The sequence below is a fragment of the Pseudophryne corroboree genome, chromosome 4, assembly GCF_028390025.1.
Source record: "Pseudophryne corroboree isolate aPseCor3 chromosome 4, aPseCor3.hap2, whole genome shotgun sequence".
NCBI classification, from domain to species: domain Eukaryota; kingdom Metazoa; phylum Chordata; class Amphibia; order Anura; family Myobatrachidae; genus Pseudophryne; species Pseudophryne corroboree.
Window position 1 is genome coordinate 725,278,038 of NC_086447.1, and position 555,235 is coordinate 725,833,272.

Sequence of the window (555,235 nt, forward strand, 5' to 3'; positions counted from 1 at the left end):
ATGAAAAAAAAAACACAAAACACACTCCTCCACTACCACTACACACCAACCACACACACACACTCACAAAAAAGCAATGACAACAGACTGTAAATAAAAAGCACAAACACTAAAAATGACACAAACTTTAAAGAAACTACACAACAATTATCACAAGACTACTTACACACACAATACAGCACTCAACAATCGCAAGAAAACTCCAAAACCGACCAACAAATCACCAACTCCAAAACACCAACTTCCTCTCACCTCTCCACTAGCTAAACCCATGAGGTGCGGCTGGTTGGGGACGTTTTTATACTAATAAGCACAGACACTCCTCCATGACAAACACAACCAATCACGGACGAGTAACGAAAACGAAAGTTAGAAAATAATGCGGCCGGGAAGGGACAAAAACACTGCCGTGAAAAATGTAATTACGAATCCGTAAAATACCACCAAAATATGACTGCAAATACAAGATTCGGACGTGTTCCCATTGGAAAAAATACGAATAACATTGACATCGAAAAATACGAAAACACAAAATACGAAAGCTTAGTAAATGAGTCGTAAAGAAATAAAAAGTTGCAAATTAACACTACTGATGTCAGTCGTGTTTAATCTTCAACCAAATTCTGAACATTACGAATTTTAGTAAATATACCCCATTGTAAGGGTGTGTAGACCACTTGGTATATGGTGGAGTTATTCATCTCTTTGGAATTTGGGGATTTTTTGTAAAACCTCTACTCTTTGTAGGTATTGTATTATTGTGAGCTGCGCTGCTTGTGTTTGTTTCTGATTTTAGGGTGGTCTTCAGGTTGCCGACTGTCGGGATCCCGACGCACAGTATACCGGCGCCGGAATCCCGACTGCCGGCATACCGACAGTTTTCCTCCCTCGTGGGGGTCCACGACCCCCCTGGAGGGAGAATAAATAACGTAGCGCGCCACTGTGCCCGCAGCGAGCCCGCAAGGGGCTCATTTGCGCTCGCCACACTGTCGGTATGCCAGTGGTCGGGCTTCCGGCGCCTGTATGCCGGTCGCCGGGAGCCCGGCCGCCGGCATACCATACCACACCCCTAATTTTATGCTACTTTTGGTATCTGAAATTTCCACATAACTCTGTAGCTGTGACGTTAAGTTTGGTGTACTTTGCCGCAATAAAGATCCTTGTAGACAGTGGCAGTTGCTTCCCTGGGGCTGCAGCACAAACCACAAACAGTAGAGGGGGGGTCGGCAAGTACATTTCTCTAAGTGCACCTTTAATTAGGTGTTTAATACCTGCAGGTGATCAAAGTGTCTGCCTGTCCCCGGAGATCAGCGTAGTGCAGAGGCGGCCAAAACATTGATCGCGATCTACCGGTAGATTGCGGAGCTCTCGCCGGTAGATCGCGATCCAATTGCCAACTGTGGGCACATGGCACTGTGGGGGCATATGTGGCACTGTGGGCAAATGTGGCACTGTGAGGGCATATCTGGCACTGTGAGCACATGGCACTGTGGGGGCATATCTGGCACTGTGGGGGCATATGTGGCACTGTGGGGGCATATATGCAACTGTGGGCATATGTGGCACTGTGGGGGCATATGTGACACTGTGGCACATGGCACTGTGGGTTCATATCTGGCACTGTGGGCACATGGCACTGTGGGGGCATATCTGGCACTGTGGGGCATATCTGGCACTGTGGGGCATATCTGGCACTGTGGCGGGCATATCTGGTACTGTGGGGGGCATATCTGGCACTGTGGGGGGCATATCTGGCACTGAGGGGGCATATGTGTTTGAGGTTTTTAACTGTGGGGGCCAATTTGTGATTTCGTGCGAGCCAGTCATTACACCCTGTACAGCAAGACCACGCCCCTTTTGGTTAGGTCACACCCCTTTTGGTATGCCACACCCCTTTTGGGTGCGCGTCACAGTCGCGCGCAATTGTCCCACGCAGGTAGATCACAAAAGCTTTTCAGCTTTCAAAGTAGATCACCGACTACAAAAGTCTGGCCACCCCTGGCGTAGTGTATCTCAGCTGCTTAAAGATGCTGTAGGGAAATATACGTCCCAGACCCCCCTCTGCTGTTTGTAGTCTGCGCTACAGCCATCGGGAAGCATCTGCAGTGTTTGTATATGAAATGTATCAATGTTGTGTGTCCTAATGGGGCACAGAAATATGCTTGAATAAACAATGTTTAGTTCAGTTAAATGGGCAAGTTTAAGGACTTCAAATACTGTAGTAATACACTTGCTAATAAACACAATCAATTCCTAATAGTCACGGATCAATATAAAATGGCTATCAGAATAAACAGTTATAATTAAGTAGAAATCCACTGTTATACACGTCTAATGAATATGCTTCTTTTGGGTTCATTATACAAGTAATCATTTTAGTCATACTTTTCTACTCTCCCGGAAGCTGCAGGAGACTCACAATTTTTAAGGTAGTCCCCTGCAGCCCCGGAAAGGGTATGTAGCTCTCCTGCATCCTGCCAACTTCCTAATGAAGTGGGCAGGATGAGGATAAAAGCATTGAATATCCAGCGCTGGTGTATAGTGGGTGCGGCTAAAACGTGTATGACACAATTCAGCCTTGCACCTACCCGCGGACCCTCATATCACGGGCATTTTACATGACAATCCACCCCCCCCGAACTGACATGCTGCGTCTCCTCTGGTTTCTCCCGGAGAGGATAAATAAAAAGTAGGTAAGTATGATTTTTGTCCATGTCCCATGATAATAACAATACAGTTTTTGCCTGGTTATTGCAGTCAGGGAGTTCCCTTTGAACTCTTAAGCCATATACTGCTACCCTCTGAAGAAACCATCAAGGGAAAATGGTGGAGAAACGTGTAAGGTATCTGATTATTAGTGCTCAGGTGACCTCCAATTGAAGCAATCACCAGCATTTGCAATGTGGAATCAGATCCCATTCCTACCTTATCATACCCTCCAACATTTAAAAAATCGGTACAAATTAGAAAAGGGGGCGTGGCCATGGGTAAAAAGATGCCCATTTTCCTTTACTTTCAATGGAGGTTTGGAGAGCCAAAAATCGGTATAGACCATAAAAAAAAGGTACTGTACCTGCTAAAAAGGTACAGTTGGAGGGTATGCTTTATCAGTGCGCTCCCATACCCTCCAACATTTTACACATAAAAATCGGTACAAATTAGGAAAGGGGTGTGGCCACGGGTAATTGGGGCGTGGCCACATCCCTTTTCCTATACTTTCAAGTAGTGATGAGCGGATTCGGTTTTACTCGGTTTTACTCGGTTCTCAAAACGGCATCTTATTGGCTCACGGATGTCACGTGTTTTGGATAGCCAATAAGATGCCGTTTTGAGAACCGAGTAAAACCAAGTAAAACCGAATCCGCTCATCACTACTTTCAAGTTTGGAGAGCAAAAAATCAGTACAGACCATAAAAAAGGTTCTATACCTGCTAAAAAGGTACAGTTGGAGGGTATGCGCTCCCTCCCCGGTAAGCAGGCCCACATTAGTAGGCTAACTGTGGCAGCAGTAAGAGGACCAAGCAGCACTGATATACAGTATACTGTGACTCTTACTTATCAAGAGGAGAGATGTGAGCAAGCGCTGCTGTCTTCATTGTTTGTGTGCCATTCTGGGACTGAGGCTGTGTATTAATATTATTTCATGAAAACTGGCATTTAATATACTTACCCTCTGGAGTCCCACGTCAGCTGCAGCAGCTAAAAGAAACCACTAATAAAATGGCGAGGCAGTCATTTCCCCTGCGTTTCTAGTGACAGCTTTGGGGTCCCCTAGTGACACTAGTGCCCAGAGCTACAGAGGAGGGGGCCCAGATGGAGACTGCACACAGGCCTCCTCCTTTCTAGATGCACCCCTGATAGAGTGTGATATGAGCATAATAAGAACATTTTAAAGCTGTATTTTATAGTTCAATGAACCCAAAAACACATATTCCTACAACAAATCCAAGAGCTACATTTCTCTAACGTCCTAAGTGGATGCTGGGAACTCCGTAAGGACCATGGGGAATAGCGGCTCCGCAGGAGACTGGGCACAACTAAAGAAAGCTTTAGGACTACCTGGTGTGCACTGGCTCCTCCCTCTATGACCCTCCTCCAGACCTCAGTTAGAATTTTGTGCCCGGCCGAGCTGGATGCACACTAGGGGCTCTCCTGAGCTCCTAGAAAAGAAAGTATATTTTAGGTTTTTTATTTTCAGTGAGATCTGCTGGCAACAGACTCACTGCTACGAGGGACTTAGGGGAGAGAAGCGGACCTACCTGCTTGCAGCTAGCTTGGGCTTCTTAGGCTACTGGACACCATTAGCTCCAGAGGGATCGAACACAGGCCCAGCCTCGGTCGTCCGGTCCCGGAGCCGCGCCGCCGTCCCCCTTGCAGAGCCAGAAGCAAGAAGAACGTCCAGGAAATCGGCGGCAGAAGACTCCGGTCTTCATTAAGGTAGCGCACAGCACTGCAGCTGTGCGCCATTGCTCCCTGTGCACACCACATACTCCGGTCACTGATGGGTGCAGGGCGCTGGGGGGGAGCGCCCTGGGCAGCAATTAGAGTACCTTAAGAGTGGCAAATCACACATAATATAGCCTAATAAGCTATATATGTGTGTAAAATACCCCTGCCACATTATGATTATAAGAGCGGGAGAAGTCCGCCGAAAAAGGGGCGGGGCTCTCATCCCTCAGCACACTGGCGCCATTTTCTCTTCACAGTGCAGCTGGAAGACAGCTCCCCAGGCTCTCCCCTGTAGTTTTCAGGCTCAAAGGGTTAAAAAGAGAGGGGGGGCACTAAATTTAGGTGCAAATCTGTGTATTATAGCAGCTTTAAGGGAAAAATCACTGTGGGTAGTGTGAATCCTTGCATTATATAGCGCTCTGGTGTGTGCTGGCATACTCTCTCTCTGTCTCCCCAAAGGACTTTGTGGGGTCCTGTCCTCAGTCAGAGCATTCCCTGTGTGTGTGCGGTGTGTCAGTACGGCTGTGTCGACATGTTTGATGAGGAGGCTTATGTGGAGGCGGAGCAGATGCCGATAAATGTGATGTCACCCCCTGCGGGGTCGACACCTGAGTGGATGGACATGTGGAAGGAATTACGTGACAGTGTCAACTCCTTACATAAAAGGTTTGACGACATAGCAGATGTGGGACAGCCGGCTTCTCAGCCCGTGCCTGCCCAGGCGTCTCAAAAGCCATCAGGGGCCCTAAAACGCCCACTACCTCAGATGGCAGACACAGATGTCGACACGGATACTGACTCCAGTGTCAACGACGATGAGACTACTGTACATTCCAATAGAGCCACCCGTTACATGATTACAGCAATGAAAAATGTGTTGCACATTTCTGATATTACCCCAGGTACCACAAAAAAGGGTATTATGTTTGGGGAGAAAAAAGCTTCCAGTGGTTTTTCCCCCATCTGATGAACTAAATGTGTGAAGAAGCGTGAGTTTCCCCCGATAAGAAACTGGTCATTTCTAAAAGGTTACTAATGGCGTACCCTTTCCCGCCAGAGGATAGGTCACGTTGGGAGACATCCCCTAGGGTGGATAAAGCGCTCACACGTCTGTCAAAGAAGGCGGCACTACCGTCTCAGGACACGGCCGCCCTAAAGGAGCCTGCAGATAGAATGCAGGAGGCTATCCTGAAGTCTGTATATACACACTCAGGCATTATACTGAGACCAGCTATTGCTTCAGCATGAATGTGCAGTGCTGCAGCTGCGTGGTCAGATTCTCTGTACCTTAGACAGGTACACTATATTGCTAACCATAGAGCATATTAAAGACACAGGGGTATATTTACTAAGATTCGTAATTTCCGAAAATAGGTCAAAGTTCAATCACGAATGACATCGACAGTGTAAAACTGCAACTTTTTGAATTGATTACGATGGATTTACTAAGCTGTCGTATTCGTATTTTTCTTGGCTTCCGATGTCGATGTCATTCGTTTTTTTTTACCTATTTTTACGGCAGTGATTAGCAAAACACTGCCGTTTTTTTTTTACAATCAATCTCGGCCGGATCTGTGTGATCCGTGCTGGGGTTCTTATTTTATTTTTTTTTAATTAAACAATGTAAAATCCCAAAAAAAAATGCGTGGGGTCCCCCCTCCTAAGCATAACCAGCCTCGGGCTCTTTGAGCCGATCCTGGTTGCAGAAATATGGCGAAAAAATTGACAGGGGTTCCCCCATATTTAAGCAACCAGCATCAGGCTCTGTGCCTGGTCCTGGTTCCAAAAATACGGGGGACAAAAAGAGTAGGGGTCCCCCGTATTTTTAAAACCAGCACCGGGCTCCACTAGCTGGACAGATAATGCCACAGCCGGGGGTCACTTTTATACAGTGCCCTGCGGCCGTGGCATCAAAAATCCAACTAGTCACCCCTGGCCGGGGTACCCTGGGGGAGTGGGGACCCCTTCAATCAAGGGGTCCCCCCCCCCCAGCCACCCAAGGGCCAGGGGTGAAGCCCGAGGCTGTCCCCCCCCATCCAATGGGCTGCGGATGGGGAGGCTGATAGCCATTTGTGATAATGAAAAGATATTGTTTTTAGTAGCAGTACTACAAGTCCCAGCAAGCCTCCCCCGCATGCTGGTACTTGGAGAACCACAAGTACCAGCATGCGGCGGAAAAACGGGCCCGCTGGTACCTGTAGTACTACCACTAAAAAAATACCCAAAAAAACACAAGACACACACACCGTGAAAGTATAATTTTATTACATACATACACACATACATACATACTTACCTTATGTTCTCACGCAGGTCGGTCCTCTTCTCCAGTAGAATCCAAGGGCTACCTGTTGAAGAAATTCTACTCACCAGATCCATGGGTCCAGGCTCCTCGGCAAATCCAGGGTTAATCCACGTACTTGAATAAATAAAAAAAAACGGTGTCCCGACCACGAACTGAAAGGGGACCCATGTTTGCACATGGGTCACCTTCCCACGAATGCCAGAAACCCACTTTGACTTCTGTCTAAGTGGGTTTCTTCAGCCAATCAGGGAGTGCCACGTTGTAGCACTCTCCTGATCAGCTGTGTGCTGCTGTCCTCACTGACAGGCGGCACACGGCAGTGTTACAATGTAGCGCCTATGCGCTACATTGTAACCAATGATGGGAACTTTCTGCCCTGCGGTTGACCTAAAGTGACGTCACCGCTGAGCAGAAAGTTCCCAGCATTGGTTACAATGGAGCGCATAGGCGCTACATTGTAACACTGCCGTGTGCCGCCTGTCAGTGAGGACAGCAGCACACAGCTGATCAGGAGAGTGCTACAACGTGGCACTCCCTGATTGGCTGAAGAAACCCACTTAGACAGAAGTCAAAGTGGGTTTCTGGCATTCGTGGGAAGGTGACCCATGTGCAAACATGGGTCCCCTTTCAGTTCGTGGTCGGGACACCGTTTTTTTTTATTTATTCAAGTACGTGGATTAACCCTGGATTTGCCGAGGAGCCTGGACCCATGGATCTGGTGAGTAGAATTTCTTCAACAGGTAGCCCTTGGATTCTACTGGAGAAGAGGACCGACCTGCGTGAGAACATAAGGTAAGTAAGTATGTATGTATGTGTGTATGTATGTAATAAAATTATACTTTCACGGTGTGTGTGTCTTGTGTTTTTTTGGGTATTTTTTTAGTGGTAGTACTACAGGTACCAGCGGGCCCGTTTTTCCGCCGCATGCTGGTACTTGTGGTTCTCCAAGTACCAGCATGCGGGGGAGGCTTGCTGGGACTTGTAGTACTGCTACTAAAAACAATATCTTTTATTTTACAACAAAGGCTATCAGCCCTCCCATCCGCAGCCCATTGGATGGGGGGGGACAGCCTCGGGCTTCACCCCTGGCCCTTGGGTGGCTGGGGGGGGGGGACCCCTTGATTGAAGGGGTTCCCACTCCCCCAGGGTACCCCGGCCAGGGGTGACTAGTTGGATTTTTGATGCCACGGCCGCAGGGCGCTGTATAAAAGTGACCCCCGGCTGTGGCATTATCTGTCCAGCTAGTGGAGCCCGGTGCTGGTTTTAAAAATACGGGGGACCCCTACTCTTTTTGTCCCCCGTATTTTTGGGACAGGACCAGGCGCAGAGCCCGATGCTGGTTGCTTAAATATGGGGGAACCCCTGTCATTTTTTTCCCCATATTTCTGCAACCAGGATCGGCTCAAAGAGCCCGAGGCTGGTTATGCTTAGGAGGGGGGACCCCACGCAATTTTTTTGGCAAAAATAAGCACTTTCCCACCCCTTCCCACTGATATACATGCACGGATCTCATGGATCCCTGCATGCATCTCAAATCACGGAAAAAAAAAGCAGGTCGGTTTTTTTTTAGACTTTTTTACGAGTTGTAATTTTTCACGGCAGTGTTTTGTGTTTTTTTGCTTTGCACTTCTTAGTAAATGACCGAGATTCATATCTAAACAGGCGTAATTTGACCGATGGTGTATTCATTCGTAATTTTTTACCTGAACTAGCAAAAAATTACGAATGCCCTCATCACTGCCGTGATTAGTGTTTAGTAAATGACCGAGATTAACCGAGATGACACTTTGAAGAAAAAACGGCATCTCGGTCAAAATCGGGAGCTTAGTAAATATACCCCACAGTCTTATACATGAGAGATGCACAGAGGGATAATTGCCGACTGGCATCTAAAATAAACGCAATGTCCATTTCTGCCAGGAACTTGGCAGTGGACAGGTGATGCTGATTCTAAAAGGCACATGGAAGTTTTGCCTTACAAGGGTGAGGAGTTGTTTGGGGATGGTCTCTCGGACATCGTTTCCACAGCTACAGCTGGGAAATCAACACTTTGCCCCATGTTCCCTCACAGCCAAAGAAAGCACCGTATTATCAGGTACAGTCCTTTCGGCCCCAGAAAGACAAGCGGGTTAAAGGCGCGTTGTCACGATCCGGGTATCTGGACGCCATTTCTTACCTATCAGATGCCTCCTAAGGCTGGCTCAGCGCTCCAGGACCGGATCCCATCTGTCATCCTGATGTGCACATTCCCGCATCCTCGCCTGTCTCACTGGACGCAGTCACAGTAACGCCTTATACATCTGGCATGGCGTCTCCCGCGGCCTCCGCCGCCGTCCCTGAGCTTCTGCATTCAGAGTGGCGATTACGTCAGCCGCGGCCTCCGCTGTGTCCGCGTGGTTGGATGTGCATCTGTCAGCCTGGCGTCTCCTGTCTCCGGTGGCCGGCGCCGCCATTACTGTTTTCCAGACCACATGGATTACAATCCAAACTTCCCTCCAAGTGTCTGCATGGGCGCAGCCATCTTGGATTCTGTCAGCTGATCTTTCCTACCAATCCGTTGTCAGTATTATTAATTTGCATAATTGCCTAGCCAATGCCTTCCTTGCTGCAGGTATAAATAGGTTGTGCCTGAGCAAGGAAGGCGTCAGTGCTTTGGTTGTCAAACCTAGTTCCAGTTTGTCTCTCTTCTGTGAATGTCTTCCAGGTTCCAGCTCCTGTCTCCAGACTTCTGCTATAGAGACCCGCACCAGCATTCCATCTGCGGTGTAGCCTGACTCTCCGATCCGTTCTGGACTCACCTGTTTCTAGCTACAACATCACCTGCTTCCAGCTCAGCTTCCAGCAGTGTACAGCTTCTCTTAAAGGGCCGGTGTCCTTTCTGCAGTTTACCACTCTCCACCGGTATTATTATTTCTCCGCTCTCAAATTCTACATTTCATCTACATTGCATCGCTCTCAAGCTTTATTTATTATTTAACTGGTTCCAGCCAGTATCCACTCCGTGCCAACACCTGTCTGGTTCTAACCAGTACCCACAGCAGCATTTTATCTACAGCAGTCCAGCTTTCCCTGGAACACCAGCTGGTACGACCCTGGGCTTTCCTCATTGCTACAGTTAAGCCTGGTAAGGACTTTCCAACTTGCAGATAATAAGAACTGTCTCATACCACCAGAGCTCTGTGGCCCCTGCCACCCTGTAGTACCCAGGAACTGTATTATTATTTCTCTGCTGATTTTTATGTTACTTTTTACTGCTACTGTGATGCATGGAGTTTGTCATAAATAAATATCATTGACTTTTACTCAAGTTGTCGTGGTCACGCCTTTGGGCGGTTTCTCTTCATGTTACTTACATGTCCAGGGGTCTGATACAACCTCCCAGGTTCCGGTACATCTCAGCCCCTACAACTGAGGCTGCCTTCCGTCAGCTCAGGCCCTCAGTTGTGACAGTAAGCACTGACCTAATGAATCCAGCCGGAGACCAGGATCAAGCGGCCAGGCCGATGCAAGAACTGGCAGCCCGACTTGAACATCAGGAGGCTGCACAGGGCCACATCATCCGCTGTCTCCAGGATCTCTCTACTCGGCTGGATGGGATTCAGACAACTCTCCGTGGATCAGACGCATCTGGGGCGTCAACCACAGTGACTCCAACTATAACCCCACCCACCTTACCCGTTTCTGCTCCACGTCTTCATCTTCCAACGCCAGCAAAATTTGACGGATCTCCAAGATTCTGCAGGGGATTTCTCAACCAGTGTGAGATTCAGTTTGAGCTACAACCTGGCAATTTTCCCAGTGACCGTACAAAAATTGCCTACATCATCTCTCTTCTCAGTGGCTCCGCCCTTGACTGGGCATCACCGTTATGGGAGAGGTCCGACACCCTGCTATCTTCTTACACTGCATTCGTGTCAACATTCAGGCGCATCTTCGACGAGCCAGGCCGGGTAACTTCAGCTTCGTCTGAGATTCTCCGTTTACGCCAGGGATCACGTACTGTAGGACAATATCTTATACAGTTCCAGATCCTGGCATCTGAACTGGCATGGAACGACGAGGCCCTGTATGCTGCATTCTGGCATGGTTTATCCGAGCGTATTAAAGATGAGTTAGCTACCAGAGACTTACCCTCCAAGTTAGATGAGCTAATCTCACTTTGTACGAAAGTTGACTTACGTTTCAGAGAGAGAGCAATTGAGCGTGGAAGATCATCTGCTCCAAAATCTTCTGCTCCTCCTCCTCGCCAACTGTCACCAACTAAAGATGAACCCATGCAAATTGTCCGTTCCCGTTTAACTCCTGCTGAGCGCCGAAGACGTCTCTCTGAGTCTCTTTGTCTTTACTGTGCAGCTCCGTCTCACACCATCAATGCCTGTCCCGAACGTCCGGGAAAACTCCAAATCCTAGCTCGCCCAGGAGAGGGCCGGCTAGGAGTAATGATCTCCTCTCCATCTCCTCATGATTGTAATCTCCCAGTCTCGCTTCAAGTTGCTCAACGTTATCGGAACGTCATTGCCCTCCTTGATTCCGGAGCAGCTGGGAACTTTATTACTGAAGCCTATGTTAAACGGTGGTCCCTACCCACCGAGAGACTTCCTTCCTCCTTTTCCTTAACTGCCGTGGATGGCAGTAAAATTTTTGATACTGTTATTGCTCTAAGGACTCTACCAGTTCGTCTGAGAGTGGGAGTTCTTCATTCCGAACTTATTTCACTTTTAGTGATTCCAAGAGCCACACATCCTGTGGTCCTGGGCCTTCCATGGCTCCGTCTTCACAATCCTACAATTGATTGGACGACTACGCAAATTCTGGCATGGGGTCCCTCCTGTGCTGAGACATGTTTGTTTAAAGTGTTGCCTGTCTGTTCTTCCTCCCCCAGGTCGTCTGATGTTCCACCTCCTCCATATCAAGATTTCACGGATGTGTTCAGTAAAGCTTCTGCTGATATCCTTCCTCCTCATAGAGAATGGGACTGCCCGATTGATCTCGTTCCAGGGAAGGTTCCACCTCGAGGCCGAACTTATCCGTTGTCTCTGCCTGAGACGCATTCTATGGAGGAATACATTAAAGAGAACCTAGCAAAGGGGTTCATTCGACCTTCTTCTTCTCCAGCCGGCGCAGGCTTCTTTTTTGTAAAAAAGAAAGATGGTGGTCTGCGGCCGTGCATCGACTACAGAGGTTTGAACGACATTACCATCAAGAACCGTTATCCTTTACCCCTGATTACTGAGCTCTTTGACAGAGTTAGCAGAGCTACCATCTTTACAAAGCTGGATTTGAGAGGTGCATACAATCTCATCCGGATCCGTGAGGGTGACGAGTGGAAGACCGCATTTAACACCCGTGACGGACATTATGAGTACCTCGTCATGCCCTTCGGATTGAGCAATGCTCCAGCTGTCTTCCAGCATTTCGTCAATGAGATCTTCAGAGACATTCTATACCGTCATGTCGTGGTCTATCTAGATGATATCCTCATTTTTGCCAACAATTTAGAGGAACATCGTTTTTGGGTAAAGGAGGTTCTGTCCCGTCTCCGTGTCAATCATCTCTATTGCAAATTAGAGAAATGCGTCTTTGAAGTCAACTCCATTCCATTTCTAGGGTACATTGTGTCCGGTTCCGGACTAGAGATGGATCCTGAGAAACTACAAGCAATCCAGAATTGGCCGGTACCCTTAACCCTTCAAAGGGGTCCAGAGGTTCTTAGGGTTCGCCAATTATTACCGAAAGTTTATACGAGACTTTTCCACCATTGTGGCGCCTATTACTGCTTTCACCAAGAAGGGTATTAACCCGTCCAAGTGGTCTGAAGAAGCCATGCAAGCTTTTCATCTTTTAAAACAGAGGTTCATCTCTGCGCCTGTCCTGAAACAGCCTGACATCGACTCTCCTTTCATCTTAGAGGTGGATGCCTCCTCCGTTGGAGTAGGAGCGGTGTTATCTCAGAGGGCTAAAGATGGCCATTTACATCCTTGCAGTTTCTTCTCACGGAAGTTCTCCCCAGCGGAGCGCAACTATGCCATTGGCGACCAGGAGTTGCTAGCCATCAAGCTCGCTCTAGAGGAGTGGAGATATCTGTTGGAGGGAGCTTCTCATTCTATCACCATCCTTACAGACCACAAGAACCTTCTATATCTGAAAGGCGCACAATGTCTCAACCCTCGTCAGGCCAGATGGGCACTTTTCTTTTCCAGGTTCGACTTTAAACTCCAGTTCTGTCCGGGCTCTCAGAATCGCAAGGCCGATGCCCTTTCCCGCTCATGGGAGCAAGAAAATGAGTCAGAGTCTTCAGACAAGCATCCTATAATAAATCCGTTGGCATTCTCCACGGTAGGGATGGACTCTACGCCCCCATCAGGGAAAAGTTTTGTGAAGCCGACACTAAGGAAGAAGCTCTTGCATTGGGCCCATGCTTCCCGCTTTGCCGGACATACAGGTATCCAAAAAACCCTGGAGTTTATCTCTAGGTCCTATTGGTGGCCAACTCTGAAAAAGGACGTTTTGGAGTTTATTGCATCTTGCCCAAAGTGTGCTCAACATAAAGTATCCCGCCAGTCGCCTGCGGGGCAACTGGTTCCACTATCTGTTCCCCGTCGACCATGGACCCATTTGTCGATGGATTTTATTACAGATTTGCCCATGTGCAACAAGTTTAATACCATCTGGGTGGTAGTTGACCGGTTCACCAAGATAGCACACTTCATTCCTCTCACCGGTCTTCCGTCAGCTTCCAAGTTGGCTCAAGTATTCATACAAGAGATCTTTCGACTCCACGGTCTTCCAGAAGAAATTATCTCAGATCGAGGAGTTCAATTCACAGCCAAATTCTGGCGAAGTTTATGTCAAGTCCTCCAAGTCAAGCTAAAGTTTTCCACGGCTTACCATCCTCAGACCAATGGTCAAACTGAGAGGGTGAATCAGGACTTGGAGTCCTTCCTCCGCATCTATGTGTCCTCCTCTCAAGATGACTGGGTTCAATTACTTCCCTGGGCCGAGTTCTGTCATAACAACCAGTATCATTCTTCATCTTCTACAACACCATTCTTCACCAACTTTGGATTCCACCCTAAAGTCCCTGAGTTCCAACCGCTTCCAGCAACTTCTGTTCCCGCAGTGGATATCACCTTGCATCAGTTTGCCAATATCTGGAAGAGCGTACGATCTGCTCTGCTCAAGGCATCGTTCAGGTACAAGAAGTTTGCGGATAAGAAGCGTCGGGCAGTTCCTGCTCTCAAGGTAGGTGATCGGGTATGGTTATCCACGAAGAATTTGAGGTTAAGAGTTCCCAGTATGAAGTTTGCACCTCGCTACATCGGTCCTTTTAAAATTGATCAAGTCATCAATCCTGTTGCTTACAGACTCCAGTTGCCTCCCTTCTTAAAAATACCCAGGACATTCCATGTTTCCCTGTTGAAACCGCTAATCTTGAATCGGTTTCATTCCTCACTTCCTCCAACTCCGAAAGTCCAAACTCAACGAGGCGTTGAGTATGAAGTGGCCAAGATCCTGGACTCACGTCACCGTTACGGTCAACTTCAGTATCTTATTGACTGGAAGGGTTATGGCCCTGAGGAACGTTCATGGACCAATGCTTCTGATGTCCATGCTCCAGCCTTGGTCCGGAGATTCCATTCCAAGTTTCCTCAAAAGCCAAAGAAGTGTCCTGGGGCCACTCCTAAAGGGGGGGTGCTGTCACGATCCGGGTATCTGGACGCCATTTCTTACCTATCAGATGCCTCCTAAGGCTGGCTCAGCGCTCCAGGACCGGATCCCATCTGTCATCCTGATGTGCACATTCCCGCATCCTCACCTGTCTCTCTGGACGCAGTCACAGTAACGCCTTATACATCTGGCATGGCGTCTCCCGCGGCCTCCGCCGCCATCCCTGAGCTTCTGCATTCAGAGTGGCGATTACGTCAGCCGCGGTCTCCGCTGTGTCCGCGTGGTTGGATGTGCATCTGTCAGCCTGGCGTCTCCTGTCTCCGGTGGCCGGCGCCGCCATTACTGTTTTCCAGACCACATGGATTACAATCCAAACTTCCCTCCAAGTGTCTGCATGGGCGCAGCCATCTTGGATTCTGTCAGCTGATCTTTCCTACCAATCCGTTGTCAGTATTATTAATTTGCATAATTGCCTAGCCAATGCCTTCCTTGCTGCAGGTATAAATAGGTTGTGCCTGAGCAAGGAAGGCGTCAGTGCTTTGGTTGTCAAACCTAGTTCCAGTTTGTCTCTCTTCTGTGAATGTCTTCCAGGTTCCAGCTCCTGTCTCCAGACTTCTGCTATAGAGACCCGCACCAGCATTCCATCTGCGGTGTAGCCTGACTCTCCGATCCATTCTGGACTCACCTGTTTCTAGCTACAACATCACCTGCTTCCAGCTCAGCTTCCAGCAGTGTACAGCTTCTCTTAAAGGGCCGGTGTCCTTTCTGCAGTTTACCACTCTCCACCGGTATTATTATTTCTCCGCTCTCAAATTCTACATTTCATCTACATTGCATCGCTCTCAAGCTTTATTTATTATTTAACTGGTTCCAGCCAGTATCCACTCCGTGCCAACACCTGTCTGGTTCTAACCAGTACCCACAGCAGCATTTTATCTACAGCAGTCCAGCTTTCCCTGGAACACCAGCTGGTACGACCCTGGGCTTTCCTCATTGCTACAGTTGAGCCTGGTAAGGACTTTCCAACTTGCAGATAATAAGAACTGTCTCATACCACCAGAGCTCTGTGGCCCCTGCCACCCTGTAGTACCCAGGAACTGTATTATTATTTCTCTGCTGATTTTTATGTTACTTTTTACTGCTACTGTGATGCATGGAGTTTGTCATAAATAAATATCATTGACTTTTACTCAAGTTGTCGTGGTCACGCCTTCGGGCGGTTTCTCTTCATGTTACTTACATGTCCAGGGGTCTGATACAACCTCCCAGGTTCCGGTACATCTCAGCCCCTACAACTGAGGCTGCCTTCCGTCAGCTCAGGCCCTCAGTTGTGACACGCGTCCTTTCTGCCCAGAGGCAGAGGTAGAGTGAAAAAGCTGCAGATACAGCCAGTTCCCAGGATCAAAAGTCCTCCCTCGCTTCCTCTAAGTCCACCGCATGACGCTGGGGCTCCACAGGCGGAGCCAGGTACGGTGGGGGCCCGTCTCAAGAATTTCAGCGACCAGTGGGCTCGCTCACGGGTGGATCCCTGGATTCTACAGGTAGTATCTCAGGGGTACAAGCTGGAATTCGAGACGTCTCCCCCTCGCCGTTTCCTCAAATCTGCCTTGCCGACAGCTCCCTCAGACAGGGAGGCAGTGCTGGAGGCAATTCACAAGCTGTATTCGCAGCAGGTGATAGTCAAGGTACCCCTTCTTCAACAGGGACGAGGTTACTATTCCACAATGTTTGTGGTACCGAAACCGGACGGTTCGGTGAGACCCATTTTAAATTTGAAATCCTTGAACACTTATATACGAAGGTTCAAGTTCAAAATGGAATCGCTCAGGGCGGTTATTGCAAGCCTGGACGAAAGGGATTACATGGTATCACTGGACATCAAGGATGCTTACCTGCATGTCCCCATTTACCCCCCTCACCAGGAGTACCTCAGATTTGTGGTACAGGACTGTCATTACCAATTCCAGACGTTGCCGTTTGGTCTGTCCACGGCACCGAGGGTATTTACCAAGGTAATGTCAGAGATGATGATACTCCTTTGAAGGAAGGGAGTTATAATTATCCCGTACTTGGACGATCTCCTTATAAAGGCGAGGTCCAGGGAACAGTTGTTGATCGGAGTAGCACTAGCTGGGGCAGTGCTACAACAGCACGGCTGGATCCTGAACATTCCGAAGTCGCGTCTACTGTTCCTGGGGATGGTTCTCGACACAGAACAGAAAAAAGTGTTTCTCCCGGAGGAGAAGGCCAAGGAGTTGTCATCTCTAGTCAGAGACCTCCTAAAACCAAAACAGGTGTCGGTGCACCATTGCACGCGAGTCCTGGGAAAGATGGTGGCTTCTTACGAAGCAATTCCATTCGGAGGGTTCCATGCAAGGATCTTTCAGTGGGATCTGTTGGACAAGTGGTCCGGATCACATCTTCAGATGCATCGGCTGATAACCCTGTCTCCAAGGGCCAGGGTGTCGCTGTTTTGATGGCTGCAGAGTGCTCATCTTCCAGAGGGCCGCAGATTCGGCATACAGGACTGGGTCCTGGTGACCACGGATGCCAGCCTTCGAGGTTGGGGGGCAGTCACACAGGGAAGAAACTTCCAAGGACAATGGTCAAGTCAGGAGACTTCCCTACACATAAATATTCTGGAACTAAGGGCCATTTGCAATGCCCTAAGTCAGGCAAGACCCCTGCTTCAAAACCAGCCGGTGCTGATCTAGTCAGACAACATCACGGCGGTCGCCCATGTAAACCGACAGGGCGGCACAAGAAGCAGGATGGCAATGGCAGAAGCCACAAGGATTCTCCGATGGGCGGAAAATCATGTGTTAGCACTGTCAGCAGTGTTCATTCCCGGAGTAAACAACTGGGAAGCAGACTTTCTCAGCAGACACGACCTCCACCCGGGAGAGTGGGGACTTCATCCAGAAGTCTTCCAAATGATTGTACACCATTGGGAAGGGCCACAGGTGGACATGATGGCGTCCCGCCTCAACAAAAAGCTAGGATGTTATTGCGCCAGGTCAAGGGACCCTCAGGCGATAGCTGTGGATGCTCTGGTAACACCGTGGGTGTACCAGTCGGTGTATGTGTTCCTTCCTCTGCCTCTCATACCCAAGGTACTGAGAATAATAAGAAGGAGAGGAGTAAGAACTATACTCGTGGTTCCGGTTTGGCCAAGAAGATCTTGGTACCCAGAACTTCAAGAAATGATCTCAGAGGACCCATGGCCTCTGCCGCTTAGACAGGACCTGCTGCAGCAGGGGTCCTGTCTGTTCCAAGACTTACCGCCGCTGCGTTTAACGGCATGGCGGTTGAACACCGGATCCTAAAGGAAAAGGGCATTCCGGATAAAGTCATTCCTACGCTGATTAAGGCTAGGAAAGATGTGACTGCAAAATATTATCACCGAATATGGCGAAAATATGTTGCTTAGTGTGAGGCCAGGAAGGCCCCAACGGAGGAATTTCAACTGGGTCGATTTCTGCACTTCCTACAGTCAGGAGTGACTATGGGCCTAAAATGGGTTCCAGTAAGGTCCAGTTTTCGGCTCTGTCCATTTTCTTCCAAAAAGTACTGGCTTCATTGCCTGAAGTTCAGACTTTTGTTAAGGGAGGGCTGCATATTCAGCCCCCGTTTGTGCCTCCAGTGGCACCGTGGGATCTCAACGTGGTGTTGGATTTCCTGAAGTCGCATTGGTTTGAACCACTTAAATCCGTGGAGCTAAAATACCTCACGTGGACAGTGGTCATGCTGTTGGCCTTGGCGTCGGCCAGGCGTGTATCAGAATTGGCGGCTTTGTCATGCAAATGCCCTTATCTGATTTTTCATAAGGATAGGGCGGAATTGAGGACTCGTTCCCAATTTCTCCCAAAGGTGGTTTCAGCTTTTCATTTGAACCAGCCTATTGTGGTGCCTGCGGCTACTCGTGACTTGGAGGATTCCAAGTTGCTGGACATAGTCCGGGCCCTAAATATCTATGTTTCCAGGACAGCTGGAGTCAGAAAGACTGACTCGCTATTTATCCTGCATGCACCCAACAAGTTGGGTGCGCCTGCTTCAAAGCAGACTATTGCTCGCTGGATCTGTAGCACGATTCAACTTGCACGTTCTGCGGCTGGACTGCCGCATCCTAAATCTGTAAAAGCCCATTCCACGAGGAAGGTGGGCTCTTCTTGGGCGGCTGCCCGAGGGGTCTCGGCTTTACAACTTTGCCGAGCAGCTACTTGGTCGGGGTCAAGCACATTTGCTAAATTCTACAAGTTTGATACCCTGGCTGAGGAGGACCTAGAGTTCGCTCATTCGGTGCTGCAGAGTCATCCGCACTCTCCTGCCCGTTTGGGAGCTTTGGTATAATCCCCATGGTCCTTACGGAGTTCCCAGCATCCACTTAGGACGTTAGAGAAAATAAGATATTACTCACCGGTAAATCTATTTCTCGTAGTCCGTAGTGGATGCTGGGCGCCCGTCCCAAGTGCGGATTGTCTGCAATACTTGTATATAGTTATTATTTAACTAAAGGATTATTGTTGAGCCATCTGTTGAGAGGCTCAGTTATATTTCATACTGTTAACTGGGTATAGTATCACGAGTTATACGGTGTGATTGGTGTGGCTGGTATGAGTCTTACCCGGGATTCCACATCCTTTCCTTATTGTGTCAGCTCTTCCGGGCACAGTATCCTAACTGAGGTCTGGAGGAGGGTCATAGAGGGAGGAGCCAGTGCACACCAGGTAGTCCTAAAGCTTTCTTTAGTTGTGCCCAGTATCCTGCGGAGCCGCTATTCCCCATGGTCCTTACGGAGTTCCCAGCATCCACTACGGACTACGAGAAATAGATTTACCGGTGAGTAAAATCTTATTATTTGTTGTTGGTAAACAGGAGTCCTCCAGGCTCAGTCAGATTTTTATTGTGACCTTTGTGGAAATAAGTAATAAACCTTTTGGGATATAAGCATTAACCGTCTCTTATCTATCTACTTGCAAAATATATCTTTATTCCTATGTGCTTTGTAATCCACTTACATATACTTTATATGATTGAATTTTTATATGTATTTTGACCTTTTAGTATTAACTGTTGTTTATATTAAGAGTTATGTGAAAGAATAATGGCTAGATATAATTTACTTAATTTAATTGACGTTCAGTTGCCCTCTTTGGGTGTTTAACCCAATTATTTTTCAATATAGTATAAGCCTGGTTGTTGCAGTTGGTGGGTTCTGGGTAGGGTACACCTCCCAACTGTCCCAATTTCAGTGGGACAGTCCTGCTAATTGTATACTGTCCCACTGTCCCACCCGTGGGCCGCAGTGTCCCGTGTGCAAGGGTGGAGTTGGGGAGCCTTTGATCACCCGCTCACCTTCGGCGTGCAAGAGGGAAGAAATTTGTGAGGTATGGGGTAGGGGGGAGTAGTTTGAAACTTGATCTTATTCATTTAATTGAAATAAACATTGTTCAAACATATACTACAAACATATTGTAGTGCCCCAACATTCATACACAATGGGCCTGATACAGAGGTATGCGCTAATGCTGCGGAAGCTATACGAAAATATGCAAATGCTGCAACCACCAGGCTTTGTATTGAGATGCCCACTGATGGCTTTGTGAGCCCCATCGGCTGCGTACAAATCGCAACATTGGTTGCAGGTCAGCCGATTATCGAACTTTTGAGTGGCTCTATTTTCCAAACATCATAGCTGCAGGAAGTAGAATGCCAGAGCCACTGCATCTGCGTATGGGATCACAGACATGCCCCCAAAAAACGGTCACGACATGCCTGAATTTTTGCTACCACTCTGTGTAACCGCCTTCAAGCGGTCCCTGACTATCAGTCACTTTGCAAATAAATTCTCACTGCAAGTACTGTCGCAAGACCATCTGCAGTGCGGCTTAGATGCATGCGCAGTCGGTCAATAATCGCTCAACAGCTTAAAAATGGGATCAATTCTAAATTAAATCTTTTAGCTAAAAGGATTTTTCATGTGCCAATGTATACACCTTGGCGTGATTTGAACCAATGACCCCAGTGTGGAGTGAGGCAGCAAGCAAATCATTGCACCGCAGTGCTGCCCAATGTTATCATTATACTTATTTAGTATTTTCTTTTCTTCACCATTTCCTGTTGATTTTTTCTAGGACAAATTGTAAATGAAATCCATCAACCCCTAACCTTATACAATGATTTCTGTAAGCAATGCAAAATGCAGCAAGTGGGGAGCTATAAAAAAAAGGGCAGAACCGCAGGATGGGCATGTTATGATTTATTTATAATTGATTCCTGTGAATGGGTGTGTAGGGACCCAATTGCATTGCTTTTGCCCAGGGCCTACTATGCTGTTAACATGGTCCTGGCCCTTTAATGGTACATAAGCCATTCTGTGATTACCTGGAAATGTGTAAATTATAATTAGTTTACTGTAGTAATCATGTGTGATCATCTATACAATAATATACATGCTTTCTGGAAATTCTACAAACAAGAAATATAAATTTTTTTCAACATTCAGTTTGGCCAAGTGCACAAATGCACGCAAGAAACTCAGAAAATATTTCAGCTGAAACTATTATGCTTAGTATGACCAACTGTCACGTAAAGTCACTTGTCTGTGACAAGCTAAATAGATTTAAAAAAAACAGTTGAAAGAATGTATAAAATAAACACCCTTACAACACTAGTGCCAGGCAGACACTGAAGCTTTTGTACCGTCCAAAATATAACTTCCTCTTTTAAAGAAAAACTCTGAAGCATGACATTCCCAGGAGCAAACACAACATCAATTTCCTGGTATAAAAGTTTGTAATTTTTGTTTAGCCTTTGTAAATACAAGAAAGAATAAGATTATGAGTTGCTTTCAAGCAGTAGTATAATTTAGATTAGTATAGCTACATGGTCATGAAGACAATCATGTAATAGGTGAAGCTCTTGTGTTGTTACAGACTCAGGGCCAAGGGTGTAGCTACCTTAGGTGCAGAGAATGCAGCTGCTTTGGGACTCAGAGCTAAGAGGGTCCGGGACCCACCTTCCCTGTCAAAGTTACATGTGTTATATACATTTTCACTATGTTGTACATAGAGGACCTTACATACATTTGCCTTTTGCCTACAATATATTTAGATACGCCCCTGTACCTGATCATTGTAATGTGGTATAAAATGAACTGAATGGCATTATAATGTTACATAATATGAATTTGGGCACTGTAATGTGGCACAATATGAAGTGGAGGCACTAAAGTGTGGTATAATATGAACTGAGGGTACTGTAATGTGGCATACTATAAACTGTATGTCATAATGTGATTTGGGGGTACTGTGCTACATTATGACCGCCTTAGTGATGTCATGACCAAGTCCCTGATGACTGGCTAGCACTGAAAAACTGAAGGTCCATGCCAGGACCACCCATGCAACTTTTAACCTAAGCACAAATATAGAGTATGTACATAATTTCTCCTGTGTAGTAGCCACATGAAATATTGTATATTCACATCTTTATTATGTAAGATATAAAATGATTGTAAACAAGACTGCTCTGTAATGTGTAATTGGTTAGATATCTAATTTCTCCCAAACTATACAAACCAGGTGCCCCAAACTCACATCTAATCAGCATACAAACATCTGAAGCTACCAGTTATTGTACAAATATCAACTTTATGTCAGACAACATATGGTTTTGATCATTGTTCCTGCTTGAAGTTTTAGCACACCTTTTGGTCAGACTGCTGTATGAAAACCCTTGCTGTTTCTGATGCCCAAAATCTGCTTTCATGTAGCATCTGACCAGCTCCAGGTCATCTACTGTATATGCAGACATGGATGAAATGGATTTTATTTACCCATCTCCTGTCCAGGCAATTGTTTTTCCTGCTCACATGATACCATCATGAATGTATATATATTAATGAAACTACACAAGCTTCCCCCTCAGGCTTCCTGAGTGTAATGAAAACTCCTATAGCGTATAACAGAACATCAAAATGACGTAACTTGCAATATGTCATGGTATACCCATAATCTCTACAGTATATTACACATTGCCACATTTTATAGGCGAGTTTAATCATTTGTGTTGCAGTAATAATTGAAAGACACATGATCTATTGCAGTTTTGCTTTAGTTCTCTTAGGGGTCTATTCATAAAGCAGAGAAAAGCCCTGTTTTGCGTTAAACAGGGCTTTCCTTTGCTCACTGCAATTCACAGAGCGGGTTACCAAGGAGAAGTCCCTGACTTCTCCAGCGGCATCTCCGCTCTGTGCCTGAATCGCATCACCATACTTTTATATGGTGAGTGTGATTCATGAAGAAACGGAAAGCTCCACTTTCCGTTTCACCATGGAGTTCAGGTTCGCAATTTCAGGATGTTTAACCAGGACTGCGGTGCGGTAACTGCAGGGAAGCTCAGGGCTTCCCTGCTCTCTGCCCGGCACTTGTGTTGGCTCCACCCCCCTGACCTCCCAGCAGCCAATGCAACCTGCCAGGAGGTCTGCCAGCTGCCCATGCGCAGTGGGACTCGCCGGCTGACTCTACGCATCGGAGAGGGGACTGCCTGCTGAATCCACGCATCAGAGAGGGGACTGCCTGAAGAAGACTTCACAGCTTGACCGCTGGATTCCACAGCACCAGATAGGTGAGAATACATGAATTGCTACTATTACAGCTATACAACGCATCGAAGCAACGCGGTGTATAGTGAAAAATAAAATTTCAGTTTTAGTTTTTTCATTAATAGACCCCTTAATATTCTTCTACAGTTCAATGAAAATATAAGCTAAACAAGTGCTATAAAGCATATTGTAACTCAGAAATATATACATGTAAAAATGGCAAACCCAGGAGTCTGTATACTTTGCCTAAGAGCTTCGCCCATGACACCAATGTACATTATTGGGGTTGGGTATGGGTGACCGCCGGTCACATAACCGTATCCCCATTATTGACAGATAAATAGGTCCACCATAGCAGATGGAAATATTTTACCCAACATAGTCAACATATTGGCCACTGTGACCCATAGAAACAGTTACCCATGCTACTCTGTTAGTTGTGTCAATGGCTCAACTCATGAAGAGCCATATTTATTAGTGATGAGCGGGTTCGGTTCCTCGGAAACCGAACCGCCCCGAACTTCACCCATTTTACACGGGTCCGAGGCATACTCGGATTCTCCCGTATGGCTCGGTTAATCCGAGCGCGCCCAAAAGTCATCATCCCGCTGTCGGATTCTCGTGAGATTCGGATTCTATATAAGCAGCCGCGCATCGCCGCCATTTTCACTCGTGCATTGGAAATGTTAGGGAGAGGACGTGGCTGGCGTCCTCTCCGTTTATTAATAATATTTGTGCTACTGCAGTTCTTATTGCTTAATTGTGGGGACTGGGGAGCAGCTGTATTATATAGGAGAAGTACAGTGCAGAGTTTTGCTGACCAGTGACAACCAGTATACGTTGTCTGCCTGAAAAACGCTCCATATCTGTGCTCAGTGTGCTGCATATATCTGTGCTCACACTGCTTAATTGTGGGGACTGGGGAGCAGCTGTATTATATTGGAGGAGTACAGTGCAGAGTTTTGCTGACCAGTGACCACCAGTATACGTTGTCTGCCTGAAAAACACTCCATATCTGTGCTCAGTGTGCTGCATATATCTGTGCTCACACTGCTTAATTGTGGGGACTGGGGAGCAGCTGTATTATATTGGAGGAGTACAGTGCAGAGTTTTGCTGACCAGTGACCACCAGTATACGTTGTCTGCCTGAAAAACACTCCATATCTGTGCTCAGTGTGCTGCATATATCTGTGCTCACACTGCTTAATTGTGGGGACTGGGGAGCAGCTGTATTATATAGGATGAGTACAGTGCAGAGTTTTGCTGACCAGTGACCACCAGTATACGTTGTCTGCCTGAAAAACACTCCATATCTGTGCTCAGTGAGCTGCATATATCTGTGCTCACACTGCTTAATTGTGGGGACTGGGGAGCAGCTGTATTATATAGGAGGAGTACAGTGCAGAGTTTTGCTGACCAGTGACCACCAGTATACGTTGTCTGCCTGAAAAACACTCCATATCTGTGCTCAGTGTGCTGCATATATCTGTGCTCACACTGCTTAATTGTGGGGACTGGGGAGCAGCTGTATTATATAGGAGGAGTACAGTGCAGAGTTTTGCTGACCAGTGACCACCAGTATACGTTGTCTGCCTGAAAAACACTCCATATCTGTGCTCAGTGTGCTGCATATATCTGTGCTCACACTGCTTAATTGTGGGGACTGGGGAGCAGCTGTATTATATAGGAGGAGTACAGTGCAGAGTTTTGCTGGCCAGTAAACACCAGTATACGTTGTCTGCCTGAAAAACACTCCATATCTGTGCTCAGTGTGCTGCATATATCTGTGCTCACACTGCTTAATTGTGGGGACTGGGGAGCAGCTGTATTATATAGGAGGAGTACAGTGCAGAGTTTTGCTGACCAGTGACCACCAGTATACGTTGTCTGCCTGAAAAACACTCCATATCTGTGCTCAGTGTGCTGCATATATCTGTGCTCACACTGCTTTATTGTGGGCACAGGGGACCACCAGTATATTATATAGGAGGAGTACAGTGCAGAGTTTTGCTGACAGTGACCACCAGTATATATAGCAGTACGGTACGGAAGGCCACTGCTCTACCTACCTCTGTGTCGTCAAGTATACTATCCATCCATACCTGTGGTGCATTTCAGTTGTGCGCAGTATATATAGTAGTAGGCCATTGCTATTGATACTGGCATATAATTCCACACATTAAAAAATGGAGAACAAAAATGTGGAGGTTAAAATAGGGAAAGATCAAGATCCACTTCCACCTCGTGCTGAAGCTGCTGCCACTAGTCATGGCCGAGACGATGAAATGCCATCAACGTCGTCTGCCAAGGCCGATGCCCAATGTCATAGTAGAGAGCATGTAAAATCCAAAAAACAAAAGTTCAGTAAAATGACCCAAAAATCAAAATTGAAAGCGTCTGATGAGAAGCGTAAACTCGCCAATATGCCATTTACGATACGGAGTGGCAAGGAACGGCTGAGGCCCTGGCCTATGTTCATGGCTAGTGGTTCAGCTTCACATGAGGATGGAAGCACTCATCCTCTCGCTAAAAAAATGAAAAGACTTAAGCTGGCAAAAGCACAGCAAAGAACTGTGCGTTCTTCTAAATCACAAATCCCCAAGGAGAGTCCAATTGTGTCGGTTGCGATGCCTGACCTTCCCAACACTGGACGGGAAGAGCTTGCGCCTTCCACCATTTGCACGCCCCTTGCAAGTGCTGGAAGGAGCACCCGCAGTCCTGTTCCTGATAGTTAAATTGAAGATGTCACTGTTGAAGTACACCAGGATGAGGATATGGGTGTTGCTGGCGCTGGGGAGGAAATTGACAAGGAGGATTCTGATGGTGAGGTGGTTTGTTTAAGTCAGGCACCCGGGGAGACACCTGTTGTCCGTGGGATGAATATGGCCATTGACATGCCTGGTCAAAATACAAAAAAAATCACCTCTTCGGTGTGGAATTATTTAAACACAAATGCGGACAACAGGTGCCAAGCCGTGTGTTGCCTTTGTGAAGCTGTAATAAGTAGGGGTAAGGATGTTAACCACCTCGGAACATCCTCCCTTATACGTCACCTGCAGCGCATTCATCATAAGTCAGTGACAAGTTCAAAAACTTTGGATGACAGCGGAAACAGTCCACTGACCACTAAATTCCTTCCTCTTGTAACCAAGCTCCTGCAAACCACACCACCAACTCCCTCAGTGTCAATTTCCACCTTACACAGGAAAGACAATAGTCCTGCAGGCCATGTCACTGGCAAGTCTGACGAGTTCTCTCCTGCCTGGGATTCCTCCGATGCATCCTTGAGTGTAACGCCTACTGCTGCTGGCGCTGCTGTTGTTGCTGCTGTTGTTGCTGCTGGGAGTCGATCGGCATCCCAGAGGGGAAGTCGGAAGACCACTTGTACTACTTCCAGTAAGCAATTGACTGTCCAACAGTCCTTTGCGAGGAAGATGAAATATCACAGCAGTCATCCTGCTGCAAAGCGGATAACTCAGGTCTTGTCAGCCTGGGTGGTGAGAAACGTGGTTCCGGTATCCCCCGTTAATTCAGAGGCAACTAGAGACTTGATTGAGGTACTGTGTCCGCGGTACCAAATACCATCTAGGTTCCATTTCTCTAGGCAGGCGATACCGAAAATGTACACAGACCTCAGAAAAAGAGTCACCAGTGTCCTAAAAAATGCAGTTGTACCCAATGTCCACTTAACCACGGACATGTGGACAAGTGGAGCAGGGCAGACTCAGGACTATATGACTGTGACAGGCCACTGGGTAGATGTATTGCCTCCCGCAACAAGAACAGCAGCGGCGGCACCAGTAGCAGCATCTCGCAAACACCAACTCGTTCCTAAGCAGGCTACACTTTGTATCACCGCTTTCCATAAGAGGCACACAGCTGACAACCTCTTACGGAAACTGAGGAACATCATTGCAGAATGGCTTACCCCAATTGGACTCTCCTGGGGATTTGTGACATCGGACAACACCAGCAATATTGTGCGTGCATTACATCTGGGCAAATTCCAGCACGTCCCATGTTTTGCACATACATTGAATTTGGTGGTGCAGAATTATTTGACAAACGACAGGGGCGTGAAAGAGATGCTGTCGGTGGCCCGAAGAATTGCGGGCCACTTTCGGCATTCAGCCACCACGTGCCGAAGACTGGAGCACCACCAAACACTCCTGAACCTGCCCTGCTATCATCTGAAGCAAGAGGTGGTAACGAGGTGGAATTCAACCCTCTATATGCTTCAGAGGATGGAGGAGCAGCAAAAGGCCATTCAAGCCTATACATCTGCCCACGATATAGGCAAAGGAGGAGGAATGCACCTGACTCAAGCACAGTGGAGAATGATTTCAACGTTGTGCAAAGTTCTGCAACCCTTTGAACTTGCCACACGTGAAGTCAGTTCAGAAACTGCCAGCCTGAGTCAGGTCATTCCCCTCATCAGGCTTTTGCAGAAGAAGCTGGAGACATTGAAGGAGGAGCTAAAACAGAGCGATTCCGCTAGGCATGTGGGACTTGTGGATGGAGCCCTTAATTCGCTTAACCAGGATTCACGGGTGGTCAATCTGTTGAAATCAGAGCACTACATTTTGGCCACCGTGCTCGATCCTAGATTTAAAACCTACGTTGTATCTCTCTTTCCAGCAGACACAAGTCTGCAGAGGTTCAAAGACCTGCTGGTGAGAAAATTGTCAAGTCAAGCGGAACGTGACCCGTCAACAGCTCCTCCTTCACATTCTCCTGCAACTGGGGGTGCTAGGAAAAGGCTAAGAATTCCGAGCCCACCCGCTGGCGGTGATGCAGGGCAGTCTGGAGCGAGTGCTGACATCTGGTCCGGACTGAAGGACCTGCCAACGATTACTGACATGTCGTCTACTGTCACTGCATATGATTCTCTCACCATTGAAAGAATGGTGGAGGATTATATGAGTGACCGCATCCAAGTAGGCATTTCAGACAGTCCGTACGTATACTGGCAGGAAAAAGAGGCAATTTGGAGGCCCTTGCAGAAACTGGCTTTATTTTACCTAAGTTGCCCCCCCTCCAGTGTGTACTCCGAAAGAGTGTTTAGTGCAGCCGCTCACCTTGTCAGCAATCGGCGTAAGAGGTTACTTCCAGAAAATGTGGAGAAGATGATGTTCATCAAAATGAATTATAATCAATTCCTCCGTGGAGACATTCACCAGCAATTGCCTCCAGAAAGTACACAGGGACCTGAGATGGTGGATTCCAGTGGGGACGAATTAATAATCTGTGAGGAGGGGGATGTACACAGTGAAAGGGGTGAGGAATCGGAGGATGATGATGATGAGGTGGACATCTTGCCTCTGTAGAGCCAGTTTGTGCAAGGAGAGATTGATTGCTTCTTTTTTGGTGGGGGCCCAAACCAACCAGTCATTTCAGTCACAGTCGTGTGGCAGACCCTGTCGCTGAAATGATGGGTTCGTTAAAGTGTGCATGTCCTGTTTATACAACATAAGGGTGGGTGGGAGGGCCCAAGGCCAAGGACAATTCCATCTTGCACCTCTTTTTTCTTTCATTTTTCTTTGCATCATGTGCTGTTTGGGGACAATTTTTTTGAAGTGCCATCCTGCCTGACACTGCAGTGCCACTCCTAGATGGGCCAGGTGTTTGTGTCGGCTACTTGTGTCGCTTAGCTTAGTCACACAGCGACCTTGGTGCGCCTCTTTTTTTCTTTGCATCATGTGCTGTTTGGGGACAATTTTTTTGAAGTGCCATCCTGCCTGACACTGCAGTGCCACTCCTAGATGGGCCAGGTGTTTGTGTCGGCCACTTGTGTCGCTTAGCTTAGTCACACAGCGACCTTGGTGCGTCTCTTTTTTTCTTTGCATCATGTGCTGTTTGGGGACTATTTTTTTGAAGTGCCATCCTGTCTGACACTGCAGTGCCACTCCTAGATGGGCCAGGTGTTTGTGTCGGCCACTTGTGTCGCTTAGCTTAGTCACACAGCGACCTTGGTGCGCCTCTTTTTTTCTTTGCATCATGTGCTGTTTGGGGACTATTTTTTTGAAGTGCCATCCTGCCTGACACTGCAGTGCCACTCCTAGATGGGCCAGGTGTTTGTGTCGGCCACTTGTGTCGCTTAGCTTAGCCATCCAGCGACCTTGGTGCAAATTTTAGGACTAAAAATAATATTGTGAGGTGTGAGGTGTTCAGAATAGACTGAAAATGAGTGGAAATTATGGTTATTGAGGTTAATAATACTATGGGATCAAAATGACCCCCGAATTCTATGACACACATTATTAATGTCCTTATAAACATAATGCACCTTACACATTATGCCAACTTTAATTAATGCCCTTATACACTTTGGGGTATATTTACTAAGGTCCCGATTTTGACCGAGATGACGTTTTTTCTTCAAAGTGTCATTTCGGTAATTTACTAAGCAAAAATCTCGGCAGTAATGAGGGCATTCGTAATATTTTGGAAGTCCTAGGAAAAAATCACGAATCAATACACCATCGGTCAAATACGCCTGCAATTTGGTAGAAATCGGGAATTTACTAAAAAGTGCAAATCACAAACACTGCCGACAATAGCCAAACACTGCCGTGCTGAAATACAATTCGTGAAAAAGTGCTAAAAAAAAACAGACCTGCTTTTTTTTTACCGTGTTTGGATAGGCATGCACGGATCCATGAGATCCGTGCATGTTTATCAGTGGGAAGGGGATGGGAAAGTGTTATTTTTAGGGGGGAAAATGCGTGGGGTCCCCCCTCCTAAGCAAAACCAGCCTCGGGCTCTTTGAGCCGGCCCTGGTTGCAAAAATATGGGGGGGGAAATGATAGAGGTTCCCCCATATTTAAACAACCAACACCGGGCTCTGCGCCTGGTCCTGGTTCCAAAAATACGGGGGACAAAAAGCGTAGGGGTCCCCCGTATTTCTGAAACCAGCACCGGGCTCCACTAGCCAGATACATAATGCCACAGCCGGGGGACACTTTTATATAGCTCCCGGCGGCCCTGGCATTACATAACCAACTAGTCACCCCTGGCCGGGGTACCCTGGAGGAGTGGTGACCCCTTCAATCAAGGGGTCCCCCCTCTCCAGCCACCCAAGGACCAGGGGTGAAGCCCGAGGCTGTCCCCCCCATCCATGGGCTGCGGATTGGAGGCTGATAGCCGTTGTGTAAAAAAATGAATATTGTTTTTAGTAGCAGTACTACAAGTCCCAGCAAGCCTCCCCCGCAAGCTGATACTTGGAGAACCACAAGTACCAGCATGCGGAGGAAAACCGGGCCCGCTGGTACCTGTAGTACTACTACTAAAAAAATACCCCATATAAAACATAAGACACACACCTTGAAAGTATAACTTTAATACATACATACACACCTCCATATACACATACTTACCTTATGTTCACACGAGGGTCGGTCCTCTTCTTCATGTAGAATCCATGGTGTACCTGTGGAAAAAATTATACTCACATACTCCAGTGTAGAAGCATCTTCTTCTTGTAATCCATTTGTAATCCAGGTACTTGTCAAAATAAAAAAACGGACACCCGACCTCACACTGAAAGGGGCCCCATGTTTTCACATGGGACCCCTTTCCCCGAATGCCAGAAACCCCCTCTGACTTATGTCTAAGAGGGTTTCTTCAGCCAATCAGGGAGCGCCACGTTGTGGCACCCTCCTGATTGGCTGTGTGCTCCTGTACTGTATGACAGGTGGCACACTGCAGTGTTACAATGTAGCGCCTATGCGCTCCATTGTAACCAATGGTGGGAACTTTGTGGTCAGCGGTGAGGTTACTTTCGGTCACCCGCTGACCACAAAGTTCCCACCATTGGTTATAATGGAGCGCATAGGCGCTACATTGTAACACTGCCGTGTGCCGCTTGTCATACAGTACAGGAGCACACAGCCGATCAGGAGGATGCCACAACGTGGCGTTCCCTGATTGGCTGATGGAACCCACTTAGACATAAGTCAGAGGGGGTTCCTGGCATTCGGGGAAAGGGGTCCCATGTGAAAACATGGGGCCCCTTTCAGTGCGAGGTCGGGTGTCCGTTTTTTTATTTTGACAAGTACCTGGATTACAAATGGATTACAAGAAGAAGAGGCTTCTACACTGGAGTATGTGAGTATAATTTTTTCCACAGGTACACCATGGATTCTACATGGAGAAGAGGACCGACCCTCGTGTGAACATAAGGTAAGTATGTGTATATGGAGGTGTGTATGTATGTATTAAAGTTATACTTTCAAGGTGTGTGTCTTATGTTTTTATTGGGGTATTTTTTTAGTAGTAGTACTACAGGTACCAGCGGGCCCGGTTTTCCTCCGCATGCTGGTACTTGTGGTTCTCCAAGTACCAGCTTGCGGGGGAGGCTTGCTGGGACTTGTAGTACTGCTACTAAAAACAATATTCATTTTTTTACACAATGGCTATCAGCCTCCCATCCGCAGCCCATGGACGGGGGGACAGCCTCGGGCTTCACCCCTGGTCCTTGGATGGCTGGAGGGGGGGGGACCCCTTGATTGAAGGGGTCCCCACTCCTCCAGGGTACCCCGGCCAGGGGTGACTAGTTGGTTATGTAATGCCAGGGCCGCCGGGAGCTATATAAAAGTGTCCCCCGGCTGTGGCATTATGTATCTGGCTAGTGGAGCCCAGTGCTGGTTTCAGAAATACGGGGGACCCCTACGCTTTTTGTCCCCCGTATTTTTGGAACCAGGACCAGGCGCAGAGCCCGGTGCTGGTTGTTGAAATATGGGGGAACCTCTATCATTTTTCCCCCCATATTTTTGCAACCAGGGCCGGCTCAAAGAGCCCGAGGCTGGTTTTGCTTAGGAGGGGGGACCGCACGCATTTTTTTTTTTTTCAATTTAACACTGATTTTTTTTTTTTTTAAAGTGCTCAATGAAGCCCAGCACGGATCTCTCAGATCCGGCCGACATTCATTGTATTAAAGTCGGCAGTGTTTTACAAGTCACTTACGTAAAACACTGCCAAAAAAAACGAATGACATCGACATCGGAAAAACGGAAAATGCAGAATACGACAGCTTAGTAAATTAGCCGTAATAAATTCAAAAAGTTGCAAATTTACACTTGCGATGTCATTCGTGATTGAACTTTGACCTCAAACCGGAAAATACGAATCTTAGTAAATTTACCCCATAGTGTCCCTTACACATATGCTGCACATTATTAATGCCCTTGGGGGTCATTTCGAGTTGTTCGCTCGGTAAAAATCTTCGCATCGCAGTGATTTTCCGCTGAATGCGCATGCGCAATGTCCGCACTGCGACTGCGCCAAGTAAATTTGCTATGCAGTTAGGAATTTTACTCACGGCTTTTTCATCGTTCTGGCGATCGTAATGTGATTGACAGGAAATGGGTGTTACTGGGCGGAAACAGGCCGTTTTATGGGCGTGTGGGGAAAAACGCTACAGTTTCCGGAAAAAACGCAGAAGTGGCCGGAGAAACGGGGGAGTGTCTGGGCGAACGCTGGGTGTGTTTGTGACGTCAAACCAGGAACGACAAGCACTGAAATGATCGCAGATGCCGAGTAAGTCTGGAGCTACTCAGAAACTGCTACGAGGTGTGTAATCGCAATATTGCGAATACATCGTTCGCAATTTTAAGATGCTAAGATTCACTCCCAGTAGGCGGCGGCTTAGCATGAGCAAATCTGCTAAAATCCGCTTGCGAGCGAACAACTCGGAATGACCCCCCTTATACATATAATGACACGCATAATGTTCCTTACACATATGCTGAACATTATTAATAACCTTATATACATAATAACACACATAGTGCCCCTTACACATTTGCTGCACATTATTAATGCATTTATACACATGACACGCATAATGTCCCTTACACATATGCCGAACATTATTGCACAAACAACCCACTCACACACAGCACTCACACGGCCGTTAACACTGTGACACCTGCCTGCTTGGATATAGATGTGTCATGCAGCAGGAGATGCCTGGCATGAATCATCTGGCAGCTCCTGGCCAGCTCTGATAACATCGGGCACATTTTTTTAATGAAAAATCATCTTACTTGCATTGCTATGTGGCTAGAATGCTAAATCAGCTTCTGCTGATTAAAATGACATGCAGCATTTGCCTAGTTTGCCTATGCCTAGGGCCGACTCTGACTGTAGTCCAGGGGTGGTATCGTCCCGCAGTAAAAAGTGTGAATGAACGATGAGATGTCCAGCACAGGCTCGCAGCTGTCTGGAAGGCATGTACACTCAGTTGATATGAATCAGCAAATGTAGAGTCTCTGACAGGTGAATTAGCTCAAGCAGATATACGGCTGGCATAAAGTTTTTGTAGAAACAGTCAATAATGCAGACAGGTGAATTAACTTTAAGCAGGTATATGGCTGGGTGGAGCTTGCATAAACAGTCAATAATGCCCCAGCAGTAGCAGAATAGCAGACAGGTGAATTAACTTTAAGCAGGTACACGGCTGGGTGGAGCTTGCATAAACAGTCAACAATGCCCCAGCAGTAGCAGACAGGTGAATTAAGTTTAAGCAGGTACACGGCTGGCTATGCCTTAACAACTCAGTCACAGAAGACTAGCAGTAACAGCAGGGAAGCAAATATACTCCGTCTCAGGTAACCAGCTTTCTTATTAGAAAAGCAAACAGGTAAAATGAAGAAATCTATAACAAATCACTCAATTCCTTAACTCCTGCATTACCCTATTAGCACTTTCCACTTCTCTGACGATTTACATTAGCATAACAACAATGCATTTCATTAACTTTGGAGTATATCTCAAACAACAACTTTTCAGCATGACAGCTACAGTTTTGAATAACCAAACTTGCATTGAACACAATAGATTAGCATCAATAAAGTTTAAATGGGGTAAGGGGAGCCTACCCCCTTTATTTTAACTGGTTCTGCTGGGTACAGCAATAATGGGAGCCCACCCCCTTTATAAACAATATGCAGGGGCACAGATAATGAGGGGAACCTACCCCCTTTTTCATTGGCTGGGGACGCTGACTAGTGCAGAGCCCACCCCTATTGTGCTGGAGCCAAGGACACACACGGGAATTGAGGGGAGCCTACCCCCTTTTAAGAGAATAAGCAGCCAGGAGCACAGGGCAATTGAGGGGATTCTACCCTCTTTTAACAGTATGTTTTCCCCGATTGCAGAGTGTTGCAGCGGAAGGGGTTAAGCAGTGCAGAGTTATGTAGCGGAAGGTGTTACAGTGTTCTCACCACTTGCCACGGCACATCTGCCACCTCCGAACCGGCTCCAGGATCTTTGGTGCCACCTGGGATGCTGAGCACCGCACTGGGGATGCACCCTTGAACAAAGTCCCTGGTCTGCTCTCTTCGGCTCCACCCTTGCTGCAGGCTCCGGTCTGCGCCGGGGTCCTCAGCGCAGGTCCTCTGTGCGGGGTCTTCTCCTTTCGAGTAGAGTAGGGCCGTCCTCTGCGATGCCTGTTCTCCTGCCTCCGGCCAGGCTCCAACCAAGCTGCGGAGTCCCCCACAGCGGGGGTCGTGTTGTCCTCTCCCAGTCCTGCAGCTGCCGGTCTTCTTCCACTTGGCCTGATCTGGTCCACCAGCAAGGGTCCTACAGCCATTCTGCTGACAGACGAAGTCACGGGCAGCTTTCCTTCAGTGCTGGACGCCGGTCATAATTCCGAAGCTGGCTGAACCCTGTGCACAGTCCTCTGTGGTCACTCCCGGTCCTGACGCTCTTCACTCCGGTGACCAGCTCCCATTCTCAGTCTTCGCAGCATGGCTCCCGATGGGGCATCACCGGGTATTTGGGCTCCATGGGCGATCCTTCCTCCCAGCATTGGGTGAGTGCAGACAGTCTTTTTGGCAATCCTCCCTCCAGACTCCTCTACCCGCGCTGGGGACCTGCATATATGGGTCTCTCTACCACTGGACCTCCCCTGTCCTGAGCGGTCACTGGTTCTCCTGGCCCCAGCAACAGCCCTCCCCCAGGCTTATCTGCCCTGCGACCCAGGAACCCAATCAAAAAGGGGCCATTTTCCCGGGCTTAGCTGTTGCTGGCCAGGGGGCGAAACTTCACCTAGTAGTGACGCCAGAACACCTTGCCCAGAGCTGTTAAGGTTAACTAAAGTTCAGCCCATATTCTACCAAGGGCTCTGTGGATTTCTACCTATGTGAGGGGGCAATTGACACCAAGGGGACCCCTGTATTTTGAATAATACAAAAAAATGTGTGTGTGTGTGTGTGTGTGTGTGGGGGGTATTACAGATGTTTAAGTGTGAAGCCACTATCCAGGGAAACACCAAGATTCCGCACATGTTCAATGTTTTGTAATTCTAAATCCCCAAATGCATGTCCTGTTGTAATAATATGAGTACTGCAGTAATAGTATAACCTAATTTAACAATACATTTACAGATAGCACATCTGGCATATGATAATATACAATAATATTAGATGATATGGTTGGGAAGATTAGCATACTTTGCTCCAGCAAACATGTCTTCTCATGCCTTTCATAGCACTAATTACCATTTACCAGTGTGCTATGTAAAGATAGGCTAACAAAACTGAGGAAATGAGGCTGCCAGGAGCACATCCTGTACGCTTCCTGGGAACTCAGTCTTGGATGAGAATCAGGTTTTCTAATGGTAGGATTAAGGCTTATACATGTCATTGGAAGTGTAATCATCTCACCTAGTGCTATTTTATTTCAGCAAAGTTATTTTCCTACAAATCTCTTTGATTTGTCATTAGTACAAGTGATCCAATATGAGAAGATATTTTGCTATATTCATGTATATAGTATTCTATAAATATAAATATTTCCATTCCCATTACACATAAGTGTGACATGGGGGGTAATTCAGACTTGATCGCAGCAGCAAATTTGTTAGCAGTTGGGCAAAACCATGGGGGTCATTCCGACCCGATCGCTCGCTGCAGTTTCGCGCAGCGATTGGGTCGGAACTGCGTAGAGGCGGTTGCTGGGCGGCAGGGCGCTGGAGGACTAGACGGCATCATTAAGCCGCCATTTAGCGGGTGCGGTCTCGCCAACACAGGTGTGGCTGGACCGTTGGGAGGGCAGGCCGCGGTGGCTGCGTGATATCACACGCAGCCGCTGCGGGCCGGGGAGCTAAAGCTGCGCTGGTCGGGAGCTACTCTTGAAGTGCAAAGGCATCGCGATGCCTTTGCACTTCTGCGTGGGGGGGCTGGCACTGACATTCGGGGCGGACTAGCCCTGTGCTGGGCGTCCCCCCGCATGTCAGTGTGAATGATCGTAACTGTGCTAAATTTAGCACAGCTTTGATCAACTCGGAATGACCCCCCATGTGCACTGCAGGGGGGGGGGGGGCATATATAACATGCAGAGAGAGCTAGATTTGGGTGGGGTGTGTTCAAACTGAAATCTAAATTGCAGTGGAAAAATAAAGCAGCCAGTATTTACCCTGCACAGAAACAATATAACCCACCCAAATCTAACTCTCTCTGCACATGTTATATCTGCACCACCTGCAGTGCACATGGTTTTGCCCAACTGCTAACAAATTTGCTGCTGCGATCAACTCTGAATTACCCCAATTGTTTTATCTAAGGTGTCTATTGATTTATTGTGATTAACCTTTGCATAACCAAGTAAGCTAGCTTATCTCTAAATAAAGACACAGACAAAAATAAGACACGGACAACAACTGCGTAAGTTTAAAAGGTCATTAGGTATTTATTTAGTGGAATGACCCTTCTGGTAAGGGATGGCAAGAAAAACGCTTGATGACCAGCTCTAGCCAATTGTTGTCATAATAATAATAGGGCGACTTAAACACCCCAACTTCTATAATCTGAGGTGACTAAAATGCCTCATCCGGCCCAGGGCATAACCTGCAATTGAGAAGGCAGCACCACCCCTACTATGGCATAGCGTGACCATTTCTTATAGAAAATGCCCATCGTCCCCTGTACAGGCAGAACTCCCTAGCCATCCTTGGAAAGGGTAGGTGCCCCTCAAAGACCACTTATGCCCCATGTGGCCGCTGGTCAAAAGCGCCTTCCCGCCACTGCCAGGTTCTAGCCCCATTGATAAATGGCAGAACCGCAGCCCGCCATCCAGCACCAAGAAAACTACACACCGGAACTATTCCAAACAGAAAAAAAAAAACAGTCTGAAGAAAAACCTCCAAACCTGCCTCAGACAAATGGACCCCGTCCCGCCTAAAATACAAAGGAATCCTAGTCAACAGCAATGGGTGCCGCACAGCAAAACCACCGCTAGCCCTAACAAATGTCGAAACTGCAAAATTAACCTTCTTACGGGCCATGTCAATGGCTATTTGGCTGACAGAACCCCTCCAATGCATTCTAGGAACAATGTCAGACCACACTACACAAACAGCAGGCCATCGGGCCCGCAAGTGACACAAATCTTCCCTAACCTGAAGTGTCAAATCAATACTTTTCCGCTGGCCTATGTCGTTACCTCCTAGGTGAATAATAACAACGTCTGGACGACCCCAGCACCGCTCCTTGTCAAAAAGCAACGACAACAACCCAGACCACTGCAAACCCCTAACTCCCAGCCACCGCACCATGCGAACTCCTAACAACTCAGCGGCCCTAGCAGCCAAGGGGTGAAGCTGTAGGAATTGCCCACTACCCAAACCTGGGAAGATGAAAAATTATGAGCTGGAAAAGAAAATAACCTAATTGTTAGCATGCATGACAATAAAATAACACAATGAAATAACACAACAAGGGAAACAAACAGACCCAAGTGAAGGCGAAAACTTTTAAAAAGTGGACCTGTAGGACAGCCAATTGTAATTAGTCCCCGAACGGAGGAAAAATTAAAAAAAAAAAATCCTTCATGCCCCTCAGTTCTGGTACGCTAACCGTTCCAAAACTGGCGAGCAAACTATGTTTTGGGTGAAACACCAACGGGCGCATATCACAACTTATCAACACGAACATAAGACTTATAAGCAGCGGACTTCCACCGACCCATTTCTTGAATGGCCGACGAGGAAAGCCAGCTGACGGCAGCCCAAGTAGCCGCCCCAATCAGAAATGAATGCATCCCATAGTCCACCACATTGAGCCCCAAATGCCTCAAACAACTTCTAAAAACAGCAGTGAACTGGAAACGAGTAAGTGGCAAAGAGTTCGAGTGCAGCAATAATTGAGAACCGGCCACTGGCCTGGTGGGCAAATAAGCCTCTGTTAGACGAACGGGGCACAAGGTGGCCTCAGGGTACGCCTTCAGCAACACCCATTTGCCCCGGCCCAACAGGTCCGTCTTGGACCGGGCAATCTTACACATGATCAGCCCGTCCTGGCAGACCACGTCCTTAAAGAGAAGCCCAGTGTCAGAGGAAAACTTGTTAACGGCCACCAGTTCGCCAATCCTAAAAGCGTTAAAAAAGGCAAAAGAAAATGCCACTCGAAACAGAAATGCCTCTAAATCGTTACCCGTCACTGCAGAAAGCGCAGCCAACAACTCGCGCAAGAGATGCAGGTCAACGGGCCTGCAGGCATCAGTAACCAAAGGGGTCTCCTTGTCCCACCCTCTCAGTGCCTTTTCTAGGATGAACGACCTCATGGGGTCAACTGTTCTTGCCAACCTAGTCTGAAAGGATATGCCCGCGATAGATTTGGACATAGCCTCCCTGGATTTGCCCTGCGAATAATGGCCCCACACGTACTCAAGGAAGCAATCCTCAACAGACTTACCAGCAACTAAGTGAGAAGTCTGGTAGGATTCCCAATCCCTCCAAGCTGCCGAGCAGGCCCGCGAGGTAGAAGACACCAACAATTGCACAGCCAACACCCTCAGGCCTGTTCTACAATCTGCCAGACAGAATGTGGACAAGTTAGACCGAGAGCCGAGGCTCCCGGGGCTAACTCCCGAAACCTCCAGAAATTGAAACGCTATAAAGCATCCGCAATATCGTTGTCAACACTGGGCACATGCCTGGCCGTGAAGCTGATGTTAAACGCAAGCACGTCAGAACCAGATGGCGCAGCAAACATACAGCCTGAGGGGAGGAGGACCGCTGATTATTGACCGCAGGAACCACCCACAAATTGTCGCACCAAAAATGATCTTCTGATTAGCCAATCGAGGCGACCATTATTCGACCACCACAATGATTGGGAACAATTCGAGCAACAGCAAATTTGCAGTGCCACCCAAGACTGGGGCCAAGGAGTGACACACCACTTGCCCTGGAAAAAGGTACCAAAACCCGAGGAACCTGCAGCATCAGTAAAGAGCTGCAGGTGGGGGCTGGATTCCAGGGGAAGGGGCCATAACAACTCCCAATTAAAGTGTTCCAAAAAGGACGCCCAAGTTCTAAGGTCGTCCTTAATTTCCCGGGACAGGCGAATGGTGTTGTCAAAGTCAGAAAAATATCATGCTACACGTTGCCATATATTCACCCCATGCGCATGCCTGCTGCACGTGCACATTCTCTCCCGTGCGTGCGGATACTCGCAGCTGCGTAATGAAGCTTCTACGGCCGTGCGCATTGGCGCGTGGTATGTGCATTTACGGTAGAGTTTGTGTGCGTCTAGCGGGCGACTCAATCGCTAGATAATAAATCCATATAGCAGGTTTTATAGGTAATGTTCCCCTTAGTGATAACTGTAAGTTTGTTTAATGTGACTTGTTCACGGACTTGGGAATCCCTCTTTACGTGGTACAAAGGGTCTGTTTAAGGTAGAACAGTTGTGTCTGGTACCTAACCGAAGAGTATTTTAATAGCAACAATCCGGTGTTGGTTAGGTAAAGATTAATCGCTCCTGCGTATAGTTATGGCCATTAGTAGATTCTGGACATTTCATATATTTGCAGTTCATTATCCATGCGGCGGGAATCCGGCGATTCCCTCACACCTGAGCAGTTTGTAATAGTCACAGCCCACCTGTTCAAACTAACCTATGACCTTTTGTTATGATGCGAGGAGACATTCCTGTGTCCAATGAACAATGAGATTATAGGCCCCTTTGAGGTGTACTGTATGCAGTGTATATAAGATCAGCCAGCCTGGGCAGCTCACTCACTCCACAAACGGTTTTCATATTGACTAACTCGGAGCTGGTACCAGAACTGGCGCAGCGATCGTTCCCAGTGTGTGTAAGTAATTCTCTGTAATCAACTCGCTCTTTGTTTGTATTGGCCACATTCTCTCTCTCTCTCTGTTTAGTATAAGATTGTAACGTTATTGTATATTTCTGTCTAGATATTCTGTTAGAATTATATTTCTCTGACGTCCTAGTGGATGCTGGGAACTCCGTAAGGACCATGGAGAATAGACGGGCTCCGCAGGAGACTGGGCACTCTATAAGAAAGATTTGGTACTATCTGGTGTGCACTGGCTCCTCCCTCTATGCCCCTCCTCCAGACCTCAGTTAGATTTCTGTGCCCGGCCCGAGCTGGTTGCACACTAGGAGCTCTCCTGAGCTTCTAGAAAGAAAGTTTAAATTAGGTTTTTTATTTTACAGTGAGACCTGCTGGCAACAGGCTCACTGCATCGAGGGACTAAGGGGAGAAGAAGCGAACCTACCTGCTTGCAGCTAGCTTGGGCTTCATAGGCTACTGGACACCATTAGCTCCAGAGGGATCGACCGCAGGACCCGTCCTTGGTGTTCGTTCCCGGAGCCGCGCCGCCGTCCCCCTTACAGAGCCAGAAGCATGAAGATGGTCCGGAAAATCGGCGGCAGAAGACTTCAGTCTTCACCAAGGTAGCGCACAGCACTGCAGCTGTGCGCCATTGCTCCTCATACACACTTCACACTCCGGTCACTGAGGGTGCAGGGCGCTGGGGGGGGGCGCCCTGAGAAGCAATAATATCACCTTGGCTGGCAAAATAACCACAATATATAGCCCCAGAGGCTATATATGTGGTAATTACCCCTGCCAGAATACAGAAAAATGCGGGAGAAAAGTCCGCCGAAAAAGGGGCGGAGCCATCTCCCTCAGCACACCGGCGCCATTTTCTCTTCACAGTGTAGCTGAAAGACAGCTCCCCAGGCTCTCCCCTGTAGTTTTCAGGCTCAAAGGGTTAAAAAGAGAGGGGGGGCACAAAATTTAGGCGCAATATTGTTTATACAAGCAGCTATTGGGGATAATTCACTCAGTGATAGTGTTTATCCCTACATTATATAGCGCTCCGGTGTGTGCTGGCATACTCTCTCTCTGTCTCCCCAAAGGGCTGTGTGGGGTCCTGTCCTCAGTCAGAGCATTCCCTGTGTGTGTGCGGTGTGTCGGTACGGCTGTGTCGACATGTTTGATGAGGAGGCTTATGTGGAGGCGGAGCAGATGACGATAAATGAGATGTCGCCCCCTGTGGGCCGACACCAGAGTGGATGGATAGGTGGAAGGTATTAACCGACAGTGTCAACTCCTTACATAAAAGGCTGGATGACGTAACAGCTATGGGACAGCCGGCTTCTCAGCCCGCGCCTGCCCTGGCGTCTCAAAGGCCATCAACGCTCCCTCAGATGGCAGACACAGATGTCGACACGGAGTCTAACTCCAGTGTCGACGAGGTTGAGACATATACACAATCCACTAAGAACATCCGTTACATGATCCCGGCAATAAAAAATGTGTTACACATTTCTGAAATTAACCCAAGTACCACTAAAAACAAAAAAGGGTTTTATGTGTGGGGAGAAAAAGCAGGCAGTGTTTTGTTCCCCCATCAAATGAGTGAATGAAGTGTGAAAAAGCGTGGGTTCCCCCGATAAGGAACTGGTAATTTCTAACAAGTTACTGATGGCGTACCCTTTCCCGCCAGAGGATAAGTTACGCTGGGAGATATCCCCTAGGGTGGATAAGGCGCTCACACGTTTGTCAAAAAAGGTGGCACTGCCGTCTTAGGATACGGCCACTTTGAAGGTACCTGCTGATAAATAGCAGGAGGCTATCCTGAAGTCTGTATTTACACACTCAGGTACTAGACTGAGACCTGCAGACTGCTGCAGCGTGGTCTGTACCCCTTTCAAACAGGGATACTATTTTGCGAACATAAGACGTCGTCTTATATATGAGGGATGCACAGAGGGATATTTTGCCGGATGGCATCTAGAATTATTGCAATCTCCATTCTGTCAGGAGGGTATTAGAGACCCGACACTGGACAGGTGATGCTGACTTTAAAAGGCACATAGAGCCTTATAAGGGTGAGGAATTGTTTGGGGATGGTCTCTGGGACCTCGTATCCACAGCAACAGCTGGGATGAAAAATTTTTACCTCAGGTTTCCTCACAGCCTAAGAAAAGCACTGTATTATCAGGTACAGTCCTTTCGGCTTCAGAAAAGCAGGCGGGTCAAAGGCGCTTCCTTTCTGCACAGAGACGAGGGAAGAGGGAAAAAGCTGCACCAGCAGCCAGTTCACAGAATCAAAATTCTTCCCCTGCTTCCTCTGAGTCCACCGCATGACGCGGGGGCTCCACAGGCGTAGCCAGGTATGGTGGGGGGCCGCCTCAAAAATTTCAGCGATCAGTGGGCTCGCTCACAGGTGGATCCCTGGATCCTTCAAGTAGTATCTCAGGGGTACAAGCTGGAAGTCGAGGCGTCTCCCCCCCGCCGTTTCCTCAAATCTGCCTTGCCGACAACTCCCTCAGGCAGGGAGGCTGTGCTAGAGGCAATTCACAAGCTGTATTCCCAGCAGGTGATAGTCAAGGTGCCCCTACTTCAACAAGGACGGGGTTACTATTCCACACTGTTTGTGGTACCGAAACCAGACGGTTCGGTGAGACCCATTTTAAATTTGAAATCCTTGAACACTTACATAACAAAATTCAAGTTCAAGATGGAATCGCTCAGGGCGGTTATTGCAAGCCTGGACGAGGGGGATTACATGGTATCCCTGGACATCAAGGATGCTTACCTGCATGTCCCCATTTACCTTCCTCACCAGGAGTACCTCAGATTTGTGGTACAGGATTGCCATTACCAATTCCAGACACTACCGTTTGGACTGTCCACGGCACCGAGGGTGTTTACCAAAGTAATGGCAGAAATGATGATACTCCTTCGAAAAAAGGGAGTTTTAATTATCCCGTACTTGGACGATCTCCTTATAAAGGCGAGGTCCAGGGAGCAGTTTCTGGTCGGAGTAGCACTATCTCAGGAAGTGCTACAACAGCATGGCTGGATTCTAAACATTCCAAAGTCATCATCTCTAGTCAGAGACCTCCTAAAACCAAAACGGGTATCGGTGCATCACTGCACACGAGTCCTGGGAAAAATGGTGGCTTCATACGAAGCAATTCCATTCGGCAGGTTCCATGCAAGGACCTTCCAGTGGGACCTCTTGGACAAGTGGTCAGGATCGCATCTTCAGATGCATCAACTGATAACCCTGTCTCCAAGGACCAGGGTGTCTCTACTGTGGTGGCTGCAGAGTGCTCATCTTCTAGAGGGCCGCAGTTTCGGCATACAGGACTGGGTCCTGGTGACCACGGATGCCAGCCTTCGAGGCTGGGGAGCAGTCACACAGGGAAGAAACTTCCAAGGACTATGGTCAAGTCAGGAGACTTCCCTGCACATAAATATTCTGGAACTGAGGGCCATTTACAATGCCCTAAGTCAGGCAAAACCCCTGCTTCGAAACCAGCCGGTACTGATCCAGTCAGACAACATCACGGCAGTCGCCCATGTGAACCGACAGGGCGGCACAAGAAGCAGGATGGCGATGGCAGAAGCCACAAGGATTCTCCGATGGGCGGAAAATCACGTCTTAGCACTGTCAGCAGTGTTCATTCCGGGAGTGGTCAACTGGGAAGCAGACTTCCTCAGCAGACACGACCTACACCCGGGAGAGTGGGGACTTCATCCAGAAGTCTTCCTACTGTTAGTAAACCGTTGGGAAAGGCCACAGGTGGACATGATGGCGTCCCGCCTCAACAAAAGAGATATTGCGCCAGGTCAAGGGACCCTCAGGCGATAGCTGTGGACGCTCTAGTGACACCGTGGGTGTACCAGTCGGTTTATGTGTTCCCTCCTCTGCCTCTCATACCAAAGGTACTGAGAATAATAAGAAAACGAGGAGGAAGAACGATACTCGTGGTTCCGGATGGGCCAAGAAGAGCTTGGTACCCAGAACTTACAGAAATAATATCAGAGGACCCATGGCCTCTACCGCTCAGACAGGATCTACTACAGCGGGGGCCCTGTCTGTTCCAAGACTTACCGCGGCTGCGTTGGACGGCATGGTGGTTGAATTCCGGATCCTAAAGCATAAGGGCATTCCGGAGGAAGTCATTCCTACGCTGATAAAAGCCAGGAAAGTAGTAACCGCAAACCATTATCACCGTATTTGGCGAAAATTGGTTGCGTGGTGTGAGGCCAGGAAGGCCCCAACAGAGGAATTTCAGCTGGGTCGTTTTCTGCACTTCCTACAGTCGGGAGTGACTATGGGCCTAAAATTGGGTTCCATTAAAGTCCAGATTTCGGCTCTGTCGATTTTCTTCCAGAAAGAACTGGCTTCACTGCCTGAAGTTCAGACTTTTGTAAAGGGAGTGCTACATATTCAGCCCCCCTTTGTGCCTCCTGTGGCACCGTGGGATCTCAACGTGTTGTTGAGTTTCCTGAAATCACATTGGTTTGAGCCACTTAAAACTGTGGATCTGAAATATCTCACGTGGAAAGTGGTCATGTTATTGGCCTTGGCTTCGGCCAGGCGTGTGTCAGAATTGGCGGCTTTGTCATGTAAAAGCCCTTATCTGATTTTCCATATGGATAGGGCAGAATTGAGGACTCGTCCCCAGTTTCTCCCTAAGGTGGTATCAGCTTTTCACTTGAACCAACCTATTGTATTGCCTGCGGCTACTAGGGACTTGGAAGATTCCAAGTTACTGGACGTAGTCAGGGCCTTAAAATTATATTTCCAGGACAGCTGGAGTCAGGAAAACTGACTCGCTTCTTATCCTGTAGGCACCCAACAAAATAGGTGCTCCTGCTTCTAAGCAGACTATTGCTCGCTGAATTTGTAGCACAATTCAGCTGGAGCATTCTGCGGCTGGATTGCCGCATCCTAAATCAGTAAAAGCCCATTCCACGAGGAAGGTGGGCTCATCTTGGGCAGCTGCCCGAGGGGTCTCGGCTTTACAACTTTGCCGAGCTACAACTTGGTCAGGGGCAAACACGTTTGCTAAATTCTACAAATTTGATACCCTGGCTGAGGAGGACCTTGAGTTCTCTCATTCGGTGCTGCAGAGTCATCCGCACTCTCCCGCCCGTTTGGGAGCTTTGGTATAATCCCCATGGTCCTTACGGAGTTCCCAGCATCCACTAGGACGTCAGAGAAAATAAGATTTTACTCACCGGTAAATCTATTTCTCGTAGTCCGTAGTGGATGCTGGGCGCCCATCCCAAGTGCGGATTGTCTGCAATACTTGTTTATAGTTATTGCCTAACTAAAGGGTTATTGTTGAGCCATCTGTTGAGAGGCTCAGTTATATTTCATACTGTTAACTGGGTATAGTATCACGAGTTATACGGTGTGATTGGTGTGGCTGGTATGAGTCTTACCCGGGATTCAAAATCCTTCCTTATTGTGTCAGCTCTTCCGGGCACAGTATCCTAACTGAGGTCTGGAGGAGGGGCATAGAGGGAGGAGCCAGTGCACACCAGATAGTACCAAATCTTTCTTATAGAGTGCCCAGTCTCCTGCGGAGCCCGTCTATTCTCCATGGTCCTTACGGAGTTCCCAGCATCCACTACGGACTACGAGAAATAGATTTACCGGTGAGTAAAATCTTATTGTTAGCTTGTAGTGTATGACTTGTAAACTGTTTTACCCCTTTTCGATATAACTAAAAGCTTGTTAGTAAAGGTGTTGGATCCTTAGCACGGTATCGTGTGTTCATTACATTGCAGAGGGTAATAGGAGCATCTCGATCGCTCAAACAGCTTTAGGATTAACAAGGTTAAGCAGCTTTATATCGCTGCAGTATTTCAGTACAAGGTTTACAGCATAAGAGTATCCTTTCTGTGTGTTACATTCAAGGTTTACTGATTGTCATCCTGTGAGCGTCTGCGCCGCTCGTGATCTCCTCGTGGTCTCGAGCGTCCGCTACGCTGGTAGCGTAGCATTACGGTAGTCGCTCGCCTATAGCGTGCTCGACACCACGCATTAAGCTGTGAGCGAGCGTGCCACATGTGCGTCTCGATCACGGCCGAGCGTATGCTACGCTAAGCGCGTACCCTTACGGTACCCCATACGCCAATTGCGTACTGAGTCTCTTACCCATATAGTGAAGGTTATAAGGCAATCATAATCAGCATTATCAATTGGCGGCTCGTCCGTCCTCCACATATTCACACTGACGAAAGCAGACGTGATCTGCCAGCAAGGGCGGGAAGGCAGTAGTGCTGGCTAGATAAGCGTCTGTTTCGCTATGTTGTAGGAGTGCTGGTGGAATCCGGAACCGGAGGTAAGAACAATACGCTATTGCCTTTTTAAAACTGTTTATTCCTGTTTTGCGTACACACGCACGCACACACACCACTGTATCTCTTTTCATTTGTGTATTTTCACATCACTTTCCTGTTTGCCATTTCACAATTGATAACGTGCTGAGAAAGATTTGTTGCTATTGGTAGTTAAAAGTAATATAAATACGTAAGGAAGTAATTTGTAAAACACGCACACGGCTTGCCTAAAATACAAGGAAGTTCTGTGTGGTGTTCAGTAGATGATTACAGTTAAAGGTCATTTACATTGATAAACGTGTTAGTTGTGTTACTGTGGACATACCTGGCTTACGTACACGTGTCTCTAACAAGGGGCAGGACTAGCGTACGCGACGCAAGGGCCAACGCACGGAGCGTATATTACGCAACGGAGCGTCTGGGTACGCCCACATAATACAAATCACGATATTATTTTAAATAGGCGAAAAGGAGGCAACGCGATAATCGATCTCAGTGTCCAAAATTTTAAGCTAATAGATCCTTCTCTAATTTGCAACTCATCTGGACTAGACTGTGTTACTGAATGAAAGGGATTTCTGCGCAGAAACGAAAGTAAAGTGCATATGAGGTGAAAGAGTGTGTATACATATATATAAGTTTCTAAAATTTTTGGGGTTGAACCACAGGAAATCATCGAGTTCTCGTGAGGTACATACGTGTAAGTGACTGCATGGTGGCTTGGGAGGCATCCCTTGTTAAACATTTAAAAAAAAAAGAGCATTAGAGTATAGCAGACCAGGAGGTCTGCTGTAGCACAGACCAGGAGGTCACAGACCAGGAGGTCTAGGTACAGCAGACTAAGAAGTCCGCTATAGATAAAAGGAGCACAACACCAGAAAGGGTTGGTGCGATACCCATATAGGCCATTAAGCTCTGGCTGAAGGAATTCGCAGCCACAATTTTCGATTCCACTGGTCGCTCCGCACATAAGATTAGTTGCTTATGTGCAGAACGATTGTACCGCACGTAATTGTGTGCATTAGTTAGTAACTTGACCCAGTACCATTTGCGTACGCTAGAGGGGTCACAAACGCTATTTGTACATTCTAACGTGATTTGTGTAATTTTTTTTATTTTAAAGGAGGTTCGCTGGTCACTCGGGAACTATCCAACAACCAATAGTTACTGGAAAGGGTTAAGTGCTCTTCGGATCACACCCACATGTTCCAGTAAATAGAGGTTCAGGTCGCAGGGGCCCTAGGTTGAGTACGCCAGCGCTAAGGCAGTGTGTGGGCGTATTGGTCGACGTGGGCGAGTGAGTGGAGTACTCGGTAAACTCCGCCGCCGGCCTACCCAGGACATCTTGGTTTTTGTAAGGGTTCGCTGAAGACCCTGATTTGAAGGTCAGAGGTAGTGAAAGCAGCACCTGCAAAGATGGGGGCCAGTTGTTCAGGTAGGGGGCGATCAACCTCGGTTCGGGTTGACTTAGTAAACCGACCAATCGGGTCGGCAAGGTATGTAATGTGTGATAAATACGGTTCACACACAGAGGTATTGTGCGATGAATGGGAAAGAATGACTGTGCATGATGGGGAAAAGTTCCCACGGGTAGGCAGTTTTAGCCCAGATGTGTTACAAAATCTAAGGAGAAGGATATGTCTCATTAAATCTGCAAAGAGACGGATCAAACATTATGACTATTTACAGTTATGGCAGCAGGAGGGTGAAATACAGAGAGGATTGGCTCAGGCGGCTGGATCTAACCCTATCAAGAAACTGATAGCCACGGCGCCACCGCCACCATACATAATGGGAGAGCAGGTGGTTACAGAGAATGGCACACTGGTGAATGATAAACATGCACTTAGTAACTGTATAAATGTTAAGAATAATGTGACTAAGATTATTGATGCAAATACTAATCCGTGCAAGCTGTACCCTGTTTTAAACTTTCCCCTGGAGTGTGATCAAGAGGATGAGCCAACAACAATATCGGCACTCTCTCTAGCAGCCACCATAGCAGAAACAACAGTGGGCACGGCCCAACCCGTAAGATTAGCATCAAAGCCCCCTAGCGGAGGGACAGGTGAGGTCGTATCAACTGGTAAGTACGGCACCATACACTATGCTGAAACCATTTCACCACATATTGTAGATGTCACGGCGCCGTGGTCTTCATACTTACCTCTCCGGGCGCGCTGGGTCTCCGTGCGGCCGTCCTCGCTGGCGGGTTCCCGGCGTCCGGCGCTCCGTCTAGCAGGCCTACACGTCCGACGTCCTCGGGAGCTGCGGGTGACGTCATCGGCCCGTCCTCCAATCAGGCCCTGGCGGGAAGTTTAAATTCAGACGCCGGGCAGTGCTCCGGTGCCTGAGTATCATCGTTCAAACTGTACATGTGATCTCCAGTGCTCCGTGCCTCCAGCACATCCGTGCCTTCAAGCACTTCCGTGCCTCCAAGCACTTCCGTGCCTCCAGCACCTCCGTGCCTCCAAGCACCTCTGTGCCTCCAAGCACTTCCGTGCCTCCAGCACCTCTGTGCCTCCAAGCACCTCTGTGCCTCCAAGCACCTCCGTGCCTCCAAGCACTTCTGTGCCTCCAGCACATCCGTGCCTCCAAGCACCTCCGTGCCTCCAAGCACCTCCGTGCCTCCAAGCACTTCCGTGCCTCCAAGCACCTCTGTGCCTCCAAGCACTTCCGTGCCTCCAGCACATCCGTGCCTCCAAGCACCTCCGTGCCTCCAGCACCTCCGTGCCTCCAAGCACCTCCGTGCCTCCAAGCACTTCCGTGCCTCCAAGCACCTCCGTGCCTTCAGCACCTTCGTACCTCCGTGCCTCCAAGCACCTCCGTGCCTCCCAGCACCTTCGTGATTTACCAGCACCTGTCAAGTTCTCTCTTTCAGGAGACCTTCAGCGTCCGCACGTGCCTCCTGTCCGCCGATCAGATCCTGCATGAGGAAGACTTACATCCGGCCATCTCTGCTGCGGCCCAGTTGCGGTTCCACTTCCCGGTCATCGGAAGAAACCCAGAGTCCACAACCTCCTCAAACCAGGTCAGTGATATTATACTTAGGCCCCATGGACCCGGGGAATCGGAACACGGACTCAAGTGCCATCCAGGACCTGGCTTCCCGTGTACAAAGTCAGGAAGCGGCAAAAGGTCAGGTGATGCAGGACCTCCAGGAGTTGGATCAGATTCAGGCGTCTCTAGCCTCAGTAATTCCGGCACCAGTTTCGGTAGCTGCACCACTTGCCACCTCCAGCAATGTCCAACCATCGGCCGGTGCCACTCCGCGCCTTCAGCTGCCTACGCCATCCCGTTACAATGGGAATCCTAAGAATTGTCGTGGTTTCTTAAACCAATGCGAGGTACATTTCGAGCTACTAGCTCACAACTTTCCTACAGACCGGTCCAAGGTAGCATATATTATTTCTCTGCTGGAAGGATCTGCCTTGGACTGGGTGTCTCCATTATGGGAACGTTCTGATTCACTGGTTTCCAATTACTCCGAATTCATCACGTCTTTTCGACGAATTTTTGACGAGCCCGGCAGGATGACCTCGGCCTCTTCTGACTTACTCCACATCCGTCAAGGCTCCCGATCCGTGGGTCAGTATGTGGTTCATTTCCAAACCATTGCCTCTGAACTTCGTTGGAATAATGAGGCTCTGAGAGCTGCTTTCTGGAACGGTCTTTCTGATCGCCTGAAGGACGAGTTGGTCACTCGAGAGCTTCCGGGTTCTTTAGAGGAATTGATCTCCCTCTGTGTCAAGGTAGATCTCCGGATGCAGGAACGTGGAGAACGTAGTCGATCGGATCGTTCTAGGTTCCGGCTTCCTCCTGCAAGGCAAGCGGTGGGTCCAAGTCCAGACGAACCCATGCAGATTAACCGATACCGATTGTCCCCGGAGGAGCGGCAACGTCGTCATGAGGGTAAGCTCTGCCTGTACTGAGGAGCTGCGGGTCACTTCATCAAGTCCTGCAAATCCCGTCTGGGAAACGAGAAGGCCTAGCTTGTTCCGGAGGAGTCAAGTTGGGGGTTACGGCCAAATCTTCTCCCACTTCGGACTGTTTGCTTCCTGTAACGTTAATCACCAAGGCCACTTCCAAGTCTTTTGAAGCCCTGATGGACTCTAGAGCTGCGGGGAATTTCGTTTCTTCCCTCTGTGTTCAAAGCCTGAATTTGGAAGTACGGTCCATTGAACGGCCTATTTCCTTGACAGCCATCAATGGTACTAGGATATCCAAGGGTATCATAACAGAACGCACGGTTCCAGTTAAACTACAGGTCGGGGCTCTACATCAAGAATACTTGGAGTTCCTGGTGATCCCGGAAATGCATCACGATCTGGTTCTCGGAATACCTTGGCTCAAAAGTCACAACCCCCATATCGATTGGAAGACCGCACAGATTCGGTCTTGGGGTTCTTTTTGTCACGTTAACTGTCTCACCCCTGTTTTTCCGCTTCGTGTTTCTTCTAAGGCGGAGGAGGAACCTATTCCAGAGGCATACCAAGAATTTAGAGATGTGTTTTCGGAACAAGCAGCCGACCAGTTACCACCCCATAGAGCTTGGGACTGCCCCATTGACCTTATCCCTGGAAAAATGCCGCCTCGGGGTCGCATTTATCCTCTGTCTCTCCCAGAGACACAGGCTATGTCTGACTATATCAAAACCAATCTTCACAAGGGTTTCATCCGCCCCTCTACTTCCCCGGCTGGAGCGGGCTTTTTCTTCGTGAAAAAAAAGGACGGAGGGTTAAGACCATGTATCGACTACCGCGGCTTAAATGATATTACCATCAAAAATAAATACCCCTTGCCTCTAATCACAGAGTTATTTGATAGAGTTCGTGGTGCCCATGTTTTTTCCAAGCTTGATTTGAGGGGGACCTATAACCTTATACGCATCAGAGAGGGAGATGAATGGAAGACCGCCTTCAATACCCGGGATGGGCATTATGAGTACCTGGTGATGCCGTTCGGTCTTAGCAATGCTCCTGCTGTCTTCCAGGGATTCGTCAACGAAATATTCCGAGACATGTTATACCTAAGTGTCGTGGTGTATTTGGATGACATCCTGATTTTTTCAAAAGACCTTGCTGAACACAGATTACAAGTCAAAGAGGTACTCCGCCGTCTACGTGAGAATCATCTCTATGCCAAGATGTCCAAGTGTACTTTTGAAGTAACATCAATACCGTTCCTCGGTTATATTATCTCGGGGAAGGAGCTTCGCATGGATCCGGAAAAACTCTCTGCCATTCGGGACTGGGCACAGCCACTCTCCTTGAAAGCAATACAAAGGTTCCTGGGTTTTGCGAACTATTATAGAAAGTTCATTAGAGGTTTCTCCACCATTGTTGCACCCATTACCGCCCTAACGAGAAAGGGTTCCAACCCGGGGTTGTGGTCTCCCGAAGCCATAGAGGCCTTTTCCCACTTGAAATCAGCTTTTATGTCCGCTCCAGTACTCCAACAACCAAATTTCGAGGAACCTTTCTTCCTAGAAGTCGACGCATCCTCGGTCGGAGTTGGGGCCGTTCTCTCTCAGTATGCTTCAGATAAGAAATTACATCCGTGCGGCTTTCACTCTCGTAAATTCTCTCCAGCTGAATGGAATTACACTATTGGAGACCAGGAACTCTTGGCGATTAAATCTGCCTTGGAAGAGTGGAGATATCTCTTAGAGGGGGCCAAACATGTGACTACCATTTACACTGATCACAAAAATTTGTTGTATATCAAAACCGCACAGTGTTTGAATCCTCGCCAAGCTAGATGGGCACTCTTCTTCACTCGATTTTCTTTCATTATCAAATACCGAGCCAGGACTTTCAATACCAAAGCGGATGCACTGTCCCGTTCACAAACTCCCACAGATGATGAGGATTCCTTTGAACGGAGTTTAATTTTAAATCCAATTTCTGTCTCTGCTGCCTCGACTACTCCAGGTCCTCTTCCTGGAAGAATGTCCGTACCGGTCAAATTCCGGTCGAGGATACTTCAGTGGGCCCATATCTCCAAATTCTCCGGTCATCCCGGCGCCCAGAAGTTGTACAAGTTTCTGCAAAGATCTTACTGGTGGGACTCCATGAGGAAGGATGTACAGGATTACATTAATTCCTGTCCCCAGTGTACACAGCATAAATCTCCCCGTTTACCTCCTGCTGGGTTGCTTCGTCCTCTGTCCATTCCTATGAAACCCTGGACTCATATTTCCATGGACTTCATCACTGACTTGCCCCATTCCAAGGGTTACAACACCGTTTGGGTAATCGTCGACCGTTTTTCGAAGATGGCACACTTCGTTCCTTTGACTGGTCTACCAACAGCCCCGAAACTAGCTCTACTGTTCATCCAAGAACATTTTCGGTTGCATGGGTTGCCACAGGAAATAGTCTCTGATCGTGGGGTACAGTTCACCGCAAGGTTTTGGAAAGCCCTCTGTTCGACTCTACAGATTAAACTTAAGTTTTCCTCCGCTTATCATCCCCAAACGAATGGACAAACGGAACGAGTCAATCAAGATCTAGAGACTTTCCTCCGTCTTTATCTCTCCCCTTCACAGGACAACTGGGTGGAGTTGTTACCTTAGGCAGAGTTTGCCCATAATCATTCGTTTCATTCTTCCACTGGTGAATCTCCATTTTTCATCAACTATGGGTTCCATCCAAGTGTTCCAGAATTACTAAGCCTTCCGATGGAAGAGGTTCCAGCCGTAACGTCCACTCTACTACACTTCAGACAAATTTGGAGTAAGTTTCATGCTAATCTTAAGAAGGTTTCAGTCCGGTACAAGTTCTTTGCGGATAAGAAACGGCGAGCCGCTCCACAATACAAGGTTGGCGACAGGGTATGGCTGTCCACACGTAATCTCCGGTTGAAGGTGCCCACCATGAAGTTTGCTCCAAGATTCATCGGTCCTTACCCTGTGCTACAAGTCCTGAATCCTGTGGTCTGCAAGCTGGGTTTACCTTCACACCTACGTATACCGAACGCCTTCCATGTTTCTCTTCTTCATCCTCTCGTCCTTAATCGTTTCCATTCAAAGACCTCTAGCCCCACCTCAGTGGAGACTGAAACAGGAACAGACTTCGAGATCGAAAATATTCTAGACTCGCGTTACCTTCACAAGAATCTGCAATATCTGGTGGAATGGAAAGGATATGGTCCTGAGGAGAGAAGTTGGATAAAGGCTTCTGAGGTCTCGGCTCCTTGACTAGTCCGGATCTTCCATGCTAGACATCCTACGAAGCCGGGAAAGTGTCCAGGGGCCACTCCTAGAGGAGGGGGTACTGTCACGGCGCCGCGGTCTTCATACTTACCTCTCCGGGCGCGCTGGGTCTCCGTGCGGCCGTCCTCGCTGGCGGGTTCCCGGCGTCCGGCGCTCCGTCTAGCAGGCCTCCACGTCCGACGTCCTCGGGAGCTGCGGGTGACGTCATCGGCCCGTCCTCCAATCAGGCCCTGGCGGGAAGTTTAAATTCAGACGCCGGGCAGTGCTCCGGCGCCTGAGTATCATCGTTCAAACTGTACCTGTGATCTCCAGTGCTCCGTGCCTCCAGCACATCCGTGCCTTCAAGCACTTCCGTGCCTCCAAGCACTTCCGTGCCTCCAGCACCTCTGTGCCTCCAAGCACCTCCGTGCCTCCAAGCACTTCCGTGCCTCCAGCACCTCCGTGCCTCCAAGCACCTCCGTGCCTCCAAGCACCTCCGTGCCTCCAGCACATCCGTGCCTCCAAGCACCTCCGTGCCTCCAGCACCTCCGTGCCTCCAAGCACCTCCGTGCCTCCAAGCACTTCCGTGCCTCCAGCACATCCGTGCCTCCAAGCACCTCCGTGCCTCCAGCACCTCCGTGCCTCCAAGCACCTCCGTGCCTCCAGCACCTCCAAGCACCTCCGTGCCTCCCAGCACCTTCGTGATTTACCAGCACCTGTCAAGTTCTCTCTTTCAGGAGACCTTCAGCGTCCGCACGTGCCTCCTGTCCGCCGATCAGATCCTGCATGAGGAAGACTTACATACGGCCATCTCTGCTGCGGCCCAGTTGCGGTTCCACTTCCCGGTCATCGGAAGAAACCCCGAGTCCACAACCTCCTCAAACCAGGTCAGTGATAGTAGAATCTACTCAGAATGATGTTATTGGACTTAATCCCGTTAGGGTAATAGCAGTGCCAAATGGGAAAACTGACACTTCAGGAGTCACTCCTGTCAGAAACATCGCCATGCACTGCCCCTTTTCCCGAATGGAATTAAGAACAATGGTATCTGAATTCCCTGATCCTAGGAAAGATCTAGCTGCTAGCCAGAAATACATTAGAGATCTAGGAAATACTGTGGAGCCCAATAACTAAGACTGGCAGATATTGCTGAGGGCATGTTTACCCTCCAATGTCGACTCAGCAAGATTTTTAGCTGACTGTAATTAGATGAAGATGTACCCCTTACGGATGTGTACAACCAAGATAATGTAAAGAGAATAAATTTACAGTTAAAAGAGTATTTTCCAGCTGTTGCCAAATGGAACAATTTTTTTTCCATCAAACAAAAAGAGGGAGAAACAGCTGCTGATTATTTTCATCGGGCACTACAGGAAATGGCTAAGTATACAGGCATAGAAGACATTAAGACAAATGTAAATCATAGAGCAGTAGCAGTATCTGTGTTAATGGAAGGTTTAAAGGAAGTATTAAGGACAAGGGTACAGACCACCCAACCATGTTGGCGAGGTCTGTCGGTGGCTACTTTGAGAGAGGCCGCTGTTGATCATGATCGGAATATCACCAAACACAGGGAGTCACAAAGTGATAAGTTAATGGCCGTAAGTATACAGGCCCTGACCACAAGGCCACCTCTGTATAAATCTCCGACCCCTGTGGGTAAGTCAAATGTGGTAACTTGTTATTACTGTCATAGAGAGGGACATTTTGCACGAGACTGTAGATCGAAAAATGCACAAAAATCATATCAACCTCCTAGACAACGACATGACACACCAAAATGGGATCAAGGACCGCAGAGACGGAGTTATGAGCCACACGCAGGGGAAACAAGAAGGTATCCCCCAAAAAGAGACTGTCAAGTTTCTAATAACACCCATTCACCCCCTTCACAGGTGATAGCTGCAACTGCAATACAGGGAGGTCACCATACACCATAGGGGTGTGGCCACACCTGTAATCTGCAGCCACTGAAATTGATTGCGAGCCCTGGAAGTGAACCCGAGGTCACAATTGATGTAGCTGGTAGATCTCTAAATTTCCTTGTAGATACGGGGGCGGCCAAGTCAGTGATAAATTCGACCGTGGGTATGAGAACCACTGGTAAAACAATTCCAGCCATGGGAGTAACAGGAGTAGTACGACAATATCCTTTAAGCAACCCAGCAGAGATTACGATAGGGCCTTTGCATACCAAGCATTCTTTTCTGCTGGCTGCATCGGCTCCGACTAATCTCTTAGGGAGAGATTTACTGTGCAAAATGGGATGCGTCATATACTGTACTCCTGAAGGTGTGTTTTTGGACATACCCGAAAACCACGCTCAGGAAGCGCAAGATATGCTAGACTCCCCCACAAGATTAATGTCACACACTGTTGTTGTAAATAGGTGTCCGTCCAAGGTAGCAGAAATGATTTCCCAGATACCGGAGTCACTTTGGACCAAGGATGGACAAGACACTGGATTAATGGCAAATGTAGCCCCAGTAGTTGTGCAAGTAAAAGATGGTAGGATAGCTCCAAAAATCCCACAATATCCTCTGAAGCCAGAGGTGGAGTTAGGAGTTTACCCTGTAATAGAGCACTTGCTACAACAGGGCATTCTGGTAAGGACGTCCAGCACTGCAAATAGTCCCATCTTCCCTGTTAAAAAGAGTGGGGGGAGGGGTTACAGATTAGTGCAGGATCTAAGAGGGATCAACAAAATAGTTGAGAGTCAATTCCCCGTAGTGCCAAATCCAGCTGTCATCCTAATGCAAATCCCTCCCACTGCCAAATCTTTCACTGTGATTGACCTCTGCTCCGCTTTCTTCTTGGTACCTCTGCACCCTGACAGTCAATACTTATTTGCATTCACATACAGAGGAGTCCAATATACCTGGACTCGCTTACCACAAGGGTTCATAGACAGTCCAAGTATTTTCTCACAGGCCCTGCATGATTGTTTACAGTCTTTCCAACCAGTGAGTGGATCAGTATTGATCCAGTACGTGGATGATTTACTACTGTGTTCAGATTCACTGGAAGCGTCCCTGAGAGATACGAAACAGCTCCTGTTTCATCTTTCAGACACAGGACACAAGGTTTCCAAGGACAAGTTACAATTATGCCAAGCCCGGGTGAAGTATTTGGGACACTGTCTGACACAAGGACTGAGACACCTTACCGCTGATAGAATTCAAGCAATTCGTGACATGACCCTGCCACAAACCCAGCAACAGATTAGAACGTTTTTAGGAATGTGTGGGTATTGCCGTAACTGGATCCCATGTTTTTCCATACTAGCCCTACCTTTGCAGGAGATGGTCTCATCAAGTAAACCTGATCGGATTTCGCACACAGACGAATCTGAGATGGCATTTGAAAGACTAAAACAGTGCCTAACACAGGCACCGGCATTAGGTATGCCTGACTATGGGAAACCCTTTGAGCTGTACGGAACAGAGAGTGCTGGTTGCGCAGCAGGTGTCTTAACCCAGAAGCATGGTGATGCCAGCAGGCCGGTAGCCTACTACAGCGCTCAGCTAGATACGGTAGCGCGATCCCTCCCCACATGCTTGCGAAGCGTTGCAGCAATAGCATTGCTAGTTACGAAAAGCGAAGATGTAGTGCTAGGACACAACCTCACAATTCATACACCACATGCAGTGTCAGCCTTACAGAATTCTGCCCAAACCAGACACGTCTCATCAGCGCGGTTTACAAGATGGGAATTGGCATTGATGGCCCCCGTAAACATCACCATAAGGAGATGCAGCGCATTAAATCCTGCAACGTATCTCCCAGGTGTGCCTGGACAGGCACAAAGGGTGGAGGATGAGAGTGATGGTGAAGGAGGATTTAATACAGGGGATGACACGCATGATTGTATGGAATATTTGACCCAAAATTTCACGGCAAGCCTGACATCAGTGACAACCCACTGGAAGATGTAGATTTTACTTTCTACACTGACGGTAGTTGTCACAGACAGACGGACTCGGGAGACTTGTGTACTGGGTACGCAGTCGTAGATGACCAAGGTACCATAGAAGCAGAACCACTAGGCCCACCTCACTCAGCACAAGTTGCTGAACTGGTTGCCCTAACCAGAGCATGTGAATTGGCTAAGGGCAAGTCAGCCAATATCTACACAGATTCTAGGTACGCATTCGGAGTAGTCCATGATTTCGGAGCCCTATGGCGCCTCATAAATTTCATGACAGCAGCTGGCACACCCGTAGCGCATACAGCCCACATCAAAAGACTTCTAACAGCGATACAGGAACCCGACAGAGTGGCTGTTATCAAGTGTAAAGCTCACACGTATAGCCAAGACCCGGTATCACTTGGTAACAGCCGAGCAGACGAAGCTGCTAAATCAGCAGCCGGTACCCCCAGACAAACAGACATCACACAACTGATGGTATTTAACACTGTAAACACGCAGAAATTGCGTGAAATGCAAAATTTGTGTTCCCCACAGGAAAAGGCAGTTTGGAGGTCAAAAGGATATGGCCAGGAGTCCTCAGGACTCTGGACAGATGGACATGGTAAACCAGTGGCACCCAGAGCATACCTTCAAGTCTAGCGGAAGCAGCACATGGGCTGACTCATCTAGGCAAAGAAGGGATGTGCAAGCTAGTAAGAGCTTATTGGTGCGCCCCAGGATTTTCTTCCCATGCGGGTAAAAGAGCAATGACATGTCTCACCTGCTTGAGGAAGAATATCGGAAAGGCAATACCAACAGAACCATCCCATATCCCTCCGACAGATGGCCCTTTCCAGGTAATACAAATTGATTTCATACAATTGCCACCTTGTGGAAATTTAAAATATGTTTTGGTCTGTATTGATGTGTTCTCAAATTGGGTTGAAGCATTTACCGCGGCCACAAATACCGCTGTATTTACTGCAAAGAAAATTGTGCAGGAATTTGTGTGTAGGTACGGTATCCCTAGAATAATTGAAAGTGATAGGGGTACCCATTTCACCGGTGAAGTCTTTCAAACAATGTGTAAGTTGATGGGAATTAATAGTAAGCTGCACACTCCGTACCGCCCCCAGGCGAGTGCGAAGGTGGAAAGAGTTAACAGCACTATTAAAAATAAATTGAGCAAGGTAATGACTGAAACAGGACTGTTGTGGCCTGAAGCTTTGCCAATTGTATTATACAGCATCAGAACCACTCCCAGGTCCCCTCTTAATCTGTCTCCTTTTGAAATTCTGTTTGGTCGACAACCCCATGTTATGATTAACCCCCAGGATGATTTGAAATGTAACAATGAAGTAACCGTAAAGTATTTGGTTAAGATGAGTAAGCAATTGAGGAATCAGAATGATAATCTAAAGTTGGTGATTCCTGATTTGCCAGACAGTAATTGTCATGACATTGAACCTGGGGATTATGTAATGATACGGAATTTTCTACGCTCAGGTTGCCCTATTGACAGATGGGAAGGACCATACCAAGTCTTATTGACCAGCACAACTGCTTTGAAGGTTGCCGAGAGAGAGACTTGGGTCCATACGTCTCATTGTAAGAAGGTTGCGGATCCAGAAAGGTCCGTGACAAAGAACAGACGGTAGAGGTTGTATCACTAGAGTGTCTTTTCAGGGAAGAGTGAGACGACACCTGAGCGTTGAGAATAATAAGACCAGAAGCTTGTCGAGCCAGATTTCTTTTTCCCATTTGTTATTTTCTCCAGTTCCCACCTCCCTCCTATTTCCCTTCCTCCTTCTTATTTTCTCCTTTTACTCCTCCAAGATGGACTTGCCCCAAGAGACTGTGATACGGATTTTCCTGTTAACCATGATGTTGACCAGAGCAGTCTGTTTCGGTGAGAGTACCATGGAAGTCGAGAAAGGATCTGGAATGGGTTCTGATGGCCAGGATGAAGGCGTAGATTTCCAAGAACAACATAATCACAGAGTAAAGGCGAGTATCAGAAAACGATCTGGTAGCATTGACAATAGAAGGAATTGTGAAGGATTGTTAGCTGAATAGAACTGCATCTGTAGACACTGTGACAGTATAGTCGAGGATGGGTGTATCAAGAAATGCCAATCCAGTTTTAATATCCATATGGACCGGCATCCATTAAGTGACTATCACTCCTTAGTGGGTAAAGTGTTAAATCAGACAGATTGTTGGGTATGCTCTCAAGTACCTCAAGGCCATAGCAAATCAGGACTAGTACCATTCCCTTTAACTGTAGGAGAGGTACTTGAGCTAAGCGGTGGGAGGCCGGTGGACAGGAGGTTTAATATCTCTAGTCCTCCTAGTTTGAAGCTCCACCAATATCATGTGGATAGGTCCTTAGTGTGCTTTAACATTTCCAATCCCCGAAAGCCGGGAAATTGGGAAGTGTCATGGAGTAATCAAACCATGACATTCTCACATAGAGCCGACAGATTACCCGTAGATACAGAACTTATACGCCAGATAGCCGACCATAGGAAATTCTTTCGGTATAGGTACACCTTAGGAAGTAGGATCATGCGAGTTGGAGAAGTATCACCAGGATACTGTGCACAGATCGTACAAACTGATACGTGCACTAAACAGATGGGAGAATTAGGGTTAGGAGAGTTCACATGGAAAATTTGTAACATGGTAATGTCATACTCCGTCCCATATGTTCTCCCCGATGATGCATATTTCATATGCGGGAGGAAGGCGTATAAGTGGCTTGCCCCAAACTCAGAAGGGTTATGTTATATTGGAAAAGTACTGCCTGAAGTAATGACTGTATCCCATAACAAAATGAAAGATATTCACCGTGGTGCCCAAGCTCCTTATACTCACACTCATTACGAGCACGTCGTTAAAAGGCAACTGACAGAAAGAACAGAGCATCCGGCCTCTGAACTGATCCATGAATCCACCGGGATTCAATTCCTAATCGCGTTAGATATCACTCGTACCGCCAGAGGAGTGTTAAACTATAGATATATATCTGCGCTTGCTAAATTATTAGACAATATAACTGAAATGTATGACGACACATTCAGGTATACTGGAAGAGAGTTACAAGCCTACAAAACAGAACTGGTTCAGCATAGGATGATTCTCAATTATCTCACAGCAGTGACAGGCGGGTATTGTGTCACCTTGGCTACTCAATATGGAATAAAGTGTTGCACGTATATTACAAACAGCACTGAGGACCCGGTCGAGGTCATAGACCAAAAGATGGATGACATTTTACAATTAAAATGGGAGTTCCGAAGGAAACACAATCTCACCCTTGCTGCTGTGGGTAATGAGCTGACCAGTTGGGTGTCATGGTTGAACCCACGAAATTGGTTCTCTGGTTTAGGAGAATGGGCCCAAGGTATTATTATTGATGTAGGGAAATTTCTTTTGTGTATTCTGGGTGTCATCATATTGGTCGGTCTGATATTTAGATGCGTTCGGGTTTTAGCGAAGCGTAGAAACAGTACCAGGGTGATGAGTCTAAGGAGCGAGGACACTGTATTAACAACGACTAATTTGATTTATGACCCAACGATAGAGACAATGTTGTGATGAAAATGTGATTCCACGGTCCGTTTCTTTCACCCATTTCTCCTTTGTTTTCCTCCAAGGTACAAAGACATCCGCTTGGAAGAAGAATTTGACAACCTTTTACACAGACCATTGATGGACAATGCCATAGACCCCCATTTTCCCTAGTGACTTTAACTTTTACGATAGCCCAATATTTTAAAGATTGTAAGTCTATGGACATTGAGAAAGCTTTTTGCTCAGCACTTATAGCAAAAGCATCGGGAGACTACAGTCAACATGTACATCGAGACAAGACATCAGACAAGACCTCAATCAGCAAATGTATATTAAACTCACATAGTTTATGACTGCATTTACCATAATTGCTTCTTATCTTCACCACTACAACCTTCGGGTAATGACACACATAGTCGATAGGGAATATAGGCACAGATATCAGCAATCACATATCCCCCCATTCATGTATCATCAACTAAAATATGCTAACCCATTTTGTTGTAACCAAAAGCCGAAAAGAGCTTGGTAAAGTTTGACAGCCCATCCACAGACCCGTAATACGGGATAAGAAGGAATTCAAATGTATACTTCGCAATACCTCGAAGCTTGATTTAAAACACGTACGGCACGATGATACATGACCCCTCAAACATGGATTCATACACACATGCTTCTACTATCTCACTAGGTCATACCTTTTACCCACATGATCCTCTTCTCCCTTACCCAACCATAGAAATGTATTTACACATGACATATATTTTTCTCTTTTTGAACTGTTTTAGGAAAGTGGCAGTTATCGATGACTGCCAAAGGGTGGACTGTCAAAGTCAGAAAAATATCATGCTACACGTTGCCATATATTCACCCCATGCGCGTGCCTGCTGCACGTGTACATTCTCTCCCGTGCGTGCGGATACTCGCAGCTGCGTAATGAAGCTTCTACGGCCGTGCGCATTGGCGCGTGGTATGTGCATTTACGGTAGAGTTTGTGTGCGTCTAGCGGGCGACTCAATCGCTAGATAATAAATCCATATAGCAGGTTTTATAGGTAATGTTCCCCTTAGTGATAACTGTAAGTTTGTTTAATGTGACTTGTTCACGGACTTGGGAATCCCTCTTTACGTGGTACAAAGGGTCTGTTTAAGGTAGAACAGTTGTGTCTGGTACCTAACCGAAGAGTATTTTAATAGCAACAATCCGGTGTTGGTTAGGTAAAGATTAATCGCTCCTGCGTATAGTTATGGCCATTAGTAGATTCTGGACATTTCATATATTTGCAGTTCATTATCCATGCGGCGGGAATCCGGCGATTCCCTCCCACCTGAGCAGTTTGTAATAGTCACAGCCCACCTGTTCAAACTAACCTATGACCTTATGTTATGATGCGAGTGTCACGATCCAGGTAATTCCTTATTAGTATTTACCTTCCAAATGCCTCCTGAGACTGTCCCAGTGTCCCAAGCCTGGATTCCATCTGCGCTGTCTGTGTGCAGCATGCTGCATCTCATTGTCTCAAATCTCTTTACTGTGATTCTGGCAGCTTCATGGTTAAAACTCACATGCAAGTTACAAACAGTCTTTCCCTCCAAGTTCAAACATGGGCGCAGCCATGTTTGTTTTCATCACATGTTACTTTTCAGCCAATCAGCTGCACTCTGCTCCCAGCCTGATTACACAGCAGCTGCACTCTGGTCTCTGGTTAATTGCCCACCAATCCCTGCTAACCTGTGGGTTTAAATAGCCTGTCCCAGCATTGAAGGATGTCAGTGCTTCAATGGTCTTCAGTGTTTCCAGTGAGTAGTTCTTCCATGGACTTTCTCTGCAGTGCTTCATTTGTCTCCAGTGGTTCCTGTGTGCAGTCTTCTACAGATTCTCCAGTGAACTCTCCTGCATTCAAGCCTGACTACTCTGTGTTACACTCTGTGGTGTAACACGACACCTCTGTGATTAACCCTCTACAACATCACCTTACTCACCTGTGTCTGTATTCCGGCTTTCCAGCAGCCACTCTTCAACAACTACAGTTTTCCAGCGAACCCTAGCTTCATTTACAGTTTACAGAACTTTTCTCTACATTCCTGGTTACTGGTATTAACCAGTTGCACACCTAAATTTCCACTTGTGACTTTCTATTGGTTTTGCACGTTTTATGACTTTTCATTTAATAAAATCACTGAAAGATATTTCCAGTTGTCGTGGTCACGCCTTCGGGCATCCTTGCTACTGTCTTTACGCATGTCCAGGAGTCCCATCGCTCCTCCAACATTCAGGTACCCGTCAACCCCTACAACTGAGGCTCCCAGTCACGGTCATCAGCCCTCAGTTGTGACAGTAAGCACTGACCTAATGGATCTGGCCGGAGACCAGGCCCAAGCGTTTAACCCGATGCAATGACTTGCAGCACGCTTAGAACTTCTGGAGGCTGCACAGGGTCAAGTTTTTCACTGTCTCCAGGGCCTTTCCACCCGGCTGGATGGAATCCAAGTAACCCTTAATGGTTCAGGGGCATCCAGTGTCCTGACTCTCAGTCAACTGTTGGTTCAGTTACAAGACCTTCTTTCTAGCATCGTTCCAGTTATTTCAAAGTGTCTCTGTGATACTCCTATTATCTCTGCTCCCGTCTCCATGAAAGCCTTCCCACAGTCTGCTGAGAACACAGATGCAACAGCTGCCAATCTCTCTATGTCCAAGTCGTTTCCCCTTGCTCCAAGTAAAGATAAGTTCCGGAGTAAGCCACGGTCTAGACTTTCTGAAGAGGAACGCAAGCGTCGCATGCAGTTTCAACTCTGCTTCTACTGTGGGGGTTCTGATCACTTTATTAAAGACTGTTCTCTCCGTAAGCCGAGGAAGTGGGATAGATCTCCACATCACAGCATTCATAGTTACAAACCTTCCTATGTGGAATCTTCAGCTCCTTCTGAGCCGGTCAAGAAAAATATAAAAGTTGATCAAAGAAAAACCCAATTCTACAATTGGGGTACTGTGTCCAGGAGCCCCATTTCCAATTCCGGGAAACAAAAGAGATTTAATGAGACTTTCTTCACCAAAGGGAAATCCAATTCCGCAGCCCAAGACGGGGCGTCTGTTTCTGCAGCTCCAGGAAAGGTATCCAATGTTCAAGCTCTACTAGGGGCATATGAGTCTTCTCAAAAAGGAGTTTCTGATCTGTTAACCCCAGGAGGGGTGCTGGAGAAAACAACCCTGAGAGAGGTGTCTGATTCGTCAACCCCAGGAGGGGTCACCGAAATTTCAGCCCCAAGGGAAGTATCCAGAGCCAAGTTCCCAGTTGGAAATTTTTGTGCTACAGATGCAGTTATGAACTCCTGTTTGCCGTTTTCAGAGAGCACCACCCTGTTGGCATCCAGCATGGACCTGGTCCAGGATGGTCTAACTGAACACTTGGATACCACTCATTCCGGTTCCAACCGGATTCTGACTCCTTCGGTTCCAGCCGATTCCAGTAAGCCTCCTTCAGTTCCAGCCGATTCCAGCACCTTCGAATCTAATCAAGTCCTATCCGTCAGTCCAAAGACTCCTCTGGTTCCAGCCAGTTCAAGTTCATCAGGATTCAATTCAGGTTCCGAAGGTGAATTTGTTGATGACTCAAGCTACATTATGGGAGGTCCTGCTCTTTCCTGTTATGCTTTCACGCATGAAGAGGTTCCAGAATTACCAAAAAGCTCTACAGGTCTCTGTATGAAAAGTCCTCGTTCTAGAACAAGATTTAATTTAAGACTTATTGGAGTGCTAGCTTCAAAAGCACGATTTACTCGTACTTCTAATCCAGGAAAGGGACCTTCTACATGTTATTCCTCAGTCCTTTCAGATGAAGAAGATTGGGAGGACTTCTAGCAATCCAGTTGCTTCAGGCTTTCCACGCCAGATTTTCCTCAAGCCTAAGAAGTGTCCTGGGGCCACTCCTAAAGGGGAGGGTACTGTCACGATCCAGGTAATTCCTTATTAGTATTTACCTTCCAAATGCCTCCTGAGACTGTCCCAGTGTCCCAAGCCTGGATTCCATCTGCGCTGTCTGTGTGCAGCATGCTGCATCTCAATGTCTCAAATCTCTTTACTGTGATTCTGGCAGCTTCATGGTTAAAACTCACATGCAAGTTACAAACAGTCTTTCCCTCCAAGTTCAAACATGGGCGCAGCCATGTTTGTTTTCATCACATGTTACTTTTCAGCCAATCAGCTGCACTCTGCTCCCAGCCTGATTACACAGCAGCTGCACTCTGGTCTCTGGTTAATTGCCCACCAATCCCTGCTAACCTGTGGGTTTAAATAGCCTGTCCCAGCATTGAAGGATGTCAGTGCTTCAATGGTCTTCAGTGTTTCCAGTGAGCAGTTCTTCCATGGACTTTCTCTGCAGTGCTTCATTTGTCTCCAGTGGTTCCTGTGTGCAGTCTTCTACAGATTCTCCAGTGAACTCTCCTGCATTCAAGCCTGACTCCTCTGTGTTACACTCTGTGGTGTAACACGACACCTCTGTGATTAACCCTCTACAACATCACCTTACTCACCTGTGTCTGTATTCCGGCTTTCCAGCAGCCACTCTTCAACAACTACAGTTTTCCAGCGAACCCTAGCTTCATTTACAGTTTACAGAACTTTTCTCTACATTCCTGGTTACTGGTATTAACCATTTGCACACCTAAATTTCCACTTGTGACTTTCTATTGGTTTTGCACGTTTTATGACTTTTCATTTAATAAAATCACTGAAAGATATTTCCAGTTGTCGTGGTCACGCCTTCGGGCATCCTTGCTACTGTCTTTATGCATGTCCAGGAGTCCCATCGCTCCTCCAACATTCAGGTACCCGTCAACCCCTACAACTGAGGCTCCCAGTCACGGTCATCAGCCCTCAGTTGTGACAGCGAGGAGACATTCCTGTGTCCAATGAACAATGAGATTATAGGCCCCTTTGTAGTGTACTGTATGCAGTGTATATAAGATCAGCCAGCCTGGGCAGCTCACTCACTCCACAAACGGTTTTCATATTGACTAACTCGGAGCTGGTACCAGAACTGGCGCAGCGATTGTTCCCAGTGTGTGTAAGTAATTCTCTGTAATCAACTCGCTCTTTATTTGTATTGGCCACATTCTCTCTCTCTCTGTTTAGTATAAGATTGTAACGTTATTGTATATTTCTGTCTAGATATTCTGTTAGAATTATATGTTAGCTTGTAGTGTATGACTTGTAAACTGTTTTACCCCTTTTCGATATAACTAAAAGCTTGTTAGTAAAGGTGTTGGATCCTTAGCACGGTATCGTGTGTTCATTACATTGCAGAGGGTAATAGGAGCGTCTTGATCGCTCAAACAGCTTTAGGATTAACAAGGTTAAGCAGCGTTATATCGCTGCAGTATTTCAGTACAAGGTTTACAGCATAAGAGTATCCTTTCTGTGTGTTACATTCAAGGTTTACTGATTGTCATCCTGTGAGCGTCTGCGCCGCTCGTGATCTCCTCATGGTCTCGAGCGTCCGCTATGCTGGTAGCGTAGCATTACGGTAGTCGCTCGCCTATAGCGTGCTCGACACCACGCATTAAGCTGTGAGCGAGCGTGCCGCATGTGCGTCTCGATCACGGCCGAGCGTATGCTACGCTAAGCGCGTACCCTTACGGTACCCCATACGCCAATTGCGTACTGAGTCTCTTACCCATATAGTGAAGGTTATAAGGTAATCATAATCAGCATTATCAGTGTGATGCAGCCTGGACACCCCAGCGGTGGCCCTCTCCAATTTGCAGCAAAAGACCCTGCCCATCGGCATGATCCTACAGGCGAAATTGAAGGAACCTAAGAGGGACCGAACCTGACGGAGCCTGACCCTGGTCCTGCCCAAACAATCTCCAATCAAAATCAACAGCTTATGGATCTTGTCTTCTGGAAATACGACAACAACCCACAGCTGTGTCGATTTCCATACCGAGACAAGAAAGTCAACACGTAGGGCCCTCAGACTTGTCCTCCGCGATGGGAACTCCCAAATTCCTAAACAACACGGACGCAGACCGCAGTACGTGCAGGCAAACCTCACTATCTCTGGGGCCCATAAAGAGAAAGTCGTCTAAATAGTGAGCAATACCAGCGTGACCCGTGCTCTCCTGGATGCACCAGTGTAAACAACTACTGAATTTCTCAAAATAGGCACAAGAAATAGAACACCCCATGGGCAGGCACTTGTCAATGTAATAGGACCCATCCAACCGGAAACCCATGAACCAAAATGAACCGTGGTGTAAGGTGAAGAGCCGGAAAGCCAACTCGATGTCAAGCTTAGCCAGCATGCACGCTCACCAAATCCCCGAACCAGCTCAAGAGCTTAGTAGAAAAGTTGATAACGCACCCTGCAGCACTCATCCGGAATGGGGTCATTAATGGAACTGCCGCGTGGGTAGGACAAATGATGAATCAGATGGAACTTGCCCGGAACCTTCTTAGGCACATCCAGGCCAATTTCACCTCTGCGTCCACCTTCTGCCAAACCACCTGCGGCAAAACCAGAGCACACTGCAAATTCCTGCGGGACACTCCCAAAATAGAGTCAGGTATGGGCAACTTGAAACGGTAAGGGAAACCGTCATATAAAAACCCGTCATCGGCAACATGTGGTTAATGCGCCAGCCACTTCGACAGTTCCAGCACGATAATGGGCGAAGGGGCTTTACTGAGTACCATTGGTAAGGTCCCCCTGATCGGCGTGGCGGCCGCCAGCATTGGACTTACAGTCCTTGGCAGGTTGGCCAGCTCTGCAAAGTCTACAAGAGGGGCGAAAACGGCATTTCGCTCCCCTGGTACACTTGGAGTCATTAAAGGCGAAACATTTACCCTTAGCTGCGGGGCCCGTACCCTTCCTGCCACCAGAAAAAAACTTTTTGAAAGGGGCCTCGACCTGCTGTCTGCCCTGATTGGTGACCTCCAACCAAACCACCACATCCTTACAACCGAAAGGCAGGACCTTGGTCCCGTCGTGCTTTTCCCTGAACTTGGTATCGTACTGGCTCCACACGTAACCTCTATACTGTATGAGGGTTTTGTTGACTAAAAACAAATACTTGACAACGTTCTTGTATTCCCCCGGCCTGCTGTCCAAGTAGCAGGCCGAAAAAATCAAGAAACCACGTAACCATTGTTGATAGTTACAAAAGGAATTTTCACTGGCGGCCCCTGCCTTCTTAGCCTCAGCATGAGCTTTCTTCATCTCCGCTGTGATTGTAAAGACGTCTACGAATTTACCCTTGTTAATCCTATCCTTGAAACTCTTCCTCAAACCCCTAGTGACTGCTGTGTAAGCGCAGTGTATCATGTCAGAAAAACCCGGCGTCTCGGGCGGGGTCTTTACTCTCCGCGGATGCTTGGACCCACCCAGCTCCTTCCTAACCACCTGAGCTACCAGCCTAGCCATCTTGCGCGGGCGGCCAGGGGAGCCAGACTGGTCGCTGCTAGCAGAGGACCCAGAAGAAGAAACAACAGAGGAGGAGTCAGAAACGTCATGCTCACCATCAGCGGAAAGGGCCAGCCGGCGGATACGGAACAGGCCCTGTCACCGAACCACTTGCCACGCCTCCTTGTCCAGAAACGATACCCAAAGCCGACACCGCATCCGGAACCGAGACAACTGCAGATGTGGGAGCCGATGCCGGGCCATTTAAATGAACTTCACCGTGGACCTGCCGCAACTCAGGAGACCCAAGACCGTCAGCACCCGTAACCTCAGAAGAGAGAGCAGAGTGAAGCACCCGGTGTTCAGCAACATTGTCAAGTGCAGCCACCGCCAAAGCTGCAGATCTCGCAGGCACGACGAGCCGGGGAGGCAGTGCCGAAGAAGGGGCAGGGAGATGGGGGCGGAGGCATCGACTACGGGAGCATGCGAAACGCCAGTAGCCTAATTATAGGCCGGCACCCACGGGCTGAGCCCAAAACCGGCAGGCGGCCAGGCCGCCGGATAGGGACCCCCTTGCATTGGTAGGGTGGCACAGGGCTGCTGATAGAATGTGGGGGGCAAATGGGGAACCGCCCCCTTGCGGTGAAACTGCACAATACCCTGGCTGCCCTAAAGCCTGCGACGCATTAAAGGACCACATGGGTTGCTCTACCGGCCCAGGAGGGAACATAGCGGGGAAAAAGGGGTGAACGGGCTGAGGCGTGGACCACCTGCTGCCGGGACGTGGTAATGACAGGGAAGGCCGGGGTAGAAGGCATCCCCGAGGGCAAAACGTTCTGATAGAACAAATCAGGGCCGGGAACTATGGTGGGTTGCACAGGCATCCGAACGGTGGAGATATGACAGACTGGGTAGATACAATACACACCACACAGGTGGGGCAGCTGAGGTGACAACCATGTGGCCAGGGAGGAAACTGGCAGTCTGGCCACCAGCATGGGAAAAAGCAAATCCCCATGCCCACTGGGGCAGCGCTCCCGCTGCCCCTGCATGTGGGGATCCCAGGGGACACAAAAGATACAGGGGAAACAGCACTACCCTCCACCCGCTGTGGCAGCTGCCGCGGTAACATCCGGCATGGGGGGGGGCACCACCACCATGGAGGCCACCACAGCGCAACCACGTGAACGCCATGGGCGCCGCCAGCGGAGGGTTAATGGAGCCGGCCTGCCGGGTCCCCCGGCATGACGCGGCCCCCTGGAAGGCGCTAGGCTGCCGGGACACCAGACAGCACCGCCCCACCGAAAGTAGGAAGCTGCGGAGAGGTGCTGGGGAGCCTGTCGGGAGGGCAGAGCGCACAGGCTGAGGACACGGGCAGAGGGGCAGACAGCGGACCGCCCACCGAGTGTGGAAAAGCGGGAGGGGTCCGTGACACCCGGCCAGACCCGCAGATGCCAGCGGAGGTAAGGAGGTGGGCAGCCTCAGCTAACCAGCAGGGGAAGGGGGAGCAGAGCGCTTGGGCTGCGGCATTGACAAGCAGTGCACAGTATTGGAGACACAAAAATGTAGCAGAAATACAAATGAGAGCACTGGAAAAAGCAGATGAGGGCAGAAACCCAGGGAAAGAAAAGGGGTATTAATAAAAGGTGTAAGGGACAGAAAGCAATGACAAGGGGAGACCACTTATCTGCGCTTTCCAGGTACTCAAAAGGTAGTGGTGCTGCTGTAACTGTCTATATGAACCATTCCAACTGATACCTCCCCTAACTCCCTGATAGGCTAAGCTAACACAACAAACCAAAACCCCTCAGGGGGAGCTAATCTACCTAGCCAACAGCTCTTTCTTTAACCCATCACAAACCAAAGACCCCTATATAGTTTCGTGCCTATGCAGCCCTCATTTACTCTTCCTTACAGTACTTGCCAACAGTTCTGATATTTTGCAGGTCCTGTGATTAGCTGGAGCGTGGTAGTCTCTGGTGTATCACTCATGCACCAACTGGCAGGTGATGTGATTAGCTGTATGTGTGGAGTTCTACTAGTGATAGCTATATTGTCTCTGGTACTTATTTTGACCTATTGTTAGGGGACTCTTTCTATTTGGGATTTTTGGAATATATTCTCCTCTTGGTAATCTAATTATTGTTTATATGTTTGAATAGCTGCATTGGGTATTTCAAGTCAACCTGTACTGTATTTAAGATTCATGTAGTTTTAGTATTATTGGATCATTTATTATTTTTCTGTCCCACCCCCGGGTTAATTTTTTTGTAATATGCAATTTCAATAAATGTTTTATATTATATATCGTAACATGATGTTATAATACTGTGTTTATAGCTCCACCTATTCCTCCATTTTTGTGTCTCTAACGAGAGGACTGCCATCCATCTTTGAAGGTGAACTGCTATTATACATTTATAGAGGTTCCCTGTGTACTATGGCCCTCATTCCGAGTTGTTCGCTCGCTAGCTGCTTTTTTTTTTAAATGCAATAGTTTTTATTGATTTTAAAGTTTTGCATAAACATCCCAAAAACATAGAAGAACAAAAAAAATAGAAATAAATGAAAACAAACCATACAGCAGGTATATGAAAGTATGCAGTACACAATCAGAAGTATGGTCAAGCAATTGAACAGTATACACCTACAGTAATCGGTCAGGATATACGATATACCTCATATTGGAACAGTATGCAGTAGGAGCCCACAGGCGCCATGTGAGCCCATGCATCATGGATGGAATAAAAAAGGCACATGAGGCATAAAAAAATACAGAAGTAGTGGCACTGCAGACCATAAATAAAACACTTGCATAGTTATACAGTATAAAATTAAAAATAATTAGAATCGTAAGACATCTGCCATATATAGAGACAAAACATAACAAAACCCCCCAAATCAAACCACCGCAGAACCCCCCACCCTGTACAGCCTAACCCCAACCTAGGTATACCTGGATCCCCAAAAGCCCCCACCCCCCCTCATTGACTACTTGCCCAGTAACCCCCCACCCTGTATAGCCTATCCCCAACTTAGGTATACTTAGATCCCTTAAACCCCATCCCTCCCTAAACTATACTAACTAGCCATCCCCCCCCCCCCCCCCCCCCCCGATGGATATTAATGGTACAGGGATATCTGACGGAGGGCAATATATAGTAATGACCTGAGCTAGGTGAAGCCCAGCTCTCCCGCTATTTAGGCAAATAGTAGTTCTCACATAGGTAACATCAGATATTGTAGTGATAGGCACAGACAGGATTGAACAATAAGTAAGGGTAAAAATAATGAAAATAATAAACAAAACTATAACCACAGCATATAAGGTGACCGAACGTTAGTATAAGGTGACAAGTTGCAATATATTAATCAGGCCAAGTCTCAACCACCAAAATAGTTACAAAACCAGTCTTTTTCCCATATATCCAAGAACCTGCATATGAGGGCATGAACGACTGAAATAGAAAGTCCCGGACCCTTCCATCCATCCGAGAGCACACGAAAGTATAGATAGAGTGCTTGTAAGGCAAATCAACGAACAGTGATTCAACCAACAGAGGCGTTAATCGGATCTTCCGAGACTCCACTAAAAAGTCAGAACCTCCAGAAATTGTGGCGAAGTCTAGTTCAATAGCGTCCGCTGGCTCTGAACAGGATACAGTGGAGAGGGATTCTGTCATAGGGAGTACAGGAACAGCAGCCAAAGAACTGGGAGATGCATCCAACATGCCGTCCAGCTTAGTGAGAAGCCTCTGAGTGGAAGCAGCTATGGCTTGAACTATATATTGCATAGAACTGACCATGTTGAAAACCTGCAGGTATCAAAACAGGAGATAGGAACACCAGCCAACATAAGGACCAAATGGCAAGATGGCGGCGGCTAGAACACAGCCAGTGCCCACCAGCAGAGCAGGAGATATCAGGCAAACTATGCTCACGTATACATAGGAGGGAAACACCAGAGGACTGCTGGAATGGGAGACAGCACTGGGATTCAGCCGCTGTAGCTCAGAGATATAAGCAGCAAGATATTTCTATTCACTTCTCACACAAAGCAGGAAGCTGCAGGAGGATCCGTACAGCAGCCAGAGGAGACCACAGCAACAAGATGGCAGCGGTTCACGAGCAGCACGCCGCAGACGCTACAGCAAATGAACGGGAGCCGGAACACAGCCAAACAGCAAGAGTCCTCCACATCGTTCCACAAAAGCCAGCCAGGCAGAGGGTGAGGAGCTTGCAGGTAAGTAAATAGCCGCATTGCAGCAGAGGGAGCCGGAAGCCAGGACACCAGGCCGCACGGAGGAGAGACCCGGTCACTGTAGATGCCGGGGAATACACCACACCGCGATTCCACCTCAGGACTCCAGTCAACCAGGAACCAATTCCCCTACAATTAAGCCCACTCAGTACCACAACGACAGTGATAATCAGGATATATGAAGGATATTAGCGGGAGAGCCAGAAAGATGAGTCCTTCTCCCAGCTACTCCAGGCCACGCCACGCCGCTCGCTAGCTGCTTTTAGCAGCATTGCACACGCTAAGCCGCCGCCCTATGGGAGTGTATCTTATCTTAGCAGAATTGCGAACGAAAGATTAGCTGAATTGCAATAAGAAATTTCTTTGCAGTTTCTGAGTAGCTCCAGACTTACTCCTACACTGCGATCAGTTCAGTCAGTTTCGTTCCTGGTTTGACGTCACAAACACACCCAGCGTTCGCCCAGACACTCCCCCGTTTCTTCAGACACTCCCGCGTTTTTCCCAGAAACGCCAGCGTTTTTCCGCACACTCCCATAAAACGGCAAGTATCCGCCCAGAAACACCCACTTCCTGTCAATCACACTCCGATCACCAGAACGATGAAAAATCCTCGTTAGGCCGAGAGTAAAATACCAAACTTTTGTGCTAATTTACTTGGTGCAGGCGCACTGGGAACATTGCGCATGCGCAGTTTGCGACTAATCACTCCGTAGCAAAAAAAAATAACGAGCGAACAACTCGGAATGACCCCCTATGTCATTGGTGTCAGGATTAATTTTGTGTTTGCTCATTTTATTTAAGGATGGTCTGTATGTGGTTAAGTCACATGGGCATTTTGTGCACACATATTAATAATTAATCATATTCTGTCTATAATTTTATAGGATGTAATAGAGAAATGATAGACAGAATCTGATTGGTTGCTATGCGCAACATCACCTCTTTTCATGTTTAGATGCTTTAGTAAATTTACCCCCTATTCTGTTATCGCCATCTCAAAATGTTGATAACATATTAATAACATCTAAAGAAATTCTTCATTACAATTTTGAATCTCTTTTAATAAATGAATCTGTTTTGAAACTCTTTGGGTGGAATTCAATTGTTTGAAAAGATGGGTGTCTGTTTTTTCCTGTCTATTACCTTGGGAAAAAACAGACTCCCAACTGACTTTTCAAACAATTGAATCCCCCTCTATGTTTTTTATCTGCGCGTCACTCAGCTGCTGGAGCAATATTTATTTTATTTGCAGTTTTATCGCTGTGGGCCTAATTCAGACCTGATTGCTGCTGCAAATTTGTTAGCAGTTGGGCAAAACTATGGGGGTAATTCAGAGTTGATCGCATCAGGATCAACTCTGAATTAGCCCAGTGTTATGAACCACAGGTAGTGGTTCATTCCTATTTTATGTTTATAGTTCTCTTGCAGGCCAGGATTTCCTTTTGCTCTGGTTTAGAAGATATTTGTTTACTGTCAGTGGTGAGTCTGTGTAATTGCAGCCTGTTTCCATGTGGTTGGTCTCACCTGTCTGCTAATTGCATCTTGTCAGTTTGGAGTCATGCAACGGGGCAGCTGCACGACATAATTAATTAGGCCTCTCTGTTATATGCTGGCTGAGTGCAATTCACAGACGCTGGTGATATTTCTAGGTTTCCAGTCTTCCAGAGTGCTTGAGTTCTGAGCTTGTACCTGCCAGTTCCTGAGCTCCTGTCTAGCAGTGTCTGTCTAGTTGCTTCCTGTGTCGATTCCTGTGTCAGTCCCTGTGTCGATTCCTGTGTCTTATCCCGTGTCCTGCTGTGAAGCGTTCCTGTCCAGAAGTCCTGTGGATTTGCCTATGCCTGGTCGAGTTTCTGGCTTCTTGGTGTCCACCGGTCTGTCGTTTGGGATTCTGCCTGTCCTCCAGTTCTGAGAGTCTGTGTCGGCAGCATTGGGGGTTCCTGTCCGTTTGCCAGTATTTGTACCGGTTCCGTGAGTAGCGGCTTTGCCGCGTTCGTCGGCCTAGGCCGCTGTATTCCTTGGTTGTATCTGTCACTGGTGTTTTGCAGAGGGTTCTGCTTATGCTGTCACCGCCGGTACACAAAAGTATTGTGTCGGCGTGTGGTCAGCATTTCCTTTGTTGTTCTTTTCCTTTGGCGGCAAGCCGCACATACATTTAGTTTTAGCCTAGTTAGTAGCCCCTGGCTTTGGTTGTTTCAGTTAGAGGGCCCCTTGTTATTACCCTGTCTCAGTTCACGCTTTGTCTCTCTTTAAGACCTGAGGGGGCATCGGAGTTGGGCAGACCTAATCCGCCCTTCAAACGCGGCTGCCATGGGCCCAAGAAACCATAGTCCTGCAAGCGTGAATTGACAACACGGGTAAAACAACGGAGGTAGGGTGCCAGGGGCTATTCCCGTTCCATTTCACCAAATCCAGTATTACGTCCTGGTGCTCTGGACTCACTTCATAACATCTCCCTTGTTCTGAGCACCAGGAACCTAACACCCAGGACTTACTCTTCCAGTGCAATGATCAGGGCCAGAGCTGACGTTAGACACCCTCCCTCCAAACGCCTGGACCCTCCTGCATTTTTCCGGACACTCCTCTAAAACGGTCAGTTGCCACACACAAACTGCCTCTTCCTGTCATCACCTTGCGATCACCCGTGCAATCGCTTTGTTCGCACCATCCCGTCACTGCCCGGCGCTCCCCGGCGCTGCGGACAGACACGCCTGCGCATTGTGGTACATACGCATGTGCAGTTCAGACCCAAACGCCCGCTGTGCAAAAACGCACAACTGCGATCAGGTCTCACTTAGGCCCCATGTGCACTGCAGCTGTGGCAGATATAAAATTTGCAGAGAGAGTTAGATTTAGGTGGGGTGTGTTTAATCTGCAGTGTAAAAATAAATTGCAGTGTAAAAATAAAGCAGACAGTATTTACTCTGCACAGAAACAAAATAACCCACCCAAATCTAACTCGCTCTGCACATGTTATATCTGCCCCACCTGCAGTGCACATGGTTTTGCCCATCTGCTAACAAATTTGCTGCTACAATCAGGTCTGAATTAGACCCAGTGTTTCTATGGTGCATAATCTATGATGTCAGGGATTCATCATTATTTTATTACAAAATAGATATCCCAGGCACACATTAAGCAATGGTTTAATTATGTCACTGATGAAGTCAAACTAAAAGCAAAAAAGACATGAGGGGTTAATACTTTGTTCTTCTACTCTGTTACATATGCTTGTATATATTTAAGTACCACCATATAGATGCATTTTACCAAAATGAACCGTGTGCAAACTTTCTACATAATACACACCCTTTTTATGTAGAGTGCAAACTTGCCCATATATGTACATCCTTCCACTGCGGCAGTTCCTAGCCAATCATGTTATGCTAACCCCTCTTTTCTTTACCCAATCACTTACTGACTTATGGCATACACGCCCTAAACTCTTGTCTTTTATACCTTTGTTGTACAAACAATAAACAGTGTGAATCTTTACTGCTTGTGTTTTGCATGTTACTTGTAGCAAAAGGTTTACACTCACGGACGTCTAAGAGACTATCACATCGAGGGTTAAGGAATAGAGGAGTAATCCTTACAAGTGGGAGCTCGTGCCGGAATTCAGTTGATCGTCCCCGGACGGTAAGATAGAGAATTTATTGTCTGTCTTTGCCGGACGGGATTGCGGTCATACACTGAAGCTGAATCCGTGTCAGTGTTCTGGGAACACGTGACCTAACATCTTTAATGTCTGGGACTTAAAGATACGTCTGAGAAGTGACCAGGGGTCCAAGCGCAATTCTCCAAAGACGTTAGTATCTGGGATACTTAAAATAGACCTGGGAGTCTATACATAACGTAGATTTTACCTCGATTTGATTGTCTACTTATTATGTTATGGCCATAACAGATATTAGAGTATAAGTTTCATGTATTCAGCTTGACGGGTGGTAAGTGCACGTCTGTTGAATACCCTTATAACTTTCTTGCTTCCTATCACAATACGCTGCATTTCCAAGTCCCTGTACGAGTGGTGAGTAAACGTACAGATTATTACTATCGATTGTTTTGTTAAAGTACTATGCAGATGATATTGTGATATTGTCAATAACTAATTAACTGGTTAGCTGATGCATGCATAGAAAGTTGTTGGAAATTGTGTTTTTACTATGGGCTCTGGTCAGAGTAAGAAAACTGTATACCCCCCTCCCCTACCCGAGGAGACATGTAAAGAATACGTGGCCCGTAGTTCTACCTCTGATTATTATTTGATTGATCCCTGGGTAGATAATTTAGCAGGGTGGACAGAGAAAGCAGGATAGGACCCATTCCCACGGGAAGGCAGTAATTACCCTTTCTATATGGATATGGTTAAAGGTCTTTGTTTAGGGGACAGGGAAGCCTGGCCGTGGTATGATCACGATCCACAATGGGATATGACATATATGCGGGCCGGGGGTGAGCAGTGGCTGACCATAGCGCCCTATTGGTATGATAAATCCATCAATAAGAAACAAAGGAGGATTAAAAATATCAGTTCCCAACAGCACAGAAGGGAGGAAGTGAGAACCTGTAAATCTTTGAAAACCCTCTCGCCTCCCCCTTACATTCCAGTATATCCTGCTCTTAAAGACACAGATCTCTTAGCAGCAGTAACCCTTTCACAGCAGATGGGATCGCCTCCAACTCCACTGCTAGAAAATGCGTCCACTAGCTCTATCCCTAACGCACCAGTAACCCAGAGTTTAGATAATAGTGTAATAACCTCCCAGCCCACATCCCTTAAACAATCAGCCACCCGCCGCACAGCCGATTCCACTATCGCTGCTGAGGGCTCCTTCTCCCCCCATGTCACTCGAAGAGGAACTGAATTCTCTGACGGCGGTGAAGCTTCTTCCACCACCGTTGCCCTCCACTTACCCTTTATGACAGTGGGAGACCAAATGTTAATAAAACCCATTGAAATAGAAGATTTAGACAGGATAGTAAAACACTGTCCCAAGCCTACCGTTACCCCCGCTGGCTGTATATCTTATTTGCGCAAAGCTTGCAAAGGACGCAGCTATACACAAGAAGACATGAGGCTGATTATAGATGGTGTAACCGACCACTATAATGGATGGGATTGGACAAAGGTCCCTACCATCCACACACCCGCTGCACAAAATAGTGCCGCTGCTTACCCCCTCAACACACTGACAGGTATCGAGGATATGTGGAAGGAAATTGATACACATATGAAGGAAGTCTTTAAAACCCGTGCTTCTTTGCCTGTCGCTGTAGCTTGTAAACAGAAGCCCTCAGAGTCTGTTACTGAGTTTTGGAAAAGGTTTAAGGACTGCTGGACAGATGACGCTGGCTTACCTTTGCTTAACTCAGAAAGCTTACTCATTTCCACCTTCATTAACAACCTTCTACCTTCTGTCATAGTTTCTGTTAAGCAAAGCGTCTCTTCCTGGACTTCTGATAGTACAAAAGATTTTGAGAAACATTTATATGAGAAAGAGGCTGCAGGGTGTTTTGATGTAAAGAAACCTGCACCCACTCATAACTATCAGAACTCCAGACGCTTTGACAGACAGAACCAACCCCGCAGTCAGGGAAGATTCCAAAGACCCCAACATAAATCACCTACAGGAGACATGGCCGGCAAACGGCACACCTCCTGTTACAACTGTGGCCAGGATGGTCACTGGGCAAGAGATTGCCCCCAGCCCCCTCAGACACCTCGACAGCCTGCTCTGAATCCTGCCCCCCAACAACACCCCCGCCCACGCCATGACAACCCTCTCTCTGATCATGTACGTTTCAGAGTTGACTGGCAAGACCCCGCGCACTGACGGGGCCCGGAGGAGGGTATCCCAGCCTTTATTCAACTCACCCGTCATTGGAAAGATTCACCTCTGCTGCCACTTATTATAAATGGAAGTAAAATTCCCTTTTTAGTGGACAGCGGTGCAACAACCAGTGTTTTGTGTTCTGACCTATATGATGGTGATTTGGAAAAGACTGCTCCTTCAATGGGAATCAATGGGATACCCACCAATGCCTGACTTAGCCCAAGTAAACCCCGCTCTTTGGTCAGAAGGTCCATATGACACTGGCCTAATCTCATGCACACCATATAAGGCCAATCTCAAACCCGACTCACACCCTGTTTATCAAAAACAGTATCCCCTCTCACCAGAAAAGATAGAAGGTCTCCGCCCCATGATACAGCAATTCTTACAACAGGGTATTCTCAGACATATTGTATCACCATACTGTACTCCTGTGAACCCTGTTGCCAAAGCTGATGGCAGTATAAGATTTGTACAGGATCTCAGAGCGATCAATCAGCTAATTGTCCCAATTGCACCAATTGTCCCAGACGTAAACTCACTCATTTCTGCAATCCCTGCAGATGCTGCGTTCTTCTCTGTAATTGATTTGAAGAATGCCTTTTTCAGCATACCTGTAGATTCACAGACACAATTACTTTTTGCCTTTTCTTTTGAGGGTAAACAACTTACCTGGTGCAGATTACCCATGGGCTATATTGACTCACCCGTTGTCTATAGCATTGTACTCCAGGCCACATTGAGGCCCTGGCAACCTCACCATGGTTCAGTCCTGCTACAGTATGCAGATGATCTGCTGCTCTGTAGTCAAACTGAGGAGGCCTGCCGAGAGGATGGTGTTTCATTACTAAACTGGCTTTGTGAATGTGGACACAAGGTGTCCAAAACAAAAATGCAATGGTGTAAAAAGCATGTTGATTACTTAGGTTTTGTGCTCACTCAGGGAGAGAGGAAAATCAGTCCACAACGCATACAGTCTGTATTGGGCCTGGTCACCCCAACTACCCAGAAGGAACTACTGTCCTTCCTGGGTATGGTAAATTACTGCAGACAGTGGATATCTGATTGCTCCTATTATGATAACATTTTGAGACAAGCCACACTGAAGGACAAACCTAAAACTGTACAATGGTCACAAGAAATGTTAACTGCATATGAAAGTTTAAAATGTATGTTGATGAAAAGTCCGGCACTTGGCCTCCCCAATTATGTACTACCTTTCCATCTATATGCAAGGGACAATTGTAAAACCATGGCGGGGGTGCTCACACAGTTTCATGGAGGGAAGTTGCGCCCCGTGGCATTTTTTTTCCAAAGTCATGCCAGTGTCTGTGCAAGGTATGCCTGCCTGCCTCAGGGCTTTGGCAGCCTGTGCAATGGTTGCAGAAATGGCCACTACCCTCACTTTAGGCCACACCACAGTACTCCACACCACCCATGATGTCCTGGCAATACTTAAAGGCTTACACACACAGCACATGTCTGCTCAACGCCTTAGTGGATATGAAGTACTCCTTTTGAGTAACCCTACCCTTACCATCAAGTACACTGCTAGTTCTTCTGGCCCAGCACCCATTCTCAATGCCCTTTTAGGCTTGAAAGGTCCCGAGGATGAACCACCCGACCTACATGACTGTGCTGCTTCCATTGAAGCTGAAACTTCTCCCAGACTTGACATGTCTCCCGTTCCCATACCAGGCGCAGACATAATTTTTGTTGACGGCTCCTGCAGTAGGCCCAATGACAATACATACCAAGCTGGTTATGCCATTGTCACCCTCCCTGACACTGTATTGGAAGCCCTGCCAATACCTTATCAGTCCGCGCAAGCTGCAGAACTCATTGCACTCACTAGAGCATGTCAGCTCTACCAGAACAAGCCTGTTACCATCTACACTGACTCCAGATACGCCCACGGCGTTGTTCATGACCATGGGGTCATTTGGCAACGCCGTGGCTTTCTCGGGGCAGATGGTAAGGGTATCTCGCATGCGCAGCTCATCTCTGATCTGTTACATGCCATTACCCTCCCTTCTGACATTGCCATTATCCACTGCAAGGCACATACCGGCGGCAAGGATAATATCTCCCTTGGCAACGCCCTTGCAGACACTACTGCTAAACAAGCGGCCCTACCGCCTACTGCCCATTCTCACATGGCAGTCATGGCCCCTCCCTCCCTTGACAACGTCCATCTGCTCACTCAACTTCAAGCTGCTGCGACTAATACTGATCTCTCCGATTGGACTTACCCAATTCTGCAGAAAAATCCTAAATCAGGATTAATCTGCAAAGAGGGGAAACCCTGTATACCCCAGTCCAGTGCCCCTTTGCTCATTGCCCATTACCATGGTGTTGGTCACCATAGTAAAGCCACAACACTCCTCCTACTAACCAAGGATTTTTATGTTACTGAGGCCAAAACACTTGTGGACCAATATGTTAGCAGATGCATCACCTGCCTCAGGAACAACCCTAACAACCCTAATAAAGCGAAACACCAGCATCTTGAATACCCCACTACCCCTTTTACACACTTACAAATTGATTTTACCCATATCCCTGGCATAGGCAAACAAGAATATGCCCTGGTCATTGTAGATATGTTCTCTCGCTGGCCAGAAGTATTCCCAACTAAGTCAGAGGATGCCAAGACAGTAGCAAGAATCCTAACACAGAAAATCATCCCTAGATGGGGGTAGGCCTTTTCCCACCCCATGAGCAAAAAAACCGTTGATAATACAGGAAGGAGATCTAGAACTTATAAGGGAAGAGTATGTCAGGGCCCTCATAACCAAACTTGATGAGATTGAACATGATGTCGCTTGTAAAAACCCTCTGAATCCACAGGAACCAACACACCCTTTTAAGGTCGGAGACAGAGTAGTGGTGAAGATCCTCCCCCGCAGCAAGAGCCCAGGAGACTTCACCTATGGCCCAGAGACGGAAGTCGTTGCTGTAACCCGAACCGCAGTCCTGACAGAAGAGAGTCCCACCTGGATCCATGCTTCCCGAGTAAAGAAAATTCCTAGACCAGACCTAGAGGAGGAAACAGGTGATTCCAGTGAGGTACGAACAGGGGCGGACAGCCCTGACCTCCCACCTAGCGAAGACAGAAGACCAGAGGAGGATGAAGAAAATGCCCCCTATCTTTACCCTGGGGACTATCTTGATAGCCCTACTGGCCCATTTTTCCCCCCTCAATGACTGAGGTTGATATAACTCAGAATGAAGGGAAACTGACACTATGGTATAACTCTTCCACCACATACACCGCAACCTACATACTAGATTATTTCCAATTCCCCCAACTAGCTGCTGTCCAAAAGTCTGTTGACTACCAGATCCGCGCTGACACCACAGACAACCTAAGCCCCGAGGTACCTTATATTTGCGTTACAGGCCATAACTGGGGAAATGATTGCAACTCATGGTCCGCGGCTGCCTGGAACACAGGTACCCCATGGGGCTATAAGCCCGCTGAAGCCTTAGATAAAAAGGATAAACACGGAACATCATTAACCCAACGATTAACCCTTCTTAAAATGCCCAACAATTACTGCAACTCCCGCACAGGCCAAAAATTGCGCCACTGGCGTGCAGAAAGACGTAAGCTTTGCAAGAATCATATAGTATAACAATTATGATTCTAAGAGGGGATTGAAGGGTTAATACTTTGTTCTTCTTCTCTGTTACATATGCTTGTATATATTTAAGTACCACCATATAGATGCATTTTACCAAAATGAACCGTGTGCAAACTTTCTACATAATACACACCCTTTTTATGTAGAGTGCAAACTTGCCCATATATGTACATCCTTCCACTGCGGCAGTTCCTAGCCAATCATGTTATGCTAACCCCTCTTTTCTTTACCCAATCACTTACTGACTTATGGCATACACGCCCTAAACTCTTGTCTTTTATACCTTTGTTGTACAAACAATAAACAGTGTGAATCTTTACTGCTTGTGTTTTGCATGTTACTTGTAGCAAAAGGTTTACACTCACGGACGTCTAAGAGACTATCACATCGAGGGTTAAGGAATAGAGGAGTAATCCTTACAAGACACATTACATCCTGATGTAGACATCATTTCCTACCTCTATGACTGCTTCTTTTTACCCAGTTTTGTTTTCTAACTGTGTCCAGTTGTAAAGCGCAACGGAATTTGCTGCGCTATATAAGAAACTGTTAATAAATAAATAAATACATTTCCCTTTAAGAAACTACAGTTGACCAAATTGGAGCTTGTTGATTTATCTGAAGACCAAAGTAAATATACAGAGTGTTCCAAAGAAACTAGCAATAACAGCAGCACCAACTGAATTCAGAATGAATGATTATAAAGACAAAGTTTATCTTTTACATCTTCCCTTAATCTCTCTGAGTCTGTACATATTAACTACATACCAATATGATTTAGCACAAATTACTGGAGTATAAATAAAAGAAAGCTTGAATAACGCATCGTTTCACAGAATAACACAATAAAGCATATTGTAAATGCATAGTAACACCAAATGCATGTACTGGATGTCCAGTACTGAGCCATTGCTTAAACAGCCTAATCTTCATTACTTCCAGGTGACCTCTCATAAACCACATTCGCTATGAAACTCATTGTTGGGCTTAGATGAGTGCACGTATTCTAATAGCATTCATTCTGATAAATCCAGGGCAGTAAAAACTGTTAACATTTACATTAGGGTAGGGTTGCTTCACCAACTATGTGACCTAGGCCGTCGCCTCGGGCCTTGCATGTCCTGGTGGGTCTGCATATTGCAAAGAGTCGACTAATAGTTGATCTGTATTATGGGAAAAAATATTGGAGCTAGTCCTGTTCTAAAGGGTGGAGCCCTGCTGGTACTCTGCAACTTGGTGGCTCCCAAGCCCTTCACACATCACCCTATCTTCTCCACTTCATTCACTCTCAACCCGCCTCTTCCATTCTGCACACTGGCTGGTGTAGACAACACTACACTTTATTCACGTCTAAATTACTATCAGGAGGTATAATAATCTTACCTGTTGTTATCCTGTGGAGGTGTACAGTATGAATGTTATCTGCAAGGTATTGTGTATCAGTGTATTTAGTGGTGATGTATCAATGGCATCTGCAGGGGACTTATCAATGCTATCTATTCTGGACAGGACAAAAAGAAAATAAACAAGGTTGGTGCTCGGGCGCAGATTGGGCTATTGTTCTAATGCTGCTGCTAAACAACAGGATTAGTCAATCCTGATAACTAAACCATACAAAACAATAAAGAAAAAATAGCAGCGCTGAATTCAATTAATACTAAAAATGAGATGGATTGGATGAAAACAGGTTAAAACATTTATTGATAACTCTAATAAAATACCAAATAAAAGTCAATATGATCACCGGCAGAATAAATGAAACCAGAAATGTCCATTCCTTTTAAGTAACTGGACACCAGTTTGGGCAGATTTATATAGGCTTAGGAGCTGATTGCACAGTCCCAATGGAATTGTTACCGCTTGTTATGCCGCTGGAGGGAGAAAGTCCCATAAGAAGATTCTTCAATTAGGAGTTGGTAACATAATCTCAATCCTCACCAGTATGCAGAGTTTTGCTTGCGGAAAGGGTCCTTAGTGAGCCTATTGTATCCACCGAAATGTTGAATCTGGACATCCAGTATGGTCCGGGCACTGGTTCTGTAGCAAATAGACGGTGATCAGGATGGCACCTGACGCGTTTCGTTGCAGATCCTGCAGCTTTTTGAATTTATGCGATAATGCATAAATTCTAAGCAATCTAGTCAGATTGCTTAGAATATCGCTCCGTGAGTACCCCCCTTAACAGGTTGAACTCGATGGACAAATTGTCTTTTTTTAACCTCAGAAACTATGATACCCAGTGGCGTAACTACTGCCCCCGCAGCCCTCGCAGTGGCTTGGGGGCGAGGGGCTGCGGGGGCGCCGCCACTGATTTAGAGCAGATTGACATGCGGACGAGCGTCCGCATGTCAATCTGTTGTCACTAGCCCCCCGCTGTGAAGTAGGGACACGGAGGGCACAGCGCGCGCCTCTCCCGTGTCCCTCTGAGTCTCCGGCGTGGCCTATGAAAAGGGGGCGTGGCTTCACGGGAGGACCCGCGATCGCGGGCCATGCCCCCGTTTTCATCACTGAGGGGGCATGCTCAGCGCTCTGTGAGCAGCTGGCATGCCCTCTCTCCCACTGTCTGCGCTGAATAGACGCTGTGCGCATGCGCACAGCGTCTATTCACTACTGCTCAGCTATGCAGAGCAGTGAGTGTAGGAGCCTTCCAACTGCCCCCCCCCATCGCGGGACACTGCAAAAAATGGGACTGTCCCGCGAAAATCGGGACAGTTGGGAGGTATGCATATATGGCACTGGGGGGGCACTGAGGGGGCATATATGGCACTGAGGGGGCATATATGGCACTGGGGAGGCACTGAGGGGCATATATGGCACTGGGGAGGCACTGAGGGGGCATATATGGCACTGGGGGGCACTGAGGGGGCATATATGGCACTGGGGGGGCACAGAGGGGGCATATATGGCACTGAGGGGGCATATATGGCACTGCGGGGGGCACTGAGGGGGCATATATGGCACTGGGGGGGCACTGAGGGGGCATATATGGCACTGGGGGGGCACTGAGGGGGCATATATGGCACTGGGGGGCACTGAGGGGGGCATATATGGCACTGGGGGGGCACTGAGGGCATATATGGCACTGAGGGGGCATATATGGCACTGGGGGGGCACTGAGGGGGCATATATGGCTCTGGGGGGGCACTGAGGGGGCATATATGGCACTGTATGTGTACCTGGCACATGGGGGGGCTATATTTGGCACTGGGGGCACGTGAGCACCTGGCATTGTGGGGGAATATCTGGCACTGGGGGCATATGTGGCACTGGGGGGAGAGGCTATATTTGGTACTGGGGGCATGTGAGTACCTGGCACCGTGGGGGAATATCTGGCATTGAGGACATATGTAGCACTGGGAGCACAGTCCTAGCAACAAGCACTACCCCCTAGCAACGAGCATGACACCCAGTGCATGAAACCCCTGGCAACGAGCATGACACCGAGTGCATGAAACACCTGGCAACGAGCATGACACCCTGAGCATGAAAACCCCTGGCACCGTGCATGGAACCAAGAGCATGAAACCCCTGGCAACGAGCAGGTAATTTAAAAGTAATTAGAAGCCTTACTGTAGGACTTAATGTGTAATGGGCATTACGGTGTGTGGCATAATGTATCACGGACATTGCGGTGTGTGTCAGAATGTGTCACAGGCATTACGGTGTGTGACAAACTATATCACGGGCATTGTGGTATGTGGTATAATGTCTCAGGGGCATTGCAGTGTGGCATAGGGTATAACGGGCATTGCGGTATGTGTCACAGGCATTACGGTGTATGGTATACTATATCACGGGCATTGTGGTATGTGGTATAATGTCTCAGGGTCATTGCAGTGTGTGGCATAATGTATAACGGGCATTGCGGCGTGTGGCATAATGTGTCAGGCATTACGCTGTCTGTATACTATATCACGGGCATTGTGGTATGTGGTATAATGTCTCAGGGTCATTGCAGTGTGGCCTAATGTATAACGGGCATTGCGGTATGTGTCAGGCATTACTGTGTGTTGTATACTATATCACGGGCATTGTGGTATGTGGTATAATGTCTCAGGGTCATTGCAGTGTGTGGCATAATGTATCACGGACATTGCGGTGTGTATCATAATGTGTCAGGCATTACGGTGTGTTGTATACTATATCACGGGCATTGTGGTATAATGTCTCAGGGTCATTGCAGTGTGTGGCATAATGTATCATGGACATTGCGGTGTGTGTCATAATGTGTCAGGCATTACGCTGTGTTGTATACTATATCACGGGCATTGTGGTATGTGGTATAATGTCTCAGGGTCATTGCAGTGTGTGTCATAATGTGTCGCAGGCATTACGGTGTGTGGCATAATGTGTCACAGGCATTGTATGTGCTATAATCTATCAGGGGCATTTCAGTGTGTAGCATAATGTATAACGGGCATTGCGGTGTGTGGCATAGGGTATAACTGGCATTGCGGTATGTGTCACAGGCATTACGGTGTATGGTATACTATATCACGGGCATTGTGGTATGTGGTATAATGTCTCAGGTTCATTGCAGTGTGTGTCATAATGTATCACGGACATTGCGGTGTGTGGTATACTATATCATGGGCATTGTGGTATGTGGTATAATGTCTCAGGTTCATTGCAGTGTGTGTCATAATGTATCACGGACATTGCGGTGTGTGTCATAATGTATCACGGACATTGCGGTGTGTGTCATAATGTATCACGGACATTGCGGTGTGTGGTATACTATATCATGGGCATTGTGGTATGTGGTATAATGTCTCAGGTTCATTGCAGTATGTGTCATAATGTATCACGGACATTGCGGTGTGTGTCATAATGTATCACGGACATTGCGGTGTGTGGTATACTATATCATGGGCATTGTGGTATGTGGTATAATGTCTCAGGTACATTGCAGTGTGTGTCATAATGTATCACGGACATTGCGGTGTGTGGCATAATGTATCACGGACATTGCGGTGTGTGGCATACTATATCACGGGCATTGTGGTATGTGCTATAATGTATCAGGGGCATTGCAGTGTGTAGCATAATGTATAACGGGCATTGCGATTCCTGTCATAATGTGAAACAGGCATTACGGTGTGTGGCATAATGTGTCACAGGCATTACGGTGTGTGGCATAATGTGTCGGGGGCATTACAGTGTGTGCATATTGTGTCATGTGCATTATTGTGTGTGGCATAATGTCTGAGGGCCTTTGCAGTATGTGGCATAATGTATACTGGGCATTACTATAAGGAGGAAAACTGACAAATAATGGAAGGGGCATGAATCAGGATTATTTTTCTTTCCTGTGGTGGCTAACGTCTGGGCGTGCAGGTTGCAAAACTGGGGTATAAGGTAGTTTTTTCCTGCAATGCCACGCCTCTTTATGCGAAGCCACGCCCATTTAAACGAAACCACGCCCCCTTTTCGGCAACGCGCGCCTTCGGCGCGCACATGTTTGTCCCTTTACTAGTGCCAATTATGGGGGGGGGGGCCGTAGAATTTTTTGGCTTGGGGGAGAAAAATTTCTAGTTACGCCACTGATGTTACCATGTATAACCATGTCATGCTCCACCTGTGGGTGTGTCTATTGTCACTCAAGGGGTAGGGGCGGATTTACTGCTAGGCATTTTAGGCATGCGCTTAGGGCCCCACGAGTTTCGCTGGCCCGGCCGCAGCCACGGATGTTAACCAGGAGCCAGGTAAATCCACTCCTGCTTGCACCGGGGCCCAATGCTGTCAAGGGGCCCAAAGCCAGAGTCCCACTGACTAGTGGTAAGAGCTGGGACCCACCACTGGCCTCCAGAGCGCATCGCGAGTCCCCAAGCGGCAGCTGGCGCGAAACGGCTGGGGGCAACCCCCGCAAGCGCACCCGCCGCAGCTGCCCCTCGTGACCGCCCATGGGGAGAGGAGACTACTGCTGGGCAGGAGAACGAACGGCGGCGCCGAGCAGGAGGCTCCGCTGAAGCCATCACGTTCCCAAGGTAGCGAGCAGGATGGGGCCTCTTGTCTGAGTGGGCAAGCGGCCACTGTATCAGTTTACTTTAAGCAAACCTCTGGGCAATATAGCTCAAGTAGAGAAATGAAAAGGGGGAATGGAAAGATAGCAAAGAATAAGTAGAGACAGAGGATAGATAGAAAGGAAGAAATAAAGAAATATAGAAAATCAGAGCAAAGAACTGCTAATATAAGAAACAAGTTTTTACGCACAGGAGCAGCACGACCTTCTCAGGGAAAAATCCGGAGAGAAAGAGGCAGATGAAACTCCTGCCTCACACAAAATGTCCGCTAGCTCCTCCCTAACACTCCCATTACTCTAATTAAAATCCTGCCCCCACAAACGTAGTAACTGTTTAATAACCTAACCAAACTGTGAAAGGCTCATACAATCCTACAGCCTTGAAGTTAACGATCGCTTGAGCTTATTTGCACTCGCTCTTCATTCCTGTGCTGCTGATGTATCTGTCCAGTGTTCATCCAATCCAGTGCGGCTGACGTATCTATCCACTCCAGTCACCTCAGGGTCCTTAGTGTTGTTAATATTGGCCAAGATAGATTACAGTACAGGTAATTAGCAAGACATTGTTTATTATATTTTAAAATGTGGGCAAGCAGAACTAGGCAAACTAAAGATTACATGACTGTGATAGCCCACTGGAACAGCAGGAACGCAGCAGCATCTAACAAACAGTGCCAGCTCATTTAGAGTAAGGATGGAGAGGGTGACCTTCTGGTGCCCCGCCGGCTTGCTCTAATCCACAGGTTCTCAAACTCGGTCCTCAGGACCCCACACAGTGCATGTTTTGCAGGTCTCCTCACAAAATCACAAGTGAAATAATTAGCTCCATCTGTGGACCTTTTAAAATGTGTCAGTGAGTAATTAATACACCTGTGCACTTGCTGGGTTACCTGCAAAACATGCACTGTGTGGGGTCCTGAGGACCGAGTTTGAGAACCACTGCTCTAATCAAATAACTGGAGACGAGACTTGTAATTTTGTGCAAAGAATAAATGGTCACAGCTTTATTTCCACCTAATACCAAAAACACACCATTGCAGGGTAAAAAGGAGAGGAAGCGGTGCACGGCTCTCCCGCTGTTTAGAGAAACGCCTGGGGCGTGCCTTACCGGCAACGGCCACGCCCCCTTCCCGCCTGAGGCGTACCCGGCCCGCCCTTGCGGGCCGACGGACCACGCCCCCTGCGCTGGGGGACCAGCTACCATGCGCATAACACCCTACCACGGCGCGCAACCCGTATGGCCCCTGCCGCATTTAGCTGGAACCAGGCGTACGGCCTACTAATTGGTGACTTATGCGAGGCATTCTGACAATCCCCCCTTACCATGCCTTGTGCACCGCTCCTTCCCCGCAACCCGCTGTGACAAGAAAATACAAACGATTTACACCAAACCATGTTTATTGCGATAAAACAAAATACCGTAATAACTTTTCACAACGTGTCATTTGTAAGCAAGTGATGAAAAAAAAAAAAAAAACTGCCTAAGTCTTGCGCTCCCTTGGCCCATACCCCTGTCCTAGCTACTACCAACCCTGTTCCTTGCCAACTCAGGGCGGGTGGGTGGGCTTCCTTTCCTGTGTGGGGAAAATGGAGCTATTAACTCCCTCCCCCCCGGCTGCTGCTTTATCTGCCTCTCCCTCCTCCCCCCCCCCCCCCCCCGCCTCTGGGCCGCACCTTTTACTGGCCCAGGGCTCCCTGCAGGTGATGCAAAGGGGAGGGGGTCCTGCCTCCCTGCAGCCAACCCCCCCTCCCCCGGCGTTCACGCCTTCGGGCCGCCCGGCACCCCTCCTCCTTATCCTGCTGCGGCGCCATTGCTGCCCCCTTCGCCCCTGTAAGGATGGAGAGGGTGACCTTCTGGTGCCCCGCCGGCTTGCTCTAATCAAATAACTGGAGACGAGACTTGTAATTTTGTGCAAAGAATAAATGGTCACAGCTTTATTTCCACCTAATACCAAAAACACACCATTGCAGGGTAAAAAGGAGAGGAAGCGGTGCACGGCTCTCCCGCTGTTTAGAGAAACGCCTGGGGCGTGCCTTACCGGCAACGGCCACGCCCCCTCCCCGCCTGAGGCGTACCCGGCCCGCCCTTGCGGGCCGACGGACCACGCCCCCTGCGCTGGGGGACCAGCTACCATGCGCATAACACCCTACCACGGCGCGCAACCCGTATGGCCCCTGCCGCATTTAGCTGGAACCAGGCGTACGGCCTACTAATTGGTGACTTATGCGAGGCATTCTGACAATCCCCCCTTACCATGCCTTGTGCACCGCTCCTTCCCCGCCACACGAGGTCCCAGCGACCTGCGGACCGAAGCCCCACCCTGCGCTACCACCGCAAACCCTCCAACGCATCCTGCAACGCATTGTTGAAGATATCAAGGCCTATGTCCGACAGGTGCACCCCATCGTGCCTGTAAAAACCCTCACATCTCCCTGCAAGGTCATTGTGGTGTATAACGCTTCCCCCGTTGGCTGTGACCACTTTACCGATGGCCGCATTGACTTTCTTCCTAGCTCTGTCTATTCCGTGCCCTGACCTAGCCCCCCTCCAGGCTAGTCGCGGGATAATTTTTGACCAGACTATGCGCACGTTGCTCCACCGCCCTTTTATCCAGGCAATGTCCTCCCTGGCCTGCCTGATCAGGTCTAGCGACTTTGTTTTCCCGATATCGTTTCCCCCAAGGTGCAACACCAACACGTCGGGCTTTCCCAATGCCCGCTCGGCTTTGAGCCAGGCCTCCCTGGCCTGCTTCCATACCATGCCCCTGTTGCCCAGCCAAAAAACTGCTGCCTCTTCTCGCCTCATCCCCAGCTGGCGCCCGTATGGTCTTTTTGCGGCCCGTGCCGCTGCCCAGAATATGTATGAATGGCCGAAGATCCAACACCGCTGACCTCCAAAAACTTTTGTACCGCCTCGATTGGACAGACTGTTGTGTCTTGGTGCCTGCCCAACTGGACCCATCTTCCCTTCCCTATCTGGTCCGTTTTTGACTTGTGAATTTTGCACAAGACCGCGCCCTGCGAGGCCGCTACGTTTTTTACCAACAGGCCTGTTCCTGTGGCCGTTTTTGACTGCGCTACCAGCTCCCCGACCCCCTAAATGCTCCGCTAAACGCCATGATAAACGCTGCTTTAAACAGTGTTTCCTCGTACTCTCCGCTACATACTTTCGCCACTATGTGAATAATGCTCTTAAGCCTCTCTATGGTTACTGGCTCCCGGGAGTCCGGTCTCCGTATCTCCGCTCTGGCCCATCCCTTCATCACTGTGCGCACTACGAATGCCTTAGTTAGGTCCTCTTTCCCTAGCAACTTTGAAAAGAAAGATACCCCTGCCAGCCTGGTGTTTGCCACTGCCCTTGATGCTCCCTCCTCCCTACTCTTGCCTAAGAATTCCAACAATTGCTGCAGGGGCGCCTGGCCCTCTGAGCTTACGTTCCCCTGGAACTGCTGCCATTTCTCCCATGCTGCCACGTACGCTTTCCAGGTCTTGGGCGCCAGGGACCTTTCCACCAGCTCGTTCAAACAGGCTCGGCTATCTGCCAAAGATGAGAAGGGCATGTTAAACCTTGGCCCAGCGCGAACGGCGCTGCCGCCCTAAACACCTCCCATTTCTGACGTGACAGCGCGTCCGCGATAACGTTCTCGACTCCTGGCACATGCTTTGCCCTGAATGTGATGTTGTGCCTCAAGCATGCCGCTACCAACCACCTCAGCAACCTAATCACCGGTGCGGACGAGGCAGATTGGCTGTTTATGGCCTGTACCACACCCATATTGTCGCACCAAAACTGTATGAACTTATTCTCTAGCCTGCGGCCCCAAACCTCTACGGCTACCACTATAGGAAACAACTCCAAAGCTGCCAAGTTCTTAGTCAAACCGCTGTCCTTCCACCTTTGCGGCCATTCTTCTGCGCACCACTCTCCCTGCAAGTACGCTCCGAAGCCTATGGCTCCTGCTGCGTCTGTGAACAGCTGCAGTGCATGGTTTGGCGATATCTTGCTCGGCCACATGCGTACCCCGTTAAACTGTTTCAAGAAATCCTGCCATACTAACAAATCTTCCTTCAATTCCCCGCTGATGCGGATGAAGTGATGTTTCTTCCTCACTCCCGCTGTTGCCCTTTCCATACGTCGCTTGAAAATCCGCCCCATAGGGATTACGCGACAAGCAAAATTCAGCGACCCTAGCAATGACTGCAACTGGCCCAAGGTAACTGACTTCGCTTGGGCGCATGCACTGATTTCTCGCTCCAACTTTTCGATTTTTTCTGTTGGCAACCTGCACTCCATCTTCTCTGTGTCGATCTCTATACCTAGGTAAGAGATAACCTGTTTTGGGCCCTCAGTTTTCTCCCCCGCTATGGGGACTCCGAACTCGTTCAGCATCTTTGTGAGCTCTTGCAGCAACTGCGCGCACTGCCCAGACTGAGCTGGGCCTGCCAGCAAGAAATCGTCCAGGTAGTGCGCTACTGCCCTACAGCCTGTCCGTGCTTCCAAGCACCAGTGCAAGAAGGAGCTGAAAATTTCGAATAACGCGCAAGATATTGCGCATCCCATAGGCAAACATTTGTCCACGAAATATTGGCCCTCAAACTGGAAACCCATAAGGTAAAAACTGTCCGGATGCAGGGGGAGTAGCCTGAACGCTGACTCGATGTCCAGCTTCGCCAACAAGGCCCCTTTCCCTTGCCTCCTAACCATTTTTATCGCATGGTCAAACGACTGATATTGCACCGAGCACTGTTCCACGTCCAGGGCATCATTAACCGATGCCCCCTCCGGGAAAGATAGGTGTTGAATAAGTCTGAACTTTCCCGGTGCTTTCTTGGGAACTAACCTCAGCGGTGACACTACCAAATTTTCAATTGGGGGGGCCGCGAATGGCCCGGCCATCCTGCCCAACTCCAATTCTTTTCCAATTTTCTGTCGCGCCACCTGCGGCTGCTCCCTGATGGAATGAAGGTTCCTATTGCGGTCGCCCGGAAGGACTTCCCGTCTTACTGGGATCTTGAACCCTACTCTAAAACCCTCCTGCAACCGCTGGGCTTCTAAACGCTTGGGGTACCTGGCTAGCCATGCCTGCATACCCTCCCGCCTCACTGGGCTACTTGCCTTTGACAGGCACAAGCGCTCCGGATACCTTCTCCCCTCTCTCTCCCTGGCGGCCTTTTTTTCCTAAAGCAGTCTTTTGCCGGGTGACTTCCGCTGCAGTGCGTGCATGCGTGCTTGAATTTGCAGAACGCCCGTGTGCACCGGGTGTCATTGAAGGCGTAGCATTTGAGCATATCTTGTCTATGCGTGCCAGGCCTCCCTGTCCCCTGCCTTTGCACTGCCGCTTCTTTATCGCTAGCCCCTCTTGCCTGCGCCTTGAGCCACAGCTCGATATCCTTTGTCCCAAACTTGATGGGTTGCTGCCCTTGCGCTCTTAACCTAAAGGACTCGTCGTATCTGCGCCACGCAGTTCCCCCATAATCCTTGTACACTGAATAAACAAGATTGATGTATTTCATCATGTTCATTGCCATATTTGGGTAAGCTTCTATGTAGCAACCAGAGTATGCGAACATCCCGGTCATCCAATTGTCAATTGTCTTGTAGGATTCCCCTCGCCCTACTCCCTTCTCGCTGCCCCTCTCCTTGTCCCTGAGACCCTCCTCTGTAAGGGAGCATATGTCGATGAAATCCCCCACAATTTCCTTCCTAATTTCTTTAGGCAAATGCCCTGCCAATGCGCCTAGCTCGTGATCCAATGCGCCTCCCTGCTGTAAGAAAACTGGCTTAGCTGCTCCGGTCTGACCTAGCTTACTCCACGCTGTATCTGCCCCTGGGGCTGACAACTTCTTCTTCTTGTGATTGGCCCTGGCCAACCGCAGTTGCTCTTTCAATACCTTGCATGACTCGTCGTCGTCTGACTCGGATGCGCTGCTATTGCCCCGCTTGCCCGCCTGATTATCTGCGGCGCTGTTACCCTCCCATTGTGTGTTCGCTACATCGTTTAAGGTGGCCCCCCTGCCATTTGCGCTGTTTTGGTGCAACCCCTGCCTCTGCCCCTTTTCAGTACCACCCCTCACACTTTGTGTTTTGCTATTAAACAACGGCATAACATTCACATTCTGCATATTAAACACATGGTTCATCTCACCGTTCCTGAGTGATGCTGTGGAGACGTCTTCTCTGGCCGGGCTGGTCACGGCACCGGCCTCCGCTGTATTCTTCTCCGCCGCTCTTGCAGCGGCAAGATGCTGCCCTGACGGGCCGCTGGGCATGGCGAGGACCGCACTGTCTCTGTAACTGCTGTAATTGTCTTGGATTCTCGCTTGTGGTTGTGATGTGAAATCTTGCGATTGTGATGCGAAATCTTGTGCTTGTGATGTAAAATTTTGCGCTTGTGATGTGAAATTTTGCGATTGTGATGTGAAATCTTGCGATGTGGCTCCTTGCTCCCGATTGCTTGCTTGCGGAGTTTTGTGGCCCCTGCTCTGTCCTGTGACTGGCGTTGGTGTCTGCTGGTACATTCTCCTGGGCGGGGATATAAACGCAGGGGAGCGGGCAAGCTGGTTTCGCAACCCTAGCGTAATGTCCCTGTACTGTGCGCTCCCTGCGCCTTGTCCCCAGTTACCCCCTTGCCTAGGAGTGCCCTCTGGCTGCCTAGCCGGGCTATTATATTGCTGTGTCTCTGCCAGGAATACCCATCTCCCCCTCACTTCGGGTGACCCTGCCCCGCTAGCTGTGTCGGTGAGAATAACTCCCCCTTCCTGGCATGCTGCTCCTATGTTCCTAGCCTGTGTTGGGGTATTCTGCAACCGTTGTGCTGCAACGTTAATAGGGGTTCCCCTGGACTGTAGTAGGCCATAGCCGCTTTGCCCTCCCCCCTTGGGCCTAAAATGGCTGCCCCATTCCCCCTTTCTCCTATGCCTTCTTGCCCCGGCTGGTACTCACCCCCTCTTGCCCTTGCTCCTTTCGCAGGGCTGCTGGTCGCTGCTGCCTTCCGGATCTAGCAGTTGCTTTTCCTGCTTTCTTTCTTTTTTCCCCTGGTTGTTTCTTCTTATGTGTCCTCCGGCCACCAGATGGCGCCACAGCACCATTTTCACTGCTCCTGTGCTGCCTTTCTGAAGAGGAACGAACGGATGGGCCCTGCAGCTGCTGGCCAGAAATGCTGACCTCCCGGCCTCTGTATCGTGCTGGAAGCTCCCTTCTCCTCTCTGGCCGCTCTGCCAAGCGCTGCCCGACCCTTGCTCCCTGCTGTGATGGTGACCTGCCTCCGGTCACTGTGGAAGCCATGCCTGGATCCCTGGAATTGCAGCAGCCACCGGACAGACACAGGTACTTCCTTTCCTGTGTGGGGAAAATGGAGCTATTAACTCCCTCCCCCCCGGCTGCTGCTTTATCTGCCTCTCCCTCCTCCCCCCCCCCCCGCCTCTGGGCCGCACCTTTTACTGGCCCAGGGCTCCCTGCAGGTGATGCAAAGGGGAGGGGGTCCTGCCTCCCTGCAGCCAACCCCCCCTCCACCGGCGTTCACGCCTTCGGGCCGCCCGGCACCCCTCCTCCTTATCCTGCTGCGGCGCCATTGCTGCCCCCTTCGCCCCTGTAAGGCTATTTCCTATCACCGGCTTCACTAAGAAGCATACCGCTGGCAACTTCTTAGACAAACTAAGGGATGTTATAGCAAAATAGCTTACTCTGCTTGGACTCTTCTCAGGATTTTTTATTTCTTATAGCATCACAAATATTGTGAAAGCATTACAGCTGGGTGAATTCCAGCAAGTCCAATGTTTTGTTTATACAATCAACTTGGTGGTACAGGATTTTTTAAGAAATGACACGTGAGTGCAGGAGATGCTGTCTGTTGGCAGAAAATAATTCAGGGGAAATTTTCAACATTCAGCAACTCCATGCAGAAAATTACGGTGCCTAACAGAACAGTTCAATTTGCCTTGCAGTTGCCACCAACTGAAGCAAGAGACAGTAACAAGGTGGAATTCCAGCCTTTATATGCTTCCGTGGATGGAGGAGCAGCAAAAAGCCATCAAAAGCTACAAAACAAGCAATGACATTGGGAGTGGAGGGGAAATGTACCTTATCCAGCCCAATGGAGGATACTTGTGCAAGGTACTGAAACCATTCGAAGCAGTCACCTGTGAAGTGAATTCAGACACTACCATTTGAGGCAGGTGATTCCCCTGATTAGACTTTTGGAGAAGCAACTCCAGAAATTTTAAAGAGGAGTTGAAATGAAGTGATTTTGCTAAGTAAGTTGGCGATCGGGTCCTTTATTCGCTTCGCCAGGATCCAAAGGTTGGCAATATCTTGAAATCTGATCACTACATTTTGGCAACCATGCTTGATCCCAGGTTTAAGTCATACATTGTGTCTTTCTTTCCAACTGACTCAAATCTTAACAGATGCAAAGAGCTCCTGGTGACCAAGATGTCAGCTCAAGTGGTACATGACATGACAACACTTCCTTCACTTTCTCTAGCAACTGCTGCTGCCAGGAAAAAACTCAGCTTTCCCAAGGGATCTAGAGCTGATGTAGAGGAGTCAACTGAACATTTTGGCACCTGGTTGGGTCTAAAAGAATTGCCCAAAATTAGTGACACCTATACCGTAACTCCATCTGATATCAACATCCAAAGAATGGTGAAGGATTATTAAAATGACAGTGTACAAATAGGCATGTCACAGAGTCCCTTTGAATACTGTAAGGAAAAAAATACAGTTTGGAGGCATTTGTACAAACTCACTTTGAATTACTTGAGTTGCCCATCCTCCAGTGTTTGTAAGAGTTTTTAGCACAGCCGGGAACCATAGGTGCTGGAGGCTACTTCCTCAAAATGTGGAAAAGATGATGTTCATCAAAATTAACTGGAAATTCCACAAGGAAGACCAGAAATTACATCAAAGCACAGAGACATCTGTAACAGTGGATTCCAGTGGGGATGAATTAATATTATATAAAGATGATGTAAACACTGATGAGAGTGAGAGTGAGGATGACAATCACATCTTGCCACTGTAGATATCATTGACAGCACTGTTAGCTTAGCTGCCTTAAGCCCATTGGTACCTTGTTTTGTGAGATCCAAAAAAAACAAGCACTTCAGTCACAATAGTGCCATATTCTGTCACTGAAGTTCTTGGTTTGTTAAACTGTGTATGTTTGTTTTAATATCCAACATAAGGGTGGGTGGGAAGGCCCAATGATAATTACATCTTACACCAACATAAGGGTGGGTGGAAAGGCCCAATGATAATTCCATCTTGCACCAACATAAGGGTGGGTGGGAAGGCCCAATGATAATTTCATCTTGCACCACTTTTCTTTTCTGCCTTTGCTGTGTGGCAGTGTTTTATAGATGTGCTGCTGTGTGTTTGTGCCGCTGCTGTGTTGCTTAGTAACTAGTGATGTGCACCGGACATTTTTCGGGTTTTGTGTTTTGGTTTTGGATTCGGTTCCGCGGCCGTGTTTTGGATTTGGACGCGTTTTGGCAAAACCTCACCGAAAATTTTTTGTCGGATTCGGGTGTGTTTTGGATTCGGGTGTTTTTTTCAAAAAACCCTAAAAAACAGCTTAAATCATAGAATTTGGGGGTCATTTTGATCCCATAGTATTATTAACCTCAATTACCATAAATTCCACTCATTTCCAGTCTATTCTGAACACCTCACAATATTATTTTTAGTCCTACAATTTGCACCGAGGTCGCTGGATGGCTAAGCTAAGCGACACAAGTGGCCGACACAAACACCTGGCCCATCTAGGAGTGGCACTGCAGTGTCAGGCAGGATGGCACTTCAAAAAAATTGTCCCCAAACAGCACATGATGCAAAGAAAAAAAGAGGCGCACCAAGGTCGCTGTGTGACTAAGCTAAGCGACACAAGTGGCCGACACAAACACCTGGCCCATCTAGGAGTGGCACTGCAGTGTCAAGACAGGATGGCACTTCAGAAAAATTGTCCCCAAACAGCACATGATGCAAAGAAAAAAGAGGCGCACCAAGGTCGCTGTGTGACTAAGCTAAGCGACACAAGTGGCCGACACAAACACCTGGCCCATCTAGGAGTGGCACTGCAGTGTCAAGACAGGATGGCACTTCAAAAAAATTGTCCCCAAACAGCACATGATGCAAAGAAAAAAAGAGGCGCACCAAGGTCGCTGTGTGACTAAGCTAAGCGACACAAGTGGCCGACACAAACACCTGGCCCATCTAGGAGTGGCACTGCAGTGTCAAGACAGGATGGCCCTTCCAAAAAATTGTCCCCAAACTGCACATGATGCAAAGAAAAAAAGAGGCGCACCAAGGTCGCTGTGTGACTAAGCTAAGCGACACAAGTGGCCGACACAAACACCTGGCCCATCTAGGAGTGGCACTGCAGTGTCAAGACAGGATGGCACTTCAAAAAAATTGTCCCCAAACAGCACATGATGCAAAGAAAAAAAGAGGCGCACAACAGGTATAGAATGTAGATGGATAGTATACTTAATGACGACACAGAGGTAGGCACAGCAGTGGCCTTCCGTATCATACTGCTATATATAGTATACTGGTGGTCACTGTGTCAGCAAACTGCAAAACTAAAATGCACCACAGGTATAGAATGTAGATGGATAGTATACTTAATGACGACACAGAGGTAGGCACAGCAGTGGCCTTCCGTATCGTACTGCTATATATAGTATACTGGTGGTCACTGTGTCAGCAAACTGCAAAACTAAATGCACCACAGGTATAGAATGTAGATGGATAGTATACTTAATGAATGATGACACAGAGGTAGGTACAGCAGTGGCCTTCCGTACCGTACTGCTATATATAGTATACTGGTGGTCACTGTGTCAGCAAACTGCAAAACTAAAATGCACCACAGGTATAGAATGTAGATGGATAGTATACTTAATGAATGACGACACAGAGGTAGGTACAGCAGTGGCCTTCCGTACTGCTATATATAGTATACTGGTGGTCACTGTGTCAGCAAACTGCAAAACTAAAATGCACCACAGGTATAGAATGTACATGAATAGTATACTTAATGAATGACGACACAGAGGTAGGTACAGCAGTGGCCTTCCGTACTGCTATATATAGTATACTGGTGGTCACTGTGTCAGCAAACTGCAAAACTAAAATGCACCACAGGTATAGAATGTAGATGGATAGTATACTTAATGAATGACGACACAGAGGTAGGTACAGCAGTGGCCTTCCGTACCGTACTGCTATATATAGTATACTGGTGGTCACTGTGTCAGCAAACTGCAAAACTAAAATGCACCACAGGTATAGAATGTAGATGGATAGTATACTTAATGAATGACGACACAGAGGTAGGTACAGCAGTGGCCTTCCGTACTGCTATATATAGTATACTGGTGGTCACTGTGTCAGCAAACTGCAAAACTAAAATGCACCACAGGTATAGAATGTAGATGGATAGTATACTTAATGAATGACGACACAGAGGTAGGTACAGCAGTGGCCTTCCGTACCGTACTGCTATATATAGTATACTGGTGGTCACTGTGTCAGCAAACTGCAAAACTAAAATGCACCACAGGTATAGAATGTAGATGGATAGTATACTTAATGTATGATGACACAGAGGTAGGTACAGCAGTGGCCTTCCGTACTGCTATATATAGTATACTGGTGGTCACTGTGTCAGCAAACTGCAAAACTAAAATGCACCACATGTATAGAATGTAGATGGATAGTATACTTAATGAATGACGACACAGAGGTAGGTACAGCAGTGGCCTTCCGTACCGTACTGCTATATATAGTATACTGGTGGTCACTGTGTCAGCAAACTGCAAAACTAAAATGCACCACAGGTATAGACTGTAGATGGATAGTATACTTAATGAATGACGACACAGAGGTAGGTACAGCAGTGGCCTACCGTACTGCTATATATAGTATACTGGTGGTCACTGTGTCAGCAAACTGCAAAACTAAAATGCACCACAGGTATAGAATGTAGATGGATAGCATACTTAATAAATGACGACACAGAGGTAGGTACAGCAGTGGTCTACCGTACTGCTATATATAGTATACTGGTGGTCACTGTGTCAGCAAACTGCAAAACTAAAATGCACCACAGGTATAGAATGTAGATGGATAGTATACTTAATGAATGACGACACAGAGGTAGGTACAGCAGTGGCCTACCGTACTGCTATATATAGTATACTGGTGGTCACTGTGTCAGCAAACTGCAAAACTAAAATGCACCACAGGTATAGAATGTAGATGGATAGTATACTTAATGAATGACGACACAGAGGTAGGTACAGCAGTGGCCTACCGTACTGCTATATATAGTATACTGGTGGTCACTGTGTCAGCAAACTGCAAAACTAAAATGCACCACAGGTATAGAATGTAGATGGATAGTATACATAATGAATGACGACACAGAGGTAGGTACAGCAGTGGCCTACCGTACTGCTATATATAGTATACTGGTGGTCACTGTGTCAGCAAACTGCAAAACTAAAATACACCACAGGTATAGAATGTAGATGGATAGTATACTTAATGACGACACAGAGGTAGGCACAGCAGTGGCCTTCCGTATCGTACTGCTATATATAGTATACTGGTGGTCACTGGTCAGCAAAACTCTGCACTGTACTCCTCCTATATAATATTAATTATACTGGTGGTCCCCAGTCCCCACAATAAAGCAGCACACTGAGCACAGATATGGAGTGTTTTTCAGGCAGACAACGTATACTGGTGGTCACATTCAGCAAAACTCTGCACTGTACTCCTGCTATATAATAAATACAGCTGCTCCCCAGTCCCCACAATTAAGCAGTGTGAGCACAGATATATTATGCAGCACACTGAGCACAGATATGGTATGGAGCATTTTTTTCAGGCAGAGAACGGATAAAACTGGTGGTCACTTATCAGCAAAACTCTGCACTGTACTCCTCCTAACAGCTGCTCCCCAGTCCTCCCCACAATTAAGCAATAAAGCAATCAAGTTCAACAATAAACGGAGAGGACGCCAGCCACGTCCTCTCCCTATCATCTCCAATGCACGAGTGAAAATGGCGGCGACGCGCGGCTGCTTATATAGAATCCGAATCTCGCGAGAATCCGACAGCGGGATGATGACGTTCGGGCGCGCTCGGGTTAGCCGAGCAAGGCGGGAAGGTTCGAACCTGCCTCGGACCGGTGTAAAATGGGTGAAGTTCGGGGGGGTTCGGTTTCCGAGAAACCGAACCCGCTCATCACTATTAGTAACCAGCCAGCTCACTGCAGCCTTTGGCCTAAATTGGATGATAATAATATTGTGAGCTGTGAGATGGTCAAAATTGACTGGAAATGACACGAAATGAATGTTATTGAGGTTATTAATACTCTAGGAACAAAAAAGATCCAAATTATATGATTTTAGCTTTTTTTGTCAGTTTAAAAAAAAAAAATCCAAATCCAAAGCCAGTCACAGCATTTTTGGCAAGTCCAAACCCGGAAGACAAATCAGAGCTAAATCCAAATCCAGCAAAAATAGTACAGCGCACATCTCTAGTATTAATTAAGTCATCTGTGCTCAAGTATAGATATTCTTACAACCATTTGGACAGATAGTGGTGAAACACATTGCATGCAATGAATGTAAGCATAAGGTCTAATCCTAACAAACAGGAACCTATCCACAAAAACAATGTAATCTGCAGTTCTACTGACAGGGATATTGTCAGAACCTGTGTTAATAAGATTCAACAGTGTGGGAGAGAGTAGCTTAAACAGGGATTGGTTTATTAATTAAGTAGATCAGCACAATTTAGGAATAGGCAATTGGAGACAAATTCAGACAGAGCCAGGTTAATACAGGTGGTGTGCAGTGTTTGTAGTGTGCACCTGCAGGATAAAGTACATCAGTGGTGGCAGTAAGACTTGTATTTCGGCCAGTGGTGGTGGCATGGTGGAGGTATGGTAGTATATAGTGATAACTCCACTGCTATATAACTCTCTGAGGTAAGGTCTCACAAAGGTGTATATTAACTAATGTGTGGGTTTTCATAAGTGGAGCAGATTCTACTTAAGATTTATCAAGCATCTTCTAGAAGCTAGTAGCTTGAATTTGATTGGTTGCCATTGATAACCTATCCACTTATATACACATAAGAGAGAGGCATGACCTGTCTGTCCAGAGAACAAACGAAGAAGAATGCGCGGTAAGGCACGCATGTGCAGAAGGTGCATTGAGTCATAGATTGTGCATGATGTGATGAGGTGATATCACTACATATTCTCCGACTATCCTGGCCCAGCCAGCTGCTACTGCTGATGTCACGCGGCAGGGGGCTTGTTGATAATGTGGCTGGTGCTGAGCGGGTGTGTGCAGCTGCTGGCTGGTGGTAGTTGGTATATCCACACACTGGGGGTCATTCCGACCTGATCGCATGCTAGCTATATTTTGAAGATCAGATCAAAACTTGGCAAAATTGCGCATGTGTATGCACCGCAATGTGCAGGCGCATCGTACGGGTACAAAGCAGATCGTGCTGGGCAATGGATTTAATGAAGAATACATTCGTACAGCCAATCACAAGAAGATTGACAGGAAGAAGGCGTTTATGGGTGTCAACTGACCGTTTTCAGAGAGTGGTTGGAAAAACGCAGGCGTGCCCAAGAGTTTGCAGGGCGGGTGTCTGACGTCAATTCCGGGACCGGACAAGCTGAAGTGATCGCAGCGATTGAGTAAGTTCAGACCTACTCAGAAACTGCACAAAACTTTTTTGTACCGCTCGGCTGCACAAGCGTTCGTACACTTGCAAAGCAAAAATACACTCCCCCATAGGCTGCGATTATCTGATCGCAGCGCTGCAAAAAATAGGTAGCGAGCGATCAACTCGGTATGACCCCCATGGTCTCCATTGCATTCGCGCAGAGACTTTCCAACCACTGCACACTTGAAAAAGTGCACTTTAGTCCACACAAAATGCACAAGACAGTGTGTGGAGATAATAATAATAATAATAATAATAATAATTTTATTTATATAGCGCTCTTTCTCCAATAGGACTCAAGGCGCTTAACAGATACATAGCATAATATAGTACAGAAAATAATGAAGTACATTTTCATAAAATACAGAAGCATGAAGATACTAAAGGGACATTATGGAAATGCTTGAGTAAACAGGAAAGTCTTGAGTCTACTTTAGAAGGATTCTATAGCTGGGGCCTCTCGCACTGTGCGGGGAAGTGAGTTCCATAGAGTCGGAGCCGCATGACTAAAAGCTCGACCCCCAGATGAATTACGGGGGATTCTAGGTACTGCTAAAAGTTCTTCATCTACAGATCGCAGTAATCGAGTGGGGTAGTATGGGGTCAGAAGCTGTTTCAGGTACCTTGGGCCCTGGTCATGTAATGCTTTGAAACTCAGTAAGCCAATCTTGAAGGTGTTAGGCGCCGGGGTCCGCTCGTCGGTGCGGCCCGGCGCCTAGCAACCAGGGACGCCGTGCGCCTACAGCCGCCGGCTCCCTGGCAACGCTAGACGCCGGGCGCACGGAGCCGCACGGACCCTAGCAACGGGGACGCCACTGGCGGACCGCGTTCCCCGTTGCTGGGTCCATTTAAATTAATAAGGGCACCTGTTTCCTGGCCGTGCAGCAAGGCAGCTGCACGGCATTTAGTCCAATCAGCCTCTAAACAGCTGATTGGAGGACTCCCTGTTAAGTACACTCCCAGGGCTTCTCACAGACGCCGGTAATAGCTTCCTGCATGCTGTATCTGTTTGCTGAGAGTGTTTCCAGTCCTGCTGTACCCGGTCGTTCCTGTCCTCAGTTGTCCTGTACTCGGAAGTTGTCATCTGTTCCTGGAGTCCTGACTGAGCACCTTTAAACATCCAGTGGTGTTCGTGAGTCACGGCGTAGCCGTGTGTTGCGGCTTGGCCGCTTTATTACTTATTATTTATTATTTGTGTTTCGGAGCTTTTGCGGAGGATTCCGCTCCCACAGATCCACTCTGGTATCCAGCGGTGCTGGGTAGGAGTAACGGACTAGTGGATTTTGGTTGTCCTTTTATCTGGCGGTTTTTCCGCGCATACTTCTGGTTTGGTTAGTTAGCTTGTTGCCCATGGCCTGTTGTCAGTCAGAGGTCCTCTTGTCATCATCCTGCCTCGGATTTCCCTTTGTCTCTCACTAAGACCGGGGGGCACCGGAGTTGGGCAGACATAATCCGCCTTTCAAACGTGGCTGCCAGGGGCTCAAGAAACCATAGTCTCGCAAGGGATTTCCGATAGCACGGGTGAGACAATAGAGTTAGGGCGCCAGGGGCAACTAGTCTTTCCAGCTTCCGTAACCAGCATTCCCTTCCAGTACTCTGGCCATTGCCATGAGATCTCCTCCGGTCAGGAGTACTGGAATCATAACATTATTACCGGCCAAACCAAAACTTAAAATTAAACAGGGTTTAATTTTTTACTTATTCAGTTTTGTAAGAGTTATCGGCCTCATGAATCCCACAGGTTTAGGGCCAAATCCTGGTCAGCTCCTAGTCAGCCAGATTCAAGAACTTACTCAGATGGTTCAGGATCTTTCCCTTCGGGTGAAGTCGCAGGAAGATCTTTTACGAACTTCCCCGAGGGTAGTCCCTGAACCAAAAATGCACTTGCCTGACCGTTTTTCTGGTGATAGGAAGGAGTTTTTTAATTTTAAAGAATCCTGTAAACTTTATTTTCGTTTAAGACCGATCTCCTCAGGTACTGAATCTCAGCGGGTCGGAATTATTATTTCTTTGCTCCAGCGGGATCCTCAGACCTGGGCATTCGGTTTAAAAGCAGAGGATCCGGCGTTGTTGTCAGTAGACGCCTTTTTTGGGTCTTTAGGGCTTTTGTATGATGACCCTGATAGAGAGGCATCCGCTGAGAGTCAGTTACGCGCTCTCAGACAGGGTAGAAATCCTGCAGAGGTTTTTTGTACAGAGTTTCGCCGTTGGTCGAACGACTGTGGCTGGAATGACCCAGCCCTGCGCAGTCAGTTTCGCCTCGGCTTATCAGAGTCTATAAAAGACAGTCTCCTTCAGTATCCCGCTCCTGAGACTCTCGATAAACTCATGGAGCTTTCTATTAAGATTGATCGTCGTCTCAGAGAGCGGAGGGCTGAAAAAGGAGCACCTGTCAGGTCTACTCCATGTGTATTTTCCATTCCTGAGGACGTAGAGGAGCCCATGCAGATGGGTCTCTCCCGGCTGTCTCCAGAAGAAAGAGCCAGAAGGCAAAACTCTGGTCTTTGTTTGTACTGTGGGGGTAAGGGACATTTTGCCCGTAATTGTCCGAACAAGTCGGGAAAACGCCTCGACCAAGTGAATTGTGAGGGGGTTCACTTTGGTCTGCAGCTTATCTCCTCGAATAACTCCCTTTTAGTCCCAGCTAAAGTTTCCTTTGGCAGCCTCAGTTCTTCGGTGTCGGCTTTTGTTGACAGTGGAGCTGCAGGGAACTTTATGGACTTAACGTGGGCCAAGGCCTTAGGTATTCCTCAGTTAGCCTTGGGTAGGTGTATTACCATGCATGGTTTAGATGGGAGTCCCTTGTCCAATGGGGTTATTTCCCTCTGTACACCCCCTGTACTACTTACGGTAGGAGCTCTTCATTCCGAAAAGATCGAGTTTTTGCTTACCCATTGCCCAGCAGTTCCAGTGGTTCTGGGTCACCCTTGGCTGGCCTTTCATAATCCCATCATTGATTGGCAGTCGGGGGAGATTTCACAATGGGGTACCATCTGTAATAAGGAATGTATTACGTTTCCCGTCAGAATAGCTGCTGCCATTCCCGAACTCATTCCCGTGGAATACTAGGACTTTGTTGATGTGTTTTCCAAGGGCAATGCGGACATTCTGCCTCCCCATCGGCCTTATGATTGTGCTATTGAGCTAATTCCTGGTGCCACATTGCCAAAGGGAAGGTTATATGCATTATCCGGGCCAGAAACTGCGGCCATGAATGAGTATGTTAAGGAGAGCCTAGGGAAAGGATTTATCAGGCCATCTAAATCCACTTTAAGTGCAGGCTTCTTCTTTGTGGAGAAAAAAGATGGATCACTCAGACCTTGCATTGACTTTAGAGCCCTGAATAAGATCTCAGTTAAAAATACTTACCCTCTGCCGCTGATTTCTGTCCTCTTTGATCAGCTGCGTTCGGCTGTGATTTTTTCTAAAATTGACCTGAGGGGAGCGTATAACCTCATTCGAATCAAGTCGGGAGATGAGTGGAAGACGGCTTTCAGTACTCAGTCGGGTCACTACGAGTATCTGGTGATGCCGTTCGGCTTGTCTAACGCTCCGGCAGTTTTCCAGGATCTCATTAACGATGTGCTCCGTGATTTTCTAGGAAGATTCGTGGTCGTTTACTTAGACGACATCCTGATCTATTCTGATTCAATTGAACAACATGTTACCCAGGTGCGTCAGGTTCTTCAAAAATTACGTGAAAATCATCTATATGCCAAGCTGGAGAAGTGTGAGTTTCATGTCACGGAGGTATCCTTTTTAGGGTACATTATTTCCCCTCGGGGATTCTGTATGGAACCTAAGAAGCTCCAAGCCATCCTTAGTTGGGCGCAACCCACCAACTTAAAAGCAATTCAGCGCTTTTTAGGGTTTGCGAATTATTATAGAAGATTGATTCATTCTTTTTCCAACCTGGTTGCTCCCATTGTGGCACTGACTAAGAAGGGAGCGGATCCTACCAACTGGTCACGTGAAGCTGAGTTATCCTTTCAGGCCTTGAAACAAGCTTTTGTCTCAGCTCCAGTCCTCAGACATCCCAACCCAGAATTGCCCTTCATTGTTGAGGTTGATGCCTCGGAGGTTGGAGTGGGGGCTATCCTATCTCAGAAGGATCCGGACTCTCTGGAACTACATCCTTGTGCCTTTATGTCCAGGAAATTCTCATCCGCTGAATCCAACTACGATGTTGGTAACCGGGAGTTACTGGCTATTAAATGGGCTTTCGAGGAGTGGAGGCATTGGCTTGAGGGAGCAACACATACCATTTCAGTATTGACTGACCACAAAAATCTTCAGTACATCGAATCAGCTAAGCGGCTGAATGCCCGGCAGGCTCGTTGGGCTTTATTTTTTACTCGTTTCAAGTTTATTATCACTTTTAGGCCAGGTTCCAAGAATACCAAGGCGGATGCCCTGTCACGCAGTTTTCTTCCAGTTCATAATAACAGTCCTGTTACTCCCATACTTCCGTCTTCAGTCATTTGGGCAGGCCTCACACAAGATTTATTTACCCAGTTAAAGCAGCTTCAACATCAAGCTCCTGGAAATACTCCTGCTGGTCGTCCTTACGTCCCTGAGTTTTTGAGAGCTACTGTTTTGACTGAGTTTCATGATAGCAAAGTTGCCGGGCATCCGGGGATCTCTAAGACTTTGGAATTAGTCTCCCGCTCAGTATGGTGGCCTGGTCTTTCTAAAGACATTAAGGAGTTTGTTTTTTCTTGTCAGGTCTGTGCACAGCATAAGGTTCCCCGTTCCTTGCCTATCGGGCAACTTATGCCCTTAAATGTTCCTCTCAGGCCATGGTCTCATATTTCCATGGATTTTGTGGTAGACCTCCCTCTGTCAGCCGGATTCCGAGTCACATGGGTGGTAGTGGACCGTTTTAGCAAGATGGCCCATTTCATTGCTCTTCCCCGACTGCCGTCTGCCCAGGGATTGGTTGTTTTGTTTTTCCGCCATGTTTTCAGACTTCATGGGTTGCCCACTGATATTGTTTCTGATCGGGGTCCACAATTCATTGCACAATTCTGGAAGTCTTTTTGTGCCTCATTAAAGATGAAGTTGTCTTTAACATCCGGCTACCATCCCCAATCCAACGGGCAGACCGAGCGAGTTAATCAATCATTAAAACAGTATTTGCGTTTGTACTCAGCCAAACTCCAGAATGATTGCTCCGAGTTTCTTCCTTTGGCGGAGTTTGCTTACAACAATTCTTGTCATTCCTCCACTAATGTGTCTCCATTCTTTTCAGTTTTTGGTTTTCACCCCAGAGCTAATTCTTTTTTTCATCATTCTTCTGTTTCCTCGCTAACCTTAACCTCTCATCTCAGAGTCATTTGGAAAAAAGTGCACCTTGCTCTCAGAAGAGCGGCATTTCGAGAGAAAAAATTTTCTGACAGGCTCCGGCGTCCTTGCACTTTTAAGGTGGGAGACAGGGTATGGTTGTCGACTCGTAACATTAGACTTCGACAAACCTCAGCTAGATTGGGCCCCAAATTTATTGGACCATTTCATATTATTAAAAAAATCAATCCAGTTGCTTTCCGGTTACGTTTACCAAGAGCTCTCCGGATCGGAAATACGTTCCATTGCTCCCTGTTGAAACCATACGTTTCTTCCAGTAGATTTCCTCGGAAGATCTCTCAGGGGAAATCACCAGTAGATGTACAGGGACATCAGGAGTTCTTGGTGGAGAAGGTTCTCGATTCCAAATTGTCCCGGGGTCGGCTTTATTTTCTGGTGCACTGGAAAGGCTATGGTCCAGAGGAAAGGTCTTGGGTCCTGGATAAGGATCTCCATGCCCCGAGGCTCAAGAGGGCATTTTTTCGGGAATTTCCTCGGAAACCTGGCTTTAGGGGTTCCTTGACCCCTCCTCAAGGGGGGGTACTGTTAGGCGCCGGGGTCCGCTCGTCGGTGCGGCCCGGCGCCTAGCAACCAGGGACGCCGTACGCTTACAGCCGCCGGCTCCCTGTCAACGCTAGACGCCGGGCGCACGGAGCCGCACGGACCCTAGCAACGGGGACGCCACTGGCGGACCGCGTTCCCCGTTGCTGGGTCCATTTAAATTAATAAGGGCACCTGTTTCCTGGCCGTGCAGCAAGGCAGCTGCACGGCATTTAGTCCAATCAGCCTCTAAACAGCTGATTGGAGGACTCCCTGTTAAGTACACTCCCAGGGCTTCTCACAGACGCTGGTAATAGCTTCCTGCATGCTGTATCTGTTTGCTGAGAGTGTTTCCAGTCCTGCTGTACCCGGTCGTTCCTGTCCTCAGTTGTCCTGTACTCGGAAGTTGTCATCTGTTCCTGGAGTCCTGACTGAGCACCTTTAAACATCCAGTGGTGTTCGTGAGTCACGGCGTAGCCGTGTGTTGCGGCTTGGCCGCTTTATTACTTATTATTTATTATTTGTGTTTCGGAGCTTTTGCGGAGGATTCCGCTCCCACAGATCCACTCTGGTATCCAGCGGTGCTGGGTAGGAGTAACGGACTAGTGGATTTTGGTTGTCCTTTTATCTGGTGGTTTTTCCGCGCATACTTCTGGTTTGGTTAGTTAGCTTGTTGCCCCTGGCCTGTTGTCAGTCAGAGGTCCTCTTGTCATCATCCTGCCTCGGATTTCCCTTTGTCTCTCACTAAGACCGGGGGGCACCGGAGTTGGGCAGACATAATCCGCCTTTCAAACGTGGCTGCCAGGGGCTCAAGAAACCATAGTCTCGCAAGGGATTTCCGATAGCACGGGTGAGACAATAGGGTTAGGGCGCCAGGGGCAACTAGTCTTTCCAGCTTCCGTAACCAGCATTCCCTTCCAGTACTCTGGCCATTGCCATGAGATCTCCTCTGGTCAGGAGTACTGGAATCATAACAGAAGGTGATTCGCCTTCTTACAGGCAGCCAGTGAAGGGAGTAGAGGATGGGTGTTATCTGTTATGTGGCTAGAACAGGGCTGGTTGGTTAACAGCCTAGCAGCTGTGTTTTGCACCAGCTGTAAGCGTTGCAATTCTTTTGCTGGGAGACCAAGGTAGAGGGCATTACAGTAGTCTAATCGAGATGATACAAATGCATGTATGACTTTTGGCATATCATCTGAAGGAATTAAGTGCTTGATTCTGGCTATGTTCCTCAGGTGAAAGAATGAGGATTTGATTGTGGATGATATCTAATGTTTAAGTGTCAAGCCACCATCCAAGACAATGCCAAGATTCCGCACACGATCACTGGTCTGTAATTCCGAATCCCCGAGTGTAAGTCCAGTTGGTTGGCTATGCTGCAGTCTTGTCCTTTGATGTTGCGGTCGTATCATAAGGACCTCTGCTTTATCCGGGTTCAGTCGCAGCCAACTGGCACTCATCCACTCCTGTAGCTCAGCTATGCAGCTAGACAGCCATTTAGGGTTGCTATTGGGTTATCAGTGCCCGGAACAAAGGACAAGTACAGTTGTGTATCATCTGCATAGCAGTGGTAGACCAGGCCATGGCACCTGATTATTTCGCCCAAAGGGAGCATGTATACTGCAAAAAGCATGGGGGATAGTATAGAACCTTGTGGGACACCACATGGCAATGGCACTGGTGGTGATGAGTATAATCCAGACAATACTCTCTGTGACCTGCCTGTGAGAAATGATTTGAACCAGCTTAGGACTGTGCCATCCAGACCACAGAAATGTATCAGTCGCTCAATCAGAAGCCCATGGTCCACGGTATCAAATGCTGCCGAGAGATCCAGAAGGATTAATATTGAACAGTCACCTCTGTCTCTTGCCATCAGAAGATAATTTAACACACACACCAGGGCTGTTTCAGTGCTATGTCTTCTCCTGAATCCTGATTGGAATGGATCATAAATATCATGGGTTGTCAGGCGGGTATCCAGTTGATTTGCAACCACTTTCTCAATAACCTTTCCTAGGAAAGGAAGGTTTGATACCGGTCTGTAGTTGATCATGCAGTCGGGATCTAAATTAGTTTTTTTAAGAAGCGGTCTAACAATTGCTTCCTTTAGGGGTCTAGGAAAAATGCCTGTCTGCAAAGAGCATTGAACAATTTTTGCAAAGACAGGACCAATTATATCCATACAACCTATTAGAAGCTTGGTTGAAGCCGGGTCCAGATCACAGGTGGTGGGACACAAAATCTGAGCAATTTCAGCAGTGTCCTTTACATCCACTGGGTCAAAGCTGGTCCATGAAGGCAGGTAGCTTATATTGGCAGGCTTTGTAGTTTGGTACTCCTTTGATGGCACTGTGGAGATTCCAGCCCGGATGGTGGATATTTTATCTGCAAAGAAGTTTGCAAACTCGTTGCATCTTGCCTGGGAGAGGGTTTCATCAGTCTGCAGGCATGCTGGCTTGCAAAGCATCTCCACTGTGCGGAAAAGTTGAGCTGGCCTATTGTTTGCTGCTGTGATCTCATTTGACAGGAACTGTGATTTCTTACGAGTGATTGTCGATTGATATACTTCGTTATGCTTTATTAGTTTTATTTTGTCATCCACTAGGTTAGTCGTCCTCCAACGTCTTTACAGTCTACGCCCCCTTTTCTTGAGCTCACTAACACTGTTGTCGAACCATGGAGCCTGACGTTGTGGTTTACGAGGTCTTATACGCACAGGGGCGATAATATCAATTGCAGCCATAACATCCCTATTATAATAACGGACTAGGGAACAGGGATCTTCACAGGCACCCAGTATAGCAGAGAGATCCAGATTTGCTGCAAGAGCCTGGGGAGTCATACCCCTCCTTGGACGATACCTGGTCAACTCCACGGGCAGAGATCTTATTTGAGGGGTTGCAACTGAGAACCAAAGGGAGTAGTGGTCTGACCAGATGACTGGGTTTCTTTTTAGGAGATGTCAACTACTTCCAGCTAGAGCCGCACACACCCATTCAGCACCAGCCGCATCACCGCCAAGCCGGCCGCCAAGTGACATCATCAGTAGCAGCTATCGGGAACGGAGTTAGCGGGACTCGATCAGTCAGAGTTAACAAAACTTGTGCGGTTGAAGCTGCATTCAGAGTGCCCGGGACCTTGCTTAGTCCAGTCAAAGGAGAGGAGGAATTAACATCATCAGGAGCCTCTACCTGTGACATTACCACCTATGGGCTACCACAGTGGACAATCTATCTCTATTTAGAAATCACCCTGACCAAAGAGAGCTATAAACACATGACATTTTTAAATGTATAATAAAATTGTTCAACCAAACAATTCTTTTACAGGAGCCACAGATCTCTCACATAGGTAAAGTGTAAGCGCTTAAAATTTATCATTCATCTATTTATACTGAATTATATTTTGAGCATCTCTCTATCTATCTATCTATCTATCTATCTATCTATCTATCTATCTATCTTTTTCGTTTGCAGCCACAGCACACAGCCTTGAAAAAAGCGCCCTGCGCGGCGCTGAAACGTTGGCGTAATGTGCCATCTTTCTAATTGATTTTGTCAATACACCTGAATTTATTTTCACCAAGACCCAGGAGTGCCGCCTGTTCTTATGATTGGGGGATTGGACTGATATTTCACCACCTCTAATAGGAACATTTTGCCTGTTATCTATCTATCTATCTATCTATCTATCTATCTATCTATCTATCTATGCGAAAGCCCTCACTCACTCACTCATCATTAATTCTCTTACTTCCCGATATGTTAGGATGCTGAAATTTAACATAAATATTCTTCAGGTGGTAAATAGGAAGACTACGTAATTTGAATTTTAATAGACCTGGCCCCCACTCATGACCTTTTCATTTCCAACTCCCTGCACCTCCTGGCCATTACAGAAACCTGGATTACTCCCTACGACACCACTTCTCCTGCTGCACTCTGCTGGGGTCCTCACATTCTCACCCACACCCCAACCCAGGGGTCGCCATGGTGGTGGTGTTGGGATCCTCTTACCCTCTAGCTACACATACCAACTTATACCTCCAGAACCATCCCTTACATTCTCTACATTTGAGGTCCATGCGATACACCTCTACCAACCTACTAATCTTCGAGTTGCTGTAATTTACCGTCCACATGGCATTTCCTCCAAATTCCTCGACAACTTTGCTTCCTGGCTACCTCACTTCCTCTCTTCTGACATTCCCTCCATTATCCTAGGTGATTTCAACATCCTTATCGATAACCTCACAAAATCACCTGCCTCTAGACTCCTTAACCTCACCTCTTCACTTGGTCTCTCCCAGTGGACCACCTCACCCTCTCATGTGAACGGGAGCTCACTGGATCTGGTTTTCACTCACCGCTGCAATATTTCTGATTTCTCCAATTCCCCTTTTCCCCTCTCTGACCACCCCCTGCTTTCTTTGAACTTATCAATCTCTGCTTCCCCATCTCTCCCTCCTAAGGCTACCATCACTAAGCGTAACATTGAGGCTATTGACACCTCTTCCCTATCCTCCCTGTTTGACTCACTTCTCTCTCTCGCATGCCCTCAACAATCCACATCCCTATACAATGCATCTCTTACTTCTGCTCTTGACTCTGTTGCTCCACCAACCACTATTCACCCTCGCAGATCAACACCTCAACCCTGGCCCACTAAATGCACCAGATATCTTCAAAAATGCTCATGTACTGCCGAGCGACAGTGGAGGAAATTGTGCTCTAAGGCAGACTTCCTCCATTTCAAATTTATGCTCTCATCCTTCAGTGCTGCCCTTTCCCTTGCTAAACAATCATACTTCAAAAATCTTATCTCTATCCAGTCTTCCAACCAGAGCTGGCCCTAACCAATATGATGCCCTAGGCAAGATTTTGGCTGGTGCCCCCTAGCACCGCCGCTAATTCTGCAAGAGATGCCTGGCATGAGTCAGCCGGCAACTCTGCTAACGTCGGGCGCCTTTTGTTTATGAAAATGCAGCATATTTGCTTTACTATGTGGCTAGGATGCACAAGCAGCTTCTGCTGATTAAAATGATATGCAGCATGCCTATATTCTGTGTGAAAATGCGGCTGTATCTGTGTACGAAATGCTACATTACAGTGATTTCCAGGAATACACACACAATATAGGCATGCCGCATATCATTTTACTCAGCAGAAGCTGCTGGTGCCCCTAAGCATATCAAATGCCATAGGCATTTGCCTAGTTTGCCTATGCCTAAGGCCGGCTCTGCTTCCAACCCCCGGCGCCTCTTTGCCACTGTTAACTCCCTCCTCTGCCCACCACCATCTCCTCTCCCTTTCTCATTGCCTGCTCTTGACTTTGCCACTTATTTCACATCCAAGATTGACTCCATATGTCAGGACATAACATCCCACTAAACCACTTATTTCACATCCAAGATTGACTCCATACGTCAGGACATAATATCCTACTAGACCAGCAACCAGCCACGACCGCTCTTCTTCCCTCTCACCAACTCTGACATCTTTCTCCCATGTATCTGGTGATGAAGTCATGGCCCTCATCTGTTCCCCCCCCCACCACCTCCCCACTTGACCCTATCCCATCCCACCTCCTCCCACCCTATACCATCCCACTCATCTCTCTCCTCCCTTTTTCCTCCAAACTACTTGAGCGTATTGTCTATAATCACTGCACTGCCTTTCTTTCCTCTCACTCACTGCTTAACCCATTCCAGTCTGGTTTCTGTTCTCTCTACTCCACTGAAACTGCCCTCACAAAAGTCTGCAATGACCTCCATGCAGCCAAATCTAAGGGCCACTACTCTCTGCTTATTCTTCTTGACCTCTCTACTGCTTTTGACACTGTGGACCACCCTCTCCTTCTGCAAATCCTTCACTCTCTTGGTCTGCGGGATACTGCCCTCTCCTGGCTGTCCTCCTACCTCTCTGATCATTCCTTCTCTGTCTCCTTTCATGACCCCCCCCCCACTCCACTAACTGTTGGTGTCCCCCAAGGCTCTGTTCTTGGTCCTCTCTCTATACGTCCTCTTTAGGTGAACTCATTAGTTCTTTTAACTTCTAATATCACCTCTATGCTGATGACACTCAAATCTACTGTACCTTTCCTCCCCTGATCTCTCCCCGGCTCTCCTCACTCGTACCTCCAACTGTCTCTCTGCTATCTCTTTCTGGATGTCCCAGCGCTTTCTTAAACGCAACATGTCTAAGACTGAGCTGATCACCTTCCCACCCTCCCGCACAACCTCACCTCCCACAATCTCATTATCCATTGATGGCACGACTATCTCCTCTAGCCCCCAAGTACGCTGTCTTGGTGTAATCTTTGACTCCACCCTCTCCTTCAAACCACACATTCAGCACCTCTCACAAACCTGTCATTTTCATCTCAAAAACATTTCCATGATCAGACCCTTTCTCACCCAGGATGCCACCAAGACCATTATTCACTCACTGATTATTTCCAGACTGGATTATTGTAATCTCCTCCTAAATGGCCTCCCTGACAATTACCTCTCTCCACTCCAATCCATCCTCAATGCTGCAGCCTGGCTCATCTTCCTCACCAAACGCACTACATCCACCTCCCCTCTCCTACAAGCCCTTCACTGGCTTTCCTTCCCTTTCAGAATCCAATTCAAACTTCTCACACTCACTTACAAAGCACTCACCCACTCCTCTCCCATTTTCATCTCTGACCTTATCTCCCTTTACTTTCCCACCCGTCCTCTTCGCTCTGTTACTGCACGCCGATTCTCCTGTCTTCTAATTACTTCCTCCCACTTCTATTTCCAAGAATTTTCACGTGCTGCTCCCTTTCTCGGGAATGCTTTGCCTCTTCCACTCAGACTCTCCAGCTCTCAGACTCTCCAGCTCCCTACAGAACTTCAGATGGGCTCTTAAGACCCACTTCTTTACCAAACCCAGCCAAATCTCATCCTATCCCTCTGTCCCATGCTTGGTCTACCCCATTGGTGTCACACCTGTCTGTCTGCCCCTCCCCTTTAGAATGTAAGCTCTCACGAGTAGGGCCCTCTTCCCTCATGTGCTTATCCTTTTCTTACTTTAATAATCCTCAACTTCCCAAATCCTGCAGTTTCTTGGCCACCTTGAAACTTATCTCTATGTCGTCTACTGGTGTAGTTATGCTTAGTTACCCTGTACTTGTCCTATATTGTCTTCAACTGTAAGTCACTGTTTTCCTTTTGTGATTATGTGCATATGTACTCTATAATTGGGCGCTGCGGAACCCCTGTGGCGCCATATAAATAAAGGATAATAATAATATCCAAAATACTTCTGGTCGTAAGCATTCTGGATATGGGAGACTCAACCTGTGCCTGCAGAAAACATAGAAACATAGAATTTGCCGGCCGATATGAACCACTTGAACCATCTAGTCTGCTCTTTTAGTTTTATACTTTATTTATATTTACCATTGTAAAAGAAAAAATTATGACATACTACCATCTCGAACAGACTCAGAACCAATGAGATTTCATGTCCGTTGAAGAGAAGCTTATTCTCAATAAGGCATTGACTCCTCCTATGCCCTTTACCATCCAGGATAACCGTATAAAGGTTAGCTGTATCAATGCTACAGACAGTGGCGTAACTACTGCCCCCGCAGTCCTCGCGGTGGCTTGGGGGCGAGGGGCTGCGGGGGCGCCACTGATTTACAGCAGACTGACATGCGGACGAGCGTCCGCATGTCAGTCTGCAGTCTCCTTCCCTCCGCCGCTTGTTGAAGGGACACGGAGGGACAGCGCGCCTCCCTGTGTCCCTCCTGCTGCATCATCTCCGGCGGCCGCAGGTCTAATAGGGGGAAGTGCCGTCCGTGAGCTCTAATTGGCTCACGAACCGGCACTTTCCCCTATTAGACCCGCGGCCGCCGGAGATGATGCAGCAGGAGGGACACAGGAGAGACGAGCTGTGCCCTCCGTGTCCCTCCAAAAAGCGACGGCGGGGGGAAATATCTGGCACCGGGGGCATATATGGCACGGGGGGGGGGAGAGGAATATCTGGCACTGGGGGGAATATCTGCACTGGGGGCATATCTGGCACTGGGGGGGGTATCTGGCACTGGGGCATATATGGCACTGGGGGGGAATATCTGGCACTGGGGGCATATATGGCACTGGGGGGGGATATCTGGCACTGGGGGCATATATGGCACGGGGGGCATATATGGCCCTGGGGGGCATATCTGGCACTGGGGGGAATATCTGGCACTGGGGGGGGGGATATCTGGCACTGGGGCATATATGGCACTGGGGGGAATATCTGGCACTGGGGGGGATATCTGGCACTGGGGCATATATGGCACTGGGGGGAATATCTGGCACTGGGGGGGGATATCTGGCACTGGGGGGGGGATATCTGGCACTGGGGGGGAATATCTGGCACTGGGGGGGAATATCTGGCACTGGGGGGGATATCTGGCACGGGGGGAATATCTGGCACTGGGGGGGAATATCTGGCACTGGGGGGGAATATCTGGCACTGGGCTCATATATGGCACGGGGGGAATATCTGGCACTGGGGGGGAATATCTGGCACTGGGGGCATATTTGGCACTGGGGGGGAATATATGGCACTGGGGGCATATGTGGCACTGGGGGGGGAATATCTGGCACTGGGGGCATATGTGACACTGGGGGGGTATATGTGTACCTGGCACATGGGGGGGACGACTATATTTGGCACTGGGGCATGTAAGTACACTGGGGACATATGTGGCACTGGGAGCACAGCCCTAGCAACAAGGACTACCTCCTAGCAACGAGCATGACACCCAGTGCATGAAACACCTGGCAACGAGCATGACACCCAGTGCATGAAACACCTGGCAACGAGCATGACACCCAGTGCATGAAACCCCTGGCAACGAGCATGACACCCTGAGCATGAAAACCCCTGGCACCGTGCATGGAACCAAGAGCATGAAACCCCTGGCAACGAGCATGACACCCAGTGCATGAAACCCCTGACAACGAGCAGGTAATTGAAAAGTAATTAGAAGCCTTACTGTAGGACTTAATGTGTAATGGGCATTACGGTGTGTGGCATAATGTATCACGGACATTGCGGTGTGTGTCATAATGTGTCACAGGCATTACGGTGTATGGTATACTATATCGCGGGCATTGTGATATGTGGTATAATGTCTCAGGGTCATTGCAGTGTGTGGCATAATGTATCACGGACATTGCGGTGTGTGTCATAATGTGTCAGGCATTACGGTGTGTGGTATACTATATCACGGGCATTGTGGTATGTGGTATAATGTCTCAGGGTCATTGCAGTGTGGCATAATACATAACGGGCATTGCGATGTGTGGCATAGGGTATAACGGGCAGGGCATTGCGGTATGTGTCACAGGCATTACGGTGTATGGTATACTATATCGCGGGCATTGTGATATGTGGTATAATGTCTCAGGGTCATTGCAGTGTGTGGCATAATGTATCACGGACATTGCGGTGTGTGTCATAATGTGTCAGGCATTACGGTGTGTGGTATACTATATCACGGGCATTGTGGTATGTGGTATAATGTCTCAGGGTCATTGCAGTGTGGCATAATACATAACGGGCATTGCGATGTGTGGCATAGGGTATAACGGGCAGGGCATTACGGTATGTGTCACAGGCATTACGGTGTATGGTATACTATATCACGGGCATTGTGGTATAATGTCTCAAGGTCATTGCAGTGTGTGGCATAATGTGTCACAGGCATTGTATGTGCTATAATGTATCGGGCATTGCAGTGTGTGGCATAATGTATCACGGACATTGCGGTGTGTGTCATAATGTGTCACAGACATTGTATGTGCTATAATGTATCAGGGGCATTGCAGTGTGTAGCATAATGTATAACGGGCATTGCGATTCCTGTCATAATGTGTCACAGGCATTACGGTGTGTGGCATAATGTGTCGGGGGCATTACAGTGTGTGCATATTGTGTTGTGCATTATTGTGTGCGGCATAATGTCTAAGGGCCATTGCAGTATGTGGCATAATGTATACTGGGCATTACTATAAGGAGGAAAAATGACAAATAATGTAAGGGGCATGAATCAGGATTATTTTTCTTTCCTGTGGTGGCCAACGTATGGGCGTGCAGGTTGCAAAACTGGGGTATAAGGTAGTCTTTTCCTGCAATGCCACGCCCCTTTATGCGAAACCACGCCCCTTTTTTGGCGCGCATATTTATCCCTTTCTTGCTCCCAATTATGGAGCATGAAGGGGGGGGGGGGGGGGGGGCGCCGAAGAATTTTTTGGCTTGGGGGAGAAAAATTTCTAGTTACGCCACTGGCTACAGAGGAAACTATTGATGGGAACTGTAGGCAAGTTATTCATCTAGGTCACAGGTTCTCAAACTCGGTCCTCAGGACCCCACACAGTATATGTTTTGCAGGTCTCCTCACAGAATCACAAGTGAAATAATTAGCTCCACCTGTGGACCTTTTAAAATGTGTCAGTGAGTAATTAATACACCTGTGCAGCTGCTAGGTTACCTGCAAAACATGCACTGCGTGGGATCCTGAGGACCAAGTTTGAGAAGCTGTGAATTAGGTAATCAGGAATGTTCTTAACGCATGACTGTAACAGGCTGTTCAAGTATACTGACACAGGCTGAAATAATGATTTGGACAGTAAAAGGAAAGGGTCCTGAACAAGTATCTTGATTAGGTCCCCATGTGTTCTTATGGGTCCATTTATTAAAGTCACCCAGCTTTTGCTATCAACTGTAATGTTTTATTGCTTTATAAAGTAATGTAGCTTTTCATGAAATTTATCTTGACAGGACAGCAGAGGCTGTCCCAATGAGAGGTTTCCTTAGCAATAACTTTTATTTTTTAGTTTACAGATGAGGCAGAAGTTTTGTCTTCCGTGTTCTCTCATGATCGTATTTATTGAGTACGCATGGCAAGCAATTAGCATATGCTCAGTGCTCCTACAATACTCCACCGGATCAATTCTAGTGCAAAATATAGTATGTAAGCATCACTTAACCTTACACGGCTCTCTGCTAGTACAGTGGTACCTGCTGGCTATTGTTGCCCAGTAAGGTCAGGAAGGCATAATCAGCAGGTCTTGAAGACATCAGGTGAGCTGCCTTTCTATGTACTCTCCTCACAAGCGGTGCTTTTGCTAACTTTTCAACAGACAGAAATAAAAGTGTTGACAAAATAACATTTTTGCAGTTTTATAAATTGACCATTCTTTGTTGCACTCATAGAACTCTGTGGGCATGATGACACTACAAAAAACAGTGCAGGAGAAGTTAGTATTTTGTATGGCATTAACCTTTTAATAAAGTTGGTGTAGCAAAAAAATAATCTTTTCTCAAGTGTAAGTGGCCATTTTTGCGGGAATTAAATAAATTGATTGCTTTATCTGGTGATGTGTGCAAACTACAACTTTACTCACGCCTTAAATAGAAGCATGGAACTTGAACTAGTGGTTTTAGCAATAGTTAAGATATGTTGAAGTTTAACACACACCTGTGAAGAGGCTAGTGCAGAGTTTCCCAAACTCCATTATTACAGTCCAAGTTTAAGAGATATCCATGCTTGAGTTCAGATGGTTAAATCAGATTGACTGAGGTACTAATTAAGTCATCTGTGCTCAAGCATGGATATTCCTAGAACCTGAACTGTAATGGCAGAGTTTGGTAAACTCTGGGCTAGAGGCATTGGTCATAGTGATCTTCATTTTACAAGAAGTATCAAGGGTCTTTGGCTAAAGGTAAAATCATACCTCCAAACTGTCCCAATTTTAGTAGGACAGTTCTGATTTTCAGACACTGAACCACCATCTCACCTGTGGACCCCAGTGTCTCGCAGGTTGATTAGGTAGGGAGAGCACTCAGTGAGGACAGAAACTACAGTGGATAAGGGCAAATGGTGAAGAGTAATGGTGTCCCTCCTCTCCGTACCCAAATGTTGGAAGGAATGGGTAAAAGTAAAGCAGATGGGACTATGGGTAATATTTAAAATTCGTAAAGTGGCTGAGTTGCAGTTCATAATACCCTCTAGTGATGTAAAATCCTCAGTTTACATTAGTTCACCTAGATATCTGCCAAAGTGCATTTGATTGGGAAGCAAGATGGTGGTATTTGCAGTGGAGTAGTTTCTACTGACTGATAGGAGAGTATTCCTGGCTAATATGAAGTGCAGCAATATGGATCACTTTATGGAGCAATGCAAAAACAAGATTTCATTGCTTTGAGCAAGACTGTAAAATTGGGTAAGCCCTCATAATCACGTATTCTGCATCAGCTCCTAGCTGATGGACACTGGACTGTATAAATATATTGGGGCGTAATGGGCACCTCTGTGATGCATTTCTGTGGAGAAGTGCATTGCTACTGTAGGTGCTAGTTGCAGTATGCAATAATAAAGGTAGTTCTGATGTCCCTTTACTCTCATGACTAATATAAGACTTAAGTAAGACTTACCAAAGCAATATTTTAGGAAGTCAAAAGTTCAATTTGATAAAAGTGAACGTAGCGACTTTGATGTGAGGTTTATACTTGTGCACAGTGTGTTCCTGAAAAGCTTTCTGCCTCATTTCAAACCCAGCAAAGTGGTTCTTATATGCCGTCAAGTGGTTCTTATCTGCCGTCAAATTCTTTGTTTCTATAGAGCAATTTAAACATGCTTGGGAAAGACATAAGGATAGCCTTACAAAGAAATAAGGATCAAATAAGGTTTGAGATAAAAATATGGTAAAAAAGGGGCAGACTAGAAGGGCCAAGTGGTTCTTATCTGCCATCAAATTCTGTTTCTGGCCGCATTTCTAGTTTAAGACGCATTCCCAAAGGCCATAAAGTAGTCATGAACCATGAAGAGCGCAGGACAAAACATATAGGTACTGCACAGCAAAACCAAAACGATTTGTAGTATATCAATGAAGCAGATGGAGCCCAGACTAAGAATTGTTCAATGTGTAAAGAATGCCTGATCAGTGTAGAAAAATGACTTATTTCACTGTTAAATTAGTGTATTGGGGGCAGGTGCGTCTCTAGAGAGGAGGAGGTCTGTGTGCAGGCTCCGTCTAGCCCCCCTTCTCTCTAGACAGCAGTGCTATATTTCTGGGCACTAGGGTCCCAGAGTCTACAGATTGCTGGGAAAATGGGACCGCGGCCATTTTCCCAGTGATTTTCCTACTGTGCATCCGGAAAACACCATTTCCCAGTGACTACAGAAGGTAAGTATTAAAAATAAGCCCTGAGATTGCACACATTGCAGCCATTATAAATATTCCAGTGATTGGGAGAAATTTCTATAAGGAACATTGGCCCTCATTCCGAGTTGTTCTCTCGCTAGCTTCTTTTAGCAGCATTGCAAACTCTAGGCCGCCGCCCTCTGGGAGTGTATCTTAGCTTAGCAAAATAGCGAACGAAAGATTAGCAGAACTGCTACTAAATAATTTGCTGCAGTTTCTGAGTAGCTCCAGACCTACTCCTAGATTGCGATCTGCTCGGTCCGTTTAGTTCCTGGTTTGACGTCACAACACGCCCTGCGTTCGGCCAGCCACTCCCCCATTTCTCCAGCCACTCCTGCGTTTTTCCAGGCACGCCTGCGTTTTTTAGCACATTCCCTGAAAATGCCCAGTTTCCGCCCAGAAACACCCACTTCCTGTCAATCACACTACGATCACTCGAGCGATGAAAAAACTTTGCTCGACCTTGTGTAAATCTACAATGTTTTGTGTGAAAGTACTTAGCGCATGCACGCTGCGTACCATGCGCATGCGCATTTTTGCCATTTTTTTACTTAATCGCTGCACTGCGAAAATCGTCAGCGAGCGAACAAATCGGAATGACCACCATTGTTACAGCATATGTGTAAAACAGACTGTTATTAAAACCTGTGTGAATAAAGTTTAGTTACAGTATACAAATGGAACATGGATTTAGTAAACTCCCCACCTTGCAGAGTAACTCATCAGTGTTTTATCTAAAGTTGCATAGTCATAAAAGGTGGATGAGCTCATGTAAAATCTCTTGTGCTTTTAAGCAATAAATTGTCTATGTGCATGGACCCAGAAGGAGTGCAGACATACTGATTTCATATGTAAAAATACTTTTGTCGGCGCACTGAATGCCGGTGGTCAGGTGACCGACCCCAGAATCCCGACACCTCGCGGAATCCCGGCGCCTGAACCCAGACCTATGGCATCCCGATGGTAAGTATGGGAGTGAGGTCTAGGGTTAGGACCCCAGGGGGCTTAGCCATAGCCGCCAACCCATGTCCTTTGCCCTAGCCCCCCCCCCCCCTTTGAATTAGCAGTAGCCAATACCCCCTGAGTCCTTAGCCCTAGTTGCCACCCCAGGCGGCTTAGGGTAGGTGGCAGGTGAGAGGTAAATTAATTACCCCGTCCCCTGTCGGCATTCTAAAAGTCGGGATGCCGTAGTTGGTCATGTGACTGCCGGCATCCTGACCATGAGCATATCATATCACACCCATCAGTGTTAATTGTTTGTATTACTGCAAAAATGCATTCCTTTACACAATGGGGGTAATTCTGAGTTGATCGCAGCAGCAAGTTTGTTAGCAATTGGGCAAAACCATGTGCACTGCAGGGGGGGCAGATATAATATTTGCAGAGAGAGTTAGATTTGGGTGGGTTATATTCAGTGCCAGATTAAGGTCCATATGGGCCTGGAGCTGAAATTTAGGAAGGGCCTATTGTGTGCCTCGGCAGGAGGTGTGACAAGCGCTGCGGTGGTGTGACTAGTGATGTGGGGGTGTGATCAGTGTGGTGTGGGTGTGGTCTAAATAGGGGGTGTGGCCTATGCCATGTGAGTGACACAGTCACCACTTACTGACAGACACTACTTACTGACACACACACACACACACAACACAAAGCTTACTGACACAATCACCACTTACTGACAGACACTATTTACTAACACACACACTCACAACACAAAACTTACCGACACAGATACCACTTACTGATATATATTACTGACTGACACACACGCACAACACAGATAAACTTACTGACACAGACATTACTTACTGACACACACACAACACAATACTTATACCGCTCTCACATCACAATGCCGGGTTCCACCTGGGAATTGGAAATGGGTCCACTCCTGGGTGGGACCCGGCATTTGACCCTACACACCGCCAACCCGACCCGGCAATTTGCCGGTTCGGGTTGCCATCTGTGGACGGAGATGGAGTCGGCATCAGGTGCAGAGGCGGCGCTTGAAGATGAGATCATCCCTATGCAGTGAACGGGTCCCGGGTTGCATCGACCTGGGTGACCCGTTCACACTGCACCGGACCTGGTATTTAACCCGGGAATAACCTTTCTTTATTCCCGGGTTGAATTACCGGGTCAGGCAATCCAGAATTCGCCCATGACCCCTTTCACAACACACATCGGAACGTGTAGACCCAGCAATATACTAGTGATGAGCGGGTTCGGTTCCTCTGAATCCGAACCCGCCCGAACTTCAGTTTTTTCTTCACGGGTCCGAGCGACTCGGATCTTCCCGTCTTGCTCGGTTAACCCGAGCGCGCCCGAACGTCATCATCCCGCTGTCGGATTCTCGCGAGACTCGGATTCTATATAAGGAGCCGCGCGTCGCCGCCATTTTCACACGTGCATTGAGAGTCATAGGGAGAGGACGTGGCTGGCGTCCTCTCCGTTTAGAGAAGAGAGAGACACAGTAGAGATGAGAGAGACACAGTATTTTGGGGAGCATTATTACTATTAGGAGGAGTACTACTATACTACTATACTACTTGCTGAAGTGATATAGATTAGATAGTGTGACTGTGTATTGTATTAATTATCTGACTTGTGGGGGAGACACTGACAGTGGGGAGCAGTTAGAGTCTGAGAGCAGGACTCAGGAGTACATATAACGTACAGTGCACACTTTTGCTGCCAGAGTCAGTGCCACACTGCCATTGTTGTGACCACACTGACCACCAGTATAATAATATATTTTGTGACTGTCTGCTTAGGACTCGGAGTACTAGTTGCAAGTTGCAACGTGACCTGACCACCAGTTTAATAATCAATCACCACCAGTTTAATATATATATATATATATATATAATTGTATATAATATATATATATATATATATATAATATTGTATACCACCTACCCGTGGTTTTTTTTTTCTTTCTTCTTTATACATACTACTATAGTAGCTTACTGTAGCAGTCTGCGGTGCTGCTGACCTGACAGTGTCCAGCAGGTCCGTCATCAGTCATTACATAATAAATATATATAGTACCTGTCCGGCTGCAGTACTAGTGATATTATATTGATTTCATCTCATTATCAATAATTTATCATCCAGTCTAGACTCTATATTAGCAGCAGACACAGTACGTTAGTCCACGGCTGTAGCTACCTCTGTGTCGGCACTCGGCAGTCCATCCATAATTGTATACCACCTACCCGTGGTTTTTTTTTTTTCTTTCTTCTTTGTACATACTACTATAGTATAGTAGCTTACTGTAGCAGTCTGCGGTGCTGCTGAGCTGACAGTGTCCAGCAGGTCCGTCATCAGTCATCATTACCTAATAAATATATTATCTACCTGTACGGCTGCAGTACTAGTGATATTATATATACATACATATATATATTGATTTCATCTCATTATCAATCATCCAGTCTATATTAGCAGCAGACACAGTACGTTAGTCCACGGCTATAGCTACCTCTGTGTCGGCACTCGGCAGTCCATCCATAATTGTATACCACCTACCCGTGGTTTTTTTTTTTCTTTCTTCTTTGTACATACTACTATAGTATAGTAGCTTACTGTAGCAGTCTGCGGTGCTGCTGAGCTGACAGTGTCCAGCAGGTCCGTCATCAGTCATCATTACCTAATAAATATATTATCTACCTGTCCGGCTGCAGTACTAGTGATATTATATATACATACATATATATATTGATTTCATCTCATTATCAATCATCCAGTCTATATTAGCAGCAGACACAGTACGTTAGTCCACGGCTGTAGCTACCTCTGTGTCGGCACTCGGCAGTCCATCCATAATTGTATACCACCTACCCGTGGTTTTTTTTTTTTTCTTTCTTCTTTGTACATACTACTATAGTATAGTAGCTTACTGTAGCAGTCTGCGGTGCTGCTGAGCTGACAGTGTCCAGCAGGTCCGTCATCAGTCATCATTACCTAATAAATATATTATCTACCTGTCCGGCTGCAGTACTAGTGATATTATATATACATACATATATATATTGATTTCATCTCATTATCATCCAGTCTATATTAGCATCAGACACAGTACGGTAGTCCACGGCTGTAGCTACCTCTGTGTCGGCACTCGGCAGTCCATCCATAAGTATACTAGTATCCATCCATCTCCATTGTTTACCTGAGGTGCCTTTTAGTTGTGCCTATTAAAATATGGAGAACAAAAATGTTGAGGTTCCAAAATTAGGGAAAGATCAAGATCCACTTCCACCTCGTGCTGAAGCTGCTGCCACTAGTCATGGCCGAGACGATGAAATGCCAGCAACGTCGTCTGCCAAGGCCGATGCCCAATGTCATAGTACAGAGCATGTCAAATCCAAAACACCAAATATCAGTAAAAAAAGGACTCCAAAACCTAAAATAAAATTGTCGGAGGAGAAGCGTAAACTTGCCAATATGCCATTTACCACACGGAGTGGCAAGGAACGGCTGAGGCCCTGGCCTATGTTCATGGCTAGTGGTTCAGCTTCACATGAGGATGGAAGCACTCAGTCTCCCGCTAGAAAACTGAAAAGACTCAAGCTGGCAAAAGCACCGCAAAGAACTGTGCGTTCTTCGAAATCCCAAATCCACAAGGAGAGTCCAATTGTGTCGGTTGCGATGCCTGACCTTCCCAACACTGGACGTGAAGAGCATGCGCCTTCCACCATTTGCACGCCCCCTGCAAGTGCTGGAAGGAGCACCCGCAGTCCAGTTCCTGATAGTCAGATTGAAGATGTCAGTGTTGAAGTACACCAGGATGAGGAGGATATGGGTGTTGCTGGCGCTGGGGAGGAAATTGACCAGGAGGATTCTGATGGTGAGGTGGTTTGTTTAAGTCAGGCACCCGGGGAGACACCTGTTGTCCGTGGGAGGGATATGGCCGTTGACATGCCTGGTGAAAATACCAAAAAAATCAGCTCTTCAGTGTGGAGGTATTTCAACAGAAATGCGGACAACAGGTGTCAAGCCGTGTGTTGCCTTTGTCAAGCTGTAATAAGTAGGGGTAAGGACGTTAACCACCTCGGAACATCCTCCCTTATACGTCACCTGCAGCGCATTCATAATAAGTCAGTGACAAGTTCAAAAACTTTGGGTGACAGCGGAAGCAGTCCACTGATCAGTAAATCCCTTCCTCTTGTAACCAAGCTCACGCAAACCACCCCACCAACTCCCTCGGTGTCAATTTCCTCCTTCCCCAGGAATGCCAATAGTCCTGCAGGCCATGTCACTGGCAATTCTGACGAGTCCTCTCCTGCCTGGGATTCCTCCGATGCATCCTTGCGTGTAACGCCTACTGCTGCTGGCGCTGCTGTTGTTGCTGCTGGGAGTCGATGGTCATCCCAGAGGGGAAGTCGGAAGACCACTTGTACTACTTCCAGTAAGCAATTGACTGTCCAACAGTCCTTTGCGAGGAAGATGAAATATCACAGCAGTCATCCTGCTGCAAAGCGGATAACTGAGGCCTTGACAACTATGTTGGTGTTAGACGTGCGTCCGGTATCCGCCGTTAGTTCACAGGGAACTAGACAATTTCTTGAGGTAGTGTGCCCCCGTTACCAAATACCATCTAGGTTCCACTTCTCTAGGCAGGCGATACCGAAAATGTACACAGACCTCAGAAAAAGACTCACCAGTGTCCTAAAAAATGCAGCTGTACCCAATGTCCACTTAACCACGGACATGTGGACAAGTGGAGCAGGGCAGGGTCAGGACTATATGACTGTGACAGCCCACTGGGTAGATGTATGGACTCCCGCCGCAAGAACAGCAGCGGCGGCACCAGTAGCAGCATCTCGCAAACGCCAACTCTTTCCTAGGCAGGCTACGCTTTGTATCACCGCTTTCCAGAATACGCACACAGCTGAAAACCTCTTACGGCAACTGAGGAAGATCATCGCGGAATGGCTTACCCCAATTGGACTCTCCTGTGGATTTGTGGCATCGGACAACGCCAGCAATATTGTGTGTGCATTAAATATGGGCAAATTCCAGCACGTCCCATGTTTTGCACATACCTTGAATTTGGTGGTGCAGAATTTTTTTAAAAACGACAGGGGCGTGCAAGAGATGCTGTCGGTGGCCAGAAGAATTGCGGGACACTTTCGGCGTACAGGCACCACGTACAGAAGACTGGAGCACCACCAAAAACTACTGAACCTGCCCTGCCATCATCTGAAGCAAGAAGTGGTAACGAGGTGGAATTCAACCCTCTATATGCTTCAGAGGTTGGAGGAGCAGCAAAAGGCCATTCAAGCCTATACAATTGAGCACGATATAGGAGGTGGAATGCACCTGTCTCAAGTGCAGTGGAGAATGATTTCAACGTTGTGCAAGGTTCTGATGCCCTTTGAACTTGCCACACGTGAAGTCAGTGCAGACACTGCCAGCCTGAGTCAGGTCATTCCCCTCATCAGGCTTTTGCAGAAGAAGCTGGAGACATTGAAGGAGGAGCTAACACGGAGCGATTCCGCTAGGCATGTGGGACTTGTGTGTCACAACTGAGGGCCTGAGCTGACGGAAGGCAGCCTCAGTTGTAGGGGCTGAGGTGTACCGGAACCTGGGAGGTTGTATCAGACCCTTGGACATGTAAGTAACATGAAGAGAAACCGCCCGAAGGCGTGACCACGACAACTTGAGTAAAAGTCAATGATATTTATTTATGACAAACTCCATGCATCACAGTAGCAGTAAAAGAAACATAAAAATCAGCAGAGAAATAATAATACAGTTCCTGGGTACTACAGGGTGGCAGGGGCCACAGAGCTCTGGTGGTATGAGACAGTTCTTATTATCTGCAAGTTGGAAAGTCCTTACCAGGCTCAACTGTAGCAATGAGGAAAGCCCAGGGTCGTACCAGCTGGTGTTCCAGGGAAAGCTGGACTGCTGTAGATAAAATGCTGCTGTGGGTACTGGTTAGAACCAAACAGGTGTTGGCACGGAGTGGATACTGGCTGGAACCAGTTAAATAATAAATAAAGCTTGAGAGCGATGCAATATAGATGAAATGTAGAATTTGAGAGCGGAGAAATAATAATACCGGTGGAGAGTGGTAAACTGCAGAAAGGACACCGGCCCTTTAAGAGAAGCTGTACACTGCTGGAAGCTGAGCTGGAAGCAGGTGATGTTGTAGCTGGAAACAGGTGAGTCCAGAATGGATCGGAGAGTCAGGCTACACCGCAGATGGAATGCTGGTGCGGGTCTCTATAGCAGAAGTCTGGAGACAGGAGCTGGAACCTGGAAGACATTCACAGAAGAGAGACAAACTGGAACTAGGTTTGACAACCAAAGCACTGACGCCTTCCTTGCTCAGGCACAGCATACTTATACCTGCAGCAAGGAAGGGGTTGGCTAGGCAATTATGCAAATCAACAATACAGACAGCAGATTGGTGGAAATAATCAGATGACAAAATCCAAGATGGCTGCGCCCATGCAGACACTTGGAGGGAAGTTTGGTTTGTAATCCATGTGAGAATTGAAACAGTAATGGCGACGCCGGCCACAGGAGACAGGAGACGCCAGACTGACAAGCGCACATTTAACCACGCGGGCACAGCGGAGGCCGCGGCTGATGAAATCACCACTCTGACATTCTGCATGTGGAAACTCAGGAACAGCGGGATCCGGTCCTGGAACGCTGAGCCAGCCTTAGGAAGCATCTGAAGGGTAAGTAATGGCGTCCAGATACCCGGATCGTGACATTGTGGATGGAGCCCTTAATTCGCTTAACAATGATTCACGGGTGGTCAATCTGTTGAAATCAGAGCACTACATTTTGGCCACCGTGCTCGATCCTAGATTTAAAGCCTACCTTGGATCTCTCTTTCCGGCAGACACAAGTCTGCTGGGGTTGAAAGACCTGCTGGTGAGAAAATTGTCAAGTCAAGCGGAACGCGACCTGTCAACATCTCCTCCTTCACATTCTCCCGCAACTGGGGGTGCGAGGAAAAGGCTCAGAATTCCGAGCCCACCCGCTGGCGGTGATGCAGGGCAGTCTGGAGCGACTGCTGATGCTGACATCTGGTCCGGACTGAAGGACCTGACAACGATTACGGACATGTCGTCTACTGTCACTGCATATGATTCTCTCACCATTGAAAGAATGGTGGAGGATTATATGAGTGACCGCATACAAGTAGGCACGTCACACAGTCCGTACTTATACTGGCAGGAAAAAGAGGCAATTTGGAGGCCCTTGCACAAACTGGCTTTATTCTACCTAAGTTGCCCTCCCACAAGTGTGTACTCCGAAAGAGTGTTTAGTGCCGCCGCTCACCTTGTCAGCAATCGGCGTACGAGGTTACATCCAGAAAATGTGGAGAAGATGATGTTCATTAAAATGAATTATAATCAATTTCTCCGTGGAGACATTGACCAGCAGCAATTGCCTCCACAAAGTACACAGAGAGCTGAGATGGTGGATTCCAGTGGGGACGAATTGATAATCTGTGAGGAGGGGGATGTACACGGTGATATATCGGAGGATGATGATGAGGTGGACATCTTGCCTCTGTAGAGCCAGTTTGTGCAAGGAGAGATTAATTGCTTCTTTTTTGGTGGGGGTCCAAACCAACCCGTCATTTCAGTCACAGTCGTGTGGCTGACCCTGTCACTGAAATGATGGGTTGGTTAAAGTGTGCATGTCCTGTTTATACAACATAAGGGTGGGTGGGAGGGCCCAAGGACAATTCCATCTTGCACCTCTTTTTTCTTTAATTTTTCTTTGCGTCATGTGCTGTTTGGGGAGGGTTTTTTGGAAGGGCCATCCTGCGTGACACTGCAGTGCCACTCCTAGATGGGCCCGGTGTTTGTGTCGGCCACTAGGGTCGCTTATCTTACTCACACAGTCAGCTACCTCATTGCGCCTCTTTTTTTCTTTGCGTCATGTGCTGTTTGGGGAGTGTTTTTTGGAAGGGCCATCCTGCGTGACACTGCAGTGCCACTCCTAGATGGGCCCGGTGTTTGTGTCGGCCACTAGGGTCGCTTATCTTACTCACACAGCTACCTCATTGCGCCTCTTTTTTTCTTTGCGTCATGTGCTGTTTGGGGAGGGTTTTTTGGAAGGGACATCCTGCGTGACACTGCAGTGCCACTCCTAGATGGGCCCGGTGTTTGTGTCGGCCACTAGGGTCGCTTAGCTTAGTCATCCAGCGACCTAGGTGCAAATTTTAGGACTAAAAATAATATTGTGAGGTGTGAGGTATTCAGAATAGACTGAAAATGAGTGTAAATTATGGTTTTTGTGGTTAATAATACTTTGGGATCAAAATGACCCCCAAATTCTATGATTTAAGCTGTTTTTTAGGGTTTTTGAAAAAAACACCAGAATCCAAAACACACCCGAATCCGACAAAAAAAATTCGGTGAGGTTTTGCCAAAATGCGGTCGAACCCAAAACACGGCCGCGGAACCGAACCCAAAACCAAAACACAAAACCCGAAAAATTTCCGGTGCACATCACTACAATATACCCAGTCTATACCAGGTTATTTTTGCGGTGTGAAAGGGGTATTACTGACACAGACACCCACCACTTACTGACAGACACTACTTACTGACACACACACAGTACAAAACCTACTGACAGACACTACTTACTGACACACACACACAACACAAAACTTACTGACACAGACACTCACCACTTACTGACAGACACTACTTACTGACACACACACACACACACACACACACACAGTACAAAACCTACTGACAGACACTACTTACTGACACACACACACACACACAACACAAAACTTATTGACACAGACACCCACCACTTACTGACAGACACTACTTACTGACACACACAACACAAAACTTACTGACACAGACACCATGCAAAATGTACTGACACAAACATTACTTACTGACAGACACTTCTTACTGACACCAGTGGTGCACACAGAATTTTTTTCTCAGTGGTACTGTGCCTGCGTGCCGTGGGCGTGGTCACATGTCATTAAGGGATGTGACCATGTGACACTAGGTGGAGTGGTTATATATTATGTGAATCCATGGCACAGACACCCCCTATCCCTGTGGACTACAGAGACAAGGACAGCAGGATGTGACCCTAGTTATAGAATACAAAATATTATATATAAGCTATGTACCCAGCACTCATCCTGTTATAATGTGAATATTTGCTCCAGTGCCCTCCTTCGGTTTTTCAAGCTGTGGACAGAGTACAATGAGGCAGCACTCCCGAGTCTTGCTAGTGCAGTAAGATTTATTTAGTAAGATTCTGGATTAATAAGTCTAAATGCACCAGCAAAACTCGGGAGTGCCGCCTCATTGCACTTGTGCGGAGGGGTCTCAACCATTAGAGTTACTCACCGGGGTGTAGTATGAGTTGCCGGTGGCCGGGTCCCCGGCGGCCAGCATACCGGCGCCGGGATCCCGACTGCCGGCTTGCCAACAGCAGGGCGAGCGCAAATGAGCCCCTTGCGGGCGGGCTGGCTGCGGTCCCGGGGCCGCGCGTAAGCGCCACGCTATCCTCCCTCCAGGGGGTTCGTGGACCCCCAAGAGGGAGAAAAGGTGTCGGTATGCCGGTTGTAGGGATTCCGGTGCCGGTATACTGTGCGCCGGCATCCCAACAATTGGTATACTGAATACCACCCACACACCGCAGGCCCGGCACCCCATCGTCACTTTTTCTCTGCCAGTCTGCCAGGTGCGGGAGGGTGATGACATCACCTTCATGCTCCCAGCAGTCCTTTTCCTGGAAAAGGAAGAAGGTACTGGCGGCGATCTAGGAGCTTGGTGGTGGTGTTTTACAGTGTGGCGGGGGTATGGCGTACTGGCAGACACATTCTTAATGGTACGCCGTACCGGAGCGTACCGCCACACTTGCAGGACTGACTAACACACGCACACAACGCAAAACATATTGACACACACACACACACACACACACAATGCAAAACTTACTGACACAGACACAATGCAAAACTTACTGACACTACTTACTGACACACACAAACACAAAACCTACTGACACTGACAAGTACTTACTGACAGACACTACTTACTTAGCGACACACACACACACATTCCCCCCCCACCTCCCCTTCAAAACTTACTGACATAGACACCACTTACACAGGGCCTGGTGTGGGCTGCTACTCACATGGTTTTGCATGCTCCCTCAGCTCTGACATCCAAGGACCCAGCTCTCCTAAAAGACAGAAGCCTCCTGTCAAGACCCTTCCCCTCTCCGAGGCTCCGCCCTCGAACCCATCTGAAGCCCCGCCCCCTTTTCCATCAAAAGATAATTGCTTTTGCTGCAGCATACCATTCCTGCTGCAGCTTATACAATAACAATACCTCATTAAAGAGGGGAAGGGTCTTGACAGGAGGCTGCTGTCTAGGAACTATTTCCGAGGCTCCGCCCCCTTGTCTGCCGAAGCCACGACCCTTGCCCGTCCGAAGCCCCGCCCCCTTGCAGCACGTAGCGGTCAGGACACAGGCTGACCAGTTTGGGGTGGAGGTGAGTGAGCTGATGTATGCGCTGACAGGAAATGTTTTTTTTTCCTGTCAGCACTGGCTACTGCCTGCACTGCAGGGAGCTCTGTGGGCCTATTTTCAATGGGGGGCTTGGAGCTGCAGCTCCATCCGCCCCATTGTTAATCCGGCCATGGTTATATTGTTTCTGTGCAGGGTAAATACTGGATGCTTTATTTTTACAGTGCAATTTAGATTTCAGTTTGAATACACCCCACCCAAATCTAACTCTCTCTGCACATGTTATATCTGTCCCCCTGCAGTGCACATGGTTTTGCCCAACTGCTAACAAATGTGCTGCTGCGATCAACTCAGAATAAGGCCCAATGTGTAATGATTATATTTAGACAGTGTTCATGTTATTAGTGTGTGTTATACTAGAGATTTCTAGAGAGTTAGCTGCATTTCTGCATGTCTCTCTTTTATACAGTTATCGGACCCCTCAGATTCTTGCCTGAGCCCTGTAACACTTGCACTTGTCATATACAGAGTGATTTTTTAATGAACAATTGCAAAGTCACATACCATAAAGAATAAGATGTTGTGGCGGAGGCATGTTTGGTACAAAGGTTGACATGTAGGGAAACATGTGCTGTGGAGGGGGCATGTCAGGGAGAAGCTGTGGACACTGGCACAGAGGGTTCATGTAAAGAATAAGGTGCTGTGTAGGGGGCATGTAGGGCACACAGGGAGGCAAATGTGATTGCTGTGGAGGGGGGAAGACAGAGAGAAGCTGGGGGCATGTGGATGCAAATGGGTGGGCATGTGAAGAATAAGTTGCTGTGGTGGGGCATTTGGGGCACACAAGTTGGCAAGTGAGGAATAAGGTGCTATGGATAGACATGTCAGGTAGATGCTGGGGAATGGGACAGGCAGACATATAAGGCGGAAGCTGTGGGTATCTGGGGCATGCAGGTGGGCATGTGTTAAACAACCTGCTGTGGATGGGGCATGTCAGGGAGTTGCTGGGAGTGGGAGCAGAACAACCCAATCCACAAACGCTTATATTTGCTGTCTCTGCCTTGTTGGGTTGTTGACCATCCCAAGTATAGCCTTTAATCCAGGTGGTCTCTTCAGTCTGTTTGCTGGGTATTACAATGTACCTGAGCTGTACAGATTATTTTACTTGGACCATATTGACTACTACAGAATGTATGATAATGTACCACTGCTCTGTTAATTGCTATATATTATGTTGATTAAAGACTGAGACATGATTTGAAAGGGCTCTGTTCTGGAATAACGGCAAATGATTAGGGGGGATGCAATCAATTTGCCGACTGTCGAGATCCTGGCGGTCAGGATACCGACGCTGGAATCCCGACAGCCGGAATACAGGCTATTCCCACTCGTGGGTGTCCGCAATTTGGACTCTTAGCCCTCTCTCTGCTGCCGGTATTCTGGCGGGTGGGATGCCGCTGTCAGGATCTTGACAGCCGGTATCCCGCCCGCTGGTAAATAGTATGTATTCTGATGAAAGAGCTATCTGTGATCTGATGGCACATGAAGGGACATAGCACGAGTCTGAAAAATATATGGGCATGAAGGGGTTCTGATGCCATACAAAGAACATGAGGGGGCTCTGGCACAAACAGAAGCATGTATTTATCGGATTGGTAAATGGCTTGAAATATGATAACTACAATGTTTGTAATCCTACTGCGGTTTTGGCCACATGCCTAACCACACCTCCTGTCCAGGAATCTGAAATCTGAAAATAAAAAGGTGATAACCATAGTACAACCCAATCTAATTGTATGACTAGAAAGTAACACTTGTGGGCCTATTCCGCATCTGCATATTCTGTATGACTGGACGGTTCCATACGAAAGTCCTCACTGCTTTGCGTCCCGTCCCCAGGTACAAAATGGAGATTTAGGTCACATGGGACCTGGCCAATTAGGGAATTCCCGATTACTGTCAGTAACCGCCTGGTACTGACTCCACCCACTGTGCAGTGGGAGGGTACTACACTGCCACCACCAGACTCCTTGTAGCCATGGCATCTGGAACCACGGTTCTGCTCTGTATGCGTCGACACGCTCTCTTACCATCCCTGTGTGGTGTCAATGAATCACCAATCGTCACTTGCCTAAGCACAGCACGGTAGCAGGCGGAAGGCGGAGCTTGGAGACGCTGGGTGTACCCTGGACCGCCGGAAAATGGAGCTAGGGTTTGCCTAGCCCTGCAGGTCATCAAATGAAGCAGTTGTCTTTAAGTAGAAGATGTTTATTTTGGCTAAAAATAGTTCTGAAAAGAACTTCATCAATACAGGAAGATGTTTACAGCAGAATGAAAATGGTATAATACACATCTGAAGCTCACAGGCCTCCTCTTTTTATACAGTAAAACCACCATGCATCTCAAAGGGTAGTTCCCCCCTGAGTCCTTTCCATCAGGATATCTTACAAAATATAAATAAATTAAATTTTAAAAGGTTATAAGTGCATGAAGCAATTTCCTCCTTCCTGTCACACACAAGGTTTGGTATCATTTAAACTCCATTCCTAACCACCTGGTAGTTTACACTTCGCCATTGATACATTTATTACATAGCTTCAAAATACTGTTTGTATTTGATTTCCCAAACAAATGTTCCTCATCCTTCCTGCATATACCATGCAGGATTCGTATCTCAATCAAACTAGCTACATAAATAAATATAGGTTCCAAACCCATACCAATCCATACCACTTTACATATTCACACTCCCAGCATTTACCTGCTGGGCACTGTCCAACATCAAAAAGGTTTTGTCATTCACCCGATCTGCTAGGAGCGGGCAATTAGCATCCCATTTCCTAGTCACAGAAGGTAGGGGAGTCTTGTCCAGTCATATATAGTAAGTGCATTTTTCCCTTTAGAATATATGTGACCACATTTTAAATATAAATTAATTTAAACATGCATGTTAAAACACATCATTAAACATATTTTTAAACAGCGCCGTAAGTACATTTAACAGTAGCACCAAGTGGCTATTGTCCTAAAAACGGCGCCGGGCACTTAAGGGTTAACTCCTTATGTGCCGTGGCCACCATTAACCATGTGGCCTATGGGTCCTCCGGCCACACTTAGTAATTATAGTATGCAAGAGAAAAAGGTCGCACAAGTCGTTAGATAATAACAGAGAGGCCCCCTTAACTTCCAATTGATATCTTAGTCTGGATATTCTATAATGGGGGGTGCTACCTAGGCAAAAAATAGAATCATATACATGAGAGAAGAGAAAAGAGAATTGCCTTAAAATGGTGCACATTGGTACATGTAAAACATAACTTTTATTCTTTATTATACTTAAAAAAAAACTTGCGAAATATAAAAAACACATACAGGTAAAGAGATTAGAAAAAGAGTTTAAAAAATAACTTCCTGCGCACAGGACGTCCGCCAGACAGTTAGTTATTGTGACTATCTGTTATAGCGTATCTATCTACTTATATCCGCATTGATTCGTCATACATGCTATGCAGTATCAATGTTACCTAGTGGAAAGTAATATTGTATAGTACTGTTGTAGTTGAAAATATTCTCAATGAGATACTGTATATGTGTGTTTGAACACACTGTAAAAATATTGTGTCTTTATGGCCAAAAGTAGGTCTGTGTGTAGTCGGGCCTCTCAGTGGGGGTAATTCTGAGTTGATCGCAGCAGCAAGTTTGTAAGCAATTGGGCAAAACCATGTGCACTGCAGGGGGGGCAGATATAACATTAGCAGAGAGAGTTAGATTTGGGTGGGTTATTTGTTTCTGTGCAGGGTAAATACTGGATGCTTTATTTTTACACTGCAATTTAGATTACAGTTTGAATACACCCCACCCAAATATAACTCTCTCTGCACATGTTATATCTGCCCCTCCTGCAGTGCACATAGTTTTGCCAAACTGCTAACAAAATTGGTGCTGCGATTAACTCGGAATTAGGCCCAGTGTTATAATAAATATGTATTATGCACTTACTTGGGCATATCTGATTCTCTGTAACTTAAAGAATCCAGCATACAGTATATGGCAGTGAATATTTGTCAGATATTATTTATTTGAGCAAATGATACAGCGTCCCAATTCAGGGGTGTGTTGTTACAAGGTATCAGCAATCCTCGCTAACATCACTGATGGATAACTTCGCTGTGACTCATATGAAGCTGCTGGTAAATATAGGTTGTTACTACCTCAGCAAATCTTGTTTATTATTCACTGCCCAGTGTGTTAGATGCTGTAGGTTGTAGCTATTTAAATACACAATGTTTTGTACCTCAATTTATTTGTGCATAGGATCACACACTCTTTAACTCATAGGCGTGTGTCATACTGGTGTGTAGCTCATATATAACACTGATCAAATACTGGTTACTGTCTCAGCCTATGCTTTATAGAGTTGTTAATGCAACATATCAGTGCTACAGTGCATGCTAACTGGGCAATAATTCAATTGAGTCCTGCCCTCCCGGGATTAAACATTAAAAATATCACTGCATGCATTACACTAATATGTAAAGACAGAATTCAGCATATACAGTTATAGATGTTAATGGTGTGTTGTTACAAAGTATCAGTATTCTTTACTAACAACACTGTTGAATAGCTTTGCTGTAACTCATATGACGTTGCTGGTAAATAAGGGTTGTTACTACCTCAGCAGATCTTATCCATTATTCACTGCCCAGGGTGTAAGATGCTGTAATTTGTGGCTATTTAAACACACAATGTTTTATGCCTCAATTTGTTTGTGCATAGGATCACACACTCTTTGACCCATAACTGTGTGTCACACTCATATGTAGCTTGTATGTGCCACTGATCAAATACTACTGTCTACTGATTACTGTCTCAGCCTGTGCTTTATGGAGTTGTTAGTGCAGTATATCAGTGCTGCAGTATGTGCTTTCTAGATAATAATTCAATTGAGTCCTACCCTTCCGGGATTAAATATTGAGAATATCAGTGCATATATTTTATACTAATATATAGAGACCGCATTCAGCATGTATAGCTGTGGATATTCATCAGATACGGTTTAATTTCTATAGCTGTGTCTAACTGATACAGTGTCCCAAATCAATGGTGTGTTGTTACAAAGTATCAGTATTCCTTGCTAACAACACTGCTGAATAGTTTTGCTGTGACTCATATGAAGCTGCTGGTAAATGAAGGTTGTTACTACCTCAGCAGATCTTATCTATTATTCACTGCCCAGTGTGTTGAATGCTGTAATTTATAGTTATTCACATACACAATGTTTTATGCCTCAATTTGTTTGTGCATAGGATCACATACTCTTTAACCCATCGGTGTGTGTCCCACTCATATGTAATTCATATGTCCCATTGATCAGATACTGACTACTATCTCAACTTGTGCTTTATAAAATGGTACAGCGTGTCAATACTACAGTGCGCACTATCTAGGTAATAGTTCAGTTAAATCCTGCCCTCCTGGGGTTAAACATTGAAAATATCACTGCATGGACATGATTTAAAGTTAACTGGCAGACATCCCGTGCGCAGGCACGCCTGACGCACGTTTCGCAAAAGCTTTATCTAAGGCTAATTATAGTACATTAATAATAATGAACCAGTAAAAGGAGCTATTAAACAACAGATGTAGCCACCTTTATCTTGACCGATTCTCCGCCTAGACGGACGTTTAGTCACGCTAAGGCTATAGCTGAGTTTAATCACAGGCAGGCGCGTTGAGGCGATTCTAGATACTCAGCATGCATTACACATCTCCACCACTGGGTGGCTAATGCTCCACTAATCCAGTACTTCCGATCGTACAGTATAGCGGCGGATTGATCTACAGCTCTGGCAATTGGTCAGTGACGACTGTAATGTTAATACTGTAGGCGTAACGGGAGGCGGTGGAAAAGATGGTGACCTATGGAGACGCAACTAATTGTGTAAAAGGAAGAATGTACAGTACAATGTATAAACACCGTGCTTTTAAAATACATGTACAGTACATGAGCGTCTGAGTTCCCTAAGGCATAATGGGAATGGTGGGCTAGCGGGAGGCGGTGGAAAATACCGTGCTTTACAAATGCGAGCGTCCGAGTCCCCTAAGGCATAAACCAACACCAATGGGGAAGGGGCAGTGCGCTGTTTGCTGTACTTTTACACATAAAACTGGGAATCTCTCATCAGGTGTCGTGGGCTAGCGATGAAGGCTCCCACCTCCCACGCTGGGGGTCCAGGGATCGAGACCTGATGTGCCTTCTTTTTTTTTTTTATTGTAATAATATACTGTATTATTTTATTTTCATTGTAAGACAGTCAATGGAAGGGTGCACACAAGTTACATATAAATCAGAGTACATCTGCAGGAGCGATTCTTTACGCTAAATGCAACTACTCAGCGGCAATGAGTAGAAATGAGTGTATTCTGACGCAACTAATTGAGCAAAACAGTACTGTAGATCTTCGGCGTTTGTGTATTGCACAGGACCTGAATTCCCTCCCTGTCTACTGCATGATCTGTGCAGGCTCCCAGGGGGGAAGGGCGATGGGGGTAGGGGGAGACGATGGAAAATACCGTGCCTTTAAAATGCAATTATATGTGCGTCCGAGTCCCCTACGGCATAAACCAACACCAATGGGAAGGAAGTGCCAACCTTTTTTTATGTGTTCCCGTGACATTCACTTTAATATTATTTTTTTCTCTCTAATACATCCAATGGAAGGATGCACACACGTTTCACATAAATCAGAGTAGATCTGCAGGAGCGATTCTTTACGCTAAATGCAACTACACAGCGGCAATGAGTAGAAATTAGTGTATTCTGACGCAACTAATTGAGCAAAACAGTACTGTAGATCTTCAGCGTTTGTGTATTGCACAGGACCTGAATTCCCTCCCTGTCTACTGCATGATCTGTGCAGGCTCCCAGGGGGGAAGGGTGATGGGGGTAGGGAGAGACTATGGAAAATACCGTGCCTTTGAAATGCAATTATATGTGCGTCCGAGTCCCCTACGGCATAAACCAACACCAATGGGAAGGAAGTGCCAACCTTTTTTTTTATGTGTTCCCGTGACATTCACTTTAATATTTTTTTTTTCTCTCTAATACATCCAATGGAAGGATGCACACACGTTTCACATAAATCATAGTAGATCTGCAGGAGCGATTCTTTACGCTAAATGCCACTACACAGCGGTAATGAGTAGAAATGAGTGTATTCTGAGTGAGCAAAACAGTACTGCAGATCTTCGGCGTTTGTGTATTGCACAGGACCTGAATTCCCTCCCTGTCCACTGCATGATCTGTGCAGGCTCCCAGGGGGGAAGGGCGATGGGGGTAGGGGGAGACGATGGAAAATACCGTACTTTACAAATGCGAGCGTCCGAGTCCCCTAAGGCATAAACCAACACCAATGGGGAGGGGGCCGGGCGCTGTTTGCTGTACTTTTACACATGAAATTGGGAATCTCTCATGAGGTGTCGTGGGCTAGGGATGAAGGCTCCCACCTCCCACGCTGGGGGTCCAGGGTTCGAGACCTGATGTGCCTTCTTTTTTTTCTTGTAATAATATACTGTATTACTTTATTTTCATTGTAAGACAGTCAATGGAAGGGTGCACACTGTTACATATAAATCAGAGTACATCTGCAGGAGCGATTCTTTACGCTAAATGCAACTACACAGCGGCATTGTAGATCTTCAGCGTTTGTGTATTGCGCAGGACATGTGCAGGCTCCCAGGAGTGAAGGGCGTAGACGAGACAGTGTAAAATACCGTGGTCAAACAAAGGGCATATTCAAAACTAAGGGAAACTGTCACACAGTAACAACGCTGAATGCCTGGAACGCACGACGTCTGAGACGCTCATTGCGCATAACGACGGTGTCATGGCTGCTGTAAGGGACCGTCCTTATGCTCTTGGTGAGCTGCGTCTCCTCGTTCGCTGGCGGGACAGAAGTCTCGCCAGCAACGAGGAGAAGGTCAGAGCCTATAGGAGGGCCAGCAGGGAGATCCTCCGAACAGACCATCGGAGGAGATCCGTGAGGTCCTTGCAAAGGAGGTGGAGTGACCTCGTCCGCAAGACTCCAAGGCGCCTGCAGGCCATAAGAGATTGTAAGTACAGTACATTACTGTAGATTACTGTACTTTAAGTTACTGTACTTACAGGTATAGTACATTATAGCAGGTGGTTGCTGTAGCAGCAGGTATCCGGTCTATACAGCACTGTATCTGTGGTAAACAAATGGTTAAACAAGGTCCAAACATTAACCAGGGTCAAAAGGTCAATTTGGTTTTTTTTACACTTTTCCAATTTTTCTTACATTTAATATCCATGTCAAAAGTGACACCATCTAGGTCGACACATCATGTCGATGGTGTCAACCAATTGGTGTCGACCTAGATGGTGTGGCTTTTGAAATTGGTTGACAACAGTTATACTGTAGGTTGACATGGCCGTTAAGTTGACATGGAAAAAGATCGACATGAGTTTTACAAAAACTATTATTATTTTTTTAACTTGTGTGTGTATATATAGTTCTTTACAATCCACGTGGTCTACGATTGTGCAGTGCATCATGCAGTGTACAGTATATGCAGTGTATCACAGTGTATCGTGCTGCGTAATTGCAGCGTGTCATGCAGTGTACATTCAGTATATGGTATTGTGCAGTGAGTGTAATGCATAGTGAATCACATCGTGCTGTGTGCTGTATACACATGTGGTAATTGCAGTGTTTTGTGCAGTGTACATTGTATCATATTTTGCAGTGTAATGTGCAGTTTGTCGTATTATGCAGTGCAGTGCATACAGTATGCAGTGTCGTGCAGTGTACCTGCAGCGTATTGTGCAGTGTAATGTGCAGTTTGTCGTATTGTGCAGTGTACTGTATCACATAGTGCAGTGCATATGCAGTGTCGTGCAGTGCATCGTGTGGTGCAATTTCAGTGTGTCGTGCAGTGTGCCTGCAGCGTATTGTGCAGTGTATCGTACATTATCATTCAGTGTAACGTGCAGCTGGAATTGCAGTCTCCTGCCTCCCACGCTGAGATTCCCGGGTTTTATTCCCAAAGTTACAGTCAATATTTTTTTGTTATAAGTGAGATTTCTGTTTCAGATAGTACAGTGTTCTAAGGGACGTTACTGTGGCAGAAATTATTCTAAGGGATGTTACAGTGGCCTAATGTGTTCTGACGTGCATTACTCTTGCATAATGTGTTATAAGGTTCATGACTGGCAGATCTCTACTTTGTGACGTAATGTGGATATACTACTGCACTACTGTGACGTACAGTACAGTAACGTGAATAAGGTGCTCTACTGTGTGACACAACGTGAATCAAGGACAGTACTGTGACGTGAATAAACTGCACTACTGTGACATGACGTGAATAAGTCCGTGGTCCGGGTAAATGCGGTTTGTTTTTTTGCCAAGTACGTGGATTACAAAAAAGAAGAGGACAGATGCTACACTGGATTTTGGTGAGTATAATTTTATTTTCAGGTACACCGTGGATTCTACTTGGAGAAGTGGACCGAACATCGTGTCAACATAGGTAAGTATGTGTGTGTCGGCATGTATGTAATAAAGTTTTACTTTCACGGTGTGCGTGTCCTGTTTTTATTTGGGTATTTTTTTTGCAGAAGAACTACAGGTACTAGTGGGCCTGTTTTTCCCCCACATGCTGGTACTTGTGGTTATCCAAGTACCAGCTTGCGGGGAAGGCTTGCTGGGACATGTAGTTGTGCTGCAAAAAACAATATTTTTTTTTACACAAGGCTATCAGCCCCCCATCCGCAGCCCATGGATGGGGGGGACAGCCTCGGGCTTCACCCCTGGCCCTTGGGTAACTGGAGGGGGGGACTTCTTGATTTAAGGGGTCCCCACTCCTCCAGGGTACCCCAGCCAGGGCTGACTAGTTGGGGATTTAATGCCAGGGCCGCAGGGACCAGTATAAAAGTGTCCCCCGGCTGTGGTATTATCTCTCCAGCTAGTGGAGCCCGGTGCTGGTGTTAAAAATACGGGGGACCCTTACGTCTTTTGTCCCCCGTATTTTTTGCACCAGGACCGGACACAGAGCCCGGTGCTGGTTCTAAAAATACGGGGGATCCCCTGTCAATTTTTCCCCCTTATTTTTACAACCAGGACCAACTCAAAGAGCCCGAGACTGGTTATGCTTAGGAAGGGGGACCCCACGCAATTTTTTTTCATGATTTTAACCCATTCCCACCCCTTCCCACTGAAAACCATGCTCTTTCTATTTTAGTCAGTTCAAAAAAATATATTCTTTTAAAAAATATATAAATAATACTTGTGTCTCCTAATAGACAAAGCAAGTACATATCCCTTCTAATATAAATAGATATGCTATAAGCAATAAAAAAAAAACACAAAAACATTTTTTTTACATTTTTTATTAGATTCCGCCAGCAAAGTGAGGCGAAATTAAATTGACGAAATTACTGTCGAAAAGCACTGTTGTCGAATCGACATTCTTCAATTGAATTGTCAAAAAGACGCATTTTTACCACTGCAGACATGTCGAATTTTAAAAATGTCGAATTGCAAAAAGTCGAATCTGAAACGTCTGTTTTTTTGGTCGAAAAGTACTGTATTGCATTGTCGAATCCAATTCGACATGTTTTTTTTTGTCGAAAATGTCCAGTTTTTTTACTTTTGCTGTAATTCGACCGCAATTGCATATACTCCCTACCTAGGGGACTTGGCCGCTGACTTACTGTACTGTACCACATCCCTGACTTTAATGAACCACACTGTTGCTTAAGCTCCTTGTTTTGGGTCTGTATACTGTACATTATACAGCATTTATTATTTGATCATTCTTCGGGACCTCATTGCCTCTGTGTACTGTTATTTTAGCAAGGGGATTGTGACGCTCCTTCAGTATTGCCCCGTAGCCTTCAAGACTACTGCTATCTCTCACTCCATCTCCGAGCGCCGCCTGCCACGTGGTGGGGGTTCAGAGGCGACGGCCATTTTGACAGTGTGCTATGCGATCGAGTCCGGTGTACCGTAATGATAGACCTCGCTTATCCCTATCGCCTCTGTGTATTTTAGCGAGGGTATTGTGACGCTCCTTCAGCATTGCCCCGTAGCCTTCAAGACTACTGCTATCTCTCACTCCATCTCCGAGCGCTGCCTGCCACGTGGTGGGGGTTCAGGGGCGACGGCCATTTTGACAGTGTGCTATGCTATCAAGTCCGGTGTACCGGAATGTGCATAGACCTCGCTTATTCCTATCGCCCCTATGTATTTTAGCGAGGGGATTGTGACGCACCTTCAGCACTGCCCCGTTGTCTGCAAAATCTATGTCATCACTCGCTCCATAGCTGAGGGCCTCCATGGGGCAAGGAGTCACAGGCAGTAGCCATTTCGATTGAGTCTGCCCTGCTACAGAATTGTATGTGTACCGTATGGTGCATAGAACCTTAACAGTACATCTGCTCCTGCAGCTTTGCCCTGGTTTATGTGAATTTAAAAAATTATAAAGTGTCTGGAAAAAACTAACATGCGTTCGTACTGTACAGTACTTTAGGAATCGAACATGGGACTCAGAGTATAGGAAGCGGAACACTTCACCACTTCGCCGCAGACAGATGAATAAATCCATTAGTTTTGATTAAGCCATAGTGGCTACGGGATTAGGATGCTAACATACTGTACAATATTCCTAATATCATTAGGCAATAATGAACTACTAACACGTCCATTTGCGTCAGTGTACACTACTGGTTTTATGTTGCTTTGTCTGCGGGATTCAGCGTAACGAGACGCACTAGTAAAGTAGTCCTTACTATACAGTATACAGTATTTCAGTATTATATTTTACGGGAGCCCAAACGCATGCGCAGTGGTGATTGTAAAAAGCGACATCTGGTGGATGATCACAGGTATTACACGTAAAGGTAACGCCAAACGCCAAACGTCTGTCTCCGTGCGATTAGATAGCCTCTCTGTGACTAGGCGCGCCTCCCTACGCCCCAGTACGCTGCGTATGCTCGATCGGGACAAACGCCTCAGCCACTCAAGATAAAGGTGGCTACATCTGTAAGGGTTGTTACTACCTCAGCAGATCTTATCCATTATTCACTGCCCAGGGTGTAAAATGCTGTAATTTGTGGCTATTTAAACACACAATGTTTTATGCCTCAATTTGTTTGTGCATAGGATCACACACTCTTTGACCCATAACTGTGTGTCACACTCATATGTAGCTTGTATGTGCCACTGATCAAATACTACTGTCTACTGATTACTGTCTCAGCCTGTGCTTTATGGAGTTGTTAGTGCAGTATATCAGTGCTGCAGTATGTGCTTTCTAGATAATAATTCAATTGAGTCCTACCCTTCCGGGATTAAATATTGAGAATATCAGTGCATATATTTTACACTAATATATATAGACAGCATTCAGCATGTATAGCTGTGGATATTCATCAGATACTGTTTAATTTCTATAGCTGTGTGTAACTGATACAGTGTCCCAAATCAATGGTGTGTTGTTACAAAGTATCAGTATTCCTTGCTAACAACACTGCTGAATAGTTTTGCTGTGACTCATATGAAGCTGCTGGTAAATGAAGGTTGTTACTACCTCAGCAGATCTTATCTATTATTCACTGCCCAGTGTGTTGAATGCTGTAATTTATAGTTATTCACATACACAATGTTTTATGCCTCAATTTGTTTGTGCATAGGATCACATACTCTTTAACCCATAAGTGTGTGTCCCACTCATATGTAATTCATATGTCCCATTGATCAGATACTGACTACTATCTCAACTTGTGCTTTATAAAATGGTACAGCGTGTCAATACTACAGTGCGTACTATCTAGGTAATAGTTCAGTTAAATCCTGCCCTCCTGGGGTTAAACATTGAAAATATCACTGCATGGACATGATTTAAAGTTAACTGGCAGACATCCCGTGCGCAGGCACGCCTGACGCACGTTTCGCAAAAGCTTTATCTAAGGCTAATTATAGTACATTGATAATAATGAACCAGTAAAAGGAGCTATTAAACAACACCGGCTAAATGTAACAGCCTGCAAGCTCCCGGAGGTGGCGGAACTTTGTGCGAGTATGGTCATATTTTTAAAGCAGCAATCATTTACAAGGCAAAACCAACCTGGGCAGTCTCGCACAAAGTTCTGCAACTCCAGCAGCTCGCAGGCTGTTACATTTAACCCCACATCTAAAGTTCACACATTTTTTTCAATGGTTTTCATTTATATCATGAAAGAGGAAGAGGATGATCGTTGGTTAGATTTATGTGAATATTTTAATATGTTTACATTTTATATTTTCTGCGAATAATTTTATAGACTTAAAAGAATTTGAGCCAAGAAAAACAATAATATGTGTCAGAGTTCCAAACCTCTAAAGCTATACCAAGTCATAGTGCCAACTTTGAGAACATAGATTATACAATGCTTTGTTTTCTGTGAACTTCTTAAGGTGTTCAGTCACATGGTTGAAATTTACCATGTAGACATTCAGACACCACAATATGGGTTAGGGACAGGGCAGGTATACTGTACATACCGAAATGCAGGCACATCTGGTCACTCTGCCCGAACTGACAGTCACATGAAGAAGATGCTAGGACCAGGTAAGTAACTACTGGACCACCAGCACGGGCGTAGCTACCACAGGTGCAGGCAGTGCAGCTGCTATGGGGCCCAGAGCTGAGAAGGCCCCACCTTCCCTGTCAAAGTTACATGTGTCATATACATTTTTCATCATTGGGTGTTATATAGGCATCCTTAGAAACTTTTGCCTTCGGGCCTACAATATACCTCATTTCATTGCAATGTGGTATAAAATGAACTGGAGTTCACTATAATGTATAATATAAGACACTATAGTGTGCAATAATATGAACTGGAGGTAGCACTATAAATGTGGCACAATATGAACCGGGGACACTGTATGTTATAATGTGAATTTGGGGTTGCATAATGTACACTGGCATAATGTTGCATAATGTGCACTGGCATAATGTTGCATAATGTACACTGGCAGCCCTAAAATGTAGCATAATGTGCACTAGAGCACTACTGTGATGACACAGTATGCCCCTCATGTCGCACAGTGTTAAAAGACATGTAGTTACTTTCCTAGCCCTGGTCCTACCCATGGACTCCACTAATTGACACTATGTTATCAGTTATATGCTGGGCAATAATGTATTGCAGCCCTAAAATATGACATAATGTGAACTAGAGCACTACTATGGTTTATAAAATAAAGTCACTATGGGGCATAAAATGAATGACTGCCATAGGCGTGCGCACGGGGGGTGCCTGGTGCGCACAGGCACCCCCTAATGTGCGGCACCCGCACACGCCACGCCAGCTGCAGCACAGTGGAGTGGCTGTGTGACTTCCCCCCTCTGCTGCGGCGGCAGCAGGCAGGGCAAGAGGATATACAGCATGCTGAGCCATTGGCCAGCATAGGGCCAGCTCAGCTTATCTCAGCTGTGAGTTTCTGCGCTGAGGTTCCATGCTCCTCCTCAACCGGCCGGGCAGTTCCTGCTGATTTGGATGGAGTTTTCTAAAAGTGGGCGTGGCCACGGGGTCCGCGATTAGGCCACACCTCCAACTTTCACTGGGCCCGGCGATCTACAGTATGTGCACTTGCAGCCCTGCCTTCTCTTGCTGGTGCAGGTGGATCTCTGTCAGCAGCCATCCCATGGAGCCCGGTAAGAGGTGTTTGTTTAGGTGTGTGTGTCAGCAGACTCGGCAACATGGGGCAAAGAGTACACCCAAGGTTCTGAGGGGCCCCGAGGTTCTGACCCCACCCCCTGTTTTATCTCTGCTATAGCGTACATGGGGGGTCATTCCAACCTGAATGCAACAGGCTACTGTTTGCACTGCTGCGATCAGGTAATCGCCGCCTATAGGGGGGGGGGGGTTGGATTCGCTGTGCAGGGCTGCAAACGCATGTGCAGTGAGCTGCACAAACAAAAGTTTTTGCCATCTCTTCACAGCTCTGGACTTACTCACCCGCTGCGATCATCCAGGACGGAGCTGACGTCAGGATCCCTCCCTGGAAACGGCTGGGCACGCCTGCGTTCGGACGGACACTCCCTGAAAACGGTCAGTGGACGCCTCCAGCCGGCCTCTTCCTGTCAATCTTCTTGCGTTCGCCGCTGTGAACGCTTTCTTCGTTTGTCTCATCGCTGCCCGGCGACGCCCGGCGCCAGGCAGCGACGCGTGCAGTTCTGACCCGTTAGCGCGGCTGCGAAAAAGTGCAGCGTGCGAACGGGTCGGAATGACCCCCATGATCCATGAGGAGCAGTAGGAACACTATTCCTGGCTGGAACAGGTGTGACTAGAACCGCAGCATGACAGAAGAAGCACACAGCAGCCGCAGGCACCCTCCCTACCCATGCGGAAACTGACACAGTGTGGTAAGTATCAGTGTATTTTTACTATATTTCCATTCTCATGAAACCCCTCTCTCTCTCTCCCTATCTTTCCCTCCCCCTCTCTCGTCCCCCTCTCGCCCTATCTTTTCCTCCTTCTCCCTCTCTACCTTTCCCTCTCTCTCCCTCCACCCCCCCCCCTCTATATGTCTCTCTCCTCTCTCTCCCCCTTACTCTCTCTCTCTATGGGGCCCATTTGTCTTGGATTACATATTGAATGTGCCAATTTACCGCGGGTAAATCTACTTTTCTGCCTTATGTTCCCCCACAGCAAAAGAAAACGCTGCAGTATCCGATGCAGTCCTTTCGGTCGCATAAGTCCAGAAGAGGTCGGGGATCTTCCTTCCTCACCAGAGGTAAGGGTAAAGGGAAAAGAATGCTTGCTACGGCCAGTTCCCAGAAACAGAAGTCCTCCCCGGCTTCTACTAAATCCATATGACGCTGGGGCTCCACTGGGGGAGTCCGCTCCGGTGGGGGCACGTCTTCGACTCTTCAGCCACGTCTGGATTCAGTCGGACGTGGATCCTTGGGTGATGGAAATTGTATTCCAAGGCTACAAGCTGGAATTCGAAGACGTGCCTCCCCGCCGATTCTTCAAATCGGCTTTACCAACGTCTCCCCCAGAGAGGGAGATAGTTTTAGCGGCAATTCAAAAGCTGTGTCTACAGCAAGTGATTATCAAGGTTCCCTTAATACAACAGGGAAAAGGGTACTATTCAACCCTATTTGTGGTCCCGAAACCGGATGGCTCGGTCAGACCCATTCTAAACTTAAAATCATTGAACCTGTACTTAAAAAGGTTCAGGTTCAAGATGGAATCGCTAAGGGCAGTGATCTCCAGCCTGGAAGGGGGGGGGATTTTATGGTGTCACTAGACATAAAGGATGCATACCTTCATGTTCCCATTTATCCTCATCAGGCGTACCTGAGATTCGCTGTACAGGACTGTCATTACCAATTTCAGACGTTGCCGTTTGGGATTTCTACGGCACCGAGGGTTTTCACCAAGGTAATGGCGGAAATGATGGTACTCCTGCGCAGGCAAGGAGTCACAATTATCCTGTACTTGGACGATCTCCTGATAAAAGCGAAATCAAAGGAACAGTTACAGAAAAGCGTGTCGCTCTCCCTGAGAGTGCTGCAGCGACATGGTTGGATCCTAAATCTACCAAAGTCACTGCTGGTTCCAACAACTCAGCTGTCTTTCTTAGGCATGATTCTGGACACAGAACAAAAGAGGGTTTTTCTCCCGATGGAAAAAGCCCAGGAACTCCAGAACATGGTCAGAGACCTGTTAAAACCAAAAAGAGTGTCAGTACATCAATGCACTCGGGTATTGGGGAAAATGGTGGCGACCTACGAGGCCATCCCCTTCGGCAGGTTTCATGCGAGGACTTTTCAGTGGGACCTTCTGGACAAGTGGTCCGGGTCCCACCTTCAAATACATCAGAAAATAACCCTATCCCCCAGGGCCAGGGTGTCTCTCCTGTGGTGGCTGCAGAGTGCTCACCTTCTCGAAGGTCGCAGGTTCGGCATTCAGAACTGGGTTCTGGTGACCACGGAGGCGAGCCTCCGAGGATGGGGAGCTGTCACACAAGGCAGGAATTTTCAGGAACTGTGGTCAAGCCAGGAGGTTTGTCTACACATCAACATACTGGAATTGAGGGCCATATACAACGGCCTACAACAAGCGGAGAATCTTCTTCGCGACCTACCGGTTCTGATTCCATCAGACAACGTCACAGCCGTGGCTCATGTAAACCGCCAAGGCGGGTCAAGGAGCAGAGTGGCAATGGCGGAAGCCACCAGGATTCTGCGCTGGGCAGAAAATCACGTAAGCGCTCTGTCAGCGGTATTCATTCCGGGAGTGGACAACTGGGAAGCAGACTTCCTCAGCAGACACGATCTCCATCCAGGAGAGTGGGGTCTTCATCAAGAAGTCTTTGCAGAAATAACAAGTCTTTGGGGACTTCCTCAAATAGACATGATGGCATCACGCCTCAACAAGAAACTTCGGAGGTATTGTGCCAGGTCAAGGGACCCTCAGGCAGTAGCGGTGGACGCCCTGGTGACACCATGGGTGTTTCAGTCGGTCTATGTGTTCCCTCCTCTTCCTCTCATCTCCAAAATATTGAGAATCATAAGAAGGAAGAGAGTACGGACAATACTCATTGTTCCAGATTGGCCTCGAAGGGCCTGGTATTCAGATCTTCAGGAGATGCTCACAGGAGATCCGTGGCCTCTTCCTCTCAGAGAGGACCTGTTGCAGCAGGGGCTCTGCGTGTTCTAAGACTTACCGCGGTTACGTTTGATGGCATGGCGGTTGAACACCGAATCCTAGCGGGGAAGGGTATTCCGGAAGAAGTCATCCCTACTCTGATAAAGGCTAGGAAGGAAGTAACGGCGAAACATTAACACCGCATCTGGAGGAAATATGTGTCTTGGTGTGAAGCCAAGAATGCTCCTACGGAAGATTTCCACTTGGGCCGTTTTCGCCACTTTCTACAGACAGGAGTGGATATGGGCCTAAAGCTAGGCTCAATTAAGGTACAGATTTCGGCCCTATCAATATTCTTCGAGAAGGAATTGGCTTCTCCTCCCAGAAGTCCAAACTTTTGTAAAGGGAGTGCTACACATCCAGCCTCCTTTTGTGCCCCCAGTGGCACCATGGGACCTTAACGTGGTGTTACAGTTCCTAAAATCTCACTGGTTTGAACCTCTTCAAACGGTTGAATTAAAGTTTCTCACTTGGAAGGTGGTCATGTTGTTGGCCTTGGCATCTGCAAGGCGGGTGTCCGAATTGGCGGCCTTATCTCATAAGAGCCACTATCTCATTTTCCATGAGGACAGAGCGGAGTTGAGGACTTGTCCTCAATTTTTGCCTAAGGTGGTGTCATCATTTCATATGAACCAACCTATTGTGGTGCCTGTAGCTACGGGAGACTTGGAGGATTCCAAATCCCTTGATGTAGTCAGGGCCTTAAAAATTTACGTAGCCAGGACGGCTCGGGTTAGGAAAACAGAGGCACTGTTTGTCCTGTATGCAGCCAACAAGGTTGGCGCTCCTGCTTCTAAGCAGACTATTGCTCGCTGGATCTGTAACACGATTCAGCAGGCTCATTCTACGGCTGGATTGCCGTTACCAACTTCAGTGAAGGCCCATTCCACTAGGAAGGTGGGCTCTTCTTGGGCGGCTGCCCGAGGCGTCTCGGCCTTACAGCTTTGCCGACCAGCTACTTGGTCGGGTTCAAACACTTTTGCAAAATTCTACAAGTTTGATACCCTGGCTGAGGAGGACCTCATGTTTGCTCAATCGGTGCTGCAGAGTCATCCGCACTCTCCTGCCCGGTTTGGAGCTTTGGTATAATCCCCATGGTCCTTACGGAGTCTCCAGCATCCTCTAGGACGTAAGAGAAAATAAGATTTTAAACCTACCGGTAAATCTTTTTCTCCTAGTCCGTAGAGGATGCTGGGCGCCCGTCCCAGTGCCGACATATTTCTGCATGACTTGTGTATAGTTATTGCTTGCATAAGGGTTATGTTACAGTTAAGATCAGTCGTTGGCTGATACTGTTTTGTTTCATACTGTTAACTGGTTGCATATATTCCAGGTTATACGGTGTGGATGGTGTGGGCTGGTATGAATCTTGCCCTTAGATTAACAAAAATCCTTCCCTCGTACTGTCCGTCTCCTCTGGGCACAGTTTCTCTAACTGAGGTCTGGAGGAGGGGCATAGAGGGAGGAGCCAGTGCACACCCATTCTAAAGTTCTTTATAGTGCCCATGTCTCCTGCGGAGCCCGTCTATACCCCATGGTCCTTACGGAGTCCCCAGCATCCTCTACGGACTAGGAGAAAAAGATTTACCGGTAGGTTTAAAATCTTATTTTTACACATTGATTTTAGGCTACTTGAACATTTATATTCATAATTTTTACAAATTTTTATTAATGCAATCGATTGCTTGTATTGTACTATTAAATCTGTGCATTGTGTCATGTTTATTCAGCTATGGTATATTGATTAAATATTAGTGCAGCTGCAGCACTATTTATATATTACTGTCAGCAGATTAGTGATGTAAAGATTTCCAGCAGAGAATCGGGATGCTTGCTACCCAGGCCCACCAGTTGTTGTTGTTAGGTGGCAGTATTGTTCCCTAGAACAAAGAAAGTTTTCAGGTCATAGATTCCTGCACACTACTGTGTACCACAGCAATTCAGCATTACTGTGAAAATCAGCTGTCCCATTGATCCCTAACACTTTAAATTTGGTAGTAGTAAAAATGACCACTGTCAGTTCAGCCAAGTGTGCCTGCCCGACCTGAATTCACTCATACAGTATGCACTCCTGCAGGGGTGCTGGACTGAAGTCATACTTGCCTACTCTCTCGGAATGTCCGGGAGGCTCCCAAAAACCGGGTGACCCTCCCGGCCCCACGGAAGAGCAGGCAAGTCTCTCGATACTTAGTTAGTGAGTAAAGTGGGCGGTCCGGACAGTCGACGTGATTCTTGTTGAATCACGTCATCATAGCCACGCCCCCTGCAGTATAATGCCGGTAATATTGGCATTACAGAGCAGGGGCGTGGCTTAAATGATACATCACAGTAACCACACCCCCATTCTGCCTCCATCCCATCCCCATTCCGCCTCTGCCCACCCCCTTTGCTCGTCATTGCCCTGCCCCACCCCCCTGCTGAGTCAACCTAGCTGCTCTCTCCGGGAAGTAGGTAAGTATGACTGGAGTGAGCCAGTCAGATTCCTCTTCCTTACCTGGAGATCCATTCCAAAGTAAGAAATGGCGCTCTGGAAACCAATGGTTCCAGCAAGCAAACTCTGAATACTTTCTGTTTTTGGAGATTGTTGAAAAATAAGTGCCCCATCTTGGCCCTAAAAAGGAATGGGCTCAATACTAAAAAGACCCAGAGACTGGATTGTCCACATTATTAATTATCAATCGATCCAAATAAAAGAAATTATTTTCCCAGACATAGGTGAAATGTGACTTTTCAGTGCAGGAAATCATGCCTGCCAACATCAAAATATTTCCATTGTAACTCATAGAGGTGTCAGGAAAACCTTACAAACTTGTTACTTCCATTTCTGACCAGTATATGTACTGCCACACTGTTTAATGAAGTCTGGTGGTACTTCATTCATAAATAATGATTCCAAATCACTGATATAAGTACCACTATGTAAAATTTGGTGTCTCAGTGTAATATACATGTTTAATGGTGAAATGTATTACTGCAAAACTTTTAAGGTAGCTATATCTCCTCTGGGCATCATCAGTTAGGTGTGTATTCAACATGCACTGCAGTGCAGCAGAGATATAATATAATACCATTGCAAATCCACATTGCTCAGGTGGAGGCTGCTGATTATATACTCTGCTGTACACAAAATCTCTAACACTGCAATTAAAACTTTGCACTGCCGAGTCTGACCAGTGTGCATGCATGCACTGAGTGTATGCATGAGACAGAGATACCCAAAGGGCTACAGAGGAGTCTGTTTTGGATCCACGGGAAGGATTCAAAATGATCCCTTGTCGCTACCACTCACCATCTAATGATGTTGTCAGTTCTGTCATCAGTCAAGTTCTGAAAATTTAGATTTTTCAGCTCTTGATGAGTATAGGCTCAAATAATACTGTATGGAGATAGAGTGCCAGGTCAGGACTAAAAAGTAAGCAGGCAAAATGCTGTATATGCTATCTCTTGCATTACCTTTATAATGTTATTGAACATTACTTTTCAACAAACTTGGAGGAATTATTATTTTTCACCTATTCTTGGAAAAGCAAAATTGAATAATAAATAAACCCTTGATACTTATTTATGTTTGGTTTTTAGATATGATAATTCTATTTTATCAGTATTGTCAATAAGAAAATATTTTGTGTCTGTTTGTATTAATATTCACACGCCCAGACAGGAGCTCTGATAGGAGCCCATCCCTGCAACGTGTAAAAGTAAAGTGATCACTAATGTGATCTATTTATATTCTGCTTCGGTGGCTGGACAGGCTACAGCACAAGCCTGGTCATCAGAAATCATGAAAGCACTTTTAATTCCAATTTTTGTAAAAAATTTAATTGGAACCAGATAAAGAGAAGGCCAATAAAGAACTTATATATGACATAAAAACCTAATAAAATGTAAGTATGAGAGCTCAGTATGATTGTGTATAAATTACAGACCACTTAATAAAAGGTATTTCAAGATTTTGGTTAGATGCAATAATCTGTGTTTCTTATTGTCACAACCAATTTGCCCAGACGTTACATTTCAAGACAAATCTACCAAGTGAACAAAGCCCCAGTAATGCTTTTTCAATAATATTTAGCCAGTAACATCTGATTTGTTGCGTGAGAACTATGGCTACACCAAAGGTAGAATAAGAACAAGTTGAAGTATTTCAAGGATTTACTTTCTAGAATCAGAATGTTCTTTGTTTCAGATTAATTCTATTTTCTGATAAGCCTTCTTTCATAGCCTGCCATGGTCCAACGTTTACTTCCATACCACCTTCAGATTACTTTTTTTACATACTAATTTATTGGTCAGCTTAGTTTAAGAACTGTATGCTTTATTTCAGTGTGTGGTTCATTTAAAAACACAAACAATACAAATTAGTTTTATTTAAATAGTAATGCACATGTATAATCTTAAGCAATGTTTTATAGTTTTAGCTTGCAGACGTTTTACAGTATATGCTTAAATTTCGAAAACATTAGGTTACACCTTATCTTTAGCTGCTGTCACAACGTTTGCGGTTATGGGGAACAAGTGAACTAGGGTTCTATGTCCAATAGAGAACATGGTGGCAAACAAATAAGCCGGATTCACAACTACACTGAGCTGGTAGAAAACCACAAGTAAGACCATACAGGACACAAATGAAAGTCTTGTCCAGAACCAGAACAGGAAGGAGGTTTGGTACTATAAATGGTGAAGGACAGGTATGGTTGCCCAGCAACTATCAAGATCGGTACAAATACTTGTTGTATGTTATGTTATGTATGTTATGCTCCACAATGCAAACAGATCACACAGCCGATAGCAACACAGAAATGCCATTCAGCAATGACTGATATAATATTGTTGGCTGATAATGTTTCATGTCATTGTACATCACTTATTAGCATTATACAGTGCTCCCATAATATGTTGCAACATTATAAATAAAAGATTATAATGTTAATGATATTATTATTATTATTATTATTATTATTATTATTATTATTATATAATTTAATGGAATAGATGCAGTATATCACCATGCATAGGTCATGTACAAAAGAACTTTGTAGGATATGGTTTAAATTCTAAGGCCATGGGAAATTACTATTACTCAATAGGGAGGGCCGGTGCAAGGTTTCTAGGCCTCCTAGGCAAAGCTATACAACACCGCCTCCTGCTACCCCAATACCCTAGTCATTGTCAATGAGGGCCATTTGGTTTAAAAGCTTCAAGTCTGTAGATGGTGGTCATATTGTAGAACCACTCAAAGCTCATTAGCTTATAGTATTAGCAGAAGCCACACTAACAATCCTTACAATCAAATCAGCAGGTGAATTACTCACACATGCCCAGTAGACACAACTGCATATTTGTAGTCAAACCTGACACAGAACTTCAGCAAGTGATGCCATATGCCTGTACTGTAAAACTAGGTACACAGTCACTATGCAATATTTTAAACAATATCGCTAATTTTCACCCTTTTAAGCAATATTGTTTGTACTATCGCCCATTGTGTACGCACAATCTTGTTAACGATGCACGCTCCCGCAGATTGTTAATGAGGTTCTCTGTTGTCTGTACATACAGGAAATTCTGACTATGTGGTTAAAGATGCATGTACAGATATCATTCAGTGTGTACGCACTACCTCGTTCGACCGGGAGTTCAAGGGGAGACACTGACGATATCGCTCATGGAGCGTATCGTCTAGTGCAGGGGTGGGGAACCTCCGGCCCGCGAAGCCGTTTGGTCCGGCCCACCAGCTTGTGTCAGTGAGACACGCTGCCGCTCAGTCCGGCGGCAGCGTGTCTCAGCTGTCAGAACAGGGAGGAGAGCGCGGCTGTCGGGTGGGAGAGGCGGCGTGTAGTACTTCAAACCAGCCGCCGGTCCGTGAGCCAATCAGAGCTCGCGGACCGGCAGCCAATCAGGAGCCGCGGCTGCCGGTCCGCGAGCTCTGATTGGCTCTCGAACCGGCGGCTGGTGTGAAGTACTACACGCCGCGCTCCCACCCGACAGCCGCGCTCTCCTCTCAGCACAGCACAGTGAGGCACAGCAGCTGGAGGGCCGCATATTGAAGACCCATAATTTAGTGTGTACCAAGCTTAAGAGTTACTGTTTGTACACTTTGTAGTACCAGTCGCACAAAACACATTCTGACATACAGTATGTCACCAGGTGCGTCCCCATGCAGTCAGTGTAGGAGCAGTGAAGGGCTTTATCCAACCTGTCACTCCTCATTAACTTAGCCTTTCATGTGTACCCCACATTGATACTGTACTTTATTGTGCCCATTAACTTGGCAGGCCCTTGTTGTGTCTCTCTTGTACCCCATTCACAACTATACTCCTGGGTAGTGCAGTCTCCTATACCACCCCAGTGGGAGCAGGAACAGGGTGAATCCTGATTGTATGGTGGGACAATGGTGCGCAGGGCAATAAGGTCAGGTCATGTAATGTTATGTATGCTGTATGTCTTTATTGAAAATGCTGGTGTGGTGGTTAAAGCGAGCACTGTTTTGAGCCAAAAATGTATTAGCCAGAACACTGTTCCAGCTCACTTTCACTTCCGGGTCGGGGATAGCAGCGGCTGTGGCTGATAGGACCGGCAGCCACCACCAGCAGACTCAGCCACACTATTAGTTTTTGGCCTGTGTTTTAAGGTGGAAGTATAAATAGGGAGAATAGGGAGCACAGTACATATTTTACATTACTAGAATTTTTTCCCATGCATATATAGTTATTTAGTGCTTATTTTTTTCAGAATGATACTCAATAGGATCATGTATATAACGTATATTATGACCATTTTCTGTGTAATCAATATTTGCAGTCACAAATACATACAGTACCTACCAACATTTACCATTTACAAAGTGGGACCCGAAAAGGGGTGTGGTATTGTGAAAAGGGGGGTTGGCTTTGTGGCAATGCCGCGACCACCTGACATGCCTCCCATTTTTGTCACAGTGGGGGCATGGCCATGCAATTATTTTCATGAAATTTTTCTAATCATGTGAAATTATTTATCACCTGCATCTCCGCACTGAATTTTTGGTGGTAAAAAGAATCAGAAACAGTGGGAATAAAGCACAAATGTAATCTAAAAATAATGTATGTCATCATTTCAAAACCCACTTAGGGGTCTATTTATCTCAGGCCCTGATTCAGTAAAGATCATCAGCGATTCTTACTGCAGTGTCTTCTGTATGCCGGCGGTCGGGCTCCCGGCGCTCAGTATACCGGCGCCGGGAGCCCGACAGCCGGCATACCGACACTTATTTTCCCTCGTGGGGGTCCACGACCCCCATAGAGGGAGAATAAAATAGTGTGGCGCGCGTAGCGTGGCGAGCGCAGCGAGCCCGCAAGGGGCTCATTTGCACTCGCCACACTGTCGGTAAGCCGGCGGTTGGGCTCCCGGCGCCGGTATGCTGGTCGCCGGGAGCCCGACCGCCGGCCAGCCGTAGTGAACTCCAGTTTCCCGATAGATGGGAAACTGCACATGCTCAGGACTGCGAGCAGCTTTGCAAATGTAATCCTTGCTGAAAAAGGCCCTCAGTGCGCTGACAATAACTTCTTCATAGGGAATCCTACATAACAAGGATCTCGGCATGCAACTATATAATAAAAATGATAGCAATATCCACTATTATTTAAATTTAGCATTTTATGTCTAAAAATGATAAAAAAATAAAATAAAAAATTAAGATATTTTAAGTATTTTTAAAAAAGTAATAATTTTTTTTTTTGTCCACTAGTCTGGGTTTTCAGTACCACTGAGCAAGCGTTAAGCAGCTAGCCAAGACATGTATATATCCCTAATGTTAAATTAGACCTTACTGCTCCAGGCACGTTTTGCAGAGGCAGTTGAGTATCACTCACTATAATCAACCAGAATCCATTAAACAAAATAGTACAAAAAAATAGAAAAAAATAATCTATCATCATTATAGTTTTCATGGTGAAAAGTGCAATTGTCTGTTGCAGCGATAGTAAAATTTCTTATCATTGTTGTTTACCATTTCAATGGTTTCATACACTGTGGTAGCAGAGTATCAGTGATAAAATATCTAGTATGCTGTGGTGGATAAATATTGCAGCAATCATTGTTTTCATATCTGTTAAGTTAACAACACATCTTCAAAACCCTCTGTGTGTAGAACTTGCTGTCAGTCATGTATGTATAGTAGTTTTCACTTTGACTATTGTTATTTAAGTTAAAATGTACTACATTTTGGACTACTCACTCTGTTGGTTTATACTCCTTGGGGCTGGGAGTACAGGCTCAGGCTCAAGTCAACCATCACTCCACTCAATCGGAGCTGGGAAATTACTCTTTAAATGTTGCTCTCCAATCCCCACAAGAGGAACCAGGTGGTTGCAGACCAAATAGTACCAGCCCCTTCTCTCTGAACATCTATTAGTTAAACATGCTCTGTGTCACTCCAGTTGATTTAGTTCTCGATTTAGAAATGCAAAAATGTATGACCCAAAGTAGGAATTAGCATACGTTAGCAAATGTATGTAACTGAAATACAAAAATTTCTGTATTGCTATTATCATATAGAATGTAAATCTCAATTGCTGGCCCTTTGCAGTGTGCTGAGGGAACCTGTTTTTTTTCTAGACTAACCCCTGCCTTATATGCACCTGAGATGGACCAATAAAGTGACTGTACAGCAGCCATTCTGTCTAAAGCCGTGTACACATTGGAGCAATATTGGCCCGATATGTCATTTCCGGACAAATTGGAACAACATATCAGTCATATTGCTCAGTATGTATGCCCAATATGTGGGTGCCCGAGGTCAATAGTGACGTCGCCGATCGGCCCTGCTGCACGGCCAGCAGGGCAATAATGCTCGTGACCTAGTTCTGTGTAAATGAAGGATGGAGCAATATTTCACTCCATCCTTCATACATCGTTCTAATGTGCACCCAGAATCTGATATGTCGCCCTTTTGGGACGCCATATCTGCAAATTATGTATAGTAGAATGGATTCCCATACTGTATCTAGAGTCGTTTTAAAGCAAGCCACATAGATGAAATGGGTTTGGTATGTATTACCATATTGACGCCTGGATCCCAGGGTTTAGATTGCCAGCATGGGGGGGGGAGCGCAATGAAGCCCCTTGCTGGCTCGCTGTACTCGCCACACTGCGTGCTCGGTGGTGACAGGTTCTATTCCCACTCTATGGGTGTCGTGGGAACAGTCCCTGTTAGTCAACATGGTGACTGACGGGCTTTTGAGGGGGCGGGATGCAGGCATCGGTATTGTGACACATAACTATATCCCAATGAAATATTCATATATTATTTGGTATGATTACACACACTTTCCAATCATATTGGCACAACCATAGTCTTAAACCTTTCTATCCAAAATACCTCAGCATTTTCCTAGTCTCATGTTACCTCATCATTCCTACTATATGATCCTTGGTGTGGTCTTCAGTATGCCGGTTGTTAGGATCCCGGCGCACAGTATACCGGCGCTGGGATCCCGACAGCCGGCATACCGACACTTATTCTCCCTCGTGGGGGTCCACGACCCCCCTGGAGGGAGAATAAAATAGCGTGCACCGTGCCCGCAGCGTGGCGAGCGCATTGAGCCCGCAAGGGGCTCATTTGCGCTCGCCACACTGTCGGTATGCCGGCGGTCGGGCTCCCGGCGCCGGTATGCTGGTCGCCGGGAGCCCGACCGCCGGCATACCATACTACACCCGATCCTTGTAATTTCTATCTCACAATGGTGGATTATCTTAATGGTGTTTGTGGTGGTATACCATGACTGGATTGGGCCCACCGTAGGTTAAAGCGCAAACTGAGACACTATTTAAATTAAATATACAGATAGGGGACACAAAAATTGAGCCCCTTGGATAATGAGGGACACCAAACATACTGTATTTAAAGCAAGGGCTTCCACATAGATTTGGCTGTTACGTTACTTAAGGAAGTACATCATAGCATGATCATTTGTGATGTATAAAATTGCTGGACTGCCCTTTTTCCCTATAATATAGCTGCTCAAGAAAACCTCTGTAACCTGGAAAGCGTGATGGTTGGAGGCTTAATAATGTTTAGCTGATTTTATATTGGTGTTACCATTTTTTATCCACAACTTATATATCAAATGTGTGCATTGCTTGGCTAAGTAACATACATGAAACAGCCAAAGTGATTATGCTTAAGTAAATATGTTCACCGTGTGCTATATCAACTCCCTGTAGCAAGTGACCATGTTATGAGACAAGTGATTCTCTGCAGTGGCGTAAGTTCACCCCAGTCGCCCAGAGGCATGATAAAATGTTGGTGCCCCCCCCACCACCCCTATACATATAGGGATATATATACATATAGGGATATATATACATATATATACACATACGCCATATGTAGATATCTGGTACACAGGGTGAACAGTAGCAGTGTACTCAGGCGCCTTTCAAAATAGTATAGATACACACACACACGCCTCTTTTCTTTGCACACACACGCCTTTTTCACTTAAAACACACACCTCTTTCACTTACACACATACATCTTTTTCACTAACTCGCACACCTCTTTCACTTACACACGTCTCTTTCATTTACACACACGCCTCTTTCATTTACACACACCTCTTTCACTAACTCACACGCCTCTTTCACTTACACACACGCCTTTTTTACTTACACACAATTACACACACACGTCACTTTCACTTACATACACACACCACTTTCACACAATTACACACACACACACACACACACACACACATACATGTATCACTTTCACTTACACATACACAAATTACACAAATGCCTCTTTCATTTACACACCCACACACACACACAATTGCACACACACCACTTTCACACACGCCACTTTCACTTACACACAATTACACACACACACGTCACTTTCACTTACACACACAATTACACAAACACACACGCCTCTTTCACTTACACACACACACAATTACACACACATGCCACTTTTACATGCAGAATTCTTGGCGCAACATTTAAAGACAAAGACTGATGTCAGACTGAAAATAACATTTAATATCAAGTTAAAAAATAGTTTAATAAGCATAAAATTAAATTAAAAAATGATAAGTTCATTCAATGGATATAGTCCACTCTGTAATGAACCAATTCAAAATTAAAAATTAAAAGTCAATGCCTCAACGGCAAAAATTGTCCTGAGACCTGGTATCCTTAGCCAAATAGGCTTTATGATGTATTTTATTAAACCAGTCTATAGCAGTATTCCAATGGTACAGCCTCTTGTCTTTCTACACTTTGCTCTGTAAATAGCTTAATCCACATTGGGAACTTTTCCGCAGCATACAGTCATATAGATAACTTTATGGGGGTAAATCCACTATTTTTCTGGTGACACTTTAGCCGATTACAGCGCTCATGTACCTGTTACTGGTAGTATGGTGGATCCCCCGTCTCTGCCGTCCTCGTTCCCCTCTGATAATGTCAGCCGCCTCCCAGAGCCGCGGTGATCCGTCGTTCTACACAGCTGGCAGTCTGTGGAACGCACCGCTCTGGCTTCCGGTTTCGCGGTTTCCGGCTTCCGGTGACGTTAGCCGGCGTGTGTGTGTGGTCCGTAGAAGATTCGGGCTCGTACTTGCTGTAGAACAGTGGTGCAGCTTCCAACGCGTTTCCCCCCTTAGGGGCTTCGTCAGGGATAGCTGCTTCCAAAATGTAGTCCTCTTTTAAAGGTTACATTAATTGATCCTAATTCCACCGACACGCAGGGGCTGGAGGTCGTGCTGGGGGTGGGGGATCGCTGCACGGTAACCAGACTACTCCAAGTCACATGCCACTTTTACTTACACACAATTACACACACACACACACACACACATGCGTCTTTCACTTACACACACGCCACTTTCACTTACACACAATTACACAAACACACACATGCCACTTTTACTTACACACAATTACACACACGCCTCTTTCACTTAAACACACAACTTTCCTTTAAAAACACAGACACACACCTCACTTAAAAACATTCACACACATAAACACAGTGCTGCCAACATTTATTAAAGATACCCCCACACACACACACACACACACAAACATACACATACACCACACACATACACACACAATGCAGCAGCTGGAGGCAGGTGGTGCCAGTGACTACCTGTTGCTATCCCCAGGACGGAGGAAGAGAGAGCTTCAGCTGGCCAGCTCTGTTGGAAGTCCTGTGAGCAGCTGTGCGCTAGAGCTCCCCCTAGCTGCAGCCAGCTGTCAGCTGAGCTCTCATCTCTGTGCATAGATACGAGGAGGCAGCTGCTGCTGCTGCCGTGTCCACAGCTCCTCCGTCAACTCGCGGCGATGGATTGTCGGGTGGGAGGCAATGGAGAAGTGCCCCCTGCAGGTCAGGAGCCCGGAGGCAGCTGACTCCATTGCCTCCCACAGTTCCGCCACTGATTCTCTGAGAGAGCTGACAATGGGGGTAATTCTGAGTTGATTGCAGCAGCAAATTTGTTAGCAGTTGGGCAAAACCATGGCCCTCATTCCGAGTTGTTCACTCGTTATTTTTCTTCGCATCGGTGCGATTAGTCGCAAACTGCGCATGCGCAACGTTCGCAGTGCGCCAAGTAAATTTGCTAAAAAGTTTGGTATTTTACTCACGGCTTAACAAATAAATTTCTTCGTTCTGGTGATCGGAGTGTGATTGACAGGAAGTGGGTGTTTCTGGGCGGAAACTGGACGTTTTATGGGTGTGTGCGAAAAAACGCAGCCGTTTCTGGGAAAAACACAGGAGTGTCTGAAGAAACGGGGGAATGTCTGGGCGGACGCTGGGTGTGTTTGTGACGTCAAACCAGGAACGAAACTGACTGAACTGATCGCAGTGGCAGAGTAAGTCTCGAGCTACTCAGAAACTGCTAAGAAATTTCTATTCGCAATTCAGCTAATCTTTCGTTTGCAATTCTGCAAAGCTAAGATTCACTCCCAGTAGGCGGCGGCTTAGCGTGTGCAAAGCTGCTAAAAGCAGCTAGCGAGCGAACAACTCGGAATGAGGGCCCATGTGCACTGCAGTTGGGACAGATATAACATGTGCAGAGAGAGTTAAATTTGGGTGGGGTGAGTTCAAACTGAAATCTAAATTGCAGTGTAAAAATAAAGCAGCCAGTATTTACACTGCACAGAAACAATATAACCAACCGAAATCTATCTCTCTGCAAATGTTATATCTGCGCCCCCTCCCCCCCTGCAGTGCACATGGTTTTGCCCAATTGCTAACAAACTTGCTACTGCGATCAGCTCAGAATTACCCCCAATGACTGCAAACTTGCTGTGCAGAAGTACACTCTGCATAAACAGGGGCACTGATGTCACAGCAGCTCATATAACTGCATTAGGGGCCTAATTCAGCAAGGATCGCAAAGCAGAAAAAAATTGCAGAAAATGCGAAAATACGTAAAATCTGAGACAAAAAATGCAAAATCTGAGACAAAAAAATACAACTTCTGAGACATAGCAAAAACTGCGTATGCACTAGGAAAAGTAGGCGTGTAGGGGGCGTACTAGAGGGCTGGTCTCGCAAAAACTACGAGCAGGGGTGTGTTGTGGGGCGTGTTGTGGGCGTATGCTGATGATCGGTAGGCAGTGCATACGCAATTTTTGCAACTGAACGCACATTTATGGTGTGCAGTTTCTGAGTGACTACAGGTCTACCTTAAAATCTGCACAAGCTGACCTCAGTTGTAGAATGTTCGATGTATACTGCAATCATTGCTTCATTACCCCCAGCTGAAGAAGCTCACACTGCTGACCATAATTCAGTTTATTCAGCTGCATTGAAACTTAACAACATGTAAGGGAGGTTTAAACTATTTAACACATGTAGTACTCTAATACCCCTTTCACATCGCACAAATAACCCAGTATCGACCCGGCATATTGCCGGGTCGACACAGGTCGGCGTGTGGTGTGAAAGGGGCATTGCCGAAATCGCGGGTCGTGTTATACCCGAGTTGAATACCAGGTCAGTGGCTGCGTAAACGGGCTACCGGGTCAATGCAACCCGGGACCGGTTTACTAGATAGGGAAAGGCGGCGTGGAGATGAGCTCATCTCCCAGCGGCTCCGCCCCCTCGCTGCTATGGCAACCCGCACGGCTTATTGCCGTGTCGGGGATGCCAGCAGCAGCTGACAATGCCGGATCCCACCCGGGAAGAACCCGCTTCCAATTCCCGGGTGGGATCCGGCATTGGCAGTGTGAAAGGGGTATAAAATATATGTTAGTAGTAACCTAATAATTCTTTAAGTTAATAACAATGCAGGTTTGTCAAGAACACACTTGTTTTCCTACAAACATGTACATTAACATTTACAAGTAAGTTTTCTTTTGTTTGGTTAATGGCTTTTTGTTTAAAAGCTGAGTTTTTTTTCTGATTTAAAGCAACAAACAATTATTATCTTCAAAAATCATACCCACATACATGTGTAAGGATTTTTTTATTTTATTTTCCCCTTGACAAAAAAACATGTTCAATAACATCACCACAATAATTGTGATTTTGTGGACATTTTAATTATGCACCACTATTTTTTTAATAAATATTTTCACATTAAACAATAACATAAGGAATGTTAATAATAACAAAGAAACATTAATACGTCATGTTTGTAAACTTTCAACATAAAAAAAATCTTTTTTTTCCTTTTTCTGCCTGCGTTTGTGGATTCACCAGCGGAAGTAGCTCGTCTTGTTGTTCGCCGCATCCTGTCAGTAGGCATGGTTGGCTCAATGTTATGTGTGGCTGATGTTAAATTGTGATGTCAGAAACCTTTACGTAAAAAATGCGACTAAGTGTACGTTTTTTTAGCAAAAAATGCGGTATTTTAAATCTCATCGCAAAATTTGCAAATTTGACAAGTCCACCTTTTTTTGTAACATTAAATTAGTGTTGCAGATTTTCCATTTGGACGTGCTTTCTCAATTTTGCGATTGGTCACAGTTTTTGCTGATTTGTACTTTTTACGATCCTTACTGAATTAGCCCCTAAATCTTTTTTTGGTATTTATCAGACCTCATTAGGAAACTATTCTAAAAGTGTGGAAGGGGGTTTAATTGTACTGAATGGTGTGGGAAATAATATTTTACTCTTAAACAGAGATGGAGTGGAATGATTTTATTGTTTAAATCTGAAAACTGGGGGATTTAGTTGTCCTCCAAATCGAAGATGATCATTCTACTGTTTTCAATCACATTGCCCATCGACTTTGGGTTGATATTTTTAGATTCGTATTATACTCTTTAAACTTTTTTTTTTATTTTCCCACATCAGTTAAAGGCAATTTATGGTATTAAAAGTGTCATTCATACTTCATTTTTATTTACTGGACCATGCGTGCATGCAATCAGACTAGCATAAACAGGATAATGAGCTCCTTGCGTGCTAGCATGGTTTTAAAGACTAGAAGTGATCAAAGAATATTTGTCACATGTCCAAAAGAAACAAGAATTAAGAAAATTGTCACCTTCTGTTGGTCAGGTTATTCTAAAGCTGAGCCAAGATCCCTTTTTTAAGAATTTTAATTAGCATTAAGTAGAACAAAATCCACAAGCCTCTCAGAGTTTACATGAGCTACTGTTTGGGATTTACTCCTTTTTATCCCAGTTAGTTCAGGCTCCCCTCCAAGCTGAGGATTAGCCGTCCAGTGCAATGTTATCTACAAACCCTGCAGTCATACTTATAATCCTATCAGCAAACTCCTTGGGAATATTAAGATCACATTTATATTGGATATGGATACTATTCCAAACTATGTTAAACTACAGAAAAAGAACTATGCCAGTGGTGCACAACCTTTTTAAGTTTAAAGCAGGTACACACTAGCCGATGGTGGAATGCCGACGATGGACGACTATAGCATATAAACACTGAACATTATTGTTCAACGATAATGATCAGTGATGTCACCACCGGCATTCCTGGACATGCAACTCAGCCCAACATTGATGGCTTGAGCTGCATTTCAGCTCAATATTGGTGATCTCGAAACGATGTGCGGGAGCGTGTATCTGTCACCAATATCACCCCCATATACAATAGACGATAAGCCTAAAAATAAACGATAATGACATTTTATTTCTTTTACGTCCTAGAAGATGCTGAGGTCCACATTAGTACCATGGAGTATAGACAGATCCACTAGGAGCCATTGGCACTTTAAGAGATTGAGAGTGTGGGCTGGCTCCTCCCTCTACTATGCCCCTCCTACCAGACTCAGTTTAGAAAATGTGCCTGGAGGAGCCAGTCACAGCTAGGGGTGCTCTACAGAGCTTCTCTGGTAAAAGTTTATTTTTTGAGTTTATTATTTTACAGGGAGGCTGCTGGCAACAGCCTCCCTGCTTCGTGGGACTAAGGGGTTGAGAAGTGTCTGCCCTGCGGGGTCTGAGCCACTATCTCCGCTGACAGGACACTGAGCTCCTGAGGGGATCGAACGTACCCCGCCACAGGGGATCGCTCACCCCGGCAGCATGCCGCCACCCTCTTACAGAGCCAGAAGATCAGTGGCGAGTCAGTCACCAGCCCCCCTAGCAAGCGAGGAGCCGGTGTGAACATGGCGGCAATAGGGTATGGAGCGCAGTACTAACTGCACTCCAGGGCTCAGTGGTACATAGTGCGACACTGTGAGGGGTGCCCTGAGCCAGCTCCTACACCCTACACTGACCTCTAAGCCTGTCAGGGTCCCAGGATCGCTGCCAGCATGATTCCTCAGGCCAGTATAATCTCCAGAGGAGCGGGAAGACAGCGCCATTAAGGGGGCGGAGCTTCTCCTCAGAGCAGACCCAGCAGCGTTCAGCGCCATTTTCCTGCCTGCAGAAACGCTGTCAGTGAAGAGCAGTCCCTCCATATCAACTCCAGCTATCTCTTACGGTACCAGGAGGTTGTAGAAGGGGGGGGGGGGGGAAGGCTTTGTACAGACTGTGTAGCCTATTAAGGTGCACAGTCAGCGCTGGTTGGGGTCTCCCTATACCTTGAAAGTGCTGTGTGTGGGTTGGCTCCAATCTCTGTCTCTCTCTTGCCATTCTTGGGGGTGAAACTCTGTCCATCCTTGTGTGTGTGTGTGTGTGTGTGTGTGTGTGTGTGTGTGTGTGTGTGTGTGTGTGTGCGCGGGTGTGTGTGTGTGTGCGCGCGTGTGTAGTGTCTGGGGTCTCCTTTTATCTATGTCCAGGGACTCTGTGTCATATGCTGCAGAGGATATGTCCTCTCTAGAGATGAGCGGGTTCGGTTCTCAGAGAACCAAACCCCCACCGAACTCCACATGGTTTACACGGGTCCGAGGCAGGCTCGGTTGTTCCCGCCTGACTCGGAAAACCAGAATGAGGGAAAACGTCATCATCCCGCTGTCGGATTCTCGCGAGATTCGGATTCCATATAAAGAGCCGTGCGTTGCCGCCATTTTCACTCGTGCATTGTAGAGAGAGCAGAGAGGACGTGGCTACGTTCTCTCAGTGGCAAATCTCAATAGCAGTGCTCAGTATCAGTGCTTACTTATTGCTGCTCAGTAATACTAGTAGTGTGTCTCTCTTGTGCTGCATCTTGCTGCTCAGTGTCAGTTCTCAGTAGTATCCTCATCAGTGCTCAGTATCACTGCTCATTGTCTTGTGCTGCATTGTGGTGCTCAGTATACTACAGTACATTACTAATATACTAGTCCAGTGTCTTGTGCTGCATCTTGCTGTTCAGTGTCAGTTCTCAGTATTATCATCATCAGTGCTCAGTATCACTGCTCATTGTCTTGTGCTGCATTGTGGTGCTCAGTAATACTACAGAACATTACTAATATACTAGTCCAGTGTCTTGTGCTGCCTCTTGCTGCTGTAGGGTGCTGTGGTAGTGTCCTGTCACTGTGCATAGGTCATCATCATTCCAGTCACAGTGGTATCTGGTATCTATCTAGTGATATCTAATTCCAGACATTACTGCCATCTAATTCCAGATATATTACTGGCATATAATTCCACACATTAAAAAATGGAGAACAAAAATTTGGAGGGTAAAAAAGGGAAAGATCAAGATCCACTTCCACCTAGTGCTGAAGCTGCTGCCACTAGTCATGGCAGAGATGATGAAATGCTATCAACGTCGTTTGCCAAGGCCGATGCCCAATGTCATAGTAGAGAGCATGTAAAATCCAAAAAGCAAAAGTTCAGTAAAATGACCCAAAAATCTAAATTAAAATCGTCTGAGAAGCGTAAATTTGCCAATATGCCATTTATGACACGGAGTGGCAAGGAACGGCTAAGGGCCTCTACTATGTTGCTCATGACTAGTGGTTCAGCTTCACATGACGATGGAAGCACTCATCCTCCCGTTAGAAAAATGAAAAGAGTTAAGATGGCAAAAGCACAGCAAAGAACTGTGTGTTCATCGAAATCACACATCCCCAAGGAGAGTCCAATTGTGTTGGTTGCGATGCCTGACCTTCCCAACACTGGACGGGAAGAGGTGGCTCCTTCCACCATTTGCACGCCCCCTGCAAGTGCTGGAAGGAGCACCCGCAGTCCAGTTCCTGATATTCAAATTAAAGATGTCACTGTTGAAGTACACCAGGATGAGGATATGGGTGTTGCTGGCGCTGAGGAGGAAATTGACAAGGAGGATTCTGATGGTGAGGTGGTTTGTTTAAGTCAGGCACCTGGGGAGACACCTGTTGTCCGTGGGATGAATAAGGTCATTGACATGCCTGGTCAAAATACAAAAAAAAATCACCTCTTCGGTGTGGAATTATTTCAACAGAAATGCGGACAACAAGTGTCAAGCCGTGTGTTGCCTTTGTCAAGCTGTAATAAGTAGGGGTAAGGACGTTAACCACCTAGGAACATCCTCCCTTATACGTCACCTGGAGCGCATTCATCAGAAGTCATTGGCAAGTTCAAAAACTTTGGTTGACAGTGACAACTAAATCCCTTCTTCCTCTTGTACCCAAGCTTCTGCAAACCACACCACCAACTCACTCAATGTCAATTTCCTCCTTAGACAGGAACGCCAATAGTCCTGCAGGCCATGTCACTGGCAAGTCTGATGAGTCCTCTCCTAATTGTGATTTCCTCCGATGGATCCTTGAGTGGAACACCTACTGCTGCTGGCGCTGCTGTTGTTGCTGCTGGGAGTCAATCGTCATCCCAGAGGGGAAGTCCGAAGAACACTTGTACTACTTCCAGTAAGCAATTGACTGTCCAACAGTCCTTTGCGAGGAAGATGAAATATCACAGCAGTCATCCTGTTGCAAAGTGGATAACTCAGGCCTTGACAACTATGTTGGTGTTAGACGTGCATCCGGTATCCACCATTAGTTCACAGGTACTTAGAGAATTGCTTGAGGTTGTGTGTCCCTGGTACCAAATCCCATCTAGGTTCCACTTCTCTAGGCAGGCGATACCGAGAATGTACACATATGTCAGAAAAAGAGTCACTAGTGTCCTAAAAAATGCAGTTGTACCCACTGTCCACTTAACCACGGACATGTGAACAAGCAGAGCAGGGCAGACTAAGGACTATATGACTGTGACAGCCCACTGGGTAGATGTAGAATATCGAAACGCCAACTCGTTCCTAGGCAGGCTACGCTTTGTATCACCGCTTTCCATAAGAGACACACAGTTGACAACCTCTAACGGAAACTGAGGAACATCATCGCAGATTGGCTTACCCCAATTGGACTCTCCTGGGGATTTGTGATATCGGACAACGCCAGCAATATTGTGCGTGCATTACATGTGGGCAAATTCCAGCATGTCCCATGTTTTGCACATACAATTAATTTGGTGGTGCAGAATTTTCTGAAAAACGACAAGGGCGTGCAGGAGATGCTGTCGGTGGCCAGAAAAATTGCGGGCCACTTTCAGCATTCAGCCACCGCGTGCCGAAGACTGGAGCGCCAGCATACACTCCTGAACATGCCCTGCCATCACCTGAAGCAAGAGGTGGTAACGAGGTGGAATTCAACCCTCTATATGCTTCAGAGGATGGAGCAGCAGCAAAAGGCCATTCCAGCCTATACATCTGCTTTCGATATAGGCAAAGGAGGGGGAATGCACCCGACTCAAGCGCAGTGGAGAATGATTTCCATGTTGTGCAAGGTTCTCCAACCCTTTGAACTTGCCACACATGAAGTCAGTTCAGACACCGCCAGCCTAAGTCAGGTCATTCCCCTCATCAGGCTTTTGCAGAAGCAGCTGGAGAGATTGAAGGAGGAGCTAAAACGGAGCAATTACGCTAGGCATATGGGACTTGTGGATGGAGCCCTTCATTCGCTTAACCAGGATTCACGGGTGGTCAATCTGTTGAAATCAGAGCACTACATTTTGGCCACCGTGCTCGATCCTAGGTTTATAGCCTACGTTATATCTCTTTCCAGCAGACACAAGTCTGCAGATGTTCAAAGGCCTGCTGGTGAGACAATTGTCAAGTCAAGCGGAATGTGACCTGCCAACAGCTCCTCCTTCATTTTCTACCACCACTGGAGCTGCCAGGAAAAGAATAACATTTCCAAAACCACCCACTGGCGGTGATGCAGGGCAGTCAGGAGCAAGTGCTGACATCTGGTCCGGACTGAAGGACCTGCCAACGATTACTGACATGTCGTCTACTGTCACTGCATATGATTCTGTCACCATTGAAAGAATGGTGGAGGATTATATGAGTGACAGCATCACTGTAGGCATGTCAGACTGTCCGTACGTATACTGGCAGGAAAAAGAGGCAATTTGGAGGCCCTTGCACAAACTGGCTTTATTTTACCTATGTTGCCCCCCCCCCCCTCCAGTGTGTACTCCGAAAGAGTGTTTAGTGCAGCCGGTCACCTTGTCAGCGATCTGCATAGGAGGTTACTTCCTGAAAAAGTGGAGAAGATGATGTTCATCAAAATTAATTATAATAAATTCTTCCGTGGAGACATTTACCAGCAATTGCCTCCAGAAAGTACACAGGGACCTGTGATGGTGGATTCCAGTGGGGACGAATTAATACTCTGTGGGGAGGAGGATGCACACAGTGAAAGGGGTGAGGAATCGGGGGATGAGGATGAGGTGGACATCTTGCCTCTGTAGAGCCAGTTTGTGCAATGAGAGATTGATTGCTTCTTTTTTGGTGGGGGCCCAAACCAACCTGTCATTTCAGCCACAGTCGTATGGCAGACCCTGTCGCTGAAATGGTTGGTTTGTTAAAGTGTGCATGTCCTGTTTATAGAACATAAGGGTGGGTGGGAGGGCCCAAGGACAATTCCATCTTGCACCTCTTTTTTTTTAATTTATCTTTGCATCATGTGCTGTTTGGGGACTATTTTTCTAAGTGCCATCCTGTCTGACACTGCAGTGCCACTCATAGATGGGCCAGGTGTTTGTGCTGCCCACTTGGGTCGCTTAGCTTAGTCATCCAGCGACCTTGGTGCAAATTTTAGGACTAAAAATAATATTGTGAGGTGTTCATAATAGACTGGAAATGAGTGGAAATTATGGTTATTGAGGTTAATAATACTATAGAATCAAAATTACCCCCAAATTCTATGATTTAAGCTGTTTTTGAGGGTTTTTTTAAGAAAAAAACACCCGAATCCAAAACGCATCCGAATCCGACAAAAATTCAAAAGGGAGGTTTTGCCAAAACGCGTCCAAATCCAAAACACGACCGCGGAACCGAATCCAAAACCAAAACACAAAACCCGAAAAGTGTCCGGTGCACATCTCTAGGGATGATCTCATTCCATGTAATCAGGATTGCACTGTTTTAGTGCAGATCCAAGCAAGGGAGCCTGAATGGTTATCCTCTATCAAATCTATGATTTCTCAGATTTCTACTAGGGTTGCACAGAATGAATCTGCAACTCAGGTTTTACAGAACTCTGTGGCAGTTTGGTCCGGTTCTGTTGCCTCTGTAGGTTCCCACAAACGTGCTCTTGCCCAGATTATACAAGATGACACGGATACCGATTCTGACAAGGCAGACAGTGATGGGGATGTGCTCAGGGGGGCTGCATCTCTTGCTAAAGGGGTGCAGTTGATGATAGAGGCTATTAGGGAAGTGTTGAGTTTTGCTGATACAACACCTGAGCAGGTTGAGGAGGCCTACTTCACTGACAATAAGAAAGCCTCGCTAACCTTCCCTGCGTTCAAAGAATTAAATGCTATTTTTGAGAAAGCATGGGAAAACCCGGAGAAATAATTCCAGATCCCTAGAAGGGTTCTGGTTGCTTTCCCCTTCCCAGAGGAGGATAAGAAAAAATGGGAAAACCAACCCATAGTGGACGCGTCTGTATCCAGCCTCTCAAAGAAGGCGGTTTTACCTGTTCCAGGATCTACCGCCTTAAGGGAGCCGGCTGATCATAAGATTGATACTACGCTCAAATCCATATACACGGCTTCAGGGGCGATTCTACGTCCCACTATTGCCTGTGCATGGATTTCCAAAGCTATAGTAAAGTGGTCAGGCACGTTACTTGAGGATTTGGATACAATGGATAAAAGTGATGTTGAATTGTTTTTATGTAACATTCAGGATTCTGCAGGATTTATGGTGGATTCCATGAAAGACCTGGGTTCCATGGCTGCGGGAATATCTTCCATGTCTGTCTCAGCTTGTAGGGGACTTTGGCTGCGTCAGTGGTCTGCCGACGCGGAATCCAGGAGTGGCGTGGAGACCCTACACTACACAGGTCAGGCTCTCTTTGGGGAAGCGTTGGATGTGTGGATCTCCACGGCTACAGCGGGTAAGTCACCATTTCTTCCCTCAGCTGCACCTGCTCCGAAGAAACCTTTTTCTTCAGCTGCATCACAGCCCTTTCGGATTGCTAAAACAAGAAAGGCCAAACCGTCAAACACCTTCTTTAGAGGAGGTCGACCAAAATCCAAGAAACCTGCTGCTGCGGGTTCCCAGGAATAGAAGCCTGCTTCAGGTACGCCAAAGTCCTCAGCATGACGGTGGACCGCGCGACCAGGAGGTAGGGTTGGTGGGGGCGAGACTCAGCATCTGGCCTGGAACCCTGGGTTCAAGATATTGTGTCCCAGGGGTACCGGCTGGAATTTCAAGATCTCCCTCCTCACCGGTTCTTCAAATCAGTCTTGCCAGCTTTGCCGGCCGACAGGGCTATCCTACAGGGAGCCATCCAGAAGTTGGTGGTGATATGGATAAGTGAATACAAAATGGAAGCTGGATGTCAGTTTGTCTATTGTCTATTGCTTAAAAGAAACTGTTGCTTTAAATGTGATTTTTATATGTGTGCAGAAACTTTGATTTTCAGTATAAACAAGAAGTTAAGGCCAGCTGTGCAGTATCACAAGACTGCGGTTAGCTAGTGTTTTGCAAAATAAGGAATTGTGTTTTGCAGAATAAAGAGAATTTAAATTAGGTGAAAGGTAAAATGTATTTTGATATTAAACAGTCATAATCACAAGATGTTGAGCTAATTAATTGGAAATCCCCCATAAGGGGAGTATACGAATTAATAATATATTCTGATAAATGAATTGTGATTGGTTTATGTATATGATTGGTCTGCAAATTTGATTGGATCATGTAACGCTGTAATGACAAGTATATAAGATGAAATCAATGTGTCAATGTTCAGTTCATGATATTCTTTTATCGTGGGCTCTGTGAATTTCACATGCAATAAATCTACCAAAGAGACTTCATTGTAATTCAATTATTTTGAACGGCTATGTCATTCTGGAGGTCCCACCGAGATCATTCCAACATTGACACACGAAGAAGGAAGGTGGACTGGTACCGGGATACCGGGATCAACCGTGGCCACAGGTAAGAGCTGTTATCTTACTTCTGCTCCATGTGTCCCTGCCTCGGTCCACTGCCTGTGTGTGTTATTGTTGGTTTGTAACTCTTTGAAGTCTTTTTGGAGATTGTGAGTATGGAACCAAATTTAATTTAACTGCATTTTATTACCAGTTACAGTGATTTGTATAAAGTTGTAGTATTGCAATTTCTGATATCATAGTTACAGATCACAAGGGGATCTTTTGTCTGCCATATCTTGCTAAGTTCAGAGTGAAGTCTGAGAGTGATTGTAAGTGTGATTGGCCGAGGCTTCACGCCGGCAGAGTCTGGACAGGGCCCAGGTAGGGGAGAGGCTCCGGTTAAACTCTCCTATACTGGATAGTATCAGGGATACTCACCCACTGTGAAAAGCACCTTGTACACAAGCCAAGCTTAGCAGAGTGTGGAACACGTGTGCCTGTTCAGAGCCGTGGCACCTGACGAGGTGGTGAGGTTTCCTAAGTGGAGTAATATCTCTATAAACAAGGGGAGCGTCCCTGTTTACCATTGTATTGGACATTGAGGCTGGACTTTAAAATAAAGATTAGCCATTACAATAGGTCAAGAGATGTCCACACCGAAGGGCTCTTCTATGTTAGAGATCCCGCACGGCAGTCCAGCAAGTGTGATGTATCAGAGACATGGAAGTGTGGCTGTGAAATTTCTCAGGAAATGGCATACAAAACTACCTGAAATACCTGTGATAGGAACCTTCGATATTCAGAAATGGACAGACTTAAGGGGTAAAATAAGGAAAAGGGAGGAGTGGAAAGCTTACACATTATGGCTGGAGGCATCTAATGTAACCCCGCCACCAGCCTATGTTGCACAAATGTCCTGTCATGTAGATAATGGAGGGACGCTACAATTACAACCCAGGCATGCTTCCCCATGGGTAGTGCAGGCAATGCCAGTAAAGACACTAGAACAAGAGAGCCCAGACCCACTAGAACACATACTCCCAGCAATGATGGCACTGGCTAATGCCCCAAGTGCCCCTCCAGTACAGGAGAAGAAAAAGGTAATGAAGGCACTAGTAAACCCCAAGACTGGGGAGCATGACACTTACTTGGTGGGGGAGGATGGGATTTGGGTAGCGCAGATGGATTTGTTTGATGGGGATGGCGACTCTGCTGGAATTTACGTTTATGACCCCCTCAGTCAGACATACAAAGCTCAGTATAATAACATGAGTGGTGAAACTGTCACACACACTTTATGTAAGAACAGACAGGGAAATTTAGTTCCTTATGAAGACAAAGTACCAGCAATGGGAGCGCATTTTGCAGACGTACACCCATCGAACATTATGGCTTCTGGCACTCGTAGCACATCCACCCAGGGCAAACCACTTGCAACTATGCCTCTGAGAGTGGTAACTACAGATCGGGGTGCACAGTGGTCCATACATGTTTTTTTTTTGTTTTTTTTTCTCTTGGTCAAAGGCTGAATTACACCAGATTTGCATAGAATTAGCAGATTATAGATCAAAGCCAGCAGAAGTCAAAACCAAACTCCAGCGCTTGTACAAAGTACATCAACTAACACATAGTGACATGGCACAATTATTTACTGCTTTGCTCACAACTGAAGAATACAAGAAGATCGCAATGGAACTAGGGTGGGATAAAGAGGACTTTAAACCTCCCTTAGACGTTGCTAGAGAGGACCTGGACAAAGAGTGGAAATATTTAATGACAGCTTTTACAGAGCAGTCTCCTTGCCAGCCCAATTGGGGAAAAATAATGATGATTAAACAAGGTCCTACAGAAACAGTTAGAGATTATTGGGGCAGATTTAAAACTGAGGTTCAAAATTATGGAGGCATTGAAGATATATTTAAACAGGATGTGCTTCAGCCCATTTTATCTGGAGCTTTCGCGGAAGGTCTTAAGCCTCAGGTAAAAACCCGCTTGACCATCAATGACCCCCTGTGGCGCAAAAAGGGTCCAGAGGATCTGGTCACTCTTGCAATATACCATGAGGACAATTTGGTGGTCAAGAAATTGAACACAGAAACCAAGCTTATGAACCTACAGGTCAAAGCTGCACAAGCCACCTGTGACCTAGCTAATAGACCAATTGATTATAGTATGGGTGCCAGGCGATCATCAGACAGATCGCAACTTACTTGTTACAATTGTCAGAGGAAAGGACACTTTGCAAGGGACTGCAGACGCCCTAAGAAACCAAGGCAGTCCCAGGCAAAGAAGGGCACCACAGAAAGTGATGAGGATTTACAATGACAGGATACCGCAGCCCCCGTGAAGACCATGACTGTAATATCTTGTAACTCTCAAGAACCTACTATTGATTTAAAAATTGGAGACTCTAAACATTCTTTTCTGATTGACACGGGTGCTGCACGATCCCTGATAGCGGACAAGGTCACTTTGCCTACCACAAACAAAGTTGTACATGCAGTAGGTGTGGCAAACAAAGTAATCCCCTTAAGGGAAACACAAGATGTAAAAGTAACCGTTGGACCCTTAACAAGTGACCACTCCTTCTTGTTAGCAGCTGATGCCCCCACAAATTTATTGGGGAGGGATTTACTGTGTAAATTGGGATGCACAGTATTTTGCACTCCAGATGGGGTATACCTACAGGTACCAGATTCCAACAAGGACTTGGTCACTGATGCACTGCTCAGTGACCCTCCTTTAACAGAAAGGGTGGAACTGAATGCCTTGGCTGTACTCCCCCCTGAAGTGTCTGAAATGTTATCAAATATTCCAGACCAGCTGTGGACCACGGGCTCCAACAATGTGGGGAAAATCCTAAATGCCCCACCAATAAGAGTTAAGCTTAAAGCAGGAGCAGTAATTCCCAGTAGACCACAATACCCCTTAAAGCCAGAAGCTGAACAGGGGGTGTTCCCAGTAATCCAAGAATTACTACAACAGGGGGTGTTGGTTAAAACCCAGAGCCAGGCCAATACGCCCATCTTCCCTGTGACAAAGAGTAATGGGCGTGGTTATCGCTTAGTTCAGGACTTGAGGGCAATTAATGCAATCGTTGAACCCTTGCACCCAGTGGTACCAAACCAAGCTACAATATTAATGCAGATCCCCGCAGACAGTACTCATTTTTCAGTGGTTGATCTATGTTCAGCATTTTTCTCCATACCAATACATCCAGACAGTCAGTACCTTTTTGCATTTACCTATAGAGGTAACCAGTACACCTGGACAAGGATGGTGCAAGGTTACCTTAATAGCCCTACAATTTTTAGCCAGTCCCTTGCTGAAAACCTTCAAAAACTCATCCTACCAGGTGGATCCACATTAATTCAGTATGTAGACGATCTGTTACTTTGTTCCCCAGATTTTGAAACATCAATTAAAGACACAACTGAGCTCTTAAGGTTTCTTGCAACAAATGGACACAAGGTGTCCAAAGACAAATTGCAACTATGTCAAACAAAGGTGTCATATATAGGCCACTGTCTATCTGAAGGCCTCAGACACCTGTCCCCAGATAGGATTGCAGCCATCCAAAGCATAAGGCTGCCCATCAACAAAAGGAAGCTAAGGGGTTTCCTAGGAATGGTGGGTTACTGTAGAAACTGGGTACCCAATTACTCACAGCTAACTGCACCCCTGTATGAGCTGACCAAGGCTTCTGTACCAGAGCCCCTCATACATACAGAACAAACGACTATGTCATTTCAACAACTTAAAGATGACCTGACAGCGGCCCCTGCACTGGGCCTGCCTAACTATAAACAAGTATTCTCTCTTTTTTGCCATGAACACCTAGGCCATGCCACAGGTGTCCTTACACAGCTTCATGGGGAAAAGCAAAGACCTGTTGCTTATTACAGTGCCCAATTAGACCCAGTAGCACGTGGCCTTCCTGTTTGCCTGCGAGCCATAGCAGCAGCTGCATTGCTGGTAGACAAGTCAGCAGACATTGTATTGGGCTGTGATCTAAAAGTTTATGTTCCCCATGCCGTAGCAGCCCTGCTTACCTGCCAAAAGACAAGACATGTTACTGCAGCACGCCTGACAAAGTGGGAATTGGCCCTCATTATGCCCACAAACATCACCCTCATTAAGTGCAATATTTTAAACCCTGCAACACTTTTACCGGTAAATGAAACTGATGAGTTTCAGAGAGAGGAATGGGGAGTAGTAGAACAACATGTCCCACATGATTGCTTAAAATATGTTGATGAGCAATCCACCCCTAGGGTGGACCTGGAGGAAACACCACTCCAGAATCCTGATCTGGTTTACTATGTTGATGGTAGCTGCCACAGACAAACAGAAACGGGTGCTACTCAATCAGGATATGCTGTGGTGGATGACACACAAACTGTTTTTTCCTCCCCACTTCCACCACCACACTCAGCACAGTTGGCAGAGCTCAAAGCTTTGACTAAAGCATGTCAGCTAGCTGAAGGAAAGACTGTAAATATATATACAGACAGCAGATACGCGTTTGGTGTTACACACGATTTTGGTGAACTGTGGAAACACAGAGACTTCCTAACAGCTACAGGCAATCCAATTGCACATGCAGAGGCAGTAAAAGACTTACTAGATGCTATACAACTGCCCTCACAGATAGCAGTTATTAAATGTCAAGCCCACATGACTGGCCATGATGAAGTTACAAAAGGGAACAGAAGGGCAGATGCTGCAGCAAAAGTGGCAGCCCAACAAAAGGTTATAGTGGAAAAAGTTTGTATGGTAACTGATGTATGTATACCAAGTGAGCAAACATTAATTGATATGCAAAAAGTTTGTGATTTACAGGAAAAGACCAAGTGGGAAAGTGCAAAGTGTACCCAAGACAACAAAGGCCTGTGGCACAGCTCTGAAGGTAAGCCTGTTGCCCCTAAATCACTCTTGCCAGCATTGGCACAGATGTCCCATGGACTGACCCATGCAGGTAAGACAGCCATGATAAGTCTAATCAAGACTTATTGGTATGCACCTGGCTTTGCGCCAGTGGCAACCAAGTACTGTGCTTCTTGCATCACCTGCTTGCAGAAGAATGCTGGAAGAGCAGTTAAAACAATACCTTCACACATTCCCCAAACAACTGGTCCTTTCCAAATCCTACAAATTGATTACATTCAGCTTCCAAAGGTTAGGATGCTTCAGTATGTTTTGGTTTGTGTCGACACATTTAGCGGTTGGGTAGAGGGATATGCTGTGGCCAGTGCAACAGCAGCGATAACAGCAAAGAAATTGGTACAAGAATTTGTATGTAGATATGGCATACCATATGTGATATCATCAGACCAAGGTACACATTTTACTGGACTAGTGTTCAAAAAGATGTGCCAGCTTCTTGGCATTAAACAACAGCTACACACCGCGTACCATCCGGAATCGAGCGGTAAGGTGGAACGTTATAACGGGACCATTAAAAATAAGCTGGCCAAAATATGTAAAGAAACCAGCTTGCAGTGGCCAGAAGCTTTGCCATTAGTGTTGCACTCGATCAGAACAACACCAAGGGGGGAGTTAAACATTTCTCCGTATGAAATACTGTTTGGAAAATTGCCCAATGTTGCTATTGCACCCGCATATGAACTCAGCAAAACAAATGATTTAACTGTGAACTATCTTATTTCATTAAGCAACCAGCTAAAGAAGATCCAAGCTACTGTGACCAGCACACAACCAGCTCCTGCGGAAGGTGCTTGTCATAATCTACAACCTGGTGATGAGGTGATGGTCAGAAATTTCCTGAGATCGGACTCGCTAACAGACCGGTGGGAAGGACCTTATCAAGTCTTGTTGACAACCCCAACTGCTGTTAAGATAAAGGAGAAGACTTCGTGGATCCACTCCACCCACTGCAGAAAAGTCACGCCTCCTGAGACAGCACATGTGGAAGATATTCTCCAAGACTCCTCTGCACTTCACCAGTAAAGCCAGCAAGTGAGTGGTTCGGGCATAATAATCCCTTGAGCCACTTGCCAACGCAGTATCTCTGTGGAGGGTACATAACTCCTAGAAGAGTACTGTGAAGATCAAAGACAACAAAGACAATGCTAAACAGGATGATGCTGATAGGCCAAAGGCCAGACCGTGGGCTATGGGGGTGCATTCTCTCATGGGCATGTCTGATTACAATCATACTCATTGTGCTTGAGTGTTGTATATACATTCCAGGGTCTGTTAACAATGTGACCAGTCAAACAGGTAATGTAACACTTTACAATGAAATGTTATCCAAGAGACGTGTGTGTAGGGCCTTACAAAAGAATGATTATGGAGGAGAATTTACAGGTAATTCCATGATAGCAATGCACAGTAAAATGGCAAAGGCTCTCAACACAAGCAAATGTTGGATTTGTACGCACCTACCCATCAGTGTAGAGGCAGGCATACCCCTCCTGGCTCATTACATAAGCACAGCTGACATGATAGACAGAGATTGGTCCTGCCATAGACGAAAGAATGGTAGTCACATTTGTGCCAATAACATGTCTAAAGTACAGAATATAGTAGACTTCCCATATTTGGATGTTTCAAGCAGAGGTCTGCTGCATTCACCTGCTCTACAAGTGACCGCAGCCACAGGGAGGCCTGAATTTTGTTTAAGTGTCAATTCAAAGCCAGGCAACTACAAGTTAAAAAGAAAGAAAACTATATTCAGGGCAAAAAGACAGAACCTGGGATATACTAACTGTACTGGAGCCACATTTGTAGTTCAAAGTTCAAAAAAGTGTACACTAAAAACCCTCAAACAATGTTGGAACTCAATAGATACAAATGGAGTGCTAACACCTAATGACACCCTAGACCAGTTACTGCACGATGGGTGTACTCTTGATAACAGCACGTGTAGAGATGTCAATGGCAATAACACTGGGTATTTTATGATATACATAGGACTCATTTACACTAAAGTACTTGGAATGCCTCTGCCTAAGGGTATGTATTGGGTTTGTGGTAAATGGGCATATTCATGGATTCCCTTAGGTGCCAAAGGACAATGTGTGCTCTCCTATGTAGTCCCTTTAGTGAGAGCCACTACTAAGCTGGATCAATACCCAAGAAATATCCCTGTAGAACATGATTTAGTGTCAAGTGATTTTACATATTTGAGACATCACAGCAAAAGAGAAGTGAAGAAAGGGGATGTATCTTTCAGGTTTTCTGATGGTGAACGTACGGCTGGAACTTTGTTTCCTCTGTCAACTATCTATTTTGTGGAAAAAGCTGTGTCCCAGACCTTAACGGTACTAGATCAAATGGTAGGGGAATTGGTAGTTTCAATCAATCAGACAGTGGAAGAGCTGGCTCAAGTAAGGAGAGTGGCTTTACAGAATAGGATGGCACTGGATCAGTTGTTGGCAGCAGAAGGGGGCACGTGTGCAGTGGTAGGACAAGAATGTTGTACTTATATTGAAGATCACAGAGCTGAAATAAGTGCTCATCTGAGCAAAGTGGGAGAATTGCAGCAGGAAATGAGAAAGTTAGGTGCTAGTGAAGGTTGGGATCCACTTGGATGGCTAGGAGGAGGTATTGCAAAGCTTTTCTCTGGAATATTGCAGTACATTGTGTTTGCTGCCCTGATTGTAGGAATCATATACTTTACCATCAAGTGTGGACCAGTAGTCTGTGTACAATGTGGTAAAGGATTTAAAAGGTTGAAAGTGCACCATGAAATGACCATTGTGGTGGTAGATGATGAGGTTCCACTAGAACAGGTGACTCAGGGAACTAGTCAGGGGCAGCAGGAAAGACAGGTGGTGTATGCTGATATGAGCAAGTCTTACGAAAGTTTACGACTCCAGGAACCTGAGCCCATATACCAGGCTTTAGAGGAGGACCAGGCAGGTAGGGAAAATACACAACTTGTTAACTTTACTTATGAACTGGATAACAGGGTAGAGATTAATCAGGATGAGTATGTTAGACATGAAATACAAGCGAGTTTCACCTAACCGTGTCAGAACCCTCTTAGCCAACACTAGAAGGTTCCTATGAAAAGAACAGGGATTCCCGTCCGGTGCGGTGAGCATTGGCGCCAGGCCCATCCCCGTGAACCCACCTTTTTCCCTATGTTGTGCGTCTACCTAACCCTCATTAGAAATTCTGAAACTGAACCTTCTGATTTGTGTATTAGAATGCCAAGTATATTGGCAGAGAGAGGAATGATATGGATAAGTGAATACAAAATGGAAGCTGGATGTCAGTTTGTCTATTGTCTATTGCTTAAAAGAAACTGTTGCTTTAAATGTGATTTTTATATGTGTGCAGAAACTTTGATTTTCAGTATAAACAAGAAGTTAAGGCCAGCTGCGCAGTATCACAAGACTGCGGTTAGCTAGTGTTTTGCAAAATAAGGAATTGTGTTTTGCAGAATAAAGAGAATTTAAATTAGGTGAAAGGTAAAATGTATTTTGATATTAAACAGTCATAATCACAAGATGTTGAGCTAATTAATTGGAAATCCCCCATAAGGGGAGTATACGAATTAATAATATATTCTGATAAATGAATTGTGATTGGTTTATGTATATGATTGGTCTGCAAATTTGATTGGATCATGTAACGCTGTAATGACAAGTATATAAGATGAAATCAATGTGTCAATGTTCAGTTCATGATATTCTTTTATCGTGGGCTCTGTGAATTTCACATGCAATAAATCTACCAAAGAGACTTCATTGTAATTCAATTATTTTGAACGGCTATGTCAGGTGGAGGCACAGGTTATTGTACCAGTTCCTTTACAGATGCAAAACAAGGGTTACTATTCGAACCTTTTCGTGGTACCGAAACCGGATGTTCGGTCAGGCCCATTCTGAACTTAAAATCACTAAACCCCTTTCTGAGGAAGTTCAAGTTCAAAATGGAGTCTCTAAGGGCGGTGATATCAGGTCTGGAGGAGGGGGAATTCCTGGTATCCCTGGATATCAAGGATGCGTACATCCACATTCCAATGTGGCTGCCGCATCAAGCTTATCTCCGATTCGCACTATTGCACTGTCATTTTCAATTCCAGGCCCTGCCATTCGGCCTCTCCACAGCACCGAGGGTTTTCACCTAGGTGATGGTGGAAATGATGGTTCTCCTCCGCAGACAGGGGTGAACATAATTCCATATCTGGACGATCTGCTGATAAAGGCATCATCCAAGGAGAAGCTGTTACAGTCCATAGCTCTCAAGACCAGCTTCTCAGGGAACATGGTTGGATCCTGAATCTTCCAAAATCACATTTGGAACCAACCAGGAGGTTGTCATTTCTGGGAATGATCCTCAACACGGAACTGCAGAGGGTGTTTCTTCCAGAGGAATAAGCGTTGGTGATACAAACAATGGTCCGGGATGTCCTGAAGCCAGCCCGGGTGTCGGTTCATCAGTGGGGAAGATGGTGGTCTCTTACGAGGTTCTGCAGTACGGGAGAGTTCATGCTCGGTCCTTCCAACTGGATCTCCTGGACAAATGGTCGGGATCTCATCTACACATGCACCAGAAAATATGTCTGTCGCCAAAGGCCAGGATCTCACTCCTCTGGTGGCTGCAATTACCTCACTTTCTGGAGGGCCGCAGGTTCGGGATTCAGGATTGGACCCTTCTAAGCACAGATGCAAGTCTACGGGGCTGGGGCGCAGTCAAGGAAGGTGGTCAAGTCTGGAAGCTGGCCTGCCGATAAACATTCTGGAACTAAGAGCCGTCTACAACGGTCTTCTCCAAGCAGCCCATCTTCTGTGAGATCGTGCCATTCACGTGCAGTTGGACAATGTAACGACAGTGGCTTACGTAAACCGACAAGGTGGAACGAAAAGCAGAGCTGCAATGTCAGAGGTAAAAAGAATCATCCTCTGGGCAGAAAAACACGCATTGGCACTGTCGTCAATCTTCATTCCAGGAGTAGACAACTGGGAAGCGGACTTACTCAGCAGACACAATCTCCATCCAGGAGAGTGGGGTCTCCATCCGGAGGTGTTCAAGGAGGTAACAGATCTTTGGGGTGCACCCCAAATAGACATGATGCCTCTTGTCTTAACAAGAAGCTTCGGCGATATTGTTCCAGGTCGAGGGACCCGCAAGCAGTGGCGGTGGACGCCCTTGTGACTCCGTGGGTGTTCCAGTTGGTGTACGTGTTTCCTCCACTTCCACTAATTCCAAGGATTCTAAAAGTCATAAGAAGAACAAGAGTTCAGGCAATCCTCATTGCTCCAGGCTGGCCAAGATGGGCTTGGTACGCGGATCTTCTGGATCTACTGCCAGAAGAGCTGAGGCCTCTTCCTCTTAGGGAGGACCTGCTGCAGCAGGGGCCGTTCTCTTATCAAGACTTACCGCGGCTACGTTTGATGGCATGGAGGTTGAATGCCAGATATTAGCTCGGAAGGGCATTCCGAACAAGGTTATTCCTACCCTGATACAGGCTAGGAAAGGAGTAACGTCAAAGCATTACCATTGCATTTGGAAAAAGTATGTATCTTGGTGTGAATCCAAGAAGTTTCCTACGGTGGAGTTTAAACTTGGACGGTTTCTCCTCTTCCTACAAACAGGTGTGGATATGGGCCTGAGATTAGGTTCTGTAAAGGTCCAGATTTCGTCCCTAACCATTTTCTTTCAGAAACAGTTGGCTGCCCTCCCTGAGGTTCAGACCTTTTTGAAGGGAATTCTGCACATCCAACCTCCCTTTGTGCCGCCTACAGTGCCCTGGGATCTTAACGTGGTGTTGCAGTTCCTCCAGTCAGACTGGTTTGAGCCTCTACAGGAGGTTGAGGTCAAGTTTCTCACGTGGAAGGCTGTCACTTTGTTGGCCTTGGATTCTGCTAGACGTACGTCGGAGTTGGAGGCTTTGTCACGTAAAAGCCCATACTTGACCTTCCATGAAGATAGAGCTGAGCTCCGGACACGTCCGCAGTTCCTTCCGAAGGTTGTGTCGGCATTTCATATCAACCAACCTATTGTGGTGCCAGTTGCTACTGACTCCTTAGTTTCATCAAAGTCCTTGGATGTTGTAAGGGCTCTGAAAATCTATGTGAAGAGGACTGCTCGTCACAGAAAATCGGACTCTCTGTTTGTCCTGTATGATCCCAAGAAGCTTGGGTGTCCTGCTTCTAAGCAGACAATCTCTCGTTGGATCAGGTTCACTAACCAGCATGCGTATTCTACGGCAGGATTGCCGTGTCCTACGTCTGTTAAGGCCCACTCTACTCGTAAGGTGGGTTCTTCCTGGACTGCTGCCCGGGGGGTCTCGGCTTTACTAAGTTCTACAAGTTCGATACTTTGGCCTCTGAGGACCTAAGGTTTGGTCAATCAGTTCTGCAGGAGCCTCCGCACTCTCCCTCCCGTTCTGGGAGCTTTGGTACATCCCCATGGTACTAATGTGGACCCTAGCATCTTCTAGGACATAAGAGAAAATAGGATTTTAATTACCTGCCGGTAAATCCTTTTCTCATAGTCTGTAGAGGAAACTGGGCACCCGCCCAGCGCTTTGTGATCCTGCAGTGGTTACTTAGTCCAGTACTGCTTAGTTCTTGGTTTAGTACTGTTTTGTTACTTGGTAAGTAATATTGTTCAGCCGTTGCTGATGTTTCAAGCTAGTTAGCTTGGTTTGCCTTGTGTGTGAGCTGGTGTGAATCTCGCCACTATCTGTGTAAAATCCTTCTCTCGAAGATGTCCGTCTCCTCGGGCACTGTTTCTAGACTGAGTCTGGTAGGAGGGTCATAGTAGAGGGAGGAGCCAGCCCACACTCTTAAACTCTTAAAGTGCCAATGGCTCCTAGTGTACCCGTCTATACCCCATGGTACTAATGTGGACCCAAGCATCCTCTACGGACTACGAGAAAAGGATTTACCGGTAGGTAATTAAAATCCTATTTTTTTAGGCGGAAATCGCCTAGTGTGTATCCCCCTTCAGGGCCATATTGGGAGATTGCACATATTTAAATAGACCATAATAAAATGTCAACTTCCTTAATAATGTAAAATTCATTATACAAGCAAAGCTGATCCTCTGTAGAATTGTGCCATATGTCCCAACATTGCAAATGTGGGGACCGAACAATGTGTGACTATGTCACCTCAGTGAGACATTTCTTCTTCTCAGCCACCACCTTCGGCACATATCTGTTATCAGCCAACACCTACAGTACATTGGACAGCTGTCTGCATTATTATCCTATCTCTAATATTCTGCCCTGTGGTGAGGATAAAGTGGTAACAGTGGCAGTAGCATTGAGTCTCACAGGATGAAACATGGATAATATCTCACTTGTGAGACTAAATTCTGGTTGCACATCTACCAGGGCCGTAACTACGTGTGTGCCAGGTGTGCCTGGCACACAGCGCAGTTGCCCTAAGGGCGCAACGGCCGGTGGCATGTAATGAGTCAAATTGACTCATTACATGCCGCCTCTGTTGTGTGCCGTGCGCCGCGCTGGAGAGGAGAGAGCAGCAGCCGCGCCGGGCAGCGGAGAAGGAGGAGGAGGGAGGGGGACTGGAGCCGCAGCAGTGCTATGTCATTAGTAGTAAGCGCCGCTGCAGCAGTCCCCTCTCCTTCCGTATAGGCTGCCTGGCGCATTCACAGCAGCGCCAGGCAGCCTATACGGAAGGAGAGGGGACTGCTGCAGCGGCGCTTACTACTAATGACATAGCGCTGCTGCGGCTCCAGTCCCCCTCCCTCCTCCTCCTTGTCCGATGCCTGCACCGAGGGAGCTGCCAGCACGAGGAGCCTGTCAGCGGGGAGATGGTAAGTATATATCTCTCTCTTTTTTTCTCTCTCTCTCTCTCTCGCTATCTCAGGGGGACACCGTCTGACATAATGTGTAAAATGGGGGACTGGCTGCCGCAATGTGTAAAAAGGGGGACTGGCTGCCGCAATGTGTAAAAAGGGGGACACCGTCTGCCGTAATGTGTAAAAAGGGGGACTGGCTGCCGCAATGTGTAAAAATGGGGACGCTGGCTGCTGCAATGTGTATAAATGGGGACACCATCTGCCGTAATGTGTAAAAAGGGGGACTGGCTGCCGCAATGTGTATAAAGAGGGACGCTGGCTGCTGCAATGTGTATAAAGGGGGACACCGTCTGCCGTAATGTGTAAAAACGGGGACGCTGTCTGCCGCAATGTGTATAAATGGGGACACCATCTGCCGTAATGTGTAAAAAGGGTGACTGGCTGCCGCAATGTGTATAAAGAGGGACGCTGGCTGCTGCAATGTGTATAAAGGGGGACACCGTCTGCCGTAATGTGTAAAAAAGGGGACGCTGTCTGCCGTAATGTGTAAAAAAGGGGGAAGCTGTCTGCCGTAATGTGTAAAAAAGGGGGACGCTGTCTGCCGTAATGTGTAAAAAAGGGGGACGCTGTCTGTCGTAATGTGCAAAAAAGAGGACGCTGTCTGCCGTAATGTGTAAAAAAAGGGGACGCTGTCTGCCGTAATGTGTAAAAAAAGGGGACGCTGTCTGCCGTAATGTGTAAAAAAGGGGACGCTGTCTGCCGTAATGTGTAAAAAGGGGACGCTGTCTGACGTAATGTGTAAAAAGGGGACGCTGTCTGCTGTAATGTGTAAAAATGGGACGCTGTCTGCTGTAATGTGTAAAAAGGGGGAGTGTCTACTGTAATGTATAAAAGGGGCTCTACCTGGTGTAGTGGAGCTAATGTGCAGCGTAATTTGAATAATGGAGACTACTGTGCACCGTAGTATGAATTGCTATTATTTTGTGGCCACGCCCCTTCCCCATGAAGCCACGCCCCTATATATTTTTTGCGTGCCTATGGCGCGCACTGCCCCTATCTTGCATGGGGGGGGGGTGCCAATGCCGTTTCTTGCACACAGCACTAAAATGCCTAGTTACGGCACTGACATCTACAGTACGTTATAGACATTGTACACTGTAATCATATGTTGAAAGAAGTATAAAAATCTGTCTTTACAGAACCTAAGTTTTTGCAAAAATGTTTTTTTCATTAGCATAATTACTAAGAGCACAGAGTAGTGACTGGAATCAAACTGCTAATCTTTCTCACCCTTATATCATGGTGTACTACTTTATGATTCCATAGCCTTTTATATGAAGTCCTATGTCATCCATTCTTGTATTCCAAAGAGTTTAAAATGTTTGTGAACTGTGTGGTACAATAGTGCCACCTTCTGTCCAATTTTTCTTTTAAACACAATTTATTGAAGAAATAACAGCACTGAATAGCAGATTTGGTACAGGAAGGAAAGTTGTAGATAAGAAAATAAGATTTTACTCACTGGTAAATCTATTTCTCGTAGTCCGTAGTGGATGCTGGGTACTCCGTAAGGACCATGGGGAATAGACGGGCTCCGCAGGAGACTGGGCACTTCTTTAAAGAAAAGATTAGGTACTACATCTGGTGTGCACTGGCTCGTCCCTCTATGCCCCTCCTCCAGACCTCAGTTAGGGAAACTGTGCCCGGAAGAGCTGACATTACAAGGAAAGGATTTGGAATCCAGGGTAAGACTCATACCAGCCACACCGTACAACTCGTGATAACTATACCCAGTTAACAGTATGAACAACAACTGAGCCTCATTAAACAGATGGCTCAGAACAAAAAACCCTATAGTTAAGCAATAACTATATACAAGTATTGCAGAATTCCGCACTTGGGACGGGCTCCCAGCATCCACTACGGACTACGAGAAATAGATTTACCGGTGAGTAAAATCTTATTTTCTCTGACGTCCTAGTGGATGCTGGGTACTCCGTAAGGACCATGGGGATTATACCAAAGCTCCCAAACGGGCGGGAGAGTGCGGATGACTCTGCAGCACTGAATAAGCAAACTCAAGGTCCTCTTCAGCCAGGGTATCAAACTTGTAGAATTTTGCAAACATGTTTGATCCCGACCAGGTAGCAGCTCGGCAAAGTTGTAAAGCCGAGACCCCTCGGGGAGCCGCCCAAGAAGAGCCCACCTTCCTCGTGGAATGGGCTTTGACTGATTTAGGATGCGGCAGTCCAGCCACAGAATGTGCAAGTTGAATCGTGCTACAGATCCAGCGAGCAATAGTCTGCTTAGAAGCAGGAGCACCCAGCTTGTTGGGTGCATGCAGGATAAACAGCGAGTCAGTTTTTCTGACTCTAGCCATCCTGGAAACATAGATTTTCAGGGCCCGGACTACATCCAGCAACTTGGAAGCCTCCAAGTCCAGAGTAGCCGCAGGCACCACAATAGGTTGGTTCAAATGAAACGCTGATACCACCTTAGGGAGAAATTGGGGACGAGTCCTCAATTCTGCCCTGTCCATATGGAAGATCAGATAGGGGCTTTTACATGACAAAGCCGCCAATTCTGACACACGCCTAGCCGAAGCCAAGGCCAAAAGCATGACCACTTTCCACGTGAGATATTTCAAATCCACGGTCTGAAGTGGCTCAAACCAATGAGATTTTAGGAAATCCAACACAACGTTGAGATCCCAAGGTGCCACTGGAGGCACAAAAGGGGGCTGAATATGCAGCACTCCCTTAACAAACGTCTGAACTTCAGGCAGTGAAGCCAGTTCTTTTTGAAAGAAAATAGACAGGGCCAAAATCTGGACTTTAATGGATCCCAATTTTAGGCCCATAGTCACTCCTGACTGTAGGAAGTGCAGAAATCGACCCAGCTGAAATTCTTCTGTTGGGGCCTTCATAACCTCACACCAAGCAACATATTTTCGCCATATGCGGTGATAATGTTTTGCTGTCACATCCTTCCTAGCTTTTATCAGCGTAGGAATGACTTCAACCGGAATGCCCTTTTCCATCAGGATCCGGCGTTCAACCGCCATGCCGTTAAACGCAGCTGCGGTAAGTCTTTGAACAGACAGGGCCCCTGCTGTAGCAGGTCCTATCGGAGCGGCAGAGGCCAAGGGTCCTCTGAGATCATTTCTTGTAGTTCCGGGTACCAAGTCCTTCTTGGCCAATCCGGAACGATGAGTATAGTTCTTACTCCTCTCCTTCTTATTATCCTCAGTACCTTTGGTATGAGAGGAAGAGGAGAGAACACATAAACCGACTGGTACACCCACGGTGTCACTAGAGCATCCACAGCTATCGCCTGAGGGTCCCTTGACCTGGTGCAATATCATTTTAGCTTTTTGTTGAGGCGGGACGCCATCATGTCCACCTGTGGCCTTTCCCAACGATTTACAATCAGCTGGAAGACTTCTGGATGAAGTCCCCACTCTCCCGGGTGGAGGTCGTGCCTGCTGAGGAAGTCTGCTTCCCAGTTGTCCACTCCCGGAATGAACACTGTTGACAGTGCTATCACGTGATTTTCCGCCCATCGGAGAATCCTTGTGGCTTCTGCCATCGCCATCCTGCTTCTTGTGCCGCCCTGTCGGTTTACATGGGCGACCGCCGTGATGTTGTCTGACTGAATCAGCACCGGCTGGTTTTGAAGCAGGGGTTTTGCCTGACTCAGGGCATTGTAAATGGCCCTTAGTTCCAGAATATTTATGTGTAGGGAAGCCTCCTGACTCGACCATTGTCCTTGGAAGTTTCTTCCCTGAGTGACTGCCCCCCAACCTCGGAGGCTTGCATCCGTGGTCACCAGGACCCAGTCCTGTATGCCGAATCTGCGGCCCTCGAGAAGATGAGCACTCTGCAGCCACCACAGCAGAGACACCCTGGCCCTCGGGGACAGGGTGATCAGCCGATGCATCTGAAGATGCGATCCGGACCACTTGTCTAACAGATCCCACTGAAAGATCCTTGCATGGAACCTGCCGAAGGGAATTGCTTCGTAAGAAGCTACCATCTTTCCCAGAACTCGCGTGCAGTGATGCACCGACACCTGTTTTGGTTTCAGGAGGTCTCTGACCAGAGATGACAACTCCTTGGCCTTCTCCTCTGGGAGAAACACCTTCTTCTGTTCTGTGTCCAGAATCATACCCAGGAACAGCAGACGCGTCGTAGGAACCAGCTGCGACTTTGGGATATTCAGAATCCAGCCGTGCTGTTGTAGCACTTCCTGAGATAGTGCTACTCCGACCAACAACTGCTCCATGGACCTCGCCTTTATAAGGAGATCGTCCAAGTACGGGATAATTATAACTCCCTTCTTTCGAAGGAGTATCATCATTTCGGCCATTACTTTGGTAAATACCCTCGGTGCCGTGGACAGACCAAACGGCAAAGTCTGGAATTGGTAATGGCAGTCTTGTACCACAAAACGGAGGTACACCTGGTGAGGTGGGTAAATGGGGACATGTAGGTAAGCATCCTTGATGTCCAGTGATACCATGTAATCCCCCTCTTCCAGGCTTGCAATAACCGCCCTGAGCGATTCCATTTTGAACTTGAACTTCCTTATATAAGTGTTCAAGGATTTCAAATTTAGAATGGGTCTCACCGAACCGTCTGGTTTCGGTACCACAAACATTGTGGAATAGTAACCCCGTCCCTGTTGAAGGAGGGGAACTTTGATTATCACCTGCTGGAGGTACAGCTTGTGAATTGCCGCCAGTACTACCTCCCTGTCCTGGGGAGTAGCTGGCAAGGCTGATTTGAGGTAACGGCGAGGGGGAGACGTCTCGAACTCCAGCTTGTATCCCTGAGATACCACTTGTAGAACCCAGAGATCCACCTGTGAGCGAACCCACTGGTCGCTGAAGTTCCGGAGACGGGCCCCCACCGCACCTGGCTCCACATGTGGAGCCCAAGCGTCATGCGGTGGACTTAGTGGAAGCAGGGGAGGATTTTTGTTCCTGGGAACTGGCTGTATGGTGCAGCTTTTTCCCTCTACCCCTGCCTCTGGGCAGAAAGGACGCGCCTCTAACCCACTTGCCTTTCTGAGGCCGAAAGGACTGTACTTGATAATACGGTGCTTTCTTAGGCTGTGAGGGAACCTGAGGTAAAAAAGTCGACTTCCCAGCTGTTGCTGTGGATACGAGGTCCGAAAGACCGTCCCCAAACAATTCCTCACCCTTATAAGGCAAAATTTCCATGTGCCTTTTAGAATCAGCATCACCTGTCCACTGCCGAGTCCATAATACTCTCCGGGCAGAAATGGACATTGCATTAATTCTAGATGCCAGCCGGCAAATGTCCCTCTGTGCATCTCTCATATATAAGACTACGTCTTTAATATGCTCTATGGTTAGCAATATAGTGTCCCTGTCAAGGGAATCAATGTTATCAGACAGGGAATCAGACCACGCTGCTGCAGCACTACACATCCATGCTGAAGCAATAGCAGGTCTCAGTATAGTACCTGAGTGTGTATACACAGACTTCAGGATAGCCTCCTGCTTTCTATCTGCAGGCTCCTTTAAGGCGGCCGTATCCTGAGAAGGCAGTGCCACCTTTTTTGATAAGCGTGTGAGCGCCTTGTCCACCTTAGGGGATGTCTCCCAGCGTAACCTATCCGTTGGCGGGAAAGGGTACGCCATTAGTAACCGCTTCGAAATTACTAGTTTCTTATCTGGGGAACCCCACGCTTCTTCACACAATTCATTTAACTCATCAGATGGGGGAAAAGTCACTGGCTGCTTTTTCTCCCCAAACATAATACCCTTTTTTGTGGTAACCGGGTTAATGTCAGAAATGTGCAACACATTTTTAATTGCCGTAATCATGCATCGGATGGCCCTAGTGGATTGTACATTTGTCTCATCCTCGTCGACACTGGAGTCAGACTCCGTGTCGACATCTGTGTCTGCCATCTGAGGTAGCGGGCGTTTTTGAGCCCCTGACCGCCTCTGAGATGCCTGGGCAGGCGCGGGCTGAGATTCCGGCTGTCCCAAAGCTGCGTCATCGAACCTTTTATGCAAGGAGTTGACACTGTCGGTTAATACCTTCCACATATCCATCCACTCAGGTGTCGGCCCCGCAGGGGGCGACATCACACTTATCGGCACCTGCTCCGCCTCCACGTAAGTGTCCTCATCAAACATGTCGACACAGCCGTACCGACACACCGCGCACACACACACAGGGAATGCTCTGACTGAGGACAGGACCCCACAAAGTCCTTTGGGGAGACAGAGAGAGAGTATGCCAGCACACACCAGAGCGCTATATAACAGAGGGATATACACTATACACAAAGTGAATTTTCCCCCTATAGCTGCTTATATCACAATTTGCGCCTAAATTTATGTGCCCCCCCTCTCTTTTTTACCCTTTCTGTAGTGTATACTGCAGGGGAGAGCCTGGGGAGCGTCCTTCCAGCGGAGCTGTGAAGAGAAAATGGCGCTGGCTGTGCTGAGGAAGATAGCCCCGCCCCTTCAGCGGCGGGCTTCTCCCGCTTTTTATAATGTTAATGGCGGGGTTTTTTGCACATATACAGTGTTATACACTGTATTATGTGCTTTTTTGTGCCAAAAGGTATACTAATTGCTGCCCAGGGCGCCCCCCCCCCAGCGCCCTGCACCCACCAGTGACCGGAGCGTGTGGTGTGCTGTGGAAGCAATGGCGCACAGCTGCAGTGCTGTGCGCTACCTTATTGAAGACCGGAGTCTTCAGCCGCCGATTTTCTCCGGTTTCTTCCGTCTTCTGGCTCTGCAAGGGGGACGGCGGCGCGGCTCTGGGAACGGACGATCGAGGTCGGGCCCTGTGTTCGATCCCTCTGGAGCTAATGGTGTCCAGTAGCCTTAGAAGCACAAGCTAGCTGCAACAGGTCAGGCTTGCCTACCCTCCCGCATTCAGCGGGAGGCTCACAATTTTTACATGAGCCTCCCGCTGCCCCGCAAACCTTACCAGCCCTCCCGGATTATAGTGTTCCTCCCTCCATAAAGATCTGGGCTGCGCATGCAGGAGAAGCGTCACGGACGCCCATGCGGGTTTGTGGTGGGTAGCGGTGGCACACTGTGTAGGAGGCAGTGTGAACGGAGGCGAGCTAGGCAGCGGCAGTGTCAGAGGATAATCAGCGGAGCAGCTGTGCAGTTAGTATAGTGAAGCAAATGAGCCGGCTCGGCAGCCAGGGCTTTGCTTCACTGTGGCTGGCCCCGCCCACCATAGTCTGAGTAGTCTGCGTGTATCAGGCCAGTTTCCTCTTCCTGCTCCTCTTACGGTAGAGGCTAGATCTAAGTGGCCTAAGGGACCTTTTCCATCAGGGGGAGGAGCCACGACACAAGGGGGAGGGGCTACGCCAGCGGTACAGTTGGTCTAGTATCCACACCAGCAACTATTACCTTTAGTAATTAGGTGGCGAGCGTAGCGAGCAACCGTGCCCGAAGCGTGGCGAGCAAAGCGAGCCCGCGAGGGTACTTTTCGGGTACCTTGTTCGGCCGCAGATCCTCCCCCTGGTGACGGGTCTCCTCCCCTAGGTACGTCAGAAGGTCCCTTCTCCCTCTCCAATATAGAACCAACCCTCCTCTTACTGGTCCTCATTGTGACTGCCCTGGGCTGCCTGCTCCCACCTCACTGTCCTAGGGTCGGCTCCTGCTCTTCAGGAAGGAGCAGTGAATCAACAGTAAGTGGGTGGTATACTGAGGTGATGTGACATGGGTGAATGGGGGCTCTCCATATAGTGTAGTATGTGCTGGGGTGATATGGGGGAGTGGGGGCTCACTATATAGTGTAATATGTGCTGGGGGAATGTGATATGGAGGAGTGGGAGCTATACATATAGTGTAATATGTGCTGGGGGAATGTGATATGGAGGAGTGGGAGCTATACATATAGTATAATATGTGCAGGGGTGATATGGGGGAGTGGGGGCTCAATATAGTGTAATATGTGCTGTGTGTACTGGGGTGATATGGGGGAGTGGGGGCTCACTATATAGTGTAATATGTGCTGGGGGAATGTGATATGGAGGAGTGGGAGCTATACATATAGTGTAATATGTGCTGGGGGAATGTGATATGGAGGAGTGGGAGCTATACATATAGTATAATATGTGCAGGGGTGATATGGGGGAGTGGGGGCTCAATATAGTGTAATATGTGCTGTGTGTACTGGGGTGAAATGGGGGCTATATATTAGGGATGAGCGGGTTCGGTTCCTCGGAATCCGAACCCGCCCGAACTTCATGTTTTTTTACACGGGTCCGAGCGACTCGGATCTTCCCGCCTTGCTCGGTTAACCCGAGCGCGCCCGAACGTCATCATCCCGCTGTCGGATTCTCGCGAGACTCGGATTCTATATAAGGAGCCGCGCGTCGCCGCCATTTTCACACGTGCATTGAGATTCATAGGGAGAGGACGTGGCTGGCGTCCTCTCCGTTTATAGAGAAGAGAGTGAGACAGTAGAGAGAGACACAGTAGTAATTTTGGGGAGCATTAGGAGGAGTACTAGTTACTTGCTGAAGTGATAGATAGTGTGACTGTATATTATCTGACTTGTGGGGGAGACACTGACAGTGGGGAGCAGTTAGAGTCTGAGAGCAGGACTCAGGACTCAGGAGTACATATAACGTACAGTGCACACTTTTGCTGCCAGAGTGCCACACTGCCATTGTGACCACACTGACCACCAGTATAATATATATTGTGATTGTCTGCTTAGGAGTACTACTTGCAAGTTGCTGATAGTGTGACCAGTGACCTGACCACCAGTCACCACCAGTTTAATATATATATATATATATATATATATATATATATAATTGTATATAATATATATATAATATTGTATACCACCTACCCGTGTTTTTTTTTTTTCTTTCTTCTTTATACATACTACTATAGTAGCTTACTGTAGCAGTCTGCGGTGCTGCTGAGCTGACTGTGTCCAGCAGGTCCGTCATCAGTCATTACATAATAAATATATATACCTGTCCGGCTGCAGTACTAGTGATATTATATATATATATATATATATATATATATTGATTTCATCTCATTATCATCCAGTCTATATTAGCAGCAGACACAGTACGGTAGTCCACGGCTGTAGCTACCTCTGTGTCGGCAGTCGCTCGTCCATCCATAATTGTATACCACCTACCCGTGGTTTTTTTTTTTCTTTCTTCTTTATACATACTACTATAGTAGCTTACTGTAGCAGTCTGCGGTGCTGCTGAGCTGACAGTGTCCAGCAGGTCCGTCATCAGTCATTACATAATAAATATATATACCTGTCCGGCTGCAGTACTAGTGATATTATATATATATATATTGATTTCATCTCATTATCATCCAGTCTATATTAGCAGCAGACACAGTACGGTAGTCCACGGCTGTAGCTACCTCTGTGTCGGCAGTCGCTCGTCCATCCATAATTGTATACCACCTACCCGTGGTTTTTTTTTTTCTTTCTTCTTTATACATACTACTATAGTAGCTTACTGTAGCAGTCTGCGGTGCTGCTGAGCTGACAGTGTCCAGCAGGCCCGTCATCAGTCATTACATAATAAATATATATACCTGTCCGGCTGCAGTACTAGTGATATTATATATATATATATTGATTTCATCTCATTATCATCCAGTCTATATTAGCAGCAGACACAGTACGGTAGTCCACGGCTGTAGCTACCTCTGTGTCGGCAGTCGATCGTCCATCCATAATTGTATACCACCTACCCGTGTTTTTTTTTTTTTCTTTCTTCTTTATACATACTACTATAGTAGCTTACTGTAGCAGTCTGCGGTGCTGCTGAGCTGACAGTGTCCAGCAGGTCCGTCATCAGTCATTACATAATAAATATATCTACCTGTCCGGCTGCAGTACTAGTGTGATATAATATATATTGATTTAATCTCATTATCATCCAGTCTATATTAGCAGCAGACACAGTACGGTAGTCCACGGCTGTAGCTACCTCTGTGTCGGCAGTCGCTCGTCCATCCATAATTGTATACCACCTACCCGTGGTTTTTTTTTTTCTTTCTTCTTTATACATACTACTATAGTAGCTTACTGTAGCAGTCTGCGGTGCTGCTGAGCTGACAGTGTCCAGCAGGTCCGTCATCAGTCATTACATAATAAATATATCTACCTGTCCGGCTGCAGTACTAGTGTGATATAATATATATTGATTTCATCTCATTATCATCCAGTCTATATTAGCAGCAGACACAGTACGGTAGTCCACGGCTGTAGCTACCTCTGTGTCGGCAGTCGCTCGTCCATCCATAAGTATACTAGTATCCATCCATCTCCATTGTTTACCTGAGGTGCCTTTTAGTTGTGCCTATTAAAATATGGAGAACAAAAATGTTGAGGTTCCAAAATTAGGGAAAGATCAAGATCCACTTCCACCTCGTGCTGAAGCTGCTGCCACTAGTCATGGCCGAGACGATGAAATGCCAGCAACGTCGTCTGCCAAGGCCGATGCCCAATGTCATAGTACAGAGCATGTAAAATCCAAAACACCAAATATCAGTAAAAAAAGGACTCCAAAATCTAAAATAAAATTGTCGGAGGAGAAGCGTAAACTTGCCAATATGCCATTTACCACGCGGAGTGGCAAGGAACGGCTGAGGCCCTGGCCTATGTTCATGGCTAGTGGTTCAGCTTCACATGAGGATGGAAGCACTCAGCCTCTCGCTAGAAAAATGAAAAGACTCAAGCTGGCAAAAGCACCGCAAAGAACTGTGCGTTCTTCGAAATCCCAAATCCACAAGGAGAGTCCAATTGTGTCGGTTGCGATGCCTGACCTTCCCAACACTGGACGTGAAGAGCATGCGCCTTCCACCATTTGCACGCCCCCTGCAAGTGCTGGAAGGAGCACCCGCAGTCCAGTTCCTGATAGTCAGATTGAAGATGTCAGTGTTGAAGTACACCAGGATGAGGAGGATATGGGTGTTGCTGGCGCTGGGGAGGAAATTGACAAGGAGGATTCTGATGGTGAGGTGGTTTGTTTAAGTCAGGCACCCGGGGAGACACCTGTTGTCCGTGGGAGGAATATGGCCGTTGACATGCCTGGTGAAAATACCAAAAAAATCAGCTCTTCGGTGTGGAAGTATTTCAACAGAAATGCGGACAACATTTGTCAAGCCGTGTGTTGCCTTTGTCAAGCTGTAATAAGTAGGGGTAAGGACGTTAACCACCTCGGAACATCCTCCCTTATACGTCACCTGCAGCGCATTCATAATAAGTCAGTGACAAGTTCAAAAACTTTGGGCGACAGCGGAAGCAGTCCACTGACCAGTAAATCCCTTCCTCTTGTAACCAAGCTCACGCAAACCACCCCACCAACTCCCTCAGTGTCAATTTCCTCCTTCCCCAGGAATGCCAATAGTCCTGCAGGCCATGTCACTGGCAATTCTGACGATTCCTCTCCTGCCTGGGATTCCTCCGATGCATCCTTGCGTGTAACGCCTACTGCTGCTGGCGCTGCTGTTGTTGTTGCTGGGAGTCGATGGTCATCCCAGAGGGGAAATCGTAAGACCACTTTTACTACATCCACCAAGCAATTGACTGTCCAACAGTCCTTTGCGAGGAAGATGAAATATCACAGCAGTCATCCTGCTGCAAAGCGGATAACTGAGGCCTTGGCATCCTGGGTGGTGAGAAACGTGGTTCCGGTATCCATCATTACTGCAGAGCCAACTAGAGACTTGTTGGAGGTACTGTGTCCCCGGTACCAAATACCATCTAGGTTCCATTTCTCTAGGCAGGCGATACCGAAAATGTACACAGACCTCAGAAAAAGAGTCACCAGTGTCCTAAAAAATGCAGCTGTACCCAATGTCCACTTAACCACGGACATGTGGACAAGTGGAGCAGGGCAGGGTCAGGACTATATGACTGTGACAGCCCACTGGGTAGATGTATGGACTCCCGCCGCAAGAACAGCAGCGGCGGCACCAGTAGCAGCATCTCGCAAACGCCAACTCTTTCCTAGGCAGGCTACGCTTTGTATCACCGGTTTCCAGAATACGCACACAGCTGAAAACCTCTTACGGCAACTGAGGAAGATCATCGCGGAATGGCTTACCCCAATTGGACTCTCCTGTGGATTTGTGGCATCGGACAACGCCAGCAATATTGTGTGTGCATTAAATCTGGGCAAATTCCAGCACGTCCCATGTTTTGCACATACCTTGAATTTGGTGGTGCAGAATTTAAAAAAAAACGACAGGGGCGTGCAAGAGATGCTGTCGGTGGCCAGAAGAATTGCGGGACACTTTCGGCGTACAGGCACCACGTACAGAAGACTGGAGCAACACCAAAAACGCCTGAACCTGCCCTGCCATCATCTGAAGCAAGAAGTGGTAACGAGGTGGAATTCAACCCTATATATGCTTCAGAGGTTGGAGGAGCAGCAAAAGGCCATTCAAGCCTATACAATTCAGCACGATATAGGAGGTGGAATGCACCTGTCTCAAGCGCAGTGGAGAATGATTTCAACGTTGTGCAAGGTTCTGCTGCCCTTTGAACTTGCCACACGTGAAGTCAGTTCAGACACTGCCAGCCTGAGTCAGGTCATTCCCCTCATCAGGCTTTTGCAGAAGAAGCTGGAGACATTGAAGGAGGAGCTAACACGGAGCGATTCCGCTAGGCATGTGGGACTTGTGGATGGAGCCCTTAATTCGCTTAACAAGGATTCACGGGTGGTCAATCTGTTGAAATCAGAGCACTACATTTTGGCCACCGTGCTCGATCCTAGATTTAAAACCTACCTTGGATCTCTCTTTCCGGCAGACACAAGTCTGCTGGGGTTCAAAGACCTGCTGGTGAGAAAATTGTCAAGTCAAGCGGAACGCGACCTGTCAACATCTCCTCCTTCACATTCTCCCGCAACTGGGGGTGCGAGGAAAAGGCTCAGAATTCCGAGCCCACCCGCTGGCGGTGATGCAGGGCAGTCTGGAGCGACTGCTGATGCTGACATCTGGTCCGGACTGAAGGACCTGTCAACGATTACGGACATGTCGTCTACTGTCACTGCATATGATTCTCTCCCCATTGAAAGAATGGTGGAGGATTATATGAGTGACCGCATCCAAGTAGGCACGTCACACAGTCCGTACTTATACTGGCAGGAAAAAGAGGCAATTTGGAGGCCCTTGCACAAACTGGCTTTATTCTACCTAAGTTGCCCTCCCACAAGTGTGTACTCCGAAAGAGTGTTTAGTGCCGCCGCTCACCTTGTCAGCAATCGGCGTACGAGGTTACTTCCAGAAAATGTGGAGAAGATGATGTTCATTAAAATGAATTATAATCAATTCCTCCGTGGAGACATTGACCAGCAGCAATTGCCTCCACAAAGTACACAGGGAGCTGAGATGGTGTATTCCAGTGGGGACGAATTGATAATCTGTGAGGAGGGGGATGTACACGGTGATATATCGGAGGATGATGATGAGGTGGACATCTTGCCTCTGTAGAGCCAGTTTGTGCAAGGAGAGATTAATTGCTTCTTTTTCGGTGGGGGTCCAAACCAACCCGTCATTTCAGTCACAGTCGTGTGGCAGACCCTGTCACTGAAATGATGGGTTGGTTAAAGTGTGCATGTCCTGTTTATACAACATAAGGGTGGGTGGGAGGGCCCAAGGACAATTCCATCTTGCACCTCTTTTTTCTTTAATTTTTCTTTGCGTCATGTGCTGTTTGGGGAGTGTTTTTTGGAAGGGCCATCCTGCGTGACACTGCAGTGCCACTCCAAGATGGGCCAGGTGTTTGTGTCGGCCACTAGGGTCGCTTATCTTACTCACACAGCTACCTCATTGCGCCTCTTTTTTTCTTTGCGTCATGTGCTGTTTGGGGAGTGTTTTTTGGAAGGGCCATCCTGCGTGACACTGCAGTGCCACTCCTAGATGGGCCCGGTGTTTGTGTCGGCCACTAGGGTCGCTTATCTTACTCACACAGCTACCTCATTGCGCCTCTTTTTTTCTTTGCGTCATGTGCTGTTTGGGGAGTGTTTTTTGGAAGGGCCATCCTGCGTGACACTGCAGTGCCACTCCTAGATGGGCCCGGTGTTTGTGTCGGCCACTAGGGTCGCTTATCTTACTCACACAGCTACCTCATTGCGCCTCTTTTTTTCTTTGCGTCATGTGCTGTTTGGGGAGTGTTTTTTGGAAGGGCCATCCTGCGTGACACTGCAGTGCCACTCCTAGATGGGCCCGGTGTTTGTGTCGGCCACTAGGGTCGCTTATCTTACTCACACAGCTACCTCATTGCGCCTCTTTTTTTCTTTGCGTCATGTGCTGTTTGGGGAGTGTTTTTTGGAAGGGCCATCCTGCGTGACACTGCAGTGCCACTCCTAGATGGGCCCGGTGTTTGTGTCGGCCACTAGGGTCGCTTATCTTACTCACACAGCTACCTCATTGCGCCTCTTTTTTTCTTTGCGTCATGTGCTGTTTGGGGAGTGTTTTTTGGAAGGGCCATCCTGCGTGACACTGCAGTGCCACTCCTAGATGGGCCCGGTGTTTGTGTCGGCCACTAGGGTCGCTTATCTTACTCACACAGCTACCTCGGTGCAAATTTTAGGACTAAAGATAATATTGTGAGGTGTGAGGTATTCAGAATAGACTGAAAATGAGTGGAAATTATGGTTTTTGAGGTTAATAATACTTTGGGATCAAAATGACCCCCAAATTCTATGATTTAAGCTGTTTTTTAGGGTTTTTTGAAAAAAACACCCGAATCCAAAACATACCCGAATCCGACAAAAAAAATTCGGTGAGGTCTTGCCAAAACGCGGTCGAACCCAAAACACGGCCGCGGAACCGAACCCAAAACCAAAACACAAAACCCGAAAAATTTCAAGTGCACATCTCTACTATATATAGTGTAATATATGCTGTGTGGGCTCTCTATATATAGTGTAATATGTGCTGGGGTGATATAGGGGAGTGGGGACTCTCCATATAGTGTAGTATGTGCTGTGTGTACTGGGGTGATATGGGGGAGTGGGGGCTCACTATATAGTGTAATATGTGCTGGGGGAATGTGATATCGGGGAGTGGGGGCTATACATATAGTGTAATATGTGCTAGGGTGATATGGAGGAGTGGGAGCTATACATATAGTGTAATATGTGCTGGGGTGATATGGGGGAGTGGGGGCTCAATATAGTGTAATATGTGCTGTGTGTACTGGGGTGAAATGGGGGCTATATATAGTGTAATATGTGCTGTGGGGTCTCTCTATATAGTGTAATATGTGCTGGGGTGATATAGGGGAGTGGGGGCTCGCCATATAGTGTAATATGTGCTGAGGGAATGTAATATGGGGGAGTGGGAGCTATACATATAGTGTAATATGTGCAGGGGTGATATGGGGAAGTGGGGGCTCAATATAGTGTAATATGTGCTGTGTGTACTGGGGTGAAATGGGGGCTATATATAGTGTAATATGTGCTGTGGGGGCTCTCTATATAGTGTAATATGTGCTGGGGTGATATAGGGGAGTGGGGGCTCGCCATGTAGTATAATATGTGCTGGGGTGATATAGGGGAGTGGGGACTCTCCATATAGTGTAGTATGTGCTGTGTGTACTGGGGTGATATGGGGGAGTGGGGGGCTCTGTATAGTGTAATTTAGTATGGTGCTGGGTGTAATATGGGGGAGGGGGTTGTGTATTATGTAATATGGTGCTGTGTGTAATATGAGGGGGGGTTGTGTATAACACAATATAACAGCGCCGTAACTACAGGTGTGCCTGGCACACAGCGCAGTTACCCTGGGGGTGCAACGGCCAGCGGCTTGTAATAAGTCAAACTGACTCATTACAAGCCGCCTCTGCTGTTTGCGCCACGCTGAAGCCGGAGGCAGGGGAGGAGGAGGAGGGAGGGGGACTGGAGCCGCAGCAGCACTATGTAATTGGTAGTGGCGCCGCTGCAGCAGTCACCTCTCCTTCCGCATTGGCTGCCCGGCGCTGCTGTGAATGCTGGGATGCGCTTCCTTCATCCCAGCGTTAACAGTGGCAGTCAGCCAATGTGGAAGGAGAGGGGACTGCTGCAGTGGCGCATCTACCAATTACATAGCGCTGCTGCGGCTCCAGTCCCCCTCCCTCCTCCTCCTCCCCTGCGGCAGCGTGGGATCTGCCAGCACGAGGAGCCTGACTTCCAGCGGGGAGAGATTCTATCTATCTATCTATCTATCCTGTCTGCGGCAATGTGTAAAAAGGGGGACTGTCTGCCGTAATGTGTAAAAAGGGGACGCTGTCTGCCGTAATGTGTAAAAAGGGGGCGCTGTCTGCTGTAATGTGTAAAAAAAGGGGATGCTGTCTGCCGTAATGTGTAAAAGGGCTCTACCTGGTGTAGTGGCGCTACTGTGCGGCGTAATTTGAATAATGGAAACTACTGTGCACCGTAGTATGAATTGGTATTATTTTGTGGCCACACCCCTTCCCCATGAAGCCATGCCCCTATATATTTTTTGCGCGCCTACGGCGCGCACTACCCCTATCTTGCATAGGGGGGTGTGTGTGCCAACGACGTTTCTTGCACACAGCGCTAAAATGCCTAGTTAAGGCACTGGTGCTGTGTGTACTAGGTGTAATATGGGTGAGTGGGTGCTGTTTATAATATAGTATATTATGGCGCTGTCTATATTGGTTGTAATATGTGTGTGTGTGTGTGTATATATATATATATATATATATATATATAATGTATGTATAAATCTACGTACACACAATCCCACACTAGTGTACAGTGTATAGATTTTCTATTTGTCCTTCTCTTGCCACAAATGTACACGGTACATTAATATAAAGTGCACCTACAGTATATTATTACTCTTTTTAATTTTTTTTTTGTGCTGCTTTTAGTACTGTAGTTTTAACCTGCCATTGCAGGACACACCCCTGAGTGGCAATAAATATGCCCATAGGTGGAGCTATACACACCCATGGCACACCCTCAACGGCACACCGCGGAGACATTCTGGTTCCACCTGGAATCTCCCTGAAACTAGTTTTCAAAAGTAGGCAAGTATGAAGCAGTTAGGTTTGCTTCTCTCCCCTAAGTCCCACGTAGCAGTGAGTCTGTTGCCAGCAGATCTCACTGAAAATAAAAATCCTAACAAGTACTTTTCTTTATAGTGAACTCAGGAGAGCCCACTAAGTGCATCCAGCTCAGGCTGGGCACAGATTCTAACTGAGGTCTGGAGGAGGGGCATAGAGGGAGGAGCCAGTGCACACCAGATGTAGTACCTAATCTTTTCTTTAAAGAAGTGCCCAGTCTCCTGCGGAGCCCGTCTATTCCCCATGGTCCTTACGGAGTACCCAGCATCCACTAGGACGTCAGAGAAACACATATAAACTATGGTGTATCAATCAACAATAAAGTGATCCAATTTTTATAAAGTAAAGTTAGCAAGTAAACATCTTGCAGCAACGGTGTGGCGAGCCGTCAAAGAGGAATAAGGGGGGTCATTCTGAGTTGATCGCTAGCTGAAAATGTTTGCTGCGCAGCGATGATGCATAAAAAGGCACTTCTGCGTATGCAGCACAATGCGCACGCGCGACGTACTTTCACAACGGCCGATGTAGTTTCACACAAGGTCTAGCGAAGATTTTCAGTCGCACTGCTGGCCGCAAAGTGATTGACAGGAAGTGGGTGTTTCTGGATGTCAACTGACCGTTTTCAGGGAGTGGTCGGAAAAACGCAGGCGTGCCAGAAAAAACGCAGACTTGGCTGGGCGAACGTAGGGCGTGTTCGTGACGTCAAAACAGGAACTGAACAGTCTGAAGTGATCGCAAGCGCTGAGTAAGTCTGAAGCTACTCTGAAACTGCACAAAATTATTTTGTAGCCGGTGTGCGATCCTTTCGTTCGCACTTCTGCTAAGCTAAAATACACTCCCAGTGGGAGGCGGCATAGCGTTTGCACGGCTGCTAAAAACTGCTAGCGAGCGATCAACTCGGAATGACCCTCAAGGATAGAAGAATAGGATAGAAAGTAAGAAAAGAAATGGGAAAGCACCAGCAACAGGAAATAGATGGGGGTGACCTCCATGTACCCTCCACAAAAATTTAAACCAGGAAGTCAAGCGTCAGATGGAGAGGGAGCATTTTGAGGAATCTACTAGGGGGTCCAGATTTTAGTAAAAGATTTGGAGGAGTTATGGATTATGGCAGTCATATACTTCATTTTATAGACATACTAGATGCGGGATATAATTGCTGACATAGGGGAGGGTGAGGGATTTTTCCAATCAGCAGCTATTTGACAAGTCATCGCAGAAACAATGCGCTGGAACAACTTATTTTGATGCTGTGTGAGAGTTGGGAGGGTCAATGGAAGAAGGAAGTATTTAGGCTCGAAAGTGATAGTAATTTCAAACAGGTGCAAGAGCAGTGCAGTAAACTCCCGCCATGTACAGGCAAGTTTCGGACAGGGCCACCAGATGTGCAAAAAGATGCCCTCATAAGTACAATCCCTCCAGCACCTATCCGAAGTATCAGGAAACATTGTTTTTAGTCTGGATGGCAGAAATCCACTTCACGGCCATTCCTAAAAGATGCCTGAGAGCAATGTTCAGATTTTTGTAAGTCAGTGTAGGAACTGACCAAATGGGCATGGCCGTGAAGTGGCTGGTCAGCTTAACAAACTATTACAATATTTTGGAACTAACATTCCCTGAATTCAGATGAATTACAGTTTAAAGTGTTAATATTAGGTGAGTGCTGAATTTGTATGATTATATTTTACATATTATACATACATACATATATATATATATATATATATATATCAACAAACTAGAGTCTAAGTGCGCTAATGGATAGCACTGTATATCATAAATAAACAGATTTAAAAGATTCAACTTTCAGTTTTTAATACATAAAAGCCACAATAGCATAAAACATCTGTGAGCATATGAACATCTCTTTACAGAATGTATAGACAATGTATACAAACAGTTTCTGTCAGATGGAAAATTCAAGTGAAACTTGAGATTGGTGGTAAATCTTCCTTAGTAGTATAGAATACAGATGGAATACAGTACTCGAACACAATCCAACGCGTTTCGTCCCTAACTGGGACTTCCTCAGGGGTAATATCTAAATGACAGAATACAGTCACTACACAATCTTTATTAGTGTGCAGTTATACAAATAATAGCTAACATAGCTATACATACCGAGTGCCAGATGTTTTTTACAGATAATCCAAAATTGTGTAAAAAGCTCACTGAATATAAAAGCAGGCAAAGGACCTGATAAAATGAAAAAGGAGTGGTGTATAAAATATTTTAGGGTCTCAGATAAATGTAGGAACAAAGCAACAAGATGAGGGAGGATGGGGATAATACGTACCAAAATGACTGGGAAAGCAGTTCAATATAATGAAGCCCCCAGTCACACAGAGTCTAGATAACAAATGGACAAATAGGTGACCTAAATTAAGAAAAACAATCCAGAACTTAAATGGACAAAGGTCTTAATGGAAAACTTATCGTTCTTTACGAAAAATAGACCGGGGTCAAAAGTTTATACATACCCGAAAACAATGTGGTTTAAAGTCTATCACTGACTCTATAAACCAGTCCCTGATGAGGGTGAGACCGCTCAGTAGTGGGTCAACCTATAATAATTTATAGATAATATTCAGTTGTTAAATAGATTCCTAAACTACATGCTTAGTTTAAGAGGGTTCCATTCGCATACACATATATATATATATATATATATATATACACACATATATATATATATATATATATATATATATACATACATATAGATGGGCAGACAGAAATCAGTCACCGCAGCCGCTCTCTGGACTTCACAGGAGAGGCGCGCGCTGCGCTCTCCTCCCCTTCCGTCCCTCATACAGGAGGAGCAGCATCGGCGGCAGTAGAAGCCAGAAAGGGTTAGCACTGTGTGGTGCACTGTATTGGACACTGTGGGGGGGGGGGGGGGGGGGGGGGGGGCATTTTATCTGGTGCTGCGGGGGGCATTTTAAATAGCACTGCGGGGGAAATTGTATCTGGCACTGTTGGGGGCATTGTATCTGGCACTGCTGGGGGGCATTATTTGTGTATCTGGCACTACTGGGAGGCATTATTTGAATATCTGGCACTGCTGAGGGGCATTATTTGTGTATCTTGCACTGCTGAGGGGCATTATTCGTGTATCTGGCACTACACGGGTGGCATTACTTGTAGTTGTGAGGCCACGCCCACTTTTGTGAAGCCACACCCACTTTCGCAGGAATGCACGCACACTGGGGGGAGGGGGGAGCTCCTTCAGAGGTTTTATTTTCCAAAAGTAGCTCACACCCCAATTAAGGTTGGAGACCACTGCTCTATGGTGCTGCAGGTTGGAGTTGAAGAGGATCATTCTTGTAAAGGCTGTGCTGCAGCATAAGAGCAGGGGCAGGGCATCTGTGACCATGGGGCCCCCTTAGACACAAAGGTAAGTAACCCCCCCCCCTTAATCCAGCTCTGATTGAAGCATCTGTTTACAAAATACCAGGCTGCTAATGAGCGGGATACTATGGGGTTGGAAAGACCCCTCTGAGGGCGATGAATCCTGGGTAGACATAGCAAAGAAGACAATGTAGCTAATCCCAGCTCTTCTTCCTCTATATTCACCCAGACTTCCCTGCTCCACCTGGGTTACACCACTGGACACAGTGGGAAAGCTGTGCAGCATAATAATATTTTCTGAAGTCAGGGACACCAAGATCCCCTCTAGAGGGAAGTTGTGATAATTTAAGTCTAATCCACGGTCATTTATGGATCCATATGAAATGGGAAGTTTGGTGTTGGAGGAATTTAAAAACATAAAGAGTAATATATATATCGGGAGGGTTTGGAACAAATACAGGAGACGAAGAAGGACGTTCATCTTGACTGAGTGTATTCTACCTATCCAATAAATACAATAATTAGACCACTCAAGCAAATTAATTTAATACCATTCAGGAGGCGAGGAAAATTCACCTGAAACAGTTGATAATGGTGATGAGTTAAAAAAACACCAAGGTACTTAATTTTCGTTTTTTGCCAAGTGAATGGGAATAAAGAGTCTAAGGTATGTCTAAGATCAGCTGGAACATAAAAATCCAGGACTTTGTTTTATCAACATTTATTTATAGCCTGAGTGTTGAGAATAAAGACGTATCTCAGACAGGAGAGATGGAAGAGATTGGACTGGGTCAGTGAGAGAGATTAGAACATCATCAGCGTACAATGCAATTTTGTGCCCCATATACAGCTGTGTTACAATGGATCTTTTCCGCCAGAAGCTCCATAACAATTGCAGATATTAAGAGCGAAAGAGGACAACCTTGTCTGGTACTGATAGCAATCCCAAAGCTAGCAGAAGTTACGCCATTAACGGAGACCTGAGAGGTAACAATAAAGGGCTTGGATGCCTTTGAGGAATGTACCAGAAAACCCTATGTTTTTCAAGAACAGCAAAAACAAAGTGTTAAGGGAAATGGTCAGCGCGCTCTGAGGGTATGGATGTCTGAGGAGGGGGGAATACAGGGGAGGAGAAGGAGGGGGGGGGGATGAGAGGTATATATGGGGGGGATGTTCCTGCTGATTGTGTATCTATGTATATAGCATAATGAACTGTGAGACGTGATGAGTTTCGTAGGTTTATTAATTAAGACCAACTACTCAGGTGTGTCTTGCAGACCACCCTTTACGAGTGTACCCTCCTATATGGTACATGGATGTTAACAGACCCTTAAAGTCAATAATGTCCAAAACCACTATCAGGTGTGTCCTGCAGACCACCCTTTATTTGTATACCCTCCTAATGGTATACCCTATTCAGAAGGACCACGGCTGGGGATAATGTCAGGTGTACCCTGTTATGGGTCACCTTTACCATAGGTGTGGTGTGCCTATGTGCTTCTGATATTGTCTATAGTTATTATGTCTCTGTAAGTATGACAGTTGGCGGTGTCCCGCCTGTCTGACTCTGTCTGGAGTGTTTGGCTGCAGGTAGTGAGTATGCAGCTATGTATAACTCACCGCTGGGGGGCAAGCTGGAGTGCTTGCCGCCGATGTCTACAGTCCCGCCTCGCTTTCTGTAGCTCCAGTCTCCGCCCAAATTACAGGCGCCGCTGTCTCTCTCCTGCTTGCGGGTCCCGTCTGCTACTTCCTGGTGTCTGCATCACGTGCGATGTCACGTGAGCGGGATGGTATCGCACCAGGATGTGTGTAATCCCCTTCTCCGGCCAGTGAATGGCGTCTGTAAATGCAGTAATGGGGTAGTTGTCTGTGTCACGTCTATTTCAATTCTTCAACGCGTTTCAGCAACAAGTGCCTTTTTTTCGCAACAGGAATTTTGTTAGCTGTTGGTCCAAACCATGTGCACTGCAGGGGAGGCAGATTTAACATGTGCAGAGAGAGTTAGATTTGGGTGTGGTGTGTTCAAGCTGCAATCTAATTTGCAGTGTAAAAATAAAGCAGCCAGTATTTACCCTGCACAGAAATAAAATAACCCACCCAAATCTAACTCTTTCTGCACATGTTATATCTGCCTCCCCTGCAGTGCACATGGTTTTGCCCAACTGCTAACAAAGTTCCTGCTGCGATCAGCTCAGAATTACCCCCAATGCCCTCAGAGCCACAGTTATCAAACAGGCGTCTAGCCTTCAACAGCTTCAAGACCGTGTAGAAGATTTAGATAACCGTGGAAGGAGAAATCATTTTAGGGTACGGGGAGGCTTGGAGGACATTTCACCTGACTACCTTATTGACTTTCTCACGACGGTTTTTAATGAACTCTTGAGATCATACTTTGACAATTCAGTTTGATAGAGCCCATCGAGCCCTGAGACCCAGAGGCGCACATCTGATCGCCCTACGACATCATCTGCCGCTTACATTACTATACAGAAAAAGAGGAGATCCTCCGCAAAACTCGTCGCATGGATGTGATAGAGACTGCATCTCATAGAATTCAGATCTTCCAGGACCTATCGTGGACGACCCTTCAAAAGCGCAGAGCTCTACACCCACTCACTGCGGAGCTCCGGAAGTTGGGAATTAAATATAGATGGTGCGTTCCTTCTGGTCTGCAGGTCTTGCAAAATGGGAAACTGTACTCCCTTAAAGACCGATTTACCCCCTTTGGGTCGAGAGCTTGGAGTGCCTCTGGTCTCTCTCCTGGACTGGCAGGAGCCCCTGACACACAGTGTTCCACCAGAACTCTCTCACCCTGACAATGACTGGCACCTCGTCCACCGTAACCCGAAACCCCCTAGGAAGCAGCGCTCCCTCACGCAGTCGACGAAGAAATGAGGGTCTCCTAATGGTTTGGAACATTTGCTTTAGTATTTATGAATAACTCGTTTAGTTTAAAAGGTAAATTGCAGAGTCGAAGGATTTCCTTGCTGCAAGGCGCCTACTCCTTTTTGGGGATGTGCTCACGGCATCGAGATCGAACTTGACTTGACGAGCATTCACCCGACTTGCTTGAGTTGGTGGATGTTGTTTCATGCTATAAGATGTTTTTTAGGTTGCTTTATGGTTGTGTGATCGAACTGTTAGTTGCATTTCTGACTGTTATATCAATGTTCCTGTTGGGGCTAGGGTCAGCACCGACCCCCAGTTCGCCCCTGCACCGCCCGAGTATTCTTGGTCTCCGATGTGATTGTCGCCTCTGAGCTCCCGAGAGGCGGTAGTGTGTTCTACTTCTATATTCATAGTTTGAATTGTCAATTTTTGACTGAGTTAGGTTCTTTGAACCATCTTCCTAATGTACTCTTTGATTCTGTTTCTCTTTCCCCTCCCCCTCCCCCAATGTGTGGTCTTTTGTTTTGAGAGTTGTTCTGCCCTACTTGTCGGACTCCGTATTGCCCTCTGCTCTTTAGACAGTGGCGGATGACCTTAAAGCGACAGCTCTAAAATTGGTCTCCCTCAATGTGAAGGGCCTAAACATCCCGGAGAAACGTTCGAGGGTGCTTAGGGACCTTTTTGCTTTCAGGGCTGATGTTGCTTTTTTGCAGGAAACGCACTTCAAAGCTGGAGTAGCCCCGGTTCTTAAAGACTGCAACTACCCACACTCCTTTTATAACAACAACAGCAAGGGTAAATCTTTCGGTGTTGATATTTTGCTGTCCAAACGCTTACCTTTTCAAGAAATTATGTCTATGTCTCTAGAGGAGGGCAGAACACTTCTGGTAAAGTGTAAATTGTTTGATCAGTTGTATATATTTATAAACATAAACGTCCCCAATCAATCACAACCTAGTTTCTTAGTGACAGCTCTTAATCGTATTGCCCCTTTGATCGAAGGTATCCCAGTTATTGGAGGTGATCTTAATTGGACTCTCCAGCCAGAGGTGGATATCTCTGAAACACCGGCTAGGCCCTCCCTAGCCTCGCACCATAGAGTGCGTCATTCTCTCCACAACCACCAGCTGGTTGACACCTGGAGGATCCAATACTCCGGGGACAGAGACTACACATTCTATTCTAGGCCACACGACACCTACTCCAGGCTGGACTATCTCCTCTTGCCCCACAGATTTCTGCATTTAGCTAAGGACACCGATATTGGATTAATTACCTGGTCAGACCATGCTCCGGTCTCCCTGACTCTGGAGACGTCCTATCCACACTCCAAACAGTGTACTTGGTGGTTGAACGAACACATTTTAATGGACACGCGGTTCCAACCCCAGCTACTCGAGACAATAATTATTTTATAACGAATGAGACGCCAGACGTCTCTCGAGTCACGGTGTGGGAAGCTCATAAGTGTGTCCTGTGGGGGAAGCTTATCCAGCTAGGTTCAATGCTGAAAAAAGAAAATTTGGGGAAAAAAACTGCTTTACTTCAGCGGCTGAGGGATTTGGAGACAATACACAAGGCGGGCCCGTCTCCACTGGTACTGACTGCACTGAACGAGATGAGAGCAGCTCTCAATACCTTGTTGTTTGAGGACGTCAAGAGGGATTATAGGCTATGTAGAAATCGCTTTTTTCAATGGGGTAACAAACCGGGGAAGCTTTTGGCTATTGCGCTCCGCGCGCAGAGGGCCGCTCTATTTATCCAGTCAATACAGGACGTGGCGGGGACCCACTGCACTCTCACAAAGGACATTGCTGAGGCATTCCACTCTTATTATACTAAATTATATCATCTTCACGAATCTAGACCCCCAGGGTCATTATAGATTACCCGGGATTTGGTGGGGAGGTACCTCTGTGATGCGGGGCTCCCTAGAATATCGGAGGACGATAGTGCCTGGCGAGATTCCCCGTTCTCTCTCCCAGAATTGGAACAAGCTCTCAAGGAGGTTCCTTCTGGGAAGAGCCCGGGTCCCGATGGTTATACCATCTCTTATTATAAACTTTTTAAAGATTCTCTTTTACCGAAGATGCTAATGGCATTTAATGAGGTTTCCGACAATCGCGGTTTCTCCCCTCAATCATTGGAGGCTTTCATCACGGTCATACAGTCAGAAGGGAAAGACCCGGCTCACTGTGCCAGTTACCGCCCAATATCACTCCTTAACACAGACATCAAGCTGTCTGCTAAACTTATAGCAAACAGATTGAAGCTACTGCTCCCCAATATTGTAAATTCGGACCAAGTGGGTTTTATACCTGGGAGGGAAGCTCGTGACAATACGACCAAAATCATTGATTTGCTGCCTTTAGCCTCGCATAGCCATAACCCGATAGTGGTGCTCTCTACTGATGCCAAGAAGGCTTTCGATAGAGTTAACTGGATATTTATGGAGGGGGTCCTACGACACTTGGGGCTGGGGCCTGTCAGCTTGAGCCGCAATCTGGCACTATATAACTTTCCAACTGCGAGGATCAAAATTAATAGGGACTTGTCCCGCCCAGTCCCGATTAGGAACGGCACTTGACAAGGGTGTCCTCTTTCGCCCCTAATCTTTATTCTCTGTATGGAATCCGGTGGTATCTGTTCCTAACCTGATGTCCGAACTAGATAGATATCAGGGACGTGCAGTCAGGGGAGGCAGAGCCTCACCTGTCATATTCCAGTGAAAATAGCTGTTTTTTACACTGATTTGTGTTAGAACACAGATCAGTATAAAATGATGCTATTGTCATTGGAATATGAAGTTGCAGCACTCTGCAAATGCAGAGGAGAGAGAAGCACTGAGAGATCTGCCTCTCTCTAGCTGTCAAATGCTGTACGGAGCTGGGGGCGGAGCTGGGGGCGGAGCCACGAGTCAGGCAATTAGTCATGGGCAAAGTGATTCATTGAACTGAGTTGAGACACATGACTCAGTTCAGTGAAGTGTCTCGAGTCAGTGTCTCGGCACATGAGTCATGACTCATTTGTAGTGGAATGTATTGCAGAGACTGCACATGAATCAGTGAGTTGCCAGTGCTGGCAGATCAGTGCTGGACTCATGGAGGGAGTTATTCAGCTGCAGTGATTGTGCAGTGTATCTGGGGGATGCAGCTGCTTATTCACTGATTGTTCATAATATATTAACATAGATTCACTGTTATGTTGATATATTATTAATAACCACTTATTGCATACTAGTTACAGAATATGCACATTACTTCTGGCTGAGGAGAGAAAGCTTAACAGCCATGAAACACATCATTCAGTCTGTAACTAAACCAAATAAAAATTTTATTTTTTATTTTGCATACTTTGCTAATTGGATGATTTTAGGTGGCTTGGATTTATTATATTATCCACTATCTAGCCTGCAGGGAGTTTGCCACCAACAATCACAGTGAGTTGAGAACACTGTACCACAGGGGCTCCACCTCCTGCAGGCTTATGCTGCATGAATCAGATCCATCCACTGAGTCACTGAGGCTACACAGTGTACAACTGTCTCAACTCACTGGCAGACTCAGGATGAATCATGATTCATGAAATGGATCAGGCACAGCAGCACAGCACTCACTGACTGGTGAGTCGTGACTGCTCCCTCCCCCCTCCCACTGGGTGTCACCTGGTATAGCCTCTGGCCAATCACAGCTAAAGATACTCAGCAGAAGACACTGACTGAAGGACACACTGAGTTTCCTCCCTCTGGCTGAGAGAGGTTACAGCTGCAGCTGTCTCGACTCATTACACAGTGAGTGACTCGAATCATTCACACTTCCTGATGATTCCAGTCACTGTGTTGAGACAGTGAGTCAGTAGCCATCTCTATCAGGCATAATCCTGCATTGAAAACAGCACCAGCTTGAGGCAGCTCTGACATGTGTGCCTTGACACAGGCTGAAGGCACGTCCCTCAGTTATGCATATGCATTAGCTACCTCACTCGTCCTCCTTCTCCTGTACTGCACTGAACGTGGGATACAGCCATAAGAAGGAGACAGCTTCCTCATACAGATCACCAGGCAGGTAAACATCAGTGAAATGCCTGATCCCCAGCTCTTTTATCACCATATCATCCAGCAAGGTTTAATGTTGAGGGCACCATAGTGTGGGAAAGCTATCATTAACTGGCCCCAGCAAACATATAGCTGACCACTGCACTGCTGCTGAGGGGGAAGAGGTTTCTTTAAAGAAACAGTCTATTAAAAAGGTACAAGTGTTATTTGACTGCCCATGCACACTCTTACATGGCAAGATTTTATGTGACACGTTTCCAATTTGATCTTGTTATGTATGGAGGTACTCTCTAGCGGCATATGACACAGTACTGTCCACTTTACTGTCTTTTGTAAGAATGTATACATTAACAGCAGTCTATATTTTTCTTTTTTCTTTAATGATTTACATCTGTAGTGTGTGTGTGTGTGTGTGTGTGTGTGTGTGTGTGTGTGTGTGTGTGTGTGTGTGTGTATGTTTGTGCGGGTGTGTGTGTGTGTATGTGTTGGGGGGGGGGGGGGGGCAGGAGGGAGGTGGAGAAGGCACATGTCTCTGCCAGGAAGAAAGCTCAGCCACCTTCCCCCTGTACTGACATGGTGCTGCTGCAAGACTCATACCACTTTCACATCGCTAAAGCAGGTCACATGACCCCTTCCGGCTTACGGCACCAACCCAGGTTGGTGACGTGTGCAGAGGCAGTGCTTGGAGATCAGATTATCTCCCAAGTGCCGCCTATCCCTATAGTGTGAACGAATCCCGGATCACATCGACCCGGCATCCCATTCACACTGTGCACCTGACCCGGGAATAACCCTGCTTTATTTCCGGGTTGAAATACCAGGCCATGCGACGCGGGAAATCGGAATATACCCCTTTCACACCGCACCTAAACCCATGTCAACCCGGCAATATACTGGGTAATTTGTGCGGCGTGAAAGGAGTATTACAGAGGCAGAGCTTCTCTTTCCCTTTTTGCAGGGTTTTATTAATAACTAATATGGCATTGATTAGCAAAATGTACAGAACCCCCCCCCCCCCCCCAAAAAAAAAAAAAAAAAAATACAAGTGTTCCATAAGAAACTGGACACAAAGCCTACTTATAGTGTATGGTACAGTGACAAGGGGCCTAATTCAGACCTGATCACAAAAGCAAAATTTTTCTCTAATGGGCAAAACCATGTGGGTCATTCCGACCCGATCGCACGCTGCAGTTTTTTGCAGCCGTGCGATCGGGTATCAACAGTGCATGCGTGCCAGCCGCAATGAGCAGGCGCATTGCTGCCCGGCGACGGCAGCTACGACAAGAACGAAGAAAGCTTTAGCAGCGGCTAATGCAAGAAGATTGACAGGAAGAGGCCGTCTGGGGGTGTCAACTTACCGTTTTTGGGGAGTGACGAAGAAAATGCAGGTGTGTCCGGCCGTTTGCAGGGAGGGATCCTAATGTCAGCTCCAAGAAGATTCATCGCAGCGGCTGAGTTAAGTCTTGAGCTGTGCAGAGACTGCACAAACTTTTTGTTTGTGCAGCTCTCTGCACAAGCGATCGCTCCCCTACACAGCCCTAACCCCCTCCCCTGTAGGCGGTGATTACCTGGTCGCAGCAGTGCAAAAATCCGCCTGCGTGCGACCAGGTCGGAATGAGGTACCATGTGCACTGCAGGTGGGGCAGATGTAACATGTGCAGAGAGAGTTAGATTTGGGTGGGTTATATTGTTTCTGTGCAGGGTAAATACTGGCTGCTTTATTTCTACACTGCAATTTAGATTTCAGTTTGAACACACCCCACCCAAATCTATATCTCTCTGCACATGTTACTACTGCCCCACCTGCACTGCACATGGTTTTGCCCATTAGAGAAAAAATTTGCTGCTGCGATCAGGTCTGACGTAGGCCCAATGTCACTGGCTGCCTGACTGCGTGCCAGAGTTGCTGCCCACTATATAATGTACTGTACTGTAAGTGACTCTGGCCAGTGTGTACTGTGCCTAGCAATGGCAGTGCAGTCACTTGCGCTAAGGGATGTGTCCCTTATGACATATGCTAGTAGTCTGCACAGTCTACAGCATAGTGCAGCCCTCCCCGACATGCTCTCCTATTGTGTTCATATATATGTAAATCTGTCTTTGATATTAGCCAGTGCCTCCCCAGCCATTTACCTCACCGCACGTCACTGATGGATATGGGTCCCTGTCAAATTTTAAAATTAACTTCTCTAAGTCAGTAGCGGTGACTGTATCCGTGCCCTCTCAAGCTCTTGACGGCCTTAAAACAATCTTTCCCCTTCCATTGGCACCCCTCTAGCTTTAAATACCTGGGGGTCACTTGAAATAAGGATTTATCATGCCTTTTTGATGAAAACTTTGAAAAAATAAGATTTTAAACCTACCGGTAAATCTTTTTCTCCTAGTCCGTAGAGGATGCTGGGGACTCCGTAAGGACCATGGGGTATAGACGGGCTCCGCAGGAGACATGGGCACTATAAAGAACTTTAGAATGGGTGTGCACTGGCTCCTCCCTCTATGCCCCTCCTCCAGACCTCAGTTAAAGAACTGTGCACAGAGGAGACGGACAGTACGAGGAAAGGATTTTTGTTAATCTAAGGGCGAGATACATACCAGCCCACACCATACATACCGTACAACCTGGCATACACTAAACCAGTTAACAGCATGAACAAAACAGCATCAGACCGAGACTGATCACAACTGTAACATAACCCTTATGTAAGCAACAACTATATACAAGCCTTGCAGAAATAGTCCGCACTGAGACGGGCGCCCAGCATCCTCTACGGACTAGGAGAAAAAGATTTACCAGTAGGTTTAAAATCTTATTTTCTCTTACGTCCTAGAGGATGCTGGGGACTCCGTAAGGACCATGGGGATTATACCAAAGCTCCAGACCGGGCGGGAGAGTGCGGATGACTCTGCAGCACCGATTGAGCAAACATGAGGTCCTCATTAGCCAGGGTATCAAACTTGTAGAATTTTGCAAAAGTGTTTGAACATGACCAAGTAGCTGCCCGGCAAAGCTGTAATGCCGAGACGACTCGGGCAGCCGCCCTAGAAGAGCCCACCTTCCTAGTGGAATGGGCCTTTACCGAATTAGGTAACGGCAATCCAGCCGTAGAATGAGCCTGCTGAATCGTGTTACAGATCCAGCGAGCAATAGTCTGCTAAGAAGCAGGAGCGCCAACCTTGTTGGCCGCATATAAGACAAACAGTGCCTCTGTTTTCCTAACTCGAGCCGTCCTGGCTACATAAATTTTTAAGGCCCTGACTACATCAAGGGACTTGGAATCCTCCAAGTCACCCGTAGCCACAGGCACCACAATAGGTTGGTTCATATGAAACGACGAAACCACCTTAGGTAGAAATTGAGGACGAGTTCTCAACTCCGCTTGATCCACATGGAGAATCAGATAGGGGCTCTTGTGAGACAACGCCGCCAATTCGGACACCTGCCTCGCAGATGCCAAGGCCAACAACATGACCACTTTCCAAGTGAGAATTTTTAATTCAACCATCTGAAGAGGTTTCAAACCAGTGTGACTTAAGGAATTGTAACACCACGTTAAGGTCCCACGGTGCCACTGGGGGCACAAAAGGAGGTTGGATGTGCAGCACTCCCTTTACAAACGTCTGGACTTCTGGGAGAGAAGCCAATTCCTTCTGAAAAAATATAGATAAGGACGAAATCTGCACCTTAATGGAGCCTAACTTTAGGCCCATATCCACTCCTGTCTGAAGAAAATGGAGAAAACGACCCAGCTGAAAATCTTCCGCCGGAGCATTCTCTGCTTCACACCAAGACACATATTTCCTCCAGATACGGTGATAATGTCTCGCCGTTACCTCCTTCCTAGCTTTGATCAGAGTAGGGATGACTTACCCCGGAATACCTTTCCTAGCTAGGATTTGGTGTTCAACCGCCATGCCGTCAAACGTAACCGCGGTAAGTCTTGGAGCACACAGGGCCCCTGTTGCAACAGGTCCTCCCTGAGAGGAAGAGGCCACGGATCTTCTGCGATCATTTCCTGAAGATCTGAATACCAGGCCCTTCGAGGCCAATCTGGAACAATGAGTATTGTCTGCACTCTTGTTCGTCTTATGATTCTCAATATTTTTGAGATGAGCGGAAGAGGAGGGAACACATATACCGACTGAAAAACCCATGGTGTCACCAGGGAGTCCACCGCTACTGCCTGAGGATCCCTCGACCTGGAACAATACATCCGAAGTTTCTTGTTGAGGCGTGACGCCATCATGTCTATTTGGGGAAGTCCCCAACGACTTGTGATCTCCGCGAAAACTTCTTGATGAAGACCCCACTCTCCTGGATGGAGATCATGTCTGCTGAGAAAGTCTGCTTCTCAGTCGTCCACTCCCGGAGTGAAGACTGCTTACAGAGCGCTTACGTGATCCTGGTGGCTTCCGCCATTGCCACTCTGCTCCTTGTCCCGCCCTGGCGGTTTACATGCGCCACGGCTGTGACATTGTCTGACTGAATCAGTACGGGTAGGTTGCGAAGAAGATCCTACGCTTGTCGTAGGCCGTTGTAAATGGCCCTTAATTCCAGCACGTTGATGTGTAGACAAGCATCCTGGCTTGACCACAGTCCCTGAAAATTTCTTCCTTGTGTGACTGCTCCCCTTGTCCAGAAGGTCCCACTGAAACATTCTCGCATGGAACCTGCCGAAGGGGATGGCCTTGTAGGCCGCCACCATTTTTCCCAATACTCGAGTGCATTGATGAACTGACACTCTTTTTGGTTTTAGCAGGTCCCTGACCATGTTCAGGAGTTCCTGGGCTTTTTCCGTTGGGAGAAAAACCCTCTTCATTTCCGTGTCCATGCATGCACAGGAGCACCATCATTTCCGCCATTACCTTGGTGAAAATCCTCGGGGCCATGGAAAGCCCAAACGGCAACGTCTGAAACTGGTAATGACAATCCTGTACAGCGAATCGCAGATACGCCTGATGAGGGGGATAAATGGTGACATGAAGGTATGCATCCTTTATGTCTAGTGATACCATAAAATCCCCCCCTTCCAGGCTGGAGATCACTGCACGAAGAGATTCCATCTTGAATTTGAACTTTTTTTAAATACAGGTTCAGGGATTTTAGATTCAGAATGGGTCTGACCGAGCCATCAGGCTTCGGGACCACAAACAGGGTTGAATAGTACCCTTTTCCCTGTTGCATTAAGGGAACTTTGATAATCACTTGCTGTTGACACAGCTTTTGAATGGCAGCTGAAACTATTTCCCTCTCTGGGGGAGAAGCTGGCAAAGCCGATTTGAAAAATCGTCAAGGAGGCACTTCTTCGAACTCCAGCTTGTAGCCTTGGGATACAATTTCGATCACCCAAGGATCCAAATCCGACTGAACCCAAGCCTGGCTGAAGAGTCGAAGACTTGCCCCCACCGGTGCGGACTCCCTCAGCGGAGCCCCAGCGTCATGCGGTGGATTTTGTAGAGGCCGGGGAGGACTTTTGTTCCTGGGAACTAGCCGTAGCAGGCATTCTTTTCCCTCAACCTTTACCTCTGGCGATGAAGGAAGAGCCCCGACCCTTTCTGAACTCATGCGACCGAAAGGACTGCATCTGATATTGAGGTGTTTTCTTTTGCTGTGGGGGAACATAAGGCAAAAAAGAAGACTTACCCGCGGTAGCCGTGGAAACCAGGTCCGCGAGGCCCTCCCCAAATAAAACCTCACCTTTGTAAGGTAAAGTTTCCATATGTCTTTTTGAATCAGTATCACCAGTCCATTGGCGGGTCCACAGGGACCGTCTAGCAGAAATTGCCATGGCATTGGCTCTTGAACCCAACCGCCCAATGTCCCTCGCAGCCTCTCTCATATATAACGCTGCATCTTTAATGTGACCCAAGGTCAATAAAATGCTATCCTTATCTAGGGTGTCAATATCAGATGACAAGTTATCTGCCCATGCAGCAATTGCGCTACCCACCCATGCCGACGCTACTGCCGGTCTGAGCAAGGCACCCGTATGCGTATAAATTGATTTTAAGGTAGTTTCCTGCCTGCGATCAGCAGGATCCTTGAGGGCTGCCGTGTCTGGAGATGGTAGCGCCACCTTTTTGGACAAGCGCGTTAAAGCCTTGTCCACCGTGGGTGAGGATTCCCATCGTAACTTGTCCTGTGAGGGGAAAGGATAATAATAATTCTCTTGGGAATCTGCAGTTTCTTGTCTGGAGTTTCCCAAGCTTTTTCAAATAAGGTGTTCAGCTCATGAGATGGGGGGAAACGTTACCTCAGGTTTCTTTTCTTTAAACATGCAGACTCTCGTGTCAGGGACAGAGGGGTCCTCTGTGATATGCAAAACATCTTTTATTGCAATAATCATATAATGAATGCTCTTGGCCACCCTTGGGTGTAACCTCGCATCATCATAGTCGACACTGGAGTCAGAATCCGTGTCGGTATCAGTGTCTGCTATCTGGGAAAGCGGGCGTTTATGAGACCCCGAAGGGCCTTGTGACACAGTCAAAGCCATGGATTGACTCCCAGCTTTTTCCCTGGACTCTGTTTTGTCCAACCTTTTATGTAGTAAAGTCACATTTGCATTTAAAACATTCCACATATCCACCCAATCAGGTGTCGGCGGTGCCGACGGAGACACCACAATCATCTGCTCTGCCTCCTCCCTAGACGAGCCTTCCGCTTCAAACATGCCGACACACACGTACTGACACCCCACACACACTGGGATATACAAAATATGGGGACAGCCCCCCCAATAAGGCCCCTTGGAGAGACAGAGAGTATGCCAGCACACACCCAGCGCCACTGGAACAAAGTCCCAGTCTGTACAGCGCTTTTATAGATATAATAATACCACTTACTGCGCCAATTAAATGTGAAACCCCCACCCCGTTTTTGCTCTCCGTACTTGTGTTCAGCAGGGGAGAGTCCGGGGAGCAGCTTCTCTGCAGCTTGCTGTGGAGAAAATTACGCTGGTTAGTGCTGGAGGATCAAGCTCCCCCCCTCAACGGCGGGCTTCGGTCCCGCTCAAATTCTTTATACTGGCGGGGGTTTTGCAGTATCTATTATGCTGGCCAGTGTCCCTTGAGGTTATTATTGCTGCCCAGGGTGCCCCCCCCCCCCCCCTGCGCCCTTACAGTGCCTTATGTGTGTGTGAGTGTGGGAGCAATGGCGCGCAGCGTGACCGCTGCGCGGTACCTCAGTGAAGATCTGAAGTCTTCTGCCGCCTGTGAAATCTTCTTTCTTCTTATACTCACCCGGCTTCTATCTTCCGGCTCTGTGAGGACGACGGCGGCGCGGCTCCGGGACGAACAGCGAGGACGACACCCGTGTTCCGACCCTCTGGAGCTAATGGTGTCCAGTAGCCTAAGAAGCAGAGCCTATCATTTAAGTAGGTCTGCTTCTCTTCCCTCAGTCCCACAATGCAGGGAGCCTGTTGCCAGCAGTGCTCCCTGAAAATAAAAAACCGAACAAAAGTCTTTTCAGAGAAACTCAGTAGAGCTCCCCTGCAGTGCATCCAGTCTCCTCTGGGCACAGGATCTAACTGAGGTCTGGAGTAGGGGCATAGAGGGAGGAGCCAGTGCACACCCATTCGAGTGCCCATGTCTCCTGCGGAGCCCGTCTATACCCCATGGTCCTTACGGAGTCCCCAGCATCCTCTAGGACGTAAGAGAAATTACTTGCCTCACTTCGCTCCGAGTTCCAGGATTGGGGTAACAGGAGACTATCCTGGTTGGGGAGACTCGGTGTTATTAAAATGAACGTTTTTCCGAGAGTCCTCTATCTCCTCCAGGTGCTCCCAGTCTCCATTTCCAAAACTTGGTTCAGGGACCTACACAATTTAGTTAGAGATTTTGTTTGGGGGGACAAAAGGCCTCGTTTCCAACATGCCATACTTTTCCGCCGTAAACATATGGGCGGTCTTCAGCTACCGCATTTCACACTGTATTACAATGCTACTGTTCTCCATAGGATTATGGAATGGTCACGCTCACATGACACAAAATAATGGGTGCTTATTGAGGTAGCAGTGTTACCTGCCCCCATTGCTTACTACCCTTGGCGCTCAAAGATACCAAATATTGAACATCCTACCATTGGCCCTACACTCTCACACTGGAATAGACTTAAGAGTTCTCCCGTATATTTCTTCCAAATACTCTTCTCTGACTCTACTGTTCTACAACCCAGATTTCCTGCCGGCAGTCTCGGGCCGAGGGTTTGACTCCTGGAAATTAGTGGGGGTGATGCGTGCTGGCCAGCTGGTGGAGCCATAATCCCTTTCCCTTCAATGCAATCGAAGTGGAATATCCCGTCTTCGGAGATCTGGAAATACCTCCAGCTGAAACACTTTGCCTTGGGAGTAATGTCCGCCCAAGCCTGACTAGACCCTTGACGATTTTTGAGAATATGTGCTCAGACCCATCTCGGCAGTTGCACTTCCTCTCAAAATGTTATAGATTTCTGATTGTGAACAAATTCCCAGATCTCCCTAAGTATACCAGAGACTGGGGTCATGACCTACAGATAGATTTATCAGAAGAAGACTGAGGAAAAAGTTTCCAAACCACCCTTGTAAGTTCCTCAAGTTATTCAGTCCTTGAAACGCAATTCAGAGTTTTATCTCGGTGGTACAGATGCCCCCTAACACTGGCTAAAATGTTCCCTGATGTACCAGACACGTGCTGGAGATGTAACGACGACACAGGATCCCCGATGCATGTCTGGTGGGACTGCTGCATACTTCGTCCCTTTTGGGATAAAGTCATCGCAATCTCAAAATTGATTGTGGGTTCGGAGGTTCCCTCTGAGCCTGCCTTCTGGCTTCTCAACTTTATTACGTGGCCCCTGTCGACCTACAAAAACTCTTTACTAAAGTTTCTTAATAGCGCAGCCAAAGCGGTTATTCCGGTCCGCTGGCGATCGACTGAACCTCCTACTGTGAGGGAATGGGTCGCCAGAGTGGACTGGTATATGTCCATGGAGGAATTGCAGATAATTATCCGAGATTCACGACTATTTGGTCCCCTTGGTTGGAATTTAAGTCCTCACAAGCATACTCGACATTTGTGATTTGACTTGAGCCCTTCACAACGACCTACCTCTATTTCTGGTTTCTAACTGCCTTATTGTTATTTAGAGCTAGGTGATGGCATTTTTGCTCTTTGGTCCGACTGGACATTGGAAAATCCACACCGTCTTTACCCTCCCTTCCCTTCCTCTGATCCTTTTTTTCTTCTACCCTGCTCTCTTTTCTGTCCTTTTTTCTTTGTATGTTCTTGTGTTACGAGATGCCTTGTTTAGACAGCTTATTATTTAGCGAGGTCTGGTTTGACTGAGGATGTGATGTATTTATCTAGACACTGAGTTTGTGTATATATATATATATATATATATACACACACACACACACACACACACATATATATATATATATATATATATATATATATAGATATATATATAGCCATAGCGACCATGTTTAACTGTCAATGCTCATATCCATTGGATTGTATTTCCTTGTAATACCAGTCAAATGTGTATGCGGTCTTCTTTATTCTGTTGTAAATCAATAAACATTTATTGGTAAAAAGAAAAAAAAAGCATGGAATAATGTTCCATTACCATGCCATCATGAGCACTCTGTAAATGGAGTTGCAGGAAACTTGCCTAATGGATGTCATTTTTTGGTCACAGCCAAATCTCAAAATGCATAAAGAATTCTGCAGAATGACACCCATAAGATACATGCCTTAGGATAATGGATGAAAATGCTGCCCCTTAAAGTGTTATGTTATGTTAAGTGCCGCGATCAGGTCAACCTTGCCAAGAAAAAGTAATATTAAACTGAGGATGAAAGAACTGATTTAACTTTATTCATCTAAACATACAGTCAGGGCCATATTAGCCTTAAGGCTGACTAGGCCGAAGCCTGTCAATTTTTGTTTTTTTGTTTTTGCTGAGGCACTGTTACCTGCTCTCTTGGGCTCCAGTGGTTAAATGCACTCCATGTCATAGCAAGGAACACTCGTAGTTAGCTGCCGTTTTGACACTCTGGGGAGGGTGGTGACAGTAGACCTGTAGTGCAGTAGCACTATTTCTAAAGATTGCGCTGTGAGAAAAGAAGACAGCAGTCTTTACAGTATTTCAACTGGGTAACGGTGTCCGTGTGAATACCGAAAGTGTAAATAATGGCATAAGGTCTGCTTTCCAAATGTCAGCTGTAATGTGTTGAAAGATTGTAGTGTCAGAGGGAACCTGAACCACCTGTAAGCCTATGGTCCGGCCATGGGCTAATACTGCCCTGCCAGCAGTGAGAACATTCACAAGATCCAAAAAAAGTATCCGCCTGTGCCAGAGTTATGAGGAGTGAAGCAAATTGTTCACCAGAAGTAAAAGTGAATCAAAGCTGCTAATATATAAATATATATAAAGTATCCGAGCGATCAACGTAATGTGTAACACTGTTCCCCTCATAACAATGCTGTGGTGCCAGATGCTTTAGGGTTATTTACCTAAGGGTACCACAGCAGGTGTCAGAGATCTCTCTATGGGGACTGTGAGCTTTTAACAGCATGGACCGATCAGTTAATATAGGGAGAAGTGCATCAAACATTGGAGAGAGATAAAGTGGAGAGATATAAAGCACCAACCAATCAGCTCCTAACTGCCATGTAAGAGGCTGTGTTTGAAAAATGACAGTTAGGAGCTAATTGGTTAGTACTTTCTCTCTCTCCAAGCTTTGATACATGTCCCCCATAATCTTTAGATGTTGTTAGACCATTGTAGACTTTGCAGTTGCTCAGCCTTTTCCATATTCGGATGAAAATTGATCCCTTGACTTTGTAGCCATTGCTACCACAGGCTTTTTTGGAGCCCATTTCTTGGCAAGAGAACATTGGTAAATTGGCCCAAAATAAAAGTTTTCTTAACCACTTAACTGGCATGGTCAGATCACATGTAGGTGCGCTGCCCAACTGTGTCCGCCAGTTTTTGACCAGGAGATCCAAATATATATATATATATATATATATAGATGGAAAGTGGGGTAGACCTAACATTAGCGCTAAATGAAGAGCTCAACCTCAAGTCGTACTCCCTGTTAGACAGAGAACATTCTGCTGACTAGGAGAAGAAACTCTTCCTGCTGAGGATTATCCACGAAAACGAAATTGTGGCTTATATTGAACTCAGCATTATTGTATTACTGTTTGCCTTACTGAGTTGGCATATTCAATACAAACCTTGCTGTGGAATCAGCTCATTCTTTATTACATCTGTTATTGCAAAGCCTGTTTTACTGATATTGAGCCCCTGATGAAGTCCAGTTGGACGAAACTCGTCGGGTTTCTGGTTCGGATATAAGAACATCGGATATGTAATAATTAAGAAAACCACATTGGACTTACCAATTATCCGCAATATATGGTGTCCATATCTGATGTCTGCATTTTGATTAGGTCAGCCATTTGTTATTCAGTGATTGTTGAATACTTTTATATAAAAAAATTATTTTAAAGTGATTTGTGGTCAAATTCTGGAAGATATCATTGGGTTCAGCTCCCTTAGACACCACCCCTTTCTCTGCATATATATATATATATACACACACACACACACATATATATATATATATATATATATATACACACTTTTTAAACTATGTTAAATTTGAAAAAAAAAAATATTGAATGGTTTTGAAGGGAAAAACTGTCAGTTAAGTGGGTAATGGTGAAGTATGCAATTACAGGTTGAGTATCCCATATCCAAATATTCCGAAATACGGAATTTTTTGAGTGAGAGTGAGATAGTGAAACATTTGTTTTTTGAAGGCTCAATGTACACAAACTTTGTTTAATACACAAAGTTATTAAAAATATTGTATTAAATGACCTTCAGGCTGTGTGTATAAGTTGTATATGTAACATAAATGCATTCTGTGCTTAGATTTAGGTCCCATCACCATGATATCTCATTATGGTATGCAATTATTCCAAAATACGGAAAAATCCCATATCCAAAATACCTCTGGTCCCAAGCATTTTGGATAAGGGAGACTCAACCTGTATAAGAAATGAAATGTATTGGGGAAAAACTCCAAACATTGTAAAATCGGCCTTAAAAACATAAATAAATATACCACAGAAAGAAAAAATACAGAGGAACCAAAAAAAAAAAAGAGTTGTGATATATTATCAAAGATTACCCTTCAATTATCTGGAGGCCATTTCTGAAAGGTGGTGCAAAAGCAAAATGATTATGCTGTCCAGAGCAAATATTTATTTTGTAAAATAACAAAGACTTGTTTGTTAAGGACAATGGGCAGATGTATTAAGCCTGGAGAAGGGATAAAAAAAAAGTGATAAAGCAGTGATAAGTGGAAGATGATACACACACCAGCCACTCAGCTCCTATCATTTTCCAAATTCTTAATGATTGGCTGGTGCGTTATCCCCTTGCACTTATCACTGCTTTATCACTTCTCCAAGCTTAATACATGTGCCCCCATGATCTTTACTTTCTGCACAAGTTTTCAAGACTGTTCGCTATAGAGAATTCTGAAAAGGCCCAATCCCAGTCAGTTCTGTATTGTGCCATACTTTACAAATGCTCCAGTTCATCTGCGGTCAATCGTTTCCCATAAGTGACAAAACAAATACTGTACTGCAGACATCCAAATATCTAAACTTTTATTCATGCTGGAAACATTTACAGAGAGTGCAGTTTCAGCCAAAAACATCAAAATAACAAAGAACTGCCACAGAATAAAATTATACAGTAGTAAATGTAGATTAAGACACATATAGCACGTTAAAAAAATAAAACATAGACCTAGATCAAAGATATGCTTGTGTTATTATTTAACCGTATCATTAAGCAACTTGTCACTTTACATGTTTTGTGAAAAGTAGGTTGACAGGAAATGCTGTGAGTTGTAGTTCCATAACAGCTGAGCTGCAGGTAACCTGACTACTCTTTGGCACGTATTAATTTTTAAAATCAGTTTGGAGGCAAAAGTAAATACATTTTTCTAATAACTACTATCGCAAAATGCATTTTAACAAAGCAAACTTTAGTGACAAAAAGGGATATCCTATTAGTCCCGAAGTTGGCGTTATGATCCCCCGATGCCGCCATTTATCGGGTATTACACTGAGGCACATGAAGTATAATCCCCAATAATCAGCCCTTGAAACCCGCAATAACACATGGGTCTGGGAATTTATGTCAGATACCATGTGGTAACGGGTAATACCGGCAAATTTTTTAGGTGAAAAATATGGGTTTTAATAGGATAAGCCAGATACTTGCCATCGGGCTAAAATCGCGATATCGGCCCTTTTTTCCCAGCGAAAATTTGACGGGGCTAATAGGATACCGCCAAGGTTGTAAGGTTTTTTTTAATTTCAAAACCATCTGCAACTCACCGATGGGGCCACACAAAGGAGGGAAATGTCTCAGGGGGGGCCCCGCAGCTGTTACTGTAATGTTCTGGGGTTCAGAATCATTCAAACAAACTGCTAGCATCCACTCACGCTGTTCCTGAAATTCCGTTGCCTGTGTTAGTACCACATTCTCATGGTACCGGTCATGTGATGTGCGGATCATGCAGACGCAGTGTGCTGCGCAGCGCTGTAATTTCTCAAGAGAGAAAATCTCCCTACCACTGTAACACATTTCTACTACTAAATATAGTACCTATAAATGTGTCTTAAATATTACAGTAATTGATTTATCAGCCACAAAATATTAGAATTGTTTTCGCAAACATAATTTGATTAATCAGACATTGAGATATAACAGATTTTAAATTCATCTCTCAACGATCAAGATTGGTCAGGAGGCCCATAATTTAATGGGAAGTCCTGGACACTAATTGATTGTTAGATACCGCTCTAGTACAGTGAACATGTATGAAAAGTATGTTTCTCAGAGGATTTTTGCTATTCAAGAGGCTGGATCCCTCATGACACTATCACAACTGGTCAAAGTTTTTCTGGCCACATCCAAAAGATCTTCTTAAAGGTATGCACAGGTGGGAGCGCAAGTCACGATGGTGTCATTATTGGCAGTAACACCTCACCAGGATCTCACATCACTGTGAGTCAGAAGTCTCCCAGAAATTCCAAGAGAGAGTAGACAAGTATGCCACATCGTCATATAGAACAATTCTATCATCATCAGTGAAAACGACTTTCCTGAACCCACTGACTTGGGCCAAATGATGCAGCAGCTGCAGACAGGCAACTGTTCCTGGTTCTTTTCATATCGAAAACTGCTCAGATACATGTTACATATATTGTGCTAGAAAATGCATCTAATCAATTAGATAAGGGAGAAGTTGCATTTGGTCTACTCTCTCTTGGAATTGCTATTTGGTCTATTTTGAACATTTTGTCACCCTCCAAGAAATGGCGTTATCCTACGGTATTAGGGAAATGGCTTAGATTTCTACTTAAACAAGAATAATTAAAAACAGAATGTCCTAAAAGCAGGTAGGGATTTAGAGATCTGGCCTCCCCTAGGCACATCATTGGCTGCCCCTCATGTCATTACCCCTTTCATTTCGGATGTCAGTCCGGATGCCTAGAGCAGCCCCAGCCTCACCCTACTACCAACTCCTTGACCACAATTTGCTGCCCATTGTCCCACCCCTGTTATTTGCTAGTATAAAAAAAAGTTGTAATGACGAATAAAAAGAATCACCTGGCCCTTATCAGCCTGGTGTGCTGCCGCCTAGCAAGTGCCACTCCTAGGCACGTGCCTATTGGGAAATCCACCACGGTCTAAAAGATTTTGTACACCGCAAGGGGGAAAAATGTAAGGACATTTATAAAAACTACAGTTTGGTTGGAGTTGGTTACAGATCCTTTCCTGTGCTGCACTTTTCACAAATGTCTCCAAAATATTGTTGAAGGAAGGAGCTTAATTAGATTGATTATAACTTCGGAAGAAGAAAACCAAGGTAAACTATTTATGGTGTTCGAACCCAATAACATACAATTTTATGATTTCCCCTTATGGAACAGAACATTTTTTCGGACTACTGGTCCGTTGTTAACTGTTACTGCATATAGGGGGTCAATCCAATTAACTTGCCTCTGCCCAAACGGTGGGAAGTTGCTGCTGCGAGGGCGTGTAAATGCCGGCAACGGCATCATAGTCACCCCCTCGCATCCCCATCTTGCACCACATTCGCAGATTTTTGTGCACACAAACAAAAATGCATGAATCTGGCATTACCATAAGTGTGAATTATAGCTGCACTTACTTGCAAGGACAATTAAAACGCAGCAAAATGGATTGAGCCCTTACAGTCAAGTGCTAAAAAATATATTTTCTCTCAGAATACTTGTAATTAAAATGGATTTATGTCTATGAAGCATCATGTGGCTCTGAATTAATACACATACTGTATTTGTCACCCATTATATGGTGATAGAAAGTCCAGCATTTACCATTGAAGACTTATGTATATAACCAAATCAGGAAAAGATTAATAAATACATGTAGGAATCATTTAAATTCTGCAAAAGGCTTCACTTTCAGTTTCTGAGGTTGCATCCTTATTTAGGATTGCATAAAGTAGTACTGCCAATTTCCCCATATCCTGTACATGACAAGTTGACATCTAGTAGTGGCAAAAAAGTACACAATACATAATACAACCCTCATCTGGAAGTAACTACTTGTTTAAAAAAAAACACATTTTAAATAAATACATGAAATACTGGCACAAATTATCTGTTTAATAAAAAGCGCCAAAGCAATGACAGTCAGTGTGCCAGGGATAAAATAAAGGTCCCATAGGAGGGCAACTGTCCAAGCAACACTACTATAAAAGTAGATAAAATCATCTAACCAGATAAGTTAAGGGGGGTACACCGCTCAGCACACATCTCTCCCCCACTCAGCATGATGTGTGCTGAGCGAGGTGGGGGAGGAAGGGGGGGTGGAACGCTTATTTCACCCAGCTGTGAAATGAGTAATCTACTAGATTTGGCATGCATGCATGCATGCCAAATCTAGAGCCAACTATAGCGACGCTGTCGCCGGCACCATACGCTCGGAGAGATCCATGCTTAATTTCTAAGCAATCTAGTGAGATTGCTTAGATATTACGTGAACATCGTTACGTGTGTACCGCTCACTACACAGACCATTGTACGTTCCAGCAGGAAATAATCAAATCTACTCTATGCAGTAAAAAACAAAGGTCTAATGGAAGAAAGTTTGTAGCAAACAAAGATAATACACCAAACTGATCATATATCAGTTACTGAGGATCCATGCCTTAGTTAGTACACATTGTACCATGAAGCAAAGCAAAGTGAATTTATGAACAATCTGTATGGAACAGTATATATTATATATATATATACTCATTAATAGCATCATCTATGTGCTAGTATTCCTAAACTTTCTTGTACAACTGTTAAAAATTAAATTGTTATAGTTTTGCAAGAGTACAAAAAGTATGTAATTACCAGTAATACAATGACATTTTGAAATTATATGGACTGAGAAATTACCTGTACCAGTGCTTTTACTGGTTTATATAATCACTGAGTTAAAATTATAATACTATTTTATTTCTTATCCATTTGCTGGGACGTGTTTACTGATGGCTAATGTAATTTCACTTGTGGCAAAGAGGGTACTTTGCCAAAGTCCTGATGCTCAGAACAGAACAAGGGGCAGGTAGGGTTAAGAATCCTGCTCCTTGCTACAGTAAAGGTAATACATCCAGCTGCACTAGGTGGGTATGACCAATTAGTTGTGTGAAAGAATACAGGTTTTTGGGAACCAGTGGGCGGGTCTTCCAATACAAGTTAGTGGCCACATGACAGGGAGCGCTAGTTTGGACGCAGGTAGCAGTCAATGAAGCAATGTTTGTTGAACAAATGTGATGTGACAACATTGGTGAGGAATAAAGAAGCCACCTGACAGGGCAACCTGAGTGAAGAGTCATTCTTTGTGAAGCACACCTTCTACGCACTCTAAAATCAATACAATCTCAATAAATTACTCAACCATTTAGTATAAAAGTTCTGACACATTTTAAGTGCACTTTAGGGAAAGGCATCGCTGTTAAAAAATAAAGTATTTATACTGAAGAGACTATGGAACTCCAGGTGCTGTACTTCAAAGCCCAGCTCTCTGACAGTACATGGTGGGGATTACAGGTAAACAATATCTGTAGCTCAGACTCTCTCACTTTTATGACCATTTTGAAGTGTATTCTAAAGGTGAACCATTTTTGCCAGTTCAGTAGTGAAACGATCATGAACAGATGAGTATATTTTCTGATGGTAAATTACTGAAATTCTAATACTAAGTTTAGGCACCGACGCACTCACGTGTAGTGCCGAGACAAACTCCAGTATTTTTCGCAAAAGAGGGGTTTAAGTGGTTTTCAAGTCCTGCCAATGGATTACATATAGAATTCATTTCATTTCAATACAAGTAATATCAGTTCAAGTAAGGTTTCTGGTACCACTGAGACATATGAGCAGCATTTTATAATGTTTATATTCTGATTTGAAATAGAAAGAAAACTCTTGTTATTCATCGGGGTCATAGCTGAGAATAGGGCCGAGCCATTTCTCAACCTCTTCTACAGGCAGGTGTTTCCTGCGTGAATAATCCTCAACCTAAAACAAATAATTGATATTATTAGTTTAACAATATTGCAAAATGAAAATATCTGCATTTTTTAACAAATTATCCTTTCTCTACCAAAGTATCAGTCTCATCTTTCTAACACATTTAACTGGCCATCCGCTAGATCTTCTACCCTATGTAATAAAGTATCCACATTAGGCTTAACAACCAATGTTGACACAATCCAAGACTCCATACAGTCCTGTTTCTCCAACTCGACTGGAACAGTCAGTCATCGATGACCGGCAATCTGTAGGGGAAATTCTTAATTTTTAAAAATCCCAGATTAGAGGACCCCAAACATTTTTTTCAACTTGTTTAATATTCCCGATTCCCTGACCAGGCCATCGAGGGGTTGGGAAATTGTGGCAATATGTAGCTAATGTATTGGGGCCATTACATTATATAATCTCCTGATAGGATGGATTTATGGTAAACTACAAACATAAGCACATTAGGAGATAATTATGAAGACTGTAGAATAGATAGTGTTGCCAATAACAACCACCATCTTACTAAACTGTATTAGTAACATTACAGAAAATCATGGAAGGGTATTGGCCAATAGCTACTTTATTAAATGGTCAAATGAAGAACAGTTCTTATTAGCTGTCCCTTGCCCAGTCCCCATGAGACTTCACAGAACCAAGATAACCTTTCTATGGTTTGTAACTTCTAAACACATATTAATTGGATTACACGGATGTAAATCTGCAGTGGTTGAGAAGGAAGGACGTGCACATGATCATGGCTACAATAGAAGATTTTGAGTTCTAAGCAATCCAAGAGTGATAAATCATTAGGAGCTTAGAGAAAAGTCCAAGAAACCCGCTTCTAATGGACACTGACATATATGAAAGTCTGAGTTAAATTATATGCCTTATTTAGCGGTAGTGTTTAAACTTCACTGAATGTTCCCATCAAGTGATCCCTTTGCTGAAACATCAGTTTTAGAGAATGCTGCTTTGGCTTCCTGCATTCCTCTGGCAGTGCAGACGTCGGAGTTTTAATGATCGTACACGGTCTATGCAGACTGATGAGCATGACCTTGTGATATCACAGCAATTATAACTGACAAACCGTGTTTTGCCATTGTCTGAGCCACTAGTCAAGTTTAGTTGCTGTGGCACTAATATTTTGCAATGGAATCAGTAGAAGGTCCATCACACAGCTCCACGGAAAAGGTGTAAAACGACTAGACATTACATTTTCAGACCAAACCTCTAATTCCAACATCTCAATCTGAAACATAAGCTATTTTTTAAATCACAAAACAGAATACAAAATGCAACATATTAAAAATATATCCATAAATTAAAACATTTTAATTAACAAAACAATGTTATAACACTACAGTAAAGATACCTGATCTTTATCGATTTTTCCAACAGCAAAATATTTGGACACTGGACAAGAAAATATTAAACCAGAGACTGCAGCAGCTGGTGACATTGCCAGAGATTCTGTCAACTTTATTCCTATTAATAAAAAGAAACAAACCACAGAAATGTTATAAAAGTAAAAACAGTGTACACAGTTTTGGAGCAAGAATTACGCCACACAATGGTGGTCATTCCGAGTTGTTCGCTCGCAAGCTGCTTTTAGCAGCTTTGCACACGCTAAGCCGCCGCCTACTGGGAGTGAATCTTAGCTTAGCAAAATTGCGAACGAAAGATTCTCAAAATTGCGAATAGACAGTTCTTAGCAGTTTCTGAGTAGCTCCAGACTTACTCTGCCACTGCGATCATTTCAGTCAGTTTCGTTCCTGGTTTGACGTCACAAACACTCCCAGCGTTCGCCCAGACACTCCCCCGTTTCTTCAGACACTCCCGCGTTTTTTCCAGAAACGGTAGCGTTTTTTCACACACTCCCATAAAACGGCCTGTTTCCGCCCAGAAACACCCACTTCCTGTCAATCACATTACGATCACCAGAACGAAGAAAAAACCTTGTAATGCCGTGAGTAAAATACCTAACTGCATAGCAAATTTACTTGGCGCAGTCGCACTGCGGACATTGCGCATGCGCATTAGCGATTAATCGCTCCGTTGCGAAAAAAAAAATAACGAGCGATCAACTCGGAATGACCACCAATAGTGTTGTTTTTGTGCTTTACATTGGGATTTCTATATTAAGGGTACCAGATATAACACATCCAAAAATCATTTTACATTTTTTAAAATTAAAAAACTTTTTTTGTATGTATAAAGTACCTCAGATAAACACATTTTTAACAGCCTTTTTTTTATAGTTAAACTAAAAAAACAAAACTTATGACAAGTTAAAAAAATACTTCTTGGTGAAAGTGTCTTTATGTAGTTTTATTTATATTTGTACCTTTATGTAAATTCTATAAAAACGACTTCTGCTTTGCAGCTAATCTAAACCAACCCCATTTAAGCCTCCTTAGCATATATTAACAAACACAAAGAGGCTTTACTGCACACTTAATGTTAACTAGTGCAGTATACTCGCTCCCACAAAGATCTTCCAACACTGTCATTTCAATCTTACTGCTTTTATTTATTTATTTTTTATTTTACCACAGGAAAAGCACTAGTAAGTTACATGTAACCTGTAAAATCTTGTAATGATAGCTTATTTGATGGCTCTCACTGAACACCATAAACACCCATCGATCTCATCAACGATGGAAGAATATAGGCAAAACTAGAGATCTGGTTATTATGTATTTCAAACAGCTAGCTTCCATTGCTCCATGTTCCAATTCTGACACTCGCATGCCCAATGTAGGAGCTTCGTGGGTGGAGAGGAGTCACCATGGACCGGTCTGTGACTACGCAGGGCATGCAGCAAACAGCGATGCACTATATGTTCTGATACCTCTATTATAGCGATTAGTAACTTTTTCAGCAATGTGTGTTACAGTAGCTCTTCTGTAGGATTGGACTAGACATGATAGCCTTATTATGAGTTTTTGGGGCCCATGACCATGCGGTTCACAGGTTGTCTTTCCTTGGACCACTTTTGGTAGGTACTAACTACTGCATACCAGGAACATCCCACAAGACTTGCCGTTTTGGAGATTTTCTGACCCAGTCGGCTACCCATCACAATTTGGCCCTTGGAATGGTGAGATACACTGTGCTCACAGTTTTAGGGTGTGGAGCGCTGCCGTACATGGAGGGGTCTGGCTTCCTAAAGTTAATTGTTTCAGGTGGGTGATGCAGCGCTGCGGGATGGACAGGGTAAGGGAAGGCGGAGTTACCAATGGTGGGTCTGGGAGTGAGTTCAGTGCGTGTGCAGCCTATGGTGGGGAAAAGAAGACTCAGGACAAGGTGGCCCTTGTCAAAGTCGCTCAGATCTGTACAATTTCTCCTTTTTCCTGCTTCCAAAACATCAACTTCAAGAATGAATAGCTCACTTGCTGTCTAATATATCCCACCACATAACAAGTGCTATTGTAACAAGTTATCCAACGTTCCATACATCACCTGTACACATGATTAGTATATTAGCATAATACACTATTTATGCATGATGCAGTTATAGTGGCATCCTTGTCATTAACTTCTATACTTTGGGGGTAAATCCAAGTTGATCGCAGCAGGAATTTTTTTAGCAGTTGGGCAAAACCATGTGCACTGCAGGGGAGGCAGACATAACATGTGCAGAGAGAGTTAGATTTGGGTGGGTTATTTTCTTTCTGTGCTTTATTTTTACACTGCAAATTAGATTGCAGATTGAACACACCACACCCAAATCTAACTCTCTCTGCACATGTTAAATCTGCCTCCCCTGCAGTGCACATGGTTTTGCCCAACTGCTAACAAAATTCCTGCTGTGGTCAACTTGGAATTACCCCCTTTAATCTGTGCTAAACAGACCTAATTGTTCATCTTTAAGAAACTCAATACCTGTTGCTTCTTCAATGTTTGCCAGTTTCCACATGGTGACTTTCTCTGTGTGATCCGGCTGGCTGGGATAGCCTGGTGCTGGACGAATGCCTTCATACCGGATCTTACGCAGATCAGCAACATTCAGATCCTCTGCATCACAATAACCCCACAGGTCCTTCCTCACTCGCTCATGGAGTTCCTCTGCAAATGCCTGATTTAAGTGAAGGGTAAATACAGTCAACAAATATGAGAAAAGGAGCAGATTTTCCATGTTACCAATTCTGATGTGAGGACATACCAAAAAACAGATGAAAATGTAATACTATCAATGTATAAGCAGGCAAAGACATAACGCACAATAACAATTTCAGTGCATAACGAAACCTATTTACCTCAGCTAATCTGTCTCCCAGGGCTTTGACCATGATGCTGTTGTAGTCATCTCCTTTGTTCTCATAGGCTTTGCTCAGTTCCTCTACACCAAAGATGGCTACAGCAAAAATGCCCAAATAGTCACTCACTCCAGAATCCGCAGGGGCAATAAAGTCAGACAGACAGTAATAGGGGTCTGTCGATGCAGAGTCTTTTTCTGCCTAAAATACAGAACACAGCATGATGTTTATATTTGCATCTCTACTGATCCTCATAGTCCAGGGTCTTGTAGACTAGAAGTTACTTGGGTTATAGTCATTAACGAGCAGTGCGTCGCAAAGCTGTGGTTGTGCCATTGTGAGATAATTAGTAAATCCTGTTGCAATAATTATTATGGCTGAAATAAATCAGTTTTCCTGAAGCATCAACTCTACTAGGGAACTCAATTCTTGATTAAAGCTCCACTGCAGAGCACTGGACAGGTGTAATGTACTAGCGTAGTGGTTCAAAAAAACTGTGCCTAGGCATGCCTGAGTGCTGCAAGGCTCTTGCAGGGGAGCCTCAGGTTTGTGGTCAAGGACCAAAGCAAACTATTTATGGTCAAAGTGATAAGCAAAACCAGTGCTAGTGGCTGCCAATCATAAAATATGTGGACAAACGGAAGCACAACTATACACCACCAAATAACTGAACCTAAGGATAACAGGTAGGCACAATTTATTTAATTACATTTTTTCCTCAAATTTATCAACAACAAACTTTTATCCTAGGGGGTGCCATGAAAAAGTTTGGGAAACACCTTTAAGATTGTAAGCTCGCAAGAGCAGGGACTTCTTTCCTCATGTGCCTTTCCTTTTCTTACTTACACTCTTATACTTCCAACTCCCTTTGATGGCACCTAAACCCTGGTGTTCTATACCTGTCCTATATTGTCTTGAACTGTAAGTGTTGTTTTCTTGTTTGCTCATTTGATTAAGTACTGTGTAATGGGCGCTGCTGGGGACCTTGTGGCACCATATAAATAAAGGATGATAACAACAACAACAACAACAACAACAACAACACTACTGTACTGGAGTAAGCTTTTAGGTAGACTGCCAGATTAATTTAAGAAAGGGAGGGTACCCCCTATCATTTATTAGTGGGCTGAGTTGTGCTTATAAACATGGATGCCCTTGTTCACTTAAATGTGTAGGGACATTTAAACAGGATAACTCCTCCAAACACTTTGTTTATTCAAAGGAGAAAAAGGAGTAAGTATAAATCACCTGTTGCCTCAGGCCATAAAAAGTAGCAATGGGCTCTGAGGAATGCAGTACATCTTCTCCTGCATATAACATAATGTCGTCTTGCATGCTTTGAGCTGGCCAGATGCCTACAATACCTCGGGCTTCAAAATTCCTCCTGCATATTAAAACCTGCAGCAAATTTTGGGCTTCATCATAAACTCTTTTGGCTTCTTCCCCTGGAAATAAGTGTAAAAAAATAGTCATATACTGTATTACAAAGATGTTTACATCTTTAAAATATAGCATCAGATACATTACCAGCAGCTAAACAGCTTTCACGGGTTGGCATGTAGTGAGGATTGTAGTCCTAACAGTGGAAATCCTCCGACAAGGTATTGTTGCCCAACTGTGTGGGGTTTGTATGTTCTCAGGAACATACTGGCAAGTTAACTGGCCGATGATAAAACATGGAGGAAAAATAGTCCTGCTCATGTTCTTTGAACAAATCGTAAAGTCCTGTGAGTTTTATAGTCATTTTGACATTTTTTTTTCTGTCAGAAACGTACAGCTCTGTCAGTGAGGCAGTTATATGCTGTGTGGGTAGTAAGAAAGTGTTATGCTGTGGGCAGTGAGCTGGCAATGTGCTGCTGTCAGTAGGGTAGGGGTGCGCTGGTGAAAAACAGGGCAGGGATGAGCTGGTGAAAAGCTGGTGAAAAACAGGGCGGGGATGTGCTGGTGAAAAACAGGGCGGGGATGCGCTGGTGAAAAACAGGGCGGGGATGCGCTGGTGAAAAGTAGGGCAGGGATGCGCTGGTGAAAAGTAGGGCAGGGATGCGCTGGTGAAAAGTAGGGCAGGGATGCGCTGGTGAAAAGTAGGGCAGGAATGCGCTGGTGAAAAGTAGGGCAGGAATGCGCTGGTGAAAAGTAGGGCAGGAATGCGCTGGTGAAAAGTAGGGCAGGAATGCGCTGGTGAAAAGTAGGGCAGGAATGCGCTGGTGAAAAGTAGGGCAGGGATGCACTGATGGAAAGAAGAGCAAAGATGCACTGATGGAAAGTACGGCAGGGATGCGCTTCTTTTCTGTGAGTAGTGTCTCTGTGAAGGTGTCCGATAGTTGGAAAATAATACACGATCATGTGATCTGGTGTGTCCAACCATGTTAGTAGGATTCCGGTCATAAAACACCTTTACATATCTATAGTCCCCGCCTACAGGCCCCAGACGACCTATCATGATGATATTTAGCCTAAAACCTGCCCAGAACAATTACCTACATAATGGTGAAAACCGCATCACAATTGGTTTAGTGTTTCGGAGTTTCTCTCAATCAGACAAACAGACAGACATACTTTCTAATTTATATAGAAGATACATATTGGGAATACTATTAAAATGATCCCATTTATCTATCTGCATATATTGTACATCTAATGAGAAGTCATATTTATTTGTACTACATATGGAAAACACCACAAAATAATTAGTCTCTTCCTTTCCATCTCTATTGATACACTGTATTACCAGTAATTTATATAGGCCCTCATTCCGAGTTGTTTGCTCGTTATTTTCCTTCGCATCGGTGCGATTTTCCGCTAACTGCGCATGCGCAATGTTCGCACTGCGGCTGCGCCAAGTAAATTTGCTAAGAAGTTTGGTATTTTACTCACGGCATTACAAGGTTTTTTCTTCGTTCTGCTGTTCGTAGTGTGATTGACAGGAAGTGGGTGTTTCTGGGCGGAAACTGGCCGTTTTATGGGAGTGTGTGAAAAAACGCTGCCGTTTCTGGGAAAAACGCATGAGTGGCTGGAGAAACGGGGGAGTGTCTGGGCGAACGCTGGGTGTGTTTGTGACGTCAAACCAGGAACGACAAGCACTGAACTGATCGCACTGTAAGAGTAAGTCTCGAGCTACTCAGAAACTGCAAAGAAAAATCTTTTCGCAATATTGCGAATACTTCGTTCGCAATTCTGCTAAGCTAAGATTCACTCCCAGTAGGCGGCGGCTTAGTGTGTGCACTGCTGCGAAAAGTGGCTAGCGAGCGAACAACTCGGAATGAGGGCCATAGAACACATTCTGCTTACAGAGAATATTTGCCCATTCACATCAGTCCCTTACAATCTATATTCCCTACCACATGTACACGCACACACATTCACGCTATTGTTTATTTTTGTTGGAAGTCAATTAACCTACCAGTTTATTTTTGGATTGTGGGAGGAAACCAGAGTACCCCGAGGAAACCCATGCAAGCAAGGGGAGAGTATACAAACTCCACACAGTAAGGTGCATGGTGGGAATCAAACCCATTACCTCAGTGCTGTTAGGCAGTAATGCTAACCATTACACCATCTGTGCTGACCAGTTGTATTTCTGATATAGTTCAGAAGTGATATGTAAAATACATTAATGGATATACTGCCTTGTCTGAATTCTGTGCATTAAAATATTGGGTAGTGTAAGGCAATCAAAGTAAATTATTTCTTTGTACAAGTATGTAGCTAATGTGTGTGTTTTCATTGTCTCTACAAGAGCCTGGCACAACAGCCAATTTCAATGTATGATATTTATTGCATCATTCACTTACCTCCGGTTATCAAGGGTATACCCAACTCTGCAAGTTAGCTAGTGATATTCTAGCTACTTATAGCGTGAGGGCTAAATGCACTGAATGAAAAATAAACACACAGACAACACATGGAAACCATGGTTCAGGTCCAGATACTGACACCTTAGGACCCTTGGGTTAAGGTGGGTACACACTGGCAGATATATCTATCATACCCCTTCCACAATGCCAATGCCGGATCCCACCCGGGAATTGGAAACGGGTCTTCCCCGGGTGGGATCTGGCATTGGCCGCTGCTGCAGGCTTCCCATAGCAGCGGGGGGCGGAGCCGGCGGCACTGGGAGAAGAGATCATCTCCGCGCCGCCTCTCCCTGCTGTATTAAACGTGTCCCAGGACGCATCGACCCGGGAGCCCGTTTACGCAGCCAATGACCCGGTATTCAACCCGGGTATAACACTGCTTTATTCCCGGATTGAATTGCTGGGTCAGGCGACCCGCGATTTCGGCTATGCCCTTTTCACACTGCATGCTGACCTGTGGCGACCCGGCAATATGCCGGGTCGATACCGGGTTATTTGTGCGGTGTGAAAATAGGATTTTGATACCTACCGGTAAATCCTTTTCTCCTACTCCGTAGAGGATGCTGGGGACGACATCAAGACCATGGGGTATAGACTGGATCCGCAGGAGACATGGGCACTCTAAAGACTTTTCATTGGGTGTGAACTGGCTCCTCCCTCTATGCCCCTCCTCCAGACCTCAGTTGTAGGAACTGTGCCCAGGGAGACTGACATTTCGAGGGAAAGAATTATTTAAAAAAGTGGTGAGATATCTACCAACTCACACCCTCAACCATGCCGCACAAATGGCATTCAACATAACACACGCCAACAGGCATGAACCAATTGCAGCAACATGCTGAAAACTAAGATAACACAACTTGTGTAATTCTAATAACTAAACTGCAGGCAAAGTACTCACTGGGACGGGCGCCCAGCATCCTCTACGGACTAGGAGAAAAGTATTTACCGGTAGGTATCAAAATCCTATTTTCTCATACGTCCTAGAGGATGCTGGGGACGACATCAAGACCATGGGGTCTATACCAAAGCCCCAGTACGTGCGGGAGAGTGCGGATGACCCTGCAACACCGATTGACCGAACTTGAGGTCTTCATCGGCCAAGGTGTCAAACTTGTAGAATTTAGCAACTGTGTTTGACCCTGACCAAGTAGCTGCTCGGCGAAGTTGCAATGCCGAGACCCCCCGGGCAGCCGCCCAGGATGAGCCCACCTTCCTAGTGGAATGGGCCTTCAAAACGTCGGTAACGGCAATCCAGCCGTAGTATGAGCGTGCTGAATCGTACTTCTGATCCAACGCGCAATAGTCTGCTTGGAAGCAGGACACCCAATCTTGTTGGGAGCATACAGGACAAACAAAGACTCTGTTTTCCGTATTCGAGCTGCTCTAGCGACATACATCTTCAAAGCCCTAACCACATCTAGAGACTTTGACTCAGTGAACGTGTCAGTAACTACTGGCACCACAATAGGTTGGTTTATGTGGAAAGATGAAACCACCTTCGGAAGAAAATGTTGACGAGTCCTCAACTCTGCCCTATCTTCATGGAAGATCAGGTAAGGGCTCTTGTGAGACAAGGCCCCCAATTCAGACACCCGCAGCGCAGATGCCAATGCCAAAAGCATCACCACTTTCCAAGCGAGAAACTTCAACTCTATCTCTTGTAGAGGCTCAAACCAATCTGATTGAAGGAACTGCAACACCACGTTAAGGTCCCATGGTGCCACTGGAGGAACAAATGGAGGCTGGATGTGCAGAACCCCTTTCACGAAGGTCTGAACCTCTGGAAGAGAGGCCAATTGTTTTTGGAAGAACACGGACAAGGCTGAAATCTTGACTTGATTGATCCCAATCGTAGGCCCGCCTCCACACCAGCCTGCAGAAAATGGAGAAAACGTCCCAATGTTTCAACGTTACTCCTTTCCTGGCCTGAATAAGGGTGGGGATGACTTCCTTGGGAATACCCTTTCGGGCTAGGATCCGACGCTCAGCAGCCATGCCGTCAAACGTAGCCGCGCTAAGTCTTGATACACGCATGGCCCCTGCTGCAGCAGGTCCTCGCGAAGAGAAAGAGGCCGAGGATCTTCTATGAGCAACTCCTGAAGATCTGGGTACCAAGCCCTCCTTGGCCAGTCTGGGGCAATGAAGATTGCTCGAACACTTGTTCTTCTTATGATCCTGAGCACTTTTGGGATCAGCGGGAGTGGAGGGAAGACGTACACTGACCGGAACACCCACTGGGCCACCAGCGCATCCACTGCTATTGCTTGAGGGTCTCTCGACCTGGAACAATATTTCTGAAGCTTCTTGTTGAGATGAGATGCCATCATGTCTATTTGAGGAACTCCCCAAAGACTTGTCACCTCTGTGAAGACTTCTTGGTGTAGGCCCCACTCTCCTGGATGGAGATCGTGTCTGCTGAGGAAGTCTGCTTCCCAGTTGTCTACTCCCGGAATGAAAATTGCCGACAGAGCCTTTACATGTCTTTCTGCCCAGAGGAGGATCTTCGTCACCTCTGCCATTGCCGCTCTGCTTTTCGTTCCGCCCTGCCTGTTTATGTACACGACTGCTGTTACATTGTCCGACTGGATCTGCACGGGATGATCTTGAAGAAGATGTACCGCTTGTTGTAGGCCATTGTAAATGGCTCTCAATTCCAGCACGTTTATGTGAAGGCAGGCTTCCTGGCTTGACCATTTTCCCTGGAAGCTTACTCCCTGAGTGACCGCTCCCCAGCCTCGGAGACTTGCATCCGTGGTTACCAGGAGCCAGTCCTGAATCCCAAACCTGCGTCCCTCTAGTAGGTGAGAACTGTGTAGCCACCACAGGAGCGAAATCCTGGCTTTTGATGACAGGATTATCTTCCGGTGCCTGTGTAGGTGGGATCCCAACCACTTGTCCAACAGGTCCCACTGGAATACCCTGGCATGGAACCTGCCAAACTGTATGGCCTCGTAGGCCGCCACCATCTTCCCCAACAACCGAATGCACTGATGGATCGACACACTCGATGGTTTCAATATCTGTTTTACTTTTCTGGATTTCCAGAGCCTTTTCCACCTGAAGAAATACTCTCTGAACTTCTGTGTCCAGAATCATCCCGAGAAAAGACAATCTTGTCGTCGGTTCCAATTGTGACTTTGGATAATTTATGATCCAACCGTGTTGTTGGAGTATTGACAGGGAGAGTGTGATGTTTTGTAACAACTGCTCCCTGGATCTCGCCTTTATCAGGAGATCGTCTAGATAAGGAATTATTTTGACTCCTTTTTGACGCAGAAGAACCATCATCTCCGCCATCACCTTGGTGAATACCCTCGGCGCCGTGGAGAGACCAAAAGGTAACGTCTGGAATTGGTAATGGCAATCCTGAACCACGAATCTCAGATAAGCCTGGTGAGGAGGATAAATGGGAACACGCAGGTAAGCATATTTTATGTCTACCGACACCATGTAGTCCCCCTCCTCCAGACTGGAAATCACTGCCCTCAGTGATTCCATTTTGAACTTGAATCGTTTCAAGTAGAGATTCAGGTTTAGGATCGGTCTGACCGAGCCGTCCGGCTTCGGAACTACAAAAAAAACTTGAATAAAACCCCTCCCCTTGTTGTGACAAAGGTACCAGGACTATGACCTGATCCTGACATAATTTTTGGATTGCCGCTGTTACTGCTTCCCTTTCTGGAAGAGAAGCTGGCAAGGTCGATTTGAAAAATCGGCATGGGGAAATGTCTTGAAACTCCAGCTTGTATCCCTGCGACACTATTTGCAACACCCAGGGATCCAGGTCAGACAGAATCCAACCTTAGCTGAACAGTTTGAGACGTGCCCTCACCCGAGCGGCCTCCCGCAAAGGAGCCCCAGCGTCATGCTGAAGATTTGGCAGAAGTAGTGGTAGACTTCTGCTCCTGGGAACCTGAAGCTGCTGTGGACTTCTTTCCCTTTCCTCTTCCCCTACCCGCAAAGAAGGGAGAACCTCTCGCTTTTTTGTATTTATTGGGCCGAAAGGACTGCATGTGCGGGTGATATGTCTTTTTTGCCGGTGCAGGCGCAGAGGGCAAAAATGACGACTTACCTGCAGTAGCCGCCGAGACTAACGCATCCAGTCCATCGCCAAATAAGGCCTCACCTTTATATGGGAGAGCCTCCATATTTCTTTTGGAATCTGCATCCGCATTCCACTGACGAATCCACAACGCCTGCCAAGCCGATACTGCCATGGTAGCGGCTTGTGAACTCAAGAGTCCAATATCTTTCATTGCTTCTACCATGTATGCGGCAGCGTCTTTGATATTCCCTAACTTAAGGAGTATCACATCTTTATCAATCGTGTCAATTTCTGATGACACGCTTTCTGACCATTTTTCAATAGCGCGACTCACCCACACGCAAGCAATTGTGGGCCTGAGCAGCGTACCATTGGCAACATAAATGGATTTCAATGTAGTTTCCATCTTTCGGTCTGCCGACTCTTTTAGTGAAGCCGTGCCAGGTGCAGGGAGAATTACCTTCTTTGTCAACCTGGACAGTGCACTGTCTAACACAGGGGGTGACTCCCATTTTTTCCTGACTTCCACCAGGAAAGAATAAGCTATCTGAATTATCTTGGGAATACGAAATTTATTTTCGGGATTCACGCACATCCCTTCAAAGAGTGTGTTAAGCTCGTGGGAAGGAGGGAAAGTGACCTTAGATTTCTTTTCTTTATAGAAATAAGCCTTCTCCTGAGGTACAGGAGTGGCTTCCGTGGCTTCCAGAACTTCCCTTGTAGCCACAATCATATATTGTATATTTTTTGCCAATTTATGATCTATTTCGCTGGAGTCACTATCGTCGACACAAGAATCAGTGTCCGTATCAGTATTCACAATATTTGCAAATGGTCTCTAATGTGACCCAGAGGGGTCGCCTGCAGATGGAAGAACAGAGCCCTGAAAAATCACATCCTCCACAGATTTTCTCCAGCACTCAGCATGAGATTCAGATTTATCTAATCTCCTATTGATATGATGCATACTATCACTGATTTCTTTCACCCATGCAGGCTCTTGGTGTGCCGGCAGCGTCACCACATTACACTTCTGTGTCCCTAAAATGGTTTCCTCCGGGGAGGAACTCCCTGCCTCTGACATGTCTTACACACGTGTACAACACGCACACAGACACACTGGGACTTATTAGGGGACAGACCCACAGTAAAATCTGTCAGAGGGACACAGTTTAGGAGCAGCCAGTTCACAACCCCAGCGCCAATATCTAATGCACCAAATTCGCTTGTGCCCCCCCGTTTTGCACCCTGATACTTGTAGTCAGAAGTGAAGGAGGACCAGCGATTTCTCTGCAACCTGAGGAGAGAGAACATGGCTCTGAGCAGTGTGCTGGCTGCCTGAGGAAGAAGCTCCGCCCTTTTTACCTCAAACTTTTCATAATATTTATACTGGCGGGGGTAGGGCTGTGCCTGGGCATCTTATGCCCTCTTTTTGCCAGTTTATGGGGGTGTTTTTGCTGCCCAGGGAGCCCCCTCCCCCCCCCTGTGCCCTGCACCCTGCAGTGCCCTTGTGTGTGGGCAGCAATGGCGCGCTGCGCTCCCGCCAGCCGCGCTGTACCTCAGCCATCACTTTTCTTGATAGAAGATCTGTCCTCTTCTACTCACCTGTCTTCTGGCTCTGTGAGGGGGGTGACGGCATGCTGTGGGAGTGAGCATCTAGGCACGGCTAGCGTTCAGTACCCTTCAGGAGCTAATGGTGTCCTGTCAGCCAGAAGCAGAGCCATGAAACTCTTCAGGAAGTTGGTTCCTACTTCTGCCCCCTCAGTCCCACGAAGCAGGGAGTCTGTTGCCAGCAGTTCTCCCTGAAAATAACAAACCTAACATAAGTCTTTTCAGAGAAACTCAGTAGAGCTCCTCAGAGTGCATCCAGTCGACCTGGGCACATTTCTAAAACTGAGGTCTGGAGGAGGGGCATAGAGGGAGGAGCCAGTTCACGCCCAATGAAAAGTCTTTAGAGTGCCCATGTCTCCTGCGGATCCCGTATACACCCCATGGTCTTGATGTCATCCTCAGCATCCTCTAGGACGTATGAGAAAGGGGTATCAGTGTGTACCCACCTTTAGCTAAAGTACCAGTCAGGTATTTGGTAGAATGTCTACTATGGGAAACCGTTTACATTAATGTATCCAAAATATTTGTTTTCCTGTGCACTAAATTATAGTGTATGCAGAATTGAACAGTTATGAAACAAATTCTGTAACAGCACATAAAACCCTATAAGCTATATGCACAATTACTGTATAAAGCTGCAGATCTTTATCTCCATTAGGCAAAATAGAAAAATGTAAACTTGTGTGATATAATGTAGACACACAAACAGAATAAAAAAGTGCCCCCCTCTTTAACACTATACTATAATTATACGTAAAGGTAAAAACAGCATATTTAACTAATTCAATGAAAGGAAAGCAAAGCAAAAAGAAAAACCACGGCATCCACAAAATTCAGACAAGAGCTACTTGCTGGTGTGAAAACTTTATGATTACATAATTAGAAAAATACTTGCTTTGAATGAGTTACAGTATAACTAAATGAATAAACGTTTTATTTAGGTGCATAGTGTGAGCGGGCAATGACCTGAAAAGTGAAGGAAGCAGGAGATAATACTGCAAGAGTAGAGTGATCGAACAACCTGCCTGATCAAGTCAATCTAAAAGAAACATGACCCAGCTGAAAGTATTTCTTACCCACTGTTTTGTCATTAAAGATTTTCGGAAATCCCCTGTTGGGATATTTTCCTCTCAGTTGCCACACATCAAAGAAAGGCTTCCAGTCAATGTAGTGCCGAAGTTTCTCCAAGTCATAATTCTTAAAAACTTTTGTTCCTACAAATTTTGGTTTTACTAAGTAAAAAAAAAAAAACTGTAAAAATACTTTAGTGAAGAATGAATTAAATTAAGTGTAGAATTGTTTATGCACATAATATAGGCTTGCCATAGTAACTAAATCATTTTGCCGCTAAGCCACCCTCTCCTCACCCCATTTACTGTTGATCCAGATTCATTTTTATCCAATGTAGATATTTTATTTAAGCCATTACCAACATATCTATCCTATCTACCTATCTTATCCTTCTTCTACATCTATCTTAACTATCCCATCCATCTGTAATCCAGTAAGGTAGGCACACCAATTTCCAGAGGTTACTAATGCCGGTGTGCTCAGCTCAAGAATATGCAGGAACACGGGGAGGGGCAGCTGCCCTCAGCCGTACTTGTAGTAAAATTTACCAGACACCAGTTACGTATGATTGACGTTTCAGTTGTTTAATCCATCATCAGTATATACTGTAGTCAAAACCTATCTATACCATAAAAGTCAATATCTATTTATTTATACAGTATATATTTATGTCTTTTTTTTACTTAATTCCTCTTTACTTGATGCAAACGTTGCTAATTTCTGTCTTTTCATTTCCACCCATTCTGCATTTACTTGGTCTTTGTCCGGCTTTATAAATTAAACCCTACTCTATCTCAATCTTAAATCCCTTGTTGTTTACCAACTATGCTTCATTGGTCAATTCCCAGGCCATGCCAGTCTCTAAAAGCATATTAGACCAAATGCTGGTACTTTTTCCTGTAACCCTCCAACTGTTTGCAAACTCATTTTCTCCATCTCCAGCCTACAACCATACAAATCAGAGCTATGGGTCTACAGCACCAGAGAAGTCCAACTACAAGACTAAACTAGAAGAATGGCTATTGGGAGGAAACTGTATTATTAGCTTGTACACTCATACACACATAAATAAAACACACACACTACCTGGAGCAGGGTGGGAAAGCCAATCAATATGGAACGCTTTATCTCTGGCTTGTTGTAGAGACAGATAACGTCTTTCCTGTAATGTGGCATAAAGAGCACTATTTACATTTTTAGAAGAGCATTTTGTGAGTGTTATACAGACATTTTGTTACAGGTTATAAACCTTTTTGCAAATTCCAGGGAACAGTAAGCAGGGAGATGCAAACACTATCTGGTCCCAGTAACATTGGGCATGATTAGGAGTTGTATAGTCGGTCAGAACGGTGGTCTCATTGCTGTTATGGAAATAATAAGAATTTACTTACCGATAATTCTATTTCTCGTAGTCCGTAGTGGATGCTGGGGACTCCGTCAGGACCATGGGGAATAGCGGCTCCGCAGGAGACAGGGCACAAAAGTAAAAGCTTTAGGATCAGGTGGTGTGCCTGGCTCCTCCCCCTATGACCCTCCTCCAAGCCTCAGTTAGGATACTGTGCCCGGACGAGCGTACACAATAAGGAAGGATTTTGAATCCCGGGTAAGACTCATACCAGCCACACCAATCACACTGTACAACCTGTGATCTGAACCCAGTTAACAGCATGATAACAGCGGAGCCTCTGAAAAGATGGCTCACAACAACAACAATAACCCGATTTTTGTAACAATAACTATGTACAAGTATTGCAGACAATCCGCACTTGGGATGGGCGCCCAGCATCCACTACGGACTACGAGAAATAGAATTATCGGTAAGTAAATTCTTATTTTCTCTGACGTCCTAAGTGGATGCTGGGGACTCCGTCAGGACCATGGGGATTATACCAAAGCTCCCAAACGGGCGGGAGAGTGCGGATGACTCTGCAGCACCGAGTGAGAGAACTCCAGGTCCTCCTCAGCCAGGGTGTGTCCCTGACCAAGTAGCAGCTCGGCAAAGTTGTAAAGCCGAGACCCCTCGGGCAGCCGCCCAAGATGAGCCCACCTTCCTTGTGGAATGGGCATTTACATATTTTGGCTGTGGCAGGCCTGCCACAGAATGTGCAAGCTGAATTGTACTACACATCCAACTAGCAATCGTCTGCTTAGAAGCAAGAGCACCCAGTTTGTTGGGTGCATACAGGATAACAGCAAGTCAGTTTTCCTGACTCCAGCCGTCCTGGAAACCTATATTTTCAGGGCCCTGACAACATCTAGCAACTTGGAGTCCTCCAAGTCCCTAGTAGCCGCAGGTACCACAATAAGCTGGTTCAGGTGAAACGCTGACACCACCTTAGGGAGAAACTGGGGACGAGTCCGCAGCTCTGCCCTGTCCGAATGGACAATCAGATATGGGCTTTTGTGAGACAAAGCCGCCAATTCTGACACTCGCCTGGCCGAGGCCAGGGCCAACATCATGGTCACTTTCCATGTGAGATATTTCAAATCCACAGATTTGAGCGGTTTAAACCAATGTGATTTGAGGAATCCCAGAACTACGTTGAGATCCCACAGTGCCACTGGAGGCACAAAAGAGGGTTGTATATGCAGTACTCCCTTGACAAACTTCTGGACTTCAGGAACTGAAGCCAATTCTTTCTGGAAGAAAATCGACAGGGCCGAAATTTGAACCTTAATGGACCCCAATTTGAGGCCCATAGACACTCCTGTTTGCAGGAAATGCAGGAATCGACCGAGTTGAAATTTCTTCGTGGGGCCTTCCTGGCCTCACACCACGCAACATATTTTCGCCACATGTGGTGATAATGTTGTGCGGTCACCTCCTTCCTGGCTTTGACCAGGGTAGGAATGACCTCTTCCGGAATGCCTTTTTCCCTTAGGATCCGGCGTTCAACCGCCATGCCGTCAAACGCAGCCGCGGTAAGTCTTGGAACAGACATGGTACTTGCTGAAGCAAGTCCCTTCTTAGCGGCAGAGGCCATGAGTCCTCTGTGAGCATCTCTTGAAGTTCCGGGTACCAAGTCCTTCTTGGCCAATCCGGAGCCACGAGTATAGTTCTTACTCCTCTACGTCTTATAATTCTCAGTACCTTAGGTATGAGAAGCAGAGGAGGGAACACATACACCGACTGGTACACCCACGGTGTTACCAGAACGTCCACAGCTATTGCCTGAGGGTCTCTTGACCTGGCGCAATACCTGTCCAGTTTTGTTCAGGCGGGACGCCATCATGTCCACCTTTGGTCTTTCCCAACGGTTCACAATCATGTGGAAGACTTCCCGATGAAGTCCCCACTCTCCCGGGTGGAGGTCGTGCTGAGGAAGTCTGCTTCCCAGTTGTCCACTCCCGGAATGAACACTGCTGACAGTGCTATCACATGATTTTCCGCCCAGCGAAGAATCCTTGCAGTTTCTGCCATTGCCCTCCTGCTTCTTGTGCCGCCCTGTCTGTTTACGTGGGCGACTGCCGTGATGTTGTCCCACTGGATCAATACCGGCTGACCTTGAAGCAGAGGTCTTGCTAAGCTTAGAGCATTGTAAATTGCTCTTAGCTCCAGTATATTTATGTGGAGAGAAGTCTCCAGACTTGATCACACTCCCTGGAAATTTTTTCCTTGTGTGACTGCTCCCCAGCCTTTCAGGCTGGCATCCGTGGTCACCAGGACCCAGTCCTGAATGCCGAATCTGTGGCCCTTTAGTAGATGAGCACTCTGCAGCCACCACAGAAGAGACACCCTTGTCCTTGGAGACAGGGTTATCCGCTGATGCATCTGAAGATGCGATCCGGACCATTTTTCCAGCAGATCCCACTGAAAAGTTCTTGCGTGAAATCTGCCGAATGGAATCGCTTCGTAAGAAGCCACCATTTTTCCCAGGACCCTTGTGCAATGATGCACTGACACTTTTCCTGGTTTTAGGAGGTTCCTGACTAGCTCGGATAACTCCCTGGCTTTCTCCTCCGGGAGAAACACCTTTTTCTGGACTGTGTCCAGAATCATCCCTAGGAACAGCAGACGTGTCGTCGGAGACAGCTGCGATTTTGGAATATTTAGAATCCACCCGTGCGGTCGTAGAACTACTTGAGATAGTGCTACTCCGACCTCCAACTGTTCTCTGGACCTTGCCCTTATCAGGAGATCGTCCAAGTAAGGGATAATTAAGACGCCTTTTCTTTGAAGAAGAATCATCATTTCGGCCATTACCTTGGTAAAGACCCGGGGTGCCGTGGACAATCCAAACGGCAGCGTCTGAAACTGATAGTGACAGTTTTGTACCACGAACCTGAGGTACCCTTGGTGAGAAGGGCAAATTGGGACATGGAGGTAAGCATCCTTGATGTCCAGGGACACCATATAGTCCCCTTCTTCCTGGTTCGCTATCACTGCTCTGAGTGACTCCATCTTGATTTGAACCTTTGTATGTAAGTGTTCAAATATTTCAGATTTAGAATAGGTCTCACCGAGCCGTCTGGCTTCAGTACCACAATATAGTGTGGAATAATACCCCTTTCCTTGTTGTAGGAGGGGTACTTTGATTATCACCTGCTGGGAATACAGCTTGTGAATTGTTTCCAATACTGCCTCCCTGTCGGAGGGAGACGTTGGTAAAGCAGACTTCAGGAACCTGCGAGGGGGAGACGTCTCGAATTTCCAATCTGTACCCCTGGGATACTACTTGTAGGATCCAGGGGTCCACTTGCGAGTGAGCCCACTGCGCGCTGAAACTCTTGAGACGACCCCCCACCGCACCTGAGTCCGCTTGTACGGCCCCAGCGTCATGCTGAGGACTTGGCAAAAGCGGTGGAGGGCTTCTGTTCCTGGGAATGGGCTGCCTGCTGCAGTCTTCTTCCCTTTCCTCTATCCCTGGGCAGATATGACTGGCCTTTTGCCTGCTTGCCCTTATGGGGACGAAAGGACTGAGGCTGAAAAGACGGTGTCTTTTTCTGCTGAGATGTGACTTGGGGTAAAAAAGGTGGATTTTCCAGCTGTTGCCGTGGCCACCAGGTCCGATGGACCGACCCCAAATAACTCCTCCCCTTTATACGGCAATACTTCCATGTGCCGTTTGGAATCTGCATCACCTGACCACTGTCGTGTCCATAAACATCTTCTGGCAGATATGGACATCGCACTTACTCATGATGCCAGAGTGCAAATATCCCTCTGTGCATCTCGCATATATAGAAATGCATCCATTAAATGCTCTATAGTCAATAAAATACTGTCCCTGTCAAGGGTATCAATATTTTCAGTCAGGGAATCCGACCAAGCCACCCCAGCGCTGCACATCCAGGCAGAGGCGATCGCTGGTCGCAGTATAACACCAGTATGTGTTTATATACTTTTTAGGATATTTTCCAGCCTCCTATCAGCTGGCTCCTTGAGGGCGGCCGTATCTGGAGACGGTAACGCCACTTGTTTTGATAAGCGTGTGAGCGCCTTATCCACCCTAAGGGGTGTTTCCCAACGCGCTTTAACTTCTGGCGGGAAAGGGTATAACGCCAATAATTTTCTATCGGGGGAAACCCACGCATCATCACACACTTCATTTAATTGATCTGATTCAGGAAAAACTACAGGTAGTTTTTTCACACCCCACATAATACCCTCTTTTGTGGTACTTGTAGTATCAGAAATATGTAACACCTCCTTCATTGCCCTTAACATGTAACGTGTGGCCCAAATGGAAAATACGTTTGTTTCTTCACCGTCGACACTGGAGTCAGTGTCCGTGTCTGTGTCGACCGACTGAGGTAAATGGGCGTTTTAAAGCCCCTGACGGTGTTTGAGACGCCTGGACAGGTACTAATTGGTTTGCCGGCCGTCTCATGTCGTCAACCGACCTTGCAGCGTGTTGACATTATCACGTAATTCCCTAAATAAGCCATCCATTCCGGTGTCGACTCCCTAGAGAGTGACATCACCATTACAGGCAATTGCTCCGCCTCCTCACCAACATCGTCCTCATACATGTCGACACACACATACCGACACACAGCACACACACAGGGAATGCTCTGATAGAGGACAGGACCCCACTAGCCCTTTGGGGAGACAGAGGGAGAGTTTGCCAGCACACACCAAAACGCTATATTATACAGGGACAACCTTATATAAGTGTTTTCCCTTATAGCATCTTAATATATAATAATATCGCCAAATAAGTGCCCCCCCTCTCTGTTTTAACCCTGTTTCTGTAGTGCAGTGCAGGGGAGAGCCTGGGAGCCTTCCTAGCAGCGGAGCTGTGTAGGAAAATGGCGCTGTGTGCTGAGGAGAATAGGCCCCGCCCCCTTTTCGGCGGGCTTCTTCTCCCGTTTTTCTGACAACCTGGCAGGGGTTAAATACATCCATATAGCCCCAGGGGCTATATGTGATGTATTTTTAGCCAGCATAGGTACTTTCATTGCTGCCCAGGGCGCCCCCCCAAGCGCCCTGCACCCTCAGTGACCGTTGGTGTGAAGTGTGCTGAGAGCAATGGCGCACAGCTGCAGTGCTGTGCGCTACCTCATGAAGACTGAGAAGTCTTCAGCCGCCGATTTCTGGACCTCTTCTCTCTTCAGCATCTGCAAGGGGGTCGGCGGCGCGGCTCCGGTGACCCATCCAGGCTGTACCTGTGATCGTCCCTCTGGAGCTAGTGTCCAGTAGCCTAAGAAGCCAATCCATCCTGCACGCAGGTGAGTTCACTTCTTCTCCCCTAAGTCCCTCGATGCAGTGAGCCTGTTGCCAGCAGGACTCACTGAAAATAAAAAACCTAACAAAACTTTTACTCTAAGCAGCTCTTTAGGAGAGCCACCTAGATTGCACCCTTCTCGGCCGGGCACAAAAACCTAACTGAGGCTTGGAGGAGGGTCATAGGGGGAGGAGCCAGTGCACACCACCTGATCCTAAAGCTTTTACTTTTGTGCCCTGTCTCCTGCGGAGCCGCTATTCCCCATGGTCCTGACGGAGTCCCCAGCATCCACTTAGGACGTCAGAGAAAAATGTGTATATTTGGCTGTAATCAAAGTTCCACACATATATGTAGCTACAAGGAAAGAAAGAAAGAAAGAAAGAAAGAAAGAAAGAAAGAAAGAAAGAAAGAAAGAAAGAAAGAAAGAAAGAAAGAAAGAAAGAAAGAAAGAAAGAAAGAAAGAAAGAAAGAAAGAAAGAAAAAAGAAAATAATGACAGCTACGAGAGCATGCTAATAAAAAAGTATTAGGATTGTAGATTTTCAAATATTTATCTTTAAACATACTTTGATGATAATATGATGGGCTGTTTTTTTTCTATCTTTTTAGCTAGAAGACCGTTATTTTAGCTTAATTAATTATTTGTTGGTGCCCCAAGGAGGAAATTACATAGACAGCTTTCAGTAACTCACAATATGTAAGCATATCGATATGGAGTGCAACGCAGTCCAGCAAACCTACTTTCAAATTCTCATAGTGATCTTGACGAATGTCTTCATATTCTTCTGCTACTTCTTCTAGGAAGTCATCCCTGGCATTTTCATCCAAGAGCTGTGAACACTTAGTAAAAAAAAACAGAATCATATCAGGGCTTGTATCTTCGTCTCTTTGCTTAGTGTTCACTATACTACAAAAATAATTAATACTTGTGTGAGGAAGGCGACCAAACAGTAATACAGCAGTTGTAAAACTAGAACTATATACAGTGAAAGGGGATAGTGTTCATTCACAATAAAATCTATCTGTAGATCAACCAAACTGTTTTCAAATAGGTTATTAAAGCGCTTGCATACTCTACAGAAGATTCGGTTTCTTTTTGCCCACCTTCTTAACACACTAATTAATTTTGGGCAACTGCACAATATATAATGATTTTTCAAACATATCTAATAGCAAATGAATGAAATATTGGAAACTAATATTTTGTGGCTCTCACTAATGGAAGTTGTGGTGAAGGAAAGGAAAAAGCAACCTGGAAAAAAATAAAATAAATCAACATCCCTTCCATGATTGTTCTTCCTTGCTGTAAAAGCCTACGAGTTTCCTGGACGTTTCAAATGAATTAAAATAAGAATTTACTTACCGATAATTCTATTTCTCGTAGTCCGTAGTGGATGCTGGGGACTCCGTCAGGACCATGGGGAATAGCGGCTCCGCAGGAGACAGGGCACAAAAATAAAGCTTTAGGATCAGGTGGTGTGTACTGGCTCCTCCCCCTATGACCCTCCTCCAAGCCTCAGTTAGGATACTGTGCCCGGACGAGCGTACACAATAAGGAAGGATATTGAACCCCGGGTAAGACTCATACCAGCCACACCAATCACACCGTATAACTTGTGATCTGAACCCAGTTAACAGTATGACAAACGTAGGAGCCTCTGAACAGACGGCTCACAACAAATAACAACCCGATTTTTTTGTAACAATAAATATGTACAAGTATTGCAGACAATCCGCACTTGGGATGGGCGCCCAGCATCCACTACGGACTACGAGAAATAGAATTATCGGTAAGTAAATTCTTATTTTCTCTAACGTCCTAAGTGGATGCTGGGGACTCCGTCAGGACCATGGGGATTATACCAAAGCTCCCTAACGGGCGGGAGAGTGCGGATGACTCTGCAGCACCGAATGAGAGAACTCAAGGTCCTCTTCAGCCAGGGTATCAAATTTGTAGAATTTTGCAAACGTATTTGCCCCTGACCAAGTAGCAGCTCGGCAGAGTTGTAATGCCGAGACTCCCCGGGCAGCCGCCCAGGACGAGCCCACTTTCCTTGTGGAATGGGCCTTGACAGATTTAGGTTGTGGCAAGCCTGCCACAGAATGTGCAAGTTGAATTGTGCTACAAATCCAACGAGCAATCGTCTGCTTAGAAGCAGGAGCACCCATCTTGTTGGGTGCATACAATATAAACAGTGAGTCAGACTTTCTGACTCCCGCCGTTCTTGAAATATATATTTTCAATGCCCGGACCACGTCCAACAACTTGGAATCCTCCAACTCGTTAGTAGCCGCAGGCACCACAATAGGCTGGTTCAGGTGAAACGCTGACACCACCTTAGGCAGAAAATGAGGACGCGTCCTCAGTTCTGCCCTGTCCGTATGGAAAATCAGATATGGGCTCTTATATGATAAAGCTGCCAATTCTGATACTCTCCTGGCTGAAGCCAGGGCCAGTAGCATGGTTACTTTCCATGTGAGATACTTCAGCTCCACCGATTTGAGCGGCTCAAACCAATGGGATTTGAGAAAATCCAAGACTACATTAAGATCCCACGGTGCCACTGGGGGCACAACCGGGGGCTGTATATGTAGTACTCCTTTTACAAAAGTCTGGACTTCAGGAACTGAAGCCAATTCTTTCTGGAAGAAAATCGACAGGGCCGAAATTTGAACCTTAATGGACCCCAATTTGAGGCCCATAGACAATCCTGTTTGCAGGAAATGTAGGAATCGACCCAGTTGAAATTCCTCCGTGGGGGCCTTCCTGGCCTCACACCACGCAACATATTTTCTCCAAATGCGGTGATAATGTTGTGCAGTCACCTCCTTCCTGGCTTTTACCAGTGTAGGAATGACCTCTTCCGGAATGCCTTTTTCCTTTAGAATTCGGCGTTCAACCGCCATGCCGTCAAACGCAGCCGCGGTAAGTCTTGGAATAGACACGGTCCCTGCTGAAGCAGGTCCCGTCTTAGAGGTAGAGGCCACGGATCCTCCGTGAGCATCTCTTGAAGTTCCGGGTACCAAGTTCTTCTTGGCCAATCCGGAGCCACTAGTATCGTTCTTACTCCCTTCTGCCGTATAATTCTCAGTACTTTTGGTATGAGAGGCAGAGGAGGGAACACATACACTGACTGGAACACCCACAGTGTTACCAGAGCGTCCACAGCTATTGCCTGAGGATCTCTTGACCTGGCGCAATACCTGTCCAGTTTTTTTTTTTTTTTTTTTTTTTTGAGGCGGGACGCCATCATATCCACCATTGGTTTTTCCCAACGGTTCACAATCATGTGGAAGACTTCTGGATGAAGTCCCCACTCTCCCGGGTGTAGATCGTGTCTGCTGAGGAAGTCTGCTTCCCAGTTGTCCACTCCCGGAATGAATACTGCTGACAGTGCTATCACATGATCTTCCGCCCAGCGAAGAATCCTTGCAGCTTCTGCCATTGCTGTCCTTCTTCTTGTGCCGCCCTGTCTGTTTACGTGGGCGACTGCCGTGATGTTGTCCGACTGGATCAACACCGGCTGACCCTGAAGCAGGGGTTTTGCCAGACTTTGAGCATTGTAAATCGCTCTTAGCTCCAGTATATTTATGTGAAGAGACATCTCCAGGCTTGACCATACTCCCTGGAAGTTTCTTCCTTGTGTGACCGCTCCCCAGCCTCTCAGACTGGCATCCGTGGTCACCAGGACCCAGTCCTGTATGCCGAATCTGCGGCCCTCTAACAGATGAGCACTCTGCAACCACCACAGAAGAGACACCCTTGTCCGTGGCGATAAGGTTATCCGCTGATGCATCTGCAGATGCGATCCGGACCATTTGTCCAGCAGATCCCACTGAAAAGTTCGTGCGTGGAATCTGCCGAATGGAATCGCTTCGTAAGAAGCCACCATCTTTCCCAGGACTCTTGTGCATTGATGTACAGACACTGTCCCTGGTTTTAGGAGGTTCCTGACAAGTTCGGATAACTCCCTGGCTTTCTCCTCCGGAAGAAACACCTTTTTCTGAACCGTGTCCAGAATCATTCCCAGGAACAGCAGACGTGTTGTCGGGGTCAACTGAGATTTTGGAAAATTCAGAATCCACCCGTGTTGTTGCAGCACTACTTGGGTTAGTGCTACTCCGTCCTCCAGCTGTTCTCTGGACCTTGCCCTTATCAGGAGATCGTCCAAGTAAGGGATAATTAATACGCCTCTTCTTCGCAGAAGAATCATCATTTCGGCCATTACCTTGGTAAAGACCCGAGGTGCCGTGGACAATCCAAACGGCAGCGTCTGAAACTGATGACAGTTTTGCACCACGAACCTGAGGTACCCTTGATGTGAAGGGCAAATTGGGACATGCAGGTAAGCATCCTTTATGTCCAGGGACACCATAAAGTCCCCTTCTTCCAGATTCGCTATCACTGCTCTGAGTGACTCCATCTTGAACTTGAATTTTTGTATGTACAGGTTCAAAGATTTCAGATTTAGAATAGGTCTTACCGAGCCGTCCGGCTTCGGTACCACAAATAGCGTGGAGTAATACCCCTTTCCCTGTTGTAGGAGGGGTACCTTGACTATCACCTGCTGAGCAAACAGCTTGTGAATGGCTTCCAATACCGTCGCCCTGTCTGAGGGAGACGTTGGCAAAGCAGACTTTAGGAACCGGCGAGGGGGAGACTTCTCGAATTCCAACCTGTAACCCTGAGATACTACCTGCAGAATCCAGGGGTCCACCTGTGAGCAAGCCCACTGTGCGCTGAAATTCTTGAGTCGACCCCCCACCGTTCCTGAGTCCGCTTGTAAGGCCCCAGCGTCATGCTGAGGGCTTTGCAGAACCCTGGGAGGGCTTCTGTTCCTGGGCAGGGGCTGCTTGCTGCCCTCTCTTACCCCTTCCTCTGCCCCTAGGCAGATATGACTGTCCTTTTGTCCGCTTGTTCTTATAGGACCGTAAGGACTGCGGCTGAAAAGACGGTGTCTTTTTCTGTTGGGAGGGGGTCTGAGGTAAAAAGGTGGATTTTCCGGCAGTTGCCGTGGCCACCAGATCCGATAGACCGACGCCAAATAATTCCTCCCCTTTATACGGCAATACTTCCATATGTCGTTTGGAATCCGCATCCCCTGACCACTGTCGCGTCCATAAACTCCTTCTGGCAGATATGGACATCGCATTTACTCTCGATGCCAGAGTGCAAATATCTCTCTGCGCATCTCGCATATAAAGGAAAGCATCCTTTAATTGCTCTATAGTCAATAAAATACTGTCCCTATCCAGGGTATCAATATTTTCAGTCAGGGAATCCAACCAGACGACCCCAGCACTGCACATCCAGGCTGAGGCGATGGCCGGTCGCAGTATAACACCAGTATGTGTGTATATACTTTTTAGGGTAGTCTCCTATCTGCTGGATCCTTGAGGGCGGCCGTATCCGGAGACGGTAACGCCACTTGTTTTGATAAGCGTGTGAGCGCCTTATCCACCCTAGGGGGTGTTTCCCAGCGCGCCCTAACCTCTGGCGGGAAAGGGTATAATGCTAATAACTTTTTTGAAATTAGCATTTTTCTATCTGGGTTAAACCACGCTTCATCACATACATCATTTAATTCCTCTGATTCAGGAAAAACTACAGGTAGTTTTTTCACCCCCCACATAATACCCCTTTTTGTGGTACTTGCAGCATCAGAGATATGCAAAGCCTCCTTCATTGCCGTGATCATATAACGTGTGGCCCTACTTGAAAATACGTTTGTTTCATCACCGTCGACACTAGATTCAGTGTCTGTGTCTGGGTCTGTGTCGACCGACTGAGGTAAAGGGCGCTTTACAGCCCCTGACGGTGTCTGAGACGCCTGGGCAGGTACTAACTGGTTTGCCGGCCGTCTCATGTCATCAACTGATTTTTGTAATGTGCTGACATTATCACGTAATTCCATAAACAAAGCCATCCATTCCGGTGTCGACTCCCTGGGGGGTGACATCACCATTATCGGCAATTGCTCTGCCTCCACGCCAACATCGTCCTCATACATGTCGACACACACGTACCGACACACAGCAGACACACAGGGAATGCTCTTATCGAAGACAGGACCCCACTAGCCCTTTGGGGAGACAGAGGGAGAGTTTGCCAGCACACACCCAAGCGCTATAATATATATGGGAACAACCTTATATAAGTGTTGTTCCTTATAGCAGCTTAAATATATCCAGTATATCGCCAAAAAATGCCCCCCCTCTCTGTTTTACCCTGTTTCTGTAGTGCAGTGCAGGGGAGAGTCCTGGGAGCCTTCCTCACAGCGGAGCTGAGCAGGAAAATGGCGCTGTGTGCTGAGGAGAATAAGCCCCGCCCCCTATTTCGGCGGGCTTTCCTCCCGTGGATTTAGATAACTGGCATGGGTTAAATACATACATATAGCCTTAATGGCTATATGTGATGTATTCTTTTGCCTTAAGGTAATAAAATATTGCTGCCCAGGGCGCCCCCAGCAGCGCCCTGCACCCTCCGTGACCGCTTGGTGTGAAGTGTGTGACAACAATGGCGCACAGCTGCAGTGCTGTGCGCTACCTTCATGAAGACTGAAGAGCCTTCTGCCGCCTGTTTCCGGACCTTCAATCTTCAGCATCTGTAAGGGGGGTCGGCGGCGCGGCTCCGGGACGAACTCCAGGGTGAGACCTGTGTTCCGACTCCCTCTGGAGCTAATGGTGTCCAGTAGCCTAAGAATCCAATCCATCCTGCACGCAGGTGAGTTGAAATTCTCTCCCCTAAGTCCCGCGATGCAGTGAGCCTGTTGCCAGCAGGACTCACTGAAAATAAAAAACCTAAAAAACTTTTTCTAAGCAGCTCTTTAAGAGAGCCACCTAGATTGCACCCTGCTCGGACGGGCACAAAAACCTAACTAAGGCTTGGAGGAGGGTCATAGGGGGAGGAGCCAGTACACACCACCTGATCCTAAAGCTTTATTTTTGTGCCCTGTCTCCTGCGGAGCCGCTATTCCCCATGGTCCTGACGGAGTCCCCAGCATCCACTTAGGACGTTAGAGAAATATGTTTTTTCAAATGCAAATTTCTTACACAACACTAGTGCACAAATGGTAGCCTATTCTCTAGCAATAGCCAAGTGTATTAGAGCCTGTGACCAGGGAGCACAAGCAACAGAAAAGGAAGGATCAGTAGCTGAATGAGGGAAAAGATCTAGGTGGCGGAAGGCAATCGCACCTTGGTTGGCATGATCTACCACAATATTTGCTGATGCTGCTTAGTTCACAAATTCCCTATTCCTTATCATTGTTGGTTCATAGTAACTGTGTATGTCTGCACCTCGGTGGAGGTCCCCAATCCACTGCAAATATCAATATTATTTAAGCAAAATGTAGTAGTATATATTTCACTAATACTACAGAGTATTGAAACTACCAACATGAAACCCAACTTGTTTTCCTTTACATCAGTGGTGAAGTGGTGGTAAGGTCCTGTGCTAAAATACCACTGCTATATGGCAGCTGTGCTTTGCTGCTTTGTCCAAGAGTTGTTAGTACTTACAGTACTTGAAAAGTAGGAAGAACCTGTGAAGAAACGAGGAAGGACTCTCTCTATATAGAAGCAACTCTTGAAAACCTGGCCATAATGGCTGGGATGTCGTTATGTTATTAAGATACTACCAATATAACATGTTGCCAGCAAACACATAATACTCATTTGATTTTTCCTTTCACAACAATTAATTATCTAGACAAGCGACTATATCATCACATAAACACAGTTTACACCTTACTGATGAATTACCAATTTTTTTACATCATTATAATCCCCCTATGTGTACTCCCAATAGTATTTAGTGAGGTCACAGAATGTCTATACTATTAGGGAGATAAGGTACACTTATCCCCGGCAACTCTGCACCTGAGATTTTTAGAATGCTCATAAGCTAGAAGCCCCGATAATGGGAACCATCATCCCTATCTTTTTACCAACACATATGCCGGATAAATGACACAATAAAGAGGAGTATTTTTCCCTACATTAAACGTATGCTGTTAGGGACAACCTCCTGCTACTAGATAGTTGTCCTACCCAACACATCCCCTATATCTATATGAAGATATAGGTACTAATCACTAGTGATCTTTTTGCTCACAATATGAATTCAACCACTGCTAATACTGTTCTTAAACATCAGTCTCAGTCCTACTGCCCAGCCCCTGTTTACGGGTGTTCACTTATTAGGGTGAGACCAAGGATGTGACAAGATATGAGTTAGACACCGGTTTTATATTATTTTATTCTATTGTATTCTATAAATACCTTTATTACTGCCTTCTTGCGTTACAGGGTAATGATTCATTACCTTTATGATTTCTATGACTAAGATATGATAAACATGCTCCTGCATTTGACATTGCCTATACTGTATTTCTCCTTATGATCCTTCGGCGACCATGGGATAGCATGTCATTATATCCCACAAGGATATATTGATACCAGAATAGGTGTTACTAGCAATGGATTTACCAAAATTGACACCAAAGGGCAGACGCAGCAGATCGTAATATACACCATACGTTCGTGTTACCATTGACAACCACATATTTCTTGAGAATTTGGCTATCATCTAATACTCCTATCCTCGGGTAAATGACTAAACTTAGATACTGACATCGTGCGTTAACAAAACGCTGTAATTATAGCTTCACCAGAAGCCATCTCCCGCATATACGGGAATCTGCCCATAGTGATGGCACTGTGGCTACACTAACTGTTAGGTTACACAGGATATATAAGAAATAATCCAGTCTGATTGTTGCCACACTACTTTGTTCCACAGTGTCCAGTAACGTTGTGACACTGGATACGGAACACCTGCTCCTGCTTCAGATACCTCCCATTCATTGCGTCATAGTAGCTGAGAGCGAGATCTGAGGACTTTGACTTTAAACACCTGAAAGGTATATACCTCCATCCGTACGCCTAATACCGGAAATAGACCGGTGGAAGCTGGGGGTGAGCTGTTCTCCTTGCGAACAGCCACACGGTTGGAGAATTAACACAGCTTGGAGCTTAATATAAAAGGTATAAATGTTATGATTTGGCGGACCTAGGGTTAAATACCCTCTTCCTTAGGAGTCCGATCTTGCTCTTTACCAGCCTCCAGAACCCATGGGGGTAAATTTACTAAGATGGGAGTTCTATTTCAGATGGGATGTTACCCATAGCAACCAATCAGATTCCAGGTATTATCTTCTACAAGGTGCTAGATAAATAGAAGTAGAATCTGATTGGTTGCTATTATCAACATCCCATCTTAAATAGAACTCCCATCTTAGTAAATTTACCCCATGTCGATTTATTGTGCACTGTGATTTATATATGTCTTTGCATATGTTAAACTACTTGGGGCTAGCATTGAAGTTAGCAGTACATGATTACCTTTGCAGAGTTTTGAGACATTGGGGGTAATTCCAAGTTGATCGCAGCAGGAATTTTTTTTAGCAGTTGGGCAAAACCATGTGCACTGCAGGGGAGGCAGATATAACATGTGCAGAGAGTTAGATTTGGGTGGGTTATTTTGTTTCTGTGCAGGGTAAACACTGGCTGCTTTATTTTTACACTGCAAATTAGATTGCAGATTGAACACACCACACCCAAATCTATCTCTCTCTGCACATGTTATATCTGCCTCCCCTGCAGTGCACATGGTTTTGCCCAACTGCTAACAAAATTCCTGCTGCGATCAACTTGGAATTACCCCCATTGTTGCCACCACAGTGGAACTCAACTTTAAAGCCTCTGCTACAATTGATATTGTATCTATTTGTGGAATAATTGATTTGGTTTGTAGCACGGCTAAAATTGCAAAACACACCGTCTCCTATTTACACATTTCTTCAGGGCTGGATAATATGGGAGCGCAATCAGTTCTCTCATCAGATGCTCTGACCATATTGTTATCATCTGAAAGCAGAAACGAAGTCACGCACCCCCAATCCAGCCCCTTCTGCCTTTCCATTGGCTGGTGTTAATAAGGATCTCTCACCCCTTATTCGATGCCTTCGGCAGATGCAGGGCAGCAGAATCCTGAAACCACCCCAGTAGCCATGCCTTTTCTATCTTAAATGTGTGCCGATATCCTGCTGGACACACTCTGAGATATCAGAGAAAATTGCATAGCTATTGACCAGTTTCATTGAAGTACCTGTGTGTCATTTTCAATACACGTGTGTCTAAACATGTTTGTCTATGTTTCGCCCCTTTTAATTGAACCCCAGTGTTCTGATATTATTAGAACTTTTTATTGTAAAAGATAATAAAAGTTAAGTTTTATAAATTAGGAGTTTTTTCTGTGACGCCAAAGACATCCCAGCCATTATGGCTAGGTTTTCAAGAGTTGCTTCTATATATAGGGAGTCCTTTCCCGTTTCTTCACGGGTTCTTCCTATTTAAACTGTCTTTCACTCTCTGGTAGCACCACCACCAGATATTACATTACAAGTGTACACACTTATAACAAATATAATCTGGTGGTATTTACCTGACCCTTCTATATCCATTTCCTTATATCTTATTATTTTTCCAGTGCGATTAGTATTACCCTTTTTCCGTAGTAGTTGAAAAGTAACAGATGTAGAAAGCAGTTTTGTATTTGAAGAAATAATGACATTAAAGTTTTTTTTGTTTTTTTTTACAATTAAAGTTACGGGGTGGGATGCACCAGGCATTTCATTTTGCGTGCGATGCATCCCATCACTCATCACAGACATAGCATAGCAGCATTTATTAACACAATACTGATGTGTCCTCCTACATCTTTGTTCCGTGCGCTACAAGTCACGTAACACAAACGCGTGACTCGGTAGCACAGAGAATCTTTTTTGCAGTTTTTCCAAGAAAATTAATCTTCGACGCAAAATAATTAATAGGACACACAAGCAGCTTCTGCTGATTAAAATGATATGCAGCATGCCTATATTCTGTGTGCGACTGCGGAAGTATCTGAATACGAACTGCTATGCTACAGTGTTTTCATGGAAAATACAGTATTGGCATTTTGGATGCAGATAGAGCCGCAAATTGCACACAGAATATAGGCATGCCGCATATCATTTTAAGCTGTTTGTGCTTCTTTTTATATTACTTTGGCATCTAAAACGCATTTTTGCGGAAAAATCGCAAAAGGGCTGTTTAGCGTGACTGCAGCAAGAATGTAAGAGGACACATCTGTATGCTTAAAAACCATCTCAAAGAGCAGCTTTTCCGATAAGAGGTTTTCGGCCCAGAAGTCCTCCTGCACGTGTTGGATGAAGCGTGTGCTGTGGGGTGTGCTGGAATCTGAATCCCTCTCAGATGAAAATGCAGAAAGAAGCTCATAGGCTTCTATTGTGTAATGTCATTTTTAGATCATTAGATGGCGTCACACATCAGGTCTAAGTTCCGGAATGTATGTTTTTGCTTAAGTATTTCTGTGCACCTTTAGTATCACAGTAAATAGATCCTACAGATGTGTCCTCCTACATCATTGTTGCAGTCACGATAAATAGCACTTCTAGTCGAGCACAGCTGAGAGCGTTTACTAACGATGGGCGTCTTTTTGTGCATTTTTCCCCAAAATGGGACTGTGACTGTGGGGGTAATTCTGAGTTGATCACAGCAGCAAGTTTGTTAGCAATTGGGCAAAACCATGTGCACTGCAGGGGGGGGGGGGGCAGATATAACATTTGCAGAGAGAGTTAGATTTGGGTGGGTTATTTTGTTTCTGTGCAAGGTAAATACTGGCTGCTTTATTTTTACACTGCAATTTAGATTTCAGTTTGAACACACCCCACCCAAATCTAACTCTCTCTGCACATGTTATATCTGCCCCTCCTGCAGTGCACATGGTTTTGCACAATTGCTAACAAGTTTTCTGCTGCGATCAACTCAGAATTAGGCCCTGTATCTGCATACCTATTGCCGAGTTACAGTGTTTTCCTGGAAAACTCTGTAACATAGCATTTCATATGCAGGCAGACACACAGAATATAGGCATGCTGCATATCATTTTAATATGCAGAGTCTGCTTTTCGTCTTATTCACTAAGTGATGCAAATAAGATGCATGTTTGGCAAATAAAGACACCCAACGTTAGCAGAGCTGCCCGGGCTCTATGTATGAGTATACATCTGTATGTATTCATATAAATAAAAATGATTTAAAGCAAGTGAGACCTGAATTGCTGGTTCAAAATAAAATTTCTCCACAGATGAAATGCCAAGCTTTAATACAATGGGACAAAACTAGCTACTTATATAACATAACCAATATAAACAGCAATACTTTGAATTAACCGGTATAGTATACAGTCTGTCCTTTGTTGTACATCTTGTACAATACATTGTATATGAAACAAATTTGTAACACTCACAACCACAACACTTTTGGAAGCATCCAAGCAATGGATTACTGGTGAACTGTATCTTGGTGCTATCTTCACAGCAGTGTGGGTCCTGCAATAGTGTAAGAAATATGGATGAAGCAGTGCTCTTTACAGTGGTGAAAGAAAACTAAATTTTAACTTAGTGATACCATAACCAAATAAGGGGTATATTCAATTGAAGTCAGATCTATTCCGACATTCATTTGACGGAATGGATCTGACAATGGCTATTAAAAATAGTCGAATTGAGATGCGGGAGCTGAGACGGGGGAGAGCCGCGGGCAGACGGGGGAGAGCAGCGCTACAGCAGCGTAGCAGGAGGATGTGTCACAGCTTGCTGGAGCCGGGTGGACGCTGCCGTGACACATCCTTCTGCTACGCTGCTGTAGCCGCTGCTGTAGCGCTGCTTTTTCACGTCTCCCGGCGGCTCTCCCCTGTATCCCCCCCTCTCCTCCTCTCGGCTCCCTCATCTCAATCCGACTGTTTTTAAAGTCGGATTGAGATGGTCGGAAAGGGGGCCAAAACCTGTCGGATTTGGCCCTGTGTCCAACAGAAGCACTTCGGATTGGCAGCTATTCCGCCGATCCACGTGCTTTCTGATGAGTTGAATTCCTCGACTTGTCGGATAATTTTGGGTTATATTGAATAGGTCGGAACCCCTTCCGACCTAAAAAAGTCGAAAGCTACCGTCTTTTCGACAGACGGCAGCTTTTGACTTCAATTTAAATGATCACAGCGCTATGATGGTTAATGCAAGTTTGAACAAACTGTGTAAAGCTCAGTTCCCACCTTTGGCTGCTGTGGAACCATGGGGTACCGCAGGATGGTGATCAGGACTAAAACAAATGATTTATGGTCAAAGTAATAGGCAAAACCAGTGCTGGTGGCTGCCAGTCATAAAATAATAAATACTAAGCGCCCACTGCCATTCACCTAAACAGAATGATGTCCGGGCTTCTAATAAGTGGTTCTTGGACCAATACTAGCAGAACTCGTTTGATTGTTTGCTCCTGTCTCCTCCCACTCTCCAATGTACTATAGCTATACATTACTCCTTTCTGAGAATAGTTCTGGACCATACACAGACTCATTCTGGTATACACTAATGGTTCCCATCTATATTTTGCAACACTTTACTCACAGTTGTCAAAACATCACACAAGGTATTACCTGCAGACGATGCCTACTTTTCACCCCATAGACAATTTTTAACTGGTATGTCACAGTCTCATTCCTGCTCTCACTGTCAATTACATCTCACTAACCAGTGACTGGGCTCTCCTTGGTATTCTACCTAGAGACCAAAGTGTAACTAGGGGATATAAAATATTACTCTGATTGTTAGTGCTGCTGTATGAAAAGCCATAATTCAGATTTGGATTAGCGCAGTCACTTCTACTTTGACTGTATTTTTTTAATAAAAAAATTGTTCTATACATTTAATATGGACTGGCTTAAAACCACTTTGGATAAAAAGCACAGGACTTCCATGATATTTAGAGAGTTACGTTAATAGTCTTCCCCTTGACTTTAAATTGAGATTGTGACTCACTCCAACATACTTTGTGGTACGGCTACCGCCAACTATCTCAAGATCCCCTAATTCTCCTGGATTCTTGGCCAACTAGTGTCTATTCATTTTCTCTTGTCAGGTATGGTATGGTATGGGGTCCTACTACGCCACTCTCAGCACCTTTTTCTTTATTTGTGGTTTGCCTCTGTTAGTCTGTTTCAGCCAACTTATACCTCAGTACCTTACAACTAGTGGCGTCATGAGGGGGGGGTGGCCCGCACCCGGGTGTCGCCCTTCAATGGGGTGACACCAAAAAGAGCTGCACCCCAGGCACCAAGTCCCCGCACCCTCGCCCAGTGGCGGAACTTGCAGTGATGCGAGGCCCGCCTCTATGAAAGGGCCCACTGCAGTGCCAGGCTGCGGCTGCATTATAACGAGTCAGCCTGACTCATTTAACGCTGCGCTGCGGGCAGCAACAAAGGTGACGGCAGACAGAAACCCCCATCACTCAGGCAGATTGAGGTGCAGTATGCGCTGTATGCTGGGGAGGAGGTAGGTGGCAGGAAGGAGGAGAGGCAGGAAGGGACGCAGGGAACTGCTGCTGCGCTGCCTGTGGGTGTGCACTGTTATGTGGTGTGAGCGCCTCTGCACGAGGAGGACTGAGGAACCATACCGCTGCAGCAAGTAAAGTATGTTCTAAAATGAAATATATAAAACCTGTATTGTTTAACATGGGCTCTACCTGACGCAATGTGTAAAGGCTCTACCTGACGTAATGTGTAAAGGCTCTACCTGACGCAATGTGTAAAGGCTCTACCTGACGCAATGTGTAAAGGCTCTACCTGACGCAATGTGTAAAGGCTCTACCTGACGCAATGTGTAAAGGCTCTACCTGACGCAATGTGTAAAGGCTCTACCTGACGCAACGTGTAAAGGCTCTACCTGACGCAACGTGTAAAGGCTCTACCTGACGCAATGTGTAAAAGTGGGCTCTACCTGGTGCAATGTGAAAAAGTGGGCTCTACCTGACGCAATGTGTAAAAGTGGGCTCTACCTGGTGCAATGTGAAAAAGTGGGCTCTACCTGACGCAATGTGTAGAGGTGGGCTCTACCTGACGCAATGTGTAGAGGTGGGCTCTACCTGGCGCAATGTGTAGAGGTGGGCACTACCTTGTGCAAAGTGTAAAGGCTTTACATGGCGCAATGTGTAAAAGTGGGTTCTACCTGGGTCTGTGTGTAAAAGAAGGCTCTACCTTGCGTAATGTGTAAAGACTCTACCTGGCATAATGTGTAAAAAGGGGGCTCTACCTGACGCAATGTGTAAAGGCTTTACATGGTGCAATGTGTAAAAGTGGGCTTTACATGTGCAATGTGTAGAAATGGGGTCTACCTGGCGCAATATATAAAAGAAGGCTCTACCTGGCATAAAGTGTAAAAGGGGCTCTACCTGACGTAATGTGTAAAGGCTCTACCTGACGCAATGTGTAAAGGCTCTACCTGACGCAACGTGTAAAGGTGGGCTCTACCTGACGCAATGTGTAAAAGTGGGCTCTACCTGATGCAATGTGAAAAAGTGGGCTCTACCTGACGCAATGTGTAAAGGCCCTCTCTGACGCAATATGTAAAGGCTCTACCTGACGCAATGTGTAAAGGCTCTACCTGACGCAATGTGTAAAGGTGGGCTCTACCTGACGCAATGTGTAAAAGTGGGCTCTACCTGATGCAATGTGAAAAACTGGGCTCTACCTGACGCAATGTGTAAAGGCTCTACCTGACGCAATGTGTAAAAGGGGGCTCTACCTGACGCAATGTGTAAAAGCGCTACCTGACGCAATGTGTAAAAGTAGGCACTACCTGACGCAATGTGTAAAGGCTCTACCCGACACAATGTGTAAAGGTGGGCTTTAGCTGACACAAGCTCTACCTGGCGTAATGTGTAAAAGTGGGCTCTACCTGGTGCAGTGTGTAAAAGGGGGCTCTACCTGACGCAATGTGTAAAGGCTTTACCTGGCGCAATGTGGAAAAGTGGGCTCTACCTGGTGCAATGTGGCACTACTGTGGAGTGCCACCTATTCTTTTCCATGAGAGCTTTTATGCAGGGAGACGGGGGGCAGCCGGCGGGCATACAGGGGAGATCAGCGCTACAGTAGCGCTGCAGCTGGATGTCGCTCAGCCGCCCGACCTCACGGCAGCTTCCACCCGGCTCCAGCACGCTGCTGGTGCCGGGTGGAAGCTGCCGTGAGGTCGGGCGGCTGAGTGACATCCTGCTGCAGCGCTACTGTAGCGCTGATCTCCCCTGTATGGCCGCAGGCTGTCCCCCCGCTGGTCTCCCAGCGGCTTGCCCCCCTTCTGCGTCCTATCTCAATTCGACTTGAAAAAGTCGAATTAAGATGGGATTTAATAGGGGTTGTCGGATCCATTCCGACAAATACATGTCAGAATGGATCAGACTTTAACTGAATATACCCTGTAAACGGAATCCCTGTGACCTTCAGAACAAGGTGCTGCTGCAGCTACACACCACAAGCAAGAGGTTCTAGGTGTCAGTGAAGGAACCTGGTGTGGGCAACAACTACACAACTGAGTACACAATGGTAATACACAGATAACAGTTGGTGGCTGAGTAGGACCAGTAGCAGTGCTCAGTAATGCTAGGTTATTGATTCCAAAAAGGAAACCAAAGACATCTGTAAAACCCCTCACACAGAAACTTGTCAGAGTTAACCCACGCTGTCACATGTTTCATTTGGATTTCACAGTGACCAAGTCTTTGACAATCTTAGTGCAGAGTCAGACTCTGTGGAACGTTGGAGGCAAAAGCCTGACTGAAGAGGGTCAAATAGGTTTTGTTATCAAGAAAGTATAAGAAGCAAGTGTATAAAGAAGTTTAGAGACACTTGATAGTAGAGAGATATGTTAACAGTAGAGTGAGTTTGAGAGGTTCAGAACAGGAGTAATACCTGTATGCTTAAATAATGATGAAAATACACCAGTGAAGCAAGAGATTGTAGATTTTAAATAAACATAGGATACGGTGCTTCGGAATTGTGAGAGTATAGGTCAAAGTGGACAGGTAGTAGAGTGGGTAGAACAGCGTGCAGATACTGCATCTTCATTTTTGGTTTTATATAAAGAAAAGGTGCCAGTAGGGGCATTTAGTACAGTAGGTTGCCACTTAGGATATTTTCATTGGATCTATTAACTCATGCCTTTTAAATAGGAAGCAAGATCTTGGGCATTGATGGTTGTTGGATGACTTGGTTTGGGATGGTTGAGAAAATAAGAATTTACTTACCGATAATTCTATTTCTCGGAGTCCGTAGTGGATGCTGGGGTTCCTGAAAGGACCATGGGGAATAGCGGCTCCGCAGGAGACAGGGCACAAAAAAGTAAAGCTTTACTAGGTCAGGTGGTGTGCACTGGCTCCTCCCCCCATGACCCTCCTCCAGACTCCAGTTAGGTACTGTGCCCGGACGAGCATACACAATAAGGGAGGCATTTTGAATCCCGGGTAAGACTCATACCAGCCACACCAATCACACCGTACAACTTGTGATCTAAACCCAGTTAACAGTATGACAACAGAAAGGGCCTCTTAAAGATGGCTCCTTAACAATAACCCGAATTAGTTAACAATAACTATGTACAAGTATTGCAGATAATCCGCACTTGGGATGGGCGCCCAGCATCCACTACGGACTCCGAGAAATAGAATTATCGGTAAGTAAATTCTTATTTTCTCTATCGTCCTAAGTGGATGCTGGGGTTCCTGAAAGGACCATGGGGATTATACCAAAGCTCCCAAACGGGCGGGAGAGTGCGGATGACTCTGCAGCACCGAATGAGAGAACTCCAGGTCCTCCTTTGCCAGGGTATCAAATTTGTAAAATTTTACAAACGTGTTCTCCCCCGACCACGTAGCTGCTCGGCAGAGTTGTAATGCCGAGACCCCTCGGGCAGCCGCCCAAGATGAGCCCACCTTCCTTGTGGAGTGGGCTTTTACAGTTTTAGGCTGTGGCAGGCCTGCCACAGAATGTGCAAGTTGAATTGTGTTACAAATCCAACGAGCAATCGACTGCTTAGAAGCAGGTGCGCCCAACTTGTTGGGTGCATACAATATAAACAGCGAGTCAGATTTTCTGACTCCAGCCGTCCTTGAAATGTATATTTTTAAGGCTCTGACAACGTCCAACAACTTGGAGTCCTCCAAGTCGCTAGTGGCCGCAGGCACCACAACAGGTTGGTTCAGATGAAATGCTGATACCACTTTAGGGAGAAAATGCGGACGAGTCCGCAGTTCTGCCCTATCCGAATGGAAGATTAGATAAGGACTTTTATAAGATAAAGCCGCCAATTCAGATACTCTCCTGGCAGAGGCCAGGGCTAGTAACATAGTCACTTTCAATGTGAGATATTTCAAATCCACCTTTTTCAATGGTTCAAACCAATGGGATTTGAGGAAATCTAAAACTACATTTAGATCCCACGGTGCCACCGGAGGCACCACAGGAGGCTGTATATGCAGTACTCCCTTGACAAAAGTCTGGACCTCAGGGACAGAGGCCAATTCTTTTTGGAAGAATATTGACAGGGCCGAAATTTGAACCTTAATGGATCCCAATTTGAGACCCATAGATAATCCTGATTGCAGGAAATGTAGGAAACGACCCAGTTGGAATTCCTCCGTCGGAACCCTCCGATCCTCGCACCACGCTACATATTTTCGCCAAATGCGGTGATAATGTTTCACGGTGACTTCCTTCCGTGCCTTAATCAAGGTAGGAATGACTTCTTCTGGAATGCCTTTCCCTTTTAGGATCTGGCGTTCAACCGCCATGCCGTCAAACGCAGCCGCGGTAAGTCTTGAAAAAGACAGGGACCCTGCTGTAGCAGGTCCCTTCTCAGAGGTAGAGGCCACGGTTCGTCCGTGAGCATCTCTTGAAGTTTCGGATACCAAGTCCTTCTCGGCCAATCCGGAACCACTAGTATTGTTCTTACTCTTCTTTGCCGTATGATCTTCAATACCTTTGGTATGAGCGGCAGAGGAGGAAACACATACACTGACTGGTACACCCAAGGAGTTACCAGTGCGTCCACAGCTATTGCCTGTGGATCTCTTGACCTGGCGCAATATTTGTCCAGTTTCTTGTTGAGGCGAGACGCCATCATGTCTACAATTGGTCTTTCCCAACGGTCTATTAACATGTTGAAGACTTCTGGATGTAGACCCCACTCTCCCGGATGAAGATCGTGTCTGCTGAGGAAGTCTGCTTCCCAGTTGTCCACGCCCGGGATGAACACTGCTGACAGTGCTATCACGTGATTCTCCGCCCAGCGAAGAATCTTGGCAGCTTCTGCCATTGCACTCCTGCTTCTTGTGCCGCCCTGCCTGTTTACATGGGCGACCGCCGTGATGTTGTCCGACTGAATCAACACCGGCTTTCCTTGCAGGAGAAGTTCCGCCTGGCTTAGAGCATTGTAGATTGCTCTTAGTTCCAGAATGTTTATGTGAAGAGACTTTTCCAGACTCGTCCATACTCCCTGGAAGTTTCTTCCTTGTGTGACTGCTCCCCAGCCTCTCAGGCTGGCGTCCGTGGTCACCAGGATCCAATCCTGAATGCCGAATCTGCGGCCTTCTAATAGGTGAGCCTTCTGCAACCACCACAGAAGTGACACCCTTGTCTTTGGTGACAGGGTTATTCGCAGGCGCATCTGCAGATGCGACCCTGACCATTTGTCCAACAGATCCCTTTGGAATATTCTTGCATGGAATCTGCCGAATGGAATTGCTTCGTAAGAAGCCACCATTTTTCCCAGGACTCTTGTGCATTGATGTACTGACACTTTTCCTGGTTTTAGGAGGTTCCTGACCAGATCGGATAACTCCTTGGCTTTTTCCTCTGGAAGGAAAACCTTTTTCTGAACCGTGTCCAGAATCATTCCTAGGAACAGCAGACGAGTTGTCGGGATTAAATGGGATTTTGGAATATTCAGAATCCACCCGTGTTGTCTTAGCACCTCTTGAGATAGTGCTAAAGCTGTCTCCAGCTGTTCTCTGGACCTTGCCCTTATTAGGAGATCGTCCAAGTATGGGATAACTAATACGCCTTTTCTTCGAAGAAGAATCATCATCTCGGCCATTACCTTGGTAAAGACCCGAGGCGCCGTGGACAATCCGAACGGCAGCGTCTGAAACTGATAGTGACAGTTTTGAACAATGAACCTGAGGTACCCCTGGTGTGCGGGGTAAATCGGAACGTGTAGATACGCATCCTTGATGTCCAAGGATACCATAAAGTCCCCTTCTTCCAGGTTCGCTATCACTGCTCTGAGTGACTCCATCTTGAACTTGAACTTTTTTATGTAGAGGTTCAAGGACTTCAGATTTAGAATAGGCCTTACCGAGCCATCCGGCTTCGGTACCACAAATAGAGTGGAATAATACCCCTTTCCTTGTTGTAATAGGGGTACTTTGACTATCACCTGCTGAGCGTACAGCTTGTGAATGGCTTCCAACACCCTCTCCCTTTCGGAAGAGACGGTTGGTAAGGCAGACTTCAGGAAACGATGAGGAGGATCCGTCTCTAATTCCAACCTGTACCCCTGAGATATTATCTGCAGGATCCAGGGGTCTACCTGCGAGTGAGCCCACTGCGCGCTGTAATTTTTGAGACGGCCCCCCACTGTCCCCGAGTCCGCTTGAGAGGCCCCAGCGTCATGCTGAGGTTTTTGCAGGAGCCGGGGAGGGCTTCTGTTCCTGGGAAGGAGCTGCCTGTTGGTGTCTCTTCCCTCTTCCTCTGCCTCGTGGCAGGTACGACAAGCCCTTTGCTCTCTTATTTTTGTAGGAGCGAAAAGGCTGCGGTTGAAAGGTCGGTGCCTTTCTCTGTTGGGGAGTGACTTGAGGTAAAAAAGTGGATTTCCCGGCAGTAGCCGTGGCCACCAAGTCTGATAGACCAACTCCAAATAACTCCTCCCCTTTATACGGCAAAACCTCCATGTGACGTTTTGAATCCGCATCGCCTGTCCACTGTCGTGTCCATAAGGCTCTTCTGGCTGAAATGGACATAGCACTCACCCGAGATGCCAGTGTGCAAATATCCCTCTGTGCATCGCGCATATAGATAAATGCATCCTTTATTTGTTCTAACGACAGTAAAACATTGTCCCTATCTAGGGTATCAATATTTTCAATCAGGGATTCTGACCAAACTACTCCAGCACTGCACATCCAGGCAGTTGCTATAGCTGGTCGTAGTATAACACCTGCATGTGTGTATATATTCTTTTGAATAACTTCCATCTTTCTATCTGATGGATCCTTAAGTGCGGCCGTCTCAGGAGAGGGTAACGCCACTTGTTTGGATAAGCGTGTGAGCGCCTTGTCCACCTTAGGGGTTGTTTCCCAGCGCGCCCTAACCTCTGGCGGGAAAGGGTATAATGCCAATAACTTTTTTGAAATTATCAACTTTTTATCAGGAGCAACCCACGCTTCATCACACACGTCATTTAATTCTTCTGATTCAGGAAAAACTGTTTGTAGTTTTTTCACACCATACATAATACCCTGTTTTACGGTATCTGTAGTATCAGCTAAATGTAACGTCTCCTTCATTGCCAAAATCATATAACGTGTGGCCCTACTGGAAAATACGTTTGAATTTCTACCGTCGTCACTGGAATCAGTGCCCGTGTCTGGGTCTGTGTCGACCGACTGAGGCAAAGGGCGTTTTACAGCCCCTGACGGTGTTTGAGGCGCCTGGACAGGCATTAATTGATTGTCCGGCCGCCTCATGTCCTCAACTGACTGTTTAAGGGAAGATAAACCATCACGTAATTCCACAAATAAAGGCATCCATTCTGGTGTCGACCCCCTGGGGGGTGACATCTGCATATTTGGCAATTGCTCCGCCTCCACACCAATATCGTCCTCATACATGTCGACACCACGTACCGACACACACCGCAAACTCACAGGGAATGCTCTAATGAAGACAGGACCCACTAGCCCTTTTGGGGAGACAGAGGGAGAGTCTGCCAGCACACACCACAAAGCGCTATATATACAAGGGATATCCTTATATTAAGTGCTCCCTTATAGCTGCTTTAATATATATATATATAGCCATTAATGTGCCCCCCCTCTCTGTTTTACCCTGTTTCTGTAGTGCAGTGCAGGGGAGAGACCTGGGAGCCGTTCTGACCAGCGGAGCTGTGACAGAAAATGGCGCCGTGTGCTGAGGAGATAGGCCCCGCCCCTTTTTCGGCGGGTTCTTCTCCCGCTATTTTTCCAGTCAGGCAGGGGTTAAATATCTCCATATAGCCCCTATGGGCTATATGTGAGGTATTTTTAGCCTTGTATAAGGTTTATATTTGCCTCTCAGAGCGCCCCCCCCCAGCGCTCTGCACCCTCAGTGACTGCCCAGTGAAGTGTGCTGAGAGGAAAATGGCGCACAGCTGCAGTGCTGTGCGCTACCTTATGAAGACTGAGGAGTCTTCAGCCGCCGGTTTCCGGACCTCTTCACGCTTCAGCATCTGCAAGGGGGTCGGCGGCGCGGCTCCGGGACCGGACTCCACGGCTGGGCCTGTGTTCGATCCCTCTGGAGCTAATGGTGTCCAGTAGCCAAGCAGCAAATCCACTCTGCATGCAGGTGAGTTTACTACTTTCCCCCTAAGTCCCACGTTGCAGTGATCCTGTTGCCAGCAGGACTCACTGTAAAGAAAAAAAAAAACCTAAACTAAACTTTCTCTAAGCAGCTCTTTAGGAGAGCCACCTAGATTGCACCCTTCTCGTTCGGGCACAAAATCTAACTGGAGTCTGGAGGAGGGTCATGGGGGGAGGAGCCAGTGCACACCACCTGACCTAGTAAAGCTTTACTTTTTTGTGCCCTGTCTCCTGCGGAGCCGCTATTCCCCATGGTCCTTTCAGGAACCCCAGCATCCACTTAGGACGATAGAGAAATATTAAATGTATAAAAAAGGGGTTTGCATCCTTAGAGGGGATGAGAGGCTGGAAGAATGTTTATTAGTGTCCACACAATTTAAATAGGAGTGGCACATATCTGTATATATCTGGACGTCACTAGAAGGCTTCACATTTATCTAGTGTGCTACTGCTTAGATAATCCATGCTGAGAGTGAAGAGTAGCTGGAGTTACACGATTAAGGACTGTTGATGAAGTGTGTTTAAGACTTTTCAATGAGGACATAAAAACAACTATATGATTGCTCTCTATACATAATATAAACCAAAGTGTTGGCTGCTAATTTATAAATACCACATCTCCGATCGCTTTAGTATAGGTCAAATTCAGAATTGGTTATTTAAAACTAGAACTTATTTGCAATGTAACATAACATAGCTAACATCAACCACATAGTGAAATCACATACCGAGATGTGGTGGCTCCACCAATTAGCAATGGGGTCTTAATTGCCAGTCTTTCCATTTCCTTGGCAACAAAGATCATTTCATCCAGGGAAGGGGTGATAAGACCAGACAGACCAATTACATCTAAAATAAATATATAATAACATAGTTAAGTTAATTCTCTTATGTGATCATCGACTGTTGATAAAGGCAAACTGTATCCTGCATCTCAATAGAAAAATACTCAGGCTGCCATACTATAGTACATATGGAGGAGATACACTATATATGACAGGCACCTGTGGGTTCAGAGACAATGCACTGAAAGTGGTGTCTTATTCACAGCAGCGCTCCTCAATGTACAGGAGGCTTTACTAGACGGCTCATCAATACACAGGTCTCATCTTCACAGCACAAAGTGCAAGAGACAGGAGCAGAGTAAGAGAGAGATGAACAATGGGGTGATAAAGAAATATAGAAATGCTGTGAAGAGGAAGACGGATGATCACATACTGTATAACGGAGTAAGTATATAGAAGTGTTAAAACCTACAGTGTCTACAGACATGAAACCAGAGACTGCAGCAAAATAGCGTTATTAAGTAAAAGTTGATTTAGTGAAATAACTTACACTGTATTTCTGTATGCCAACAATCGGTAAACATAATCAAGAATTCTGCAGAAGATGGGTGGCTGTGTTAAATAATTGTAGTTTTTACCTTATTTCGTTAATCGTGGAAGAATCGGCTAGAGAGTTAAATTCAATTAAAACTAAAATTGCCTCATTTGAGTCTTTGGGGTATATTCAATTAGGGTCGAAAGCTGCCATCTGTCGAAAAGACGTCAGTTTTTCGACTTTTCAAGGTCGAATCGTGATTCCACCTATTCAATCCCAGCTGTTTTTATTCGACAAGTCGGGGAATTCGACTTGTCGAATAGTACGTGAATCGGCGGTATAGCTGCCGATTCACGTACTTTTGAGGGAAACGGGGCCAAATTCGACAGGATTTGGCCCCGTTTCCGACCATCTCAGTCCGACATAAAAAAATGTCGGACTGAGATGAGGGACCTTAGTGGAGGAGAGGGGGGAGAGCCGCCGGGAGACGGGGGAGAGCCGCAGGCAGTCAGAAGGGGGAAGAGCAGTGCTGGAGACGGGCGGGAGAGCAGCGCCGGAGACGGGGGAGACTGCTGTAGCGCTGCTCTCCCCCGACTAGCTCCTGCATCTCAGTTCAACTTTTTTAAAAGTCGAATTGAAATGACTTTGAATAGCCCAAGTCGGATCCATTCCGACAAATGAATGGATCCGACTTCAATTGAATATACCCCTTTGCATCTGGATGAATTACAATCTGACATGCAAACAGATTGGCTCACGAAGCTCATTGAGCAGATTGAGACCTACAAACGAAACCTGGTTAAATACAAGAGAGATAAGCTTACCACTGTCCAAAGGGATTATCAGGAAAGCAAGGTGTACGCCTGGATAAATAGCCCAAGGCTAATGGGACGGATTCGTTTTCGGGACAGGCGCAGAATTTTAAGAGCACAGGATACGGATATATCCAGTGGGGAATATACCTCCCAAAGTGATTTAGAGGATAATACCAGCGCACAAGCATCAAAGCCTCCTTTGGGAGTAACTACCCCATAAAAGATATGGGGTGGGCAACAATGGAAAAGGCGGCTCAAGCAAGCCTGCAAAACATCGGAAGTGAGTATGGTCTTTAATTTATCAAATAGAATATTGTCGGATATTGAAATGACTGTCTTGAATAAAGGATTTACATTTGTTCCATCCAACCAGTGCAATGATTTACAGTGGATGACAGACTCTTATGGCTTTTCGCGACAACTGCGAATTAAGGAGTACTACGATAAACAGCCTCCTATGACTAAACATCAAGAAATTACTTATCCATCATGTATTAAATCTACATCTCGTTTTGACCCTATGTCCAACAATGCATCAATCTTTTTTCACGCACCTTGATTCAGACTGTGCTGAAAAATAAATATCCTAAATCATGCTTTAACAATTTACAGTATCTAAGGATGAGAGACTGGCATTAAAAGACCTCCAGAAGTATGAGGACATTGTAACACGCCCCGCTGATGAAAGGGGAGGGGTTGTTGTACAGAATTTGACTGATTATAGGGAAGAGATCCTTGGACAATTAAGTGATCCAGAACTCTTTATAAAGTCGAATTGGAGGAGATACTTCTGACGGCTGTCCTAAAGGATTATATCTCTGATGATCCACGAAAAGCATCTGTTAAAGGATTTTCCAATTGCGCTAGTTTTACATACTATCCCAAAACTGCATAAACATGCAACTTGACCACCAGGTCGTCCCATTATAGCCGCAAGGGATTCTATATACTATACGATCTCAAAGTATTTTGGACAGTTATCTGCAACCAGTCATACAAAATCATCATTTCAATTTTTTACAAGGTACAGGAGGGAGGCATTCTTCAAAGAAAGAGAAGTATAAGAACACGAAGACATGCACTGGACGGAGGGAGTTTCAGGGGAAATCCAATGAAAAATTCACCAAAAAAAAGGGTAGTACTTAAGTGAAATAGCCTCCCATCAGAGGTAGTAAGAAAGTAGAGAAATTTAACCACTTGGTGACATCAGATGCGACCATGCCTGCAAGTGCTTTCTCTGACCTGGTTGCACAGGATGCAACCAGTCGGATACACAGTGTAAGCAGCAGCAGGGAAGGGAAACTTCCCTCCGCTACTGCTGTCAGAGGGACCGGAAGGTCCCACTGCCTCCCTGCACTCTCCCTCACTGATTGCCGTGCTGCCGATCACTGCTGATCGGTCAGCACGGCAGGTTCCCCCCCCTCCCCCCAAGCCCCCCGTGTACCTGGAGGCGGTCCCGGCTTTCAAAATGAAAGCCGCAATGTTTGCCATGTTTCCGATGTTCCCTATCAATGTTTTGATGTTTTGTATTTTTTTTTTGGGGGGGGGGGGGTTTAAAAAACAAAACTTTTTTTTTTTTTTTTTTTTTACTAAAATCATTTTGGATAGGGTGAAATTCATGTTCTTCACCTAATTCACTCCTACAAAAAAAAAAAAAAAGACAATTTTGTAGCGTTTTTTGGGGGGGGGGGGAAATCGGTTAAGTATGCTTGGGATAGACATAAGGATATCCTTACAAAGAAATAAGGATCGAATAGGGTTCAAGGTAACAATATGGTTAGAAAAGGGACGGACTAGATGGGCCAAGTGGTTCTTATGTACCGTCAAATTCTGTTTCTATGTTACAGCTGTCTGGCTTTTGATAAATCTAGAAGTTAGGCACTTTCAAATCTTTTGGACCCAAAGCAAATGCCAGAAATAAAGATGTAGGCAGCGTTGCCATATTAATCACAGCATTGATTTCATGGCTTCAAAAATATGCATTTAATTACCACAGAAATCAATAAAATTATGCATTTTAAAAATCATAAATAATAAGAATTTACTCACCGGTAATTCTATTTCTCGTAGTCCGTAGTAGATGCTGGGAACTCTGTAAGGACCATGGGGAATAGACGGGCTCTGCAGGAGACTGGGCACTCTAAAAGAAAGATTAGGTACTATCTGGTGTGCACTGGCTCCTCCCTCTATGCCCCTCCTCCAGACCTCAGTTAGGGAAACTGTGCCCGGAAGAGCTGACATTACAAGGAAAGGATTTGGAATCCAGGGTAAGACTCATACCAGCCACACCAATCACACTGTACAACTTGTGATAACCATACCCAGTTAACAGTATGAACAACAACTGAGCCTCCTTGTACGGGTGGCTCATAACAATAACCCTTTAGTGAAGCAATAACTATATACATGTATTGCAGAGAGTCCGCACTTGGGACGGGCGCCCAGCATCCACTACGGACTACGAGAAATAGAATTACCGGTGAGTAAATTCTTATTTTCTCTGACGTCCTAGTGGATGCTGGGAACTCCGTAAGGACCATGGGGATTATACCAAAGCTCCCTAACGGGCGGGAGAGTGCGGATGACTCTGCAGCACCAAATGAGCAAACTCAAGGTCCTCCTCAGCCAGGGTATCAAACTTGTAGAATTTAGCAAATGTGTTTGAACCCGACCAAGTAGCAGCTCGGCAAAGCTGTAAAGCCGAGACCCCTCGGGCAGCCGCCCAAGAAGAGCCCACCTTCCTTGTGGAATGGGCTTTTACTGATTTAGGATGCGGCAGTCCAGCCGCAGAATGTGCCAGCTGAATCGTGCAACAGATCCAGCGAGCAATAGTTTGCTTTGAAGCAGGAGCACCCAGCTTGTTGGGTGCATGCAGGATAAATAGCGAGTCAGTTTTCCTGACTCCAGCCGTCCTGGAAACATAAATTTTCAAAGCCCGGACTACGTCCAGCAACTTGGAAGCCTCCAAGTCCCGAGCAGCCGCAGGCACCACAATAGGTTGGTTCAAATGATACGCTGATACCACCTTTGGGAGAAATTGGGGACGAGTCCTCAATTCTGCCCTGTCCATATGGAAGATCAGATACGGGCTTTTACATGACAAAGCCGCCAATTCTGACACACGGCTAGCTGAAGCCAAGGCCAACAGCATGACCACCTTCCACGTGAGATACTTTAGCTCCACGGTCTTAAGTGGCTCAAACCAGTGTGATTTCAGGAAATCCAACACAACGTTAAGATCCCAAGGTGCCACTGGAGGCACAAAAGGGGGCTGAATATGCAGCACTCCCTTAACAAACGTCTGAACTTCAGGCAGTGAAGCCAGTTCTTTTTGAAAGAAAATAGATAGGGCCGAAATCTGGACCCTTATGGATCCCAATTTTAGGCCCATAGTCACTCCTGACTAGGAAGTGCAGGAATCGACCCAGCTGGAATTCCTCTGTAGGGGCCTTCCTGGCCTCACACCAAGCAACATATTTTCGCCATATATGGTGATAATGTTTTGCGGTCACGTCTTTCCTAGCCTTTATCAGCGTAGGAATAACTTCATCCGGAATGCCCTTTTCCGCTAGGATCCGGCGTTCAACCGCCATGCCGTCAAACGCAGCCGCGGTAAGTCTTGGAACAGGCAGGGCCCCTGCTGTAACAGGTCCTGTCTGAGAGGCAGAGACCATGGGTCCTCTGAGATCATTTCTTGTAGTTCTGGGTACCAAGTTCTTCTTGGCCAATTCGGAACGATGAGTATAGTTCTTACTCCTCTCTTTCTTACTATCCTCAGTACCTTGGGTATGACAGGAAGAGGAGGGAACACATAAACCGACTGGTACACCCACGGTGTCACTAGTGCGTCCACAGCTATCGCCTGAGGGTCCCTTGACCTGGCGCAATATCTTTTTAGCTTTTTGTTGAGGCGGGACGCCATCATGTCCACCTGTGGCAGTTCCCAGCGATTTACAATCTGTGTGAAAACTTCTTGATGAAGTCCCCACTCTCCCGGGTGGAGGTCGTGCCTGCTGAGGAAGTCTGCTTCCCAGTTGTCCACTCCCGGAATGAACACTGCTGACAGTGCTAGCACGTGATTCTCCGCCCATCGAAGAATCCTTGTGACTTCTGCCATTGCCATCCTGCTTCTTGTGCCGCCCTGGCGGTTTACATGGGCGACCGACGTGATGTTGTCTGACTGAATCAGTACTGGTTAGTTTTGAAGCAGGGGCTCTGCTTGCCTCAGGGCGTTGTAAATGGCCCTTAGTTCCAGTATATTTATGTGTAGTGAAGTCTCCAGACTTGACCACTGTCCTTGGAAGTTTCTTCCCTGAGTGACTGCCCCCCATCCTCGGAGGCTTGCATCCGTGGTCACCAGGACCCAGTCCTGTATGCCGAACCTGCGGCCCTCGAGAAGATGAGCACTCTGCAGCCACCACAGCAGAGACACCCTGGCCCTTGGGGACAGGGTGATCAACCGATGCATCTGAAGATGCGATCCGGACCATTTGTCCAACAGATCCCACTGAAAGATCCTTGCATGGAACCTGCCGAAGGGAATTGCTTCGTAAGAAGCCACCATCTTTCCCAGGACTCGCGTGCAGTGATGCACCGACACCTGTTATGGTTTCAGGAGGTCCCTGACCAGAGATGACAATTCCTGGGCCTTCTCCACCGGGAGAAACACCTTCTTCTGTTCTATGTCCAGAATCATGCCCAGGAAAAGCAGACGCGTCGCAGGAATCAGCTGCGACTTTGGGATATTCAGAATCCAGCCGTGCTGTTACAACACTTCCTGAGAGAGTGCTACGCTGACCAACAACTGCTCTCTGGACCTCGCCTTTATGAGGAGATCGTCCAAGTACGGGATAATAACAACTCCCTTCTTCCGAAGGAGTATCATCATTCCGGCCATTACCTTGGTAAATATTCTCGGTGCCGTGGACAGGCCAAACGGCAACGTCTGGAATTGGTAATGACAGTCCTGTACCACAAATCTGAGGTACTCCTGGTGAGGTGGGTAAATGGGGACATGCAAGTAAGCATCTTTGATGTCCAGCGACACCATAAAATCCCCCTCTTCCAGGCTTGCAATGACCGTTCTGAGCGATTCCATTTTGAACTTGAATTTCTTTATATAAGTGTTCAAGGACTTTAAATTCAGAATGGGTCTCACCGAACCGTCCGGTTTCGGTACCACAAACATTGTGGAATAGTAACCCCTTCCCTGTTGAAGGAGGGGGACCTTGATTATCACCTGCTGGAGGTACAGCTTGTGAATTGCCGCCAGTACTACCTCCCTTTCCCTGGGAGCAGCTGGCAAGGCAAATTTGAGGTAACGGCGAGGGGGAGTTGCCTCGAACTCCAGCTTGTATCCCTGAGATACAATTTGTACAGCCCATAGATCCGCTTGTGAGCGAACCCACTGGTTGCTGAAGTTTCGGAGACGCGCCCCCACCGCACCTGGCTCCGCCTGTGGAGCCCCAACGTCATGCGGTGGACTTAGTGGAAGCAGGGGAGGATTTTTGTTCCTGGGAACTGGCTGCCTGGTGCAGCTTCTTTCCTCTACCCTTGCCTCTGGCCAGAAAGGATGCTCCTCTGACCCGCTTGCCTTTCTGAGGCCGAAAGGACTGCACTTGATAATACGGTGCTTTCTTAGGCTGTGAGGGAACCTGAGGCAAAAAAGTCGACTTCCCAGCTGTTGCTGTGGATACGAGGTCCGAGACACCGTCCCCAAACAATTCCTCACCCTTATAAGGCAAAACCTCCATGTGTTTTTTTAGAATCAGCATCACCTGTCCACTGCCGAGTCCATAATACTTTCCTGGCAGAAATGAACATTGCATTAATTCTAGATGCCAGCAGGCAAATGTCCCTCTGGGCATCCCGCATATATAAGACGACGTCTTTTATATGTTCGAGGGTTAGCAAAGCAGTATCCCTGTCGAGGGAATCAATGTTGTCTGACAGGGTATCAGTCCATGCTGCTGCAGCACTACACATCCAGGCTGAAGCAATAGCAGGTCTCAGAGTACCAGAGTGTGTATACACAGACTTCAGGATAGCTTCCTGCTTTCTATCCGCAGGCTCCTTTAGGGCGGCCGTATCCTGAGACGGCAGTGCCACCCTTTTAGATAAGCGTATGAGCGCCTTGTCCACCCTAGGGGATGTTTCCCAACGTAACCTATCCGTTGGCGGGAAAGGGTACGCCATCAGTAACCTCTTAGAAATCACTAGTTTCTTATCAGGGGAACTCCACGCTTCTTCACACAATTCATTTAATTCATCAGATGCGGGAAAAGTCACTGGCTGCTTTTTCTCCCCAAACATAATACCCCTCTTGGTGGTAACCGGGTTAATGTCAGAAATGTGCAATACATCTTTCATTGCAGTAATTATGCATCGGATGGCCTTTGTAGACTGTACATTTGTCTCATCCTCATCTACACTGGAGTCAGACTCCGTGTCGACATCTGTGTCTACCATCTGAGCTAGCGGGCGTTTATGAGCCCCTGACGGCTTCTGAGTCGCCTGGGCAGGCGCGGGCTGAGACCCCGGCTGTCCCAAGGCTGCTGCGTCATTGAACCTTTTATGTAAGGAGTTGACACTGTCGGTTAAGACCTTCCACATATCCATCCAATCAGGTGTCGGCCCCGTCGGGGGCGACACCACATTTATCTGCCCCTGCTCCGCCTCCACGTAACCCTCATCAAACATGTCGACACAGCCGTACCGGCACACCGCACACACACAGGGAATGCTCAGACTGAGGACAGGACCCCACAAAGTCCTTTGGGGAGACAGAGAGAGAGTATGCCAGCACACACCACAGCGCTATATAACACAGGGATTCACACTATAAAAAGTGATTTACCCAATAACTGCTTAAATATCTTATTTGCGCCTACATTTATGTGCCCCCCCTCTCTTTTTTACCCTTCTTGTATCAGGATACTGCAGGGGAGAGCCTGGGGAGCTGCTTCCAGCGGAGCTGTAAAGGGAAAATGGCGCTGGTGTGCTGAGGAAGAAGGCCCCGCCCCCTCAGCGGCGGGCTTCTGTCCCGCGTTTTCTGTAACTTAATGGCGGGGTTTTTTACCCCCCCCCCAGCGCCCTACAGTGACCGGAGTGTGTGGTGTGCTGTGGGAGCAATGGCGCACAGCTGCAGTGCTGTGCGCTACCTTAATGAAGACAGGAGTCTTCTGCCGCCGATTTCATCGCTTCTCTTCTGTCTTCTGGCTCTGCAAGGGGGACGGCGGCGCGGCTCCGGGAACGGACGATCGAGGTCAGGCCCTGTGTTTGAACCCTCTGGAGCTAATGGTGTCCAGTAGCCTAAGAAGCACAAGCTAGCTGCAAGCAGGTAGGTTTGCTTCTCTCCCCTCAGTCCCACGTAGCAGTGAGTCTGTTGCCAGCAGATCTCACTGAAAATAAAAAACCTAACAAAATACTTTCTTTTCTAGCAAGGTCAGGAGAGCCCACTAGGAGCACCCAGCTCGGCTGGGCACAGATTCTAACTGAGGTCTGGAGGACGGGCATAGAGGGAGGAGCCAGTGCACACCAGATAGTACCTAATCTTTCTTTTAGAGTGCCCAGTCTCCTGCGGAGCCCGTCTATTCCCCATGGTCCTTACGGAGTTCCCAGCATCCACTAGGACGTCAGAGAAATAGATTTATCAATAAATCAGTTAAAACAAATCCAATAGATGCAATTATAAAAAATAAAATAAAAAAAAACACATTCCCACTGACTTGACATCAATGTATAGTGCACACACACATGGATGTAAGTAGATACAATTCAGTCCAAGGTTGCACTATCTTCTGTGTGTTATGAGCAAGTTTTCCTTCTTTGATAACTTGATCACAGTACAGGAGCCGTACTCCCTGGAGCTGCCAGGCTCTACACAATCCTTTGGACACTCCAAGCAGCACTGAAGCCGAAGCTATACCACTGGAGCTATTCCATGTACCCTAGCCAGATGTCCCAGGGCCCTGCACCCTTGGGGATGGCACAGCTCGCACACCCCTGCCTGTCTATATTAGCTTGCGACTCTCCCCCATGCTGACCTTTAGAGAAAAAGCACTTTATGTAATGAACAAAACCCAACTAAAAGCTTGTCCTCTGCAGGAAATAAATGCTCACCAGCTTTGCTTTCAATTGCAGTTCGGAGGATCTTATCACATGGAGTCATAACACCAAGGTCAATCACCCTGGAATTCAAGTGCAAAAACAGTCACATTTTAAAGCAAATGTAAAAGGAATCTATTAAAATAATAACATTGTGTGTAATGTGCACGTGCCTCCACATTAAAGTGTACTTGTCTGCAAGTGAGGTGACCATTCAGTGCTGGTACCCAAACGTTAGTAATGGACAAATTACATTTTGTGTCTCCTCCTCCATGAGGTGAATAGTCCCTATGAACATCAGCTGCATACTCCGCGTTAGAGGGGATTCCTCAGACCTCAGTCATTAACTAACACAGCCGTATGGAGAAGTTAGGAGACAAGCCTATCAAACAGAATAAACTGCAGGGAGGGAAAGCAGTGTCTTGAGATGCAATACGAGGAATAGACTTTACAGTGAGCACAAACTTCTTCCTTCTTCTACCATCCAACCTGGTGGACACTGCTAAAAGCTAGGATTTTACACAACCTGACAAAGCCAGACGTAAAACCGTATACCAACTGGCTGCTCAGCAAGAGAGAACCTTTTTATACATATGTCTACAGCTGCAGACATTGGAAGGCACCGGGGCATCTATTATTTATACATGGAGTGCCGGCCACGACTATGTATATATATCTGTATGTATGCCAGAGAATGTTTAGTTGCTCAGATATTGTTTATTCAATCAGTTGGTAGAGATAAGAGTGCACCAAGCGAGCAAAGCAGGCTCACTGCAGGTATACAGAGAAAATTTAAGGTGGGTACACACTGGCCGATATATCGCGGGTCCGTCGTCCAGTGTGTACGGGCGATATGTCAGTGAACTCCGTCGTTCACAGACATATCGCGTTGACCATGGAGCACAGCAGACAGTCAATATATCTACCGATATATTGGCGCATCGCTGTGTGTGTACGAGCAACCAGCCAGCCGCCAGTGATTGACAGTTCATGACGTCAGACCCCGACAGATCGGGCAGTGTGAATGCACAGCACACTGCCCGATCCGTCCATAGATATATCTGCAGATCAATTATATCGATATAATGAATGGAAAATTTCCAGTTCAAATCTGTTTCTTAGCCATATTATAACCTTGATTAATTAGAGGAAGTGATGTAATTGACTGGGGAGCTTAAATAGCTGCCAGGTTAAGCGGCACATTATCCTGAGATTTTCATGTGTCTGGGTGCTGCCAAAGCAATTAAGGTGAGTGTACAAACTCTTTCCATTCACTTGTCTTTATGGGCTACAGTTATGCTAATCAGTGGTTCTCTTAGAGAGCGCTGTATTGCTGTAAACTAAGTTTTTCAATTAAAACAATATTTTTCATTTTTGAAGATCCAATTGTAAATTGCACTGGAAGTTTTAATGTCTACATTGTCCGGTGTTTTCATATAACCAGTTATTCTATTGTGGTATGTATGTTTTCATATTTTTGGTGTGGTCTATGATGGCTGAGATACCCCACGCTAATTATCAATTTATGGTCCTTATAGATGTACATATTTTCCAATCAAATCTAAAATCATTCACGAATACAAAAATTGAATAACACATTCAGGTATGTGTCCCTGGAGTTTGTAAATTTACGATTGAAATATCCTAGTTGGGTTTCTACCCATTTATGTGTATCCTCCATTTCCAACTTGGTGGGCTTGAGGACATTAACCTATGGGTTTTTACCATTTTTAAGATGAGCTTTATTACAAGCCATTAAAGAGAGCTATTTATGAAATGAACTTCCTTATGTTTAAGGTAAGTTGACTGAGTATAATGATGAGGTTTTCATATGATATCAAATCCCCTATAGTGAACACATTTAAAATGTGTATTTCGTCCAATCAGGTTACCGTATGATTTTCTATATACAGACTTATAAAGCATTTCTTGGTTCTCATCTGTAATAATTGGTAGGTACTTATTAATTTTAAATATCATCCACTACACAAAGTCTTATCCACAAAAAATTGAGACATCACCTTTTTTCACCCTTATAAAATGAAGAGTTGCCCCTGATGAAGTTGCTTAGATGAAACGCGTTGGGTCTGTCAGTCATGAGCGGTCGATCCAGTCTGTGAAGATACTCCCTCTTGAGCTCACACCTTTTTAAAGGTGAGGGAGTGCCTGAACCATCTACATATACTGGCTATATCTCATCGACATATATATTTTTTATAAATTCTTTGTATAAATATTTGACTTTTGTCTGCAAATAAATTTTATATGTGGAATTTGTGATATTAAATTATAACTTTTTACTAATTGGCCGTGGGCCTCTGTTTGGGTGATCTTTTGGTGAGGGGTTATTAATTTTAGGACCCCAGGATCTATTGCTCTTCATTATACAGAATACATCTGGTTGGACTTGGAAGATCTCATATGTATCTGTAACCCATATAGCGCACTTGGGAACTGTGTTTTTATTATATATATATATATATATATATATATATATATATATATATATATCTATATCTATATCTATCTATCTCTATCTATCTATCTACACACACACACACACATATACATATATATATATATATATATATATATATATACACACACACACACACACACACATATATATATATATATATATATATATATACCCACTCCAAATGGCGGCACTCCCAAGGCGTCTTGGTGTTCGTCTGTTTATTCTTAATATCAAGCCTTGGGAGTGCCGCCATTTGGAGTGGGTATTAGGTGATTCCGTCTGGATTCATGGATGGCACCCGAGCAGGTTGTGGTCTGGGACAGTGAGTGAGTGCCGGTGTAATTGTTTTTCCTATATATATATACACACACACACATATATATATATATATATATATATATACACACATACACACACACACACACACTGCTCAAAAAAATAAAGGGAACACTTAAACAACACATCCTAGATCTGAATGAGTGAATGAATGAAATATTCTTATTAAATACTTTGTTCTTTACATAGTTGAATGTGCTGACAACAAAATCACACAAAAATTATCAATGGAAATCAAATTTATTAACCCATGGAGGTCTGGATTTGGAGTCACACTCAAAATTAAAGTGGAAAAACACAATACAGGCTGATCCAACTTTGATGTTATGTCCTTAAAACAAGTCAAAATGAAGCTCAGTAGTGTGTGTGGCCTCCACATGCCTGTATGACCTCCCTACAATGCCTGGGCATGCTCCTGATGAGATGACGGATGGTCTCCTGAGGGATCTCCTCACAGACCTGGACTAAAGCATCCGCCAACTCCTGGACAGTCTGTGGTGCAACGTGGCGTTGGTGGATGAAGCGAGACATGATTTCCCAGATGTGCTCAATTGAATTCAGGTCTGGGGAACGGGCGGGCCAGTCCATAGCATCAATGCCTTCGTCTTGCAGGAACAGCTGACACACTCCAGCCACATGAGGTCTAGCATTGTCTTGCATTAGGAGGAACCCAGGGCCAACCGCACCAGCATATGGTCTCACAAGGGGTCTGAGGATCTCATCTCGGTACCTAATGGCAGTCAGGCTACCTCTGGCGAGCACATGGAGGGCTGTGCGGCCCCCCCAAAGAAATGCCACCCCACACCATTACTGACCTACTGCCAAACCGGTCATGCTGGAGGATGTTGCAGGCAGCAGAACGTTCTCCTTGGCGTCTCCAGACTCTGTCACGTCTGTCACATGTGCTCAGTGAGAACCTGCTTTCATCTGTGAAGAGCACAGGGCGCCAGTGGCGAATTTGCCAATCTTGGTGTTCTCTGGCAAATGCCAAACGTCCTGCACGGTGTTGGGCTGTAAGCACAACCCCCACCTGTGGACGTCGGGCCCTCATACCACCCTCATGGAGTCTGTTTCTGATCGTTTGAGTAGACACATGCACATTTGTGGCTTGCTGGAGGTCATTTTGCAGGGCTCTGGCAGTGCTCCTCCTGTTCCTCCTTGCACAAAGGCGGATGTAGCGGTCCTGCTGCTGGGTTGTTGCCCTCCTACGGCCTCCTACACGTCTCCTGATGTACTGGCCTGTCTCCTGGTAGCGCCTCCATGCTCTGGACACTATGCTGACAGACACAGCAAACCTTCTTGCCACAGCTCGCATTGATGTGCCATCCTGGATGAGCTGCACTACCTGAGCCACTTGTGTGGGTTGTAGACTCCGTCTCATTCTACCACTAGAGTGAAAGCACCGCCAGCTTTCAAAAGTGACCAAAACATCAGCCAGAAAGCATAGGAGCTGAGAAGTGGTCTGTGGTCACCACCTGCAGAACAACTCCTTTATTGGCGGTGCCTTGCTAATTGCCTATAATTTCCACCTGTTGCCTATTCCATTTGCACAACAGCATGTGAAATTGATTGTCAATCAGTGTTGCTTCCTAAGTGGACAGTTTGATTTCACAGAAGTGTGATTGACTTGGAGTTACATTGTGTTGTTTAAGTGTTCCCTTCATTTTTTTGAGCAGTGTGTATATATATATATATATATACACACACACACACACATATATATATATATATACATACATACATACACACACACATATATACACATGCAAATATATATATATTTGAATATGTGTGTGTGTGTGTGTGTGTGTGTGTGTGTGTGTGTGTGTGTGTGTGTGTGTGTGTGTGTATATATACACACACAAAATAAATGGAGCCGCTGACGGGAAGGGACCTGCAGACGCTGCCGGGGAGTGAGCCGCAATGTCACATTGTGTACATTGCTCATCGCGGCTCCGTACACACATGCCGTGATGAGCGACATCACAAGTGACATTGCTCACATCAAGCTGTCTGCACCACCGACAGCCGACCTACAATCAATAAGTGCGTGCACGCGCATCGTTGATTAGAGGGCCATACCCACTAGATGATGTGAACGATAGATCGTTCACAATCGTTTTTATCGTTCAAATCTGCTGCAAATATCGTCTAGTTTGTATAGCCCTTAAGCAAGATTTGGGCTGGTGGCTCCAGCACTGCCGCTAGTTCCGCCTCTGACTTAGCACATCACCCCTGATACATAGCAATCCTCATCCATAGAGCCACTAGACATTTTGGTGCCCTGTGCCAGCAAGAGAATTGGCGTCGCCACCCGCATATTTTAAATAGAGACAGTGCATGCAAAGTAGCACCACAAAAAAGCATTGTAATGCTGGGAAGGGATATGGTCAGACAATAGTATCCCCAATTCAAATTATGCCACATCTTAGTGCAACCTTATTCACATTATATCACACAATAGTGTCCCTTATTCACGTTATGCCACACAGTATTACACAGGGGCGGATTGGGATGGAAACCCAGCCCTGGAAATTTCTGGAAGCAGTCCTAATGGAGGTGGGGTCTATTTAGGGGGTAAAACAACAAGAAAATACCCCATTGGCACTTAATCATAAATGCAGTGCATCTGGAAAGTATTCACAGCACTTCACTATTTCCACATTTTGTTATGTTACAGCCTTATTCCAAATTGGAATAAATTCATTTTTCCCCTCAAAATTCTACCCACATTACCCCATAGATTTTTGCAAATTTCTTAAACATAAAAAAAATAAGAAATCACATGTACATAAGTATTCACAGCCTTTGCCATGAAGCTCAAAATTGAGCTCAGGTGCATCCTGTTTCCACTAATCATCCTTGAAGTGTTCCTACATCTTAATTGGAGTCCACCTGTGGTAAAATAGTTTACTGGACATGATTTGGAAAGGCACACAACTGTCTATATAAGATCCCACACTAGACAGTGCATGTCTGAGCACAAACCAAGCGTGAAGCCAAAGGAATTGTCTGTAGACCTCCGAGACAGGATTGTCTCGAGGCACAAATCTGGGGAAGGTTACAGAAAAATATCTGCTGCTTTGAAGGTCCCAATGAGCACAGTGGTCTCGATCATCCGTAAATGGAAAAAGTTCAGAATCACAAGGGCTCTTCCTAGAGCTGTCCGGCAGACTAAACTGAGCAATTGAGGGAGTAGGGCCCTAGTCAGGGAGGTGATCAAGAACCCAATGGTAACTGTCAGAGCTACAGCATTCCTCTGTGGAGAGAGGAGAACCTCCCAGAAGGACAACCCTCTCTGCAGCAATCTACTAATCAGGCCTGTATGGTAGAGTGGCCAGACGGAAGCCACTCCTTAGTAAAAAGCACATGGCAGCCCACCTGGAGTTTGCCAAAATGCACCTGAAGGACTCTCAGACCATGAGAAACAAAGATTGAACTGATGAGACAAAGATTGAACTGTTTGGCGTGAATGCCAGGCGTCACGTTTGGAGGAGACCAGGCACCGCTCATCACCAGGCCAATACCATCCCTACAGTTCAGCATGGTGGGGGCAGCATCATGCTGTGGGGATGTTCTTCAGCGTCAGGAACTGGGAGACTGGTCAGTATAGAGGGAAAGATGAATGCAGCAATGTAGGGTGCTCTTGACCTCAGACTGAGGCGACGGTTCATCTTTCAGCAGGACAATGACCCTAAGCATACAGCCAAGGTATCAAAGGAGTGGCTTCAGTACAACTCTGTGAATGTCCTTGAGTGGCCCAGCCATAGCCCAGACTTGAATCCGATTGAACATCTCTGGAGAGATCTGAATACGGCTGTGCACCGACGCTTCCCATCCAACCTGATGGAGCTTGAGAGGTGATGCAAAGAGAAATAGGTGAAACCGCCCAAAGATAGGTGTGCCAAGCTTGGGGAAATTTCTTCAATATATAATTTTCCACAGACTCCACCCTAAAAAGCAGTGGGAGTGTGGCGGCAAGCGATGGAAAAACGTCCGAGACCACACTTGAACGGCTCCAGTGGCACAAAGGGCAACACTCTGTGAGAAGCAGCAGTCATTCATGTTGTAATATGGGCTCTAGTACAAGTAGTACGTCCCGCTGATCAGTAATGATCCTACCACAGGTGTGTTCAAAATCCCAGTAATGAAGCCGATATTTCAATGAAGCAGGATGTCCCAAGTGTGAGGAGGTATTGATACTCTCTACCTTCTATTTAGGGGGTGGGGTTTGTTGAAGGGGCAGGATCCCTCTTCATAGGTCCTGATTCTGAGTAGGAGGCAGTTGCAGCCTTAGTTACATCTGTTGCTGCAACTGTGTCTGTGACTTTCCGTTAATGCCTCTACAAAGTCCTTTCGACTTTAGATGCCACCATCGGTCGCACCATTGAAATTTGACCAGCCCAGTGCCTGGTGCAGATCATCTGTTTGAGTAATTCAGCAACCCGCTCGTGTCACTACAATAAGAAGCCCATACTACGTTACATCTGCGTCTAGTTAGCCAACCCATGCAATTCATGAGATGTCAATTAAGTCAGATTGAGCACAAGATAGATGGTACTCCTATGTGCTCATGTCTTCACAAAGCGTATTGTACTAACATGTGAGATTAAAACCAGTCTCTGCATGGGTATATAGGAGGTATAGATTATCCTAATGGCCCCCAGAGATATTGTCCTTGTTTAGCATATGATTAGTAACACTGCAGGTCGGGTATTGGAGTTCACATTACCCCCCTATCATACTACCAGCATGTAAAGGCAATCCACCCAGCTACTGTGTAATTACGGTACAGATTAATCTGAATAATAAAGACAGCTGAGAGTAATTTACTCAAGGAGTCTGCATCAACTCCTATTAAGCAGCCAGCATGTAAGGGTTGAGTTACAGACCTGCTATGCCGTGCTGTCAGCGTATAGCAGTGTTCCTGATCTCAGTTCTTAGGATGTCTGCATTCCATTGACATCTGTCATACAGTCGGCTTGTGAAGAGTTAGACACTGACCCTCGGTGCCGTACTGTAGATTGGCAGATGATCTGTGTGTGTGGGAAGAGGAGTATTATGGCTCCATTGTTAGCTGGATAGCTTGTACGTGGTCAGCATGTAGGAAGTGTAGCACAGATCTTGCTGTTTGTCAGGTCCACTATGGAGCCAGGGGGACTCCGAAGCTCGGTGACAGTATGTCCACCTTCCGGATTGGGTGGAATATACTTCTTTACATGTGTTTCACTATGGTCACAAGGGCACTGTCTGCTAGACGAGGGGGCTGCTGCCTGTTACTGCCCCGCTTTTCTACACTGAGACGCTCAGTCCCCATCTGGCTCTGTGTGATGCCAGGGAGGACACTGGCCGGCCGATAGACTTGCGAGGCAGGCAGGATGGGAACAACTTCCGGTTTATGTTCCATGTGAAAAGCAAATCCCGGAAGCACGGATGCCAGCCCGGGAGGCAGGCGGCTTGAGTCGGCCCACAGAGTTGATGATGGGACAGGCCTATCCGGAACTCCCCTGGGTTCTCGCAGGGCCAATCTCCCCTGGTAGTAGCCCTTTACCTAATACTTGTTACGACTCACAGTGGTGCCTCTTTTCACTTTATGTCACACACCAGTGTCCATTTTTCACATTACTCCACACCATATTGCTCCTTATTCACAGTACACCACACCAACCACACCGTAGTGCCATTTATACACGTTATTACACTCCAACCTCCCTCCCCCGCACAGAACTCAACTCAGCCAATAAAACTGTGATCTCAGTCTGTCTGTACTCTGTACATACTGAAGCCTGGCTGCAGGGAATCAGTGCAGGCTTAGGCTGCTGGACTCCACAAAAGCCCATGGGAGGTGCAGCAGCTGCGGCTGGATATGAGTAGCTGCCCTCCTACAGAAGCCATTTATGTTACTGCCTCCTGCCTCCACTGTCTCTGCTCTCCGCTCCTGCCAGCTGTTTGAGTTGCTACCCGATCGGAGCTAAACTGAGAGCTCCGAATGCGGTAGGGCCGCCAGAGCAGAGATGCCAGTGCCATCCGCTCATCCAGGTCAGGCACACAGCTATGCCTAAGGCCGGCTCTGCCAAGGGGGAAGCTACAGCAGTAGGAGTGACACCCCAACCTTTCCCAGTATGCAAACTGAGCCATGTAAAAAGGTTTGAGGCGCAAGAATCCAAAATGAAGATATTAAAGAAAAAAACTAAAAATATCTGTGGAAAAACAGGTCTTGCTTCAAGGCACTAAATAAATGACTGATGCCTGATGAGGTGGGAGAGCAAAGAGGGGGGTGAAGTGTAGTTCTAGTTTGTGAACTAATTTAGTGCCTGCTCCTTGTTTCATCCCTCTAACCCCAGAGTTAAGCAATGTCCCCCAGACTGGATGGTAGAGAAATCAGAACCACTGATACATACAATGGCCTAGGTACAACTGTGACTATAAATACACAAGCTTGGGCGCCCCACGACAAGCCCGGTTCGTGTAATTAGCACCTGCCCATCCCCCTCCCTGCCCGGCTGTTGAAGACTGGTTCAGCTTGGGAAACCGATGCCTCCATTATGTGTAGATAAGAGTTGCGCTGTCTTTACCGAGGCAAGACTACAGTAGTAAATGCATTTTCAATACATACCTGAAATTATTGCAGCCAAGCACCACACCAACAATATTCTTGCCAATGTCATGCACATCACCTTTAACAGTTGCCAGTACAATGGTTCCTTGATATGGATTCTAAATAGTGTACAGGAAATGAGTGTTAATTTGCATTATTCATTTGGGTTGAATGTATACTGAGGCAGAATGTATTTTATGGAAATCTATGATGGGTTAATGTTTTAAGGAGGAGAGCACTAAGCATAGGAGAGTACTAAGCAAAGGAAAGAAATTAATAAAATATATGAAAATGAATAGGAAGGAAATATGAAGTGTGTGACAGCAATAATGATACAGTCAATAGAGCTGATGCAATGTAGAGATTCTAAGACCAGTAATAGTATTGTGACATCAGAAAAGTATATTTCTGTTTTTAGTTTTCATTTACTTTTAAGTGAAAACTAAAAATAGAAATATACTTTCATGATGTCCATAAATCATGTAATCCAGTGGAGCCCCATATCACATGCATGACCACTGTTGCAGTTTCCTCCTGCTGACAGTGAACTGTTGGACAATACACTGCCTACCTTAAAAAAAATGTCCAGGACAGGAGAAGCAAAGAAAGACCCATAATGACTGCTAAACTCTTAATGCTCCTGCCAACAAGATCAGGCAATGTGCTGTCTACCAGCAGTACAGTGCTGGCAGGAGGCACATACAAATGTTCAGATTTCACCTATAGTATCCTTTAGTTGGGACAATGGGCAGGATGTAATGGCTTGCGAGATGGAGCTCTGAGACTCTGGACAAACTCGTATATTTTTTTCTCTAACGTCCTAGACGATGCTGGGGACTCCGTAAGGACCATGGGGAATAGACGGCTCCGCAGGAGATAGGGCACTTTAAGAAAGACTTTAGGATTCTGGGTGTGCACTGGCTTCTCCCTCTATGCCCCTCCTCCAGACCTCAGTTTTTAGACTGTGCCCAGAGGAGAATGGGTGCACTGCAGGGAGCTCTCCTGAGTTTCCTGCTTAGAAAGCTTTTTTGTTAGGATTTTTTCTCTTTTTCAGGGAGCACTGCTGGCAACAGGCTCCCTGCATCGAGGGACTGAGGAGAGAGGAGCAGACCTACTTAAATGTTAGGCTCTGCTTCCTCGGCTACTGGACACCATTAGCTCCAGAGGGAATGAACACAGGTTCGTCCTGGGTGTTCACCCCAGAGCCGCGCCGCCGTTCTCCTCACAGAGCCAGAAGAAACGAAGACAGAAGACGTCTCAGGCGGCAGAAGCCTTCGGTGCTTCACAGAGGTAACGCACAGCACTGCAGCTGTGCGTCATTGCTCCGCTACACCTCATGATGTCCATAAATCATGTAATCCAGTGGAGCCCCATATCACATGCATGACCACTGTTGCAGTTTCCTCCTGCTGACAGTGAACTGTTGGACAATACACTGCCTACCTTAAAAAAAATGTCCAGGACAGGAGAAGCAAAGAAAGACCCATAATGACTGCTAAACTCTTAATGCTCCTGCCAACAAGATCAGGCAATGTGCTGTCTACCAGCAGTACAGTGCTGGCAGGAGGCACATACAAATGTTCAGATTTCACCTATAGTATCCTTTAGTTGGGACAATGGGCAGGATGTAATGGCTTGCGAGATGGAGCTCTGAGACTCTGGACAAACTCGTATATTTTTTTCTCTAACGTCCTAGACGATGCTGGGGACTCCGTAAGGACCATGGGGAATAGACGGCTCCGCAGGAGATAGGGCACTTTAAGAAAGACTTTAGGATTCTGGGTGTGCACTGGCTTCTCCCTCTATGCCCCTCCTCCAGACCTCAGTTTTTAGACTGTGCCCAGAGGAGAATGGGTGCACTGCAGGGAGCTCTCCTGAGTTTCCTGCTTAGAAAGCTTTTTTGTTAGGATTTTTTCTCTTTTTCAGGGAGCACTGCTGGCAACAGGCTCCCTGCATCGAGGGACTGAGGAGAGAGGAGCAGACCTACTTAAATGTTAGGCTCTGCTTCCTCGGCTACTGGACACCATTAGCTCCAGAGGGAATGAACACAGGTTCGTCCTGGGTGTTCACCCCAGAGCCGCGCCGCCGTTCTCCTCACAGAGCCAGAAGAAACGAAGACAGAAGACGTCTCAGGCGGCAGAAGCCTTCGGTGCTTCACAGAGGTAACGCACAGCACTGCAGCTGTGCGTCATTGCTCCGCTACACCTCACACACTCCGGTCACTGTAAGGGTGCAGGGGGGGCACCCTGGGCAGCAATAAAACACCTCTCCTATGGCAAAAGTGTATATACATGTACAGGTGGGCACTGTACATGTATATAAAAGAGCCCCCGCCATTTTTTAATAAGTTTGAGCGGGATAGAAGCCCGCCGCCGAGGGCACTCACCAGCGCCATTTTCTCTACACAGCGCCGCTGTTAGGAAGCACCCCGGACTCTCCCCTGCTTGACACACGGTGAAAGGGGGTTTTAAAGTAGAGGGGGGGGAACATTATTGGCGTTTATACACTACAGCAGCGCTACTGGGTAAACATTCTGTGTTTTTCTCCAGGGTTATATAGCGCTGGGGTGTGTGCTGGCATACTCTCTCTCTGTCTCTCCAAAGGGCCTCAGGGGGAACCTGTCTTCAGAAAAGAGATTCCCTGTGTGTGTGAAGTGTGTCGGTACGTGTGTGTCGACATGTTTGACGAAGAAGGCTCACCTAAGGAGGAGGGGGAGTGCATGATGGTCAGGTCGCCGTCGGCAACGCCGACACCGGACTGGGTGGATATGTGGAATGTCTTGAATGCAAATGTAAATTTACTGCATAAACGATTAGACAAGGCTGAAGCTAGGGATCAGTCAGGTAGTCAGACCATGCCTTCGGGGTCTCAAAAACGCACCATATCCCAGATCACTGACACAGATACCGACACAGAGACTGACTCTAGTGTCGACTATGAGGATGCAAAATTACAGCCAAAGGTGGCGAAAGGTATTCGTTACATGATTATGGCCATTAAAGAGGCTTTGCATATCACTGAGGAACCCCCTGTCCCTGACACGAGGGTACACATGTATAAAGGGAAAAAGCCTGAGGTCACTTTCCCGTCCTCATTTGAACGAAGCGACTTGTGCGAAAAGGCTTGGGAATCTCCAGATAGGAGACTACAAGTTCCCAAAAGGATTCTTATGGCGTATCCCTTTCCACAAAAGGACAGGATACGATGGGAATCTTCGCCGAAGGTAGACAAGGCGCTGACACGTTTATCCAAGAAGGTGGCACTGCCTTCTCAGGATACAGCTTCCCTCAAGGATCCTGCTGATCGTAAGCAGGAGGTTACCATGAAACATATTTACACAAATTCCGGTACTATCATTAGTACTATGGCATCGGCCTGGGTGTGTAGTGCTATCGCAGCATGGACAGATTCCTTATCTACGGAACTTGAAACCCTAGATCAGGATTCCATTCTAATGACTCTAGAGCATATCAAAGATGCTGCTTTGTATATGAGGGATGCTCAAATAGACATCTGTTTACTAAGCTCCAGAATAAATGCTATGTCTATTACTGCTAGGCGACTCCTGTGGACCAGACAGTGGACGGGGGATGCCGACTCAAAGCGGCATATGGAGTCGTTGCCTTACAAGGGGGAGGAGTTGTTTGGAGAAGGCCTCTCGAACCTTGTCTCTACTGCTATGGCCGGTAAATCGAATTTCTTACCTTATGTCCCCCCGCAGCATACTAAAAAGGCACCTCATTATCAATGCAGTCCTTTCGTTCCAATAAAAGCAAGAAGGTACGGGGTTCGTCCTTCCTTGCCAGAGGAAAAGGCAAGGGAAAAAAGCTGCATGCAGCTAGTTCCCAGGAGCAGAAGTCCTCCCCTACATCTGCAAAGTCCACCGCATGACGCTGGGGCTTCCCGGGGGGAGTCAGCTCAAGTGGGGGCGCGTCTTCGATTTTTCTGCCAGGTCTGGGTTCACTCACAGGTGGATCCCTGGGCTATAGAGATTGTTTCTCAGGGATACAGGCTGGAATTCGAAGACGTGCCTCCTCGCCGGTTTTTCAAATCGGCTCTGCCAGCTTCCCTGTCAGAGAGGGAGATAGTGTTGAATGCAATTCAAAAATTGTATCTTCAACAGGTGATAGTCAAAGTTCCTCTTCTCCAGCAAGGAAAGGGGTATTACTCAACCCTGTTTGTGGTCCCGAAACCGGACGGTTCGGTCAGGCCCATTTTGAATCTAAAATCCCTGAACTTGTACTTGAAAAAGTTCAAGTTCAAGATGGAATCGCTCAGAGAGGTCATTGCCAGCCTGGAGGGGGGGGGGGGGTTGGATGGTGTCCCTGGACATAAAGGATGCATACCTTCATGTTCCGATTTTCCCTCCTCATCAGGCGTTCCTGAGATTTGCAGTACAGGACTGTCATTACCAATTTCAGACGTTGCCGTTTAGGCTTTCCACAGCCCCGAGAATTTTCACCAAGGTAATGGCGGAGATGATAGTGCGCCTGCGCAAGCAGGGGGTCACAATTATCCCATACTTGGACGATCTCCTCATAAAGGCGAGATCTCGCGAGAAGTTGCTGGACAGCGTGTCGCTGTCGGTGAGGATGTTGCAGGGGCACAGCTGGATTCGCAATTTACCGAAGTCCCAGCTAGTCCCTACAACGCGCCTGACCTTTCTGGGTCCGATTCTAGACACAGACCAGAAAAAGGTTTTTCTTCCGATGGAAAAAGCTCAGGAGCTCATGGCCCTGGTCAGGAACCTATTAAAGCTAAAAACGGTTTCAGTGCATCATTGCACACGTGTCCTGGGGAAGATGGTGGCATCGTACGAGGCCATCCCCTTCGGCAGGTTCCATGCGAGGACCTTTCAATGGGATCTACTGGACAAATGGGCCGGGTCCCATTTACAAATGCATCAAAGGATCACCCTGTCTCCCAGAGCCAGGGTATCTCACCTGTGGTGGCTGCACAGTGCTCACCTCCTAGAAGGCCGCAGGTTCGGAATTCAGGACTGGATCCTGTTGACCACGGACGCAAGCCTCCGAGGTTGGGGAACGGTCACACTGGGAAGAAATTTCCAAGGTCTCTGGTCAAATCTGGAGACTGGTCTCCACATCAACGTCCTGGAGTTGAGGGCCATATACAACGCCCTACGCCAAGCGGAGGCATTGCTTTGGGACAAACCGGTTCTGATTCAGTCAGACAATGTCACAGCAGTGGCTCATGTAAACCGCCAAGGCGGCACAAGGAGCAGAGTGGCCATGACAGAAGCGACCAGGATTCTTCGCTGGGCGGAAGGCCATGTAAGCGCCCTATCAGCAGTATTCATCCCTGGGGTGGACAACTGGGAAGCGGACTTCCTCAGCAGACACGACCTGCATCCGGGAGAGTGGGGACTTCATCCAGAGGTCTTCGCACAGATCGTGAGTAGGTGGGGACTGCCTCAGATAGACATGATGGCGTCCCGTCTCAACAAAAAGCTAAAGCGGTATTGCGCCAGGTACAGGGACCCTCAGGCGGTAGCGGTAGACGCTCTAGTGACACCTTGGGTGTTCAGATCGGTCTATGTGTTCCCTCCTCTACCTCTCATACCCAAGGTGTTGAGAATAATAAGGCTAAGAGGAGTCAGAACGATCCTCATTGTTCCGGATTGGCCACAAAGGACTTGGTATCCGGATCTGCAAGAGTGGCTCACAGAAGATCCGTGGCCTCTTCCCCTAAGGCAGGATCTGCTGCAGCAGGTGCTCTGCCTGTTCCAAGACTTACTGCGGCTGCGTTTGACGGCATGGCGGTTGAACGCCGGATCCTAGCGGAAAAAGGTATTCCGGAGGAGGTCATTCCTACCCTGATCAAGGCTAGGAAGGACGTGACAGTGAAACATTATCACCGTATATGGCGAAAATGTGTGTCTTGGTGTGAGGCCAGAACTGCTCCTACGGAGGAGTTCCATTTGGGCCGTCTGCTTCACTTCCTGCAAACGTGAGTGAATTTGGGCCTAAAATTAGGGTCCATAGAGGTCCAAATTTCGGCCTTATCCATTTTCTTCCAAAAAGAATTGGTTTCTCTTCCTGAAGTACAGACATTTGTGAAGGGGGTACTGCATATTCAGCCTCCCTTTGTACCTCCGGTGGCACCTTGGGATCTTAACGTGGTATTAAGTTTCCTCAAGTCACCTTGGTTTGCACCACTCAAGACAGTGGAATTGAAATATCTCACTTGGAAAGTGGTTATGTTATTGGCCTTGGCTTCTGCAAGGCGTGTTTCGGAATTGGCGGCTTTGTCGTATAAAAGCCCCTACCTGGTTTTTCATGTGGATAGGGCAGAATTGAGGACTCGTCCTCAATTTCTGCCAAAGGTGGTCTCATCTTTTCATATGAACCAACCTATTGTCGTGCCTGTGGCTACGCGGGACTTGGGGGATTCCGAGTCCCTGGATGTGGTCAGGGCTTTGAAGATTTATGTGTCCAGAACAGCTAGGATCAGGAAGACTGAAGCTCTGTTTGTTCTGTATGCGGTCAAGAAGGTTGGCGCTCCTGCTTCAAAGCAGACTATTGCTCGCTGGATCTGTAACACGATTCAGCATTGCCTAAATCGGTTAAGGCCCATTCCACTAGGAAGGTGGGCTCTTCTTGGGCGGCTGCCCGAGGGATCTCGGCATTACAGTTGTGCCGAGCAGCTACTTGGTCGGGGTCAAACACCTTTGCAAAGTTCTATAAGTTTGATACCCTGGCTGAGGAGGACCTCCTGTTTGCTCAATCGGTGCTACAGAGTCATCCGCACTCTCCCGCCCGTTTGGGAGCTTTGGTATAATCCCCATGGTCCTTACGGAGTCCCCAGCATCCTCTAGGACGTTAGAGAAAATAAGATTTTACTTACCAGTAAATCTATTTCTCGTAGTCCGTAGAGGATGCTGGGCGCCCGTCCCAAGTGCGGACTACTTCTGCAATACTTGTATATAGTTATTGCTTCAATAAGGGTTATGTTATGGTTGCATCGGTCATGTACTGATGCTATGTTGTTTTTTCATACTGTTAACTGGGTAGTTTATCACAAGTTATACGGTGTGATTGGTGTGGCTGGTATGAATCTTGCCCTTGGATTAACAAAAATCCTTTCCTCGTACTGTCCGTCTTTTCTGGGCACAGTTTCCCTAACTGAGGTCTGGAGGAGGGGCATAGAGGGAGGAGCCAGTGCACACCCAGAATCCTAACGTCTTTCTTAAAGTGCCCTATCTCCTGCGGAGCCCGTCTATTCCCCATGGTCCTTACGGAGTCCCCAGCATCCTCTACGGACTACGAGAAATAGATTTACCGGTAAGTAAAATCTTATTTTTAAAGCAGTAAACGCATACAGGGCAAAACCAACCAGGTTTTGCCTTGTAAACGTTTGCTGCTTTAAAAAAAACAAAAACGTACGAGTTTGGCTAGAGACTCGGAGCTCCGGCCATCTCGCAGTCATTACATTCGGCCTCATGTAAGCAGAGTGTGTTACAGGTGAAAAAGGAGATTTATGGTAGACTTACCATAGATAAAGCTCTTTCTGCGAGGTACACTGGGTTCCACAGGGAATACATCAAGGTGTAGATTTGGATCTTGATCCAGAGGCACTAACTTAAGCTTTAACTATTCCCAGGATGCATTGCATGGCCTCCTCTAGAACCCCGCCTCTGGACAATGAAGCTCAGTTTTGTTTACCAGTCCAATGCAGTAGCAGGTAAAAGAGAAGGCAGAGGTTAGTCACATAGAACCACATTCTCACGACAGGAGAAGGAACCAGCGGCTAATGCTATACAAACCAAAAGAAGCCAATACGCCTTTTCCTCCTACTAAGCACGGGTCGCAGCCGGGAGCCTGACACGGGTGCTACCCAGCTGCGGCCCATGCACAGCCCCCTTTCCCACTGCGCTCAGCAACCCTGCATATTGGCGGGTTGGCGGCGCTGGGAGATCACATGATCTTCCAGCGCCGCCCTTCCATACAGTGTAAACGGGAGCGACACGGCTTCCGTTTACACTACAACCCTACCTGGATCATTCCCGTGTCCTACCCAGGTAGTACCCAGATAGGATTCACGGGTCACTTGATCCGGGTTTTTGCGGGGGGACTCTTTTCCACTAGCAAAATACACGGGTAAATGCGCGCCCTAGTGCATTTACCCGTGTTTTTTGAGCTAGTGGGAAAGGGGTATAAGTGTGTCAGGCTGGGCGCCCTGTGGAACCCAGTGTACCTCGCAGAAAGAGAATTAACTATGGTAAGTCTACCATAGATCTCCTTTTCTGCAGCGGGTTACACTGTGTTCCACAGGGAATACATCAGGGATGTCCTAAAGCAATTCCTCATGGGAGGGGACGCACCGTAGCGGGCACAAGAACCCGGCGTCCAAAGGAAGCATTCTGGGAGGCGGAAGTATCAAAGGCATAAAACCTAATGAACGTGGTTACTGAGGACTACGTAGCCGCCTTGCATAATTGTTCAGCAGACGCGCCTCGGCGGGCCACACAAGAAGGTCCAACAGACCGAGTAGAATGGACTTTGATAACAGCAGGAGCTGGAAGACCAGCCTGTGCATGAGCTTGTGCAATCACCATTCTAATCCATCTGGCCAAGGTTTGCTTATTCGCAGGCCAGCCACGTTTGTGAAAACCAAAAAGTACAAAAAGGGCATCGTACCACATCCAAAGACCGCTCTTTGGAGGACAAACCAAAAGAGATAAAAGCCGGAACCACGATCTCTTGTTTAAGGTGAAAAAATGACACCCCCTTAGGCAAATAACCAGGGCGAGTTCGAAGAACTGCCCGGTTACGGTGAAAAAAAATAAGAATTTACTCACCGGTAATTCTATTTCTCGTAGTCCGTAGTGGATGCTGGGAACTCCGTAAGGACCATGGGGAATAGCGGGCTCCGAAGGAGGCTGGGCACTCTAGAAAGATTTATGACTACCTGGTGTGCACTGGCTCCTCCCACTATGACCCTCCTCCAAGCCTCAGTTAGGACACCGTGCCCGGACGAGCAGACATAATAAGGAAGGATTTAGAATCCCGGGTAAGACTCTTACCAGCCACACCAATCACACCGTACAACTCGTGATACTATATCCAGTTTGACAGTATGAAAACAACTGAGCCTCTCAACAGATGGCTCAACAATAACCCTTTAGTTAACAATAACTATTTACAAGTATTGCAGACAATCCGCACTTGGGATGGGCGCCCAGCATCCACTACGGACTACGAGAAATAGAATTACCGGTGAGTAAATTCTTATTTTCTCTAACATCCTAGTGGATGCTGGGAACTCCGTAAGGACCATGGGGATTATACCAAAGCTCCCAAACGGGCGGGAGAGTGCGGATGACTCTGTAGCACCGAATGAGAGAACTCCAGGTCCTCCTCAGCCAGGGTATCAAATTTGTAGAATTTTGCAAACGTATTTGCCCCTGACCAAGTAGCTGCTCGGCAAAGTTGTAAAGCCGAGACCCCTCGGGCAGCCGCCCAAGATGAGCCCACCTTCCTTGTGGAATGGGCCTTTACAGATTTTGGCTGTGGTATGCCTGCCACAGAATGTGCAAGCTGAATTGTACTACAAATCCAGCGAGCAATAGACTGCTTAGAAGCAGGAGCACCCAGCTTGTTGGGTGCATACAGGATAAACAGCGAGTCAGATTTTCTGACTCCAGCCGTCCTGGAAACATATATTTTCAGGGCCCTGACAACGTCTAGCAACTTGGAGTCCTCCAATTCACTAGTAGCCGCCGGCACCACAATAGGCTGGTTCAGGTGAAACGCTGACACCACCTTAGGGAGAAATTGGGGACGAGTCCTCAACTCTGCCCTATCCATATGGAAAATCAGATAAGGGCTTTTACATGATAAAGCCGCCAATTCTGACACTCGCCTGGCTGAAGCCAAGGCTAATAACATGACCACTTTCCACGTGAGATATTTCAGATCCACGGTTTTAAGTGGCTCAAACCAATGCGATTTTAAGAAACTCAACATCACGTTGAGATCCCAAGGTGCCACTGGAGGCACAAACGGGGGCTGAATATGCAGCACTCCTTTTACAAAAGTCTGAACTTCAGGTACTGAAGCTAGTTCTTTTTGAAAGAAAATCGACAGAGCCGAGATCTGTACTTTAATGGAGCCTAGTTTTAGGCCCATATCCACTCCTGCTTGCAGGAAATGCAGAAATCGACCTAGTTGAAATTCCTCTGTTGGGGCCTTATTGGCCTCGCACCATGCAACATATTTTCGCCATATACGGTGATAATGCGTTGCCGTAACATCTTTCCTGGCCTTAATAAGCGTAGGAATGACTTCTTCCGGAATACCCTTTTCCTTCAGGATCCGGTGTTCAACCGCCATGCCGTCAAACGCAGCCGCGGTAAGTCTTGGAACAGACAGGGCCCCTGCTGTAGCAGGTCCTGTCTGAGCGGTAGAGGCCACGGGTCCTCTGAGAGCATCTCTTGAAGTTCCGGGTACCACGCTCGTCTTGGCCAATCCGGAACCAAGAGAATTGTGTTTACTCCTCGCTTTCTTATTATTCTCAATACCTTTGGTATGAGAGGAAGAGGAGGGAACACATAAACCGACTGGTACACCCACGGTGTCACTAGAGCGTCCACAGCTATCGCCTGAGGGTCCCTTGACCTGGCGCAATATCTTTTTAACTTTTTGTTGAGGCGGGACGCCATCATGTCCACCTGTGGTTTTTCCCAACGGTTTACCAGCATCTGGAAGACTTCTGGATGAAGTCCCCACTCTCCCGGGTGGAGGTCGTGTCTGCTGAGGAAGTCTGCTTCCCAGTTGTCCACTCCCGGAATGAACACTGCTGACAGTGCTAGTACATGATTCTCCGCCCATCGGAGAATTCTTGTGGCTTCTGCCATCGCCATCCTGCTTCTTGTGCCGCCCTGTCGATTTACATGGGCGACTGCCGTGATGTTGTCTGACTGGATCAGCACCGGCTGGTGTAGGAGCAGGGATTTTGCTTGACTTAGGGCATTGTAGATGGCCCTTAGTTCCAGAATATTTATGTGAAGGGAAGTCTCCTGACTCGACCATAGTCCTTGGAAGTTTCTTCCCTGTGTGACTGCCCCCCAGCCTCGAAGGCTGGCATCCGTGGTCACCAGGACCCAGTCCTGTATGCCGAACTTGCGGCCCTCTAGAAGATGGGCACTCTGCAGCCACCACAGTAGAGACACCCTGGTTCTTGGAGACAGGGTTATTAAGCAATGCATCTGAAGATGCGATCCGGACCACTGGTCCAACAGGTCCCACTGAAAGATTCTGGCATGGAACCTGCCGAAGGGAATTGCTTCGTAAGAAGCCACCATCTTTCCCAGGACCCGCGTGCAGCGATGCACTGATACCTGTTTTGGTTTCAGGAGGTCTCTGACTAGAGATGACAACTCCCTGGCTTTCTCCTCCGGGAGAAACACTTTTCTCTGGACTGTATCCAGAATCATACCCAGGAACAGTAGCCGTGTCGTCGGAACCAGCTGTGACTTTGGGATATTCAGAATCCAGCCGTGCTGGTGCAGCACTTCCTGAGATAGTGCTACTCCCACCAACAACTGTTCCTTGGACCTCGCTTTTATTAGGAGATCGTCCAAGTACGGGATAATTAGAACTCCCTTTCTTCGAAGGAGTATCATCATTTCCGCCATAACCTTGGTAAATACCCTCGGTGCCGTGGACAGTCCAAACGGCAGCGTCTGGAATTGGTAATGGCAATCCTGTACCACAAATCTGAGGTACTCCTGGTGAGGATGGTAAATGGGGACATGCAAGTAAGCATCCTTGATGTCCAGGGATACCATGTAATCCCCCTCGTCCAGGCTTGCAATAACCGCCCTGAGCGATTCCATCTTGAACTTGAATTTCTTTATGTATGTGTTCAAGGATTTCAAATTTAGAATGGGTCTCACCGAACCGTCCGGTTTCGGTACCACAAATAGTGTGGAATAATAACCCCGGCCTTGTTGAAGTAGGGGTACCTTGATTATCACCTGCTGGGAATACAGCTTGTGAATTGCCGCTAGCACCGCCTCCCTGTCTGAGGGAGCAATCGGCAAGGCAGATTTTAGGAACCGGTGGGGTGGGGACGCCTCGAAATCCAGCTTGTACCCCTGAGATACTATTTGCAGGATCCAGGGATCCACCTGTGAGCGAACCCACTGATCGCTGACATTTTTGAGGCGACCCCCCACCGTACCTGGCTCCGCCTGTGGAGCCCCACCGTCATGCGGCGGACTTGGAAGAAGAAGCGGGGGAGGACTTTTGCTCCTGGGAACCTGCTGTTTGTTGCAGCCTTTTTCCCCTACCTCTGCCTCTGGACAGAAAAGACCCGCCTTTTCCACGCCTGTTTTTCTGGGTCCGAAAGGACTGAACCTGATAAAACGGCGCCTTCTTAGGCTGTGAGGGGACATGGGGTAAAAATGCTGACTTCCCAGACGTTGCTGTGGAAACTAGGTCCGAGAGACCATCCCCAAATAATTCCTCACCCTTATATGGTAACACTTCCATGTGCTTTTTTGAATCTGCATCTCCTGTCCACTGGCGAGTCCATAAGCCTCTCCTAGCAGAAATGGACAATGCACTTACTTTAGATGCCAGTCGGCAGATTTCCCTCTGTGCATCTCTCATATATAAGACTGAGTCTTTTATATGGTCTATGGTTAACAGGATCGTGTCTCTGTCTAATGTGTCAATATTTTCTGACAGTTTATCTGACCATGTAGCGGCAGCACTGCACATCCAAGCTGACGCAATAGCTGGCCTAAGTATAATGCCTGTGTGTGTATATACAGACTTCAGGATCGCCTCCTGCTTTCTATCAGCAGGTTCCTTGAGGGCGGCCGTATCCGGAGACGGTAGTGCCACCTTTTTAGACAAACGTGTGAGCGCTTTATCCACTCTAGGGGGTGTTTCCCAACGTGACCTATCCTCTGGCGGGAAAGGGAACGCCATTAATACCTTCTTAGGAATTACCAATTTTTTATCAGGGAAAGCCCACGCTTCTTCACACACTTCATTTAATTCATCTGATGGGGGAAAAACTACGGGTAGTTTTTTCTCTCCAAACATAATACCCTTTTTAGTGGTACCTGTAGTTATATCAGAAATGTGTAACACCTCTTTCATTGCCTCAATCATGCAGTGAATGGCCTTAGTGGGCATCAGGTTTGACTCGTCGTCGACACTGGTGTCAGTATCAGTGTCGACATCTGGGTCTGCTTGAGGTAGCGGGCGTTTTAGAGCCCCTGACGACCCATGCGACGCCTGGGCAGGCACGAGCTGAGAAGTCGGCTGTCCCACATTTGGCATGTTGTCGATTTTCTTATATAAGGAGTCTATACGTGCACTCATTACTTTCCATAAGCCCATCCATTCAGGTGTCTGCCCCGCAGGGGGTGACATCCCTTCTAAAGGCATCTGCTCCGCCTCCACATCATTATCCTCATCAAACATGTCGACACAGCCGTACCGACACACCGCACACACACAAGGAATGCTCCGAATGAGGACAGGACCCACAAAAGCCCTTTGGGGGGACAGAGTGAGAGTATGCCAGCACACACCAGAGCGCTATATAATGCAGGGACTAACTGAGTTATGTCCCCTATAGCTGCTTTTTATATTATATATATATATTGCGCCCAAATTTAGTGCCCCCCCTCTCTGTTTTTACCCTGTTCTGTAGTGTAGACTGCAGGGGAGAGCCAGGGAGCTTCCTTCCAGCGGATCTGTGAAGGAGAAATGGCGCCAGTGTGTCTGAGGGAGATAGCTCCGCCCCTTTTCCGCGGCCTATTCTCCCGCTTTTTTCTGGATTCTGGCAGGGGTATTTACCACATATATAGCCTCTGGGGCTATATATTGTGGTATTTTTGCCAGCCAAGGTGTTTTTATTGCTGCTCAGGGCGCCCCTCCCCCAAGCGCCCTGCACCCTCAGTGACCGGAGTGTGAAGTGTGCATGACTAGCAATGGCGCACAGCTGCAGTGCTGTGCGCTACTTTGGTGAAGACTGATGTCTTCTGCCGCCGTTTTTCCGGACCTCTTCTTGCTTCTGGCTCTGTAAGGGGGACGGCGGCGCGGCTCCGGGACCGAACACCAAGGACTGGGCCTGCGGTCGATCCCTCTGGAGCTAATGGTGTCCAGTAGCCTTAGAAGCCCAATCCGGCTGCAAGCAGGCGAGTTCGCTTCTTCTCCCCTTAGTCCCTCGCTGCAGTGAGCCTGTTGCAGCAGGTCTCACTGAAAATAAAAAACCTAAAACTATACTTTCTTTCTAAGGGCTCAGGAGAGCCCCTAGTGTGCATCCAACCTCGGCCGGGCACGAAATCTAACTGAGGCTTGGAGGAGGGTCATAGTGGGAGGAGCCAGTGCACACCAGGTAGTCATAAATCTTTCTAGAGTGCCCAGCCTCCTTCGGAGCCCGCTATTCCCCATGGTCCTTACGGAGTTCCCAGCATCCACTAGGACGTTAGAGAAATAGGATTTTAATACCTACCGGTAAATCCTTTTCTCCTAATCCGTAGAGGATGCTGGGGTCCACTTCAGTACCATGGGGTATAGATGGTTCCGCAGGAGCCATGGGCACATTAAGACTTTTCAAGGGTGTGAACTGGCTCCTCCCTCTATGCCCCTCCTCCAGACCTCAGTATAGGAACTGTGCCCAGGGAGACGGACATTTCGAGGAAAGGATTTACTTTTCATTTAATGGTGAGATTCATACCAGCTCACACCTCAACCATGCCGCACAACATGGCATTCAACATAACACACGCCAACAGGCATGAACAATTGCAGCAACATGCTGAAATAACCTTAACACAACATTGGTGTAACTTCAAAATCAACAACTGCAGGTAAAGTACGCACTGGGTCGGGTGTCCAGCATCCTCTACGGACTAGTAGAAAAGGATTTACCCGTAGGTATTAAAATCCTATTTTTCTCATACATCCTAGAGGATGCTGGGGTCCACTTCAGTACCATGGGGTTATACCAAAGCTCCAGTACGGGCGGGAGAGTGCGGATGACTCTGCAGCACCAATTGACCAAACTTGAGGTTTGGTCATCAGCCAAGGAGTCAAACTTGTAAAACTTTGCAAACGTGTTTGACCCTGACCAAGTAGCTGCTCGGCAAAGTTGTAAAGCCGAGACGCCCCGGGCAGTCGCCCAGGATGAGCCCACCATTCTAGTAGAATGGGCATTTACCGACTTCGGTACCGGCAATCCTGCCGTGGAATGAGCGTGCTGAATCGTCCCTCTGATCCAGCGCGCAATGGTCTGCTTAGAAGCAGGACACCCAATCTTGTTGGGAGCATACAGGACAAACAGAGCCTCTGTTTTCCGTACCCGAGCTGTTCTTGCAACATAAATTTTCAAAGCTCTAACTACATCAAGAGACTTTGACGCAGTGAAGGTGTCAGTAGCCACTGGCACCACAATAGGTTGGTTCATATGGAAAGACGAAACCACCTTTGGAAGAAATTGTTGGCAAGTTCTCAACTCTGCTCTCTCTTCATGGAAGATCAGGTAAGCGCTTTTGTGGGACAAGGCCCCCAACTCAGACACCCGCCTTGCGGATGCCAAGGCCAATAACATGACCACTTTCCAAGTGAGAAACTTCAATTCTATCTTCTTCAGTAGTTCAAACCAATCCGATTGCAGGAACTGCAACACCACATTAAAGGTCCCATGGTGCCACCGGGGGCACAAATGGAGGTTGGATGTGCAGCACTCCTTTCACGAACGTCTGAACTTCTGGAAGGGTGGCCAATTGTCTTTGAAAGAAAATTGATAAGGCCGAAATCTGGACCTTGATTTAACCCAATCGTAAGCCCGCATCCACACCAGCCTGTAGAAAATGGAGAAAATGTCCTAACTGAAACTCTTCCGTTGGAGCCTTCTTGGATTCACACCAAGACACATATTTTCTCCAAATACGGTGGTAATGCTTAGACGTTACTCCTTTCCTGGCCTGAATAAGTGTGGGAATGACTTCTTTTGGAATACCCTTTCGGGCTAGGATCGGGCGCTCAACAGCCATGCCATCAAACGTAGCCACACTAAGTCTTGATATACGCACGGCCCCTGCTGTAGCAGGTCCTCGTGAGGAGGAAGAGGCCGAGGATCTTCTATGAGCAACTCCTGAAGATCTGGGTACCAAGCCCTTCTTGGCCAGTCCGGGGCAATGAAGATTGCTCGAACTCTTTTTCTTCTTATGATTTTTAGAACTTTTGGAATCAGTGGAAGTGGAGGGAAGACATATACCGACCGAAACACCCACTGGGTCACCAGTGCATCCACTGCTATTGCTTGAGGGTCTCTCGACCTGGAACAATATGGCTGAAGCTTCTTGTTGAGACGAGATGCCATCATGTCTACTTGAGGAACTCCCCAAAGACTTGCCACCTCTGCGAAGACTTCTTGGTGGAGGCCCCACTCTCCTGGATGGAGATCGTCTCTGCTGGGGAAGTCTGCTTCCCAGTTGTCCACTCCCGGAATTAAAATTGCAGACAAAGCTCTTGCATGTCTTTCTGCCCAGAGGAGGATCTTTGTCACCTCTGCCATTGCCGCTCTGCTTTTCGTTCCGCCTTGCCGGTTTATGTACGCGAATGCTGTTACACTGTCCGACTGGATCTGCACGGGTTGATCTTGAAGAAGATGTACCGCTTGTAGAAGGCCGTTGTAAATGGCTCTCAATTTCAGAACGTTTATGTGAAGGCAGGCTTCCTGACTTGACCATTTTCCTTGGAAGCTTTCCCCCTGTGTGACTGCTCCCCAACCTCGGAGACTTGCATCCGTGATTACCAGGACCCAGTCCTGAATCTCAAACCTGCGTCCCTCTAGTAGGCGAGAACTGTGTTGCCACCACAGGAGCGAAATCCTGGCTTTGGAGGACAGGATTATCTTCCGGTGCATGTGTAGGTGGGATCCGGACCACTTGTCCAACAGGTCCCACTGGAATACTCTGGCACGGAATCGGCCAAACTGTATGGCCTCGTAGGCCGCTACCATCTTCCCCAACAACCGAAATGCATTGATGGATAGACACTCTTGTTGGTTTCAAAATTTGTTTGACCATTCTCTAGATTTCCAGAGCCTTTTCTACTGGAAGAAATACTTTCTGTACTTCTGTGTCCAGTATCATCCCTAAAAAGGACAATCTTGTCGTCGGTTCCAACTGCAACTTCGGAAAATTCATGATCCAACCGTGTTGTTGGAGTACTGATAGGGAGAGTGCAATGTTCTGCACCAACTTTTCCCTGGATATCGCTTTTATCAGGAGATCGTCCAGGTAAGCAATTATATTGACTCCTTGTTGTCGAAGGAGGACCATCATATCTGCCATCACCTTGGTGAATACCCTCGGTGCAGTGGAGAGTCCGAACGGCAACGTCTGGAACTGGTAATGGCAATCCTGCACTGCAAATCTCAGATAAGCTTGGTGAGGAGGATAAATGGGAACATGGAAGTAAGCATCCTTTATGTCTACTGACACCATGAAGTCCCCCTCCTCCAGACTGGAAATCACTGCCCTCAGAGATTCCATCTTGAACTTGAACCTTTTCAGGTAGAGATTCAGATTTTTCAGATTTAAAATTGGTCTGACCGAGCCGTCCGGCTTCGGAACTACGAAGAGGCTTGAATAAAACCCTTCTCCTTGCTGTGAGAAGGGTACCAGGACAATGACTTGATCCTGACAATTTTTGAATTGCCGTTGTTACTGCCTTTCTTTCTGGAAGAGAAGCTGGCAAAGTCGATTTGAAAAATCGGCATGGGGGGACGTCTTGAAACTCCAGTCTGTACCCATGGGACACTATTTGTAAGACCCATGGGTCCAGGCCAGATTGAATCCAGATCTGACTGAAAAGCTTCAGACGTGCTCCCCCCTGAGCGGACTCCCGCAAGGGAGCCCCATCATCATGCTGCAGATTTGGCAGAAGCAGGGGTTGACTTCTGCTCCTGGGATCCTGGAGACGCTGCGGACTTCTTTCCTCTTCCCCTCCCTCTACCTGCAAAGAAGGGGGAACCTTTGGCCTTTTTGTATTTTTTGGGCCGAAAGGACTGCATCTGAGAATGATGTGTCTTTTTCGCCGGTGCAGGAGCATAAGGCAAGAATGTCGACTTACCTGCCGCAGAGACTAAAGAATCCAGCCCATCTCCAAACAAGGCCTCACCTTTATACGGGAGAGCCTCTATATTTCTTTTGGGATCTGCATTAGCATTCCACTGGCGAATCCACCGAAGCCCTCCGAGCTGACACTGCCATGGTAGCGGCTTTTGAACCCAAGAGTCCAATATCTTTCATACCTTCTAGCATGTATGCAGCAGCGTCTTTGATATGACCTAACGTTAGGAGTATCTTGTCTCTATCTATAGTGTTAATTTCCGATGACAGGTTATCTGACCATTTTTCGATAGCCCTACTCACCCATGCGCAAGCAATGGTGGGCCTGAGCAATGTACCATTGGCCACATAAATAGATTTTAACGTAGTCTCCAACTTGCGGTCTGCCGGCTCCTTCAGTGAAGCCATCCCAGGTGCAGGGAGAATCACCTTTTTAGTTAACCTTGACAGGGCACTGTCTAATACGGGGGGTGACTACCACCTTTTCCTGTCCTCTGCCGGGTAAGTATAAGCAATCTGAATCCTTTTGGGAACCGGAAATTTATTTTCGGGGTTTACCCAAACTCCCTCAAATAAGGCTCATGAGAAGGAGGGAAAGTTACATTAATTTTCCTTTCTTTATAAAAATAAACCTTCTCCTGAGGTACAAGAGGGGCTTCCGTTACTTTCAAAACTTCCTTTATAGCCACAATCATGTATTGAATGCTTAGGATCTATCCCTCTGGAATCACTATCGTCGACACAGGAATCAGAGTCCGTGTCGGTATCAGTATGTACTATTTGTGCAAATGGTCTCTTATGTGACTCAGAGGGGTCGCCTGCGAATGAAAAGGCAGAACTATGAAAAATCACATCTTCCACTGATTTTCTCCAGCTCTCTGCATGAGACTCAGACTTATCCAATCTCTTACTGATATGATTCACACTATCACGTAATTCTTTCACCCATTCAGGCTCGTGGTGTGCCAGCAGCGCCACCACATTACAACTCTGTGTCCCTAAAATGGCTCCCTCCCACACGTGCACAACCACACCACAGACACTCCGGGACTTATAGGGAACAGACCCACAGTAAAATCTGTCAGAAGGACACAGATAGGATTTGCCAGTTCACAACCCAGCGCCAGTAACACAATGTCTGTGAACACAAAATGTCCACTGACATGCAGCGCTTTTATAATGTTAATTACACAATTATATAGCACCAAATTCACAGTGGCCCCCCCCCCCCTGTTTTGCACCCTGATACTTGTTCAGCAGTGGAGGAGGACCAGCGTTCTTCTCTGCAGCCTGGAAGGAGAGAAATGGCGCTGAGCAGTGTGCTGGCTGACTGAGGAGGAAGCCCCGCCCCCTCAATGGTGCGTTTCTCCTCAGCATTTATGAGGTAATTTTTATACTGGCGGGGGTAGGACTGTACCTCAGCAACTTATGCCCCTTATTTATGCCAGTTTCAATAGGTTTCATGCTGCCCAGGGCACACCCCCAACCCCCCCCCCCCATCCCCCACGCTCCCTGCAGTGCCTGTGTATGTGTGGGCAACATGGCGCACTGCGCTCCCGCCAGCCGCGCGGTACCTTTAGCCGTCACTTTGATTGAAGATCTTCTTCTAACACTCACCTGTCTTCTGACTTCTGGCTCTGCAAGGGGGGTGACGGCGTGCTGTGGGAGTGAACACATAGCCGCAGCTAGCGTTCAGTACCCTTCAGGAGCTAATGGTGTCCTGTCAGCCAGAAGCAAAGCCATGAAACTCTTCAGGAAGTTGGTTCCTACTTCTGCGCCCTAAGTCCCCCCGTAATTCTTACCAGCACTCTAGGTGAAGTGAGAATTCTAGACCCTGTAATAAATCCGTGCAGAAGCCGGTTTGCGGGCCTTCAGCATAGTTTGGATAACCGCATCAGAGAATCCTTTGGCCTTCAGGAGGGAAGCTTTAAGAGCCACGCCGTCAAAGCCAATCTGGCAAGGTCCGGGTAGACACAAGGGCCCTGACAGACGAACCTCCGGAGTCAAGGAGATCATTTGATACCTGATCCGATGAGGCAGGCCGTCCCACTTGGAAAGGATTAACCTCTGAAGAGGGCGGGAATGAAATTGAGCGTACTCTACCATGTCGAAAGCCGACACCATGAGGCCTAGTGCATCGCTGAGTATATCGTCACTCTTGGGCGAGAGAGGAAGTATCTGATCCTGTCCTGAAGTTTCAGGACTTTCTCTGGAGAGAGAAACAATCTTTGGCTGTGTGTCCAGCAGTGCCCTTAGGTGCACCATACTCCGAGCAGGGACCAGTGAGGACTTTTTCCAGTTGATGAGCCACCCGTGGGCTTGTAGGAATTGGACCGTCAGTTCCAGATGACTGAGGAGAACATCGTGGGAGTTTGCCAGGATCAGCAAGTCGTCCAGATACGGCAGGATCCTGATTCCCTGGCGGCGGAGAAGGGGCTGTGGCCAGTCCAAATGGCAGAGCCCCGAATTATAATAATAATAATAATTTTATTTATATAGCGCTCTTTCTCCAATAGGACTCAAGGCGCTTAACAGATACACAGCATAATATAGTACAGAAAATTAATGAAGTACATTTTTCATAAAATACAGAAGCATGAAGATACTAAAAGAGATACTATGGAAATGCTTGAGTAAACAGGAAAGTCTTGAGTCTACTTTCGAAGGATTCTATAGTTGGGGCCTCTCGCACTGTGCTGGGAAGTGAGTTCCATAGAGTCGGAGCCGCATGACTAAAAGCTCGACCCCCAGATGAATTACGGTAGATTCTAGGTACTGCTAAAAGTCCTTCATCTACAGATCGCAGTAATCGAGTGGGGCAGTATGGGATCAGAAGCTGTTTCAGGTACCTTGGGCCTTGGTCATGTAATGCTTTGAAACTCAGTAAGCCAATCTTGAAGAGGATTCGCCATCTTACAGGCAGCCAGTGAAGGGAGTAGAGGATGGGTGTTATGTGGCTGGAACGGGGCTGGTTGGTTAACAGCCTGGCAGCTGTGTTTTGCACCAGCTGTAAGCGTTGCAATTCTTTTGCTGGTAGACCAAGGTAGAGGGCATTACAGTAGTCTAATCGAGATGATACAAATGCATGTATGACTTTTGGCATATCATCTGAGGGAATTAGGTGCTTGATTCTGGCTATGTTCCTCAGGTGAAAGAATGAGGATTTGATTGTGGCTGATATCTGATGTTTAAGTGTCAAGCCATCATCCAGGACAACGCCAAGATTCCGCACATGATCACTGGTCTGTAATTCTGAATCCCCGAGTGTAAGTCCAGTTGGTTGGCTATGCTGCAGTCTTGTCCTTTGATGTTGCGGTCGTATTATAAGGACCTCTGTTTTATCCGGGTTCAGTCGCAGCCAACTGGCGCTCATCCACTCCTGTAGTTCAGCTAGACAGCCATTCAGGGTTGCTACTGGGTTATCAGTGCCCGGAGCAAAGGACAAGTACAGTTGTGTATCATCTGCATAGCAGTGGTAGACCAGGCCATGGCGCCTGATTATTTCGCCCAATGGGAGCATGTATACTGCAAAAAGCATGGGGGATAGTATAGAACCTTGTGGGACACCACATGGCAATGGCACTGGTGGTGATGAGTATAATCCAGATGATACTCTCTGTGACCTGCCTGTGAGAAATGATTTGAACCAGTTTAGGACTGTGCCATCCAGACCACAGAAGTGTATCAGTCGCTCAATCAGAAGCCCGTGGTCCACGGTATCAAATGCTGCCGAGAGATCCAGAAGGATTAATATTGAACAGTCACCTCTGTCTTTTGCCATCAGAAGATCATTTAACACACACACCAGGGCTGTTTCAGTGCTATGTCTTCTCCTGAATCCTGATTGAAATGGATCATAAATATCATGGGTTGTCAGGCGAGTTTCCAGTTGATTTGCAACCACTTTCTCAATAACCTTTCCTAGGAAAGGAAGGTTTGATACCGGTCTGTAGTTGGACATGCAGTCGGGATCTAAATTAGGTTTTTTAAGAAGTGGTCTAACAATTGCTTCCTTTAGGGGTCCAGGAAAAATGCCTGTCTGCAAAGAGCATTGAACAATTTTTGCAAAGACAGAACCGATTATATCCGTACAACCTATTAGAAGCTTGGTTGAGGCTGGGTCCAGGCCACAGGTGGTGGGACGCAAAATCCGAGCAATTTCAGCAGTGTCCTTTACATCCACTGGGTCAAAGCTGGTCCATGAAGGCAGGTAGCTTATATTGGCAGGCTTTGTAGTTTGGCTCTCCTTTGATGGCACTGTGGATATTCCAGCCCGGATGGTGGATATTTTATCTGCAAAGAAGTTTGCAAACTCGTTGCATCTTGCTTGGGAAAGGGTCTCATCAGTCTGCAGGCATGCTGGCTTGCAAAGCATCTCCACTGTGCGGAAAAGTTGAGCTGGCCTATTGTTTGCTGCTGTGATCTCATTTGACAGGAACTGTGATTTCTTGCGAGTGATTGACGATTGATATTCTTCGTTATGCTTTATTAGTTTTATTTTGTCATCCACTAGGTTAGTCTTCCCTCCATCGTCTTTCCAGTCTACGCCCCCTTTTCTTGAGCTCACTAACACTGTTGTCGTACCATGGAGCTTGACGATGTGGTTTACGAGGTCTTATACGCACAGGGGCGATAATATCAATTGCAGCCTTAACATCCCTATTATAATAACGGACTAGGGAACAGGGATCTTCACAGGCACCCAGTATAGCAGAGAGATCCATATTTGCTGCAAGAGCCTGGGGAGTCATACCCCTCCTTGGACGGTACCTGGTCAACTCCACGGGCAGAGATCTTATTTGAGGGGTTGCAACTGAGAACCAGAGGGAGTAGTGGTCTGACCAGATGACTGGGTTTATTTTTAGGTCAGTGACTTCTAATCCAATCTGAAAGACAAGATCAAGAGTGTGACCACTTTTATGTGTGGCAGAGGGAATTATCTGTGTGAAGCCCAGACCATTCATTGTGCACAGGAGGTCTTGGCCAAGGCGTGAGAGCTCATCAACCACCCATGCATTGAAATCCCCGAGGATGAGCCATCTTTGATGTTCCAGAACCAGGCAAGCAACAGTGTCTGCAATTTCTTGTAGAAATATCTTTCCATCTCCAGGTGGCCGGTAGATGAGAAGTACTCTGAAACCTAATCCTGTCGAACTCTGGGCAGCAATGCACTCAAATGAGCGAGTAATTTCAATAGGGTGGACCCTAAGTTTAAGTTCTTTTTTGAAGCAGATAGCCACCCCGCCACCCCTGCGGTCCAGTCTTGGGTTGTGGATGACAGAGTAGTTTGTTGGTACCGCAGCCTCCAATATAGGTGCTGCATTTTCGTCTAGCCAGGTCTCTGTAATACAGGCTAGATCTGCAGATTCAATAAGGTCAGCAATTGTTGCAGTCTTGTTTCTTATAGATCTGGCATTACAAAGGACTGACCTGATTGGGCATACCAGAGGGCCTTCAGTTTTCTTTATGTTAAGTGCAGGAGCTCTGGGTATGGGGGTCACAAAGCGAGAGTTGACAGTTCTGTCCTTCCAAACATAGGGCCGTCTTTTGGGTATTACTTCTATTTGATTGTTCTTTGTGTATGGGGGTGAGCAGGTGGGCAAAGGACGTAGATGGTTACCGGGGGAAATAAGTTTCCTGCCTGCTCGCTTCCCACGAATGCGCCTGTGTTTTCTTTTTAAAATGCCAAGGGATTGGAGAATAGAAGCCTGTGATGGTGTGATAGGAACTGCAGAACGTGGTGGGCGGAGTGAAAGAATGAAGCTGGAGCAATATGTATACATTTGGTCATCAATGACAGATTACTATGAGTTTGAGCTGCATATGATGATGAGAGAGGGAGAGAAAGCAGTGTTTTTTTGTTTTTGTTTTTTTTTTCTTCCTTTTTGTGTTTTGTTTTCCCCCAATCGGTATTTGATCCAAAATTCTAATGGGTTTATGAACAAAGTTATTGCTATAACCTATTGGGTATATTTGAAGCAAGTGATAAATAAAATAGCTGCTGATTTAATCAATTATCCTAGCATAGGCAGACTTTTGGGAAGGTGTTAGAAGCCAATTCCTACTGTGTAGGTGTGAAAAGTCTCAGTGTGAGAGGCCTTTGAAGTAGGTTTCTTGTGTGTGGGGGGAAGTGATAACATGTCCTGGGAAATGGATCCTGAGTTGAAACAGTGAGCCTTCAGCAATTCAGAGCCTGAATATACTGATATTAGTAGATTAATGCAATAAGTCAGTTATTAGTTGCTCAGAGAACAGAGGTGGATGATGTCTAAGTGAGGGGCTAGATGTAGCCAAAGATAGGTTGTAATCCACAGTACCTTATCTGGGCAATGTCCAATGCAGAGTGCAGCAGCTGCTAAACTGAAGGATTTCTCAGTGGAGGTTTGCAGAGGATTCAGTCCAGGATTCAATCCAGTGTGTATCTCAGCGCAGGAATGCAATCCGTTGGTTTTGATGAGATGCCCGCGTAGAGTAGTACAAGTTAAAGGTAAGTCCTTGGATATTTATGATGATTCATAGGTCAGTTGTGGTGAATTTAAGCTGTTTTATGGAGATGATCAGGAGCATACAAAAGGTGAGGCAGCCATCTTGGGCGCCCCTCCTCCCATATTGATAATGTATTGTTAATGAATTGATAATGTAGGTTGCCAATGGCAAACCGCAGATATTGCTGATGCGATATGGCAATAGGTATATGCAGGTAAGCATCCTGTATGTCCAGGGATATCATATAGTCTTCAGGTTCCATGGCCAGTATAAAAGAGCGCAGAGTTTCCATACGGAATTTGGACATCCTCACAAATTTGTTCAATGATTTGAGGTGGAGTATAGGCCGGAAGGACCCATTGGGTTTCGGGACTAGAAACAGGGTCGAATAGTATCCCCTGCCTCTCTGGGACAGAGGTACCGGCACTACCACTCCTGTGTCCAGGAGGGATCGCACAACCAGGTGTATAGCTTGCGCTTTCAACGGATCCGAAGGAATAACCGTCGTGCAGAACTGGCGAGGGGGACGTCTCTTGAAACAGACTGCGTACCTGTGAGACACAGCTTTCCGCACCCAGGCATCCGAAGTGGTCTTTAACCAGGCCGGAGTGAACTGCAGAAGTTGGCCTCCCACCCTGGGGTCCCCCACGGGGAGGCCCGTGCCATCATGCAGCAGGCTTGTCTTGTTTGGAAGTAGGCTGACGGGAGGCCCAGGATTGCTTAGGTTTGGGCTTAGTGGTTTTGGAAGCACGAGCCTGTCTTGGGTACGCCTGACCCTTTGCTTTCCCTGGAGGTCGAAAGGAACGAAAAGTGGTACTCTTTGCCTTCGGTGCAGAAGGATCAGTACTTGGGAGAAACGCAATCTTAGCAGTCGCCAAGTCAGTCACAATCTTATTCAGATCTTCCCCAAATAGGATGTCTCCCTTAAAGGGAAGCACCTTCAAGGTCTTTTTGGAGTCCAGGTCCACCTTCCAGGACCTCAACCACATAATTCGGCGAGCCAATATAGACGTAGTGGACGCCTTGGCCGCCATTACACCTGCCTCAGAGGACACCTCCTGAATATAGTGGGAGGCGATGGCAATATGAGACAGATATTGTTTGGCAGTGTCAGAAATATCCTGAGGTAGCTCTTCCTCTAATGCCTGACCCCATGCTTCAATTCCTTTTGCGGCCCAGGAGGCTGCTATAGTGGGTCTATGTACAGCCCCTGTAAGGGAGTAAATAGACTTCAGGCATCCCTCCACACGCTTATCCGTCGGTTCCTTCAGTGAGATGACAGTGGTGACAGGCAGAGTAGATGACACCACAAGACGAGTTACACGAAAGTCCACAGGCGGTGGATTTTCCCACTTGTTGCTCAACTCCGCAGGGATAGGATAACCAGCTAGCATCTTCTTAGACAGGGAGAGTTTCTTTACCTGGAGAAAACCAGGGTTCCTGACGTATGTCTATTAAATGATCAGAATGTGCGAAGACCACTTTAGCAACCTTCTGACGTTTGAACTTATCAGGTTTCTTAGACGCAGTAGTGGGATCTACCTCATCATCAATTTGTAGAATCAGCTTAATAGCCTCCACTAGGTCAGGAACATCAACCTAAGTTGTAGGTTCCTCGTCAGAAGCAAGTGAATCAGTGTCTGACGAATCAGTATATTCCCCATTCTCATCAAAAGAATTATCTGAAATATTAGTGGATTGTGAGGAGGAAGCGGCCCACTTAGATGACCCTTTGACCCCAGAGGGACGTGGGTAGATTTTTGTCTAACCAAAGATTGATTTCATTGTTGTATCTGGATAGACCGAGTGTCCGCCCAGGGCAGATTAACTACAGGGACAATATGTGGCTGTAATGGCACAGGAGGTCACAAAGGAGGCGTAAGATGTGTCACAAGCGTATTCAGCATACTTGAGAATGCTGTGGCTCCTGATTGGCTACAGGGCTGCGGGCTGACTGGGAGATGTATGGCACCCAATATACAAACCATTAGCTAAAACTTCTCCCTCAGGTAAATCCTTGGTTCAAGAACTGCATGATGCAGAAACGTCCACGAATTTCCCGCTCTGTGTGGCAGACATTATAGTGAATGTAGCCGTAGAGCGTAACAGTACAATATAGCCAGACAAATAAAATACCTGCAACCCCGATTTATGTGACAGTAAATAAAGCACACAGAGAATTAAAGTGGTATAAGGTGACTGAAATACACAGTAAAACACACTAAATAGTATATACTGTGTAGCACTATATAGGAGACCCTGACGCACCTAGCCCCCCAGGGTACAGAATACAGTGACAGCAATAGGTGTGATACACGAGGAGTGAAATCCACACGGCAGCTACAGGCACACTCATACACCTTTCAGACTGACAGAGCCGGGTCACACCCGGGAATGTGTTCCGGGACGCATCCCGGCATTGACCCCTTTCAGACTGCACTTAGAGCTGGGATCGACCCGGGACAGCCCCATTCACACTGATCCCGGGAAATCCCTGCAAATGCATATGTATGTCATTAGAAATGGAAATTTTTCTGGCCAGCCCTTCTTTTTACGGTTGTTGTCATGCACCTTCAAGAACTGCTTCTTTAGAGTCTTCATTTTATTTACAATTGCTGTTGTGTACGTATAATGCCTCTTGCTTCAAGCAGCTTTGCAATATTTTTATAAACGACTGCATCCTTCACTGTGCCTGTGATGTGTTTTTTAATCTCCTCTTCACCCCTTATGCTGAGCAGCTCTTTTACCTCCTCATCTGTCCAGGTCGCCATGACTGTCTCCTCCGCTTCCTGGACACTTCCCCGGGCTCTGGATGATGACATCATCTTTTCTGAGCCTGGGGAAGCTCCAATGAGAGGCCTTTTAACAGTCCCGGGTACTGAATACCGGGTAGGGCCCATTCACACTACACTGCATCCTGTGACGATTCCGGATTCAACCCTGGTCGAGACCTGGGATATTGTTCCTGTACCCTTTCACACTGAGCAATTTCCCGGGTTGATGAGCGTTCATGTGCAGTAACCCGGGAAATTTTTGTCAGTCTGAAAGGGGTATATGTCACAGTTACAATCCAGAAATTATTTCAGACAAACAATAAAACTGCACTGAACTAGTAAAATGACGTAGATAGATAGATAGATAGATAGATAGATAGATAGATAGATAGATAGATAGATAGATAGATAGATAGATAGATAGATAGATAGATAGATAGATAGAACAATGCACAGTCAGATACTGGATGTATATCTCAGAATACTTGTACTGAATATTCAGGTAGAAGTACACTTGTTCTTAACTAACACTGTCTAAAATGACATGTAGAATACTTAAGTGACTGTAAATGCACAGGGCTGAGTAAACAGGCGGATTTACAGAGGAGACATTGCCCTGCAGTCCCGGAGATCAGCCGCAGCTACTTGTGAAAAGATGGCGCCCAAATCTCTGGGTACTGTGGAGCCTTGTTAAAAGGATTTTCGTGAAATCCGACCTATGCTCCCTGCCCTGGTGGATATAGTGGGGTCCCTGCTCTAACACAGTGTCCATGCCAGTGTTGCAGTCTGTCTCCTAAGACCGCGACCAGAACGCAATTTCAGCAGGTCCTATCTGGGGGACCCTCTTTCCTCCTCCCAAAGAAGCAGCCACGAGATCCAGGAGAGCGCCAGCAGCGTGTGCCTGGTAACTGGAGCGCCTCCGCCGCAAGTACCCAGGAACTCGGCCAGCGGGAGTATGCGGCGCTGCTGGGGAGGTGTTGGAGCCGCAGCACAGTATGTCACTAGGACATAAAAGTGCTGCAGCCCTTGAAGAATATTGTAACAAAAGCTCTTTTCAGGGCTGCCTAGCGCAGCCACCCGTTACGTGACCTGCTCTGCAAGCACCAACTTACAAACTGAGCTCCAGTGTCCGGAGGCAGGGTTATAGAGGAGACCATGCAATGCATCCTGGGAACAGTCAAAGCTTTAGCCTCTTGGTGCCTCGGGTCAAGATCCAACTCTACACCCCGACATATTCCCTGTGCAACACAGTGTACCCCGCAAGAGAAATAAAAAATGGAGAGTAAAACTGGTACTCACATCTTCTTCCACACTTCCTGTTAATGCTCTCATCTCTTCTCTTTCTTTCTCCATGAAGGGAATAAGGTATCCTACTGACTTTTTCATAACTCGAGCAGACTTGATCACCTTTAACCATAAGTAGTTATCAAAAAGTTAAAATGAGAAGTAGATGTAGCCAGGAATTTGTCATTGAGCAATTAAAATTAATTGAAGTCAAGCCCAATACATGTCAATCCCAAGTGAATTAATGTATTCTCTTCAGCATTAGATGGTAATAGGATAAGCTATATACTGTACAAATAATGGATCGTCTATTACTCCATGTGGTGGACGTCGTCTACAATTTTTCACTCTTGGTAAGTGGTTGCCCAAGAGAGGCCCTACCAGAATATGAATAGGTTCCTACCAGAATAAGTAGGTTCTAGGTCTGTAGTACCTGTGGTAAAAACATCTTCCCAGTACCAAACAATTCTCCAACCACTTTCATGCCATTCATGAGGGGCCCTTCAATAATGTGGAGGGGTCTCTGATACCGTTTCTTATTTGCTTTGGCTTCCTCTGTATCCTCTATAACATATTTTTCAATACCCTAAAAAACAGAAAGGCAGAACTTAATATGGCCCGGTAGGGTAATGGCAAATGTGCTGACTTTTACATAAATGTAATTGAAGATCACAGAGTAAAAAAAAATAATGCTATTTTTGATTATAGTCTTTCAAGTAAATGCATTGTAATGGTTGTAAAGGACTACACTTTTTGGTTTTCAAAAAGTTACCAATGCTGCAGTTTCAATCAATCAAAGAAACTTAGTAGATGACCCATGTAAAATTAGAAATACTTAAAAAAAAAAAAAAAACAACAACACACCATATACATTTTTACAAATGGAGAAATTACGGTCATGCATTGCCGCTGCAAATAAGAAACCGTTGTTTAGTTGGCGGAATTATGTAGGCAATGCATGCCTTTTAGCCTGAAGCCAAGGTGCCTTCTATAACACAAGAATAAAACAAGTCTCCTGACAATGTATTTTTACAGGACTCTGCATTCTTTCAATATATACAGGAACGTTTTTCATTAGCCATCTCAAAACTTACAATTGTCACTGACAATAAAATGTGAGCCTGTATTTGTGCTCCACCTGGCGCAATGCACTCGAGACTCACAACTGGTGGACTGAGTTAGGGACATAATTTCATGATGATCTATGAAGATCACTTCTTTTTTAATTTTGAACAATGAAATGGACCAGGTTCAGCACAGTGACCTGTTTTCTAGGTAGATGCACACCTGGGGGTAAATTTACTAAGATGGGAGTTCTATTTAGGATGGGATGTTGCCCATAGCAACCAATCAGATTCTACTTCTCATTTAACTAGCACCTTCTAGAAGATAATACCTGGAATCTGATTGGTTGCTATGGGCAACATCCCATCTTAAATAGAACTCCCATCTTAGTAAATTTACCCCCTGGTCTTAACACCTTATCAGCAACTCTCTCTTCATTTTGTAGATTTTTTTTTTTTTAAATGTAATAATTTTTATTGAGTTTTGCATTTTTTTAAACATACAACTTAACTGTAATACCCAGTATACATTGTAAGGTCACTGCATATATTAAAATAGTATAACAATTTTTCAATAAAAGAAAAACCATATCAAGAAGTCTTGGTCATTTTGTAATGCAAGTACAATCATTGGGAATACATGCACAGACATATTACAAAGTCATCACTTCATACTTCAAATAAAAATTACTCTAAACACCACACATATCCAACAACAGAGACAGATCTAATCCTCATGGTGGTGCATGAAAGGCAAGTCTAACCATCTATCCCAGATTTTGTGATATTTAGTCTCCACTTGTCTGGATATATACACATACTTTTCATGCTTAACTACCTCGTTTGTCAAAGACAACCATGCTTCAGTCCTAGGACCAGTGGAGGACAGCCATGACCTGGCTATACAAACTTTAACCAGCGTGCATAAGTTGATAATATACCTTTGAGTAGTTTTAATCAAGAATATCATCCATCATAAAAATAAGCTAGCAGGCACACCGACGGGGTACACGCAACCAGAGGAACACCAGTGGATGCAATAATCCATATGATTTTAGTCCAAAACAAGCTAACCACGGAACATGACCACAGTAAATGCCAAAATGTACCTTCCAATGAATGACACTTAGGACATCTAGAATCCTCCCTGCCTCCTATTTAAATAGGCACTCAGGTGTCAGGTAAACTCTATTTAGTATAAACAGTTGGATTTGCTGGAACCTGGTAGAAGTGGAGGAAATACGGGGACCATTCAGAGCAGCATCCAGGTGTCTTATGAGAAAGGACCCAAGTCAGCCTCCCACTGGAGTCAGAGGTGTGGCAAATCATCCCTATGACAGGCTGCAAGCAGACTGGAATAAATCTGGGAAACAAGATGAGAGCCACCCAATGACAGCAGTGATTGTTTAACTGGGGACTGCTGTAAATTAATAGAGTTATTAGGGAATGGAGCATTACAGGCATGTCCCAACTGTAGATAGCGGGAAAAAATAGGTATGTGGAAATGGATAATCTACCTGTAACTGTGAGAATGTTTTAAATATGGTTCCCGAGTATAGGTGCCCAACAGAGGTAATTCCACATCTGCTCCAGATCTCACGCAGCTGCATCCCCATCAGTTCCTTAAAACCACCTGTGCCATCCAGCGGGGTATCCGGGTCCCATCCCTCCATCCGCAGAAGAGCATTGGCCTGTTTCCAGACCAGTATTGCTTGTTTAAATAATGGCATCTTTATCAGACCAATATTGCCTGCCTATAAACGGTTCAAAGGTGTAAGCCCTGGGGTCATGGTAGAGATGAGCTAAGTGGGGAGGTTAAGCCCAGTCTTAATCCATTCCGAGATATGGGTTAACTGCGTAGCGCAATAGTAAAGTTTAAAGAAAGGCAATGCCATACCCCCTGAGTCCATTGTGCGGGTCAAAGTACCCAGTTTAATCCTCACCAGTTTACTGGACAAAATAATCAAGGATAGTATACAGTCTATTCATCTAAATATTGCTTGGGAAATATATATCGGGCAATGCTCCAGTGCATATAGCAGTTTAGGCTGTGCCATAATTTTAATATGGCTAATCCGCTCTTTGACCGTAAGCGGAATCTTCCCTCAAACAGGTATTCCGGATTTTAAATAATCTAATTGCGGTTGTACATTAAGAGACATCTAGCGAGTAGGATCATTAGATATCCAAATACCCAAGTACTTAAATACATCCACCCACTGAAGTGGCAGAGATATAAGAGGATCCCCAGGACATGGCCCCTAAACGGCATTATGCGGGATTTGTCCCAGTTGATTAACAACCCAGAACATTTACTAAATTCATTAATAATATTCAATATTAAAGGCATGGTTTCAGCATAGTCGGATACAAACAACTATATGTCATCTGCGTATAGCACTATTTTGTCTACTCTCGGACCCATAACAAACCCAGATAAGGCATTATTATGACGAATAAGACAAGCCAGTGGCTCCACTGCTAAAGCAAACAGGGTAGGAGAGAGGGGGCATCCCTGTCTGGTCCCTCTCCGTAGCAGAAAACAGGAGGAAATAAGAGGATTTTGGTACTTACCGATAAATCCATTTCTCTGAATCCTCTAGGGGACACTGGAGTCCTATACAGTAGGGGTGTGAAGCCTTGAACCGGAGGTGTGGCACAATCTTAAATTAGCATTGTCTGCACAGCCGGCTCCTCCCCCTTCACATCCCTCCTCCCTCAGTTTGAAAAATTTGACTGAGAGAATAGGACATGACACTATAGCCCATGGCGAGGAACCGAACCGTACAACATATCAAACAGCGACCAAGAACTCTTAACCGAATAACTAACGCTGTTTGCACGAACTGTTTAAACAAGAACTTTGAACACAGCAGGTTGACAGCACCGAGGCGGGCATCCAGTGTCCCCTAGAGGATTCAGAGAAATGGATTTATCGGTAAGTACCAAAATCCTCTTTTCTCTTTCATCCACTAGGGGACACTGGAGTCCTATACAGTAGGGGACGTCCCAAAGTTTTCCCCCAGGGAGGGAGTGCTGTCGGTGGCCTGCAAAACTAAACGTCCGAACTTAGATTCTCCGGACGCAAAAGTATCAAACTTGTAAAATTTCGCGAACGTGTGGGCTGAAGACCACGTTGCCGCTCTGCAAAGTTGAGTAGTGGAAGCACCCCTGGCAGTCGCCCACGAGGCACCCACTGATCGGGTAGTATGAGCACCCGTCTGAACCGGAACCTGTTTGCCACAGGAAATATAAGCTTGCCGAATGGCAAGTCTAATCCATCTGGACAAAGTCTGCTTAGATGCCGGCCAACCCTTCCTTGGCCCATCATACAGAACAAACAAATGGTCCGACTTTCTGAAAGACGACGTAACCTGTACGTATACCCTTAAAGCTCGGACAACATCCAATGACACGTCCCCATCTGTGAGACCCTGGAAAGATGGGACCACTATTGGCTGGTTTACGTGAAACCCCGAAACCACCTTCGGAAGGAAGTCTGCTCTTGTACGGAGTTCCGCCCTATCCTCATGAAAAACTAAGAAAGGACTCTTACAGGATAAGGCTCCCAACTCAGAAACCCGCCTAGCCGAAGCCAAGGCAAGTAATAACGTGACCTTCCAAGAGAGATATTTCAGGTCTGTTCTTGTCAACGGCTTAAAAGTCGGTGACTTCAAATATTCTAACACCAAACCTAAGTCCCATGGTGCCGTGGGAGGACGAAAAGGGGGTTGAATCCTCAGAACCCCCTGTAAAAAGGTTTGAATCTCTGGCAAGGATGCTAACCGCTGTTGAAAAAGGATGGAGAGAGCTGAAATCTGAACCTTCAGAGAGCCCAGCCTGAGCCCTCCCTCTAGACCGGCCTGAAGGAAAAGTAGAAGTCGAGATAAATGGAAGTTCGTTGAATTCCATCCCCGTTCCTGACACCAGGCCATGTACCGTCTCCAAATCCTGTAGTAGTGCCTGGCTGTGACCGGCTTCCTAGCGGCAATCATTGTAGGAATGGCCGTTCGTGGGATCCCTCTGTTTCTTAAGATCCGGGTTTCAATAGCCACGCCATCAAACGCAGCCTGTTCAGGTCGGGGTGTAGGAACGGTCCCTGAGATAGCAGGTCCTCTCTCTGAGGTAACCTCCAAGGATCTTCCGCAAGTAACCCCTGCAGGTCGGAGTACCAACTCCTGCGGGGCCAATCTGGTGCGATTAGAATGGCACACACTCGTTCCCGCTTTACCCTTTTCAGAACCCTGGGTATTGATAAAGCTAAACATTTATCGTATATAATACCCTTTATGAGGTCTAAGAACACTGTACGCTATTTATGTATGAAGTACCGTAAGGGTACGCTAGTTGCGTAACAATCGCTTTGCCGTGATCGAGACGCTCAAGCGTCACGTTCACTCACGGCCAAGAGATCACAGGCAGGCACGTTATTGGCTGTTAACTAAAGTAATGATTCGCTGTAGCGAACGCTCGGGACCACGAGGGGATCACCAGCGGAGCTGACGCTCACTATATTAAACCTTTGTATCTAAACCATAAACAGTGTATTGTGCAGTAAAACCTTAGTGTAATGTTAGAGAGTAAATGCAACACAGTATAACCTTATTACCTTAAAAGCTGTTTGAGCGTCACCGACGCTCTGAGAATACTTAATACTATAAGAAACACACAGATACCGTGCTCAGGGTCCAACGCCTAAAATATATATTATGAATGCTATACTTGCAAAAGAGTTAAACACAATACAAGTCATACACTACAATATAACATAGACTACCTAACCAGATAACTACACAGGAAATACAATACAATACAATTTAAGGGAAAATGAGTGAGAAAGAGAAGGAGAGAGAGAGAGAGAAATTGAGAGAGATTGGCCCACAATAACAAGAAGATCAATATAGTTGCGGAGAAACACTTACGCACAAGGGGAAACGATCGCATGCGCCTCGATATCCAGCTCCCGATTATCAGCAATGAGAACCGTTGAAGAGAGTGAACTGGATATGGTCGGCCTGCCTATTTATGCCCCACACACAATGCAATTCAATGGTCCCTACAATCTTATTGTTCATTGGACACAGGAATTCGACTTCGCACTATAACAAAAGGTCATAGGTTGATTCATACAGGTGGGTTGTGACTGTTTCCAACTGTTCAGGTGGGTGGGATACTGAGTTTCCCGCCGCATGACTAAATAAGAACAAATAATAGTAAATGGACATAAACTTCTTATGTCCATAACTATTCGCACGAGCGATTAATCTGCTCCAAACCAACACCGGAATATTGCTATTTAAATACTCTTCCGATGGGTACCAAACACCACTGTATGACCCCTGTTAGACCCTTCGTACAATACAAAGAGGGATCTCTCTGTTCAGGAACATGCTATGTTAACTAAACTTTCAGAATCTATCAAAGGGACCATGATCTACAAAATACATTATTACTGAAAATATGTAACGATTGAGTCGCACGCTACGATCACATAAACTCTACCGTAAATACGCATACCGTGCGCCTGCGGGTGCCCGCGACTGTGAGTATGCGTACGCACGGGAGAGCGTACGCATGCGCAGCACGGACCTGTGTGAGGTGCAAATATGGTAGTGTGCATAGAGATATTTTTCTGACTTTGACAGTCCACCCTTTGGCAGTCAACAATAACTGCCACTTCCTGAAAACATTTCAAAAAGAGAAAAATATATGTTAGGGGTTAATACATTTACATGGTTGGGTAAGGGAGGAGAGGAGATGGTAGGAAAAGGGTATGACCTAGTGAGATAGCAGAAGCATGTGTGTATGAATCCGTGCTTGGGGGTCATGTATCATCGTGCCGTACGTGTTTTAAATCAAGCTTCGAGGTATTGCGAAGTATACATGTGAATTCCTTCTTATCCCGTGGTACGGGTCTGTGGATGGGCTGTCAAACTTTACCGAGCTCTTTTCGGCTTTGGTTGTAACAAAATGGGGGAGCACATTTTAGTTGATGATACATGAATGGGGGAGATATGTGATTGCTGATATCTGTGCCTGTATTCCCTATCGACTATGTGTGTCATTACCTGAGGGTTGTAGAAATGAAGAAAAGACATAATTACGGTAAATGCGGTGGTATTCTATGTCAGGTAAATGTACAGTCGTCGATTGAGGTCTTGTTTGGTGTCTGTTGAATGCAGTCTTCTTTGTGCTTTTGCCCATAAGGTGCGAGCAAAAGCTGTCAATGTCCATAGATTTACAAAAGTGTTGGGCTAGCGTAATTTTAAAATTTCTAGGGAAACTGGGGATCCATGGCATAGTTCATCAAAAATCTGTGTATCAGGTTGTCAAACTTCTTCTTTAATCCCTCTGTTGTCTGTATATCGGCTCATCAAATTCCTCGTCCAAGTGGGTCTTGTTACCTTGGAGAAAACGGAAAAACAGGTGAAAGAAACGGACCGTAGAAATCGCATTTTCATCACATCATTGTTTCTACATTTGGGTCATAAATCAAGTCCAGGTTAATTACAGTTTCCTCACTCCTTAAACTCATTACCCTAGTACGATGATTGCACTTCATTAAAGCCTGACCGCATCTAAATATCAATCCAATCGATATGACAACACCTAAGATACATAGGAGAAACTTCCCAACATCCATTATGACTCCTTGAGCCCAGTCTCCTAAACCAGAAAACCAATTTCGCGGGTTCAACCATGACACCCAACCAGTCAGCTCATTACCTACAGCAGCAAGAGTGAGATTGTGTCTCCTGCGAAATTCCCACTTCAATTGGAGAATATCGTCCATCTTCTGGTCTATGACCTCGACCGGGTCCTCGGTGCTATTCGTAATATATGTGCAACATTTCACGCCGTATTGTGTTGCCAGTGTGACACAATATCCGCCTGTCACTGCTGTGAGGTAATTGAGAACCATTCTATGCTGTACCAGTTCTGTTTTGTAAGCCTGAAGTTCTCTTCCAGTATACCTAAACGTGTCATCATACATTTCAGTGATATTATCTAACAAATTTGCGAGCGCCGATATGTATTTATAATTCAGCACTCCTCTAGCGGTGCGGGTGAAATCTAACGCGATTAAGAATTGAATCCCGGTGGATTCACTTATCAGATCAGAGGCCGGATGCTCTGTCTTCTCTATCAGGTGCCTTTTAACAACGTGCTCGTAATGGGTGTGAGTATAAGGAGCTTGGGCACCACGGTGTATGTCTTTCATTTTGTCATGTGATACAGTCATTACTTCAGGCAGTACTTTTCCAATATAACACAATCCTTCAGAGTTTGGGGCAAGCCACTTGTACGCCTTTCTCCCGCATATGAAATATGCATCATCGGGGAGAACATATGGGACGGAGTAGGACATAACCATATTACACACCTTCCATGTGAAATCTCCTAACCCTAATTCTTCCATCTGTTTAGTACACGTATCAGGTTGTACGATATGTGCACAGTATCCTGGTGATACCTCTCCAACTTTAGTAATCCTATTTCCTAAGGTATACCTATACCGGAAAGATTTTCCTCTACTGGCTATGTGGCGTACAAGCTCTGTATCTGTAGGCATTCTATCTGCTCTATGCGAAAAGGTCATGGTGTGGTTACTCCATGACACTTCCCAATTTCCCGGTTTTCGGGGATTGGAGATGTTGAAACATAATAGGGACCTATCCACATGGTATTGGTGGAGCTTCAAACTAGGAGGGCTGGAGATATTAAACCTCCGGTCCACCGGTCTCCCACCATTTAACTCAAGTACCTCCTCTATCGTTAAAGGAAATGGTACTAGCCCTGATTTGCTATGACCCTGAGGTACTTGAGAGCATACCCAACAATCTGTTTTGTTTAACACATTACCCACTAAGGAGTGATAGTCACTCAATGGATGCCGGTCCATATGGATATTAAAACTGGATTGGCATTTCTTAATGCACCCATCCTCAATGACATTGTTACAGAGCCTACAGATACAGTTTTCTTCAGCTAACAATCCATCACAATTCCTTCTATGGTCAATGCTATCGGATCGTTTTCTGATACTCGCCTTTGCTTGTTGATTATGTTGTTCTCGGAAAACTACGCCTCCATCTTTATCATCAGAACCCATTCCAGAACCTCTCTCGACCTCCATGGTACTCTCGCCGGAACAGACTGCTCTGGTCAACATCATGGTCAACAGGAAAATCCGGATCACAGTCTCTTGGGGCAAGTCCATCTTATAGGAGGAGACGAAGAAAAATGAGAGGGGGAAAAAAATAATTGAGGGAGATGGGATGGGAAATTGGAGAAAAACAATAAAAGGGAATAGGGGATCGACAACTGCTTTTGGTCTTGTGATTTTCAATGCTCAGGTGCCGCCTCAGTCCTCCTGGAACAGACACTCTAGTGATACAACCTCTACCGTCTGTTCCTTATCACAGGACTTCTCTGGATCAACGACCTTTTTACAGTGGGACGAATGAACCCAAGTCTCTCTCTCAGCAACCTTCAATGCTGTAGTGCTAGTCAATAAGACCTGGTATGGTCCTTCCCATCTGTCAATAAGGCAACCTGAGCGTAGAAAATTCCGTATCATTACATAATCCCCAGGTTCAATGTCATGACAATTACTATCTGGTAAATCAGGAATCACTAACTTCAGATTATCATTTTGATTCCTCAACTGTTTACTCATGTTAATCAAGTATTTTACAGTTACTTCATTGTTACACTTCAAATCATCCTGAGGGTTAATCATAACATGCGGTTGTCGACCAAACAAGATTTCAAAGGGAGACAGATTAAGAGGGGACCTGGGAGTGGTTCTGATGCTGTACAGTACAATGGGTAAAGCTTCTGGCCATGTCAATCCTGTCTCTGCCATCACTTTACTCAGTTTATTTTTAATAGTGCTGTTCACTCTTTCCACTTTCGCACTCGCCTGTGGACGGTATGGAGTATGCAGCTTGCTATCAATTCCCATCAATTTACACATTCCTTGAAAGACATCACCTGTAAAATGGGTACCCCTATCACTTTCGATAATTCTAGGGATACCATATCTACATACAAATTCCTGCACAATTTTCTTAGCAGTAAACATAGCGGTATTTGTGGCCGCCGGAAATGCTTCGACCCAATTTGAGAAAACATCTATACAAACAAGTACATATTTCAAATTTCGACAAGGGGGTAATTGAATGAAGTCAATCTGTATTACCTGGAAAGGGCCGCCGGCAGGTGGGATATGGGATGGTTCTGTAGGTATTGCCTTTCCAATATTCTCTTTCTCAAACAGGTAAGGCATGACATGGCTCTTTTACTCGCATGAGAGGAGAATCCTGGGGCGCACCAATATGCTCTTACCAACTTGCACATCCCTTCCTTGCCTAGATGAGTCAGCCCGTGAGCTGCTTCAGCCAAACACGGAAGATATGCTCTGGGGGCCACTGGTTTACCATGTCCATCCGTCCAGAGTCCTGAGGACTCCTGGCCATATCCCTTTGCCCTCCAGACTGCCTTTTCCTGTGTGGAACACAAATTTTGCATCTCACACAACTTCTGTGTGTTGATGGTATTAAATACCATCAGTTGTGTGGTGTCTGTCTGTCTGGGGGTAGCGGCTGCTAACTTAGCTGCTTCGTCTGCTCGGCTGTTACCAAGCGATACTGGGTCTTGGCTATATGTATGTGCTTTACATTTGATAACAGCCACTCTGTCGGGTTCCTGTATCGCTGTTAGAAGCCTTTTTATGTGAGCTGCATGCGCTACCGGTGTACCAGCTGCCGTCATGAAATTTCGGAGGCGCCATAGGGCTCCGAAATCATGGACTACCCCGAATGCGTATCTAGAATCGGTGTAGATATTGGCTGATTTGCCCTTAGCCAATTCACATGCTCTGGTTAGGGCGACCAGTTCAGCAACCTGGGCTGAGTGAGGTGGGCCTAGCGGTTCCGCTTCTATGGTGCCTTGGTCATCTACGACTGCGTATCCAGTACACAAGTCTCCCGAGTCTGACTGTCTATGACAACTACCGTCCGTGTAGAACGTAAGTTCTGCATCTTTCAGTGGGTTGTCACTGATGTCAGGCCTTGCGGTAAAATTTTGGGTCAAATATTCTATACAATCATGAGTGTCTTCCTTTGTATTAAATCCTCCTTCCCCAGTACTCTCATCCTCCACCCTTTGGGTCTGTCCAGACACACTTGGGAGATATGTTGCAGGATTTAATGCACTGCATCTCCTTATGGTGATGTTTACGGGGGCCATTAGTGCCAATTCCCATCTTGTAAACCGCGCTGATGAGACGTGCCTGGTTTGGGCAGAATTTAACAAGGCTGACACTGCATGCGGTGTATGAATTGTGAGGTTGTGACCTAGCACGACGTCTTCGCTTTTCGTTACTAGCAATGCTATCGCAGCAACGCTTCGCAAGCATGTGGGGAGGGATCGCGCTACCGTGTCTAGCTGAGCGCTGTAATATGCTACTGGCCTGCTGGCATCACCGTGCTTTTGGGTTAGTACGCCTGCCGCGCAACCAGCACTTTCTGTTCCGTATAGTTCAAAGGGTTTCCCATAGTCCGGCATACCTAATGCTGGTGCCTGCGTTAGGCACTGTTTAAGTCTCTCAAATGCTGCCTCAGACTCGTCTGTATGCGAAATCCGATCAGGTTTGTTTGAGGAGACCATTTCCTGCAAAGGTAACGCTAAAATGGAAAACCCTGGGATCCAATTACGGCAATACCCACACATTCCTAAAAGTGTTCTGATCTGTTGCTGGGTTTGTGGCAGAGTCATGTCTCTAATTGCTTGAATTCTATCAGCGGTCAGGTGTCTCAGTCCTTGTGTTAAACAGTGTCCCAAATATTTTACCTTAGTTTGGCATAATTGCAACTTGTCTTTGGAAACCTTGTGTCCTGTGTCTGAAAGATGAAACAGGAGCTGTTTCGTATCCTTCAGGGATGCCTCCAATGAATCAGAACACAGTAGATCATCCACGTACTGTATTAATACTGATCCACTCACTGGTTGGAAAGACTGTAAACAATCATGCAAAGCCTGAGAAAATATACTTGGGCTATCTATGAATCCTTGTGGTAATCGAGTCCATGTGTATTGGACTCCTCTGTATGTAAATGCGAACAAATATTGACTGTCAGGGTGCAGAGGTACCGAAAAGAAAGCGGAGCAGAGGTCAATAACAGTGAAAAATTTCGCAGTGGGAGGGATTTGCATTAGGATGACAGCTGGATTTGGCACTACGGGGAACTGACTCTCAACTATTTTGTTAATCCCCCTTAGATCCTGCACTAGCCGGTAACCCCTCCCCCCACTCTTTTTCACAGGGAAGATGGGACTATTAGCAGTGCTGGACGTTCTTACCAGAATGCCCTGTTGTAGTAAGCGCTCTATTACTGGGTAAACTCCTAACTCCACCTCTGGCTTCAGAGGGTACTGTGGGATTTTTGGAGCTATCCTACCATCTTTTACTTGTACAACTACCGGAGCTACGTTTGCCATTAATCCAGTGTCCTGTCCATCTTTAGTCCAAAGTGACTCTGGTATCTGAGATGTCATTTCTTCTACTTGGGAGGGAGTCCTATTTGTCATAGTGGTATGTGACATTAATTTTGACGGGGAGTCTAACATGTCTCGTACTTCCTGAGCGTGATTCTCAGGTATGTCCAAGAATACACCTTCAGGAGTACAATAAATGACGCACCCCATTTTACACAGTAAGTCTCTTCCCAGGAGATTGGTCGGTGCCGATGCAGCCAGCAAAAAGGAATGCTTGGTATGTAAAGGCCCTATTGTAATCTCTGCTGGTTTGCTAACAGGGTAATGCTGGACTACTCCTGTTACTCCCACGGCTGGAATTGTCCTACCAGTGGTCCTCATGCCAACTGTCGAATTTATCACTGATTTGGCCGCCCCTGTGTCTACAAGAAAGTTTAATGATTTACCAGCTACATTGATTGCAATTTCTGGTTCACTTCCAAGACTTGCAATCAATTTTACTGGCTGCAGATTACAGGTATGGCCACACCCCTATTGGGTATGGTGACCTCCCTGAATCCCGCTGGCAGCAACTACTTGTGATGGAGTTAATTGGGAGCTACCAGAGGCTTGCCAGTCTCTGTTCGGGGGATATCTTTTTGTTTCCCCTGCATGTGGCTCATAACTCCGTTTCTGCGGACCCTGATCCCAATGTCGTGTGTCGTGTCGTTGTCTAGGGGGTTGGTATGAGTTTTGTACATTCTTTACTCTACAATCTCGTGCCATGTGTCCCTGTTTATGACAAGAATAACAAGTAACCACACTTGACTTACCCACAGGGTTTGGTGATACAAACAAAGGCTGCCTTGTGGTCAGGGCCTGTATACTTACGGCCATTAACTTATCACTTTGTTGTTCCCTGTGTCTGGTGATGTTCCTATCGTGATCAATAGCAGCCTCTCTCAAAGTAGCCACAGACAGACCTCGCCAACATGGTTGTGTGGTCTGTACCCTAGTCTTCAATGACTCTTTTAAACCATCCATCAGTACCGATACTGCTACTTCTCGATGGTTTATGTTTGTTTTAATGTCCTCTATGCCTGTGTATTTTGCCATTTCTGATAATGCTCTGTGAAAATACTCTGCAGCTGTCTCTGACTCCTTCTGTTTAATGGAGAATATCTTGTTCCATCCGACTACCGCTGGGAAATATTCTTTTAACTGTAAGTTTATTCTTTTTACATTGTCTTTGTTGTACACATCTGTAAGAGGTACATCCTGATCTAATCCGCAATCAGCTAAAAATTGAGTTGCGTCAACATTGGAGGGTAAACATGCTCTCAGCAATATCTGCCAGTCTTTATTGTTGGGCTCTACAGTGTTACCTAAGTCTCTGATGTATTTTTGACTGGCAACTAATTCTTTTCTAGGGTCAGGGAATTCAGACACGATGGTCCTTAATTCCATTCTGGAAAATGGGCTATACATGGCAATGTTCCTCACAGGGGTGACCCCTGTTGTGTCAGTTTTCCCATTTGGAACAGCTATTACCCTAACAGGATTAACTCTAACAACATCACTCTGTGTGGGTTCTACAGCCTGTGGTGAAATGGCTTCAGCATAGTGTATGGTGCCGTACTTACCTGTAGACACGACCTCACCTATCCCTCCGCTAGGGCCTTTGTTACTAATCTCGTGGGTGGAGCTGTGCCTACTGTGGTCTCTGCTATGGTGGCTGCTAGAGAGAGCGCTGAAATTGTTGCCGATTCGTCTTCTTGATCACACTCCTGAGGGAAGTTCAAAACAGGGTACAACTTGCACGGGTTAATACTTGCGTTGGTTAATTGGTTAACATTATCTTTAACATTTATACAGTTGCTAAGTGTTTGTGTGTTACACCTTAGTGCGTCATTCTCCGCAACCAATTTTTCTCCTGATATGTATGGTGGCGGTGGGGCCGTGGCTATCAGTTTTCTGATTGAGCCAGATCCCGCCGCCTGAGCCAATCCTCTCTGTATGTCACATTCCTGCTGCCACAACTGCAAATAATCGTAATGTTTGATTCGTCTCTTTGTTGATTTAATGAGACATATCCTTCTCCTTAAATTCGTTAACACTTCTGTGCTGAAGCTACCTACTCTTGGGAATTTCTCCCCGTCATGTACTGTCATTCTCTCCCATTCATCACATAAAGCTTCTGTGTGACTTCCGTATTTCTCACACATTACATACCTTGCCGACCCAATTGGTCGGTTCACTGAATCAACCCGAACCGAGGTTGATCGCCCCCTACCTGAACAAGTGGCCCCCATAGTTCGAAGGTGTTGCTTTATTTAACCAACCCTTACGCAAACCAAATGTCCAAAATAGGCTGACGGTGGCGGTTTACCGAGTACCCCACTCACTCGCCCACGCCGACCAATACGACCTGATCACACCGATATGGTGCTGGCGTACTCGACCTAGGGCCCCTGCGACCTGAACCTCTATTTACTGGAACCTGTGAGGGTGCTCCGAAGAACACTTACTCTTTCCAGTAACTATTGGTTGCTGGATAGTTCCTGAGTGAGCAGCGAACTTCCCTTAAAATAAAAAAAAATTACACAAATCACGTTAGAATGTACAAATAGCGTTTATGACCTTCGTACACAAATAGTACCGGTCAGGTTTACTAATGCACACAATTACGTGCGGTACAATCGTTTAGTACACAAGCAACTAATCTTATGTACTGAGCGACCAGTGGAATCGAAAATTTCGGCTGCGAATTCCTTCAGCCAGAGCTTATATGGCCTATATGGGTGTTGCACCAACCCTTTCTTGGTGTTGTGCCTGTGGACTGTATAGCGGACTTCCTTGTCTGCTGTACCTGAACCTGTTGGTCTGCTATGACCTCCTGGTCTGTTACAGTATGACCTCCTGGTCTGCTACACTCTAATGCTCAAATTGTATATTTAACCAGGGATGCCTCCCTAGCCACCATGTACGTCACTTACACGCATGTACCTCACGAGAACTCGACTTTTCTTGTGGTTCAACCTGTAAAATTGTATACAACACACTCACTCACCACATGTACACTTTTGTTTCTATTTCTATTTCTGCGCAGAAATTTCTCTTTAGACCAGATGTGTTACAAATTAGGAGAAGGATCTATTAATTTAAATTTGGAATTTAAAAAAAAATTTTGCGCGATTTATCGCCTGGCGTTATTTACCGCGTGGCGCTACTTATCGCGTTGAGAGGAGAGAAAAAAAAAACTTGTGATTTGAGTTACGTGGGCGTACCCGTACGCTCCGTTGCGTAATATACGCTGCGTGCGTCGGCCCTTGGATTGCGTACGCAAGTCTCAGTCTTTTGTTAGAGACACGTGTACGCAAAGCAAAGATCCACCGTAACACAATTTATACGTTTATCAACTATAGAGCTGGCAAACAGGAGAGTGACATACGAAAATACACCAATGAAAAGGAAATGCAGATATATGTGTGTGCGTGCGTGTGTACGCAAGACAGAAAAATAAACAGTTTTAAAAAGACACTATTGTTTTGTTCTTACCTCCGGTTCCCGGATTCCTTCAGCACCCTTTACTAAGAGAAGCAGACGCTTATCCAAACAGCACTACGAGGAATATGATCTCCCGCCCTTTGCTGCTGGATAATGTCTGCTGAAATTACCTAGTGCAGATATGTGAAGGACAGGGCGAGCCGCCAATTGATAAAGCTAAACATTTATCGTATATAATACCCTTTATGAGGTCTAAGAACACTGTACGCTATTTATGTATGAAGTACCGTACGGGTACGCTAGTTGCGTAACAATCGCTTTGCCGTGATCGAGACGCTCAAGCGTCACGTTCACTCACGGCCAAGAGATCACAGGCAGGCACGTTATTGGCTGTTAACTAAAGTAATGATTCGCTATAGCGTAGCGAACGCTCGGGACCACGAGGGGATCACCAGCGGAGCTGACGCTCACTATATTAAACCTTTGTATCTAAACCATAAACAGTGTATTGTGCAGGAAAACCTTAGTGTAATGTTAGAGAGTAAATGCAACACAGTATAACCTTATTACCTTAAAAGCTGTTTGAGCGTCACCGACGCTCTGAGAATACTTAATACTATAAGAAACACACAGATACCGTGCTCAGGGTCCAACGCCTAAAATATATATTATGAATGCTATACTTGCAAAAGAGTTAAACACAATACAAGTCATACACTACAATATAACATAGACTACCTAACCAGATAACTACACAGGAAATACAATACAATACAATTTAAGGGAAAATGAGTGAGAAAGAGAAGGAGAGAGAGAGAGAAATTGAGAGAGATTGGCCCACAATAACAAGAAGATCAATATAGTTGCGGAGAAACACTTACGCACAAGGGGAACTGATCGCATGCGCCTCGATATCCAGCTCCCGATTATCAGCAATGAGAACCGTTGAAGAGAGTGAACTGGATATGGTCGGCCTGCCTATTTATGCCCCACACACAATGCAATTCAATGGTCCCTACAATCTTATTGTTCATTGGACACAGGAATTCGACTTCGCACTATAACAAAAGGTCATAGGTTGATTCATACAGGTGGGTTGTGACTGTTTCCAACTGTTCAGGTGGGTGGGATACTGAGTTTCCCGCCGCATGACTAAATAAGAACAAATAATAGTAAATGGACATAAACTTCTTATGTCCATAACTATTCGCACGAGCGATTAATCTGCTCCAAACCAACACCGGAATATTGCTATTTAAATACTCTTCCGATGGGTACCAAACACCACTGTATGACCCCTGTTAGACCCTTCGTACAATACAAAGAGGGATCTCTCTGTTCAGGAACATGCTATGTTAACTAAACTTTCAGAATCTATCAAAGGGACCATGATCTACAAAATACATTATTACTGAAAATATGTAACGATTGAGTCGCACGCTACGATCACATAAACTCTACCGTAAATACGCATACCGTGCGCCTGCGGGTGCCCGCGACTGTGAGTATGCGTACGCACGGGAGAGCGTACGCATGCGCAGCACGGACCTGTGTGAGGTGCAAATATGGTAGTGTGCATAGAGATATTTTTCTGACTTTGACAGTATGAGTGGGAATGGTATGTAAACCCTCCTGTAACACCAAGGAAGTGTTAATGCGTCCACTCCTTCTGCTGCTAGATCTCGAGTTCTTGACACATATCTGGGCAGCTGATGGTTTTGTCGAGACGCCATTAGGTCCACCTGAGGCAGACCCCATCTTCTCACAATCATGTTGAAAATCCGTGGATGAAGGCACCACTCTCCCGGATGCATGTCTTGGCGACTGAGGTAATCTGCTTCCCAGTTCTCCACACCTGGAATGAACACTGCCGAGAGAATGATGTCTCTTCTTTCTGCCCACAACAAGATCCTTGTGGCTTCCTTTAACGCCATCCTGCTCTTTGTTCCTCCCTGACGGTTTATGTAAGCCGTCATTGTGACATTGTCTGACTGAATCCTGATGTGTTGATTCATGACTAGGTCTTCTGCTAAGAGAAGTGCATTGTAAACTGCTCTTAGTTCGAGGATATTTATGGGTAGTTTGCTTTCCTGTAGCGTCCACCGTCCTTGAAACTGATGGTCCTCTAGGACGGCTCCCCAACCTCTGAGACTGGCGTCCGTCGTCAGAATCCTCCAATCCCAAATGCCGCATTTCTTGCCGGCCGTAAGGTTCTTGTGTAACGACCACCATATCAAGGAGACCCGTACTTGTGGTTGAAGTCGGATTCTCCGATGGAGAAGCCAGTGCGAGCCTGCTCCCTGAGCAATGAGGTTTATTTGGAATGGTCGGGAATGAAGTCTGCCGTACTGGAGAGCTTCGAACGACGCCACCATCTTCCCGAGAAGTTGCACACCGAGGTGCAGAGAAACGGTTTTCGTCCTCAGTACCTGAGCCACTAATCTCTGTAGGTCCTGGACCTTGTTCTCTGGTAGGAACACACGTAATAGGACCGTGTCCAAGATGAGACCGAGGAATTGAATCCGTTGAGTCGGTATGAGGTTGGACTTTTGGAAATTGACAATCCATCCATGTTGAATTAGAAATTGATGGGATGTCTGAACATCCTTGAGCAGTCGATTCTGAGATGGAGCCTTGATCAGTAAATCGTCCAGATAAGGTATAATCGTGACCCCCAACAGTCTCAGTCCTGCCACCATGACCGCCATGATCTTTGTGAAAATTCTTGGAGCTGACGCTAGACCGAACGGCAAGGCCCGGAATTGGTAGTGATCCTCTACCAGTGCGAACCTTAAGTAAGCCTGGTGAGGAGTCCAGATTGGAATATGCAGATATGCATCTTTTATGTCCATGGATACCATGAACTCGCCCTGTTCTAAGCCTGCAATGACTGATTGGATTGATTCCATCTTGAATTTGTAGACTCTTAAAAACTGGTTGAAAACTTTTAAATTGAGTATTGGTCTGACCGTCCCGTCTGGCTTTGGCACGACAAAAAGATTGGAATAGAACCCCGTTCCTCTCTGAGAAGCGGGAAGCGGAATAATGACCTCTGCTTGTAGCAATTTGAGAATTGCTGCCCGTAGTGCCCTTGCTTTTTGAGGGCACTGAGGCAATCCTGTTGTAAAAAACTGACTGTGAGGTCTCTGTTGAAATTCCAGTCTGTATCCCTGAGAGATTAAGTTGTTCACCCAAAGTTCTGGTGAGGTTTTGGCCCAGATGTCCTGAAAACATTCCAGTCGGCCGCCCACCAAGGGGGACCCCAGGTGAGCTGGGAGGCCGTCATGCCACGGTCTTGTCAGCAGGTTTATCCGGCTTTCTGGTCGCTGCCTGCGAGCGGCCTCTACCTCTGCCCCCGCGTGCTTGTGTACCGAAACCCCTTCCACGGGCTCGAAAGGACTGTGATCTAAATGAAGTAAACGCTGGTCCCGAATAACCTCTCCTAGTTTGTGGAGCGGTTCTCGTATAAGGAGTAGGCAGAAAAGTGGACTTCCCCGCTGTAGCCTGCAAAATCCACTTGTCCAACTCTGGTCCGAACAGCATTTCACCCCCAAAGGGGATGGATTCTACCGCCTTCTTGGTGTCAGAGTCTCCTTGCCATTCTCTGAGCCATAAAATCCTCCTAGCCGATATGGCCGATGCAGATATGCGCGATGCTATTCTGCTAATATCCTTAGAAGCTTGACACAAGTATGAAGCAGATTCTCGAATGTGTTCCGCCAGCTGTGTAATCTCTTCTAAGCTATTTTCCTCCTCAATAGCTTGTACTATACGGCCGAACCATGCACCCATAGCCTTGTTGACCCAAGCACAGACGATCGCAGGTCTCTGCGCTGCACCTGCTGCTACAAATATTGATTTTAACGCAGTCTCAACTTTACGGTCGGACGCATCCTTTAAAGTAGTTACGTTAGGAATTGGCAAGATTGTCTTCTTTGACAACCTTCCTAGGGAAGCATCCACTACCGGCGGAGACTCCCACTTGTCCATTACACCCCTTGGTAGGGGGTAAGTTACCTGAAACCGTTTCGGAAATTGAAAACGTTTGTCAGGTTGTTTCCAAGCCTCTTCCATCTGAGATTGGAGAGATTTAGGAATGGGGAACTCTGCTGAACGCGGCTTCTGGGATTCGAACAAATCGAATTCTTCCGGCTCCCGGATTTCCGCTTCCTTAAAGCTTAGGATGTCCTTTACCGCGTCAATTAAGTAATCCAGACCCGAGATCGCCGAGTCTTCTTCAGGAAAATCGGCGTCTAGGTTAGGTTCAATTAACTCACCTTCTTCCGTATCCAGAAGAAAACCCTCTTCCTCCTCAGATTCTGGTATAAGAGGAAGAGTTCTTTTAACAGCCCTGCGCACACTCGTATCTGCGTGTGCGGGCGGCGTTAACTTGATGAGAAATTCCTCCATCGTCTTTGAGAATCCCGCAGCCCATTCCGACTGCTGTTTTCGGGATTCTGCCATCTCCTTGGAGATTCTATTAGCAAGGTTGTCTTCCCATGCCTTAGCCAGAGCACTGCTCCCAGGTGGAGCGTCCTTGTCTAAGCAGGAGTCGCACACCCCGGAGCTGCCAACCCGCGTGCTCTTCTTGTTACATTTCGTACAAACATAGCAGGTCTTTGAGGTCTTGGTAGCCTTAGACATGTTGTTTTTAAAAACCCTGTACTAGGGGAGCCCGCAGCGCTTTCACCCTTTAAACTAGGAAGAGAAAGACTGGGAGATGACGGAAGCGAAAGTATTGGATTCGGCTGGAATTACCTGTCGCTTTTTCTCTATAAAAGGAACAGGCCAAAAAAAATAAAAATTTAAAATAAAACACCAGCCGATTCGCAACTCTCACACCCCAACTGTAAATCAGCTACGATGTTAGAGTTGGCTTGCTTCCGTGTATTTTCTTCGGGATCTTTGAAACAGAAGTCCCTTGAAAACATAAATTGTAAATTTTGATTACTTTTCAGGAGATCCTCATATGTTATATATACATTACACCAGCAGAGGGAGCTGTTACCTAACGATCCCTCTACTATATTAATGCATGCACTATCCAGGCAATGCAGCAGGGGGAGCTAATTCTTTTATAAAAAAACCTTCCCCTATGTACACGACTGGGGGAGGGGGGAGGACCCATCCTTTACTCAGCCTGGCGCCAAAACGAAGAAACATGGCCACCACTAAATGTAAGCTTACAGAAAACAAGAGCCTGCAGCACTGTTATGAGCGTGTGGGCTTTGCGCATACCTTCTCTATGCGCTGCTTTAGTGCGTCCAGTCCTGATGCTCTACTGACCCCCACACGCTGGTCGCTGGTGCGCGCCGAGTCCTCTATTCGGCGCGCGCCGGGACAGTCTCCCGTAGCGCCGCCTGTGCTCCGCTCCGTCTGTGGGTCTCATCATTCGCTGTGCAGCGCGCCGCTCCGCCGTCCCTCCCTGCTCACAGGGAAGACAGGCTGAGTCCCGCGCCGCACTAAGGCTCCCACACGCCGGGCACCGTCGCTCTGCCGTCCCTCCCTGTTAGCTACTTCCCCGCTGTTTATATCAGGGGAGATTTAAACTGCAATAGCTGGACTGACTTTATAAGAGAGTAGAGAGAGAGAAAATTATACTATAAGAGAGAGAGAGATAAAAAAAAAAGAAAAAAAAAAACTTTTACTACTGGAAGACCCTAGCCTAAGCTTGTACGACCAGTACTCACTCTTAGTTGAATATTGAGGATCTCCTGTGGAGAGATGCAGGTCCCTTCAATAGGTATCTTTGTCTCTCTGCTATCAGGCAGCCTTGTCCCCCTTTTATTAGGGTTACGCAGCCCCTTTTAGATTTTTAGTCAGAAGCTCAAGTGCTCCACGTGTTGTGCCTCCAGCACAATTTTTCAAACTGAGGGAGGAGGGATGTGAAGGGGGAGGAGCCAGCTGTGCAAACAATGCTAATTTAAGATTGTGCCACACCTCCGGTTCAAGGCTTCACACCCCTACTGTATAGGACTTCAGTGTCCCCTAGTGGATGAAAGAGAAAAATTCATTAACTGAGACTCTAGCACAGGGAGCCGAATGCATCAGCTTGACCCATTTGATAAACCCGGAGCCTATCCCAAATTTCTCCATGGTCCCCCACAGGAACGTCCACTTAACTGAATCAAACGCTTTAGCGGCATCTAATAAAACTGTAACAGAAGTATGAGCATCACTACGGGGGACCTGGAGATGAGTAAACAGCCTCCTAAGATTAATCATGGTGGATTTACCAGGCATAAAGCCGGTCTGGTTTCATGTATTAGTTGAGCAATGACAGAATTAAGTTTAATTGCCAAGGCTTTGGCTAAGAATTTGATTTCTGTGGGTAACAAAGATATGGGTCTATACGACTCAACCTTAGTGGGGTCCTTGTCAGGCTTCAACAATACTATTATCAGTGCCTCAGACATAGATTCAGGTAAAGACTCCAATTCAAACACACCATTAAATAGCGTTAATAGTCTGGATACATAAAAAGCACCATGCTTTTTGTATAACTCCAATGGGATACAGTCTAGTCTCGGCACCTTAGTCCCAAGGAATGACTTTACGGCTGTTTATATTTCATCTGCCGAGAGTGGAGAGTCAAGAAAGTCATGTGTCTCCTGAGTCAATGCTGGTATGGGTATTGCACCAAGAAAGCCCGCAGCTCACTATCATCACAGACCAGCTTAGTGTCATATACCCAACGGTAATAGTCAAGGAACTGTCCAGCAATATCAGGGGTTTGATTATATACATTCCCATCTTGCCTGTTGATTGTAACTATAGTATTAGATGGTTTCTCAGTACGTGCCAATCTAGCCAAAAAAACGACCCAGTCTATCGCCTGTAGCATATTGAGAATGTTTCATAAAAAGCAAGCGATGCTTTTCCTTATCAGCCAGACACTCATTCCACTCCCTTTGAGCAAGCACCCAGACTTCCTTAGAGGAGTCTAAATTGTCAGATAGATAAGCAAGTTCAAGAGATCTACATGAGGCCTCTAACTCTAGTTCCACCTTCGTATAGGACCTCTTCAAAGTTGCCACCGCCTGGATAAGAGTACCCGCCTTTTGTAGATATTTACTGCGATATGTAGATGAAGAACTATTGGCAGTGCCTAGAATCTCATGAAATTCATCTGGGGTTCGAGCTTTTAGCCATGTGGCTCCAACTCTATGGAACTCGCTTCACCGCACAGTTCGAGAGGTCCCCACTGTAGAATCCTTCAAACACAGACTCAAGACATTCCTGTTTACTTATGCATTGCCTTAATGTCCCTTTAGTATCTCCATGCTCTCTATATTTTAAGAAAAGCTTTTCTGTACTTAATTGTTTCTGTATTGTATTATGTTCATTCTATCTGTTAAATGACTTGAGTCCTATTGGAGAAAGAGTGCTATATAAATAAAATTATTATTATTATATTTAGACATTTTAGTAGAGATGAGCGCCTGAAATTTTTCGGGTTTTGTGTTTTGGTTTTGGGTTCGGTTCCGTGGCCGTGTTTTGGGTTCGACCGCGTTTTGGCAAAACCTCACCGAATTTTTTTTGTCGGATTCGGGTGTGTTTTGGATTCGGGTGGTTTTTTCAAAAAACCCTAAAAAACATCTTAAAACATTGAATTTGGGGGTCATTTTGATCCCATAGTATTATTAACCTCAATAACCATAATTAACACTCATTTTCAGTCTATTCTGAACACCTTACACCTCACAATATTATTTTTAGTCCTAAAATTTGCACCGAGGTCGCTGGATGACTAAGCTCAGCGACCCTAGTGGCCGACACAAACACCGGGCCCATCTAGGAGTGGCACTGCAGTGTCACGCAGGATGTCCCTTCCAAAAAACCCTCCCCAAACAGCACATGACGCAAAGAAAAAAAGAGGCGCAATGAGGTAGCTGTGTGAGTAAGATTAGCGACCCTAGTGGCCGACACAAACACCGGGCCCATCTAGGAGTGGCACTGCAGTGTCACGCAGGATGTCCCTTCCAAAAAACCCTCCCCAAACAGCACATGACGCAAAGAAAAAAAGAGGCGCAATGAGGTAGCTGACTGTGTGAGAAAGATAAGCGACCCTAGTGGCCGACACAAACACCGGGCCCATCTAGGAGTGGCACTGCAGTGTCACGCAGGATGTCCCTTCCAAAAAACCCTCCCCAAACAGCACATGACGCAAAGAAAAAAAGAGGCGCAATGAGGTAGCTGTGTGAGTAAGATTAGCGACCCTAGTGGCCGACACAAACACCTGGCCCATCTAGGAGTGGCACTGCAGTGTCACGCAGGATGTCCCTTCCAAAAAACCCTCCCCAAACAGCACATGACGCAAAGAAAAAAAGAGGCGCAATGAGGTAGCTGACTGTGTGAGAAAGATAAGCGACCCTAGTGGCCGACACAAACACCGGGCCCATCTAGGAGTGGCACTGCAGTGTCACGCAGGATGTCCCTTCCAAAAAACCCTCCCCAAACAGCACATGACGCAAAGAAAAAAAGAGGCGCAATGAGGTAGCTGACTGTGTGAGAAAGATAAGCGACCCTAGTGGCCGACACAAACACCGGGCCCATCTAGGAGTGGCACTGCAGTGTCACGCAGGATGTCCCTTCCAAAAAACCCTCCCCAAACAGCACATGACGCAAAGAAAAATAAAAGAAAAAAGAGGTGCAAGATGGAATTGTCCTTGGGCCCTTCCCACCCACCCTTATGTTGTATAAACAAAACAGGACATGCACACTTTAACCAACCCATCATTTCAGTGACAGGGTCTGCCACACGACTGTGACTGAAATGACGGGTTGGTTTGGACCCCCACCAAAAAAGAAGCAATTAATCTCTCCTTGCACAAACTGGCTCTACAGAGGCAAGATGTCCACCTCATCATCATCCTCCGATATATCACCGTGTACATCCCCCTCCTCACAGATTATCAATTCGTCCCCACTGGAATCCACCATGTCAGCTCCCTGTGTACTTTGTGGAGGCAATTGCTGCTGGTCAATGTCTCCGCGGAGGAATTGATTATAATTCATTTTAATGAACATCATCTTCTCCACATTTTCTGGATGTAACCTCGTACGCCGATTGCTGACAAGGTGAGCGGCGGCACTAAACACTCTTTCGGAGTACACACTTGTGGGAGGGCAACTTAGGTAGAATAAAGCCAGTTTGTGCAAGGGCCTCCAAATTGCCTCTTTTTCCTGCCAGTATAAGTACGGACTGTGTGACGTGCCTACTTGGATGCGGTCACTCATATAATCCTCCACCATTCTATCAATGGTGAGAGAATCATATGCAGTGACAGTAGACGACATGTCCGTAATGGTTGTCAGGTCCTTCAGTCCGGACCAGATGTCAGCATCAGCAGTCGCTCCAGACTGCCCTGCATCACCGCCAGCGGGTGGGCTCGGAATTCGGATTTGGGATTTCGAAGAATGCACAGTTCTTTGCTGTGCTGCTTTTGCCAGCTTGAGTCTTTTCATTTTTCTAGCGAGAGGCTGAGTGCTTCCATCCTCATGTGAAGCTGAACCACTAGCCATGAACATAGGCCAGGGCCTCAGCCGTTCCTTGCCACTCCGTGTGGTAAATGGCATATTGGCAAGTTTACGCTTCTCCTCCGACAATTTTATTTTAGGTTTTGGAGTCCTTTTTTTTCTGATATTTGGTGTTTTGGATTTGACATGCTCTGTACTATGACATTGGGCATCGGCCTTGGCAGACGACGTTGCTGGCATTTCATCGTCTCGGCCATGACTAGTGGCAGCAGCTTCAGCACGAGGTGGAAGTGGATCTTGATCTTTCCCTAATTTTGGAACCTCAACTTTTTTGTTCTCCATATTTTATAGGCAGAACTAAAAGGCACCTCAGGTAAACAATGGAGATGGATGGATTGGATACTAGTATACAATTATGGACGGACTGCCACGGTTAGGTGGTATAAAAAAACCACGGTTAGGTGGTATATAATACAATTATGGATGGACGGACTGCCTGCCGAGTTCCGACACAGAGGTAGCCACAGCCGTGAACTACCGCACTGTACACTGGTTGATAAAGAGATAGTAGTATACTCGTAACAACTAGTATGACACTATGACGACGGTATAAAGAATGAAAAAAAAACCACGGTTAGGTGGTATATATTATAATAATAATAATACAATTATGGATGGACGGACTGCCTGCCGACTGCCGACACAGAGGTAGCCACAGCCGTGAACTACCGCACTGTACACTGGTTGATAAAGAGATAGTAGTATACTCGTAACAACTAGTATGACACTATGACGACGGTATAAAGAATGGAAAAAAAACCACGGTTAGGTGGTATATATTATAATAATAATACAATTATGGATGGACGGACTGCCTGCCGACTGCCGACACAGAGGTAGCCACAGCCGTGAACTACCGCACTGTACACTGGTTGATAAAGAGATAGTAGTATACTCGTAACAACTAGTATGACACTATGACGACGGTATAAAGAATGAAAAAAAAACCACGGTTAGGTGGTATATATTATAATAATAATACAATTATGGATGGACGGACTGCCTGCCGACTGCCGACACAGAGGTAGCCACAGCCGTGAACTACCGCACTGTACACTGGTTGATAAAGAGATAGTAGTATACTCGTAACAACTAGTATGACACTATGACGGTATAAAGAATGAAAAAAAAACCACGGTTAGGTGGTATATATTATAATAATAATACAATTATGGATGGACGGACTGCCTGCCGACTGCCGACACAGAGGTAGCCACAGCCGTGAACTACCGCACTGTACACTGGTTGATAAAGAGATAGTAGTATACTCGTAACAACTAGTATGACACTATGACGACGGTATAAAGAAAGAAAAAAAAATACCACGGTTAGGTGGTATATATTGTAATACAATTATGGATGGACGGACTGCCTGCCGAGTTCCGACTGCCGACACAGAGGTAGCCACAGCCGTGAACTACCGCACTGTACTGTGTCTGCTGCTAATATAGACTGGTTGATAAAGAGATAGTATACAATACATACAACAATATACTACTATACTGGTGGTCAGGCACTGGTCACCACTAGTCACACTGGCAGTGGCACTCCTGCAGCAAAAGTGTGCACTGTTTAATTTTAAATTAATATAATATTATGTACTCCTGGGGGCTCCTGCTATAACAACCTGCAGTGCTCCCCAGTCTCCCCCACAATTATTATAAGCTTTGCCTTTTATACATTGATGTGCAGCACACTGGGCTGAGCTGAGTGCACACAGACTGAGTCACACTGTGTGACTGGCTGCTGCTGTGTATCGTTTTTTTTCAGGCAGAGAACGGATATAGCAGAGAACGGATATATTATATTAAAATAAATAAAAGTTAACTAACAACAACTGCACTGGTCACTGTGGTAAACTCTGTCTGACTCTGCACAATCTCTCTCTCTCTTCTAATCTAATTTCTAATGGAGAGGACGCCAGCCACGTCCTCTCCCTATCAATCTCAATGCACGTGTGAAAATGGCGGCGACGCGCGGCTCCTTATATAGAATCCGAGTCTCGCGAGAATCCGACAGCGTCATGATGACGTTCGGGCGCGCTCGGGTTAACCGAGCAAGGCGGGAGGATCCGAGTCTGCTCGGACCCGTGAAAAAAACATGAAGTTCGTGCGGGTTCGGTTTCAGAGAAACCGAACCCGCTCATCTCTACATTTTAGAGTTGAAGGTAGCAGTCCTAAAGAAGCAAATTACTTTTTTTTACTATTATTAATGGAAAAAAGAAGAGGAACCTAAGCACTAGTGACACTGCAAATTAGCAGAAAATAGGTGCATTTCAGTGCAGGAAAACCCCTGACGTAGTGATACACTGTTGACTTTATTCTGGTATGGCGTCTGCCGATTCCAGAAGCTTGTGCAGTACAAATTCACGCAAGGGAGTGCGCAAACTCTGCATCAGCCCCTTACTGTTGAAGTCTGTTATAAGTGAATAATTTGTTTGCAAAGATGCATCTGTGACATAGTAAGTACCACATGTTGATGTTCACTAATGTCAATGTAAAGGGTTAATTTACAAAGCATTGGGTTCTAGAACCCGGTGCCCCTAATCGAGTTTAAGCCTGATATTTAAAAGGGCAATGTTTTTACTAGCATTGCCCTTTTAAATTGCAAGCATAAACATGATCAGAAGCACTGGATTTTAGAACCCGACTCTTTGTAAATAAAACCCTAAATGTAGGAAACCCCATATGAAAGTTTACCTTGACTAGAGCATATTCCAACCGCTCCTCCACGGTACCATTCCTCCACTCATCAGTCTGGATCACTTTTTTTCCACCTTTAGCGGTAGTCTGGGGGGAGGGGGGTGTAACAACAAAAAAGTACGTTATTGAAAATTGAAAATAAATATATCTTAAAACACACCATTAACAGGTAAATGGGAAGCAGATTTATATTAAACTGCATACACATTGAATGTTGTAAAAAATGAAAAGCTGAGTATTTTGTGAAGTGGCGGTGTACGCAACACCAGGGATATTAGAATTTAGCAGTAAAAAATGTGATTTTTTTTTTAGGTATATTAGACTAGGAAACAGTGGGTATAGGTGTAGCTGGGCACCAAAGTGTTAACACCTGAAAAAGCACAGGCTCCTACTCCTATTCCATGTCACCTTCCTGTAACAGCAAGTTTAATTTGGCGACGGTCATCTCAACGCCCTCCATTGATAGTTACCATCAATGGCAACATACTATGTGGTCATGTACCATTAAAGAACATGGATGTGCAGAAAGATAGCCCACGCAGCTTTGTTTGCTGCGTTCTGACTTGGGGGCGGGACCCAGGAGAGAAGTCTAGGTCAGCATCCCCACACAATGTATGTGTGTTAGACCCTGGGGCAGTGCAGACCTGCTCACTGCCAGCTGAGTGAGTAACTTACCTACAACGTGCCAGTATGTTGATCGCCCGACTCACTCTATAGCTGACTTGACAGGCCCAGCTGTAAGCCAGCAACCCTGCAATTCCTCCGACACTTATACACAGTGCAACATTGTGGAGGGGGGGATAATCGGGCCTGCAGCTTCCTATTGATGGTGGGAAACCATTTAAATCAACATCAATGGTTAAAGAATTCATAACTGGCTGAAGACCATGGTTTGAACCATCAATGGTCGATGGCCATCCCTAGTTTTATTTTGGAAGATGTAACTGCTAGTACGAGACCTCTTTCTAACTAGGGAAATTAGAGGAGGTGAACCTGCCAGAAAAGGTTTGCTGGACAAATCTACTGCTTCTGACACTTGTTTTGGATCAGAGTACAGAGTGACCTATACAGTGTATAATCAGAGCACGGCTGGAATTAAATTTCTGTGATCTGCAAATCTGAAAAACTGATGCAAGCCAAACTTCTCAAATGAGTTGATGGGTATATGCTGCAGATTATCACTGCTAACCTTCTCCACTAATACCCCTTTCACACTGCCAATGCCGGATCCCACCCGGGAATTGGAAACGGATTCTTCCCGGGTGGGATCCGGCATTGGCAGCTGCTACAGGCTTCCCCGATCCAGCAATATGCCGGGCGGGTTGCCATAGCAGCAGGGGGCGGAGCCGTCAGCGGCGCTGGGAGATGAGATCATCTCCGCGCCGCCTCTGTCTGCTGTAGTAAACGGGTCCCAGGACGCATCGACCCGGGAGCCCGTTTAGACAGCCACTGACCCGGTATTCAACCCGGGAATAACACTGCTTTATTCCCGGGTTGAATTGCCGAGTCAGGCGACCCGCGATTTCGGCTGTGCCCCTTTCACACCGCACGTCGACCCAGCAATATGCCGGGTCGATACCGGGTTATTTGTGCGGTGTGAAAGGGGTATAAATGTACTATTGTAACCCCTCCCCTAACACTCTAATATGAGATTCTTAATTTCCTCACTAGGTGATGGTTATTCAGTATCTGTGCCTCCACCCAAGCTAATTATTTGGGCTTGCCTGGGTAAGCCTCTCTCTAATGATGAATAATAATTGCAAATCAGTCTATCTCATAAACGTAAATATGCACACACTCTTTACAATATTCTACCTGTTCTTCTGTTTGTGTTTTCAGGATCTCCGGATGGAATTTTCAAATCACATTACATATATGGTAAGTATGAATAAGTGTATTTATTCATCATAAAAGTATTTAAAGGTTAAAAGCGAACACATTCTTCTAGCATAGTAAAACAAATTACATTTATAATCCTGTCCCACTATTTCCCCCTCTAGAACCTATACAAGTCATTTTGCATGCAATACACACACAAAAATTACCGTAATGTTAATAATAGAGTGACCCGGGTACTCAAAAAATAAGTGCAATGTCTGGGCCCTTAAATCAGCATATGCTAGCAAATAACTGACACAAATAGGCGGCAGGTTTCTCTTTTCTGTTGGATCCAATTCTCTTTTCCCTATTATAGCAGAAGATACTATATACAGTGTGTTATACGAACATTGATCTACTCCGAGACTCAGTCATAGGACGAGTTGTTTATGTAGTATAATATCCATCTGCTTAATCGTGCTAGATTCTCCACATTAAAAGATAGCAGGCAATGTCTATGAAACAGTATGCATAAAGTATCCTGCACTCCGCTACAATTGTGCCTCCTCTTTCTGAAGTTCTATGTAGTCTGACAGCTGGTATTTAATAACTATCAATCTCTACTGTTGCTGCTGGATGTTTCAATTACTCGCCACACTGTAAGTGGATGCCTTGCACACTGCTACAATTGTGTCCATCCCTTGCTGAGCTTCTACCTGGTGTAGCAGCTAGTGCCCTGTATCTGCATTAGTCTTGGCCGCTTTCACTGCCAAGTTCCATTTATGTGACTCAATGCAATTTATGAGGTTGCCAACAATACGCTGGTAGCAGAGGAATTTATTTCTCAGTTCAGATAAAAATAAGAATTTACTCACCGGTAATTCTATTTCTCGTAGTCCGTAGTGGATGCTGGGGACTCCGTAAGGACCATGGGGAATAGACGGGCTCCGCAGGAGACTGGGCACTCTAAAAGAAAGATTAGGTACTATCTGGTGTGCACTGGCTCCTCCCTCTATGCCCCTCCTCCAGACCTCAGTTAGGGAAACTGTGCCCGGAAGAGCTGACACTACAAGGAAAGGATTAGGAATCCAGGGTAAGACTCATACCAGCCACACCGTATAACTTGTGATAACCATACCCAGTTAACAGTATGAACAACAACTGAGCCTCAATCAACGGATGGCTCATAACAATAACCCTTTAGTAAGCAATAACTATATACACGTATTGCAGAAGAAGTCCGCACTTGGAGACGGGCGCCCAGCATCCACTACGGACTACGAGAAATAGAATTACCGGTGACTAAATTCTTATTTTCTCTGACGTCCTAGTGGATGCTGGGGACTCCGTAAGGACCATGGGGATTATACCAAAGCTCCCAAACGGGCGGGAGAGTGCGGACGACTCTGCAGCACCGAATGAGCAAACTCAAGGTCCTCCTCAGCCAGGGTATCAAACTTGTAGAACTTAGCAAATGTATTTGAACCCGACCAAGTAGCAGCTCGGCAAAGCTGTAAAGCCGAGACCCCTCGGGCAGCCGCCCAAGAAGAGCCCACCTTCCTTGTGGAATGGGCTTTTACTGATTTTGGATGCAGCAATCCAGCCGCAGAGTGAGCCAGCTGAATCTTGCTACAGATCCAGCGAGCAATAGTCTGCTTCGAAGCAGGAGCGCCAACCTTGTTGGCTGCATACAGAATAAACAGCGAGTCAGACTTTCTGACTCCCGCCGTTCTGGAAACATAAATTTTCAAAGCCCGGACTACGTCCAGCAACTTGGAATCCTCCAAGTCCCTAGTAGCCGCAGGCACCACAATAGGTTGGTTCAAATGAAACAATGATACCACCTTAGGGAGAAATTGGGGACGAGTCCTCAATTCTGCCCTGTCCATATGGAAGATCAGATAGGGGCTTTTACATGACAAAGCCGCCAATTCTGACACACGCCTAGCCGAAGCTAAGGCCAATAGCATGACCACTTTCTACGTGAGATATTTTAGCTCCACGGTCTTAAGTGGCTCAAACCAGTGGGATTTCAGGAAATCCAACACAACGTTAAGATCCCAAGGTGCCACTGGTGGCACAAAAGGAGTCTGAATATGCGTCTGAACCTCAGGCAGTGAAGCCAGTTCTTTTTGAAAGAAAATGGATAGGGCAAGATCTGAACCTTTATGGACCCTAATTTGAGGCCCATAGTCACACCTGACTGTAGGAAATGCAGAAAACGACCCAACTGGAAGTCCTCTGTAGGGGCCTTCCTGGCCTCACACCAAGCAACATATTTCCGCCATATGCGGTAATAATGCTTTGCTGTCACATCCTTCCTAGCTCTTATCAGCGTAGGAATTACTTCATCCGGTATACCCTTTTCCGCTAGGATCCGGCGTTCAACCGCCATGCCGTCAAACGCAGCCGCGGTAAGTCTTTGAACAGACAGGGCCCCCGCTGCAACAGGTCCTATCTGAGAGGCAGAGGCCATGGGTCCTCTGTGACCATCTCTTGAAGTTCTGGGTACCAAGACCTTCTTGGCCAATCCGGAACAATGAGTATCGTTCTCACTCCTCTTTTTTTTTACTATTCTCAGTACCTTGTGTATGAGAGGAAGAGGAGGAAACACATATACCGACTGGAACACCCACGGAGTTACCAGTGCGTCCACAGCTAGCGCCTGAGGGTCCCTTGACCTGGCGCAATATTTTTTTTAGATTTTTGTTTAGGCGGGACGCCATCATGTTCACCTGTGGCCGTTCCCACCGATTTGCAATCTGCTCGAAGACTTCTTGATGAAGTCCCCACTCTCCCGGGTGGAGGTCGAGCCTGCTGAGGAAGTCTGCTTCCCAGTTGTCCACTCCCGGAATGAACACTGCTGACAGTGCTCGTACGTGATTTTCCGCCCAACGAAGAATCCTTGTGGCTTCCGCCATCGCCACCCTGCTTCTTGTGCCGCCCTGTCGGTTTACATGGGCGACTGCCATGATGTTGTCTGACTGAATCAGCACTGGTTGGTCTCGAAGCAGGGGCTCCGCGTGACTCAGGGCGTTGTATATGGCCCTTAATTCCAGTATGTTTATGTGCAGACGAGTCTCCTGACTTGACCACAGCCCCTGGAAGTTTCTTCCCTGAGTGACTGCCCCCCATCCGCGGAGGCTTGCATCCGTGGTCACCAGGACCCAGTCTTGTATGCCGAACCTGCGGCCCTCGAGAAGATGAGCACTCTGCAGCCACCACAGAAGAGACACCCTGGCCCTCGGGGACAGGGCGATCAGCCGATGCATCTGAAGATGCGATCCGGACCACTTGTCCAACAGATCCCACTGAAAAATCCTGGCATGGAACCTGCCGAAAGGAATGGCTTCGTATGACGCTACCATCTTTCCCAGGACTCGCGTGCAGTGATGCACCGACACCTGCTTTGGTTTCAGGAGATCCCTGACCATGGTCACTAACTCCTGAGCCTTCTCCTCCGGGAGAAATACCTTCTTCTGTTCTGTGTCCAGAATCATGCCCAGGAAGGGCAGACGCGTCGTAGGATTCAGCTGCGACTTTGGAATATTCAGAATCCAGCCGTGCCATAGCAACACTTCCTGAGAGTGCGCTACGCTGACCAACAACTGCTCTCTGGACCTCGCCTTTATGAGGAGATCGTCCAAGTACAGGATAACTGTAACTCCTTGCTTCCGGAGGAGTACCATCATCTCCGCCATTACCTTGGTAAAGACTCTCTGTGCCATGGATAGACCAAACGGCAACGTCTGGAATTGGTAATGACAGTCTTGTACCACAAACCTGAGGTACTCCTGGTGAGGCGGATAAATGGGGACATGCAAGTACGCATCCTTGATGTCCAGAGATACCATAAAATCCCCCTCTTCAAGGCTGGCAATGACCGCTCTGAGCGATTCCATTTTGAACTTGAACTTTTTCATGTAAATGCAAGGATTTTAAATTTAGAATGGGTCTTACCGAACCGTCCGGTTTCGGTACCACAAACAGTGTGGAATAGTAACCCCTTCCCTGCTGAAGGGGGGGTACCATTATTATCACTTGCTGGAGGTACAGCTTGTGAATAGCCGTCAGGACTATCTCCCTCCCCATGGGAGAAGCTGGCAAAGCGGATTTTAGGTAACGGTGAGGGGGCGTCACTTCGAATTCCAGCTTGTATCCCTGAGATACAATTTGTATAGCCCAAGGATCCACTTGTGAGCGAACCCACTGGTTGCAGAAAATTCGGAGACGCGCCCCCACCGCTCCTGGCTCCGCCAGTGGAGCCCCAGCGTCATGCGGTGGACTTAGTGGAAGCAGGGGAGGACTTTTGTTCCTGAGAACTGGCTGCATGGTGCAGCTTCTTTCCTCTACCCCTGCCTCTGGCAAGAAAGGATGCACCTCTGACTCTCTTGCTTTTTTGAGAACGAAAGGACTGCATTTGGTAATACGGTGCTATCTTAGGCTGTGAGGAAACCTGTGGCAAGAAAGTCGACTTTCCAGCTGTCGCTGTGGATACGAGGTCCGAGAGACCGTCCCCAAACAATTCCTCACCCTTATAAGGCAAAACCTCCATGTGTTTTTTAGAGTCGGCATCCCCTGTCCATTGCCGAGTCCATAAGACCCTCCTGGCAGAAATGGACATTGCATTTATTCGAGAGCCCAGCAGGCAAATGTCCCTCTGGGCATCCCGCATATATAAGACGACATCTTTAATATGGCTAAGTGTTAGCAATACGGTATCCCTGTCCAGGGTATCCAACCCCTCTGACAGAGTATCTGTCCATGCTGGAACAGCACTGCACATCCAAGCTGAAGCAATAGCCGGTCTCAGTAGAGTACCAGACTGTGTATACACAGACTTCAAGATACCTTCCTGCTTCCTATCCGCAGGTTCCTTTAGGGCGGCCGTATCCTGAGACGGCAGGGCCACTCTTTTAGATAAGCGCGTCAGGGCCTTGTCAACCCTAGGGGAGGATTCCCAGCGTAACCTATCCGTTGGCGGGAAAGGGTACGCCATTAGTATTCTCTTGGGAATCACCACTTTCTTATCAGGGGAAGACCACGCTTCTTCACATAACTCATTTAATTCATGTGACGGGGGAAAAGTCACTGGCTGCTTTTTCTCCCCAAACATATTTACCCTCTTGTCAGGGACAGGGTCAGCCTCTGAAATGTGTAATACATTTTTCATTGCAATAATCATGTATCGGATGGCCTTAGTCATTTTGGGCTGTAATAGTGCCTCATCCTCGTCGACGCTGGAGTCGGACTCCGTGTCGACATCTGTGTCAACCAACTGAGATAGTGGGCGTTTTTGAGACGCTGACGGCCTCTGAGGCGCCTAGGCAGGCCCGGGTTGAGAGCCCGGCTGTCCCCCGGCAGCAACATAATCAAATCTCTTATGTAATGAGTTTACATTGTCATTTAAGACCTTCCACATATCCATCCAATCAGGTGTCGGCACCAAATTTATCTGCACTTGCTCCGCCTCCACGTAACCCTCCTCATCAAACATGTCGACACAGCCGCACCGACACACAGCACACACACAGGGAATGCTCTGACTGAGGACAGGACCCCACAAGGTCTATGGGGAGACAGAGAAAGAGTATGCCAGCACACACCACAGCGCTATATACACAGGGATACACACTACCAGAAGTGAATTTTTCCCAATAGCTGCTGTATCAATACACCTTTTGCCTAAATTTATGTGCCCCCCTCCCCTCTCTTTTTACCCTCCTAGTGCCAGGAAACTGCAGGGGAGAGCCTGGGGAGCGTCCTTCCAGCGGTGCTGTGAAGAGAAATGGCGCTGGTGTGCTGAGGAAGAAGGCCCCGCCCCCTCAGCGGCGGGCTTCTGTCCCGCTGTTTCTGACTAAAAAATGGCGGGGGTTTTACACATATACAGCCACAGACTGTATTATGTGTCTTTTTTATGCCAAAGGTATTCTTATTGCTGCCCAGCGCCCCCCCCCCCCCAGTGCCCTGCACCCTACAGTGACCGGAGGGTGTGGTGTGCAGTGGGAGCAATGGCGCACAGCTGCGGTGCTGTGCGCTACCTTAATGAAGACAGGAGTCTTCAGCCGCCGATTTCATCACCAACTTCTGATCTTCTGGCTCTGCGAGGGGGACGGCGGCGCGGCTCCGGGAACGGACGACCGAGGACCTTTGCCTGTGTTCGAACCCTCTGGAGCTAATGGTGTCCAGTAGCCTAAGAAGCGCAACCTAGCTGTGAACAGGTACGTTTGCTTCTCTCCCCTCGGTCCCACGTAGCAGTGAGTCTGTTGCCAGCAGATCTCACTGAAAATAAAAAACCTAACATTACTTTCTTTACTAGCAGGCTCAGGAGAGCCCATTAGGTGCAACCAGCTCTGGCTGGGCACAGATTCTAACTGAGGTCTGGAGGAGGGGCATAGAGGGAGGAGCCAGTGCACACCAGATAGTACCTAATCTTTCTTTTGGAGTGCCCAGTCTCCTGCGGAGCCCGTCTATTCCCCATGGTCCTTACGGAGTCCCCAGCATCCACTAGGACGTCAGAGAAATTAAACTTTCCCTTTCACTTCCCTCTTAAGTATTTAGGTTCTTAGCACTGTCCAATAGTGTGCATATAAATTATATATATACATTCACATACAGTTTGATTCCCAGGCCAACCTTTTAGATTTATTGAGGCTGTACTTTAACTTAGTACCAAGGGCTGGTGAGGTAGGATTCCATATCTACTTCAGCCACCCTATACTGCAGCCCACTGATTAATTCAAACTACTTTCAGTTACGGTATTCTGGGACTCTTTCCCTTATAGTCTTTTGCCTAAACCTCCATCCCTTCTCAGAAGCAGATATAAATAGCAGTATATAGAATGCAGCTGTACTGAAGGGAATGTAATGGTAGCCAGAGGGATCTGTCTTTACTCAACTTAGTTCAGCGTTTACTTTACAAAGGCAGTCTCTCTACTAGTGAGTTCCTATGACTGGCCTTCTCTACTTACAGTCATTGCCTCTCCTTCCTTTCTGAGCCAAATAGCTTTCTGCTTAATATTCAATAACATTACAGTTAATGGAGCTTTATATAACGGGCCATACAGTGCTGGGTCCCACACTTGAGTATATAGTGATTAAATCATGCAGTGGCCCATAAGACGTAAATACGTATATTGCCTCCTTTGAACTTTAACAAGTTCACTGTGTTGAGCTAAACTTTCTTGGATTCATTTAGGGTAACTCTCCCTTGCAAGTGAATAAAGTCTGCAGTCAATGTTTCTAAATTACTGCTCCTTCTATATGCTCACTACAATGTTAACACTCCCATTCTCTGATTTATACTGTGGCTAGGTATGCATTAAGCCCTTGCAGTGGAATATCCTCCTCACAGATAGATTTTTTGTAATTTAGCTGGGAGGTCTATAATGAGTGCTATGTCCCTCAGTGTGCTGGCAATGCGGTAAATTAAAGGTGCACTTACACTCCTCGGTAGCGCAGACGGCTGGAATACACTCCCCCGACTCCTCCCCTCGGCTTGTTGGCAGGCTTGAATGGGGCAGATGACCTCTGTTATAGGCGGCACTTCTGATCTGCACTGCCCTCTTGCTAGAGGCGGTCCCGCCCTGGCTTCCCTCGGTCACTATGGAGCTATGCACCTGCCTCCTGTTGCTTGTGATCTACATCACTGGGGATGGCCGGAACGGGGCGTCCTCAACACCGCCTCCCGCCACCCTCGACTTCAGCGCAGACCGCGGCACTGCTTCCCCGGCTTCCGCTCTGCAATCAGCGGCCCCTTCCAGCTCCCGCAGCCAGGTATGCCCGGTGCCGGTACGCTACACTATCCCAGCAGCGCCACCGCCGCTCCTTACAGCAGCGCTCTGGAGACAGTGTGCGCACTCTACCCGGGGGAACAGCAGTCTGGCTTTTTGCCTGCAGGGAGCTCTATTTATTCCCCTCCAGACCCCGGCTCGTGCAGCTCTCTTCCCGCCTAAGCCGCGTGCTACTCCCCCCTGTCAGTAGCTAATATAGCGCTCGCGATCCCTCCAGAAGTTTCTGTCAGAGCCTCACACAATGGTCACTGACAGCTGTTACTGAGCCCATGCAGCCCCCTTCTCTCTGTTTTCTATGCTGCTCTACCATAAGCCACAAAGTTAAGCACCCCTGCACCTATTTTACATCAACTATACAATTCTATAAATTATAAATATTTATTTCATAAAAATCTACTATCAAACCTGCATATACTCATATCTTATACATATATACTGTATATATACCATTAAATTATATCCATAGATATATACACACACATTCTTACGGTAACCATGTATAGATTACATATTATAATTATGATTCATTTCTAATGAATTAATCTACTAATGGTATGAACTTTCATATTATGAATTTTAAATGAAGTAAATTATATATGTACACATATATACACATATCCCAAACTATCCACCAATTCATGGCTAAAAACAATAACCATAGTCCATGTTACGCTATCTATAGAACTTATCACTTTACAGAAAATAGCAAATTACAGTATATTGATTGCTGAACTCTACCAGACACACATGTAGGAATTTGTGTTTATTAAGTCAATATTTTTCCTATGTACCTGCGCATATTTAAGAAGTTTATCTGTTGCTTCTGGATCCTTGTTCCAAATGAGATCTTCACACAGCTGAAGGAGTTCTTTGTCTATATCGTCATACACTGGAAGGTTGCCTGCATTTACTATCCCCATGTCCATGCCAATCTACAGAAGACACGGAAATGTTACCATGCAGCATACATGCTACATGCTCCAACACAGCAAATCAAGATGTAGTGCAGTGGTTCTCAAACTGTGTGCCATGGCACCTTGGGGTGCCTCAGGACACTTGCAGGGGTGCCCTGGGTTGGTGGTCCAGGACCAATTAAAATTATTTATGGTCAAATGTAATAGGCAAAACCAGTGTGGGTGTTTGTTAATCCTAAAATATAAGGACAAACAGAAGCAAATCTTGTCCCTCACCACACACTTAAACCTAAGGATGATATATAAACATAATGTAGTTAATTTATTATTTCTTTCTAAATTTCTCAATAAGAAACTTCTGGCCTAGGGATGCCGTGAAAAAACTTCTGATACTCTAGGGCGCCGTGATTCAAAAAAGTTTGAGAACCACTGATTGTAGTGTCACCTCTATAAGCCACACTGAAGACCAGTAATTCCTAAATGGATCTGTAACTTGAAGTTCACTTGTTACCTATTGTAGATATGATGCCTCAGTATCTGCTTCTCCAACCCCTGCTGGCACATCTGCAAGGGGTTAATGTGCCTTTCGGTTGCTTAGCAACCACCGCCAGCAGGAGCGCTACAAGGAGAGCGGGAAGAGACAGACCCTGGGGATTGGCCGAAGGAGAGCGGGCCTAAGAGGAGGCGGGGTTGGCGTCGAGAGTCCGGCCCGGCTGAGGAGGGAGAAGAGAGGACGTAACGCGCTGCCGCTGAGAAGGAAGAAGAAACCTGTTGCGCTGCTGCTGAACGGAACGAAGAGAGAGAAGCCGCGCTCAGCGTTCTGAGAGCCAGCGGAGATGGTGCGCAGAGAGGGGGAGAGAGCATCCACAGAACGGAGCCAAGCGCCGCCAGACACTGCTGCTGGAATGGAGAGCTGCAGTGCAGAGGAACAGATGGAGGAGCGGAGCAGTAGAGAGTGAAGGTACCACCAGAATACCATTAGCCACCACACAGACAGTCCTCTCACCCCTTTCTCTCCCACTGCTGATCATGGGGAGGCATATCACCCAGGAGCTAGGACATCCAAACCTCCTACTCAAGCCCACTTATTTGCTAATGCCAGAGAAGGGGGTTACGTACCATCACTAAATAAAGCCTCTCCACAGCAATAGTAACTGCATTGAAGTTGTAACCTAGGTTACCACACTACCTCAGCCCTTTACCAGCCAAATAATGACACCGCAGGCACTTATACCAGTATATTGACACAAGCTGGCCTCAGCGGAGCATCACCATCAACTTGCACCTTTTGTATTAACCGGTATCCTTTCACGCACCGGAACCACAACCAGAGGCAGTGTTCAAAGTTACACCAAATCTCCAACCTTAGCCCTCTGAGATACAGTTTGTGATTGTTCACTAGCCATTACAGTCAGTCTCATTAGCGCCGTCTACTGTGAGCAGGAGTTATCAAACCTACTTGCTAGAAAGCAGGGATAAACTTTTACAGTGATTGTGTTGCCTCAATCTGTACTTGAACTTTTCAGGACATTCTATAGGGCCAGAGACTCCCTTATTTGAATTCATAGCGCCATCTAGTGGCTCATTAATATACTGTTTGAACTTTCGTAAAACAGCTTTTCTAAAATGAAAGTGTGAGCACTGACGTTCTGAAAAACATTCATGTTGATGTTGTGATATGTTTTATTATGCAATTGATATGTTATACGAGATAATGTGCCTTACCGAAATGTGCCAGGTTTATTAACCAGCAACTCAAGTTACTTGAAACGGTGACTACCTTCTTGCAATAAATCTTGTTACCGTGTCCCACCGTAGTGATCTTTGTGCACTTTGGGGTGTTGTCCTAACAGGGGTATTTCCGTCCTTCTGCCCAAATTCCACACAGGTGTTCCAAACCGATCTCGGCAGGGGTCGCGGCAAGTGAGGACAAGACGACCCGACAGGCCGCAAGTGGACAGGTGTGACATTCCTGGTACGCTAACATATTACATTTTTAGCGTACCAGGATTTTCACACATGTCCAGTTGCGGCCTGTCGGGTCGTCCTGTCCTCACTTGCCGCGACGCCTGCCGAGATCTGTTTGGAACACCTGTGTAGAATTTGGGCAGAAGGACGGAGAAACCAAAGTATGAACAACACCCCAAAGTGCACAATGATCAAAGCGGTGGGACACGGTAACAAGATTTCTCTTACATCCTAGAGGATACTGGGGACTCCAAAAGGACCATGGTGTATAGACGGGATCCGCAGGAGCTTGGGCACACTAAAAAGACTTTGACTGGGTGTGAACTGGCTCCTCCCTCTATGCCCCTCCTCCAGACCTTAGTTAGACTTTGTGCCCAGGAGTGACTGGACTCACACTAGGGGAGCTCTACTGAGTTTCTCTAGAAAAGACTTTTGTTAGGTTTTTTATTTTCAGGGAGACCTGCTACCTACAGGCTCCCTGCATCGTGGGACTGAGGGGAGAGAAGTCAGACCTACTTCTACTTGGTTAAGGGCTCTGCTTCTTAGGCTACTGGACACCATTAGCTCCAGAGGGTTCGATCACTTGGTTCGCCTAGCTGCTTGTTCCCGGAGCCGCGCCGTCACCCCCCTCACAGAAGCCAGAAGAAAGAAGCCGGGTGAGTATGAGAAGATCCGAAGACATCAGACGGCAGAAGACTTCAGTAACGAGGTACAGCGCAGCGGTAGCGCTGCGCTCCATGCTCCCACACACAGATAAATTGGTGCTTGTTTATAATTAAAGGCAGCGCTATCATCATATATTATATTGGTGATATATGGGCGCTGGGGTGTGAGCTGGCATACTCCCTCTATGTTTTTTCTCTCCGGGCTTCCCTGTGGGTCTGTCCCCTGGTTTGGGCAGTGTGTGTGTGGGTGTGTCGGCACTACGTGTCGGCATGTCTGAGGCTGAGTATTCCTCCCCAGAGGAGGTTACGGGGGGCGCAGAAAAGGGGCTGGAAATGGTTCTGTCGGCACAGCTGACACCTGATTTGGTTACTATGTTGAGTACACTTAATGCAAATGTGGCCTCATTGTCTAAGAGGTTGGATAAATCTGAGTCTCAGACACAAGTATGGAGGAAATCCATGGAGGATGCTTTGACTCAGGTGCAGACCCCTTCAGGGTCACAAAAGCGTTTACCCAGATGGTAGATACGGATACCGACACGGATTCTGATTCCGATGTCGATTTCAATGAGGATACTTTACACCCAAGGCTAGTTAAGAGTATCGATTGTGGCTATTAAAGATGTTTTACGTATCTCCGACGAACCTGCGGTGCAGGAAACAAGGATTTGTTTATTTACAGGGAAAAGACCTGAGGTGAAGTTTCCCCCCTCTCATGAAATGAATGCTCTTTGTGAAAAGGCTTGGGAGTCACCAGACAAGAGATTGCAGATTCCCAAGAGAATTTTCATGGCGTATCCTTTCCCCTCTGATGACAGGGAAAAGTGGGAGTAGTCTCCGAATGTCGACAAGGCTCTATCCCGTTTGTCTAAGAAGGTGGCGCTTCCGTCCCGACACGGCAGCTCTCAAGTATCCGGCGGATCGCAAGCTGGAAACGTCTCTGAAGGCCATTTTCGTTAATACGGGTGCATTGCTCAGACCTGCTGTGGCGTCGGTATGGGTGAGTAGTGCTATTGCTAAATGGGCTGATAATTTAGCTTCTGATATGGATACCCTTGATAGAGATAATATTCTTTTGACTCTTGGTTATATCAAGGACGCTGCAGATTACCTGAAGGATGCGGCGAGGGATGTTGGTTCTCTTGGGATCAAGAGCCAATGCCATGGCGGTCTCGGCCAGGAGGGCGCTGTGGGTCCATCAATGGAATGCTGATGCCGACTCCAAGAAAAATATGGAAGCTCTTCCCCAAAGGTAGTGTCTTGTTTGGTGACGGCCTGGCTGACCTGGTGTCTATCGCGACTGCGGGTAAGTCATATTTTCTTTCTTATGTTCCTGCACAACAGAAAAAGGCACCCCATCAGCAGATGCAGTCCTTTCGACCCAATAAATACAAGCGAGGATGGGGCTCGTCCTTCCTCGCTTCAAAGGGTAAAGGAAGGGGAAGGAAGTCGCCTGCAGTATCAGGCACCCAGGACCAAAAGTCCTCCCCCGCCTCTACCAAGTCGACCTCATGACGCTGGGGCTCCCCTGCGGGAGTCCGGGCCGGTGGGGGGCCATCTACGGATCTTCAGTCAGGTCTGGGTTCAATCAGGCCTGGATCCTTGGGTCCTAGACATAGTGTCTCAGGGATACAAGCTGGAGTTTCAGGAGATGCCCCCTCACCGCTTTTTCATTTCGGCCTTGCCAGTGTCTCTTCCGGAAAGAGAGGTGGTAAATGCTGCGATACAAAAGTTGTGTCAACAGAGGGTCATTGTTCCCGTTCCCCCGTCCCAACGGGGGGAGGGGTTCTATTCGAGCCTCTTTGTCGTACCGAGGCCGGACGGTTCGGTCAGACTGATTCTGAACCTAAAATCCCTCAATCCATACTTGAAAGTTTTCAAGTTCAAGATGGAATCTCTTCGAGCTGTGATCTCCAGCCTAGAAGGGGGGGGGGGATTTTATGGCGTCAGTCGACATAAAGGACGCCTACTTACACGTCCCGATATATCCTCCGCATCAGGTTTTCCTGAGATTTGCGGTGCAGGATTGTCATTACCAATTTCAGACGTTGCCGTTTGGGCTTTCCACGGCCCCGAGGGTTTTCACCAAGGTCATGGCAGAAATGATGGTTCTCCTTCGCAAGCAAGGGGTTACAATTATCCCGTACTTGGACGATCTCCTGATAAAGGCGAGGTCCAAGGAACAGTTGTTAAAAAATGTGGATCTGTCTCTGTCGGTTCTGCGACAACACGGTTGGGTTCTAAAATTGCCAAAGTCTTAGTTGATCCCGGCCACTCTGCTGCCCTTTCTGGGCATGATTCTAGACACGGAGTTACAGAGTGTTTCTTCCGGAAGACAAAGCTCTGGAAATACAGACAATGGTCAGGGAGCTTCTGAGACAGACAAGTGTGTCGATTCATCAATGTACTCGGGTTCTGGGGAAGATGGTTGCGGCTTACGAAGCCATTACGTTTGGCAGGTTTCAAGCCCGGGTGTTTCAGTGGGATCTGCTGAACAAATGGTCCGGGTCTCACCTGCACATGCACCGGAAAATAAGTCTATCTTCCAGGGACAGGATTTCTCTCCTGTGGTGGCTATCTAGAGGGACGCCGATTCGGAATCCAGGACTGGGTCCTGCTGACAACAGATGCAAGTCTCCGAGGCTGGGGCGCAGTCACGCAAGGAAGAAATTTCCAGGGAAAATGGTCAAACCAGGAATCTTGTCTCCACATAAATGTTCTCGAGTTAAGAGCCATTTACAACGGCCTGCTACAAGCAAAGGGCCTTCTTCAGGGTCGTCCTGTCCTGATCCAGTCGGACAACATGACAGCAGTGGCGTACGTAAACCGCCAAGGGGGAACAAGGCGCAGGGCGGCTATGGCGGAGGCCACAGAATCCTTCGCTGGGCGGAACAGCACGTGAGCGCTCTGTCAGCAGTCTTCCTCCCGAACGTGGACAAATGGGAAGCAGACTTCCTCAGCAGACACGATCTCCATCCGGGAGAGTGGGCTCTTCACCAAGAGGTATTTGCAGAAGTGACGGGGCGTTGGGGAATTCCTCTGATAGACATGATGGCGTCTCGCCTCAACAAGAAGCTTCCGAGGTATTGTTCCAGGTCAAGAGACCCCCAAGCCAGTGCAGTGGACGCCCTGGTAACTCCGTGGGTGTTACAGTCGGTATATGTGTTCCTCCGCTTCCTCTCATTCCCAAGGTGCTGGGGATCATACGACGAACAAGAGTTCAGGCGATACTCGTCGTTCCAGACTGGCCACGCAGGGCCTGGTATCCGGACCTTCGGGAACTGCTTGTGGAAGATCCTTGGTCGCTTCCTCTAAGAGAGGACTTGTTACTGCAGGGGCCCTGCGTGTTACCGGACTTACCGCGGCTGCGTTTGACGCCGTGGAAGTTGAGCGCCAAATCTTAGCTCGAAAAGGTATTCCTGCGGAGGTCATCCCCACTCTCCTTAAGGCTAGGAAGGAGGTTACGGCAAAACATTATCACCGTATTTGGAGAAAGTATGTTTTGTGGTGTGAAACCAAAGCTGCTCCTGCGGAGGAATTTTGCTTGGGTCGGTTTCTCCATTTTTTGCAGGCAGGCGTCGATGCAGGCCTGAAATTGGGTTCCATCAAAGTGCAGATTTCGGCTTTATCTATTTTCTTTCAAAAGGAATTGGCCGTCCTTCCAGAGGTTCAGACTTTCGTGAAGAGAGTGCTGCATATCCATCATCCATTTGTGCCGCCTGTGGCGCCGTGGGATCTTGAAGTGGTGTTGCAGTTTCTTATGTCTCACTGGTTTGAACCTTTGCGTAAGGTTGAGTTAAAGTTTCTCACTTGGAAGGTGGTCATGCTTTTGGCTCTGGCGTCTGCCAGGCGAGTGTCAGAGTTGGCGGCCTTATCTCACAAGAGTCCATATTTGATATTCCATTCGGATAGAGCAGAATTGAGGTCTCGTCAACAATTTCTGCCGAAGGTGGTTTCTTCATTTCACATGTGGTGCCTGTGGCTACAGATGCGGTGGCGGTTCCAAAGTCTCTTGATGTTGTACGAGCTTTAAAAATTTACGTCGCCAGAACGGCTCTTACCAGGAAAACAGAGGCTTTGTTTGTCCTGTATGCTTCCAACAAGATTGGAAATCCAGCTTCCAAGCAAACTATTGCACGCTGGATTTGTTTACGATTCAGCAAGCTCATTCTTCAGCTGGGCTACCGTTGCCGAAGTCAGTAAAGGACCATTCTACCAGAAAAGTGGGCTCATCTTGGGCGGCTGCCCGAGGGGTCTCGGCACTTCAGCTTTGTCGAGCAGCTACGTGGTCGGGTTCAAACACCTTTGCTAAGTTTTACAAGTTTGATACCCTGGCTGATGAGGACCTCATGTTTGCTCAATCGGTGCTGCAGAGTCGTCCGCACTCTCCCGCCCGTTCTGGAGCTTTGGTATAGACCCCATGGTCCTTTTGGAGTCCCCAGCATCCTCTAGGATGTAAAAGAAAATAGGATTTTAGTACCTACTGGTAAATCCTTTTCTCCTAGTCCGTAGAGGATGCTGGGCGCCCATCCCAGTGCGGACTATTACTTGCAGTGTATTATTACTGGTTAACTTTGTTTACACGCGGGTTGTGTATTAGTTATACTCAGCTTGTTGATGTTGTTAATTCATACTGTTATCTGGTTTCCTGATACTCCGGTTGTACGGTATGTTTGTGGTGTGAGCTGGTAGGTTTCTCGCCCTTAGTTTAAACAAAAATTCTTTCCTCTAAATGTCCGTCTCTCCTGGGCACAGTTCCTATAACTGAGGTCTGCAGGAGGGGCATAGAGGGAGCAGCCAGTTCACACCCACTTTAAGTCTTTTTAGTGTGCCCAAGCTCCTGCGGATCCCGTCTATACCCCATGGTCCTTTTGGAGTCCCCAGCATCCTCTACGGACTAGGAGAAAAGGATTTAATGGTAGGTACGAAAATCCTATTTTATTGCAAGAAGGTAGTCACCGTTTCAAGTAACTTGAGTTGCTGGTTAATAGACCTGGCACATTTCAGTAAGGCACATTATCTCGTATCACATATCAATTGCATAATAAACATATCACAACATCAACATGAATGTTTTTCAGATCATCAGTGCTCACACTATCATTTTAGAAAAGCTGTTTTAGAAAAGTTCAAACAGTATATTAATGAGCCACTAGATGGCACTATGAATTTCAAATAAGGGAGTCTCTGGCCCTATAGAATGTCCTGAAAAGTTCAAGTATAGATTGAGGCAACACATAATCACTGTAAAAGTTTATCCCTGCTTTCTAGCAAGTAGGTTTGATAACTCCTGCTCACAGCAGACGGCGCTAATGAGACTGACTGTAATGGCTAGTGAACAATCACAAACGGTATCTCAGAGGGCTAAGGCTGGAGATTGGGTATAAAACTTTGAACACTGCCTCTGGTTGGGGTTCCGGTGCGTGAAAGGATACCTGGTTAATACACAAAGGCGCAAGTTGATGGTGATGCTCCGCTGAGGCCAGCTTGTGTCAATATACTGGTCTAAGTGCCTTCGGTGTCATTATTTGGCTGGTAAAGGGCTGAGGTAGTGTGGTAACCTAGGTTAACTTCGATGCAGTTTACTATTGCTGTGGAGAGGCTTTATTTAGTGAGGGTACATAACCCCCTATTCTGGCATTAGCAAATAAGTGGGCTTGAGTAGGAGGTTTGGATGTCCTAGCTCCCGGGTGATATGCATCCCCCTGATCAGCAGTGGGAGAGAAAGGGGTGAGAGGACTGTCTGTGTAGTGGCTAACGGTATTCTGGTGGTACCTTCACTCCTTACTGCTCCCCTCCTCCGTCTGTTCCTCTGCACTGCAGCTCTCCGTCCCAGCAGCAATGTTTGGTGGCACTTGGCTCCATTCTGTGGATGCTCTCTCCCCCTGTCTGCGCACCCCCTCCGCTGGCAATCAGAACACTGAGCGCGGCTTCTCTCTTTTCCCCAGCGGCAGCGTGACTTCTCCTCCTGCACTGCACGGCGCCTCTCGGTTCAGCAGCAGTGCCACAGATTTCTTCTCCCTTCTCAGCGGCAGCGCGTCCCGTCCTCTCTTATCTCTCCTCAGCCGGGCCGGACTCTCGGGCGCCAACCCCGCCTCCTCTTCGACCCGCTCTCCTTCGGCCAATCCCCAGGGTCTGTCTCTTCCCGCTCTCCTTGTAGCGCGTCTGCTGGCGGTGGTTGCCTAGCAACAGAAAGGCACACTAACCCCTTGCAGATGTGCCAGCAGGGGTTGGAGAAGCAGATACTGGGGCATCATATAGACATGCAGAACAGTTTAAAAAAAAAATAAGAATTTACTCACCGGTAATTCTATTTCTCGTAGTCCGTAGTGGATGCTGGGAACTCCGTAAGGACCATGGGGAATAGCGGGCTCCGAAGGAGGCTGGGCACTCTAGAATGATTTACGACTACCTGGTGTGCACTGGCTCCTCCCACTATGACCCTCCTCCAAGCCTCAGTTAGGACACTGTGCCCGGACGAGCTGACATAATAAGGAAGGATTTAGAATCCCGGGTAAGACTCTTACCAGCCACACCAATCACACCGTACAACTCGTGATACTATATCCAGTTTGACAGTATGAAAACAACTGAGCCTCTCAACAGATGGCTCAACAATAACCCTTTAGTTAACAATAACTATTTACAAGTATTGCAGACAATCCGCACTTGGGATGGGCGCCCAGCATCCACTACGGACTACGAGAAATAGAATTATCGGTAAGTAAATTCTTATTTTCTCTGACGTCCTAGTGGATGCTGGGAACTCCGTAAGGACCATGGGGATTATACCAAAGCTCTCAAACGGGCGGGAGAGTGCGGATGACTCTGCAGCACCGAATGAGAGAACTCCAGGTCCTCCTCAGCCAGGGTATCAAATTTGTAGAATTTTGCAAACGTGTTTGCCCCTGACCAAGTAGCTGCTCGGCAAAGTTGTAAAGCCGAGACCCCTCGGGCAGCCGCCCAAGATGAGCCCACCTTCCTTGTGGAATGGGCATTTACAGATTTTGGCTGTGGCAGGCCTGCCACAGAATGTGCAAGCTGAATTGTACTACAAATCCAGCGAGCAATAGACTGCTTAGAAGCAGGAGCACCCAGCTTGTTGGGTGCATACAGGATAAACAGCGAGTCAGATTTTCTGACTCCAGCCGTCCTGGAAACATATATTTTCAGGGCCCTGACAACGTCTAGCAACTTGGAGTCCTCCAATTCCCTAGTAGCCGCAGGCACCACAATAGGCTGGTTCAGGTGAAACGCTGACACCACCTTAGGGAGAAATTGGGGACGAGTCCTCAATTCTGCCCTATCCATATGGAAAATCAGATAAGGGCTTTTACATGATAAAGCCGCCAATTCTGACACTCGCCTGGCTGAAGCCAAGGCCAATAACATGACCACTTTCCACGCGAGATATTTCAGATCCACGGTTTTTAGTGGCTCAAACCAATGTGATTTTAAGAAACTCAACATCACGTTGAGATCCCAAGGTGCCACAGGAGGCACAAACGGGGGCTGAATATGCAGCACTCCTTTCACAAATGTCTGAACTTCAGGTACTGAAGCTAGTTCTTTTTGAAAGAAAATCGACAGAGCCGAGATCTGTACTTTAATGGAGCCTAGTTTTAGGCCCATATTCACTCCTGCTTGCAGGAAATGCAGAAATCGAACTAGTTGAAATTCCTCTGTTGGGGCCTTTTTGGCCTCGCACCATGCAACATATTTCCGCCATATGCGGTGATAATGCTTTGCCGTAACATCTTTCCTGGCCTTAATAAGCGTAGGAATGACTTCTTCCGGAATACCCTTTTCCTTTAGGATCCGGTGTTCAACCGCCATGCCGTCAAACGCAGCCGCGCTAAGTCTTGGAACAGACAGGGCCCCTGCTGTAGCAGGTCCTGTCTGAGCGGTAGAGGCCACGGGTCCTCTGAGAGCATCTCTTGAAGTTCCGGGTACCACGCTCGTCTTGGCCAATCCGGAACCACGAGAATTGTGTTTACTCCTCGCTTTCTTATTATTCTCAATACCTTTGGTATGAGAGGCAGAGGAGGGAACACATAAACCGACTGGTACACCCACGGTGTCACTAGAGCGTCCACAGCTATCGCCTGAGGGTCCCTTGACCTAGCGCAATATCTTTTTAACTTTTTGTTGAGGCGGGACGCCAACATGTCCACCTGTGGTTTTTCCCAACGGTTTACCAGCATCTGGAAGACTTCTGGATGAAGTCCCCACTCTCCCGGGTGGAGGTCGTGTCTGCTGAGGAAGTCTGTTTCCCAGTTGTCCACTCCCAGAATGAACACTGCTGACAGTGCTAGTACATGATTCTCCGCCCATCGGAGAATTCTTGTGGCTTCTGCCATCGCCATCCTGCTTCTTGTGCCGCCCTGTCGATTTACATGGGCGACTGCCGTGATGTTGTCTGACTGGATCAGCACCGGCTGGTGTAGGAGCAGGGATTTTGCTTGACTTAGGGCATTGTAGATGGCCCTTAGTTCCAGAATATTTATGTGAAGGGAAGTCTCCTGACTCGACCATAGTCCTTGGAAGTTTCTTCCCTGTGTGACTGCCCCCCAGCCTCGAAGGCTGGCATCCGTGGTCACCAGGACCCAGTCTTGTATGCCGAACCTGCGGCCCTCTAGAAGATAGGCACTCTGCAGCCACCACAGTAGAGACACCCTGGTTCTTGGAGACAGGGTTATTAAGCGATGCATCTGAAGATGCGATCCGGACCACTGGTCCAACAGGTCCCACTGAAAGATTCTGGCATGGAACCTGCCGAAGGGAATTGCTTCGTAAGAAGCCACCATCTTTCCCAGGACCCGCGTGCAGCGATGCACTGATACCTGTTTTGGTTTCAGGAGGTCTCTGACTAGAGATGACAACTCCCTGGCTTTCTCCTCCGGGAGAAACACTTTTTTCTGGACTGTATCCAGAATCATACCCAGGAACAGTAGCCGTGTCGTCGGAACCAGCTGTGACTTCGGGATATTCAGAATCCAGCCGTGCTGGTGCAGCACCTCCTGAGATAGTGCTACTCCCACCAACAACTGTACCTTGGACCTCGCTTTTATTAGGAGATCGTCCAAGTACGGGATAATTAAAACTCCCTTTTTTCGAAGGAGTATCATCATTTCCGCCATAACCTTGGTAAATACCCTCGGTGCCGTGGACAGTCCAAACGGCAGTGTCTGGAATTGGTAATGGCAATCCTGTACCACAAATCTGAGGTACTCCTGGTGAGGATGGTAAATGGGGACATGCAAGTAAGCATCCTTGATGTCCAGGGATACCATGTAATCCCCCTCGTCCAGGCTCGCAATAACCGCCCTAAGCGATTCCATCTTGAACTTGAATTTTTTTATGTATGTGTTCAAGGATTTCAAATTTAAAATGGGTCTCACCGAACCGTCCGGTTTCGGTACCACAAATAGTGTGGAATAGTAACCCCGGCCTTGTTGAAGTAGGGGTACCTTGATTATCACCTGCTGGGAATACAGCTTGTGAATTGCCGCTAGCACCGCCTCCCTGTCTGAGGGAGCAATCGGCAAGGCAGATTTTAGGAACCGGTGGGGTGGAGACGCCTCGAATTCCAGTTTGTACCCCTGAGATACTATTTGAAGGATCCAGGGATCCACCTGTGAGCGAGCCCACTGATCGCTGAAATTCTTGAGGCGGCCCCCCACCGTACCTGGCTCCGCCTGTGGATCCCCACCGTCACGCGGCGGACTTGGCAGAAGAAGCGGGGGAGGACTTTTGCTCCTGGGAACCTGCTGTTTGTTGCAGCCTTTTTCCCCTACCTCTGCCTCTGGATAGAAAAGACCCGCCTTTTCCACGCCTGTTTTTCTGGGTCCGAAAGGACTGAACCTGATAAAACGGCGCCTTCTTAGGCTGTGAGGGGACATGGGGTAAAAATGCTGACTTCCCAGACGTTGCTGTGGAAACTAGGTCCGAGAGACCATCCCCAAATAATTCCTCACCCTTATATGGCAACACTTCCATGTGCCTTTTAGAATCTGCATCTCCTGTCCACTGGCGAGTCCATAAGCCTCTCCTAGCAGAAATGGACAATGCACTTACTTTAGATGCCAGTCGGCAGATTTCCCTCTGTGCATCTCTCATATATAAGACTGAGACTTTTATATGGTCTATGGTTAACAGGATCGTGTCTCTGTCTAATGTGTCAATATTTTCTGACAGTTTATCTGACCACGCAGCGGCAGCACTGCACATCCAAGCTGACGCAATAGCTGGCCTAAGTATAATGCCTGAGTGTGTATATACAGACTTCAGGATCGCCTCCTGCTTTCTATCAGCAGGTTCCTTGAGGGCGGCCGTATCCGGAGACGGTAGTGCCACCTTTTTAGACAAACGTGTGAGCGCTTTATCCACCCTAGGAGGTGTTTCCCAACGTGACCTATCCTCTGGCGGGAAAGGGAACGCCATTAGTACCTTCTTAGGAATTACCAATTTTTTATCAGGGAAAGCCCACGCTTCTTCACATACTTCATTTAATTCATCTGATGGGGGAAAAACTACGGGTAGTTTTTTCTCCCCAAACATAATACCCTTTTTAGTGGTACCTGTATTTATATCAGAAATGTGTAACACCTCTTTCATTGCCTCAATCATGCAGTGAATGGCCTTAGTGGGCATCAGGTTAGACTCATCGTCGTCGACACTGGTGTCAGTATCAGTGTCGACATCTGGGTCTGCGGTCTGAGGTAGCGGGCGTTTTAGAGCCCCTGATGACCTGTGCGACGCCTGGACAGGCACGAGCTGAGAAGTCGGCTGTCCCACATTTGGCATGTCGTCAAATTTCTTATGTAAGGAGTCTATACGTGCACTCATTTCTTTCCATAAGCTCAACCACTCAGGTGTCTGCCCCGCAGGGGGTGACATCCCTTCTAAAGGCATCTGCTCCGTCTCCACATCATTATCCTCATCAAACATGTTGACACAGCCGTACCGACACACCGCACACACACAAGGAATGCTCCGAGGACAGGACCCACAAAAGCCCTTTGGGGGGACAGAGTGAGAGTATGCCAGCACACACCAGAGCGCTATATAATGCAGGGACTAACTGAGTTATGTCCCCTATAGCTGCTTTTTCTATATAATTTATACTGCGCCTAAATTTAGTGCCCCCCCTCTCTGTTTTTACCCTTTTCTGTAGTGTAGACTGCAGGGGAGAGCCAGGGAGCTTCCTTCCAGCGGATCTGTGAAGGAGAAATGGCGCCAGTGTGCTGTGGGAGATAGCTCCGCCCCTTTTCCGCGGACTATTCTCCCGCTTTTTCCTATATCCTGGCAGGGGTATTTTCCACATATATAGCCTCTGGGGCTATATATTGTGGTATTTTTGCCAGCCAAGGTGTTATTATTGCTTCTCAGGGCGCCCCCCCCCCCAGCACCCTGCACCCTCAGTGACCGGAGTGTGAAGTGTGTCTGAGGAGCAATGGCGCACAGCTGCAGTGCTGTGCGCTACCTTGGTGAAGACTGATGTCTTCTGCCGCCGATTTTCCGGACCTCTTCTTGCTTCTGGCTCTGTAAGGGGGACGGCGGCGCGGCTCCGGGACCGAACACCAAGGACTGGGCCTGCGGTCGATCCCTCTGGAGCTAATGGTGTCCAGTAGCCTAAGAAGCCCAATCCGGCTGCAAGCAGGCGAGTTCGCTTCTTCTCCCCTTAGTCCCTCGCTGCAGTGAGCCTGTTGCAGCAGGTCTCACTGAAAATAAAAAACCTAAATCTATACTTTCTTTCTAAGGGCTCAGGAGAGCCCCTAGTGTGCATCCAACCTCGGCCGGGCACAAAATCTAACTGAGGCTTGGAGGAGGGTCATAGTGGGAGGAGCCAGTGCACACCAGGTAGTCATAAATCTTTCTAGAGTGCCCAGCCTCCTTCGGAGCCTGCTATTCCCCATGGTCCTTACTGAGTTCCCAGCATCCACTAGGACGTCAGAGAAATAACCATTTGTGCCTCCGTGATGTCACCAGGTTTCTAATCAATGGGTATTGGTTTAACCCAAAAATAAAAAAGGCTGCAATGTGTCTAGGTGACTGTTCATAGAACATATTAAACTAAAATGAGGGAAGAGAATCAAGCAGAAAACGGCCATTGCAATCAAATTTACTCAGTTTTGTATTTCCAATTTTTACTAGTATCCCTTGGACTTCTCTAAATAAATGGTTACCTTAATAGCATGGTAAAGAAAAACTCCATGCATCGCTTCTCGAATTGCTTCCATCCCTCGAAATGAGAAAGAAAGGTTGGAGAGGCCACCGCTGACCTTCGCTCCTTTCAGGGTTTCCTAGCAATCAACAAAGCAGACAGATAACTTGTACATACTGTAACAATATTGTGTACAAATGGTGCATGTTTTATAATAGACATATGGAGAAATGTCACTCTGTAAAAATTAATAGAAGGGCAACGCCAATGGGTACCCAATTTCTGCAACCTATGGAGCACTAGTGAGTTCTCCAACTTCACCAAAAAGAAATACTGTAGAATTAAAAACAAGATAGTATCTCCAGCGCTGAGAAGGGTATTTTATAGATCTCCAATAAGGATGTAGTTGGGATCGCAGCACTCGGGATCCCAGCAGTCAGAATGCAGACACCAGAATCCTGACAGCCAGTATCCCAAGGAGGTTAGGGTTAGGCTGCAGGGGAGGTTTAGGGTTAGGCTGCAGGGGAGGTTTAGGATTAGGCTGCGGTGGGAGGGCTAGGGTTAGGCTGCGGTAGAAAGAGCTAAGATTAGGCTGCGGGAAGGAAGGGTTAGGGTCAGGCTGTGGTAAGGGGAGGTTAGCGTTAGGCTGCGGGGAGGAAGGGTTAAGGTTAGGGAAAGGGTTAGGGTTAGCTGCCTCCTGCACCCCTGTAGGGATTTCAAACAGTCGGGATGCCGATGTCAGTTTTCTGACTGCCGGCATCCCGACTGCCGATGCCCCGTACCCAACCACTTCAATGTTACACTTATGCTATGTAAATCCAGTCCTCCATAAATGGGAGCCAAGCAATATAGGACTGTTAGGAATGATAGGAATATAAGAAAGATACACGTATTCATGAAAATAAGCAGGTTTTTTTCTGCTTTGCCTAAAAAGTAGCTACAACACTTGTGAAATTGACACTTCTTAATGTTTCCTAGAAAAAGACATTTACATTTTATAAGGACAACACCTGAATTGCAACCTGTAACATAGGATCACTGCCAAATTATGTTATTTGTAAATGTGAGTGTCAGAAACTTACCTTTATCTTTTTTGTAGCTTCGATAAAATACATGGCATACTTGTTATGTTCCTCCATGCCAGTGCCAATTGTTAAGATATTTGGGTCAAAAATTATGTCATTGGGATTAAAATTCAGTTTACTGACCAAGAGGTTATAAGCCCTTGTGCAGATGTTGATCTTTGTCTCTGTATCTGATGCCTATGTAAATAGAAATTCACATTAAATGGTGAATGATATTTTAGGGGAATTTGTTTTTAGAAGCTTACAGTGCACTTGCTTGTCTGAATACTGAGGGAATCCCATTAAGGAGATATTAAACATACTGCAGTAAAAGTGAAGTTGGAAAAGCGGAAAGGATGTAAACACTGTAGGTGAAATGAGACAGTTTTTGCTTATAAATTGGACCACCATATCAGTAGGTCAAAGCCCACGTCTATCAAATTTCACCTATTAAAGTTGTGTAAATGCATCCATCATACAGTTATTATCAGAGATGAGCGGGTTCAGTTCGTCGAGTTCCGAACCCCCCCGAACTTCACGTGTTTTACACGGGTCCGAGGCAGCCTCGGTTCTTCCCACCTTGCTCGGTTAACCCGAACGAGGCAAAAGTCATCATCCCGCTGTCGGATTCTCGCGATATTCGAATTCCATATAAAGAACCGCGCATCGACGCCATTTTCACTCGTGCATTGTAGATTGAGCGGAGAGGACGTGGCTACGTTCTCTGCCTGAAAAGCTCAATATCTGTGCTCAGTGTCAGTGCTGCATTGTGGTGACCACCAGTATATAGTACTACAGTACAGTAGCCCATTGCTGTATCTTGCTGCTCTGTGTCGGTTCCAATATCCTCATCAGTGCTCGCTCAATATCTGTGCACAATGTCAGTGCTGCATTGTGGTGACCAGTATATAGTAGTACAGTACAGTAGCCCATTGCTGTATCTTGCTACTCCGTGTCACTTCTAGTATCCTGAACAGTGCTCAGTGTCACTGGTCAGTGTCAGTGCTGCATTGTGGTGACCATTATATAGTAGTACAGTACAGTAGCCCATTGCTGTTCCCGCTGCCCAGTGTCAGTTCTAGTATCCTTAACAGTGCTCAATATCTGTGCTCGGTGTCAGTGCTGCATTGTGGTGACCAGTATATAGTAGTACAGTACAGTAGCCCATTGCTGTATCTTGCTGCCCCGTGTCACTTCTAGTATCGTGAACAGTGCTCAGTATCACTAGTCAGTGTCATGTCAGAACAAAATGTTTTGGAGGTTGTGGAGGTGTCTTCCTCATAGGAGTCTGTACCAGGTACTCAGGATTGCCTTGAGTGGTTTCATCCCATTAGGATGGAGACAGAATGGCTGGATAGCCTAGCAAATAAGATTCCTCAGAGTTCATTAGGGCATACTCTATTAAGTTACTGGAAAAAAGCTACGAAGAATGCTCTAGATATGGATCAGTCCATTTCATCTAGGACCCCCTCAGTTCCTGATACACAGGTCTTGCAGGCCAACGCAGACATCGATGCCGACACAGAAGTTAGAGGGGGGCACTATGATAAATTGCTGAATTTTAAATTCCAATCTATCAATGCCATTAGGGATGTGTTAGAAATACCTATACAAATAGAGGAAAATTCTTGTATGCTAACTGCAAAATCATTAGTGCCATTCCCGGTTTCGGAAGAGTTGAATACCCTATTTGAAAGATCCTGGTTAAACCCAGAAGAGGTTTTTCACATCCCCAATAAAGTACTTAAAACATATCCCTTTCCTGAGGAGGATAGAAGGAGATGGGAGATTCCTCCCATAATGGACATTTCGGTGTCCAGGCCATCAGGGGTAATTACATTACCTGTACCAGGCTGTGCCCCGTTAACGGAGCCGACTAACCGCAAGCTAGAGACAACTCTAAAATCCATTTACATGGCTACTGGAGCCGCCCTTAGGCCCACTATTGCATGCACTTGGGTAGCTAGGGCTATGTTAAAATGGTCAGACAACTTAATAGAAGACCTTGATACAATCCGTAGGGATGAGGTTGTCTTGATTCTAGGTCACATAAAGGATTCGGCTAAATTCATGGTGAAAGCCATGAGGGACATTGGGCTGATGGATTCCAGAGCATCCTCCATGGCAGTAGCGGCTCGCAGAAGTCTCTGGATCCGCCAAAGGAACGCAGATGGCGAACCCAAGAGGTACCTCCCCTTCGCAGGTGAGACACCGATTGGGGACACTCTGAATACAAATCCTTCCACAGCACCACCTGTGAGAAGACGTAACTCTGCTTCTCTGATGCAGTCCCCTTGGGCTGCCAGATCGAGAAAATTCGGGAGGGCCTACTTCTGCACGAGTCTAGGCCATAGAAAGAGCAGAAAGTCTGCCCCCTCTACAGGTGCACAGGTTCAGAGGTTGGATTCTACTCCCTTAGCATCCTCAGCGTGATGCGGAAGTACTCCCATGTGAGGGTCCTTTGGGGGGGATCTCGTCTACATCACTACAGGGGAGCCTTAGTGATTATTATTATATCCCAGGTAATAAAAATTATTACCCAGGGTAAGAAACTGGATTCAGGAGTTTCCCCCTGGCTGTTTGTTTAACCAGCTCTGCCAATTGTTAGGACAGTGGGTTTGTCCCTGTCATATACAAAAAAAAGTTTTTTTTAAAGTGCCATCATGTCTGACACTTCCGTATATGTCCAGTTGTACTGCCATTTGATATAATTCCCGACATTACTGCCATTTAATTCCAGTGATTTTGTCATTTTCTTACAGTGATTTGGACCAATAATACCATTGATTAGAACAAATAATTCCTGTGATACTGTCTTTTAATTCTAGTGATTGTCATTTTCTTCCAGTGATTTGGACCAATAAATAATACCATTGATTAGAACAAATAATTCCTGTGATATTGAGGTTGTTTGTGTCGCTTAGTTTAGCCATCCAGCGACCTTGCTATTTGGGGACTATTTTTTTAAGTGCCATCCTGTCTGACACTGCAGTGCCCCTCCTAGATGGGCCAGGTGTTTGTGCCGCCCACTTGGGTCGCTTAGCTTAGTCATCCAGCGACCTCTGTGCAAATTTTAGGACTAAAAATAATATTGTGAGGTGTGAGATGTTCAGAATAGACTGGAAATGAGTGGAAATTATGGTTATTGAGGTTAATAATACTATGGGATCAAAATTACCCCCAAATTCTATGATTTAAGCTGTTTTTGAGGGTTTTTTTAAAAAAAACACCCGAATCCAAAATGCACCCGAATCAGACAAAAAATCTTAAGGGAGGTTTTGCCAAAACGCGTCTGAATCCAAAACACGACCGCGGAACCGAATCCAAAACCAAAACACAAAACCTGAAAAATGTCCGGTGCACATCTCTAGTTATTATACAGATAACTTTATTATACATACTTTATATACAGTAGTGTGCAAAAGCTTTAGGCAGGTATGCAAAAACTGCTGCAAAGTAAGAATGCTTTAAAAAATAGATGTGTTAATAGTTTATTTTTATAAATTAACAAAATGCCAAGTGAATGAACAGAAGAAAAATCTAAATCAAAGCAATATTTGGAGTGCCCACCCTTTGCCCTTCTCTCTAAGGCAGGCAACAAATCAAAAAAAATAATAATCTATATCTACATATAAAAAAAAAAAAATCTATCTACCTGTGTATATGTATGTGTGTGTGTGTGTATATATATATATATATATATATATATATATATATATATATATTTTATTATTATTATTATTATTTTTTGATAATAGAATTTTATTTTATTTTTTTCAAACACCGGCCACCAACATTGGACCATTGCGGCTTTCATTTTGAAAGCTGGGACAGCCACCAGGTACACAGGGAGGGCTTGGGGGGTGGGATCATTTACACTTAACGAGCGGCTGCTATTGTCTAGGAGTCCTGCCGTGCTGACCGACCAGCAGTACAGCAAACACTGGGGGAGGATGCAGGGAGGCCCTGTCCCTCTGACAGCGCAGCGGAGGGAAGTTTCTCTTCCCTGCTGCTGCAAACCGTGAGATAAGACACTTGCTGGTATGGTCACATCTGATGCGACCATGCCAGGCAAGTGGTTAAGACACCTGCGGTCAAGCATGGTTATCACTAAAACCTGGACTGTGTTAGGCGCCGGGGTCCGCTTGTCTGCGCGGCCCGGCGCCTAGCAACAAGAGACGCCGTGCGTGTACAGCCGCCGGCTCCCTAGCAACGCTAGACGCCGGGCGCGCTGAGCCGCACGGACCCTAGCAACGGGGACGCCACTGGCGGACCGCGTTCCCCGTTGCTGGGCTTTAGGAAATTTAGATATTCACCTGCTCTCTGGCCGTGCAGCAAGGCAGCTGCACGGCATTTATTCTAATCAGCCTTTAGCAGCTGATTGGAGGACTCCTTGTTAAATACACTCTCAGGGCTTCTCACAGACGCCGGTAATAGCTTCCTGCATGCTGCCTTTGTTTGCTGAGAGTCTGTTTCCAGTCCTGCTGTATCCGGTCATTCCAGTCCTCAGAAGTCCGGTATTCGGGAGTTGTCACCTCATCCCAAGAGGTCGTTTGGTTCCCTGGAGTCCTGACTGATCACCGTTTTATATCCAGTGGTGTTCGTGAGTTGCGGCTCTGCCGTGTGTTGCGGCTCAGCCGCTTTACCTTTTATATTTTGTGTTTGGAGCATTTGCGGAGGGTTCCGCTTCCACAAGTCCTCTCTGGTACTCGGCGGTGCCGGGTAGGAGAATTGGACAAGTGGATATTTTGGTTGTCCTTTTCCCTGGCGGTTTCTCCACACATATTATAGTTTTGAGTTTGCTTAGCCCCTGGCCTGGTTGTTTAGTTAGAGGGCCTCTTGTTATCACCCTGTCTCGGGTTTCCCTTTGTCGCTCATTAAGACCGGGGGGCATCGAAGTTGGGCAGACATAATCCGCCCTTCAAACGCGGCTGCCAAGGGCTCAAGAAACCATAGTCTCGCAGGGGATTTCTGACAACACGGGTGAGACAACAGAGTTAGGGCGCCAGGGGCTATTTTCCTGTCCTGCTCCCTTCCCCAGCATTCTGTTCCAGTGCTCCGGTCCTTGCCATAAGATCTCCTCTGACCAGAGTGCTGGAATCATAACATTATTACCGGCCATACCAAAACTTAAAATTAAACGGGGTTTAATTTTTTCTCATTCAGTTTTGTGAGAGTTTATCGGCCTCATGAATCCAACAGGTTTAGGGCCAAATCCTGGTCAGCTCTTAGTCAGCCAGATTCAAGAACTTACTCAGATGGTTCAGGATCTTTCTCTTCGGGTGAAGTCGCAGGAAGATCTTTTGCGAGCTTCCCCAAGGGTAGTCCCTGAACCAAAGATGCATTTGCCTGACCGTTTTTCTGGTGATAGAAAAGAGTTTTTTAAATTTTAAAGAATCCTGTAAACTTTATTTTCGTTTAAGACCGACTTCCTCGGGTACTGAATCTCAGCGGGTCGGGTTTATTATTTCTTTGCTCCAGGGGGATCCTCAGACCTGGGCATTTGGTTTAAGAGCAGAGGATCCGGCATTGTTGTCAGTTGACGTTTTTTTTTGAGTCTTTAGGGCTCTTGTATGATGACCCTGATAGAGAGGCGTCCGCTGAAAGTCAGTTGCGCGCTCTCAGACAGGGTAGAAATCCTGCGGAGGTTTATTGTACGGAGTTTCGCCGTTTATTGTACAGTCGTTCGGACTGTGGCTGGAATGACCCAGCCCTGCGCAGTCAGTTTCGCCTCGGCTTATCAGAGTCTATAAAAGACAGTCTCCTTCAGTACCCCGCTCCTGAGACGCTCGATAAACTCATGGAGCTTTCTATTAAGATTGATCGTTGTATCAGAGAGCGGAGGGCTGAAAAAAAAGGAGCACCTGTAAGGTCAAGTCCGTGTGTATATTCCATTCCTGAAGACGTAGAGGAGCCCATGCAGATGGGTCTCTCCCGGCTGTCTCCTGAAGAAAGAGCCAGAAGGCAAAATTCTGGTCTTTGTCTGTACTGTGGGGGTAAGGGACATTTTGCTCGTAATTGTCCGAACAAGTCGGGAAACGCTTTGACCAGGTGAATTGTGAGGGGGTTCACCTAGGTCTGCAGCTTATCTCCTCGAATAACTCCCTTTTAGTCCCAGTTAAAGTTTCCTTTGGCAGCCTCAGTTCTTCGGTGTCGGCTTTTGTTGATAGTGGAGCTGCAGGAAACTTTATGGATTTAACTTGGGCTAAGGCCTTAGGCATTCCTCAGTTACCTTTGGGTAGGTGTGTCACCATGCATGGCTTAGATGGGAGTCCGCTGTCTAATGGGATTATTTCTCTCCGTACACCCCCTGTACTACTTAGGAGCTCTACATTCCGAGAAAATCGAGTTCTTTCTTACACATTGCCCAGCAGTTCCAGTTGTTCTGGGTCACCCTTGGCTGGCCTTTCATAATCCCACCATTGATTGGCGGTCGGGGGAGATTTCACATTGGGGTACTTTTTGTGATAAGGAATGTATCACGTTTCCAGTCAGAGTAGCAGCTATCATTCCAGAACTCATTCCGGTGGAATACCAGGAGTTTGCTGATGTTTTCTCCAAAGGCAATGTGGACATTCTGCCTCCCCATCGGCCTTATGATTGTGCTATTGAGTTAATTCCTGGTGCCGCATTGCCAAAGGGAAGATTATATGCATTATCCAGGCCAGAAACTGCGGCTATGAATGATTATGTAAAGGAGAGCCTTGAGAAAGGATTTATTAGACCATCAAAATCTCCTTTAAGTGCAGGCTTCTTCTTTGTGGAGAAAAAGGATGGCTCGCTTAGACCTTGCATTGATTTTAGAGCCCTGAATAAGATCTCAGTTAAAAACACCTATCCTTTGCCGTTGATTTCTGTACTCTTTGATCAGTTACGTTCTGCTGTGATTTTTTCTAAAATTGACCTTAGAGGAGCGTACAACCTCATCCGAATTAAATCTGGAGATGAGTGGAAAACGGCCTTCAGTACTCAGTCGGGTCACTACGAATACCTGGTGATGCCGTTCGGCCTGTCCAGTGCTCCGGCAGTTTTTCAAGACCTCATTAACGATGTGCTCCGTGACTTCCTAGGGAAATTCGTGGTCGTTTACTTAGACGACATCCTGATTTTTTCTGAATCAATGGAACAACATGTTACCCAGGTGCGTCTGGTTCTTCAAAAGTTACGTGAGAATCATTTATATGCCAAGTTGGAGAAGTGTGAGTTTCATGTCACGGAAGTATCTTTTTTAGGGTACATAATTTCCCCTCAGGGATTTTCCATGGAACCAAAGAAACTCCAGGCCATCCTTAGTTGGGCGCAACCCACCAATTTAAAAGCAATTCAGCGCTTTTTAGGGTTTGCGAATTATTATAGGAGGTTCATTCATTCTTTTTCTAACCTGGTTGCTCCCATTGTAGCTCTGACAAAGAAAGGAGCGGATCCTACCAACTGGTCGCGTGAAGCTGAGTTGTCCTTCCGGGCCTTGAAACAAGCCTTTGTCTCGGCTCCAGTCCTCAGACATCCTAATCCGGAATTGCCCTTTGTGGTGGAGGTTGATGCCTCGGAGGTTGGAGTGGGGGCTATCCTTTCTCAAAAGGATCCGGAGTCTCTGGAGTTACATCCTTGTGCCTTTATGTCCAGGAAATTCTCCTCCGCTGAATCCAACTATGACGTTGGTAATCGGGAGTTACTGGCGGTAAAGTGGGCTTTCGAGGAGTGGAGGCATTGGCTGGAGGGAGCAAAACATACTATTTCGGTATTGACTGACCATAAGAACCTGCAATACATTGAATCGGCTAAGCGGCTTAATGCCCGGCAGGCACGTTGGGCATTATTTTTTACGCGTTTCAAATTTATAATCACTTTCAGGCCTGGTTCCAAGAATACTAAGGCTGATGCCCTGTCACGTAGCTTTCTTCCGGTTCACAATAACAATCCTGTTACCCCCATACTTTCATCTTCGGTCATCTGGGCGGGCCTCACACAAGATTTATTTACCCAGTTAAAACAGCTTCAACACCAAGCTCCTAGAATTACTCCTGCTGGTCGTCTTTACGTCCCTGAGTTTTTGAGAGCTACTGTTTTAACGGAATTCCATGATAACAAAGTTTCAGGGCATCCAGGAGTCTCTAAGACATTGGAGTTAGTCTCTCGCTCAGTATGGTGGCCTGGTCTTTCTAAAGACGTCAAGGAATTTGTTTATTCATGTCAGGTTTGTGCACAGCATAAGGTTCCCCGTTCCTTGCCCATCGGGCAACTTATGCCCTTAAATGTTCCTCTCAGGCCGTGGTCTCATATTTCCATGGATTTTGTGGTTGACCTTCCCCTTTCAGCCGGATTCCGAGTCATATGGGTGGTAGTGGACCGTTTTAGTAAAATGGCTCATTTTATTGCTCTTCCCCGATTGCCTTCTGCCCAAGGGTTGCCAGTTTTGTTTCTCCGCCATGTATTCAGGCTTCATGGGTTGCCTACTGATATTGTTTCTGATCGGGGTCCACAATTCATCGCACAATTCTGGAAATGTTTTTGTGCCTCATTGAAGATGAAATTGTCGTTAACATCCGGTTACCAACCACAATCCAACGGGCAAACCGAACGAGTTAACCAATCATTGAAACAATATTTGCGCTTGTATTCAGCCAAACTCCAGAATGATTGGTCCGAGTTTCTTCAGTTGGCTGAATTTGCTTACAATAATTCTTGTCATTCCTCCACTAAAGAGTCTCCATTCTTTTCAGTTTTTGGTTTTCACCCCAGAGCTAATTCTTTTTTTCATCATTCCTCAGTCTCCTCGCTAACCTTAACCTCCCATCTCAGAGCCATTTGGAAAAAGGTGCACCTTGCTCTCAGAAAAGCGGCCTTTCGAGAGAAGAAATTTTCTGACAGGCTCCGACGTCCTTGCACTTTTAAGGTGGGAGATAGGGTGTGGTTGTCGACTCGCAACATCAGGCTTCGACAATCCTCGGCTAGACTGGGACCCAAATTTATTGGGCCATTTCTTATTATTAAAAGAGTCAACCCAGTTGCCTTTCCGTTACGTTTACCAAGATCTCTCAGGATTGGAAATACGTTTCATTGTTCCCTGTTGAAACAATACGTTTCTTCCAGTAGATTTCCTCGGAAGATCTCTCAGGGTAGATCTCCAGTGGATGTACAGGGACAACAGGAGTTCTTGGTAGAGAAGGTTCTCGATTCCAAATTGTCCCGGGGTCGGCTGTATTTTCTAGTTCACTGGAAAGGCTATGGTCCGGAGGAAAGGTCTTGGGTCCTGGAAAAGGATCTTCATGCCCCGAGGCTCAAGAGGGCATTTTTTCGGGAATTTCCTCAGAAACCTGGCTTTAGGGGTTCCTTGACCCCTCCTCAAGGGGGGGGTACTGTTAGGCGCCGGGGTCCGCTTGTCTGCGCGGCCCGGCGCCTAGCACCTAGAGATGCCGTGCGCGTACAGCCGCCGGCTCCCTAGCAACGCTAGACGCCGGGCGCGCTGAGCCGCACGGACCCTAGCAACGGGGACGCCACTGGCGGACCGCGTTCCCCGTTGCTGGGCTTTAGGAAATTTAGATATTCACCTGCTCTCTGGCCGTGCAGCAAGGCAGCTGCACGGCATTTATTCTAATCAGCCTTTAGCAGCTGATTGGAGGACTCCTTGTTAAATACACTCTCAGGGCTTCTCACAGACGCCGGTAATAGCTTCCTGCATGCTGCCTTTGTTTGCTGAGAGTCTGTTTCCAGTCCTGCTGTATCCGGTCATTCCAGTCCTCAGAAGTCCGGTATTCGGGAGTTGTCACCTCATCCCAAGAGGTCGTTTGGTTCCCTGGAGTCCTGACTGATCACCGTTTTATATCCAGTGGTGTTCGTGAGTTGCGGCTCTGCCGTGTGTTGCGGCTCAGCCGCTTTACCTTTTATATTTTGTGTTTGGAGCATTTGCGGAGGGTTCCGCTTCCACAAGTCCTCTCTGGTACTCGGCGGTGCCGGGTAGGAGAATTGGACAAGTGGATATTTTGGTTGTCCTTTTCCCTGGCGGTTTCTCCGCACATATTATAGTTTTGAGTTTGCTTAGCCCCTGGCCTGGTTGTTTAGTTAGAGGGCCTCTTGTTATCACCCTGTCTCGGGTTTCCCTTTGTCTCTCATTAAGACCGGGGGGCATCGAAGTTGGGCAGACATAATCCGCCCTTCAAACGCGGCTGCCAAGGGCTCAAGAAACCATAGTCTCGCAGGGGATTTCTGACAACACGGGTGAGACAACAGAGTTAGGGCGCCAGGGGCTATTTTCCTGTCCTGCTCCCTTCCCCAGCATTCCGTTCCAGTGCTCCGGTCCTTGCCATAAGATCTCCTCTGACCAGAGTGCTGGAATCATAACAGACTGTTAGTGTGCCTTGAGGACCTAGGTTGGGAAAGCCTGTTCTAAGGGGCATATGTATTAATATTTGTGGAACTGGCAAGATTAACACACTGTTTTTCAGCGGATAGTTTAATTTTTAATGAAAATATCCACACCAAGGTACGTAGGGAAACCCAAAGGGACAGTGGTAGTGATAACCACTTTAGGAAAAATTACCGGGACTTGTTTCCAATTAGCTTAATTAGTCTGTAATTACTCCACTCCTGAAGTGATGTCTTCTGCATCCAGCGGTGAGTATGTGTTTGCATGTGTGTATGTGTGTATGAGTGTATGAGTGAGTGTGTACCCTCCCCCCACCCAAAATCAACAGCTGGGAAAACTACATCTCCCAGCAGTCTCCTCCCAAGTGCAAAAATAGAGGGGAGACCACAAGGAGCCGCAGAGACCACTGGAGAGGTGTGCATATTTTTTTTATTTTACCTCGCACCCAGTTGAATTCCCCCTTATGGGCTGATTCCGAGGTGGGAGTAAAGCATAAAAGAGTAAGTAACTGTGCTGCTTGGTAAAACCATGTTGCAATGCAGATGGAGCAGATATAAAATGTGCAGAGAGATATAAAGAGGGGCGTGATCAAACTCAAATCTGAAGTGCGGTTTGAAAAGCTGTCCAGCATTTGTGGGCTACATGTAAAATCAGCCGCTATTTACCCTGTAGGCAAAAAAATAAATGTATCTGCACCCCAGTGACGTGCGGTGGGGTGAGGCAGAGCCTTTCCTGTCATACTATTGTTTAAGCTACAGTTTTGACTGTATAAAGTATATGAAAAAATAAGAATTTACTTACCGATAATTCTATTTCTCGTAGTCCGTAGTGGATGCTGGGAACTCCGTAAGGACCATGGGGAATAGCGGCTCCGCAGGAGACAGGGCACATCTAAAGAAAGCTTTAGGATCACCTGGTGTGCACTGGCTCCTCCCCCTATGACCCTCCTCCAAGCCTCAGTTAGGATACTGTGCCCGGACGAGCGTACACAATAAGGAAGGATTTTGAATCCCGGGTAAGACTCATACCAGCCACACCAATCACACTGTACAACTTGTGATCTGAACCCAGTTAACAGCATGATAATAGAGAAGCCTCTCGAAAAGATGGCTCACTACAACAATAACCCGAATTTTTTGGTAACAATAATTATGTACCAGTATTGCAGACAATCCGCACTTGGGATGGGCGCCCAGCATCCACTACGGACTACGAGAAATAGAATTATCGGTAAGTAAATTCTTATTTTCTCTGACGTCCTAGTGGATGCTGGGAACTCCGTAAGGACCATGGGGATTATACCAAAGCTCCCAAACGGGCGGGAGAGTGCGGATGACTCTGCAGCCCCCAATGAGAGAACTCCCGGTCCTCCTCAGCCAGGGTAACAAATTTGTAGAATTTTACAAACGTATTTGCTCCTGACCAAGTAACTGCTCGGCAAAGTTGTAAAGCCGAGACCCCTCGGGCAGCTGCCCAAGATGAGCCCACCTTCCTTGTGGAGTGGGCATTTACAGATTTTTGGCTGTGGCAGGCCTGCCACAGAATGTGCAAGCTGAATTGTACTACAAATCCAACGAGCAATAGTCTGCTTAAAAGCAGGAGCACCCAGCTAGTTGGGTGCATAGAGGATAAACAGCGAGTCAGATTTCCTGACTCCAGCCGTCCTGGAAACATATATTTTCCGGGTCCTGACAACGTCTAGCAACTTGGAGTCCTCCAAGTCCCTAGTAGCCGCAGGCACCACAATAGGTTTGGTTCAGGTGAACGCTGAAACCACCCTAGGGAGAAACTGAGGACGAGTCCTCAATTCCGCCCTGTCCGAATGGAAAATCAGATAAGGGCTTTTACAGGATAAAGCCACCAATTCTGACACGCGCCTGGCCCAGGCCAGAGCCAACAGCATGACCACTTTTTCTGTGAGATATTTTAACTCCACAGATTTAAGTGTGTCAAACCAATGTGACTTTTGGAACCCAAAAACCACCTGGAGATCCCAAAAGTGCCACTAAAGGCACAAAAGGAGGCTGTATATGCAGTACCCCTTTAACAAATGTCTGAACTTCAGGGACTGAAGCTAGTTCTTTTTTGGAAGAAAATTGACAGAGCCGAAATTTGAACCTTAATGGACCCCAATTTCAGGCCCATAGATACTCCTGTTTGCAGGAAATGTAGGAATCGACCCAGTTGAATTTCCTCCGTCGAGCCTTACTGGCCTCGCACCACGCAACATATTTTCGCCAAATGCGGTGATAATGTTTTGCGGTTACATCCTTCCTGGCTTTGATCAGGATAGGGAAGACTTCATCCGGAACGCCTTTTTCCTTCAGGATCCGGCGTTCAACCGCCATGCCGTCAACGCAGCCGCGGTAAGTCTTGGAACAGACAAGGTCCTTGCTGGAGCAGGACCCTTCTTAGAGGTAGAGGCTACGGATCCTCCGTGAGCATCTCTTGAAGTTCCGGTTACCAATTCCTTCTTGGCCAATCCGGAGCCACTAATATAGTGCTTACTCCTCTCCATCTTATCAATCTCAGTACCTTGGGTATGAGAGGCAGAGGAGGGAACCCATACACTGATTGGTACACCCACGGTGTTACCAGAGCATCTACAGCTATTGCCTGAGGGTCCCTTGACGTGACGCAATACCTGTCGAGTTTTTCCCAACGGTTTATAATCATGTGGAAGACTTCTGGGTGAAGTCCTTACTCTCCCGGGTGGAGGTCGTGCTGAGGAAAACTGCTTCCCAGTTGTCCACTCCCGGAATGAAAACTGCTGACAGTGCTATCACATGGTTTTTCGCCCCGCGAAGAATCCTTGCAGCTTCTGCCATTGCCCTCCTGCTTCTTGTGGCACCCTGTCTGTTTACGTGGGTGACTGCCGTAATGTTGTCCGACTGGATCAACACCGGCTGACCTTGAAGCAGAGGTCTTGCTAAGCTTAGAGCATTGTAAATGGCCCTTAGCTTCAGGACATTTATGTGAAGTGATGTCTCCAGGCTTGACCATAAGCCCTGGATATTCCTTCCCTGTGTGACTGCTCCCCAGCCTCGCAGGCTGGCATCCGTGGCCACCAGGACCCAGTCCCGCATGCCGAATCTGCGGCCCTCTAGAAGATGAGCACTCTGCAACCACCACAGGAGGGATACCCTTGTCCCTGGTGACAGGGTTATCCGCTGAAGCATCTGAAGATGCGACCCGGACCATTTGTCCAGTAGGTTCCACTGGAAAGTCTTGCGTGGAATCTGCCGAATGGGATTGCTTCGTAGGAAGCCACCATTTTTACCCAGAACCCTTGTGCATTGATGCACTGAGACTTGGTTCGGTTTTAGGAGGTTCCTGACTAGCTCGGATAACTCCCTGGCTTTCTCCTCCGGGAGAAACACCTTCTTTCTGGACTGTGTCCAGGATCATCCCTAGGAACAGAAGACAAGTCGTCGGAACCAGCTGCGATTTTGGAATATTAAGAATCCAATCGTAAACTAAAACTTTCACAAAGAGCTCAGGAGAGCCCCTAGTGTGCACCCTTCTCGTCGGGCACAGAAAATCTAACTGAGGCTTGGAGGAGGGTCATAGGGGGAGGAGCCAGTGCACACCAGGTGATCCTAAAGCTTTCTTTAGATGTGCCCTGTCTCCTGCGGAGCCGCTATTCCCCATGGTCCTTACGGAGTTCCCAGCATCCACTAGGACGTCAGAGAAATACAAAGAATATGTTTGAAATATCTTCTTTGTATTATTCTAATAACTTTTATAGCCAAAACTCTGGAGTAAAAAGTCTATGGTAGGTGAGGCAGTGCCTATCTTTCCGCTCATCTCTAAACAAAACTCACCAATTTCCAGGAGTTTATACTGCAGCAACTGTGTGTACTGCCCAGATGTACCCTTTGGCACATATATGGGGGGGTTCCAATTGCCCAGAAATACCCCTCCGCTTGGCTAGCAGCTCAAATTATGTCCACAATAGCAACAGTATATAATATACGATTTCTAGAGCAGCAGCATCAACATGCAGTTTAAGAGACAGAGCTGCTGCACATGCCCAGTGGTAGCAGCTTCTTTTACCAAGTTTGCTCTGTGTATATCTGAGCACTCAGTCAGTGCACTGTGCCAGAGGGTAGCTGCCTGGAAGAGGAGACATGCGGGAGAATGTGGATTGCGTTTGGAATGTGTGATTAACACACTGCCTTGAGAAAGCTTTTTGAGCCCTAAACGCATCAGACCAGTGGAATTCTTTCCTTGGAGCGAACACGGTCGCTTGGGATTCCTGATCAGAAGATTCCAGCTTGAACTCTGGAGAAGAGGGATCAGGAGACTTTGAAAACCACATCCATTCCTCGGAGTCAGCTATTCTCTGGCACGGTTCCAGTTTAACTGGCTAATATTTTTTATAAAAAACAATCAGAAAATGACTTTTTTATGATTGAATTTGGTTATAAACATCTACTTTAAAACCTAACATTATTTTTTTTTCTTCCCCATTTTTATAAAACATTGGTTACTCATCAATGACCGAAATATCAGGCCATTGAAAATCGGATCATCACGACCATCACATTTTCTTCATGGCTGCTTCTCTCTGCAGCTGTCAAGTGTACACAGGCTAGGTAATAGGGCTTTTAGTAAATTTCCCGAGTAGCTGCTAATGTCTACAGCCAGGGGGTGGGGAGTGCAAAAAAATAAAAACCACAAACTTACCTGCCCCACTTCATCAAAAGCCATTATAACTACTGCAGCTCCAAACTGCTTTATCTTTCTGGCTTTCGCCAGAAAGTCTTCTTCTCCCTCTTTCAGACTGATACTGTTCACTATGCACTTCCCCTGACAGCACTTCAGCCCAGCCTCAATCACCTGAAAGTTGGAGGAATCAATACACAGCGGTACCTGTGGAGGGAGATTTGCAATCACTATATTAGGACTGATAAATCTACAACAAAATCTACAGCAGTGTTTTTTTTATGGATTTATACAGCAACATGTATCAAGTCTCCTATATGATAGGAAAGCTGCATTCATTGATACAGTGTGTCTAAATAACATTGTCCTACTGAATATATTAAAATAATTTGGGCACGTCTTACCAAAGTTCCATGAAAAGTGCCAACTGCACTTAATGATGGATATAATAATTGTTACTAATAGATAGATAGATAGATAGATATACAGAGAGAGAGAGAGAGAGAGAGACATATTCCGCAGTGCTTTACAGAGAATATTTGCCCATTCACATCAGTCCCTGCCCCAGTGGAGCTTACAATCTATATTCCCCTATCACATGTACAAAAACACACTAGGGTTACTTTTGGTGGGAGCCAATTAACCTACCAGTATATTTTTTGGGGGATTGTGGGAGTAAACCCGAGTACCTAGAGAAAACCCACAAAAGAACGTGGAGACTATACAAACTCCACGCAGTTAGGGCCATGGTGGGAATCAAACTCATGATTTCAGTGCTGTGAGGCAGTAATGCTAACCATTACACCAATCGTACTGCCCAGTCTTTCAACATCATACCTGTGCAAGTCTATTGACAGAAGCTAGTGGATCGGACCTAAAATGAAGTCAAGACGTGCTGGTGAGGCTCATTCACCATTTGAAAAAAGGCAGGAACATTCAAAACTGCCCCTAATTTGATTGGATGTAACTGGATGGAAAAGAAGGCATTTCTGGTGAGGACAGTATTCGCTAAATGCCAGATTTAGCGCCATAAAATCCACTTTTTTGGGGGGTGATTTATGGTTATATTTAATATAACAGCCAAAAAAAATATCTAAAAATCAAATAAAAAATAATAGCTATGAGCAAAGACACTCAAGAAACACAATGACCATACAAATTAGAACTATCCCATAAAGAGAAATCTCATAAGCCCAAAGTCTTTTCACATCTCCCTTTAGGGTCACTGCCAGAGAAGGTGATGATGGAATCAGCCATTAAAGATGCTGACCGTGTTCTGCCATTGCTGGGCTCCACCTACAATGATAGTGGAGAGTTCCTAGTCTTGAAAAACTAAACTGGCTATTCACATCCTGGAACTCAAATAGCTGTATACAGTATTCAAAGTGAATGCTTGGTGTCTCTAAAGCAGAAGGTACAATGCTGACAAGACTGCAAGACAAATCCTGTGATGTCATGACAGCCATTAATGAGAAACCAGCAAAATGAACAGATATATCAGTAATTGGCTGGTATGTTAGGAATTTCGACGCATACTAAAAAATGTAAGTAGTCACATACCGATGGTGCAAAATCCCCACAATATTTTACATTGTAATGGATGAAGTGAATGTAATGCACATAAACATTTCTTACATTTTCACATAAGGTCAAATTGTAATTGTTTTTCTGAATTTTAAAATATTATAAGAATGAAATTGCTCACCGCAAAACAAAGCATTTATTTACAGACTACTTTCCTAGCACACTCTGAATTCATTTTACAAGCATAATTATGGAATACTTGTGTTTAGAATGTATTTATTTTTCTTTTACATCAAAGCAAAAAACACTTCATAACAATATTAGCAAACAGAGCACAGTATGGCTTACCTTAGCAATATCTGGTTCAGATGCAATGTATTTGCAAAATCTGGCCATGGCCCTGGGGCCATCCAGCATCCCTTCATCCATATTGATGTCCAGAATTTGTGCTCCCATCTCTACTTGTGCTTTTGCAATGGTCAAAGCTTCCTGTTAAAAGTAGACCGAAATTAGGCTAACCACACAAAGGCTACTCACTGGACTTGAGTCATATAGTAAGCAAAATAATGGCCCTCATTCCGAGTTGTTCGCTCGCTAGCTGCTTTTAGCTGCATTGCACACGCTAAGCCGCCGCCTACTGGGAGTGAATCTTAGCTTTGCAGAATTGCGAACGAAAGATTCGCATAATTGCGAATAGAAATTTCTTTGCAGTTTCTGAGTAGCTCGACACTTACTCTGCCACTGCGATCAGTTCAGTCAGTTTCGTTCCTGGTTTGACGTCACAAACACACCCAGCGTTCGCCCAGACACTCCCCCGTTTCTCCAGCCACTCCCGCGTTTTTCCCAGAAACGGCAGCGTTTTTCCGCACACACCCATAAAACGGCCAGTTTCCGCCCAGAAACACCCACTTCCTGTCAATCACACTCCGATCACCAGAACGAAGAAATTTCTTCGTTAAGCCGTGGAGTAAAATACCTAACTTTTTGGCAAATTTACTTGGCGCAGACGCAATGCGAACATTGCGCATGCGCAGTTTGCGACAAATCGCTCCGTTGCGAAAACCACTAACGAGCGAACAACTCGGAATGAGGGCCAATGTGTGTACAACACAGAAACACATGTAGGTGGCTAAACCAAACATATCTGGCATTTCAGTGACCCACCAGAGCAATCGGATCACAAACTGTGAAATAAACCATCCCCACAAGTTACAATTATTATTTACAGTCAATGAAATAGGTTTTACTTCCACTAATCACCCTTCCTTGGGTAAGATAGCGTCAGGAACCTGAGAATAACCCTAAGCATGCCATTTAGCTATTGTCGGATGTGATCTATAAAATCTGCCTTCACCATCAAGATGCTGCCCATTTTCGCAAATCTAGCTGTATAAGAAGGTTCCCACCTGTTACTATTGTGATGTTGTGTAAGAATTGGTCTCTTGGTTTTGGACACCCCTCCTCCAGTTTGGGAGTTTGCCTGTCTACCTTATTTAGCTGTTCCATCTGTTCTAGGTCACATGATCTGCTCTCCTATGCAGAGCTGACTAAAGGCTCCATTGGTGAGTTAATGAGTGCAGCGGTTTCAGCAGTTACAAATAAATATAATCGGGATTTAATATTTTACTGACTTTGTTGAAAAACAATTGTTTGTACAATTAGGCTAGAAGGCAGACAAGATTGGCCTTTAGTGCCATATTTATTAAATCTGGTACACTGAAATAGTACCAAACTAAAAAAATCATACATGAGAAACAAAAATATAAATGGATGTTGCAATGGTTTTCTTTGTAAACTATTTTAAAACCACTTTTACGCAGACACACAAACACACCTCATAATTCCCAGACGTGATAAGCTTGGCAAATTTTCTTGACCCTGCCACATTGCATCGCTCTCCGATATTTACAAAATTTGTGTATGGTCCTATCCTAAATGGTTCCAAGCCTGTATGGGAGAAAGAGACCAATGCAACGTAAATATTGTATAATCCACAATTACACAGCACACAACAAAGTTCTTACAGAGTGCAAGGATCAATTTTGCAATCAATAAAAAAAAAAAAAGTGTGTGAAAAACGCAGGGGATCAGTCACTTGAAACCACCAACATCATGGAGACCCATTAAAGGGAATTTGGGGAGTTAATCCAAATTTTATGATAATGCAGTCTGTCAGCTAACAACCTCGCTGAGGCATGAAGTGACAGATGCACTTTAGTATATTGTGTATATTTAGCATTAGTATGTTATCCAGCAGTAGTTACGGTCATTACTTCATGAACAGTGCAAGTGCTGGTGGCACCCACATAAGGCTAACAGAAATATGGTAAATCCTCACTCTACAATGTTTGCCTTGTGCTTTCTTTTTGATGGTCAAATGCAATAAAATGGGGACCAACTATAGAAGTCAGATTTCTAGGATAAAAAACACAGCCCTAGGAAATTGGGAAATGGGGTTTCCTTCACCCTACATGCAAAGTGTTGATGATGGCTCAGTCCACGCTTACAATGCCATGCTTGTGCTATGGTGCCTGAGTGAGAAGCCTCAAAGCACAATGATATGAACAGAGAGGGAAGCAACAAGCCTTGGTCCCATCCCACACAATAATAAGTGCAGTTACCCAACCATCAAACAATACATGGTACTCAAAGTTTGTATACAGGTCTAGAGAATACTGAATCAGGCCTTTACATACCAGAAAGTAACATATATCCATCACACACAGAAGCGGGAGGAATTCTCGGTTTGTAGTGCTTCACAGCTTCAGCAATTTCTCTGATAACATATAGCAATGGTACAGAATGAGAGATCATTTTTATCATAAGAGAAAAACAAAATGCCCCCTAATTAAAAAACAAAAAAACAAAAACCCTTTCCCTAGTTACCGGATATGTGCTGGTGTAGTTCCACAGCATCCACCAACTATATTCACCAAACCATCCATTGCAAAGTCCTGTAGAGGAGAAAATGAGTTCTGTGATGTACTGTCTTTGGGGGGGAAAACAAAATAAATACTACTAATGAAAGATACTAACAAGGAGCAAAACAAACACAGAATGTTGACATTCAGAATGGTAAGTCAGAATGTCCACATGGATATTAGTTTTTACATATAATATGTCAACATGTTGACATTTAAGATGTTGACATCAGAATGCAGACATCGTTTTTTTGCATAATTTAGCCTAACCCTAAACCTAACCTTAAAAATAACACAAAAATGTCCTGTCGACATGTTAGATGTGGACATTTTTTTTGTTTACCTTATGCCCATGTCGACATTCATGGAAATGTACATATCAGTACAGTGTAAAAGCAAAGGTCTAGACTTCTAATGGAAAATGGTGTTTAAAACACCAATTCATGTATGACACCAAGTCTATATGGCTTATTAACCGTTATAACTTTAGCAGTTTATATGCTACTGAGGCAGGCAAACCCCTGATGCTGCAACTCTCATGGCAGATGAGCAGATTGTGTCTAAGCATATGGCAGGAGGTATCATTCCCAGTTTGGAAGAATTTAGTATCCCCCCAATTAACCAAATACATTTAAAAAGAAAAAACAGTGTGCTCCATCCTACAGAATTAAATCAACTCCCTCACTCATTATTTACCTCCTATATACAGTATTCAGGCTAAACAGAACAACCAGCAGAAGACTACAGCTAGTACTGTAAATTGTGTATGGCGCAGAGCGTTACCTTAATGTGCTTAGCAGTCACTTCTGGTGTTTCATCATAATCGCCGAACGTGTTGGGCAGACCTAAATGTATTATATTGGAAAGTTTAAGTTATTTTATCAAAATTCTAAACAATATTTTAAAATCTTTCTGCTGTCTTCCTGAGCTCCTACCTCTACTGTAACAAGCCTTTTCATAAATTTGACCGAGATGTATAGAAAACAGACAAAAGGGGGAGTTGTTACCTGAAGCAATGAGCTGCACCTACAGTGAAAATATTTGCTAAAAATGTACAAGACAGAACTTATGGCCCTCATACATCAGCAATAAATTGAGGCAATGTCCCGATCCCCCATGTCCGAGTCGGGAAATCGGGAATATCAATCATGTTTAAAAAATCCCGATTCACTGGGGGTGTGGCTTGCATAGCAATGATGACGGACACATAATCCTGGTGCTCCGCACAGCTGTAACTTCTCCTTCCCGACTGCTTCCCAGAGAATGTGGAACCGCTACTTTGGCACCACTGATGACTCCTGAGTGTTTGAGCATCCCATAGAACATTTGACATCCTACAATGGCCTGCACCGGCGCCATTTTGTAGGTGATTGGAAGGCGCTCGGCAGTCTCTGTTCTGCTGCTGCCTGAATAGCGGATCTGCTGGCTGACTGCTGCCCCGCCCATTAATCCCTGTCTCTGCCCTGAAACACTGGTGTGTGCACATCCGGTGAGTGCTTACCTGTTCTCATAGCCGCGGGTGCCATTTTAATGCCTGTATCTGATGGTGTCCATGCTCACATCCTCTTACAGCACCCAACAAGCCCTTCCCTGCTGTAACCCTCTGCCGGGACCTGTATTGGGGACTTCTAGCTGGTGATTGCTACATATCTGGCTTCACTTAAGCTGTCCTAGTCAGCCTGTTATGTTATTCTGGATGAGGGTCTCTAGACAGGGTAATCACAATTTTGCTAGCCATATTGGGAAGAAACAATGCAGAGTACAAGAATGTTTTGCCTCTACCTTGTATTCCTTTTCATCTACATTCACTGTAAAATCCTCCTGAGTTGTAGAGTCCTTCTCCAGCGATGACATTTAGTGGTGGCTCTGTGTTACTTTCTCAGCAATTATAAATTGTAGTTTGTTTTACAAGATACTACACCATACTTAGAAGCGGGAAGCAATCTATTTGCCGGCTGTCCGGATCTCAGCAGTCAGGATACAACCGCGAGAGCCAAAAATGCAGACAGCCGTAATACCAGCTCACAGGGGCTATTCCCACTCCTGGTTGTCCATGACACCCATAGAGTGGGAATAGATCCTGTGGCGAGCGTATCGCTCGCACTGCTACTGGCGTTCTGGTGGGCGGGATGCTGCTGTCGGGATACTAACAGCCGGCATCCCACCCGCTGGAATTACATATGTATTCCCTTAGAAGCACCTGCTTATAGCCAATGTCCTGCATCTGGTGACCAGTACACCAACACAGCACCTCCTTAAGACCCTGGCATACCTCCTTGAAATCTGTTGTTTCTCTACTCCTGCACTGTCAACCTGTTTCTTGGCTCCCACGTGGCTTGACTACCACCTCTTTGTTTAACCATGACCTCCTGACCCACCCCTTCATTGTCGGGGACAGTGTGTAGTGGCTGCAATTGGGAACCTTCCATGCTAGGCATCTCATAAAACTGGGACTACTGTCTTTTTGTATCTGCAATTTTTTTCTGTGCCACCTTTTGAATGGGAAAGACCAGTAAAGGTGTATAGACGCCTGCTACTAAGAAGTCAGATGACAACCCCTCACAACCCAATCTGTTCTGTAATCTCACATCAGACATGGACGCTTTTGTGGAGGGCATTCATTTTCCATCTGATTTGTCTCAGTCCTTTGACCGTATCATCGCCTACTCACCCTGGCTGTGATAACGACACTGGCGTTAACATTCTCGACCATTTTAGTTCCCTCCCAAATAAGCAAGATCTCCCCTCCAAACAAGATTTCCTGGACCCTGAGAAAAATCTCAAGGAAACGGTTAGGACAGAAATAGCTGCCATGCAAGTGGACATGTTAAGGAAATTAATTGTATTTCATTCACAGCTGCTGGACACTGTTTCTGTTCACGCTCTGTATATGAAATCCATGTTATGTTGCCTAGATGACCAGGAAAATACAGGAAAACACAACTTCCATATAAGAGGGAAACCAGAATGTGCAAGGTCCCGGCATAGTGGATGCACTTACGAAGGTCTTTAATGAAATAATTGATGCAGATACTGATAAGGTCTTCCTCTTTGACTGAGCGCATTGTGCACCTCACCCATGGGACCTTCAATCAGAGGCCCCTAGAGACATTATGGGGGAGATTCAAATGTTTGAAAAGTCAATTGGGAGTCTGTTTTTTCCTATCTAATAGACAGGAAAAAACAGACACCCAAGCGACCTTTCAAACATTTGAATTCCACCGAATGTGTCATCTACACAATCCTAATGTCAGAGACGAGATTCTCAGTAAGGCCCATAAATTGGAAGCTGTTGAATTCAATGGTGCTAAAATCCAGATCTTCCCTGATCTTTCGTGGAGCACCTTTCAACAACGGCACCTTCTCAAGCCGCTTACTGACACGATCAAGCAAAAAGGTATCGGATTTCATTGGGGCCTCCATTTGAGTTTCCAGGCCTCACACAACGGTCAGCAAGCTCTTTACAAGACCCTGAGGATCTTGACACATTCTGTGCTGCACTTGATATTCCAAAGCCACAACTCACAGTTGGACTCAATGGACTTCTCATTTGGAACCTCAATGCCTGACTCCACAGCATCAACAAATGAAGTGCGTCTCCCCATGGCCCTACCCCTATGGAAGTTGGTACCTGATGGCAGAGCTTCCATTTGATACTGTTATTTCTTTAATTTTTACTGTCTCACTGTTCCCTCAGAATTTTTTCTGCAAACAGCGCACATGCAATTTTGTATGTCATGTTATAGCCTTCTCTTCATCAGTCCAGATATTATTTCTGGCTGCAGGTCTGTTACTTGCCTTGTATGCTTCTACTGATATTACAGGTACACCACCGATAATCTGGCACCCTCGGTTCCATCACTGTGCTGGATTATCCGTTTTGCCGGATTTTCAGAGGTATCGATAACTGTGGTGTCGGCGGCATCCTACCACCCCGCAGCCTAATTCTACCCAGGATGCTTCCCACAGCCTGACTCCATGGCACAGCCCGACTGCCTGCAGCCACCTTCCAGCCTAAGCCTCCCGCTGACTATCTAAGCCCTCCAGCATCCTAAGGGCTGTTTTTCTAAGGTTTTTTCCTGTGTGTTTTTTAATGAAGTATTGTTGCCATTGAGGGCTTTCACACAACACGGCACCAGCCCGGCTGCCGGTTTGCAGCTGGATCTATCCACTGAATAATCCGGCTGCCATGCCGGGGCTGTGCCGTCCTTGTAGGCAGTGTAGACTGTGTGTGAATGGGAGCTTTCACACACAACGGCTATTTTCTTCTGCTGTTGCTGCTGCACATGCACACAGCAGTAAGCACAGCTGAAAGCAGTTGTGTGTGAAAGGCTTTGCCAGCCGGTAAAAAAAAAAACGGATGACTTTTGTCCGTCTTTTTGCCGTCCGTACAAAACCTGTGTGTGAAACAGCCCTAACTCTCACCAGCAGCCTAACTTTCCCCGACACCTAATTTGTCCGGATTAAAAAAGGTGCAAGACCATCAGGTGACGGATAATGGAGGGTGTAACTGTACCTAGTATTCTTCATATATATTGTGTTTTCAGTTCTATTCCTAACGCTACAGAATGTAATTCTGATAATTGTCCACATGTTACCGGACAGTAGCTGCTGCCACCCTACCCCAGATGGGTCATTGTTGTTCCACAATAAATTTATTATGTATATTTTGCATTTTTTCTGCTTAGTATTTTTTACTTTATTTTTTCTGCCCATCCTCTTCTTTCCAGTATTCCTCTCCCCTGCCGTCCAGTTTTACTTCCTAAGGGGTTGCGTGTGGTTCTGTGCTCCTATTGATTGTTCCAGGTCAAACTCATGTACTGCTAGTAGTTCCTTCCTGCAGCTTGATTCCCTCCCTTCCCTGCCCGCACTACTATGAGAGAGTTGCGCTCTAACAGTGTAGATGTTGTGTTTCTGAAAGAGATGCACTTTACATTGCTTGCTTCTCCCAAACTAGGCAACCATTATTACCCTTATTTTTTGCAGCAGTAACTCTGCCGGTAAAGGTGCATACACACTGGGCGTTTTTGCCCAGCGTGTATGCATAGCGATGATCGCTGACATTGCTGGGCTGAAAAGCGCTCAGTGCATACACACTGAGCGCTTTTCCCCCCTGCCCAGCAATGTCAGCGGGGGTGAGCAGCTTTCCATAGTAGGACGCTATGGAAACCCACTCACCCCGCCATTCATCTACTGGTAATACCTTATTATTTGATTCAAATGATTCCCATTGCTCTCTCTAAATGCGATATTCAACTATGCACTAAACTCTTTTATGCATTCCTGAGGGAAGAGGTCCCGAGTGTCATTTAAGAAATTACATTTGCCTCGTCATTTGGGGGGGATTGGGTGTCCCTGACTCTTTTTTTCGATACTTCATTGACTGGTGTCATGGTAGTAGCTTATAGACCAATGTGTTGTTAAGAGCGTGAATTATTTGCACCATACTCTATCGGAGCACTGTTGCATACTAAAAAGTCTGAATTACCTTGAGGAACCTTAGATAATTTACTGTACCGTGATACTTACTACACTTGGCACTCTCTCCACAAGTTTTTTAAAAGTGATCCTTTAAAATCTGTATATGCTACCTTTTGGGGTAACCCCAATTTTCCGACGGAAAGGATAATGTACGATTCCTGATTTGAGATCCAATGGGATTTCGGCCATTAGGGACGTCTTCGACCTGGGAGGTCGACTCCTCACTTACCAATCCTTATGTGATAAATTTGATTTATATAATGCTCACTTTTACATGTACCTTCAAGCACGCCATTATGCGTTATCGATGAAACCCGATTCCCCTTTGTCTCCTTTGGGGGACAGGCAAATACTCTCACTACGTTATTACATTTGACTGCTACCTGGCCATATAAAACTAAGATGCTTATGCTAGATTTGCAACATACAGACCCTACTTCCTTATGGGCCAACACTTTTAGAGCCTGGAAATTCACTATCCCCTTGTTATCTGACCCCACGCCTGTCTTTAAACATTATGGATCTACCCTTAAATTCCTGTTTTCAGCACTGCTCCAGGAGGTACATGTAAAGGTAATACATCGGGCATATACTGCACAATGACAACGACGACATATGGTTTCAGATGAAACCGGCCATTGTCCTAAATGCCATATATCTCATGCTACACTCTGTCACAATTTTTGGGAATGTGGGAACATTTGTATTTTGGGGGGGAAAGTGTTGCAGTATGTTAATGCTCTGTTCAGATCCCTCCTGATCCCCTAGCATTACTTTGTGCCAATTTTGAGAATTGTGATCTAGGCCCGATGAAGAGAGACATTTTACCATTGTTGACAACTATTGTTACAGTAGCCAAGAAAACTAAACTTACTCACTGGACCTCCAGGTGTCCACCCAAACTTGCAATGGTTAAGACTTCTCTTATGCAAATTCTATATTTTGATCAAAAATCCACCATGACAAACATAGGAAAAGGGGTAGTGAAGTTCCACAAAAAAATTAATTTTTTTTATTGATCAATTAAGTACATCTGACCAAGCTAAATGACACAAATTATTTGAAAATACACAATGGTTCCTCTACAGACAAGTGGAATTAGCGTCTTAACGCAATATTCTTGGTAAATGCATTCCTCAGCCCACCTGTGCTGCTTTACATGCCCCCACTCTAACTAACTAACTATATTTACACTGTTTTATTGTACAGGATGAGTATCCCTTATACAAAATGCTTGGGACCAGGAATATTTTGGATTTTGCATTTTCCGTATTTTGGAATAATTGCATACCATAAAGAGATATCATGGCGATGGGACCTAAATCTAAGCACAGAATATATTTATGTTTCATATACACCTTATACACACAGCCTGAAGGTAATTTTAGCCAATATTTTTAATAATTTTGTGCATTAAACAAAGTGTGTCTACATTCACACAATTCATTTATGTTTCATATACACCTTATACACACAGCCTGAAGGTCATTTAATACAATATTTTTTATAACTTTGTGTATTAAACAAAGTTCATGTACATTGAGTCATCAGAAAACAAAGGTTTCACTATCACACTCTCACTCAAAAAAATCTGTATTTCGGAATATTTGGATATGGGATACTCAACCTGTACTTCATTCTTTCTCCTAATAGTAAGTTGTGATTTTTCTTTGTTACGCCCTTTTTTTTCTGTAGATGGACTGTTCTAATGCAATGGCCTTTTAGGTAATTTTTCTTGTGTATCTGATTATCCAGCATGCATTATCCACATTTACTAATATCTTCTCTTTTGTTTCCTGACTGTATGATTTCATTTACAGGTTGAGTCTCCCTTATCCAAAATGCTTGGGACCAGAGGTATTTTGGATATGGGATTTTTCCGTATTTTGGAATAATTGCATACCATAATGAGATATCATGGTGATGGGACCTAAATCTAAGCACAGAATGCATTTATGTTACATATACACACAGCCTGAAGGTAATTTTAGCCAATATTTTTTATAACTTTGTGCATTAAACAAAGTGTGTCTACATTCACACAATTCATTTATGTTTCATATACACCTTATACACACACCCTGAAGGTCATTTAATACAATATTTTTAATAACTTTGTGTATTAAACAAAGTTTGTGTACATTGAGCCATAAAAAAACAAAGGTTTCACTATCTCACTCAAAAAAGTCTGTATTTCTGAATATTTGGATATGGGATACTCAACCTGTATATTAAAATGCAAATAAACAGATGTTACAAAAAAAAAAAAAAAAAAAAAAAAGGAAACGGCTTCCCGGAAATTCAAACTCCTAGAACATATAAAAGTTCTGTAGACATCTCATAAGTCCTTGCTCTCTGTTGCCGTACTTCATGAACTCACCAAGACTAGGTCTGCTTTTAATAAAGACTAAATTAGACATGCAAAAATGTTGTCACAAATTTTATCTTTGGGGCCACAAGCTTGCGAGGGTGGAAAAATCTCAGACTTATGTCCATTCTATCCACAACTGTGCAGGGGAAAGCATTCATACATTCACCAAACTTGCGGAGGCCTTTCAGAATTATTACATGACTCTGTAACTTACAGAGTGGTCACCCCCCTTCTGATGAAGTTATTGTTAAGGTAGCAATCAGAGATTATCTCTGCACTGTGGGATATTCGTGCCATCTTGAGGAACCTTTCACAGTTGGGCAAGTGGAAGCTGTCTTGTACACTACCCACTCTGGGAAGAGTCCAGGCCATTATTCCTAAGGATGTTAAGGACCTGACTCAGTGCTCAAGTTATAGGCCAATTTTCCTCCTCAACATCAACCTGAAGTTGTTCACCATACTGATAACCAAAACCTCTTGCCAGGTTTGGTTGATCAGACCAGGTGTGATTCATTTATGGTAGAGAGGTGAAAGACAACACCACGAAAATCAGATCTCATTCACCATATTTGGAATAGTGAATTCAATATGGTCCTGCTGTCCACAGATGCAGAGAACTGTATGTTGGCTTTATACAAATTCCCATCTGCAAGAGTTAGGGTTAATGGTGCACTTTTAGAACCATTGCTTATTTGAAATTAACAAAACAAGGCTGCCCCTTATCTTTTGTACTTTGCATTAAGGCTTTGGCAAGGGCGATCTGAGTAAATGGGGACATTCAGAGGAGGGACATACAGATAGGGGACAGAGAGCATAAGTTTACTCTTTGCAGATGACCTTCTGGCCTCTATTTCTTCATCTGTGACCTCTCTGCCTGCACTTATGGAGTTCAGTAGATTCATCCGTTTCTCTAATTTTAAAATAAACTACACCAAGTCAGTAGCGCTAAATTTATCTTCCCCTGCTCCAGTAGTTGTAGGGCTTCGGGAGGTGTTCCCATTTCATAGGCACTCTTCACAGTTCAAATATCTTGGGAGTTACCCTCATTAATAACAACTCTCACTTATTTCACCTTAACTTCCTCCCTTTTTAACTAGGTTAAAGGCTGATTTTCAGAAGTGGTTGTCACTGTGGCTGTCCTGGCTACCTGGGTAGGGAGAATACTATTTAAATTAATATCTTGCTCAAAGAAAACAGTATCTTTTTCAGGCCCTCCCTATAGTGGTCCCTCCCTCAGTTTTTAGTGATCTCCAAGGCATGGTGGTGAGACTTGTTTAGGATGGCCACACGCCCAAGAATTTTTTTAACCAGTGCTCATTCGGAGCTGAAAAAGTAGGGGTCTTCAACATCCCATATAGTTGAAATGTCTCACTCCTAGCCATGAAGCAGTTGCCCTTAATTGAAAGTCAGCCTGTCCAGGTCCCTATATCTGTACTCCTCAGGCTCACAGTCTATGAATTTAGCATCCTACTCTTGAATCGACACTTGCCTCTTGGAAAAAATTTAATCGTCGCCCTTTGTTTGCTCCTGGAGTATCCCCATTTACTACTCTAACACATAATCCAGATAATCCAGATAATGTCACTTTCCAACCTGAACAGCTGAAGGAGTCCTTAGTCTAGGCCAATTAGTCGACGCTATAGGGATGCAATCCTTTATAGACAACCAAAGCAAATTTGCACTCCCACCCCATTCATTTTGGATGTTCCTACAACTTAGGCACTTAATCAACTCAATATCCCCTAGTACTATACGGCCTACATCAACCCCATTTGAATCTCTTTGTCTGATGGCATTCCCTCTGCTCTCCTAATATCTAAACTTTACCAACTATACCGGGATGGTATATCTGACTCTCTACCCTCCTACACTCCGACATAGAATAGGGAGCTGAATATAAACCTCTCTGAAGAATAATGGACTCAGATCTTTCACTATATTTCACCCACTCCCCTTCCATCCAGATATTGCAAACACAGTATAAAGATACTCTCTAGGTGGTATGGATATTCTACTACTCTCCAGTTTATGTTTCAGAGTGTCTCGAATCTCTTCTGATGTTAACAGTCTCTAGGTACACCACGCATATTTGGTGGCAATGTTCTGCCCTGGTTGGTTTCTGGCAGACGGTTCAGAGGCTCTCTGAGACCATCACTGGGATTCCACTCCCTTTTACTCCTTCTGGTTTCTTAATCATATGGAAATACCCCTCTCCCAATTTAAGGAATCCTACATTTTACATCTTCTGAATGCCGCCAGCCCTTCTCTCTATCTGTCACCGCCCTCTTTTCTTCTTCCTTTTTCTAGTTTTATGGTTTCAGTATAGGGTAATGGTAATTCATCCACAGATGTATCTTTCTTTCTGTTTACTTACTGTCCTGCCTATCAGGGTCCGACTGGGTCTTATATACATAGTTACATAGTCAGTGAGGTTGAAAAGAGGCAAAGTGCCAATCGGGTTCAACCTGTATTCTGCATTAATCTATTCATATTATATGTGAGTAATGGCTTAGTACCAAATGAAAACCATGATTCTTACCACTCCCAGATAATGTCAATATGTTAATTGCTATAGCCCTGGATACATTTATACAGACATGTCCTTTGATTTTTTTATGCATTTGTTTACTACTTATGTTCAACAGGTTTGTTTTTTGTTTGTTGTATTATTGTTGTGTATTTACTTTAAGAGGAAAAAAAAAAAAAGATTGCATTAAAAAAATTCCCCAATCCTGACCAAGAACAGTAGGGATCGGCAAATTGGGCATTTTTTACATATTTAATTTCCCTGATTCCAATATGGAATGCTGATCAGCACTGGATTCAGTTGGTGGATCGGCATTGCCCACAGATTAGGGAATTAGTACCGCGGAAGTATGGGGGCCATAAGACAACACTTCAAATAATTATTGCATAAGCTGCTTTGTAAGCATACTGTAGAACACAACATTCTGTCAAAATACAATGCTCATCCCTCTATGACCTTTAGGAGAACTGCAGCATTCCATCAGTAACTATAGAAGGGTTTCAGTCACTGGACAGCTTACCTGCATTTGGATAACAGATAACATATGATGTTGTGCATTTCCCAATGGCTTCAATGAATGGTCTCATTTCAACAGCACCCAAAGCACAGTTTAGGCCAATGCTTAAGAGAAAGAAAAATAGATATCATGGTGATCACTGTAATTAATAATGCTTGGGTCACATTACACATACTACATGTATACATATGAATGCATGATTAATGACCAAGTAATGCTACGATTACTAGTTTTACCAAGACTTTATATACTAAAAACAACCTGAACGCTTTTAGCGATCGGAAAGGAAACAAAACTCTAGGCACAAACCGAATGAGAGAGAGAGAGAGAGAGAGAGAGAGAGAGAGAGAGAGAGAGAGAGAGAGAGAGAGAGAGAGAGAGAGAGAGAGAGAGTGTGTGTGTGTGTGTGTGTCAATATATTTAAAGAGCAAGTAATATGCCATCCATCCTTAGATATAGGGCTTATGGCAGAGAGGGGTAATGTAATAGCCTTTTGCTGTGGGAGGCAGGAAACTGCAAGATTCCTGCGACTCTGCACAATGTTTTAAGGCGGCAACAAGTTAAAAAGGCAAAACCAGAATCAGACAGATGCATGCATGCCGCAGACTATTCCATTTCCCCCAGAGTCTTTTACTTTGCTGCCCAATTTCTTTATTTGTCTCACAGAGTTAACAGTGATGAAGAACAAACCCTTACTGTGACTGACAAGTACTTCCATCCTTTTAGATGGAGACAGATAACATACTCCTTGGAGAAAAACAAGGTAACACATCCACCTTATAAAGAAACAATCTGGATGGACATGCACATAGGTTCTGAAGCCATGTACACAGAATCCTAAGACACATTTACATCCTTGCAGTAGAATTGGGAGCTCTCCCAGTACTAGAGTACAGAAGCACTGCTCACTAACAAGAATAGACCACAACAAAGAAAATTCAGATGATTGGGTGGGAATTTGATAATTCCAATACTTTATGGATTTCTCTTTCCCAGAACTGCTCCCTAATGACCCAAGGCCTGGTTTCAGGACTTCTACAAACATCTTCTGCTTTGCAGGGCTGCCAGAGTTGTTCATAAAAGGAAAGACCCATGGAAGATGACGATTGGGAGGAGGCACTCCAGGATTCCAAGTTGGCTCCCCCAATAATGAAGAATGTCTAGCATAATTAAAGTGATTTCATACTACACAGACACAGTGAGTAAGTACATTCAATGCTGATAAGTATGAGTTAAACCCAAAATGTTGCAATTTTTTAGGGTTTTTGTATTATGTAATTGAGTAGTTAAAGGCTGCAAATTTCTGGAAGCAAATCCTAAAGTTTCTGAATGATGATATGGGCACTACTGTGCCAACGACTCGAAGGTATAATGTAATATAATATCAAACTGTCTCAAGACCCTTAAATTTAAAGTCTTGTTGCAACAATTGCAAGATGGCAGCCAAGCCCTAAAACATCAATGGTAAGTGAATGACTCTCCCCAGTTTATGCCTTCCCGCTATAAAGAAATGGTCATACCATTGCTGTGGCTGCCCAGATCATTTTTACTCTAGACTTTCCACCCACTGAATGTTGCATATGCCTGTTCCAGAAGTGGGTAATACAACACTATACACAGGCTACACCTCCAGCTTTACACCTTACATGCAAATACTCTGAAGCCTCAGTTAACACCCTAGTTGTGTATATAACTTGTTGGGCAGGATTCAAATGATCCATCCTCCCTCCCGCCCCATGGTGGTATTCTAATGCTACTGCCGACGGGTGCGACAACTTTATTTAAGATGGAGGTAGTGAGCTGAAATGCGTGTAAAGAGACCCGTTTGGGTCGCCAAATGGGTCTCTTCACGATCGCGCCCATTACTTTAGTCAGGTTTAGGCACTTGACGCGCCTAAACCAGGACTGTAATGTGCGCGATAACAGGGCACATTTGAATATCGCCCGTCCATCTACTGTCACTTTAGACAGGAGGTAGCGGGTGCAATATCATTTTAATTCAGCCCATTGCATTACATACCTATAAAGCATCCACGGCATCCTAGTTACAGTATGGATCTTGCTCTGTTTTGTTACAATGTCACATGAGCCATATACTGTATGCTTTCATGCCTTATATTCACACTTTATTTTTATTTTATTGTTTTTACATAAACTTTGCATTCTCCAATATATCCACGATTAGTGTCCTGTACTACAATATGCAACACTGCCCAATAAGTCATTTGAAAAATATAAAGAAAAATATAAAACCAAAAGTCATAGTTAAAACAGAGGGAAATATGACATTCCCTGGTAAACTTGGGACAACTGGCGCCTCTATGTGGGCAAAGACGGCATTGTTGTAGTACTGTATGTAAAGAAATCAGAAAGTATAAGAGGGGTAGTTTAATTTCTGAGAGGCTAATCAGCCCTTAAAAAGTTTATATAAGGGTAGAGGTATTTGGTTTCTGATTTTGACCATGCTTTTTTAGCTTAAAATGTGTTTAGCAAATACTTCCTTTGTTTTCTAAATTATTTGAATAACTATGCTTACCTTTCAACTGGGACACTAATGAATTACACAAGCTCGGTGTCTGGCTGACTTCAAGCCTGCATTTCACCTGGTTTGAATCAGCCACAGAACCTGTGTAATCCATGAGTGTCCTGGTTTAAAGGGGTAGTATGTTAAGTCTATGAATAACAAACAAGTCTTTTCTGGCTTAGATGTGACTGGAGTGCTTTGTCAGCTGCAGTAGGAATATAAAACCACACATATAACAATGGTCTGCTTACCACAGTGGCTCAGCATGTGACACACTAATCACAAATGCTTCCCCTGTTTGACCAGAAAGGGTTCGTCCACTTTTGTCTACAATGGTCCCTGAAATCTAAAAGGATTATAAATATATTAATTTAAAAAAAGTGTAACACCACATGTCATGTCACATATATAAACTGCATGCATACATATACAGCATTATCATTACTTCCAGTAAAATAAATTACAAGAATGCGTAAATGTTCATCTATATACAGTAATGAGACAGAATATCAAGAACTTAATATATAACAGACATTAAGGGATATATGCAATTGCGCTCGAATTCCCGAAATTGTCGAATTTTGGGTCATTTTCGCCAAAAAAAAAAATTCGTCAATGCAATTCAGTGCTTTCCGTCAAAAAAACGGACTTTCAAAATTCGACTTTTTGAAATTCGACTTTTTGCAAATTCGACTTTTCTGCAATGATACAAATGCTGCAATTCGACAAAAGCATATTCAATTCAAGTTTGGAAATTCGACAGCAGTGCTTTTAGACAGTAAATTCGTCATTTTCAATCCGCCACACTTTGGAGGGTGAAAACAATAAAAAAAAAATTAAACATGTTTTTTTTTGTGGTTTTTTTTTGGGGAATAGCATATCTATTTATATTAGAAGGGATTAGGTACTTTTTTTTTTTTTTTTTGGAGGCACAAGTATTATTTATATATTTTTAAAAATATTAATTTTTTTAATTTTTTTTTTTTATTGCTGGAACGGTAAAATAAAAAAATAAAAATGGCGTGGGGTCCCCCCTCCAAAGCATAACCAGCCTCGGGCTCTTCGAGCTGGTCCTGGTTCTAAAAATGCGGGGAAAATTTGGGCAGGGATCCCCCGTATTTTTAAAACCAGCACCGGGCTCTGCGTCTGGTGCTGGTGCAAAAAAATAAGAATTTACTTACCGATAATTCTATTTCTCGTAGTCCGTAGTGGATGCTGGGGACTCCGTCAGGACCATGGGGAATAGCGGCTCCGCAGGAGACAGGGCACAAAAATAAAGCTTTAGGATCAGGTGGTGTGTACTGGCTCCTCCCCCTATGACCCTCCTCCAAGCCTCAGTTAGGATACTGTGCCCGGACGAGCGTACACAATAATGAAGGATATTGAACCCCGGGTAAGACTCATACCAGCCACACCAATCACACCGTATAACTTGTGATCTGAACCCAGTTAACAGTATGACAAACGTAGGAGCCTCTGAACAGACGGCTCACAACAAATAACAACCCGATTTTTTTTGTAACAATAACTATGTACAAGTATTGCAGACAATCCGCACTTGGGATGGGCGCCCAGCATCCACTACGGACTACGAGAAATAGAATTATCGGTAAGTAAATTCTTATTTTCTCTAACGTCCTAAGTGGATGCTGGGGACTCCGTCAGGACCATGGGGATTATACCAAAGCTCCCAAACGGGCGGGAGAGTGCGGATGACTCTGCAGCACCGAATGAGAGAACTCCAGGTCCTCCTCAGCCAGGGTATCAAATTTGTAGAATTTTGCAAACGTATTTGCCCCTGACCAAGTAGCAGCTCGGCAGAGTTGTAATGCCGAGACTCCCCGGGCAGCCGCCCAGGATGAGCCCACTTTCCTTGTGGAATGGGCCTTGACAGATTTAGGTTGTGGCAAGCCTGCCACAGAATGTGCAAGTTGAATTGTGCTACAAATCCAACGAGCAATCGTCTGCTTAGAAGCAGGAGCACCCATCTTGTTGGGTGCATACAATATAAGCAGTGAGTCAGACTTTCTGACTCCCGCCGTTCTTGAAATATATATTTTCAATGCCCGGACCACGTCCAACAACTTGGAATCCTCCAACTCGTTAGTAGCCGCAGGCACCACAATAGGCTGGTTCAGGTGAAACGCTGACACCACCTTAGGCAGAAAATGAGGACGCGTCCTCAGTTCTGCCCTGTCCGTATGGAAAATCAGATATGGGCTCTTATATGATAAAGCCGCTAATTCTGATACTCTCCTGGCTGAAGCCAGGGCCAGTAGCATGGTTACTTTCCATGTGAGATACTTCAGCTCCACCGATTTGAGCGGCTCAAACCAATGGAATTTGAGAAAATCCAAGACTACATTAAGATCCCACGGTGCCACTGGGGGCACAAACGGGGGCTGTATATGTAGTACTCCTTTTACAAAGGTCTGGACTTCAGGAACTGAAGTTAATTCTTTCTGGAAGAAAATTGACAGGGCCGAAATTTGAACCTTAATGGACCCCAATTTGAGGCCCATAGACAATCCTGTTTGCAGGAAATGTAGGAATCGACCCAGTTGAAATTCCTCCGTGGGGGCCTTCCTGGCCTCACACCACGCAACATATTTTCTCCAAATGCGGTGATAATGTTGTGCAGTCACCTCCTTCCTGGCTTTTACCAGTGTAGGAATGACCTCTTCCGGAATGCCTTTTTCCTTTAGAATTCGGCGTTCAACCGCCATGCCGTCAAACGCAGCCGCGGTAAGTCTTGGAATAGACACGGTCCCTGCTGAAGCAGGTCCCGTCTTAGAGGTAGAGGCCACGGATCCTCCGTGAGCATCTCTTGAAGTTCCGGGTACCAAGTTCTTCTTGGCCAATCCGGAGCCACTAGTATCGTTCTTACTCCCTTCTGCCGTATAATTCTCAGTACTTTTGGTATGAGAGGCAGAGGAGGGAACACATACACTGACTGGAACACCCACAGTGTTACCAGAGCGTCCACAGCTATTGCCTGAGGATCTCTTGACCTGGCGCAATACCTGTCCAGTTTTTTGTTGAGGCGGGACGCCATCATATCCACCATTGGTTTTTCCCAACGGTTCACAATCATGTGGAAGACTTCTGGATGAAGTCCCCACTCTCCCGGGTGTAGATCGTGTCTGCTGAGGAAGTCTGCTTCCCAGTTGTCCACTCCCGGAATGAATACTGCTGACAGTGCTATCACATGATCTTCCGCCCAGCGAAGAATCCTTGCAGCTTCTGCCATTGCTGTCCTGCTTCTTGTGCCGCCCTGTCTGTTTACGTGGGCGACTGCCGTGATGTTGTCCGACTGGATCAACACCGGCTGACCCTGAAGCAGGGGTTTTGCCAGACTTAGAGCATTGTAAATCGCTCTTAGCTCCAGTATATTTATGTGAAGAGACATCTCTAGGCTTGACCATACTCCCTGGAAGTTTCTTCCTTGTGTGACCGCTCCCCAGCCTCTCAGACTGGCATCCGTGGTCACCAGGACCCAGTCCTGTATGCCGAATCTGCGGCCCTCTAACAGATGAGCACTCTGCAACCACCACAGAAGAGACACCCTTGTCCGTGGCGATAAGGTTATCCGCTGATGCATCTGCAGATGCGATCCGGACCATTTGTCCAGCAGATCCCACTGAAAAGTTTGTGCGTGGAATCTGCCGAATGGAATCGCTTCGTAAGAAGCCACCATCTTTCCCAGGACTCTTGTGCATTGATGTACAGACACTGTCCCTGGTTTTAGGAGGTTCCTGACAAGTTCGGATAACTCCCTGGCTTTCTCCTCCGGAAGAAACACCTTTTTCTGAACCGTGTCCAGAATCATTCCCAGGAACAGCAGACGTGTTGTCGGGGTCAACTGAGATTTTGGAAAATTCAGAATCCACCCGTGTTGTTGCAGCACTACTTGGGTTAGTGCTACTCCGTCCTCCAGCTGTTCTCTGGACCTTGCCCTTATCAGGAGATCGTCCAAGTAAGGGATAATTAATACGCCTCTTCTTCGCAGAAGAATCATCATTTCGGCCATTACCTTGGTAAAGACCCGAGGTGCCGTGGACAATCCAAACGGCAGCGTCTGAAACTGATAATGACAGTTTTGCACCACGAACCTGAGGTACCCTTGATGTGAAGGGCAAATTGGGACATGCAGGTAAGCATCCTTTATGTCCAGGGACACCATAAAGTCCCCTTCTTCCAGATTCGCTATCACTGCTCTGAGTGACTCCATCTTGAACTTGAATTTTTGTATGTACAGGTTCAAAGATTTCAGATTTAGAATAGGTCTTACCGAGCCGTCCGGCTTCGGTACCACAAATAGCGTGGAGTAATACCCCTTTCCCTGTTGGAGGGGTACCTTGACTATCACCTGCTGAGCAAACAGCTTGTGAATGGCTTCCAATACCGTCGCCCTGTCTGAGGGAGACGTTGGCAAAGCAGACTTTAGGAACCGGCGAGGGGGAGACTTCTCGAATTCCAACCTGTAACCCTGAGATACTACCTGCAGAATCCAGGGGCCCACCTGTGAGCAAGCCCACTGTGCGCTGAAATTCTTGAGTCGACCCCCCACCGTTCCTGAGTCCGCTTGTAAGGCCCCAGCGTCATGCTGAGGGCTTTGCAGAACCCTGGGAGGGCTTCTGTTCCTGGGCAGGGGCTGCTTGCTGCCCTCTCTTACCCCTTCCTCTGCCCCTAGGCAGATATGACTGTCCTTTTGTCCGCTTGTTCTTATAGGACCGAAAGGACTGCGGCTGAAAAGACGGTGTCTTTTTCTGTTGGGAGGGGGTCTGAGGTAAAAAGGTGGATTTTCCGGCAGTTGCCGTGGCCACCAGATCCGATAGACCGACGCCAAATAATTCCTCCCCTTTATACGGCAATACTTCCATATGTCGTTTGGAATCCGCATCACCTGACCACTGTCGCGTCCATAAACTCCTTCTGGCAGATATGGACATCGCATTTACTCTCGATGCCAGAGTGCAAATATCTCTCTGCGCATCTCGCATATAAAGGAAAGCATCCTTTAATTGCTCTATAGTCAATAAAATACTGTCCCTATCCAGGGTATCAATATTTTCAGTCAGGGAATCCAACCAGACGACCCCAGCACTGCACATCCAGGCTGAGGCGATGGCCGGTCGCAGTATAACACCAGTATGTGTGTATATACTTTTTAGGGTAGTTTCCAGTCTCCTATCTGCTGGATCCTTGAGGGCGGCCGTATCCGGAGACGGTAACGCCACTTGTTTTGATAAGCGTGTGAGCGCCTTATCCACCCTAGGGGGTGTTTCCCAGCGCGCCCTAACCTCTGGCGGGAAAGGGTATAATGCTAATAACTTTTTTGAAATTAGCATTTTTCTATCTGGGTTAAACCACGCTTCATCACATACATCATTTAATTCCTCTGATTCAGGAAAAACTACAGGTAGTTTTTTCACCCCCCACATAATACCCCTTTTTGTGGTACTTGCAGCATCAGAGATATGCAAAGCCTCCTTCATTGCCGTGATCATATAACGTGTGGCCCTACTTGAAAATACGTTTGTTTCATCACCGTCGACACTAGATTCAGTGTCTGGGTCTGGGTCTGTGTCGACCGACTGAGGTAAAGGGCGCTTACAGCCCCTGACGGTGTCTGAGACGCCTGGGCAGGTACTAACTGGTTTGCCGGCCGTCTCATGTCGTCAACTGATTTTTGTAATGTGCTGACATTATCACGTAATTCCATAAACAAAGCCATCCATTCCGGTGTCGACTCCCTGGGGGGTGACATCACCATTATCGGCAATTGCTCTGCCTCCACGCCAACATCGTCCTCATACATGTCGACACACACGTACCGACACACAGCAGACACACAGGGAATGCTCTTATCGAAGACAGGACCCCACTAGCCCTTTGGGGAGACAGAGGGAGAGTTTGCCAGCACACACCCAAGCGCTATAATATATATGGGAACAACCTTATATAAGTGTTGTTCCTTATAGCAGCTTAAATATATCCAGTATATCGCCAAAAAATGCCCCCCCTCTCTGTTTTACCCTGTTTCTGTAGTGCAGTGCAGGGGAGAGTCCTGGGAGCCTTCCTCACAGCGGAGCCGAGCAGGAAAATGGCGCTGTGTGCTGAGTAGAATAAGCCCCGTCCCCTATTTCGGCGGGCTTTCCTCCCGTGGATTTAGATAATTGGCATGGGTTAAATACATACATATAGCCTTAATGGCTATATGTGATGTATTCTTTTGCCTTAAGGTAGTAAAATATTGCTGCCCAGGGCGCCCCCAGCAGCGCCCTGCACCCTCCGTGACCGCTTGGTGTGAAGTGTGTGACAACAATGGCGCACAGCTGCAGTGCTGTGCGCTACCTTCATGAAGACTGAAGAGCCTTCTGCCGCCTGTTTCCGGACCTTCAATCTTCAGCATCTGTAAGGGGGGTCGGCGGCGCGGCTCCGGGACGAACCCCAGGGTGAGACCTGTGTTCCGACTCCCTCTGGAGCTAATGGTGTCCAGTAGCCTAAGAATCCAATCCATCCTGCACGCAGGTGAGTTGAAATTCTCTCCCCTAAGTCCCTCGATGCAGTGAGCCTGTTGCCAGCAGGACTCACTGAAAATAAAAAACCTAAAAAACTTTTTCTAAGCAGCTCTTTAAGAGAGCCACCTAGATTGCACCCTGCTCGGACGGGCACAAAAACCTGCTCGGACGGGCACAAAAACCTAACTGAGGCTTGGAGGAGGGTCATAGGGGGAGGAGCCAGTACACACCACCTGATCCTAAAGCTTTATTTTTGTGCCCTGTCTCCTGCGGAGCCGCTATTCCCCATGGTCCTGACGGAGTCCCCAGCATCCACTTAGGACGTTAGAGAAATACTGGGGACAAAACGAGCAGGGGTCCCCCGTATTTTTCACACCAGCATCGGGCTCCACTAGCTGGACAGATAATGCCACAGCCGGGGGTCACTTTTATACAGTGCCCTGCGGCCGTGGCATTAAATATCCAACTAGTCACCCCTGGCCGGGGTACCCTGGGGGAGTGGGGACCCCTTCAATCAAGGGGTCCCGTCCCCCCAGCCACCCAAGGGCCAGGGGTGAAGTCCGAGGCTGTCCCCCCCATCCAAGGGCTGCGGATGGGAGGCTGATAGCCTTGAGTAAAATGACAGAATATTGGTTTTTCCAGAAGAACTACAAGTCCCAGCAAGCCTCCCCCGCAAGCTGGTACTTGGAGAACCACAAGTACCAGCATGCGGGAGAAAAACGGGCCCGCTGGTACCTGTAGTTCTACTGGAAAAAAAATACCCAAATAAAAACAGTACACAGACACCGTGACAGTAAAACTTTATTACACACTGCCGACACACACATACTTACCTATGTTCAAACGCCGACATCGGTCCTCTTCTCCATGTAGAATCCACGGATACCTGAAAAGAAAAGATCAATATACTCACCTCAGCCATGGTCCAGAGATAAATCCACGGACTTGGCAAAAAAAGAAAACGAACACCCGGACCACCGGACTGAAAGGGGTCCCATGCTGACACATGAGACCCCTTTCCACGAATGAGACCTGTCAGTGACAGCTGTCACACAAAGGTCTCTAAAGCCAATCAGGAAGCGCAACTTCGTTGCGCTCACCTGATTGGCTGTGCGCTGTCTGAACTCAGACAGCGCATCGCACAGCTCCGTCCATTATATTCAATGGTGGGAACTTAGCGGCTAGCGGTGAGGTCACCCGACGGTCAGCGGCTGACCGCGGGTAATCCCACCGCTGACGGCAAAGTTCCCACCATTGAAACTAATGGAGCGGCTTTGCGATGCGCTGTCTGACAGCTCAGACAGCGCACAGCCAATCAGGTGAGCGCCACGGAAGTAGCGCTTCCTGATTGGCTGAAGGGACTTCAGTGACAGGAGTCACGTGATGTCCCGGCATTCGTGGAAAGGGGTCTCATGTGAAAGCATGGGACCCCTTTCAGTCCGGCATGGAACGGGTGTTCGTTTTTTTTTTTTAACAAGTTCGTGGATTATCTCTGGACGTGGATGTACCTCTGGACGCTGGAAGGTGAGTATAATTGTTTTCACAGGTACCCTCGGATCGTCGGAGACCGTGGCAGTCGGCGTGTCAACATAGGTAAGTATGTGTGTGTCGGCAGTGTGTAATAAAGTTTTACTTGTCACGGTGTGTGTGTCATGTTTTTATTTGGGTATTTTTTTTCCAGTAGAACTACAGGTACCAGCGGGCCCGGTTTTCTCCCGCATTCTGGTACTTGTGGTTCGCCAAGTACCAGCTTGCGGGGGAGGCTTGCTGGGACTTGTAGTACTGCTGGAAAAAACAATATTCTTGTCATTTTACTCAAGGCTATCAGCCCCCCATCCGCAGCCTTTGGATGGGGGGGGGGACAGCCTCGGGCTTCACCCCTGGCCCTTGGGTGGCTGGGGGGGGGGGACCCCCTTGATTGACCAGGGGTGACTAGTTGGATATTTAATGCCACGGCCGCAGGGCACTGTATAAAAGTGACCCCCGGCTGAGGCATTATCTGTCCAGCTAGTGGAGCCCGATGCTGGTGTGAAAAATACGGGGGACCCCTACTCGTTTTGTCCCCCGTATTTTTTGCACCAGCACCAGGCGCAGAGCCCGGTGCTGGTTTTAAAAATACGGGGGATCCCTGCCCAATTTTTCCCCGCATTTTTAGAACCAGGACCAGCTCGAAGAGCCCGAGGCTGGTTATGCTTTGAAGGGGGGACCCCACGCCATTTTTTTTCCGGGTTTTTCCCGTTTTTTCCCGTTTTTTTAAATCGCGGCAAAATCCGGCAAATCGGCCGATTTTCGCCCGCGGGACTGTCGAATCCGTTTTTCATTGAATATGGTGAATTCCGGCAGCCACCTGCCGGAATTCACCTGTCGAATTGTGTCGAATTAAAAAACGGCGATAATTTGCCGCGATTCGCCGTGAATTGCATATACCCCTAAATCTGAAACAACTATTTAGTACATGCCTGGCCAACATGTGGCTCCCCAAGCTATTGTGAAACTACAAGTCCCAGCATACCTTACAAACGATCAGCTGTTAAAGCATGTTGGGACTTGTAGTTCCACAACAGCTGGAGAGCCACAGGTTGGCCATTCCTGATCTAGTAGAGCTGGGGGTTCTCAACGCCAGTCCTCAAGTACCACCGACAGGTCATGTTTTGTGGATTCTTTTAATCATGCTCAGGTGAGTTCATATATTTTGCTGCGTCAGTAATTATCCCACCTCCTTCCACAGACAGAAAAAGTTTCACTGTGATGTAAAGCTAGCCAAACACCCAAAGATTTATTGTCCAATCTAATGGGCCCTACACACTTGCCGATGTGTATCAGCGATATGAACGATCTCGTTCAGTAATGAACGATAAATCGTTCATATGCTCAGTCTGAATGCACCAACGATGAACGATGCGTGTCCCAGCGGTCGTTCATAGTTGGGTTTTCCCTCATTTAGCATAGCAAGCCAATTTGGATGATGGACCTTAATCGTTGAAAACGAACATCGTCCAAATAGGAAACATCGATTGATTTGACCAATTTGTCTGAGCGATTGTTTTTGCCAGTTTTCCGGCATTTCGGAGCAAATGGTCAATTGCCATTTGCTCCCATACATTACCAGATTTTCGTTCCAACCAGCCAGACTGGACAATAAATCTTTAGGTGTATGGCCAGCTTTAGACTTCCTATACTCTGATGTCACAAAATGTTTCCAGACGAGATACACTGAGCATGAAACTCAGAAAATTAGAATGAGAGAAAGATGAGAGACATGAGTCCGAGCAATGCAGAAGAGCTGAAGGCCGCTATTGAAGCATCCTGGTCTTCTATAACACCTCAGCAGTGCCACAGGCTGATAGAATCCATGCCACGCCGCATTGAGGCAGTAATTCATGCAAAAGGGGCCCAAACCAAGTACTGAGTACATATGCATGATTATACTTTTCAGAGAGCCAACATTAATGTATTTAAAATCCCTTTTTCACTGATTTTATGTAATATTCTAATTTTCTGGGATTTTGGATTTGGGGTTTTCTTAAGATGTAAACCACAATCATCAGAATTATAACAAATAAAGGCTTGAAATATCTCACTTTGCATGTAAGAGTCTATATAATATATTAGTTTCACCTTTTAAGTTGAATTACTGAAATAAATGAACTTTTGCCCGATATTCTAATTTTCTGAGTTTCACCTATACATGGGATGCTCACACTGATGCATTCCCAGAACATCACTTACAATATGTAGAGCTGTTATAATGAATTCAGAAAATAAATATCTTGAAAACATGGTAAATGCACAATATGTTTGTGTGCACAATATTGGGTTAATGTCTGGCTGTGTGTAAGTGACAGGTACCCTAAAGTGTAGGTTCAATGTAATTTATGTTTCAGTTCAAAAAGGTGTCCGTATTACTCACAAATATAGGTCTAGGCTTGTATTCTTCTTCAAACAGTTTCTGGATAGCAAACAGAGCTGCCTGTTAAAGCAAAAGAATATTCTCTAAGCACATGCAGTTTGCCAGTCTGTAGTACAATAAGCTCTCACCACTGCAATATTAATGCTCCGACAAAATAATTATTGCACTAGCATAAAGTCAGTTACACATATACACACACAATATACCTAATTATTATTATTTTTTAAATGTATAAGGCGCCACAAGTGTTTCTCAGCGCCGTACATATGAAGATACTGTAGACTAATCTAAAGATACTGTACACTATATATGCAGGTGTCCCTAGAATTGTTAGGAAATGCCTTCCGATCACCCATCACAATCTCTGTCCCCAGCAACGGCAAGTGCATCATTATAGATTATCCTATCCTGGACACCCAAGAGTCCTAGCCTTTGAGGAATGGAGCTTTCAAAAAATAGAGCAATGCTTTCGATAGTAAGAGTGCCAGTATAAGACACAATCCCGAATAGTCAGTGTGATTGCAGCCTGTCTTCTGACACTCCAGACTTCCATATTGCATTCAGTCTGCAACAGTAACCTGGGTTCAGCATTTTCAAGGGACACAGCAGCACCTGACTGATAAGGTATAATACATGGCCCATACCTGGGCCTCCTGAGTGTGCTATAGTCTACAATGTAGACCGTAGCAGTGAAAGTTAAACCATATGTACAGTAACTACTGCACAACACCAAAACATACAGGAGCCTTCTTTTTTCTTTTCTGTCTGAATTCAACCCTAGAGGGCTTCCATGATGCAGACTGCAAGTACTCTAAGGGGGAGATTTATCAAATCTTGGAGAGCGATACATTGGAGAAATTGCTTATAGTAACAAATCAGATTCTAACTACAATTTATCTAGCACAGCTTGTAAAATGACAGTTGGAAGCGGATTGGTTGTTGGCTGCATCGTTCAAGATTCCCTAAACAAAGCAAGGATATATACCACCAGCTGTCCTCCTAGAGCCGTAGCCATCTAAGTTTGGCAATAACTGAGGTGCCAGAGAGGTAAAACAAGAGGAGAAGAGCTCCAGCGGCCGCGGCAAAATGATAACTAGACCTCTATAGTTCTGATGTCTGTTTATCATTTTGCTGTGATACTCAATTCTGAACATGGTAGTCAAGGCACACTAACAGTTCAGGTTTTTATGATATCCATGTTTGAGCACAGATGGTCAACGCAAAATAATGGAGTTACTAACTAAATCATCTGTGCTCAAGTAGGATTATCCTTAAAACATGGACTGTTAGAGTGCCTTGAGGACCGAGGTTGGGAATCCGTGGTTTCAGATACCAACGCTAAGTCAAGAAGAGGGCAGCAATTTTTGGTTGTCATATCTAAGAAAGAGTGAAACTACATATTTCAGACAAAACCAATCATATACTCAAAACCCTATACTGTAAGTATACACTCAGGATCCCGGCACTGGAATCCCGACAGTCATCAGAACACAGACGATGGAATCCCAAAAGTATCAGGATCCCGACAACAGATCCCTGACAGTCCGGATCCTGAAGGTAAGTATGTACGTCTGCGTAAAGGGGGAAGGGGGGGTTTAGGCACACTCCGGGGGGTTAGAGTTAGGCTGCTGGGTGGGGGAGGTTAGAGTTAGGCTGCAGAAAGGGGGGAGGTTAGGTTTAGGCACCACGGGGGAGGTTAGGGTTAGGCACCAATAGGGAAGGTTAGGGTTAGGCTGCAGACAGGGAGAGTTAGGGACCTACTGAAACCATACTATATACTGAATCCATACTGTATGTAGAGAGAAAATTTATTTATTTATTACCAGTTATTTATATAGCGCACACATATTCCGCAGCGCTTTACAGAGAATATTTGTACATTCACATCAGTCCCTGTCCCAGTGGAACTTACAATCTATATTCCCTACCACATGTACACACACATTCACGCTAGGGATAATTTTTGTTGGAAGCCAATTAACCTACCAGTATATTTTTGGATTGTGGGAGGAAACCGGAGCACCCGGAGGAAACCCACGCAAGTACGGGGAGAATATACAAACTCCGCACAGTTAGGGCCATGGTGGGAATCGAACCCATGACCTCATTGCTGTGAGGTAGTAATGCTAACCATTACACCATCCGTACTGCCCAATATGTAGGCCTATATAGTTTTTAACTTCTGCCAGAAATTTCACTAATTAAATGAAGAATAAATCACATCCTGCTTTTCTGTTGTAGACACTATATTATCTCAGGGACACAAATGTGCAAGTCAGCAAGGACTTGCTAACAATCTATAAAGCCAGTGACCTTTGACTGACAGCATTCATTTGATAGTGTTACAGTACTTTAGAAGAGAGATAATACGAAACATAGGATGGCTTATATAGACCAAACAATATTAGTTTATAAAAGCCACCCATGGTTCATTTTTGGAGCAATGAATCCTTTTATCGATATACACCTATAATTTTGTATAGCTGTAGAATTACACATTATGGGGAGAGGAATTCAATTGTTGGCAGGAAATTCATTGAAAAGCAAAACCCGCGGCTGTGGGAAAAACCCTGCAGCCACATGGTTTTGACAATCAATTGAAGTACAGAAAATGGAAAAATGTAATGCAGTGATTTCTACAGAATTTATCGTGTCTGATTTTTCTAAAATCCATAATTTTTAGGAGGGTGTGTAAATGCCTCCCAGCAGCCCCCTCTCCAGTGGAATGATGGAGGGGAGTCCAGCAAATATGAGACTAATTCTGCTAATCTGTTCGTATCAGAGTCTTAAATCTAGGAGCATAGGGTTCAATGTTAAAGATATCCAGCAAAAAAAAAAAACAGGACTGTCCTAGGAATTTCATGTTATTCCAGAGTGATTGTCGCTACTCAAAGAACACATTGGCCAAATATAATAGCTTGCATTTTGCAGCAGTCAGCGCCATTTCAGCGATATAATTATTATATTTAAAGCGGCAATGAGTTTAAAAGAAAGAACAACAATGATTTTCCTATAAACCAACTGGCACTTTAAATCTAATTACTACAGGCTTTTGCAAATCGCAGGTTATTACATTTGGCCCAGTATGCTGCATTCAACTTTGTGGAGTAAAAAAAAAAAAAAGGCTGCATGGTGCTACAACTGTTTGCTTGCTGCCTCGCAGAACTAATGTCTTGGGTTCAAATCCCACAAAGGCACAATCGGTGTTGTTTATTTATTCTCCCCCCGTGTTTCCATTGGTTTCCTCCCGCAATCCATTTTCTTTAAAGCTACAGCTGTTGTGCAATTAGAGCTCAATGTGCACTATAAGGTACAAATAGTACTATTACCACGAGTGCTTATCTTACAGATTGGTGCATGTAGTACGGATTCCAGCAGCCTGTACTAAGCTAAAGGTCAGGTCATCAGTTTAATACAATTCAGATTCACAGGCCTTTCAGCTGTTACTCAGCTAAAGGGTGGATATGATGGAAAATAATTTATTTTATATAGCATTTTGCCATTTTTGACATGGTTTCTGTCACGACTAGGAGGTTCATTTATCTAATGAGGATAAAGATAATATGGTTTTCCTCGTATCTCTCCAACCGATCCTTCTTTTAGTATTTGCACCTTTCTCACAATCATGGCAGTGTAAATTCACACAATGCTGCTTGCTGGGTTCCTTGGTGCAGCTCAGTCATATTAGTCCCCAGTCTGTTTAGTCTCTTGTTTGCACTGCTATGCCATGCAAATCCTACGAGTACCTTGTGGTGCATTAGCAGTGTCAAAAAAGATTCAACTTGAGTAAAATATTATACAGGGCGCACCAAACAGGGCTATTTAGCAGATTAATAATAGGTGTATGTGGAAACATCTGTACCGTCTCCTCTCTCTCCTAAATCTACAACCTCCTCTTCACCTCGGTCACAAGGTAATCATTGCCTCTCCTCCCCACTTACCAACTCTCAATCCTGTCTCAAAGACTTCTCCTGCACTGCCCCTAATCTACAGAATGCTTTTCCTCGCCCTTTAGACCAGTGTTTCCCAACCTCGGTCCTCAAGGCCCACTAACAGTCCTGGTTTTAGTGATATCCAGGCTTGAACACAGGTGACTTAATTAGTACCTCAGTTATTTTGATTTAACCATCTGTGATGAAGCCTGGATATCACTAAAACCTGCACTGTTGGTGTGCCTTGAGGACCGCGGTTGGGAATGCCTGCTTTAGACTGTCTCCAAATCTTCATTGCTACAAATGCTCCCCCTAAAATTCAACTATTCACACTAGCCTACCTCATCTCTGCCGACTCTGTTCTCTCTCCTTGACCCTTTATATCTCACCAAAATCTCAACCCTTTGTAAACTCTTGCATACAGGTTTCGTCCACTTCTATTTTTATCTCTCCCCTTAAACTCACTGATACGTATACACTTGTAACTATGCCTACACATTTTCTGTAATTATGTTTATATGTAGTTTCGTTACTTTGTTTATCATATCTTTGGGTTTGCTCTGTACGGCACTGCAGAACTTTGTAGCATGCTATGCATAAATGTAATATTAGAATTTATTATCATAATAAGTCTCAGTCCAATTATGAAAAGATGTGCAAATGTATGCAAACAGGGGCATTGTAGGTCTTAAGAATAATAAAAATAATTGTATATTGGTTTGTCACTTGCACTCTGTGGGTGGCATAGTCTCTTTAACCACTTGCCTGGCATGACCGCATCAGATGTGACCACACTAGCAAGTGCTTTATCTGACCTGGTCACACAGGATGCGACCAGATAAACAGTGTTAGCAGCTGCAGGGAAGAGAAACTTTCCACCGCTGCAGCACTCAGAGGGACAATTTAAACACACTACCAGTGTCGGCTCCTACCTTCTTGTAGGAGGGGGAACTGCTGCTACATGTACCCGGAGAGGAGACCGCCAGCAACTGCCGGCCGGGTACCGGCACCTATGCAATAGATTTGGCAGATGTCGGGGCTGGTGCATTTGCATAACCGGCGGTGGGGACTGCGCATGTGCAAGGCTCCAGCTTCTACGGACTGCATCGGCAGCAGCCCACAGAAGCCGGCTAGGTCTGACGATGAGACAGGGAGTGGCTTCCTACAGGAAGCACACTCTCTGTTAATCATAGGTCAGTATGGCAGTCCCAGAGGGAGAAGCACCTCCCAATGGGACTGCCTGTCCTGTGGGTGACTGGCAAGTAGCACTTCCATTAGGAAGTCACTGCCAGACACAGTGAAGCCAGCGTAGTCACGGACTGCAACTGGCTCACTGAGGTGCCAGATTTTACTGGGTGACTGCAGTCCAGCAGCTCAAAGGTAATATACGCCACTGCACACTATTTATAACACCCAATCCCCCCCAACTATTAAAATAAGTTACACATTTCATATTGTCACTTATTTCCAAACCCCCTGGATTGCACTGGTACCCTGCTAAGGATTACTTTTTTTTTTTAACCACAATGTAATGTTCCTGTCATTTTGAATTAGACACTTACTTTAGCATTGGCTGTATCAAAAATAGTTTCTACCAGCAAAATGTCAACACCACCATCTAGAAGACCTCTTGCCTGCTCTGCATAGGCATCCACAAGCTCATCAAAGGCTGGGGGGAAAAAAAAAAAAAAAAGACATAAATGGCATTGTTACACCAATGACGGAAGACCAAAGCAACCTTGAATACGGAAACATCTACGTGACAATGGTCTTATAGCCTTTGAGTTTGTATAAAAATGGTACAGTAGGTACGATATTATTGAAGAGATTATATTGGAACATATTGGAGTGATGCCTATCAACGTATGCTGATGCTGAACATTAACTTTTATTTTAACAAGCTGCATTGCATGAACTTTGTTTCATATGCAGGCAAATTGCAAGCACTGTGTGCACGTCTCAATGGAAAGAGGTTTACACATCACAGTGCTCAATCTTGAACCCTAAAATCAAATTCAGAAGTTGGTGGGGACTCCTGGAACTATAATTTACTCAATGCATGAAGTGTGTCTCTCTTTACACATGCATAGCTCCAAAGTGGAGACACACTCATGGCTGAAATGATGGGGCCCGGGACTGACAAATTTGGCAGGACACCCCACCACACACACTGCCCCATAACTCCCTACTGCATCCCAAAACCTTACCAATTTGAGGGGGCCCGGATGGCAGCGGTGAGGAGTGGGGGGCCAGGCCAGCTGCCTGAACACCGGCAGGCAGCCACAGAGCGGTAGAGCTGTGGCGGTATTCTTACTACAGAACTGGCCGTGAACCAATCAGAACTCACAGACCAGCAGACAATCAGGAGCTGCCATTTGGCGAGCTCCGATTGGCTCACGACTCGCTTTATAATAAGAAAACCGCCACAGCTATGTCCCTCTGTGGCTGCCTGCTGATGCGCAGGCAGCTGGCCTGGCCCTCCCGATCCTCACTGCTGCCACCCGGGACCCTTTTCAGTAAGGGCCCGGAACTGGAGTCCCCACCATCCACTCTTGATGGCGGGCCTGGACACACTGACCTGAAAATGAACACAGTTGCCACAAATACCCCACTGTAACATGGCAGACAAAACAATTAACGGATAGTACTAAAAAATATGCACTTACTAACATTTCTGTAGTCTGGTCTTTCAACAGAGGGAGACACAGATAATGTTTTGTTGGTTGGCCCCATAGCTCCTGCCACATATCTCTTAATTCCTAAAAAAAAAAAAAAAGTATGGTAAATAAAAGTCTCAGCAAGGCTAGTACCCAGGGCATGTCCTAGTTCAACATCAATTACCCCACTACCTAACACAGAGTGACATATTACACACACACACACAAACTGAGCTATGCTAATATTACATCAAAACGACATACTCGAAGATTATACTGTCATATGAGACGCTCTTATCAGCCTTACTCTGACTTTCTGCTACACTATGGTTTTAAGTGTAAAGGACGTATAAATGATTATCTCTTCTGTTTTCATCACAATCAGCAAAATACACATTCCCCCAGCTTCCAGACCTAACTAGTCATGTTTATGTTACTTCACCCATCAGAGTTCAGCACCTCTGCATGCCTCCAATATAATGCCAAAATGATGCAAGGTTTACAACAGTTGCTACGTTGATTTCAGTGCACAGATGATGATGAAACACAAATAAATGTGTAAAAAAAAAAAAACGACAAGAAAAGTGGTAATTGAAAAGAAGGCAGGTTGGACTTTCTATTCTAAATTTAGTCAAATAAATATGAAATATAGGGTCATTCCCACCTGTCTCAGATGCGACATCATCTGCTGCTTTTCTAGCTACTTCTGCAGAAACCTTGTTCATACGATAAGCCTGTGACACAATAAGAACTTTCAGCAATTAAATTCTTTTGAGATGCAGAAGAAAATGAAAATAGCTGGAATTACATACATGTAAATTAAGACATTTGTGAAATCATAAAAGTGCAAATCCTTGACAGATACCTCATCCCAGGACCTATGAAGTAACAAAATACCATGTACAATCTGAAATGGAGCATGTTGAACAATGGACTGTGAATGAGCTTATAGAAAGAAACCATTGAATACAATTATGTTACATGGCTTGAGTTGCTGGAATAAACGGTTTTCTCTCTCTCTATCAGTACATACAGAGTGGGCAAATCATTATGACCACCAGGTTAGTACTTTGTTTGGCCTCCTTTTCATCTTAATATGGCTTCAATTCTTCTAGGCATGGATTCTACTAACTGTTGGTATGGTTTGTGGGGAATATTAGCCCAAATGCTATTTTTTCCATAGTGTTGCCTCCACCAGCCTAAAGAGTGCCAACTATGCAAGAAGGATCCGTGGCTTTGTGCTGTTCTGTCCTTATCCGCACCACACCATCTGCATGATGTAATTGAAAACATGATTAGTCAGACAACATGATCTATTTCCAGTCATTTCCTGTCCAATTAATGTGTACCCAAGCAAACGGCAGGCTTTTCTCCCCATATGCAGAAGATAGCAATGGCATACCGACAGGCCTTCTGCTTGTGTAGCCCATATGATTTCATTTGCAGTGCACTGCTCATTGAGAGGACATCAGAATTGGGTCCAGATTCAAATTGTCCGTAATCTGATGTACTGTTGCCCATTTGTGGGACTGAACGCCAACGATCATCCCATCTTCTAATTCCATTTAACCATTATTTCAGGAGTGATACGCTTAATTAGTCTCTCCATATATTCACCTTTCCCTTATACAGATTCATGCGTCCTAAGTCAGCAGTATCTGCTCATTACCTGGTCATAATAATTTGGCCACTCAATTAAATGTATGGATGGATAGATAGATTTTTATGGTTTCCTGAAGTACGTTGTATAGTTGAGGTAGTCAATCAACAGTTTCTATCCACACTGCCGGCTTGCCATCAGTTTGCTTCACAGTGTTAAGCAGAAAACAACATAAGATAATTAGCTGCATGCAATATAGTGACTGTTACAATAATCTAAAAACTATCATTTTAATCATTTTAAAGGTCCATACACACTGGGCGATTTTCCCCTCTGCCCAGCGATGTCAGCGGGGGTGAGCAGCCCCGCCGTTCATCTACTGGTAATACCAGCAGATGAACGGCGGCCGCTGGTGATGAAGAGGGAGCACGCATCAGTGCTCACAGCTTATCATTTGGGTATACACACTGGGCGGCTTTGAGCTGAAAGCAGCTCAAAACACCAAAGGTGAGCTGCTTTCAGCTCAAAATCACCCAGTGTGTATGGGCCTTAAGCCTCCAATCTGCATACTGAAAACCCAGTGATAATTATTTTCTGTAACAATATCTGTTAATACTAATACCACATGTTTTATTAGACAATGTACAATAAGAAGACAAAGAGAAATGTGACCCCCGGGTCAGCAGGCAATCCTGATAACTTTGGAACGAACCATGTGTTCAAGGCCATAATCTGCCTGTGCGATACTTGTACTGCTGAATGTGTTGGTTTCCACAATATCTGCTCCGCAGAGTAAATACTCCTACAAATAAAACAAGGGAAACATTCTATCAGACAAGTACTGTTACTTGAACTGGAAGACAGCTGGATAAATACAGAACTTTATGTAAGTTGGAATGTGTAGCAAAGAGAACTATCAAAATAAACCTTGGGTATTCCAGACCAGCACAAACATTGTGCTGCAGCCTGGTGGAGTAGGTTATTCTGTGTCTATTACACTTTAAATAACAGCTTGAAAAACTATCTTCTCATTTTATTGTGGTCTCTAAGATATACAGACAGCGGCACTCACAGGAAATGTGTATTTCACATCACAAATTAATCCAACGTTTCGGGGCTCACACACCCCCTTTGTCAAGGTGTGTAACGGTGTTCTCATTTATGGTCTATGCCACACTGTGTTACATGCATTTTATATATAGGTTTTATATGGTAATAATTCCTTGAAGACTGTGCATATTATCTTGAAAATTCTATTTAAATAATGCAGTGCCTATGGTTCAAGGTTTTGTTATTTTTAGTGAATGAAATCGCATTAGTTTCAAAGCTTATTCTTTCATTTGGAAAATTCACCAAATCAGTTCACAAATAAGTCCCGATAAGATATCATTTTGTAGAACAATTTACACCGCTTGAAGAAACAAGCAACCCCATGTCTGTTATTATGTGTGCACATGTACAATATACTCATCCAGCGTTCTAGAGTCTAGGCCGCTTCCCACTATAATACTGTAGGAGACCAAAAACATGGTATCCTCTCTGCCAGTGCCGGAACTCTGCTGGGATATGGCGGCTTTGGTAATTTACAAGCTTGTGACCCTTGGAGGTAGCCATGCTATTTAAACACATTACACCAAAACAGCAAAAACACCTAAACAATTTTAAAATAAAATGTTAAATTAAAAAACAACACCCTAAACTAGTGCTTCCCAACATCGGTCCTTAAGGCACACTAACAGTCCATGTTTTGGTGATACCTATGTTGAGTATAGATGGATAAATCAAAATACTGTAATACCACTTTGACATTGCAAGGAATTGGAAACGGGTGCGACCCAGCATTGGACCTTTTCAGACTAGCTTCCCGATTTGGCAATATGCCGGGTCAGGTTGCTATTGGGAGCAGGGACAGAGCCGGCATAGGGGGGCAGAGGCGTTGCTGGGAGATGAGGTCATCTCCACGCTGCCTCTGCTGTGAACGGGTCCCATAGACACGAAAATCCGTTTACACTGCACCTGACCCGGTAGTAACCTGGGAATAACCCTTCTTTATTCCAGAGTTGAATTACCGTGTGAGGCGACCCAGGAATTCATCAGTGACCCGGCAATATACCGGGTTGATACCGGGTTATTTGTGCAGTGTGAAAGGGGTATAACTGAGGCACTAATTAAGCCACCTGTGCTCATGTATGGCTATCACTAAAATCTGAACTGTTAGTGTAAAATTTTTGCTTCACCATTGTATACTGAGCAAATGGTGACTCAGACTAAAAGCTACCAGCTGTGATTGGTTGGCAGCCTTTAGCAGTCAATGCTAATAACATGCGGTTGGGTCATATTTTATGGGTATTTTGATTGTTTTTGCCACTTTAGACTACAGTGGAGCATGCAAGACCAAAGCATGAACTTATTTTAATTAGTACCCAGTCTAAATATAATTAGTATTTTCTTTTAGCACTCCTCCTTACAGTGCCATAGCAAAGCACTAATGGGTCAGCAAGAGGGGGCCGGGATAAGGAAACTGAGTGCCGGGCACGTCATAAGGATGAGCCAGATGACTCTGGGGCGGCGCTCCAGATACCCTACAATTCAAATACAGGTGCAACTAAGGCAGTGACGGTACCACCCCTTCAGCTTTGAACCCTGGATGGCGGCACCGCTTGCACACCCTAGTTATGGACCTGCCTCCTTATACAACTCACTGCAAGCTTGGTCTTTTTATGTAAGCATTAATAAAGGAACAAAGTAAACAGTTTAAATTTAAGCTGTGTAGCTGGCTATAAGATAATACCTTGTGAATTTTGTACACTACGTCAGACTGGGTGATGCTTAAGAGATCGTTATTTCCTTTTAAAGATTTGCCATGGTCTATAAACTCTTGCCCCCTGAAGGACTCCTCCGAGAGAGTATGCTGCTGGATCATGGTGCCCATGCCACCATCCAACACCATGATCCGCTCCCTAAGGATTGATTCCAGTTCTTCGTGTAGGTTGACCGGAGAAACAGCTGGAAAAAATGAAAATAAATCAAACAAATGTACAACTACTTCAAATAAAGAGATCTGATAATTCGGACCTACTGTAAATGGCACATTACTTCCAGCAGCACACACACATATACACACACACAGTGTCACATATATGTTTGCTATTAATCCTGACAATATCAGCAAGATATTACTGGGAATTACAGTCATTTTTAAGTGATATCAGACCCACAGTAACACTCAGCTGCAAAATTGGTTCGATTGCCGGAGACCACAGCCTCTGTGGCCCTCTTAAGAAAATAATCATCATGATAAGCTATCCAGTTGCAAGAACTCCTTTTTGTAGAAACTTCAGTAAATCTCATTAAGTTTACCGATTTTGCGTATGTTTAACACACAGATAATGTAAGTGAAAGAGAGCTGAACGTATTATTACAACATGGTGTCAGTGATTGTGGTGCTATATGCATGTGTCAATTAAAAGCATCTGTACTTCTGGGATGTAGTTGGTATCTCAATGTTCAAGATGCTGACGGTCAGAAGACCGGAGCCGGAATCCCGACACCGCTCAGAATTCAGATGCCGGAATCCCAACAGTCAGCATACGGAACGTAAGTATGCCGAGGAGGGCTAGGGTTAGGCTGCGGGAGGGAATGTTTAGGGTTAGAGTTAGGCTGTGGGAGGGCAGGGTTAGGGGTAGGATAAGTAGAAAGGTTAGCAGATTTACACACTGACTGTCGGGGTGCCGCTGTCGGTATTCTGACCGCCGGAATTCTGACCGTCAGGATCCTGTACCCAACCTGTACTTCTGACCAGTGATATTATTGACCATTTATTATTAACAGTTATTTAACAGCACAAGTATTGCCCACAGTACTTTACAATTTACAGGTAACACAGGATTTAAGGGTCTATTTATTAAGCCTTGGATGGAGATAAAGTCGCTGGAGATAAAGTACCAGCCAATCGGCTCCTAACTGCTATGCCACAGGCTGTGTTTGAAAACTGACAGGAGCCGATTGACTGCGACTTTATCTCCATTCAAGGCTTAGTAAATAGACCCCTTAGTGGTCTATGTACTAAGCCTTGGGGAGAGATAAAGTGGATGGAGATAAAGTCCCAGCCAATCAGCTCCTAACTGCCATTTTTTAGGCTGTGGGGGACATGTACTAAGCAGTGATAAAAGTGGAGAAGTGAGTCAGTGGAGAAGCTGCCCATGGCAACCAATCAGCTGCTCTATATATTTTTATAGTTTGCAAACTATAAATGTTACGTCAATGCTGATTGGTTGCCATGGGCAACTTCTCCACTGGCTCACTTCTCCGCTTTTATCACTGCTTAGTACATGTACCCCTGTGTTTGATAAAAGACAGTTAGGAGCTTTATCTCTGTCCACTTTATCCTTCTCCAAGGCTTAGTACATAGACCCCTTAGGGGGAGATGTACAAAGCAGTGAAAAGAGTGAAGTGAGCCTGTGAAGTTGCCCATGGCAACCAATCAGCTGATCTGTATAATTTCATAATATGCAAATTTTAAATGTCACTTCAATGTTGATTGGTTGCCTTGGGCAACTTCTCCACTGGCACACTTCTCTACTCTTATCACTGCTTAGTACATCACCATAGTCTGAAACCCTGTTATATAAATGTTACTAACATTCTCTGCCTAGTAGTGCATACATTTTTCATGGAGCTCCTCTGGTCAGTAGCACAGAACTGTGAAGTAAATTTTAATTACTGCTTAAAAAAACCAAAAAAAAAAAACCAATGGAGCGGGGTTGGAGAGGACCAATCACAATCTCTTGATTGTGGTATGCGATTGGTCCTCCAGCTCACATCCTGCCTTCTCAGCATCACATAGCCCCAGTTTTCAGACACCACCGGACAGACAAGCACTTCTGGCTCCAAACTATAGCAAGAGTAATGTTAGAAAAATGTATACAGTAGAAAATCCTATATTATAAAATAAGATTTTACTTACCGATAAATCTATTTCTCGTAGTCCGTAGAGGATGCTGGGGACTCCGTCAGGACCATGGGGAATAGCGGCTCCGCAGGAGACAGGGCACAAAAATAAAGCTTTAGGATCAGGTGGTGTGCACTGGCTCCTCCCCCTATGACCCTCCTCCAAGCCTCAGTTAGGATACTGTGCCCGGACGAGCGTACACAATAAGGAAGGATATTGAATCCCGGGTAAGACTCATACCAGCCACACCAATCACACCGTACAACTTGTGATCTGAACCCAGTTAACAGTATGACAAACGTAGGAGCCTCTGAACAGACGGCTCACAACAATAACAACCCGATTTTTTTGTAACAATAACTATGTACAAGTATTGCAGACAATCCGCACTTGGGATGGGCGCCCAGCATCCACTACGGACTACGAGAAATAGATTTATCGGTAAGTAAAATCTTATTTTCTCTGACGTCCTAAGTGGATGCTGGGGACTCCGTCAGGACCATGGGGATTATACCAAAGCTCCCAAACGGGCGGGAGAGTGCGGATGACTCTGCAGCACCGAATGAGAGAACTCCAGGTCCTCTTTAGCCAGGGTATCAAATTTGTAGAATTTTACAAACGTGTTCTCCCCCGACCACGTAGCTGCTCGGCAGAGTTGTAATGCCGAGACCCCCCGGGCAGCCGCCCAGGATGAGCCCACTTTCCTTGTGGAATGGGCCTTGACAGATTTTGGTTGTGGCAAGCCTGCCACAGAATGTGCAAGTTGAATTGTGCTACAAATCCAACGAGCAATCGTCTGCTTAGAAGCAGAAGCACCCAGCTTGTTGGGTGCATACAATATAAACAGCGAGTCAGACTTTCTGACTCCAGCCGTTCTTGAAATATATATTTTTCAATGCCCGGACCACGTCCAACAACTTGGAATCCTCCAAATCGTTAGTAGCCGCAGGCACCACAATAGGCTGGTTCAGGTGAAACGCTGACACCACCTTAGGCAGAAAATGAGGACGCGTCCGCAGTTCTGCCCTGTCCGAATGGAAAATCAGATATGGGCTCTTATATGATAAAGCCGCTAATTCTGATACTCTCCTGGCTGAAGCCAGGGCCAGTAGCATGGTTACTTTCCATGTAAGATATTTCAACTCCACCGATTTGAGTGGCTCAAACCAATGGGATTTGAGAAAATCCAAAACTACATTAAGATCCCACGGTGCCACTGGGGGCACAAACGGGGGCTGTATATGTAGTACTCCTTTTACAAAAGTCTGGACTACAGGAACTGAAGCCAATTCTTTCTGGAAGAAAATCGACAGGGCCGAAATTTGAACCTTAATGGACCCCAATTTGAGGCCCATAGACAATCCTGTTTGCAGGAAATGTAGGAATCGACCCAGTTGAAATTCCTCCGTGGGGGCCTTCCTGGCCTCACACCACGCAACATATTTTCTCCAAATGCGGTGATAATGTTGTGCAGTCACCTCCTTCCTGGCTTTTACCAGTGTAGGAATGACCTCTTCCGGAATGCCTTTTTCCCTTAGAATTCGGTGTTCAACCGCCATGCCGTCAAACGCAGCCGCGGTAAGTCTTGGAATAGACACGGTCCCTGCTGAAGCAGGTCCCGTCTTAGAGGTAGAGGCCACGGATCCTCCGTGAGCATCTCTTGAAGTTCCGGGTACCAAGTTCTTCTTGGCCAATCCGGAGCCACGAGTATCGTTCTTACTCCCCTTTGCCGTATAATTCTCAGTACTTTTGGTATGAGAGGCAGAGGAGGGAACACATACACTGACTGGAACACCCACTGTGTTACCAGAGCGTCCACAGCTATTGCCTGAGGGTCTCTTGACCTGGCGCAATACCTGTCCAGTTTTTTGTTGAGGCGGGACGCCATCATATCCACCTTTGGTTTTTCTCAACGGTTCACAATCATGTGGAAGACTTCTGGATGAAGTCCCCACTCTCCCGGGTGTAGATCGTGTCTGCTGAGGAAGTCTGCTTCCCAGTTGTCCACTCCCGGAATGAACACTGCTGACAGTGCTATCACATGATCTTCCGCCCAGCGAAGAATCCTTGCAGCTTCTGCCATTGCTGTCCTGCTTCTTGTGCCGCCCTGTCTGTTTACGTGGGCGACTGCCGTGATGTTGTCCGACTGGATCAACACCGGCTGACCCTGAAGCAGGGGTTTTGCCAGACTTAGAGCATTGTAAATCGCTCTTAGCTCCAGTATATTTATGTGAAAAGACATCTCCAGGCTTGACCATACTCCCTGGAAGTTTCTTCCCTGTGTGACCGCTCCCCAGCCTCTCAGACTGGCATCCGTGGTCACCAGGACCCAGTCCTGTATGCCGAATCTGCGGCCCTCTAACAGATGAGCACTCTGCAACCACCACAGAAGAGACACCCTTGTCCGTGGTGATAAGGTTATCCGCTGGTGCATCTGCAGATGCGATCCGGACCATTTGTCCAACAGATCCCACTGAAAAGTTCGTGCGTGGAATCTGCCGAATGGAATCGCTTCGTAAGAAGCCACCATCTTTCCCAGGACTCTTGTGCATTGATGCACAGACACTTTTCCTGGTTTTAGGAGGTTCCTGACAAGTTTGGATAACTCCTTGGCTTTCTCCTCCGGAAGAAACACCTTTTTCTGAACCGTGTCCAGAATCATTCCCAGGAACAGCAGACGTGTTGTCGGTGTCAACTGAGATTTTGGAAAATTCAGAATCCACCCGTGTTGTTGCAGCACTAATTGGGTTAGTGCTACTCCGTCCTCCAGCTGTTCTCTGGACCTTGCCCTTATCAGGAGATCGTCCAAGTAAGGGATAATTAATACGCCTCTTCTTCGAAGAAGAATCATCATTTCGGCCATTACCTTGGTAAAGACCCGAGGTGCCGTGGACAATCCAAACGGCAGCGTCTGAAACTGATAATGACAGTTTTGCACCACGAACCTGAGGTACCCTTGATGTGAAGGGCAAATTGGGACATGCAGGTAAGCATCCTTTATGTCCAGGGACACCATAAAGTCCCCTTCTTCCAGATTCGCTATCACTGCTCTGAGTGACTCCATCTTGAATTTGAATTTCTGTATGTACAGGTTCAAAGATTTCAGATTTAGAATAGGTCTTACCGAGCCGTCCGGCTTCGGTACCACAAATAGCGTGGAGTAATACCCTTTTCCTTGTTGTAGGAGGGGTACCTTGACTATCACCTGCTGAGAAAACAGCTTGTGAATGGCTTCCAATACCGTCGCCCTGTCTGAGGGAGACGTTGGCAAAGCAGACTTTTAGGAACCGGCGAGGGGGAGACTTCTCGAATTCCAACCTGTAACCCTGAGATACTACCTGCAGGATCCAGGGGTCCACCTGTGAGCAAGCCCACTGTGCGCTGAAATTCTTGAGTCGACCCCCCACCGCTCCTGAGTCCGCTTGAAAAGCCCCAGCGTCATGCTGAGGGCTTTGCAGAACCCTGGGAGGGCTTCTGTTCCTGGGCAGGAGCTGCTTGCTGTCCTCTCTTACCCCTTCCTCTGCCCCGGGGCAGATATGACTGTCCTTTTGCCCGCTTGTTCTTATAGGACCGAAAGGACTGCGGCTGAAAAGACGGTGTCTTTTTCTGTTGGGAGGGGGTCTGAGGTAAAAAGGTGGATTTTCCGGCAGTTGCCGTGGCCACCAGATCCGATAGACCGACGCCAAATAATTCCTCCCCTTTATACGGCAATACTTCCATATGTCGTTTAGAATCCGCATCACCTGACCACTGTCGCGTCCATAAACTTCTTCTGGCAGATATGGACATCGCATTTACTCTCGATGCCAGAGTGCAAATATCCCTCTGAGCATCTCGCATATAAAGAAAAGCATCCTTTAATTGCTCTATAGTCAATAAAATACTGTCCCTATCCAGGGTATCAATATTTTCAGTCAGGGAATCCGACCAGACCACCCCAGCACTGCACATCCAGGCTGAGGCGATGGCTGGTCGCAGTATAACACCAGTATGTGTGTATATACTTTTTAGGGTAGTTTCCAGCCTCCTATCAGCTGGATCCTTGAGGGCGGCCGTATCAGGAGACGGTAACGCCACTTGTTTTGATAAGCGTGTGAGCGCCTTATCCACCCTAGGGGGTGTTTCCCAGCGCGCCCTAACCTCTGGCGGGAAAGGGTATAATGCCAATAACCTTTTTTGAAATTAGCACTTTTCTATCTGGGTTAACCCACGCTTCATCACATACATCATTCAATTCCTCTGATTCAGGAAAAACTACAGGTAGTTTTTTCACCCCCCACATAATACCCCTTTTTGTGGTACTTGCAGTATCAGAGATATGCAAAACCTCCTTCATTGCAGTGATCATATAACGTGTGGCCCTACTTGAAAATACGTTTGTTTCTTCACCGTCGACACTAGATTCAGTGTCCGTGTCTGGGTCTGTGTCGACCGACTGAGGTAAAGGGCGTTTTACAGCCCCCGACGGTGTCTGAGACGCCTGGGCAGGTACCAACTGGTTTTCCGGCCGTCTCATGTCGTCAACTGATTTTTGTAATGTGCTGACATTATCACGTAATTCCATAAACAAAGCCATCCATTCCGGTGTCGACTCCCTGGGGGGTGACATCACCATTATCGGCAATTGCTCTGCCTCCACACCAACATCGTCCTCATACATGTCGACACACACGTACCGACACACAGCAGACACACAGGGAATGCTCTTATCGAAGACAGGACCCCACTAGCCCTTTGGGGAGACAGAGGGAGAGTTTGCCAGCACACACCCAAGCGCTATAATATATATGGGAACAACCTTATATAAGTGTTGTATCCTTATAGCAGCTTAAATATATAAAATATCGCCAAAAAAAGTGCCCCCCCTCTCTGTTTTACCCTGTTTCTGTAGTGCAGTGCAGGGGAGAGTCCTGGGAGCCTTCCTCACAGCGGAGCTGAGCAGGAAAATGGCGCTGTGTGCTGAGGAGAATAAGCCCCGCCCCCTATTCCGGCGGGCTTTTCTCCCAGAGTTTGAGATATCTGGCATGGGTTTAATACATCCATATAGCCTCAAGGGCTATATGTGATGTATTTTTTAGCCATAAAAGGTATTATACATTGCTGCCCAGGGCGCCCCCAGCAGCGCCCTGCACCCTCCGTGACCTATGGTGTGAAGTGTGTGACAACAATGGCGCACAGCTGCAGTGCTGTGCGCTACCTTCATGAAAACTGAAAAGCCTTCTGCCGCCGGTTTCTGGACCTTCAATCTTCAGCATCTGCAAGGGGGGTCGGCGGCGCGGCTCCGGGACGAACCCCAGGGTGAGACCTGTGTTCCGACTCCCTCTGGAGCTAATGGTGTCCAGTAGCCTAAGAAGCCAATCCATCCTGCACGCAGGTGAGTTGAACTTCTCTCCCCTAAGTCCCTCGATGCAGTGAGCCTGTTGCCAGCAGGACTCACTGAACATAAAAAACCTAAAAACTTTTTCTAAGCAGCTCCTTAAGAGAGCCACCTAGATTGCACCCTGCTCGGACGGGCACAAAAACCAAACTGAGGCTTGGAGGAGGGTCATAGGGGGAGGAGCCAGTGCACACCACCTGATCCTAAAGCTTTATTTTTGTGCCCTGTCTCCTGCGGAGCCGCTATTCCCCATGGTCCTGACGGAGTCCCCAGCATCCACTTAGGACGTCAGAGAAAGGCTAATGCTGCTTCTTACCTCTATGGGGGGAACTCAAGTGTGTTGCGCACCGGCAGCCACTAGATGGCGCCCGGAGTAATTGAAATGTTGCTCCGTTCGGGCGCGCACAGCCACTGACGCAACATTAATATTATGTTGTGTTTTGAATTAACAAACAATTAAAAATGCCTCACCACATCCAACACAGACCACAGTCAATTTAGGTATTAGCCGTGTCCATGGTAAATCTCGTCCCTTTAGAATACTGAATAATTTTGAAAGTTCAGACTTTTCCCAGTAAACAGCAGGCAAATAAAAAAGTTTGTGTTTTTTTTCTTTCTTTACCATAAATGACTAACAGGTTATAAGATGATTCTTGGCATTTACCATTGTTCCTTGCTTTGTTTCTTTTGACTGATATTAACACACTTTCCCACTCCTGTACTGAGCCTGATTTGCCACTTTTTGTGGTGGTCAGATTCCAAAGTCAGAATCAGCCATTTTTTTATCCGCAAAAAAAAATATACCTTGGTTCTTGTTTTTTTTGCTGTAGACTTTGGATTTTCACAATTTTTTTGTCTATTTTGCTTATTCTAGCATGACAAATAAAACTACCTGAAATGGCCATTTCAACCGTAAGAAAGTGAACGAAAAAAGCAAACGCGTCTAAAAAAAAATTTGTATATATAAAATACAACAAATACTGGTTAGTTGTTATGAATAGTAACTGTAGAGTGGAGTAACTTGCACCTTTCTAGCTGCAGCTCAGTCCCTGCTCACAAGAGCACAAAGGGGTCGATTCAATTCGGCAATTTATGAATAGCGCCAGGAATTAGCTCCCGACGCTATTCAATTCAGCTGCTAGTTACCCGCAATTGTCGGGAATTCTTCTCTCATCCCCAGGGGGTGAGAGAAGAAAACCGACAAAAGTGCTGCCGCGCGGCCGGCGCGAGGCTGATTCTGTCGGGAATCAGCATCGCCGCGGGTAGTTAAGTCGGAGAGTGCCCGTTCTCCCGACAAAACTACCTGTTAAGTCGGCGAGAACGGGCTTTCACAGACTTAACTTAATCTGAATTGAATAGCGTCGGGAGCTAATTCCCGGCGCTATTCATAAATTGCCGAATTGAATCGACCCCAAAGTCTTGATCGGTATACACAAACAACAGACAGCGGTCCTCAAGCGCTGCTAGATTTTCCCAAACTAGTCCCGTAGACAGCGACCTGCACTGTTGGTATATGTGGAAGAAAATCAAAGGGACACAATTTATCCGATAGCAGACATCAATCGTGGCCAATGTAGAAATGAACCTTCAAACTCAACCTAACGCAGTGAGATGTGTTCTAGTCAACTGTCGCTGAATAGAATTGACCCCATTGGTAGGTATTCAACTTCTTCCAAATATAATAATCTCATATGGAGTAACACTCATCTGGGTCATATGACCCTATGTGCATCAAAAGGTTTCACTAATGTCCTCCACAATTACTTGCTTAGCGAAGTGCTTGCATGATAGAGGGGGGAGCGGGAGGGGCAGGACCAGTTAAGCAGGGCAGACTTGTTTTTGGTAAGTATAGATAACTTAGAAAGTTAATTTACGTAAACTACTAAGGGGGGTAATCAATTGAAGTCGGAACTGCCATCTAGTCGGAAAGACAGCAGTTTCCGACTTTATGTCAAATCATGATTCGACCTATTCAATGGTACTGCCGTTTTTCAGACTTGTCGGAAAACACCTGGATCTGCGGATTAGACAGGTTTTAGTCCCATTTTCGACAATGTCAATCCGACTTTAAAAAAAGTTGGATTGCCATCGTCGACAACGGGGAAAACCAGTCGGATCTGCCCGCAAATTGAATATTGCATTGTCGGATCCTCTCCGTCGGAAGAGGATCCGACATGCATTGAATAGACCCCTATAATGCCAATTTAACATGCATATAAGCAGAGTTCAAGCATCTTATTTAAAGAAAATAAGTCAAGTGGCATACATGAAAGCTATTTGAGAGAATACACAACAGTTCCCACGAGGACAGCTTAAATAGCTGCCAGCTAATCTCAATACAATATCAGTATTTACCTTTTGCCAATATTACACTGTTACAATAGCAAACAATCCTGCTGCTTCTCAAACTGTGTGTTGTGAGTTGGTCCCTGGTGTGTCGCATATAATGACGTGGGGTAACAGAATTTAAAAAAAAAAGGTGAAACTTGTACTACAGGCCAAATACGGGCTTTTCTACGCCCAGTACAGGAACCCAGAAGTCAAGGCAACGCCAGGAAAGCAGTTATATTACATAATGAATATGACCAATGATACATTCTGCGCACAGTATGTTAAATTATCTTCCTCCTTATTCAAAATACGATTGCCCTCATAAGTGTGTTGTGATTTCTCTCCTTCTGGACGTCCAGACAGAAGCAGCAGTTTTAAGATAGTTTTAGCAAAACCCCATGAACAAAACACCACAAAACCGTCCTAAACGATTGACATTTGCAGCGCTTTACAAAACACCATCTAAAATGCGGAAAGTTCAGTGGTTTCGTGCATCATTTGCCGGTGATGTGCAGGAGTTCCAAAGCCACAGCAAAACCGTCACTCAGTAAATTTATGCTTAGATTGGTTTAATAAAGCCAATGACAGCATACAATTAACCCCAACACACTTTGCTCAATGGCAAAAACTTCATCAGGAAACGTTCTTGGCACTGAATGAATGCACTGGGGTTATTTGCAGGGTTGCATAAAAATTGGATTTTTTTTTTTTGTTAATAAAAATACAAAAAAAAAATGGATTTAATTGATTTAAATCAGATTTTATTGCTTTAAATCAGATTTTGGGGATTTAAACAGGATTTTTTTATTAACTTTTTTTAAGTAAACTGTTTAATTGTAGATGTTTATATCTTATTTTAGTAATACATAAACAATTTTTGAAGTGAGAACAGTAACAAAATGAACACAGTAATAGAATAAATATACCCTAAATAGTTGCATCAAGATGTACAATTATAGATGGAGCCACACTCATCGAGCAGGGCTACATCGCAGGCAGGGGAAGCCTGGGGTGCCTGGGCACGCCTGCGCCCAGGCATGCTGGTGAGCGCAGCTGCCAGTCACTTTGAATGGGGCGCGTGCACATCTACGACGCACGCGCATCCCATGATTAGCGTGGCACCATCTGTTGGCTCTGAATTTCACTCAGTTGTTTGAGTCTGAGTCAAACATGTACATGTGTTTGTCTACTTCCTCACATTTGTCCTCAACAGAAAAGGCTCTGTAGCATACAACCAGCTTAGCTGCTTTCTTATTTCCCAATCTGTTGCGTGTATTGGATTGTACAAAACTGTACGTTGAAAAAATCCTTTACATTTCTGCACTTGATGAAACTGCGGTGAACATCTGCTTCAGAAGGAGGTTTCTTGGACATTTTGTGGAAATTCAGATAAGAATGATAATTACTTTTTTTTATGTAGGATACACAAATTTATAGGGGTATATGCAATTGCGGTCGCATTCCCGAAATTGTCGAAAAACTGGACTTTTTTCGCCCCAAAAAAAAATTCGACAATGCAATTCAGTACTTTCCGTCAAAAAACGGACTTTCAAAATTCGACTTTTTGAAATTCGACATTTGTCAAATTCGACTTTTCTGCAATGGTACAAATGCTGCAATTCGACAAAAGTACATTCAATTGAAGTTTGGAAATTCGACAACAGTGCTTGTAGACAGTAAATTCGTCATTTTCAATCCGCCACACTTTGGTGGGTGAATCTAATAAAAAAAATTTAAAACATGTTTTTTTTGTGTGTTTTTTTTATTGGTAATAGCATATCTATTTATATTAGAAGGGATTAGGTACTTGGTTTGTCTTTTTGGGAGGCACAAGTATTATTTATATATTTTAAAAACATGGGACCCCTATCAGTCCGCTGGTCCTATCAGTCCGCTGGTCCGGGTGTTCGTTTATTTGTTTTGCAAAGTACGAGGATTTATATCTGGACACTGGATTGAGGTGAGTATAATTTTATTCACAGGTACCCCGGATCGTCGGATCAGGAGACGTGGCAGTCGGTGGGTCAACATAGGTAAGTATGTGTGTGTCGGCAGGTGTGCAATAAAGTTTTACTCTCAAGGTGTGTGTCTCCTATTTTTATTTGGGTATTTTTTTTCCAGTAGTACTACAAGTACCAGCGGGCCCGTTTTTCTCCCGCATGCTGGTACTTGTGGTTCTCCAAGTACCAGCTTGCAGGGGAGGCTTGCTGGGACTTGTAGTACTACAGGAAAAAACAATATTCTTGTCATTTTCTCAAGGCTATTAGCCCCCCATCCGCAGCCCTTGGATGGGGGGGGTAGAGCCTCGGGCTTCACCCCTGGCCCTTGGGTGGCTGGGGGGGGGACCCCTTGATTGAAGGGGTCCCCACTCCCCCTGGGTACCCCGGCCAGGGGTGACTAGTTGGATATTTAATGCCACGGCCGCAGGGCGCTGTATAAAAGTGACCCCCGGCTGTGGCATTATCTTTCCAGCTAGTGGAGCCCGATGCTGGTGTAAAAAATACGGGGGACCCCTACTCTTTTTGTCCCCCGTATTTTTTGCACCAGCACCAGGCGCAGAGCCCGGTGCTGGTTTTAAAAATACGGGGGATCCCCTGTCCATTTTTTCCCCGGATTTTTAGAACCAGGACCGGCTCGAAGAGCCCAAGGCTGGTTATGCTTTGGAGGGGGGACCCCACGCAATTTTTTTTCGTGTTTTTTCCCGTTTTTTAAAAATCGGAACAAAATCCGTCAAATCGGCCGTTTTTCGTCAGCGGGACTGTTGAATCCGTTTTTTATTGAATATGGTCAATTTCGGCACCCACTTGCCGAAATTAGACGGTCGAATTGTGTCGAATTAAAAAGTGGGTGCCCGAAATTGACCATATTCAATAAAAAATGGATTCGACAATCCCGCTGACGAAAAACGGCCGATTTGACGGATTTTGTTCCGATTTTTAAAAAACGGGAAAAAACACGAAAAAAATTTGCGTGGGGTCCCCCCTCCAAAGCATAACCAGCCTCGGGCTCTTCGAGCTGGTCCTGGTTCTAAAAATCCGGGGGGAAAATGGACAGGGGATCCCCCGTATTTTTAAAACCAGCACCAGGCTCTGCGCCTGGTGCTGGTGCAAAAAATACGGGGGACAAAAAGAGTAGGGGTCCCCCGTATTTTTTACACCAGCATCAGGCTCCACTAGCTGGACAGATAATGCAACAGCCGGGGGTCACTTTTATACAGCGCCCTGCGGCCGTGGCATTAAATATCCAACTAGTCACCCCTGGCCGGGGTACCCTGGGGGAGTGGGGACCCCTTCAATCAAAGGGTCCCCCCCCCAGCCACCCAAGGGCCAGGGGTGAAGCCCGAGGCTGTCCCCCCCATCCAAGGGCTGCGGATGGGGGGCTGATAGCCTTGAGAAAATGACAAGAATATTGTTTTTTTTCTGTAGTACTACAAGTCCCAGCAAGCCTCCCCCGCAAGCTGGTACTTGGAGAACCACAAGTACCAGCATGCGGGAGAAAAACGGGCCCGCTGGTACCTGTAGTACTACTGGAAAAAAAATACCCAAATAAAAACAGGAGACACACACCTTGAGAGTAAAACTTTATTGCACACCTGCCGACACACACATACTTACCTATGTTGACCCGCCGACTGCCACGTCTCCTGATCCGACGATCCGGGGTACCTGTGAATAAAATTATACTCACCTCAATCCAGTGTCCAGATATAAATCCTCGTACTTGGCAAAACAAATAAACGAACACCCGGACCAGCGGACTGAAAGGTGTCCCCTTGCATGGCTCGCTTCGCTCACCATGCTTCGGGCAAGGTGCCTCGCTCCGCTACCGATTCACTCAGCACAGATTACCGTTCCAATCGTAGGCCACGTGGATCGTTAAGTATGAAAAAAGTTCAAAAAAAGAAAGAAAAGTGAAAAACTCATGTCGACCTTTTGACCTGTCGACCTAGAAACCCTGTCGACCTTCAGACCCTGTCAACCTAGTGACTGTCGACCTAAACATTGTCGATCTTCAGACCGGATCCCACATAGAGAGCGTGGAATGAGATTTGGCTGGGTTTGGTGAAGAAGTGGGTCTTGAGAGCCAGTTTGAAGTTTTCTAGAGTGGTGGAAAGGTAGGGAATTCCAGAGAATTGGAGCAACACATGAAAATCTTGGCGGTAGGAGTGGGATGAAGTAATCAGTAGAGATGAGCGGGTTCGGTTTTACTCGGTTCTCAAAACGGCATCTTATTGGCTCACGGATGTCTCTTGTTTTGGATAGCCAATAAGATGCCGTTTTGAGAACCAAGTAAATCCGAGTAAAAACCGAATCCGCTCATCTCTAGTAATCAGGAGTGTCGGCGTGCATTAGCAGAGCAAAGAGGACTGGTGGGAGTGTAAGGGGAGATAAGGTCAGATGTAAATGGGAGAGGAGTGGTTGAGGGGTGGTCTTCAGTATGCCGACTGTCGGGATCCCGGCGCACAGTATACCGGCGCTGGAATCCCGACAGCCGACATACCGACACTTTTTCTCCCTCGTGGGTGTCCACAACCCCCCTGGAGGGTGCCCGCAGCGTGGCGAGCCCGCAAGGGGCTCATTTGCGCTCGCCACACTGTCGGTATGCCGGCGGTCGGCCTCCCGGCGCCGGTATGCTGGTCGCCGGGAGCCCGGCCGCCGGCATACCATACTACACCCGTGGTTGAGGGCTTTGTAAGTAAGTGTGAGAAGCTTGAAATGGATTCTGAAATCTGGGGCACCAAAGTAGGGGAGAGAAAACTCCCTCATTTCAACAACCCCTGCATGTCCGCCTAGTACTGACATGCCGCATCTCCTGGATGGCCCCAATGCGCATGTGCGAGATCTCTCAAAAGCTATGAGATGTCATGCGCAGACTGGTGCGGACGGAGCCATTGGACATTACACATAATGAAAAAATGATATGGCACTAAAGTGTGCTAATTTCTCAGCAACATCTGCATGATTTTCATCCTTATTCAATAGTATGGCTACGGTAAAAACGTTAGTTGTTTGCAGATACGGTACAGAAAGATTATTTTCATCTACACCGCTTCCATACATGAGGATGTTCAATGCAAGTTCCAAAAGCACAGGTTATAGTGCATCTGACACATCACCACCGTATATCTCTCAAAGGGGACATTTATCAATCATCCCATTTGCATCTTGGCACAACATTAGGGCTCATGATCGCATTACAGGATGTGATTAACAGCAGGGACATGGGGATCTGAAAGGAGCCCGCCCCCCGTGATGTGCTTACTTCAGTGCATGCGCAGTCCTGCGCGGTGGAGGATTCCCTCACCTCTTGATTCTTGCAAAGTGTAACCCATAGGCTATAACGGGCTAACACCAGCCTCCGGAAAGGTCCGCATTCCAGAGCTTGACAAATATGGCAGCATCGCATCCATCGCAGAAACCTACAGTTAGGGGGTTGCGACTGCAGTCGAGAATGGAAAGAACGCAGCAGATATTGGAGATATGTGCTGCGATCCATCCTTCTAAATATTTGCGGTTACCCCACACACAAAAAATAATTTTCAGGGAATAGGCAGCAAATACTGTAATTCTGATAAATGGGCCCAAAAGTGGATTGATTGTTGGCAACCAGGGACAAACCTGCTGTAGAATGGTAAAGTGGGGCGGTTTCATATCATACGCACAAAAGCTATGTAAAACCCTGCAATATAAACATTGCTATACATACATCTCTTAATATTTACATTAGCAAATAAAAAGGGATGCGTGTTAGATTAGTAAGATTATTGAAACTTTGGTACAAAATAACCAGTAAAGCCTTTGTGGAGAATTGTGCTCTGGACAGATGCAGGCTGCTGCGGAGGCAAGTGGGAAAGTGTCGTATCTGACCCAACCAAACAAGTGTGGAGAAAGTAATGTAAGCTGGATCTGCAGCATCTACATACTGTATGCTCTCCATAGTCAGCCCCAGGCAGGTGCTATGAATGTAACCATCAGAGACTTGTGCAAATGCTGCTACACATACAGTTGGTATTGAAGTCAATCATGTATAAAGACAGCAATAACACTGGAGCACCAGTAAATAATACAAAAAGACAGAGGCGTCACTAGGGTTGGTGTCACCCGGTGTGGTAACTCACGGTGTCACCCCCCATGCCACCCTCCCGTATCACAATACACGGAACCCTTAGTTATGTTTTTGTACTAGTTTTCACATTATAACACACAGAATGAGTCAAAAATCACATTATAGCACACTGCATGAGCCAAAATTCACATTTTAGCACACGGCATAAGCCGAAATTCACATTATAGCACACTGAATGAGCCGAAATTCACATTATAGCACACGGTATGAGCCGAAATTCACATTATAGCATACTGTATGAGCCGAAATTCACATTACAGTACACTGAATGAGCCGAAATTCACATTACAGCACACGGTTTAAGCCGAAATTCACATTATAGCACACTGTATGACACAAAATTCAGGGAGAGTGACAGCAGGGACAGGGACAGAGAGACAAGGAAAGTGACAGCAGGAGCAGGGAGAGTGACAGCAGGGACATAGGAACAGGGAGAGTGACAGATTGACTGGGAAAGTGACAACAGGGACAGGGAGAGTGACAGATGGACAGGGAAAGTGACAGCAGGGACATAGGGACAGAGAGAGGGACAGCAAGGGCACATAGTAGGGACTAGGGCGAGAGAAAGGCAGCAGGGTAAGATTACCTATTTAGCAGCGGCGGTGCTGAGGATGCTGTGGTCTGCGGGGCGGTGGATGAGATGGCTGTGATTGGCATGGTGCAGAGGAGGCGGAGGTGCAGAGAAGGACTGAGGGCAACGGTGGGGTGGCTGAGGGCAGCGCCGGTGTAGTGGAGGAGGAGGCAGAGGGCGGCGGCGGTGCAAGGAGGAGGAGGCTGTGGTCGGCAGCACTGCAGCTCCTATGACCGCGGCGCTACTATTTTGCGGACCGGCAGCCAATCAGGAGCGGCCGCGTGGCAAGAGCTCAATGTGGCGGCGGAGGTATTCAGACTCATACATACATATATATATATATATATATATACACACATATGTATATATATATATATATATATATATATATATATATACATACATACACACACACACACTCAAAACATTTTTTTTTATTCAAAACATTTTTTTTTACTCAAGTAATAATGGTTTATAATGTAATTGTAAACTGTAAAACATTGAATCAAACATACACACCCTCTCTCAGCTGAAACAGCTCACAGCCAGCCAGAGAAGAAGGCAATGAGGTGCGCACTTTAGTCCCTGCAGTACAGCTCCCTCTGGTAACGGCCGTCCTCCCTGCCCAGCAAAGTCTCCTCCCATTCTCCCTCCCAGCAAGGCATGCGGTGCAGGCGTGCGTATGACGTCACTCGTGACGTACAGCACCCGGCAACAGTTTATAGCTCATCACCATGGTGATAGTAGTACGGACCCGGTCACCGTGGCGCCGCGGCGGTGTACAGGCGGGCCGGTGTGTATATCACCGCTGTCCGGTGATGAAGTCGGCGGGGGTGCGGTGCTGGGGAGGAATAAGTGTGGGTGCAGCCGCAGACGTATCTGTGGATGGGTGTGCGGGTGTACAGCTCTTTTTGGTGTCACCCCATTGAAGGGTGACACCTGGGTGCGGGCCGCACCCCCCGCACCCCCCTCATGACGCCTCTGCAAAAAGATTAGCATATAATGGTGAATATGTTACATGGTGAATGGTGAATATGTTACAGAAGAATCTCGGTCAGTTTTACACATACAGTACTGCATAAAGTTACCATAACCTGATAAGACCTAAGAGGCACAAGCGTTAGATGTGTGTATATATATCTAATATATACACATAAAACACATCTACTATATGTGTATATACACATCTACACATATATACACACACATATATATATATATATATATATATATATATATATACATATATATATATATATATATATATATATATATACACATACACACACACACCCCCTGTCTACTACAGTACATAACGTTATAAATCACCACTCAAGTATTATTTATAGTTTCCCAGCTACAACTGTATAATGCGATTAGTACTAAGCTGTATATTAAATATAATTCCCAGTTACATAACGCCACTCTGGGGAACCAGAGTCCACATGATGTGCAGTATAGACAGTATATAAATCTGCCAGTGTCTGTACCCGGAGCCCTAGTGCAATGCTCACACACACACACACATGGTGCTGGCTGCCATTACCCGGGGTGCCGGCGGCGTGCTGAATGGTGGGCGGCATGGTGAAGGCTGAGCGGGTAGCGGTGGAACCGGGATTCGTCTCGCTACAGATAGAAGATTCCGCAGCAGCGTGTAAGATCTACAGACACGAAGCGCCGGTGTATGGGCCGGCCCTGCCTGCCGGGGTTACTGCTTCCTGTGCTGGGCTCCTGTGCTGAGTGTGCTCATGCTCATTGCAGCGCTGCTGGGGCCGCCTCTGTAAACAGTGCTGCTGCCTGTAGCTCTTCTATACTGCCGCACACAGCATTGCATAACATAGTGTGACTGTGAGTGACTTAGCAGCTGCCAATATGGTTGTTGTACTACACCAGGCCTGGCCAACCATGCTGGGATGTGTAGTTTCACTACATCTGGAGAGCCACAGGTTGGCCAGGCCTGTACTACACCTTCCCTTACATCAGATTAATGGGCATACTGTACAGTAATAAGGCAACTTTTGTACATTTCATAGGACTTCATTTAAGAATGAGTGGTAACTCCTTTAGCGCTCACTAATACCCCTTTCACGTCGCACAAATTACCCGCTATCGACACGGTATATTGGGGGTAATTCAGACCTGATCGTAGCAACAAATTTGTTAGCTAACGGGCAGGGGTGCCAGAACGTATTGTTGGGGAGGGGGCATATATAAAAATACATTTTGGTGCTCTCCCCACACGATTATTCACCCACACCACACGTGGAGCACTTACTCCCCCCCCCCCAGATCACCGCGGACAATCTGATTCAAAACTCCGGTGCCGCAACGTGCTGCCCCGTGTCCTCCTGTCCTAGCCGTTCTGATCGGTGCATATGCCGGGGGCAGCAGTGCTGTTGTAGCCCAGCGATCACCTGTGCCTGATTGACAGGCAGAGATGGTAGCTGGGCGGGAGGGGGCGGGCCGGCGGCATTTAGCCGCCATTTAGGGGGCATGGCCAGGCAATGCAGGCGTACCCGGACCATTGGGGGGCGGGCTGCGGCGGCCCGGGCAGCGACGAGAGCTCCCTGCCAGCGCTGGGAGCTGCGCTGGCTGGGAGCTACACCTGAAGTACAAAAGCGCTTTTGTACTTGTGCGACAGGGCAGGGACTGACATGCGGGGCAGGCTAGCCTTGTGCTGGGCGTCACCCCGCATGTCAGTGTGACTGATCGTAGATGTGTTAAATTTAGCACATCTACGATCAGGCCTGAATCACCCCCCATGTGCAGTGCAGGTAGGGACAGATCTAGACTGTTCTTTTAAAAATTAATACAGACTCCTACTCTCTCTACGCATTACTCCTCACACTTCCAGTCCTGCCCCTCCTATTTTTTAGACTGTGATGTCACCCCCCGAAGGCAAGAGCAGGGCCGCCTCACCTGTAGCTCCCAGTCAGTCAGGAGGAGGCTGAGAGAGAAGGGCCCTGGGAGGAGCAGGGCATGCTGGAACTTGCAGTTCTAGTTGAAAAACTATAGGGTACACAGGCTTGCATTAGATACCTTACATAAAACCCGGAGACGTGTCTACAAGTTTTATCAATAAAAATAGTGTACTCCTAAGGCTTCCTGTATGCAACACCTGCCAACCTCAGATAATGCAATGTCTTATAACCTGGCTGCTCATTAATGTACTGCCTTGATACAACCAATATGCCAAAAGTTCCCATAGCATTATTTCTGCATTATTTCTGAGAGAACGCAAGATGCATAGAAACACATACCTGATAAATAACTTTACAGAATAATTAAACAGTGGAAGTGAGTGCAACTGCAGCTTCTCCTAATGCAGTTCACTATCTGCACCCCTGCCCTGTCACACTGCCTACCAACACAAAGTGCAGTAACATTTACAGGACACTGGCACAACACTGTACTGTTATTCAGAATAGAGCTGTCTGACAGTACATAGGGGGTCATTCCGAGTTGTTCGCTCGCAAGCTGCTTTTAGCAGCTTTGCACACGCTAAGCCGCCGCCTACTGGGAGTGAATCTTAGCTTATCAAAATTGCGAATGAAAGATTAGCAGAATTGCGAATAGACACTTCTTAGCAGTTTCTGAGTAGCTCCAGACTTACTCGGCATCTGCGATCAGTTCAGTCAGTTTCGTTCCTGGTTTGACGTCACAAACACACCCAGCGTTCGCCCAGACACTCCTCCGTTTCTCCAGCCACCCCCGCGTTTTTCCCAGAAACGGTAGCGTTTTTTCACACACACCCATAAAACGGCCAGTTTCCGCCCAGAAACACCCACTTCCTGTCAATCACATTACGATCACCAGAACGAAGAAAAAACCTCGTAATGCCGTGAGTAAAAAACCTAACTGCATAGCAAATTTACTTGGCGCAGTCGCACTGCGGACATTGCGCATGCGCATTAGCGACTAATCGCTCCGTTGCGAGAAAAAAATACCGAGCGAACAACTCGGAATGACCCCCATAATTCGTACATGTCATCTGACTAGTCCCAGAAGCAGCCTCCTTTGTTCGTCGGGAGGCTTGCCACCTAGCAACAGCTGGTGGGTTAGGTGCAAGCCTCCCGACGAATCGTTGGGAAGGTATAGTGAAAGAAAACTTTCACTTACCTTCCCACAGTCTGGGGGGAGCGGGGACAGAGCCGCGGGTAGCGGCCACACAGGAACTTGTGCACGCGCATGGCGTGCGCCATGAGAGCGTGCGCGCACCGACAGGCACGCGCGTGCACCCTATAAGGCGCTAGGCCCCGCCCCCAGACCTTAGATGTTACCTCAGCGCTGCAGGATAGAGGATACAGTGTTTGTGCAGCCACAGACACTCTGATAGTGTCCCCACAGCGCAGCAAAAGAGGCAGGCAGCCTTCTAGGAAGAACCTAGATAAAGCTGCCGACACAACTACTTCCTCAGATTAGGATATTATATTTAAAAGGAGAAGATTTATTAACCCTGTCAGGTCGGAAGACAACAGGGACAGCTCTGAGGAGGGAGAAGTCAGTCAGAATGCTGAGACTCCTCCTCCTGCATATTCTCACAGAGTGGTGAGAAAGTGCACAAGTAAAAAGAAACATACTGACCATGTTTCTTCTAGAGATGCCTGTTCAGGTAAAAACATCTCTTTCCCAGGTATTGCCAGTAGTTGGAATACCTCTAAGGGCCATAGCAGACCCCCCCTCTCCTGCCCACAGCCGACATACATTCCCTGTTACTGATTGGCAACCTGCACAGGACCGCACTCATAAGGGGACTAATCATAGTCATACAACCCCCCTTTCCCACTCATTTAGGGAAGCTGGTTACCCTCCAGTAGATTGGGAGTCAGAGGAGGTAACCAGGACTAGCGCATCCTCTCACAGAGGCGAATATAGTGACTTGCAGATGGCCCGTGTAGCCTTAGTGGGTATAATGCCACCTTCTAAAATATATTCAGCCCACAGGGCTCTGAGCGAGCACTCTCAAGTATACAATTTTGCCCAGTTAGCCTTTAGAACGGCACAAGTTAAGGAGGATGACATGGTTCTCCGTAACCACACTGACATCCCAGACATTCTGGCCCTATTTGCCCCAGACATCGATCCGGCTTTAACTTCACTCGTGGGGGAAAAGGTCCAGAGTGACGCTATGGATAAATTGCTGAGAAAGATTCAATTTAAAGTTTCAGACGCTGCCAGTCCTTTACTATTTGTCCTTGACAAGGCAGAAAAAGAAGGCATCTCAGGGGGCTCCCTAGATTCCCTGGTAGCTTCCAAAATGGCCCTCTTAAAAGCTATTAGTAGGGCTATCCTAATACAGGTTGAGTATCCCATATCCAAATATTCCGAAATACGGAATATTCCGAAATACGGACTTTTTTGATTGAGAGTGAGATAGTGAAACCTTTGTTTTTTGATGGCTCAATGTACACAAACTTTGTTTAATACACAAAGTTATTAAAAATATTGTATTAAATGACCTTCAGGCTCTGTGTATAAGGTGTATATGAAACATAAATGAATTGTGTGAATGTAGACACACTTTGTTTAATGCACAAAGTTATAAAAAATATTGGCTAAAATTACCTTCAGGCTGTGTATATAAGGTGTATATGTAACATAAATGCATTCTGTGCTTAGATTTAGGTCCCATCACCATGATATCTCATTATTGTATGCAATTATTCCAAAATACGGAAAAATCCCATATCCAAAATACCTCTGGTCCCAAGCATTTTGGATAAGGGAGACTCAACCTGTAATCGGTCAGACATTTGATTTCATATCAAACTCACGTAGAACTCGCTGCAGGGCTAACTAACCTAGCACCCAGACCAGTAGACGTCCCCAATCTGACAGATTCTGACCTTTTCGGACCCGACTTCATAGACGAAGTGAAGGTCCGCTATAAAGCTCGCAAATCCTTTGCAGACCTTAAAGGACCTCAGCCTTCCAGGCGGCTCTTTCATCAGGAGGGTCGTCCTGCGGGAGCCAGCAGCTCGACCCAAGATTACAGAGGCGCTCCCAGAGCTCACAGAGGTGGCCCTTCCTAAACACGGACCGCGAGAGACACAGGGTCCGGTGGCACATACGCCCCCAGGAAAGACAGAGGATACGGTAAGTCACCTTACTTTACAACCTCCTCCTTGTCTTTCCCAGGCAATAGCCTCCTGAAGGCAGATTACCACAGACAGGTGGTTGCTAAAAATCGTGGAAAAAGGTTTATCCCTCCACCTTTTGCATTTTCCATGACAAATTTTTCCCTGTTCAAAAAACGCCAGTCAGTTATTAGATAGAGTCCTATCCGTTGCCCTGCAGCTAGGCAAGATAGAGTTGGCAGACACTTCCACAAGAGGCTGGGTCAGTCACCTTTTTCCTGTCAGGAATCAGGACGGTTCATACAGACCAGTCTTAAATGTCAAATCTCTCAACTGACACATAAAACCTTGTTCCTTCCGTATGGAGGGCTTAGCCAACATACCTTTCCTACTAACGAAGAATGATTTCTGTATCAAAATAGACCTCAAGGTGGCCTTTCACACAATTCAAATGCACCCAAACCACAGAAGACTTCTAAGGTTCCTGTGGAAAGACGTTCTCTATCAGTGGACCGTCATGGTCTTTGGCCTTTCCAACGCCCCCTATACATTCACTCGTCTTATGAAAGCAGTGATCTCTCACCTTTGCCAGAAAGCGATCCGTTGTATAATCTACCTAGATGACTTGTTAGTAGTCCACTCAGACCAAAAAACCCTTCTGCTTCACAAAGAGCTCATTCTTTCCTTCAGAACCTAGGGTTTACTATAAATTACGACAAGTCCATATTAACACCTACCCAGTCAATTGTTTTTCTGGGTTTCTTGATAGATACCCCTTCTTTCTCGATAGCAGTTCCCCCAGACAAGTGGAAAGACATTCAAGACTTCGTAACTCGAACCCTCAAACACCGTTTCTCGCTGAAAGACTTGGCCAGAGTGACAGGGAAAATTAGGTCTTTAGATCCAGGATTTCTTCACACTCCCCTTGTCTGCAGACACTCTCAGATTCTTCTTTCAGCTTTCCTCCGTCGAGGATGGACTTGGTCAGACAAAATCCTCTTGACACCCATAGTTCTCAAAGAGGTTCGCAGTTGGAGGGACCTTCCACTGCCATCTCCCAGACCACTCCTACCCCCTCCTCCAGATATGGTCATCACATCAGATGCGTCTCTCTCGGGTTGGGGAGCATTTACAAGAGACCGGGCAGTAAGGGGAAAATGGTCCACTCAAGAATCAACAGCGCACATCAACCTCTTAGAATTGAGGGCGGCGAAGTTAGCACTTTCCTCTCTAGTTCCCCCGACCTTCCGGGACAACTCAGTCCTCCTCTGTCTAGACAACAGGACTGCAGTGTCCTACCTCAACAGAATGGGAGGTACTCGATTCCTGATTCTCTGCCAAGAAGCAATAGACATCTGGTACTGGGCGGTGGAACGGTCCATACTCCTCTCTGCAACATACGTCCCAGGAGAGCTAAACGAGTTAGCCGACTCCTTATCCAGGAAAAAATTAACACTGGATCGGGCGTCTCTAAGACTGGAAGTTTTCATCAGTATCGTGAAAACCTTTGGTCAACCGCAGGTAGACCTGTTTGCAATCCATCGAACACACAGGTCCCAACCTTCGTGTCCAAGATCTGGATTCAAGGGGCTCTCCACTCGGATGCGATGTCCTATACGTGGACAGATCTAATTCTCCCATATGCTTTCCCTCCTCCAGCTATGTTACTGAAGGTACTTCACAAGATCAAGACAGACAGAGTATCTCAGCTCGTCTTGGTATACCCTGTTTGGCCTTCCCGAGTTTGGTTCCCCTTGATCAACCCTCTTCGCAAGGCCTTCCCCTAGGCATGCCCAAGAATTGTTTCCAAGGGACTCCCGACCTCCTTCAGGAACTTCCACATTGCATGTCATTACACGGTTGCTGACCACCACTAACCTCTCGGCCTCCTCAGTATCCTTGATAAATGCTTCCCTTAGACCCAGAACAAAATCCAGGTACCAGTCCATCATAAATGAGTTTATGTCTTGGCAGGCTTTTCAAAATCCTCCTTTTGCTTCTCTTTCGGAACCTACTGTAACTTAGTGCTAGACTTCCTGGCCGTTAAGTTTGAGTCAGGCCTGGCATCCGCCACCATACGGTCGTATGGCTCAGCCCTAGCTCTTCTCATTCCAGGGCTTATGGAAAACAAGATGTACCTTAGATCACTCAAAGGTATTTTCTTGTCTAGGCCACCATGTCCACAATACTCTTCCACGTGGGACATTAATCCTTTCTTAAACTATTTAGCCACAATCCCTTCAGATTCCAACATCTCCAATCTTTCAAGAAAACTGGCTTCACTACTAGCACTAGCTGTCGCAGCTAGAGGAACCAAACTTTCCTTAATAGACACATCCGAACCCTTGATGACAACCACTCCAATGGGTTTCCATATCGTCCTAAAAGGTCACACAAAGACCAGCTCCATTCAAAACCCTTTGGTGGAGTTTGATCTAGTCAAAGACCAGTCAGACACGGATCTTTGCATAGTTGAGTGCTTATCCGCTTACCTCGCAACAACAGCTCCATGGAGAGATAACATTTCTAGCCTTTTTAGCACATGCCGAAAGCCTTTTCGTCCGGCCAGACCCTCTACAATCAGGGGTTGGATAGTTTCTGCCATGCAAAGCTCAGGAATAGATACCTCCATTTTCAAGGGACACTCCATCCGTGGTGCCACCGTCACCTCGGCAGCAGCTAGAGGCTTAACATTACAATCCATAATGCAGGCCGCACGTTGGTCGTCCACTCGTACCTTCGTGAAACATTATTAGAGGCCTTCTGATACTCAAAGGATAGAATTCCATAGAGCAACCACCAGGTATGTGGTAGTCTACCCACCAGCTGTTGCTAGGTGGCAAGCCTCCCGACGAACAAGCACTAGTTTTCAGGAATCTATGACCTGCAAACTCTCTTTGTTCTAGGGAATAGGATTGCCACTTAGCAACAGCTCCCACCCTACCCACCCTATACCTTGCTAGGTCTGTTGGCTGTAATCTCTAACAACAGTCATTAATTATGCCTGTTTTCTCTTTGGATTTCAGGCGCTCCAAAAGGTCAGAAGAAACAGCCGGAGACGCAGCAACCTAAAGATCAGAAATAGCCTTACAAATATCTTTAATGGGCTTTGCAAGTTTGCATGAGTTTGGTTTATATGCTAATTTCAAAAACAGCATAACAGTTCTTTCTTTGGCCATCGCCAGTTGTTTTTTTCTTATCACCTGTATTACTGTTGAACGGTTTCTAGTAAACACATTTGTTTCTGCATCTATATGGTCTCCCGTGTCCTTCGTTACTAGGTCAGAGGAGCTAGGGTGATCTTACCCCTCAAAATTTTCTCTCTTGTTCTAGTTGGGATTACCATCTGTAAGTTTCCATAAAATCTAAGGTCTGGGGGCGGGACATAGCGCCTTTCAGGGTGCGCACGCACGTGCCCAGTGTGCGCGCGTGTGCCCGGCGTGCACGCGCGCTCCCGTGACATGCGCCATGTGCGAGCACGAGTTCCTGCGCGGCTGCTACCCGCGTCTCTGTCCCCGCTCCTCCCAGGCTGTGGGAAGGTAAGTGAAAGTTTTCTTTCACTATACCTTCCCAGCGATTCGTCGGGAAGCTTGCACCTAACCCACCAGCTATTGCTAGGTGGCAATCCTATTCCATAGAACAAAGAGAGTTTGCAGGTCATATATTCCTGCAAAGTAGTGTTTTGTCCCTCCTCCGGACGAACGGCATCCTCTTAATCACAGTGATTGAGCAGCAGCACACTAAAGAGTCAGAATAACTAATTACAAAGCCGCCGGCTGGCCGCGGGTCCCTTCACAGCAGACGCGCTGACATCGCAGCTCACCCCCGTGCCCAGAGCTGCAGCAACAGAAAGTTCCTAAGTGGGTGTGGCTATATCTAAGTTAGGGGGGGCGTTCGCCCCAATCGCCCCCCTAAATCCGGCCCTGAGTGCAGGAGGGGCTGATATAACATGTGCAGAGAGAGTTAGATTTGGGTGGGGTGTGTTCAAACTGAAATCTAAATTGCAGTGTAAAAATAAAGCAGCCAGTATTTACTCTGCACAGAGACAAAATAACCCACCCAAATCTAATAGGCCCTACACACTGGCCGATAACACTGAAAGATATGAACGATCTCGTTCATTAATGATATCGTTCACACCTTTCAGTGTATATGCACCAACGATGCGCGGCCCTGTGCTTGTTTATTGTTGGTGCCAACTCGTTTATGCATGCATGCTATAATGGATAATCTCATCCATATTAACATGCAGGGCTATGGGGTCGGGTGACTGGGGAAGTGAAGAAACTTCACTACCCCCGTCACCCCCCACTCCCCGCCGCCGGGTCGTCCGTCGTTCGGGCACCTCGGCGGCCAGTCGAGCTGAGTGTAGGGCCTATAACTCTCTCTGCAAATGTTATGTCTGACACACCTGCAGTGCGCATGGTTTTGCTCAACTGCTAACAAATTTGCTGCTACAATCAGGTCTGAATTACCTCCATTGCTGGGTCGAGGCACGGTGTGAAATGGGTAAGGTCTGCCCCTGCCCGTATTGAAGCCAGTGTGAAAGGGTTCAATGCCGGGTCGTACCCAGGAAGTACCCATTTCCAAATTTCGGGTGCAACCTGGCTTAGCGATCTAAAAGAGGTATTACACTTCTTTCTGACCACCAGCTTTCAACACGGGTTATTGCACATGAGCGCGCATAACCTGTGTGGCTGTGTTGTCTAAAAGGGGCGAGTTGATAAAATCTGGGTCGAGCGATCCGGTATTTTAACTTAGGTATAGCACAGGGTTGAACGCTGTGCTGTGTGAACAGGAAAGCTGGATCAATGCGACCCATTTCTCGTTCACACTATTAGGACAGGCGGCGCTTGGAGATCATGTGGTCTCCAAGTGCTGCGCCCGCCACCGCTGACGTCACCAACCCGGCAATTTATCGGGTTGCGGACAGAGGCAAATAGGGTCTCGAGCTGGTCGCATCCGGGAAGCACCCGTGTACGGCTCCTGGGTGCGACCCACCTTACACAGTTTGAAAGGGGTATAAAAGGCTTATGAGTCATGACAGCCTGGCCATATAGTTTACCGCTATATGTGACTGTAGGGTTTATTCATGAAACACTATGAATAAGAAATTGTTACTTTTCACTTTTGCATCAGTTTGAAGTGATACTGTATATAGCTTTGTTAAGCAGCAATTCACCTTTCCTTGGATGCAATCCGGTATCCAGGGGGTCTGTTCATGTAAGAATGCACTGTTTAGATTTATCTTTTCGCTAAACGTCACATACTTATTTCTGTTTTTATTTCTCCATGTTTTTTTCCGCAATTCATTAATACTTATCTGTTCCCTGAAGCGATCTGGTATCCAGCTGTTTAGCAGAGCTTGACTTCTCCATTCTTCTCTCTTCATATCGCTGTTGTTTTTATTCTGTGCATGCGCCTTGTGTTCTCTGCCTCCTGGTCCAGTATTTACTAAAAATCCGAGTTTGGTCGATTTGTGTTTTTTTTTCTAAGTCCCAATCCGGGAATTTACTAAGCACCAATCTCGGCAGTGTCTGGTCTATTCGTAATGGTTTGAATGACAACGTCCCGAAATACGTATGAATAGACCATCGGTCAAACGCGGCTGTTATTTCATAGAATACGGCCATTGACTATTCATTCGTATTTGGGTGTTAGTTTCTGAGTGCTCAAGTGCGGGTCTGTTTTTTTTCTAATCGTTAAAAAGGGCAGCAAAAAAATAGACCTGCTTTTTCCAGTCGAGTTTGGATAACCATGCACGGATCAGTGAGATCTGTGCATGGTTATCTATGGGACAGGGTCTGTTTAGTTTAAAATCAGAAAAAAAAAATTGCGTGGGATCCCCCCTCCTAATCATAACCAGCCTCGGGCTCTTTGAGCCGATCCTGGTTGAAAAAATATGGGGGAAAAAATGACAGGGGTTCCCGCATATTTAATCAACCAGCACCGGGCTCTGCGCCTGGTCCTGGTTCCAAAAATACGGGGGACAAAAAGCGTAGGGGTCCCCCGTATTTCTGAAACCAGCACCGGGCTCCACTAGGTGGGGAGATAATGCCACAGCCGGGGGACACTTTGATATCGGTCCCTGCGGCCGTGCCATTAAAACTCCAACTAGTCACCCCTGGCCGGGGTACCCTGGAGGAGTGGGGACCCCTTCAATCAAGGGGTCCCCCCCTCCAGCCACCCAAGGGCCAGGGGTGAAGCCCGAGGCTGTCCCCCCCATCCAAGGGCGGCGGATGGGGGGCTGATAGCCTTTTTGAAAAAATGTGAATATTGTTTTTAGTAGCAGTACAACAAGTCCCAGCAAGCCTCCCCCGCAAGCTGGTACTTGGAGAACCACAAGTACCAGCATGCGGTGGAAAACCGGGCCCGCTGGCACCTGTAGTACTACTACTAAAAAAATACCCCAATAAAAACAGGAGACACACACCTTGAAAGTATATGTTTATTACATACATGCACACCTCCAAACATACATACTTACCTATGTTCACACGAGGGTCGGTCCTCTTCTCCATGTAGAATCCATGGGGTACCTGTGGAAAAAATTATACTCACATAATCCAGTGTAGATCGGTCCTCTTCTGTTCTCTGTATAATCCACGTACTTGTCAAAAAAATAAAACGCAAACCCGACCACGCACTGAAAGGGGCCCCATGTTTTCACATGGGACCCCTTTCCCCGACTGCCAGGACCCCCCCCCCCTGACTCCTGTCTAAGAGGGTTCCTTCAGCCAATCAGTGGCACCCTCCTGATTGGCTGTGTGCTCCTGTAGTGTCTGTCAGGCAGCATACGGCAGTGATACAATGTAGCGCCTATGCGCTCCATTGTAACCAATGGTGGGAACTTTGTGGTCAGCGATTGACCGAAAGTAACCTCACCGCTGACCACAAAGTTCCCACCATTGGTTACAATGGAGCGCATAGGCGCTACATTGTATCACTGCCGTGTGCTGCCTGACAGGATTCAAAAAGTTGCAGTAAAATGCACCCGATACCATTCGAGTTCAAACACCCTTCAAAACGGACAAAACACGAATATTAGTAAATAAACCCCCTGGTGTCTTCTGTGCTTGCGCCTGTTCTGAAGGGTGCTATCCAATGGGGGGGGCACAAAGCAAGTCGGCCGTGGACCTGACATATGCTTATTGGGTCAAGTAATTTTACGTTGGCAGCGGAGTTATATGCAAATAGAATTATTGTTTTCGGATTTCTTTCTTATAATTTGGGCCTGTTTTTGTTCCTACAGTAATATTAACATCAATATTTCCAGTTAATTTTGACCACCTCACAGCCCATAATATTGTTTCCCCAAATTATGGCCAAAGGCTGCAGCGAGCTGACTGGCTAAACTAAGCGACAGAGCAGCAGCACAAACACACAACACTTTAAAAGAATATTAAAAACAATTGTAAGTGCATCCCACTTCAAGTGCACTTTTAACAAACATAAAGCACGAGCCTGTTTGCACTGGATTGCGGGTGCTAGCTAGTGTCTCGTAAACATACATTGACACAGATGCCTGCAGTCTTTTACATGCTTCCGTCCAATCTGTCTACTTACACCTCTTTCAGTGATGCATGCCTCCTAACTGTCCTGATTTCAGCGGGACAGTCCCGCTATTTAGACTCTGTCCCGCTGTTCCATCCGCGGGTCGCAGTGACCGGCGGGTGGGGGTGGGGCACGTGGGGGAGCCATGCGCTTGTATTCAGTGCTGGGAGGCGAGCGCTGGGCACGGCCCCCAAAATGATGGGAAAACGGGTCCATGGAGCGAGGCCATGCCCACTGGGTAGAAGCCACCCCCCTTACCCACAAGGCGACGCCCCATTTCCAGGTTGCACGGGGTGGAGGGTCCTGTTTACATTAATTGAAAAGTTGGGAGCTATGCTGATGTATAGTAGTGTAGTGCAGCAAAGTAGTGCATCATATATAGGGGAATGTAGTGCAGTGATTAAGTCTTGTAACAAAGAACAGCATATAGTGGGGATGTTGTGAAGTGGGGAACACACTGCTGTGGAGGGGGCATTTGGGGCACACAAGGGGGAATATGCAGCTGTAGAGGGAGCACAGGCAGTTATGGCACCAACGTACTAGCTGCCTCATTTTTCTTTAGCGCTAGGTGGGGGTGGGGGGGGGGGGGGTAATGCACTTTTTTGCACCTGGATCCACCACTCGCTAGTACCACCACTGTGCCACTTGGATATGTAGATTCAGTAAACTGCAAAAATAGAAGGGTTGCAAGAGAAACCAGTGATTTTCCTGTAGAATCCTTCCTAGATACAATAGAAGGAAGCCCTTAACAGAAAGTGGAGAAGCACTTATCACAGGGCCAGATTCAGTTAGTCGCAAACTACAGTAGGTCGCACAAGTTTTTCCCACAACTTGTTGCTATTCATTTAGAAAATTGTGTTAACGGTTGATTCGGCAGGAAAAAGCACAGCTTTTAGTTCACATCCTCAGAGGGGTGTAGTATGGTATGCCGGCGGCCGGGCTCCCGGCGACCAGCATACCAGCGCCAGGAGCCCGACCGCCGGCATACCGACAGCGTGGCGAGTGCAAATGAGCCCCTTGCGGGCTCGCTGCGCTCGCCACGCTGCGGGCACGGTGGCGCGCTAAGCGCGCTACGCTATTTATTCTCCCTCCAGGGGGGTCGTGGACCAACACAAGGGCGAAAAAGTGTCGGTATGCCGGCTGCCGGGATTCCGGCACCGGTATACTGTGCGCCGGGATCCCGACAGTCGGCATACTGAAGACCACCCCTTCAGAGTTATACCCCTTTTACACCGCCAGCTTTGAACACGGGTTATTGCACATAAGCGCGCACAACCCGTGTTGCTGTGCGGTGTAAAAGGGGTATAACTCTGGGGATGTGAACTTAAAGCTGTGCTTTTTCCCGCTGAATCCACCGGGTAGCAAGCAGGGTTGAACACGTGTTAAACTCGGCTCGCTGAGCTGTGTGAACGGGAAGCCAGGTCGATGCGACCCGTTTCCCATTCACTCTGTGTGATCATTCACTCACGTGATCTCTAAGCACCGCCCCCACCGCGTCACCGCTGACATCACCAACCCTGCAATATGCCATGTTGGAAACAGCAGCGTAAAGGGGCCTGAGGCGGGTCACAGCTGGAAAGTACCCATGTCAGGCTCCCGGGTGCGACCCACCTCAGGCGGTATAAAAGGGGTATTAGTGATTACTTTTCAAAGTCCTTATTTTAATGTAAAGATGTCAGGGCATAGTGTAACTGCATTAACTCTGGTACACCTCTTTTAAGGAATAATAATGTATTTATTTAATAGTGTTCAAATAGTAAAATAGTGTGGCATAGTGTAAAAAAGTTATTATCAAAATCTCTAAAGCCTTTTGGGTTGTAGGTATTCTGTACCTCAGACTCCCGGCCATTCTATACAAGGTGCTGCATCATATGAAAGAAGATTTTTCCTTTTTGAAATGAGGGTGCCGCCGATTTTATTGAAGCTAGGATGGAGGAGATCCTCATCCATCCCTGAACTTCAGAATTATTTCTGTAATGCCTGATATTTGATTATCAGACAACCACCATACCTTCTAACATTTGAGCTCTGGCAGTCAGACTTTGTGCATGTGCACAAGAAAGGGGAATGGCTGCAAGACACAAGGGCATTTTCCATCACTCTTGGGTGTAACCAACGCTTTCCAAGCTGCTGGACTGACTTCAGTCTTCCTCAGCAATGTGTAGCTGTTGCATGCATGCTATGTGGAACAGCAGATGAGAGTGCCCTCTTAACCTCCCCTCCCAATGTGACAGGGTATGGGTCATTAGGTCGACAAGATTTAGGTCGACCACTATTGGTCGACATGTATTAGGTCGACAGGGTCATTAGGTCGACATGAACAAGGTCGACATGGAAAAAGGTCGACATGGGTTGTTGTTTTTTTACTTTTTCGGTGTTGTTTTCTTTGTAAAGTGACGGGGAACTCCAATAAGTGCACTGTGTCCCCTCGCTTCAAGCAAGGTAGCTCGCTGTGCTTGGCACAGGTTACCGTTCCCAATCGTAGTCCACGTGGATCATAAAGTGTGGAAAAAGCTCCAAAAAAAATATGAAAACTCATATCGACCTTTTTTCATGTCGACCTTGTTTATGTCAACCTAATGACCATGTTGACGTAATGACTGTGGACCTAGTGCTTGTCGACCAATAGTGGTCGACCTAATGACTGTCAACCTAAGTCTTGTCGACCTAATGACCGTAAGCCATGGGACATTATCACCACAAGTGGGTCATTGGGACAGTGACAGAAAAAAAAGACTGTCATGCCAAAATCAATCGACTGGAGCAACAACTGAATTTCTCCGTCGGTAGAAGGGTGCCCAAAAACATTTGAATCGCTCCATTTGAGTACATTTCCCTATTCTTGGATCTGGATCATTCCTGGAAGCTATCTTCAATATATAACACAAAGCAGAGGTTCTCAAACGCGGCCCTCAAGGCACCCCAACGGTCCAGTTTTAAGTATATCCAAGGCTCAGCACAGATGGTTAAATCAAATTGACTGAGGTACTAATTAAGTCACCTGTGGCCAAGCATGGATAGATTTCAAACCTACACTGTTGGAGTGCCTTGAGTGCGTTTGAGAACCTGTGACATAAAGGGGGTAATTCCGAGTTGATCGCTTGCTAGCTATTTTTTGCAGCACTGCAAGCAGATACTCGCCGCCCATAGGGGAGTGATATGTTTGCTTTGCAAGTGTGCGAACGCATGTGCAGCCGAGCGGTACAAAAATGTTTTGTGCAGTTTCTGAGTAGCTCACAACTTACTCAGCCGCTGCGATCACTTGAGCCTGTACTTGCCCGGAATTGACATCAGACACCTGCCCTGCAAACGCTTGTACACGCCTGTGTTTTTCCAAACACTTCAAGAAAACGGTCAGTTGCCACCTACAAATGCCTTCTTCCTGTCAATCTCCTTGCGATAGGCTGTGCGAATGGATTCTTTGTTAAATCCATCGCTCAGCAACGATCTGCTTTGCACCCATACGACGCGCCTGCACATTGCGATGCGGTGCATACGCATGTGCAGTTCGGACCTGATCGCAGCGCAGTGAAAAAACCTAGCGTGCGATGAGGTCGGAATGACCCCCAAAGTGTTTAGATGAAAGACACTGCATTGTGGTTAAAAATCACATAACCCAAAGGTTCCCAAACGCGGTCCTCAAGGCACCCCAACCCCAACGGTCCAGGTTTTAAATGTATCCATGCTTGGCCACAGGTGACTTAATTAGCATCTTAGTCAATTTGATTTAACCATCTGTGCTGAGCCATGGATATACCTAAAACCTGGACTGTTGGAGTACCTTGAGGACCGCGTTTGGGAACCTCTGACATAACCTTTGTCTGCTTAAAAGCTGCAGGTGTCAGGGCAGCGTGGCACAACAGGGCTCTGCAACTTAGCATTAAACAGAAAACATTATATCCTTGGAAGCAGATGCATGTTTAAGCATACTTGCAGAACATACTTTCCTTCTTTTTAAAACTAGAATCAGGGAGAATAAAGTAGGATGTGCTGCGCAAAGCGTGTCGTGACGTTGAGGGGGGTGTCATACTTTGCCCAAAAGGCGTGTCTAGCTCCACATATTGGCGTGTCTATGTTAAATGCTTGCTGTTGCAAGATAATTCTATATAACATTAGTAAAAATATATTTTGGGAAGTTTTGCAAGTACTGATACTAACATTGATGCCTGCAATACGGGGTTTCTTGTTTGCAACTATTTATTTGCTTTGATATTTCTTTTCTTCTCACAGCACAATATACTTGAGTAATGTGATGCCTATGCAATAAATTCCAAATGCAATTTGACCTTGTGTGAATTCATCCCTAAGCATATAAGTATGATTTCGGGGATTAAATATTATATTGTAATCACTGGACTGTCTGCAACTTGTAGGCAGAGCAGGCCCTCCCGTTACGCTGGCTACGCAAGCTGCATAGAGCGCCACATGTGGATGGTGCCGCTGCCTTTTCAGAGAAGAGGGGGAGAGGAGAGAGAGTGGATCAGCGGCAGTGCTCTATAGCGATGTAAGCCAGAGAAGTTGCAGTGCTCATTCTCTGCTTTATCGAATTGGTGGCAAGGGATCGCTGTGGCTCGGGGTAACACAGCAGCAGAAGTTCCAGTTGTGGGCCGGCTGCTCTGTCCTGGGCAGGATGGAGGATTAGTATCACTTGGTTGGGGTTTGGAGGGTCACACAACTTGCTCAGTGATTGGTCACTTATGTTTTAGACAGTAACTCCAGTATGGCCAGTCTGCAGTGTCTCATGTGGTTTTGGGAAAGTTGTCTCCCCCTTCTGTACCATAGTCCACCCCTCTTCTGCTGCCTAGTCGCCCCCCCCCCCCTTTGCTCCCTAGTTGTCGCCTCCCCCTTGTTCCAAAGTTGTTGTCCCCACGCTCTCTGGTATCTACCCTGTGTGTGAATGAGGAGAGAGTTGGAATCAGTGGTGCCATTCTTGTTACTGAAATTCATAGATGTACAGATTGCTCTACTGCTTACTGACCTTGCCTACGATACAGACAGCGTCTGATGGACACAGTTGGGCATATTCTGGATTCCTTTAAAACCTGTGAAAAATACTGTCGATGTCAGTGACTTTGTGAGGATCTCCAGAAAGACATGAAATAAGCGGAAATATTCCTATATACATGGTAAGAGTGTTATCAGTTGCGGAACAACTCGTGAAGGAGGTAGGTCCTGGCCGTTGGCCAAGCGACCTGGGACGCTGCACCTCCTCCGTCAGCCGGTGCTTCCGGGTCCCGTCCTGTTCCTAGCAATGCTACTGCAGGGGGGACAGGGAGCCGCCGAGCACCTAGCAACCGGAATGCTAGATGCAGGCAGCGTTCCTGGTTGCTGGGCAACTAGTCTAGCAGTAATTTTGTGGGTGTGCAACAGCACAGCTGCACATCCTTTCCTTTATCATCTCCTCTCTGATTCCTGGGGCTAATTGGAACAGCCACATATATATTCCCTTCCTGGTCACTCTCAATCAGCTGGTGATAGTTCATGCTATATGTGAGAACCTGTCAGCCCTGTGAACTCCTGAGATTCAAATACCCTGTCTAGATCATTTCCCTGGTTGGATCCAGCTTGCCTAGAATTCAGATTTTGGGTGGAACTTCCACACAGGCTCTTGCCTTTCACACTTATTTCATTATTGTTACCACCCTGTGCATTGTTGCATTTATATATGGTTTGGTTGCTTATATCACCTTGTGCATTGTTGCACTTACATACAGTCTGTGTTCTATACCACCCTGTGCATTGTTGCATTTACATACATTTTGTGTTAATTATTATTCCAACCTGTGCATTGTTGCACTCACGTGCATTCGTCTATAATCTCTGTGCATTGAACAGTGTTATCAAGGTTGTGTTCAGTGAACATCTCACCATACTGCATTTACTCTTGCCCAGCCTCCAATAATCACCTTGTCCTTACATAAGATATGGGAGCATCTGAGTACGGGGTGGACCTAATTCACCCTGGAAAGGCGGCTGCTAAAGGTGAAGCTTAGCATCGCAGAAGGCTAAAAGACTGCTGGGCAAGGGTAATTGTGTGAGTGTCACCAAGAACCACCAGGTAGCCCTTAAAACACTCTAGTCTACGTAACAGTATCACCAGCCAAAATAAACCATAGCCCCGTGAGTCATTAGTTTCCGGATGGATCCAGCGCAAAATTAAGTCAGCGCCTAGACCAAATCTTTTTGTGTTTTATTTGGATCCAGCGCAAAATCTGGCCCAGATTCTGGCGGGCCAGATCCAGGATTTGACCCAGCAGATGCTGGACCTTTCCTTCCATGTAGACACCCAGGAGGAAAGTCGTAGCATCCAGACCGTCTCATCACCTGCTCGGAGGGAACCTAAACCAAACCTCCCAGATAGGTTTTCTGGAGACAGTAAACAGTTTGTGAACTTCCGGGAAAGTTGTAAGCTGTATTTCAAGCTCAGGCCTTACTCTTCAGGTTCTGAGACCCAGCGAGTAGGAATCATAATTTCCCTGTTGCAGGGTGACCCACAATTTTGGGCCTTTGGCCTTTCAGCAGATCACCTCAGTCTGCGTTCCGTGGATTCTTTATTTTTATTTTATTATGTAATCTTTATTGTTTTCTTACATATAAAACAAATAAACTTTGCCATTCACAGGCATAATTACATGCATAAAAAGCATATACTAGTCAAATTGAAGTGGCATTATAGATTAGCAATTTACATAAACACACGTTTTTTTCCATCTTAACATCATCACATATCCTCATTTAGCATACTGATTATTTTAAATATTTACATTGGGTATTCATTGCATTGGACCTCTTTAGATCTTTCTCTCTTTTCACCTTACCCTCTTCCCCTTTAATAGGATATCGACTTCATCTATTAATTATATTTTTTCCTTAGTTCATTAGTTCAGGAGGCCAATATCTATCCTGTTTTCATTAGCACATTTTTTTGTGTATAACTTACTCTACTTTATCTAATCAACAGATGCTGTATATGTGTATACTGTGTCATTGTGCTAAATTTATGTTTTATTATTTAATTAGATATTTTTTTCCCTAGGTATATGTATCCATTATAGTGCATATATGTGAATAAAATCCATATCTTCAAAAAAAAAATAAAAAAAAATTCTTCCTTTATAGTGTAATCATTTTCATTTGTGAAAACACTTTTTTTTATATACTTTATTATTTATTTGAGTGTATATAAATTTATATATATATGAATGTATATGCTCAAAAGCAAGATAGAATATATATGGCCTCCCTTATAATAGTGTTATCAAACCCATTAATTAAACTTCGATATCTCGTCAGACAAAAGTTTATCCAAATTCTGCAATAGAACACCCAATTCAAGTATACACACAGTGCATATTATTCATTTTAATATTTTGACAACTGCCACCCTTTTATTCCAATGCAGTACATAAATATGCTAACTCCCCCCATACAAACAAACCTTACATCCAGGGGTGTTTCTACAGAGGAGGGGGCCCGTGTGCCAGTGGCGGAACTAGCGAGCGGTGGGCCCAGGTGCGACAAAATGCTTTGGGCCCCCCATCCCATCCAAGTCGGGTGTGGTTCATCAAATCGACAGTGTCTAGGTCGACAATGTTTAGGTCGACATTCACTAGGTCGACATGGATGGAAGGTCGACAGGGTTTTTAGGTCAACATGTACTAGGTCGACAGGTCTAAAGGTCGACATGAGGATTTTTTTTTTGTCCTTTTCTTCGTAGAGTGACCGGGATCCCAAATTAGTGCACCGCGTCCCCTCGCATGGTGCCTTCGCTCCGCTACCGCTTCGCTCGGCACACTTTACCGTTCCAATCGTAGTCCACGTGGATCGTTAAGTATGAAAAAATTCAAAAAAGGAAAAAAATGTGAAAAACTCATGTCGACCTTTAGACATGTCGACCTAGCACATGTCGACCTAGAAACCCTGTCGACCTTCCATCCATGTCGACCTAGTGACTGTCGACCTATAGTGGTCGACCTAAACATTGTCGACCTAGACACTGTCGATCTTCAGACCGGATCCCATCCAAGTCCACCCCCTCACCCCTGGAGAGGATCTGGTGAGGGGGACCTGCTCATGGCCAGAGAAATGGATACCTAGCAACAGTGCCGTAACTAGTCATTTTAGCACTGTGTGCAAGAAACGTCATCAGAGCCCCACCCCTGCATGCAAAACAGGGGCAGTGCGTGCCGAAGGCGCGCGCAAAAATACATAGTGGCGTGGCTTTGTGGGGAAGGGGTGTGGCCACAAAATAATACCAATTCAGAAAACGGTGCACAGTAGTCTCCATTATTCAAATTACGCCGCACAGTAGCACCACTACACCAGGTAGAGACCCTTTTACACCTTACGGCGGACAGATTCCTCTTTTTACACATTACGGCAGACAGCGTCCCCTTTTTACACATTACGGCAGACAGCGTCCCCCTTTTTACACATTACGGCAGACAGCGTGCACTTTTTACACAACGGCAGACAGCGTGCACTTTTTACACATAACGGCAGACAGCGTCCCCTTTTTACACATAACGGCAGACAGCGTGCCCTTGTTACACATAGCGGCAGACAGCGTCCACTTTTTACACATAACGGCACACAGCGTGCCCTTGTTAAACATAGCAGCAGACAGCGTCCCCTTTTTACACATAACGGCAGACAGCGTGCCCTTGTTACACATAGCGGCAGACAGCGTACACTTTTTACACATAACGGCAGACAGCGTGCCCTTGTTAAACATAGCGGCAGACAGCGTACACTTTTTACACATTACGGCAGACAGCGTGCCCTTTTTACACATAACGGCAGACAGCGTCCCCTTTTTACACATTACGGCAGACAGCGTGCCCTTGTTACACATTACGGCAGACAGCGTCCCCCTTTTTACACATTACGGCAGGCAGATTCCCCCTTTTTACACATTGCGGCAGGCAGATTCCCCATTTTTACACATTGCGGCAGGCAGATTCCCCCTTTTTACACATTGCGGCAGGCAGATTCCCCCTTTTTACACATTGCGACAGGCAGATTCCCCATTTTTACACATTGCGGCAGGAAGATTCCCCCTTTTTACACATTGCGGCAGGCAGATTCCCCATTTTTACACATTGCGGCAGACAGTCCCAAGAAAGACAGAAAGAAAGAAAGAAAGAAAGAAAGAAAGAAAGAAAGAAAGAAAGAAAGAAAGAAAGAAAGAAAGAAAGAGAAAGAAAGAAGAATTATACTTACCCTCTCTGCTGGCTCAGGCTCCTCGGTGCAGCTTCTGACGATTCCCGGGCAGGAGAGAAGGAGGTGGAGGAGGGAGCCGCAGCAGCGCTGTGTTATTGGTTGAGGCGCTGCTGCCCCTCTGCTTCACTATAGGCTGTTCTCGGAAGACAGCCTATAGTGAAGCAAAGGGGCAGCAGCAGCAGCGCCTCAACCAGTAACAAAGCGCTGCTGCGGCTCCCTCCTCCACCTCCCTCCTCCTCCATCTCCCCCGTGGCCGCTGCAGTGCGCTCCTCTCCTCTCCGGGCGGCTGTGTGCTGCGGGCAGCGGTTGCCCGCAGCACACAGCGGCATGTAATGAGTCAGTTTTGATTCATTACATGCTTTGGGCCCCTGGACAGTGGCGGGCCCCAGTGCAATGCACTGGTTGCACTGGCGATAGTTCCGCCTCTGGCGTGTGCACCCCCGGGTCAGTCCCCTCATCTGCACGGCACTGTAGACTCCGGCATTGTGCCGGAGTCTACTGGGCATGCGCAGGTCTCCGGAAACATGGCACCCGCCATGATCCGGAGACCAATTTGGCTACCGCGTATGCGCGGCGACCATTTTGGCTGCACTTTCCAGCACGATCACAGCTCCCGGCACTGGACTCCGGAAAGTTAAGTATTGAAATGGGTGCAGTGTGGGCCCACCCTGGACCCAGGGGCCCATGTGCACCGCACCCATTGCACCCATTATAGAAACGCCAATGCTTACATCCACATACAAATTAATTTGCTCTTGCTGATTCCCCTAAATTGCCTTCTGATATATTGTATCTACAGACAATCACCTCTCAAGTATATTTTATATAATGGCGCCCATATTAAAATACGGAGATTCCAACCACTTCGACCAGATTTTATTAAATTTATTGCCAGCATTCCTGCACATATAAACATATCGCTCATGTTTAATTGTAGAGTTGGTTAGTGCCAGAAAGGAAGAGAATTCCGGGCCATCAGGCGCCATCTATGCACGCGCAATGATTATTTTAGCCAACTCGCATGCATTTTTAACATAATCGCATCCGATTGAGCAATAACTCCTTCCACATCGGCTCCTAGCACACACATTTTAGGTGTAAGAAGTGTGGGTGCCATCCCCGTAGATTCCAATGCCTGTTTTACCTCAGTCCAAAATTTCTGGACGTTCACACAATCCCACATTAAATGCCAAAAAGTCCCCACTCCATGTATGCATTTAGGGCAGGTGTTTAAAGAGCGTCCTCCAACGCAATGCGCACGCGCAACGTACTTTCACAACAGCCGATGCAGTTTCACACAAGGTCTAGCGACGCTTTTCAATCGCACTGCTGGCCGCAGAGTGATCGACAGGAAGTGGGTGTTTCCGGGAGGTAACTGACCATTTTCGGGGAGTGTGTGGAAGAACGCAGGCATGTCAGATACAAACGCAGTCGTGCCTGGGGAAATGCAGGCGTGGCTGGCTGAACGCAGGGCGTGTTTGTGACGTCAAAACAGGAATTAAACAGTCTGAAGTGATCGCAAGCTAGGAGCAGGTCTGGAGCTGCTCAGAAACTGCACAATCTTTTTTTGTAGCAGCGCAGCGATCCTTTCGTTCGCACTTCTGCTAAGCTAAGATACACTCCCATAGGGGGGGGGCGGCTTAGCGTTTGCACGGCTGCTAAAAGCAGCTAGCGAGCGAACAACTCGGAATGAGGGCCTTAGTGCCTAGATCTTGCTCCCATTTAGCACAAAGAGCTGCTAAGGAGTCCGTATGTTGGTTGTTTAACAGAAATGAATATATTTGGGAAACAGCCTTCTGCTGTCCAAGGGCAGACAAAAAAATACGAATAGGGGAAGGAGTCAAATTCAGGGAGAAATCCCCAAACTGAGCCTGAATAGCGTGTCGAATTTGCAAATACCGAAAAAATATGATTGTGGTAAAGCATACTCATCTTTTAATTGCTGGAAGGACTTCAGCCCCCCAGCAGAATATTATTGACCAACGGAATATATACCCCTAACTCCCCACACTTTATTGCCATCCAGGGGCGTAACCAGAACTTTGTGGGCCCCATAGCAACATTTTGGAGGGGCCCCCATCCCAATGCTTTTAGAGAGACACTTCTCTGCAGCAGTTGTTAATTTTATACCCTATAATAGTGCCCTAGTTCATTTCCTGAACCATAGTAGAGCCTTATTTAATGTTATGCCCCATAGTAGTGCCCTACTTTCTTATATGAATCGCAGTAGTGCTTAAGTTCACCCTATGTCACATTTCAGAGCTGCCAGTACACATTATGCTGCACAGTACCCCCAATTCACATTATGATATATAGTGCTCCCCGTCCATGTTGTGCCTCATTACAGTACCTCATTACAATGCCCTCCAGTTCATTTTATACCACACTACAATGAGCAAGTCCAGGGGCATACCTATATATATTGTAGGCCCCAAGGAAAAAGTTTGAAAGGACCTCAACGTACCACCCAATGGCGAAAAATGTATATTACACATGTAACTTTGACAGGGAAGGTGGGCCCCTCTCAGCTCTGGGCCCCATAGCAGCTGCACTACCTGCACCTATGGTAGCTACACCCTTGTGTTCATCATTACCTCGCAGTTCCATTAGGTGGCTAGAATACCAAAGAGAAGTCTCTGGATCCATTTCAGAAAAGCCAACTATATCCTGTGCTTTATGCCAAATTTTTAACGCTTGGAATATAATTAAGGGCATCTAGGAGGTGTCTTATCACTTAATAGTAACTACACAGGAGTGCAGCCTGGTATCAGTTGTTTTATAAAAGCAGAGTGAAGAGAATCAGCACTATTATCCTGGAGCCATACTCTAACATGTGCAAGCTGCGCAGCATAGTACTATAATTTAAAATTAGGGAGGGCTAATCCTCCATCAATTTTTAATCTAGTTAAGGTGTCTAACTTAATACAGGGGCGTTTGCTAGCCCATATAAATTGTCAGGCTCCGGAGCCTTACCTCCGGCGGGTGCTCTCGCGGGTTACCAACCCGCTGGTTGGCGCGGCTGCGGCGGCAGGGAGCATCTGGCGGCGGGTCCCTCTGGACGGATGTGCGGCTGCTAAGGGCCGGGGGCCAAGGGTCTGGAGAGCCGGGCGCTGCGGTGGGGATCGCTGCTGTAAGGTCCTCTAGTGGTGGCACAGTATAGTGTGTCAGAGACAGAAGCTGGCTAAAGCTGTGTGCTAACAGCTAAGTATATCTCCTGTGCTGGGGGCAGCCATGTTGGAGACCAGAGTATTACCAATGAAGTTCCCAATTTGTGTCCAGCCAATCCTGCGTGTTCTCCCCTGGCTCAGAGGGAGAATGTCAGTGCTTCTTGTTACCTCCTTGTGAAAGGTTCTCCAGCTCTGTGCTCCCTGGTTACTTCTGGTTCCCTGGTCCTGGATGCTCTCATCCATCGGTTACCTAAACGCTGCTGCAGTCCTGCTAAGTCCGTTGCCACTCATGGAAGCGCTCACAGGGTTCCAGGTCGTAGAGGAGCTCCAGGTGCTAACGGCGGTTCCCGCAGACGTCTTCATTTCTTCAAAGTCCAAGTTCTTCTGTCTCGTCTTTCAATCACAAACCACAGTCTTCATTTCTTCAAAGTCCAAGTTCTTCAGCCTCGTTTTTCAATTACAAACCACAGTCTTCATTTCTTCAAAGTCCAAGTTCTTCAGCCTCGTCTTTTAATCATAAAACACAGTCTTCAGTTCTTCTTTACCGGAGTTCTTCAGCTTCACTCTTCAAGTCATTTAAACATAGACTCTAATTCTTCCAGTTTCTTCAATTGCTCCAATATTCGTGTACAGCCTGATTATTTATTAAAACTACAGCTATCTTCCTACGAAGTCTTCCTTTTCTTTATGCCCTCCGGCCAACGTTAACACTTAGTTTGGCAGCCACCTCGTTTACTCTCCTCACAGGTAGCTGTCCCTTCAGCCAAAACTCGGTTGTCGGAACCCCAACTTACACCGAGTGTGACAGTAAGCACTGGCCCAATGGATCCGGCAAGTGAGCAGGCTACAGGGGGCGATGCCTTCCTGGATATTCTGTCTCGTCTAAATAAACAGGAGGCCATGCAGGCACAGATTGTATTCATGCAGAATATGTCCACTCGTTTGGATTCTCTTCACACAGCCATTTCCACATCTCGGACTCCAGTTCCAACTTCCAATCCGCCAGCACCTAATCCTCTAGTGTTGATTCCAGTTCCTCGTTTCCAACTACCGCCACCCAGTAAATTTGACGGTAGTCCAAAGCAATGCCGAGATCCAGTTTGAGCTTCAGTCAGCTAACTTTCCGTCTGATCGGACCAAAATCGCATACATCATTTCACTTCTGACCGGACCAGCTCTGGATTGGGCTTCACCCTTATAAGAGAGAGCTGATCCCATATTATCGAATTACCCGGAATTCGTGGCAACTTTTCGTAAAATCTTTGACGAGCCAGGCCGGACTACCTCTGCCTCTTTGGAGATTCTGTGTCTGCATCAGGGAACCCGTTCTGTCGCCCAGTACGTGATCCAATTCCGTACTCTGTCTTCCGAAGTGGGCTGGAATGAAGAGGCTCTCATTGCCGCCTTTTGGAACGGTCTCTCCGATGAATTAAAGATGACCTGGTCACTCAGGATGTGCCAGTTAAGCTTGATCAGCTTATTTCTTTTATGTAACAAGATTGATCTAAGATACAAGGAGCGCAGTCTTGAGAGAACAAAGTTCGAGCGACCCAAATCTCGGGCCTGTCCCACTCCTAGACCATCCTCACCGTCTACTGAAGAACCCATGCAGGTCAACCGTTCTCATCTCACCAATGAGGAACATCAAAGACGCAGACAGGGAAACCTCTGCACGTATTGTGGGGCGGCCGACCACTTTGTTAAGTCTTGTATTAAATGACCGGGAAACTCCCACTCCTAGCTTACGCAGGAGAGGTTAAGCTAGGAGCATTCCCTAACCAATTTACCAGGAAGGAATCACTGTTGGCTGTATGTCTGGAACTTCCCTCTACCTCCTTTCATGTTACAGCACTTTTGGATTCTGGAGCTACAGAAAGTTTCATTACTTCCGCCTTAGTCCGACAGTCTGAAATACCAACCACTCGTTTGGAGCAAGCTATCTCTATCACCGCGATTGAAGGAAGTTATATCGCCGAAGGGATCATCACCCACCGTACAGTTCCTCTGAAGATGAAAGTTGGTATTCTCCATTCTGAAGATATCTCTTTCCTGGTAATTCCCAAAGCCTCTCAAAAAAGAATCCTAGGATTCCCGTGGTTGCAGGAGCACAACCACCGCTTGGATTGGCAAACTATGGATGTACTCGCCTGGGGGGAGTCGTGTTCTCAAAGCTGTTTATCCACCATCAAGCCACTCTTTACCCTTCACTCCACTGATCTCCCAGATGCCTATCAGCCCTTTGTGGACGTGTTCAGTAAGCAAGGGGCGGATACCTTGCCTCCCCACCGAAGTTGGAACTGCCCTATCGATTTACCGCCTGGTAAAACACCTACCAGAGGCCGAACGTATCCTTTATCTCTCCCAGAAACCCAAGCAATGTCTGAGTAGATACAGGAGAATTTGTCCCAGTACTTCGAGGATCAGAAAGCTCATCCTTGTGCTTATTTTTCCTGCAGAACAAAACTACGCCATTGGAGAACAAGAATTGCTTGCCATAAAACTTGCTTTTGAAGAGTGGAGGTACTTACTGGAAGGAGCTCAGCACCCAATCTCAGTAACCACAGATCACAAAAATATTTTATATCTTCAGACCGCCTGATGTTTAAACCCACGGCAAGCCAGGTGGGCACTGTTCTTCTCACGTTTTTCTTTCAAGCTTAGTTATCGTCCAGGGTCTCTTAATTGGAAAGCAGATGTGTTCTCTCGTTCATTGAGTTCAGATGAGTCCACAGATCTTCCAGACAGACAAATCATCCTAGATCCTGCCTCCTTTGCTGCAACTTGTACTACTCTGCTTCCTCCACCGGGAAAATCCTACGTTGCACCAGAACTCAGGAACAAAGTGCTCACGTGGGCTCATACCTCACCGTGTATGGGACACGCAGGTAGCCTCAAGATTCTTAAGTTCATCCAACGCTCCTATTGGTGGCCTCATCTGAAGACGGATGTCTCGGAATTCATAGCTGCCTGCCCAAAGTGCGCCCAACATAAAAGTCCAAGAGGATCACCATCGGGTCATCCGCTATCGGTTCCACAAAAACCCTGGACACACATCTCCATGGACTTTATAACTGACCCACCTGTCTCCAAAGGATGAAACACCATTTAGGTCATTGTGGACCGATTTTCCAAAATGGCACACTTTGTCCCACTCACAGGTATTCCAACCACTCCAGAACTATCAAAAATGTTCATATCAGACATCTTCCGGTTACATGGACTTCCACAAGAGATAGTTTCCGATCGAGGGCCTCAGTTTGTGGCTAAATTCTGGAGAGTTCAGCTCTTGGAATGGAATTAAGTTTCTCCTCTGCATACCATACCCAAACGGATGGCCAGACTGAGAGAGTGAACCAAGACTTAGAGACTTTCCTATGACTCTTCATGTCTTCTTCTCAGGACGATTGGCTGGACTATCTTCCATTTGCTGAATTTGCTCACAATAATCTCTACCATTCCGCTACTCATTCCACATCCTTTTATGTGAATTATGGACTTCATCCACGTGTTCCTGCTTTCCAATCTCTTCCAGCTCTCAAAGTACCTGCCGCAGAGTTAGCCCTTCAGCAATTCACTAAGATGTGGAAACAAGTTCATGAGGCTCTGCTTAAAACGTCCAATAAATACAACTTTTTTGCAGATCGGAAACGGTAGGCTGTCCCTAGTCTCAAAGTGGGTGATTAAGTCTGGATTTCTACTCGAAACTTAAGATTCAAGGTCCCTTCAAAGAAATTTGCCCCCAGATTCATTGGACCATATCCTGTTGAAAAAGTATTGAATCCAGTAGCGTACAAAATGACGTTGCCTCCGTACTTGAAGATCCCAAATGCATTTCACATCTCCTTACTGAAGCCTCTCATACTGAACCGTTTTCGGGCTGCGCTCCCTAGACCTCCCAAGGTGCAAGCTGCTCAGGGAGAAGAATTTGAAATTCATAGGATCCTTGACTGTCGTAAAAGATATGGTCGTCTCCAATATTTTATTGAGGGATATGGGATATGGACCAGAGGAAATGTCCTGGGTTTCTGAAGAGGACGTCCATGCTCCAAGATTAGTCCGGACCTTTCATACCAAGAATCCGATGAAAGCACAAGGGTGTTCAGAGCCCACCCTAAAAAGGGGGGGTACTGTCAGGCTCCTGAGCCTTAACTCCGGCGGGTGCTCCCGCGGGTTACCATCCTGCTGGTTGGCGCGGCTGCGGCAGCAGGAAGCTGCTGGCAGTGGATCCCCCTGGACGGATGTGCAACTGCCAAGGGCCGGGGGCCGAGGGTCTGGAGAGCCGGGCGCTGCGGCGTGGATCGCTGCGGTAAAGGTCCTCTAGTGGTGGCACAGTATAGTGTGTCAGAGACAGAAGCTGGTTAAAGCTGTGTGCTAACAGCTAAGTATATCTCCTGTGCTGGGGACAGCCATGTTGGAGACCAGAGTATTACCAATGAAGTTCCCAATTTGTGTCCAGCCAATCCTGCGTGTTCTCTCCTTACAAAAGGGGGCTGGCTCAGAGGGAGAGTGCCAGTGCTTCATGTTACCTCCTTGTGAACGGTTCTCCAGCTCTGTGCTCCCAGGTTACTTCTGGTTCCCTGGTCCTGGTTGCTCTCATCCATCGATTTCCTAAAAGCTGCTGCAGCCCTGCTGTCTAAGTCCATTGCCACTCGTGGAAGCGCTCATGGGGTTCCAGGTCGTAGAGGAGCTCCAGGTGCTAACGGCGGTTCCCGCAGACGTCTTCATTTCTTCAAAGTCCAAGTTCTTCATCCTCGTCTTTCAATCACAAACCACAGTCTTCATTTCTTCAAAGTCCAAGTTCTTCAGCCTCGTCTTTCAATCACAAACCAGTCTTCATTTCTTCAAAGTCCACATTCTTCAGCCTCGTCTTTTAATCATAAAACACAGTCTTCAGTTCTTCTTTACCGGAGTTCTTCAGCTTCACTTTTCAAGTCATTTAAACATAGACTCTAATTCTTCCAGTTTCTTCAATTGCTCCAATATTCGTGTACAGCCTGATTATTTATTAAAACTACAGTTATCTTCCTACGAAGTCCTCCTTTTCTTTACGCCCTCCGGCAAACGTTAACACTTAGTTTGGCTTCCACCCCCCCATGAGGAGGAATTACATTCAGCCACCTCGTTTACTCTCCTCACAGGTAGCTGTCCATCAGCCAAAACTTGGTTGTCGGAACCCCAACTTACGCCGAGCGTGACATAAATGAACTAAGAATACTGTTCAGTTTCCTGAAGAAAGAAGAAGGAAGGTACACTGGTGACTGCTGAAAAATATATAGAAATTTAGGGAGTACCACCATTTTGATTAAATTAACTCACCTTGTAACTGTTAATGGAAGCTTAACCCAGGTTTTAAACCTATACTTAATATATGATAATATTGGTGCGAGATTAAGATCATAATAATCATGAGGGTTGCTATTGATAATAATTCTAAGATATTTAAATTGGGATATACACCTTAACGGAAGAGAAACCAAGGGTGACGCAGGGGGAGATCCTCTAAATGCCATGATGGCCGATTTACTCCAGTTAATAGTTAAACTCGAGTAAACACTATACTGCTCAAAAATTGATCACACTAATGGCATCGATACCCTATTATCCTTAAGGAAAATGAGAATATCATCAGCATATAAACCTACAGTGTCCTCTCGAGAACCTATTTCCAAATACCTGATACCTGGACGATTTCTGATAAGGCAAGCCAGTGGTTCAATTGCTAATGCAAACAAAGTAGGAGAAAAGGGGCATCCTTGTCTAGTGCCTCTAGCTAAAGAGAAAGAGGTGGACGTGAAGTCGTTTACTGCTACTCTAGCTCTAGGTTGTAGATAAAGTAGCTGTACCCACGTCAAAAATATACGACCAAATCCCATACTTCTCATTACCCCCCACAGGAAGGGCCATTCAACAGAATCAAATGCCTTATTGTCATCCAAAGACACCAAAAGAGAAGTAGGGTCCCCCCCAACCTCCCCATGTGAGATGTGTATTCGCGCATCCCTGACATGAAACCAGTTTGATCTGGATGTATGACCGAAGAAATTACAGAATTTAGGCGAATAGACAATAGCTAGAATTTTATAATACATAGGGATCAAGGATGTAGGCCTATATGATTCAGGCAGTTTAGGATCTTTACCATGTTTAGGCAACATGACAATAATGGCCTCCGACATAGATGTTGGAAAAATCCCCTATTCGAGTATATCATTAAATAAGGCAAGAAGCCTAGGGATCAGTACCGCCGAATGCTTTTTATAGAGCTCAGTTGGGATGCCATCATTGCCGGGTGCCTTACCCCCATGGAAAGGTCGCCAAAGCACCCTGCACCTCCTCCACTGTAAATGGGGCATCCAATAGATCTTTCTCGCTAGGCGCAAGCTTCATTAACTGTGCGGAAGCCACAAACAGCTGCAAATCCTCCAAAGTGCACCTTAAGCAAGTTTTATATAAATCACTGTAAAAGGAAAAAAAATAAACGTCTGCTATATCTGGGGTAGTAAAGACTGAATTCCCTGTTTGGTTTACCAATTCCTTAACTATCACATCCTGACCCTCCACATGAGCAAGACGTGATAAAAAGTTGCCTGCTCTATCGGAATACATATAAGATTAAGAACATCAAGCTTCGCATATTACAATCAGACTGAAATTCTAACCAATTAGATTGGGCCATAAGCCATCTATCCCTAGAGGTAGTAGTTCCGTCTAGTATATAGCTCTCCTCTAACTTTTGATACTCTGCCTCCAACTCCTCACCTCTCTTCCTACTATTTTCTTTTAGAGCGGCAATACGCTTTATTAAAGTACCTCGTAGGAAAGTCTTAAATGCGTCTCAAACTATTGCTTTAGAGGTAGTTCCCTTATTATCGCCAAAATACCCCTCCCATTGGTACTCCACTGCCTGATCTGGCCCCATCTGCAAGAGCCATGCTGGATGCAATTTCCAAAATATCTCGCCTCTCTGGCTCTCCATGTTAGCCTTAATGGATAAGGGTGAGTGGTCTGAGACTCCCATAGATTCATAATGAGCATCTTGTACCCTAGGAACCAAAGATGTAGATACCAAAGCAAGGCCAATTCCATTGTTCTTTGTTCAAACTGGCATTTGTTTCTAGAAAATTTAAAGTTGGGGTTTTCAGGAGACCTTCTCCAGTCATGATTCGGGGGCATCAAGAGTTCATTGTGGAGAAAATCCTGGATTCCAAGTTTGTGCGGGGCCAAGCACATTATTTGGTTCATTGGAAGGGCTATGGTCCTGAGGAGAGAGATTGGTTGTCTGGGAGGTTCCTCCATGCTCCTGAACTAAAAAAAAGGATTCTTCAAGAGATTTCCCCAGAAACCAGGTTCTAGGGAATCTTAATCCCTCTTCAAGGGGGCAAGGGGGGGGGGGGGGGGGGGGGAGGTTCTGTTATCAGCCACGGCATGGCACAGAAAGAAGGCAGGTCCCGACCACTGCCAAGTGACCGGGACGCTACACCTCTTCCATCAGCTGGCGCTTCTGGGTCCCACCCTGCACCTAGCAATGCTACCACAGGGGGGACTAAGAGACGCCAAGCGCCTAGCATCTGGGACGGTAGACTCAGGCAGCATTCCCAGCTACTGGGCAACTTGTCTGGCAGTGATTTTATGGATGTGCAGCAGCACAGCTGCACATCCTTTCCTTTATCATCTCCTCTCTGATTCCTGGGGCTGATTGGAACAGCCACATATATATTCCCTTCCTGGTCACTCTCAATCTGCTGGTGATAGTTCCTGCTATATGTGAGAACCTGTCAGCCCTGTGAACTCCTGAGATTCAAATACCCTGTGTAGATCGCTTCCCTGGTTGGATCCAGCTTGCCTAGAATTCAAGTTTTGTGTGGAACTTCCACACAGGCTCTTGCCTTTCACACTTATTTCATTATTGTTACCACCTTGTGCATTGTTGTATTTACAGATGTAGCCACCTTTATCTTGAGTGGCTGAGGCGTTTGTCCCGATCGAGCATATGCAGCGTAGGGAGGCGCGCCTAGTCACAGAGAGGCGTACCTAATCGCACGGAGGCAGACATGGCGTTTGGCGTTACCTTTACGTGTAATACCTGCGATCAGCCACCAGATGTCGCTTTTTACAATCACCACTGCGCATGCGTGTGGTCTCCCGTAAAATACAATACTGAAATACTTAATAAGGACTACTTTACTAAGGCGTCTCATTACGCTGCATACAGTAAATACTCATTACGCTGCATTATTTAATACAGTACTGTATATACGACACCGACGCAAATAGTACAGCATACAGTATATGATCCATCTACAATACTTTATGAATACTGTATGTGAGCGTCCAAGTCCCGCAGACAAAACATACTGTAAAACCAGTAGTGTACACTGTCGCAAATGGATGTGTGTTACAAGTTCACTATTGCCTCTCAAGATTAGGAATTTTGTACAGTATGTTATCGTCCTAATCCCGTAGCCATTACAGCATAATCAAAACCAATGGATTTATACATTTGTCTGCGGCGAAGTGGTGAAGTGTTTCGCTTCCTATACTCAGAGTCCCGGGTTCGATTCCTTAAGTACGAATGCATGTTAGTTTTTTTCAGACACTTTATTATTTTTTTTATTCACATAAACCAGGGCAAAGCTGCATGAGCGGTTCTATGCGATCGAGTCCGGTGTACCATAATGTGCAGGTTCTATGCAGGTTAAGGTTCTATGCTCCGTACAGTACACATACAATTCTGTAGCTGGGCAGACTGAATAGAAATGGCTACCACCTATGACTCCTTGCCCCACAGAGGCCCTAGGCTACGGAGCAAGTAATAGTCCAGATTGTACAGACTATGGGGCAATGCTGAAGGAGCGTCACAATCCCCTAGCTAAAATACACAGTATGCACATTATGGTACACCGGACTCGATCACATAGCACACTGGCAAAATGGCCGCCGCCCCTGAACCCTTGTGCAGGTTATGGGGCAATGCTGAAGGAGCGTCACAATCCCCTAGCCAAAATACACAGGGGCGATGGGGATAAGCTACTGTAGGATTGCATACAGTATTACGGTACACCGGACTCAATCGCATAGCACACTGTCAAAATGACCACTACCCCTGAACCCCCACCTCCTGAACCCCCACCTCGTGGCAGGCAGCAGTCGGGTATGGAATGAGAAATGGCATAAGCTGTGCAGGCTACGGGGCGATGCTGAAGGAGCGTCACAATCCCCTAGCCAAAATACACAGAGATAAGCGAGGTCTATGCACATTACAGTACGTTACACCGGGCTCGATCGCACAGCAAACTGACAAAACACAAGTTTTACATAAAGCAGGCCAAAGCTGCAGGAGAGTTTCTACTGTAAAGGTTCTATGCACCGTACGGTACTGTACACATACAATTCTATAGCAGGGCAGACTCAATTGAAATGGCTACCGCCTGTGACTCCTAGCTCCTAGGAGGCACTCAGCTATGGAGCAAATAACAGCACAGATTTTGCAGGCTACGGGGCAATGCTGAAGGAGCGTCACAATCCCCTAGCTACAATACACAGGGGCGATAGAGATAATCGAGTGGCTGGAGGGGGGGTCCCCTTGATTTAAGGGGCCCCCACTCCTCCAGGGTACCCCGGCCAGGTGTGACTAGTTGGGTATTTAATTCCATGGCCGCAGGGACCGGTATAAAAGTGTCCCCGGCTGTGCATTATCTGTCCAGCTAGTGGAGCCCAGTGCTGGTTCAAAAAATATGGGGAACCCTTACGCTTTTTTGTCCCCCTTATTTTTTGCACCAGGACCAGGCGCAGAGCCCGGTGCTGGTTCTAAAAAGATGGGGGATCCCGTGTCCATTTTTTCCGTATTCCTGCCGGAATTCGACCGCAATTGCATATACTGTACCCCTTAATGTCACTGCTTACAGTATACAGTATTTAGACATGAGCTTGTGTACAGTATCTGTCATGAGGTGCTTTTTTCACTGACACTATAACTTTTTTCTATTGTAATATACTGTACAGAGGCGGCAAACTAGCCAAACGGGAATAATCAGCTTCTGCTGAATAAAATGAGATGCTACAGTACATGCCTATATTCTGTGAGTGACTGCGGCTCTATGAAATTAAATCAGAAAATGTAAATATGAAATGCATTACTAATGTGTGGCATTACTGTACTGTATGTGTATAAGGTGTACTACAATATTTTCTGGTGTAACATAAGGAAAGGGCACTACTGCATGGTCTAATGCAGTGGTTCTCAAACTTGGTCCTCAGGACCCCACACAGTGCATGTTTTGCAGGTAAACCAGCAAGTGCACAGGTGTATTAATTACTAACTGACACATTTTAGAAGGTCCATACAGTAGGTGGAGCCAATTTTTTCACTTGTGATTCTGTGAGACCTGCAAAACCTGCACTGTGTGGGGTCCTGAGGACTGAGTTTGAGAACCTGTGGTCTAATGTAAATAAAGATGAATGTGGTGGGGTGTTATGTGAATAAGGGGCATTACTGTTAGGAGTAATGTGGTACTATGATATGATGTAATGAGAATAAGAGACACCACTGCATGATATAATGTGAATAAAGTTGCAGTACTGTGTTGTGTCATTTCATCTTCGGGTATTTTTGTGTTACCATGCCCCTTCCCAGCAAGAACATACTGTACACTGTTTTGGGCTGGCACTAAATGTGCACATTGTTCTTATTTAGATTATAGGGGGTAGGAGCGCCAAAATGGGTGATGGTGCTGGGAAAGGGGGGCAGGGTTAGAGGCGGAACTACGTAGCATCTGTGCAAGAGGGCATCAGCCAAAATCTAGCCTAGGGCATCATGTTGGTCAGGTTTGGCTCTGATAATACTGTATACTGTACTCTTACTGTACTTTGCATTCAATACAGATACTGTTTGCACACAGGTTTTACATGAATCATTGGCAATGCTGCAGGAGTGTCTCATTAGGCAATCTAAAATATACCACGACTATGGGTGGGGATACAGTAGGGAAGTTCTGTCACCATAAGCTGTCTGCTGTGTATAGCATATTTCCATCTGAGATGCATTTGTGTGTTTGTAATAAGAAAAAAACATTTTACTGTACATTTAGTGGATACAGTATTTCTCCCCCATAATGACGTATCATACTGTACAGGTACCCTCATGTACTGTACCGTACCATACTGTAAAATTGAATATTTATTGGAAAAGCATCAATATTAATGTAAAAAAAAGTATTACAACATCCGATTCCATGTACTGCACTGATCAAAATGTACAGTACTCTTATTCAGGACTTATAAAACTGAAAATAACTGTTCATACACATCAATAACATTACTACTGTATAATATTCTACATTAGTTTATGCAATAATCAGACAAAGGCAATTTTATAATTTTTTTTAATAATGCACCAATTTAAAATTTTAAACAGAAAATACAGTACAGAACTACATATTTGTGGCTTGACCATTTCTTTCGACTACAACAGGTAATACTTTATACAGGTGATTTATATAATTATTACAATGTTCAGGTGTGAGTACTTCTAGCCAAAATTTCTTTATCCCATCCAACAGTTGCTGTTTTGTTGTTGGCTTTGCAACACTCCTAATGTACCTCTTCAATTGAGCCCACACTAATTCGATTGGGTTCATGTCTGGTGATCTATATAAAAATAAAAAAAAAGCGTATAGAAAAAATTAATGACATTACAGTAAATAGAGAAAATTAAACATACAATATTGTACTGTTTATTAAACAAAAAAATAAATTTACAGTACTAGAGTGCTATCCAAAATTTTACTTGTACACTGTTGAAAGAATACTCACTCTGGTGGTGTGCGTTCCCAATTCATACCTTTCTCTTCCATAAATTTGGCTGAGGCGGAGTGTTTAGGATCATTGTCTTGGAATATCCTATGGTGAGTTGGGTAATATTTATTCACAAATGGCACCATACATTCCTCTACTATTGTTTCTTGGAAAAATTTCTTATCCATGATCCCTACAGAAATCAAAAAATGTTGTTCATTAATAAGCAACTCCTTTTATTGTGCAGTTACATGTACTCTACAGTACAGCATGTATTTTTACAGAACACAGGCACAGAATAAAGTATAGTACTGTACCTTCGAAAAATAATAGGGGACCAGCTCCTAATCGTGATATGCCTCCCCATACATGGACTTTCAATGGATGCTTTGGGCGTGGTTTTAATGAGATATGGTTACGTTTCCTGAATGACATTCTGGAGAACCGCTCAAGGGCAACAGACGATTCATCTGTGAAAATGACATCATCAAATGTTTCACCACTCTCAATCCATCGCCGTGCCTGTTCCACTCTCTTTTCTTTATTCACATCTCTTATCATTGGAGATATCCTGTGAAGAGCCAAAAATAATGAAATCAGATACAGTTATGAAATTACAGATTTACAGATTACTGTATATACAGTAGACTGTATGTGCAGTATACTGTATTATATACCTACTGTATACATTAAACTGTACATACATTAAGGTACATACAGAGTAATATATATATACATACTGTACATACACACACACACACACACACACACACACAGTATACAGTATGTAATCATCACAATAAGCCGGCAATGCTTCATTGCTGTCTCTGAGTGCCTATACAGTAGGTATCTCTTTTGGGATAGAGTATATACAGTATATACACACACACATACTGTATATAGTATAAAGTACACACTCTGTATAATGATTTATGGCATTGTTATATCACGTATCAAGGGATTATTAACAGTGCATTTACTGTATGGTTTATACTGCTTTCAGTATTTTACCTTGTTGCGCCAAAGGTCCATCCCATTTTCCGTCGCATCCTTCTGATGCTGGTGGCCGATATGTCCAGGTCATACTTGGAATGGAGAATTCGTTTTATTTGCAAAGCAGTACGCTCATCATCCTCACGAGTTAGTTCCTCCACAATTTGTTGCACTCTCCTACAGTACAATACAGTATGAAAAATATGAATTCATGAACAGCACAATCACAGTTACAATAGATGAAGTTTTTATTTTATTTCCAAAAAATTGTCTATGGTATAAAGCAAGTCATTTAAACATTACAGTAGTGTACAGTACGTACCATGTGCATTTTGTAGGAAATACAAATCTGGGCGTTGTTCTCTCGAATGCATGATAGCGCACCGTTTCTAAAGTGACTATAATGCCACTTTCCTTGAGCCATGCATGGATCTCTTTGATGGTTTTATTTTCTTTTTTCATGTTGGCGATTATCTTGCTCATCGTTTTGTTGATAGTTATTGGCATGTTGTCCAACTATAATTCCTGTATGGAGAAAAAACATTTGTGAATACTGTAGTCTAAAATTTACACATCTGAAAATGTATAAGAGTTTTATGATAGAAGTTAATACTGTACATGTTTACTATCCAGTACCTGATGTTCAAATTTAAGTATTGTATACTGTACAGTACTGAAAATACCACTTCAGTGTTATTGACTGCAATTAGTTTCCTGTATGAAACAGATACAGTACAGTAAATAACCCTCCTTGGAAGTGCATGGGCCCTGTGAGACTTACAGTAGTGTACAGCATAAGGGTCGACTGACATGATGTACAAGCATTACATACAGTACATGTCAGTACTGTATGTAAATTCTTCAATTATTGCCTAACAACAATGCTGCTTACTGTATATTAAATACTGTAGGCCTAGAAATGTGCATCTCAATATAGTAGTTAAAAACACAGGGGCCTATGTGGATAAGCGAGTTCTATGCACACTAAAAATGGCCACCGACCGTGAACCCCCAGCACGTGGCAGCGCTCGGATATGGAGTGAGATACAGTATGGTATACATTTTACAGGCCAGGGGGCAATGCTGAAGGAGCGTCACAATCCCCTAGCTTAATTACACCGGGATAAGCGAGGTCTATGCACATTACGTTATACCGAGCTCGATCGCTGAGCAACCTGACAAAATGGCCGCCGACCGTGAACCCCCAGCACGTGGCAGCGCTCGGATATGGATTGAGATACAGTATGGTATACATTTTACAGGCCAGGGGGCAATGCTGAAGGAGCGTCACAATCCCCTAGCTTAATTACACCGGGATAAGCGAGGTCTATGCACATTACGGTATACCGAGCTGGATCGCTTAGCAACCTGACAAAATGGCCGCCGACCGTGAACCCCCAGCACGTGGCAGCGCTCGGATATGTAGTGAGATACAGTATGGCATACATTTTACAGTCCAGGGGGCAATGCTGAAGGAGCGTCACAATCCCCTAGCTCAATTACACCGGGATAAGCGAGGTCTATGCACATTACGGTATACCGAGCTGGATCGCTTAGCAACCTGACAAAATGGCCGCCGACCGTGAACTCCCAGCACGTGGCAGCGCTCGGATATGTAGTGAGATACAGTATGGCATACATTTTACAGTCCAGGGGGCACTGCTGAAGGAGCGTCACAATCCCCTAGCTCAATTACACCGGGATAAGCGAGGTCTATGCACATTACGGTATACCGAGCTGGATCGCCTAGCAACCTGACAAAATGGCCGCCGACCGTGAACTCACAGCACGTGGCAGCGCTCAAATATGGAGTGAGAGATGGTATACAGATGTACTCTGATTTATATGTAACTTGTGTGCACCTTTCCATTGACTGTCTTACAATGTAAATAAAATAATACAGTGTATTATTACAATAAAAAAAAAAAAGAAGGCACATCACGTCTCGAACCCTGGACCCCCAGCGTGGGAGGTGGGAGCCTTCACCCCTAGCCCACGACGCCTCATGAGAGACTCCCAATTTCATGTGTGAAAGTACTGCAAACAGCGCCTGCCCCCACCCCATTGGTGTTGGTTTATGCCTTAGAGGACTCGGACGCTCGCATTTGTAAAGCACGGTATTTTCCACCGCCTCCTGCTAGCCTATTGCCCTTCCCCCCTGGGAGCCTGCACAGATCATGCAGTAGACAGGGAGGGAATTCAGGTCATGTGCAATACACAAACGCTGAATATCTACTGTATAGTACTGTTTTGCTCACTTAGTAGCGTCAGAATACACTCATTTCTACTCATTGCCGTTGTGCAGTTGCATTTAGCGTAAAGAATCGCTCCTGCAGATGTACTTTGATTTATGTGAAACCTGTGTGCATCCTTCCATTGGATGTATTAGAGAGAAAAAAATTTTTTTTTAAATGAATGTCACGGGAACACATAAAAAAAATGGTTGGCATTTCCTTCCCATTGGTGTTGGTTTACAGTATGCCGTAGTGGACTCGGACGCTCATGTAATTGCATTTCAAAGGCAGAGTACAGTATTTCCCATCGTCTCCCCCTACCCCCATCGCCCTTCCCCCCTGGGAGCCTGCACAGGGAGGGAATTCAGGTCATGTGCAATACACAAACGCTGAAGATCTACAGTACTGTTTTGCTCAGTTAGTAGTGTCAGAATACCCTCATTTCATTCCCGCTGTTTAGTTGCATTTAGCGTAAAGAATCGCTCCTGCAGATGTACTCTGATTTATATGTAACTTGTGTGCACCTTTCCATTGACTGTCTTACAATGTAGATAAAATAATACAGTGTATTATTACAATAAAAAAAAATAAAAAAAGAAGGCACATCACATCTCGAACCCTGGACCCCCAGCGTGGGAGGTGGGAGCCTTCACCCCTAGCCCACGACGCCTCATGAGAGACTCCCAATTTCATGTGTGAAAGTACTGCAAACAGCGCCCGGCCCCCACCCCATTGGTGTTGGTTTATGCCTTAGAGGACTCGGACGCTCGCATTTGTAAAGCACGGTATTTTCCACCGCCTCCTGCTAGCTACTGTAGCCCTCCATTCCCAGACGCTCATGTATTTTAAAAGCACGGTGTTTATACATTGTCCTGTACATTCTTCCTTTTACACAATTACTGTAGTTGCGTCTCCATACACATACAGTACTCCATACTTTTTCCACCGCCTCCCGTTACGCCTACAGTATTGCCAGAGCTGTAGATCAATCCGCTGCTATACTGTACGATCGAAAGTACTGGATTAGTGGAGCATTAGCCACACAGTGGTGGAGATGTGTAATGCATGATGAGTATCTAGATCGCCTCAACGCGCCTACCTGTGATTAAACTCAGCTATCGCCTTAGCGTGACTAAACGCCCGTCTCGGCGGAGAAACAGTCAAGATAAAGGTGGCTACATCTGTATATATGGTTTGGTTGCTTAAATCACCTTGTGCATTGTTGCACTTACATACAGTCTGTGTTCTATACCACCCTGTGCATTGTTGTATTTACATACAGTTTGTGTTAATTATTATTCCAACCTGTGCATTGTTGCACTCACGTGCATTTGTTTATAATTTCTGTCTGTGCATTGAACAGGGTTATCAAGGTTGTGTTCAGTGAACATCTCACCATACTGCATTTACTCTTGCCCAACCTCCCATAGTTGCCTTGTCCTTACATAAGACCTGGGGGCATCTGAGTATGGGGTGGACCTAATTCACCCTGGAAAGGCGGCTGCTAAAGGTGAAGCCTAGCATTGCAGAAGGCTAAAAGACTGCTGGGCAAGGGTAATTGCGTGAACCACCAGGTAGCCCTTAGAACACCATAGTCCATGTAACAAAGAGTTCACATATAGCCCTATTCACACATGTGGTGTTGATTTCTACATTATTGCACTAGGAATGGAGTCACCCTTGTTCTTTATTATTTTTCAGATTGTAGGAGTTGGTGTGCTTAACAACAAGGAGCTTTGGCCATCCTACGCATTGAAGTACAATGCCAGGCACTAGGAGGTTTATGACTGAAACGGGAGTGCAGGAGGGGTAGGCAACTATGTTGCAGAAGTGGGCACACAACAAAACATTACTGTGAAAGTCAATACAGCATATGAAAAATGTACGATACTCAGTACAGTTGATGGAGATATGGCTAGCTAGCCTGGTATCACAACAGCAGGAAGTTTGGCCAGAGTGTTTACATTGTACTTTTTCATTGTAAAGTGAAATTCATAACACCACACAATTTAAACTCATAACTTGGTATTCACAAATAGTACAGGAGAAGGTTAGAAAAGATATGGAGCTCGTTCATAAGGTGCGAAAACCACCAATAGATTACCAAATTACATACCTCCCAACATGACCCATTCCAGCAGTGACAAAATGCTCTGTTCCTGGACTTCCCGCTTAATTTATTATTGCCGTCACCTGTGTTGAAACACCTATCTTATCAAATAACTAATTCAACACAGGTGACGCAATCATAAATTAAGTGGGAAGTCCAGGAACAAAGCGCTTTGTCCCTTCTGGATTGGTCATGTTGGGAGGTATGCTAAGTAAAGTACTAACTTCAGGCAAATCAGGCTAATTCTGTGACTGAAGTGTAAATTCGGAATTGGCAACCTTTCTTATAAAAGATGTTTCCTCAATTGTACAGCATACAAAATAACAGAATAAAAACAAAAAGTACTGTACCTGGTGTAGTGTTTTCAAATATTTCCATCCACCATACGTGATACACCTCAGCCACTAGATGGTGCCAATTCCCTTTCCAATATGAAATGTGACAACCACCAAGGTTCCCTTCAGAATTAAATAATGACACTATATTGGGCACAGATGTGCCTCTAATCCCCTTTTGTGAGATTCTCTCTGATTCAAATACTCTCTGTGTACCTGGAGGAGGGATGGTAGTTAATCTCACAGTAATACCGCTTTCAGATCGCAAATGCAGGGTCGCACCCGGGAATTGGAAATGGGTCCTACCCAGCTGCAACCTGGAATTGGACCCTAAGAACTGGCATCCTGACCCGGCAATATGCCCAGTCGGGGTGCCATCAGGGATGGGGGCCGCGGTGGTATCAGGTGCGGAAGCAGCGCTGGGAGACAATATCATCTCTGCGCCGCCTCTCCCTATGCTGTGAATGGGTACCGGGTCGCATCGACTTAGGTAACCCATTCACACTGCACCTGACCCGGTAATAATCCGGGAATAACGTTTCTTTATTCCCGGGTTGAATTACCGGGTCTCGCGACCCGGGAATTCGGGAGTGACCCTTGCACACTACACAGCATCCCGCGTCGACCCGGCAAAATACCAGATCGAAATCTGGGTTATTTGTGCAGTCTGGAAGGGGTATGAGAGTACTCACCCACTTTTCAAATGCAATACCTCCATACCTCCATGTGTTCTGTCTTTGGGGTTACAGATTTTAGCAAGGTCTACCTTGGAGTGACTCAGACAACTCCTGACAGACTCTATGGGGTCAATCCTATTCCCCGCGATATTTCTGTGTGTGCGAGTAATTGTGGTGCTATACTTACGGTATTGCCGACTCTGTGAGTCGGGCACTAAAAGGGTCTGCAAGGGTTGAGAGTCTGGGTGCCATTGCCTGTGTCTGCGCGCCACAACAATGGCACCTCACAGCCTTTGCATGTAATTGGATTGCCTCCTACAGATGTACTTACAGTGCATCTGGAAAGTATTCATAGCGCTTCACTTTTTCAACATTTTGTTATGTTACAGCCTTATTCCAAAATGGAATAAATTATTTTTTTCCCCTGAAAATTCTACACACAATACCCCATAATGACAACGTGAAAAAAGTTTTTTGGAGATTTTTGCTAATTTATTAAACATAAAAAAAGAAGGCAATGATGTGGGTAGTAGTCCCAGTACCTATAATAGCTGGTAAGAAGACAATGATGTGGGCAGGATTCGCAGTACCTATAATAGCTGTTAAGAAGACAATGATGTGGGTAATAGTCCCAGTATCTACTGTATAATCGCTTGTAAGAAGACAGTGATGTGGTTAGTAGACCCAAACCTATAATAGTTGGAAAGAAGACAATGATGAGGGTTGTAATTTGTATCAGAATTTGTATAAAAATGTGTAGAAGATGACAAGTTAACCTGACAATGCCGAGTAGATCAAGTTCAGCCCTCAAACTCAGGTGGGTTTCAACAGAGGTGGTTAGCACTGTGGATAGTGATTTATAGTATGTAGTAGATTAATCATATTTAAAAGACACCAGACAATTCTGGAAACCTAGGGGCCTCTTGACATGTAGTCAGGGCTGTAGAGATCAGTGGTGGGCCCAAGTGATGGAGGCATGTCCAAATCCTTGGGCATGGCAACAGAGTTTAAAAAAAAAAAAACCTATGTGCACCAGCATTGCATGCAGAGGAGGTGAAGGGGAGCGTTCTTCCCTTGCCACTCAGCTGTTCTGGGCCCCTGCTGGATGCTTAGACAACAATGTGTAACTGCTAGCATCCACTATCTCCTCCTCTTGGCACCCCCGCATGTAGGTCAAAAGTTTCCAGTGACTCTCCACATTAGACAATAATGTAGGTGCTGTAGTATCATTAAGCACCTCAAGCAACCGAAATGGAACTGGGCAGTCTTATTTATTTACATTTATATATATATAGCGCCAGCATATTCTGTTGCACTTGGGAGCAAAACAGTGATAAAACAACAATAGCTATTAACATACTGGGGGTCATTCCGAGTTGATCGTTAGCTGAAATTGGTCGCTGCGCAGCGATGATGCATAAAAAGGCACTTCTGCACATGCGGCGCAATGCGCACGCGCGACATACTTTCACAATGGCCGATGTAGTTTAACACAGGGTCTAGCGAAGCTTTTCAGTCGCACTGCTGACCGCAGAGTGATTGACAGAAAGTGGGCGTTTCTGGGTGTCAACTGACCGTTTTCAGGGAGTGTTCGGAAAAACGTAGGCGTGCCAGGAAAAACGCTGGGCGTGTTCGTGACGTCAAAACAAGAACTGAACAGTGATCGCAAGCGCTGAGTAAGTCTGAAGCTACTCTGAAACTGCACAAAATTATTTTGTAGCCGCTCTGCGATCCTTTCGTTCGCACTTCTGCTAAGCTAAAATACACTCCCATAGCGTTTGCACGGCTGCTAAAAACAGCTAGCGAGCGAACAACATGGAATGACCCCCACAGAGAGGTAAGATGGCCCTGCTATAGCAAGCTTACACTTTATACGATAACAGGAACTTAATACATATTTAATACATACTCTCAACTGTCCCGATTTTGGTGGGATAGTCCCATTTTTCTCGCACTGTCCAGCTGTCCCACCCGCAAGCCGTAGTGTTCCGTGGTGGCGGTGGGAAGGAATTGGGAGGCCCCCTCTCACTTGCTACTCTGCTTAGCAGAGCCGCGGTGAATAGATGCTGTGTGCATGCGCATGTGCGGTCACAATCACAGAGTATTCTTCACGAAAAGTACCCTGAGAATTGCGGTAAGAGGATCCGCAGGGACAGAGTTTTCTCGCAAGCTCTGTCCCTGCATGCGATAATTGATGCATCCTTGCGGATTGGGATAAATAATATACCACTTTATATTTAAAGACAGTTTACAAATGTATTTAGGTGTTAACTTTCAATGCAAATCTATTAATAAAAGTTCTTGTGAATAATTATCATTCTCTTTGCGAGTTTGGTTTATTTTTATGTAAAATGATCAGTATTAAGAAAGAAAAATTTTGTAATAGTGATTTTTTTAAATCTGAAAACTATTCTTAAAACATTGTAATTTTATGTAATTCACCTAGCTGAGGATAAAGGATAAATATAGGCTCAGGATGGACATTAACATGCTCAAAAGGAAGTGTTACCAAAAAGCCAACAAGACGACACAATGTCAGACATCTTTTCAGGGGAGAACCCCACCAAATCTATCAAGATTCCTCAATTTCAAAGGGCAGAGTCAATTCACCACAAACTCAAAACTCTGACTTTTCTTTAAAACAGCAAGCCTTGTACAATATTGCTGCTTTAAAAAAAACATTTGAGTTTGACCGGGAACCAACACCTCCGTCCAACTGTGACTTCATTATATCCTGCCCCTCATTTTTATTTCTGATGTTACAGTAATATGTAATACAAATGCTCATTTATTTACTTGGTAGTATTGTTTTCTCAATTCACGATAAATAAAAATGACGTGTTCTTCACTTGATTTCAAAATAATACATTTATAATTATTTAAATAAAAGGATTACTAGTAACAGCTAATGTTAAATGAGCCTGTTCCCTGGTTATAGACAGAATGTATGGACTGCCATCTGCTGGTAACACAAGCACATGTATGAATGAGAGTGTGCATCATTATGTGTGTGGTGATCCATTTAGGAACTATATATATTATTTAGAAGTGGAACTACCATTGGTGCAGCAGGTGCCCAGACCAGCAATGAGTTTTCACCTGGGCCACCGCACAACCATTTTGAGCAAAGTCAGACAACTGCCTCAACAAAGGGAGCAAGGTGGGCTCCACTCAGCGTCGGACTGGCTGACCGGGGAAAGTGCTTCCGTCCATTTATGCCAGGACAGTGTTCAGGAGCACCCGGCTCTTTACACCCGCTACCTGTATCGCAGGTAATTGCAGGTGCGAGTGCAGAGAACCGGCTGCCTCTAAACATTGTCCCGGCATAAGTGGACCGGAAGCGGTTCCCCGGTCAGCCAATCCGATGCAGGCTCCACTGCCTGAGGAACCTGCCCCTTACCCCAGGGAGGTGAGGAAGACCTTGGGGTAAATTTACTAAGATGGGAGTTCTATTTAAGATGGGATGTTGCCCATAGCAACCAATCAGATTCCAGGTATTATGTTGTAGAAGGTGCTAGATAAATGAGAAGTAGAATCTGATTGGTTGCTATGGGCAACATCCCATCTTAAATAGATCTCCCATTTTAGTAAATTTGCCCCCTTGTGTGTGTGTGCAGCCGCATCAGTTTGCCATCTGAGCCGCACTGATAGAGGAGTCCTGCTGCCTGTCAGCACATACCCTCCAACATTTTACACATAAAAATCGGTACAAATTAGAAAAGGGGACATGGCCACGGGTAAAGGGGGCATGGACACACCCCTTTTCCAATACTTTCAATGGAAGTTTGGAGAGTCAAAAATCGGTACAGACCTTAAAAAAAAAGGTATAGTACCTACTAAAACGGTACAGTTGGAGGGTATGTCAGTGCTGATGATCACAAACGTGTGCAGCCTCTAATTCGCAGAGCTATGAATTCTACATAAATCACAGAAGTCTGTGAATTAAAGGCAGATCACAGCTGATGTAGTCAGAGCCAGCTTGACTGAGTGCCGAACTGAGGAAAGCACAGGGGGTGAGTCCCCTTCTCACACAGACAGGGCAGTGGACGCTATGTTCCCAGTGTTGGAAATTATTTGTATGCAGGTGTTGATATTGCAGATTTATATAGGCACACACCAGTGGATGACTCAAACTATGAACAGCCCAGTTACTAGACCAGCGGTGTTGGCTTATTGATAGATTGCAGCTACAGCCATACCCACTGTTACATGTACACAGGTGTTGGAGTGAAGCTGGAGTGGAGCGGACCTGGGTTTCATACAGCTCACCAGATGGTGATTATATACTGCAAAAGGGTAGCTGTGCAGAGATGTTGGAACAGCTTTATGGCAGGTGTTAACCAGGTCTCTCATAGGAGCTAAGTAGGAGACTTCTGTCTTCCACCATGTCACTACACAGTCTTATACAGTAAAGAAATAAGAGGACAGTAAGACTAGAGTCTGTGCAGTAGCACACTTCTTTCAACACCCACCTCCACCAAGGTACATATACCTACTTTGAAGAAATGAAGACTGTGGCTTGTGATTGAAAGATGAGGCTGAAGAACTCTGACTTTGAAGAAATGAAAACTGTGGCTTGTAACTGAAAGACGTCCATGGGAACCACCTTTAGCACCCGAAGCTTCCTCTACAGACTGGGACCCTGTGAGTACTCCACGAGTGGTGACAGGCTTTAAGCAATGGGACTGCAGCGGCAATAGGTAACCGACAGACAATAGCAACCAGAACAAGGGTACCTGGAGCAACCTGGGAGCACAGAGCTAGAGCACCTTTCACAAGAAAGTAACTTGAAGCATTGGCATCCTCTCTCTGAGGCAGCCCCCTTTTATGAGAGAAGATTACACTGGATTGGCTGGACACAGAGTGGGAATTCCCATTGGTAGAACACAGGTCTTCAACATGGCGGCACCAGCACAGGGGACATTCACAGCTGCAGCACACAGCTTACCCAGTTCCGGCCTCTGACTCCCGGAAACTGTGTATCCGCCAGAGGACCCTGCTGCAGCAGCTCCCCGCCGCAGCACTCGGCTCTCCAGACCCCGACCCCTGGCCTCCGGAAGCCGCACACATGTCCCGGAGAACCCTACCACAAACAGCTCCCCACCACCGCCCCCACATCAACCTCCAGGAAAGTAACCCCCGGGGGACCATGCCGGAGGTAAGACTCCGGATGCTGACATCTCCTTGTCACCCACTGCCTCTCCCTGTTACTCTGTGCCTCTTTCTGCCAGCCGCTGCTTCTACCTGTCCTCTTTTGCCTCTCCCTGTCACCCACTGGTGTGTGGCATACTATGGACTTGAGGTGGATCAGAGGAAGGGGGCCTAAAGTATATTTTTGCACCTGGGCCCACCACTCAAGTTCTGCCACTGGTAGTATTAACAGCCCATATATGAGAACACCACCTATACTGAACATCAATGGTGTGCAAGATATATTACCCACAGGAATCCTGCAAAGTATACTATTTATATGCATTAGTTAAATTCCAACACTACTGTATCAATGCCTCGCGTATTATACCAGTACATACTAATTAGAAAAACTGAGACTTATAGGCTATAGTATAACACAGAAGTCTCATCTCCAAATATTACTTTCTTAAAACTCAGCACCAGCCCCAGAGAGTCCAGTCCACTGTTTACTAGTGCCAGGGCCGGTTCTAGACCTTGTGGCGCCCAGGGCGATAGTTTCCTTTGGCGCCCAGCGCCCCCACAGAGGGAAAACAGGGTTAGTGCTTCATGGGGAAGGGGCGTGGTCACAGTTAAGTCCCTGTAGCTGTGCCTTCAGTACTGTGCCTCCTGTAGCTGTGCCCTCAGTAGTTGTGCTCCCAGTACTGTGCCCTCAGTAGCTGTGCCCCCTGTAGCTGTGCCGCTTATCAAAAAATTAAAAATAAATACTCACCATCCCCGCTCCTGCTTCCCGACCGCTGCTGCCCTCCGTCTCCGGCCGTCAGCGCTGCTCCTTGGATCTATGGGAAAGACGTCATGACGTCTCTCCCATAGCTCCGCATAGATACTAGAGGTCAATTATGACCTCTAGCGTCTATGGACGCTCCCACAATGCCGTGCGGTGCGCGATGACGTCATCACGCACCGCACGGAAGGGAACATAGAAACAACCCGCCGGGCACAGCGGATCTTGCCACAGGCACAGCGGATCTTGCCACGGCAGCTCCTTCGGGACGGCGGCACCCTCGGGACAGCGGTGCCCCGAGCAAAAATCCTGCTTGCCCATGGCAAGATCTGCTACTGACTAGTGCATATGATAGCCATGCCAAGAGCGAGTTTTACAGAACCATATTATAACCAGATCAGGAACAGGATTTAAAGACAACAGGAACTCAAGAACTGCAACCGTCTATTGCCATTGATTTACTCATTGATCTGGCCCAAACTGCTGGGAGAACCATGGTTTTTACAGCCAAACACAGGGGCAACTCATACAGGCTTGAGGAAGAGATAAAATAAGGGCCTGATTCAGCACAGACACAGCACAGAATCGGAAGCATGGTCTTACAATTAAAGTTTGTTATCCTGGGGGTAGCAGGGAGGTGGTGAAGCTGACAAAGGCATGTTGATAATAGTGGCTGCATTCAAAGATGCACAGCTGCTCACACAGGAGCCCATACTCAGATGGAGGAACTGCACCTGCCATTGGGCTGCTGCAAGTTTCAAAGGTGCGACCAATGGTAGGTCTAATTACGCACACTGACTGAAATGCACTGGCTTAAGACACTGCAAGTTGATGTCTCGGTATCCGGACTCCAGGTCGACAACAAAAAGGTCGACACACCTTAGGTCGATGCCAATTGGTCGACACACCTTAGGCCGACATGGACAAAAGGTCGACAGGAACAAGGTCGACATGGAAAAAGGTCGACATGAGTTTCACAATTTTTTTCTTTTTTGGAACCTTTTCATACTTAACGATCCACGTGGACTACGATTGGAATGGTAATCTGTGCTGAGCGAAGCGGTAGCGGAGCGAAGGCACCATGCCAGAAGCATGGCGAGCGAAGTGAGCCATGCGAGGGGACGCGGTGCACTAATTGGGGTTCCCGGTCACTCTACGAAGAAAACGACACAAAAAACCATTAAAAACTCATGTCGACCTTTTTCCATGTCGACCTTGTTCCTGACGACCTTTTGTCCATGTCGGCCTAAGGTGCGTCGACCAATTGGCGTCGACCTAAGGTGTGTCGACCTTTTTGTTGTCGACCTGGAGTCCCAGACCCGGATGTCTCAATCGTTTAAAAATCCAGTGCAGCATTAGCATAAAGCCGCTGACGTGACTGTGTCTATGTCCATCTCTGAATCAGGCATTAACTCTTCCATAGCTGGTAAAAATCACATGCCTTGCAGCAACTCTGGTGGGAGAATGTTAGTATGCCACCAAACTCCACAGAGACCAGGAGGAAATACATTGTGCTTTTAAGACTACCACCCAGCACCAAACATTGCCAGCTGATGTCAGCCTTAAACCGCAGGACAAACTTAGGGTGCCCACACACGAAGCGACGTGTGCGGCCGATACAAACGGAGCATCCAAGGGCAGATATATCGGGCGGTACACACACACGGGCAATCCGGTGCCAACCACCCATTATGCCCGCCCTCCTATGCATAGCGCTGCATGGGATTGTCCACCTGCATCGTTGATCTTTTGAACATGCTGAAAGATTAGCGAAGCAAACAGACGACCCCCGGGTGCGCGCAAAGGACGACATCATACCCACACACAGAACGATATAACTGCTGTATTCTTCCAATTCGTCGGATCGGCAGCTATATTGTGCCATGTATGGGCACCTTAACAGTTGTGATGTTTGGTGATGTGTGGCAGTTTTAAAATCCCTAATCACGTGGTTTACTATAAACTGCAATACAAAGGGGTATATTCAATTAGCAGCGATAATGGACTTTTCGCATGAAACGCAATTACAGCCTATTCAATTTTCCTGGAAAATTTATCGGTGATCATCTTTTCACTAATTTCACTTCACCTACTCTGAAGCAGGTGAAAAGTTGGGAAAAGTCACTATTTTAAGGTAAAAATGTTTGGATATGGTACAGAACTCCTGGGACACCCCCCCCCCTTAATGACTAATTAGGCACGTTGAGGTTTTTAATTATATTTAATTGGCCAATAATGACATGTCATTTTTGGGGTGAAAAAGTACAAAGTGATGGAAATTGGGGTTCAAGGTATGGGACAGGTATATTGGGGTGCTTTATGAGTGGGACAGGTGTTTTTAGGCTTGCAGATGGGAGTAATCGGTCTGTTTCCACTTTTTTTAAAGTACCCTAAAATGACCCAAATATATACTTATACCCATTTTCATGTACCCCAAATTTAATGAGAGCATTTATTTTGCTCAAAAAAACTTGCTTTCTATCATTTTTTTGCATTTTTAAAAAATGCATATAACAGCCATTTCACACAATTTAAGTCCCCAAAAACGCTCTAATGTGATTTCTATAACACTTCTCTTCTGTTTTCCTATGTTAGTTTAGCATTTTTTGGGGTACAGGCTGATTTCCCCATTTTCACCTGCACTTTTCACTGCAAGAATTTTCACGTGAAACCCGTTTGGAATTAAATAGGTCGAAAAACGGAGCCTTTTCGCGGCAATTTTCGCCCGAATGCCGCTAAAAATTTGCGGATAATTGAATACCCTAGAAAAACTGACAGTAAAGCATCCAGGTGTACCCTACATTAGCTAGGGTAAATAAAACTATAAGCAAATTGTAAAAAGGGCTACGATGATGCGATTCAAAGTGAATAACTACATCATCATGACCCATGTACTGTACACTCCATTGTCAGTTGGCGGCAGCCTTGACAAAGATCAACGAATTGATCAAAACGCGTTGTCTGACGGTGAGGACTTGTGGCGGACATACCAGACGAGGAGAGAACGGGGTGCCGACTATTGGAGCTGATTTCTCCCCGGGACTGCTAAAACATCTGCACAGCTTTTGTATGAGCACTTCAAAATTTCCAAATCTGGTAGGAAGCCACCCTCACAAATTTTGGATGTAAAGTGGATATATGTCATATTTTCATGTGACTGAAATACATTTTATGATTGGATCCTTTTAGTATTATATAAATTTTATTTTATATATGTGTTTGAATCACACTTACTATAAATTTGAACCAGCGAATTTATGCTGCATTGTCGCTAATGACGGGACTTTTATGACTGTATTACACTAGATTGTGTTTTATTTTCTTTACATGGTTTATTATTGGATTACTGGAAACACACCACCCAACATTATTCATAATAGAATTTATTGAGAAGACGGTGGGACGTGAGAAAAAGTATCTGCTCTTAAGATAAGTAGAGATTCATTCCTTTTTCATATATCAAATTAGGAGAGCGCAGGAAATAGGACATCCAAATTTTAGTAGCAATTTGAAAGACATTTAAAAGCACTAAATAGCAAATATAGAGTGAAGTAACTCGCGCCCTTCTAGCTGCAGCTATTGTCGATATAGATGGAAGTGAATCAAGGATACACAATTTATCCGGTAGTAGAGTACTAATCACTGTAGAAAGAGGCCTTCAGACTCACCCTAACATTGGGCCTAATTCAGACCTGATCGCAGATGTGCTAAATGCACATCTACGATCAGTCACACAGACATGCGGGGGGACGCCCAGCACAGGGCCAGTCCGCCCCGCATGTCAGGCCCGACCTGAAGAGTAGCTCCCTACCAGCGCAGCACCTGCGTGCTGGCAGGGAGCTACACAACGCTGTGTGGGTTGCAGTGGCTGCGTGTGACGTCATGCAGCTGCCGAAGCCCGCCCCCTGCATAGTCCAGGCACGCCTGTGTTGCCCAGACCCCGCCCCTAAAATGGCTGTGTTGCCTGGCCCGCCCCCTTCCGCCCAGCGAATGCCTCTGCCTGTCAATCAGGAAGAGGCGATCAAAGGGCTGAGACGGCCGTCGGCTGTCTGGCATGCACCGGCGCATTTGCATGCGCAGTTCAGAACTGATCGGCTGCTGTGCAAAAACACACAGCACCGATCAGGTCTGAATTAGGCCCATTGTGAGAGGTGTTCACATAAAGGTTTCTTTTATTGTTGTAACCACCCTTTTCCAACATTAATGATCTCATATGAAATGACACTCACCTGGGTCATATGACCCTATGTGCACCAATGGAATAGGTCCAGAGTACAGCCTCCACAAGGACTCGAAAAAATATTCTTTCAAATATTTTTATTCCATTAAAAAACTTTTTCACATAAAAATTCATATATATATACAAAAAATACATAAAAAGTCATACAGGTTCCTGGTATGATGGTGAAGGTTTGTTCCACTCTAAACCCTAAGACAGTGGTTTCCAAACTTTTTTGAATCACGGCGCTCTAGAATATCAGAATTTTTTTCACGGCACCCCTAGGCCAAAAATTTATTATTGAGAAATTTAGAAAGAAATATTACATTAAGTAGATCGCGTTTATATGTCATCCTTAGGGTCAGTTATGTGGTGAGGGACAAGATTTGCTTCTGTTTGGTCACATATTTTATGACTGGCAGCCACCAGCACTGGTTTTGCCTATTATATTGACCATGAATAATTTGAATTGGTCCTGAACCACCAACCCAGGGCACCCCTGCAAGTGTCGCGAGGCACCCCAGGGAGCCACGGCACACAGTTTGGGAACCTCTGCCCTAAGACATCAGGAATGCAAAAAGAAGAAAAAAGCACAAAGATCTTCTCACCACACTGTTCCTGGAAAAAAAAAGTAGTTTGGGATAAAGTGCTTAATTCAAAAGCAAACCAAAAATCCAATAGAGTAACAGTCAGTGGTTACTACCTCCAGGACACCTGAACACCAACGCGTTTCGGAATACCTTCCTTCTTCAGGGTGACTACTGACCGCAGGAAAGCAAAATTAACAGCCCAGCGATCAGATATGAATTAGGCTATGGCAACACGGGGCCCGTTCAGCGGGACCCACTTGGCCGCAAGGAGACTGCACATGGGCGGCTGTGCAGGCTCCCACACATGCGCCAGTCCCGCCGACGACCGCAGCATGCTGCGGTCGGGACGGGAGACAGGACGGCGGGATTTCATAGCGAACACATACATTTCAATGTATGTGTTCACACAGTGCGGCTGTGCCGCACTGAAAACCCATGTGTCACTAGCCGGATCCTGTTCTGCGGGATCCTGCACAACAAGATCTGGGATCCTGTTCTGTGGGATCCCGCACAACAGGATATGTGTGCACACACACTCCACCTCCCGGCCAAACGGGTCCTGTTCAGTGGGACCAGCTTGGCCGCTATGTGTGGCACAGTATTTCTGCCCCTTGAATAATTTATCTTTAGTAAACCCTGCAGTGATCAGTTTCTTTGGCCTAGTTCAACAACTTTGTTTCCTTTTTCATTCTAATACATGATGGGAAATGCATAATAAAAACATTCAGGGTCCCGTTTATTATTAAATATACTAGAGATGAGCGGGTTCGGTTTCTCTGAAACCGAACCCGCACGAACTTCATGTTTTTTTCACGGGTCCGAGCAGACTCGGATCCTCCCGCCTTGCTCGGTTAACCCGAGCGCGCCCGAACGTCATCATGACGCTGTCGGATTCTCGCGAGACTCGGATTCTATATAAGGAGCCGCGCGTCGCCGCCATTTTCACACGTGCATTGAGATTGATAGGGAGAGGACGTGGCTGGCGTCCTCTCCATTAGAAATTAGATTAGAAGAGAGAGAGAGATTGTGCAGAGTCAGACAGAGTTTACCACAGTGACCAGTGCAGTTGTTGTTAGTTAACTTTTATTTATTTTAATATATATCCGTTCTCTGCTATATCCGTTCTCTGCCTGAAAAAAAACGATACACAGCAGCAGCCAGTCACACAGTGTGACTCAGTCTGTGTGCACTCAGCTCAGCCCAGTGTGCTGCACATCAATGTATAAAAGGCAAAGCTTATAATAATTGTGGGGGAGACTGGGGAGCACTGCAGGTTGTTATAGCAGGAGCCCCCAGGAGTACATAATATTATATTAATTTAAAATTAAACAGTGCACACTTTTGCTGCAGGAGTGCCACTGCCAGTGTGACTAGTGGTGACCAGTGCCTGACCACCAGTATAGTAGTATATTCATTGTTGTATGTATTGTATACTATCTCTTTATCAACCAGTCTATATTAGCAGCAGACACAGTACAGTGCGGTAGTTCACGGCTGTGGCTACCTCTGTGTCGGCAGTCGGAACTCGGCAGGCAGTCCGTCCATCCATAATTGTATTACAATATATACCACCTAACCGTGGTATTTTTTTTTCTTTCTTTATACCGTCATAGTGTCATACTAGTTGTTACGAGTATACTACTATCTCTTTATCAACCAGTGTACAGTGCGGTAGTTCACGGCTGTGGCTACCTCTGTGTCGGCAGTCGGCAGGCAGTCCGTCCATCCATAATTGTATTATTATTATAATATATACCACCTAACCGTGGTTTTTTTTCCATTCTTTATACCGTCGTCATAGTGTCATACTAGTTGTTACGAGTATACTACTATCTCTTTATCAACCAGTGTACAGTGCGGTTGTTCACGGCTGTGGCTACCTCTGTGTCGGCAGTCGGCAGGCAGTCCGTCCATCCATAATTGTATTATTATTATAATATATACCACCTAACCGTGGTTTTTTTTCCATTCTTTATACCGTCGTCATAGTGTCATACTAGTTGTTACGAGTATACTACTATCTCTTTATCAACCAGTGTACAGTGCGGTAGTTCACGGCTGTGGCTACCTCTGTGTCGGCAGTCGGCAGGCAGTCCGTCCATCCATAATTGTATTATTATTATAATATATACCACCTAACCGTGGTTTTTTTTCCATTCTTTATACCGTCGTCATAGTGTCATACTAGTTGTTACGAGTATACTACTATCTCTTTATCAACCAGTGTACAGTGCGGTAGTTCACGGCTGTGGCTACCTCTGTGTCGGCAGTCGGCAGGCAGTCCGTCCATCCATAATTGTATTATTATTATAATATATACCACCTAACCGTGGTTTTTTTTCCATTCTTTATACCGTCGTCATAGTGTCATACTAGTTGTTACGAGTATACTACTATCTCTTTATCAACCAGTGTACAGTGCGGTAGTTCACGGCTGTGGCTACCTCTGTGTCGGCAGTCGGCAGGCAGTCCGTCCATCCATAATTGTATTATTATTATAATATATACCACCTAACCGTGGTTTTTTTTCCATTCTTTATACCGTCGTCATAGTGTCATACTAGTTGTTACGAGTATACTACTATCTCTTTATCAACCAGTGTACAGTGCGGTAGTTCACGGCTGTGGCTACCTCTGTGTCGGCAGTCGGCAGGCAGTCCGTCCATCCATAATTGTATTATTATTATAATATATACCACCTAACCGTGGTTTTTTTTCCATTCTTTATACCGTCGTCATAGTGTCATACTAGTTGTTACGAGTATACTACTATCTCTTTATCAACCAGTGTACAGTGCGGTAGTTCACGGCTGTGGCTACCTCTGTGTCGGCAGTCGGCAGGCAGTCCGTCCATCCATAATTGTATTATTATTATAATATATACCACCTAACCGTGGTTTTTTTATACCACCTAACCGTGGCAGTCCGTCCATAATTGTATACTAGTAAACTATCCAATCCATCCATCTCCATTGTTTACCTGAGGTGCCTTTTAGTTCTGCCTATAAAATATGGAGAACAAAAAAGTTGAGGTTCCAAAATTAGGGAAAGATCAAGATCCACTTCCACCTCGTGCTGAAGCTGCTGCCACTAGTCATGGCCGAGACGATGAAATGCCAGCAACGTCGTCTGCCAAGGCCGATGCCCAATGTCATAGTACAGAGCATGTCAAATCCAAAACACCAAATATCAGAAAAAAAAGGACTCCAAAACCTAAAATAAAATTGTCGGAGGAGAAGCGTAAACTTGCCAATATGCCATTTACCACACGGAGTGGCAAGGAACGGCTGAGGCCCTGGCCTATGTTCATGGCTAGTGGTTCAGCTTCACATGAGGATGGAAGCACTCAGCCTCTCGCTAGAAAACTGAAAAGACTCAAGCTGGCAAAAGCACCGCAAAGAACTGTGCGTTCTTTGAAATCCCAAATCCACAAGGAGAGTCCAATTGTGTCGTTTGCGATGCCTGACCTTCCCAACACTGGACGTGAAGAGCATGCGCCTTCCACTATTTGCATGCCCCCTGCAAGTGCTGGAAGGAGCACCCGCAGTCCAGTTCCTGATAGTCAGATTGAAGATGTCAGTGTTGAAGTACACCAGGATGAGGAGGATATGGGTGTTGCTGGCGCTGGGGAGGAAATTGACCAGGAGGATTCTGATGGTGAGGTGGTTTGTTTAAGTCAGGCACCCGGGGAGACACCTGTTGTCCGTGGGAGGAATATGGCCGTTGACATGCCAGGTGAAAATACCAAAAAAATCAGCTCTTCGGTGTGGAGGTATTTCACCAGAAATGCGGACAACAGGTGTCAAGCCGTGTGTTCCCTTTGTCAAGCTGTAATAAGTAGGGGTAAGGACGTTAACCACCTCGGAACATCCTCCCTTATACGTCACCTGCAGCGCATTCATAATAAGTCAGTGACAAGTTCAAAAACTTTGGGTGACAGCGGAAGCAGTCCACTGACCAGTAAATCCCTTCCTCTTGTAACCAAGCTCACGCAAACCACCCCACCAACTCCCTCAGTGTCAATTTCCTCCTTCCCCAGGAATGCCAATAGTCCTGCAGGCCATGTCACTGGCAAGTCTGACGAGTCCTTTCCTGCCTGGGATTCCTCCGATGCATCCTTGCGTGTAACGCCTACTGCTGCTGGCGCTGCTGTTGTTGCCGCTGGGAGTCGATGGTCATCCCAGAGGGGAAGTCGTAAGCCCACTTGTACTACTTCCAGTAAGCAATTGACTGTTCAACAGTCCTTTGCGAGGAAGATGAAATATCACAGCAGTCATCCTACTGCAAAGCGGATAACTGAGTCCTTGACAACTATGTTGGTGTTAGACGTGCGTCCGGTATCCGCCGTTAGTTCACAGGGAACTAGACAATTTATTGAGGCAGTGTGCCCCCGTTACCAAATACCATCTAGGTTCCACTTCTCTAGGCAGGCGATACCGAGAATGTACACGGACGTCAGAAAAAGACTCACCAGTGTCCTAAAAAATGCAGTTGTACCCAATGTCCACTTAACCACGGACATGTGGACAAGTGGAGCAGGGCAGGGTCAGGACTATATGACTGTGACAGCCCACTGGGTAGATGTATGGACTCCCGCCGCAAGAACAGCAGCGGCGGCACCAGTAGCAGCATCTCGCAAACGCCAACTCTTTCCTAGGCAGGCTACGCTTTGTATCACCGCTTTCCAGAATACGCACACAGCTGAAAACCTCTTACGGCAACTGAGGAAGATCATCGCGGAATGGCTTACCCCAATTGGACTCTCCTGTGGATTTGTGGCATCGGACAACGCCAGCAATATTGTGTGTGCATTAAATATGGGCAAATTCCAGCACGTCCCATGTTTTGCACATACCTTGAATTTGGTGGTGCAGAATTTTTAAAAAAACGACAGGGGCGTGCAAGAGATGCTGTCGGTGGCCAGAAAAATTGCGGGACACTTTCGGCGTACAGGCACCACGTACAGAAGACTGGAGCACCACCAAAAACTACTGAACCTGCCCTGCCATCATCTGAAGCAAGAAGTGGTAACGAGGTGGAATTCAACCCTCTATATGCTTCAGAGGTTGGAGGAGCAGCAAAAGGCCATTCAAGCCTATACAATTGAGCACGATATAGGAGATGGAATGCACCTGTCTCAAGTGCAGTGGAGAATGATTTCAACGTTGTGCAAGGTTCTGATGCCCTTTGAACTTGCCACACGTGAAGTCAGTTCAGACACTGCCAGCCTGAGTCAGGTCATTCCCCTCATCAGGCTTTTGCAGAAGAAGCTGGAGGCATTGAAGAAGGAGCTAACACGGAGCGATTCCGCTAGGCATGTGGGACTTGTGGATGCAGCCCTTAATTCGCTTAACAAGGATTCACGGGTGGTCAATCTGTTGAAATCAGAGCACTACATTTTGGCCACCGTGCTCGATCCTAGATTTAAAGCCTACCTTGGATCTCTCTTTCCGGCAGACACAGGTCTGCTGGGGTTGAAAGACCTGCTGGTGACAAAATTGTCAAGTCAAGCGGAACGCGACCTGTCAACATCTCCTCCTTCACATTCTCCCGCAACTGGGGGTGCGAGGAAAAGGCTCAGAATTCCGAGCCCACCCGCTGGCGGTGATGCAGGGCAGTCTGGAGCGACTGCTGATGCTGACATCTGGTCCGGACTGAAGGACCTGACAACGATTACGGACATGTCGTCTACTGTCACTGCATATGATTCTCTCAACATTGATAGAATGGTGGAGGATTATATGAGTGACCGCATCCAAGTAGGCACGTCACACAGTCCGTACTTATACTGGCAGGAAAAAGAGGCAATTTGGAGGCCCTTGCACAAACTGGCTTTATTCTACCTAAGTTGCCCTCCCACAAGTGTGTACTCCGAAAGAGTGTTTAGTGCCGCCGCTCACCTTGTCAGCAATCGGCGTACGAGGTTACATCCAGAAAATGTGGAGAAGATGATGTTCATTAAAATGAATTATAATCAATTCCTCCGCGGAGACATTGACCAGCAGCAATTGCCTCCACAAAGTACACAGGGAGCTGAGATGGTGGATTCCAGTGGGGACGAATTGATAATCTGTGAGGAGGGGGATGTACACGGTGATATATCGGAGGGTGAAGATGAGGTGGACATCTTGCCTCTGTAGAGCCAGTTTGTGCAAGGAGAGATTAATTGCTTCTTTTTTGGGGGGGGTCCAAACCAACCCGTCATATCAGTCACAGTCGTGTGGCAGACCCTGTCACTGAAATGATGGGTTGGTTAAAGTGTGCATGTCCTGTTTTGTTTATACAACATAAGGGTGGGTGGGAGGGCCCAAGGATAATTCCATCTTGCACCTCTTTTTTCTTTTCTTTTTCTTTGCGTCATGTGCTGATTGGGGAGGGTTTTTTGGAAGGGACATCCTGCGTGACACTGCAGTGCCACTCCTAGATGGGCCCGGTGTGTGTGTCGGCCACTAGGGTCGCTAATCTTACTCACACAGCTACCTCATTGCGCCTCTTTTTTTCTTTGCGTCATGTGCTGTTTGGGGAGGGTTTTTTGGAAGGGACATCCTGCGTGACACTGCAGTGCCACTCCTAGATGTGCCCGGTGTTTGTGTCGGCCACTAGGGTCGCTAATCTTACTCACACAGTCAGCTACCTCATTGCGCCTCTTTTTTTCTTTGCGTCATGTGCTGTTTGGGGAGGGTTTTTTGGAAGGGCCATCCTGCGTGACACTGCAGTGCCACTCCTAGATGGGCCCGGTGTTTGTGTCGGCCACTAGGGTCGCTAATCTTACTCACACAGCTACCTCATTGCGCCTCTTTTTTTCTTTGCGTCATGTGCTGTTTGGGGAGGGTTTTTTGGAAGGGCCATCCTGCGTGACACTGCAGTGCCACTCCTAGATGGGCCCGGTGTTTGTGTCGGCCACTAGGGTCGCTAATCTTACTCACACAGCTACCTCATTGCGCCTCTTTTTTTCTTTGCGTCATGTGCTGTTTGGGGAGGGTTTTTTGGAAGGGACATCCTGCGTGACACTGCAGTGCCACTCCTAGATGGGCCCGGTGTTTGTGTCGGCCACTAGGGTCGCTTATCTTACTCACACAGCGACCTCGGTGCAAATTTTAGGACTAAAAATAATATTGTGAGGTGTGATGTGTTCAGAATAGGCTGAAAATGAGTGTAAATTATGTTTTTTGAGGTTAATAATACTTTGGGATCAAAATTACCCCCAAATTCTATGATTTAAGCTGTTTTTTAGGGTTTTTTGAAAAAAACACCCGAATCCAAAACACACCCGAATCCGACAAAAATAATTCGGTGAGGTTTTGCCAAAACGCGTTCGAACCCAAAACACGGCCGCGGAACCGAACCCAAAACCAAAACACAAAACCCGAAAAATTTCAGGCGCTCATCTCTAAAATATACTGTATGCAGCATATTCCCCAAAAACACCCATTTTTGAGGGGTAATGACACATTTAATATTAGCTGTATGTATAGCAGATAGATCTGCGATACAAGCTGCGATCCCTCCATTCCCACCTGCAGTGCAATATCATACTCAGATCGCATTGAAAATGTGATTAATAATAAATAGTCCCCTTAGTGTCTCAACTATGGTGGCCATTCCCGGGAGCGGGACGGCGGGATCCCGGGATTTAGGGGCAAAAATGGCCGGAAATAAATCCCGGGATTGGAAGCTCCAATCCCGGGGATTGAGGGATCAGCGTTGAGCGTCAACTGGACGCTCAGACGCTGCCCGGCTTCCTTCTTCCGGCTCCCCAGCGCAGCGTAACCTCCGTCAAGAGAAATCAGAGGTTGTTCCATACTCGCCCGCCATCGGTATATGGTGGGTTATGTGTGTGCGGGGCGGGCGGGGCGAGGGGGCGGCCACATAGTTAAATACCCGGGATTGAAAAAATGGCCGGGAATCAATCCCGGGATTGGAAGCTCCAATCCCGGGGATTGAGGGATCAGTGTTGAGCGTCCACAGGACGCTCAGACGCTGCCCAGCTTCCTTCTTCCGGCTCCCCAGCGCAGCGTGACCTCCGTCAGGAGAGATCAGAGGTTGTTCCCCACCCGCCCGCCATCGGTATATGGTGGGTTATGTGTGTGCGGGGCGGGCGGGGCGAGGGGGCGGCCACATAGCTAAAAGCCAATCTCGGGATTGGCCATTTTTCAATCCCAATACCTGGGATTGAAAAAATGGCCCGGGATTGGATTCCTTAGTCTCAACAGAGCCATAGAGATACATGATGGGCATCAAAAGCACTAGCAACTAAAACATTGCATTTACAAATAGGTTATGTAAAGTCATACATATTATTAGAGGCATTAGTAATGCAAAATCAGTGACAACTGTGCAAGGTCTGATTTCAGTATTCACATTAGTACTATGGAACACGATACTACAGTAATAGGCCCTACACACTGGCCGATTTTCAGAAAGATATGAACGATCTCGTTCATAAATGAACGAGAACTCGTTCATATCTTTCAGTGTGGAGACTCCAGCGATGAACGATGCGCGTCCCCACGCTCGTTCATCGCTGGTCCCCCGTCGGCTGTGCATGCAGGCCAATATGGACGATCTCGTCCATATTTGCCTGCACTTCAATGCAACCGCGTGATGGGGGGAGTGAAGAAACTTCACTCCCCCCGTCACTGCCCCCCCGCCGCCGGGTCGCTCGTCGGCCGTATCCGCCGTCGGGCAGCTCGGCGGCGGGTCGGCCAGTAAGTAGGGCCCTTAAGTCGTGCTGATTGGATCAATCAAGCTTGCAAGCTCAAGATGTGTCTGTAAGGGAAGCTTCTCATATTATGAGCCGGCTGTAATGGCTTGCGAGATGGCCGGACCTCGGAGACCCCGGCCGAACTCGTACGTTTTTGTTAAAGCAGCACACATTTACAAGGCAAAACCTGGTTGGCTCTGCCTTGTAAACATTTGCTGCTTTAAAAAAAAAACGTACGAGCTCAACCAGACTCTCGGAGCTCCTGGCATCTCGCAAGCCCTTACATGCGGCCCGATGTCTGAACTAATAAATTGCTTACAACAAATTTATATGATAATATGGAATGAAACCACTTACTCTAAACAAATAGCTGTGAAAAAATGTCATTACCTACATTTCCAGGACCTAGATAAGAGTAAAAATCAGTTGATGAAAGTGCAGGAAAATTATCAGAGTAGCTATTAAGAAGGATGTAGAAGTCCTCATAACTGAATTAAAAAAGGAGAGTCATCGTAGACTTATCATGGTTAACTCTCTTTCCACGAGGTACATTGGGTTCCACAGGGAAACATCGGGGTGTAGAGTGGATCTTGATCCAGAGGCACCAACAGGCTAAAGCTTTAGGCTGTCCCAGGATGCATTGGGGCCTCTTCTATAAACCCCGCCTCCAGGCACTGGAGCTCAGTTTTGTTAACCAGTCAAATACAGGAGCAGGCAAGAGAGAAGGCAGATGTTAGTCACATAGAACCACATTCTCACAACAGTAGAAGGGACCAGCAGCTAATGCTATACAAACCCATAGAAGCTAGGTGCGTCAGGGTGAGCGCCCTGTGGAACCCACTGTACCTCACAGAAAGAGAGTTAACAATGGTAAGTCTACCATAACTCTCCTTTTCTGCAGCGGGGTACATTGTATTCCACAGGGAAACATCGGGGATGTCCTAAAGCAGTTCCTCAAGGGGATGTGCCTTAGCGGGTATGAGAACCCGGCGTCCAAAGGAAGCATCCTGGGAGGCAGCAGTATCAAAGGTATAGAACCTAATGAACGTGTTCACTGAGGACCACATAGCCACGGCAGGCTGCCCAAGAAGGTTTAACAGACCGAGTAGAATGGGCTTTAATAGCAGCAGAAGCTGGGAGTCCAGCCTGCGCATAAGCTTGTGCAATCACCATTTTAATCCATCTGGCCAAGGTTTGATTATTCGCAGGCCAGCCACGTTTGTGAAAACCAAACAAGACAAAAAGGGAATCTGACCTACTGATAAAGGCAGTCCTCTCCACATATATTTACGGAGAGACCTTACCACATCCAAAGACCGTTCTTTGGAGGACAAATCAGAAGAGATAAAGGCCGGAACCACAATCTCTTGGTTAAGGTGAAAAGATGACACCACCTTAGGTAAATAACCTGGGCGAGTTCTATGAACTGCCTGGTCACAATGAAATATCAGAAAGGGTGGACGACAGGACAAGGCGCCTAAGTCCGACACCCTTCTAGCAGAGGCAATAGCCACTAAAAACAAGACCTTGGCTTTAAGCCATTTAAGGTCCACCGACTCAAGAGGTTCAAATGGAGACTCTTCCAGGGCAGACAGATCCCATGGAGCCACAGGAGAGACATAGGGAATCTGAATCCGTAAGACACCCTGAGTGAATGTATGAACATCAGGTATAGACGCAATTTTTCTCTATAACCAAACCGACAAGGCAGATATATGAACCTTGAGGGAGGCCAGACGAAGGCCTAAATCCAGGCCGTGTTGTAGAAAAGCCAGAATTCTGGAAGTTCTGAATCTGTATGCATCATAATTCTTATCTGCACACAAGGTGAAGTAAGAATTCCAGACCCTGTAATAAATCCAGACAGATGCCGGTTTGCGGGCTTTCAACATAGTTTGGATGACCGCCTCAGAGAATCCTTTGGCTCTCAGGAGCGATGCTTCAAGAGCCACACCGTCAAAGCCAGTTTGGCCAGGTCTGGATAAAGACAAGGGCCCTGTATGAGGAGGTCTGGGCGCTGAGGAAGTAGAAGGGGATGCTCTGTCGATAGAACCTGCAGGTCTGAGAACCAATGCCGTCTGGGCCATGCTGGAGCAAATAGAAGTAGAAATCCTCCTTGTTTGAACTTCCGCAGGACCCTGGGCAGAAGTGACACTGGAGGGAACACGTAAGGCAGCTGATAGTTCCATGGAATTGCCAATGCATTCACGAACGCTGCTTGAGGATCCCTAGTCCTTTCTCCGAAGACCGGAACCTTGTGATTGTGTCGAGATGCCATCAGGTCTACATCTGGTAGGCCCCACTTGTCCACTAGGAGTTGAAAGCCTTCGGGATGAAGACTCCACTCTCCGTGGTGCACGTCCTGGCAACTGAAGAAGTCCACTTCCCAGTTTAGGACACCCAGAATGAACACTGCCGTTACTGCTGGCAAATGGCGCTCCGCCCAACGAAGGATTTTTGACACTTCCATCATAGCCATGTGGCTTAGAGTGCCGCCTTGATGGTTTATGTATGCCACCCTGGTGGCATTGTCTAACCGTACTTGAACAGGCCTGTTCTGTACCAGAGGCAGAGCGAGAGTCAATGCATTGAACACCGCCCACAACTCCAGAATGTTTAGTGGGAGGAGCGATTCCTTCTTGGTCCATCGACCCTGAAAAGAGTGTTGCTTCAACACCGCACCCCAACCCCTCAGACTGGCATCCGTTGTCAGCAGGACCCAGTCAGGGATCCAGAAGGGATGGCCCATGCTCAATTGCTGGTCCTGTAGCCACCAGGTCAGCGACAGACGAGCCTCCAGAGTCAAAGTGATCATGTGTGATCTGATCCGATGAGGTAGGCCGTCCCACTTGGAAAGAATTAACCTCTGCAGAGGGTGGGAATGAAATTTAGTGTACTCTACCATGTCGAATGCAGACACCATCAGGCCAAGTACTTGCATCGCCGAGTGCATCGACACTCTGGGATGAGAAAGGAAGCATCTTATCCTGTCCTGAAGCTTCAGGACTTTTTCTGGAGACAGAAACAGTCGCTGATTGTGTGTGTCCAGGAGTGCCCCCAGGTGCACCATGCTCTGAGCTGGGACCAGCGAGGATTTCTTCCAATTGATGAGCCACCCATGGGCTTGTAGGAAGCTTATCGTCAGATGCAGATGACTGAGGAGGACATCGTGGCAGTTTGCCAGAATCAGCAAGTCGTCCAGATACGGCAGGATTCTGACTCCCTGGCGATGGAGATGGACCGCCATTACAGCCATGACCTTGGTGAAGATCCGAGGAGCCGTAGCCAGTCCAAATGGCAGAGCCTGGAACTGATAGTGGAGGTCGCCAATAGCAAACCGCAGATAATGCTGATGAGACATAGCAATAGGCATATGCAGGAACGCATCCTTTATATCCAGGGATACCATATAGTTTCCGGGTTCCATAGCCAGTACAACTGAGTGCAGTGTTTCCATACGGAACTTGGACACTCTCACAAACTTGTTCAGTGATTTGAGGTCTAGTATAGGCTGGAAAGACCCATTGGGTTTCGGAACTAGAAACAGGGTCGAGTAGTAACCTCTACCTCTGTGGGACAGAGGTACCGGGACTAGCACTCCTGTATTAATAAGGGAACTCACAACCTTTTGCAAAGCTTGCGTCTTTAACGGATCCGAAGGGATTACCGTGGTGCAAAACTGGTGAGAGGGATGTCTCTTGAATGAGACTGCATACCCGTGAGAGACAACGTCCCACACCCATGCGTCTGAAGTGGTCTTTAACCAGACCTGGGTGACCTGCAGAAGTCGGCCTCCAACCCTGGGGTCCCCCCCGAGGGAGGCCCGCCCCGTCATGCGGCAGGCTTGTCTTGTTTAGAAGCAGGCTGACGGGCTGCCCAGGATTGTTTAGCCTTGGGCTTTGTGGTTTTCAGAGCACGAGACTGTCTCGGGTATGCCTGACCTCTTGCTTTCCCTTGAGGCCGGAAGGAACGAAAAGTGGTACCTTTTGTCTTCTGTGCAGAAGGATTAGTATTTGGGAGAAAAGCAGTCTTAGCAGCTGCTAAATCAGACACAATTTTATTAAGGCCTTCCCCCAAACAAAATGTCCCCCTTAAAGGGGAGTACCTCCAAGGTCTTTTTGGAGTCTAGGTCCACCTTCCATAACCACAACCACAGAAAACAGCGAGCCAGGGCAGACGTAGTCGACGCCTTGGCTGCCAACACACCCACCTCAGAGGACGCCTTCTGAATGTAATAGGCAGCGGTGGTAATGTGAGACAGGTATTGTCTAGCATTGTCAGACATCCTCAGGCAGCTCTTCCTCTAATGCCTGAACCCATGCTTCAATAACTTTTGCAGCCCAAGAGGCTGCAATAGTGGGTCTATGTACAGCACCTGTAAGGAAGTAAACAGATTTCAGGCATCCCTCCACATGCTTATCTGTCGGTTTCTTCAGTGAAGTGACAGTGGTGACAGGCAGAGTGGATGACACCACTAGGCGGGTGACATGAGAATCCACCGGTGTTGGATTTTCCCACTACTTACGTAACTCTGCAGGGAGAGGATAGCGAGCCAAGGCCCGTTTAGACAGAGGACATTTCTTCCCTGATTAGACTAGGGTTCCTGCCTGATGTCCACCAAATGGTCAGAATGGGGTAATAGATTTTTAACCACCTTCTGCCGTTTAAACATATCAGTTTTCTTAGCCACAGTAGTGGAATCCTCATCAGTAATTTATAGGATTTGGTTAATAGCAACCACTAAGGCAGGGATATCAATTTGCAATGGAAAATCCTCATCAGAAACACCTGATTCAGTGTCTGACAGGACAGTATGCTCCCCCTGCTCTTCAGATGAAACATCTGAGAGATACGAGGATTGTGAGGAGGAATCAGCCCACTTCGATGACCCAGAGAAATGGGAGTGACCTGGAGTAGGTTTTTGTCTGACCAAGAATTGATTTAATTGCTGCAACTGGTGGCCAATTTTCCACCCATGGCGGATTAACCACTGGGAAAATTTGTGGCTGTAGTGGCACAGGTGGTCCCATAGGGGGCGTTAGGCGTTCCACCAGAGTTCCTAGTAGGTTTGTGAACACAGACCAGGGTGGGTCCTGATTGGTTATAGGAGCTGCGGACTGACTGGGAGATGTATGACACACAGTACACAGACCATCATACAAAACTTCCCCGTCTAGTAAATCCTTGGCGCATGCTCTGAATGATGCAGGAGCATCCACAGACTTACTGCCCTTCTTGTTAGACATTGTACACAAATGCAACAACAGAGCGAATTAGTACGATAAAGCCAGACCGTGCAATACCTGCAAAAAAATCCGTTAGTATGTGACTGAATACACAGTACACAACACCTGCAAATAAATCCGGTATTATGTGACTGAGTACACAGTAGAATACACGCAATGGGTAAATACTGTGACACACTATATATATATATATATATATATACACACAATGTCCTTTGGATCCGGCTCTCCTATAATATACCTTGCTGCACCGGGTGCCTCCGTGTGGGGTCATGCATAGATACGAAAACCGTGGCACTCCTGGTGTCTCAAATAATAGCACTTTAAGGCAGGTAGTAACCTGCCTTAAAGTGCTATTATTTGAGACACCAGGAGTGCTATTATTTGAGACACCAGGAGTATCTATATATATATATATATATATATATATATACTGCTCCAAAAAATAAAGGGAACACTAAATTAACACATCCTAGATCTGAATGAAATATTCTTATTAAATACTTTGTTCTTTACATAGTTGAATGTGCTGACAACAAAATCACACAAAAATTATCAATGGAAATCAAATTTATTAACCCATGGAGGGCTGGATTTGGAGTCACACTCAAAATTAAAGTGGAAAAACACACTACAGGCTGATCCAACTTTGATGTAATGTCCTTAAAACAAGTAAAAATGAGGCTCAGTAGTGTGTGTTGCCTCCACGTGCCTATATGACCTCCCTACAATGCCTGGGCATGCTCGTGATGAGGTGGTGGATGGTCTCCTGAGGGATCTCCTCCCAGACCTGGACTAAAGCATCCACCAACTCCTGGACAGTCTGTGGTGCTACGTGGCGTTGGTGGATGGAGCGAGACATGATGTCCCAGATGTGCTCAATTGGATTCAGGTCTGGGGAACGGGCGGGCCAGTCCATAGCATCAATGCCTTTGTCTTGCAGGAGCTGCTGACACACTCCAGCCACATGAGGTCTAGCATTGTCTTGCATTAGGAGGAACCCAGGGCCAACCGCACCAGCATATGGTCTCACAAGGGGTCTGAGGATCTCATCTCGGTACCTAATGGCAGTCAGGCTACCTCTGGTGAGCACATGGAGGGCCTATAATTTCCACCTGTTTTCTATTCCATTTGCACAACAGCATGTGAAATTGATTGTCAATCAGTGTTGCTTCCTAAGTAGACAGTTTGATTTCAAAGAAGTGTGATTGACTTGGAGTTACATTGTGTTAAGTATTCCCTTTATTTTTTTGAGCAGTATATATATATATATATATATATATATATACATACATACATTAGTGATGAGCGGGTTCGGTTCCTCGGAAACCGAACCCCCCCGAACTTCACCCATTTTACACGGGTCCGAGGCATACTCGGATTCTCCCGTATGGCTCGGTTAACCCGAGCGCGCCCGAACGTCATCATCCCGCTGTCGGATTCTCGCGAGATTCGGATTCTACATAAGCAGCCGCGCGTCGCCGCCATTTTCCCTCGTACATTGGAAATGTTAGGGAGAGGACGTGGCTGGCGTCCTCTCCGTTTATTCATTGTTGATGCAAATATTTGTGCTTGCTTATATCTTAATTGTGGGGACTGAGGAGCAGCTGTATTATGAATATAGGAGGAGAACAGTGCAGAGTTTTGATAATCAGTGACCACCAGTTTTATCCGTTCTGCCTGAAAAAAACGCTCCTTATCTGCACTCAGTGTGATGCATATATCTGTGCTCACACTGCTTAATTGTGGGGACTGGGGAGCAGCTGTATTATATAGGAGGAGTACAGTGCAGAGTTTTGCTGACAGTGACCACCAGTATACGTTGTCTGCCTGAAAAACACTCCATATCTGTGCTCAATGTGCTGCATATATCTGTGCTCACACTGCTTTATTGTGGGGACTGGGGACCACCAGTATATTATATAGGAGGAGTACAGTGCAGAGTTTTGCTGACAGTGACCACCAGTATACGTTGTCTGTCTGAAAAACACTCCATATCTGTGCTCAGTGTGCTGCATATATCTGTGCTCACACTGCTTTATTGTGGGGACTGGGGACCAGCAGTATTATATAGGAGGAGTACAGTGCAGAGTTTTGCTGACCAGTGACCACCAGTATACGCTGTCTGCCTGAAAAACACTCCATATCTGTGCTGCATTGTAGTATATAGTAGGAGTACAGTGCACAATTTTGCTGACCACCAGTATATATAGCATTACGGTACAGTAGGCCACTGCTGTACCTACCTCTGTGTCGTCAAGTATACTATCCATCCATACCTGTGGTGCATTTCAGTTTTGCACAGTTTGCTGACCACCAGTATATAATATATAGCATTACGGTAAAGTAGGCCACTGCTGTACCTACCTCTGTGTCGTCAAGTATACTATCCATCCATACCTGTGGTGCATTTCAGTTTTGCACAGTTTGCTGACCACCAGTATATAATATATAGCAGTACGGTACAGTAGGCCACTGCTCTACCTACCTCTGTGTCGTCAAGTATAATATCCATCCATACCTGTGGTGCATTTCAGTTGTGCGCAGTATATATAGTAGTAGGCCATTGCTATTGATACTGGCATATAATTCCACACATTAAAAAGTGGAGAACAAAAATGTGGAGGTTAAAATAGGGAAAGATCAAGATCCACTTCCACCTCGTGCTGAAGCTGCTGCCACTAGTCATGGCCGAGACGATGAAATGCCATCAACGTCGTCTGCCAAGGCCGATGCCCATAGTAGAGAGCATGTAAAATCCAAAAAACAAAAGTTCAGTAAAATGACCCAAAAATCTAAATTGAAAGCGTCTGATGAGAAGCGTAAACTTGCCAATATGCCATTTACGACACGGAGTGGCAAGAAACGGCTGAGGCCCTGGCCTATGTTCATGGCAAGTGGTTCAGATTCACATGAGGATGGAAGCACTCATCCTCTCGCTAGAAAAATGAAAAGACTTAAGCTGGCAAAAGCACAGCAAAGAACTGTGCGTTCTTCTAAATCACAAATCCCCAAGGAGAGTCCAATTGTGTCGGTTGCGATTCCTGACCTTCCCAACACTGGACAGGAAGAGCTTGCGCCTTCCACCATTTGCACGCCCCCTGCAAGTGCTGGAAGGAGCACCCGCAGTCCAGTTCCTGATAGTCAAATTGAAGATGTCACTGTTGAAGTACACCAGGATGAGGATATGGGTGTTGCTGGCACTGGGGAGGAAATTGACAAGGAGGATTCTGATGGTGAGGTGGTTTGTTTAAGTCAGGCACCCGGGGAGACACCTGTTGTCCGTGGGACGAATATGGCCATTGACATGCCTGGTCAAAATACAAAAAAAATCAGCTCTTCGGTGTGGAATTATTTCAACACAAATGCGGACAACAGGTGTCAAGCCGTGTGTTGCCTTTGTCAAGCTGTAATAAGTAGGGGTAAGGACGTTAACCACCTCGGAACATCCTCCCTTATACGTCACCTGCAGCGCATTCATCATAAGTCAGTGACAAGTTCAAAAACTTTGGATGACAGCGGAAGCAGTCCACTGACCACTAAATCCCTTCCTCTTGTAACCAAGCTCCTGCAAACCACACCACCATCTCCCTAAGTGTCAATTTCCACCTTACACAGGAAAGCCAATAGTCCTGCAGGCCATGTCACTGGCAAGTCTGATGAGTCCTCTCCTGCCTGGGATTCCTCCGATGGATCCTTGAGTGTAACGCCTACTGCTGCTGGCGCTGCTGTTGTTGCTGCTGGGAGTCGATCGTCATCCCAGAGGGGAAGTCGGAAGACCACTTGTACTACTTCCAGTAAGCAATTGACTGTCCAACAGTCCTTTGCGAGGAAGATGAAATATCACAGCAGTCATCCTGCTGCAAAGCGGATAACTCAGGCCTTGGCAGCCTGGGCGGTGAGAAACGTGGTTCCGGTATCCACCGTTAATTCAGAGGCAACTAGAGACTTGATTGAGGTACTGTGTCCCCGGTACCAAATACCATCTAGGTTCCATTTCTCTAGGCAGGCGATACCGAAAATGTACACAGACGTCAGAAAAAGAGTCACCAGTGTCCTAAAAAATGCAGTTGTACCCAATGTCCACTTAACCACGGACATGTGGACAAGTGGCGCAGGGCAGACTCAGGACTATATGACTGTGACAGCCCACTGGGTAGATGTATTGCCTCCCGCAGCAAGAACAGCAGCGGCGGCACCAGTAGCAGCATCTCGCAAACGCCAACTCGTTCCTAGGCAGGCTACGTTTTGTATCACCGCTTTCCATAAGAGGCACACAGCTGACAACCTCTTACGGAAACTGAGGAACATCATCGCAGAATGGCTTACCCCAATTGGACTCTCCTGGGGATTTGTGACATCGGACAACGCCAGCAATATTGTGCGTGCATTACATCTGGGCAAATTCCAGCACGTCTCATGTTTTGCACATACATTGAATTTGGTGGTGCAGAATTATTTAAAAAACGACAGGGGCATGCAAGAGATGCTGTCGGTGGCCCGAAGAATTGCGGGCCACTTTCGGCATTCAGCCACCGCGTGCCGAAGACTGGAGCACCACCAAACATTCCTGAACCTGCCCTGCCATCATCTGAAGCAAGAGGTGGTAACGAGGTGGAATTCAACCCTCTATATGCTTCAGAGGATGGAGGAGCAGCAAAAGGCCATCTGCCCACGATATAGGCAAAGGCACCTGACTCAAGCGCAGTGGAGAATGATTTCAACGTTGTGCAAGGTTCTGCAACCCTTTGAACTTGCCACACGTGAAGTCAGTTCAGACACTGCCAGCCTGAGTCAGGTCATTCCCCTCATCAGGATTTTGCAGAAGAAGCTGGAGACACTGAAGGAAGAGCTAAAACAGAGCGATTCCGCTAGGCATGTGGGACTTGTGGATGGAGCCCTTAATTCGCTTAACCAGGATTCACGGGTGGTCAATCTGTTGAAATCAGAGCACTACATTTTGGCCACCGTGCTCGATCCAAGATTTAAAACCTACGTTGTATCTCTCTTTTCGGCAGACACAAGTCTGCAGAGGTTCAAAGACCTGCTGGTGAGAAAATTGTCAAGTCAAGCGGAACGTGACCCGTCAACATCTCCTCCTTCACATTCTCCCGCAACTGGGGGTGCGAGGAAAAGGCTAAGAATTCCGAGCCCACCCGCTGGCGGTGATGCAGGGCAGTCTGGAGCGAGTGCTGACATCTGGTCCGGACTGAAGGACCTGCCAACGATTACTGACATGTCGTCTACTGTCACTGCATATGATTCTCTCACCATTGAAAGAATGGTGGAGGATTATATGAGTGACCGCATCCAAGTAGGCACGTCAGACAGTCCGTACGTATACTGGCAGGAAAAAGAGGCAATTTGGAGCCCCTTGCACAAACTTGCTTTATTCTACCTAAGTTGCCCTCCCTCCAGTGTGTACTCCGAAAGAGTGTTTAGTGCAGCCGCTCACCTTGTCAGCAATCGGCGTACGAGGTTACTTCCAGAAAATGTGGAGAAGATGATGTTCATCAAAATGAATTATAATCAATTCCTCCGTGGAGACATTCACCAGCAGCAATTGCCTCCAGAAAGTACACAGGGATCTGAGATGGTGGATTCCAGTGGGGACGAATTAATAATCTGTGAGGAGGGGGATGTACACAGTGAAAGGGGTGAGGAATCGGAGGATGATGATGAGGTGGACATCTTGCCTCTGTAGAGCCAGTTTGTGCAAGGAGAGATTGATTGCTTCTTTTTTGGTGGGGGCCCAAACCAACCAGTCATTTCAGTCACAGTCGTGTGGCAGACCCTGTCGCTGAAATGATGGGTTCGTTAAAGTGTCCATGTCCTGTTTATACAACATAAGGGTGGGTGGGAGGGCCCAAGGACAATTCCATCTTGCACCTCTTTTTTCTTTCATTTTTCTTTGCATCATGTGCTGTTTGGGGACAATTTTTTTGAAGTGCCATCCTGCCTGACACTGCAGTGCCACTCCTAGATGGGCCAGGTGTTTGTGTCGGCCACTTGTGTCGCTTAGCTTAGTAACACAGCGACCTTGGTGCGCCTCTTTTTTTCTTTGCATCATGTGCTGTTTGGGGACAATTTTTTTGAAGTGCCATCCTGCCTGACACTGCAGTGCCACTCCTAGATGGGCCAGGTGTTTGTGTCGGCCACTTGTGTCGCTTAGCTTAGTCACACAGCGACCTTGGTGCGCCTCTTTTTTTATTTGCATCATGTGCTGTTTGGGGACTATTTTTTTGAAGTGCCATCCTGCCTGACACTGCAGTGCCACTCTTAGATGGGCCAGGTGTTTGTGTCGGCCACTTGTGTCGCTTAGCTTAGTCACACAGCGACCTTGGTGCGCCTCTTTTTTTATTTGCATCATGTGCTGTTTGGGGACTATTTTTTTGAAGTGCCATCCTGCCTGACACTGCAGTGCCACTCCTAGATGGGCCAGGTGTTTGTGTCGGCCACTTGTGTCGCTTAGCTTAGTCACACAGCGACCTTGGTGCGCCTCTTTTTTTCTTTGCATCATGTGCTGTTTGGGGACTATTTTTTTGAAGTGCCATCCTTTCTGACACTGCAGTGCCACTCCTAGATGGGCCAGGTGTTTGTGTCGGCCACTTGGGTCGCTTAGCTTAGCCATCCAGCGACCTCGGTGCAAATTTTAGGACTAAAAATAATATTCTGAGGTGTGAGGTGTTCAGAATAGACTGAAAATGAGTGTAAATTATGGTTATTGAGGTTAATAATACTATGGGATCAAAATTACCCCCAAATTCTATGATTTAAGCTGTTTTTGAGGTTTTTTTGTAAAAAAAACACCAGAATCCAAAACACACCCGAATCCGACAAAAAAATTTCAGGGAGGTTTTGCCAAAACGCGTCCGAATCCAAAACACGGCCGCGGAACCGAATCCAAAACACGGCCGCGGAACTGAATCCAAAACCAAAACACAAAACCCGAAAAATGTCCGGTGCACATCACTAACATACATACATGCATACATACATACATACATACAACAGTGGAAGGACCGGCACTCCAAGGGATTTCCAAACAGGTTAGGTGCCCAGGTGCCGAATATGCAGGTTTGTACCAAAGTAGAAGGATGCGGCACTCATGGGACATCACAACAAGCAGCAAGCTGGCTCAAAGGAAAGCTGACAGCGCAGCACGATGTGTCAACGTTTCGTTTATTTGCTAAATTTCGTCAGGACCAGGTAACAACAATAGAGAAAACAATCTTACCTTAAATAGAGCCTGACACAAACCATCACCAAACGCTGTGAGTGCTTCCTGGATGGGGGCTGATGACGTCACCAGGAGGCGACGTGCGCTCTCCAGCGCCGTTTCCATGGCAACCCGCCGGAGGCCTGCACAGCACTGCAAATTGTACAAAAATAGTGAAACACCAGTGAAAATAGTGCACTAAGCATAATCAAAGTGTCAAAGTAGCAATGAATGACAATAAGGAGCAATCCTTTAAATGTTATGGAGGCTGGTAAAAAACAGTCTCAAGAAATATATCTATAACAGTATAGGCTGCAGAGATGTAAGTATAATATAATATTAATGAACAAAAAATGCATCTAAGTGCTATAGAAATTATGATAACATCAATAATATAATAATGATTGCAACCATAATAGTAGGAGGAGATGGCCCCCAAATCCAGTAGAACTATACTTAAATTAAAGGAAACAACCCAAATTGTTGGATTCATTGAGCCCATACGGTGTAAGCGTACTGAGCTCATAAATCCAACGGGCTTCTCTACGTAACAAGAGAGCACCCCGGTCACCTCCACGTATATTCGCAAGGACATGGGCCCTCATTCCGAGTTGTTCGCTCGGTATTTTTCATCGCATCGCAATGAAAATCCGCTTAGTACGCATGCGCAATGTTCGCACTGCGACTGCGCCAAGTAACTTTGCTATGAAGAAAGTATTTTTACTCACGGCTTGTTCATCGCTCCGGCGATCGTAATGTGATTGACAGGAAATGGGTGTTACTGGGCGGAAGCACGGCGTTTTAGGGGCGTGTGGATGAAAACGCTACCGTTTCCGGAAAAAACGCAGGAGTGGCCGGAGAAACGGTGGGAGTGCCTGGGCGAACGCTGGGTGTGTTTGTGACGTCAACCAGGAACGACAAGCACTGAACTGATCGCACAGGCAGAGTAAGTCTGAAGCTACTCCAAAACTGCTACGAGGTTTGTGATTGCAATATTGCGATTACTTCGGTCGCACTTTTAAGAAGCTAAGATACACTCCCAGTAGGCGGCGGCGTAGCGTGTGTAACTCTGCTACATTCGCATTGCGACCGATCAACTCGGAATGAGGGCCCTGGTCAATGACCTTGTGTCGCAAACTGGCCAATGTGTGTTTGGCCTCACGGAAGTGTCGGGCAACCGGTTGCTCCTGTGGGGTGCCCTCAAGAGAGGAGCGGATGGCTTGACGATGCAATGCCATCCGCCTCTCTGAATTGCCGGGTGGTCTTCCCCACGTAAAATAAACCACAAGGGCACTTGATGTAATAAATGACACAATAGCTCTGACAGGACAAAACATGCTTGATTTTGATTTTAACCCCAGAGTGCGGGTGAGTAAAAGTTGGACCACATTCCATAGAGCGACATGTAGTACAGCCTAGGCACTTGTAATAGCCAGGCTGTCGGACCAGGAATGTTCTGGGTGTTGTTGTGTCAATATTAGAAATGTCATTTTTGACAAGAATGTCCCGAAGATTGCGGTTACGTCTATAACTGGGTATTAATTTACAGTCCTTAAGGGACTTAAGGTCCGGGTACGCCGTGATGATAGGCCATAATCTTTTTCTATTTTGCATGATCTTCTGGCTAAGGGGATGGAATTCCTGGACAAAAGGAACCGTCTTATCCTGTTTGTTGCAGCCAGGTTTTAGACTAAGAGTGTCCTTACGTGGAATAGTCAACACCTGTTGTTTGGTATCTAACAGACATGTGATGTCGTACCCTCGGGTTACGAATTGTTGGATCATCAAATCGATTCGTCGTTCTGCCTTGGCTAATGTATCACAGGTGCGGACAGCACAGAGAAATTGTGATTTTGGGAGGCTTTGAGAAACAAAACTGGGGTGTTGACTATCGGCCCTCAAAATAGTGTTTCGGTCCGTGGGTTTTCTAAAGAGATCAGTTGTTAGCTTCCCATCCAGAAGGGAGACTTCCACATCCAGGTATTGTACCTGTTTGTCACTAATGGTGTAGGTGAAATGTATATTATTGTCCAGGGTGTTGACGTGGTCCATAGCTGTTTTGAAATCTTGACAGGTGCCAGACCAGATGATCAATAGGTCATCTATGTACCTGGTGAGGTACAAGATGTTGGGTTGCATCATGGGATTTAATAAGAGATTTTTATCAACATCAAACATAAATATGTTAGCCAGGAATGGTCCCACGCAAGATCCCATGGCACAGCCTCTTAGTTGGGTATACCACCGACAGTCGAAAATAAGATTTTAAACCTACTGGTAAATCTTTTTCTCCTAGTCCGTAGAGGATGCTGGGCACTCCGTAAGGACCATGGGGTACAGACGGGCTCCGCAGGAGACATGGGCACTCTAAGACTTTAGATGGGTGTGAACTGGCTCCTCCCTCTATGCCCCTCCTCCAGACCTCAGTTATAGAACTGTGCCCAGAGGAGACGGACAATACGAGGAAAGGATTTTTGTTAATCTAAGGACGAGATACATACCAGCCCACACCATACACACCGTACAATATGGTATATACTAAACCAGTTAACAGTATGAACAAAACAGCATCAGCCAGAGACTGATCTCAACTGTAACATAACCCTTATGTAAGCAACAACTATATACAAGCCTTGCAGAATTTGTCCGCACTGGGACGGGCGCCCAGCATCCTCTACGGACTAGGAGAAAAAGATTTACCGGTAGGTTTAAAGTCTTATTTTCTCTTACGTCCTAGAGGATGCTGGGGACTCCGTAAGGACCATGGGGTTTATACCAAAGCTCCAGACCAGGCGGGAGAGTGCGGATAACTCTGCAGCACCGATTGAGCAAACATGAGGTCCTCATCAGCCAGGGTATCAAACTTGTAGAATTTTGCAAAAGTGTTTGAACCCGACCAAGTAGCTGCTCGGCAAAGCTGTAATGCCGAGACGCCTCGGGCAGCCGCCCAAGAAGAGCCCAACTTCCTAGTGGAATGGGCCTTTACCGAATTTGCTAACGGCAATCCAGCCGTAGAATGAGCCTGCTGAATCGTGTTACAGATCCAGCGAGCAATAGTCTGCTTAGAAGCAGGAGCGCCAACCTTGTTGGCTGCATACAGGACAAACAGTGCCTCTGTTTTCCTAACCCGAGCCGTCCTGGCTACATAAATTTTTAAGGCCCTGACTACATCAAGGGACTTGGAATCCTCCAAGTCACCTGTAGCCACAGGCACCACAATAGGTTGGTTCAAATGAAATGACGAAACCACTTTAGTCAGAACTTGAGGAAGAGTCCTCAACTCTGCTCGATCCACATGGAAAATCAGATAGGGGCTCTTGTGAGACAAAGCCGCCAATTCGGACACCCGCCTCGCAGATGCCAAGGCCAACAACATGACCACTTTCCAAGTGAATAATTTTAATTCAACTGTTTGAAGAGGTTCAAACCAGTGTGATTTAAGGAACTGTAACACCACGTTAAGGTCCCACGGTGACACTGGGGGCACAAAAGGAGGTTGGATGTGCAGAACTCCCTTTACAAAAGTCTGGACTTCTGGGAGAGAAGCCAATTCCTTCTGAAAGAATATAGATAAGGCCGAAATCTGCACCTTAATGGAGCCTAACTTTAGGCCCATATCCACTCTTGTCTGTAGAAAATGGAGAAAACGACCCAGCTGAAACTCTTCCGTAGAAGCATTCTTGGCTTCACACCAAGATACATATTTCCTCCAGATACGGTGATAGTGCTTCGCCGTTACCTCCTTCCTAGCTTTGATTAGAGTAGGGATGACTTCCCCCGGAATACCTTTCCTAGCTAGGATTTGGTGTTCAACCGCCATGCCGTCAAACATAACCGCGGTAAGTCTTGGAACACACAGGGCCCCTGTTGCAACAGGTCCTCCCTGGGAGGAAGAGGCCACGGATCTTCTGTGATCATTTCCTGAAGATCTGAATACCAGGCCCTTCGAGGCCAATCTGGGACAATGAGTATTGTCTGCACTCTTGTTTGTCTTATGATTCTCAATATTTTTGAGATAAGTGGAAGCGGAGGGAACACATAGACCGACTGAAACACCCATGGTGTCACCAGGGCGTCCACCGCCACTGCCTGAGGGTCCCTCGACCTGGAACAATACGTCCGAAGCTTTCTGTTGAGGCGTGACGCCATCATGTCTATTTGAGGAATTCCCCAACGACTTGTTACCTCTGCAAAGACCTCTTGATGAAGTCCCCACTCTGCTGGATGGAGATCATGCCTGCTGAGGAAGTCTGCCTCCCATTTGTCTACTCCTGGAATGAAGACCGCTGACAGAGCACTTACATGATTTTCCGCCCAGCGAAGAATCCTGGTGGCTTCTGCCATTGCTGCTCTGCTCCTTGTCCCGCCCTGGCGGTTTACATGCGCCACGGCTGTGACGTTGTTTGACTGGATCAGAACGGGTAGGTTGCGAAGAAGATTCTCCGCCTGTTGCAGGCTGTTGTATATGGCCCTTAATTCCAGCACATTGATGTGTTGACAAGCCTCCTGGCTTGACCATATTCCCTGAAAATGTTTCCTTGTGTGACTGCTCCCCATCCTCGGAGGCTCGCGTCCGTGGTCACAAGAACCCAATCTTGAATGCCGAACCTGCGACCCTCTAGAAGGTGAGCACTCTGGAGCCACCACAGGAGAGAGACCCTGGCCCTGGGGGACAGGCTTATCCTCCGATGCATCTGTAGATGGAACCCTGACCACTTGTCCAGAAGGTCCCACTGAAAAGTTCTCGCATGGAACCTGCCGAACGGAATGGCCTCGTAGGCCGCCATCATCTTTCCCAATACTCGAGTGCATTGATGAACTGACACTCTTTTTTGTTTCAGCAGGTCCTTGACCATGTTCTAGAGTTCCTGGGCTTTTTCCATTGGGAGAAAAACACTCTTTTTTCCTGTGTCCAGAATCATGCCCAAAAATGACAGCCGAGTTGTCGGAACCAACTGCGACTTTGGTAGATTTAAAATCCAGCCGTGTTGTTGTAGTACTCTCAGGGAGAGAGAGACACGCTTTTTAGTAACTGATCTCTTGATCTTGCCTTTATCAGGAGATCGTCCAAGTATGGGATAATTGTGACCCCCTGCCTGCGCAGGAGCACCATCATTTCCGCCATTACCTTGGTGAAAATTCTCGGGGCTGTGGAAAGCCCAAACGGCAACGTCTGAAACTGGTAATGACAATCCTGTACAGCGAATCTCAGGTATGCCTGATGAGGAGGATATATGGGGACATGAAGGTATGCATCCTTTATGTCTAGTGACACCATAAAATCCCCCCCTTCCAGGCTGGAGATCACTGCCCGGAGAGATTCCATCTTGAATTTGAACCTCTCCAAAAATAGGTTTAGGGATTTTAGATTCAGAATTGGTCTGACTGAGCCATCCGGCTTCGGGACCACAAATAGGGTTGAATAAAACCCTTCCCCCTGTTGCACTAGGGGAACCCTGATAATCACTTGCTGTTGACACAGCTTTTGTATGGCAGCTGAAACTATTTTCCTCTCTGGGGGAGAAGCTGGCAAGGCCGATTTGAAAAATCGGTGTGGAGGCACATCTTCGAACTCCAGCTTGTAGCCTTGGGATACAATTTCGACCACCCAAGGATCCAAATCCGACTGAACCCAGACTTGGCTGAAGAGTCGAAGACGTGCCCCCACCGGTGCGGACTCCCGTAGCGGAGCCCCAGCGTCATGCGGTGGATTTTGTAGAGGCCGGGGAGGATTTTTGTTCCAGAGGAACTAGCCGTAGCTGGTGTTCTTTTCCCTCTACCTCTACCTCTGGCGAGGAAGGAAGAGCCACGCCCTTTTCTGAACTTATGAGAGAAAGGACTGCATCTGGTATTGAGGCGTTTTCTTCTGCTGTGGGGGAACGTAAGGCAAAAAAGAAGTCTTACCCGCGGTAGCTGTGGAAACCAGGTCTGCGAGGCCCTCCCTAAATAAAACTTCACCTTTGTAAGGCAAAGCCTCCATGTCTCTTTGAGTCAGCATCACCTGTCCATTGACGGGTCCACAGGGAAATTCTAGCAGAAACTGCCATGGCATTGGCTCTTGAACCCAAAAGCCCAATATCTCTCGCAGCCTCTCTCATATATAACGCTGCGTCCTTGATGTGATCTAAGGTCAACAAAATACTATCTTTATCTAGGGTGTCAATGTCAGATGGCAAGTTATCTGCCCAAGCTCCAATTGCGCTACCCACCCATGCCGACGCTACTGCAGGTCTGAGCAGGGCTCCCGTAGTCGCATAAATTGATTTTAAGGTAGTTTCCTGACTGCGATCCGCAGGATCCTTTAGGGCCCCTGTGCCACCTTTTTGGACAAGCGCGTCAAGGCCTTGTCCACCGTGGGCGAGGATTCCCACTGTAACCTGTCCTTTGAGGGGAAAGGATACGCCATAATAATTCTCTTGGGAACCTGCAGTCTCTTGTCTGGAGTTTCCCAAGCCTTTTCAAATAAAGCATTCAGCTCATGAGATGGGGGAAACGTTACCTCAGGTTTCTTTTCCTTAAACATGCAGGCCCTCGTGTAAGGGACAGAGGGGTCCTCTGTGATATGCAAAACATCTTTTATTGCAATAATCATATATTGAATACTCTTGGCCACTCTTGGGTGCAACCTTGCATCATCATAGTCGACACTGGAGTCGGAATCCGTGTCGGTATCAGTGTCTGCTATCTGGGAAAAGGGACGTTTATGGGACCCTGAAGGGTCTTGTGACACAGTAACAGCCATGGATTGACTCCCTGCTTTGTCCTTGGACTCTGCTTTGTCTAATCTCTTATGTAATAAAGCCACATTAGCATTTAAAACATTCCACATGTCCAATCAGGTGTCGGCTGTGCTGACGGAGACACCACCACCATCTGCTCTGCTTCTTCCCTAGACGAGCCTTCCGCTTCAGACATGTCGACACACACGTACTGACACCCCCACACACACTGGGATATATGAATATGGGGACAGACCAACAATAAGGCCCTTTGGAGAGACAGAGAGAGAGTATGCCAGCTCCCACCCAGCGCCACTAGATACTGAAACAAAGTCCCAGCCTGTACAGCGCTTTATATATAGAATTAGCACCAAATAAATGTCCCCCCCCCCCCTTGTTTTTGCCCCCTGTTACTTGTTCAGCAGGGGAGAGTCCGGGAGCAGCTTCTCTGCAGCATGCTGTGGAGAAAAAGGCGCTGGTTAGTGCTGGAAGATCAAGCTCCGCCCCCTCGATGGCAGGCTTCGGTCCCGCTATTTTTATTATACTGGCAGGGGATTTATTATATACTGCCTCCGCAGTATCTATATACGTGTGCCAGTCTTATGTGAGGTAAAAATTGCTGCCCAGGGCGCCCCCCCCCCCCTGCGCCCTGCACCCTTGCTATGCCTGTGTGTGTTGTGGGAGCACGGGCACGCAGCACGACCGCTGCGCGGTACCTCATAAAAATCTGAAGTCTTCTACCACCTTTGAAGTCTTCTTGCTTCCTATACTTATTCGGCTTCAATCTTCCGGCTCTGTGAGGAGGACTGCGGCGCGGCTCTGGGACGAACAGCAAGGACGACACCTGTGTTCCGACCCTCTGGAGCTAATGGTGTCCAGTAGCCTAAGAAGCAGAGCCCATCAGTCCAGGAAAGTGGGTCTGCTTCTCTCCCCTCAGTCCCACGAAGCAGGGAGGCTGTTGCCAACAGTGCTTCCTGAAAATAAAAAACCTAACAAAAGTATTTTCAGAGAAACTCAGTAGAGCTCCCCTGTAGTGCATCCAGTCTCCTCTGGGCACAGGATCTAACTGAGGTCTGGAGGAGGGGCATAGAGGGAGGAGCCAGTTCACACCCATCTAAAGTCTTAGAGTGCCCATGTCTCCTGTGGAGCCCGTCTATACCCCATGGTCCTTACGGTGTCCCCAGCATCCTCTAGGACGTAAGAGAAAAGAAAATAGTTCCTGGTTAGGGACAGGTGTGATAATTCACAGAAAAGATTGATATCTGGACCACGATATGCCAAATTGCCAGTAAGAAATCTGCGGACCGCCTGAACACCCCTTTCGTGAGGGATGTTGGTGTATAGTGACACCACGTCCACTGTACATAAGTGACATCCCCCAGGTAATGTTGGAAAAGAGGATAACTTTCTAAGAAAAGTGGAGGAGTCCTTGAGGAACATGGGTTGATCCTGGATCAATTCCTGGAGGAAACTGTCCAAGTATTGTGATATGATGTAATAGATGGACTCTCTTGCACTGATGATGGGTCGTCCAGGCGGGCGAATAGAATTTTTGTGTAATTTCGGGATGGAATATAAGACAGGTGTCTTAGGAGAATTTGTGGTTAAAGCGTGGCGGTCTCTGCAATAAGCCCATTGGCAACAGCTTCCTTTAGAATAGTATCAAGTTCTCTTTTGAATGTGCCAGTGGGATTTGACCCCAGCTCTTTATAGACTTCTGGATCGTTCAACTGTGATTGGATCTCCTCCCGGTAATATTCAAGGTCTAAAACTACCACCCCCCCACCCTTGTTGGCGGGGCGGATGATAATATCCTTGTAACTTTGTAGGTTTTTCGAGGCTATTCTCTCTGCTCTGGTGAGGTTGTTTCTGGGAGAAACAAAATTGTCACATTCATCCATGACGCATTGATTAAGAGTCCTCGTAAAAACTTTAAGCGAGTTGTTGGTGGAAGATGGATCAAAGGTTGATTTTGGTTTAAATCTTTGTAACTGTGATGCCGGGAGTTGCACAGGCTGTTTTTCAAAGAACTCTTTCAATCTAATTTGTCTTGAAAATTTGTGTAAGTCAACCGTCCAGGAGAATTTGTCAAAACTGGTAGATGGTATAAAGGAAAGTCCTTTGTTGAGAACGCTTGTCTCATCTCTAGACAAAGTTCTTTTGGACAGGTTGAAAACTATGTCCGTTTCTTTACTGCGCGCTTCTTGCTTGTAGATCCTTTTCCATTGGCCCCCTCGCCGGGTTTTTTTGCTGATGGAGCCCCGCGTTGAGCTTGCTCCTTATTGTCATTCATTGCTACTTTGGCACTTTGATTAAGCTTAGTGCACCATTTTCACTGGTGTTTCACTATTTTTGTACAATTTGCAGTGCTGTGCGGGCCTCCGGCGGGTTGCCATGGAAACGGCGCTGGAGAGCGCACTTCGCCTCCTGGTGACGTCATCAGCCCCCGTCCAGGAAGCACTCACACATTGTGCTGCGCTGTCAGCTTTCCTTTGAGCCAGCTTGCTGCTTATTGTGATGTCCCATGAGTGCCGCATCCTTCTACTTTGTTACAAACCTGCATATTCGGCACCTGGGCACCTAACCTGTTTGGAAATCCCTTGGAGTGCCGGTCCTTCCACTGTTGTATCTATTTGGGGGAGCACGTGTAATCGTCCGTCTTCCTGTGAAGCGACGGATACTCCCCATGCTCCTTTAACTTGACAAGGCACCTCCCATCTTTAACCACCAGGACACCGACTGTCTTTCTATTTATTTTTTTCACGCAATTTCATTTCACTGGAATCTTTTCCTTTTGTCAAATACTGCATTATATTATGACAACGGGTATGGAGCAACCCACCAACAGTGGCTGCAGAGATGTTTCTCTACCATTGGGCGAGATGCTATCTCTTTCTGAGAGTGATGCGGAATGAATTTTATTCCCTGAGATTCCTGATTCAGCAGATGTCACAATGCCTAATGAACAATTTTTTTTTTAAATTGCTTAAATTAAAAAAGAAGGAAATTTACTATTTTCTACATGGCTCCACTCTGAGTGATTATTATCGCAAAAAGCTGATTCCGAGAGGTTTCCGGATTAAAAATGCCCCCACCATCGGTAAATTCAATCCAGAATTTTGCCGACGGTGGGTGGCGGTTCTTAATAAATGTAGCTTTGATTTACTTTTACTCGTTATAGAGGAATCTAATGGAGAACTAACCAAGATCAAGGGCAACATTAATGCCTTTGAGACTAACTTGGATCATGCGTTCAGAGTAGAGATGAGCGCCGGAAATTTTTCGGGTTTTGTGTTTTGGTTTTGGGTTCGGTTCCGCGGCCGTGTTTTGGGTTCGACCGCGTTTTGGCAAAACCTCACCGAATTTTTTTTGTCGGATTCGGGTGTGTTTTGGATTCGGGTGTTTTTTTTTAAAAACACTAAAAAACAGCTTAAATCATAGAATTTGGGGGTCATTTTGATCCCAAAGTATTATTATCCTCAAAAACCATAATTTACACTCATTTTCAGTCTATTCTGAATACCTCACACCTCACAATATTATTTTTAGTCCTAAAATTTGCACCTAGGTCGCTGGATGACTAAGCTAAGCGGCCCTAGTGGCCGACACAAACACTGGGCCCATCTAGGAGTGGCACTGCAGTGTCACGCAGGATGTCCCTTCCAAAAAACCCTCCCCAAACAGCACATGACGCAAAGAAAAAAAGAGGCGCAATGAGGTAGCTGTGTGAGTAAGATAAGCGACCCTAGTGGCCGACACAAACACCGGGCCCATCTAGGAGTGGCACTGCAGTGTCACGCAGGATGTCCCTTCCAAAAAACCCTCCCCAAACAGCACATGACGCAAAGAAAAAAAGAGGCGCAATGAGGTAGCTGTGTGAGTAAGATAAGCGACCCTAGTGGCCGACACAAACACCTGGCCCATCTAGGAGTGGCACTGCAGTGTCACGCAGGATGTCCCTTCCAAAAAACCCTCCCCAAACAGCACATGACGCAAAGAAAAAAAGAGGCGCAATGAGGTAGCTGTGTGAGTAAGATAAGCGACCCTAGTGGCCGACACAAACACCGGGCCCATCTAGGAGTGGCACTGCAGTGTCACGCAGGATGGCCCTTCCAAAAAACCCTCCCCAAACAGCACATGTCGCAAAGAAAAAAAGAGGCGCAATGAGGTAGCTGTGTGAGTAAGATAAGCGACCCTAGTGGCCGACACAAACACCGGGCCCATCTAGGAGTGGCACTGCAGTGTCACGCAGGATGGCCCTTCCAAAAAACCCTCCCCAAACAGCACATGACGCAAAGAAAAAAAGAGGCGCAATGAGGTAGCTGTGTGAGTAAGATAAGCGACCCTAGTGGCCGACACAAACACCGGGCCCATCTAGGAGTGGCACTGCAGTGTCACGCAGGATGGCCCTTCCAAAAAACCCTCCCCAAACAGCACATGACGCAAAGAAAAAAAGAGGCGCAATGAGGTAGCTGTGTGAGTAAGATAAGCGACCCTAGTGGCCGACACAAACACCGGGCCCATCTAGGAGTGGCACTGCAGTGTCACGCAGGATGTCCCTTCCAAAAAACCCTCCCCAAACAGCACATGACGCAAAGAAAAAAAGAGGCGCAATGAGGTAGCTGTGTGAGTAAGATAAGCGACCCTAGTGGCCGACACAAACACCGGGCCCATCTAGGAGTGGCACTGCAGTGTCACGCAGGATGGCCCTTCCAAAAAACATTCCACAAACAGCACATGACGCAAAGAAAAATTAAAGAAAAAAGAGGTGCAAGATGGAATTGTCCTTGGGCCCTCCCACCCACCCTTATGTTGTATAAACAGGACATGCACACTTTAACCAACCCATCATTTCAGTGACAGGGTCTGCCACACGACTGTGACTGAAATGACGGGTTGGTTTGGACCCCCACCAAAAAAGAAGCAATTAATCTCTCCTTGCACAAACTGTCTCTACAGAGGCAAGATGTCCACCTCATCATCATCCTCCGATATATCACCGTGTACATCCCCCTCCTCACAGATTATCAATTCGTCCCCACTGGAATCCACCATCTCAGCTCCCTGTGTACTTTGTGGAGGCAATTGCTGCTGGTCAATGTCTCCACGGAGGAATTGATTATAATTCATTTTAATGAACATCATCTTCTCCACATTTTCTGGATGTAACCTCGTACGCCGATTGCTGACAAGGTGAGCGGCGGCACTAAACACTCTTTCGGAGTACACACTTGTGGGAGGACAACTTAGGTAGAATAAAGCCAGTTTGTGCAAGGGCCTCCAAATTGCCTCTTTTTCCTGCCAGTATAAGTACGGACTGTGTGACGTGCCTACTTGGATGCGGTCACTCATATAATCCTCCACCATTCTTTCAATGTTGAGAGAATCATATGCAGTGACAGTAGACGACATGTCCGTAATCGTTGTCAGGTCCTTCAGTCCGGACCAGATGTCAGCATCAGCAGTCGCTCCAGACTGCCCTGCATCACCGCCAGCGGGTGGGCTCGGAATTCTGAGCCTTTTCCTCGCACCCCCAGTTGCGGGAGAATGTGAAGGAGGAGATGTTGACAGGTCGCGTTCCGCTTGACTTGACAATTTTCTCACCAGCAGGTCTTTCAACCCCAGCAGACTTGTGTCTGCCGGAAAGAGAGATCCAAGGTAGGCTTTAAATCTAGGATCGAGCACGGTGGCCAAAATGTAGTGCTCTGATTTCAACAGATTGACCACCCGTGAATCCTTGTTAAGCGAATTAAGGGCTCCATCCACAAGTCCCACATGCCTAGCGGAATCGCTCCGTGTTAGCTCCTCCTTCAATGTCTCCAGCTTCTTCTGCAAAAGCCTGATGAGGGGAATGACCTGACTCAGGCTGGCAGTGTCTGAACTGACTTCACGTGTGGCAAGTTCAAAGGGCATCAGAACCTTGCACAACGTTGAAATCATTCTCCACTGCGCTTGAGACAGGTGCATTCCACCTCCTATATCGTGCTCAATTGTATAGGCTTGAATGGCCTTTTGCTGCTCCTCCAACCTCTGAAGCATATAGAGGGTTGAATTCCACCTCGTTACCACTTCTTGCTTCAGATGATGGCAGGGCAGGTTCAGTAGTTTTTGGTGGTGCTCCAGTCTTCTGTACATGGTGCCTGTACGCCGAAAGTGTCCCGCTATTCTTCTGGCCACCGACAGCATCTCTTGCACGCCCCTGTCGTTTTTTAAATAATTCTGCACCACCAAATTCAAGGTATGTGCAAAACATGGGACGTGCTGGAATTTGCCCATATTTAATGCACACACAATATTGCTGGCGTTGTCCGATGCCACAAATCCACAGGAGAGTCCAATTGGGGTAAGCCATTCCGCGATGATCTTCCTCAGTTGCCGTAAGAGGTTTTCAGCTGTGTGCGTATTCTGGAAACCGGTGATACAAAGCGTAGCCTGCCTAGGAAAGAGTTGGCGTTTGCGAGATGCTGCTACTGGTGCCGCCGCTGCTGTTCTTGCGGCGGGAGTCCATACATCTACCCAGTGGGCTGTCACAGTCATATAGTCCTGACCATGCCCTGCTCCACTTGTCCACATGTCCGTGGTTAAGTGGACATTGGGTACAGCTGCATTTTTTTGGACACTGGTGACTCTTTTTCTGAGGTCTGTGTACATTTTCGGTATCGCCTGCCTAGAGAAATGGAACCTAGATGGTATTTGGTACCGGGGACACAGTACCTCCAACAAGTCTCTAGTTGGCTCTGCAGTAATGATGGATACCGGAACCACGTTTCTCACCACCCAGGATGCCAAGGCCTCAGTTATCCGCTTTGCAGTAGGATGACTGCTGTGATATTTCATCTTCCTCGCAAAGGACTGTTGGACAGTCAATTGCTTGGTGGAAGTAGTAAAAGTGGTCTTACGACTTCCCCTCTGGGATGACCATCGACTCCCAGCAGCAACAACAGCAGCGCCAGCAGCAGTAGGCGTTACACGCAAGGATGCATCGGAGGAATCCCAGGCAGGAGAGGAATCGTCAGAATTGCCAGTGACATGGCCTGCAGGACTATTGGCATTCCTGGGGAAGGAGGAAATTGACACTGAGGGAGTTGGTGGGGTGGTTTGCGTGAGCTTGGGTACAAGAGGAAGGGATTTACTGGTCAGTGGACTGCTTCCGCTGTCACCCAAAGTTTTGAACTTGTCACTGACTTATTATGAATGCGCTGCAGGTGACGTATAAGGGAGGATGTTCCGAGGTGGTTAACATCCTTACCCCTACTTATTACAGCTTGACAAAGGCAACACACGGCTTGACACCTGTTGTCCGCATTTCTGTTGAAATACTTCCACACCGAAGAGCTGATTTTTTTGGTATTTTCACCAGGCATGTCAGTGGCCATATTCCTCCCACGGACAACAGGTGTCTCCCCGGGTGCCTGACTTAAACAAACCACCTCACCATCAGAATCCTCCTGGTCAATTTCCTCCCCAGCGCCAGCAACACCCATATCCTCCTCATCCTGGTGTACTTCAACACTGACATCTTCAATCTGACTATCAGGAACTGGACTGCGGGTGCTCCTTCCAGCACTTGCAGGGGGCGTGCAAATGGTGGAAGGCGCATGCTCTTCACGTCCAGTGTTGGGAAGGTCAGGCATCGCAACCGACACAATTGGAGTCGGACTCTCCTTGTGGATTTGGGATTTCGAAGAACGCACAGTTCTTTGCGGTGCTACTGCTTTTGCCAGCTTGAGTCTTTTCATTTTTCTAGCGAGAGGCTGAGTGCTTCCATCCTCATGTGAAGCTGAACCACTAGCCATGAACATAGGCCAGGGCCTCAGCCGTTCCTTGCCACTCCGTGTGGTAAATGGCATATTGGCAAGTTTACGCTTCTCCTCCGACAATTTTATTTTAGGTTTTGGAGTCCTTTTTTTACTGATATTTGGTGTTTTGGATTTGACATGCTCTGTACTATGACATTGGGCATCGGCCTTGGCAGACGACGTTGCTGGCATTTCATCGTCTCGGCCATGACTAGTGGCAGCAGCTTCAGCACGAGGTGGAAGTGGATCTTGATCTTTCCCTAATTTTGGAACCTCAACATTTTTGTTCTCCATATTTTAATAGGCACAACTAAAAGGCACCTCAGGTAAACAATGGAGATGGATGGATACTAGTATACTTATGGATGGACTGCCGAGTGCCGACACAGAGGTAGCTACAGCCGTGGACTAACGTACTGTGTCTGCTGCTAATATAGACTGGATGATAATGATATGAAATCAATATATATATGTATGTATATATAATATCACTAGTACTGCAGCCGGACAGGTAGATAATATATTTATTAGGTAATGATGACTGATGACGGACCTGCTGGACACTGTCAGCTCAGCAGCACCGCAGACTGCTACAGTAAGCTACTATACTATAGTAGTATGTACAAAGAAGAAAGAAAAAAAAAAACCACGGGTAGGTGGTATACAATTATGGATGGACTGCCGAGTGCCGACACAGAGGTAGCTACAGCCGTGGACTACCGTACTGTGTCTGCTGCTAATATAGACTGGATGATAATGATATGAAATCAATATATATATGTATGTATATATAATATCACTAGTACTGCAGCCGGACAGGTAGATAATATATTTATTAGGTAATGATGACTGATGACGGACCTGCTGGACACTGTCAGCTCAGCAGCACCGCAGACTGCTACAGTAAGCTACTATACTATAGTAGTATGTACAAAGAAGAAAGAAAAAAAAAAACCACGGGTAGGTGGTATACAATTATGGATGGACTGCCGAGTGCCGACACAGAGGTAGCTACAGCCGTGGACTAACGTACTGTGTCTGCTGCTAATATAGACTGGATGATAATGATATGAAATCAATATATATATGTATGTATATATAATATCACTAGTACTGCAGCCGGACAGGTAGATAATATATTTATTAGGTAATGATGACTGATGACGGACCTGCTGGACACTGTCAGCTCAGCAGCACCGCAGACTGCTACAGTAAGCTACTATACTATAGTAGTATGTACAAAGAAGAAAGAAAAAAAAAAAAACACGGGTAGGTGGTATACAATTATGGATGGACTGCCGAGTGCCGACACAGAGGTAGCTACAGCCGTGGACTAACGTACTGTGTCTGCTGCTAATATAGACTGGATGATAATGATATGAAATCAATATATATATGTATGTATATATAATATCACTAGTACTGCAGCCGGACAGGTAGATAATATATTTATTAGGTAATGATGACTGATGACGGACCTGCTGGACACTGTCAGCTCAGCAGCACCGCAGACTGCTACAGTAAGCTACTATACTATAGTAGTATGTACAAAGAAGAAAGAAAAAAAAAAAACACGGGTAGGTGGTATACAATTATGGATGGACTGCCGAGTGCCGACACAGAGGTAGCTACAGCCATGGACTAACGTACTGTGTCTGCTGCTAATATAGAGTCTAGACTGGATGATAAATTATTGATAATGAGATGAAATCAATATAATATCACTAGTACTGCAGCCGGACAGGTACTATATATATTTATTATGTAATGACTGATGACGGACCTGCTGGACACTGTCAGGTCAGCAGCACCGCAGACTGCTACAGTAAGCTACTATAGTAGTATGTATAAAGAAGAATGAAAAAAAAAAAAAAACCACGGGTAGGTGGTATACAATATTACATATATATATATATATATATATATATATATATTATATACAATTATATATATATATATATATATATATATTAAACTGGTGGTGATTGATTATTAAACTGGTGGTCAGGTCACTCACGTTGCAACTTGCAACTAGTACTCCGAGTCCTAAGCAGACAATCACAAAATATATTATTATACTGGTGGTCAGTGTGGTCACAACAATGGCAGTGTGGCACTGACTCTGGCAGCAAAAGTGTGCACTGTACGTTATATGTACTCCTGAGTCCTGCTCTCAGACTCTAACTGCTCCCCACTGTCAGTGTCTCCCCCACAAGTCAGATAATACAATACACTTACAGTCACACTATCTAATCTATATCACTTCAGCAAGTAGTATAGTAGTATAGTAGTACTCCTCCTAATAATGCTCCCCAAAATTACTACTACTGTGTCTCTCTCGTCTCTACTGTGTCTCTCTCTTCTCTAAACGGAGAGGACGCCAGCCACGTCCTCTCCCTATGACTCTCAATGCACGTGTGAAAATGGCGGCGCCGCGCGGCTCCTTATATAGAATCCGAGTCTCGCGATAGAATCCGAGCCTCGCGAGAATCCGACAGCGGGATGATGACGTTCGGGCGCGCTCGGGTTAACCGAGCAAGGCGGGAAGATCCGAGTCGCTCGGACCCGTGAAAAAAAACATGAAGTTCGGGCGGGTTCGGATTCAGAGGAACCGAACCCGCTCATCTCTAGTTCAGAGATGACCCTGACACTCAATGGACGACGAAACTACAGGAACAAATTGAGAAGTACCGTCAGGAGTTGCTTAAATTTAAGCGTGATAAACTCACTGTGGTTCAGAGAGACTACCAACAAGGGACAGTATATCCCTGGGTCAATAATCATAGGGTTTCTTCCAAACCTCAGAGAACGTCCAGATGGCGACAACGACGTGACTTCGCTACCAATGATTCTTCAGGCACCCAATCCTCACAAAGTGACCAGGATGGTGAACAATCTAAAGTCCCAGGTAAACCCCCTTTAGGGGTTCGCACCCGCACTCAACGCGGGGCTCCACCAGCAAAAAAACCCGGCGAGGGGGCCAATAGAAAAGGATCTACAAGCAAGATGCGCGCAGTAAAGAAACGGACATAGTTTTCAACCTGTCCAAAATAACTTTGTCTAGAGATGAGACAAGCGTTCTCAACAATTCCATCTGCCAGTTTTGACAAATTCTCCTGGACGGTTGACTTACACAAATTTTCAAGACAAATTAGATTGAAAGAGTTCTTTGAAAAACAGCCTGTGCAACTCCCGGCATCACAGTTACAAAGATTTAAACCAAAATCAACCTTTGATCCATCTTCCACCAACAACTCGCTTAAAGTTTTTACGAGGACTCTTAATCAATGCGTCATGGATGAGTGTGACAATTTTGTTTCTCCCAGAAACAACCTCACCAGAGCAGAGAGAATAGCCTTGAAAAACCTACAAAGTTACAAGCATATTATCATCCGCCCCGCCGACAAGGGTGGGGGGTGGTAGTTTTAGACCTCGAATATTACCGGGAGGAGATCCAATCACAGTTGAACGATCCAGAAGTCTATAAGGAGCTGGGGTCAGATCCCACTGGCACATTCAAAAGAGAACTCAATACTATTCTAAAGGAAGCTGTTGCCAATGGGCTTATTGCAGAGACCGTCCGCCAGGCTTTAACCACAAATTCTCCTAAGACACCTGTCTTATATTCCATCCCGAAATTACACAAAAATTCTATTCGCCCGCCTGGACGACCCATCATCAGTGCAAGAGAGTCCATCTATTACATCATATCACAATACTTGGACAGTTTCCTCCAGGAATTGATCCAGGATCAACCAACGTTCCTCAAGGACTCCTCCACTTTTATTAGAAAGATATCCTCTTTTCCAACATTACCTGGGGGATGTCACTTATGTACAGTGGACGTGGTGTCACTATACACCAACATCCCTCACGAAAGGGGTGTTCAGGCGGTCCGCAGATTTTTTACTGGCAATTTGGCATATCGTGGACCAGATATCAATCTTTTCTGTGAATTATCACACCTGTCTCTAACCAGGAACTATTTTCTTTTCGACCGTCGGTCGTATTTCCAACTAAGAGGCTGTGTCATGGGATCTTGCGTGGGACCATCCCTGGCCAACATATTTATGTTTGATGTTGAGAAAAATCTCTTCTTATTAAATCCCATGATGCAACCCAACATCTTGTACCTCACCAGGTACATAGATGACCTATTTATCATCTGGTCTGGCACCTGTCAAGATTTCAAAACAGCTATGGACCACGTCAACACCCTGGAATATAATATACATTTCACCTACACCATTAGTGACAAACAGGTACAATACCTGGATGTGGAAGTCTCCCTCCTGGATGGGAAGCTAACAACTGATCTCTTTAGAAAACCCACGGACCGAAACACTATTTTGAGGGCCGATAATCAACACCCCAGTTTTGTTTCTCAAAGCCTCCCAAAATCACATTTTCTCCGTGCTGTCCACACCTGTGATACACTATCCAAGGCGGAACGACTAATCGATTTGATGATCCAACAATTCGTAACCCGAGGGTACGACATCACATGTCTGTTAGATACCAAACAACAGGTGTTGACTATTCCACGTAAGGACACTCTTTGTCTAAAACCTGGCTGCAACAAACAGGATAAGAAGGTTCCTTTTGTCCAGGAATTCCATCCCCTTAGCCAGAAGATCATGCAAAATGGAAAGAGATTATGGCCTATCATCACGGTGTACCCGGACCTTAAGTCCCTTAAGGACTGTAAATTAATGCCCAGTTATAGACGTAACCGCAATCTTCGGGACATTCTTGTCAAAAATGACATTTCTAATATTGACACAACACCACCCAGAACATTCCTGGCCCGACAGCCTGGCTGTTACAAGTGCCTAGGCTGTACTACATGTCGTTCTATGGAATGCAGTCCAACTTTTACTCACCCGCACTCTGGGGTTAAAATCAAAATCAAGCATGTTTTGTCCTGTCAGAGCTCTTTTGTCATTTATTACATCAAGTGCCCTTGTGGTTTATTTTACGTGGGGAAGACCATCCGGCAATTCAGAGAGAGGATGGCATTGCATCATCAAGCCATCCGCTCTGCTCTTGAGGGCACCCCACAGGAGCAACCGGTTGCCCGACACTTCCGTGAGGCCAAACACACATTGGCCAGTTTGCGACACAAGGTCATTGACCATGTCCCTGCGAATATACGTGGAGGTGACCGGGGTGCTCTCTTGTTACGTAGAGAAGCCCGTTGGATTTATGAGCTCAGTACGCTTACACCGTATGGGCGCAATGAATCCAACAATTTGGGTTGTTTCCTTTAATTTAAGTGTAGTTCTACTGGATTTGGGGGCCATCTCCTCCTACTATTATGGTTGCAATCATTATTATATTAGTGATGTTTTCATAATTTCTATAGCAATTAGATGCATTTTTTGTTCATTAATATTATATTATACTTACATCTCTGCAGCCTATACTGTTATAGATATATTTCTTGAGACTGTTTTTTTACCAGCCTCCATAATATTTAAAAGATTGCTCCTTATTGTCATTCATTGCTACTTTGACACTTGGATTATGCTTAGTGCACTATTTTCACTGGTGTTTCACTATTTTTGTACAATTTGCAGTGCTGTGCGGGCCTCCGGCGGGTTGCCATGAGAACGGCGCTGGAGAGCGCACGTCGCCTCCTGGTGACGTCATCAGCCCCCGTCCAGGAAGCACTCACAGCGTTTGGTGATGGTCTGTGTCAGGCTCTATTTAAGGTAAGATTGTTTTCTCTATTGTTGTTACCTAGTCCTGACGAAATTTAGCAAATAAATGAAACGTTGACACATCGTGCTGCGCTGTCAGCTTTCCTTTGAGCCAGCTTGCTGCTTGTTGTGATGTCCCATGAGTGCCGCATCCTTCTACTTTGGTATGTATGTGTATATATATATATATATATATATATAATGTCCCAGACGCACCTAGTCCCTTAGGGTACAGAATATAGTGATAGATACTGTATACCTGGGAAACACAAAGTGAAACCACTCAGCAGATACAGGCACACACAGCCACAGGCAACGCAGTGAATTATTATAACAATAAAACCGCACTGGACTAGTATATATACAGATAACAGTATTTCTCCTAAGTCCACAGGATCCACAGGATAATATTGAGATATTATGAATAGACAGCGGATTTGCACCAATCGGTCAAAGCTTTTCGGCCTCCCAGCATGCAACGGGCCTGTCCATATATCCCCACCTCCTGGCTCGGGCAAATCAGTTGTATTCCCAAAGCTCAAGGCAGGAGCATCATAGATAGCCCTAATCAGGCGAGAAGAACACACATGCACACCCTTCCGTACAAGACGGAAGAGGTTAGTGAGTAAAAGGATCCTCACATCAGGTGCATCAGGGTAGGATCCCTGTGGACTTAGGAGAAATACCATTATCAACAGTAAGTTTTTACCATAACGTATATATTTCTCCGTCAGGGTCCACAGGTTATTCACAGAATAACATTGGGATTTCCAAAAGCAATTTAGTGGTGGGGATCCTCTTAATTGGACAGAAGAATCCTTCGTCCGAATTTGGCACCATGAGAGGCATAAGTATCCATGGCATAATGTCTAATGAATGTGTTAATAGAAGTCCATGTTGCTCCCTTACATATCTGTTCTGCTGAAGTACCACGTTGTGCTGCCCATGATGGACCTACCTTACGAGTAGAGTGAGCCGAGACATTAGCGGGAACAGGAAGATCAAGTTGAGAATATGCTTCTGAAATTGTCATCCGAAGCCACCTTGCCAGTGTCTGCTTATCAACAGGCCATTATCTCTTGTGAAATCCGTAGAGAATGAAGAGCGAATCGGTCTTTCTGATGGCACTGGTACGATCAACATCGATCCTTCAGGCACGGACCACTTCCAGTGATGCATCTCCCGCAGAAATGCCCGGTTCCTGGAAAGCCAGCATTACAATTTCTTTGCTAAGGTGGAATTTAGACACCACCTTAGGAAGATACCCAGATCTAGTTCTGAGAACTGCTTTATCTGGATAAAAAAATAAATAAAAATCAGAAATGGGGAACGACATGACAGTGCCCCTAAATCTGACACTCTTCTAGCTGACGCCATAGCCAGTAGAAAGAGAACTTTAGCTGTCAACCATTTAAGATCCACTTTATTAAGTGGGTCAAATAGGGCAACTTGAAGGGCCTTTAGGACTAAACTTAAGTCCCAAGGCACTGTAGGAGGAACAAAAGGCGGTTAAATATGCAGAATTCCCTGGAAAAAAATATGCACATCCTGTAAGTTGGCAATTTTCTTTTGGAACCATACAGTCAATCCTGACACTTGCACTCTCAAGGGAGCCACCTTCAAACCTTTATCAATTCCAGCCTGAAGGAATGCTAAGACCCTGGAAATTCTGAAAGACCTAGGGTCCGTTTTCCGTTCACTGCACCAATGAATATAGGTTTGCCATATTCGGTAATAAATGTGAGCTGAGGAAGGTTTCCTTGCTCTGGGCATTGTTTGAATTACCTGTTGTGAAAATTCTCTTGACTTCAGGATGGAGGTCTCAAGAGCGTCGCAGTCAAAAACAGTTGATCCAGATGTCTGTGATAACAAGGACCCTGCATCAGTAGATCTGGACGTTGAGGGAGCAGGAATGGAACATCCATCGACATTCTCTGCAGGTCTGTATACCAATGTCTTCTGGGCCAAGCCGGAGCTTTTAGTATCACAGCACCCTTTCATTGCTTTATCTATCTCACCACCCTGGGTAATAAGGTGATTGGAGGATACACATAGGCCAGATGAAAATCCCATATCACTGACTTGGCATCCATAAAGATCGCTCTGGGATCCTTTGTTCTTGAGCAGTATGCGAGAACTTTGTTGTTCTGATGGGACGCCATGAGATCTACCTCTGGCAACCACCACCTGTCGACTAGGATCTGGAAGACCTCCAGATGTAGAGCCCATTTGCTTGCCTGAATAACATGTCGAATGAGAAAATCCCCTTCCCAGTTTAGGACTCCCGGAACGAACATTGCGGACAAGGCTGGATGATGAAGTTCTGCCCATCTTAGTGTGCGACTTACATCCTTCATAGCTTTTTGACTGCGAGTTCCTCGTTGATGGTTGAGGTACGCTACTGCCGTTGCATTGTCCGAGCGGATCTGAACTGGTTTTCCCCGAAGGATGTCCTTTGCCTGAATCAGTGCCATGTATATGGCCCGAAGTTCCAATATATTTATTGGCAGGCAACCTTCTTTCTTGGTCCATTGCCCCTTGAAACAAAACCTTCCTCACACTGCTCCCCAGCCCTGGAGACTGACATCCGTTGTCAGAATTTCCCAATCTGTTATCCAAAAGGGTTTCCCCTCGTCCAGATGGGATGTCTGTACCCACCAGGCTAATGACCTTCTTACTTCCATCGTAAGGACCATAGTCCGCGTTTTCACCATCTGATGCAACCCATTCCATTTGGCAAGGATCGGATGCTGCAGAGGCCTTGAGTGGAATTGTGCATACTCCACCATATCGAATGTTAACACCATCAATCCCATCACACTCATTGCTGCATGAATGGATACCTTTTGACTGTGTAGCAACTCCGGAAACCTTGACTGAACTTTGGATATCTTGTTCAGAGCTAAAATTACTCTCTGGAGGCTTGAATCAGTACATCCCCCAAGTCAGTCATCCGCTGTCACGGAACCAGAGACGATTTTGCCTAATTTATGAACCACCCGTGCTTCTGCAGACACGTTATTGTTTGTTGCAGATGACACAGGAGCAATTCCTGTGACTGTGCCAGGATTAAAAGATCGTCGAGGGGGGGGGGGGGGGGGGGGGGAACTACGTGGCCTAGCTGCTGCTGTGAGTGGAAGTGTCTCAGCAGAGCTCCAGGATTTCGGGCACTTCTCTCCCTGCACATCCATCTCTGCTCCTTTCAGCCTGGTGCCCTCTCCCCCACTCTTGCTGCTGTGCGCTGGCCGGTTGGTGAGGTCCACGGAATCGGAGGCTCCTGCAGATTGCGGCCTACCTTCTGCCCTGAAGCCGGGGACTACATTTTCAAGCCTACCCGGGCCGGACTTCTGGGACCTGGGAAAACGGGACGTGGCTCCGCCGGACGGCACCTACCTCTCCCTGCAGGCTCCTGGGGGGTCTCTGGGGGCTCCCAGAGGCCGAGGACCCGTGGGCCCTTGTGCTTTTACGCCTGTGTGCCTGGGATCTACCTCTGTCTCCAGCTGGGAAGCAGACATTCACAGCCAGCGCCCATTTTGGATTCTTTAGTCTGTGCATCTCTGCAGCTCTGTCCACTTCTGAGGCTGAAACTGAACCCTGAGCTGGACCAGGACCAGTGATATCTGCCTGGGGCTCTCCTCCAGCTTTTTCTACTACATCTCCCTTGGGGTGTATATTCCATTATGTGGTAGTGCTGCCGATTTCTGCTGGAATCCCCTGTACTGGATCTGTGAGTACCCCCTTGCTGGGATTTGTTGTGCCTCTCTCATATTTGTCATTTCTCCCTGACCCTGCAAAGATCTCCTGCATGTAATGATGTTTGAATAGGGATGTGATGTGCTCTGTCCTCTCTACGCCTCCACCCGGGGTTCTCATGCATATATAGTAGCTTCTGTTTGGAACCAGCATACTACTCTGCCTCCAGGGCCTGTGACGCATTGGCCTTCCAGTTTCACTCGTCTACTCCTTCTACTGTAGCCCTCTAACGATGCTCCCTAAAAAAATTAATGACACACTCCCACCCCTGGTGGCTTTCTCTAATCAAAAAAGGGCTCGTATCTCCTCGTCTCCTGCCGGGAGCTCCATCCCATCGAGCCAACCTGACCGTCCTAAGGAGAGTTCTGGCCATTCCTTATCGGTCCCTGGGGTGGACTCTAATTCTACGGATCCTCTCACTGTCAAGACTCTGTGTCAAGTCCTTGCGGCTTTTAAATCTGAGCTCACTCAAGACCTCTCTCTGGCTATCCGTGAAGTTAAAGTGGAGCTAACTGCTTTAGGTGATCGCACAGACCATCTTGAACGTAAAATGGAGGAACTGGTGTCCTCTAATAATGACCTTATTTCGGCCCATGACCGACAACAAGCTGAGCTGGAGACGTATAAAGACAAACTGGCGGATATAGAGGACAGGTCGCGGAGAAATAATATTAAAATCCGAGGTATCCCAGACTCTGTGGCCAACTCGGAACTTCTGGACTATGCTATGTCCCTCTTCCGCAAACTGCTACCTGGGGCGGACAACAGAGACCTTCTCATTGATCGCATTCACCGGCTTCTGAAACCACGGTCAGTTTCCGCCTCCTACACTCGGGATACCCTCCTCCGTGTTCACTTCTTCACGACCAACGAACGGATAATGCAAGCTGCCAGATCTGCGTCTGATTCGGATACGCTTGGAGGCATACAAATATTTCCTGACTTCTCGGCACTGACCATCTCTAAACGTAGAGCTCTGGCTCCTATCACGGAGGCACTACGTTCTCATGACATTAGATACAGATGGGGCTTCCCAATGAAATTGGTGATTTCCCATGAGAATTCCTCCTACGTAGTTACCACTCTAGACGCTGGGGTTAAGCTGCTTAATGACTGGGATGTTTCGGTCAAAGTGCCCTCTACATTGAAACCTTTTTTTACTTCTCTGTATATATGTAAAATAAATGAGAGACTCAGATTACATCCATTAAGATACCGGCTAGACACTGGTGATCCTTTAAAATTAATGCACCTGGAATTGTGAATTATCCATCCTCTTTAGCACAATTGTATCATATGTTATGTTATTTTTATTTATTTTTTACATGAAGAATGTATGTATATGTTATATATACTTTGGTACCGACGGACACATTCTTGATACTTTATTTATAAACATATCTCTGCCATTCATATATATTGTTTTAATTTCATTTTATTGATGAGAGCCAACATTTGTGATATACTTTGTATTTAATATTGATTGTGGACAGCTGTTGACCTTGATGTATTGGCTTTAAATACTGGCCAGCATCCGGCAGGAGTATACCTTTGATAAAGTCACGTGGAGCGTGACGAAACGCATTAGGACTCCGCCTCCAGCACACCTTCGATTCAGGTGTCACTACCTTATACAACCTGTACTGATTCAGTGCGATGGTCTCCGGACCTGTTCACCGCTGCTGGCCGCAGCTTTACAACATATTGCTCTGACCAGAAGCAACTACCCGGCGGTCACCCTCACCTCCTTCACGCTGCACAGCACAAGTGGGCACTGCAGGATACACGTCCGAGGACGCTCTGCCTACCACCAGCCCACCTGTACTAGACCTGGTGATTCTAAGTACTCTTTGCTCCGGGACCGCATCCTGTTATTCATTTGCCAGCTTTTACTACAGCTATTATTAGCACTTTAACATTCCGGGACTGCACTTATCATTATTTATTTGCCGGCTACTACTACAGTTGTCATCAGCGTTCTGCGAAAAACGGACACTGCTTCTAATTACCCTCACAGTTATTATCAGTACATGTTTATGAGACACCGTATAAACTGAGCAATTGGAGGTGTGCTTGATTAAATCTAATGAGGTTTTTTATATGTGGTTTTAGTGTTAATAAATTAATGTTTTTTTATTTGTTGGCTCTCATTGTATAATTGTTTCCTGGAATACAGCGCAGCCGCATCTTTCTTCCCCCCCCCCCCCCCATTGTTCTATACCACCACACGTAGTGTTACGGCTGCGCAGTCCTTCAGGATATATCAATCTGATATTCATAAATTTCGCTTTGGGGCACTATATAGCAGTTAGTTGTTTTTTTCCTTTACATTGAAACCTCGCCTGCCACTTACCCGTGAGTGGTCTGCGACCTGACTGAATATTCAATGTTCCAATTAATGTAGTTCCTGGTTGATCTTCATGTTTGGTTGGGGACTCCGTCCCCCTTATAATGCATACCGGTTACGTGAGTTTATCTGTTATATATGTGTATGCTTTTGGTTCCTTCATTTGCTGTTTATATTACTGTGTACCTGCATTTTCCTCTGATTCTCTCTCTTTTATCTCTGTTTTTCTTCTTACTGTACACATGAGGGTATCTCACTAGTCACTTAAATTATTTGTTGGTGTGCTTTTTGGTACCCTTATTGGTACCTGTAGTTTGGCTATACATTATTGATCCAGGTATACATGTGACTTTTGTACCCCGGGTGGTGATACTACCACCACCTCCCCATACTTTTTCTACTGCATACCTTTAACCCTGCAGTAGCAATGTGGTCCCGATATAATGGGCCCTTTTGGTTTTTCCTGCCTGTCCTTTCCTCTTTTTTCCCTAGTTTGTCTCCCCCCCCCCCCCCCCCCCCCCCCCATATTTGGGATGTCAGCTGTATTTGCTTTTTCTACATTTTAAATGGTACGAATATATTCATTGAATGTTAAAGGGTTGAACTCCCCCAATAAACGCAGGCTAGCCTTGACCACTTTTCATAAACACAGAGCCGACATAGTTGCCTTGCAGGAAACCGGAGATACCCAGTTGGCTTTTTTGCAAATGGCCCCTTCAAGCGCAATGGAGTGGCTGTTCTTTTTCGGAGCTCTGTTTCGTTTGAACTGCTGTCCCAGATAGCTGACAAGAATGGACGTTTCCTCATTCTAGTTGGAAAATTGGAGGATAAGATGGTTACGATTGTATCTCTCTACGCTCCCACTTCTAACCAAGTCCCCTTCCTTAGAAAAGTTTGCTCAACTATTGCGAGGGTTCGTCAGGGTGCCCTGCTTATGTTGGGCGACTATAATCTAGTGCTTGATCCTAAATTAGATAGATCTCCTCGGTCTTCTTCCCAGATGTCTGCGGCTCCGGCTGGCCCGTCACTAGCCTTCCGTAATTTGCTGGCAAAATACGACCTGTATGACTTGTGGAGAGTTCAGAACCCAACTTCGAGAGATTATACGTATTTCTCTCCAGTGCACAATTCCTACTCTCGCACAGATCTTATTCTTTGCGATAAGTGGACTTTGCAGCACTCAGCACAGGTGGATGTTCTGCCTATTTCCTGGTCCGATCATGCTCCTCTCCTATGGTCTTGGACTATTTGCCACCAATTTACCCCCCCTCGGCCATGGCGCCTATCTGCCCACCTGCTGTCGGACCCTATATCTAAAAAAGCAATTGATGATTGCATCTCCCTCTATATGGATACTAATTCCCCCTCAGATACTTTTATCACGACTTTCTGGTGTGCCCTTAAGGCAGTTGTGCGAGGCACTGCGATCCAAGCCGGTGCTAGACTCAAACGACAAGCTATCCAACAACAACCAGACTTGGAATCTAAACTTAAGGAGGCTGAAGATAGGAATAAGCTCCACCCCTCTAGGGCCCTACATAGGGAATTAAAGGATATCTGAGGCCAACTTCAGAAACTCCTTATGAGACGGACCCAGTTTGCTTTAAATAGGTTGAGACAGAAATTTTACCTGACTGGTAATAGACCGGGAAAAATGCTGGCTCGCAAGCTCAGTGCACTCCAGGCTCGTAATAGGATTAGACATCTGATTTCTCCTCAGGGTGGTAAAGTGTCCAATCCATATGACATAGCGAATCAATTCGCTAGATATTATACCAAGCTGTACAACCTTTCTTCTGATCCCCTTACTTTTCAACCCACTCCTGATTCTATACAATCCTTCCTAGCCGATGTCAAACTCCCCTCCCTTTCTGCGGAACAGCTCGAGACATTAAATGCCCTGTGGACCCCCTCCGAGGTAATTCAAGTAATGAAATCACTCCCGCATAATAAAGCCCCCGGTCCAGATGGCTTCATAAATTAATTTTATGTTTCTCTCTGTGATCAACTATCGCCCACCCTGACCTCCTTGTATAATTCAGTCTCCTCTCT

General features: G+C 46.3%; 1 protein-coding gene and 1 long non-coding RNA gene across 2 annotated transcripts; one reads left to right on the forward strand and one right to left on the reverse strand.

Moving 5' to 3' along the window:
* Positions 1–227,869: 227,869 nt before the first annotated feature.
* Positions 227,870–452,439, reverse strand: MTR (5-methyltetrahydrofolate-homocysteine methyltransferase). The gene is made up of 33 exons (XM_063918059.1): positions 452,356–452,439; positions 434,245–434,459; positions 432,166–432,255; positions 430,518–430,587; positions 429,863–429,955; positions 428,759–428,865; positions 423,265–423,324; positions 413,082–413,176; positions 410,310–410,410; positions 400,194–400,255; positions 399,376–399,443; positions 399,186–399,265; positions 398,324–398,436; positions 396,838–396,978; positions 394,987–395,172; positions 379,953–380,132; positions 378,893–379,009; positions 363,949–364,089; positions 353,544–353,633; positions 325,686–325,838; positions 325,268–325,375; positions 296,603–296,703; positions 287,187–287,254; positions 277,659–277,779; positions 266,744–266,825; positions 255,109–255,207; positions 248,784–248,859; positions 247,703–247,858; positions 238,362–238,558; positions 237,114–237,314; positions 236,740–236,932; positions 234,227–234,339; positions 227,870–232,851 (listed from the first exon to the last, which is right to left on the reverse strand). Exons 1-33 carry the CDS (start codon positions 452,390–452,392, stop codon positions 232,762–232,764), a joined length of 3,804 nt encoding a protein of 1,267 aa, XP_063774129.1. The 5' UTR covers positions 452,393–452,439; the 3' UTR covers positions 227,870–232,761.
* Positions 452,376–460,139, forward strand: LOC134910244 (uncharacterized). The gene is made up of 3 exons (XR_010176152.1): positions 452,376–452,463; positions 456,720–456,905; positions 459,913–460,139. It is a non-coding gene; the product is annotated as an uncharacterized LOC134910244 (long non-coding RNA).
* The last annotated feature ends 95,096 nt before the right edge of the window (positions 460,140–555,235 follow it).

Coding starts and splice junctions, on each gene's coding strand:
- MTR (XM_063918059.1), bottom strand. CDS start 452,392: ATGCCGCCCACCATTCAGCACGCCGCCGGCACCCCGG. Junction 248,860..255,108: donor ATCACTATGAGAATTTGAAA/GTAGGTTTGCTG, acceptor GCCACATTACAG/GAAAGACGTTATCTGTCTCT. Junction 234,340..236,739: donor AAACATTGAAGAAGCAACAG/GTATTGAGTTTC, acceptor TTTTATTAATAG/GAATAAAGTTGACAGAATCT.